This window comes from Lissotriton vulgaris, chromosome 11, assembly GCF_964263255.1.
Source record: "Lissotriton vulgaris chromosome 11, aLisVul1.2, whole genome shotgun sequence".
NCBI lineage: Eukaryota > Metazoa > Chordata > Amphibia > Caudata > Salamandridae > Lissotriton > Lissotriton vulgaris.
The window spans coordinates 307,394,091-307,970,806 of NC_141699.1; the positions used below are offsets into that span (position 1 = coordinate 307,394,091).

The window sequence follows — 576,716 nt, forward strand, 5'->3', positions numbered from 1 at the left end:
CGTGGCAACATTAGCCTGATGGTACGCTGGGACTTGTAGTCCTAATGGTGGTGAGTACACAGTAATAACCTTTAGTGGGTACAGTGCATTCAAGTCACTTAAGTCCATTGTTTATAGATATATATATATATATATATATATGTGTCAATTGCTCTGTTTGCTCCGAAGCCTCTGCACTTATGGATGGGTGGATACCAGCACTCGAGAGAAAACTCAATATTTATTGGATGTGATGTACACACAGACGCGTTTCAGCAGTAAGCCTTTTTCAATACCGGCAGACGACGTATGGCCACTTCCTTTAACATTCAATTTGGTTATGTCACCATCGCAAGCATAAAAGACGGACTACTATGCTGTATGTGAGGGACCCTGTGTGAGCGCCATATTTAAATATCATTTATCCATTATTCAGCATCTAAAAAGTTATCTTTCAACAATAAATCCTAAATTTTGTATCCCCAGACTGGCTAGACACTATCAATTCATTTGCTTCTTGTCGAATCACATATATATTTATCAATACAAATGATATGTTGTTGTACGAAACTCAGGTTGATGAAGTATTACCGTCCTTTTGTGTAAACCATATAGGAAAATTCGTATCCATTTTAAACTTATATGCATCATTATCAAAAATGACCCAGCTTACTTGTATAGTCAACCTTGTTTGTACAGTCTATTTATGTTTGCCCTTAATGGGCTTACCAAAAGGCAATTTTTCATTCATTTAATTTCTGCCCTGTATGGACTTGCTAGATAACAGAAATATAATCACTCCATTGCGCTCATACAGCTCTTAGAAATATCAATAAGCAAAAATTGACTGTAAATACAGTTTCTTTAAGTCGATAGCTTCGTACGGGGCTATCACAGCATCATGAACAATAAATCCAAGCAGTTCTGGCTGACTGCAGTGTCGCGGGCCAGCTACGGTGTCGACAGGACCCGCAAAGCAGTACCTTTAGAAATTTAGGGTGTCGGGGACATCACGGTGAGCTTTAAAGAGCCGGTGTCGGCAGGCGTCTGTTCCGGAGGGTGGTGCAGGAGTCATTGGGCCCTTGAAGTCACAGATGTTGCAGATCGAACTCCTTGTGGTTGAAGTTGGGAGTGCTGGCAGGCGGCAGGGATGCTGTGCGAAGTGTAGCGGTGTGGCGTGCAGTGCCCTCAGTTCGCGGTGCAGGCAGCGGCTCAGTGACGGGCATCCCACAGCGTCGGTGAGTGCAGCTTCAAAGTGGTGCGGTGCTCGTCATGGTGCTGGCAGGTCACGGTGCAAGCAGCGGCATCGTCGTTGCTGAAGCTCTGTCGTCTGCGGATGCAGTGGGACTGCTGTTTTACAGCGGTGCTGCTAGCTGCACTGAATGAACATTTAAATGTAAATATTGTGTGTTTTAATCCCAAATCACTGCTACTTTTTAACAGCTTGACAAATGGTAAAACACTGATAATCTACAGACTTGCACATTGTAACTGCTGCTACTTGCTAACAGACCTAGAAATTAACTTTTTTTAAACTGCTAATTTGCACATTGCACACGTGCGCATATCTTGCGCTGCTTGGTCCTTGCCAACTACGCCTCGGTCCGACTCAGCAAGTGTCGTTGAGCGGGAGGCACTTTCTGGGCGGACATATTGGGAGTCTTGGACACCTCTGGGTACAGTGGGTAGCAAACTAGTCTTCCCACTGACAGCACCATAAAACCCGATGCCAGAGCGCATGCGCTGCGGGTGCGGTGGGACTGCTGTGTTACGGCGGTGCTGCTAGCTGCACTGAATGAACATTTAAATGTAAATATTGTGTGTTTTAACCCGAAATCATTGCTACTTTTTAACAGCTTGACAATTGGTAAAACAATGATAATCTACAGACTTCCACATTGTAACTGCTGCTACTTGCCTACAGACCTAGAAATTAACTTTTTTTAAACTGCTATTTGCACATTGCACACGTGCGCTAAGCTAGCGCTGCTTGGTCCTCGCCAACTACGCCTCGGTCCGACTCGGCAAGTGCTGTTGGGCACAAGGCGCTTTCGGGGCCGACATATTGGGGGTCTTGGACACCTCTGAGTAGAATGGGTAGTAAACTTGTCTTCCCGCTGACAACACCTTAAAACCCGATGCAAGTGCGCATGCGCAGTGGACGTGCGCAGTGGGCATGCCACCGGCAAGCCCGTCTCCGGCTGGCCCGCGCCTAGCACCAGATCCCTGTGCTTTTCCCACTGGCACCGAAAATTGTGACTTATACACAAGATGAATTATTGAGGCTGAACACAAAGAGCACATGAAACTGCGAGTTGCGTTTCGACCTCCAGAAGGAGCCAAAGAGATGTGAACACTGTGGGCTGCAGTTCAGTTATAGGAAAGTAAAGACCCTAATAACACAGCAAAAACCAGCTGACACTAAGGAGATTAAAGCTGTGCTAATCAATACACGTTCACTAGTAAAACACAACACTGAACTCATAGAAATGATAGAAACTCACAAGCTAAATCTGGCCTTTATAACTAATACTAGCACTTCCCGCTGGATACTCCATGACCAGAGAAGACTGAACACACAAGAGGGGGGGGTTAGCTATCATTTACAGAGAAGAAATTAGAGTGACTGGTTGCTCGATGGGAAGCACACCAGACTGTGAAATATTAGCCTTCCAAATATTACTTAACAACAACGATTCCCTAAAAGGACTTCTTATATATCGTCCACCAAAAGCCTGGACTTCGTCTATTGACAATATTAGCCCCTTCTTGGAGTCCAGTATCAACTATCATGTAGAAAAGGAAAAATACTATAACACTATCACGCTAATTGATACCATGGCAAGTTGTTCTCTAGAGCAGATATTCAGGTAAGAGACACATGTCGCAGGACATACACTGGATGGAATTTTCACCTCTAATCACAGGGTAAGGATCTCGGATATTATTCCAGTTCTGTGGTAGGATCATAAATCTATAATATTCACGGTACAGAATAACTGGCAACAAACACTACCAAATAGCACCAACACCACGATCGTATATCATGACCGGGCCAAAATAAACATTCCCATATTACATGCCCAACTAAGCGCATCAAAATCAAGCCTAGACTCAGACGCAAACTATGGTGTTAATAAAATAACCACTTGGATTAAAACAGCACTAGACATGACAGCCCCCAAAAAGAACTCCATGTCGAAAAGGAAAAAAACCCTCTGAGCCTTGGTTTTCAGAAAAACTAAGAACGCAAAAAAAAGAATGCAGAAGGTCTGAAAAAGTGGAGAGCTTACTATGATCAGGCGAGAAAGACTGAATATGCATGCACCTTCACAGAATACAAGAAACTGATTATCGAGGATAAAAAGCAAATATTTTACAAAGAAAATTCTGGAGGCTAAGAAGTCCAGCAGAGAGCTGTTTGATACAGTACAAAAACTAGCAAACCTCCCAATGAATGCTTGGATAATATGCAGCACTGAAACACTCTAGGGCAGTTTTTTTATAAACAAAGTCGAGACAGTGTATAAAACATTCTCAGATAACAACACTCCTTCGGCTGAGAGAACTAAGTTAGGACCAGGGACACCAGACAAGTGTTTCTTCTTTTCCACACCCACGACGGAACAGATTACCCATGCGGTAAAGACTACCAAGTCTGACCCTTGCCCTCCTAAAGTTTTTCATCTGTTCTCAGAAATTTTCAGTGAGCAACTTAGAGCACTGTTCTCTGAAATAATACAATCTGGTACGTTCCCAGTAGCATGGAAGACAGCATCATTCTGGTCTCTATTAAAAAAAACCTAACCTCAACCCCAGTGAACCTAGCAGCTACCGGACGATATCTAGGATTCCTTTTCCATCAAAGGTGCTGAAGAAACTACTAAACACTCAGACCACATCCTATATAACTGCCGGAGACTTCTTGGACCACTCACAATAATGTTTCAGAGAGGGTCATGGGACAGAGACTGCCTTGATCATGGCAGTAGAGGAACTCAGAAGAACTCTGGATGCAGGAAAGAAGGCCGCCTTGATCTTGCTAGCTCAATCAACGGCCTTCGACACTGTCAGTCATGAGATCTTAATTAGTCGACTAGCGGAGTTGGGATTCCAAGACAATGGCATTACTTTACTGTCCTCATATTTAACGGGCAGATCTTTTGTAGCAGAAGCAGATGGATCTGCATCTTAGTCTTTTACTCTGCCATGTGGGGTGTCACAGGGTTCCTCCTTGAGCCCCACACTTTTTAATATATATGTGGCCCCTCTTGCAGTGATCATCAGGCAATGCGGCTTCTCGTGATATGATATGATTGCCGATGACAAGCCAGGTGGTGGTATCAGTCTCAAATAACATCAAAAAGACAGCCGATCGATTTAATATCTGCATGTCAAAGATGAACACTTGGATGCAGACTAATTGCCTTAAATTGAATGGCGAAAAAATGGAGGTACTGCTCCTAGGGGCAAAACGTCCTTCTGGTCCCCAAGATGGTGGCCGGCTGAGATGGGTGCATGCCCAACTCCGGTCTGGAAGGTTAGAAACCATGGGGTGGTATTCGACGAAAGACTGACATTTGAAAGTCAGGTTTTAAAGTCTTTATTTCGATTATTAGCAATCATAAAAGACATATAAAAATACAAAAGAATATAACTGGTTCATTTAAAATATCCAAAGGAAATCAATGAACATAATTATTATTTAGACACTCACAAAAATACATAAGTGCGCAAACAAAAGAGCATTTCTTAACAAGTGAATAAAACAGGATTAAATTTCAATTAGTGAATAAAAAAAACCTGAATATTTTATGTAGAATTTAAAAAAATAGGAAAAGACAAAAAATATTTAAAACATTACAGTTCTAGATCGCGAACAATGAATGCAGTTAATAGGACATAGTCGTAGGGTGGTTTAACAGGTGTATACTTAAACTAAACAGATTATGGCAAATAGCAGAACGACTTTTGCACTTGGTGCTAAGACGAGCGCTTTTTTAACCTAAGGAGCCAAGCCCAGCCCAAGTACTTTGCCAAGGCTACCACAAAGACCTCTGAGGTGTTAGTCCTGAGCACCTGTATGGCTTCCATTGCTGTTTTATATGGCAAATTTTGGAACAGAGGTTTTAGCCATTTTTTCCGAGGTGCTCCATACCTAGGACAGGCAAAAAGGAAGTGACCTTCTGACTCAATATGACCTAAGCAGCACATACAATAAGGTGATATCCCTGTGGACCATTTGTTCAGAAAGATGTTTAATGGCAAAGCGCCCACTCTAAACTGATGGTACAATTTCTTATCTAGCGGTCGGGAAATAACATCCCAGTATGGCTCTCTCAATAGGTCAATTTTGAATGTTAGAAACCTGCCTGTGAGGTCATTTTTATTGGACAGCATCACTCTTTTTAGGCGGGTAGTGGCCCAATATAGAGATTTAAATTCATCTTTAGGTGGGAAGGGATTAGATTGTGGGGATGACCAAAGATGTTCCAAGCCCATGTCTATCAGAATTGTTTTTACAGCAATGAGCCATGGTATTTTCCCTGAACCCCTGATGGACCTAACTTCTGACAATTCCTTTGCAAAAAGGAATAAGTCTGGGGATGTCCATATTCGTCTCCACAATGCCACTAACCTAAATCTTGCCATTTCATTTATGGGGGGGGTGCCAAGATCTAGGCAGAGAGGGAGCGAGGGTGTAGACTGTGGAAGGCCCACTAGGTTTCGGAGGAATCTACATTGAGTTTTATACAGATTAGACAAGTCCATATGACCCCATAGATCTGCGCCATATAAGATGGCTGTAGAGATTTTAACATCATAGATCTTAAGGGCCGGCAGGACCCGTCTAGTGATTGATTCCTTCTGCTCTTTAACGAGACAGCCAGTAAGCCTGGCAAGTTTGAGTTGTTGCATATTGATCTGATCCTTCCATCTCAGACGGCTATCAAGGGTGACCCCTAGATAGGTCATGGTATCAACCTGTTCAAGGTTTACTCCATTCATCTTCACTGAACTTCGGACTGGGTGGTTTTTTGTGAAGACCATAAATTTTGTTTTCCCCACGTTGACTACCAGGTTGTTGATGGCACAAAACTCCTCAAAGCGGTCCAAAGCCCGCTGTAGTCCGCTGCGTGTTTTAGAGAGGATTAGAGTGTCATCTGCAAAGATGAGTAGCGGGAACCTCATCCCTGCAAACATTGGGGCATCAGTGGGAGTATCCAAGAAAAATTTAACAACTTGGTTGATAAAAAGGAGGAACAGGGTAGGGGCCAGGACACACCCCTGGCGGACGCCTCGGGTTACGGGGAAAGTTTCTGTGACTTGTCCCTGACCCCCCCACCTCACCCTCGCAAAGTTGTCCTCGTGGAGTCTTATAATAAGGTCCAATAATTCGGGTGGGCATCCCAAAGTTACCAGCACGCCCCACAACCTATCCCTGGGCACCAGATCGAAGGCGGACTTCAGATCAATAAATGCAGCATAGATGTTACCACCACCTAACCAAAGCTCCTTCCAATAGATCAGGCAGAATCTAATCTAAAAACCTGATCTATGGTGCTCATTCCCGATCTGAAGCCCACCTGCATGGGGGACAGGATGTTCTCCATTTCTATCCAACCCTGGACCCTTCCCAAAACCATACGCGCCACTATCTTTTGAATCGAGTCGATTAAACTGATAGGGCGGTAGTTTGCTGGAATAGATTTATCACTCTTTTTATAGACTGGAACTATTTCTGCCCCTTTCCAGGATTTCGGGACTGTAGCTCCAAGTGCCAAAGTATTAGCTATTCTAGTGATATACGGGAGCCACAAAGTGGGATTAGATTTAAAAAGATCCGCCGGGATTAGGTCCATACCGGGGGCTTTGCCTCGGAGAGTAAGTGCCAATGCCAGCTCAACCTCAGCAACCGTAAAGGTGAGTTTCCCGCTTTCTGGGGTCTGCGTGAGTGGATTGCCTGAGGGATTTGAAGTATCCTCGTCCCCAGCTCTAAATTGGGCCGAGTAAAATGATACCCAATCCTCGAGTGGCACATTATTTCCGGGTGTAGAAGAGTCGATGTTTTTGCCCCATTTAACCAACTCCCAAAACCTTTTCTGGTTATTAGAGGATGATGCCTCTAAAAGATCTGACCAGAACTCATCCTCCCACTCCCTTTTGGCTTTGCTAAGGGTTTTTTTGTAATGGAGTCTAGCAGCTCTCACTTTAACCATGTCCCGAGATTTAATGGCAGAGATGAGAGCTGTATGTGCCTCTCTACAGTCCTTGTTATACCATTTTTGGGGCAAGGGATTAGTTTTAGTAACGACTTTCCTACATGGTTTGGATAGCATTGATTTTAAGCTGTCAAAGCACTTAATATGAACACCCATCACACTATTTGCAGCTCCAATCTCCACCCCCGACATATCTATTTGCAACATTTCATTAAATGCATTTCCTACTACAACATTGATATTATTTAATAAGCATTCATCTTCTATAACCTGTGACCACTTCAATCTCCTCCTATCATTGGTAAGTAGGACATCCCCTGTATAGGTTGCAGATGGTTCCTCCCTTCTAATTAAATCCGGTGTCTTCATCGATAGGGACAGTGGGTTATGATCGCTTTCCGGGCGCTCTAAAACTACCATATCAATTAAGAGAGCCCAATGCTCCATGTCCAGTAAAATATAATCAATGCGGCTTTGCCTATGGCCATTATCAAAAGTGCTTTTTCCCTTCGCATCAGAGGCAGAGCGGCCATTACATGCCCTGAACCAATTTTGTAAGCAAAAGGCCGTCCAGGACACTGCAGCCTCTGTAGCTTTAGCCATCTTCTCCACTTGTAAGTCTGGAATACCCCAAGCAGAATCATCTGCCATAGTCCATGTGTCTCCCATATCTAGCACAGGTTCTATAGTGCAATTTAGGTCCCCAGCAATGATGGTAGTAATACCTCCGACCATTTTCGTTATCATGTGATCAACAAGGTTCAACAGGGGTGGGCATCGACCGCCAGGAAGGCCTCTAGCATAGATGTTAATAATATTCATAGCTTGCTTGTTCCCTTTGTTTAAAACAATGGATAACAGATCCTGATTCACCACTGGGAACTCTGTTGGGTAAAAGCCCGGGGATTGTTTCACCCAGATTAACAAGCCACCTGCGGCCCGCCCTTTACCTCCTTTAGTTGCGGGTTTGAAAAAGTTAGTATAGCCCAGCTTATGGACAGGTTCCGTTGCCCATGTTTCCTGCAACAGGATAATATCGTAGTTGTCCATAAAACTTGACCAATCCGCAGACACAAGGCGTGCCTTAATACCCGCTATGTTCCAGGACAACATTTTTAGATGGTCATTCAAATTGCCTGGCAACAAATAGTGTAAGGGCTGTACAGATCCATGAGCAGCCCCTATATCATCATTATCCACTAGATGCTTAACACAGTCTACCGGGGCAGTGATTTTCTCCTCGATCTGGGACCCCTGGGTAACTACGTGTGGTCTAGGGCTGTTTGGCAGATATGTTCGGCCTCCCTCCCCGTCAACTAGATTGGTCAGTTGAATTGGGCATACCACGTTATAATCACTGGGGACTTGGGCTATCACACTACCAGTCGGAGACTCGCTAAAGGGATTGTTAAGTCAATCTATAGCTTCCAAGCCAGAAAGGGGGCCAAAATGATTAAAGAGAAAGGGGCGCTGGCAGTCAATCGGGGTCAGTACCATGGGATGTCTTACAGCAGGACCTTTACGGAACAGAGGATAGGATTGGAAGGGTATATGCCTGCGCGGGTAGAAGTAGGATAAATCTAGTGTTTGTACATCCCCCTGCCTTGCAAATCTGGGTACTCGTTTGATAGCATCTACTACCCATGAGTCTTTGAACGATATAAGGATACAGTCTCCTTCTAGATCTTTAGCCTCAGGCCCCACCCAATCTACTCTCCTCACATACAATATCTCCGTAGGAGTGGAGGGGGGTAGCGGGCGATTTTTGTTCAGCCAAAAGGTGACTTTATTACGAAGGTCACCATATGATTCCCTAGATCCTGGTTTTAATGGTGCTACGCCTGTCAAAACGATGGTGTGTAAGGCCGCTTCGGGTGGAAGATCAACACTGGGGATGTTTGGCCTTTTACGCCCCCCCTCCCTGCGACTGGTAGAAGCAGTATTTTGAGTTCTTGAAGAAATTGGTGAAGGACGATTTATATTAGATTGTATTTGAGGACCCATGTGTTGGCGCCCAACCATATTTTGTTTAGCCTCTGTTTTCGTTTGGGGCTTTAGTATCTGAGTCTGAGAACTAACACCTGGTTTAGAAGAGATGGTAGAAGAGGTATTGGTTTTTTGACCCCCTTTAGCTATGGTGTTATTTATTCCTGTCGTTTTATTGAGGGAATTTTTGCCGTTTTCCATATTCTTACTAGTAACCTTATTAGGTGCCTTACTTGGTGCTGGTGCATTAACAGTGCCCTTATTATTTAAGCCACACAATGCTTGCAACATTGCGTGGTTTGATTGGATCAGACCCTCCATACTATCGATCTTTGAGGTCATGAGCCTAGTCCGCTCCAGGACTGGTAAAAGTAGTGTTTTAAACATGGCCTCCATTTTTGCCAGCAGAGCCTCATCACTATTGAGGCACATGGGACATGTAGTGGAGGAACCCAAAGCCAAAAGTGAGGGGCATAGCATATTATTATTGTTAGGCACCGAGGGTTTTAGCAGGTTTAATTGGGGCTCGGGCCCCTGGCGCCATTCCCCTTGGACTGTATTTGCTTTATTGGGTGTCATATTTCTTTCCCCTGACATTCTAGAATCCCGTTTTCTCTTTTTGGTATTGGGGGCAGAGTTGGATATAGGTGAATTAGCCTTTACAACAGGATTAGAGATATTGGATTGATTAAGAAGAGGAGTTCCGGATAATTGGCTAAAATCCTGCTCCTCATTAATCACAGAGTCATTATCCACCATCCCAATCTCCTGCGTATCTTTAGAGTCGTTAATACTAAGCCTTTTTTCCATTATTTTGTCTCTTGTGGACAGGCTACCCCCAATATTTTCTATATGGACTATTGCGTCCGTAGAGGTGGTATGGACACAATTGAAGGCAGCATGGGGTACAGATGGTGCAGGGGAGACAGATGTAGCAAAAGCCCCCAGCGAGGATCGTTTTCCACTAATCAGGTCTATTGAGAGCCTTTTCTCAACCATGGCAATTTCCTTTTCTAAGTGGCCCGGGTGATAAAAGCGTCCAAGGGGCCAGAGACGACGCCATTAGATGTGTTGATTTGTACAGTACGTTCCTTCCCTGATCTTAGTGGCATTTTGGGTGGTCTTCAGAACGTCCAGGGGGAGTGGGCCTGGGCCGGACTCTGCCGTACTCGAACGGCCTCAAACGGCCCGCTCTTTGCCCGGTCTTCGCCCCGGCCGTTGCCCCGCGCGCGTCCCGCGTGCGCGTTGTCCACACAAGCTATGAAGGAAAAACAAGAGGAAGGGGCGGGAAGAGGACCAGCTGCGGCCGATCCACGCCGCTAGGAATGCTGGTCCTCGCAGTCCCGCCTCTACCCCTGTTGACCAGATGACAGCTTGCAAGGGGCGCGTTGGTGCTCAAAGCACGTGAAGGGAGGCAGAAAGGATGTTCCCCAGAGAGAGTCTAAGCCTACGAGCGGCTCCCGCGAAGCGGGGGCCGCGAGTCATGGCGAAGTGGCCAGACAGCAACAACACAGGAACAGCGCTTCTTTGCAGGAAGGGTCCCAAGGCTCACTCACTCCACACAGATTTTAAAGAGGAGGAGGAGGGGGGCGGGAAGAGGACCAGCTGCGGCCGATCCAGGCCGCTAGGAATGCTGGTCCTCGCAGTCCCGCCTCTACCCCTGTTGACCAGATGACAGCTTGCAAGGGGCGCGTTGGTGCTCAAAGCACATGAAGGGAGGCAGAAAGGATGTTCCCCAGAGAGAGTCTAAGCCTACGAGCGGCCCCCGCGAAGCGGGGGCCGCGAGGCGTGGCGAAGTGGCCAGACAGCAACAACACAGGAACAGCGCTTCTTTGCAGAAAGGGTCCCAAGGCTCACTCACTCCACACAGATTTTAAAGAGGAGGAGGAGGGGGCGGGAAGAGGACCAGCTGCGGCCGATCCACGCCGCTAGGAATGCTGGTCCTCGCAGTCCCGCCTCTACCCCTGTTGACCAGATGACAGCTTGCAAGGGGCGCGTTGGTGCTCAAAGCACGTGAAGGGAGGCAGAAAGGATGTTCCCCAGAGAGAGTCTAAGCCTACGAGCGGCCCCCGCGAAGCGGGGGCCGCGAGGCGTGGCGAAGTGGCCAGACATCAACAACACAGGAACAGCGCTTCTTTGCAGGAAGGGTCCCAAGGCTCACTCACTCCACACAGATTTTAAAGAGGAGGAGGAGGGTGCGGGAAGAGGACCAGCTGCGGCCGATCCACGCCGCTAGGAATGCTGGTCCTCGCAGTCCCGCCTCTACCCCTGTTGACCAGATGACAGCTTGCAAGGGGCGCGTTGGTGCTCAAAGCACGTGAAGGGAGGCAGAAAGGATGTTCCCCAGAGAGAGTCTAAGCCTATGAGCGGCTCCCGCGAAGCGGGGGCCGCGAGGCGTGGCGAAGTGGCCAGACAGCAACAACACAGGAACAGAGCTTCTTTGCAGGAAGGGTCCCAAGGCTCACTCACTCCACACAGATTTTAAAGAGGAGGAGGAGGGGGCGGGAAGAGGACCAGCTGCGGCCGATCCACGCCGCTAGGAATGCTGGTCCTCGCAGTCCCGCCTCTACCCCTGTTGACCAGATGACAGCTTGCAAGGGGCGCGTTGGTGCTCAAAGCACGTGAAGGGAGGCAGAAAGGATGTTCCCCAGAGAGAGTCTAAGCCTACGAGCGGCACTCGCGAAGCGGGGGCCGCGAGGCGTGGCGAAGTGGCCAGACAGCAACAACACAGGAACAGCGCTTCTTTGCAGGAAGGGTCCCAAGGCTCACTCACTCCACACAGATTTTAAAGAGGAGGAGGAGGGGGCGGGAAGAGGACCAGCTGCGGCCGATCCACGCCGCTAGGAATGCTGGTCCTCGCAGTCCCGCCTCTACCCCTGTTGACCAGATGACAGCTTGCAAGGGGCGCGTTGGTGCTCAAAGCACGTGAAGGGAGGCAGAAAGGATGTTCCCCAGAGAGAGTCTAAGCCTACGAGCGGCTCCCGCGAAGCGGGGGCCGCGAGGCGTGGCGAAGTGGCCAGACAGCAACAACACAGGAACAGCGCTTATTTGCAGGAAGGGTCAGATCAACAAGCTTGCCTTCACCTTCTGGGGTATCTTAAAAATGATCAGGAAATTCCGCCCTTTTATTCCCAGGGATACATTAAAAACACTGATCACAAAATTGGCCCTTTGAAGACTGGACAATGGCAATGCCCTATATATGGGATTACAGTCTCAACTCCTACTGAAGTTTCAGCGAATGCAGAATGCAGCAGCAAGACTAATTCTGGACATCCCCAAATATGAACAAATTTCTCACCGGCTGAGAGACCTCTATTGGCTCCCAGTGGAAAAGAAATTTAAATTTAAGTCACAATGCCTAGTGTATAAGGCATTACAGGGAAGGGGACCTCTGTATTTGAGAACACACCTCAGAAGATATACACCAACCAGAAATCTAAGGTCAGGTCGCTCTCAATTGCTGTCAATCCCAAGGTACAAGCAGGCTCGTTGGGGGGGGGATGAAGCTTCCTAGTAGGGACAGCAAAGACCTGGAACAGTATACCCATTCAGATAAAGAACAGATAAAGAACAGCACGTCACTCATAGAATTTAGAAGACTACTGAAAACATGGTTATTCGCCAACTGAAACATCAATATTTCCATGTCCGCCAAAATATCAGCACTCGTGCGCGAAGACGCCCTTGGACATACGTGCGGTTTACAAGCCTATAAATCAAATCAATCAATAAGTCTGCGGAGGAACTGGAATCAATTGCTCCTGCGTTGGTATGCCAAGGTTGCGGATGGGGAGGTGCTTTGTGGAACTTACGAGCAGTGATCTCAAACCATGGTGCAAGCAGCAGTGTGGATGTCAGTGTGGAGAGGCATCATCAGGGATACCAGGGCGGCGATGTGAGACGTTGCTAAGTACAATGCCCACAGGTCACAGTGCAAGCAGTGGCGGCTTTGTGTGTTGTCATGGGTGAGACCAGGGTTGCGGTGCGAAGTGCAGCATTGCTCTCTATTGTGCCTTTAGGACACAGAGCTGGGAGTGGTGTCGTTGACAGCGTCTGGTTGCTTTTTCTACTGTTGCTGCACAAAACACACAGTTGCCAGTGCTGGTAGCAGATGAAATTGAAGTCTTTGCTGTTCCTGAGACGTCTTGAACAGGGGGAACACTCTACCTCAAGCCCTGGAGAAACTCAAGCAAAGAAGTTGCAGAAAGTTCAGTTTAGTCCTTTCTCTGCCCAAGACAGATCCAGCCACTACAGGCAAACACAGCAAAGCACACAGCAAAGTGGTAGTTCCCCCTCACAATTTCTCCAGCTCTTCTTCTTGGCAGGTTCCTTGATCTAAAAGAGTGCGAAAGTCTTGGTTTCAGGGCCCCAATTTTTATACCACATTGTTTCTTTGTTCTCTTTGTGTCAAAGGTCTCTGAGCCCAGTGCAAATCAGTTCTGCCCTCTCTGGCCCTGCTTCACTACAGAAAGTGGAGACCGCATTGTGCAGAGGAGACACTTCCTATTCAGGTGCTAGTGAAAACTCCTCCCACCACTCTAAATATAGACCAGGCCTATTCAGCCCAACTATGAGTCACCAAGGAAAGGCAGGACACACCTCAACCTCCCCTTGTGACTGTGTACAGTGAATGCACATCCCCAGCCCCTGTCACACCAAAACAAAATTAAATAAATAACCGAACTATTTTTCCATACACTAAATATCAATAAGGATAGCTCAATCAAATGAGAGGCAGAGTCCGTGGTATCTGAGTCATACGGGCTTTAATTATGCTCCTCGAGGAACAGGACATCATGTTCCATCACCACTAAGGTTCAGGAAGGGATATTCAACATTTTATTAACATCACACATTATATATAGTAAAACAGTATGATTGAAATGAATACAGTAGGCGTAACAGGTGAAAAAGAGAGAGATAAGAACACATGTGCGTAACAGGAGGTGTGTAAAAAGGCGTACACGTGGGCGTGCACTGGACATGTCAGAGAAACGTCACAAGAAACGTCACAAGTGGGTGGATGCATAGAGAAAGTTTGCAGGATCAGCAGAAACTTTTGGCCTAGATGCGCGTGCAACTGAGCATGACGTGTAACTGGGGAGAACTGGGGGGCTTTGACTTTAGCACTAGTAGAGGAGACTGGTGTCTGGGATGTCAGAACGACCTGTACCTATAGCATATCTGGTATCTCATGTTTGGAGGATGTAGTGTCTGAAGTAAAAGGTCTCTCGAGCAGAGGCCGTTCAATACTGGATGCTAGTGCGTGCATACGTGTCTTGGTGTAATGCGCGGGGCCATGGGCCTACCATAGTAACGGGTACTGTAAATCACTTGCAAGGAGGACAGGAAGGCCGGGCCCTTTGCTCTGCAGCCGGGAATATGTTTACCTATTTAACTAGACTGGAATGTGTTTTCGAGGAGGCTGAGCAGATAACTTGTAGGCAAAATACTGTCTTTAGCAGGCAGGCCAGGCTGAGCCGGGCACCGCTTCGCTGGGCAGGAAGTAAGGCAGAGGTCAGGGATGCATACAGCTTTCGGAGACAGAAGAGACTCGGAGCCTCGATTAAGGGCCTAGCTCGACAGAGCCAGGAAACATGGAGAAAACGTGTGCGAGATTCAAAAGAGTACCATGTAAAGACGTTGGCACCATAGGCCTAGAAGCCTAATTAACAGGATTTTCTTGGAGAATTATATAACTGACATGTTAACGTTTGACGCAAATGCATATGCGTCTCTCTAGCATGTACGGGAAGGAAGTTACATGACATACAAGGAACATGAGTGCATGGATGGGGTGCGAGTGGGGGACACATTGGCTACCTGAAAATTTCTATTACCTCATTCCCTCCTTGGCCCCTACTACACCCTTTAGGATATATCTATATTCATGAGACCATCTATCTGTTCATATAGCATCATTTGTTCATCTTTCTTTATTCGGGAACGGGAACGTGTACTTGGACGGGGAATACAAGCTGTGGCGCACAAGCCGCAAATCGCTGGGCCACATTGCAGACAGAGACAACAACTGAATACTATGACCAATATTATTCCTAGGAATGATAACAATTTCCATCCCCAGGCGGATATCACACTCCAGAGCCAACCGGACCAAGTCCAGGTGCCTGGATTCTGGAGCATCTGATGAGCTATCTCATGAAGCCTTGTAATCACTTTATATACTGATGGCGCGTTATTAGGAATGAAAATGCAACAACTGGATCCGATGACTCTACAAGCCCCGCCCCTATCGGCCAGGATGACGTCAAGGACAAGGCGATTTTGAAGAACAACAAGTCTCATAGCAGACTGCTCCTCGGTCAGGTTACCTAAAGCAGAAGTAGTCTCATTCACTACTGCTTCCAAAGTTCTGGTCAGTCTTCGTATTATCTTGTTATTTTGGACGGGACCTATGAACCAGAAGTATCCTTTGATATAATCCTTATACTGATCCCATGCTGACTCAGAATAATCGATAACGGGAGGAAGGTCTCTCTTATGTCTCACATGTACAAGATGTGGATTTCGATGATAATCAGGCGGGGCTAGGAAAACAGGTGGCAATAGGAACGCAATATAACACGTCCCATCCCAATCTAATGGCAGACGCACATTTATTTATTTATTTATTTTGAAAGTTTTATATAGCGCGAACAAGATCTTCGCAGATATCAGAGCGCTTTACATAGGTGAATAGCAGAATATACACAGAAACATCTATAGTGTTAAAAGTACAGTGAAATGATATCATAAACAATCAAGTAGTCAATTTCAAAGTCATACAGAAAAGCAAAGGGTTCGAACAAGTAGTACAGATGAGCACTGAGTCTTTGAAGTTTGCTCCCTTAGAGTCTTTGAAGTTGATCCCCAGTAGTGTTTCAGGTGCATTTAGCCATGAGGATCGCTTTTACTTCTTTCTTGAAAAGAATGGTAGATGGGATGAGTCTGATTTCAGGGGGGAGTGAGTTCCAAATCCTGGGAGCCATTCCTGAGAAAGAGCGTTTGTAGGTTTTTTCTTTGCGGAATCTTTTAGGCTTTAGCAAAAGATTGTTTGTGCCTCTAGCTGTCTGACCATATATAAAATAAGAATGGCGGGAGGCTTTGAAAGTAGACTTTCCTTTATCACTGAATTCGACCACAGTATTACAATCACTGTGTCCTAGATGTACTGAACCATTCTTTCTGACGCATAATTCGCCTTTCACTGGCAAAACTGTAATAAACGGCAAGTCCGAATTAGTCTCAGACTGCACATTCAGAATCATGAGGTTAAGTGTAAAATTACCTAATCCATACACTTCATTTTCTAGATCGGTCCCTGTCCGTTGGGGAAGACCTTCCTCGTCTGGGAAACATTTTATTCATAACTGTATTCAGGTTCCCCCAAATCCAATTGCCTTGGGAAACTTTGGACTTACTATCTAAGGAGGACATTAAAGTAAACCATGCACCACACGAACCATTATGTGTAAACGGATAAGGAAAGAGGGGCAGAGCTCCCTTGTATTTCTGATAAGGAGGGAGTCGGCCACATACCCAGCAATTGGTGGCATTGCCGGTCTGGTGAGAATGATGTAACATACGAATGAATGTATTGTTGCGCATTGCTAATTGATAGGACAGTTCGTGGGGGGGGCAAGTCACTGAAAGTGTGCTCTACAGTATCATTGGAGGAAGTATGTACATGAGAATCAAGAGGAAAGAAAACATGTAGCATTAAACTTACGCATATAATCGTAAGACTCAGAAGAAACATAAAAATTAATGCGATAACGCATCGACTGTGCAAATTTTTACAATATTTTTCTCTCTTTTTAATTCGCCTATCTCTCTGACTACTTGGGTCTATCTTATACATGTCAGAAACCTGTCTAACCGCTTCACCCGAGGGGGACTTAAACAATTAAACGCTGTCTGACTTACTAGACCTCAACTTGGCTCGGTACTCCTGCTGCGGAGTTTTCTCTAACAGGGGGAGTTTAGAGTCAGTGTCCGAAAGGGGGCAGTCCTTTATCGTAGTCTCTGGACACAATCCATGAAAGCGCTTGATATGACTGGAGTGCAACCACCCCTTCCGGCCTTCTATCTTCACGGCGGTCCTCGTCGTCAACAACACCAATTTCGGCTGCTTCCACCTCGGCTCCAGAGGGCTCGATCGGTCGAAATTTCGGACGTAGACGTAATTCCCTGGAACGATTTCATGCGGTTTTACTTGGGTATTGTCCGGGAAGGCAGCCGCGACCTGTGAACGACAAGATAGTAGTGCAGACATCAAGGAATCTAGGTAATCTGTCAGCATAGTACTTTCAACATCAGTGATTCTTCGAGGCATAGGCGTACCCCACATGTTTGGGGGACGTCCAAAAACTCTCTCATACGGGGACAATCCAGTTCTAGAATGGGCTACCATTCGCATGTAAGAGAGGGCAACTGGCAGGGCTACTATCCAATCTACACCTTTTTCTGCACAGACCTTCGCTAACCGTGTTTTCAGGGTTTGATTATGTCTCTCAACGAGACCAGCGGCTTCAGGGTGTCGTACGCAGTGGAATTTCCACTGGTAACCTAACAGGAGTGATACCTGTTTCATGAGCTCGGACGAGAATGGCTGACCATTATCAGAGTACACGACACGGGGCAAGCCGTATCGCGGGAAAAATTCACGAACCAACTGTTTGGCAGTGGTTACAGCAGTATAATCTGGGACTGGATATGCTTCTGTCCATCGGGAAAGGGCACATACGACTACGAGGACATACTTGAATCCTCGGCATCTGTCCATCTGGATATAATCCATCTGGAGGACTTCAAAAGGATGGTCAGGAGGATGAAATCCACCTTGTTCCACGGGGATACCTTTGCCTGGATTGAACTGACAACAGATCATGCAGGTACGCACTTTCTGTTTCGCTGCTGCACGTAAATGCTTGTTGAACTAAAGATTCTGTAGACTGTCTAACATGGCTTTCTCTCCTAAGTGTGCTGGACTATGTGCTGTGTTAATGATAACTTGAACCATAGAGTCTGGGAGGAACCATGTGGCTCTTCCCTTCGTCATCCATCCCTGATCTGTTTGGATCCCTCCTTGTTCAGTCCATTTCTTGATTTCATCTGGGGTTGCATGTGTCTGTATGTCGAGTACATCTAGTGTGGGATCCTAAACTGTCATGCAATGTGTCAGTGAAGTTACTTCAGTCTTTGTCGGATCAGTCGGAATGTCTGTCTGGGTCTGAGCTGTGAGTTTGGCTGTTCGATCTGCCAGGTCGTTACCCTGGGAAATAGTGTCGGTGACTTTAGTATGTGCTTTGCACTTCATGATGGCTATGGCTGTAGGCAAATGTATTGCTTCCAATAGGGCTTGAATGAGGGGACCGTGTTGTATCTTGGCACCGTGAGAAGTTAAAAAACCTCTTTCTTCCCAGAGAACACCGAAGTCGTGAACGACTCCGAATGCATACTGTGAATCTGTGTAAATGTTTACTTTCTTGTTCTCAGCTAGTATACAGGCTTGGGTCAGAGCAATGAGCTCTGCTGCTTAGGCAGATAATGTGTCAATAAGATGTGTTTCTATAACTTCAGTTTCAGTGGTCACTGCATATGCGGCTACTAACTCTCCTGTGCTTGTTCTCATACATGAACCATCCACATAAAGTGTCAGGTCTGGGTCGGGCAATGCAATGTCTGTCAAGTCTTGTCTAGGCTTTGTCACTGTATTAATCACTTCTACACAGTCATGTGGTGCCGGATCTGCTGTAATGGAGGGTAACAATGTGGCAGGGTTGAGTATGTTGCAACGTCTGATTTCTATGTGTGGTTGAAACAGTGTCAGTTCATATCCTGTCAGTCGTGCTATGGTCAAGTGTTGAGTCTGGGTTCGGTTCAGGAGAACTTTCACGGAATGTGGAACCTGTACTGTCAAGGGATGTCCTAACACTATCGAGTCGCTTTGTCTGATAGCTAGAGCTGTTGCTGCAACTGATTTTAAGCACGCAGGCAAAGCCTGGGCTACTGGATCCAATGTACTAGAAAAATAAGCACAAGGCTTGTGGTGTCCTGCTTGATCTTGTGTGAGAACAGATAATGCTGTGCCATCGCAATCTGTGACAAAAAGTGTAAAAGGTTTGCTGTAACATGGTGTAGCTAAAACAGGTGCTTGACATAAAGCTTTCTTAAGTTCATCAAAAGCTTGTGTATGTTCCTGAGTCCAAGGGAGGACAGTCGAAGTCGCTGCCTCCTGTGTTGTCAACTGTATGAGTGGCTTGGCTAGATATGCATACTGGGGAATCCATTGTCTGCAGTAAGAAGTGAGGCCAATAAAGGCCCGTACTTCCTTTTGTGTCTTGGGCTGTGACAGATGTGCAATTAACTGGATACGATCTGGTGTCAACTGTCTACCCCTCTTGGACAGCAAGTGTCCAAGGTATACCACTTGCTGGGCACAGAATTGTAGCTTCGAAGGGGACACTTTATGCCCCTTTTCGGCCAGAAAATACAAGACTGTCAGTGATGCGCGTTCGCAATCACGTTCGGTTCGTGCTGTAATTAACAAGTCATCAACATATTGCAGCAGTGCAGTGTCAGTAGGCATGTGAATACTGTCTAGTTGTCGTTTCAGAGCTTGACTGTAAATACTAGGACTTTCTGTGAACCCCTGGGGTGCACATGCAAATTTAAAGCTTCGGCCATTTAAACAGAAACCGAAAAGGTACTGGCTTTCCGGATGAATGGGGACACTAAAGAAGGCGTTTTTTAGATCTATTACGGTGAAAAACGCAGCTTCGGAATCAATGGCAGTCAATAGGGAAGAAATATCTGGGACTACTGGATACTGTGGTATTATGCATTTATTTAACTCTCGAAGGTCGATCACCAGTCTGTAGACTGGAGGTGCATTTGGGTCAGTTCGTTTAAGAATCGGAATGATTGGAGAATTACACACATTAGAGTCAGTTTCTACAACTACTCCTTGGGCAATGAGCTCGTCAATAATTTTCAGTAAGGCTGTTACAGCCTCAGGGGGCAATTTGTATTGTCGGATTCGGGGCAGTACAACACCTTGCTTAAGTGTGACACAATATGGAGTAATGTGCATACAACCTACATCAGTTGGACCTTGCGCCCATAAATGCTGTGGTACATTTTGCAATCTCGGATCAAAATCTCTCAACACATAATGACCTTTAAAGTCACGTAAAAACAATCTCACTCCTTCCGGAGAACAACATATCACTGCTCCTAGTGCTTTCAACGTCTTAATACCAAGCAAGTTTTCAGGACATGATTTCGTAAGTAACAAATCTGTAGTACGAGACAATGGACCAACTGCAAGGGGAACTGGCTTTGACACTTCGTTAACAATAGGCTTTCCTGAAAATCCAAGGGAAACATTCTCTGAGCCTGAGAGGGGTGCCCCTGGAACCTCGTCGTGACTGATGGTAGTTCTGCTCGTCCCTGTGTCAATCAAAAATTTTCTGTCTTTCCCTAATACCTGACTATGTACATAGGGACCCTCTTGATCTACAGGAACCTCGATAAGGGGCAAGCCAACCTCCCTCTCCAGGCTGTTTCATGTGTACTGCTGATAATCGGGGTAATCTGACTGTGCATACTGGTACATTTGCTGTGTGACATGTTGCGTGGCAGCAATGGGTTGGGGCTGGGGTACAGCAACTCTCTGTTGTTGTGCATTCTGTGGAGGTTGCGTGTTCTGTGGAATATTCTGTGGAACGTGTTCTGGTCTAGGTGGACGCGGTCTTTCTTTCGTCCTGCCTGTAGCAATATTGTGTTTCAGAACCAGACATTTGTTTATATAGTGACCTGGCTGTTTACAGTAGTTGCAATTCCCTTTAACAGGAGCTGCAGGGTGACTAGTCTGTGTGGTACCCCTCTTCTGACCATCTGCTGGGACGGACTGGGCAACTAGTACTTTCATTTTTGTATCTTTCATACGTCTCTGTTCATGTTCGTGTTCTTCTCTAATTCGGTTCTGGTGGTACTGTAACATTTGTAACATTTGGGAAGGAGTATTAGCTTGCCAGGTACTCTCGACTTTCAATACTCTGTTTTTAACCTGTGGTAAGGAATTCTCGACTAATTTGGTCACAAAAAGATGTGGATATGATTCACTACTCGTTTTCAGGCCGCTATTAATAATAAAACATTTCTCGAATCTGGAATAAAAATCACTAGTGTCTTCGTCTTGTTTCTGTTTGCAGGCTGAGATTGCATCCCAGTCTTCCTTTTTAATTGTCAATAACCTAGGCAAAACTTGTACTAATAATCCTGGTAATGCTTTGGCTTTGTCCTCAAGACCTATACCTGGGACTCGCCCATTTTCTTCGTCTTCTAATTCAGTCCAAACAATCTTTTTATCCCCCACCTCCCATTCTTTCTCTTTAAGTTTTTCGTAAATGCCAGCCGGCAACAATACCTTTAACATTTTAAGAATGTCGGGATACGTATAATCCCCCATGAGTAACATGTCTTTTAATTCACGGTGGAATCCTGCTGGATCTTTATCATGACAGGGCACTAATTTCTTCATTTCCAATAGTTCCATTTTGGTCAGGGGAGTGTATACGAATACTCACTGGAGCGCACCCCCTGTGGTCTGGACGGGATGCACTTCTCGTAAGGGATTCTGTCTGTCTATGTAAAATGGTTGTCTTACTGGGGGTGGAACAGGAACGAAATGTGGAGTCAGGAAAGCTCTGTATTTGTGGCGTTGTTCTAGAATGATATTAATTAAATCGGTACCTAGGCCTCTCCATCTTTTTAGGAGTAATTCTTCCAGTACATTATATAGGGGACCTGGATCAGAATGCTGACTTTCATATAGTGTAATGAGATGCTGGATCATGTACATACCAACTAATCGCTGCTCGTCTGGGGTAAGACTCAAAAATGTTTGCGCTACTGAATCATCTTTTTATATACTAGTATTTCCAGCCCATTGTACTGCTGACCGTGCTAATTCCTGATCACGCATAGTACTAAGTTCACTGTAACCTATTCTTTCTTCCAGTATTTTATCGGTGGCTTGGAATACATGTTCAAGAGAACATTGTTCTGGTATGGGAGAAAGAAAACGTTGCTTGTTTTCTAGGCGAATGGGTCTGTCAAAAGGATTCTGTTTAGGAAGTCTTGCTCTTCCTACGTACGCTATTCTGCCTCGTGTTCCGTCTTGTGTTCCTGTGTCTATATCCTCGTCCTCAGTGACGTCACTATCTGCTTTCTCGTCTTCTCTCGCTGCTTTGTCTCTTTCGTGTTTGTCTAGAATTTCTTTACGAATCTTTCTGTACATGGCTTCTATACAACTTTGTTTATCATGTCTACCATCAGCTATATTGTTACTCCAATCTATCAGGGCATTCATCTCTTCTTTGCTTGTACTTGGCCGATCTCGTTCCCTTATCAAACAATTTATCAAAAACTGTAAGATCATTTTTTGTGTCTCAACCTTGTGATGTGCCATGGCCTCGTGAATACATTCTGGTTTTTCCCCTGTTCTAATAAAATGATATATGTTGTCTAAATGGTCATTCATATCTGGTAAAAGAACCAAATAGTTTGTAACACGTCGTAAACGTAATGAATATAACATCATCTCGTCTACGCCTGGTACTGGATCATATCTACAATCTGTAATGTACTGTCTAAGGGATGCGAATGTCGCAGCTCTGGGTGTACGTTGTAATGCTGCTTCTCTAAGCGTCATTCTTTTTACTTGAGGCGGGGTGACAGGGAGAACTACGGCGCCTCCTGAAGCGGAAGCGTAACCATCAACTAGCTGTGATGTTGCTACTGGTGTCATAATTTGAAAAGCAGGTGCAGGTAATGTAGGCAGACTCTGGGTTGTCGGTGTAGCGAAAGGATTGGTAGGACCGACAGCAGGAGGGACAGTAGCAGTAGTAGTGACAGGATGGGAAATGACAACGGGTGGGGGAGTCGAGTCTTGAGGGAGTGGGGGTAACGTGTCTTGAACAGGCTGAGTAGGCTGCTGTATGTTATCAGCAGGTGGTACGCGTACATTGGTATATGCTGGAGCTACATCATCTAAATAGGAAGAAAGGAAAATGTCCGCTGCGGTCTGTTTGTGACGGAGTTTAGTCGGGACCAATGGTGGTGGCAAGTTACGGGGTACTTCCGGGGTCGCCTTGGGCAGGCCCTCGGCAAGAACAGGATACATGCCTGTAATAAGGGCATTTCTTTGCCGGTCTAATTGTTCTATTCTGACTCGTTCGCCTTCTTCTAGTAACTCTTTTTCTCTGGCTTTTTCAGATTCCTCTCTACTTTTCTCTGCTTTCCTGATTTCCTTTTCTGTTCTTCTATGCGCTTCTTTACGCCACAATTCTATGGCATCTTTCTGGGATTGTCTGGCTTTCTTCTTCCATAATGCTTCCTCTACTCTCATGATGCAATCAGCATCCCATGTCCCTGAGACAGGCCATCTATACTTCTCTTCCAGATCCCTAGTATAATCCACCCACAAATCTAGATACAGTATGGCATCTAAGCCGTGCTTGTGGTACACAAAATGTCCAGGAGTGTCCCTAGGCGGGACGGGAACTGCTTCTTCGAGTATCCCTTTCCTAGTTCCTATCTGACGTAATTTCGAGAACAGTGGCATATTTGGACTGACTTGAACGTGAGCACAGTAAACACAGTAATGACTAGCAAACAATCATTCATACCACAACATCAAAACACATTGAAACATGTCAGACTGATATTACCTAGAACATAGAAAACATATATTCTGGAAATCTCGAGAAACAATACTAGAATACTGGATTACTAGATGCACTGCTAAAACAGTACAGACAATACCGGTCTCATAAAGAGACACGTCATACCGTATTCACCTAAGTGAACACGTCTGGACCAGGTCTGTGTACCCAGACCTGTCTTGACCGGGCACAAATTAATGAACCCGTCTAGATGCGTTCCCAACAACGGTACTCACCGGGAAGCAGAAACTGAAGGCCTCGGAAACTGGACTGGACTGGACTGCTACGTCGTCTGGCTGCTACTACGCTACCACGCATATCACGCATGCGCTTCGGAACAGGTGGGCCTCCGGATACCTCGGACCTTGCTCTCTCGACTCGGGGCTCTGGTCCGGATACTCCGCATTCCTCACCGCCTCATCTGGATGCCGGACCGCAGTCTCCGTCTCCTCCGTGGGCCTGAGGGAGATAGCAGGAAAACCCGCAGGTGTGCACTGGTTCCTTCACGGCTGTAGAAGGGGCCAAGGACTGCGTAACATCGCCGGCGAGTGGGGAAGGGGGGGGGGGGGGGGGTCCCTATTCGGGCGCCAGAATTATGTGGTAAATAAAATTACCGAACTATTTTTCCATACACTAAATATCAATAAGGATAGCTCAATCAAATGAGAGGCAGAGTCCGTGGTATCTGAGTCAAACGGGCTTTAATTATGCTCCTCGAGGAACAGGACATCATGTTCCATCACCACTAAAGTTCAGGAAGGGATATTCAACATTTTATTAACATCACACATTATATATAGTAAAACAGTATGATTGAAATGAATACAGTAGGCGTAACAGGTGAAAAAGAGAGAGATAAGAACACATGTGCGTAACAGGAGGCGTGTAAAAAGGCGTACACGTGGGCGTGCACTGGACATGTCAGAGAAACGTCACAAGAAACGTCACAAGTGGGTGGATGCATAGAGAAAGTTTGCAGGATCAGCAGAAACTTTTGGCCTAGATGCGCGCGCAACTGAGCATGACGTGTAACTGGGGAGAACTGGGGGGCTTTGACTTTAGCACTAGTAGAGGAGACTGGTGTCTGGGATGTCAGAACGACCTGTACCTATAGCATATCTGGTATTTTATGTTTGAAGGATGTAGTGTCTGAAGTAAAAGGTCTCTCGAGCAGAGGCCGTTCAATACTGGATGCTAGTGCGTGCATAAGTGTCTTGGTGTAATGCGCGGGGCCATGGGCCAACCATAGTAACGGGTACTGTAAATCACTTGCAAGGAGGACAGGAAGGCCGGGCCCTTTGCTCTGCAGCCGGGAATATGTCTACCTATTTCACTAGACTGGAATGTGTTTTCGAGGAGGCTGAGCAGATAACTTGTAGGCAAAATACTGTCTTTGGCAGGCAGGCCAGGCTGAGCCGGGCACCGCTTCGCTGGGCAGGAAGTAAGGCAGAGGTCAGGGATGCATACAGCTTTCGGAGACAGAAGAGACTCGGAGCCTCGATTAAGGGCCTAGCTCGACGGAGCCAGGAAACATGGAGAAAACGTGTGCGAGATTCAAAAGTGTACCATGTAAAGACGTTGGCACCATAGGCCTAGAAGCCTAATTAACGGGATTTTCTTGGAGAATTATATAACTGACATGTTAACGTTTGACGCAAATGCATATGCGTCTCTCTAGCATGTACGGGAAGGAAGTTACATGACATACATGGAACATGAGTGCATGGATGGGGTGCGAGTGGGGGACACATTGGCTACCTGAAAATTTCTATTACCTCAGATCCACAAACCAGCAGAGGCACACAGAATGGTTAAAAAAGAAAATGCCTACTTTCTAAAAGTAAGTGAGCGCAGCCGGTGTGCACTCAGGAAACTAATTTAAAACCAATGTCTCAAAGTTTTTCAATGTTCACAGTATCAAACTGAATGATGTGTGCACCAGGCAAGGGGTTCTGCAAGCCACCTGATTCAAAAATGAAGAGAGAGAAACCTAGATGGATATCTAGGTTGACCTAGTGCACTACTAATGTGTCACAAAACAGTGTACATCTAACGTTTTCAAATTTCAAAAATAAATCTGTATGATAAAACAATTATTACGTGGTAATCAAAAACATCATCAATGGTATCTTAAGGAATATCAAGAAGAATCATCATGAGCTTAAATTAGTTGAACGTCTGCAGGATTTATTCCAACACCTTAGCAGATCAATTCCAACACGAAACAAAATGCAATGTTGCTGCTTGAATTAAGCGTGCAAAATCAAATTTCAACGAGTCCCAGTGCATTTCGGGCCTTAGACAATAGCCCTTCATCAGGGAAATCTGTAACAAGTATAAATATATTACAATAAAGTATTTACATTACGATAGAGTATTCAACATCAATATAAGTCATGATGTAAGCTGACAAGAGCTCAAACATATAAATTAGTGCCTGAATAATTCCAATCGTTAAGTGCATCAGAATCAAAGGTGAGTGATGTGAAGCCAAACATGATGAGGAAGTGACGGAGACTAAAAAACAGAATCTCAAGAGAAAGAGTACCATTTCCATAATGTGAGATATTACTAATCAAAAGTGAAACAAGATAGAAAAAGTGAAACATAGAAATGAGAGTAAAAATGTAAAGAGCCTCAAGGCTACTCTAAGTACCTTCGAACGGAACTTTGAAATGGTAAAAGAAACCACAGTCCAAAACCAGGTATAGGAGATGTCTACATCAGCCTCTGAACGGTACTGCTGGGAAGGTAATAAACATACCAGAGTGCACTTTAAAACCCACAAGAAGTCAAATCGCTGTGAGTCACTGTGTGCGCAGTGAGGAAGTGAAAAACTCTGATGTTTACCTTGTGGGAACGCTGCTGTGAAGATACTGAAAAAATCGTCTTTAAGTGGAGAAGGGGTTGGAGCCTAGGTCTGGCATGTGGCATATGTCATGACATATGCCACAGCGTGCCCCATTTTTTGTATATGTTGCTAGAGGCATAATGGTGTTATAAACCTCCCAGAAGTGCTAGTTGATTATTTTATAAGATAAATATTAAAAAAAATATATATATTTTTTTCCCCATCTGGGGTTTGAACCCTGGTCAAAAAGCATTATCTGCCCCAGCAAACTGCCAGTGAGCCATCTACTTTGTTGGAGATTTTGTCAGCCAAAGGCCTATTTGTCATGGAAAAATTATGTTGGTCCCTCCTCTATTTCCATGGGTTTTGGACTTTAAATGCCACACATCCTCTCTCGATTTACATGCCTTAAATACAAAGAGCCCTTCATTTTTTACAGTCTGCCACTAGCCCCATGCATTTATTATTGTTACACAATCATCCCCAAATTCTCATTCCACTAAATAAGTGATTTCTTTTATAGCAAACCTGTCCCCCCCTTCCACATGCCCCATAGCATGCCATCAATGCCTGACATGCACTATGACTAAGGAGGCCATATTTCTCCCAGACACTGTTAGGGGGTGATTTACAAAGGCACAGCTTTCATTTGTGGAATTTAGAAAACAAATAAAAAAAAAAAAACGATTTTCCCCAGCTGGGGTTTGAACCCTGGTCAAAAAGTACTCACAACCCCCGTGAACTACCAGTGAGCCATCTATTCTGCTGAACTTTGCCTCAGCCAAAGTCCAATTTGTCATTGAAAAATGATGTCCGGTCCTCCACCATTTCCATGGTGTTTGGAATTTAGATGCCACCAATCCTCTCTCGATTTACATGTTTTAAATACAAATAGCCCTTCCTTTTTTGCAGTCTGCCTCTAGCCCCATGCATTTATTATTGTTACACAATCATCCCCAAATTCTCATTCCACTAAATAAGTGATTTCTTTGATAGCAAACCTGTCCCCCCACTTCCACATGCCACACAGCATGCCATCAATGCCTGACATGCACTTTGACTAAGGAGGTCATAGTTCTCCCAGACACTGTTAGGGGGTGATTTACAAAGGCACAGCTTTCATTTGTGGAATTTAGAAAATAAATACATTTAAAAAAACAAAAAACGATTTTCCCCAGCTGGGGATTGAACCCTGGTCAAAAAGCAGTCCCAGCCCCTATGAACTACCATTGTGCCATCTATTTTGCTGAACTTTGCTTTGGCCAAAGTCCTATTTGTCATGGTAAAATGATGTCAGTCCCTCCTCCATTTCCATGGTGTTTGGAATTTAGATGCCTCCAATCCTCTCTCGATTTACATGCTTTAAATACAAATAGCCCTTCCTTTTTTAGAGTCTGCCACTAGCCCCATGCATCTTATCGTTACACAATCATCCCCAAATTCTTATTCCACTAAATAAGTGATTTCTTTAATAGCAAACCTGTCCCCCCCTTTCACATGCCACACAGCATGCCATCAATGCCTGACACGCAATATGACTAAGGAGGCCACAGTTCTCCCACTGCTAGGGGTGATTTACAAAGGGACAGCTTTCATTTGTGGAATTTAGAAAACAAATTTTAAAAAAACGATTTTCCCCAGCTGGGGTTTGAACCCTGGTCAAAAAGCATTTATATCCCCTGTGAGCTACCACTGTACCATCAGTTCTGCATAGAATTTCTTTGCCCAAAGCCTTTGTGTCTTTGAGAAAGGGTGATGTCCTTCTTCTGTTTCCATGCTGTTTTCTTCTTGCATGCCACAAATCTACACTTGATTTTTGTTATTTATAAACAAAGAGTTCTTCCTTCCTCTCATACTGGCACTTGGCCCATGCATTTCTTTTACAACCATTCTCAAATTCTCATTCCACAAATTAAGGGATCTTTCATTTGGGTAAAATAGAAATAATGGAAAAGAAAATAAAGATCGAATTTCCCCAGAGGGATGTGGCTTGGCGCCGATGGAGTGAACAGCACAGCGTGCAAGCTCCTGTCAGCCAGCCGCCATCCTGACCCTCTGAATGGGACAGCTACTGCAGCGCGCCCTCATAATCATACAGAGGGTGAGGTGCGTGCTGGAGACAGAGAAACCCGTCCCAAAGACCTAAAACGGGGGAATAACAAAATCTGACCATAGCCGGGAGGTGAGCCTAAATTGCCGCGCCCATGATGATGTTGCAGAGCATAGAGTAAAACCCAGCAGACAGCACTGACCAAGCAGTAGTGTACATAGACCTAGAGTGTCCCCTCCTGTCCTGCTACAAGCCCTGGAACAGGGCCTGGAGACTCCCAAGGGCCGCACCAGAGGAGCGGAGCGGTGGTGGACGCAGAACTGCAGGGATCCCATGTGGTAGGTCTGAGCACAGAGCTTGATAATCACTGGGGAAAGCGAGCAGGGAAAATCCTGGGGAACGTGGAGCTGGTCCCCAGGAGGTGAGCGGACTGCAGCGGTATGGATGCGACTAGCAGGGGCAGCGACTAACAGCCGGGACAGAGGCAGAGGAGGCCTCCCCTCTCCTTCAGTGCGACAGAGCGAGTGCGGCCCTCGAGACTTTGGTAGGCGCTCGAAGGAGGGAGAGGCCCAGAGAAGCCAGGTAAGAGCGGCAGAGACAAGGGATCAGGACCACGCTTCAGAGGGGCCTGAGCATCCTGGGGACTGGGGGGCCCGAAGATTTTGTGGGAGTGAGCCCCTGCGGGGCTCCCAGAAGCGCACCCAGAGCCCCAGCTCTTTTTTATATTGTTTTTCTTTTTTTAAACAATTTATTTATTTTAGCAGAGTGAAAGATAGTCCTTTGGAAATCATCAATTGATAACCATGAAAGAGCATGTAAAAAATCTGTGGCATATGTCACATCAGCTGTGGCACATGCCACATGACAGAGTGACACGTGTCACATGCCAGGAATGGGCTCCAACCCTTACTGTTTGAGTGGCGATCCAGGTATGTGAAACTCCTGCAAACAAGGTGCTGGGTTAGACATAAAGGTGATTTAATCAGTATAGCCCAATAGAGACTAAAAGGGGAATGTGGCTTACCGCAAGTAACCAAGTACCTTATCCTCCCTGATACCGCAATCGAAGCTCAGCTGGCTCAGAAACCACGCCGGGGTGGGTTAGCGTTCCGCGTTGGTGTGCGGTGTTTTGAACAGTGAGAAACTAGTTGGCATAGAAAGAGGACTAAGGTAATGGCGCTAGTGAAACAACTGAAGGTTATCCGACATATTGGAGCGGTAAAAAACTAACTTTAGGAAAATCGTGTGGGTATTGAGCGAGTGCTAGAAACAACTCCTAACTATTCCTACTGCTTACTTAAGGATGTTGCAAAATCAAAACATTCAATATAAACTAAAAGTAAAAACGAGAAAAAGAGCAATGAAGGTGAAATAGAGATAAAGAAAACAACTGGATAGATTAAGTGAATAATCGAGCACCCAGAATAAAGCATGAAACCCAAAAAGTGCAGATAGAAGGGTCAATAGGTAGAAGTAACATAGAGTGAGATATATTCAAGCAACTGAAATGAGAAGTATACTAACATACATATAGAACTCGCCTGCTCTAATACATAAATAGCTGTCTATACAAGGTTTTGGAATAACAATAAACAGTACTCAAATGCATATCAATCTCTATGATGTAGAAATCAAAGGTAATGGAGAATTACAGAAAACACGACAATTCAAATTTGTCATTGAGCCCCATAGGGGACAATGTTTGCATGTGCCATATCCAATGGGATTCTCGCTGTGATAACAATTTAGAAATCTCCCTGTCAGATTGTTCTTCAACTTTTTCCAACACTCCAAATCTAAGTTGAGCAATAGAATGATATGCCTGCTGCCAATGTTGTGCTAATGGTGAGCTCATGGTGTGAGTGTGAATACGGCTCTTATGCTCAGTAAACCTAGTACGAAGGATCGTCTCAATTTTCCCAATGTAAAGCAGATCGCATGGGCATTTAATGACATAAATTACATGATGACTATTACAGTTCGCATTAAAGTAAAGATTGATCTTTTTGCCTGTGCGGGGATGACAAATACTAATGCCATAGATGACGTTTTTGCAGTGTGAACAATTGAAGTATCTGGTCATCCCTTTGTACAAATCTTTTTGAGTGTCAGGGCGTTTATAAAAAATTTAATTTAGGTTGCGTGATCTTTTGTACGCAAATAGGGGGGGGTTCATTGAACATGCCCTTAAAATCTGGCTCTGATTGAAGTAAATCTAATCTTAGTGAGATAATTCTCTTTACTTGAGAGAAATTAGTAGAAAAAGTTGAAACAAAGACTTCTCTGGGTGGTTTAGGAGAAGCTGTGATTTTTTTCAAAAGATCTGCACAATCTAATACTAATGTCTTTCTCTCTGCCTGGTCAATTACTTGCGAGGGATATCCTCTGGAAAAAAATTGTAGTCTGGATCACTTATGGTCTGCAAGCCCAACTCTAGGTTCGAGGTTATTCTTTTAATTCTCAAAAATTGCGAAAAAGGTAAATGGCGTTTCAAAGGCCAAGAAAAGTAAAAAAGCGCTTTTGTGAAGGCTAGGTAGAAGCTGCGGCAGTCGAGAGAGTGACCCCGGGACTCCGGTCCCACTGGGGAAGATACGAGCTGGCAAGCAGAAACCACAGTCAGGAGCGTCCCGGGCTGCGGGAGAGAGGCAGCGCTATATAGCACGGTGGACACGCCTTCCCCTCGCTCGCAGCAGCTGGTAGTACCCTGGGGCACCTGGTACATGAAGTCACCCACTCACTGCGCTTGCAGGATCGTTGGCGCTATGATGAAAGAAGCGCTTTTGTGAAGGCTAGGTAGAAGCTGCGGCGGTTGAGATAGTGACCCCGGGACTCTTGTCTCACCAGGGAAGATACGAGCTGGCAGGCAGTAACCACAATCAGGAGCTGTCAATCCCAAGGTACAGGCAGGCTCGTTGGGGGGCAGAAGCTTCCTAGTAGGGACAGCAAAGACCTGGAACAGTCTACCGACTCAGATAAAGACCAGCACGTCACTCATAGAATTTAGAAGACTACTGAAAACATGGTTATTTGCCAACTGAAACATCAATATTTCCATGGCCGGCAAAATATCAGCACTCCTGCCTACTCCAGCGCTAAGACGCCCTTGGGCATATGAGAGCTTTACAAGTCTGTAAATCAAATCAAATCAATCAATCAGTCTGTGGACGAACCGGAGTCAATGGCTCCTGCGTTGGTATGCCAAGGTTGCGAACGGGGAGGTGCTTTGTGTAACTCACGAGCAGTGCCCTTAAACTATGGTGCAAGCAGCAGCGTGGATGTCGGTGTGGAGAGGCATCATCGGGGATACCAGGGTGACGATGTGAGGCGGTGCTAAGTGCAATGCCCACAGGCCACAGTGCAAGCAGTGGCGGCTTTGGGTGTTGTTGTGGGTGAGACCAGGGTTGCGGTGCGAAGTGCGGCCATGCCCTCTGTTGTGCCTTTAGGACACAGATCTGGCAGTGGGGTAGTTGACAGCACGGGGTTGCTTTTTCTACTATTGCAGCACAAAACACACAGTTGTCAGTGCTGGTAGCAGATGAGATTGATGTCTTTGGAGTTCCTGAGACTTATTGACCAGGGGTAACACTCTACCTCAAACAAAGAAGTTGCAGAAAGTTCAGTCCAGTTCTTTCTCTACCCAATACAGAAGCAGCCACTACTGGAAAAGACAGCAAAGCACACAGCAAAGTGGTAGTTCCTCCTCACAACTTCTGCAGCTCTTCTTCTTGGCAGGTTCCTTGATCTAAAAGAGTGCAAAAGTCTTGGTTTCAGGGCCCCAATTTTTATAACACATTGTCTCTTTGTTCTCTTTGTGTCAAAGGTATCTGAGCCCAGTCCAAATCAGTTCTGCCCTCTCTGGCCCCGCTTCACTACAGAAGGCTGAGACCGCATTGTGCAGAGGAGACACTTCCTATTCAGGTGCTAGTGAAAACTCCTTCCACCACTCTAAATATAGAACAGGCCTATTGAGCACCATCTATGAGTCACCCAGCAAAGGCAGGACGCACCTCAACCCCCCCCCTTGTAACTGTCTACAGTGAATGCACATCCCCAGCCCCTGTCACTCGAAAACCAGGCAGTTGATCCACAAACCAGCAGAGGCACACAGAATGGTTAAACAAGAGAATGCCTACTTTCTAAAAGTGGCATTTTCAAACACAGTTTAAAAACCATCTCCCAAAAATGATGTGTTATTAAATTCTGAGTTCAGAGACCCTAAACTCCATTTCTCTATCTTGTCCAAATGGAAAGTTACACTTGTAAAATGTTACAAAGCAACTCCCATGTTACCCTATGGACAGATAGCCTTTCAATAGTGAAATATGAAATTGACAGCATTTTACAATACGGACATGTCACACACACCAGGAAATGTCCTACATTTCACATACACTGCACCCTGCCCAGGGTTGTTATCTTGGGCCTAACTGCGGGATGCCTTACATGTTAGAAAAGTGAAGCTTAGGGCCTGGCAAGTGGGGGCACTTGCCAGGTCGACATGGCAGTAACAACTGTGCATAGACACTGCATTGGCAGGTCTGTGATGCCTTTGAAAGGCTTTTTGTGTGGGTGGTACAATCAGTGCTGCAGACCCACTAGCAACAGTTGATTTACAGGACCTGGGCACACAGTGCACTGTACTAGGGACTTAAAGGAAAATCAAATAAGCCAACCATGGAAACACCAGGAGCTGAGCATCCACAAAAAGAACCCACAAAGCAGCTGAGAGTTGTTCATCAGTAAACGAAGAAAGAGGATTACGAAGGATGCTATGCGCAATTTCTTGTCTGGGAAATTTTTTAAAACCTTCCTCGAACTTGAGCAGTGTTACAAAGCGGCAAGAACCTCATAAATATTCTTAGGATGTGCATCGCTGAGGTAAACGTCACCATTGAAGCGATTACAACATTAGTGATTCATCCCGGTAAGCCGCGCATGCTTTCGAGGAGGTTTAATCTCATAAGGGCTAAATATTTGGGAGCAGAGCACAAGAAAAAGGGTTTCACCGGCGCTGGAACGCAAAAGTCAGAGATGCATTCCAGCAACTGTTAAAAGCGTAAAGGAACGTGTGTCTAATCCCAAGTGAAACGCACGTATGCGTTCCATTGGAGGAAGCATTAGAAACTAAGCTTCCACTGACGTCATAAAGAGTCTCCTCTACACAGAAGAGAACGAACGAACGTTTGAAGGATTATCGTCATAAAGGGGATTTTCAAACTGGAGAAGCACATTAACGTCATAATAGTGTTTGTCCTGATTTACTCTTTGGCCTTTAACATCCATTTATAAACTAAGCGAGCAACATAAGAAACGAAGGGAAATACATTTTATTCAATATAGGAAAGTCCACGACTATGCTGCCATCTAATGGACGTTTCTAGTAATACATCTGAGCATTATTATTATACATATCATTGGGAGTTTCAGTATAAGAAAAGGAGATTTTTAACAACTACTTGGAGAAAACATTTCCTTTTAGTCATTTTATTTACCTTATATTTTTTATTTATAACCCTTTAATGACCATGCAAGCAGTTTCACCTCCCACACCATTTTTAGAAAGTCCAGGTGATCCCCTATTAAATGGCGAAAGTGGATTGATGGATTTGAGACTTATCTTGGTGCGATTGGTGCCTGAGGTTTCGTGCAGAAAGGAAGAAGTATATCTTGTTGCATTCCTTGGGGTATGAAGGGCGAGAAATCTTAAAACATCTTCCAAATCCATCACTTCTCGAAGGTGAGATTCTTGATGAGTATCAAGAAACAATCAAAAACTTCAAACTAGATTTGATGTTCAACCTAGTTTAGTTGTTCTTCGACATAAATTCTTCTTATGTACCCAGAACACTGGTGAAGGTGTTGACAATTGTATTACAGCTTTAAGAAATCTTGTTTCAGACTGTCAGTTTGAGAATTTTGCTGATCAGCTTGTCCGAGATCAATTCATCGCTAAGTGTACGGATAAATCCATAAAACAAAAGCTGTTAACATTAGGAAATCCTACCCTTGAAGAAACAATTAGGGTAGCGAAAAGTATTGAAACATCGCAGATCTCAGTAAAAGAATTGGAGGAAAAGAAGAATGAAAATATTTTGGCTGTAAATGTAAAAGATACTAAAATGGCCTACAGCAAGGCATCTGAAGGACAATGGTCATTTGACAAATATAATTCATTTTTTTCTAAAACTGGCATTTGTTTTAGGTGCGGTTATAAACCACATGGTGTAAATAGTAAATGTCCTGCAAAATTTGTGACATGTAAAAATTGCAACAAGGTAGGACATTTTGCGAAGGTATGTCCGACAGGTAAAAATAGATTCAGTCAAAAACCCGCTCCTGTTAAATGTGTTATTGACCAGGATAAATGTAAATGTAAATGTATTTGAGCTTATATAGCGCACAGCTACCCACAAAGGGTTTCCCGGCGCTTGCTTAGGGAACCCGTCCTGGTATTCCCCTGTGAGATAACCCCGGCAGGGTATCCACAAGGTGAAAGCCAGGCATCCCGCCGCGAGGGGCCATTGTGGAGATTAAGCAAGCTATTGCCCAGAGTCGCAGAGTGTGAACCCATGAGTTGAGAAGGCACCGGAGCGAGAATTATCGAGTCCGTGGAATTTTTTGAGCCCAAGACCCGCCGAGGCGGGGAATTGAACCCTGGTCCAGGGCCGATCTCAGCTTCCGGGTCTGCCGCCTCTAACCCCTGAGCCACCACTTCTCCAAGGATACTTCATGCGTAGATGAGGAATTTGTTACTAAAGATCTAAGTAACATGGTAGTGGTTGTTCAAGATGACGGGGTTGTCACAGGTGACTCTGACCTATGTGTTGATCCTTCTGTTAATATTCAAGCAGGTGATCGTGTACTTAATCTTTTGGTTGATTCGGGCACACGAATCTCCATGATCACACTTGAACTCTATCATGCAACATGGCTGAACAGAGTACTCCTTCCTCCAGATCTCAATGCTGTCTCTTATGAGGGACGAGAAATAAATGTGTCTGGATACATTGAAGAAATTATGGAATTCCAAGGAAGGAAAATATTTGGTAAGATCTATGTTGCTCAAAAAGGGTTAAACATTCTAGGGTGGTTCCACCAAGGTTTATTTGGTATGGTTCTCAGGCCTGGTACAAGGAACCAAGTAGTTGCAGTGAGAGACAACCCTGAATTGGAGAATCTCATCAATGATTACCCACATGTTTTTTCTGGTGAGTTGGGTAAGATAAGTAATTTCCAACATAAGATCATTGTAAAAGATGGTACTTGTCCTGTGAAGCATAAGCTCAGAAATGTTCCTTTTAGTATAAGACATGATTTGGAAAAAGAACTCAACATGTTGTGTGCTAAGGGAATCATAGAGCCAGTAGAGTCATCCTTGTGGTTGTCTCCATTGGTTGTTGCAAGAAAACAGAATGGTAAGTTAAGGGTTTGTGTGGACCTTCGCTGTCTCAACAAAGAAATATGGGTCGATTCCCATTCCCTTCCGAACATAAATGAACTGTTGTCTAATTTAAAGGATGCGAAGGTCTTCACAAAATTAGATTTGGCATCTGCCTATCACCAGGTAGAATTGACACCAGAATCCAGACCGTTCACCCATTTGGAACTTTCCAATATCTGCGTATGCCGTTTGGGCTCGCCTCAGCGGCCTCCGTTTTCCAAAGGTTTATGTCAAACATGTTGAAGTGAATTAATTTCCTTTCTGTTTTCCAGGACGATGTACTCATTCATGCTCCTGATAGAAGCTCACATGATGCAGTATTGAAGGAAGTGTTAGGCAGGTTCCAAAGTAATGGAGTAGTTTTACGCAGAGACAAATGTGTTTTTGCTACAAGTGAGGTTGATTATTTGGGGTATTTAGTTAACCAGAAAGGGATTCTTCCTAAATCTAGTCTTGTTGAATCCATTGTCAATGCAAAACCCCCCTCTGACAAAAGTACTTTGAAATCCTTCTTGGGATTATGTGAATTCTACTCGAGATTTATTCAAAATTTTGCAACTAAACTTAGACTACTTTCACGTATGTTGGTGAAGGGTTGTATTTTTTAGTGGAACAAGGAGTGTCAGGAAGTTTTCGATTGGGTGAAACAGCAGTTAAGTTCTCCATCTGTCTTAAAGCATTTTGATCCCTCATTGATGTGTACCCTGACCGTGGATGCAAGCAATGTGGGCTTGGGTGCTATTCTCTCTCAAAATAAGGGAGGGGAGTTAAATACAATAGGTTTTGCCTCTAGAGTATTGTCATCTTCTGAAATGAGATACTCTGTAATTGAGAAAGAGCTTTTGGCTTGCTGGTGGGCCATAATGAAATTTAGGAATTTTCTTTGGGGAAGGAAATTCTGTCTCAAAACCGATCACAAACCTTTAATTTTTATCCTTAGTGGGAAAAATGTGAGAGGGTTCACACCAAGAATTGCACGTTTATCATCAAAATTACTACAGTTTGATTTTTCTGTTGAGTACATTACCGGAAGTAAAAATGGTTGTGCTGACTTTCTTTCTCGTTCTTCTGACATGATTGAGAAAGTTAGTAACATGGATGAAGAAGATAAGGATGAATACTTTGTAGCTGCCATTGATCTTCCCCAATTGTGTGCGGTGTCTGAGAATGAATGGCGTCAAGCTTTACTCAATGATGTATCTTTACAAAAAGTTATCACATTCATCAAAGATGGGTGGCCTAAAGAAAGAAATCTGAATTTTGAGTTTAAAACTTTTCTCCAAGTAGCTGATGAACTCACAATTGATAGTGGTTTGATACTAAGAGGTGATAAGTTAGTTCCCCCATCTTCTTTGAGAAACAAATTAGTAAAATGTGCACATGAGGGACATTTAGGTTCCACCTTAGCAAAAAAAAGAGTGAGGCTTTCTTTTTGGTGGCCTTCAATGGACAAAGAAATTGATGATTTTGTTAAGTCTTGTGTCATCTGCTCAAGTTGTGACAAAATTGTTAAAGTGAGTACTCCACCTTTGACGCCAATAGAATTACCTTCTGCACCATGGGTCAAGCTAGGTTTAGATATTGTTGGGCCGTTTCATGTGCTAGATTTGTCTTCGAGATTTGCTTTGGTCCTTATGGATTATTATTCTAAGTGGCCTGAAATAAAATTTGTGAGAGAGGTTTCTGCTAAAACTGTGGTTGAATTCCTCAGTGATGTCTTTTTAAAAGAAGGGTTTCCAGAATTTTTAGTAACGGACAATGGAACGCAATTTGTTTCTTCAGAAGTTGAAGATTATTTGTCAAAATGTAGCATAAAACATCTAAAGAGTTCTTGATACCATCCCCAAACAAATGGTTTGGTAGAACGGATGAACAGGGTTCTGGGTGAGTGTATCCAGTGGGCTCTTTCTAATAAATGTGTTGTTAGTAGTTCTGTTAGAAGCATGCTTTGGTTCTACCGAACCACACCCCATTCTAAAACAGGTGTTTCGCCTTTTGAATTACTGCGAGGTCAAGGAGCTTCCACTTTGTCTTGTCCAGGATGGATGAGTAAATGGATAAAAGGGAAACAGTGGAGTGATGAGGATGTCAGACATCAAGTAGAGATTGTACAGAGTAAACAAAAAACATATTTTGATCAGAAGAAAAATGTCAAAGTCGTGGACATACACCCTGGTCATTATGTCTCCATTAAGAAGCCCATTCATGTTAAAAAAGGATTCTCTAAGTTTACTTCACCTGTCCAAGTAAATGAAGTAAGAGGTAACTCTGTTAAACTTATTGATGGGCATTGGTGGAACAAATGTCGGTTGGTGAAAAGTCGTCAATTTGACAATTCATGTAAAGGTTCAACAAAAATCGTTGATAAAGATTGTACGGGACAGGTGGTCCTAAGGCGCAGTTCACGTGTTTCTCAACTTCCTCATAGATATAGGGTTTAATCTTTATTGTTCTTGTTTATGCATCTCTTTATTTCTTTCCTCTTCTTCTTACCTTTTTCTTTACCTTTTCTTTTCTACCACCTCTTCTTTTTCAGTTGAAGCCTTTTGTTTTCTAAAGGGAAAACCTATGTAGTAGTTACTTATTGTATTTACCTCTGCTTATTGTGTTTTACGTCTGGAATCTTATGTTCCTAGTGTTCCAGGTGGGAGAGCCTTTGTGTTTGTATGTTCTAGTAAAGACAGTTGATCCTGTCCTGGCTTAAGATACACTTGTGTCTCTGCTTGGGTGTTCAGCTGAGGTTGATTTCTAAATAAACCAAGAGTTAACCTTACCGGATGTCAGCCTTCTTTATGACACTATCCTTAACCACAATTTACAGTAGGAGCAGTTGAATATTAACTCTGAACAGCAGAGAGAAAGTGCACAGATGCACTAAAACAGAAAAACGAAGTGCGACATACCATTAAAAACATTCGGCCAGGAAGCAAAAGGCCGGGGAACTACACCAAAAGATCTCAGGTCTAACAAATGTCCCCTCCAGCTGAAAGTAGGGAGGACTACCCAAAGTCGTGGGTGTTCTCTTCACTAAGGTGGAAGAACCTGGACAGATCATCAGTGTTGGCGTGTTCTATGCCAGGGCTGTGTTCCACCGAAATGTCCATTCCCTGTAGGGAGATGGGCCACCTCAACAGTTTGGGGTTCTCGCCCCTTCATCTGCATTATTCATCTGAGGGGCCTGTGGTCTGTTTGAACTCAAAAGTGAGTCCCAAACACGTAAAGTCTTAGCTTCTTCAGTGCCCACACCACAGCAAAAGTTTTTCGCTCTATGGCACTCCACCTCTGTTTACTGGGGAGAAGTCTCCTACTAAGGAAGACTACAGGCTGGTCTGGGCCCTCTTCGTTCAGTTGCTCTGAAGCGGCAGTCTGCACTACAAATTCCTTAGAGAAGTCGGGTGCTTTGAGCAAGGGCACTGTGCATATGGCTACCTTCAGGGCATCAAAAGCTGTCTGGCAGGCATCAGTCCAGACCACCTTCCTGGAAGTCAGCTCAGTTAAGGGGGCAACAATGGTGCTATAGCCCTTGACAAATCTATAGTAACGGTGAGACCTAAAAAGGCTCTCACCTCAGTCTGGGTCTTAAGGGCTCCCAAGCCAGCTTAGCCTGTAGGGATACCACCTGGCTGCTTCCTACCTGGTGCCCTAAGTACACCACAGACCCTTGCCTTATCTGGCACTTACTAGCCTTGATCATGAGGCATGCCCTCTGCAGAGCCTTCAAAACTTCCCAGAGGTGGCACAAGTGATCTTCCCAGCTGGAACTAAACACTGCGATGTCATCCAGGAAGGCTCCACTGACATCCTCTAGCCAGCCTACACCTGGATGACCAACCTCTGAAGGGTTTCAGTGGCATTCTTCAACCCAAAGGGCATCAGCTGGAACTGGTAGTGCCCCTCTGGTATTTAGAATGCAGACCTCTCCTTAGCCCCAACAGTTAAGGCAATCTGTCAGGACCCAGAAGTTAAATCAAATGTGCTGAGAAACTTGGCAGCTCCCAACATATCTATGAGCTCATCATCTCTGGGGAAGGGGTGCGCGTCAGTTCTGGCGATGGCATTGAGCCCACAATAGTCCATGCAGAACCGAAGTTAAGGAGTGGCACCGGGTGCAGCAGCCTTTGGGGCCAAGACCACTTGGCTGGCCCAAAGACTATTGGAGTGGTGTGGCTCACTGGTTAGAGGCGGCAGACCTGTAAGCAGAGAACGGCCCGGGACCAGGGTTCAATTCCAGACGCGGCAGAGTCTTGGACCAAGGTCAACGGACTCGATAATTCTCGCCTCAGTACCTACTCTAACCAGGGAACACACTCGGCAACTCTGGGCATTAAGCTTACCTCATCTCCACAACGGCCCCCCACAGACGCCGGGGATGCCTGGTTTCACCCTGGAGATACCCAGAAAGGGACCATCTCACAGGGAAAACCAGGACGGGTTCCCCAGCGGTCTATAGCGCCAGGACATTCGGGTAGAGTAACAGTGCGCTTTACAAGTATCCCGCATTTAGGGCTCCATCACCCCTAATACCAGCATCTTAGAAACCTCTTCTTTGATGCTGGCTCTGACCTGGTCAGTCAGCCTGTAAATGTTGTGTTTCACAGGAGTACTGTCCCCTAAGTCCACGTCATGGGTACACCAATGTGTGGCACCGTGGTCAGAGAGAACAGGGTGGCAACCTCCTCCAACAACTGGCAACAGTCACTCTGCTGCTCTGGGGTCTGTGTAGGGGTGAGGTTCACACCTTCTACTGACCCATTGTGCTCCTTGGTCGACAGAAGGTCAGGAAGAGGTTTACTCTCCTCTTTCACCCCATCATCTGTCACCAAGATCATGCCTACTTCAGACTTCTCAAAGTGAGGTTTGAGACAGTTCACATGGAGTAGCCTCAAAGGGTTCCTGGGAGTCTGCAAATTCATCATATAGGTGACATCACTTTTGAACTCCACCACCTTAAAAGGCACATTTCACTTGTCCTGAAGAGTGCAAGGCTCTACTGGGGCCATGACCCGTACTTTCTGGCCAGGCTGCAACTCTACCGGAGTGGCATTCTGGTCGTAACAGCATTTCATTTCCTCCTGACTGGCTTCTAGGTTTGCCTTAACAAGTTTCCCGAAGTGTGAAGTTTGGTTTCTGAAGGCCAGCATGTACTTAAATACATCCTGAGGTATTTTCCTGGGAGCTGTCTCCCAGCCTTCCTCCACTAAACTGAAAGGTCCTCTCACAGGGTGCCCATACAGAAGCTCAATGGGACTGAATCCTAATTACTTCTGTGGTACCCTCCTGTATGCAAAGAGAAGGCATGGTAAGAGGACGTCCCACTTGTTCCTCATGTGTTCCGTTAGACCCTTGCTCATGCCTTTTAGGGATTGGTTGAATCTCTCCACCAACCCATTACCTTTTGGGATGTCATATACTTTGGTACCCCAGTCAGATGCTACCTCTCTGGGGAATCCCATGCTTGGAAAAGATTCCCATTAAATCCCGGCCCACCACTGGCGCCGTCGTTGTCCTGAGAGCGATAGCGCTGGGTGGAATGGTCCACCAAGACCAGGATGTACCTGTTGCCCATGGTTTTCTTGGAGTCCAGGGGCCACACAATTTCCATCCCCACCCTATCAAAAAGGGTGCCTACAACTGGAAAAGGTTGGAGAGGAGCCTTACACTTCCTCCCACTCTTACCACTTGCCTGGCAGGTTTAGCAAAACCTACAATGCGTATTAGGCTGCCTTCGCTATTGGGGCCAAAAGAAGAAGGTGACAGTGACAGTGGGCAGGACAAAGGTCCACACAATCAAATTGTACAGCCTCTGAAAATATGTTACATTGATGGCCTTCACCCAACCATCCAGTGACCTGCAAAAAGAATCCACACATTCCAACCATGTCTGGGAATCAGTTTTCCTACTGGACCTAAACTGATCCCTGTACTTTTCAGAAGTGAGACCATACCTAGTGAGAAGGGCCTCTTAATATCCATGTAGGTGAGTTTGTACCCCTTACCCAAAGCCAACAAGGTGTCCCTTTCCTCTTCTGAGAAATGAGGCCACAATCCTGCTCCCCCAATTCCTTTGAGGGTCCCCATTTATGTGGATATATGGCTTATAGCCCTCAAATTACCTTTGTATGTCATCACCTTTCTTAAATTCCTTTCCTATGCTCTTCGGAATGTGTACTATTCTATCCAAGTGCACTGAATTGCTGCCACCATCTGTGCTGGATTTACTTTTGAACTCCAGGTCTTTGAGACCATGCTCATGGTCTAAAACCATCTTGTGTGATTCCATCTTGAGCCTCTCAAACTATCTTCAATGCCTTCTAGCTTCCCATCTGTCCTCCAGCTCCTCTGGAGACAAACCACTGCTGCCTGGTCTGGAGGGTCCTTCCCCTCCCAGAAACACATCCACCCTAGCAATAGGCTCCTCTGCCTTCACACTAAGCTGTCCAGATTGCCCACTGGCATGCCTGGCTGCTACCCAGGCACCCAGTGCCTTTTGTAGTTCCTACTTATTCAGGTGTTAATACACACTCATCCCACCACTCTAAATGCAGACCGTGCCTCATCAGCCCAACTATGATTCACCCAGGAAAGGCAGGGCATACCTCAACCCCCCTTTTGACTGTTTACAGTGATTGCACTTCCCCAGCCCCTGTCACTCCAAAACCAGGCAGTCAATCCACAAACCAGCAGAGGCACACAGAATAGTTAAACAAGAAACAGTCTACTTTCAAAAAGTGGCATTTTCAAACACACAATTTAAAAGCCATCTCCCGAAAAAAATGCGTTATTAAATTCTGAGTTCAGAGAACCTAAACTCCATTTCTCTATCTTGTCCCAAAAGAAAGTTACACTTGTAAAATATTACAAAGCAACTCCCATGTTAGCCTACGGGACAGATAGCATTTTTTTGAATGAAAAACAAAATTGGCAGTATTTCACCATCAGGACATGTCATACACACCAGGACATGACCTTCCTTTCACATATGCTGTACTCTGCCCAGGGGGTAACTTGGGCCTACCTGAGGATTGCCTTACATGTAAGAAAAGGGAAGGTTAGGGCCTGGCAAGTGGGGGCACATGTCAGGCTGAGATGGCAGTAAAGACTGTGTGCAGACACTGCACTGGCAGGTCTGCGACACTTTTGAAAGGCTGCTTGTGTGGGTGGCACTATCAGTGCTGCAAGCCCCCGAGCAGCATTTGATTAAAAGGACTGGGCACACCCAGTGCACTATATTAGGGACTAAGTAGTAAATCAAATAAGCTAAACATGGAAATTCCAATCCATAAATATAATTTACAGTGGAAGCACTTGCACATTAACACTGAACAGCAGTGAGAAAGTGCGCAGAGGCTCTAAACTAGCAAAACTAATCCAATGTACCATTGAAAAAGGGAGGCCAGAAGCAAAAAGGCAGGAGAAACACGCCAAAAGATGCCATGTCTAACAAGTGCCTAGAAGCCTGCCTGCCTGTCTGCCTGCTGAGTGGAAAAGAGCCTACCAACCTTGCTGAGGAATGTCTAGCTAGGAACAACGAGGTGTCCTCTCTCACAGGAGACTGTTGGGTGCCCAAGTGAGGACAATCTAAGGACCCTGGTATCTCTGGCTCCACAGCAATATCGGCTCATGTCCCGGCAGGGTGGCGGGCGGTGATGGCGGATTTCTATCTACAGAGGAGACACACAAAAAATAATAACTTATCTGCCGCATCTCCGCTCTTCTGCTCCATTCTCACCAGCACAGTCTCTTAGAATCCCCTGCAGCCAATCCTGACGCTGCTCTCCTGCTGCTGGCATCATCAGGATTGGCCTGAGTGCCGATGATGGGTGCTCCTAGTGAGTCTGGGAGCCTGTGCTTGCTGTCTCCAACCTGGGAACTCAGCTCGGGTTGGAGACGGCTTCAGTGCGCATGTTGGTTCGTTTGTACTGACACAGATGGCCAAACCCACATACGCACTGTTAGAACTGGAGGTCTCTAGTTGGCAGAGGTAGGTACCACTGTCCAAATAGGGACCCTTGCTGAACGCCGCTGTCTCATGGAATACGTCCAGACTCTGCACTCGGAGGACAAGAGTATACTGGTTATTTTCTCAGCAGACTTACTTGGACACGATTTTCCAATAATAAGGACTCACGCTTTTTGGATTGAAATGCCGATATATATGGATCACTTTAAATGAACTCGAACTGATGCGGAATACATATAAGGGATTTGCTCTTCATTTTTCCACGCATACCTTCTTAGATATATATGCCCTGACGAAGTCTTTGGTTTCTACGACCGAGACGAAACACGTGTTGGCAGAGGTTGCATTCCTATCTGTTGATGAAGATTGTCAATAAATGAAGAATAATGAGAACATTTGAAATCTGGAACTCAACATTTGTCCTTTCTTTTGGATATTGATGAACACTCTTAGCTCAGGATTTTCTGTCTATGTTTATAACTTTACAATTGTGTCTTCTTCTAAGTCACATTGTTTGATTCTGGTTGGGTGACCGGAGTCTAATCCTTGGAGCTTATCAGATATTATATTGACTACTGTTTTTTTTTCTCTCAGTGCAAACTACCCTCACTCACCTGTTCTCTCTGTTTCATTGACCCTTGCTTCTAGTCAGGGTAAGGAGGAAACCCTCTGAGATAACCCCTGCTCCGCCTCTAGGTAGCTTGGCACGAGCAGTCAAGGCTAATCAGAAGGCAATGTGTAAAATATTTGTACCAACACTCACAGTAACACAGTGAAAACACCACAAACTGACTCCACAACAGTTTAGAAAAATAAAGGTATTTAATCTAAACTACACAAGACCAAAAATACAAAAATCCAACATACACAGTTCAAGAATATGGTTGCGATAAAGTTCTTAAGGTTGCGATAAAAATAATCCACAGTTGCGTGAAAAGTTCACAGTGGCGTCACGCTTTAGCCAACAGTACCTTTTAAAAGCGACAAAGTTCCAAAGCAGAAGCTGGTGCGGTGACAATGCGGGATCCAGTGGCGATCTCTCTCTCGCAGCTCCTCGATGCGATGGCTCTGCGACGATGTTCGCAGTGACGTGATGCAGTTCGCAGCAAGCGGTGCGGCGATCTCACCCAGCGACGACAGGCTCTGCGACGATACTCGCAGCGATGATAGTCTTCCCGCACCGGTCTGGTGCATCCGGCAAACTAAGGATGCGACGGCTCTGGCAGCGGCAACAGGCGCTGCGACGATCTCGGTCGTCGTAGCGGTGGGAATTTCCTCGCACTGTCGGGGATGCGCTCCGCAGCGAGCGATGCGATAACTTTTCTGTAGTAAAGTCTTTAAATCTTGGTTTCCAGCTTCCCAGCACAGGGACAACTTCCAGAGGCACCACACATGGGCCACACACTCCAGGAAGGACAGAACTCTCTCAGTAGAGCTCAGTGGAAGCTGAGGGTGAAGTCCTTTTGTTCCTGGGACTTCAAAACAGGGAGCCAGCTTTTCTCATGCTCTTGGAGATTCCTTCAAGCAAGGGGACACAGCACAAATCAAAGTCCTTCTCCTCTCCTTGGCAGCAAAGTAACAGCAGGGCAATCCAGCAGAGCAACAGCTGGACAATCTTCCTTCTTCAGTTTCAGCTTTCTCCTTGGCAGAGGTTCCTTCTTGATTCCAGGATGATCTAATTTTCTGTTGTCAGGGGTCCTGTACTTATCCCCCTAAAAGTCTTTGTTCTCTTTGTGCAAGTGGGCCCTGAGCCCGGTCTGAACCAGTTCTGGGTGTTCCTTGAGCACTTTGTTCTTCTGGCTTCTCCTTTCCTTTTAGAGTGAGGGGCAGGGTCGTCAGCCACCCAGCAGGAGGAGGAGCCAGCATTGTGGAAGGCAGGCACAGCCCTATTCAGGCCCAGGTGCTATCTCCTCCGACCACTCAAGTTGCAAATGCAGTCATTCAGCCTAGGGCTGACTCAGCCAGCCTCCTGGGGAATCCCCAGCCCCTGTCACTCTCAAACCAGACAGTCAATACACAAACAGGCCAAGGCACACAGAAAGGTCAGACAAGAGAACAGCAACTTTCTAAAAGTGCTATTCTTAAGCACAGGATTTAAAAACAACCTTTCCTAAAAGATGTGTTATTAAATTCTGAGTTCAGGGATACCAGAGTTTTATGTCCTATCTTGTTCCTATGGGAAGATATGCTGGTAGCCACTGTAGCCAGCATCCCCCATGTTAGCCTTTGGAGCAAGATAGCCTTACAATAGTGAAAAACGAAAATGGCTGTAATTCACTACCAGAGCATGTCACCTGTACCAGTACATGCTCTACCTTTCACATACACTGCACCCTGCCCAGGGGGTACCTTGGACCTTCCATAGGGGTGACTAATGTGCACGGGAAGGGTTAGGCCTCGTCAGTGGAGACACTGACCAGGAGGACATGGCAGTTCACAGACTGCACACAGGCACTGCGGTGGCAGGCCTGAGACACCATTTTAGGGCTACTCATGTGGGTGGCACAATCAGTGCTGCAGGCCCACTAGTAGCATTTGTCATCACCAGCCCTGGCACACCCAGTGCACTTTACTAGGGACTTGATGGTGATACAATTATGCCAATCATGTATATCCAATCACAATAACAATTTACAGAGGGAGCACTTACACTCTGGCACTGATCAACAGTGGCAGAGTGTCCAAAGCATCTAAACCAGCAAAAACGAAATCTAGCACAGCATAAAAAATACAGGACATGTTGAAGGCGCTGAAGCTGGCCTGCCAGATCTCAAGAGAAAGTGTGCCAGAAAGAAGCCAGGCTGCCCAACAATCTATCTACCGGAACTGTTCAACTGCATATTGTAGGACTAAGAGCTCTGAATTGAGTGCAGTAGTTTTTTGAGTGACATCACAAAAAAGCTGAGCATATTCACGCTACTAGATTGAATATAAATCAAAGGGGAAGTAAAGGCATAGTGATTGGAGGCACAGCACTGCCTAAAAAGTGACCTGGATCACTAAATTGCATTTTATTATTGTAGTGTATAGTATTTTTTTTCCAGTGTGCATTAAGGTACTTTTTTATTTTTTGAAAGTTAATTACTCGATTTGAAATGTATATATTGGGTTTTAGTGTGATCATTAAGCTCTAAGCTTGGCCCCTCACAATATTACCTCCCTGATGGATCTGTGACTAGTCTTATTGCTACCAATGAGATTCAAATTTGCAGACCCATATTAGGATGGACCCTACTTTGTGAGTGAACACATAGTTCAAAGACAATTTAAATCATCATGTGGATGGAAGCTTGGTATCTTAAATTAATGCTAATAATGAAAACAGGCATATCTACAATGTATTATTTTATATTTTAATTCTAATGAATATTATATATTATGTGAAACGTGTATAATTGTTTGTTTGATGTGAATATTGAGAATGAAGGAGACATACAAACAAAATACTATAAACTTGATAACATTTAAAAAAAAGAATTCACACTAAAATTATTTAGTTGAATAACCACTTTATTAGGTCGAGCGTGAGCCAGCGCGAAAGATCTGCTCTGCGAACATCTGTGGTATTTCATTACGGAGAGGAGCTTCACCCACTCCCCAGCCCTTATTTTTCATTGGCTCGTGTGTTTGTTCTTTGTAAATGGTATCTTCTGATTCATTATGAGGCTTGTTAGTCCATGCTTATTACGTCCATGTCGTCATTTGTAACCTCCCATGGCTACGGTCCCCTTTACTTGGTTGTTACACGGCGCATGTACTATTTCCTTTAACCTTGCTATTCTAGCCGCCTCCTCTTGGACTTCGGCTCACTTTCCTTGTCTGACTTTTGCTCTTTTGCTTAGTCTGCATCAACGTAGTGGAGGTGGATCATTGTCGGAGACCCGGAGGTCCCTCACTGTGCTCTCGGCTATCGGTCGTGAACGGAGCTGCCGTATGTGGCCATGCACTCCCCGGCTGGGCTGTAGCGGAGGGGAGCTGGGGGCAGCACTGGGGGCTCTCCGGCTCCGGGAGGCATTCAGGCCCACAGGGCACAAAAGCAGCCGCCCAACCTTCCGACTTCAAGCCGCAGGCCATAACCATTGGTTCCTGCAGGGTGGGCTAGACCAGCCTGATGGAGTGCTTCACCGACGACACCTACGAGGCCTGCAAGTCCATCATAGGTGGTAGCAGCTCCCAGCCCCGCTCATCGCAGACCGAGACCGTTATCTGACAAAGAAATGGTAGTCCTACCCGGCCTTCCCACTGTGGTGCATTAACATTGGGTAGATTTTGGAAACTTGCTGGTTTTATTCCTTACCCCTGAGCATTGTCAAAGGGTGCATTAAATTCAATTGAGAAATGAAAATAAAAGTCAGTGAGCGAATTGACGTAGCTAACAGACCTGCTGTTTCAGGCCATTCAGTACTTGAGGAGTATTTTAACAACAATGCAGCACGCTGCGTGTGGGCAGATGCCCCTCGAATGTGCATGTGTGCTGCCCTTGCACCGGGCTGCTAGAGCCTGCGCAGGTCTGCTGGGTCTAAAAAACATCTCACAGTGGCATGCATGCCCACTGAGCTGTCATCGCCCAGAGATGGAAATGTCCCCTTAGAAAAGCTGCTACTAGCCTTGACGAGTTTTAGGATTCAGCTTGACATCATCTCCACGGTGCTCTGAACAGTGATATTCAGAATGAGAAAATGTAATTCCTTGCCCCTGCGCCTTTGGTCACACATCTCAACGTCCCGGGGTCAGACTGTGTGTATATTTTGTCTTGCATGCTATTTTTAGCTTACCATGCTATGCAGAGCTTGGCTAGTAAAACCGAGCAAGGGACAATCTCCTGGTAAGTTGGAGGGCAAGCCAGGGAGGGCCCAGGGGGTTTCTTATAGGGACAGCTGTTTAAGGGCTCCAGTCCAGAGGGGAACCCGAAAGCGCGGCACTAAAGTGTCATATAGAAATGAACATGATTTGCGGCTGCAAAGAAATAATGCTCTTGTGTACTTTGAGCGACCCAGAAATGCTGAAGACATTTTTATAGGAGGTTCTCGTCATTCCTGTGAAACTGGCTACGCTCACTCAGTACAATACAGGGCTCGTATTACAATTTCAGGGCTCCTTTTAAATTCCTGCCCAGCCTGGGCTGAACCAACACGTATTTATTTTCTGTGCGTTTTGAGCACAGCATTTTGAACGTTTATTGACAACACCGCCATACTAAGGCCCACTGGAATTATGCAATTGTGTGGCCGCTGCGATTTTCGCATAATTTGAGATGTGCTGCATTTGCCACATAATCCATCATCTGCTGCATAATCTGAAGATTTTAGCAACAAAAAAATTTACTAGCGTAAACGGTTCAAATGTTATTAAAAACGTATCGGCTCGTGTTATTGCGCAGTGGAAGGTGTTTTGCAAAGGTTGCCTGGTCACCTTTTTTGTTGCTTGCCTCATAATTAGACTTTCCTGTTTTCAGTTTCTATTTCCGGTAAATTCTGGTGGTGTTTTTCAGTGTTTTCCAGTGATTTCAATAACTCAAAAAACAGTGCTTTTCAGTGGTTACTCATTTTCACGCCATAAAAACAACTGAAACTATGTTTTACCGGTGTTTATGGAAAGGTTTGCTTTTATTATTGCTTGCATTCTTCATTGATGCATGGCAAATAGACAATGTAAGTAAGTGTATATGAGGTTCAAATAAATTTTTACAAGTCAAACTTGTTGTAGTACACCATACAATATTTCTTCAGTGACTCTTTGGTCATTCGCGCTTTCTTTGCTTCCATGTAAACTTTTCTTTGTGAAAAGGCCCTCTCGACATTGGCACTTGAGACTGGCAAAGCCAAAACAGCCAGTACACAATTTGCCAACTCTGGCCACTGACGTAGCTTTCCATGCCAATACTGGTGCACCTAAAGGTTGACCTTCTCTGAGACAGGTTCTGCAACATATGAGTTGAACTGGATGCTTATGCCCTCAGAGGAAAATGAAGCTGTAATTTACCAAGTCTGGAGAAAATTCCCCTTTATGGAAGGGATCTAAGACTTGTGCAGAGTACCAAAGTGAAGCTTCATTGACTTCAAATGCCATGGTTGGTGAAGGGACATTTCTATGCATCATTGCTAGCCATTTCTCATGCATTGTAAAATAAAATTTCCTGAATTGTTCCTCAAAACTTCTTTGCTTACCAACTGGCAAGCATTCTATCAGGGAACATGTTGCAGTGCCAAAGTCACTAAAAGTGTCGCCTAGCCTACTCTAGAGGAGTTGTTTCACATCCACACCAATTATGCTGAATCCTTGGTAGACAAGGGTGTTTTCAGGCTCTAGTTGTTTGATTACGTCCACTACAGCTGCCATCTTTTCCTGTAAAAATCTAAGAATGCAGTCGAGTAGACCTTTTTTTCACCTTAGGTGAGTGGCTGTTGTTAGGAGCAGGCTCCAATGGAGCTTTTTTAGTTGGGTGGTCTTCATGTGGCCTAGCAAGTGGGCCTGTTCAAAAAGATAGGAGGCATGCAGAAAGGAATGTAGGGAGGAAGGGTTAGAGCTAGGATGAGTGGGGGCAGAACGCAATGAGTGGTAGTGATGTGAAACTGTACACGCAAAAAGTAAATTCCTGAGTGACATTGTTACAGTAGTTCCAAATAGGTAGGACAGGTGTATATGACGACTAGTTCCAGAGGTTAAAGTAGGGAGGATTTATTGGTAAGTACATCCTCAAGCTTTTTTAATTTCATCAAATCAGTAGTTATACTTGGTGTCAAAAAACAACTGTTCCTGCAACGTTAATGTTCACTTTCGGCTGCTTCAGACTGAAAGGGAAACAAGGCTCTCTGCCAGTCTGTGAAGGGAAAGAAGGAACAGAAAGCTGAAGAAAAACAAGGAATATTCCAGTATTTTCACTCTCTCTGCTGGACTTTGCCACAGTCTCAACAAGCAATGTACACATTCCCTAAATATTTGAAGGCCGTTTTTGATAAAGTGATTCACCTTCTGAGTATCACGGGGTCTTGAACAGTCAGAACACCAGCTCCTTCCCCAGGGTGTGACAGGCCAGTGGGCTAACACAAAACGATGGGTCTCCTTGCATAAAATAACCCACACCCGCTAGTCTCCCAAATTTCACAAATATTAAATGGCATTGACCGGAATGGAGGCATCCTGATAGCCTGATGGGATGGGGTGTACAGGAGCCTGGTAAAAATGATACACAAAACAACACTCACCTCTCAATGGACTCTGCAGGAGGCTGCAGAGAAATGGAACTGCGTCCACAAATGTTCCTATGGATTCTGGAATAATGTTGGCACACCTGAGACCTGTCCCTGCAAGGCTCGCATGACTTCAAGACAGGTGCTCTACCCCGGAGAATCAGAGTAGACACGTCCCTGGCCAGACACGTTCAAGTCGAGGACCAGAAGTCCTTAGAGAACCATGTGTCATTCGTAGGCATTTTTTATCCTGCCTCTAACAACCTCTCCAGTACACCGAAGCCACCCCCAAAACCCCCCCTTTTCTTTCTCATTTTATTTCACTGTTCATCCTTCATTTTTCCTCCAGTTCTTTCTTTACTATTAATAGCCATCTGTCTCTATCATCCTTTCTTACATTTCTCTCATGCTCATTTTTTCAGTTTCCCCTGCTCTCTGGGTTGTCTCACATGTTCATCAGTCCATCATATCTCTCTTTCTATTTTCTCCTTTGCTCTGCAGATTAGGCAACGACCCACATCCCGCTCCCATAGTATTCCTTGTCATTAATTAGCCTTTCTATGTGGACGGGAGAGGCCTCCACTTGAATAATTAAAGTGTTATTGTTACCCAGTTCAGAAGTACACTAGTTCAAGTGGCAGCTCTCGCTTAAGCTGATTGATTGAGGCGTTCACTACAATACCATTAAGACAATGCCCGTTATTTCTGCATTTATTTACATGTACTCCATCTCCTCGGAGATGTGTTGTTTTTTTGCATTGTTGCTTCCTGTAATCTGTACAATCTTCAGCATTTCTAAAGAAATGTTTACACACGGTCAGTAATGCAGGCAAAGGTAGTTCTCAAATATAATGCGGTGCGCCTTAGATGGAATGTGTTATGGCAGTGGTTCCCAAACTGTTTTGACCTGTGGCTCCCTTGACCTAATCGGCAGTTGGCCGTGGCTCCCCACCATTTCTTTACCGTGGGTGGGTGGTATGTACCGCCTGGTATCGTCCTTAAAGTAAAAACCGAGCGCCTATGGAGGAAACATTACGATAACCAGGACAAGGCACTACATCTATCTAGGCTTAAGACCTACCATAAAGCTATCAGATCTGCCCGGGCTTCTTTTTATTCCAACAAAATCAACTCCAATACCAACCCATCTAAAATCATTTTTAAACTAGTGAAAGAGCTCCAAAACCCTAGGGCGCCCCTACCTAAAATTTCTTCCCACGAGCACTGTGAGCAGCTCGCTACTTATTTTGTCGATAAAGTCCAGAAAATCTATGCGTCCTTCCCACAGATTGCTCCTCTCTGTGGAGCTCCCAAGACCACAGACCTCAATTTCTTACCTCTATCCCAAATTCCTGCCATCACCGCTGCAGACCTGATCAGGCTAGTTAGGAAAGTGAAATCTGGCTCCCCAGCGGACCCCATGAGTCCCTCCCATTTCCTGGAATCGATGGACTTTTTCCTACCCCCCATGCTAAACATCCTCAACCTTTCCTTTTCTACAGGATCTGTACCCATAGCTTGGAAGCAAGCATGGGTATCTCCGATAATTAAAAAACCTACCCTCGACCCCTCCAAACCAGAAAATTTCCGGCCGATATCCCTTCTCCCCTGGATTTCCAAAATAGCCGAAACCCATGCTAACAGCATCCTTTCCAAACACGTGGAAAATCACGGAATCCTAGACCCCTCTCAAAACGGCTTCCGTGCAGGCCATAGTACGGAGTCTGCCCTACTGGCCACTACGGAGCATCTCCGGACGATTTTGGATTCCGGTCATAGTGCTGCGCTGATCCTGCTCGATCTCAGCGCAGCCTTTGACACGGTATCCCATGACATCCTTCTAAAACGTCTGGAGATGACCGGGGTGACTGGTCTTGCCCTCGCGTGGTTCCAATCCTTTCTCAAGGACAGATCCTTTAAGGTGTCGGCTCCCCCATTTCTTTCTAAATCCCACCCCATCGCTCAAGGTGTCCCCCAGGGATCAGCGCTGAGCCCCTCCCTCTTTAATCTATACGTCCAGCCACTCACTGACGTGGCTAGAGAGTGGGGGCTCACGCTGGTCTCGTACGCCGACGACACCCAGCTGGTTGTCACCCTCTCGGAAAGCCCGTCCCCTGTGGCATCCAAGTTTAAAGAGGGTATGACTGCTGTGGCCCGCTGGATGACGGATAACTACCTCCAACTCAATGCCGGTAAAACCGAGGTGCTCCTCCTAGGCCGTAACACCAGCCTATGGAACGAGCACTGGTGGCCGTCATCCCTAGGTGACACCCCACTCCCCAAAAACTGCGTCAAAAATCTGGGAGTCTGGGTGGATGCCAACCTTAGCTTCCAGACCCACACCAAAAAGGTGGCAGCCACCTGCATAGGCCTTCTAAGGAACCTTAGGCCTATACTCGGGCTCTTCGATTCTAAGGCCCGCCAGCTTATCGTCCAGGCCACCATTCTATCGCGCCTGGACTACGCTAACGTCCTCCTTTTGGGAGCCAACAAAGCGGAAACTGCCAGGTTCCAACGCATCCAAAATGCGGCAGCCAGAATGCTGATCGGCCTCCCACGCAGATGTTCAGCCAGAGCTACTATTCGTAAACTCCACTGGCTGCCTGTGGCCCGTCGAATTCAATTCAAGGCCTTAGTCACGATCTTCAAGATCGTTAAACTAGGAAATCCTCCGCTGCTTCGTAACCTTGCTCAACCTTACGTTCCTGGCCGCGACCTGCGTTCTGCCAACCAACTCCTCCTGACTATCCCTAGGACCCGGCTCTGCCGAACTGGAGGCCGTTCCTTCAGCGTCCTTGGCCCCAAATTATGGAACGATCTCCCCCTCAGCATTCGTTCCATTGATTCTCTCCCAGCATTCCGCAAAGCAATTAAGACTCATCTCTTCCCCGTTCCCTAGTCTCCCCTTTTCCCCCTTCTCCCCTCATTCTGTGCATCTGTTCTTAGCGCCGGGACACCCCTCTGCCGGGGTAGCTGCTGCGCTTCATCAAATCCAGAAATAGAAATTGTGACGCATTCTTTCACTCATCCAACCATCCGTTCACTCATCCAGCCATCCGTTCTCTCATCCATCCACCCTTTCACTTCACTCATCTATCCATCCTTTTGTCCATCTCCCCCCTTTCACTAACTCATCAATCCTTACATTCACCCTTTCACTCACCCATCCATTCACCATTTTACTTATCAATTCATCCATCCACCCATTCACTTGCCCATCATCTACACTTTCATTCATCCATCCATCCTTTCACGCACCCAACCACCAATTCACTCACCCATCAGCTGCCCTTTCACTCATCCATCCATCCTTTCACACACCCATCCACACTTTTACCCATCCATCTACCTTTCCACCCATACATCCATCTATTTACCTTTTCTCTCATCCATTCTTCCACTCATTCACTCATCCATCCATCATTTCTTTCATTATCTATCCATTCCCCCTTTCATTCATGCATTCATCCTTTCAGTAATCCATCCAGCCATTCAGACATTCCTTCACTTATTTACTCACCCACCTTTCCACATTATGAGCTGAGCCTTTGTCTGCAGAGTTGCAGGCAGAAGAGGCCTATCAAGAACGAACTACAGCAAGGGGTGGGGTGCGGTGGGGTAGAGTTCACTATGCCCCTGCACATAGGCAGACTGAAAACGTAGAAGTCATGAGTCACACATGATGCCCAGTGCCAGGATGTGAGGTTACTGTAACATGGTGTTGTTTCCAGGGCTTTAAGCGGTGTAAAAAAAATGGTGGGTCTCTTCAAAGGGGGTGTTGGATGTCATTAAGAGCGCAGTTTAAAACACCAAGGCTAAAAATCTGCGCTTAGCATAGTGTTGCGCCCGACTGGTATTATGTTGTTTTTGTCATTGCATCCAGATATATAATACAGCAATTATCATTGCACCAACAACAAGCCAGGACTATTGGCTTTGTCAATGCTTGCTAGTTCCTTAAAAAAAAGCAGCAACCATGGCATTGTTGAATATAATATTGAAAATACTTCAGTTAAAAAATGAAGAGACAGTGAAAGAACGTTAACCTGTTCTTTTAAACTTATTTCACAGGCTTCTTTAAATGAAGTGTTCTCTAACATTGCAGCGTGGGCGTTTTACTTTTTTTATCTAACAGAATGCCCTTCTGTACAATGAGGCAGGAGAAGGCCTCCACATGCTTTAACACCCCTGACTGCCCCATTGACATTCAGTAAGTGGCAATCAGCCCCATACAGAATTTCAATGGGCGGGAGGAGCTGCTCCTGTGCTCCTGGAGGAGTGCGAGGTGGCTCCAGCAGCGGGGGCGAGGCCTCTCACAGGGTAGCAGCGCTGCTCCCTGTGATGGCCACAATTACAGAATAAAAGGCGTAGGGACGTCCGTGTAATTTACGGACGGTTGGTCACCCTAGTGTGCGCGGCGCCCCTGGCACCTCATTACGGCACACTGGGGAGCCACGGCGCACACTTTGGGAACCACAGTGTTAAGGAAACAGACAAGAAAGTTAGAACTGCCATGACCTCGAAATAACATTAGTCATTTCTTCAGAACTACAACATGAATTCCCAGTAAAAGAGACAGCCCTTTCATCTATGGGTCCAGCTCCACCATCCTCTCATTCTTATCACCAAGCATTCCCTCACTGCAAATATTACATAGCACTTAACAGTAGGAAACATTGCAAAACTAACAACACAGCAGCTGGTCAATGCTTCAAAACTAAACAACGCAAATTACAAAAGAAGACATCATCTCACCAACAGCCATACCCGTGTCAGCAGAACCCACCAGATGCACCCACACCAACCTTCTTCATTTGGAGTCTTAATTCACTCTACAGACTTTCACATAGGGCTCCAAACCCATAATATAGCTTAAAAATATTCAGAACTTGCTCGTTTTCATAACAGCGAGCACCATTATGAAGTTTAGATACTGAACAAGAAAGCATGCTTATAATACAATCACAGAGGAGCAGCGCCCTGATATTCTTGAAGGATTGATTTACATTATTGAGAAATAAGATGCAGAGCTGGACCTTGGTATCAAAACATTTAACACAAAGATGTTAAGCATAGAAAAAGTGGTCATCAGCTAAACATGTGTCGGATAAAAACCCACTAATTAATAAAGAAGTGTGACACATAATACTTCAAGCAGGAGACCACGTGCTCAGGAATAAAAGAAGAAGAAAGCATACACATGATAAGAATCTCTACAATTATTGAAAACCATTGAGTATTTCCTCCTCTGAATTGATTGTATTTTTAATCTGACGCACTGGTAGGTAGCTGCGGGGACGTAGCTGGCAGTAGTGAATAGCAGTGGCACCGTGGCCTACTGTGTTGAAATTATAGTTGCTTTTACTTCCAAAGTAGGTGCTACAGAGGGAATTTTTTCTTAGCTTGCATTAGTGCCTATGGTACACTTTCTGTGACTCCCGTTCCGAGCTGCTTCCTTATCTGGCCTAAATTGCTGTTGGTTTGGAATGCTTTGGTTCCATCAAGTGGCCAAGTGGTGCAATGACTATGAAAAGCAGTGACACTCAGTTTAAACCAGGTCAGCTGATTTTCATCCAGTAGGGTACTGTCCGGACAGCCTACTAATAATTTACTCAACCATGCCACCTAATTTGGCCCTCTCCTGCCGCATAATTCCAGTGGCCCAGGCCATACCTTAAGTGGACAAGAGGTGCACTTTTCAGGAGGACAAGCCCCCATTTAAGGCACAAACAACCACTTGTCGAACGTGCATAGACACTAAGGATAATGCACACATATATTAAGGAGGGACCTTTGACACAACTAACTCTTTCAGATTGCTTATGTGACGTTATCACATGGGCACCTTCCGCATCTAGGAATGTGCATAGATTGTATTATGCAAGCAGGTTCTCATTTAGACCTTCAATATTGTACTGTGCATAGTTCATGTAGTCCCTTGCTTGTCCAGTGCCCACGCCCTCATGTAGTCTTTTCATCCAACCCAGCAGTATTTCCCTGTTAGTCTCAGCACTGGGCATGGATGCGCCATTTTATCACACCGTGGGGCTTATTTACAGCCCCTTGGGCCACCAGTTTTCCACTCTTAGGGCCTAATTACGAGTCTGGCGCTCCGAGGACCTCAAGACTTGTGGTGGCGCAAAGGTGGCCGTTTTGCGACTGCCACATCATGACCCTAGAGGTTTTGCCTGCGTGGGACCGCTGACTGCCAGGGAACCGCTGTTCCATGGTGGTTGCGCAGTGGTCAAGGGGCATCTACATGATTGGCAAGACCACTGCAGTCCCGCCTAGCATATGACGAATTTCATCTCTGCCACTGATTTCATGGAGGTCTGTTCTCCATGAAAACAGTGGTGGAGATGAAAGAAAGGTTGTGCCTCACGCTTTGTGAATGCACGCGGGGGGCACAACATGTGCCCTCCTGTGAGCATGCACAGAAGTTCCAGCATGGCATGGACTTTCGAGTTAATGTCATGGTAGAACTTACTGTGTTTCAAGTTTCAAGTTTATTTTTATTTGCTTTGGTACTCAACTGAGGACCACAAATATTTTAAGCATAAAATTCAGTTTTACACCATTTAAAATTTCTCATGTTAATACAAAGTTAAAATGGTTTTAAAAATTGGTAAAATTTATGACAGACAAATTCATTTGGGGGAAGTTTGCATAAAATGATCAGTTCCTTTGCTGAGTTAATTTTACATTTGACGTATACAGATTGCAAAAACTTTTTCCTTGCCATTACCACTTTTGGATTTGGGCATACAAACATTAAATGCTCTAAATCCTGCTCTCCGCCATTATACAAGTTACATATCGGGCTTTCCTTTAAGCACCATTTAGATGTTCCGGTTTTGACTGGTAATATGCCAAACCGGAGCAGAACGATCGCTCTTCTGACACCATGATTTAGATTAAAAGCGATATACTGCTGAGGTTTCTGAAATGTTATTAATTCAATAAAATTCTTATATACATTTAGTTTAGAGCAATGCGAGAAGTCTAGTTCAAAGCTAAATCTTGAAGTGTAATGTTTTAAAAAGAGCTTCAACTGGGCTGGTGTCCAAGCTAGCAGCAAATCGGTGTTAGTCTCTGCTAGCTTAAAAGCTATTGACATGTTCCTAGAAAATACATGTTTAGACGAGTCTCGGTCAAAGGTCTCAGTTTTGAGCAGGGATCTGAGAGTTCCTTCCTCCGCATGTAGGAGATTGTAGGCCCACCTGATGATATTAGCGATTCCTCGAGAGTAAGAGCTGGTTAATGAAAGCTCGAGGCGTAGAGCTTGTACTGGGACAGCCTGAGACACCTTCATTAATCTCCGTGGTATTTTCCCTTCTTTTAGGTCTAGGAAGCTCCATTGATTTATAGGAATATATTCCAGGGCATATGATAGTACTGGTGGTATCTTGACACTGTACACCTTAAGCAGGGAAGAGAAGTGCCTGTGTCCCGAGGCTGCGTATAACCTTAAAAGAGCTCCCACATGTACATCAGATTTCCTGATCAAGTTCACAATCTGTGGGCGATTTTGTAGGGTGTTGGAGAAAATTCTGCCTAGATAGGTATATTCCTTCACCTCTTCCACCTTTTCTCCCCCAAGGGTCCAGCAATATTTCGGGCTCTTTTTCCTCCCCGAAAACAAGACTATTTTTGTTTTAGTAATGTTAGGGATTAATTCGTTTTCCTCCGTATATTTATGCAGTGCCTGAAGATTGTTTTGTAGACCAAATGGGGTTAGGTCTAATATGATAATATCATCTGCATATAACAGTGTATGTATGTTATGGGAGGCTATCTTTGGTGGAAAATTATGTACTTGCTGGAAGTATTGAGGCATGTCACTAAGATAGAGTGAAAATAATAGGGGGGCGGGAAGACATCCTTGTTTGAGGCCATTAGGGGTTGGGATAGGGCTAGTTAGGCCCTTTTCCCTCCCCATTTGAACCTGGCACCAGGTGTCTGTGTGCAGAGAGATTAATATTCGTAATAGTTGATCTGGGATACCCATTTTACTAAGTTTTTTCCAAAGTATTCCTCTGTCCACTCTGTCAAACGCGGTCGAAAAATCGATAAAAGCTGCATAGACAATCTGAAATTTAATGGTCACATATTTGTCTAAGATGGTTTATAGCACCGCAATATTATCCGTGACTAAATGCTTTGGCCTAAAGCCTGCCTGGGGAACTTCCTGTGACATTCCTGTTGCAGTGCCTATTTTAAAGAATTGCCCGCCAATTGAAAAAAAAGTAATTATTTGGCGGGTGATTCTCACGCGGGTTTGGCAGTGCGGCGGAGGGGCGGTCACGCCGCCCCTCCGCCAAATTCATAATCTGGCCCTAAATATATGAAAAAGTTAAATGAAATATGTCTTGCATTTACAAGAGTTTGAGCTATTGGCATTGTAAATGACAATGCATTTTAATTATTTGCTAATTATCAAAACAGATAAATAAAAGGCATTGTCATTTAAAATGGCAATAGCTTAAACTCTCTCAAATGCCAGACTTATTGCATTGCAAATGCTTGTTGTTATACAGAAAGCACATTTACAGATGTTACCTAGAAGCATAGCTAGACCAAGTAAGATGCATAAGCAAATGAAATAATATGCACAATGAATAAAGAAAATCAACTCCCAATACATAAGAGGGATGCTTATAACGAGAAAATCATTGACAAATTCCTCATATTGATATATTTTAAAAGAGTGCGTTAGATGAAAGAAAAGGTGACATAAGAGCAAACAAAGGAATAAGGAGGAGTTGGAACAGAACATCCTCACTAATACCGTCATTGTTTGACATTGTGGCATGGCTATTACTCATCCGCTGATGACCACAATGTTTTGGCAATAGGACACACAGGTGGAGAATACTGAGGTGGTGATGAAGGCCGCATGCCCTCCAAGACATCAGTGAGATGACTGAAGGCTGCAGTTCTGTATCTGGCTGGGGTTTGCTGAGAGTCAACTACTGTTGCAATGTTTTTATCAAGAACACTCAGAATATCAAGTCTTCTTGAAATGGATATATTGTTCTATATTTCGTAGGCTGACATTGTGATTCATATTTGGGTCTTGCACTTTAAAATGTTCCTCTTAATGGCCAGCACTGTGGCTATATGGTTCCCCAATGGATGCTTACATCTCACAATACCCACAAGCTATTAAGGCATCTAAAATAAATCTAAAATGTAAACTACAGTCAGTAATGACAGGAGTATGTTATAAATTACAATTATAAGCCATACATTACATTAAAATGTATAGATTACTGTATTTTCCCTTTTATTGCGGTCAAAATAAAGCTGTGCCCATGACAATGTTTGGGATCTTACCTAAAATATACTTGATCCCTTAGTAATATAATGGCTTATTTTATTGTAACTCTTCATTGTCACGCATACATACATCATGAAACTCCTCCTGAGCCCTGGGGGCACCAATTTGTAGGATGCCACCCCCAGCCTCCGGGTCTCAGGGAAAATACATCCAACTAGTTGGCAAGACATACAGTTACTTTGTGTCATAAAGAAATCTATCGTTTTCACAAGCCTAATGTTGGCAATTATTTAGTTTTTAATATTAAGTGATTGATCATAGATAAGCATGTATATATTTATGGATACATTTATTAGAGCGACAAAACAGTCCCACATAGACCAACATTGAATTCGGTGGGTAGGGTGTACAGGTGTGATGGGTTAGTATCAAAAACTAAACGAGAGATACTATGCTATAGCGTACAGTGAACAGGCATGGTAACTGCTGTTAGCCATGCTCCATTCAAGCGTGTGTATGTCAGATCTCAGTACAGTCTTGAACTTGAGAAGTGAAAAGTCTGACTTATTTCAGTAGGGAGTAAGGTCCAAAGGAGGGGTCCCAGAAAGTTGTAGGACTCAAGCTTTGTGGCAAAAATAAGTTTGGTAAAAGATGGAAGATTTTTTTACTCTAGATCATGTTTGTCATTAAACTTGTTAGGCTAGGTTCGCTAGAACATTTAACACTCTCAGCACGGTTCCATATCTTTGGTGTCTGGAAGGGCATTTAATATTCAAAGCAAGGCAGCTACATTCCTATGTTCAACATTAAATCTTAGCGTAGGGGTCTCCAACGTTTTCTGTAATAGGAGCTTCCAATGCTCAAAGAAAATCATCCCAAGCTACTGGTAGAATTTGTTTGTGATAGCGACTACAGCAGACGAGATTGCCCTGGGCCACCATATGCAAGCTTTCTAGCAGTGACCACCTCAGTGTAGCAAGCCAGGTTGCTTGTAGTAATGTACAAAAAAAAAGGCTTTTCCAATTTGGAATGCCTTTCCATGGGTAATACATTTCAAGCATGGCTGCTATGCCTCTGCTCCAAGGTATTAATATTAACAATAACACTCTCCAGCGCCATATGATTTATCTCTAAAAAAAATTGGCTTTAAATATATTTCGAAAATCTGTTGTTTTTATCCAAACATCAGCTTAGGCGTGCTGGAAAAAACACACATTTTCATCTCCGATACTCACAATTTTGGAGTACATGTATTAATTCAAGCAAGCCACGGCTTCTTATTTAGAAGGCTGGGCTGCACACAGGAGAGATACTTACAAGTATCCAGAGAGCTGCCAGTGGCGCACGAGCTACTTATTAGAGAAGCCTGGCCGAGAGGATTTCAATGCGACCACTCATGTGATTGGACTCTCGAGGATCCAGACCCTACAACCTGTAAGGTTTGTCTGTACCATGAAGCATCAACCACAGTCCAGCAAGCTCCTCGAGAAAGGTTTGCCTTAGTAGACGCCTGGTGGCACATTTATGCCTGCTGACTTTTATGCTAACCGTTTTACTTTGGTCAGAGCTCACTTTTACCAGGCCAGATTGGGTTACTTTGTTTTAGCCAACGTGTGTCAGACCACAAAGGTGGCCACCCATGTTGCAGCTTTGGAGTGCAGGTTTCAAGAGAATATTTACACATTGCTCATAGTGAGATAAGTGCCGCGCCCTTTCACCACTGGGCATATAAGTATAAAACCCGCCGTCAGGAAACGGAGACAGACTCTGACAGCAGCGCAGGCGGAGCCCTTGGTCTAGTTCTGCAGGCGAAGAAGCCATGTGGCTGTTACTCTTCCTTTTTGTGTTTTCCCTCAGCGAGGTGCGCAGCCAGTTCCCCAAGGTGTGTACCACACCGGAGGCCATTGATAGTAAGATATGCTGTCCAATCTGGACCGACAACAGCACATGCGGAAACAATTCAGGCAGGGGCAATTGCACGGAGTTTGCTTCGTATGTGCCCAAAACGCAGGTCAATGACGACCGGTTCAATTGGCCTTTAGATTATTTCAGTAAGCTTTGTGCATGCGAACCACAATACTCCGGGTTTGACTGTGGTCGGTGCGCGCCTGGCTACACCGGGGTTAACTGTGATAGACTCAAGAATGTCACTCGGAAGGACATTCGCGACCTCACTCATGGTGAGAGAATTACGTTTTTTGGGTATCTCAGCCTCTTGAAGCACACAGAGAGCGAGGACTATGTTATCCTCAGGAGTGGAGACCGGCACGACAGAAACACATATACCTTTGTGACTGCCTTTGTTTATGACATCTTCACCTGGATGCACTATTATGCCTCAGCACAGCTGCTGATAAATAACACGCTGTATGGCACTGCCAACTTCAACCACAAAGGCCCTGCTTTCCCCGTCTGGCACCGCATGTTTCTTCTGCTGTTGGAGAATGAAATCCAAAGATTCACAGGAGATGAAGATTTTGGGCTGCCCTACTACGACTGGAGCAGAGATGATAATTGTACCATCTGTATCAACAAGATCATGGGAGAAAGTTTGCCTTCAGCATTCCTCAGTCCCAACTCCTACTTTGGAGACTGGAAGGTATGTATTGAATGTATTTCTGATAAAATACCTTCTTCATCTAGATGTCTTTATGCATTATTGGCAATGGCAAATATTAACTTTTGTCAGTAAACCAGAATTTAAGGGAGAGAGGGGAAAGAAGAGAGGGTGTGCAGGGGAGGTGAGGCTGCCCTGAACATGACCTGGTGTGACCAGAAGGTATTAAATGACATGTGGGGCAGTATGTCAATGATCGATGTAATAGGAGGCAGATGTACTGTGAAATATCCTGTAATGCTGGGGCGTAATCGTCAAAGGTGCAGCATGTGCAGTGGTACAGTAAGTCAGGGGGGCGAACAATGACATTATATTAACCAGCGACGAGGTGGTGGGAAGGAAAAGAACACGTAAGTAGTGAATCTGTAATAACGCAATGCGTGAAAGTGTATTATGGATGCAGTCAAAGAAGGCTGGGATCCGGAAAAGTATATGAAAGACCGAGTCAAGCAAGAAGTGGAGAACATTAAGAAACCTGTTTGAAAATGTAACACCAAATTGGGTAAATAAATGTGTGCCTGACTATTAGCCAAAACAACAAAATGAGAGTGACACAGAAGGCAAACAATGGTAAGTAATGAGCAGACTGTAATCCCACTGTATGTAAATAAAATGTATTGAAAAGACTGCATATGCTCTGTCCAGGTGAGATCTAAAAAGCACTTAGGAATGTTGAGTAGAAACTAAGAAGAAAAGAAAACAAATAAGCAGGATGGACTACTGCAGCTGTGATGTGCCAAGGAAATGGGAAAGCTGCATGAGCTTCAGGGATTCTTTCTGAATTGAAAGAATACGCTGTATGTTACTTGAGTGGATACAACCATGGTGTCTGAAAGATGCTGGTGCTATATGGGTACTAGGTGAATGTAGAAATAATGTAGTGTCAAGCAAAGTTAACTGAGAATAATCATAGTTTTTCTTTACACTTTACCAAAATGTATGGGTTCGAAACGACTATGTATAATATGGCGCAACCCACACTCTGGAATTATAGTTAGGGTTATCAGCGATATGAATTCCATTGAATTGTTCCCCTTAATAACTTTGCATCTGTTTGACAAATTTTCGGCAAATTTTCCAGACAGAGGGGTGTAGGTATCCAAATACCGGTCGGTAACAGCCGAAAATACAGATTTTCGCCCGTTACCGACCGCTATTTGGATACTGAGATGTAGGGCATCTCAAAATACAGATTCCGTAATTTTACAGAATCGGTAAATTTACAGATTTGGTAAATTTACCGATTTGGTAAAATTACCGAATCTGTATTTTGAGATGTAGGTGGCACTGTAAACAGTGCCACAGGGCTTTAAGGATTCGTTATTTACCACCAACTATTAGTTGGTGGTAAATAACGAATACCTGTGTATATGCAAATCTGTGCATGTACACCTGTGCCATGTGACAGACATACATGCCCTTAGGGCATGTATGTGTGCCACATGGCACACAAGCACTAATCAGGGGCGCAACAGGGTGTCAAAGTGACACCCTGCCACCCTTGACCATTTCACAATTTTACCGAATCAGTATTTACAGATTCGGTAATTGACATTCATTCCTATGGGCCTGTAGGCCCATAGGAATGAATGGCAAATACCGAATCGGTAAATACCGATTCTGTAAAAAATACCGAATTATTACCTACATATAATTTACCGATTCTAAAATACAGAATCGGTAAAATTCAGTATTTTAGAATCGGTAAAAAAGGTTTACCTACATCTAGCCCTTAGTTCCTTAGTTAAATTGGCAGAGGATGGAAAGTTTTGCAATGTTTGGTCAATGAGGTGCAAAGAAAAAAGGGGGCCACAAAACAGGTTTTGACCCCAATGCATTTACTTAGACTTTTTATTTTGGACATCGCTGCAAAACAGCTGATAGAATTGTAAGGACATTTCACAGCTATGTACCTTAGACCAAGTAGATGATCATTTTTGCTGTTGCAAGCAATGCTATGAAATGGTTATGAGTTTTAGGGGCCAAAACTTAGTGATATCTTTGTAGCACAATACTACTAAAAGTAGCAAAGAACCCTCCCCCCAAAAAAAACCAAGACTGCATATGTAAAGCTTCAACTTTATTACATGAACAACTGAAAACCCCATATATGATCACATGCTAATGGAAACAAATAAACAAATACATACAAAATAGAACACTTCTTAATCTACATAAGTTTTCTTTGCATGCTATCTGGCTGACAAAAATAAAACTGTGGCCAGCACCTCAAACAAAAAACCTTTTCCTTATGCACTCATGTGCCACAAAATGGAAAAGTGATCTAACAGTTGGCTATGCAAACTACTATATGGATGACATGATAATTGCCCACTAGTAATCCAAAAAATCATCTAAATTTTTGTAACAACAAAAAGGAATGGCTTTCATTCACTTTGGCCTTCATATGTTGCACAATCCTACTAAAAGTTGCAAGGAACCCCTAACATAAACTTGAATACGTATATAAAGTTTCAGAATCACTACATGAACAACTAAAAGACACATTCATAGTTACATGATTACATAAACCAATAAACAAGTACATAACAAATACAGTAGATAAAAAGAAAGAAATCACATTAAATATGATTGCAGCTCTATAGTTATAGTTAGTATTCCCAGAGATAGGAATTCTTAAGATTTTTGCTCTCTATTAACCATTTGGTGAATTACCACCAAACATTTCAGACCTATGTCATTTTCTACATTGTGTGATAATGTACATTTTTGTGGTGAATCCTTGAGTGGGTGCCAAGATAAACGTGGGGTCTCAAAGTGCACTTTCCACCAATGCAAGTTCCATAGACTATTGTATTTGGTGTAGGGATAAAACTGCATAAATGGCAATAAACCTGAATCAAGCAAACACAAGTAGATGATGGACGGAGCACAGAAAATTTTCAGACACTCACCCCCAGTTACAGATCTGGGTTGAATCCATCATCGTTATTTAGCTCACTTCGGTACCCCATTTCAGACACAGCTATATGCAAATCAGTCTTGACTGTGTGCTTCATGGGAACAGTCCAGCCTGAACTGACAAGCCATGTCTTCCTTGGACCGGAAACAAGCATCCTGGGGCCGGTTTTGGGCAAACAGCCCTCATCAGCCAGGCTAGCTTGAGTCCAGTGGCAAAGCGAGCCAGGGACCCACGCCTGGGCGAATGTATGTCATTACATCGCATACCAATACCATGCGTGCCATTACAACGCAGGTATTACTATGCGATGTCAATGACAACAACATGCCTTTACATCGCAAACTTTTAACACTACTATGCCTTTACCACGCATGCCATTACAAAGCAAAGGCATGCGTGGTTAAGCTATACTCATGGTTAAAGTGTGCAAGGTAAGTGACTACCCTACCCTTGCACAACCCTTCTCCGACCCCCAGTCCTCTCCCTACAATAACACTACACTATCCTGCACAACCGCCCGACACTACCCTAAAGCATTACACTACACAAACATTACAACACTACCCTAAACCCTAAAACACTACACTACGCAAACACTACAACACTACCCTAAACCCTAAAACACTACACTAGGGGGCGTGGCCAAGATGGCGGCCTGAGAGGACGCAACTTCACGGAGCTCCTCGTCCCAATCCCCCATAGCCAGAGCCTGCCGAGCAGCAATTACCCCAATCGTGGCGAAAACAGCGTCCCACAGCAGGCGGACCACCGGCAGCAACCTTTGGCCGCGTTCGAGAGCGCCAACGACCAGGGCGAGCCTCTCGGACCGAAGAGCGGCGCCGCCCCAGGCCCGGAACGAGAAAGCGGCGGCGAGCGGGCCGACCGATGGAGACGAGGCGCGAGCCCCAACAGTGCCTTGCCGTGCACCTTGTTGCGGTGGGGGGCCACCCAGAAGCCACTCGGCCACAGCGGTCCAGAAGCGGCGGAGCTGCCTCGGCGGACCCGCGCCGGCTCCGGAGGGCCTCCGGCGCAGGGGTTGGCGGAGGCGGAGGGGTGCATCACGCGAGGCCCAAGCTTGGGCCTTCCTTCCGGATTCAGAGGGCCCCAGCGCAGAGGTGAGGAGCGGGGCGGCAGGAGCAGGGAGAGCCGGAGCTCGGGGGCGGGCGATCGAGCCCCCGGCGCTGAGCTAGCCTACCCACGCGGAGCAGAGTGGCAGCGGGCCGACTCCTGGCGCGGGCCTCACAGCTGGGCCGCAGATTGAACTACTATATTCCGAGCCGGGAGGCGGCCAACAACCACGTGGCTTGGGGGACGGCGCTGGCACACGGCGAGCCCAGTGCTCCACAACAAAGACGCCCCCCCTCACCCCCCTCTCCCGGGCGGACTCACTTTGACAGGCCCACGCAGGCGGGCAATTGGGGGGCGGCCGTGCCAGCGAGAGAGGAACTTAGTGATCACACCATCGGGGGACGCACAGGAGGCCTGGGGAGAGAGAAGCAGCCTGCCATAGCGTAGCATACTACGCCCGCCAACGGGCCTACACGAGGGGGTCCAGAGCCCGCGCTGCGGGACGGCACTAGAGATGGGGAGAGCCGAGACAGGCCTTGGATTCATCGTGGGAGCCGGCGAGGGACCCTGCAACCGCGAGGGGTGCCCCCTGGGGGGAAAAAGGGACATGTCCTCTACAAACCACAGGGGGGGGCGCACCATCCCCGAAATGCTGGTGAAAGGGGCTCCCAAGAAGGACAAGAGTCCGGATAAGCCGCTGCCGTCGAGCCAGCCTAAGGACCGAGAACGAGACGAGGGGGATGCACCGGCCACGAAATCATTCATGGAAGCTCTGTTCGCATCCCTCAAAGAGGACATCCAAACCCTCAGGCACGATATGGCTGGGGCCTACAAAGAGCTACGCCAAGATGTGGACGAAATAGGTGAGAGAGTGGCTGCTGTGGAAGCCTCGGACCAAGCTAGAAGTGCAGAGGTGGAACAGCTGCAGCAGGAAATCCTCAGATTGCACGATCAACAGACAGACCTCCAGGCCCTAGCGGAGGACTTGGAGAACCGTTCCCGGCGGAACAATATTCGGGTGCGGAACGTGCCGCTTAAGGCGGAAGGGGGAGACGTCACAGCATACCTACAGGATCTGTTCCGAGAGGTCCTGGGAGAGAGCGATGACTTTGAGATCAGAATCGATAGGGCCCACAGGGTGGGCCTGGTGCGCAAATCACCTGCCCCCCCCCCCGGACATCCTGGCCTTCCTACCTGACTACCCCCTCAAAGAACGTATCTTGAAAGCGGCACGTCAGAAACAACCTCTCCGCTTCAAGGAGCAAACGATAGAACTCTTTCAAGACCTATCCACGATCACTCTACAGAAGCGGCGGGCATTTAAGGTGGCAACTACCTTCCTGCGGGACAAAGAAGTCCCATATTTTTTGGGGCACCCCTTCAGACTGGTCTTCAAGTGGAATGGGGCACTCTACCAACTCAGGTCCTTGAGAGACACTTGTGCCGTCCTGGGCTTACCTATGGAGGAGGGGGGGTCAGAAGACGGCTCCGACCAGAGGCCCTCTCAACCACGCTCTCCGCGGTCACAGACGGACGGCTGGCAAACAGTGGGGAGGCGTCGCACACCCAAGAAAGGGTTCAAGCCGGACCTGGAGACAGTGGCGAGCGAGCACGCGGCAGCGATTCAGAAGGTCACCACAGACACTACCGCCGGACCATGAGAAGACCCGGGCAATGGGGTTGACCATCACATAGCACTTTTGCCGTGGGGGGCGGGACGGGGGGCTCCAGGTCCGCCACAGCCACGCTTTCCCGTTCCCAGAGTCTACACCACGGGCCTAGACTGTTGTCGAATAGGCCCTAGACAATGTTCACATGTTGGGGTTTTCAGGTTGGGGTTCAGGGGGGAGGGGTGGGGCGGGAGGGGCTAGGATTGGGGGCTCGGTGTGTTCAACTCTTACAGGTGACAGGCAATGACAGGAGAGGTGGCTTGGGGCTAGGTCAAGGGCAGGCAGAACAACCACGGTCTTATGGCTGACGAATGCATCCGAGTTCTCTCCCTTAACGTAAAAGGGCTCAATAACCCAGTCAAATGGAGGGCGGTCCTCTCTTTCCTCGAACACTCTGGGGCAGAAATCTCTTTGTTACAGGAGACACATCTGTTAGCGAAAGACTGGCACAGCATGAAAGCCAGGGCCTTCCCCCATAAATTCTACTCCACTACTACTGAGAAAAAAGCAGGGGTGGGGAGCAAGGTGGCGGAAATCAAAGGGAGACTTTTGGCACATACTGTCCACATAGGTGCCCTTTCGTTCACAATTGGCTCTATTTATGCACCCAACACTAAGCAGGAGGCCTTCCTTAAGGGGGTGTTGTCCGAGGCACTGTCTCGGGACATGAGGCATGTTTTGGTAGGGGGGGACATAAATTTGGTTATGGATAATGAGGTGGACAGATCTGGGAGGAGGTTTGGGGACACCGGAGCGCTATCAGCGACGGGGAGGCAATGGTTGATGGATAGAGGTCTAGTAGACATATGGCGAGAGATACACCACACCGCCCCCGGATACACTTTTTATTCACATGTGCACCGCACGTACGCCAGGATCGACCATTTTTTGGGCTCTACAGACCTGACCCCTATGATACGGGACATAGACGTCACACCAGCAGCACTATCGGATCACGAAGCAGTGGTCCTTCAACTGACAGTCCCGCGCGCACCTCCACATAGGGGCAGATGGCAGCTCAGAGAGAGCCTGCTCTCTCGCAAAGGGGTGGTACAGCAGTTGTCCCACAGTATCACAAGCTACTTGGGTCAAAACGAAACAGGGGAGGTGGCTCAGTCGACGGTGTGGGGGGCGCTCAAGGCGGTTCTTCGAGGCGAAATGTTATGTTATGTTATGTTATCGATATTTGTTATGCGCACAGCTGCTCCAGCGAAGGAGCGTCCTGGCGCAGTGACAAGGTAGGACATAACATAACAGGAACCAAACAGGGAAGGCCACTAAGAAGACTGACTAAAACAAGAAAGTTTTAATAGCTTTCCGGAAAAGCATTAGGTCCTCCAACAGGCGGATTTCAACCGGAAGGGAGTTCCAGATGGTTGCAGCTTTAACACTAAAGGAGCGTTCACCCGCACGGCAGAGCCTGAATCTAGGGACCACAGCGAGAGCCTGGCCTTGAGAACGGAGGGTGCGTGTAGGTGCGTAAAAGGACAGGAAGCTAGACATGATTTGGGGGCCTATGTCTTTCAAAATTTTAAAGGTCAAACAAAGGACCTTGAAATGAATTTGCTTCCTCACTGGAAGCCAGTGCAAGGAGCGAAGGACATTTGACACAGGACAAAATCTGGGCAGGCCAACAATCGCTCTAGCCGCAGCATTTTGTACCCGTTGTAAGCGGGTGATTTCTGCCAGGTTAGCTCCCACCAGGAGAGAGCTGGCGTAATCCAGGCGAGAGATGACAGTGGCCTGGATTACCAGCTGCCTGGTTGGGGCATCAAAAAATTTGAGGACAGGTCTTAAACCCCTAAGGAGGCCAAAACAGCACGCTGCTGTTTTCTTAGTGTGGCCAACAAAGGTAAGACCAGCATCCAGCCAAACTCCCAGGTTTTTCAGTTCCGACACCGGAGTCGGAGTCGGCCCCAACTCTGCCGGCCACCATTGGTCACCCCATAATTCCACTCTCTTTCCGACAATCATAACTTCTGTCTTGGTGGCATTAAGCTGGAGACAGTTCCCCGTCAGCCAGCTGCCCACCGCCTTCAGTCCATTCTGGAACCTGGGGGCATCTTGTTCCGCATCCCCGCTGAGAGTAACCGCCAGCTGTGTGTCGTCAGCATATGAGACCAAGGTCAGGCCCCACTGCCTAGCGACCTCAGCCAGCGGTCTCACGTATAGATTGAATAACGTGGGACTCAGCGAGGATCCCTGCGGAACCCCCATGGCCAGCGGCTGGTAGTTGGACTTGAAGGGAGGGATGGCCACACAGAAGGAACGATTGTCGAGGAAGGAGCGGAACCACTGCAAGGCCTGGCCCCCGACGCCAATCTCCTCGAGCCGGTGCAATAGGATACTGTGGGAGACCGTGTCAAAGGCGGCGCTGAGGTCTAATAGTATCAGCGCCGCCGTCTGACCAGCATCCAACACCGCTCGTAGATGCTCTACCATCACGAGGAGGGCGGTCTCCGTGCTGCGTCCAGCACGGAAGCCATTCTGCGTGGGGTCAAGGGCATTAGTCCGGGCAAGATGTTCTGACAGGGCCAGATTAACATGAGCCTCCGTTATCTTAGCCGGCCAGGGTAACAGTGAAATAGGGCGGTAACTTTCGGGCTTCGAGGGGGTCCAAGGTGGGCTTTTTTGATGATTGGGGAAACCACCGCCTGCTTCCATTTAGTTGGCACCACACCCGAATCCAGTGAGAGGTTGACTAAGGAACATACAGCAGAATGTCCCAAGAAGGCCTGATCTCTGAAAAGAGCAGGTCTTACTGGATCCGACGGAGAGCCAGATTTGACCTGCGAGGCAAGTTTATCAACCCCTCCGGAAGTAGTGGAGGAAAAGAATGCAGGGTAAGGTGGCTTGAAGCCCCATCTGAGACTCCCAGATCGGTCCCCGTATTAGGGAAGGCCCGGTAGATAGCCTGGACCTTTCCCAAGAAGTAAGAGGCCAGGGACTCGCAATGGGAGGTAGACCCCACAGCCACAGAGGAAGCCCGCTTCGCCAAAAGATCTTTCACGGCCTTGAATATGGTCTTTGACGGGTTTGAGCTGTTACGGAATTCAGCTGCATAAAATGCCGCACGGGCCCGACAGATGGCCCGGTGGTAGATCTTGACGGAAGCAACATATGCGGCTTTCAGATCAGCCTCATAGGACTTCCGCCATGCTCTCTCCGCCCGTCTGCAGGTTGCCTTCAAGGCACGTAGAGCACTGTCATACCAGGGGCTCGACTCTCTGGTACTGATTTTACTCGAAACAATGGGAATCAGAGAGTCCAAGGCCCTGGAAATCCAAGTACAGAAATGGTCGTAGCCCGCTTCCACATCATTAAATGGGCCCAACGGCACTACCGCTAGGAGACGGTGAAGATCATCCAGCCTAAGTTTATTCCAATGCCTCCTGGATACCCTTCTGACCGAACGGATGGAGGGGGTCACGGGTAAGGGGAATTGGATGGTCACCAAAAAATGATCTGTCCACCCTAGCAGGGAGATGGATATAACCTTAGTCTCAGCCAGATTGGTAAAGAAGGGGTCCAAGATATGTCCCCCTACATGAGTGGGCTGAGATACCTGCTGGGAGAGCTGAAGAGCCTCTAAGTCAGCAAAGATGCTGCGTACCGTCGGGTTGGTCGGAGTATCGAAATGTAGGTTCAGATCACCCAAGATGGAATAATTAGCGCAACCCATAGCTAATGTGCTGACAGCATCGGGGAATGAATTTCTGAACACCACATCGCTACCCGGAGGACGGTAGACAACCATCCCAGAGAGCATAAACTGGGGGCTGACTGAAATCTTAAATGAGGCGCTTTCACAACCGGCGATGTTAAGGCCGCTCCACACGCAGACGAAACAGGACCTGACTATGAGGGCTATACCCCCACCTCTCGATGATCGATTTAGGGTGGCGATTGCAGCGGTGTATAATAAAGAGCGGAGGGAGAGGAGGCGAGAGCTGGAGGAACAGGTGCTTGAGCTGGAGAGGGTTCACTGCCGGACAGGTGCCCCCCGGATTTGGCGCAAACTGAAGGCGGCCAGGGCACAATTGGCGAGCCTGAACCTGGATAGGGCGGAATACGCGGCCCTCCGCCTCGCCACACGTATTACGTGGGGGGGCAAGACTGTCCGTCTGCTGGCCAGCAAGCTTAAAGCAAAAACTGTCCGCTCCAAGATTCCCCTCATCCGTGAAGACCGAGGAGACGAGGTCCGAGAGGACGACCGCATAGCAGAGGCATTCAGAGCCTTCTATGCACAGCTCTACGTGGCGGACCCAACCCTGGTGGAGGAGGCGGGGAGGGATTACCTTGAGAACATGGACGTAACCGCTATCGACGAGGCGGGCGCCCGTGCGCTGGATGCCCCCATAAGCCTGGAGGAAGTTATATCAGCCATCGCCAGACTCAAACCCCTAAAAGCCCCAGGCCCGGATGGCTTCTCAGCGGGCTTCTATAAGACCTTTTGCCCTCTTCTGGCACCGGTCCTCATGAAATTATTCAACTCCTTTGGGGGCCCTGGCTCGATCCCGAAAGAGATGCTAGAGGCGGAGGTCATAGTCCTGCCAAAGCCAGGCAAAGACCCGTCGCTATGTGCCGCATACAGGCCGATATCGCTCCTCAATCTTGATCTAAAGCTATTTACTGGCATCCTAGCCTCACGCCTAGGCCCATGTTTGCCGGGCATAATTGAACCGGACCAGGCGGGCTTTATGCCCGCCCGACAGAGCGCGGACAACACTAAACGCCTACTGCATGTTATAGACGAGGCTAATTTCAACGCCTCTGCCACGGCATTACTCTCGGTCGACGCCGAGAAGGCGTTCGACAGGGTCGACTGGAGATATCTGGACAACACGCTGGCGAAATTCAGCGTGGGCTCCCGATTCCGAAACTGGGTGGCCGGCTGTTACGCGTCACCCCGGGCGATGATCAAAGTTAATGGGGTTAGCTCCAAGCCGTTCGACATCCAAAGGGGTACACGGCAGGGCTGCCCGCTCTCACCGCTACTGTTCGCCCTATACATCGAGCCGTTCGCCCAACGCGTTCGCGACAACAAAGACATCACAGGGGTCAAATTCGGAGGAGAAGAGCAGACCCTGAGTCTATACGCGGACGACATTCTTGTCGTGGTGGACGGCCCCCGGGTCTCGATACCAGCTTTTCTATCAGAAATGAATACATTCGGGGAGGTGTCGGGCTTTAAAATGAACATACAGAAATCCGTTGTCCTCCCGCTGGGAGGCAACACCCGCCCCACGAACAGGGAGACACTGCATATTGCGGGACTTGCGGTTCGTAGCACAATACAATACCTGGGGATTGAACTGACGCCCGCGACTGCTCAGACAGTAGAACTAAACCACACTAAACTCTTGTCACGCATTCAAGGTGACATCTCGCGTTGGAAACAACAACCGCTCTGGTGGCTGGGCCGCGTGGCGCCCGTCAAGATGTCCCTATTGCCAAAGATTCTTTACCTGTTTCAGACTATCCCAGTCACCCCCCCCCCCCGGTGGGGATGCTGAAGAAGTTGCAGGACACCCTGCAACAATATGTGTGGGCTAGTAAACGCCCCAGGCTGAGGCGCGATTTGGTCAGACGGGTGACAGCTGAAGGGGGCTTGGGTGTGCCAGACTTACGGCGCTACTTTCAAGCGACACAGCTCAGGTATCTCTTAGAGTGGTCAAGGCCCTCTTCCGAAAAGCACTGGTTATTCCAGGACAGGGCTATGGCGGGCTTACCCCTCTGGAAAGTCCCCTTCCTGGCGCGTCCGGACAGACCGGCCTATCTTAAGAAATCACCTATCACCAGGACACTTATTCAAGTGTGGGATGCAACCGCAGTCCCTAGAGGCCTAACATCCTTTCCATCCCCTATGACGCCTCTGTTGGACAACCCGGCGTTCCCTCCGGGGATGCCACCGGGCTCGTTGTCCCAGTGGCGGCAGTCTGAGTGCCGCTCAGCGGGTCACTTATTTGACACACAAGGCTTCCTGGAGTGGGACACTGTGAAGGCGGATTACACACTCGATAAGCCACACCGTTACCAGTACTTCCAACTCAGGCACTTGCTTACGCATAAGGACGTAGCACCCTTGGCTAGCCGCCCTCTTACCCCGTACGAGCGATGGATCATGACTAAAACGTCGGACTCACGGTCAATCACTGAGTTGTATCAAATGCTATCCCCGCCACCACCAACAACGAGATCCGCCGGACATCGGCGCTGGGAGAGGGAACTGGGGCGCGCACTCTCGGACAAAGAATGGCAAGACATATATTATAGGGCCCACCACACAGCTAGAAACAAGGCCAGCAAAGAGACAGCAGTGAAGGTTGCCTATTATTGGCATTTGACTCCAGAACACCTGCACCAGGGGAACCCGAGTAAAGACCCCAAATGCTGGAGGGGCTGTGGGCACACGGGGACCATGCTACACTTGCTCTGAGAATGTGTTGAGGTGCAAGACTACTGGGAGGAGGTGCTTAAAGACGTGGACACCTACTTCGAGACTGAAATTCCCCGTTTCCCGCCCTACGCGATCCTGGGGCTCCCCAACAGACGTATGTTTCCACTCAAATCACTAAGGGGGAGGCAGATGGGATTGGCACTGGGGGCAGCAACCCAACACATCCTATCATTATGGGGCACGTCAAGAAAACCCACACACACGGGGTGGCTGCACAAATTGTGGTACATTATGGGGATGGAGCGGATACAAGCTTCGCTCACGCAGACATCAGACGCCTTTAGAGAAATATGGCAGCCATTCCTTTCCCTGATTTCCCAAGAATTTACGGAGCTTACTTGCCCCAGGTACCTCAGGGTTCTGAAGCTGGCGGAAGAATTTCATGACACGACGGCCAAAGCGGAACGCAAGGTCTAGGCTGAGCCCAAACAGCCACCTCTAGAGGCACTTAGGAACACACCGAGAGGGGAAGGGTGGGGGAGGGTAAGTAGGGGTTGGGGGTTGGAAATGGTTGGGAACTGTTGGGATGGGGGGGCTACAGGGAGGTTGGTGGATAAGAGTTCTAGCAGGCATTGCTGGGTTTGAATCCCGCCATACGAGCTTACATGGACACATGGCCACCTTCCCATAGACATTTAGGTGCGGGTGCCGTGCAACGCCCTGGGTGCATGCGTCTGCGCAACGCTCATTTTGTCCAAATACTGTAATGTTTTGCTTTGCTGAACTCAATAAAAATAAACTTGATCAAAAAAAACCACTACACTACACAAACACTACAACACTACCCTAAACCCAAAAACACTACACTACACAAACACTACAACACTACCCTAAACCCCAAAACACTACACCTACACTACAACACTACCCTAAAACACTACACAAACACTACAACACTACCCTAAACCCTAAAACACTACACTACACAAGCATTAAAACATTATCCCAAACCCTAATGCACTACACTACACAAACACTACAACACTACCCTAAACCCAAAAATTCTACACCTACACTACAACACTACCCTAAAACACGACACAAACACTACAACACTATCCTAAACCCTAAAACACTACGCTACACAAGCATTAAAACACTACCTCAAACCCTAATGCACTACACTACACAAACACTACAACACTACCCTAAACCCTAAAACACTACACTACACAAACACTACAACACTACCCTAAACCCCAAAACACTACACCTACACTACAACACTACCCTAAAACACTACACAAACACTACAACACTACCCTAAACCCTAAAACACTACACTACACAACACAAACACTACAACACTACCATAAACCCTAAAATACTACACTACACAAATACTACAACACTACCCTAAACCCTAAAACACTAAACTACACAAACACTACAACACTACCCTAAACCCAAAAACACTACACCTACACTACAACACTACCCTAAAACACTACACAAACACTACAACACTATCATAAACCCTAAAAAACTACACTACACAAGCATTAAAACACTACCCCAAACCCTAATGCACTACACTACACAAACACTACAAGAGTACCCTAAACCCTAAAACACTACACTACACAAACACTACAACACTACCCTAAACCCAAAAACACTACACCTACACTACAACACTACCCTAAAACACAACCCTAAACCCTAAAACACTACACTACACAAACACTACAACACTACCCTAAACCCTAAAATACTACACTACACAAATACTACAACACTACCCTAAACCCTAAAACACTAAACTACACAAACACCACAACATTACCCTTAACCCTAAAACACTACACAAACACTACAACACTACCCTAAAACACTACACTACACAAACACTACAACACTGCACTAAACCCTAAAAAACTGACACTACCCTAAAACACTACATTACACTTCTCAAACACCCGAAAACTACCCTAAAACGTAAAACACAACCCCACTACCCTAAACCCTACAAAAGTAACCCCCAAGCGCAATCCCCCTTACCTCACTCTCCTTGTGGTTCCTCTCTCCTGCTTCCAGCGTCGTCTGAGGGGCGGTGCACGTCGTTGTGAGGAAACAGCCTCAGTTTCCTCACAACGATGTGGATAGCCATTACATCACATGCGTTATAAAAGCGCATGCGATGTAATGGTATGCGTAGTAATGGCTACGCGTTATTACATTTCATGCGTTGTAACGGATGCAATGTAATGGCTACTCGTGATAAAAATCGCATAGTAATGGCCGTTTCCCCGCCTGGGCATACCATGCCAACTTAGGACGAACAAAGCAAACACAAGGACATGATGAACGGAGCGCTGAAACATTTCAGACACTCACCCCAGCCACAGATCTGGGTTGAATCCATCATCGTTCTTTAGCTCCCTTCGCCACCCCAGTTCAGACACAGCTATATGCAAATCAGTCTTGACCCTGTGCCTCATGAAAACAGTCCGGCCCGAACTGCCAAGCCATGTCTTCCCTGGAATGGAAACAAGCATCCTGGGACCCGTTTCGGTCTAACAGCCCTCATCAGCCAGGCTAGCTTGAATCCAGCGGCAAAGTGAGCAAGGGACCCACTTCTGGGCATACTCTGCCAACTTAGGGCGAACAAAGCAAACACAAGGAGATGATGGATGGAGAGCTGAAATCTAAATCAGGCAGGAGATTTGTGAGGCAAAAAATGGTTTTGTTTTTTATGTCTCCAGCCTAAAATTGCCTATGCATCAATAGAAGTCACTGGGGGAATACCTTCTCCCCATTATTTCTAGAAAATCTCTAGCTTTCATCTTCTAAAATGTTGCCATGTATGAAACAGCTGAACGGATTTATATGAAATTTGGCAGGACTATACATTATGGTGCGCAGACGATTCTTTTTGTGTACTACAGATAAGTAGTGTAAGTATTTTTCAAGTCATAAGGGATTTAAACTTTGTGAGGTCTGCGACTGTGATACTTTCATGTAATTTCATGAACGTTGGTGAAACTAGTGCTTTACATAGTGACAGGAAGTCAATATCTGCTTGGATAATGACTGCCTTTACAAAAGTTCAAGACATCCATGTTGGTTTAAGGCCACTTTACCAGTGCCAGCTTAGGGCCTTAGATATTAGTAAGTATTATTTTTTTTTCTCTATATTGTCACTTTAGTTAAGTGGTAATAGGTATGGAAAAATAATTATTAGTTTCCATGCATTTATAAAAAAATGTTGCAGAGTATAGCAGTACTACCTAGAAAGTACAGTGATGCTTACAAAAAATCAAAATAAAGAAATCTTAAAATGTTTTTAAAACTCTAGAATACACCACTATTTCAGAAATATAGTATACTACGGTGTATTTTCAATTTTTAACATGTTTAATTCAGTAAAATAGTGTATTGAGTACCATGGGAATACTTACAAAATACCGCACAAATACTGCGTCACTAAAGAAACATTTTCTATAAAATATGATGCTTACTTGGTATAAGCGCAGAACTCCATAAACCTAATTGAAAATACATTAAAAAAAATATAAATACATTTCCATATCTATTATCACTTTAATAAAGTGGTATTAGGTAGGGAAGTACAATAAACCTACTACTCACCTATATCTAAGGCTCTAACACAGATCACAGCTAACGTGTAGTGAAAACCATATGGCTGCCTTTTCATATTAAAACCATCCATTACGCAATTATATACTTGTTTGTCATCGCCTTGTGGCAAGGTATACTGAAAAGTTACCAAGGTATACCGTGGCTTAAAATATAACTAAGGCCTAGCCGTATTATTGTATTGCTGTACCCTTGCAGCACATGTTGTGTTACTCAATATGGGCAATACAATACATAGGTCAGATTTACCAAGCGTTGCAATGCTTGGACCACAGTATGGTCCTGCGTTGATTAGTAAATCTAGAGTAAGGCAAGGCAGCAAAATTCACAGTTTTTGCATTACTATGTACACCATAATCTACATTACTGCTAAATTTCACTTTCACCTGTATGCCATTCCACTGTACGCTACTACACTGAACACCACTCCACTCTACATTATTCCACTGTACAAGAGTCCACTGTGCACCACTCTACTCTACCCTATTACACAGTATGCAACTCTACTGTACGCACTACACTCTATGCTCTTTCCATTTACGCACCTCCACTCCACTTCAGTCTACACTACTCCACTGAATGTCACTCCACTGGGCGTTACTCCACTATATGCTATTTCACCCCACGCCAATCCAGTGTATGCCACTCCACTGTACGCTATTCTACTGTATGCCACTCCCCTCTACAACACTCCACTGTATGCTATTACTCTGTATGCCACTCCTGTGTATGTTACTGCATGCTACTCCACTCTACATGACACCAGTGTTTGGCACTCTATGGTATGCCAGCTCATTCTATGCTATTCATTGGATGCCACTCCAATGTAAGCCACTCCACTGTGTGCTATTTCACGTTACCCCGCTGCACTGGACACCACTCCAGTCAACATTACTCCACTGTACGCCACCCCAGTGTATGCTACTCCACTATATACTATTACACTCCACGCCACTCGACTCTACAACACTTCACTCTACAGAAGTCTACTCTACCCTGTTCCACTGTGCACAACTCCACTGTACGCCAGCCCACTCTACACGATTACACTTTACGCAACTCCACCCTTAGCCAGTTCACGCTACGCTATTGTACTGTACTAAAATCCACTCTGTGCCATTTCAGTGTATGCCACTCCACTACATGCTACTTCACTATATGCTATTCCACACTACCCTATTACACTATACGCCACTCTACTCTAAGCTACTTTATAGTTAGAAAAACTTCAATTATAACTTTAACTTTAGAATTTCTAAGGAGCGAGTTATAGTCAATGTAATGTGGCGAGTGAGGTGACTACACTGTATGGAGTTGTGTGACTTTTTGTAATTTGAAGGTAGTGCATAAATTATCTATAATTATAACTGTAACTTTAGAATTACTAATCATTGTGTAGTTTAAGTTGAATTGTTATTGAAAGAGTAACTAAAGTTTTTCTAACTATAACTTTTTATTAAGAAAGATAAGATTACAAGTGGTCCATTCTCCACTCTGATTTTTTTAACTATATAACTTAGCCCTAACCTTTGGTTTTGTTACTGATTTTTTTAATAAAAACATATTTCAAGTCATAATGTTCAGTGTCATTCAGTTGAGTGATGTGAAGTGTCATAGAGTATAGTGGAGGACAGTCTCATAGCGTGGAGTATTGTAGAGTGTAGTAGAGTGAAGTGTTATATAGTGGAGTGGTGTGTCATATAGTGGAGTGGAATGTTGTAGAGTGGTGTAGTGTGTTGTATAGAGGAGGGGTGTATCATTCAGTGTTGTTGAGTGGAGTGCTGTACAGAGAGTCTCATGCACTGTTGTGTCATATAGCAGTGTGTCATATAGTCTCACTACAGTGGACTGTGGTACAGAGTGGTACAGTGGAGGAGAGAGTTGTGCAATGCAATGTATGGGAATAAAGTGGAGTACAGAGTTGTACAGTGGCGTACACATGAATAGAGTGTAGTAGAATATCACAGAGTGGTTTAGCGTGTAGTAAAGTTTTGCTAAGTGGAGTCATATACAGTGATGGAGAGTGTCATAGAATGGAACAGCATAAAGTGTTGTAGTGTAGTGTTGTACAGGGGAATAGAGTGGAGTGAAGTAGAGTGGAGTGCCCCAGTGTACAGTGAAGTAGAGTGTTATGTAGTGGAGTGATGTGCAGTATAGTGGAGTGGAGTGTCGTAGATTGGTGGGGTGTGTTGTACATTTGTGTGGCATACAGTGGAATGTCGTTGACTGCAGTGTCCTGTAGTGGAGTTTATTGTATGTTGAGTGTCATCGAGTGGAGTGTTGTATAGTGGCATAGAATGGAATAGAGTTTTGTACAATGTAGTGGTGTTCAGTGGAGTAATGTGTTGTATAGTTCAGTGTTGTCGTGTGGAGAGTTGAACAGTGACAGAGAGTCTTGTACACTGTAGTGTCTTATAGTGGTGCATAATAGTGTCACTACAGTGGACTGTGGTACAGAGTGGTACAGTGGAGGAGAGTGCTGTGCAGTTCAGTGTACTGGCATAGAGTGGGGTACAGAGTTGTACAGTGGAGTGCACAGGGATAGAGTGTTGAAGAGTATCGTAGAGTGGTTTTATTTTGTAGTAGAGTTTTGTAGAGTGGAGTTATATACAGTGGCGAAGACTATCCTAGAATGGGATGGCATAGAGTGGAGTGTTGATTGTGGTGTAGAGTGAGGTAAAGTATTTTACATTGGACGAGAGTGCAGTAGAGTTGTGTGGAGTTGTTTATGATAGAGTGGAGTAAAGTATAATAGAGTGGAATGTTATGTTTTAGAGAGTATTGCGAAGTAGAGTGAATATGCAACTGTATGACACTCTACCCAACTCCCTCTGCACCAGTCCACTCCACTTTACTCCAAAAAAAGGAGTGCCATATCATATAGTGGAGAGTACTGGCATGTTGTAGATTGTGGGAAAGTGTTGTAGAGTGGAATATAGTGGATTGCCACAGAGATGATTAGAGTGTTCTACCATGGAGTGGAGTGCGGTATTGTGTGGTAGAGTGGAGTGGCATACAATCCCATACAGTTGAGTGGCATAGAGTAGCGTAGAGTGGAGTGATGTAGAGGGTTGTGCAGTGGCATAGAATGGAGTACAGTTCTATAGTGGTGTGTAGGGGCATAGCGTGTAGTACAGTGGCATACAGTGGCATACAGTGTAGTAGATTGGACTTGAGCAGAGTAGATTGGAGCTGCATAGAGTGGAGAGTCATACAGTTTGTATAATGGGGTAAAATGCTGTTTAGTGGAGTTGAGTGGTGTAGCATACATTGGAGTAAAGTGTCATAGCGTGGAGTGACATGTCATTCAGTGGAATGGTATTCGGTGTTGTTGAGTGTGGGAAACGGTCATAGATTCAGTGTGGTAGAATGTGGTACATTGAAGAGGCATAGAGCGTTGCTGTAGAGTTGAGTGGCATACAGCGCAGTTGAGTGGGGTGATAGAGTAGAGTGGTGGAGTAGGATAGAGTTGTGTTTTTTTATAGAGTAGAGTGGAGTAAATTATGGTGGCATGTCACAGCAGGAGTTGCATAGTGTTTCGTGAAGTGTGGTAGAGTAGCATGAAGTAGACATCAGTTTTTATAGTGACTCAGACTGGAGTAGAGTGTTGTACAGTGGAGGAGCATAGACTAGAGTAGAGATTGGTAGAGTGAAGTGGAGTAAAGAGTCGAAGAGTGGAGTAGACTCAACTGGTATTGACTGGAGTAGCGTAAAGTACATGTGTTATACAGTGTTGTGTCATACAGTGTCGTATCTTAGAGTTTTGTGGAGTAGCGTCTGATGGCGTAGAGTGAGTCGGGGTACCACTTTTTCAATTTGGAATAGTTTTCGATTACATGCTTTTAACTTACATGTTACCTGACTAAATTGTTGACAGGGACATCTTCTTTTCGATGGAGGCAATTCTGAACCCCTTCTTTCACACTTAAATGTACCCACAACATTTTAATCACTTCAAGGACCACATGATCATTAAAGTCTTCCAAACCCACATTAGTCCTAGAGTCATATGTGATAGGTGGCCTGCCACCAGGCCTCCTACCCAAGGGAGATAGTCTATGTTACAACTGAAACCCTTGAGCCCTAGTACCCATCGGACCAAAAGCAGATTCAACTATTACACACTTTTTATGGTGAAAGCAAACACTTTTGCCCTGATTATGTGTTAGACATAGTGGTAATCATCTCATACTAGTGATAATGGGCCATACATTTACAGAACTGTCTGATCACTAGTTAAAACCGCATGTGGTATTTATCACAGGTGCTAAATACCGCATGTTTGTAGTCCAGAAACATATTATTTCCTGTGTGCTATTTACTGCTTGTGATATTAACCACATGCACAAAATAAGCCTTTTGGTAAATAACTCAGAATTACACATATGAGAGGTCATCTAAAACCAGTGGAAAATACCTCCAGTCAAAAATAGATAATAAACATTCCTGAAAGTGTAGGGAATGAAAGAAAAAAAAACTGTAAAACAATGATTAAAAATAAAACTTGCACAATAGAATAGAATAGAAGGGCATTTCTAGAGCGCATGGCTACTCGGGAGCGTCCCAGCACTAATAGCATTGCATTCCAACTATAAACAGCCTTACGGGAATAGATACGTTATAAGTTGCCTTCTAAAGATTAATTAGACTCAAGACGGATATTGGTCGGTAGTTGGTTCCATAATTTAGCAGCATTGAATGAGAAACGACGTCCACGGCTTCGCATTCTTTTTATTTTGGTATTACTGCCAATAATTTATTGTCTAACCTAAGAGATCTCTTCGGATGGTAGTGATGAATGATGCCTCTGATCATATATGGGCCTTTGCCTGAAAGAGCTTTATGCATAATACACAAAGCTTTAAATTGGACTCTTTCTTGAATGGGCAACCAATGTAATGATGAGAGTGCTGGTTTAGCTGAAAGTCGTTTTGGTGTGTTATGAAGCAGGCGAGCGGCACAATTTTGAAAAATCTGTAATTTCTTTATAGTTTTCGCTGGGGCTCCTAAATATAAAGCGTTAGCATAGTCCAGGCATGACAAAATCAATGCCTGGACTAATATCTTTTGGAAAAGGAAGCACGGGAAGGATCTTCCTAATCATTCTTAGAATTCCGAAGCAGCTAGCTGCTACCTTACATGCCTGCTTATTGAAATCTAACTTGGAATCAAACCATACCCCTAGACTCTTAATATGATCTTTAGGGACAGGGGGAGTCCCCAAACATCTGGGCCAAATGGATCCCATTGTCAAAAAGTGGGATTACCCAGAAACATGACCTCAGTCTTGGCTCCATTTAGCTTCAAATAAGAGTCATACATCCAGTTAGACACCTTTTCAAGGCATAAAGCTAGGTTAGAACCGGAGTTCTATTTTCCGTCAAGTGTAACCACCAGCTGAGTATCGTCAGCATAGGTAATAATTTGGATACCAAAAGGAGTAACTATGTACGCTTGCAAACTCATATAAACATTAAATAGGGTGGGACTCAGGGACGAGCCCTGAGGCACCCCACATCTGAGTGGCATTCTCTTGGAGATGGTAACATCTTCAAATACTCAAAGGTTTGATCTTCTAGATAGGATTGTATCCATTCTAATGCAACTCCTGACACTCCGATCAGTCTTAGTCTTTGGACCAGCAATTGGTGGTTAACCGTATAGAAGGCTGCGCTGAGATCTAATAATATGAGTGCAGCGCAGCCCCCGCCATCTAAGATTTTCCTCAGTTCTTCCACTGCTATCAACAGTGCAGTTTCTGTACCGTGTTGTGATCTAAATCCATTCTGTGATGGATGTAATGAGAATTTTCTTTGAGGAAGATAGATAATATCCGGTTTACGTGCTTTTCTGCTAATTTGCCAATGCCTGGTAATAACGAAATAGGCTGATAATTAGCCAAAACCTCGGTGTCCAAATTAGTTTTTTTTTAAAGTGCTTTCACCATGGCCTGTTTCCATTGAGAAGGCACTCTATCAGTTGCCAGAGAAGCACTAATCACATTTAAGACAACAGGAGACACCGTCTCAGTAATTAGGTTTCAAATATTGGGGGGTACTACATCTGATGGAGCTCCAGATTTAAATTGATTAAGGAGACTTTGGGGAGAGGAAAGACTTAAAGGAGGAATAGCCTCCAATAACAAATTTCCATTTCGACCTGTCTCTTCAGGAATAAGAAGGGGTGTAGGAGAGGAATTGTTAGGCCCCTTTCTACAACAGGCATATGCTACGCACGCTTTTTGCAGTGGCACGCATCAGCTATGTGACACAACATGTTCTCCTCAAAGCCAGCATGAATTTCCCTGGGTAGAAGAAGTTTTGCTCTGTCACTGGCCCTGCACAGCTGCTGCCCGGGGCAAAAGTCGCTCACACACTGTTTTCAAACACAATTGTTTACTTCTCATAGAATTGTAATTCAACAATTCCGTTGCAGGGACTAAAACGTCCCGTCAACCTCCAAAGAATTAAGATCCAGACCGCTGCTAATTAGAGGAGTAAAATGTCGATCACCCTTCCCAATGCACCAGTGCTTAGCTCATTCCCCCTGCAGCAGTCTCCACTGTCAGCCATTAGCAGAGCACATCTGCCCGCTCTAATGACCACGCGCACACATACCGGACTGCCATCAGACCCGGGGCCTAATCCTCTGCCTGTCCACGTGCTTGGTAAGAATTATTAAACAGTCTTTACTCAGTTCTTGCCTGAATTGTTTTTTTGTTTTGTTGCGAGCTAGGCGCTGTTTCTTAGCAACTGACTTTTTTTCAGTTGGCATAGGAATACTTTTTAGGTTTCGCCTATTATCATTCGCTTGCGAATGTAATAGGCGAAAATTCAAGGGCTTGATCGACTCGTGAAGCCACTGCGGTTTCTTCACAGTGCATGTGAGTCACGTGACCACAAAAGCGGGTCACGTGACCACACAAGCACGCGCATCTCCTCTCCCTATTCTCCTGCCCCCGTCCGGCTTCCCTCCGCTCATCTGCCTGCCACACTTCTCCCCTCGCTCGCATTCCCGCCCCCCACCAGGCTCTCCCACCCCCATCCGGCTTCCCTTGTTTGGTTTTGCAATAATATTTAATTTTTATTTCCCTCTGTTAATCTCCCTCACGTGTTCAATGCAGAGAACTGTGGCAGCTCTGTTTTTTCTGGGTTTACATACAACAGACTCCCTCCTCTACCCCCAAACTATCTCGCAGTATGACTCAACTGTTTTAGCCAGACAACTCTCAACACTTCATGCAATGGTGGCGGACAGAACAACACCACTCAAAACAAAGACGAAGCTTTAGCACAAAGAAACCACCTTACTAGTACTGCGCCCTCGACACACACAGTGACGGTGCAACGGCAACGGAGACCAGCATGTTTGTCAATACTGTTAGGTTGGATTTTCATTTAAAGCTATCAATTTCAGCTATTTGATGGTGTCTTTTGAAGGCCGAAGAGCTGCGCGTTTCGGAGGATTACCGAACTTCTTGGGTGGTTTTAATCCTTTAAAGGCAAGTGCTAATCCTGAAAGCCTATACTTGTGCTAATGAGATGACATTTTATGTGGTAACAAATCACTGCATCGTGAAAACTTGCCTTTACCGCAGTGTTACTCCAGGCGTATGAATCACGTTCAGCGACCGCACATTCTTAAACATATGGATAATTTGTAACTCACTAGTGTCTTTTTTTAGTGCGTAGTGCGTGTGTGGCCGCTGCCCCAAGAAATAAGACCTCCATTTTGCAAACGACGATTCCAAATCTCTCACGAGTAAACAAACCCTGGACGAACAATTTCGTGTCTCAGGTTTTTTTTTTATTCTGTAGCCCTAGTGTGTAACTCGTTTGTCTTGGTGCTAATAAGATGACATTTTTATGTGGTACCAAATCACTGCATCGTGAAAACTTGCCTTTACCGCAGTGTTACTCCAGGCGTATGAATCACGTTCAGCGACCGCACATTCTTAAACATATGGATAATTTGTAACTCACTAGTGTCTTTTTTTAGTGCGTGTGTGGCCGCTGCCCCAAGAAGTAAGACATCCATTTTGCAACCGGCTTCCCTCCGCGCATCTGCCTGCCACACTTCTCCCCTCGCTCGCATTCCCGCCCCCCCACCAGGCTCTCCCGCCCCCATCCGGCTTCCCTTGTTTGGGTTTGCAATCATTGTTTTTTTTTTATTTCCCTCTGTTAATCTCCCTCACTTGTTCAATGCAGAGAACTGTGGCAGCTCTGTTTTTTCTGGGTTTACATACAACAGACTCCCTCCTCTACCCCCAAACTATCTCGCAGTATGACTCGACTGTTTTAGCCAGACAACTCTCAACACTTCATGCAATGGTGGCAGACAGAACAACACCACTCAAAACAAAGACGAAGCTTTAGCACAAAGAAACCACCTTACTAGTACTGCGCCCTCGACACACACGGTGACGGTGCAACGGCAACGGAGACCAGCATGTTTGTCAATACTGTTAGGTTGGATTTTCATTTAAAGCTATCAATTTCAGCTATTTGATGGTGTCTTTTGAAGGCCAAAGAGCTGCGCGTTTCGGAGGATTACCGAACTTCTTGGGTGGTTTTAATCCTTTAAAGGCAAGTGCTAATCCTGAAAGCCTATACTTGTGCTAATGAGATGACATTTTATGTGGTAACAAATCACTGCATCGTGAAAACTTGCCTTTACCAAAGTGTTACTCCAGGCGTATGAATCACGTTCAGCGACCGCACATTCTTAAACATATGGATAATTCGTGTCTCAGTTTTTTTTTAATTCTGTAGCCCTAGTGTGTAACTCGTTTGTCTTGGTGCTAATGAGATGACATTTTATGTGGTAACAAATCACTGCATCGTGAAAACTTGCCTTTACCGCAGTGTTACTCCAGGCGTATGAATCACGTTCAGCGACCGCACATTCTTATACACATGGATAATTTGTAACTCACTAGTGTCTTTTTTTAGTGTGTGTGTGGCCGCTACCCCAAGAAGTAAGACCTCTATTTTGCAAACGATGATTCCAAATCTCTCACGAGTAAACAAACCCTGGACAAACAATTTTGTGTCTCAGGTTTTTTTTTATTCTGTAGCCCTAGTGTGTAACTCGTTTGTCTTGGATCTGTAGTTATTCAGATCCAAGGTTATGCAGCGACTCAGCAACGTTGGAATCCAGGAGAAGGCACTGGAGTGGATCACCTCCTTCCTCGCCGGAAGGACACAGAGAGTTTGCCTCCCCCCGTTCAGATCTGAAGCCACCGAAGTCATCTGCGGCGTTCCTCAAGGCTCCTCGCTCAGTCCAACCCTCTTCAACGTCTACATGAGCCCCCTCGCAGACATCACACGCCAGCACAACCTCAACATCATCTCCTACGCCGACGACACCCAGCTGATCCTCTCCCTCACCAACGACCCCGCCACCGCCAGAGCCAACCTTCACGAAGGGATGAAAGAGGTAGCCGAATGGATGAAGAACAGTCGCCTGAAACTAAACTCGGACAAGACGGAAGTCCTCATCCTGGGATCCTCACCCTCCGCCTGGGACGACTCCTGGTGGCCCCCCGCCCTAGGCAGCGCACCCAAACCAACAGACCACGCACGCAACCTAGGCTTCATCCTGGACTCCTCCCTCTCCATGACCAGACAAGTCAACGCCGTCTCCTTGTCGTGCTTCAACATCCTGCGCATGCTACGTAAGATCTTCCGGTGGATCCCCACCGAGACCAGGAAGACGGTCACCCAGGCCCTCGTCACCAGCCGCCTGGACTACGGCAACTCCCTCTACGCAGGAACCACCGCCAAACTCCAGAAGAGACTTCAGCGGATCCAGAACGCCTCAGCACGACTCATCCTGGACATCCCCCGTCACAGCCACATCTCCGAACACCTGAGAGACCTGCACTGGCTCCCGGTCAACAAGAGAATCACCTTCCGTCTCCTCACCCATGCTCACAAAGCCCTACACAACCAAGGACCAGGATACCTCAACAGCCGCCTCAACTTCTACGCTCCCAAACGCCAGCTTCGATCGACCGGCCACACCCTCGCCGCCGTCCCCCGCATCCGAAGAGCCACCACAGGATGACGGTCCTTCTCCTACCTCGCCGCCAAGACATGATTGATTGATTGATTGATTGATAATTGCTGCGGTAACATGAAAGATGTAAAACCAAGTTTGTCGAAAGTGCTTTTAATTGGAAATACATTACGGGTGCACGCTAACATAATGCTGCCCTGTTTCCTGGTCCTCTGCAACCGAGCCAAAAACCTAAGAATGAAAACGATTCAGTATTTTGGACAACAATCTCTGAACTTGTGCGGGAGATTTTTTTCCTTTCTGAAGTTTAATTGGTTCATTGTTCGCTCAAACTTTAAACCATGGGGTTGATGGCAGGACTGGAGTTTACTTCTGTAAAGGAAGATTAACATATTCGGGAATCTTACCCTAATCCTTGTTTTAAGTTTACTCAAGCAGATCAGATTAGCAATTCTTACCTACCACCCACTAGAAATTTAGCTTCTCAGACAAGCATTTGTATTGTACACTTGCTCATGTCTTATTCATAGTCCAGACATTCTCTGGAAGGAAATGATACCGTCCAAAGGGGAAATAGCTTTGTGCTATAAAAAAAAGGGACACAGCTAAGGGCATCGTATTTTAATTAAGTTGGAGCCTCTCCCACTTGGTTTTTATTATTTTTTGACAAAGCAGCGCATGCCTCTTTTGTGTACCTTTTCGTGCTGTTGCACCATAGTCATAATGAGAAGGCACACCTTCAAGAGTGCACCTGTAACAGTCAAAGTTCCATTGAGAAGTATAGAAGAGTCAATGGATTTTTTCCTCCTTAGTAACTTCACCCTATAAAAGCATAATCGAAAACAGGGAAGAATTCTCCAGAAAGGGGGGCTTAGTGAGTTGAATGTTTGCTGCTGAAATATGTGGTGATCTGTACCTCAAGGGCTCAAATCGTAGCAAGGCTGACTGACTTAGCTTTCCATTTTCCAAGTTGGATAAATGGAGTGCAGGTAAACAGGGAAACAGTAGCACACACTGCTTGTAGCGCATCAAAACATCAGAAGAGCAATATAGAAACTTTTATTATGGTTACTCATGTATGAAGTTAATCACAAAACTGACTTCCATTGGTGAACGTCTTAATTGTTGACAACTTCGAAATACACCAACTTATTTTTTGTCTATTTTATGCTTTTTTTTGCTGATTATTAAAAAGGAGAACACTTTCTTAGTGTGTTACATCAAAGCTGCAACATGCTGCAATAGCGACGGCAAACAGTCCAGTGATAGAGAAAAAGTTGGAAATTAGAATCATAATTGAAAGTCCACGGATGAAAGAAAGCAGCGTGTTTTTGAGCAACAAACATTCAAGAATTTCGTTCTTTTCTATACAAAACATGCTTTAGCAGAGCAAAACGTTTATAGCTCGTCATTTAGAGATGTATGGAAAAGCAATATAAAAGTAAACAAGCACTGGCGTTGCCAATAGGTTTTGCATTTGGAAAGTTGGAGCTATTGGTTTTGTAAATGACATTTTATATTTATATATCGTTATTGGCATTGTCTATAACAATATATAAATATAAAATGTCATTTACAAAACCAATAGCTCCAACTTTCCAAATGCGAAACCTAATGCTTTGTGAATGGTGCGCTGATCTATCGGCCTCCTGGACCTATGAACAACTTTTCCAATATGTTACTGGAATTATTGGCCCCCCATGTTAATGGCGATAGAGATTTCCTGCTATTGGGTGACTTTAATATACACGCAGAGTTAAAGGAGGAAAAAGAAACCCAGGATTTTTTAAGTGATCTTCTTTCATTGGGATTCTTGCTCCGCAATAAAGGACCCACCCATAGGGCCGGACATACTTTGGACCTTATTATGTCCAGGTTTCCCGGAATTGAGTGTTCTGCCCCCATTGTAAATGTATGGACCGACCATTTTACGTTAGAATTCTTCATCCCTGAGGTTGGACCTACTCCTAAAAAATCTACTCAGATTCCTAGAAAACGGAGACAATGGCACAAGATAACTAGTGAATCTTTGAGAGAGGCCTTCTCTATTCAAGAGCATGGTACAACTAGCGATATCGATGTAGCGCTAGGAAAATATGAAAAGGCTGTAACCATTGCCATTGAGCATATAGCTCCAATGAAGACCTTTAAGACTCGCCCAACTAAAAATCAAGAGGTGTGGTTCTCAGAGGACTTGAGGTCCATGAAACGGAAAACTAGAAAGTTAGAGAAAACCTGGCGTACATCCCATTCGGAGTCAGATAAAGAGGAGTATCAGAGGGCGCTAAAACTATATCATAAAGTTATTCGAACAGCCCGTAAACAACATATCACCTCACAACTAGAGGCAGTAGGAAATGCGCCAAGGATGCTGTACCAGATACTGAACTCCTTTCTGAAGCCGGCAGCATGTGAGAGTGTTGACTCTTCATCCCAACAACTTTGTGATGATATTTCTTATTTCTTCACGAATAAGATCGAAATCATCTATGATAAAATTCATGCCTCCATAGGCTCCATTGGACAGGCCATCTTTCCCACATGGGCCCCAGCGAGTAAAAATGTCCCCGCCTCCACTTTAACAGATTTTCCGAACATCAGTTTGGTTGAAGTGGAGGGACTCATTACAACTATAAAAAGTGGAAGTCCTATGGATCAGCTTCCACCGAGAGTGATGATTTCAGTGAGGAGCATATTAGCACCAGAAATCCAAAGTTTGATCAACCTCTCTTTGGACACAGGCTGTGTCCCTTTAGAGTGGAAGAGAGCCCAAGTGCGACCCATCCGCAAGAACACCGCCACTGCGTGGGCTGATATGTCCAATTTGAGACCCATTTCCCTGTTACCTTTCTTGGGCAAGCTCATAGAAAAGCACGTCAACAAGCACCTGTCTAACCACCTGGAACTCACTGGTGCACTAGATCCATCTCAGTCGGGCTTTCGACCAAAATACAGTACTGAAACAGCATTGCTGTCGATTACCGATGATCTACGCATGCTCCAGGACAAGGGAACATCAGCTGTCCTGTTGCTGCTAGATTTATCGGCAGCTTTCGATACCATCTCACATGAAACTTTGGTCGAGCGTCTGACTGGGAGTGGACTAGGGGACATGGCACTGGACTGGCTAAAGAGCTTTCTTTTGGATCGAACCCAATGTGTCACCATGGGAGATTTTCGATCCAAGGAGACCAGGATTACTAAGGGGGTGCCACAGGGCTCTTGTTTGAGCCCTACATTATTTAACATCTATGTGGCCCCTCTGGCAAATATCCTGAGAGCCTTTGGTTTTCGTCCAGTGTCATATGCTGACGATACCCAGCTGCTCTTTCCCTTTGACCATCTAACTCCAGAGGTATTACATTCTTTCTCTGAGGGGATGAGAGCAGTTTCCCAATGGATGTCTTTGAACATGCTGCAGTGCAATGTTTCATAGACAGAGGTTATGCTTTTCGGTGAGGCTAAAATCTGCTGGGCTCCTGACTGGTGGCCTTTAGATCTTGGCCCAGTCCCTGAGCCTAAGCAGATAGTTAAGAATCTAGGGGTCCGCCTGGAACAAGAACTCAGCCTGAAGCAGCATGTTACCAACCTTGTTGGGTCTTGTTTTCGGACCATAGGATTGCTGCGCAGAGTTTTTCCACTGCTTCCAGACACCATTAGAAAGACCCTGGTCCAGGCGCTGGTTATTAGTCGTCTCGACTATTGTAATGGCCTCCTGTTGTCAGCTAATGAGGAGGATCTGGACAGGTTACAGGTCGTGCAAAACACTGCAGCTAGGCTGGTAGTAAATGCCCCTCCCAGAACACCATCAAAACCACTTCTTGCCAGGCTTCATTGGCTCTCCATTCGCCAGAGAGTCATCTTTAAAATCTGTTGTACGGTGCACAAAGGACTTCATTGTTTTGGGTCCCTCTTATCTGGCAGACAAGTTTGTGCCGTATGTCCCTTCCCGTGCTCTACGGTCCAGTGACCAACTGCTTCTTACGATTCCTAGGATCAAGCGGGCAAGGCAAGGGGGTAAGGCTCTGTCGGTAAGGGGACCAAAGATATGGAATGGCCTTCCTCTCCAGCTTAGGCAGCTTGAAAACCATCTGGCCTTTAGGAAAAAGCTGAAGACGTTCTTGTTCCAGGCCTTAACCGCATAGTTTAGAATTAGAGTGCAGTCATGTAATTCGATCTCCTGCAGATCTTGGCAGTCATATAGCGCGGAGATACTCCCTAGGGAGTCTATTCTAGCGCTTTATAAACACGCTAAATAAATAAATAAATAAATATTGGCAACGCCAGTGCTTGTTCTTTCTGCCTTTACATTTACATAGCTCTTGGTTTGGCAATTTATTGTTTCCGTTCACCATCCTTTCAGTGGCATTGCACATGCCTAAGCTGGTGAGAGTGCTGCTCTTTTTAAGTTCAATTACCCGGATATATATAAATATAGGTAGGAAAACAACTTGCTGCTGAATGCCACGTTCGAGGGCATGTTTCATCAAATGGAAATCATGCAGGCTCAGCAGGACACAAATAAAATGCCACTCTTCAACTTCAAAATCCTGCCTCTCAATGACTATAAAGCCTTGCGTATTATTGCACCAACTTTGAATATTCCACTGGCGTTTTATTTGATTTACATTGTTTTTGATAATTAAATAATTAGTATTAATGGGACTGAAACGATCTTCTTAACTATATTTTATTACTGGTTTCATTACAAATTAATTCTGTAATTCGTTACATACAGCACTTGCTAGTGAAATATATTTGTATATTTAAGTTATCAGAAATGTAATTAAGATCAGTTACACATTTCTTATTACGTTTTATTCGTTTATTGCTCCTAGTCAAGTTAATGCGTATTTAAAAGGTTCAGGGTTTCTTTTCTTATCACTAAGGTGGTAGTTGACAGCCAACAGAAAAGGGTTTCATTTCAAATGGCTCGTGCAAGGCTTGGGCTTCTTGAGTTGCACCTAATGGAAGTGTTGATCTCTGTAAAATGTCCAATACTGGGAGACAAGCAATGTCTGGTCTTTTTAGCCCCCATGTGTCATCTTAATTGACCCTTGTCCTTCCCACCGAAAACTTTTAGTAATCAGCCTTGAAAGATCTGCAACGAATAGTTTATTGCCACAGCTTGTCAGATTCCTATTAAATCTACACTCCTTTATGTCACTGCACTTCTAAATACAAAACTTTATTGAACGGAGCCACGTTGCTTTTAGTAAAAGGAGGCAGTGCCCTTTTAACTTAATAGAAAAAAAGGAAAATGGAGGGCCGGTAATTCTCTATTTTTCTTCTAATGTACAAGTAAAAAGACAGTTTCTGTTCTGCTCTGCACCTACTAATGGTCTATGGTACGAAAGCACCGCTCTTTCAGGGTGAAATAGTTACTTGCATTACAGATCTTCTACAAGGAGTCCTGTTGTCTGATGACTCTATCTAGGATACCTGACTGCGTGAACCCATCCACCGAAGGCTGCGGTTAGACATGTTGCACAGGAAACTATAGTTGCACTCCTAAATAAATATTATTTTTTGGCACTAAACAATAGATTCAGTATAAAGCACCCAGTTAACAGGTTCACTTAGTTCTTTGCGCTTAAGCTTTTCTTCTAATCTTGGGGAAAGGTACATTATTTTTTCAAGAAGGTGAAGTGAATTCGCTCTCACTTCTAAGATTTTTCAGTTGACAACGGTGCCACATGTCAAGCCCAATTATCTTACTTATGGATCTCTAGAACTCAAAAGTATTTCCAGGAACAAGGGATAATGGCAACATGCACATGGCTGCTGCCTCCGTCTCAGAGCTCACCAAGCATTTGCAATGCAATAGGTCTCGCAGAGGCCAGCCCCCAACAGGGGCATCAGAGGCCGGCACAATAACAGACGCCGAACCCCCACACCTCCAGCCAGAACCGGTTTGCGGCGCAAAAAGCGCGCTGAAAACAGAGGAACCCCCACACCCCCCCCAACCCGGTAGCCACGGCGGTGCCTACCCCCCCGGCCAATGGGCCCCATGCAATATTCGAACAGCCCAATGGGGGGTATGGCGTGAACCCCGGCCACCTTAGCTGGAGGGGATATAAGCCAGCTTCCCCCAGAATGACTCCTATCTTTGGAGCGGGAGGAGCAGCACGAGCGAGGAATTGTTGAACTGAAGTACTGGGTTTTTAAGAACCCAGCGGTGCCAGGGAACACACCCAAAGACTTCGAGTCCTTCCTGTTTCAGACTACAGAAACACAGAGTCTTCTTGGTGAAGTCAAAGATCGTATTTATTGGCTGCAGCCAGTAACAGGTATCCTAGAAGTACAACACGGTGTATGTTCTCAGGAGACTGCTCAATCTTACAAAGCCAGCCTTCTCTTTTTATACAAAATAATATGCTTTAGGCAAACATTCCTTATTTTACGGTTGACCATTCACATATTTTCACTACAAAGAAAAAGCAGAGTCATGATGACAAGCCCATATTTCAGTTTGTCCAGCCCACAATCAATTACCAGGCAAGGCCCAGTATTTTCATCAGATATCGACGGACCCCCAATAAAAATGGGCACCTCCTCCTCGTAAAGCAAGTCATAAAGAAAGAAACAGGGACAGGTGTGTGTAAGATTAGGCATGGTTTGTGTGCGATGAAAGGTTTATGATATGTTGTGCCTTGATACTAATCTCATTCGGCCACTGGGAAAGGAACTGGCCAAACAGGTTTGGCTTCAGGCAGTGGAGTCAGCTTGCCGAGGTCACAGAGGAGTCAGCAAAGGTGTACGTGTCCTTCAGACTCGTTTTTGGCTTTAGTCATTTGGCCTATGTGAGGGCAATCACAAAATGGCTGCCGTTCACAAAATGGAACCCGAGGGTTCAGGACGGAAACTCTGATTTCAGCGTGATTTCGTCACCCCAATATGACGAAAATGCTTGTGCATAGTATTCTAATCATTCTCGGTCTGCTGATACCAAAATCGTCATGATATGACGATGTTTATAACACGGGTCCAGAATTTTCAGAACCACAGCCCTCCTTTTGCCCTTACATAGGCAATAACCTATACTCACGCTAATTTGAGTCCAGGTCTATATTCATAAAGTCATTGAGATGTTGCTGTAGCATCATCCTATTACTTAGCTCGTTTCTTGATACAGGTTTCCATACACACGATGTAGCACAGAGGCCACATATTGCAGGAGCACACTGTACACACAGACAGAACAGGAAAAGAATGGCTAAGATCATCCCAATGACTATCAGAATCTTCATCCCCAGGCGGATATCAGTTCCCAGAACCACCCCATCAATGACCAGTCTCCTTTATCCACGTGGATAGATTCAGAGATCCTATGCAGTTTGGAAATGGCCTGGTAGACTGTCGGAGCGTTATCTGGGATGAAAACACAGCAACTTGATTGGATCACTTTACATACCCCACCTCGGTCTGCAAGTATGACGTCTAATGCGACCCTGTTCTGAAGAGTCATAAGGAGCTCAGCAGTCAAATTACTAAGGGCACCCGCGGTTTCAACTACAGTGGATTCAACCACCCTTGTCAATTGCCTTACGTTCCTGCTGTTCACCATAGGTCCCCAAAACGGCAGAAAACCCTTTACGAAATCTCCAAATTCTTGTCCTGCAGTGTCTTCTTTACTAATGACACCTCTAACTATCCTTGTCTTATGGTAATCTGCCGTGGCCGTGTAGGTGGGAGGCAACAGGAACAAAACGAAACATGTGCCCGAGAAGTCAGGGGGCAACCATGTATAGGCTCTATCATGGCAGATGAAATAGGTACCCTTAGCTGCTAGGAACGACGGGGAAGTCCGAGATGCAAAAACATATCTTTCAGTGCAGACATTTTTCCCTAACTGAGCTCTGGGATTTTTGCCATTACCTTGCAGACATAGGTGGCCCTGATGGGGTACAATCCAAATCGGGGAGGATCTCTTTGCTCGCTGGTTCTCACTCAGAGTAACTCAATATCCTGTTATGTTCCATCTAGCGTAAGCTTGTAACTCAAATCTGGGAATCGTTCTATACGAGTCAATGTTTATGCTCATATTTGTGATTCCCACTACCAATGCCTTGTTGCTCGAGTTACTTCTCGTGGAACGTGGGGGATATGGTTCGATGGCATATATGAACATCGTCTGAAACGCCCACAAAGAACCATTGTAACTAAATGGTAAGACCAAGTATGGGATACCCTTATCTGTCGTATGTGGCATAAGACCACATACCCAACAATTAGTTGTGTTCACTACTAATTGGTGTTGGCGTAAAAGCTGAATGAAGGAGTTATTGATAAACTCTAATCTTCTAGTGGACTCATGTTCAGGCAGAGGGTGAAAAGAATGCGAGGAAACAGTAGAAGGAGGTATGGGCTGTGTAGTGGGTGCAAATGTCATTTGGAAAGAGAATAAAACATATCCTATTAAAAACGTCATTACACTAAGCAACATGAAAATACATAATATCAAAAATCGTTTCTTTGTCATCAATATACACATTCTGGCTTTAAAGTCCATCTGTTTGGCAGGTCTCTCCATCTCGAAAAACTCCATCCTCTCTAATTGCTGCCCGCGGCGGTAGGGTGTTTTATGCTAAGGAGTGCTTCTGTCAGTCCAGGGCAACTCCCTTAGACCAACCAGAACTGTCGATCTAACGTCTTCAGCTGCACTCCAAAGACTTGGGCAACCGCGACCCTAGCAGCTGAACCCGGATGGCGGTTCGAAAAACAAAAATAAGAAAGTTTCTCAGATGAGAAAGCTGCACTTTCAAAAATAGCAAAGAAAAAGAATTTTTATTTGTCCATAGTTCTCGGCCTCAAATTATAACGGCTTTTTCCAGGTACTGTCTGGTTCTGGAACAAGAGTTCAGGCTCTGTAGTGTTCAATCGAATTGACGGTGGCACAGCTTCTTGCAAAACATTGTCACTTTCTTGTTCAGAAATTGTTCCTTTTACACGTGCATCGCTAAAAGGCAGAAAACGAGGCACAGTCTCAGTCTCAGAGTCAGCGATCCCCTCCTGGGTCCACCGGTCGTACGGTAGAGGCAAAGGGACCCTCTTGCAGTGTACGCCGTGGACCCAGTTCTTTTTCCCTTCCACTCGAACAGCTGATCTTGTTGAGAGAAGGACGAGGTGGGGGCCGGTCCAACGGGGCTGGTCATTCTTTGTCCGCTGGAAGTTCTTGACCAGTACCCATGATCCAGGATCGATAGGATGTCCTGGAGTTTCAGAGACCTGAGGCAGAGTATCGTGAACCTGTTGGTGTAAAACACGCAATTTAGCCGTCAATTCATACAAATAATCAAGCAGTACAGGGTGTTCGATTTCACTGAATTTTGTTGGCCTTGGCACTCCCCATATGTTGGCCGGGCGGCCGAACACAATTTCATATGGACTAAGTCCCACTCGCGAATGCACAGTCATTCTTGTTGATAGGAGTGCTAAAGGCAGAGCGTCAGGCCATTTAAGACCAGAACTCGCTTGGATCTTGGCCAATTTCAGTTTTAGCGTGCCATTATAGCATTCTACTAGTCCAGCTGATTGGGGGTGATTTGCAGCGTGGAATTTTTGCTGAATACCTAGCCCTTCACATACTTTCGTCATCACTCGACCCACAAATTCACTCCCATTATCACTCCAGACCATTCTCGGCATTCCGAACCTAGGGAAGAATTCTTTGACAAGGGCTTTAGCTGTGGACAAGGCAGTGTTGTCTTTCAGGGGATATGCTTCTAACCATCTCGAAAAGGCACAAACAACAATGAGTACGTATTTCAAATTGTTGCACCTTTCCATGTGGATGAAATCTAGCTGCAAAACCTCGAACGGATACGTTGGAGGCGCAAAATGACCAGCTGGAGTTGGGGTTCCCTCCCAGGATTGTATTTCAGACACACCATGCAATTCTTGACCACATTCTATGCACACTTAGGAATTCCAGAATTTTGCCTTACTGGAGCTAACAACTTACAAATCCCTTTCACACTGATATGAGCCATTCCATGGGCCATTGTCACCACTGCAAGCACATACGCATCGGGTAACAACCATCTCTGATGTTCTGACAATTCAACCCAACAACCATTCGAGTCCAATCTACCCTTACTTTCTCTCCATTCATTCAACTCTTTCTCTGATGCTTCAGCTTGAATGGATTTCACGCTCTCAATCGTATCTTCACACATACTCTTCTCTGGAACCCATCTCGCCGGACCTGCAACATACATTCGACTCATCACATTCCTTGCAGTTTCTTTTGCAACTTCATCTGCAAACGCATTTCCGCGACCAACATCATCAGTAACCTTTTTGTGTGCACTGCATTTCACAATCGCAACTTGTAACAGCAAGGTCAGTGACTCAAGAAGCTCATTCAGCAACTGACCATGTTGTATCTTAGCTCCATGCGAAGTCAGGAACCCACGTTCTTTCCACAATCGTCCAAAACTATGAGCCACACCAAAAGCATACTGGCTGTAGGTATATATTGTCACTCTCATTCCTTTCGACAACACACACGCTCTCGTAAGTGCAATCAACTCTGCTGCTTGAGCTGAATTATGTGATATACGTGCAGTTTCAACAATCATATGCAAAGTCGTGACAGCATATGCCGCAGTTGTATCACCATTCGGAAGCTTGAAGCATGAACCATCCACCCATAAGGTTCCATCACACTTCACAAGAGGAGTATCTTTTAGATCTACTCTCCCTTTCGTTTCTTCTTCTGTCCTGAGAAAACAATCATGCTGTTCGACATCGCCTGTCTCTACTGAAATCGGCAATAACGTGGCTGGATTCAACGTATTGCACCTCTTTATGTGCACATTACTCGCTAACAGTGTCAACTCGTAACCTGACAATCGAGCACTAGTTAAGTGCTGTGTCTTGGTTCTTTTTAACAAAGTGTCCACCGCATGTGGAACCATTACAATCAACATATTATTCATCACTAATCCAGCAGACTGTCGAATAGAAACAGCTGCTGCCGCTGTGGCTCTCAAGCAACTTGGCAACGCCTTAGCTACCGGATCCAAAGTCGACGAAAAATACACGCATGGACGCTGTTTGTCTCTGAAAGACTGTGTCAGCACTGACAATGCACAACCTTCTTTCTCATGGACATACAGTGTAAAGGGCTTACTGTAGTCGGGGGTACCCAACACAGGAGCCGAACACAATGCATCACGCAATTCGGAAAAACTTTTCTGACAATCTTCAGACCACGGAATGGGATTTGGTGTATCTTTACAAGTTAATGCCACCAAAGGTTTGGCCAACAAAGAAAAATTCGGTATCCATTGTCTGCAATATGATGTAATGCCCAAGAAAGCACGCACTTCTCTCTGTGTCCTTGGCACACTCAATTTTGCAATTGCCTGAATTCTTTCTGGGGCCAGTTTCCTGCCCTCCATCGATAAGAGATGACCTAAGTAGGTTACTTCTTGTCGACAATATTGCAATTTTGAAAGAGACACTTTGTGATGCAAATCAGACAAATGACGCAACAACGACAATGTGGCTTGTTTCCAAATCTCCTCAGTATCTGCAGCGACTAGCAAATCATCGACGTACTGAATAAGGGTAGCACCATCAGGTAAAACAATCGTATCAAGCTGTGTTTTTAAAGCCTGACTGTATATCGATGGACTTTCACAGTAGCCTTGAGGAGCGCGTTTGAAGCGGAAGCTTCGGCCTCCTAAACTGAAGCCAAAAATATCCCTGCTTTCCTCGGCAATCGGGATGCTGAAGAAAGCATTCTTCAAGTCAATCACCGAGAACCAAGTGGCTGAAGCTGGAATCATAGTCAATAAGGCAGTGATATCAGGGACAACTGGAAACTGGGGCACAACTATTTTATTTACCTCTCTAAGATCAATCACAAACCTGTAAACAGGTGGCTGGGAAGGGTCAGTACGCTTCAAAACAGGCAGAACAGGACTATTACAAACGTTGCCTCTTGTCTCTTCAATTACATCTTTTTCAATCAGATCATAAATGATCGCTAACAACGCCTTTTCACCTTCGCTAGAGATCTTGTATTGGGGCATTTTAACATTGGCTTTCAATGTTACAATATATGGCGGTAGTTCCAAAAGACCCACGTCGTTAGGATCAGTAGCCCAAAGAACACCTGGAAGAGAAGACAATTCTGTCGGAAGTGTATCCTTCGACAAATACATCGGGGAGACCACTCTCTTGCCCAGTGTAAGTTGTACTCCCGAAGGAGAACAATACAACGTCGCATATAGTCTTTTCAACAGATCCAATCCTAAAAGGTTCTCCCCACAACCTGTCATCAGAATAAGGGGTGCTTCGAATTCATAAGGTCCAACAGAAAGAGACATAGGACTAGAAATCGGGTTCTTAACCGGGGCGCCAGAAAAACCTACTGAAACATTCATTTTGCCAGACAAAGGTGCGCCAGGGAGTTTAGAGTGCATAATAGAACTCTTTGTAGCACCAGTATCCAACAGAAAAGGCTCTGACACACCTGATGTAATCACCTCAACGTAAGGTCCACTCTGATCTACTGGAACTGAAACAACTCCCTCTCTTTATCCATGGCTGTCCTAGCAATCATTACCTTCCATATTCTCATCTTCTGCATAGTAGTCGTCAGCATAGTACTGAGCCGTCCTACCAGACGCGTTATTCTGCTGCTCAAAACTATTAATTGAATTCTGAGGCGGAAAGGAACGCGCGTTCTGGGGGAAATTTCCACGTCCTCTACCTCTAGGGGCTTGTTGAACACCTCGACCTCTTGCGCCAGAAGCACCATTCGTACACTGTAACAAAACCGGGCAACTACTCTTAAAATGGCCCTCTTCTTTGCAATACGCACACTGATTGGGCCCATATGGAAAACGTTGTTGAGAAGACTCAAACCTTTGCGAGTTTCTCGAATACTGCTGAGGTTGCTGATAATCGCGCTGACTATTAGTACGGGGTGGATAAGCTTGCTGTAGAAGAACTTTAGTCTTCAATTCCTTAGTCTTCTTATCCGCTTTCTCTAACTCATCTTTGCGCCTATTTTCATAGTACTGGGCCGTAGCTAAAATCTGTGCTGACGTGGAAACAGCCCAAGCACTCTCAGAATCCTTCAACTTAGTGCTCAACTCGGGAAGTAAATTATGCACGAATTTATCAACGAACAATCTCTGGCCACCCTCGGTAGCCATATCCTGACCACTATGGTCGACGAAGGTCTCTTCAAACCGCGTGAAAAAGTCAGACACAGTCTCATCTGTCTTCTGCTTACATGCAGACAACTTGTCCCAATTAACACGCACTTCGGGCATCAAAGTCTTCATATAGGTAATAATTCTACCAGGGAGTTGAGTAATTAGATCTTCAGGCTTAGCACCTCCAACTTGTCTATCATTTGCTGCAACAATATTAACCCATGTATCACCCAATTCATGATCTTGGTCCGTATGTCGAATCACATTCCAGATAGGCTGTGGAACAACATTACCAAACAACATGTCTATGTCCGCTAAATTCATGATGCATGAACCTGCAGTTTGAGTGAGCTCTTTATAATATCCCGCCGGATTTTTGCGCGGATCACGTAAAGTCTGTTTAATCGCCAAAACTTCAACACGCTTCCAAGGAACATGTACCCATACTCGTTGAAAGTGTGCAACAACAGGTGGAACAACATTTGCATCAGCAGGTCTCCAAACTGGAGGAACCTCACGCATCGGATACCGACGCACTTTTCTCCTAACTGATGAATCAGGCTCAAACAATCGCTCAGAAGGAGCGTTATTACGAAATGACAACAACGTCGACACCACTCTCTCGATGTCGAGGAGACTCACTATTGTCCCTTTCGCAAACTCGGAACGCACTCGATACAATTCTTCAGGAGCTTTACCCACTTCGTCCATCCACTGTTCATGGAGGAACACACACATCATTTCAAAAACGTACCGTTGCTTCGGTGCTTTTCATTGTTGAAAAACATCCATAATACCCTCAAGATCATACTGAGAGGTATACATAACCCATCTACGTGCCATATGATCCAAAACTACACGCTCATCCGTATCAGGCAATTGACTACACAATTGTCTACGCTCATCAACTAGAGACATACCCAATTGTCCCAACAAAGGAGTCAGAAAACCAGAAAAAGCAGCAGTCATTCGCTGTCTAGTAGAAGGAGAAGATGGAAGGATATGGGAAGATGGAACAATAGTGGAAGAATCCAAAGTCGGACCAGAAGGAGTATCGGAGACAGGTGTAGGAGTAGCAGACAAAGGGGAAGGCAAAGTTGGCGGCCCCTGAGGAGGCTGCGCCAAAGGAACAGTAGCCAACGGAAAAGGAGCTGGCTGTGGAGGAATCATGGGTGGCACAACAACCGGAGGTTGCACGGCCACAAGTGGTGGCGGTGGTGCCGTAGCACTCTGTGCATAAGGGGGTGGCAAACTCAATAGATGCGACATTAAAGGATCTTTCGCAAGTTCTTTCTTTTCTTCCTGCTCTTTAGGTGGCAAAACTGGGTAGCATCTATCTACCGCTAACTTCTTCACTCTAAGCATCTGTTCGCTTTCTTGCTCTTCCTCATTATCCCTAAACGCAACAGCAGCTTGTACCATAGACATGCCACGTTCTTGTTTATTCTTCTTAGCTAATTTAATTTCTCTCTGTTTGGCTTCTTTGCGCCATATGCGGAAAGAGTCAAGCATTGCCGGCCGGGCTTTCTTCTTAAAACGTTTAACCTCCAGATTATCCAAAATCTCTGTGTCAAAACTACCATATTGATGCCATTTTAAAACACCATCCTTTCTGGGGTATCGGATCCATACTTCATTATATGTGATGGGGCCTACGCCATGCTTCACATAAAGTTCATAGGTTGGAGTTCCAATCGGAGGAACCGGACACGAGTCCTCCAATCGGGAATCCCTACTACAACCAAGACAAAACAAATGTCCAAGTCTGCTAAGACCAGGCATCTTCGCTCTCTAGTCTAGCTTCAAACTTCAAAGGATTATCGAATACGATAGTCTCGTGAATACACGAGTCCCTCGGCATTGGTACTTGCAAGTTACAAATCAAAGCAATCCCAAGGGGATACCACACTAAGAACCAAACTAAGGACTGGGAGACGCTCCACTTATACTTAACTGAGGTATCGATGACGTCACCAGAAGACTCGTCTATCGTTTCGCTCTACCAATCATCAAGGGTCCAAAACAGGGCGATAGTCAGGGCAGCAGTCCTCCGTAGCCGTCGGGAAGCGGGGAACCTCGCAGCAAAGACTTTCGGACCACATCGACATTCAGGGGTCGATTAAGTGGCGGCATTCCTCCAGAATGTTCACACGAAGCTCCTTACGAACCTCTGGCTTGGACCGGTACCGCTGAAACCGCCCCACGAGGGCACCAACTGAAGTACTGGGTTTTTAAGAACCCAGCCGTGCCAGGGAACACACCCAAAGACTTCGAGTCCTTCCTGTTTCAGACTACAGAAACACAGAGTCTTCTTGGTGAAGTCAAAGATCGTATTTGTTGGCTGCAGCCAGTAACAGGTATCCTAGAAGTACAACACGGTGTATGTTTTCAGGAGACTGCTAAATCTTACAAAGCCAGCCTTCTCTTTTTATACAAAATAATATGCTTTAGGCAAACATTCCTTATTTTACGGTTGACCATTCACATATTTTCACTACAAAGAAAAAGCAGAGTGATGATGACAAGCCCATATTTCAGTTTGTCCAGCCCGCAATCAATTACCTGGCAAGGCCCAGTATTTTCATCAGATATCGACTGACCCCCAATAAAAACTGGGCACCTCCTCCTCGTAAAGCAAGTCATAAAGAAAGAAACAGGGACAGGTGTGTGTAAGATTAGGCATGGTTTGTGTGCGATGAAAGGTTTATGATATGTTGTGCCTTGATACTAATCTCATTCGGCCACTGGGAAAGGAACTGGCCGAACAGGTTTGGCTTCAGGCAGTGGAGTCAGCTTGCCCAGGTCACAGAGGAGTCAGCAAAGGTGTACGTGTCCTTCAGACTCGTTTTTGGCTTTAGTCATTTGGCCTATGTGAGGGCAATCACAAAATGGCTGCCGTTCACAAAATGGAACCCGAGGGTTCAGGACAGAAACTCTGATTTCAGGGTGATTTTTTTGCCCGAATATGACGAAAATGCTTGTGCATAGTATTCTAATCATTCTCAGTCTGCTGATACCAAAATCGTCATGATACGACGATGTTTATAACATGGGTCCAGAATTTTCAGTACCACACCTAACGAGCAGCCATGTCGCAGGGCTGCTGGAAGGACAGGAGAATGGTCGAGAAACAACCGGGACAATGGTTTACACAGAAGCACACTGGAGGGCGGTGTTCTGGGACTGGACCACTTGCCTTAGGATGCCTCACGACTGGACGAGGGGACCGAAGGACAGCGGGTAGGACCGTTCACCTTATGATGCCTCACGGCTGGGTGAGTCGGCCTACCAAGAGGGGTAGCAAACGGAGACGGCGCTCGCAGCCCAGCCCCTGCCGGTTGTCAGGGCATAATAGGAGTCCAACAAGGTAGTGAGTTGGGCCTAACTCCGGGACAGCGGCTACACCCCTCCTTCATGCGGATGTCAAAGCAAACCCAACCAAATCACCTGTCAAGAAAATAATGTTTACAAATATGTCATGCCACACTGCCATTGACAGCTGAATAAAGGTGGTACTGAGAACCCAGAAATTGATATGTACCCCTAATAAAAACTGCGGCCAACAAATGACCACCACAAGAAATGTGTATGTTGGCTTATTTACAAGGAAAGGGGTACTGTTCAGAAGGAGCACAAAGGGGAGATAGTGGGGCTGGTACGGGAGTTATCATGTTTGCAAGAATTTGAGCTATTGCCATTAGAAATGAGAATGCACTTTATTTATGTGTTTTGAAAACCTGCAAGTGGGGGGTAAACATGCACTTTGTACTTATAGTTCTTGCTTACAAGAAGTAAGGCTGGCAGTAAAAGAGGCACAGTTACTACCAGCCTTGCTTCTCGTAAGCAACAACAACTACAAAGTGCGTGTTTACACACAACTTGCAGGTTTTCAAAACACATAAATAAAAAGCATTGTCATTTACAATGCCATTAGCTCAAACTCTCACAAATGCTTGTTTTTTATGTTTCCAGCTACTTACTCAACCTGTGTTTTGGCCTTGTTGGCCTGTATATGCTTGGATGGGGGGAGGAGATGGAACCTTATGTCTTGATACATGTAAAATAAACAAAGAAATTCAAAGCTGTATTGCTACATTATCAGCAAGCGACAAAAGAGTGCAACTGGCTAAGCAGTGGTCAAGTATGTCCAAGACACCAGCTAAAGTCCTTACTTTACAACTAACTTTCATCTATGTTTAATTGCCAAATAATGTTTTATCTTCTTGATTTTGATGCAAGGGAGCCCAAAGTAGCACATTCAGGTCTCTGCTTTCTTTGCTGCTCCTCTCTCTTGATCTTATTCTAAGTGGGTGCAATGTCTGAGTTGGGCAGACAGCAGCACCCTTATGAAGATACAAGAAAAGTGGCTACTAGTGTAATGCAGAATTATGCAAATAGTTTCATACAAATATTTGCATATCCCCACTGCTGCCTGTACTTGCTCTCCATTTTCACAACGTATTTACCATCATCCCTTGTATTGTCTCTGCTCTCCACAATGCTAGCTTTGACTTTCTGCCCCACCATCATCCTCTAGATTTCTAGCAGTCACCAGACACTCTCATTCTTCACCTCAGTCAAAAAAGGGCAAACGATTGTTTTCCACAAGCAGTCTCTTTTGCACCTACTTAGTATAAGACTGCTATGCAAAAGTGGTTAGATCCTCAATGACGTCTGCACTAAAGGTCCCTCCCTCCCAACAAGCTAATATTAGTTGATATTTAAGGAAAGTTAGCAATCCCATCATTGGGATCAGCCTCGCTTTACCTCCTACCATCCTCAGCATCAGAGGCTCCTCTTGTGTAGCATAGTAAGCCCATTCATTTAACGTTTAGAAGAACTAGGCCATTACTGGCCCTTCAGATTGCTTGTGTCGACTATCTTTTACATTTCCCGGATCCACTTCCCAAACTAATAACTGCTCCCTTTCCTATATACTGGCAAACGCTTTGAATCTTGTGCATGGTCATGATTGCATTCACATTGCATCATGCCTCACAGGCATCCTTTCTCCTCATGTCCACACTCAGCCCTCCACCCTATGTCGAGCCTCAATGGTGGCGTCCAATCCTAAGGTTACTCAGCTTTTGAACCTGTCTTTCACACACATTACTAAGCAGCTTTCAAATTGGGCCACAGTGATGAATTGCCTTATTAAAAAAAATTTGAATAACGGGCACCCAGTATTCGAAGGAACATGGGCAATACAGACATAGAGAAATAAACCCCCCCTAGGAATCATTAAACGTACTTTGATGTATCAGCAAAAGCTCCAGTGTATGACAATCTTGCTTAAAAACACAACAAATTAGATCCAAATATATACTTCAACAAAATATATTTTTGGTTGTCACCACATCATAAATCCATGATAAAAGTATTTTGCCAAAAATGCAGGTGCTTTTTTGTAATCATAACATAACAAACCCATTCTGAGTTAAAATCTCTCAAACATGAGTTTTTCAGCATTTTCAGGCAATAGTAGTAGGCCTGGGAGAAATGTTAATTTCGCCAGACTAATTTCAGCAATAATGCATTACTCTTCTGATGTGAAATTAGAAAAGTTTCACAGTTATTCCAGTTTGAGTAATTAAAAGTAACTTGGGGTGAAAATCCTACTGCAGGAGCTCAAGAACAATGAACTAAGAGAGAGTGAGTGACTGCTGGCTACTGCTGTTTGTGTCCTGTAGCATTTAGTTCTTTTTTCTTAGCACAAAATGCATCCTCTGGCCTATTTGGACGTGAGGGTGCATTTTGCACTAAATAAATAGTGTTAAATTAAGGATTTTGCTTCTTATACATTTATGCATAACTAAGAGTATATTTTGAGGTAATTACGAGTAATTACACTAGAGAGAATTATACCATTTGTGCCCACCCCTAAATAGAAGCACAAATATTCATAGCATGACTTAACATAAATGGTTTGAACTAATATGCTACTTTTACGTGACAGCCAATCAAATTATAATTTGCATGTGCTGCTACCCATAAGCATGTAATGTGACTGACCTTTGAACCTAAACAAGTAAATATTTTTATTTTACAGGCTATTTGCAGCTCCTTTAACTTTCCTGACCAATATTGCTCAGATGTTAAAGAAAGCAAAATTCCAATAACAAGGAAGCCAGGCTCGGACCCTATTAACAGACACCTGCCGTCACGGAGAGACGTGGAAAACACACTGAAATGGAAAGATTATGATACACCTCCTTATGATAAAACATCAAAGAACAGCTTCCGAAATATTTTGGAAGGTACATGCTTTCTGGCACATTTATGTATCTAATGAGATGTAGTGCACTTTATAACATAATGAGAATGAATCTATGAAAGGCTGAATGTGAAATGGATAATATTTTCTCACAAACGTGTATACATGTGTCTAGCATGTGCTGGCTTTAACTGAATGAATGACTCAGTGGCCAAATCAGTATTCCAATAAAGCTGGCTGCTCATCTTGCTGCTTTAAGCAGGCAAAAACAGTAAATTTGCAAATTACTGTACCTCTGGTTCCAAGGCATTCTTGGATCACTGTTAAAATCCGCTTGGATTGTACTGAGAGGATAGTTTATAATCTTTAAACTTGTTTTTCAATAGTTGGAGATTATTTTGAATGCTACTCAAAAGATATCATGATGAGAGTGAGATAGCAAGTAAGCCTCCTGAAATGTTTTGAGAAATGTTGTGGTTTCCGCAAAATGTGTAGGACTGCAGTTAGACTAGTAAATAAGCTTTTCAAATGTGAACAAAACTATGTGGCACTGAGAGTGCAGCTATAGGCAAAACACACAGCTGCCCACTGTTCTATTTATGATTCCGATAACCAAAGAGTAACCTCAAGACAACTGTATCAGCAGAGCAACCACACAACTCAAAATATAAGTAATCCAAGCACAACAACCACAAAGCTCATAAAAAAGTGATCCAGTGACAGCCCTGGGACAACTCATATTTTTGTTATTACTTTTGCATTCTCCATGATCTCCAAGGCAGGTCAAGGCAGCATAGTCAAAGACTGATAACATACAACCACGTAGTCACCAATACAATTCGGTGTACATATATTTAACACTCAGAAACTTTAAAAAAATACTCACATTCACTGGATGATGTAATCAGTGATGTCATTAGTGACACCATTTGGGATGTCATCAGTGATGTCACTGACCATGCCATGAGCGATGTAATACGTGAGGTCATAAGTAGTGCATTGCGGGAGAGCGAGTTATAGTTATCTTACAGGATACAGCCCCAGGGAGGTGGTGGTTCCCAGGGCTACAGGGAGGGCGTCCACATGGGCCCAGCATTTTTTCAAATGAAAGCCACGGAGGGGTGGCAGGCTCGGGTCTGCGTGGGGGTCCATGCCACCTCTGCCAAATTTGGTGTAAGTCCATTCAGTGATTTGGGCTGTAGGTGTGGGTAAAGGTTCCTACGGGAATTGAAATTACAAACACAACCTTATTTCGTGACCCAATTTCTTGGTCCCCACTGCACGGATCAAACCCAAACTTTCCATGACAACCAGAACCTACCTTGACACTCAATGTAAAAAAAGCCCTGGGGAGGTGGTGGTCCCCAGGGCCGGGGAGGGGGGTCCTTGAGCTCCTCAATTTTAAAATAATTAAGCCCAGGGAGGTGGTGGTCAATGCGGCAGCGAGGGATGGCAATCATACCTCTCCTGCATGAATATTTAAAGAAGCCCTGGGAGGTGGTGGTCCCTGGGGCATTTTAAGCTTCAGGAGGGGGGCCCATGCACCCACCCTCCTGTTTTGAATAATGCTTACGGACGTGGCCTACCTGGAGGCCGATAATGAACTAAGCATTTTTGTAAATGTTTTGGCAGGCTTCGCCGATCCAGCGTGAATCCTACTGAATTATTTAAAAAAAATGCTTTATTGGCCCTGCGGGTCCTTGTGGGTCCCTGTGGGTCACCCTGAAGAAGCCTAAGGGGTCCAGGTGTTTCAACCCTGTCCCCTTTTCTTTAAAAAAAAAATGTTTTTCCTGTGACTTGGTTCAACTGAGTCACAAGTTGCCTGCCAACACTTCCTGGTTCGAATTATTGGCAGCCAATCAGATCTCACGAGGGGTCAAGGTTCAACCACGTCCCTATATATACGACTGGATTTTTTAAAAAATAGCTCAGCAACAACTGAATGGATTTACACTATTTAACAAAAAGGACTCTTTCTTGCAACAACAGCTATATTTCTGCCAAATGTGGTGTAATTCCGTTCACCAGTTCGTGATGTAGCCTTATTTACATTTTCCTATGGAAATAACATGGAGAAAATGTGTTTCGGGACCCCCCTTTTTCTCTGACCGTGCTTGACGGATCACCCCAAAACTTTCAAGACAACAGCTGAAGTGGGCGTCAAACTAGTTTTGAAAATGTTGCGAAGATCTGTCAAACAACACAAAAGTTATCGCAAAACAAAAAACGCTCTTCCTACGAAAACCACATCCTAACTATAACTTCCTACTAGTAAGGAAATAGAGGAAAAGCATTTTTTGACCTGCCTTTAACTTTGGCGTAGTTTGACCATTCTTCATGAAATTTTCCAAAAAAGGGTCAAAGTAGGTGCTGGTTGTCAGGGAAATCTTTGGGGAGATCATTGCAGTGGGGGACCAAGAATGTCAGGTGTGAAATAATGTTGCGTTGTTAATGTAAATGCTTTAGCCACACCTACAGCTCAAACCGCTGAACGGACTCAAACCAAATTTGGCAGGGAGTTAGATCTGATTTCAAGGAAGTTTTTTTTGCTTATTTGGTGTTTATCCGTTCAGTAGTTGTTGAGAAATGTAAGTTTTAAATTACAGTGATATCTCTTACGCTGATATTTCGTGGTGATTTCGTGATTAATCGAAAATGCATGCGCCAATAAGAATGCTCTGATTGGCTGGACTCAACCTGAACAGAAAGTTGCAGCTGCCATTTTTATTGCTCGGGAATGGTTCCCGGGGCTGAACATTTCTGAAAAATCGAACATAAAGGGTCAGAGTAGAGGTACTCTGACCTCATGATTGAGGAATGGATAGGGATGTTAGTGACAATATGTTGCAATTTATATCCCATTAATCAAAACTCCTATCATGAAATAGAATATCAGGAGTTATGACAACCTATTGATTAAACCTAAACAAGGCACCAACATTTTTCAAACTGGTTGCCTACCTATAGTTGGAACTCCAATAATTCCTTAATGCTTAATAGTTGATGCGCATTGACCTCGACGATTTAAGGGTATCGTCAGGACCTAGAACTGACAACAATTAGAAAAAACCCGAAATAAATACATTGCCATATTGTATTACCTTTTGTGGGCATGTCACATTTCACGTAACCCATCTGCATCTTCACCTGTACTTTGAAGTATTCTTCATTTTGTTTCATCTTAACAAAATGTACACAAATGAATATATCAAAGTAGAAATACATTTCAAATGAAAACGTTTGAAGCCTTGTTCAGGTTTAATCAATAAATTGTCATAGCCCCTGATGATCTATTTCATGATAGGAGTATTGATTTTTGGTATAAAAACTTTTGGAAAAGTAGCAGACTGGTACATTTTAAGGTGGATTACAATTGTATAAACTGATAACATTTTCATATTTTCTTTTGTTGATTTTTAGCACCCAAGAATAATTTGTGGGCCATTGAAGTTCATTTCTATCCAATGTTTATGATTTGTCATGCAAAATTAACAAAAATGTTTAAATTAATTCTATGCATTGAGATGTGATCATTTTCAATAAACCTCTTGGTCATGATGAATTATTATCTATGTAAATAATTTCAGGCAAGGTATATGGATGTTTACGAAGTGTTTCAAGTTGTCTAACCTTGCTGAAACAATAGAATGAACCCCTAGGTTCATACTTTTAAAAAGTTGGCATTTTCTTGTCCTAACCATTTGGTGCCTGCAGACTGTGTCCTGCATCACATGACTGTGATTAGAGTGGTAGTTGGCCTTGGTGCATACCTTCCAGACAGTGAGGCAAAGGAGGACTACTTTGTGACAATATGAACCATTCTTGCTGTTCCCTGCCCCATTTACATTTCAAAGGGACTTACTCCAACACACTCATGAAGAACCTTTGCCACCGTAGACCTCATGAAAGCCTAGGCAGGAGAAAGGGGTAGGGGCATTTCCACAACCAGATGTAGAAATGCCTAGATGTTTCACTTAAAAGGCTGGTACAAGGTATAAATATTTGACCCTCCGACTAACTCTTCAGTTCACTGTTGGATCTGCAGAGGGCATATAGAAGGACTGACTTTCATTTGAGAAGACGTCCCTGCTGCTTGAAGTCTGCTTTGTACTTCAGAGGAGTGCCCGGCTGTTTGAAGCATACTTTTTATGCTTAAAGGATTCACAGCCTGCCTTGCCACTTGAAACCAGGACAAACACAGTGACCCAATGGGCTAGTTGACTGGCTTCATGTTCTGAGCTAAAGGGACACAACAAGCTCCATAAACTACTCATTGACGTCTGGACCCTGCCTGAAGTGAGTCCTGTCCTCCATGTGGTGCCACACTAGTCCTGGACCATTCGAAGTAGTGATAAGGGTGCCTAAGCAGCCATACCTGACACTTGGGACTTCAAATATTTTCCACCAACATTTGGCCTGTGAACCATCAGGAGACTGGGACCTACCTGCAAACTGATCCACCCAAGATACATTGCTGGAAAGTCTGACTTTGCGGAAGCCCCCACTACATTCTTCTCCACAGCAGCAAATCCCGTTCAGCGGTTCTTCTCAGAAGCGGCATCTGGGTATCTGGCCTAGTGGTGTCATCATGAGCTACAGCATGCGGCTACGTCCTGCTCGAAACTTTGCCTTGCACCTGCTAATCATTACCTTTTCAGCAACTTTCTATCCTCATTTCTACTAAGTATGAAGGTAAGCACAGAGAGGATCCAATCCACTCTGTGCAATATTAAATTTAATTTGAAATCTGTAATGGCTTTTTAACTCACTTTTTTGCTGTAAGGACCCCTACTTAGTTTAGAAGTGTATGCCTGTCCTCAGGTGTGTGCCCGCCCTCTATCAAACCGAGTTTTTAGAGCACTATGATGAAGCATGACACCAGGTGGTGTGTGAGACCAGTCCTTCACTTTTTGTGAGATGTCTGCACTCACAAACTAGGAAAGATTTGCACCTAGATCCCCCCTACTGGGAGCAGCTCTGTTGTGTTTAAACATTATTGTTTGAGGCTGCTGACTCCCAGTACCCCGTGCCTCTAGTTCCCTCATCCCAGATACGCTCTGGGTTTTGTGGTTACACAACTTAGCTGAGCCACATTGTGGTGTGCCTTAACTGTAGATTTTGCCCTGGTCTCATGTGGCCAGATACCAGCGGTTATTGCTTTGTTCTTTTTGGTGCTGTTTCTGACATGCAACTTTACACATTTTTAACTCTGTTTTTACTGATTGGATTTTTGTCATGTTGGTGTCAAATTACTTATTACATTTTACTCCATATTTCTAAATTGGTGTGGGATTATTGTTGTGTTGTGTTCATTTTATTTCTGTTTCTCTGTTGCATAAATTGTTCACACAGTGCCTCTAAGCTAAACCTGACTACTTTTGTGCTAAGCTTCAAGAGGGTTAAGCACAGTTTGATTTAATGTCATTTGTGGTTCGCCTAGACCAGGATTGTGGTTGTAGCTTGAAAAGGATTTTCATCATCTTCAACCAATAACTAAAATTCTTACATGGATGTTCTGCCATCGGACTAGAGGATACCCCTCCATAGAGTTATCATTTATTCTCTATCCAATAGAGCAGGAGAGGGATCATGTTATGTTATGTAATGTGTATTTGCATAGTGGATCACTCACCTGGGAGAGTATCCTGGCACTGAAGGAGGAGCTGCAAGTGTAGAGCTAAATGAAGAGACAGATCTTCAGTTTCTTTTGGCATTTAAGACCTGACTGGGTGCTCTGATGTGCCAAGGCAGGTCATTCCAGGCTTTAGGACCAAAGTCTGGAGAAGGTGCGAGCATCTCATCTCTCACTATCACCTGGGGGCGTGGCTTGGACGCCGATCGGGATGGCGGCGTGAGCTCGCAGCTCCGCGCGGAATCCCGCTAATTCTCCTGATTAATCCACACTGGGCGACCCGTGGTCGATACTCCTGCCCTATGATGTATAGGGGGACCATTGGGCGCCGGCAGACAGTCGCTGGGAGACTGTTGGCTCCGAGGAGACCCTGATGAGCGGCGGCTGAGGTGTCGCCGAGAGTGAGAAGAAAATGGCGGCGGAGCGGACGGGCGGCTCCGGACGTCAAAAGTGAGCGGCCTTGGCACTGACTGGTAGAGGGCTCTGCGGCTCTGCGCTTGATCCTGCTCGATAGTGAGAGGTTGGCACCAACCCACGAGTACCGGGACTGGACGGGTTTCCTGGCCTGTGACGCAGTACCCTAAGATGGCGGCTAAGGGAGGCCCGGTGGCCGTGGAGCACGGACAGGGGGACCTGGCAGCGCAGTCCCAGGTGGGCGAGACACCCCCGCCGGAGTTGGATCAAGAGCAGCGACTGAATCGATGCTTGGATGCCATACTGGACGCGATTGCCTCGACCAAGTTCCCCCCTAAAGATGGCGACTTCGCCGTGCCTGACTTCTCCATTTTTTGCCAGGAATTGGAGTCGAAACAATCCCACGTCAGGGGTGAGTCGTGCTCCTTGGACTTACGAAATATGCTATCGTAACAAAACCATTGATTGCCACCATACGTCTCATAAAATTCCATGATACGTGTCTGATACACGGCTAATTCCACCAATAATTTGGGCCTACGTTCCCCCATAATTGCAGTGAACATTCCAAACGCTCTGCCCCAATTGCCTATCGATTCATCCACTCTGAAACCGGCCATCTTGGCGCGCCATACACTAGGATGCAGAAACTCTTTTTGATTTTTTACATGCTCGATCTCATAGTGATCGGTCAACAAGGAAAACATGTTCACATACTTATCAGCCCATATCCTTTCTTTTACCTCAATCGGGATATGCTGAACAACTTTTTCCCTCCTTGAAGGTACCGATCCCTCCCCCGCAATCGGCAACGGCTGCTTACCTGAACCGGCCACTGTGACCGTAGTTCCTGCCGAACCAACGCCCGATACTGGTTGTTCCACGGGAGCCTGCGGGGAAACAAAAGGAGACGGTGCCTTCGCAGCATCTTTCGATTGCCGCAACTGCTTCATTATTGCCCTGGCTTCCTCAGCCGTGGGCCCCTCGTTCTCTTTGCCTAACCATGCCGCGAACTGGGCAGCCAGCTCAGGGGGCATATCCTCCCCGTTCACAGGAGTGACTACCACAGGGATTGGTTGCCCCACGTCTGGGACCGGAATCGGGGCCTCGATCGGGGTGACCGGGTGCGCAGGGGGTGCTTCGGGAACCGGGGCCTCACCACCCGACGCTCCCTTCTTGGCCCTTCTACCTCTCCCGTTAGGGACCACTCCCGGCAATGCTGGTCCGATGACTCTCTTAGGCCCCCCCACACCATTCATTACCGCCATCTGCTTTTTCATATCTGCCATGTCCTTCATCAGCATACGAAGCATCTGATCGGTCCCGATCCTCTTTCCGACCTTCTTGCTAGGCATCGTCCGCGTATACTCGTCAAGGTCTTAGGCCAGGAAGCTCCGACCTCACTGAAAGAAGAAACACAAGATTATTTCTCAAAAAATGGCTCTTCGTTCCGTCTCGAGCTCACGTGCAACGGGGAGGTGCAGCTTCAGAGCACAGGAACAAGAGGATGCTTCTTTGGCTTGTCGCTCCTTTTATCATTCTTCGGACTGGCGTGGACCCACCTCCAATCCGCCTACAGGGCGTGGCTAGCAGTGTTGGTGTCTAGGACAACTCCCTCTTGGGCGGGAAAAGGCGCGCCCCGGCTACGCCGCTTCGGGCATACCAGCCGAGACTCGCCTCCCGCCCAAAATGGCTTCCCAGGGGGATCGGGGTACTCCACCATACGTTCGGGGGGACCGAGTGGTCGCCCCTGATCATATGCACAGTTTTCTCTTGATGGGTTCGTTAGCTTTTTAAAACATAGCTAAAAACATCGAAGAAGGACTGATGTCCACCATTTCAATTAAAGCGGCAGTGGGTGTTTAAACATAAATGCAAGTAGCTTTCTCTTTCGTGCAGTCACAGTAAGTACTTTTTTGTAATTTATATAAGGAAAATCCTTTGAAAATCAAGTATTTTCATTATAATCGTGTCCCATCACTGCACAGTTTCCCAATTGTCTTACATTGTAGCACTCGGACCACAATGCCCAAAATCCACCATCACTGCTTTTTTCACCTTCTTGGTACTTCAATGTTGTTTTTGGCAAAATTACAACCTTGTTGTCACCGCAGCCCTCGTACATAGCGTAGCCTTTACAAGGAATAGTTCCATTCTGTGGCTCATGTTGAACAGGTTGCAGGTTCACTCAAGGTTAATTCCGCTACCATCCAGACATTAAACCTTCTCTCTGTCTTCCTTAAATTAACCTTGAGTGAACCTGCAACCTGTTCAACATGAGCCACAGAATGGAACTATTCCTGGTAAAGGCTACGCTATGTATGAGGGCTGCGGTGACAACAAGGTTGTAATTTTGCCAAACACAACATTGAAGTACAAAGTAGGTGAAAAAAGCAGTGATGGTGGATTCTGGGCATTGTGGTCCGAGTGCTACAATGTAAGACAATTGGGAAACTGTGCAGTGATGGGACACGATTATAATGAAAATAATTGATTTTCAAAGAATTTTCCTTATATAAATAACAAAAAAGTACTTACTGTGACTGCACGAAAGAGAAAGCTACTTACATTTATGTTTAAACACCCACTGCCGCTTTAATTGAAATGGTGGACATCAGTCCTTCTTCATTGTTTTTAGCTACGTTTTAAAAAGCTAACGAACCCATCAAGAGAAAACTGTGCATATGATTAAGCCTCATGTGAGGTGAAACGCGTCATGCTGCTTCTGTCTCGAAATAAAATTTGAAATGATGCTACAGCATGCTGGAGTGGCCTGTTCCATGTTGCGAAGAGTAGCATGTGTTTTGTGGACATATATATATTACCTACTGGCGGTCGCCAGTAGGTATATATAGTTAGGATTTTTTCTCTATGGGATTTTTGAAAATTCTATGTCTAATAACTTTGGCGTTTGTGGACGGAATTGGCTGAAATTTTCAGGAAAATGGAACATTTCGTTTCTGAAAATTTGGGGGGGTTTCATCAAGGGGGGGCCGAGAAAAAAGGGGGGTCCCAAAACGCATTTTTCCAATGTTAATTTCCATAGGGCGGTTGGCCTCACTTTTAGCTCGAACGGCTGAATGGATTTGCACGAAACTTGACAAAATTGTAGGGACTGTTAGCCCGATGTGCCTTTGCTAGGTCTCAATATATGTGCTCCAGTGGATTTTGAGTAATTTAGGTTCAAAAAAAGATATATATCTGGGCGGAGCCTAACCCCACATCTGATCTGATTGGCTGTCAGCACTTCATCCAAGAAGTGTTGGCAGCCATCTTGGGACCAATATACATGATAGCACCTCATTAAAAAGCATTGTAGTTAATAGAGGGTTTTAGGACTTTAGTTACATTATAAATCATTTGTTGATGGTACCATACTCGTTTTAGGAATTGTGGTGGGTTCTAAGGTGATTTTACCATGTGAAAAAACCTTCTGCTGTGATATCATGAATATTGTTTGAAAGAAAACTAATATCTCATGATTTTCCCACAGTGGTTTGGAAGGGGATCTATAAGCTAAACTGAAAGCATATTTTCTGTAAATTCACATTATCTTTCTCAGTCATGTGAAAATGAAGTCTGACATTCTCAGTAAAACATGTACATCCAACAAGGACAGAGACTGTCAGTTGATTCCTTTGTGTTCTACTGCAGCCTCCTAGAGTGTTCTAAAGAACAATTAGAGTGCTAAAAGTCCTACTTATTACAAAGGTATGGCACACCTGAAGCCATCTTGATTGGAATAAAGTGGTAACTCTTAAAACATTTAATTTAAAAAGAAACAACATGAGGGGGTATATTTTGCCATAGAAAGTATGATTAGTGCTGCAGAATGAAAAATTAGGGCACATTTTGAGTGACTTCTCAAATCCTTTTCTATTTCTTTAAAACATTCTGACATGCAGTCTCCCAAAATGGCCATCAGAGACAAAAGAGCCCAAATGTAGCCCAAATATCACCCAGATGTAGCCCAAGCATAGCCCAATGACAGAATGTCCCAGAGTGTTCTAAAGAACAACTAGAGCGCTAACAGTCCTGAAGCCATCTTGATTGGAATACAAGTGGTAAGTCTGAAAACACTCAATTTAAAAAGGAACAACATAAGGGGGTTAAATTTGCCATAGAAAGTATGATTAGTGTTTCAGAAAGAAAAATTAGGGATCATTTTGAGTGACTTCTCAAATCCTCTTCTATTTCATTAAAAAAATTCTGACATGCAGACTGAAACATGCACTTTGAATACCAGCAGCAGAAGTCGCTGGTGAGCAGTAGCTTTACTACAGTGATCTAATGTGCAACTAGAGTGCTAACATTCAGAATTTATGGCAAATGTGTGACACATCTGAATGCCTTCTTGATGGAACCAAAGTAAACAAGCATTGAAAATGCAATAGATCTCACCCTCGTTTAAGTTAAAGCCATTCTGTTTGTAATGAGGTGGCTTTTTAGCTTTGCTTTTATTAGTGTCTTTTCAACTTTCATGTAAATAACATGCATCTGTAAGCATATAAGTATATGTATGCATGCATTTATGTTTGTATTTATATAGATATACAGATGATATATGTTTATATATGTATGTATATATATATATTCACTGAAAAAACCATAGGCTATAGACCATATATAGTTAGGAATTAGCATTTACAAAACCTTTAAAATTCACTGAAAAAACCATAGGTTATAGACCATATATAGTTAGGAATTCGCATTTACAAAACCTTATTTTACTCACACAAAACCATTGAAATTCCATATATAGTTAGTTGCACTAACTATATATCGCGCACCCGCAATCCACTGCTGATGATGTCACATATTACATCATTCATGACATGGTCAGTGACATCACTGATGACATCACTGATGACATCTCAAATGACATCACTGATGACATCACTGATGACAACATCCAGTGACTGTATGTATCTGTAAAGTTAAAATATGTCTTACATATTGAAGAATGAGTGGATGTATAAGTGTCTGGATGAAGGATTTAGTAGGTGCATGACTGACTGTATGAGTGAGTGATTAAATGTGTCTCACTGAGTGCATGGGTTAGTGACTAAACTGTCTTAATTTGTGCATCATTATGTCTGTTGTTCTGTAAACTGTTGCATGTGTTGATAAGTAGCTATATGAGTAACTATATGGGTTATTGATTGGTTGCCCAAGTATTTGTATGGGAGACTGAGTGTGTGTGTGCGTGGCTGGGAGGTGTATGACTCTGTGCATAGATGTGTGAGCAGTTGATTCACTAGATGTATGGTTTCAAAAGTGCATGTGGAAACAGCTGTATGGGCGGTTGACTGTGTGCATGAGTGTATTGGTGAGTGAATGGATATCTCAGTGCTACATGTCAAAGTAAGTACATATGTAAAACACAGTACATGTGAGAGTTGACATATATAAATAACTGTGCATAAGAGCCAGTGAATGTGTGAGTGGCTGTATGGATCATTGTGAACTTGTATCAGGGATTGTATAAGAGAGTAAATATGTGTTAGTATATTTTTGAATAAGTAAAGTTTGTATAACTGTATAGTTGAGGAAATGGAGGTGTGATTGATTCTTTGCATGACTGACTAGGTGTGTGAGTAACTCCATGGATGAGTGACAGTCTGTGAGTGTCTGTTTACACTGATTGTATTTAAGGTTATATTAGAGTCTGAAGAGGTTCATCGTATTATCACATGAATGATATCATCAGTGATGTGATCAGTAATGTCAAATGAGATGTCATCAGTGATGTCATCAGTGATGTCATTTGAGATGTCATCAGTGATGTCATTTGAGATGTCATCAGTGATGTCATCAGTGATGTCACTGACCATGTCATGAATGATGTAATATGTGACATCATCAGCAGTGTATTGCGGGTGCGCAATATATAGTTAGTGCAACTAACTATATATGGAATTTCAATGGTTTTGTGTGAGTAAAATAAGGTTTTGTAAATGCGAATTCCTAACTATATATGGTCTATAACCTATGGTTTTTTCAGTGAATTTTCAAGGTTTTGTAAATGCTAATTCCTAACTATATATGGTCTATAACCTATGGTTTTTTCAGTGAATATATATATATATATATATATATATATATATATATATATATATATATATATATATATATATATATATATATATATATATATATATATATATATATATATATAGTCACTTTGTCCGACGCCTGCACGTCTCAATCCTTGTCTTGGGACTGCTTTCCAAAAAAGACGAACAAGTCAAACCCAATCCTGGTGCAACATTTCAGTGCTTTATTTTCTCAATAGAATTACCACCCAGCAAGCCCGCATGACACGTTTCACCTCTAGCCAGAGGCTTGATCACATGGTCTATATATATATATATATTCATATATATTCACTGAAAAAACTGCTGATGACGTCACATGTTACATCACTCATGACATGGTCAGTGACAGCACTCATGACATCACTCATGACTTCACTGATGACTTCACTGATGACATCATCCAGTGAATGTGTGTCTTTCTGGAAAAAGTTTTTTTTTTATATATGTATATCTAACGGTATAAATGGAAGAATAAATGGGTAAATAGGTGTCTAAATAGATGTTTATTTTTGTAAAAGTGATTGCATAACTGACTTATGAAGTGTATCTTAGTGAATACATGTATTAGCAAGTAATGTTTAAATGTGTAAATATCTGTATCAGTGTCTCACTTTGCATATACGTGGCTGCATGGGTTGGTTAGTAGCTACCTGAGAGTGTATATGGGTTATTAGTTTGTTTTTTGAGTATCAGTATAATATATATATATATATTTTTTTTCTTTCTCAAATGCCCAAAAGCTTCAAACTCGCACTCCAGCAGATGTCACCTTGCGGTATTTACACACGGAGACCAACCTCGGCATGTCAGGGAACTTTATTACATATGCCTACGCCTTTCGAGGCAGCCACCTCTTCTTCCTGGGCAGCTGCTAAAACATGGCAAAGAGGTTTCCTCGTAGCTTGCACCATTTTTGTAGCCCCCAGTGGGCCACGTTCATCGCACCAAAATTCACTGGTGCATGCAGGGAATTGTGGTCCTAGGAAAAAACATTAATCTCCCACAGTGGGTTCTGTGCCAATGTTTCTTTGTTGCAGCATTTATTTCGGGTGTTTGTATATATATATGTATATATATATATATATATATATCGCCACACGCTCCCAAACTGTAGTGTTCGGAAAGAAACGGCAAGCACTCCGATGTCGTGATCTTTAGATTATTTTATTTCCAAACCCCCCAGCACCCCCGACAGACGCGTTTCGCTCAAGGCTTCATCAGTGTCATTAGTGTACAAACCAATTCGCCATTTTAAACTATCCGACCTTCTAGTTCATAAACATAGATGATGGTACAACATTTATTTTATGGCGGCCATCTTGTAGTATGTTTATACAAGGTATTTTATACTGTTCAAAGGATGGCGACAAGTAAAGTGCTTAGTGTAAAAATTCAAAACAACGTTTGACATTAACAAAAATTATCGTGACTGGCACATATTTACACTTTTTACATATTCGATACCCAGTGTTGCCATTTACAAAATTACAGTTATTCTTTGTATTATGTAGGGGTATATCCCCAGTTCCATAATGCAATTCATGTGTGCAGATCAGTTCTATACAAATGGTATGTTGTTAAACCCAATGCCAACTATATACATATCTACAATATATACATACATCAAGCTGGGCCAGTTATTGCTTGGCAAATTAGTTTTGATTAAGCCCTGTATGGGCTGGTGATCTGCCACACCTAGATGTCATAATTCACCGGTATCTCTAATGCTATTATCGTCAGATCAACATGGCGTTAGAGGGAGCGAAAGACATATTTACAAGGCTACAGTGTATATATATTCTCATTTGATCAGGGAGTTTTGTCATGGTGTTCTAACAGATCTTAAATGCTAGTTTTTCAGAACAGGAGATCTTCAAAGGTGTACCCACATTTCTGCATCATTATTGAGACCCCACGGTGTCATCGTTTTGAGGTCCAAAATATATCTCGATTCCAAAACACGGAGGGCTTTTTCCCTATTCCCCCTTCGTTCTGATTTGGGAACCTGATCTATGCAGTAATAAATGAGTAAATCTCTATTGCTTTGATGTTGTTCTGCAAAATGACGGGCTATCGGATAGGTCTTATCATTGTTCACGATAGCCCTCATGTGTTCTAGGATTCTCATTTTCGTTGGTTTGATGGTACTTCCTATGTATCGTTTTTGACACGGGCAGACCAAACAGTAAACCGTGTATTCTGAATTACAATTCAGATGTTTAGTGATCTTTCTGTTGGGTCTGTCCTCACCTGTTCTACATGGATACTCCTTGATCTTCTTACTGTATTTACATGCCTTACAGCGTAGGCAAGGAAAAAAGCCAACAATTTTGTTGGTAGTTTGATTTGCTTTTACAGGGGAGTAATGGCTGTGGACTAGATGGTCCGAAAGTGACTGGCATCTCCTATATGTTACCATAGGTCTATCTGGTAAAGATTTCTTCAAGATATTATCAGTGTGTAATATGTGCCAGTGTTTCTTAAAAGTCTGGACCAGTTCCCCAGATTTACTGTAAAATGTAGTTATCATTCTGACTTGATCATTATCTTTCCTTGACTCCTTAACCACCAGGAGGTCCCTCCTGTCAATGGTCTCTGCTTTAGCGTTTGCTTGTTCTAAGATGTTACGGGAATATCCCCGCGCTTGGAACCTATTGCTGGCTTCCTCCTGAGCCTTTTTGAAATCATTAGTCCCCGAGTAGTTTCTTTTGAGTCTAAGGTATTCACCGAAAGGTACGTTCCTTACCAGACTCCTAGGATGATGACTGGCCGCATGTAATACGGCATTTCCAGCCATCGGCTTCCTATAGAGTCTGGTGTGGAGATGATCATTTTCCACAAAAACCTCTAGGTCAAGGTAACATACACTATTGTCACTTATTGTGCAGGTGAACTGTAGATTCAAGTCATTATTGTTCAGGGTTGAGACATACTCCTCAGCCGAGGCCCTGTCTCCCCTCCAAACAATAAACAGATCATCAATGTATCTGGTCCACATCAATATTCTTTCACTCCACTTTTCATTACTGCCTCCCCATGCCTCGTGCCTCTCCCACCAGCCCACGAATAAATTCGCGTAGCTGGGGGAGAAGCACGAGCCCATTGAGGTCCCCCTGATCTGCTTGTACAGTTGGCCTGCAAACAGGAAATAGTTGTTAAACAAACAAAATCTCATCATGCACAGAAGCATGTCACTGTGTGCTTGGTATTTTGCTTGTTTTTTCTCCAAAAACCACTTTGTCGCACACAGTCTTTGTTCATGGTCTATGCAAGTGTACAAATTAACGACATCCAAAGTTATTAATAGCATGTCTTTTTCCCAGGAGACATCGTCCATGATGCGAAGAAAGTCTTGCGTGTCTCTTACATAAGAGGGCAAGTCCTTAACGATGGGTGCTAAATAATTGTCTATGAAGCGTGACGTATTTTCTAAAAGGCTGCCAATTGCCGAGACAATCGGCCTCCCTGGTGGTCTTTTGGCATTTTTATGGATTTTAGGCAGATGGTAAAATGTGGGCAGCATCGGGGAATCACAGTGTAGGAAAGCAAATTCTTCAGGGCTGATCATACCCTCTTCCTTCCATTGATTTAAAAGATTTTCATAGGCAATGGTGCTTTTTACATATTCCTCTCTTTTTGCTTTGACATAGCAATCTTTGTCTCTTAATTGTCTATGTGCCTCCTGTTCGTAGTGTTCCTTACTGAAAATGACGATATTCCCGCCCTTATCTGAGGGCTTAATCTCAATTGTCTTGTCTTCTCGTAAGGATTTGATTGCTGCCCATTCTCTTCTTGTAATATTGGAAGATTTTATATCCATTTTCTTATTTGTCATCTTTTCCAGATCTGCCGTTACCGCTTCATTAAACACGTCGATTGCATCATAGGGTGTATTCGGTAGTTTTCTTGACTTATTTTTTAGGTTGCTTGGATCTCTGGCTTGTTCAGGAAAAAGTTCGGTTTGGGTCCTTAACTCCTGTTCTTGATTTTGTAAATCTTGTGTTGATGTTAACAAGACCTCCAAGAGATTGTCTTCATTTGCTCCAGCTGTTCTTTCTGACATGTCTGGGCTTATTGTGTCCCTCGCTTTTTCAGGGATTTGCAGGAAGATTTTCTTGAATTTTAATTTCCTTATATATTTGAACAAGTCAATTTTGGCGTCCACTAGATTGAACTCGCTTGTTCGGCAGAAGCTTAAACCTTTTTTCAGTACATTGGTCTCATCCATGGTCAAAACCCTTTTGGACAGGTTAATGACGTTGTTGTCTTCTTTGGTAATTACTTTCTCCTGCGGTTGGAAGCACTTCGTGTGACCATTGGGGTGGTGGTGTTTTGCGAACCTCCCCTTGTACCTCCTCCCCCGCCTCGTCCTCCTCTTTGATTTTGTTGGGGCGGATGACTCCTTAGTTGTGGTCTCTGGCGGGTTTCCTTCATTACCTGGTACTCGTCAAAAAAAGGTTTCCCTGTTTCATTCTCCTTTGTCCCCGGGACTGTATTCTGTTCCACCGTCTGAAGTTTCCACTTCGGATTCCTCAGTGTCTATACCTGTTGTTTGTGCGGTACCTTGAGTCAATCTTTTACGTGTGGCATCAAATTTCCGTGCAAACGTTAGAATCCTACCGGATAGATAATCTTGCTCATCTCTCTGGAATTTAGTTTGCTTCCTTTTGCGTATTCCCATCTCGTAATCCTTGAGTCTTTTGCTCATCGCTGTGCGTAATTCCTCACAGGTTTTGGTATCTTTATCTTTAGCAATTTCCACCTCGAGGTCTGTTATGTCTTTCAAGCATTTATCACGGTCGCTCCACGCATATTTTATGAGCAGTCTGACCATCCCCTTGGAGGACTCCGCTGTGTATTCTGCCCAGTCTTTTAAGAGGGCCGGGTCCGGGTTCTCATAAGAGGGGATTGTGTAGATGCAAAGACCTCGGGGAACTCTGTTGCAATCTAAGTATCTTTCCAGGGAGGTGGCCTCCCACCATTTCCTCACTTCCCGTTCTTGCAGTCTCTCCAGCTTTTGAAACAGGCTTTTAAGGTTGGTGGTTTCATCAGTCGGTAGGGCAGTGTTGTTAACCTTTGCTGGTTTGTCTCTTACCGACATGAACATCATATTGGCGGCGGCCTCCCTCTCCCCTGTGAGATCTCCCATTGTCGCCATGATAAAATACTGTGCAGTCTTTTTATATTAACAATTCGAGGGGGGTGGCATCCCACGCTTTTCTTCAAGGGGTTTGGAAACTCGGTTTGACACCATACAGTCCTGTACATATGCTGTCTTCAAAACACATACAAACAGTTAGTCAGTCACTAACCCATGCAGCCACTTATACACAAAGTGAAACACTGATACATACATTTCAATATTTATAAGTTACTCGCTAATATATGTATTCACTAAGATACACTTAATAAGCCAGTTAACCAATCAATTTTTTTTAAAAAAAACATTCATTAAGACACTTATTTAAACATTTATTCTTCGATCGACCTTTACATATACATATATAAAACATATTTATTTTTCAGAAAGACACACATTCACTGGATGGTGTCATCAGTGATGTCATGAGTGATGTCACTGACCATCTCATAAGTGATGTAATATGTGACGTCATCAGCAGTGCATTGCAGGCGCGCAAGTTATAGTGAGTCCAACTTACTATAATGTGGAATTTCAATGGTTTTATGTCAGTAAAATTTCCAGCTAACTATAACTGGTGTGAAACCTATGGTTTTTTCAGTGAATTTCATAGGTTTTTTAAATGCTAATCCCTAACTATAACTGGTGTGAAACCTATGGTTTTTTCAGTGAATTTCATAGGTTTTTTAAATGCTAATCCCTAACTATAACTGGTGTGAAACCTATGGTTTTTTCAGTGAATATATATGTATATTAATATAATACTTTTTTTTAAAAAGTATATTCATTTTTTATTTTATGTTTCACCCTGGAGCGCTCCCGGTTCGCGCCCTGGTGCGCATACCGGGGCGCGTCTCGGGAGCGTACCAAAAAAAAAAAGAAAAAAGAAATAATGAAGAGTGAGCATGAGCAAAGGGGACAGAGACAGTGGTGTAAAGAGAAAGAGAGCTAGAGGAAAGAACACAGAGGGACTGTGTAATAGATAGTAAAACAGAGAAAAGGTATAAGTGGAAGTAACTAAGAAAAGGAAAATGAATAAGGGACCAAAAGAAGAGAAGAAAGAGGAAGAAGACTAAAGCAGAGGTTCTGGGAGAATGTGAATGGGTGATGAAAGTAAAAGGAAGGAAAGTAAAGGATGGGGAATGACGGGTAGTGACGGAACCAGAGAAAAGGAACAGCGGTGACGGAGGGAAAGAAAAGAGCAGTGAGTGTAAGTAAAGAGAGGTGAAAGAGGGTGGATAAAAGTGAATAAGGGTAAGACATAGGGAGTGACAGAGAGAAAGAACAGAGAGAGTAAAGGAAGGAGTGATAGAAAGGGACTGAGTGAATCAGAAAAGAAAGGAAAGTGAGGGAGTGTGGGTGAGAAGGAAGACTGAAAGAAGTTGAATGTGGTAGGAAAGTAAGGAAAAGGGAATACACATGGAGGATAAGAATAAGTGAGGGAAGCAGAGTAAGGAAGCCGGGGTGAGGTAGGGTGAGAGAAAAGTAGTGAGGTTAAAGCAAAGGGTGATGACAAACTACATTTTTTAGTCAAACTTACCATATAATTATTGAAAACTTAATTGCATGTTAAAACTACACTTTATATCTGTGAAAGACAAAAAAAAAAGTTATAATTAGTAAAATATATATTTTAAAATAGAAGAAACAGGTCAAGAGGTAAAAAATCAAAAAAAGTGTACTAAGAAATAAAGCAAGAGTGAAGGATACAGAAACGGAAATAAAGTAATGTAGAAAGACAAAAAAGAGGGAAAAAGAAATAGAAGGAGAACAAATTACTGAAGGTAAGTAAGATACTAAAAGAATGTGAGATACCAAAACAAAATCAGGAAAGAGAAGTAAGTAAAAGGAAAATGAGTGAAAGGGAAAGGAGTCTAAATGAGGATCCATTTACAAGAAAGAGGAATGGAAGATGACTGAGAGTGAGTGAAGGGGAGTCACAGAGTGAAGGGATGAAATGAATGAGGTTAATATAGAACGATAGAGGAAAAAGGAGTGAGGAAGTAAGTACACAGAAAGACAAAGGGAAGGACTGAGTGAAGTGCATTACAATGAGTAAAGAAAGGAAAAAGAGTAAAGGAGCAAAAGAAGGAAAGAGAGGGGAAGAGAACTAAAGCAGTGGTACTGAGAGAATGTGAGAAAGCTGAAAAGTGGTGCAAGGGAGAGAGGAAATGCAGACAGTTGAAATTGGATTGAGGAGTTGTGAAAGAAGTGGAGTAAAGGAACAGCGATGAAACAAAGTGAAAGAAAGGCAGTGTAAGTGAGTAAAGAGAGCTGAAAAAGGGTGGAAAAAGGAAAATGAGTGTGAGACAATGGGAATACAATATAAATTACACAATGCAAACTATAGAATAACTTATACAACATGTTACATAGTTTATTTTTGCTGTTCTCAGAATATATTGAATTTCACTTAAAACAGTGAGTTCAAACTCTTCATCATATAACAGTGGGAAAAAAATATACAATCTAAAAGATTGTGTTTAAAAAAAAACATATAAACTTACAAATCATATATGTACACTAATCTTTGATTCACTTACTTTTCCTTGAGGCCAAATAGTAGATAGTGAAGGTCCTTTTCGTAGGAAAATACTCTGCTGTTCTCTAAAACTCCCATTTCATCGACTTTCTATGAAAAAAGATCTAAGAACATCTGACATAATTCTCAACGTTTTCATTTTCCTCCTTGTGTTAAGTTATGACTTATTACTCATACCTTGAACTTTCCTGACGGCCAAATAGTGTCAGATATATGAGTATATTTTGAATTTTCTCTAATTAAACTCCGAAATTACCGTTTACCCGAAGATTTCAAAGAAAAGCTCATATGACATTTTCACAATGTTTAAAAATTCATATTCTCTTTTTTGATCACTCATGTTCAACATTTCCTATAAAACTGATATCACTTACTATGAGATCCACCTACAGTACCTATATGAGATAAATAATTTTAAACATTAGGCTAACTAACTAACTAACTTTTATTAACTGCTCCCGTCTTCAAAGGCCAATTACCTTTAATAAAACTTTGGTTTTAAAAACACTAGGTAAGAATTTTTTAAGTCAAAAGGCAAACGTTGTTTATAAGTCAAATGAGAATCATTGCAGTAACTCCAACCTTTTTGACATTTTAAGTAGCATGTATAATGTCCTGATGTTGTCGAAGGACCGTCATGATAAATAATAGCTACAGTTGTAAAGGTTCTTCCTGAAATTGATAACTGAGAAGCCACAAAGTTTTTGATACAAGTTGTCAATTTAGTTCCATCAGGTCTACATCGTTGGAAAACTAAAATGACATACTGACCATAAGTTTGTATAAATAATGTGGACAGCATTGGACACTTACATTGGGTACACACCATATTATGATCAGCTGCTTTAACTAGATTATTAAATGACACTGATTTGCAGTCTGGTAAAGTCAAATATATAAATCTTTCAGTGTCTATTCTAGTAGTACTTGATAAACTACAATTGTCGCAGTCATGCTGCCATTGATAAGAAAGGCTAAAAAGATTTTCTACATCTACACCTTCATCTTCCAAAACACCAAACATATTCATTAAAAATTCTAACAATCCTGCTGAATGTTCTGTGAAAATTTATCTTGACCAGAACACATGTCTAAAATATTTCGAATTTCTGTTACACTTTCTAATTTTGCTCCATCACTGCTACATTTCTCAAACACAGATTTCAATAAACCACACAATCTTTGATCCCAATTTTCAACAATCTGTTCTTGTAAAGTTTGAAGAAAATAAACAACATTAACCACTACAGTAGCATAGCAGTTGACACCAGAACTGTTTTCAAACTGAAATCCAACAACATTTTCATCAGAATCCTTTTTCTTTCTGTTTTCAATTACATTTTCATCTACTTTTTGTCTTTTTGCTACTACCTCACTGCAATTATTCTCATTTCTTCTTTTTCGACCTACCACACGTTTTTCAAACAGAGGATATTGAGGCAAATGTGGAGCATACTCTCTTCTTAACCTATTGTATTCTTTAACACAATCTAGATCTGCACAAATCTGTCTCATCACACTCAATCAAGTACAATCCTGATAAAGTTCTGACTTGTGATAATGCCACATATGCCATACCCTCTTTAAACACAGAACTTCCAATGTTCACCAAAGCACTATCTACACTTAAACCTTGAGATTTATGAATTGTCACTGCATAAGCCAAACAAACAGGAAACTGTTTTCGGCGAACATATAAGTCTTTTACAAGCAAAAATCTAGCAGAACAACGACTGATTTGTTGTACTTGCTCAATGCCATCAAATTTTATTTTTAAAAATTCAATTTCATCTCTATTTCTATAATTCACAAAATCAACAACATAACCCATTTCTCCATTTACCAGACCTCTTTCAACATTTAAATTCCTTCTCAAAATGATACAACAATTTAAACACACATTCAGAGTCTTTTCAAAACCAGCTGTTTTAGATATACTTTTCTCTAATGAATCCAATTTTGTTTTCAAATTTCCTGACAAAACAATTGTTGCACCCATATGCTCTATTTTATCTATTGCTTCCAGTTTTACAATCTCTTCATTTTCTAACTTTAACATTTTGTTGTTGAAGATGGTACATTCTTGCAGAGTTGGCATCAAACATATCCCAGATTTCTTCTCAGTAATTTAAAAAAAAAATATTCTCTGGAAGAACGTTTTCATTTGGATACAAATTTGAAATTAATCGAGCATGTAAAGCTTCTTTCCCAACCTCACTTACTTTTCCGATTCTTACATCTTGTAGAATATTTTTATAATCTTCATCCTTTGCCTGTCGTATATTTTGAAGCAGTTCTGCATATTTAAAATGTAACCATATATTAACGTTTCCAATGCTTCCAAGGGACTTCCTGGTATCGTCATGCATGAGCATTTTAAACACTGGTTGTCCTTTTACTGGAGTCAACTGCAGTAGATCTCCAAAAACAGTAATGTGTTTTCCTCCAAATAACACATCATACTCTGTTCTAAGAATTTCTTGCATTCTCAAATGCACAAAAGCAAGCATTAGATTTGAGACCATGCTTACTTCTTCAATGATAAGAAGTTTCATTTTCTTCAGGACTCTAGAAACTTCAGAACACGCATCTCCAGATAGCTTGTTGTAATGCAATTTCTTATCATGCTCAACTGGCAGCATCAGTAAACGATGTAGAGTAATCCCTTTAATGTTATGTGCTGCCAGTCCAGTTGGAGTGGTTACAACACAAGACAGCGGTGATTCAGTCCTTTTCTGCAAATAAGTTGCAATGGCTTCAATCAGAAAACTTTTTCCTGATCCCGCTTCTCCACTTATGTACAGTCGGACAGGCTTAAATGATGTACATGCGGTACAAAAGGGGGTGGTAGGGTATGCTCAGACGTGAGTCCCTTGCTGACTTTGCCACTGGATTCAAGCAAGCCGGGCTGAAGATGGCTGGAATGCCAGAAACTGGTCCTCGGAAGCTTGTTTCCGGTCCAGGGAAGGCATGGCTTGGCAGTTCGGGCTGGACTGTTCCCATAAAGCACAGGGTCAGACTGATTTGCATATAGCCATGTCTGAACTGGGGTGGCAGAGTGGGCTAAAAAACGGTGATGGATTAAACCCAGATCTTTTGGCTGGGTGTGAGTGTTTGATTAGTTCAGATGCTCTGTCCATTACCACCCCCTTTTGTACCGCTTTTGGCCGCCACAAGTGTGGCAGAGTATGCTCAGACGTGAGTCTCTTGCTCAATTTGCGACTGGATTCAAGCAAGCCGGGCTGAAGACGGCTGGAATGCCAGAAACCGGTCCTCGGAAGCTTGTTTCCGGTCCAGGGAAGGCATGGCTTGGCAGTTCGGTCTGGACTGTTCCCATAAAGCACAGGGTCAGACTGATTTGCATATAGCCATGTCTGAACTGGGGTGGCAGAGTGGGCTAAAGAACGGTGATGGATTAAACCCAGATCTTTTGGCTGGGTGTGAGTGTTTGATTAGTTCAGATGCTCCGTCCATTACCACCCCCAACGTCAGTTCCTTGCTCACTTTGCCACTGGATTCAAGCAAGCCGGGCTAAAGACGGCTGGAATGCTAGAAACCGGTCCTCGGAAGCTTGTTTCCGGTCCAGGGAAGGCATGGCTTGGCAGTTCGGGCTGGACTGTTCCCATAAAGCACAGGGTCAGACTGATTTGCATATAGCCATGTCTGAACTGGGGTGGCAGAGTGGGCTAAAGAACGGTGATGGATTAAACCCAGATCTTTTGGCTGGGTGTGAGTGTTTGATTAGTTCAGATGCTCTGTCCATTACCACCCCCTTTTGTACCGCTTTTGGCCGCCACAAGTGTGGCAGAGTATGCTCAGACGTGAGTCTCTTGCTCAATTTGCGACTGGATTCAAGCAAGCCGGGCTGAAGACGGCTGGAATGCCAGAAACCGGTCCTCGGAAGCTTGTTTCCGGTCCAGGGAAGGTATGGCTTGGCAGTTCGGTCTGGACTGTTCCCATAAAGCACAGGGTCAGACTGATTTGCATATAGCCATGTCTGAACTGGGGTGGCAGAGTGGGCTAAAGAACGGTGATGGATTAAACCCAGATCTTTTGGCTGAGTGTGAGTGTTTGATTACTTCAGATGCTCCGTCCATTACCACCCCCTTTTGTACCCTTTTTTGGCCACCATAAGTGTGGCAGGGTATGCTCAGACTTGAGTCCCTTGCTCACTTTGCCACTGGATTCAAGCAAGCCGGGCTGAAGATGCTGGAATGCCAGAAACCGGTCCTCGGAAGCTTGTTTCCGGTCCAGGGAAGGCATGGCTTGGCAGTTCGGGCTGGACTGTTCCCATAAAGCACAGGGTCAGACTGATTTGCATATAGCCATGTCTGAACTGGGGTGGCAGAGTGGGCTAAAGAACGGTGATGGATTAAACCCAGATCTTTTGGCTGAGTGTGAGTGTTTGATTACTTCAGATGCTCCGTCCGTTACCACCCCCTTTTGTACCACTTTTGGCCACCATATGTGTGGCAGGGTATGCTCAGACTTGAGTCCCTTGCTCACTTTGCCACTGGATTCAAGCAAGCCGGGCTGAAGACGCTGGAATGCCAGAAACCGGTCCTCGGAAGCTTGTTTCCGGTCCAGGGAAGGCATGGCTTGGCAGTTCCGGCTGGACTGTTCCCATAAAGCACAGGGTCAGACTGATTTGCATATAGCCATGTCTGAACTGGGGTGGCAGAGTGGGCTAAAGAACGGTGATGGATTAAACCCAGATCTTTTGGCTGGGTGTGAGTGTTTGATTAGTTCAGATGCTCCGTCCATTACCACCCCCGACGTGAGTTCCTTGCTCACTTTGCCACTGGATTCAAGCAAGCCGGGCTAAAGACGGCTGGAATGCCAGAAACCGGTCCTCGGAAGCTTGTTTCCGGTCCAGGGAAGGCATGGCTTGGCAGTTAGGGCTGGACTGTTCCCATAAAGCACAGGGTCAGACTGATTTGCATATAGCCATGTCTGAACTGGGGTGGCAGAGTGGGCTAAAGAACGGTGATGGATTAAACCCAGATCTTTTGGCTGGGTGTGAGTGTTTGATTAGTTCAGATGCTCTGTCCATTACCACCCCCTTTTGTACCGCTTTTGGCCGCCACAAGTGTGGCAGGGTATGCTCAGACGTGAGTCTCTTGCTCACTTTGCCACTGGATTCAAGCAAGCCGGGCTGAAGATGGCTGGAATGCCAGAAACCGGTCCTCGGAAGCTTGTTTCCGGTCCACGGAAGGCATGGCTTGGCAGTTCGGGCTGGACTGTTCTCATAAAGCACAGGGTCAGACTGATTTGCATATAGCCATGTCTGAACTGGGGTGGCAGAGTGGGCTAAAGAACGGTGATGGATTAAACCCAGATCTTTTGGCTGAGTGTGAGTGTTTGATTAGTTCAGATGCTCCGTCCATTACCACCCCCTTTTGTACCGCTTTTGGTCACAATAAGTGTGGCAGGGTATGCTCAGACTTTAGTCCCTTGCTCACTTTGCCACTGGATTCAAGCAAGCCGGGCTGAAGACGCTGGAATGCCAGAAACCGGTCCTCTGAAGCTTGTTTCCGGTCCAGGGAAGGCATGGCTTGGCAGTTCGGGCTGGACTGTTCCCATAAAGCACAGGGTCAGACTGATTTGCATATAGCCATGTCTGAACTGGGGTGGCAGAGTGGGCTAAAGAACGGTGATGGATTAAACCCAGATCTTTTGGCTGAGTGTGAGTGTTTGATTACTTCAGATGCTCCGTCCGTTACCACCCCCTTTTGTACCACTTTTGGCCACCATAAGTGTGGCAGGGTATGCTCAGACTTGAGTCCCTTGCTCACTTTGCCACTGGATTCAAGCAAGCCGGGCTGAAGATGGCTGGAATGCCAGAAACCGGTCCTCGGAAGCTTGTTTCCGGTCCACGGAAGGCATGGCTTGGCAGTTCGGGCTGGACTGTTCTCATAAAGCACAGGGTCAGACTGATTTGCATATAGCCATGTCTGAACTGGGGTGGCAGAGTGGGCTAAAGAACGGTGATGGATTAAACCCAGATCTTTTGGCTGGGTGTGAGTGTTTGATTAGTTCAGATGCTCCGTCCATTACCACCCCCGACGTGAGTTCCTTGCTCACTTTGCCACTGGATTCAAGCAAGCCGGGCTAAAGACGGCTGGAATGCCAGAAACCGGTCCTCGGAAGCTTGTTTCCGGTCCAGGGAAGGCATGGCTTGGCAGTTAGGGCTGGACTGTTCCCATAAAGCACAGGGTCAGACTGATTTGCATATAGCCATGTCTGAACTGGGGTGGCAGAGTGGGCTAAAGAACGGTGATGGATTAAACCCAGATCTTTTGGCTGGGTGTGAGTGTTTGATTAGTTCAGATGCTCTGTCCATTACCACCCCCTTTTGTACCGCTTTTGGCCGCGACAAGTGTGGCAGGGTATGCTCAGACGTGAGTCTCTTGCTCACTTTGCCACTGGATTCAAGCAAGCCGGGCTGAAGATGGCTGGAATGCCAGAAACCGGTCCTCGGAAGCTTGTTTCCGGTCCACGGAAGGCATGGCTTGGCAGTTCGGGCTGGACTGTTCTCATAAAGCACAGGGTCAGACTGATTTGCATATAGCCATGTCTGAACTGGGGTGGCAGAGTGGGCTAAAGAACGGTGATGGATTAAACCCAGATCTTTTGGCTGAGTGTGAGTTTTTGATTAGTTCAGATGCTCCGTCCATTACCACCCCCTTTTGTACCGCTTTTGGTCACCATAAGTGTGGCAGGGTATGCTCAGACTTTAGTCCCTTGCTCACTTTGCCACTGGATTCAAGCAAGCCGGGCTGAAGACGCTGGAATGCCAGAAACCGGTCCTCGGAAGCTTGTTTCCGGTCCAGGGAAGGCATGGCTTGGCAGTTCGGGCTGGACTGTTCCCATAAAGCACAGGGTCAGACTGATTTGCATATAGCCATGTCTGAACTGGGGTGGCAGAGTGGGCTAAAGAACGGTGATGGATTAAACCCAGATCTTTTGGCTGGGTGTGAGTGTTTGATTAGTTCAGATGCTCCATCCATTACCACCCCCTTTTGTACCGCTTTTGGCCGCCATAAGTGTGGCAGGGTATGCTCAGACGTGAGTCCCTTGCTCACTTTGCCACTGGATTCAAGCAAGCCGGGCTGAAGACGGCTGGAATGCCAGAAACTGGTCCTCGGAAGTTTGTTTCCGGTCCAGGGAAGGCATGGCGTGGCAATTCGGGCTGGACTGTTCCCATAAAGCACAGGGTCAGACTGATTTGCATATAGCCATGTCTGAACTGGGGTGGCAGAGTGGGCTAAAGAACGGTGATGGATTGAACCCAGATCTTTTGGCTGGGTGTGAGTGTTTGATTAATTCAGATGCTCCGTCCATTACCACCCCCTTTTGTACCGCTTTTGGCCGCCATAAGTGTGGCAGGGTATGCTCAGACGTGAGTCTCTTGCTCACTTTGCCACTGGATTCAAGCAAGCCGGGCTGAAGACGGCTGGAATGCCAGAAACCGGTCCTCGGAAGCTTGTTTCCGGTCCAGGGAAGGCATGGCTTGGCAGTTCGGGCTGGACTGTTCCCATAAAGCACAGGGTCAGACTAATTTGCATATAGCCATGTCTGAACTGGGGTGGCAGAGTGGGCTAAAGAACGGTGATTGATTAAACCCAGATCTTTTGGCAGGGTGTTAGTGTTTGATTAGTTCAGATGCTCCGTCCATTACCACCCCCTTTTGTACCGCTTTTGGCCGCCATAAGTGTGGCAGGGTATGCTCAGACGTGAGTCACTTGCTCACTTTGCCACTGGATTCAAGCAAGCCGGGCTGAAGACGGCTGGAATGCCAGAAACCGGTCCTCGGAAGCTTGTTTCCGGTCCAGGGAAGGCATGGCTTGGCAGTTCGGGCTGGACTATTCCCATAAAGCACAGGGTCAGACTGATTTGCATATAGCCATGTCTGAACTGGGGTGGCAGAGTAGGCTAAAGAACGGTGATGGATTAAACCCAGATCTTTTGGCTGGGTGTGAGTGTTTTATTAGTTCAGATGCTCTGTCCATTACCACCCCCTTTTGTACCGCTTTTGGCCGCCACAAGTGTGGCAGGGTATGCTCCGACGTGAGCCGCTTGCTCACTTTGCCACTGGATTCAAGCAAGCCGGGCTGAAGATGGCTGGAATGCCAGAAACCGGTCCTCGGAAGCTTGTTTCCGGTCCAGGGAAGGCATGGCTTGGCAGTTCGGGCTGGACTCTACCCATAAAGCACAGGGTCAGACTGATTTGCATATAGCCATGTCTGAACTGGGGTGGCAGAGTGGGCTAAAGAACGGTGATGGATTAAACCCAGATCTTTTGGCTGAGTGTGAGTGTTTGATTAGTTCAGATGCTCCGTCCATTACCACCCCCTTTTGTACTGCTTTTGTCCACCATAAGTGTGGCAGGGTATGCTCAGACTTGAGTCCCTTGCTCACTTTGCCACTGGATTCAAGCAAGCCGGGCTGAAGACGCTGGAATGCCAGAAACCGATCCTCGGAAGCTTGTTTCCGGTCCAGGGAAGTCATGGCTTGGCAGTTCGGGCTGGACTGTTCCCATAAAGCACAGGGTCAGACTGATTTGCATATAGCCATGTCTGAACTGGGGTGGCAGAGTGGGCTAAAGAATGGTGATGGATTAAACCCAGATTTTTTGTCTGGGTGTGAGTGTTTGATTAGTTCAGATGCTCCGTCCATTACCACCCCCTTTTGTACCGCTTTTGGCCGCCATAAGTGTGGCAGGGTATGCTCAGACGTCAGTACCTTGCTCACTTTGCCACGGGATTCAAGCAAGCCGGGCTGAAGACGGCTGAAATGCCAGAAACCGGTCCCTGGAAGCTTGTTTCCAGTCCAGGGAAGGCATGGCTTGGCAGTTCGGGCTGGACTGTTCCCATAAAGCACAGGGTCAGACTGATTTGCATATAGCCATGTCTGAACTGGGGTGGCAGAGTGGGCTAAAGAACGGTGATGGATTAAACCCAGATCTTTTGGCTGGGTGTGAGTGTTTGATTAGTTCAGATGCTCCGTCCATTACCACCCCCTTTTGTACCGTAAATTATGTACATGAGCACACTTTTTTCTCATGTCTGAATCCATGTTCAATCTGTTCTGTGACTTTGTCATATATCTTTTTCTGATCAATGTTTAGTTGCTTTACCAAATCTTTTAAGTTAACTACATCCTCTTGAGCTTGTTCCATAGCTCTTTCCACCTCATCCATGGCAGTTGCAGCTTCATTTTGGATAATTGGTCCTCCTAGTGGATCCTGACTCAATGAAGTAGAACTCTGACTGTCTTGAGAACTGTCTCTAGCAATCTCTTCTGCAATTGTGGTTTCTTGCTCTATTTCTTCGTTCAACATTTGCAGATCATTTGGAAAAACAGGACATTCTATGGTATCCTTGGTTGCATTAAAAGAGTCTTCATAACAGAGAAAATCTCCAAGTAGTTCCTCTTCTGTACGCCATGGCTTAAAGAGTTGCCAAAGAGCTAAATAGTAAAATTCTCTTTTGTCTGGAGCTTCGCAACTCAATTTTCGATGATTAATCAAATCTCCTTTTCTCTGCTTCACTAGACATCCTTCATACCCAATGACAGCATATTTTCCATTATTGATATCTTCTGTGATGTTCCTCTTATAACTGTAGTTTTGCAGAACTTCATACAAACAAGTGTTCTCAAGGTGAGTACTTCTATTTGGATAGTATGTATCCAACATGTTTGTCTTCAAAATATCTGTACTATTTGGTTCTTTCTCCGCCAAGTATTCAATTTCTTGTACAGATTTCAAAACTCGGTTTCGTGTTGCAGCAAGACCTAGACTCACCCAAATGATTGTTCTTGATTTGGCATAGAGACTTGCTGATGATAACCAATCAGAACATTCATATGCTCCAATTTCTCGATGCGACAACATCTTCAGACTGAAACTGTATAATTTTTTACTTATACTCTTTTCATGTGAAATGTCTTCCCACATTTCCTTCAGTTCAGTCTTTTCTTTTTTTGTGATGTAAGACGTCACATATCGAGCCACAGCAATAGAGTTGTCAGCAACGAACTGAATATCCATGTTAGCATTCCACATGGATAAAATCACTGGGTTGTAGTCGTTGATATACTTGGACTCTTCGTTTCTTTTTAAATTGTATGTATTTTTTGGTGATTTCCTTGTCACAGTATGTCGCAGAGAAGACATCAAATTATTTACTCTTCCTTTAGAAATCACTGAGCGTGGGAACGCGAAACGACATTACGTGTAGAATTTCTCCTTGTTTTTAAATTTTCGACGACAGTACTTTCCACAACGATGAGATTGAAAACGTAAAACTTGTTGCCTTAAACTGTTTTCTTCAGTAGTTTTCGGAACAGCACATGTTGAATATTCTTCAAAGGAACTCATCACTGTGTCAGTCAGTCAGTCAGTCAGTCAAAAAACTTTATTCGGTTAATTAAAACCATAAAAGCAGTACATGATACATACAATCAGATTTTTAAAAAACAATTAAATAGGTGGAAATAATTGATTGCTACTCCTTCTAAAAACAAAAGGAAAGGGCACATTCATTATGAAAAAGGGATTTGGTAGATACAGGGAACACCTAAAAATATCAGCATATGAGAGACATTCTCGCCAGAGTTTATACAGAAAGTCAAATTTGATGATTTAGTGGTGCAGCAGCTCTTAGTTTTTTCTGTCTGGCGGCTGCTACTAAAAAACAGGCTACGCTATATGCAACCGGCACTGAGTTCAACATCTGTAAATATAGTAATGCTGGCCGTACCTGAACAAAATTCAAAGGTTTTAAGATGGGAACAAGGAATTTTTTCCGCGGCACCAAATAGTGCTCACAGAGCATGACCAAGTGCCAAGTGTCCTGTGTTGAGAAACAGTCACATGTGCAAGGGGGAAAATTTTCTGGTGTGCCCCATTCTGTGTGCGTGCCAAGGATGAGATGGATCAAATTAAATCTAAACCTTATGAGCAGAAAGCGATGGTAGGGCTTTGTGACATATTTTAAATAGGGTTCCATCGCTGTCGTTGTGGAAAGTTGAAAAAGTAATCTGACCATAGGTTTACTAAGTTCAGCCGATTCTCTTTCGCATTCCAACAAAGTCCGAAAGTGCTGCTTCACCCACTTTGCATCCTCTTTTTTGAGATGTTGCGGTAGAGAGTACATTTCCGGACGCCCTAGCCTCGCACATGCCGCTCTAACATATGCCAGCCACGGAATAGTATGAGCTTTGTCGAGAGATATACAATCTTTAAGGATGCAGTGATTCAGGCTGATTTCTTCATTTGTCCAGGTTTTAATCCAGCAAAGTACTGGGGACATTTTTAGAAGATCAGAGACATAACCCATGCCTAGTTCATTATGGGTTGAATGTGTGGGGGAAGATTTCGGGAGAGTCAGCAGGGCCCGTATAAAGTTGTTTTCGGCAATTTGTATGCCTGGAGTTGGAACATAGCCCCAAATATCTGCCCCGTAGGAAGCGATTGCCAAACATTTGGCTCTGTAGATCCTGGTCATAGCTTCCATAGGTTTCGAGCCCAATCTTTTGGAAAAGCTGAGGAGTGCTGTTGTCGATCTAATGACTCCATTTTCCTTGAGTTTCATTTGTGGCTTCCAAGTTCCTCTCTCGTCAAAAGTGACGCCCAGATAACAAAAGGAGGGCACCCTCGAAATTGGTGAATTGTTAGAGCTGAAAGATCTAATCTTCATATTTTTCTTTCGAGAGCCAACGACCATAACATGGGACTTGACGGTATTAATTTTTAGATCAAGCGCTTCCATGAACTGGCCGAAATGGTCCAAGAGTTTTTGAAGACCTATGCCAGTCCGCGCTATGAGAACAGCGTCACCCGCGTATAGGAGGACCGGAATAGGTAGCCCCCCCATACGCGGAATGTCCAGGGTGGCTGGGTTCAGAAATTTCCCCAAGGCGTTGATGTACAGTGTAAAGAGAAGAGGGGCCAGGATGCACCCTTGTTTGACCCCTCTCCCTGATCTAAACTTTGCTGTACACCTACCATCCCTTGATGCCCTAACAGACGCAAACAAATTAGAATGAAGGTCATGTAAAAAGCTAACCAAGGTAGTGTCCAATCCCAAATTTCGTAAGATGGTCCATAATTTTGAGCGATTAACCAAATCAAACGCGGAGGATAGGTCCATAAATCCCAAATAAAGAAACCCCCCCTTCACCACAGTGTATTTGCTAATGATTAGATGAAGGTTCAAACATTGGTCAATTGTCCCTCTGTGTGCCCTGAACCCGTACTGCAAATCTGAAAGGATCCCGCTCTCCTCCAGCCAAACCTCCATTCTGTGCAGGATGACTCTGCCTAAGATCTTGACGGCAGAGTCCAACAGGGAGATTGGTCTGTAGCAGGCCGGGTCCGCCCTATTCCCTTTCTTGAATATAGGCACAATTATAGAGGTAGACCAGGAGGGTGGGAAGCCAGCTGTCCGAATAGCATTAAAAACGTTGGTTAAAATTTTGGACCAGAATTGTGGGTACTGTATATAGAGATCTGCTGGTACCCCATCGGGTCCCGGGGCCTTGTGTTTGCTGGTATCTCTAATCGCCCTTTCGACTTCCATGGTGTTAAAATCCATAACCAAATTGGAGTGGTCATGGGTTTTGGCAATTGAGGCAGGGACTGTAGACTCATAGATTTTGCCAAAATGGGCTAGCCATCTGTTATCCTCTATGACACAGTCTAAATCCGTTGGCCCATTGTCAGAAAAAAAGGGCTGATTTACAATGGCCCAAAACTTTTTACTGTCTCTCAGCACCTCCACAGATAATAGGCTATTCCAAGCTTCCTCCGTAATTTGGCTTTTGCGATTATGGATTGTGGTTTTGTATTCCCTCCTCAGCTTGGCCACTAATGACGTGTCTCTGGGTTTTTGTTTAATGGCTTTCAGCAGAGCACTATGTATCCTCGAACATTCCTTGTTGAACCATTTGTGGGTCTTTGTATTCCCTTGCCCAGGTGACCTTCGTTCCAAATTCTTACTAATCCTGGAACAGATCTCTTCATAAGCTGTCAAGACCTTGGGGCCCTCAGCAGTTGGGTCCAAACACACTGCCATACTGGCCTCCGACTCTTGGGCGATTGAAAGAAAGAATTCCTCTGGAACAATCATCTCCCATTTCAGGCGCCTTCCCTGCTCTTTAGATTTCAAGTCCTTTGGGGCTGCCATACTTGGCAGGCTGCCAGTACGGAAGCAATCTAGGTCCAAGGACAAGAGGACAGGATAATGATCCGATGAAATAAGGTCAACTATGCTGTACTCGTGTGCCTTTGCCAGGGCCCCATTTGAAACAAAGATATAATCTATAACTGTATTGGCATCTCTCCCAACAAAAGTTGGGGCTCTAGGCTCGCTAATGCCTTGGTCGAATTCGAAGAGGTTTAGGTTAGCTAGAAGGAACTCTAGGTACTCGCCTTCGGCTGTATGCTCAAAATGAGGAATGGCTTCAGGTGGAATACCCCCGTATCTATCATTAAAACAACCTCCCTCACAGGGGTGTATGTTAAAATCCCCCAGAATAACCAGTTCCGGGAGGGTAGTGCAATCACTCCTATAGGCTGACAAAAAATTTAACAAAGAAAACAGATGTTCATTTACAATGGCGGACTCCTTTGAATTATAAAAATTAATCAACAAAAAAATCTTTGAGTTAGGAAGGGTCCACTCCACCGCAAGGGCATTTGTTAATGCGGTGTCTATTTTTTTGAAAACCCCTACTAGATCCAGGGAACACAAGGTGAGTAAACCACCCTTTGCTCTCCCTCTTATGCCTGGAACTGCCGGAGTAGAAAAGCTGCAGAAACCATCCAGGGAAAAGGTATATGTTGTATCCCACGTTTCTTGAAGTCCTATGATGTGATGTTGTTTAATGAATCTTTGCCATGTTGGGTCTAAGGCCTTCGTGTTTAGACCTGCCACGTTCCAAGTGAGGACTTTACAGAGAGCTAAGTCTGTGTTAGGGGCAATCGGTGTACCCGCGCCCCGGCTCTCTCTCATCATCGGGCTAGTTCCAGGTATGGGGGATAAATTAGCTGTTATCGGGTCCGCTGTGGCAACATCCTTGCGGGGACGCGTTGGATTTGCACAAACACCATATTCCCCTGGCGAGCCCTGAGTATGTCAATCCACTCAATCTGTAGTTGACAGACAATCAAAGCGGTTTGCAATGGGGAAATGCAAGGGATTAGATGGGCCATTTAGTGGCTGCTGGTAAAAAAAGGGATGGATGAGTTGGGAGCCATGCGAGGGACCACCTTGACGTGGTCTACCTCCCCTAGTCCCCACCAAATTCCACCCCCCATCCCAGCCTTCCTCATGGCTGGAGGTTGAATGTCCCAGGGGAAGTTAGGCCTTTGTCTAGGAATCCTATCGTGAGAGCCTTTAAGCCAGCTCCAACGATTATCCGCTTGGTTGTGGGGAAGATAGAAATACGAGAGAGGTCTGGCAGTCACCCTGCTCGCCTGGTATCTTGGGGCCCTGCTGTTACAAATAAAATCTACTACCTCCGGATTTTCGAAAGTAACCACCACACAGTCCCCCTGCAAATTTTTCTTATTGCCTCCTACCCAGGGAGCCCTCTCTATCATTAGGATGTCAGTGGGTATGTTTGGTGGGAGAGGATAATTATTCGCTTGCCAGTGACAGACTTTATTTTTGAGAGCCTGATATGATTCTTCTTCTGGCGAACGAAGTTCTGTAACCCCGGTAAGGATAACCACATAGGGTGCGGCATCCGGGGGGAGGTGAATATTTCTACGTGACCTAATCTTACCCTTATCCTGTATATCAAGATTGGGGGCCTGGGATAAACCATCGCCGGGTGTGGGCTGGGAAATAGTATTGTTTATAGAAGAGATCAGATTAGTATCTGTTTTCTTAATCTTCTCTACAACAGGGGGTTTAGTTTTAGATCCTACTTGATTTGAAGTACTACTGGGTTTCTTAGCCGTCGTATTATTAGTCTCCGACGCTTTATTAGGAACCGTTATAGTCTTTGTGGGTTTAGGTAAATTAGTAACCTGAGTGGACTTTTTATTTAAAGCAAAGCTAGGGGCACTTATGTATATTTTTTAGGACCGTTTCCAAACAGCGTAATCTTACCTCTATGGGTTCTAGTAAAGCTTTTAACATGTTAAAAATTACTGTATTATTCAAACTAGAACCAGGCTCCTCCAGTGGAGGTGTTATTATTGAGTTACCTGTAGGGCCGCTAAGTTGCAAAATTTCTTCCAGACTTTAGTCAATTATGGTATCATCTGGGAGACTCAGCAGTAGGCCAGGGTTGTTAGGAGGTAGACCCGCTATGGGGATAGGTAGACTGACTGAAGGTTTTTCAATAATACGAGAGTTAGGTAAAGTAATAGCCTTCTTCCCTTTCGCAACCGTTGAGGTGTTGGTTTTGCGTTTCTGTTTAGGGATCGCCCCTTCTACCCAAGCTCTTTCTATTAGGTTGACTATAGGGTTACTAATATTTGTTTCACTACTTTGCGTTCCACTTTCAGTCAATATGTCAAGGTTAGGTGAAGCTTCCAGGTCCTGGGCAAGATTAAGGGCATCCAAGACCTTATTAGGTCCGGGATGATGTACTAACGCCTAGCTTCTCGCCGGGAATCCGTTTTCGGTGTCTGAGCCTCAGCAATAAGGCCAAGGGAAGAACGCTTGGCCATAGCCAGGTCTTGGGAAACTCTCCTGTCCATGAGAATTATCCCTTCGTCGATAAGTGCGTGTGTGCGGGTGATGAAGTCGTCCAGGGTCCCTGTGAGTTTTTTAGCTCCTGCAGCGGCCATGCTTCTTGTTTCACGGCAGGACATAACCCGTGTATTCAAGATGGGTTGGGTGCAGTATATACTCGACCAGGATTTCTGGCCCAGTCCAGTCTCCTCGGGCCTCTGAGGGCCACAGAGGGCCCGCCCTTTGCCCGGGCTTAGCCCCGGGCGCTCCCGCGCGCTCCCGCGCAGCGTAGATCACTGCTTTTTATGAGCAAAGGGCGGGTTTTGGGTGGGCGGGGCGATCAGGGAGAGCGGGCCAGGTGACTCGGCCTGAGGATTGCTGGGACTCCTGGGAAAGCGAGTCCCGGTTCCTACACTTGCAGCCCTGTCTCACGCTCACACGCCCAGCAGCTACCTGTGGTTCCGGTGACAGCAGCGGCGATGCGGGACCCGCGAAGCGGGTTCCGCGAGTTGTAGCGGACCTGCCTCCTTCCTCCGTGAACAGCAGCAAAGTCAGGTGATTTTCGGCATCCCCACACGCTATGGGAGGCAGGGTCTTTTAAGGTGCTTCAGCTGGGCGGGGCGGTCAGGGAGAGCGGGCCAGGTGACTCGGCCTGAGGATTGCCAGGACTCCTGGGAAAGCGAGTCCCGGTTCCTACACTCGCAGCCCTGTCTCACGCTCACACGCCCAGCAGCTACCTGTGGTTCCGGTGACAGCAGCGGCGATGCGGGACCCGCGAAGCTGGTTCCGCGAGTTGTAGCGGACCTGCCTCCTTCCTCCGTGAACAGCAGCAAAGTCAGGTGATTTTCGGCGTCCCCACACGCTATGGGAGGCAGGGTCTTTTAAGGTGCTTCAGCTGGGCGGGGCGGTCAGGGAGAGCGGGCCAGGTGACTCGGCCTGAGGATTGCCGGGACTCCTGGGAAAGCGAGTCCCGGTTCCTACACTCGCAGCCCTGTCTCACGCTCACACGCCCAGCAGCTACCTGTGGTTCCGGTGACAGCAGCGGCGATGCGGGACCCGCGAAGCGGGTTCCGCGAGTTGTAGCGGACCTGCCTCCTTCCTCCGTGAACAGCAGCAAAGTCAGGTGATTTTCGGCGTCCCCACACGCTATGGGAGGCAGGGTCTTTTAAGGTGCTTCAGCTGGGCGGGGCAGTCAGGGAGAGCGGGCCAGGTGACTTGGCCTGAGGATTGCCGGGACTCCTGGGAAAGCGAGTCCCGGTTCCTACACTCGCAGCCCTGTCTCACGCTCACATGCCCAGCAGCTACCTGTGGTTCCGGTAACAGCAGCGGCGATGCGGGACCCGCGAAGCGGGTTCCGCGAGTTGTAGCGGACCTGCCTCCTTCCTCCGTGAACAGCAGCAAAGTCAGGTGATTTTCGGCGTCCCCGGTCATCCGAATCAGTTCCAAATTTGGGTGCATCTTAATCCATAACAACATATGTATATGAGGAGCACCTCTCGCTTGATATTCCTTCCTCCAAAAGAAATCCAAAACCTCTCCAAGGGGAGGATTTTTTTTGTTGGTAATAAAAGACATCATAGCTTCAAATCTATGATTAAAATATCTGCAAACATTCACTGGATCCAAAGAACACAGTTCTCCAGGTGTTTTCAATTCTATATTTTGTATGTTTCCATTTGCCTCTCGTAGAAATTGAAGTAAGTCGTCCCATGCATACTCAGCACAGCTAAGAGTGAGGAACCATTTAGGAGTTCCTAAGTTTCTTAGCATACATTTCAATTCCCCATGACGACGGAACCAATACTCGTTTGTTCCACGCTGACATGCCATGAGATTGATTAGCTGAGATTCCAAAATACTGTCTTGCAGATTGACTTTCTCCATAAAGTCCCTCGCCGAAACATTTTGCAGATGAACTCCACTTTTGAGTACATGATTAACTGCATAAGAAAGCCCAGACAAATCACTTTCATACAGTAGGTGAAACAAATACGGAATGCATTGACGAAACCTTGGATCTTCAGCATATAATCTTAAAGTCCGGTATTCAGCTGCAGGAATTTGAACTGGTCGATCGTCATATCGTCCACCTCGACCTGTTGGAAATAACCGTGGAAAACAACGAGCTTCCAAACTTTCTTCCCATACACTAATAGGACTTCCTTTTGCTGCTTTCATTTGAAACAAGTCAATCGCATTCCCCATTACTTCTTTGGAATGCAAAGGATGAACAGTATAATGTTCATATATTTCTTCACTTCTAGACACATCAACTTTTTCAATTTGGCCAACTGAACAATCACTGTCTTCTTCTGTAGCTATTTCCTCTGCTCCAACACTTACATCTTTATAGTACTCATTGTTTTTGACCAAATTCAACGTTGCCTTTTTGACTTTCCTAACATCCACTAAATCTTGCCAGATTTTCTTACTCTTTGTCGGAACCCCATTAACTAGAATAACCAGAGGATCCTCTTCTACTCTTTCTACACCAATTGTATCAATATTTTTCTTGACATCTAGAGGCAAATAAACAACTCTTCCCTTTAATCCTCTTTGTAAATCTGTAGGAGGTAATTACCCTATCTTAGGCTCCATGCGAACAATAGCTTGAAAAGGATGGACACATTGAATCAAAATTGATTCATAAGTATTTAAATCCATCAATTCAGAAGGAATATCTATCAACTGAAGATTATTATGAACAGCTCTAGCAGGCATTCTATTTTCATTTAATTTTTTCAAACAATAATTACAAATACGCTGATCAAAACTCAAATCAAAAGAATTCTCCACCAACAAATAACTTACAAAATCCTTCCATTCACTATTATTTTCCAATTCACATTTTGCATATAAATCAACTAACCTAGTCTGAATCTTATAATGAGTCCGTCGACAACACACACAAGTTAAATTAGGCCTTTCACTTGATTTCACCTTAAACTTGGTATTTCCTCGTCAAACTTTTCTATACTTGAAATCTGTACATTGTCTTCCACATTACCATCCATTACTATATCCATTTCTACACTGTCCTCTTTTTTCCCAAAATAACAAAACTCAATTTCTTCACAAATAGTCTTCACATCTACTTCAGATCCATGCAAAAGAACACTGTTTAACCGTGTAAGCTTAAGTGCTGGACTTTTTGCATAATACAACCTTCTCACTAATTTCCTCACCTTATTATGATGCACTGCTAACATCCTAAAATGATGAAAAACACTCTGACATACTTTTCTAGAAAGACAAGCCAGTGAATGCTCATGCAAACCTGTGTTTTCCCTCACTCTGCAAGGATCTAACTCTTGCAAGATCTTCACTTTCTGTTTTACACTTTTCTTACTATATGTACGTAAGAAATTTCGAAGCAAATCGATTGAATCCTGTCGCACACTACAAATACTACTTCACTTCCATGTGTATACTGGACCCTTAGTACGTCTCCCTAAAACTTTATCAGCTAACACCTCTTCTGCACCTCTAGACACAAGTTTCTCTTTTTCCATCAGACAACCATCTTTCACCTCATATGCTCGACCACTGGTGTCAACTGCATGCACCAAATCATTTTCCTGAAAGTAACTCTCCTCATTAAAAAATGGCTCAGAACTTGAACTATGCATCCATTCTCCAGAAAATACTTCACAAAAATTAGTCCGATTAATTATTCTTTTCCATCTACTGTTCGATTTGAAAACATCAATTGCCTTGTTAAGTATCCTAATTCTATTGATTACTAAAATAAATAATTTTTTCTTAACTTCAAAAGCCTGATCAACAATCTTCTCTACACTTTTCTTTTTCTTGTAAAAAGCAGCTCTCTGTTTACCTTTCTTTTCATTTTTTAGCAAATTTAAAACTACCCTATTGCGAAACGTTCGTCTACGAATGTCCTTAAATTGATTTTGCCTTCTATTGCTATCCATACTCTTCCCTCCTGCTCCAGTAGAGACATTTTTTGAGGGCCTCTCCTTCCTATTCAAATTTGCTCTCTCCTTCTGTATCTTCACATTACCGTTAACATTTGTTTTTGTTCTACATATGTTGCGAAAAAAAGACTTAGTTGTCTTACCAGGAGCTTTTTTAGTGTTTTTTGAAGTACTTGATTCCTTTAATTCCGTTGCTGATTTTGTTCTTTTCCGTATGGTATTTTTTCTTCTCCTTTGCCTTGACGGCATTTTTGCTTACTTCTGAAATGTCGATTTCAATCTGTGGTAAAGAAAAAAATAACACATTATAGACCACTATTAGCAAAAAACAAAGCAATGACAATAAGCAAACGATATAAACACTAATTTGCAACATATCTAAGTTTATACCACAGCAACTATATAACTAGGAGTAAGACAAAGAAAAACAGCTAGAGGGAGTAACACAAAAACACAGAAAGACTCAGACAAAGAAACAGGTAGAGGGAGTAAAACATGCAAAAGGACTAAGACAAAGAGAGTGTATAATATGTTGAAAGACAGAAAAAGGATGTAATAGGGAAAGGGAGTAAGTCAAAAAAAGGGAGTAAGTCAGAAAAAGGATGTAACAGGGTATAAAACAGAGAGAGGGTGTAACAGGAACTAACACAAGGAGAGGGTGTTAGAAGAGAAAAGGTTGTAAAAGAGACTAAAACAGAGAGAGCCTGTAAAGGAAGAGACAGAGAGTAAGTTTGAGAGAGGGTGTAAGAGGAAGTAAATCAGAGACAGGATGTTACAAGAAGTAGGTCAGACAGAGGGTGTAACAGGAAGAGTGAAAAAAAGTCAGAAAGAGAAAGAGAGATGGTATAAAACAGACAAAAGGTGTAATATGGAGTAACTCCCGGCTAGAATATTACAAAGAAAAAGGTTGATTAGATAGTATCTGCATGATTCAAAAAATATATTAGCACATTTCACAATCATGTCATCTATGTTTGCTCAGATTACTCATATTTTTGGATAATGCTTGGTTAAAACATTTTGCTGCATAGAGAAATTGTCTTTTGTGAAATAGTGAAGTTTCAGTAGTGAAATTGAATGCTTGTACATAGGACCTGTGCTGTGTTTCTAAAATGTAATTTTAAAAACGACTTTGGGGTAATTGAATGGCTTTTATATTTTTGATAAGGAATTAATAGTGTCTTCCTCATTAAATAAATATATTTGAACCTTTTACAATGATGTCATCTGCATTACCTCAGATTAGGAAACAGATTGAGCTTCTTTCTTGTTGGTTTGTGTCATGTTTTTTGATAATGCTTGGTAAAAAGATTTTGCTGCATAGAGGAATTGTATTATGTAAAATTGAGAAGTTTCACTAGTGACCTGGAATGCTTCTACATAGGACCTGTGCTGTGTTTAAAAAATCCTCTATCTTGCAAATCTTGATAGCAAGCATTATCAAAAAGCAAGACACAAACCAACAGTAAAGAAACTCAGGGCCTTATTTATGAAGGTGTTGCGCCACCGGTGCGTCACTTTTTTCCCATGTTAAAAGTGACGCACCGGCGGCACAAGGCAATCATAAATAAGGCCCAAATGTAAATACCATTGATTTGCCCCCAACATCGTTTTTTGAATAACATTTTAGAAACACAGCACAGGTCCTATGTACAAGCATTCAATTTCACTACTGAAACCTCACTGTTTCACAAAATACAAATCCTCTATCTTTCAAATGTTGATAGCAATCATTATCAAAAAGCAAGACACAAACCAACAGCAAAGAAACTCAGGGCCTTATTTATGAAAGCCTTGCGCCACCTATGCGTCACTTTTTCCCATGTTAAAAGTGACGCACCGGCAGCACAAGGCAATCATAAATAAGGCCCAAATGTAAATACCATTGGTTTGCCCCCAAAATTGTTTTTTGAATAACATTTTAGAAACACAGCGCAGGTCCTATGTACAAGCATTCAATTTCACTACTGAAACCTCACTGTTTCACAAAATACAAATCCTCTATCTTGCAAATGTTGATAGCAAGCATTATCAAAAAGCAAGACACAAACCAACAGCAAAGAAACTCAGGGCCCTATTTATGAAGGCCTTGCGCCACCGGTGCGTCACTTTTTTCCCATGTTAAAAGTGACGCACCGGCGGCACAAGGCAATCATGAATAAGGCCCAAATGTAAATACCATTGATTTGCCCCAAAATCGTTTTTTGAATAACATTTTAGAAACACAGCGCAGGTCCTATGTACGAGCATTCAATTTCACTACTGAAACCTTACTGTTTCACAAAATACAAATCCTCTATCTTGCAAAGGTTGATAGCAAGCATTATCAAAAAGCAAGACACAAACCAACAGCAAAGAAACTCAGGGCCTTATTTATGAAGGCCTTGCGCCACCGGTGCGTCACTTTTTCCCATGTTAAAAGTGACACACCGGCAGCACAAGGCAATCCTAAATAAGGCCCAAATGTAAATACCATTGGTTTGCCCCCAAAATCAATTTTTGAATAACATTTTAGAAACACAGCGCAGGTCCTATGTACAAGTATTCAATTTCACTACTGAAAAATCACTGTTTCACAAAATACAAATCCTCTATCTTGCAAATGTTGATAGCAAGCATTATCAAAAAGCAAGACACAAACCAACAGTAAAGAAACTCAGGGCCTTATTTATGAAGGCCTTGCGCCACCGGTGCGTCACTTTTTTCCCATGTTAAAAGTGACGCACCGGCAGCACAAGGCAATCATAAATAAGGCCCAAATGTAAATACCATTGATTTGCCCCCAAAATAGTTTTTTGAATAACATTTTAGACGCACAGCGCAGGTCCTATGTATAAGCATTCAATTTTACTACTGTAACCTCACTGTTTCACAAAATACAAATCCCCTATCTTGCAAATGTTGATAGCAAGCATTATCAAAAAGCAAGACACAAACCAACAGCAAAGAAACTCAGGGCCTTATTTATGAAGGCCTTGCGCCACCGGTGCGTCACTTTTTCCCATGTTAAAAAGTGACGCACTGGCGGCACAAGGCAATCATAAATAAGGCCCAAATGTAAATACCATTGATTTGCCCCTAAAATCGTTTTTTGAATAACATTTTAGAAACACAGCGCAGGTCCTATGTACAAGCATTCAATTTCACTACTGAAACCTCACTGTTTCATAAAATACAAATCCTCTATCTTGCAAATGTTGATAGCAAGCATTATCAAAAAGCAAGACACAAACCAACAACAAAGAAACTCAGGGCCTTATTTATGAAGGCCTTGCGCCACCGGTGCGTCACTTTTTTCCCATGTTAAAAGTGACGCACCGGCAGCACAAGGCAATCATAAATAAGGCCCAAATGTAAATACCATTGATTTGCCCCCAAAATCGTTTTTTGAATAACATTTTAGACGCACAATGCAGGTCCCATGTACAAACATTCAATTTTACTACTGTAACCTCACTGTTTCACAAAATACAAATCCTCTATCTTGCAAATGTTGATAGCAAGCATTATCAAAAAGCAAGACACAAACCAACAGCAAAGAAACTCAGGGCCTTATTTATGAAGGCCTTGCGCCACCGGTGCGTCACTTTTTCCCATGTTAAAAGTGACGCACCGGCGGCACAAGGCAATCATAAATAAGGCCCAAATGTAAATACCATTGATTTACCCGTAAAATCGTTTTTTGAATAACATTTTAGAAACACACCGCAGGTCCTATGTACAAGCATTCAATTTCACTACTGAAACCTCACTGTTTCACAAAATACAAATCCTCTATCTTGCAAATGTTGATAGCAAGCATTATTAAAAAGCAAGAGACAAACCAACAGCAAAGAAACTCAGGGCCTTATTTATGAAGGCCTTGCGCCACCGGTGCGTCACTTTTTTCCCATGTTAAAAGTGACGCACCGGCGGCACAAGGCAATCATAAATAAGGCCCAAATGTAAATACCATTGATTTGCTCCCAAAATCGTTTTTTGAATAACATTTTAGAAACACAGCACAGGTACTATGTACAAGCATTCAATTTCACTACTGAAACCTCACTGTTTCACAAAATACAAATCCCCTATCTTGCAAATGTTGATAGCAAGCATTATCAAAAAGCAAGACACAAACCAACAGCAAAGAAACTCAGGGCCTTATTTATGAAGGCCTTGCGCCACCGGTGCGTCACTTATTCACATGTTAAAAGTGACGCACCGGCGGCACAAGGCAATCATAAATAAGGCCCAAATGTAAATACCATTGATTTGCCCCTAAAATCGTTTTTTGAATAACATTTTAGAAACACAGCGCAGGTCCTATGTACAAGCATTCAATTTCACTACTGAAACATCACTGTTTCATAAAATACAAATCCTCTATCTTGCAAATGTTGATAGCAAGCATTATTAAAAAGCAAGACAGAAACCATCAGCAAAGAAACTCAGGGCCTTATTTATGAAGGCCTTGCACCACCGGTGCGTCACTTTTTCCCATGTTAAAAGTGACGCACAGGCATAACAAGGCAATCATAAATAAGGCCCAAATGTAAATACCATTGATTTGCCCCTAAAATCGTTTTTTAAATAACATTTTAGAAACACAGCACAGGTCCTATGTACAAGCATTCCATGTCACTAGAGAAACTTCTCTATTTAACATAATGTAATTCCCCTATGCTGCAAAACCTATTTACCAAGCATTATCCAAAAACATGACACAAACCAACCAGAAAGAAAAGAAACTCAATCTGCATCCTAATTTGAGGTAGTGCAGGTGACATCATTGTAAAAGGTTCAAATATATTTATTTAATGAGGCAAACACTAATAATTCCTTCTCAAAAATATAAAAGGCATTCATTTACACCAAAATCGTTTTTAAAATAACATTTTAGAAACACAGCACAGGTCCTATGTACAAGCATTCCATGTCACTAGAGAAACTTCTCAATTTTACATCATGCAATTCCCCTATGCTGCAAAACCAATTTACCAAACATTATCCAAAAACATGACACAAACCAACCAGAAAGAAGCTCAATCTGCATCCTAATCTGAGGTAATGCAGGTGACATCATTGTAAAAAGTTCAAATATATATATTAATTGAGGCAAGCACTAATAATTCATTCTCAAAAATATAAAAAGCATTCATTTACCCCAAGATCGTTTTTTAAATAACATTTTGAAAACACAGCACGGGTCCTATATACAAGCATTCAATTTCACTACTGAAAATTCACTATTTCACAAAATACAATTTCTCTATGCATTAAAATGTTTTAACCAAGCATTATCAAGAAACATGACACAAAACAACATTAAAAAAAAACAATCTGCTTCCAAATCTTCTCAATAGCGCATACAAATATATATATTAATTGAGGCAAGCACTAATAATTCATTCTCAAAAATATAAAAAGCATTCATTTACCCCAAAATCGTTTTTTAAATAACATTTTAGAAACACAGCACAGGTCCTATATACAAGCATTCAATTTCACTACTGAAAATTCACTATTTCACAAAATACAATTCCTCTATGCATTAAAATGTTTTAACCAAGCATTATCAAGAAACATGACACAAAACAACATTAAAAAAAACAATCTGCTTCCAAATCTTCTCAATAGTGCATACAAGTCTCTATCTAAATTAAATGAATCATTTCTTACCTTTACAAATGCTTTGGGAGATAGAGAACAATGTCAGACACACACACCAATTTTTCTTTAGCAGAGCAAAAGGTATGCATTCCACACACTGCAACCATGACTGGCACAGAAAACCTCTAATTCTACACAGATATGCCTCATTTCAACCAATCAAAACTCTTCCCTCACTATTTTCAAACCAACACCCTTCCCCCTCTCAGCCCTTTCTATCTGTTACCATAGCAACTCCCTCCTAACTGAACTCTCAGGTTCAAAAGTGTATTCTACAATGTTGCAAATGAACTAAGCAAGGATGTTTGACCTCTCAATACACCAGCTTATCCAATGAAATTTTTCTTTAATTGACTTTTTCTTAACCATTCAAATTGCTTCTTTCACAAAACACAACCATGCACCCTAACTTTTAGTTTTCAACTATCTGAATCCACCAATCATTGCTTGTGATTCAAGAGCAGTGAAACTCCACAATTATTTTTTTGTAAACTCCTACTATTCCAACTGCCATTTAATTCCCACCCTTCATCTGACTGCACCAGAACCTTCTCTCATCATGTATTCTGTGTGGATTATTGGACATAGCTACATCCACTGGGCTCAAAGGTATGCAGCTAGCAGACATTTTCACAATCTTGATTTAACAAATGTGGAAATCAAGTGGATTGGCCAGAGGGATTGAGATGTCACCAATTGATACCATTGGTGAAAAACTTTTTGCATCTGCCAAACCCTGACCTCTTAATAGTGCACTGTGGAGGAAATGACTTGGGTACTTTAACTGGGGTAGGTCTGGAAATGCTTTTAAAGGACACCTTTGATCAATTGATGACACTTTTTCCACAAACTGCCTTGGTATATTCCAATATATGTCAAAGACAGAAATGGAACTGGTCCAACCAATTTGTCCACAATTTGAGAAAGCATGGAAACATGTGAATAAATCTGTTTCTGCTTACATGAGAGACTATGGAATGGGTTCAATATACAACAATATCTTGCGTTTCAACATGCAAGATATCTACAGAGGAGATGGTGTGCACTTCTCAGATGAGGGGAATAGAATATTCCTCCTGAATTTAAGACTGTGCATTGGCACCTACTTGTAGGTACCTAAATCAGCCACAGAACCCAAAAGCTCTTTTCAGAGCTACCCTACCTCTGATCACTCAAAATTATTATCTTTCTCCAACTTTTTTCACTATTTTTCACCAGAGTACGCTCCCCGGTACGCTCCCCGCCCCGGTGCGCGTACCGGGCGCTCCCCCCGCAAAATTAAATTATTATTTTTTTTTGTTTGGCATATATGCCCCTCCGAAACTCCCCTCAGCAAACCTAGAGGGTCAAGGGGTGTCTACTGTGCTCCTTTTTACCCATTCCCAATGTTGTTTGTCCTCCATCTTGTGTCTCGATTCAACCGAATTACAAAATGGCATAGTCCCGTAGCGCGACCGGTGCGCGTACCTGGGCGCGCACCGGTAAGCGCTCCCAAAAAAAATGTGGGAAACGAAATTACATAAAAACTACTGGACAGACTTTCACCGAATATAGCATAGACCCTACTATATACCACTCCCTACCATTATCCCACATTTGATAGTATTCCATTCCATTCAGCTATTTGGGCTGTAGCCCTGTCTAAATATCCTGAGGTAAATTACATGACAAAAACACATATGAAAGTGTTGGAATTTACAACCAATTAAAATGTTACTTTCATTTCCTACTTTTTTTTCCTGACATTTGATTGGTTATGTACATGAATATAAATGAAAAATGAGAGGGAAACACGGCCATTTTGACTACAACTACCTGAGATACATCTTTAAAAGATTTACTCATTTATCTTCATCACCTTTCTATAGGGTAAGTTATAAATTTGTGAAGGGGCACTTTAAGTTCATTTGTAAAAATGTTTTCTGACAGTTATTTACTGTCCCTCTGTTATAATTACAGATTGAGATAGGCTTCTCTGTTATAGTTATAGATTGTATTAGGCTTCTCTGGTATAATTATGAATTATATTAGGCTTCTACACATACACTTTTTTATATTTCTACTTCCTACCTCATACCATACACTGCCCAAAGATAACTTCACTGTTAAAAACTCACAAGTACCTGTCTGAACTTAAACCCAACAGTGCCCTATCTCTACTTATGCAATTAACAGCAAGAAAATGGAAGGAGAACAAAATAAAATTAATATTTCATTTGAAAATGATATGGAAAACAATCTTAAGGAAGACATTGGTGAATTAGACTTTTTGGATCAGTCTCTGGACCAAGACTTACTTAATTGTGTAGAAGAATTTGAATCATGGAATCCAAATGAGGACATACCTGACGAATTAATGTTGGAAATTCTATTAGATTTTGAAAATTCACAGCAATACATTTTTATTTAAAAATTAAAAATTGTTTGAGACATTATTCTTTTTTATATGTAAATTATGAAATAGTACCAAAATAGATATAATATAAAGTGAGACTTAAAATATACTGTGCAACTTTTTTATGTTACATAGTAATTTTGCTCATAGTTACTTCCTTTCTCCCACTATATTATCTCCAATGTGTATCTAACATCTCTTTATCATCTCCTGCCTCCATGTTGTTTCTGCTTTCCTGACAGACTATAGTTTGAATTCCATATACCACAATAACTTCTGTAACAACATGCAAGATATCTACAAAGGAGACAGTGTATATTACATTTTAAACTCTGCATTGGTACCTACATGTTGGTACTTAAATAAAAAAAAAAAAACCAACAAAAAGAACAATTAATAAACATACAATTTTTGAAAAGTCTGTCATTCTTTTTCCCCCATGTTAAGCTCCCTGGTGCACTCCCTGGTGCGCGTACCGGGCGCTCCCCCCGCAAAAATCGAAAAAAAAATGATTGTATTTTTTTGCCCCGCGGGGCCCTTTTATAGCCTCCACATCAAACCTATTGGGTCAGGGGGGGTCTACTCTGCCCCCTTATGGTCAATTCCCCCTTTGTTTTTGCCACCTCTTGTGTCTCGATCCTACCGAGACACAAGATGGCGGCCGCTCCGGACTGTTTAGAATGTTTACAGACACCCGACAGCCAATCAGATTTCCACGTGCAAGTCGCGTAGCGCGCCCGGTGCGCCTACCGTGGCGGGGCCATAGATATATATATTTTTGGAACCTAAATTACTCCAAATCCACTGGAGCACATATCTTGAGACATAGCAAAGGCACATCGGGCTACCAGTCCCTACAACTTTGCCAGGTTTGGTGCAACTCCATTCATCCGTTCGGGCTAAAAGTGAGTTTGACCGCCCTATGGAAATTAATATGGGGAAAACACGTTTTGGGACCCCCCTTTTATCTCGGCCTCCCCTTCACGAATCCCCCCCCCAAGCGGCGGTGGGTGGAACCTGCGTGCCAAAAAATTGGATTACCGTCTGGCCCCGCCGGAGCAGTGTGCGAGGAGCACAACTTGGAGAAGCGAGCAGTATTCCGTGACACAACCTGGAGAAGGACGACCGATCGTGAGGAAACTCGGCGATTGGGAAACCCTGGAACGGGTGAGTGGACGGCGCTCATATTACTTCTGAAATAATCCGGCAGACCACGCACAGCCTGAGCGATAGGCAGAGCCACGTACAGAGCAATTAAACCTTGCAGTTCAAGAAATGTTCACAGATAGTGAAAGGGAGCAAGCGGCAGACTCTCTGTTTATTCCCCAAACCGGGGCACGGAAAAAAGTCACTCCATTGCAGACAGCGGCTGCACCCGACACGCTTACAAAGCTATTTGCCACTCTTGAGAAAACATATGAGCGAGAGATTCGCAAGTGGTGGGAGGCCACCAGCCTACAAAAATACTTGGAAGTTGGGCGAGTTCCAAGGGGATTAAGAATCTTATTAGTCCCTTCGTATGAAAAACCCAACAATGAACTGTTAAGAGAGTGGTCCGAATTTATGAATGATGTCATGCAAGGGATGCTCAAACTGCTGGTAAAGCATGCATGGAATGACAGGACCAAGCTACAAGAAGAGATAAAGGCAATTGAAGCTAAGATAGGTGACGACAAAGATACCAAGAAGTGCGAGGAGTTACGAGAACAAATGAAAAAAAGGCTAATTGATTATGAAAATACAATTAAATTGAGGAAATAATCTAAGTTCATCCGCGATGAAAAGGATTATGCGAATGGGAGAATATTAACATTTGCACGAAAGTACGACGCCCCAAGAAAAACATTACAACAGGAGAAACTTAAAAATAGAACCCCTGCCAGTACTGAGGAATCCGAAATCTCTGAGGACGAGTCAGTCAGGGCGAAGAGCACAGGGGAATCTAGAGGCGCAGAAGGAGGTGGTGACGATCTAACCGCAAGAGCGGACACCACAGAGGACGATCCTTTTTTCGAGGAGTACGAAGTAATCAGAGGACTCAGACAGCGACCCGCAGCAACCACACACCCACCAAAAACACCAAAAGGAAAACGAGGAGGGGGAGGCGGGGGCGCCCAAGGAAGATCCACCCCAGTAGTCACAAGGAGTACTCGAGGGAAGACCTGGAAATAAACGTGATGGATCCGAAAGAAAATACAATAATCAATTTGTCAGACAGAGAACTAACCCCGAAGGAAGAAGAATTGTTAAAACTTGGTTTAACCTTCTGTCCGACTCCGGCATTTGACTACACGCAGACACGAATAGATCTTTTCAGGTTTATTAGAAAGTTAAAATTGCAGAAGATACATACTCTCAACCCCAAAGCTGATGATGGAACCAACACTGAAGGGCATGATCCCTTAGCAATAATAACAAGCAAAGATCTTCAGGCAATTGCGGTGGCACAAACGATGATTGGAATAAGCCACTCGCAAGATTGGGATATTCAACCCACACAGACTTTGGAAGAATGTGGAATTGTGCAACAGGGCTGTAAAAGTGGAATGACCATTAAATCCAAAACCAATCCAAGGACACCGCATGATGGAGTAGATACCTTCCAGGAAATAGTCATTGAAGAATTGAAACATCTCCAAATGGGAAGCTTCAATCACGAGAGAAAAAACTTGAGCAAGGAGGAATGGGCTGTGATTCAAAATCTAAAAGAAGATGAGAATATCATCATAAAACCCAGTGACAAAGGGGGAAAAATTGTCATCCTTAAACGCAGTCAATATGAGGATGAGGCCCTGTCCCAGTTAAATAACAAAGAACACTATATGGAGATAAAGAGGATTAAATATACGGAAAGCATTAAAGCCTTCAATGACTTGATTGAGAAGTGGAAAGACAAAGGGATCCTTGATTTTAGAGATTGGAAAAACCTGAAGTGCGATTTCCCCCAAATTGCAACATTCTATCACCTACCAAAGGTGCACAAGAGTAAAATTTGGCCACCTGGGAGACCTATTGTGTCCGCCAAAGACAGCTTATTGGAGAAGACTTCGAGCTACATCGATAGCTTCATTGCCCCATTCGTGAAGGACCTAAGTTTGTATCTTAAGGATACGAAGGACTTTTTGAGAATAATACAGGATGTGAAATGGGAAGAGGATATGATCCTAATAACATTGGACATTGCCAGCTTATACACATCTATTAAACACGAAGACGGTCTTATGGCAATGGAAAGCTTCCTAGAACTTAGACCCATCAAGTACCGAAGCCATAATGCAATGTTATTGGAACTCACAGACTTTTGTTTGAGAAATAACATTTTTTTGTTTGCAGGCAAACTGTATTTAAAACTGCAGGGGACCGCGATGGGCACGTGCTTCGCCCCCAGCTACGCGAACCTCTTCGTGGGCTGGTGGGAGAAGCACGTGGCCTGGGCGGGGGCAAATGAAAGGTGGATGGACAACATTGTACTGTGGACCCGCTACATCGATGATTTGTTTTTGGTGTGGCGGGGACCACAGAAAGAGGCTGAGCAATACATCTCGGAATTAAATAAAAATAATCTGAATCTCAGCTTCACGAGCAATGTAAGTAGAAGTGAGGTATTCTACTTGGACCTCCGGGTCTATGTGGAAAATGATGGAATACAAACCGCTGTTTATAGAAAACCTACGGCGGGCAATACAATATTGCACTCACGCAGTTACCATCCCCGCAGTGTTATTAACAACATCCCCCTAGGAGAGTTTTTGCGAATAAAACGCAATTGCTCAACCTCACAGGAGGTTGAGAGAGCCAAGGAACAGTCTAAAAAGAGATTCTCTCAGAGAGGCTATGGAAGAGGAATTTTAAAACAAGCGGAAATGAGAAGTGATCTAGTAGAAAGGAAAGACCTGCTAATTGATAAACTCAGGCCCTCAGACACTAAGATTAGACTAATCACCGATTTTTCGGAAAAATCTCCAGAAGTCTTCAACATAATGCGCAAGAACTGGAAGATTCTGAAATCAGATTCCGTAATCGGGAAGCCAATATCTGATTATCCTCTAATCACCTATAGGAAGGGAAACTCTTTCAAAGATCACCTTGTAAATAGCCACTACGAAAAGAAAAGAAAGAGAAAAGTAACTGTTTCAGGCTTCTTCCCTTGCATGAAGTGCAAGGCCTGTAAAAATTCCCAAAAGGTCAAGGAATACTATATACCGGGAAGGAAGAAGAAAGGCAAAATAACCAAGCTGGTGAATTGTAACTCGGACTACACTGTCTATTGTCTGACATGTCCCTGTGGGAAGAGATATATAGGGAGTACAGTGAAAGCCACCAAACTCAGGGTCCTAGAACACATGAGGGCTATCTCCTCAAAGGATCCGAACTACCCAGTAGCTCGTCATTTCGAGCAGGTACATGACAGCAATAGCAATTTACTGACTTATTTCATTTTGGACCAACTAGTCAGGACAGAAAGAGGGGGCAATTGGATAAAGAAACTAAGAACACTAGAATCAAGATTTATTATCCAGTTACAGACCAAGACCCCGGGAGGGATGAATAATGAAGAAGAGATGTGGACTCACATCTAAGTAATCCCTTCCTGTCCCCAAATGCTCTTTCTGAACAACCTGGAATAATAGACATGTATATAGCCCCCTTCATGTAGACAGAGAGATCTGACCTGTCACCAGAAATGCAATTTCCATTATATATTATTATCATATTTTTCTTTCATTAATGAATCACAGTGATAATCTAAAATAATGATTTCTTTAATATTTGTGAGCATTTAATTTTGCCCATTCAGGGCTAGATTGTAAATACCTTATTTAACTGTGTTTCTGGTCTTTTGGTGACATACAATACTGTGAACATCAAGTGATTTTCACCAAGAGTTGGCTGTGAAATCACATACCAGGTACTTTCGGCATTGGTGTCATCTGTACATATAGGATAAGCATAGGACACTAGAAAAATTTATAAAAATGAATTTTCATGTATGATTATGTTGAGAGGACATACAGGCTCTCCTAGAGTAGCTTTGAATGTATATATTGGAATGAGTCGATTAGCCGTTCAAAGATGGCCGCCGTGAAAGGAATGAATGAATTACCTGATGTACCGTTTTTTATGTTAATGTTTATTTCGGCTGAGGACACGTGACCTAAAGTTAATCACGGCTTCTGTTTTAAATGCAATGTAAAAACAGTGTCAATCTACACTGACGAAGGCGGCAACGCCGAAACGCATTTGGGATTGATTTGCTGAAGGTTTTGTTTAATAAAAAACGTGACGAACTTACGCCGTATTGGCTTGGAGTGCTCTCATTTGGGAAAACCCAGGATTTGGGGGTTTTAGCGTTGTACAATATATATATATATATATATATATATATATATATATATATATATATATATATATTTTACCTACTGGCGGTCGCCAGTAGGTAGTTATAGTTAGGATTTTTTTCAATGCAAAATCTCAAAATTCTATTTGGAATAACTTTGGCGCCGGTTGACGAATCTGCCTGAAAATCTCCTCAAATTTGCCTCGCGGAGCTCCGGTTCTTCCTTGAAAGTTTCGGGGGGATTCGTCAAGCGGGGGCCAAGATAAAAGGGGGTCCCAAAACGTGTTTTCCCCATGTTAATTTCCATAAGGCGGTCGACCTCACTGTTAGACCGAACGGCTGAATGGTTTTCCACCAAACTTGGCAAAATTGTAGGGACTGGTAGCCCAATGTGCCTTTGCTATGTCTCAAGATATGTGCTGCAGTGGATTTTGAGTAATTTAGGTTAAAAAAAATATATATATCTATAGGCGCGCCCAGGTACGTGCACCGGGGAGCGCACCGGGCGTGCTACGCGACTTGCGCACTTAAAGCTGATTGGTTCACTGGTGTCTGTAAACATTCCAAACAGTCCGGAGCAGCCGCCATCTTGTGTCTCGGTAGGATCGAGACACAAGAGGTGGCAAAAAAAAAAAGGGGGAAATGACTATAAGGGGGCAGGGTAGACCCCCCCTGACCCCCTAGGTTTGTGGTGGGGGCTATAATAGGGTCCCGCAGGGCCAAAAAAAAAAAAATGTGATTTCTGCGTGGGGAGCGCCCGGTACGCGCTCCGGGAAGCGGACCGGGGAGCGTAGCATGGAGAAAACCCAGTTTATTCACTGTGTCACCTCTACGACCCTTTCTTGCGTCAATACGTCCCTTTTGCATACATTACACCTGACGTAGGAATAATGTGGCGCGGAGGCTTACAAAGTGACGCATCTACCTAGATGCGTCACTTTGTAAATATGACTGAATAAGGTGCATTTTTTACAGCACTGGTACGTCACAAAAAGTGACGTTTCGGTGGCGTTAAAGTGACGCATGGCCTCATAAATGAGGCCTTCAGTCTTCTACTCATGCGTCATATTAAATTTATGACGTATTATGTTGGAAGTTCTTACAGATACGTCAGTATTTCAGACGTATCTGTAAGCTCAAAAGTGATGCATTGCTGGAGTGTGTCTCAAAAAAGAAGCAACTCCAGCAATGCATCCTTTCACATGGGGCCAGGCCCCATGTGAAAGGGCCTGCACGCCTGCTGTGAAACAGGCGTAATATTTGGACGCAACAGCGTCATAAAAGTGACGCAGTGATATCTCATAGATTTCACTGCGTCACCTCTATGACCCTTTCTTGTGATAATACGTCCCTTTTGCATACATTACACCTGACGTAGGAATAATGTGGCGGAGGGGCTTACAAAGTGACGCATCTACCTAGATGCGTCACTTTGTAAATATGACTGAATAAGGTGCATTTTTTACAGCACTGGTGCGTCACAAAAAGAGACGCTCCGGTGGCGTTAAAGTGACGCATGGCCTCATAAATGAGGCCTTCAGTCTTCTACTCATGCGTCATATTAAATTTATGACGTATTATGTTGGAAGTTCTTACAGATACGTCAGTATTTCAGACGTATCTTTAAGCGCAAAAGTGATGCATTGCTGGAGTGTGTCTCAAAAATGAAGCAACTCCAGCAATGCATCCTTTCACATGGGGCCAGGCCCCATGTGAAAGGGCCTGCACGCCTGCTGTGAAACAGGCGTAATATTTGGACGCAACAGCGTCATAAAAGTGACGCAGTGATATCTCATAGATTTCACTGCGTCACCTCTACGACCCTTTCTTGCGTCAATACACCCCTTTTGTATGCATTACACCTGATGTAGGTATAATGTGGCGCAGGGGTTTACAAAGTGACGCATCTACCTAGATGTGTCACTTTGTAAATATGACTCAATAAGGTGCATTTTTTACAGCACTGGTGCGTCACAAAAAGTGACGTTTCGGTGGCGTTAAAGTGACGCATGGCCTCATAAATGAGGCCTTCAGTCTTCTACTCATGCGTCATATTAAATATATGACATATTATGTCGGAAGTACTTACAGATACGTCAGTATTTCAGACGTATCTGTAAGCGCAAAAGTGATGCATTTCTGGAGTGTGTTACAAAAATGATGCAACTCCAGCAATGCATCTTTTCCTACCCTTCCACACCCCGTTCCTTTTCACCATTTTCTTTGAATATCCACATTCCCCATATTCATTCTCCTTCTCCTCACTTTCCTTCCCAACACTCACCTTCTTTCAGTCCCCCTACTTCACTTCCTTTCTCCTCTCATACCTTTCTGTTCTTTCTTACTCATTTTCCTTTCCATTATCAATGCACTCCACTTCACTTACTCTTTTTCATTTTTTTAGGAATATAGCTCTTTGATGAGAATTGGAGGTAGTTCTGAAAATAACTTTTTTTTCCTTCTTTTTTCTTTTTTAAGAACAGAAACAAAAACAGGGAATGGAAACTGCTCAACAGGAGCAAATAAAACAAAAAATATTAGGGCTGGGAACGGCAGCGATGGTTCTCCAATGCCCGAACCATGAGCAGGAGACTTTGCTCCCCATAGGTAAGGAGTTGTTCGCAGTATCTGCATTTCAGGACACCTTTGTTGAATGCAGGTTGTATATTTGGAACCAGCTCCTGCGATCGCCCCCTCACAGAAGTAGTTGCTCCTCCTGTGGATGTAGAGGCCCTATCACTGGGAACCTCTTGTTCCAGAGCCCTGACACTTTCCCGGGCAAAATTCTGGGGGTGCCTCCTCTCCACATGGCGTATCATTGTGAAGTTCCCAAAAGAATATTTCTTTTTGGGGTCACCCCGTGACAGGACTTTTTTGCAGATCCTGCACTCCACTTTTGGAGCATTCACTTTTTTTTGGTCAGGTGGTATGGAAAAAAAATTCCAGATGAAATGCTCTTTGACCTTTGGCTGAGGAGGCTCTTCATCAATAAATTCAGGCTCATCTTCACTGCTGGATTCTCTGGCAGCCATGGTAATCCAAGAAAGATCCAAGAGCAAAAAACAGGTCTTTCAGGCACAAAAGTGAAAGAAGAAGTGAAGGAAATGGGTGGGGGTTTCATTCTTTGTAAACAAAACTGTTAGCAACCAATGAAAAGTGTTATTTTAAGGTCACATGACTTGACGCGCTGACGCTGCGCGCACCGGAGCGCTTCCGGGGGCGCATACTCGGCGCGAACGTAGGCGCTTCCGGGGCGCTTACGCGAAATTGACGTTTTAATAGTTTCACGGAAATGCAAAATCATTTTCATTTCCTTATTAAAAAACTGCTTTTATATGTATGGTACTAAATGTCTTGCGTTATTATTTACTTTTCATTCATATTTTTTTTCACGAACGAAAGTAGCGCTCTGGGTGCGCTCTCCGGAAAGCTTACCGGTACGCGCACCCAGAGCGCCCCAGGAAAAAATTATAAAAAAATAAATAAATAATAACTAATACACAAAACAGCAAATTTATAAAAAAAATCGTAGGTTAGAAACTCGATATAGAAAGGAATTAGCATTTATAAAACCTATGAAATTCACTGAAAAAACCATAGGTTTCACACCAGTTCTAGTTAGGAATTAGCATTTAAAAAACCTATTAAATTCACTGAAAAAAACATAGGTTTGACACCAGTTATAGTTAGCTGGAAATTTTACTGACATAAAACCATTGAAATTCCCACGTTATAGTTAGTTGGACTCACTATAACTTGCGCGCCTGCAATGCACTGCTGATGATGTCACATATTACATCACTCATGACATGGTCAGTGACATCACTCATGACATCACTGATGACACCATCCTTGTGACAGAGTGACAGACCTCCTTTCAGTGTAATGTAACCCTTAAAACACATATTCAAAAATAGAAATTAACATTTTCAAAAAAATGGAGATACCCATACCAGTTACAACAAACAATTCAGTAATTCCACCATCTATATACACATCACTCATTCATCAACAGTTCTATATAGTCACTCATACATTTGCTCACTCATCATATGTAGTGATACACCTATACATCCTGTTACACACTGACAGTCATCCAAAAGTTACTCACACACATACTCACACATGCAAATAAACTAATAAACATCCATATATTTGCATATAGAACTATACACACACTACCACTTTACTTCTTTGGAAATTTACAATCTTAAATCTTAAACAATCACTTATAGAAACATATACTTATTTAAACAGGAACTCTTACAATCTATCGCTCTGACATATACTCACTTATATACATCAATACTCAGATATAATAGATTAAAACATATGTAGTTACTGATAAAGACACTAGTGAGACAGTCATTCACTCACTAACACACACATATACACACTCATCCACCCATACAGTCCTGCACATATGCAGTCTTCAAAACACATACAAACAGTGAGTCAGTCACCAACCCATGCAGCCACTTATACACAAAGTGAAACACTGATACATAAATGTCAATATTTAAAAGTTACTCGCTAATATATGTATTCACTAAGATACACTTAATAAGGCAGTTAACAAATCATTTTTTTTTTAAAAACATCCATTTACACACTTATTTAACCATTTATTCTCCCATCGACCTTTACATATACATATATAAAACATATTTATTTTTCAGAAAGACACACATTCACTGGATGGTGTCATCAGTGATGTCATGAGTGATGTCACTGACCATGTCATGAGTGATGTAATATGTGACATCATCAGCAGTGCATTGCAGGCGCGCAAGTTATAGTGAGTCTAACTAACTATAACGTGGGAATTTCAATGGTTTTATGTCAGTAAAATTTCCAGCTAACTATAACTGGTGTCAAACCTATGGTTTTTTCAGTGAATATATATATATTACCTACTGGCGATAGCCAGTAGGTATATATAGTTAGGATTTTTTTCCTATGGGATTCCTGAAAATTCTATATCTAATAACTTTGGCGTTTGTGGACGGAATTGGCTGAAATTTTCAGGAAAATGGCACATATTGTTTCTGAGCAGCCCCTTAAAATATGGGGGGGTTTCCTCAAGGGGGGGCGGAGAAAAAAGGGGGGTCCCAAAACTCGTTTTTCCCATGCATTTTTCCATAGGGCGGTTGGACGCACTTTTAGCTCGAACGGCTGAATGGATTTACATGAAACTTGGCAAAATTGTAGATATGGTTTGCCCGACGTGCCTTTGCTATGTCTTAATATATGTGCTCCAGTGGATTTTGAGAAATTAACATTTAAAAAAATATATATATCTGTGACAGCGCTCCGGTTAGCGCCCCGGTTCGCGTACCGGACGCGTCACGGAACTTCGCGAAGCGAAGCTGATTGGCTCGCCGGTGTCTGTCAACATTCTAAACAGTCCGGAGCGGCCGCCATCTTGTCTCTCGGTAAGATCGAGAGACAAGATGTGGTGAAAAACAAAGGGGGAAATGAAGGAAAGGGGGCAAGGTAGACCCCTCCTGACCCCCTAGGATTGATGAGGGGGATATTAAAGTGCCCCGCGGGGCAAAAAATAAAAAAAATCTTTTTTTGCGATTTTTCCCCATAGAGGCGCGTCCCGGTACAATAACCGGGCAGCTAACCGGGCAGCTAACTGGGCAGCTAACCGGGCAGCTAACCGGCAGCGTAACGGGAGTCTGAGGAGAAGCTGATTGGCTGTGAACATTGTAAACAGTCCGGAGCGGCCGCCATCTTGTCTCTCGGTAGGATCGAGAGACAAGATGTGGTGAAAAACGAAGGGGGAAATGAAGGAAAGGGGGCAAGGTAGACCCCTCCTGACCCCCTAGGATTGATGAGGGGGATATTAAAGTGCACCGCGGGGAATAAAAAAACAAAACATTTTTTGCGATTTTTCGCAAAAGAGGCGCTTCCCGGTACGCGAACCGGGCAGCTAACCGGCAACGTAACGGAATTCCGCCATCTTGCGTAACAAGGGGAAAACCAAGAGAAACAGTAAAAAAAAATTTAAGGGAATAGATTTCCACCAAACTTGGCAAAATTGTAGGGACTGTTTGTTTGATGTGCCTTTGCAAGTCCTCAAGATATGTGCACGTGTGGATTTTGTCTAATTAAGGTTAACAAAAATATATATATCTGTAAGCGTGCTCCGGCGCGCTCACGTTACGGGTTTTGTTTGCGCTGCAGAGCCGATACGTCACGGTTATGAGACGCGTCTCACGTGGCTACGTGAAACGTCACGTAATAAAGAATATATTTTCCAGCTATAGATATTAGCTTTTAAAAAAACAATGAAATTCACTGAAAAAACCATAGGTTATAGACCCTATATAGTTAGGAATTTGCATTTACAAAACCTTGAAAATTCACTGAAAAAACCATAGGTTAGAGACCATATATAGTTAGCTGGACATTTTATTGACATAAAACCAATGAAATTCCATATATAGTTAGTTGCACTAACTATATATCGCGCACCCGCAATCCACTGCTGATGATGTCACATATTACATCATTCATGACATGGTCAGTGACATCACTGATGACATCTCAAATGACATCACTGATGACATCACTGATGACATCTCAAATGACATCACTGATGACATCACTGATGACATCTCAATTGACATCACTGATCACATCATTTCTGAAAATTCTATGTCTAATATCTTTGGCGTTTGTGGATGGAATTGGCTGAAATCTTCAGGAAAATGGCACATTTTGTTTCTGAGCAGCCCCTGAAAATTTGGGGGGGTTTCGTCAAGGGGGGCCCGAGGAAAAAGGGGGGTCCCAAAACGCATTTTTCCATAGGGCGGTTGGACTCACTTTTAGCTCGATCGGCTGAATGGATTTACATGAAACTTGGCAAAATTGTAGATATGGTTTGCCCGACATGCCTTTGCTATGTCTCAATATATGTGCTCTAGTGGATTTTGAGAAATTAACGTTTTAAAAAATATATATATCTGTGACAGCGCTCCGGTTAGCGCCCCGGTTCGCGTACCGGACGCGTCACGGAACTTCGCGAAGCGAAGCTGATTGGCTCGCCGGTGTCTGTCAACATTCTAAACAGTCCGGAGCGGCCGCCATCTTGTCTCTCGGTAAGATCGAGAGACAAGATGTGGTGAAAAACGAAGGGGGAAATGAAGGAAAGGGGGCAAGGTAGACCCCTCCTGACCCCCTAGGATTGATGAGGGGGATAGTAAAGTGCCCCGCGGGGCAAAAAATAAAAAAAATTATTTTTTTGCGATTTTTCTCCGTAGAGGCGCGTCCCGGTACGCAAACCGGGCAGCTAACCGGGCAGCTAACCGGCAGCGTAACGGGAGTCTGAGGAGAAGCTGATTGGCTGTGAACATTGTAAACAGTCCGGAGAGGCCGCCATCTTGTCTCTCGGTAGGATCGAGAGACAAGATGTGGTGAAAAACAAAGGGGGAAATGAAGGAAAGGGGGCAAGGTAGACCCCTCCTGATCCTCTAGGATTGATGAGGGGGATATTAAAGTGCCCCGCGGGGAAAAAAAAAAGTAGAACATTTTTGCGATTTTTCGCAAAAGAGGCGCTTCCCGGTACGCGAACCGGGCAGCTAACTGGCAGCGTAACGGAATTCCGCCATCTTGCGTAACAAGGGAAAAACCAAGAGAAACAGTAAAAAAAAATTTAAGGAAATAGATTTCCACCAAATTTGGCAAAATTGTAGGGACTGTTTGTTTGATGTGCCTTTGCAAGGCCTCAAGATATGTGCACGTGTGGATTTTGTCTAATTAAGGTTAAAAAAAAAATATATATCTGTAAGCGTGCTCCGGCGCGCTCACGTTACGGGTTTTGTTTGCGCTGCAGAGCCGATACGTCACGGTTATGAGACGCGTCATGAGGCGTCTCACGTGGCTACGTGAAACGTCACGTAATAAAGAATATATTTTACAGCTATAGATATTAGCTTTTAAAAAACCAATGAAATTCACTGAAAAAACCATAGGTTATAGACCATATATAGTTAGGAATTTGCATTTACAAAACCTTGAAAATTCACTGAAAAAACCATAGGTTAGAGACCATATATAGTTAGCTGGACATTTTATTGACATAAAACCAATGAAATTCCATATATAGTTAGTTGCACTAACTATATATCGCGGACCCGCAATCCACTGCTGATGATGTCACATATTACATCATTCATGACATGGTCAGTGACATCACTGATGACATCACTGATGATATCTCAAATGACATCACCGATGACATCACTGATGACATCTCAAATGACATCACTGATCACATCACTGATGACATATCAATTGACATCACTGCTGACATCACTGATGACATCTCAAATGACATCACTGATGACATCACTGATGACATCATCTAGTGTCTGTGTGTTTTTGTAAAGTTTAAATATGTTTTACATATTGAAGAATGAGTGGATGTATGGAAGACTGAGTGTGTGTGTGACTGGCTGGGAGGTGTGTGACTCTGTCCATATCAATGTGTACTTGTATCAGTGATTGTATAAGAGAGTAAGTATGTGTTAGTATATGTGTGAAAAAGTATGGTGTTCTGTGTTTAACTGTATAGATGAGGAAATCGAAGTGTGATTGATTCTTTACAGGACTGACTAGGTGTGTGAGTAACTCCATGGATGAGTGGCAGTGTGTGAGTGTCTGCATAGGTGTATGAGTGCATATGATAGTGTTGTAATAATGAGTGACTGTATGTATGAGTGATTGCATGGGTGAATGAGTGAATGTGTGTGTAGAGGTAGGAATTAGTGAGTGCGTATGTAGTAACTGGTATTGGTGTGTCATGATGTCATCAGTGATGTCATTTGAGATGTCATCAGTGATGTCATCAGTGATGTCATTTGAGATGTCATCAGTGATGTCATCAGTGATGTCACTGACCATGTCATGAATGATGTAATATGTGACATCATCAGCAGTGGATTGCGGGTGCGCGATATATAGTTAGTGCAACTAACTATATATGGAATTTCATTGGTTTTATGTCAATAAAATGTCCAGCTAACTATATATGGTCTCTAACCTATGGTTTTTTCAGTGAATATATATATACACACACCAGTTCCAGTATGGTCGGGCGGTCTGGATCAGGTTACCAGATAACCCCAATTATTTTATGACTGATTTCTTCCAAATCCAAAAGAAAGCCAGACTCTCAGAATGCTGCAAAAGTGTCAGTTTCATGGCAACAACAAAGCGTTTCGGATTACTCCTTCATCACGGTCATAGAATTCTTTCTCAAAGTGCAGGTTTAAAACACATTACATCAAAATAGAAAAATGACTGTTATCGTCAATGTTAGGCTCCTGATGCTCTAACATGGTGGCCATTAAATGGTAATCTACAATTTTTTAATCATTTTTTACAGATGCATGGACTGTTATCGCCTATTAGTGAGTACCTATGCTTAAATACACCAGTTATAAGGACTTATGCCCACTTGGGCAGGACTTCAGTTCAAATGCAATTATTATATGTGGTTTGATTTATTTCTTTGGCTGCACCTGTCCACTTGGGCTGAATTAAATTCGATAAGATGGCATTCACGGACTTGAATGCGAGCGTTTGAATGTGCTTTATTGACAAACAGCAGTCTTTTTGTGTAGAGATTCACTTTATGAAAAATTTGAGCGAGCGAAGTTATTTGTACTAAATAACAGGATGGTATTACGCTGTGCACATTTTAGGAATATTATTGATATGATTTTGGCATTTTCCGTTAACAAACGTATTATTTACATTCTTTATGGATTATATGGGACAAATGGACTTTAATAATTTTCATGAAAGTTCCTTTGAATCTATATGCAAATGCAGAATTATAAATGAATATGAACTTGGAATAGGCATGAATTGTTTAATCCCGTTTGACTGTGCAAAATGGCCACCATGTTAGAGCATCAGGAGCCTAACATTGACGATAACAGTCCTTTATCTATTTTCATGTAATGAATTTTAAACCTGCACTTTGAGAATGAATTCTATGACCTTGATGAAGGAGTAATCCGAAATACGTCGTTGTTGCCATTAAACTGAACAATATATCCTCGCTCCAACTGCACCTGGAAAGAGCGCAATCTTGGGCGGGTGCTTTGAACGGGTTTCGACATGCGCGCTCACTCCTCCTCCATTCCGGTTTCTGAAAAGCACACCACGGGGACTACTGCAATTTTCAAATTACTTTAATCCATGTCAACCATGGGAAAATATGAAAAACATGACGCGTTTCGGCAATGCCTTAATCAAATGTTTTCATAATACGCGCCAGAAAGCAGCAAACTTTAGATTACGTAACGTGAATCATGTGACAAGTTGATACATCAAAATAAACAAAGGAGTATTCTATTATGGTATCAGGCACCGTATTAGCGTGTTTACTTCAAAACTTTATCCAGTCCCCATTATCTGCACAAATGTAGATTACATTAATCCACCCCAATGTGTCAACGTCTCACTTCCCCATACAGAGGAAATAAAACAAAATGGAAACTTAGCAAAACATTCAGCTGTGTATTGGTGTTTCCTGGTGCCTCATCCCAAGACCTCTTACTGCTCTGTGTATTGCCCAGATCTTTGGAGTGATTCCGTGCTTCCACAATATTCAATTGATTCACATTTGCATATACTTCACAGATATCACAAATTATATTAATTTAAAGAGAATTCCCCTTAGCCTTCAGTTCCCAAAATGAACTGCCAATTCTTCACCTATATTCATATCGTTGGGGACCTTTGTTCCCAGAATAATAATGGACCTTGATTCCAACCTGCAGAGTTTTCTGATTCTATCACCCCCTCACAATTATAGGGACATGATCCAGGCCATAATAACGTAATAACTCACTATTACTCTTGTGTTTCTCAGAAAAATGTCTTGCGATAGGGTAGGTGACATCTCCCTTTGCTATAGCCCGCATGTGTTCTAAAATTCTTATCTTTACTGGATGAATAGTGCTACCAATGTAGCGTAAACCACATGGGCATTCCAAGCATTACACCACATAACTGGTGTTACATGTGAGAAACGTATTTATGGATTTAGGTTTCACAAAACCAGTCACCCATACTGTGAGTAGGTAGTTATAGTTAGGACCAAGTTTCCATAGGAAGAGCATTTTTTGTTTTGCTTATAACTATGGCGTTGTTTGATGAATCTCATGAAGTTTTCAGAACTAATTCTTTGTTCATATCAGCTCCTCTGTTGAAAGTTTGGGGGTGATTGGTCTAGGGGCTGCTGAGATAAAAGGGTGATCCTAAAATGTGTTTTCTCCATGTTAATTTCTATAGGAACCTTAAGACAAGGCTACAAGTGGAACGGGTTAGCGGAATTATGCCAGGGAGAAGGGTCTTGGTCCAGAAAGCACGCTTTGTTTATTTGGTGTAAATTGGTTCAGTAGTGTTGGAGAAATATCAAAATGTACAGATATTAATATTTGGGAATTGTGCCATCTGATCGACTGAGGCGTTACGAGCATGAGCTTGCTGCTGATTGGCTGCGAGCGGTGCGAGCCGTTGCAACTAGGAAGTGCTGGCCGACATTTTGTGATTCCGTTGAAGTGAGTAAGGAGAAAAAAAGGCAAAATAAGTGGGAAAGAGGAGGGTAGGAGCACTGTAACCTCTGTGGGGTGTTTAGGGTGTGCTATAGAGGGGGTGCGAAGCAAACTATTCACCCCTACCGGTGTGAACGCGTGGGCTACGGAAAATAAGTGAGGTATTGCCTAGAGTATGATGCTGTGGCCGCTGCACTACAGTTGTGGAAGTGGTGTCAGCATGTGTTTATACCTTCTAGGACAAACTACTGACCCGTACTGGTCTGAAAGTCCTGGGGTACGGAAAATATGTGTGGTACTGTCTAGAGTCTTATGCTGCTAAGCTGAGCTGCTGCCGGACTCTGCGATGAACATGTGAGTCCAAACTGTGTGTCAAATGCTGTGAAGTCACGTGCTCTGGCCACTGTGCCACATCTGTCCAAGTAGTGTGACCATGTAGTTATAGCTACTCGTAGGAACTTTTGATTCAAACATTGTAACTTGTGTATGGTGCTTAGGGGGTGTTATGCAGGGAGTACGAAGCTAAATCAATGCTGTATTTGTAAAGCGCAAACTACTGACCCCTATGGGTGAGTAGAGCCGGTGATCAAAGCGAGAGCTCTGTGCTGCAAAGTGAGATGCTGCGCCACAACTGTGTGGAGAATACATTTTAGCGAGGGTTCGGGAGTTGTCGTTACCTGGCCCTAAAATAGCGGGCCTAGGTTGTAAGTTATAGGGTGGCTCTAAAAAGAGCCCTTTTGTTCATTAGTTGGAGCTACATATAAGTGCGGATGCACAGCTTCAAGTTATTCAGGAAAACTCAATTTCCCTGATCTGTGAAGTAAACTCCATCACTTCTGTAGATATCAGCCATATCAAAACGCATGCTGTTGTTGCAGATGGACTCCATTTTATGGTCTCTAAGGTATGCAGACACAGTTTTGTTGACTTTCTTCCTAGATTTTTCAATCTGAGGACAACATTGTTTTGACCATTTCCACTTCTCTCTTTGGCATATATTGGTACATACAAAGACAGTTTGAGACAAAAGTAATATCAAATGTCCAAAGGTATCCTTCATAAGCATTTCCAAACCTACCCCAGTCAATGTGCCTAGGTAATTTCCACCACAGTGCACAATCATGAGGTCAGGGTGTTGGAGATGCAAACATGTATTAACCAAAGGCAACAGTTCGTGCCACTTCAATCCTCTCTGTGCAAACCATTTAATGTCCACATTTTGTAAACCTAGGTCTAAGTCAATACGTCTCTGTTCTGCATACCTCTTGCAAACCAGAAAACAAAGCTATGTCCTACGATCCACACTAGCATTTTGAAGGTATGGCTGAAAGGTATGGAAAGATGTCTGTAGCTCATGCAGTTCCTTCATAGAATAAGAGACATGGTTAAAGATGGGGAACTAGTTTTTTGTCACATAAAAACCATGCCTGATTGAGAGATGAAAAGCATTGTTTTTTAAAAGTAGGATGCACATTTGTTTTGTGGAAAAGCATGTTTGTGATTGGTTAAGAAAAAGCAGGTTGAACATGGAGTACATATTCTAGGATAAAATTTGCCCAACTCAACCACACCTGCCACTTGCATTTGGAAGGCACTTTTATTACTTAAAACAATCGTGAACTTTAAACCTGCACGTGCCAGTAAATGTTCAAGAAAATATCGCAAAAAAATATCGTTAGGTTTAAAAGAATTGATAAACTTTTAACCTGCACGTGTTCTAGAAAGTGTGTTGATAGAATACGTTGCACTGTGGACTTCGATGTGTTGTTGAATATGAAAAAAACTGTTTATATGGAAAATTAAAAAGAAACTAATAGAGAGAAGTTTTAAAACTTAAAAGAATCAAGGAAGTATTCAAATGTGTTCTTTACTTGTATTTATATGTGGAGGACCAAAATTGTAGAAACAGCACCAGGAAGAGGAAGAAGCAGGGAGTAAGGGGACGGGGAGATGGGGACAATGGCCCACATGTACAATGAAGAACAGCACAAGTATAGACAAAGAATGGCCAAAATAAAACACGCCAACAAGGAGCATGAGTCACACACAATCTGTAGTGTAGTTCCTATATTCCCAATAGGCTCTGCGCATTGGAATAATGTATTCTATAGTTTAGACGTAGGACCGAGGTCGACTAGGTCTCTATTGAATATACTAGACTTAATTGTGTGTGCCAGCTAGCTCAGAGGTCACTAGAAACTTTCTTGAATTCACAAGAAGGGATTAGTCTTTGACAACCACATAAACATGACAACTTTGTTTCCCCAAGACAAAACTTATCTTCAGAGTCATGGAAACAATAGATCGATATTTCACTTAGTCAATCGTGCATGCTTCGTTTCACCAGAGGTGCAGAGAAATAGATAGACAGGCGTTTTCAATAAAAGGATTTATTGAACAGTCTTCTTTCTCAAGCAAAATAAATGAACAGCTACAATCGTAACACTGGTTGTAAAATATAATGCATACAGTATAAATAGTAGAATTAAATAATACTGTAAGTGCATTGTATGGTTCCTAAACCATAGATAAATACATACATAAATAACAGAGGCTAAAAGAACTCAACTGGTGCTTCTAAAATACGCCTACCCCGATGTACCTAACCCAAGCTTAGTACGAGGGAAGAAGAAAGTGAGGTGTAGCATAAATGTAGTATTCTTTTGCCTGGAATCTGTACAAGATTTCTCTTAGGGTCTAATCAGCTACGTACCTTAGTTTAGAATAGAGAAGGTCAGTCTCAGGACTCCATTTCCCAACAACCGGCAAGGGTAGCTTGGAAACACTGGAGCTGGATTTATCGGCAGGAGAAAAGACAACGTCTCTCTCAGTGCGTCTGCTGGATGGTCGGCTTCCTTTGGCACTTGCTGTAGCAGGGCGCGTCGGGCAAGTAGAAAGTCGAACTGCTCCAAAGCACTGTGTGTTTTCTGGGGCAAGTGTGGGCATATTTATACCTTGAAGGTGCTGAGTTTGACGTACAGTTGGACATAATAACGTCATCAAAGAGCCTCAGTTTTTTGAAAACTCCATGAGTTCTTGGACAAATACATATTCAAGCGAGAGGAAGTCCTTGACTGCTGAAGGCGGGTTTTCCCAAGAAATCGTTGTAGATTTTTGGAACTAGTGGAAGTAGCCCTGCCGTATTTGGACTGCATGAGCTATGCCTAAATATGGTTAGGGTTTCTATGCCTATATAAGGATAAGGTGATTTATACCTATATAAGGGCATGAATAGGAAAACTTACAATAGGGTCCTAAAATAATACATAACACCCACTCCACGTTATCATCTTCGTCTAAGTTCAAGCACTAAAGTATGTAATTTAGAGCATGTGTTTACAACCCCCAAAAAACATATAAAATGCATTTGAAATGGTTGCACACAAATAAATGAGCATTTTGTACAGTACATATGTAAAGGAAATGACTTCATTGTAAGCATATGATATGATATTAGCAATGCTAACTGAATGAAACATGAAAATTAAATTTATGAAATGGCTCTTAGTTACAGAAGAAAAAAGGTCGAGACCATCCCGTAGCAGAATATACAAACTTTTTCTGTTTGTGGATTTAGGCTAATATTGTTTCTAGGAAGTGTACAAGGAATTCTTGTTCTCTAAGAATAGGTCTACTTTAAGCAGATTACTTTTTGTGCCAAAGTTCAGTTCGTTTTTTGGAAAAAAGTCAAATAATTCTGTTGTAAAAATAGAGTTCCAAACTTGGTAGCTTTTGTTTTGAAAAAAATGAAGGTCGAATTTCAGAGTTTGAAAGAATGCTGTGTGCTACTGTCTAAAGTTATTCTCGGTGTCAGGAGAAAACATTAAGTCATCAAGGCTGGCAAAGAAATCATCTACCACAGTAGATGAGAGTTCGACTACTTCATTAAGAAGGTCAATTGTGCAAAGATGTGAAGCATCGCTGTCAGCTTCAGCCGCGTTAGCAATGTTCATAGCAGATGGTACCTGTGTGCCTGTTGGTCCGCGTATCTCACCTCCAGTCCATTTAGCCAGTGAGATCTCAATGAATGCCGTCATCAGGAATGGTAGCTGTCGGGGGCAACACAACACATGAGCCGTTACTGGACCCAGTAATGCGTCAGCATCCGTTGGCATAACCGATGGTAGTGTTAGACAGACATCTAACACGCTTTCTTCTCCACAAAGCAGGCATTGTAGAACATGTAAGATGCAATCTTGCCAGATTGGTCTGAATGACAGGAACCATGTGGTATTCAGATCTCTCAAACGTGCCAAGCCAAGGACCTGTGTTATTTTGTCACGGTACCTCATAGCCTGCAGCACATTTTCCTTGCTGGCTTGGGTATCGCTGGTGGCCGGATGTGCCATAACGGAGCAGGAGGAATAAAAATAAGATCCCTGCTATGAGTCCCAAAATGAGAGGCAGGCCGCCGAACACAGAGTGGACGAAGTTAGGAAAAATGCCCAGGACTGCTTCAAAGGGTGCTAACAGTCCCGAATAAATCATCTTAAATACATGGCAATACCGCTGGTATCAGACATGTTAAAGATATAACCTAACATTTCTGCGAAATGTACTGTGCAGTTTGTTGATAATAATACATGTATCTCTGCAGAGGACCTTGCAACTTGCAGATCATACGTCTCTCTGGACGAGGTCATTGGCACAGTTTTTTGCAAAAGATTGCCTTTCATGCTGCTTAAAGTATCAATTCGTATAGAAGAGATGTTCAGTGAAGGCCATAGTGGTGACTCCCCATCTGCCTTAGTTTTAGGAAACAATACTTGCATACAACAAGTGACCCTGGCTGACACAGTAACAAGATAGCTTATTCCTGGCATCAATCCACAACAGCTGTGATCATTTAACTTAATGTAGCTACCATTGGAAAGCTGCCTGAAAATTGGATCTATCAATGCTGTGGGCGAACCCTGCAGGTGGCAAGAAAGGTTGTTGGAAGAACCTTCACAGGCTCTGTGTAAATTAATACCTTGACATAACAGTGTACCGCTTAGTAAGTTTTCACAATGTTTACCAATAAGAAATACTTCCTTTCCCCCACTCCAACATTTGTGTGTGTATAGTAAATCCCAGGTCGACGTAATGTATTCTTTGCCCAACCTTTCACACAGGTATGTGTTTTAAGCAATAGGGAAACTGGAAAGTCGTCACTGGTATTGTGATGGTGCCATGTATTATCCATTCAACTGATGGTTTCTCAGAAATGGTCAATAGTAATCTCTCCAGTTTTTCCATGCTCAGCACCTTATAGTCTGCCTCCCTCTGTGCCAATGAGATTTGCTTATCTGTACGGTTAAATACAGTAAACAATGACACAGTATTGATTAGACGCCAAGGCACATAGCCAGAACAAAGGTTTTGCAACGTCCAGCATAACAGCATTATAGAACGTAATTGAGACTGGTCATGTTGTAACATTAGCATGTCCTGTTCCATTATGTCTATGGCGAGGATACAATGCTGTCCAAAGAATAAATTCTGGACGACAGAGTTGTTAACCCATTGTCAACTACAGAGAGTGATTTCTCTAAATGAATATGATCAATTGCTCGTATTCTTTCAGCTGTTTCCATTCGTGTGACTTTCCTAGCTTCATTGTAAGCAGCGTATATACCGGCGTATATGAAACATTTATGACGTGGATTACGAGGTCCAAGTAAGAATTCTCGTAAATCAATGCCATCTTTAAGCAAAGATACGTGTTGTTTTATTTCTAGAAGTGTGGATTTCTGCAGCCATTCAAGAAATAGTTTTTCTACACTATAAGTTGTCTTTGGATATATCTTGGATCTGGCTGAGTTACTGTGAACCCTTGTGTATTGTTCAGGAATCTATCTTGACAGTTATTTGTGTTTGTGGGCCAGATTAACCATTTTTTCCATTCAGGATTTGTTCTGTTCTGTTGTAATATATAATTTACATCTACCTCCTCATCTGAAGTTAAATTACTATCAGGTGTGGGCTTAGGTATGGACGGTTTGTTTAAATCTTTTATCTTAGCAATGCCAAGACAAGATGTCTGTTGAACAGTGTCATTTAGGAACAGTATCTGTTCTGGGATAATGCAGGCTCTAAACCATGGATACTCACAAACTTTCTCTCGGGGGCCAAATTTACAGTGTGGTTTATGTCTGAGGGCCGCACCAGTGTGGGCGGAGCCAGTGGGGGAGGGGGCGGGACTAGACCAACCAAAAAAAACTGACCATGAGGTTGATCACTGGTCCCTGCAGCGGACACCTTCGTCCACTGAGCCACCAGACCTGGCATACACACCTCTCTCTCTCGCTCTCTTTCTCTCGCTCTCTCTCACTTTCTCTCTCTCTCTCTCTCTCTCCCTCCCTCCCTCTCCCTCTCACTCTCCCTTACTCCGTCCCCCTCCCTCTGTCACCCTCCCTCTGTCTCCCTCCCTCTGTCTCCCTTCCCTCTCTCACTCCCTCACTCTGTCTCCCTTTCCCTCTCTCAGTCCCTCACTGTGTCTCCCTTTCCCTCTCTCACTTCTTCACTCTGTCACTCCCTTTCCCTCCCTCCCTTTCCCTCTCTCACTCCCTCACTCTGTCTCCCTTTCCCTCTCTCACTCCCTCACTCTGTCTCCCTTTCCCTCTCTCACTCCCTCACTCTGTCTCCCTTTCCCTTTCCCTCTCTCACTCCCTCACTCTGTCACCCCCTTTCCCTCCCTTCCTCTCCCTCCCTCCCTTTCCCTCTCTCACTCCCTCACTCTGTCTACCTTTCCCTCCCTCACTCCCTCACTCTGTCTCCCTTTCCCTCACTCTGTCTTCCTTTCCCTCTCTCACTCCCTCACTCTGTCACTCCCTTTCCCTCCCTTCCTTTCCCTCCCTCACTCCTTCACTGTCACTCCCTTTCCCTCCCTCACCCTCCCTTTCCCTTTCTCCCTTTCCCTTTCTCCCTTTCCCTTTCCCTCCTTCCCTCTCGCTCCCTCACCCGGTCTCCCTTTCCCTCCCTCACTTTCTCAACTTCAGGGATTCCGCACTCCTTGATTTGTTCCATAATTTGCCTGCAGTAAGAAGAATTCACATTTATTACCAGTGTATTAGTATTAGGCAGAAGCTATTTGAATAAAAGCTAATTGGATCTTGAATGCAGTAGACTCAAGTGCAAGGGACTCTGCAGTAAAGCACATGGCACCCTCCTAAACTTCACATAGTTAAATATGAGTAGAGATAAGCATTTTAAAATTCGTAATACTGCCATGATAACTTTATCCGCCTACTTTCAGCTCTAATTTACCAATCCAATTAACCTGCTACAACCCCAGATACTAACCAAAATGACAGGAAAATTTGAGCCAGAGGATTGTCAAGTTGGATACAAGTGAATTGTCAAGCTAGTAGTTAATGTGTTTATGTGCCCACGATAAAATTAGGCTATTCCTCAACACATCAGTTCTTGTGCTAACTTTTATATACAAGGACTTGGAATACATAATGCAACACAAGTTGCAGGGGAGGGGGAAGCCACCTTCAAGTCCCACAACACAAGGAAAAGTTACTAGTCACAGCAAATTAAACTGGTCTATTTGGTCACTAGAATGTTGAGCGCTCAATTAAAGAAAATGGTGTAGCATACAACTTGTACACCAGCAATCCAACATTGGTCTTTGTTGCACCCTTTAATTTACAACATTCTACTCGCAGGGTACAGCATGTCAAATAGCCTTTCTGCTGCAGGCTATACCAGTTAGAGTTCATTCTTGTTCGAAACCTTTAACTTTGGTAGAGGGTAGCCAGTAAAGCCACTCCCTTTCCCTCCCTCACCCTCCCTTTCCCTTCCTTGCTTTCCCTTTCCCTCCCTCCTTCCCTCTCTCACTCCCTCACCCGGTCTCCCTTTCCCTCCCTTACTTTGTCTCACTTTCTTTCCCTCTCCCTCCCTTTCCCTCCCTCTCCCTCTGTCATCTCACCCTGCCTGTGTGTGCCCGGGCTGAGACAGCTTCAGAGCACACACACACAGCCGCACCGAGCGCATTAACAGGTTAACATGTTAATGAGGCTGTGTTGTTCACCTCTTAGCGCCCCTGCAGCTCCACTCTAACTATGGCAGGAATCGGCCGGCCGGCCCCCACAGAGCAGCAGTCTCTGAGTCACGCTGCTGCAACTTGTGTTGGCAGACACTCATTAAAAAAAATAATTAAAATGCCGGGACAATATGTGCAAGGTCCGCGGGCTGCCAGGGAAGGCTTGCCGGGCCGCTGTCGGTCCACGGGCCGTACTATGAGTACCCGTGCTCTAAACAATGCTTCTAAACCTTGTACCTGCCAGTCTTTTGTGCCCCAAACATATTTTATCTCAATGTTGTTTTTCTAAAAGTCAAAGCCTAAGGTTGACAATTGAGCATAAAAGGTAGCAGAATAAATGTGTTTAGTATTTGTCAAAATACTTTTCATGCCTGTCTTATTAAAATTTTTAAAGTAGAAACTTTCTGGGTTTGTAACATTTAGACCTTCTCTAAGAAATGTTTTAGAACTACCTTTCAGAGGTGTTGGACAATGTTCCCATTGATTATAAGTTAAAACATTTCTAGGGTTTGCAGATTTATGCAAGTAATGATGGCCAAAATGATTAAAACAATACATTTCTTCATAATTTGATGAACCTTCTAAGTATTCATGCTTTGTAAACTTTGCTGACATTTCTAAGTCTGCCATCATGTTATTTAACAGTCTCAAAGTCCCAATCATCAGGAAATGTGCTGGGTGAAACAAAATCAATCAGGGAAACCTTAAATTGATGAGGAATCTTTAGCAGCTCAACAGGGCCATAAATGTCATAATCAGTTGTATCCCAAGCTATTGCACCAGGTAGAGGAATGGCTGTGATGTTCACTGATGACAGGACTCGTTGCTCACAATGAGATGATTTGTGTGGCTTCAGGAGCAAGTTGATGTTCTTACTTGCTGTGTCCATTTAAATGTGTTTTCCATCTATCAGCTTTCCCAAACTTAAAACAAGAATGAGCCATGTTTGGAGGAAAAGTACACCTAACACAATCCAAAGTTCAACCAATGGTGAAACCAGATATGTACTTGTAAGGTCTTGACCAAGTTCCTTTACTTTTTCCTTGAAAGATTTGTATGCTGGCGTAGTTTCAGGTTCACTGGGATCCTCAGAAAAGTTATCAAAGTTGATAAAATATCCAGAGGCAGTTCTGTCAATTGTTGGTATGACATCCGGATTATTTGAAATCGCTGGAGTTCCTTGTTCCCTTGACATGTTTGTATAGTCAGATGCTACATCATTGTAGAAGGGAGTTTCTTGACAAACTGTTATTTGGGTTTCAAGAGGCACAAGTTTCATGGCTTTATTGCATAGTCCTTCTTTTCTCACTTTAGAATCTTCAAAGGTGATGAGTCATTCACTTTGAACCTCTTGGGTAGTAGCAAGATTTGGTCATCTGATACATCTTGGGAGTCCACTGGGCCTACTACTTATTATTGGCCACATGATTTGGTTTTACCAGGTCAATTGACACTGACCGGTTCTACTTTTTTCCAGCAAGTGGCGACAGTAGTACTGTTCTTGATCCGTGGATTGCTAGTACAGGTGCTGGTTTTCTGTAAGAAGGCCCAAATTCCTTCTTGTCCGCTATTTTCTCCCTGACCAGATCCCTAATCTTTGGAATCCAGACAGGTCTTACTGGGACAGGTGTTTTTTCTTCAGTGGTCGTTGGCTTTTCACTGGTGTTGCTTAGACTTCTTCTTGTTTCATTTAAGTCCTGTAAAACAGCCAAACGATATTTGATATCATATGGTTTTTGTTCCTCCACTGAAGTGTGACGATCGAGATCTTCAACCAACATTCTAGACCCAAAAAGAATTTCATATGGAGAGATTCCACCAGAGAATTTCTTGGCAGGTTATTGAGACTACGTTGGACATTTATTAGATGTTTGACCCACCCACCACCCGAACCTAATACCCTAGCTGTTATAGATTGCTTTATGTCACGTTTTTTTCTCTCCACAACCGAATTTCCCTCAGGATGGAATGGACTCGAAAATCGCAATGCAACGCCCAAGCTGGACTTGGCCTCCTTGTAAGCCCTAGAGCTAAACGCAGGACCCTGGTCAGAATGTAGCATGCCGATTGCGTATGTGCCAATAATGACTCGCAAATCTTTTATAACAGTTCGGGCGTCAGTCGAGTGCTTAGGCCACATCAAAAATGAATCTGGTCTTAATATTTGTGGGATTGCATCAGTCCATTAGGACGTCCGCATGTAGATAGCCTTATGCTGTCTAACAGTGGTGTCTGTATTGGGCTGGTTACACTGTAGTCAGGAATCTGGTGGCTTTCTCTGCTTCGATCTCCAATGCAGTTGTGGCAATTTAATGCAAATTTGTGAATGTGACCATTCATCCCTGGCCACCAGTACTCTTCTCTTAATTCTAGTATAGATTTATAGATCCCCTGATGTATCAGACACTTTCCCAAATGTGCTTCTCTTATTAAAGCACTTCTCCAGTTCTCGTTTGGAATTACTCTCTCCCCCATGCCAGGGATTCGAGCAAAAGGAACAGACTTTCCATCAATTATGTATCTATATTTGAGTGGATAATTTAGAGGTAACACTGCTCCACTGCCTTTGCTCATGGCATTGACAGCAAGCATGGTCTCACCATCTATTGTTGTTTTCGAACGATTGATTGCAGCTACGGAAGCCGTTTGCACAGCTGCCTTTGCGGCTTCATCAGCCAATGAATTCCCTTTAACGTGAACGCCATCACGCTGATGAATGACTCAGTGTATGAATCACGTGAGTCTTTTGTAGTTCTTTCTGCAAAAGAACTACTTGTTCCGAAAGCATTTTATGCTTGATTGTGTCACCTTTTGCATCTTTAAAACCATTTTGAACCCAGGTCTGCAGATATTCATTGTAAGACAGGATGCAGTAATATGAATCGCACACTATGAGTGTTGGGAATTCGCGATCGGTATTTTCCAGCGCCATCTTCAGCTGAGCTGTACAGTTTCCTAGGGATTGAGTTTTTGTGACCATAGGTCTGAATTTACCATCGCACCAGCGACCTTTAACAATCGCGCACGCAGCACTATCAGCTTGTTTACCCCCAATTGTGGTCTGTGCTGATCCGTCTGTATATATTATACAGCCGTAATGTTCTAGAGGTAGAATTTCAGTAGGCAGAGGACATTCTTGTTCGTATTGGAGAAATTCTTGTGTCTTCAAGTAAGGGTCAAAAACGTATTCAACATCTGTTGCAGCAAGAGAATTAACCCATTGTATCCATCTTGGATGTAGAGCTTTTACATTTGGAATGCTTGTCTTTGTCACTGCCTCTAAGGCAGGTACAGCTGTAACGATTTTAATGCGTTTACCCTGTGCTAGGGCTCTCTCCTTGCTACAGCAGTTTGAACCGCTGTCAGAATTTTTTCTGTTGAACTGATTTTCATTTCAGCTTGTGTGTACAAGTGTGACTTGTAAGCTATTGGTACCTTTTCACCTTCGTTAAAGGTTAGGTATGTGGATCCGCATCTCCCTGGGATTATTTGGATTACAAGGTTGCGTACTTTGTTGCATGTTTGTAAGTGTGTTGTTGCCAACATGCCTGTTTGTACTGAACGCAATATTTCTGTGTGTTTTTGAGTCTAATTAGTAGGTTTGAAATCAGGTTTGATTAGTTCGTAGAGAGGTTTAACCCTTTCTGCGTAATTTAGAATGCAAGTTCTTCCAAAGGTTAGGAATCCTAGAATTTACTGTAGGTTTTTCAGCGTTTTTGGAGTTTGGAGCAGCACACATTTTTCTAAACAGTTGGCTGCCAGGCTTTTGCCTTCACTTGAAAGTTCATATTCTAAGAATAGGACATTGAGGTGGGCAATTCTTGATTTCTTAAAATGTAATTTGTACCCTTCAGAGGCGAATCCAAGTATTATGGTGTTCACCCTGTTCAAGTGCCTGTCCAAATCATCATCTGTAAAATAGATGTCATCAACATAAGATAATGCCTCATCATCATAAGTTTGTAGTAACTCTGTTACTCTGGCTGAAAATAATCCTGGACTGTTCTTGAATCCCTGGGGGAGACAACAGAAGTGTTTTTGTGTCCACATAATTGAGAAAGCGGTCAAATAACTGATTTCAGGTGCAATGTTTTGACAGAAGAAACCATTTGAAATATCTAATGTAGTTTTATATTTTTTGCGAACAATGTTATTCATCAGTGTTGCACTGTGTGAATTTTGTACTGCAAAAGTTTTGCAACAAGAGTTTAAATGTCTGTAGTCCAAAACTAGACGATATGTATTGTCTGGTTTGGAGACAGGAAACAAAGGATTGTTAATTGACGAAGTGCATGTTTCAATCACCCCTTGGTATTCAAGTTGATCTAGGATCTCCCTGACTTGCTTTTTAGCTTCCTGTTTTACTGGATACTGTCTCTGAGCTGTAGGTTGATTTTTTAACTGGATTTTGTGGTGAGGAGAATCCTCATCCCATCCCACATGATTTTTATATAATGCTGAAGCCTGGGCCACAGCCCATTTTCTGGCATAGGTGTATTTTTTATGAATAGGAATATGATTAGAGAAGGCTGGCATAATGATCTCTTCTCCATGTCGCACTCCCTGACAAATTCAGGTGGCCAGTCTTTTTCAGCTAGAAGGATGTCATAACCCTTAGATAGTTTTTCCCAAAAGAGTGCTTTTAATTTCCTAGTTATATTCCCCTCTGTTCGGAGTGTTACTTCATATAACGTTTGGGGTATACTAACCCTGGTTTCAGCAGTTTCAACCTGAATATATTCATTCAGATCCACTGTCTCCAGATGATCTTTCAGGATCCTGCGAGCTATGGTGACCTCTGCTGCGCTGTCCAGCATTGTCTGGGCCCACTCGCCGTCCTTGAGTTGTGTCCTCAAGATCCTCGGCATGTCTGATTTTTAGACTTGCTACCTTCTTTTTGGTGAATTGGGTTTTCTTATTTTTCGGAATGTGTTGATCGTCTTTGGACTTCACGCTTTCTTCTTTTTGTTCTGATCGTCCTCTTCTTCCGGATTTCTGCGAGGAAGTCTGAAAGGTACAAGAGGAACGTGTATCAGTATCTTGATATCTATCAGGTTTTCGCAAATTACCCCTATTTCTAAGGTTATATCTCTTTTCAGAGGGTTCCTTTTGAGGAGACCTTCCTCTAGACTGAGAACACTTCTTTTTAGGAAGTGTCCTCCCACTTCTTTTTAGGAGTAGTGAGATTAATTTTGATAAAAACCATTTCTGGATTTTCTGTTAGTTCGGGCTTTATAGGTTTCCCTCCCAAACTATCTCTTCCTAGTTCTTCATAGGATTTTTCAATAATTCTGGCAAGTTCATACGGTTGCTCAGTTACATCTATTTCTTTTAGCTTTTGGTGGATTGCCACAGATGCTGCTTCACCTTTATTGTTAGCTAATAGTATAGCCAAGACATGTTTGAAATCTTTTAGTAATTTCATACCAAGATTTAAGGCCGGTTCTGGACCGTATTCATTTTGAATCTGTCTCAGAACGTCTGGTATTTCTGTCATAGACGGGACACCATGTGTTTTTGTGTAGAATGAAGCAAAGACTGTACCCCAAGTGTCATAGTCCTCCACATGTGGTGCAATCCCCATTGGTAAACAGATTGTTAAAATCCTGTGTTTCTCATGAGGTGTACTATCGGGAAATACTGCCTCTATTTGAGTAATTTTCTGGGCTAACCAGAAAAGAATTTGTTCCCTTTTTGCGGGCAACTTACCGATTACTGACTGTATAGTCTGTTGTGTGATTTTGTTTGTGTTCCCCTGATGAGGGGTGTGCTGTGGAATTCTTACAGCAGGTTGGACTGTTAAAGTCCGCATGACATATTGTACCAATTTTTTATGTATTTTAATTAATTGTTTTAGCTGAGCTAACAGTTCTGCATCTGACATTCTTTCAATGTTAGGATATGGTGTATAGCTGGCTAGTACCAGCCATGTTGCTCCTGGTCTACCTAGTGGACCGAGCCTGGTAATGTGATTTTGATGTTGTAGGGCGCCATTAAACCAGTGTTGATGCTCTTGGTAAGTTAGTGGAATTTCAACATCCTCAAAAGGAACGTATTCCGCTGGATGTTCCTCCATTTTATAGTAGTGGAACTCATGTGGTACTGGATTTGCTTGTGGAAAGACAATCCATGAATAGAATACCTCTGTCTGCCGATATTCATGTGCCTCTATTACAAATATTACTTTACCACCTCTCGATGATACTCCATTATTTATGAGTTTGTAAATTATAATTTTTCTTACATTTGCCGGGATGTGTATAACATCCGGGTCATTTTCATTAAAACCTGTATTATCTAGGTTTTGTGTGAGTGCTGCTGTTGCAACTCTAGCCAATTCTTATTCACTCTCCGTAATTTCTTATGAAGGTTTGTAGAGCAAGTTTCAAGGAAACAAAAGATAAGGTGCACAATATTTTGGAACACGGTACCCTTCAACGTTGAACAAAAACAAAAACGAATACATAGGATTTTTCGTCCTACTCAGTTTAAGGCAGATATTTTATCCTTTAACCCACTCCAGATGTCTATTGGAGTATTTTACTGGAGAAAGGGGTCTCTGTGAAAAGCTCGACTGAGTTACTCTAGTATCTAGCGTTAAATTAGTGCCTTACCAAACGTTGAACACCATGTAGTGTAGTTCCTATAGTCCCAATAGGCTCTGCGCATTGGAATAATATATCCTATAGTTTTGACGTAGGACTGAGGTCGACTGGGTTTCTATCGAATATACTAGACTTAATTGTATGTTCCAACTAGCTCAGAGATCACTAGAAACTTTCTCGAATTCACAAGAAGGGATTAGTCTCTGACAACCGCATAAACATTACAACTTTGTTTCACCGGGATAAAACGTATCTTCAGAGTCGTGGAAACAATAGATAGATATTTCACTCAGTCAATCGTGCATGCTTTGTTTCACCAGAGGTGCAGAGAAATAGATAGACGGGCATTTTCAATAAAAGGATTTATTAAACAGTTTTCTTTCTCAAGCAAAAGAAATGAACTGCTACAATCGTAAGACTGGGTGTAAAATATAATGCATACAGTATAAATAGTAGAATAAAATAATACTGTAAGAGCATTGTATGGTTCCTAAACCATAGATAAATACATACATAAATGACAGAGGCTAAAAGTACTCAACTGGTGCTTCTAAAATACGCCTACCCCGACTTACCTAACCTAAGCTTAGTACGAGGGAAGAAGTAAGTGAGGTGTAGCATAAATGTAGTATTATTTTGCCAAGAATCTGTCCAAGATTTCTCTTAGGGTCTAATCGGCTCCGTACCTAAGTTTAGAATGGAGATGGTCAGTCTCAGGTCTCGATTTCCCAACAACCCGCAAGGGTAGCTTGGAAACACTGGAGCTGGATTTCTCGGCAGGAGAAAAGACAGCGTCTCTCTCAGTGCGTCTGCTAGATGGTCGACTTCCTTCGGCACTTGCTGTAGCAGGGCACGTCGGGCAAGTAGATAGTTGAACTGCTTCAAACCACCGTGTTTTTGATTGGGAAAGTGTGGGCATATTTTTACCTTGAAGGTGCCGAGTTGACATGCAGTTGGACATAATAACATCATTAAAGAGCCTCAGTTCTTTGAAAACTCCATGAGTTCTTGGACAAATCAATATTCAAGTGAGGGGAAGTCCCTGACTGCTGAAGGCGGGTTTTTCCAAGAAATTGTTATTGATTTTCGTAACTAGTGGTATTAGCCCTGCCGTATTTGCACTGCATGAGCTATGCCTAATTTTGGTTATGATTTCTATGCCTATATAGGATATGCTGATGTATACCTATATAAGGGCATGAATAGGGAAACTTACAATAGGGTCCTAAAATAATACATAACAAACCTTTCAACATCACACCACTGAACGAGCATAGACGTGAAAATCACGCTGCATTCATACAGGATGGGTACAAAGGCCGGTCGTGGGTGTTGTCGGATGTCTGCGACCGTGGCCATCATGAATGAGATGCCCAGCACGTGGCAAATGGGCGGGTTCACTGTGTGTTACATTGCCAAACAGCTGCTCCTCCCTCGCACGAGCCCCCACACTTTTGTACGGTGCGCTGTTGTATCCTGTGCACTCGTAGGGCCCAACATTTTATGTCTTACGGCATTCGAATTACACCATGAGAGTGCCGTTTGGTGGTGGAGTATCCCACTTTACAACATTGTCTGCTGCGGCCCTTATGGCAGGCCACACTAGAACACAGAGACACACTTACCGCAGTTCCTGCACACGGACATGTTCGAGACACCCCGTTTCCCTTGCTGTATAGGCACACCCATGCACTGACCTGTTTACGCTGGGCCAGCACACATGTGTTGTGCCCTTAGGAGGATGCATGCATAGCTTCATGTCCAGGGTCACTGCCAATGCTAAGGTAACATGGTAACGTCTGCTAAAGACAGCACGATGTGATGTTGCAGGGCCCGTGACTATCGTGCTAACTCAATGACCACACAGACACACTTGCTCAGATGCGGGTTTGGGGGGTGTTGGTGGTCCTGGGGTTGTTGCAATGAGTCTTGTGGCCCTCATGGGTATCCCTGTGCTCATTGACTCTATGTCACCTGTGGGTTTTCTGGTGTGGCTCTTGGCTGTGTTTCCTTTCATGCTGCAGGTAGCTGTCCTGCTTAACACTAGCAGAAAGCAGGTGTAAAATTCATGGTGGTAACAAGGGTTATTGCCGGAATGAATTTCGCATTACAGTTGTGAAAGTTGTGATGCCATTTTTGAGTGTGCAGAACAATATAAAAACTGGGCAGTGTATTCCGTCAAGATCCAGCACCTGATGCACTATTCCTAATCATTATAAACACAATGAGATTTCTTAATTGATTTTGTGTGTACACTGTAAGTGAAGGCACTACCTCAGTGCAATTCAATACAGGATTTTAGTATTTTGAATAAATCGCAAAGGGGCAACTCGTGTCTTTTTGCATGGGATGGCTATTCTGCATTTCATTATCAGCACTTCAATGCAACTAAAGTTGAGATAAATCTAACACAGTATTCATAAGTTGGTGCAAACTGCAGAGAACATCAGTATTCCCACAGTATTTCCTCGATAAGTGCTCCAAAATTTAACCTCATGGTGGATACCTGCAAATAACAGTAATAAGAACAAGAAAGAGTCGCACAGCATTTAAGAAAACAAGCAAAAAGTTTAATTATTTTTTTGTCAAACTTTCTTTTTTTATAAACATATATAAACCTAAACTATTTTAAATGTTATTTTTTTATTAATAAGATATAAAAAATAAACCAATAAACAAAATTTAACAAACATAATCGAAAACAACAAGGTGGAAGAATCCTGTGGGGACTATGGATGTCGACGACAGAGCCTGGAAAATAAAGCACAAAATAAGGACGTGTGTAATGCGCATATCAAAGGACTGAGAGAGAGAGACAGAGAAGGAAAAACAAGGCAGAGAGAAAAAGAGAGGGAAGGAGAGAAAGGGAGTGAGAAATTGAGAAGGGAGAGAGAGATCAAAGGAAAGGAATGAAGAGAGTGAGAGAGAGAGAAGAGAGTGAAGTGTGAGAGAGAGAGAGAGAGAGAGAGACTGTCGCCTCTGTGCATCCATGAGCAAATAATTACCTCGTGCCAGCGAAGTGTGCAGCAGTGGGCGGACTCCACGTGCCCGTCAAAACCCCACCGATATCAGATGTGTTGCTGAGTCCTGAGTCATGAATGGGACAGACCACATCAGATACTCCGCCAATCTCAGATGTGTTACTGAGTCTTGAATGGCGGAGACCACATCAGCTTCTTCGCAGATCTCCCAGATGTCGCTGAGTCCTGAATGGTGGAGACCACTACAGCTTCTACGCGGCCCGGCAGATCTCACACATGTCGCTGAGTCCTGAGTCGTCAATAGCGGAGACCACCTCAGGGTTTGGTGCCGCTAACCCTGTGGAACTCAAGTTCGTGCTACATGGTAGTAGGCTCCTGATGGCCACATGAGTTTGGGGTGGCACTAACCTTATGCATATGAAGTCCACACCAAGGGGATGGTAGGCCGCTGACGGCCATACCGCTGAGGGTGCGACTAACCTTCTGCGCAACTTATCATGGACTCTTTATGGTTGAGACCCGTGGACCGTTCGCCAGCTAGTCAGCACTGGCAATAAAGGATGTGACGTTGTCGAACTATTATATTTGCATGGTCACATGGCCTGTGCTGCATGTGATGGATGGGTGTATTGTGTGTGCAAACCTGCCCTCAGGGAGTGGCTGTGAGATGTTGACTATAAGACCACTGGCCTGTACACCAACAGTGAGTACGCCTACGACAGGTAGCTATGTGGGATTTTTATATAAACAAGGGAACCCGCAAAGTGGCTGAGGACCACGGGTGTCTAATTAAAAAAAACAATGGTCCTAAGCAAACAGTAGGAGTTCAAAAATAATTGAATATAGACCATGATAGGTTGCTATATAAATCCAATGCCCAGTCGGACAAGTAGTTTAATTCATACAATGTTTTGAGAATATATCAAAGGATGAACAAAAACAAACATTTATAGTGGGGCACAGTCCTGTACGCTGCAACGAGGGGGAAGTGTGGGGGAATGGAGTAACAATTCACACATCCAATAATATTGGGAGGCGACTTTAACATTATGATAGATCCTAATCTAGATAGATCCCCCCCAGGAAGATATTCTAACTTGCCAAAAATGAGAGAATGGCTAAGCATTTACAAAAACGACCTAGAACTGATTGACATGTGGGGAGAGAAAGGAAACAAGGAACACCCATTTACTCTACACAACAAAAAACTAGGTCATAAGTCTAGAATAGACTATTTTCTGATTAGTAAAATTCTTTACAAGAATGTCATTTGAGATGTCATCAGTGATGTCATCAGTGATGTCACTGACCATGTCATGAATGATGTAATATGTGACATCATTAGCAGTGGATTGCGGGTCCGCGATATATAGTTAGTGCAACTAACTATATATGGAATTTCAATGGTTTTGTGCAAATAAAATAAGGTTTTTTAAATGCTAATCCCTAACTATATATGGTCTATAACCTATGTTTTTTTCAGTGAATTTTCAAGGTTTTGTAAATGCAAATTCCTAACTATATATGGTCTATAACCTATGGTTTTTTCTGTGAATTTCATTGGTTTTTTAAAAGCTAATATCTATAGCTGTAAAATATATTCTTTATTAAGTGACGTATCACGTAGCCCGTGAGACGCCTCATGATGCATCGCATAACCGTGACGTATCGTCTCTGCAGCGCAAACCAAACCCAAAACGTAAGCGCGCCAGAACACGCTTAAAGATATATATATATTTTTTTAACCTTAATTAGACAAAATCCACACGTGCACATATCACAAACGTTCAAAAAACACAATATGTCGGACTCCCGTTACGCTGCCGGTTAGCTGCCCGGTTAACGTACCAGGAAGCACCTTTACCGCGAAAAATCGCAATTTTTTTTTTCACCCCCCAGGGAACTTTAATAGCCCCCTCATCAATCCTAGGGGTTCAGGAGGGGTCTGCCTTACCCCTTTCATTCATTTACACCTTTTTTTTTTCCACCTCTTGTCTCTCGATCCCACAGAGAGACAAGATGGCGGCCGCTCCAGACTGTTTACAATGATAACAGCCAATCAGCTTCTCCTCAGACTCCCGTTACACTGCCGGTTAGCTTCCCGGTTAGCTGCCCGGTTAGCTGCCCGGTTCGCGTACCAAGACGCGTCTCTACGGCGAAAAAATCTGATTTATTTTTTTTTTTGGCCCCGCGTGGCTTTATAATATCCCCCTCATCAATCCTAGGGGGTCAGAAGGGGTGTACCTTGCCCTCTTTCCTTCATTTCCCCCTTTGTTTTGGCCTCCTCTTGTCTCTCGATCCTACCGAGAGACAAGATGGCGGCCGCTCCGGACTGTTTACAATGTTGACAGCCAATCAGCTACTCCTCAGACTCCCGTTACACTGCCGGTTAGCTTCCCGGTTAGCTGCCCGGTTAGCTGCCCGGTTCGCGTACCAAGACGCGTCTCTACGGCGAAAAAAATCGGAATCTTTTTTTTTTTTTTTTTTGGGCCCGGCGTGGCTCTATAATATCCCCCTCATCAATCCTAGGGGGTCAGAAGGGGTCTACCTTGCCCCCTTTCCTTCATTTCCCCCTTTGTTTTGGCCTCCTCTTGTCTCTCGATCCTACCGAGAGACAAGATGGCGGCCGCTCCGGACTGTTTAGAATGTTGACAGACACCGGAGAGCCAATCAGCTTCGCTTCGCAAAGTTCCGATACGCGAAAAGTTCGCGAACCGGAGCGCTGCCCGGAGCGCTGTTACAGATATATATCTTGTTTTAAACGTTAATTTCTCAAAATTCACTGAAGCACATATATTGAGACCTAGCAAAGGCACATCGGGCTAACAGTCCCTACAATTTTGCCAAGTTTCGTGGAAATCCATTCAGCCGTTCGGGCTAAAAGTGAGGCCAACCGGCCTATGGAAATTAACATGGGAAAAACGCGTTTTGGGACCCCCCTTTTTTCTCGGCCCCCCCTTTACGAACCCCCCCCAAATTTACAGGAGCTGCTCAGAAACAAAATGTGCCATTTTCCTGAAAATTTCAGCCAATTCCGTCCACAAACGCCAAAGTTATTAGGCATAGAATTTTCAAAAGTTCCATAGAGAAAAAATCCTAACTATATATACCTACTGGCTATCGCCAGTAGGTAATATATATATATATATATATATATATATATATATAGATATATATATATATATATATATATATATATATTCACTGAAAAAACCATAGGTTAAAGACCATATATAGTTAGGAATTTGCATTTACAAAACCTTGAAAATTCACTGAAAAAACCATAGGTTAGAGACCATATATAGTTAGCTGAACATTTTATTGATATAAAACCAATGAAATTCCATATATAGTTAGTTGCACTAACTATATATCGCGCACCCGCAATCCACTGCTGATGATGTCACATATTACATCATTCATGACATGGTCAGTGACATCACTGATGACATCACTGATGAGATCATCCAGTGACTGTATGTTTCTGTAAAGTTAAAATATGTCTTAAATATTGAAGAATGAGTGGATGTATAAGTGTCTGAATGAAGGATTTAGTAGGTGCATGACTGACTGTATGAGAGAGTGATTAAATGTGTCTCACTGAATGCATGGGTTAGCGACTAAACTGTCTTAATTTGTGCATCATTATATCTGTTGTTCTGTAAACTGTTGCATGTGTTGATCAGTAGCTATATGAGTAACTATATGGGTTATTGATTGGTTGCCCAAGTATTTGTATGGGAGAGTGGATGTGTGTGTGTGGGTGTCTGGGAGGTGTGTGACTCTGTGCATAGATGTGCGAACAGTTGATTCACTAGATGTATGGGTTCAAAACTGCATGTGGAAACAGCTGTATGGGTGGTTGACTGTGTGCATGAGTGTATTGGTGAGTGAATGGATAACTCAGTGCTACATTTCAAAGTAAGTACATATGTAAAACACAGTACATGTGAGAGTTGACATATATAAATTACTGTGTATAAGAGCCAGTGAATGTGTGAGTGGCTGCATGGATCATTGAAAACTTGTATCAGTGATTGTATAAGAGAGTAAATATGTGTTAGAATATGTTTCAATAAGTAAGGTGTGTATAACTGTATAGTTGAGGAAATGGAGGTGTGATTGATTCGTTGCATGACTGACTAGGTGTATGAGTAACTCCATGGATGAGTGACAATCAGTGAGTGTCTGTTTACAATGAGTGTATCTAAGGTTATATTAGAGTCTGAAGAGGTTAATGGTATTATCACATGAATGATGTCATCAGTGATGTTGTCAGTGATATCATTTGAGTTGTCAACAGTGATGTCATCAGTGATGTCACTGACCATGTCAGGAATGATGTAATATGTGACATCATCAGCAGTGGATTGCGGGCGCACAATATATAGTTAGTGCAACTAACTATATATGGAATTTCATTGGTTTTATATCAATAAAATGTCCAGCTAACTATATATGGTCTCTAACCTATGGTTTTTTCAGTGAATTTTCAAGGTTTTGTAAATGCAAATTCCTAACTATATATGGTCTTTAACCTATGTTTTTTTCAGTGAATTACATTGGTTTTTTAAAAGCTAATATCTATAGCTGTAAAATATAATCTTTTTTTAACGGAAAAATATATTTTAAATGTATCTAATTTAAGTTTTTTAATGTTTATATTTTTTTTTATTATTTTTTTTGTTTCGCTACCGGTCCGCGCACCGGGTAGCTTCCCGTTAGCTCAATTTGGTGCCGCGGCCCGGTCCGCGTACCGGAAAACGTACCGTTAGCGCAACTGCCATGATCGAACACAACATCGTGACGCGTCGCGTAAGCGTGACGTATCACGCAGCCGCGTGATGCGTCTTATGACCCGTCGCGCAAGAGTGATGTATCGCGAAGTCGCGTGATGCATCCTATGACGAGCTACGTTCGCGTACCAGGAAGCGCTCCGAGGCGCGGCCCGGAGCGCGTAAAGTAAGCGCAACAAGACATGTGACCTGAAAATAACACTTTTTATTGGTTCAGAACATTTTTTTTTTCAAAATGATGAAAGACTCCTCCTTTTTTCCTCATTCTTACTTTCTACTTTGAGAGAGGAAGACCTATTTTGGAGAAGAGAGAGGAAGAGCCATTTTGGACTTGCACAATGGCTAGTGTTGTTGCTTCAGCTGGTGCACCACCACCACCACCACCACCTCCACCACAGAAAGGACCACCACCACAGTACTTTTGTGGTCAAGAAGAGGAGGAGAAGGAAGAGGAGGAGGAGGAGGAGCAGGAGAGGCACTTCCTGCCAGAGGATCCCCCCCAAACAGAAATCAAAGACCACTTTATCTGGCCATTTTTTCAAATAACTACAGGTCAGAAAAAAATAAATTCACCTAAAGTGACCTGCTTGATTTGTGGTTTTAAAGTCTCCCACGACAATGCCACAAAAAAATTCAGTTGTGTGAAGGAAACTATGATCAAGCATATGTTTCAAAGACACCCTAACAACTTGGCACAGGCTCAAAATAGTGAACTTGCCAAAAACCTTTCCCATCCTTTACCCAGCACCTCCACTGGACAAGCCACTCAATCCAGATCTGAAGGAGACGACATGGTCCTCAACTTTCAAGAACATTTTGGAGATATGAAATTTCTTTGTATTTTTTGTGGGGCAATACTTTGTTTTGGTGAAAAAAATATCACCACAATCAACAATATAATGGAGAAACATAATTGCAGTAAGAAAAAACTATAATTAATTTCTTTTTTTTTTGCTCCTGTTGAGCCTTTTACAATTCTCTGTTTTTTGTTTCTTGCCTTTCTTTAACACCAAAAACTAAAAAATCAAAAAACATTCAGAAAAATAATAAAAAAATATAAAACTACAAAAATTAAAAAAAAAACAGTTCTTTTCAGAACTACCTCCCATTTATAAAAAATTCCATAATTTTTTTAAATCTATCATTCTTTTTTCTCTTTGGTGAGCTTCCCGGTGCGCTCCCCGGTTCGCGGACCGGGCACTTCCTCCGCGAAAATCGGAAAAAAAACATTTTTTTTTGGCCTATATGCCCCTCCTCAGCCACCCTCAGAAAACCTAGGGGGTCAGGATACGTCTCCTGTGCCCCCTTATACCCATTTCCCACATTGTTTTTCATCCATCTTGTGATTAAATTCGACCGAAGCACAAAATGGCGGACTCCCGTTACGCTACTGGTTAGCTGCCCGGTTCGCGTACCGGCGAAAAATCGCAAAAAAAAATGTATTTTTATTTTTTGCCCAGCGGGGCACTTTAATATCCCCCTCATCAATCCTAGGGGGTCAGGAGGGGTCTACCTTGCCCCCTTTCCTTCATTTCCCCCTTTGTTTTTCACCACATCTTGTCTCTCGATCCTACCGAGAGACAAGATGGCGGCCGCTCTGGACTGTTTAAAATGTTGAAAGACACCGGAGAGCCAATCAGCTTCGCGAAGTTCCGTGACGCGTCCGGTACGCGAACCGGGGCGCTAACCGGAGCGCTGTTACAGATATATATATTTTTTAAAACGTTAATTTAACAAAATCCACTGGAGCACATATATTGAGACATAGCAAAGGCACGTCGGGCAAACAATATCTACAATTTTGCCAAGTTTCGTGTAAATCCATTCAGCCGTTCGAGCTAAAAGTGAGTCCAACCCCCCTATGGAAAAATGCATGGGAAAAACGCGTTTTGGGACCCCCCTTTTTTCTCAGCCCCCCCTTGATGAAACCCCCCCAAATTTTCAGGGGCCGCTCAAAAACAAAATGTTCCATTTTCCTGAAAATTTCAGCCAATTCCGTCCACAAACGCCAAAGTTATTCGACATAGAATTTTCAAAAATCCCATAGGAAAAAAATCCTAACTATATATACCTACTGGCGACCGCCAGTAGGTAATATATATATATATATATATATATATATATATATACATATATATGACCAAGCCCCGTTCGCGGGGCGAAACGCGTCATGGAGGGCACTTGCTCTGCACATTTCACTGCTCATTAAATGCACTGCTACAACTTACAGCGTTGGTGTCTGGCTCATCTATTGTTTGACTGAGGATTGAGGAGATTTCTTGAGGTCCGCGCTCGCCAATACTGCGACCACGGCAGTTGGGAGTCTGCTTTTTTCATATATATATATATATATATATATATATATATATATATATATATATATATATATATATATAATTTCAGCTCAAACACACCCAGAAAAGACAAACATGGACCCAAGTATTTGCGCAGATTTTTTATTCAGCCAGCTCTGCCACTACGCGTTTCGGTCGATCCAGCCCTTCATCGCATGACAACTCTTCTGATTTTTTTCACCGCTTTTTAAAGTACAAGTGCATATGGTTATTACATAAACATGGAAAAAATACTGCCTGTTTTTACCACAATATATAAATATATATACACATTCAACAGTTCAATCCCTAATCATTTCATATCAAATATGAATTAAATAACAGCATAAATGCATAAATGAACTGGCAGCAATCACCATGCTAAGATCCTCGACCATTCCCTATAAAGTTCCTACATTTTTTTGTGCAAACCAATAATATTCTTTATGTGCCGAACCTAAACCAATAAACCCAAAATATTTCAAAAAAGCACTCGGAATATACTAATACAGTTTCCAGCATTACATAACTCCTAAGTAATCCATTTCAGCGTTCCCCTTACTTATTCATGCATGTTCCCATGCCTCAAATTAATAGAATTAATCCATGTATCTTTTCACCAAGCAAGAATCTTTAGGAACTAAATGTTATAAAGTACAACTGTGCAAAGGACGATAAATATATGACATACATTGCTGATAATAACGATTTAGGACCTCAGACCATTTATAAATAGAAGTATTAAATATACTTTCTAAAAAATCATGCCTAAAATCTAACCATAAATACCAAACATAAATATACAAAATACATATATAAATAGTCCTAAAATGTGCCTCTAAAACGTATTTGATTTCTCTCATGTATGAAAAACAGTACAAAAGGAGGTATATAGAAAATCACTTCACAAAATCCAGTTTACCAATTGAAGTTCAAAGATACACCATACAATCCCGTCATAGAAACGTATATAAATCTTTGCTATTGTTAAGGCCCTGGGGTGCTTTGAATCAAATTTGAAGATATACGATGTCTCCAACTTACATGGGGCCTCATTAGGATGACGGGCGGACTTTGTCCGCCCGCCACCCTATCGGTATTCGGGACCGCCCGCCATAATGGCGGGGGTCCCGTTGGGGGAATTAGGATGTGCCCCCCACAGTGGCAGGCACATCCTTCATTTTTAGCATTGTGGCTTGCAGTGCACTCTGCACCGCCCGCCACAATACTAAAAATGCATTTCCGCATTTGCATATTCAAAGCGGCAGGCACCGCGCGGTGCCTGCCTCTCTGTACATGCAAATGAAGTGGGGTACCATAGGTACCCCCCTGTGCACCCCCACCTCGGCCTTCACCAGGGGGCCCGCAGGGGCCCCCCAAAGCAAAGATCGCCTGCCTTTCCGTGGCGGCATTGCGACCTATTTGAAAGCATCATAATATGGCTGGCGGTGTCCATTGGACACCCCCACCATATTATGCCCTTTCAAGGCGACCGGGGTGGAAAAGCGGAAGACGGTCTTTCCGTCCGCAGTGGTCCCCCTCGCCATACTAATATGGCGGGGGGAATTAGGGTTACAGTGTCGGGTGGATTGCCTCCACAAGGCAGGCGGTGGCTAGCGCCAGCCTGGCGGAGGCAATCCGCTCGACATTGTAATGGGCCCCTAAGTTTTGATTCTCTATCCCCTCCTCTTTTCTGGGGGCCCACCGCATGTATGACATAGTATCTTAGGTGTTTGAGTTCATTATTGTGAATCAATTTAAAGTGTCTGGCCACAGGGTAGCTATCATCACTATTTACAATTCCACGCATATGCTGTAGGACTCTCTTATGTGCTTGCAGTTTAGTGTTACCAATATATTTCAAATTACAGCTACATGTCAATACATATACAGCATATTCCGATTTGCACGTAAGATGTTGCTGTATGATGCGCGCCTTGATATTAAATGCTTGAGTTGTTTCCTGAAGGAGAGATGGTCCAGGGTCAGCCGTAAGTGAGTGGGGAGGGAGTTCCATGTCTTGGCTGCCAGGTAGGAGAAGGATCGTCCTCTGACGGTGGATTTGCGGATTCGTGGGACGGAGGCGAGGGCGAGGCTGGCGGAATGGAGTTGGCGGGTGGGTGAGTGTCGGCTGTTGAGGTACTTCTGGCCCGTGTTGTGGAGGGCCTTGTGTGCATGGGTGAGGAGTCTGAACGTGATCCTCTTGCTGACGGGGAGCCAGTGCAGGTCTTTCAGGTGGGCAGAGATGGGGCTGTGGCGAGGGATGTCCAGGATTAGTCATGCTGAGGCGTTCTGAATGCGCTGGAGTCTTTTCTGTAGTTTGGCTGTGGTTCCAGCGTAGAGGGTGTTCCCGTAGTCCAGCCGGCTGGTGACGAGGGCCTGGGTGACCGTCTTCCTGGTCTTGGTGGGGATCCATCGGAAGATCTTTCGGAGCATACGCAGGGTGTTGAAGCAGGGTGAGGAGACGGCGTTGACTTGCTTGGTCATCGTGAGGGAGGAGTCCAGGATGAAGCCTAGGTAGATGAAGCCTTTGCATGTTGCACATTTAAAAAATCCCTTCCTTGCTGTTAGCCACGTGCCTTTTGCCCTGGTCTCTAGATTGCTACTGGTAAGCAAGCTGCCCATGCTATTAGCTTTTCTAAATTTGACAGCAGGATAATTAGGAAACAGCTTACCAATCACTGGGTCCCCTCTCACAATTGGCCAATTTCTTCTTACAATGGCCTTAATTTGTTTCTCCTGTAGAGAGAAAGACAAAATCAATCTAGTAGGTTCCACAATACCAGTCTTGGTGATTTTTCTATCTCTGCTTTGCAGCAAATAAACTTGTGCCAGGTTTTTAGATTTGGCAATTGCTGCATCGATAGCCTGAGATCCATATCCCCTATTCAAGAACCTCTTACGACTTTCATCCTGCTTCTAATTACAGTCCTCTTCCTCACTACAAATATACCTAATGTGTAGCATCTCCCCATAAGGGATGCTTTTGATTAAATGGGGGGGATGCACACTAGTCGTGTGAAGAAGGGCATTCCCATCAGTGGGTTTCCTGAAAAGGGTTGTAGACAATCTATTGTCAATCACATGTATTTGGACATCAACAAATGTAACCATGTCCCTACTGATGTTACTGGCCAAATGTAAATTGATTAAACTAACATTTAACAAATTTATGAACTCATTGGCACTTTCCATTTCACCATCCCAAACTATAAATAAATTGTCAACATATCGGAGCCATGTGACGATATTAGTTCGGTATGTCTGCTCATGGTGTCGCATGAGGACCAGCTCCTCCCACCAGCCCATAAATAAACAGGCGAAACTGGGGGAGAAGCTAGCCTCCATGGCCACTCCCTGATATATATGCGAGATTACTGTGAGCTAGCCATTCCCCATGCACACGATTAAGATTACATTTCAGAGGCACAAGGAAAACTATTTTCTCAGCGTCCATCTAGCCTCTCAGAGATATTACCATACCAACCTGCTCATGCAAAGCCTTTTCTCACAAGCCTAAACCAAGATATTCTCAGGTAGTGCTCCAGCAACAATGAATACATCTGTTAATTGTACCATTGCAGGGTTTCAACCAATACTACAGAAGGCCATTTCTAAGAGAACCTTTATCAGGGATTATCTTGACTTAATATAGATAATATGTTATTGGTTGAGGCATTTACATAAGGATATTGGAAGTTGCAGAGTGTGGCCAGCATGGTACTTTGCAATTTTTACACCCTGGGATAAATTAAACTCAGATAATATAAATAAAAGTGCAACTTTACTGATCCTTTGCAACAGTGGGGTGCTGTTCTTGCTGGCACGAGGGGCAGCAGGTCCGGTGATGCCGCTCGTGCGACAACCTTCATTGACTGCCTACCCTGGTGAGTGCTGGTCAGCTCCTTTCTTCCATTATACCTTGTAACTGTAGAGTGGGTGATGGCATGATAGCAATGATAACTACGTATCAAGAGAGAGAGAGAGAGGACCAGATAGCTAGTCCTTATCCCCGGGGTTTATATATAGTATTAATCAAAAAGAGACTAGCTTATGCATTACGAGTTAGACCAAAAGTTTAAGGACTCAGGTACGTTTTGTCATGTGATAGGAGCACCTGGTTGGTGTGCTCATGAAGCCCTCACCCACCAACCTAGTTGGTGGCATGCTTCATCATCGGGCCCACCCAGTGACACCTAGCGTGTCCCGGGTGTGCTTCGACGCCTGGTTACAGCGGAGCAGGTATGTCGCTGAGTGTGCGGTGAAGAATGTTGTGAATGTGATGTTAAAACGGCTTGGTGATGGTCCCAGTACCCGAAGGTGAATTAGACTTTAATACCTGGGCCACCGTCAGCGGGTAAAAATAAGGCTGTTGGATGTTAGAGGCGAGTTACGACCTCCCACATCCGTGGTGAGTCAACATGTTTCAGCCAGTGCCTTATGAATATGCTGGCTTTCTTCAGAACTAAATAAAATAAGTGTATGTGATTGAACTAGTGGGTGTGTAATTCAGACTATGTGTATACACGCCCTAAAGTGTTTATCTATGTGTGAGAGGGGGGATTCCCGTCTCAAAACACCTGTACATGTAACATATGGACATGGACAAAACACACAAGGGGAAAAGAGTCACTTGAATGTATTGCATTACACACATCTGACTGCCGACTTTATAGCGAGGAGGGTGCAGGCTATAGGCGGCTGCTAGTGTAATGGTATTGGTGGTACCATTAGGGTGAGGTTCGCACTTATAGTTCGGGGGTGGAGTGGCTAAAACACGATAATCACAACCATAGTGCATATATGTGAGGAAAAACCCAAGGATGTTTCTTACGCTAGTAAAAGCAGTATTATGCTCCAAGGTTATAAAGAGGCAAGAGGTTGACCCTGTGGGAAAGAAAGGTTTTGGCCACTTGGATTAGGAGACCTGTAGGGAGAAAAGGTAGCGCTTACCAGTGGTCGTGGTGGTTGTTCAGTCATACTCACAGCTTTTCTGGGTAGGGCCTGCTCTGGACCTGTAGTGCCTCCTTCACATACCGGTAGGAAATGACCGGTATCGCCAATCGTTTTATACCGTGGTTAATTGGGTAATTGGTTGCATCTGCATAGTGGAGGAAAGGGTAGAGAGACTCAAACTGTTGAGTCATGGTGCTCGCGAGGGCGCCCGGGTGTGCTCTGCTACATGCGAGTTGCGTTCGCGCATGCGTGTTGCCAGCAGTGGTGGTGCGCATGTGCGGGCGTTGGTCTTGTCACCGCGCATGCGCATAGCGAGAAGCGCGCGTATGCGTTCCAGTGCGCTTGCGTGGGCGCGGGGCGCTGAGTTATTTACACATGTGGGGCCAGGGTGCTCCACTGATGGCGCTGGCAGGAGGTAATAATCCTGCTGGTGCGCGGAATTATTGTGGATGATCAAAATGCTGAACTGTTGACACAATGGTAATGCACTGAAACCATAGTCACTGGCGGGGAGAGTTAACTGCCAGGGTGCGAGATGGTACTATTAACAAAATCATGGGGGGCACCATTATCCAAGTACTGAGAACCGGTGGGCTCTATCTCAGTGGAGCACCCTGGCCCCACATGTGTAAATAACTCAGCGCCCCGTGCCCACGCAAGCGCACTGGACTAGTCCGTCTTTGATACACGGCGCCGGGAAACCAAAAGAGGGAGAACTACACTGACTAGGTGCAAACCGCCACGTGGATTCAACGGCGTACCCGCCTCACCACAAACCTTCTCCTCCCGGTTTTCACTTTACTCGTGATCAATCGAGATCCCGCTAAACCCGACTTTATAACCTCTTGGAAATCGAGATCAGAATTCCGTGCAACGCCCCGACTGGGCTGTTACCTACACGTATTTTCACCTATATTGTGTTCCTAGAGGACACTTAAACAGAGTCTACACACTGACCGGCCTTCTCCCCTAATTCTATTTTCACTGAACGACTGAGGATTAGACATCCAGATGGAATATATCTAATCCCAAAAGTACTTGCATTCCAGCCCTGAAGATTCGCAGTTTGTTCCCTGCGATGAAACACGTGTTGGCTTGTGATTTGGAACTATAAACAGAAGTGACCACACCAAGAACAATTTGTTTCTCCACCCATGTATCTCCGTTCATGTATTTTCATTCTCGGAGTGTTATTGAATGTTTAGATTTGTCCCAAATAATTTCCACTATTCTCCTACACGTACTGGCATCAGTATCATCCAAATAATTAATGTGTATAGCGCAGGGACATTGTTGTCTTTTATAAATTGTGTGGATCAGCCTACTGGTCCATCTTAGAGCGGTTGTGAGGGATTACCGCTCGCCTCATTGCCTATACTGACTATCGTTTGAAATTGTTACCTTGCGGCCACCCAGGTAGTGCGCCTAGATATTCTGGAACACTAAAAGACCTCTAAGCTGTTTTTTTGATATGACCTGTGGTTAAGCCCCCACAAAGTTAAACAATTTATCACCTAAAAAGCTTAGGCACATTCCCTCACCAAAATGGAAGCTCTTCATTTAGTGTGATTTCAGTGTTTACAGTGGTATTCATTTACCATTAAAACGTAGTATTCATTTAGTAAGCATGAATACTAAGTAGTATGCCCACAAGCCGAAATATGCTAATGAGGGAATACTAGGTCTACTCAACTACCCTTCAAATACATGATGAACACTTCTATTGATTGCTAAAAGAAGACTAGTAGTATTCTAGAAGATTGGTATGTGAAGCTTAGTAGCATTCTGTTAGTGTTTATTTGCAGCTCTTGTGCTATTTCAAGAGCAAAATGAAGGCTAGTCTCATTGATTGTGACCACTATTTGAAGACTAGTGGTATTCTTTGTGAGCAATAACTGAATACTAACGGACCACTATTTGAAGACTAGTGGTATTCTTTGTGAGCAATATATGAATATTGTTACGGCGGGATTTTTGATCTCTTATCAGATCACTATAGATCTAGATCCCAACTCAGGTCGACTGAACCTTTGTTACCTGTTATAGAGTAAAAAGCAATCCACTACTAGGTTAATCAGTTTAAGACCTGCTCAACTCTGAAGAACCACTTACTACGAATAAGTTTTAAAAGTTTTATTATAAAGCCAAAGATAACTGGAGATACAAACATCTCAATAAAAGGTTCAAAAGATACACTGGCATTAGTACAAACATGAATTTTCTAAATGCTCTTAGGCGACAGAAGAGTATCACCAAAACTAATTCAAAGATCATCAAGGTTGCAAGAATGGACACAAGTTGTAACTTGTGCGACATTTACAAAAGGGAAGGAAAATCCAAATTAGACTGTCCCTACACTAGACTAAGTGGCATCCCTACTTAGCAAGATCCTAACCTCAAAAGGTGTCAGCTGTGGTGACTTCCAAAGAAGATCACTCACTTTCCCTTAGTCTTTGTTGTGAATCTGTGCATCGCAGTTATGCGCTATCTGCCTACCCATCCGCTCTCTTAGGTTCCTCAGGCCATCTGCTCTACCTCCACCCAGGGGTGCTGTCCCTAATACAAAATCACAATTACAGTAGAAAACGCCCCTCAGAGACGCCCCTCACGTACACCCCTCACGTGGTGTCGGTTCTGGCTTTTTCCATGCTGATACTCCTCTGGGCTCATTGTTAGCATTGACCTTGCTTCTCAGGCTCTTCTCCGGCAAGACGGTACCCCCCAGGAAATTCCTGAACCCTCCTTCAGGCCTGTGCCTGTCTCCCAGAACAGAGCTCTATTCATCACTCACTTGATTGGAACCCCCTCGCACCTGCAAACAGACACCCATGAAGTGGGCCCCAAATTCCGGCCTCCAGCTTATCTCCTGAGTCGTAAACCTTCGAGCATGGTCCACGATTTATGCTTAACACGACCTAATTCTAACTAGCACATGCAGATCAAAAGAAACGACCTTATCTCTTCAGGCCTACTAGAATTACATGAAACGGACCTGTGCACACCTTGAACCTTTATTTCTCAGCCTAAACAGTATTCTAACTTATTACACACAACTGGTTATAGGGAACACTTCTATAAAACGTATATTTTCAGTTCTATGATCAAAAATACTTTGAATTATAACAACAGTAATCCATATCATGTGAAATTGTAAAGGCACGTATTCTTTCTCAGTGAACTGCCATGAGGCCTACACATTTCTACGTTTAGCAGCATTACATTCTCCTCTGCAACAGCCACATAACATGGAATTTAATATCATTCTAACATCTCTAAACACTCCTACATTAGCTTTTCATACTGATATATGCACTCTGTATTAATTAAACACTCTTATATGTATACACTCTATAAATTCGACACTCTTATGTGTTCCTTTAACTAGAATGGTGCAACGTGCTTGTAAATATGGTGCACCTCTACATTTTACTTGATTTGCGCTCTCTCAGTTCCCCCCTTTGATGACCTTTAGAGGTCATCACCATCACAACACCATCCCTGAGGGTATGAATTGAATCAAACAGAACTCGTTGCAGTGCTCCCTCGCTTCATCATCTCTAGAGCCCTCAGACTCCTGTACTGGTTATCCTGCATCGCAGCTAACCTCTGCTCCTGCTCTCTCATGGATCTTTGCAACCTATTTGATCTATACCATTGATACAGCTGCACCAACCCCCACAATGTGATTACACAAATCACTATTATGATGATAGGTTTCCAGTATGTACCAGATGAAACCCTTCCCTAGGTTGGCAAACCAACCTCCAACTTTACCCATTCCATGACCCACTTTTTCCCACACATTCTCCTGTGTCAGATCCTCAATCTCATGATGAATTTCATTGATGTTCTGTATATATTGTTCAAGAGGTTTTGAATTGTCTGGAATGTAAGTGCAACATTCCTGGACCTTCAAAGCCTTACAGACTCCTCCCTCTTTGGCTAACAGAACATCTAGAGCAAGTCGGTTCTGGAGAACCATTGCCCTTATCGATTGCATCTCTCCCTCCACCAGCATTAGTGATCTAGCAGTACTGGCAGACAACCTATCTACAACTGTTGCCAATCTCCTAATCTTGACATCATTCAGTATTATCCCTAAAAGAGGGAACATAGCACAAATACGTCTCCAATTACCTCATCATTGCTTACATCCCTTCTCCCTCTGGCTTGAGTTCCTCCCTCTATGATTTCTAGATCCTTAGTATGGTATATTTTGGGGAAGACAATTGCTAAATAACATGATCCGTACCAATTATCCGGTAGTTTCACGTATGCATTTCTTCCACAGACAAAACATACATTCGGGATCGCCTGCATTCCCTTCAAGAAATCCTTTGTATAGTATTCTATTTGGAAAGCATGTTCACAACGTACTTCTCCCACGAACACATTCTCATAGTAGGTTTTACCCCTGTATATACATAGTTTCCCTCTTTGCACTCGATCTAAAGCTATTGGACCATTACTACCCTTCCTTTTGTGTGACTTTTCCTCCTCGGTCCAATCTGTTTTCCATTGGCCCGAAGCCTTTAGGATCTTCTGCCTCCTATATCGATCATCCACCTGCCCTATAAACTTTTTCTCAATTTCTGACACTTTACAAGTCAAATTATTTCTTCGGGCATATGAAGTTTCCAGCGTTCTCCAAGGAATGAAAAATTTCCTTAATCGATCTTCACTCTTATAATAATCCCACTTGTTCATGTGCTTGTAGGCCGGGACCTCTGGTAAAACAGTGTCAAAGTTTGAAAAATAATACTCAAAGCTATCGCGTCCATAAAATATACTAAGCAACAAACTACATGTGATTCCATAAGTCAATGGAAGATGATGGTACCTAATACCTTTGTCTACAGAGGCTGGCAATTGCATGCAGACATAACAGTCCTTTGCATCCATAGCATCAATGTATTCATAAAGTAATTTAGCATATGCATTTGATTTGAAATTTCCTTGTGATTCATCCACGTGCAACCTACGAGTTTCTGCTGCTATCAAAGCTTTATCTTTCTCTGTATTGTCCCCCCTTTGACCAGCAGTGGTAGATTCCGGTGTCATTACAACTTTTGCTTCTTTTGTTGACTTCTCTTCATTTTCATGTCCCACTATATATGATACAGTAACTACTAAAACTATAAGAAAAATTACTCCCACTAAAAGTGTGCCTACTATGCATTTTGCCTTGCGGTTCGAGTTGCCGGCCTCCATGATCTCAAGACAGTATAGTTCTATTTTTCTGCCACGACACAAAGTCTCTTTTCTTTGCTCCTTCAACAGTGTTTTCTTTGCTTATTCGGTCTTTTCGAACCACACCTGGAAGCTGATAATCCCTTTTGCAAGATCAGTCTTTTGAATTATAGCAACAGACAACCCTAGCCCTTCTCCGTCCACTAAATGGAAAAGTCCCTAAATTTCTTCTTCTTCCACTTGGCGCTAGGTTATCTCTCAATCTGTTTATTTACAAAGTCTTTAGCAGTCTGTAATCATGCGTGTTCCAGCGGCTCTAATCACGTATTCTAAAATTTCTAAGCGAAGAATGATCTCCTCGAGTGCTGGCATCGTTGGACCAAAAGTCGGAAATTCTACTCTGTTTAAAATCAGTTCTCTTATTCTGCTCAGATAAGGAGGATTGGGGACAGTGAGTGTCAGCAACCCTTCGATCTCAATTCCAGGTACCAACAACACCACTTCCAATGTTATGATTGGGTCAGTACTGGTCACTGTCACTTCCTTCACCCTCCCGGATCTCCGTGCACTGGACATCTGCTGCTAGGTAGGTCCATTCAGGAGTGGCGTATCTTCTGCAGGGCACTCGCACCCTCCTTGATCTTCTTGGACCCTCCTGTTCTTGATTCTGTGCACCTTCGTCCAGATCTAAGTCTTCAGATATAGGAGCAAGAGTTCTCTCTGGAGTTGGCTTCAAGCTCAGCCTCTTCTTCCTTTCAGGCCAACTAGCTTCTCCACGCCTTGTTCTCCTATTTCTTGTCCTCACACTCGGTTCTTGATCACTTTTGACTTGATCAGTGTCTGAGCTGTATTCACAGCAACTTTCTCCTTCTGTGGCAACTTCAGTTTCCCTGTCGTCCTGTCTTTCTTCCGCTTGATCTGAAGCACTCCCAGCTTCCTCCGACACCCCCACAGCTTGACTGATCCCCTCTAGTAGGTTCGCCGTCCACAGCTGGATTTTCATCTGTGAGAGGAGCTGTTTCTTCCAGGGGTGCTGGAACTCTTCAAGTATGGGAGGCGTGAATCCAATTTGGCAGCCCTCCACACTTCACAGCAGTATTCGTTGTCAGAATTATCTGGTAGGGCCCCTTCCAGCGCATGTCTAGGCAGTTCTTCCAGACGTGCTTCTTCACCAGCACCCAGTCACCAGGGCACAGGTCATGACATAGGTCTCTGAAAGATGGAATTTCAGCAGCCTGCACCTGAAGAGACACAGAATGAATGACATCAGAAAGTCCCTTGCAATAATCCAGGATCAGGTCATCTGTGATATTCAACAAAGCTGTAGTTGGAACAGATGGAAGTCTCATTGCCCTCCCCATTAGAACCTCATGTGGGGAGAGGCCTGTTCTCCTGTCTGGTGTGCTACGCATACTCATGAGTACCAAGGGCAGGGCATCAGGCCAGCTTAAGGACGTCGATGAACACACTTTGGCCATTCAGGATTTTATAGTTCCATTTATCTGCTCCACGATCCCCGAAGTCTCTGGTCGATAGCTACAGTGCAACTGCTGATCAATATTTAATGCAGAGCAAAGCATCTTCACAACTTCACTGTTGAAATGTGTCCCTCTGTCTGATTCCAAAGAGGTCGGCACCCCGAAGCGTGGTATTAACTCTCTAAGCAACAACTTTGCTACTGTGAGTGTATCGCACCTGCGTGTAGGGTATGCCTCGACCCATCTGGAAAATATGCATACAACCACCAGAACATACCTGAGGCGGTTTCTTTTTGGCATCTCAATAAAGTCTAATTGCATTCGGTTGAAAGGCCCACCAGACCTCCCAATGTGACTCAATGTAACTGGTGTCCTTTTCCCTACGTTCAATTGCTGACATGTTACACACCTTTGACACACTGCTTCTGCGGCAACTCTGAACTTTGGGTTATACCAAGTCTGCCTAAATACCCGCAGCATGGCATCTCTTCCTAAATGTACTGGACCATGTATCCGTCGTGCCATTGGACTCACTAATTCATTTGGTAATACTGCCCTTCCATCTGCTGAAATCCACAAATCCATTTCACGTTTTACACAACCTGCAGTTTCCCATGTCTTTTTCTCAAAATCTGATGCGTTCTCTTGCATGTCTTTTAAATCATCCCAAGTATCAACTGTTTCTAGAATCATGTTTAACTCTGTCTTTTCCTGAGTCCCACCCACTTCCACTTCCGTGAAAGAGTATCCTTGCTCCGCACAGTAGCGAGCAACCTCGTCGGCATAACGATTTCTTTGGGACACAAAATCTGTACCTTTGGTGTGTGCTGCACATTTAACAATTGCAATTGCTGCCGGACCTTGTAACGCTTCTAACAATAGTCGCACAAACTCCCCATTTCGAGTAGGCGAACCTGAAGAAGTCATGTAACCTCTCTGAGACCACAATTGCCCAAAGTCATGAACTACACCAAAACCATATTGGCTATCTGTGTAAATGGTGACTCGAATTTTGCTACCTGCTAAACAGGCACGTGTCAATGTAATGATTTCGGCTACCTGAGCGGAGTGTACTCCTTCCAGGCAAGCGGCTTCCACAACTCCAGTAATGGTGCAAACAGCATAAGCTGCTCTCAACTGACCAATATCGTCTCTTACACATGAGCCATCAACAAAGAAAATTTCATCAGGGTCAGTCAACGGCTCATCCACAATATCTGGTCTTGGCTTGGTGCATAGTTCAGTCACATCAAGGCAATCGTGATCTTCACATTCTTCGTCTTCTATATCATTAGGAAGTGGCATCAAAGTGGCAGGATTCAAAACAGAGCACCTCTTAAGGGTCACGTTCTCCGCAGCAAGAATAACTTGCTCGTAGCGCGTGAGCCTATTATTGGTCAAGTGCTGTGTCTTGGTCCTGGTCATTAACAGTTCTACAGAATGAGGTACATACACCACTAATTGATGTCCCATCACAATGCTTTCACACCTTTCAATGCTGACACCCGTTGCAGCAATGGATTTGAGACACCCGGGCAACGCTGCGGCTTCTGGGTCTAAAGTAGCCGAAAAATATGCAACTGGTCTACGGGCATTTCCATGAATTTGTGCTAGGACTGACAAAGCACAACCTTCTCTTTCGCAACAGTAAAGTGAAAATGGTTTTTCATAATCAGGCATTCCCAAAGCTGGAGCACGGCACAAGTCCTCTCTCAGCTGTAGGAACGATATCAAACAATCCTTGTCCCATGGTACCGGATCACTCACCTCCTTGTGCGTCAGTTTTTGTAAGGGTTTTGCTTTCAGGGAAAAGTTAGCTATCCACTGTTGGCAATAACCAACCATTCCTAGGAACATCCTGACCTCTCTTTGTGTCGTAGGCGAGTTCATCTTCATGATCTGGTGACACCTTCCGCTTTCCTTTTTCAATTCGGTGACCCAAGTACTGTACTTCTGTCAGACAGTACTGCAATTTGCTCGGAGACACCTGATGCCCATTTTCAGCTAAATGGTTCAGCAAGGCGATGGTGTCTATCTTACAAGCTTCTTCTGTTCCTGACGCAACAAGTTGGTCGTCTATGTACTGAACTAGATAAGAGTTCTGTGGTAGTACTAGACTTTCAAGATTTTTCTTCAGTAGCTGGTTGAAAATCAATGGGCTTTCTGTATACCCCTGTGGGATATGACACCATGTTAGGACACGATTTTCCAGCTTAAATGCGAAAAGAAACTGGCTCTCCTCATCTAATGGAATTGAAAAGAAAGCCTGGCAAAGATCTATCACTGTGAACCACTCAGCTTGGAATGGTATCTGAAACAATGTCACTGATGGATCGGGTACCACTGGACAACATGAAACAACTATGTTATTAACCCTTCGGAGATCCTGTACTATTCTAAATTTCCCGCTAGGTTTCTGCAAACCCATAATCGGGGAGTTGCATGGGCTACCCACGATATCCTTCAGTATTCCCTGCCGAATCATGGAGTCGATCACGGGTTTTATTCCTGCAATCGTCTCCGGGGTAAATTTGTATTGAGGCGTTCTTGGATATTCAACATTTGGTTTTATCATGATTTTCACTGGTTCTACTCCTTTAATCAATCCTATCCCTTCTCCAGTGAAATCCCATACTTCAGATGACACAGTATCTCTTAAGTCCCAAGGGAGCTCTTCCACCGTCAGGGTAGGATACAGTTCTACGCATACTCTTGAATTTGCAACTTTAAAGGTGGCATCATCGTCGTTAGTCTGTACCTCTACTCCCTGAGGCGTGCAGTATATTGTGCAATTTAGTTTGCACAATAAGTCTCTTCCTAACAGACACACAGGGCTAGAATCACATACTACAAACTGATGTTCATCGCTGTAGTTTCCTATTCTCACTAGCACTGGTTCCGTCAAAGGGTTAGTCATTCTCCTATTTGCGACTCCTACCACTTGAATTGTTTCCCCCGACATTGGCAGATCCGGAACCACGGCTGATCTCAAAGTTGATCGAGTAGCTCCGGTATCTACTAAGAATGTTGTAGGACACCCCGCCACCTCAGCCTCAACAAACGGTCCTCTTTGGTCCACCTCTAGAACTGCCCCGAGGGTACAGTCCTCCTCTCTACTCACACGCCGTCCAGTCAGTGGATCAACGTAGTAACACTCTTCTCCTCCTACTAAAAGAGGCATTTGTCTATAGGTCTTGCCCCCTGCCTGGTGGCTGCGGGAACTGAGCTCGAGGAGCCGAAGTCCCCCCTTTGGCCACCTTACCCTTTGGTACTGTCACCCCTTGGACTGGAACGGTCTGAACTTCCTCCTCCTCTACTTCCAGTTCTCCGTTTTCAGGGTTCTAGGGACACTCGCGTTTCCAATGTCCCACCTGGTGACACTGGTGACACTTTGTCGTCTTTTTCAATGTAGCAAAATCTATTCTAGGTCTCGGATTTTCCTCGTTGTCCCTATTCTGACTATTTGATCTCCTTCCCATCGTCCCTGTTCCCTGTTGCTGCTGTCTACCCTTTCCAGCCGACTGCATCTGAACCATCATCAGCTTCTCCTTAAGTTTCTTTGCTTTGGAATCTATTTCATCACTGCAATACCTTGCGTATCTCAAAATTTCATCCAATGGTTTGTTTTGCCAGCAAATTAAGTGTTGCTGAATCATCAAACAAATATCAGGTCTCAACCCCAAAACGAACTTCGATACAAACTGTCCTATGTCTTTGGGATCCATTACATCTAATCCACTGTATTGTTTGAACGTTTTCAGCAATCGCTCATAAAATTCATGGACTGTCTCCTTGGGTTCCTGTCTAGTTCGGTCTATTTTCACCCAATCTATATCTTGCGGTGGCACCTTCTCTTTCAGCCATGTCATCACCTTTTCATATTTTATCATTACTCTTTCTGACGGTCCATTAGTACGAGCATCTCTTTCTGGTTCTGCTGTGGGCCATTCGACACTAACTTTGCATGCTATCCACAAGTCTCCTAGGACCGCAATGTCGAATAAAGTGTTCAAATCAATCCACAGTACTTTTGAAATCTTGACAAACCTCTCTACCTGTTTGTACCATTCTACAGGATTCTTTCTTAACTTCGGAAATGAATTGGTAAACGTAGCCAAATCTCCCCTACTCCAGGGCACATGTACATAACTCCCATTCGCTATTTCTCGCAAAGGGAATGCCTCCATCCGCAGTGGCCTTCCCTCCGGGGACATCATAATCGCGCATCGCCTGACAGTCCCCTTCTTGGACCACCTTTCTTCCCATTTATCCAGATCTCTCCATGCTCTTATTCCTGTGATCAGTTCCCTTATGTGTGTTTTTAATCCAGTTGTCCTCCTCTCATCCAGGTCCTGATCTGAATAATGCAACCTATGGTTACCCTGTAATGCCTTTGTTCTCGACAAGTCTACCATATACTTGTCTGCCAGTTCAGACAATTTCTCGTGAGTTGCTCTTGCCTTTCGAGTAATATCCTTTGCTATAAACAGCAGCTCATCACATGTCAATCCTTTCTAAAGGTAACGCACCCTCTAATATCTCGTCCAGGTCAGATTTTAAACTGGTCACATCGAGCCTTTTTGCCTTTATCACAGCTTTCAGTGTGCTGTCTCTAGAGAGCCCATTTACGTCTCTCCCATCACAGCTCTGAGTCCTACGTCTGGGCTCAGGCGTGTTATGGGGAGTCCTCCCATGCTCCCATCTCTCCAGATCCCATGCAGTTCTATCCTCTCTTGCTCTATGGTGAAACACTTCTCTACTCCCCATAGTCCCACATTTCCCATTCTGCCTGGTTTCTCTAGGTGCATGGTAAGACACTCCATTATTCCCCATGCTTTCGCAATTCCCCTGCTGTCCATGATCGCTCGACGCATGGCAAGACCCTTTGCGGCTCCCCATGTTCCCGCGATCCCGCTCCTGCCCATGATCGCTTGACGCATGGTGAGACACCTCGTGGCTCCCCATGTTCCTGCGATTCCAATGCTGTACGTTATCGTCTTGTGCATGGGGGGTGCACTTAAAGCTATCCCTGTACTCTTGCTACCTTCGGTCTCCCTCACTGTGAATGAGACGAGACGTCCCTCCACACTCTGTACTTCTACCTTCTCGCTCCTGCCTACTTCCACCGTGGATATGACGGGTAGCTCCTCTACTCTCCTGACTCTTACCGTCCCACTCCTGACCGCTTTCGCTAGCCCCGCAGTGACACAATGTCCCATTGCCTCGACTTCCCCATTCAGCTTCCGCTCTTGACCTGTTACTCTGTGTTTCTGTGGCAGCATCCCATTCCCTCAAGTCAGCCCTCAACTCCTTAAAGGATTTCGGCCGTGGTCCTCTCAGATCCATCGGTCCTCTCTGACCCCCCTGTTCTGTTATGGGATCCACTGCTGAATCCAATGGGGTGCTCCATTTTATAGGTCCTGGCAATTGCCTCCAGGCATTTGTCATGTTGTTCCTTCTTTCCATTTCAGCTCTTTCTCTGTCTAGCCGTACCTGTTCCTCCTCTCGCACTTTCTCTGGGTTATAAACCGACACTATAGGACCTATGGTAACGGGTACTTGAAGAGCATCTGGCAATCCATGAGACTCAACACACTCCGTTGCTGGCACCTTCTGCACCACAAACCTTCCGACTACCCTCTGTACAGGACTAGGTTGAGGTGTTTTCTCACCTTTGGTAGGTACCCAATCCGTTATAGGGAGTGGTCTATTCTCCTCTATGCCAAACCTATCTTCCCTTGGGAGCTCGATACCTTCCATCTCCCTATTGTACGGAGGCGGTCTATCTATCAACAACCTACTTATTAGGCCACCCTCTGACTCGCTCTCATCATCCTCCTCTGGGGTTCTCTTTTCTCCTGTAACCTCTCTCACTGGGTACAACTTATCCACGTCAATAGTCTGTACCCTCCATTTCTTGGTTTCCGCATCCCATTTGGCATCTTGTACTGCTCTTACTGATCGTCTCACCCTTTCTTGACGCCTGTTCTGATTCCTGTCGTGCGCTGCCCTAATCCACGCATTAAGGGCCTCAAACTGTGTTGGTCTAGGCAAAGGTCTCAATGAAGACATAACTGCTTTTAGCTGGTGCAACACTTCTAATCTAAACGTTCCGTATTTCGGAAAAGTCAGTTCCTCGTTCCCTTCTGTAATCTTACTCCAAGTAGCAAGCCACAGTATAGTATGCAACCCAACATTCGTAGCCATATAATGAGCTGGTGTACCCTCTGGCGGGGCCTCTTCCCCGTAATAAGATTCTCTCCTTTTTCTCTTAAAGATCGCTGTCAAGCATTTAAAACACTTCATGTTCGAAATCTACAATTTTTTTTTCTATTTGCCTGCGTTCGTTTACTTCCTGATGACAATCCACCTATCCCAGCGCGGCTCTCGCTAACCGGCCTATCCCAGCGCGGCTTCACACCAACCGGCCTATCACAGCGCGGTTCGCGTCAACCGGCCTTTCACAGCGCGGCTCTCTCTGACGTCACTCATCTCCCCTTCGCAGCAGTTCCCCTCCTCTCTCAGCTTGTCTCCCGGTCATGCATGCGTCCCATTCATACCCTGAAAAATGATTACTTCCGACCAAGCGATCACTTTCCTTGACTGTACGCCCACAGTCTAACTGTAATTGTCACCTTAACTGACGAAATGTCTTTCCGTGAACGTCCAGACAATCGCCTTGACTGATAGGTTACTTACATACAGTAACTTCCGACCTGCGTCCGTTACCCATACACTCACTCTTGCGTTCCCCCTATCACGGTCCTGCGGGCGATCAATGGTACCTCATGACCCCCTTTACAATGGTCGACAATTACTCTGGATGTTCGATACACCCGAACCACTTAAGCTCTTCTCTGAACTTAAGATTTTCACCAGGTTGCGCGCGCTCACAACCCTCCCTCAATCACACTACAGGCATTCAACTCTGCATGACATTACAATACAGATACAACACAAAACACCGCAATCTGACAACGCATGACCCTTATTATACTCACTCTCGTCCGACCCTGCTGCTTTTCTCTCGCACCGTCAGCACCTTCTTCGGCAGGCGATTCTTCTGCTGCTCATCTCTCGATCTCTAGGGGCCTCGGGGTAATCTTAACCTAGTCTAGATCACCTTCCTCTAGAAGCCATAGTAACCATCCTTATCTGCTACCAACTGTTACGGCGGGATTTTTGATCTCTTATCAGATCACTATAGATCTAGATCCCAACTCAGGTCGACTGAACCTTTGTTACCTGTCATAGAGTAAAACGCAATCCACTACTAGGTTAATGAGTTTAAGACTTGCACAACTCTGAAGAACCACTTACTACGAATAAGTTTTAAAAGTTGTATTATAAAGCCAAAGATAACTGGAGATACAAACATCTCAATAAAAGGTTCAAAAGATACACTGGCATTAGTACAAACATGAATTTTCTAAATGCTCTTAGGCGACAGAAGAGTATCACCAAAACGAATTCAAAGATCATCAAGGTTGCAAGAATGGACACAAGTTGTAACTTGTGCGACATTTACAAAAGGGAAGGAAAATCCAAATTAGACTGTCCCTACACTAGACTAAGTGACATCCCTACTTAGCAAGATCTTAACCTCAAAAGGTGTCAGCCGTGGTGACTTCCAAAGAAGATCACTCACTTTCCCTTAGTCTTTGTTGTGAATCTGTGCATCGCAGTTATGCGCTATCTGCCTACCCATCCGCTCTCTTAGGTTCCCCAGGCCATCTGCTCTACCTTCACCCAGGGGTGCTGTCCCTAATACAAAATCACAATTACAGTAGAAATCGGCCCTCAGAGACGCCCCTCACGTACACCCCTCACGTGGTGTCGGTTCTGGCTTTTTCCATGCTGATACTCCTCTGGGCTCATTGTTAGCGTTGACCTTGCTTCTCAGGCTCTTCTCCGGCAAGACGGTACCCCCCAGGAAATTCCTGAACCCTCCTCCAGGCCTGTGCCTGTCTCCCAGAACAGAGCTCTATTCATCACTCACTTGATTGGAACCCCCTCGCACCTGCAAACAGACACCCATGAAGTGGGCCCCAAATTCCGGCCTCCAGCTTATCTCCTAAGTCGTAAACCTTCGAGCATGGTCCACGATTTATGCTTAACACGACCTAATTCTAACTAGCACATGCAGATCAAAAGAAACAACCTTATCTCTTCAGGCCTACTAGAATTACATGAAACGGGCCTGTGCACACTATGAACCTTTATTTCTCAGCCAAAACAGTATTCTAACTTATTACACACAACTGGTTATAGGGAACACTTCTATAAAACGTATATTTTCAGTTCTATGATCAATAATACTTTGAATTATAACAACAGTAATCCATATCATGTGAAATTGTAAAGGCACGTATTCTTTCTCAGTGAACTGCCATGAGGCCTACACATTTCTACGTTTAGCAGCATTACATTCTCCTCTGCAACAGCCACATAGCATGAAATTTAATATCATTCTAACATCTCTAAACACTCCTACATTAGCTTTTCATACTGATATATGCACTCTGTATTAATTAAACACTCTTATATGTATGCACTCTATAAATTCGACACTCTTATGTGTTCCTTTAACTAGACTGGTGCAACGTGCTTGTAAATATGGTGCACCTCTACATTTTACTTGATTTGCGCTCTCTCAATACTAATGGACCACTATTTGAAGACTAGTGGTATTCTTTGTGAGCAATATCTGAATACTAACGGCAATGATTGTGAAGACTCAAGTAAGACTAGCAGAATTTAAAGTGAATGTTAATTGACCACTATTGTGCTATTTCAAGGGCAAAATTAAGGCTAGTCTCATTTATTGTGACCGCTAATTAAAGATTAGTGGTAGCTTTGTGAGCAATATCTGAAGACTAATTGCAATGACCGTCAAGTACCTTTCTAGCAATCATCTTACCTTGAAAAGTTCTTATTTTTCAGACCAGTAGCAGGGCAATCTGACAAATAGCTGTAATAATTGACTAGGAGATATAAGTGATTTACTAATGTAAAAAAAGTATTTTGCAAATAGGCACATAACATTGTGAATTCAACTTCTTAAGCATAAACAGACAGTGTGTGTGGTTTAGTTTCACTAACCATACACCATATTATGGCATATTAAGTGGTGAATATCATAACTTTATTACACAGATACCACAGTTTAGTTCTAGTTTGGGCAGAGTTTTCATAGAAAAGCATTTTTTCCTCTCTTTTAATAGCCTTGGTACCATTTCATTAAAAAAATTGAAGAAAAAGAAAAACAATCATTTTGGCTTCATCGCAGAAAGTTATTCAGAAATTATACCAAAATTGATCAGCAAAATGTTAGAACTTTATAGAGAAAACCTGTTTTTGGTTATTTGGTGTAAATCTCTTCAGCCGTTTTTTTAGAAATTAGCATCCAAATGGAGATCATGATGAGCTGCTCTCTTGTCTTCGTGGACTAATGCATCCACTGTAGGAGTCTATACATGATCTCACTGCAACAGGTTCAAATCCCAATCCACTCAGTCTTTTATTCTGAGGTTGATAAAATAAGTACCATTGAGTTGGGTAACAATAAACATGTATTAATCAGCAACAAGATACCTTTTCGCTGAATATGTGCATTACAAATGTACATGTTATGTTAAGGTAAACACCAGTTAAAACATAAAAATAACTGAGCCATTGGTGCCAGATAATCTGCTATTGGCCAATTCAAAGTGGAAGGGTGGACCCTGATTGGTTGGCCATGAAAATGTTTGGTCAGCCATCTCAATCCTCTAGTCCTGAAGGGGGAAAAAAATCACAATGGCCACATAGGGGTCCGGATAGGCATGCCTTTGCGACACCCCACTTTAATTCAAAACAGGTAAAAAGTGAAAAATAAGAAGATTGGGTCGCAGGTACCCCGGGATCAGTGCCTGATACTAGGGTACCAGGCGCAGTAGCCACTGTGGTACCAATAAAACATGAAAAAATAAAATACAAAACCCTACGGCCAATCACCACTTTGCACATGCGAAAGACAGGCACCATCATATGGTAGCCAGCAACAGGACAGGAATTCCTACCATTATACCCAACCCAGCATTTCATCAGAGGTAGCCAACATATCATGCATGCTCACATATGGCTAAGAATGACCCTTTTTGTGACTGGGCCAAAGTTTTCCAAAGGTTGGGTATCATGCAATGGTTACCTAGTTGCCAAGGAAAACCATTATGTGAGGGTCAGCATATCACCAGTGTTGGCAATGGGAGCAACACTAATCCCTCAGGCACTCAGAGACTTAAATGTTTTTCTAGATTACCTTTTACTGCTGTCACGACGCCAAGTGGTGCTCCAGGCTGCCTTGCTTTTACCCTCACGTTGACAGCAGCAGTTCTCCAATTAGTAATCCTGGGAGAAGTGGACGCGAGTCCTTTGGTTAGACTGCAGGAGACAACTGGGAGAGAATGACACCGCCTGGGGGAGGGTTTGAAACAGGAGAGCAGCAAGCAGGAGTGGGAGTGCATGGATAACTGGACACTGCAGTGGTGAGAGACCTTGTTATGTGAAAACTGTAGGTGTAAATGAAAGCATGAGTGACTCCACACCTGTGTAAACATTTACAATCTTTCTGTTAGGACCATCAGGAATAATTAAGTAAATGAGAATGCTAGCAGCTGAGGGACAGTATGAGTTAGCATACACACGTCTTTTATTGGTTCATCTATTTAAACTCAATATTTGGTGTTAGAACTTTCTATGTAGAAGCCTCTACTTGAGGGGTGGCTGCTTTCAATATAAAGTGGTAGGGCAGCGGATATTTAAAAAAAGAAAAAAGGACTTACCTGCCGCTGTCCAGCTTCTTCCGAGAGCGTAGTTCAGCTCCCACACTGCACACCCAGTCCCGAAGTTGCTCTCATGCTATTACCCAGGATTACAGCATCACCTGGATAGGCCTGCGCGGACTGGTTTTACGCTCACTAAGGCATATGAGTCTGTGGCTTTTCTCTAACTGGAAACACAACACAGCTGGGATAGAGAACTGTAAGTGTGCATGTTGGTTTGAGCGTCCTAGGTTGGCCGGCCAAACCAACAAGCAAACTAACAGTGCCCACTACTCCTCCTCCCTGCTATTGTCCCTAGAGGATGGCCCTGTATTCAACAACGAATCACTGCCTAGAACCATCTTTATAACCTCGATAACAGGGAGTATGCATAGCACCTTCCCAACAATTGTATGGACCTGGAACACTGCCGGAATCCAGCGTCAGCGTGGTCTGTTGACACTGTACTTGGTTGTGAGATTGCTGTTTACCGGAGTCCTGTTGGATTAAGGGTAACAAGATGGAATGGATTCAACTGGGTAGGAGCCTGCTAAAGTTTCCCATGGATCTGTCTTAGGAGTAGGATACGTTTGGTCAGTCGCCCTGCATGTGTTTCTCTGCTAGGCTGCAGCTGCTCTACTTTAGGTGGGTGTTGCTTTCCTGGGCACCACCTCCCAAATCCACAACTAATAACTTCACAACTGCAAACAACCCCTGGAAAGTATTCAACAATGTTTAACACCTTGTCACCGCAAGCATCCCAACCTTGCATCTACCAGCAGGCTCTTCAGCATCTGTAATGACAGCTCTTAGATGTTACACCAAGCCATTCAAAGATCGCAATCCCACACACCAGTCTGGCAAGCACATGTCCGCCTTCCAGCCAACTCCTGCCCAACGTACCTCGCATCATAACTTTGGTTTACAAGTGCTAATCTGGCCACCAACAGTCGCAATAACTCACCTGCTGCCTGTAGACAACCCCCCATCCAGGCTTAATCGAGTGTCACCCCTGCATCAATCATACTCTAAGCTGCAAGCTTGCACTAGCCACTGTGCAGATCTGCACCCACGCCATCATGCAATGCTCCAGCACTGCAAACTCCTACTTGTCAGTATGCAATGACTGACTCCGCCACCTCATCAGCCATGTCCAACAGTCCAGGACGAGCCAGTATGACAGCCATATCCACCCAGTGTCCTCCAGCTGTGTCCACACCCTGCCACACCAACATGTAAAACTATTAATATACCCAGTCCACACCTCACTTCCTGTTGCTAATGCAGCTCTACCAAAAGTACCTGTTGCTAATGCAGCTCTACCACAAGTACCTATCAGTCTGTAGACTATATCATGAAAATACCCGTTGGTATCAGTGAAGCCACTACCTACCCTAAACTTGCAGCAACCCACCTCCTCCCAAGCGTACGCGACCACCCACTAGTTTTCTGCAACCTGTCGAGGCCACACACTGACAGTGAATAATGCTGCAGTTAAAGCTACAGTCCAACACCGACCACCCTCTGTAACCTCTGTGCCCCTGGTATGGGTGGGGCCGGTAGAGAGCAGACAAGCTGATGACACACCCCACAGCTGACTGCAAAACAAATACACCTCAAGCAAAGGCCTGCTAGCAACAAAGATGGCCTCAGTCAGGTGTCAGCAGCCACCTCCACACAAAACAATCTGCCCTCTATAACAACAACCTGACGAACAACCAACGCGATGGGCGAAACCCCACAACAGATATCGGAGAAGAAAATAAGCTCTCAGACAGGCTACATAGTGTCAAGAACTATACCTGTGAATTAACTTCACACAATCAGCAGCTAGGAAAGCAAAAATGAAGCACTTTTTTGGTAATTCTTAAATGTGATGGAAACAAAGATTTAAATAGGAAGACACTTTCCTTGATGATGCACGTGTAATAAATATTAACAGAATCCCAATTTCCACACATTATCATTTGTATGCAATATATTTTTATCAGTAAAACTGTATGTCTGTGCAAATTAAGTGGCTATTTCAATGAAAAATGTGCTGTTTGTAAATGGCCGTACACTACCACAGGATGCTTTTGCCAATCAAAAATTGTGCGCCTCCTGTACATTACAGCTAGGTGAATCACGAAGGTTTGTGGTTCTAAAAATTGGGTTGTGGTTCTTAAAAGTTTGTTAAGCACTACTCTGAGAGGTACAGGCACAATGCACCTTCCTCTTGTACGAATGGGTGACTGTCAGGCGAAAAGGAAAAAGTAATGTGACAGGAGAAGATTCTGCCCAAGAACCGCTTCGCTTACTATTGTTATGAAGGATAGGGATTCTCTTTGCGCAACATACATCTATTTATACAATTGGTCAACTTCTGTAAGGCTTTAAGCATAAGAAAAATATTGTAGTTGGGATTCCCATCTGGTCCTGTTGTTTTATGTCTTTAGCCAGAACAGCGAGCCAAATGAAAAGTGATGAAGAAACGATTGAGTCAAACAAACTGTATACCTGACAGAGAGATTTCTGGGAGTTTGGAAAACATTGACTTGTCACCACTTGATATATCCGGTCTGTGCAGGACAGTACAGGGGATTTGATGCCTATGCGAATGAATACAAGGTCACCCACAACCCGAGAGGGGTTGGATCAGCCGGGAATGTTCCCGGGAGCAAGGAATGTACGTACGTACCCCTCCCAGTACCTCAACTTCAAGGAGCGAAGGAGGTACGAAAGGGAAGGTAGTGTGTCCCTACACTTATTGTGCATGTCTGCGTGAACCCTACTTGCATAACAGCAGACAGGTTTGATTGTGTTTTGTGGGGGCGGAATGCATTCTGCAATACAGTGTGGACACATTCACCCCCCACAGAGGACCAGCGTTCGGCATTAACCCGGCGAGTTATCTCACTCGGTTTGAACTTTTGCTCGGTAGGTTGTACAAACATCCCCGAGGCAGACGAAGTGATCACCCAAAGAATCCTGTTCAGGACAAAGCCCCGTGACCCGCCGATGATACTTGAGCCGATCACTTAAAATACTTCCGGAAGGATGCAGACTGGAGTCTGTCTAAAATTTCTAGTTACGTAAGGGAGGAACTAAAGTGATGCGAAGGTACGGCCATCCAAATTTAGGAAGGAGATGGGGGAAATCACATGAGGTGAATACAGATCACGTCTCTCACCTGCCTCCGCTCCTCCCCACCAACCACGCAGTTAGACAGCGCGACAAAGCGCTGTTTTAGTGGGGATAAGTCAACATCGCTTTATTCATGTACCGGTCAGGATCTCTGTGCTGCTCCCACAAGCCCGGGCATCAGTCCTGCCAAGTATCACGCATCAGACGTGACACTACCGCATTTCAGTGTGGTGTGCCGCACACCGCACTGAAATGCATTGTCACGCATTTTAATCATGCCACTGATACTCTGCTGTAAACAGCTCTGAAAGTAACTGGCAATGCCAGGCTGCTAGTGCTAGTGCGCACCTGTAGCCTGCGCCGGTTCTGCTGCTCCCCGCAGATTTGCCGGCCGGGGCGCAGCCACCAGCACATTCATGTGCACTGCTGCTACAATGTATCTTTGTAGCCTACTGCATTGTAATTCCCGCCCGGCGCGGCTGAGTCACTCACTGACTACAGGCAGGCCAGGCCTGACGTCACCTGGACAAGGTAGTGCTGTGCCCAATTATACCCAGGCTGGGCCTGCCCCAGTCGGCCAGTGGATGTGATAACTGGATGTTGCAGGGTGATGGGACCTCACCTCCTGGAAGGAAGCGAGGATTCAAGAAGCGAAACTGGGGAGGCGTGCGTGACCGGCGGCGAACTGGACCACTGCTGACTGCCTTACCGCATAGTTCCCAGCTTCCTTGAACATAGCTACCAAGGTTTCAGATTGCTATGTGTGACATTTTCATAGTTTCAGTGCAATTACGAGTGACATTTCAAGAACTATGAGTGACTTTCTCGCATGTAAAATCAAGCAACGAAGACGAAGGAAACATACAAATACTAGCAATTACTTCCCACTGAGCAACGAAAACCTCTAAAGAATATCTTAAAACTGCTGCAAAGCACCATAAATGGAAGGACACTAATGGGAGACAGAATGCGTGACTGCAGTCCTCAGTAACGGAGGGCAGGCAGGCACTACAGCTGCTAAGAAGATTATCTTAGCGCCACCATGCAGATTGTGCAATATTGATATATAGTATACCGCTGGAGGAAGCAACAGGATGTTGTTTAGCAGTGACAGAAAAAGCCCTGTGTTAACTCTGCTGTGCCTTTCTCTGCCTGGATCTCACCAGCCAGTTAACTCCTTTTATGTAGTTTCAGTAGTTGTTTTAGTTAGGGGGTGGGTGTTCTGCTTTGTGGCTGGCATAGGCATAGCTGCCAGGTTTTCAATTTACTCCTGTGTGAGATTTAAAGGCTTTCAGGGTATTTATGAGTAACGTTTCGCTGCCTCATATGTAACACTTAGTAACGAACTAAAGACAGCTCCTAATATCTTTTTTCATTCAAGTTTCATTTTTTCATAACTTATTCTTGTATTCAGCCTCTCATAACCCATAGACTGCAGTGCAATGTGAGATCGCTTTTGACAATAGATTTCACCAATATTCCTTTTCGTTTACAGACCCAAAATGTGTAAACATTCTTGATGGCTAGTAGTCCCCAATTTAAATCAGTGCGGCTCACTAAGACTAAGAATATAACTCAATTTGGATAATAATATAATTAGAGGTAAATATTTGGTCAAAGAGCGAAAACTATACCTCAAAACAAATGCACAGTACTGCTGTTAATGGGACATGATTATTTTTTCACGGACCTTTTCATTATTGCGGTGTCAGGATGGCAGATGCTTCAAGCTGCAGCAGGGCTCTCTTTTGCTGCTGACGACGTAGTATAGAGGGCTAGCAAAGTTTAACCATTTAACAAAAGTTTTAGCCATGAAATTAATCTGTAAGCAGTATGTATGGGGAAATGTAGGCTCCTTGGATGTGAACAAGAAGAAGAGCGGCAAGCAACATCACATACAGTCATTATGTTGAGTCTGGGGGGCGGGGGAGGCCAGGAGCACGAGAGCTATGTTAAAGATATGCTCTCGCCTGACTTCCCCGTGGTTCATGCCACAGCAAAAATGAAATCATGTACATACTTCACCAAAATGCCCACACGAGTTGGCAAGCTGGGAAACCAACTACGGCCAGGCACCCTTGCACGTGACCCCATAAACAAGCACTGGCGTTGCCAATAGGTCTCGCATTAGGAAAGTTTGAGCTATTGGTATTGTAAATGAAACATTTTTTATTTATGTGTTGGTTTTGAAAATAGCGAAATTAATATCTTTGTCATTTACAATGCCAAAAGTTATAACTTTCCCAAATGTGACACCTATAGCATTTGTAATGCAATATGTGTTGTATTTACGTGACTTACATGTATTGAAATTACAAATAATAATGGCTTTTAACTTTTTTTTTCAATAATTAATAATTTTTTAAAAGTTATTGTAATTTATAATGGCAATAGCTTAAACTTTTGTAAATAACTTTTGTGAAGATTATGTTCAGTGTATTTTATTGTGACGAAAATCCAAGAACAGAAGTGAAATATTAACATCTTTTTGTTACATTTGTAATAAAGCTTGAAACATTGAGAGAACATATTTGAACCAGTTGTTGAATGGTTGCACAGATTGATGCTGTGGTGGCGCTGAGTGATGTTATGATGGCGAACGAGTGATGCTGTGGAGTTCAGTGATGCTGTGGTAGCGCATAGTGATGTTGTGGTGCCCCTGAGTGATGCTGTGGTGGTGCTGAGTGATGCTGTATGCTATGCTATGTCTTGTTTTGCTTTCCTATGTTTTGTTTGGTTATGCTATGCTATGTTTTGCCATCCTATGCTTTTGATTTGCTATACTATGCTATGCTGTGTTTTGTTATGCTATGCTATGTTTTGTTATGCTATGCTATGTTTTGCTATTCTATGCTTTGCTATGCTATGTTGTGTTTTATTATGCTATGCGTTGTTTTGCTATGTTAAGTTTTGTTATGCTATGCTATGCTTTGTTGTGTTTGGTATGCTATGCTTTGCTATGCTATTATATGTTTTGCTATGCTATGTTTTGTTGTGTTTTGCTATGTTTTGTTATGCTATGTTTTGTTTTGCTATCCTATGCTTTGTTTTATTATGATATGCTATGTTAAGTTTTGCTATCCTATGCTTTGATTTGTTATGCTATGCTATGCTTTGTTGTGTTTTGTTATGCTATGCTATGTTTTGTTATGCTATGTTTTGTTATGTTATGCTATGTTTTGTTATGTTATGCTATGTTTTGTTATGGTATGCTATGTTTTGTTATGGTATGCTATGTTTTGTTGTGTTTTGTTATGCTATGCTATGCTTTGTTGTGTTTTGCTATGCTATGTTTTGTTATGCTATGTTTTGTTTTGCTATCCTATGCTTTGCTTTATTATCCTATGCTTTGTTTTGTTATGCTATGTTTTGCTATCCTATGCTTTTTTGTTGTTATGCTATGCTGTGAAAAGTTAATCTATGCTTTGTTTTGTTATGATATGCTGGTGAGGGTGTGTGAGGGTGAGTGAGGGTGGCAGGCAATGGCTCCAGGGTGGCCTACAACCGGGCTCTTTGGGATTTTACCACCCACTGCTCCCAACATTATTAACTGTGCATGGTCCTCAGACAGCTGCTTGTGTTCACCCCTTTGGAAACTTCTGTTGAAAACGCAGCTTTTGAGATAACTTTTCTCTTAACAAATCAAATTGAACTCACCATAAACAGACTTATCTATTTTCTTATTGTATGTTCAGGTGATGTTGTTATACAGGGCCATGGATGGAGGCGTTTTTCTTTATTTTTTAACAACTGTGTACAATCAATAGCATTATATACTAGTAGAAACTGGTATCGGGGACAGATCGTGGATCTATGCTCAATAAATGCTGAAACTAGTGCGAGCTTTGGGATAGTATTATTGGTAGGATTAGGGTCATACAGTAGAGTTACATTAAAGTTAGCTAATTAAAAAAAAAAAAAAAAAAAAAAACTACGGAATATTTTACTTGGATCCCCGGATTAATGTTCCTCTTCATGGTGATCTCCTGAGCTCTCTCTGAGGGTGGGGTGTGCCCATCCCGCCCCAATAGCTAAAAGAAATATTTTTTCCAGAAGAACGCAACGTATGCACATATCATTGATGTCCACAGACCCCCGGCGACTGGAGGTTAGATACACCAGTGCAGCTCTCAGCAGCCAATCAGATTCCACATACTTTTGTGACGGACATCGACAGACTTCGGGCATTTGATCACACAGCACCGAGAGGAAAGTGTCCTCGTGAAATTTGGTGACAGTATGTTTAGTTGATTTTTCATGTTATGTGGCAAAAAAGGCCATGAAATTCCAAATAGAGTCCTCTCTTTTTGTAGCCCCTATGATTTATAGTCTTCTTTTGCAATCTGCACAAATCAATCTAGAATCGAAACAAATAATTTAGAAGCTTTGAGCAGAATTTGTAAACTAAGAAAAGTTATTTGAAAAATAAAATGAACATTATCAGGTGTGACAACTTCTCTATAGCTACTGTATATTTTAGGAGAATGTTTCTGGTTTTCTTTAATGGCATTTAAAAATAACTGATCATAGAATCTAAACATAACTTTATTCAACTTTATTTATTTCAGTGAACATTGGTTAAACGAACATGCTGGATCGCCAATTAAGGCTTATAAATGAAACGTGCAACCAATTTAGTGGCGTGAAATGAATGGAGACAGACAGCAGTGCACATATTAAAAACACAGTTTGCGTGAAAAAAGCGCAGTTGTGGCACACATCAGTACCGCCGTATAAAATGCAGAAAACATCCACACAATGCCGAATAAAACAATTATAATACAATCGTTAGAAAACAGGTGGTCGGTCACTTCGCAATTGTGGGTGTACTCCGGACACTCAGAAACAACTGCTGCGCCAATCTTTCCACGTTTCCCGAGCTCCTGATGTCAGGACATGGTGACTAACATTCATAATGGCGGGTTGTCAATGGAACTGTGATGCCTTTGACTCAAAATATAGCAGAATAGGTTAATATAAAAAAAAAAGTGAACAAGAAAATAAAGCACGACATAACAAACAAGACGGAGGGAAGGCAGAGAAGGGGAGGGAGGAGGAGAAATGCGACACGGCGGGCAGGGGAGGGGGCCGAGTGGGGAGAGCGGGATGAGGGTGTGAAGCAGCAGGGGTCTATGAAGTGAAGCTAAGCTTCACTTCAAAGGTGTGGGAGGAGTGCTGCTACGGCCTGGGGGAAGCTGGCTGGGGAGGGGGAGGAGAAATCCAAGTAAGGCTGTGCGCCGGGAGAGAGAGGGGAGGAGCTGGAGGAACAGATGGCCGTGAAAGTTTATGGCTCAAAAGCGCGTGCCTGTGGCCACGTGAACTCGAAGAAAACCGCATGGAAAAACCTGTGGTTTCACGAGTATTTTGAGCACTTGAATTCTCGCTCCGCTCAATGCGCATGCGCATTGATAGGTCGCGAGACCTAAAAACCAGATGCCAGTTCAGACTGCCTGATAGTTCCAGCCGACCGCACTAGGTGAAGACACTGGATACACGAGGCCGGGGGGAGGGAGGGGGCCTGATCTCAGGAATTATGTTTTTTCCCCCACTTGTGACTGACCGCGCTAAATAAAACAAACTTGAGCTGAACACATTAATAAAATAAGTGAAGGCGTGCATGCGTGTCTAATCTGCTTGCCTTTGTGACTCCAGCAGATGCAAACCGACTCGGACCTCGCCAACATCAATGCCGGCCACTGAACATGATACAGGCTGCCTCAGACAGGCAGGTGTGTGTGTTCACCGGCATCTCTCTTGAAACCGTTGGAGGCTGTTAAAGGTTCACTCTGTCCCGGACTTGGGCCTCTCGATTGCTCCTCTTCCTCAATCTTGTTCTTTTTTTTCAGAGGCAAACTTGTTGCGTCCAGCTAAATTTGGATCTCCCGCTGAAATGGGAGGCCGCTGATTGGCTGTGAAGTTCAGGGGCGAAGGGAAACAAAACAGCCAATTACGTTTGCCCTTAAAGGCTTAGTACACAGTAAAAGGGATTGGATGGTTTTGGGGGAGGGCTGGAGTGCGATCTAAGGAAACTGGGGTTATAGGTTATAACTTAATGCACAGGGGATGATTAAAAATCGGTGGGCTAGTGGATGCTAGTCCGTTTTATAATGTGGACGTTTGTTATATTTTTAAACAACAATAATGTCAGAAATTTTTAATTAGTTAATAGTCTCCGCAATGTTTATTTTGATTTGAACTTGAAATGGAGGTAATTCGAAAAATGCGCACGGATGGCAAATACATGTGACACATTTCTATTCAAACAAATCACCCCTATAACTCAAATGTGCTTTGATGGTTAAGGATCTGTTGATGGAAAAACAAAACCAATGACAAACGCAACAGGGGCAGTTGGTACCCTTTGGAGTGAAGTGCTCCAACACCTCCCAAAATAAGCATTTGCAATGCAATAGGTCTCGCATTAGGAAAGTTATTGGTATTGTAAATGACAATTTCTTTATGTGTGTGTTGATTTAGAAAATAGCTAAATTAATAGCTTTGTCATTTAAATGCCGATAGTCATAACTTTCGTAAATGTGACACCTATAGCATATGTAATGCAATATGTGTTATAACAATGGCTTTTATTTTTACTTAAAAGTTATTGTAATTTATAATGGCAATAGCTTAAAGTTTTGTAAATAACTTTTGTTAAGATTATGTTCAGTGTATTTTATTGTGACGAAAATGCAAGAACAGAAGTGAAATATTAACATCTTTTGTGACATTTGTAATAAAGCTTGAAACATTGAGAGAACATATTTGAACCAGTTGTTGAATGGTTGCACAGATGGATGCTGTGGTGGCGCTGAGTGATGTGGTGGCGATGAGTGATGCTGTGGCGTTCAGTGATGCTGTGGTAGCGCATAGTGATGTTGTGGTGCCCCTGAGTGATGCTGTGGTGATGCAATAGATAGAGTGAGTTCGATAGATAGATAGAGTGAGGGCGATAGATAGACAGAGTGAGGGCGATAGATAGATAGAGTGAGGGCGATAGATAGATAGATAGATAGATAGATAGATAGATAGATAGATAGATAGATAGATAGATAGATAGATAGATAGATAGATAGATAGATAGATAGATAGATAGAGTGATGGCGATAGACAGAGTTAGTGCGATAAATAGACAGATAGAGTGAGGGCGATAGATAGATAGATAGATAGATAGATAGAGTGAGGGCGATAGATTGATAGAGTGAGGGGCGATAGATAGATTGATAGAGTGAGGGTATAGATAGAGCGAGGGTGATAGAGTGAGGGTGATAGATAGAGTGAGGGTGATAGATGGATAGAGTGAGGGCGATAGATAGCTCCTGCTAATGATTTGGCTGAACTGCTGCCTTACAATATTTCCATTGTTTACAGCATTAGCACACAGCAAATAGTGGCTTCTGACTGGGTCAACCAACATAAAGAGCAGTACCGATGAAGAAGGACAACTGGACAAAGTGACGGGACTAAGGGCTATAGAAATTGAAGACATTCTGTGAGTTTAAAAAAACACTTATGAGTGTATGATTAGTTATTTAAGGAAGAACATCCAATTTTGTAATGCATGCAAATATGAAAAGCACAGCTCCCTTTGTATACAGAGCATTGCTGCATCTGCAACATAAGAAACTTAAAGTAGCATCGCCAGCAGCTCTGTCTGACACAGCCATTATGAGGGCAGCACAGCACCCCCACCCCCTCACACACATTGCACTCGCAGCATGGTAGTTTTCAGCAGTGATTGTGTTGAAAGAAGCCTGCCCGTCAGCTAGGGAAAACGAGTTCCAACAAACATTTAAAGTCTCTGTTCAAATCTTAACAGTCGACCCAGCAGCTCTGTCTCAGGAATGGATCACGTGAGCAGAGAGATGCCGGAGGGGGTGGGAGGATGGGCAACCACAAACAAGCTTTACATTTTTTTTTTAATCTACGCTGGGAGGAAACATAAATTGTAAACAGTAGTGCTTGAGAAAAACACTGTTGGACACAGAAGTGCCGATGACCAGCTGTGGGATCACCGAGCAGCAGAGCACCCCACCCCCTCACACACATCGCACTGGCATGTTGATTCGGAACCAAAACAAAAATAAAAGGAGTGCGAGAGATGCTCCAGCAACTCTGCATGATGAGAATGGATCACGTGAGCCAATTGATGGGGGGGGGGGCAGCGAGGATAGGGAACTTCATGTGAGGTTTGCGGGGTTTTTTGTAAGCAAATTTGCGCATGGACTCAGAGGAAATGGGAAATGTAAACATTAGTTAGTGGTCGTGTAAAGCACTGTAGGCCACAGAATTGCGGATGACCAGCTGTGGGGTAATGAGAGAGTGCACTTGTAAATGCCACGAGCCGCTCCCTTTCCACTCTGACGGAGACCTGCGGAAATCCCAGATTCTAGTGCCGCTCCCACCACCCACGGCCCGGCCTCAGCAACAGGAGGAGCTGTTTCCAGAAGGCAGGAGCGTGGAGGGGTGGTAGGGAGACTGAACGATCACGGAAGGCAGCGGCGTAAAAATCACAGTATAGTACAGGCCCATGCAGTGCAGCTGGAAGGAGTCTTGAGAATGGAAGGCAATAAGGCACTGGGCACGAAAGGTAGCATAGAGGCAGCATGACGAGGGAGGTGGGGCATCGTCGCAACAAGGATAGCAAAGAGGGAACATGAGAGAAACATGACTTATAAAGAATAACAAAGTGGGTAAATGGGGAAGCCAGTGCCATGAATGGTGGTATGGAGGGAAGATGAGAGAGGGAGGGGGTGGCTATGAGAGACAAGCTCTCGGCATTGCTGTGGCGGGGGGTGGGCGGTGGAGCGGCAGCCTTTAAGGTCTGATGCCGAGGTTCAGACAAATGGTGGTGTGTGAGCAGCTTCCTTTCAAGTCTGATGGGGGGGGCGGGGGAGCAAATGGCGAGCGCGCTCCCGGCGCACATACACTGGCTATAATCCGCATTCCAAAGCCCTCTTGGTAGGATTTTCTGGTGCCCCTCTCTATCTCTCTTATGTATTAGAGTAAAAGGAAACCCAGTCGCTTTTTGGTTCTGCCACTTGTTTTATTTTGAGCAGATTTTTTCACCCTACGGTTTTAATCCGTGGGTGTTGTGATTATTTTTTCGAAGTACAAGTTACTTCACTTGAGTCAACTTCTATGATAGTCTGAGGACTTGCTTTGTCGTACAGAAACAGGGCTTTGTTTTATACAAGTTTTACAATTAACACCAAAAACACAATTGGGATACAAATATACATTCACAAATGGTCCCCAAACAAATACTGGCTTTCGAACAAGCAGTTCTTTCCTCGCTCACGCAGTTAGGCCAATAAAAAACATTTTTTAGGAGAAACATCACGAAAGACCAACAGACAGCAATTAAAGACCTAAGTGACGACACATCCATCGTAGTGAAGCCGGCAGATAAAGGAGGAGCCCTAGTGGTATGGCAGAAACTGGGCCAGATGTTCTTGGGTCCCACTCCAATGGCACCAGACTATCATAGAAGTTGACTCAAGTGAAGTAACTTGTACTTCGAAAAAATAATCACAACACCCACGGTTGGCAGAACCAAAAAGCGACTGGGTTTCCTTTTTCTCTAATACATATTAACGTTGTCCTACCCAGCGCTAAAAAAGGACACAACCCCACTTTTCTCAAACCTCTATATCTCTCAGCAGCAATGCGCAAGCGCATTGGCAGGCGAGACCTAAAAACTAAATAAAAATCCCCTCCGTCCAAAATCCAAAGTGAACTACACATCCCACCAAAAGCCCAAAATAGAATGCCCCCTCCCTCCAAAAGCCCAAATGGAAACATAACACTAACTACAAAATAAACAAGCATTGACATAGCCAATAGGTCTCGCCTTTGGGCCATTATAAGTGTTTAGCCATGCGACAGTTGATCTTGCACCAAGGATATTGTGCTGCATGATTAAATACTTATAAGGTCCCAACGGCGAGACCTATTGGCTATGCCAATGCTTGTTTATTCAGGTTCCAGTACCCCCTGGAACCTCCGCTCTGCCTATACCTTACATTTGTATTTTAAATTAACTGCCATAGTGTGAGACATTTCATCAAAATGAATATAAAGTAGGGTTGCCAACACAACTATCCCAGACCCCCAGTCCGGTCCCCACACTCAAACACTACCCTGCACAACCCCCAGCACTACCCTAAACACTAAAACACTACCCTACACTACACAAACACCACAACACAACCCTAAACCCTAAAAAACTACCCCCAGCTAGGGGTGGGCGAATTTTGCGAATCTCGCGTTCGCAAATTTTGCGGATTTGCGAATTCGCAATCCGCAAAATCCGCGAATTCTCGCGAATTTGCGGATTTTTTTTTTTTTGTGTTCGCAAGTGTTTCTGCCAGTTCGCGAGGATTTGGTACTAGTTCGCAATTGCGAACTTACTTGTCGGCTCGCAACGGTCGCGACTATGTTGTTTCTACGTCTGGTTCATCATCACAGCCTCCCAGCACCCTCTGTTTCACCACTGGCACCCTCTCTTTGACCCATGCCACCCTCTGTTACATCAATGCCACCCTCTGGTTCATCATCACTGTAGAAGATGGGGGGGAAAAGCAAGCCCACCTGCCCTGCTTGAACTGACATGAATTAATTTGGGGTTAGTTTATTAACAACACCTGCCCTGCCCCAACTGACAATAATGAATTACGGGCTAATTAATGTGTCACTGAAAGAATTTGAAGTTCCAGCCTGGCACCTGCTTGTCTGCTCCTTTAGCTGTAAATCAGGACCTTTGTGGCATACAGTTAAGGTCAGAGCAGGGTCACACAATAGTTGCAAGCAGGCAACCGAATTCTGGAGGGCCCCCTCAGGAAGCACTACAGGGAATCGTTACAAATCATGAGGTTGACCTTTTGCACCTGCTCATTGCTTTTGCTTTTGCTAAAATCGTTTTTCGTTTTTTTCGCGCTATTCGCGGGGCGCGGCGTCGTGCGAAACCGACCGCGGAAGCCGCCAATTCGTGCGAATGAGCTTTTTATTTTTTTGCGGCTTGTTGTTTCGCGAGTTTTTTTGCAGTATTCGCGAGCCGCTTGCAGCGCAACACGCGAATTTACCCCAAGGTCGAGTACGTGCGCGGCCATTTTGTTTGCGTGACGTATTTCCGTTTCCGCCCGCTATGTATAATCTCGCGCAGTAAGCACATTGCGAGTAGAGGTTCGCACGAGATCACGAGGGAAATCTAGAGGTTCGCACGAGATCGCGAGGGAAATCTCGCGCGAACTTACTTTTGCGCTCGTGAACGGGCGCCGGCCATCTTGTTTTTCATTAATTTCCTGTGTCTGGGCATGGTGTTTAATCCTCTTGGTATCTTTGCCATCCTTTGCTTGTTTTCAGTTTTTTTTTTACCATTTTGCTTCTTATCTATCCCTCTCTTTTCCTAGCTGTATATTTTTGTCTTTTCTGCTATTTTTCTTTACTTTTAAACTACTTTTTTAAACTCTTTTCTTGTCTTCTTCCCTATCCTATTCTTTCTTAATTTTCTACTTCTTCCTACCTTACCTGCCAAGACCATGGTCAAGCCAGGCGCCGTGAAGCTGCCCAGGCACTTGAGGGCCGCAGCGGCGGCGGGGAGTAGTACTGGACCCAGTGCCAGGACAGCATGCGGGAGATTGAGGGGGGAGCAGGTGACGCGACGGGAGATATTCAGCCCGGAGGAAGTGGGCGCGCTGGTCTACTTCGTCCAGCGCCGCCTGCCCAGGACCATCGCGGGAGGCGGCAGGATCGCGGCCGGCGGCTACAACATGCGGGAGAGCCGGAAGCGGTGGGAGAAGGTGTGCTGAGCCATATCCCACCTCTACGGGGTCCAGCGCACCTACAGCCAGGTCACCCATCGCTGGACGGACCTCCTGGACTGGGAGCGCGACCTGCTGGACCAGCTCGGCTTGGAGATCCCCGGGCTTGGTGAGTAGTAGTAGCCATTTCATCACTCACTACTATGATGTTTTCTCCTGCTCTGTGTTGTTGTATTGCAAATATTTGTTTTTTACATGGAGCAAGCCAATAATGCCGCTGATGACGATTACATTGTAGTTAAATTATATTTCAAAATCTTCTGTGCATTTCAGGTGCACTGCTCTCCTTCTCAGTGGCGTTGCTACTATGCTTATTTGTTTTCTATTTCGTGGTCTCATTGGCCTGAGTAACTATTATGTATGAGTGTACTTTACAGAACTGCGTAATGCTAGACTCTAGGGGGCAGATTACATTTACAAGCCCCTTGCACCACGTTTACGTTGCCTTGCGTGACGCAACAGTGGCGTAAACGTGCCGCATCCCTGCGAGTCATTTACAGCATGATGCATCTAGGGAGATGCGTCACGTTATAAAGCCATGGGCCTGCACCACAATGGGTGCGTTCCTAGTACGCAGGGTGGGCGGTCCGGCGGCTGTGCGCCTCGCAAAATTGCCTGCGTGAAATCTACAAGATTTAACGCAGGCACTTCTGCGACGCTGCTACGTCAATTCAATTCCTTATGCCTGCTTGAAGCAGGCGAAAGGACTGACACAGCATGTTAAGTATTGGGTGGCCCTGAGCATTACTGGAGTTGCATTGCGTTGGCGACGTGACTCCAGCGATGCGCCGCTCTTACGTGACGAGATGCGTCACGCAAGTGCCTACCCTTGCGCCAGGGCGCGCCGCATTGTAAATGAGGCGCATCTGCCGTGTCGCAAGGGTAGTTTTGCGTGACGCATTTGATCTGGCGCATCTCTGGAGATGCGCCAGAACGCGTAAGTAAGTATGCCCCTAAGGGGCAGAATTGCAATTACCGTCGCATCCCTGCAAAGTAGCAGGGATGCGCCATTAATTGTGCGGCCCGCTACCACCACCAAACATGGTGCGCCGTATTTGCAATGCGGCGCACCATGGGCCCAAAACGTCACCGAAGCTTTACTGCTGGAGTTGCGTCGCAACGATGGCGCAGCTCCAGCAATGCTCTGGGGTACCCTATCTCCCCAATGCTGGGTCAAGCCGAACGTCTGCTTCAAGCAGGTGCAGGGTTTGTGTGACGCATCATTGTCCTAAAGGTGACTGATTGAAATTTTGTAGATTTCCCTCAGCCACTTTTAGGATGTGTTCCAGCGCAGGAATGCCCTCCCTTGCGCCGGAACGCCCCCTGATGGCGCAGGGCTTTATAACGGGATGCATCTCTCAAATGCGTCACGTTGTTATAATATTATACGCCGCACCATGGCGCCCTTTTTTGTTTAGCTGCTGCGTCACAAAAGTCACGCAAGAACGGAGCAAAAGAGCCGCAAGGGGCTTAAATCTGCCCCTTCCTTTGTACCCCTGACAATAAGAAAAATAGTGGCGGTGGATTGATAGTTTGACTATTTAAATGACTGGTAATGTAGCAGGCAACTGTTAGTGTTGTCACTGATCTGACTGAAATCACAATGGAGTTTGTCTGTCACTTTGCGTCTTGCCTGCGGACTGCTGCCTGCCAGTCCTAGGTGAACCTTTCAGTACTTTGTTTAGTGAGTTACGTGACTTTCGAAGTCACAGGTCCGCAAATAAATGAAAACTAACCCTAATCAATATAATTTCGCGGAAATATTTTGTTATTGTTCTTTTGAAATGTTTGATTTAGTTGACATTGACAAGCAACAATCATCCATGTTTTCTGTTCTTTCTTTCATCTTGTACGTCAGCTCCCCCCAGGGGCGAGAGGAGGACACAGGAGCAGCAGGCGGCGGATGCTGTTCAACAGGGCCAGGATCGGGCAGGCGAGGGCTCCTTTGCTGGCCCCAGTAAGTTTTCATTTTAGACTAGTACCTATTTTTCCTAGCGTTCCTCATTTGACTTTTTTCAAAATTGTCTTTGATCTTCTTGTAGACTGTATCTAAATTCTTATCCTGCCTCTACTATGACTCCCTGTGGTATTACTAGATTATTCTTATTAGTCTGTCTGTGTAGCTAACTAAGATTGCACGGTTGGCGAAACTCCCATGATTCTAGTCAGCAATAGCTCTATCAACTTAGTGCAGTCCTCTGGGATTGTCCATAATGTCTTTTGAAGTGTTCTATCTGGACTCATGCTTGCAAAAATTGCAAAACCTTTCGCTCAGTCACTTTAGTGTGGACCAAAAAACACAGATTGTATTTAAGTTTAAAAGGTTTATTAAAAGTAAACACATTTATTAAAATGAAGTCATAATAAAACTAAACGTTTAACTGATAATGGAAAAGTGGTTAGTGCTGACGATTAATTGAAGACATTTCTTGTGGTCGAGCCGAGCTCTCACCTGGTTTCAACTTGATCTTGTTGTTAGAAGTCCATCTTCTGTCTGTGTGGAGAAAAATGGTGCGTGTTAAAAAAACAGCCTTCATCAGTTGTGCCAAAAAGTGCAGCAAGACAACCTTCCCTGGAAAAAGGGACATTTTTTTTAACTTTAAAGTAGACAGTCACAAATTACATTGTTTTCACATGTCTTCATTCCTAGACCAAAGACTAGTGAGTGCTTTATTCTAACATTCTTCAATGTACTTTGGAGGTGGAACATCTGGTGGCGGGGCCAGCGTGGAGGTGGTGGTGCTCGACACGGAGGCGGAGCGCAATTCTTCAGGGGAGGAGGCGGCGGCTGTGAGAGTTGAGACGGTGGTGGTGGCGGCCAGAGGTAAGCTCTTATATATTCCTTACTTATTGAGATTGAAGACTAGCTGGGAAGGCAAGAATATGAGATGCATGGCTGGGTGAATGATGAAGCAATGATGGGTGGAAGGACAACAGCCTGGGTGGGTGACACAGAAACTGTATGTGTCCATATACCTGGATCATGCTACTATCTGACTCTTAGATAGCATATGTGTATCTAGAGCAGGGGTACTCATAGTACGGCCCGCGGGCCGGTGGTGGCCCGGCAAGCCTTCCTTGGCGGTGCGCAGACCTTGCAGACAATCACTGCTCCCCCGGCCCCCACAGAGCAGAGGCTTTTTTGTATTTCACCTGTTAGCGCCCCTGCATCTCCACTCTGACAATCACTGCTCCCCTGGCCCCCACAGAGCAGAGTGGAGATGCAAGGCCACAAAGAGGTGAAATAGAACAAAGCCTCTGCTCTGTGGGGCCGGGCAAGCAGTGATTGTCAGGGTGGAGATGCAGGGGCGCTACAACAAACAAAGCCTCAATAATATGTTAATGGTCTTTTAAAGACCTGTTAAGTACTTTGGTGTTGTTGTCTGTGTGTGCGCGTTGAGGAAGCGGTCTCAACCCGGGCTGAAGGCTGACACAGATAGACACACACACAGTGAGATGACAGAGGGGGAGGGAGAGGGAGGGCAGGAGGGAGAGAGAGATGGAGAGGGAGGGCAGGAGGGAGAGCAGGAGGGAGAGAGATGTATGTAAATGCTGGGTCTGGTGGCTCAGTGGATGAAGGCATCTACTGCAGGGACCTGTGTGCAACCTCATGGTCACAAGTTTTTGTTTTGCTTTAGCCCCGCCCCCTCTGACTCCGCCCCCACCAGTGCGGCCCTCAGCCACAAACTACACTGTAAATTTAGCCCCTGAGAGAAAGTTTGTGAGTACCCATGATCTAGAGAGAGTAGACGGTCAGTGGATGAACTAAGTGTAACTTTGAAGAGCATGTAACACTGCACCCGCACGTCCGTTCCAGTGTAGGAAAGGCAAGGAAAAGAAGTTTTAATTTTGTCCAAATACTACCATCAATAGTAGCAGTAGTTTGTATTGCAAGCACAGCATAGATCCGGTTATTACGGTGGCCGTTCCCTACCTCTCTTAATAAGTTTAGTAGTACTCAGTCATTCATGTGTGGATGTATCACTGGTCACTCAATAAAAAGCAAAGCACCTAAAGTCATCCCATATATAAGCAAAAACATCCCATGAGAAGTGATAGATAATCAGATTATTTATCTTCTTCAATTTTCCATTTCTAGTACTCATTTCCACTGTAGGGTGAAAGTTAAATTAATTAAGCAGTAGCCCTTGAGTTGTAACAGAGTATTCTCAGTGCCACCCGTAATAGAAAAGTAAGAGCTTCACCACCTGCATGTACTGGACGGGTACAGTAACGCAACGCAATTCTAGGTCACTCCTCATGGCGTGCGTCTCTTTTTCTTGGGTGCAAGTTTACTGCGCTGGCATTATGCCGGCTTGCAGAAGATAACGTACCAATTTTCCTAAACAAGAGACAAGAAGAAGAATAAGACTGGTGTACTTTCATAGTCGACTCCAATGGAAGTCCATAGTGCTCGTAGAATTTGTTCCTTAAACTCCCACTAATGTTAGAGCAAGGATGAAGAAGTGTGAGGTTAGATAGATACTGGCCTCAATAGTTATGTAATGCGCTTGCAATTAGCTAGTTGTAGTGCAACACAAATTTCTGCTGAATGATTGAGTTAATCTTAAAGAGCATTGGTTACAGACTATGTCTTTCTTTCTTCATATAGGTTCTCCTTCCAAACGAACAAGGAGGAAGGAGCTGGCTAGAGCGGCCCGGCAACGGAGGATCGATGCCACTGTGGCCGAATATCGGCGGCTGGTGGCCCTGGAGGACGAAGAAAGTGTGCAGTCGACCACAACAACTACGTCGTCTGCATCGGCCTCCGTGCCCCCACGGGCTGCCAGTGCCACCCAGCACAGTGGTCCACCCAGACTGAGCCGGGCTGCCAAAGCCAAACGCCACCGCCGAGTAGCAAGGACAACAGCTTCCTCTCACAGCCGTTGCACCTGCAAGGCATTGAAGGCACGCCTGCGCCGCAGTACCCTGATGGTGTCCCGCCTCCAGCAGGAGCTCCACCACTTTTCAAACCAGTTGGAGGGGCTCCGCGTAGAGCACGCCTTGCTCCGCCAGGAGCATGATGCCCTGGCCCAAAAAGTATACAGCATCCACCCATAGTGTCCCTTGCCCCTTTTTTAGAGACTTTTGGGGGGTGGGAATTGGGAGTTGGGTATTTGGGGACTTTTGAAGGACAATCGTTGGGGTTAGGGAGGGTCTTGCGGGAGATTATTTTGTTAGGGATATAAATATACTTTTTCAAACTTTATCTGAGCATACCCGTTTCTTACTGCTTGCCTGGTGGGTGGGGGTTTAACAGTGACTTTGTTTTCCTGAAAGTTTAGTTCCATTTTCTTCCTTTAAGTGTAAATGCCCAAATGTTTTCAACACTAAGTGACTCTCACAGAGTAAGTGAAGTGAATCCAAGAGTCCTAGGACTTTAGTAGTACTACCGTCAGTCTCTCGTCTCTCCTACTAATACTCCATTATACCCCCAAACCACCAAACGCTTATCTTACCTGTAATTTGTGTTTGAAAGTAGGGCTAGACCCAGGGCTGGCTCCACGGGAAACAGCGAATAACACAGTGGCAGTTGCATGCCTATGAAAAAAAAGAAAATTAAATCTGGTTTGTCCTCCTGAGCAATTCAACAGTACAACTGAGAATATAGCAGGTGACAGAAGTACACTAGAACAGTGCCACATTGTAGCCTAACAAATGGTAAAGTATAACTACTAATTCGGTTGCAGTTCTTTGACATTAGCCATGGGTCTTTGTCAAGCAGAGTAAGAATATATCCTCGGATTTCTTCACCAGCCTGTTGCTATCACCTTATCCTCCCCAGCAAGTGTGTGGATATATTGCTGTAATTTAGTCACACATCAATCAAAACCACACAGCCCGGGGGAAGAGGGTTAGGGTTTGAAAAATCGATGGGTACGGGGGTTTTTGGGAAAGGTTTTGGGAGACAAGAAAAAAAGCACAGCATAGACAAACAATTGAACATAAACAATTCTTTGGGTACAAACCTATCCATCAATCTTTGAAAGTGCATGCACTACTGCATGCATGTCAGTGAAAAGTAAGTAGTACTTTCGACAACTGTGGAAGAAAGAATGCGACAGTACAGGGCCTGTGTGGAATTATTGATAACGATATTCAACATAAGGTCTCTGTACTAGCCAGATACCCGAGAGCCTTGCTGGTCACTATAAATCCATTCACAACAACACTCAATGGGGTTGGTCTGGAAGGTATAGTAGATAGAAAAGGAGAAATTGCTTTTTTTCTAGGTGTCCCCTCACTCACCAGGGTTGCCCCTTGGTGACATGCTTCATCATTGGGGCCATCCCAGTCCTCTACGGGCTGGGGCGTGCTGCGACTTGCGAATTACGTAGGAGCACTTACAAATGACTATGTGTGGTGCAGATGTGATAGTGGAGTGGACTAAGTGATGTATTAAGGGATCAATTTAGAAGCAGAGAGAGATCCAAGAAATGCAGTCACAGTCAGAGAAAAAGGCAAGGGATACTGTATCTATGTGGTTGTAGTTGTCCTGTTGGAAGTGGTAAGTAAGTTGCCTGCAGAAAAAAAATCCTCTTATTAGCGGCACTCCTCCATTGCAGCCAACGCTTCGTCCATCGATGTTGGTCACCAGAAGACACCCTGTAAAAAAAAGCACAGCATAGACAAACAATTGAACATAAACAATTCTTTGGGTACAAACCTATCCATCAATCTTTGAAAGTGCATGCACTACTGCATGCATGTCAGTGAAAAGTAAGTAGTACTTTCGACAACTGTGGAAGAAAGAATGCGACAGTACAGGGCCTGTGTGGAATTATTGATAACGATATTCAACATAAGGTCTCTGTAGGCAGATACCCGAGAGCCTTGCTGGTCACTATAAATCCATTCACAACAACACTCAATGGGGTTGGTCTGGAAGGTATAGTAGATAGAAAAGGAGAATTTTTTTTTTTCTAGGTATCCCCTCACTCACCAGGGTTGCCCCTTGGTGACATGCTTCATCATTGGGGCCATCCCAGTCCTCTACGGGCTGGGGCGTGCTGCGACTTGCGAATTACGTAGGAGCACTTACAAATGACTATGTGTGGTGCAGATGTGATAGTGGAGTGGACTAAGTGATGTGTTAAGGGATCAATTTAGAAGCAGAGAGAGATCCAAGAAATGCAGTCACAGTCAGAGAAAAAGGCAAGGGATACTGTATCTATGTGGTTGTAGTTGTCCTGTTGGAAGTGGTAAGTAAGTTGCCTGCAGAAAAAAAATCCTCTTATTAGCGGCACTCCTCCATTGCAGCCAACGCTTCGTCCATCGATGTTGGTCACCAGAAGACACCCTGTAAAAAAAAGCACAGCATAGACAAACAATTGAACATAAACAATTCTTTGGGTACAAACCTATCCATCAATCTTTGAAAGTGCATGCACTACTGCATGCATGTCAGTGAAAAGTAAGTAGTACTTTCGACAACTGTGGAAGAAAGAATGCGACAGTACAGGGCCTGTGTGGAATTATTGATAACGATATTCAACATAAGGTCTCTGTACTAGCCAGATACCCGAGAGCCTTGCTGGTCACTATAAATCCATTCACAACAACACTCAATGGGGTTGGTCTGGAAGGTATAGTAGATAGAAAAGGAGAAATTGCTTTTTTTCTAGGTGTCCCCTCACTCACCAGGGTTGCCCCTTGGTGACATGCTTCATCATTGGGGCCATCCCAGTCCTCTACGGGCTGGGGCGTGCTGCGACTTGCGAATTACGTAGGAGCACTTACAAATGACTATGTGTGGTGCAGATGTGATAGTGGAGTGGACTAAGTGATGTATTAAGGGATCAATTTAGAAGCAGAGAGAGATCCAAGAAATGCAGTCACAGTCAGAGAAAAAGGCAAGGGATACTGTATCTATGTGGTTGTAGTTGTCCTGTTGGAAGTGGTAAGTAAGTTGCCTGCAGAAAAAAAATCCTCTTATTAGCGGCACTCCTCCATTGCAGCCAACGCTTCGTCCATCGATGTTGGTCACCAGAAGACACCCTGTAAAAAAAAGCACAGCATAGACAAACAATTGAACATAAACAATTCTTTGGGTACAAACCTATCCATCAATCTTTGAAAGTGCATGCACTACTGCATGCATGTCAGTGAAAAGTAAGTAGTACTTTCGACAACTGTGGAAGAAAGAATGCGACAGTACAGGGCCTGTGTGGAATTATTGATAACGATATTCAACATAAGGTCTCTGTAGGCAGATACCCGAGAGCCTTGCTGGTCACTATAAATCCATTCACAACAACACTCAATGGGGTTGGTCTGGAAGGTATAGTAGATAGAAAAGGAGAAATTGCTTTTTTTCTAGGTATCCCCTCACTCACCAGGGTTGCCCCTTGGTGACATGCTTCATCATTGGGGCCATCCCAGTCCTCTACGGGCTGGGGCGTGCTGCGACTTGCGAATTACGTAGGAGCACTTACAAATGACTATGTGTGGTGCAGATGTGATAGTGGAGTGGACTAAGTGATGTGTTAAGGGATCAATTTAGAAGCAGAGAGAGATCCAAGAAATGCAGTCACAGTCAGAGAAAAAGGCAAGGGATACTGTATCTATGTGGTTGTAGTTGTCCTGTTGGAAGTGGTAAGTAAGTTGCCTGCAGAAAAAAAATCCTCTTATTAGCGGCACTCCTCCATTGCAGCCGACGCTTCGTCCATCGATGTTGGTCACCAGAAGACACCCTGTAAAAAAAGCACAGCGTAGACAAACAATTGAACATAAACAATTCTTTGGGTACAAACCTATCCATCAATCTTTGAAAGTGCATGCACTACTGCATGCATGTCAGTGAAAAGTAAGTAGTACTTTCGACAACTGTGGAAGAAAGAATGCGACAGTACAGGGCCTGTGTGGAATTATTGATAACGATATTCAACATAAGGTCTCTGTACTAGCCAGATACCCGAGAGCCTTGCTTGTCACTATAAATCCATTCACAACAACACTCAATGGGGTTGGTCTGGAAGGTATAGTAGATAGAAAAGGAGAATTTTTTTTTTTCTAGGTGTCCCCTCACTCACCAGGGTTGCCCCTTGGTGACATGCTTCATCATTGGGGCCATCCCAGTCCTCTACGGCCTGGGGCGTGCTGCAACTTGCGAATTACGTAGGAGCACTTACAAATGACTATGTGTGGTGCAGATGTGATAGTGGAGTGGACTAAGTGATGTGTTAAGGGATCAATTTAGAAGCAGAGAGAGATCCAAGAAATGCAGTCACAGTCAGAGAAAAAGGCAAGGGATGCTGTATCTATGTGGATGTAGTTGTCCTGTTGGAAGTGGTAAGTTGCCTGCAGAAAAAAAATCCTCTTATTAGCGGCACTCCTCCATTGCAGCCGACGCTTCGTCCATCGATGTTGGTCACCAGAAGACACCCTGTCCACTGCCTGCCTGATGCTGAATTGTGGCTCGCTACTGTGAAGCCTGACTCCATCCTTTTTTCCCTATTACAGAGACTGAAACCCGGCCTGTAATTATTCAACGAAAAACAGGAAGTGATATAATATTACAACACCACTGATAAATAAATATAAGGTATGTAGGCTGTGGAGTGCAAAAAGTCACAATTTGATTTTCCTAGTAGACAGTACAATATTTTTGAAAGTGCGTACTCTGTCTGAGTCACCTTTTGAAGGATAAATAAGTATGGGCAAATTAATGTAGCGGATCTTTCCCCTCAAGCTAGGTGTACTGTAAACTGTGTTTTAGAACAAAATTAGATCTTCCTAGCAGTGCTCCCACCCAGACCCTTACTAAAGCCAGTCGCAAAAATGTAGAAGACCCCCAATCAAATCTCAAAAAACGAGGCCTAGCAGAAAACTGGTGACAAAACTTACTTTGAAAGTAAAAGTAGGCCGAAGTACCCCCTTCCTAATTACCCCTTACCCACCGTGGATTGCATTCAAACCACTTGCAAGCAACCAAGCAAAAGTAGCCATAGCCAGCATCGCTCCAAGACTCGAAATCCCCCCCACTCAAACACATGCAATAGAAATACTGCTAACCCTAACGAACCCTAAGTTAAGAATAGTGGCAAAGGCTTTCTTTAACTATGCCAAATCCCCCCTTTCCCACCATGGATTTTCTTCAAATGACTTGCAACCAAAATTACACATTCTCACGAGTGCTCTAAGACCCCAGAACTCAGTTGCAAAAATCTAGAACACCCCGAAACACATGCAATCCTGCTGCTAGGGCTAACCCTAACAAACCCTAAGTTACAAAAAGTGCCAAAAGGCTTTTCCGCCTGGATTTTGTCCCAACCACTTCTACCCGGTATTAGACCTTCCCAGGAATGCCCCAAGACCCGCCAACCCACCCGCCAAGAAGCATAACACCCCCAAACAGGCCAAAAGCAAAATCTCATACTTGCAATATTTCTCGGCCTTCGGTCCAAACGCGCTGCGTAGCTAGGCCATAAGTCGGGGTTGCCACGACGGATTTCCTGAAAAGCAAATGCAATCAAGATTAGAGTGTCCCAGCAGTGCTCCCAGACCCCGAAACTCACCCACAAACACCAGGAAGCCCCCCAAACAGGCCCCCGAAAAGGCTACATTGAGCAAAATGTCAGAAATAGCCAAAAAAAAATCGGCCTGGATTTTGTCCCAACCACTTCTACCCGGTATTAGACCTTCCCAGGAATGCCCCAAGACCCGCCAACCCACCCGCCAAGAAGCATAACACCCCCAAACAGGCCAAAAGCAAAATCTCATACTTGCAATATTTCTCGGCCTTCGGTCCAAACGCGCTGCGTAGCTAGGCCATAAGTCGGGGTTGCCACGACGGATTTCCTGAAAAGCAAATGCAATCAAGATTAGAGTGTCCCAGCAGTGCTCCCAGACCACGAAACTCACCCACAAACAGACGGAACCCCCCCTAAGAGCACCTCAAAGGCAAGCAAGTCATCAAAAACACAAAAAATGTTCCGCCTGGGATTTGTCCAAAACACTTTTATCCGGTATTAGAGCTTCCCAGCAATGGCCCCAGAGCCGTCAACCCAGGAGAAAACGAGTAGAAGACCCCCAAACAGCCAAAGAGCAAAAGTACAAAAATGGGGACTTAGTCAATTTTTCACAAATTTCCCAAATCACTCCGCGCGCGCTCTGCAGCTAGGCCCTAACTCCCCTCTGCCACCATGGATTTGCTTTTAACCTCTTGCAAAGTAAAGTATATATAGCCAGCAGTGATCTCAGACCCCGAAACACACCCACAAACACCAGGAAGCCCCCCAAACAGGCCCCCGAAAACGCTACATTGAGCAAAATGTCAGAAATAGCCCAAAAAAAAATCGGCCTGGATTTTGTCCCAACCACTTCTACCCGGTATTAGACCATCCCAGGAATGCCCCAAGACCCGCCAACCCACCCGCCAAGAAGCATAACACCCCCAAACAGGCCAAAAGCAAAATCTCATACTTGCAATATTTCTCGGCCTTCGGTCCAAACGCGCTGCGTAGCTAGGCCATAAGTCGGGGTTGCCACGACGGATTTCCTGAAAAGCAAATGCAATCAAGATTAGAGTGTCCCAGCAGTGCTCCCAGACCCCGAAACTCACCCACAAACACCAGGAAGCCCCCCAAACAGGCCCCCGAAAAGGCTACATTGAGCAAAATGTCAGAAATAGCCAAAAAAAAATCGGCCTGGATTTTGTCCCAACCACTTCTACCCTGTATTAGACCTTCCCAGGAATGCCCCAAGACCCGCCAACCCACCCGCCAAGAAGCATAACACCCCCAAACAGGCCAAAAGCAAAATCTCATACTTGCAATATTTCTCGGCCTTCGGTCCAAACGCGCTGCGTAGCTAGGCCATAAGTCGGGGTTGCCACAGCGGATTTCCTGAAAAGCAAATGCAATCAAGATTAGAGTGTCCCAGCAGTGCTCCCAGACAACGAAACTCACCCACAAACAGACAGAACCCCCCCTAAGAGCACCTCAAAGGCAAGCAAGTCATCAAAAACACAAAAAAATTTCCGCCTGGGATTTGGTCCAAAACACTTTTATCCGGTATTAGAGCTTCCCAGCAATGGCCCCAGAGCCGTCAACCCAGGAGAAAACGAGTAGAAGACCCCCAAACAGCCAAAGAGCAAAAGTACAAAAATGGGGACTTAGTCAATTTTTCACAAATTTCCCAAATCACTCCGCGCGCGCTCTGCAGCTAGGCCCTAACTCCCCTCTGCCACCATGGATTTGCTTCAAACCTCTTGCAAAGTAAAGTATATATAGCCAGCAGTGAGCCCAGACCCCGAAACACACCCACAAACACCAGGAAGCCCCCCAAACAGGCCCCCGAAAGCGCTACATTGAGCAAAATGTCAGAAATAGCCAAAAAAAAAATCGGCCTGGATTTTGTCCCAACCACTTCTACCCGGTATTAGACCATCCCAGGAATGCCCCAAGACCCGCCAACCCACCTGCCAAGAAGCATAACACCCCCAAACAGGCCAAAAGCAAAATCTCATACTTGCAATATTTCTCGGCCTTCGGTCCAAACGCGCTGCGTAGCTAGGCCATAAGTCGGGGTTGCCACAACGGATTTCCTGAAAAGCAAATGCAATCAAGATTAGAGTGTCCCAGCAGTGCTCCCAGACCCCGAAACTCACCCACAAACACCAGGAAGCCCCCCAAACAGGCCCCCGAAAAGGCTACATTGAGCAAAATGTCAGAAATAGCCAAAAAAAAATCGGCCTGGATTTTGTCCCAACCACTTCTACCCGGTATTAGACCTTCCCAGGAATGCCCCAAGACCTGCCAACCCACCCACCAAGAAGCATAACACCCCCAAACAGGCCAAAAGCAAAATCTCATACTTGCAATATTTCTCGGCCTTCGGTCCAAACGCGCTGCGTAGCTAGGCCATAAGTCGGGGTTGCCACAACGGATTTCCTGAAAAGCAAATGCAATCAAGATTAGAGTGTCCCAGCAGTGCTCCCAGACCACGAAACTCACCCACAAACAGACGGACCCCCCCCCCTAAGAGCACCTCAAAGGCAAGCAAGTCATCAAAAACACAAAAAAATTTCCGCCTGGGATTTGGTCCAAAACACTTTTATCCGGTATTAGAGCTTCCCAGCAATGGCCCCAGAGCCGTCAACTCACCTGCAAAGAGGTACAACAACACCCCCACAAGTGCTGAGTCTTTCTTCATTGGGCGTAAACCAGCCCTCTGGTTTGATGGAAATAGGAGTCTGGAGGAGGAGGATAGAGGAGCATGTTCTTCTGAACTTGTGAACCTGAGGAATGCAGACTGCGGCAACTTCAAATCAATTAGCAAACCAGTGAAGACAGTTCTGCTGATGGGCTTGATTTTGTGATTATCTGATTAAAGTTTGAAATATATTAACTGTGCACAACAAAGAAAGACAGACACACAGGAATAAAAGTGAATAAGGATGAAAAAGAAAGTTATTGATTCGTTGTCTCATTTTCAGGGCTCGGTATAACGGTCCAGGAATAAGAATAAGGCTTCGTCATCATACTCTGCGAATTCAGGCAGGGTGAGCTCAGTGTCACCTGACAGAGTAGAAATTCCCTCATCTATGTTGCTGGCCACCTCCTCTTCATCCGGCACGCTTTCTCGTACTCTGAAATCTGGTGGTATGAGGTGCTGATTCATCTTGATCATTGTTAACCTCTCCACATTTTTGGGCGAGAGGCGGCTCCGTTTGGGAGTTACAATGCCACCAGCAGCACTGAAAACCCGTTCAGAAGACACACTTGCGAGTGGGCAAGACAAGTAGTTTAAAGCCAGGTTGGTGAGCTGTGGCCACAATTCTTTTTTCCCATGCCATTAAGCCAATGGGTCAGAATTAACATAGACCTCTGTTGAGTCATTCAGATAGTCCTTCACCATCGACTCAAGGTCCTCATCCAAGGTTCCTCCACTTTGCTTAGCTCTTGCTGTGCCTCTGACCTTTTGAGAACCAAACCCACACAGAGCTAGCCAATCCTCTTCAGCCTCCAATGTTTCTGTTGTGTCTCGTGCAGATGATCCGGTTGCCGGTGTCTTTAACGGCTGAGAGGTCACTTGTGCCACAGCCACAGGTGCAGAAGTGGATTGTTTTGACTGGGGATGGCCTGCTGATGTACTGCCATTTCCTTCAATTTCCAGCCGTTCTCTTTCAAACCTCTTGGCTGACAAGGCTAGCCAACGTTTGTACTTTGGAACATGTTCATCATCAAAAGGAAAGAATGCTTGGCCTGCCAGCGCCTTTTTGTAGCGTGGATCCAAAATAGTAGCACAAATGTAATGCTGTTCTGAGTGGATCTTTTTAAGACGTTCATCACCTTGTAGGAGCTCTAATAATTTCTCAGCCAGAAGCAAAGAGTCTTGGTTTTTGTCATCTTTTTCATACACAGAACACACCTCCTTCAGTTGGTCCTCCAGCATGTACAACAATGGGATAGCTTTTCCCAAATTAGAGTCCTCCTTGCTGACTGCACGCGTGAAGAACTCAAAAGGACGAAGCATGCGTGTCAGGGTTTGAACTATGTTCCATTGCGCCGCACCCATCCTCAGCTCCTCTGTACCCTCTGTAAGGAAATATTGATCGAATTCCGTATACTGCTCATAAAGACGCTCAAGCATGTAGAAGGTTGAGTTCCAACGTGTTACCACCTCCTGGATGAGTGCTTTCACTGGCATTTGATGTTGATATAGCAGGCTCCTCAGCTGCTTCCGGGCCTTAAAAGAATGGCTGAAATGCTTGCACATTTTTCGGCAGGTGTCCAATACACTGTACGCTGCACTGCCTTTATTACCCAAGAATTTTTGGACAACCAGGTTTATACAGTGCGCCAAACACGGCACTCTGAAATAGTCACCGTCCCTCATGGCCTTAACTATATTGGCGCCATTGTCCGTGGAAACATAACCAACCTGGCGTTTTAGTGGGGACAGCCAGTTAAGGACCTTTGTCTTAAAGACATCCAAAATGTTTTCTGCTGTGTGACGTTTCTCCAAACCAAACATGGCTAGTGTTGCATGTTTCCGAGCAGCTTTAAAAACAATCTCCGCGTCAACACCTGCGTTTAGCTTTGCTTTAGCCCCTGAAAAAGAGACCCAGTGTGCAGTGATGCACATGTAATCAGCGCCTGCGCCACTGGTCCACATGTCTGTTGTCAGATGTATAGTGTGAACAGCACTCTTCTGCAAAGCTGCCCCAATCACCTTCAGAACATCTTCATGTAGTGCTGGAACCGCAACTCGGGCAAAATAGAACCGGCTAGGAACCTTCCATTTAGGGCAGAGCGCTGCCACTAATTCTAGAAAACCAACCCCTTCTACAAAAGAAAAAGGGAGAAGGTCCAGAGCTAGCATTTTAGCCAGCTTAGTGTTATACAGACGCGTCAGTGGGTGGTTGCGTTCATATTGCGTTTCTGTAAACAACATCTTTTTAATGTTGCCCTGGACCAAGGATTTACGGGATGATGATGATATCTTCGACCCAGTTACGCTCGCTGATTAACTTTTCCGCATTGATGTCTCACTCTCTCCCACACTCTTAGTGTGCCTCACATGGGGTGTGCTGCTGACAGGGGTACTGGGTGTAAGTGAAGTGTTTGAATCGTCTTCTTCCTCCTCGTCATCATCAGATGAAAAATCAACGTTTTCATTACGTGCAATTCTGGCTTGCTTAAACGCCTCTAGGTGCGGAAACCATTGGACAGGGTGCGCTCTCTTAAGATGACCTCTCTGGCCTCCGGTACCATAGTTTGAACCAAGCTTACCACGACCAACTCGAACCTTACAAAGGCTACAAATGGCTACGTTTTCCATTTTTGGGCAAACACTAAAGAGGTCCCAAACTATTTGATATTTGATATTTATTAGTTTTTATATAGCGCAACTATCGCTCCGGAAGGAGCATCTTGGCGCTGAGCAATCAGAAGAAACCAGCTTGATGGAAATGGGAATCATATGGCTGCGAGGACCAAAGAGTCGGGTCGGAGGAAGATCCAAGTCTTCAGAAGTTTTCTGAAAAGGGTTTCTGAAGGGGCGTGCCTGAGGTTAGGGGGAAGGCCGTTCCAAGCTTAGCCGCCAGGAGTGAAAAGGTTTTTCCACCTTTCGTTTTGAGCTTAAACCTGGGTATGGTAACCAGATTAGCTCCTGATGACCTCAGGCAGCGCGATGGAGTGTACTGAGGGAAGCGCTTGACAAGATAGGAGGGGCCTGTGTTCTTAGTGGCCTTAAAGACAGTAACAAGGAGTTTAAAAAGGATCCTTTTGTGGAGGGGCAGCCAATGGAGGGTGTTGAGGGCCGCCGAGGCTGAGGACCTTCTCGGAAGTCCGAGAACGAGCCTGGCCGCCGCGTGCTGGACGCTCTGTAACTTCTTCAGGGTGGACTTTTTTATACCTGCCAGGAGACCATTACAATAATCGAGTCTGGACAGGATCAAAGCCACGGCCACTGATTTCCTGGCGGAAATAGGGAGGAAGTCGAAGAATTTCTTTAGCTGTCTAATGATGTTAAAGCAGCACCCTGCAGTAATGCGCGCATGGTCGTCAAAACTGAGGGACGAGTCGAATTGGACACCCAGATTGCGGGCCGATAAGACTGCACTGGGAGGTGCCTCAGAGTGTTGGGGCCACCAATCTTTTGGAGAAAAAAGGGTGTCTTTGCCTAAGGGTATGATCTCAGTTTTGGCGCTGTTGCACTTGAGGTGATTATTATTGAGCCATGCAAAGACTTGGGAAAGGCAATTCTGGAATCTAAGAGCGGCATCGGGGAGTTTTTTGTCAAGGGTGACGACAAGTTGGGTGTCGTCAGCGTAAGATGTTACAAGGATGCCATGTGATTCAATCAGGGTAAGCAGGGGGGCCATGTAAACATTGAAGAAAAGTGGGCTCAGAATGGACCCCTGGGGCACACCTGATAGAATGGTTCTTTCGCTGGAGAGAAAGGGGCCAAGTGAGACTGTTTGTGATCTGTTATACAGAAATGAAGTTATCCATTTCAGAGCGGTATCCGACACACCGATTTCGTGCATTCTGTGGATGAGAATTGCATGGGAGATGGTATCAAATGCTGCGGTTAAGTCGAGAAGGATGAGGACTGCGTGTTTCCCCTCATCCTGCAGGAACTTGATGGTGTCGGATAACTCGATCAGAGCAGTTTCAGTAGAATGGCCAGAGCGGAAACCAGATTGCTGAGGATGGAGAATATGATTGTTTTCCACGAAGGCTTTTAGCTCAGCATGTACTATTTGCTCGGTTATCTTGCCTAATGCTGGAAGTAGGGAAATTGGGCGCATGTTAGAAAGGTCTGTCGGGGGTTTATTATGCTTTTTCATCAGAGGCTTAACGATGGCTTTCTTCCATTCAGCCGGAACAGTGCCTGAGCTGAGGGATTGATTAATGATGGAATTGATAAGAGGGTTGACGGCCTCAATGAGAAGATGAAGGATAGCCGGGGGACAGGAGTCAGTAGGGGCTCCCGAGCGGCAGGTCATGATGGCCTTCTGGGATTGAAGCAAGGATACTGGTGAAAAACTGCAAAATGAAGGTGAATCAGTGTTGGGAAGAAAGGGAGGGGTGGCAGGGGGAGGGAAATCCTTGTGGATGTTATTGATTTTGTCAACAAAGAAATCAGCGATTTGGTCACAAAGAGTTTGGGATGGGGGGATTTCCAGTGCCAGGGCTTTGACTTGAAATGTCTTTGGGGGCCGGAGGAGGCGGCGATACTGGTGGTGGTGGTCCCGCTGCTAATGCCAGATGAAGTGGAGGATGTGGATTGCCGAACTTCAGTACGTTTTGCACTTTCACCACCACGAATTGAGGTCGAGGTGGGTACCTTCTTGCGAGGAAGAAATATGGAAGCGGTAGGTTTTGGTGTACTACTTAACTCCAAATCTAATGATTGTTGTGTTTCCATTTTCATTGCCTCCTCGTCGAGATCATCATCACGCTCAGCAGCTTCTCGGGATAGGGTCAAAATGTCTCTTTGCTGCATGCCCGGTGGGGCTGCAGTGACCTTTGTGATGACTGGCTCGTCGTCATCGTGAGAGGCTTCATCACCAGCAGTATCTGTCACTTCTTGTTGAGCCTCATCACACTCCATAGGTATGAGTTTTTCGACGACCTTCCTTTTACGCTTAGGTACCTTTTGTCAGATCATGGTGTGCCTCACTCTCAGGCTGCGGTGATGGTACCCAATCGTCATCCAGATCATCAGTAGGAGGTGGGCTTGAAGAAGATGTAGACACCCCCCTTGATCTTTTCCTTGCTGGGGATATGGAAGACAGTGAATGATCATCAGGAGGAGTGGCTTCCAATGATACCTCGGCTTCATTGTCGATTTCCTGATGTGCCCCTACTTCGGGAGGAACAGCTATTGTGGGCACTTGCGAACCTCCATGCACCTTTGCTTGCGCATCTCCTTTTGCTGCCTCTCCTTCCACATGTACTTGGGCGTGTACTTGCACATGGTGTTGTTGTTGCGGCTGTGGTTGTTCAACACTTGTCAGATGAGTTACAACAACCTGTGTTGATTCAGGGACATTGCTGCTACTTTCTTGCGATGAGCCAACATCACTGGTCGATGGTGATTGGAGAAGTACGCTGACTGCCTCTGAAGCACTCAAGGGCTTTGACTTAAGTTGGCATGGTGGTGGAGGCACTGAACCCAATGGAGCAGGGGTGCTGCTCCCAGCTTGGTCCCCAGCAGATCCTGCTGCTGCAGGCGTACTTTTTTTTTTGCTCCCAAAAAACGTGGTGGGTGGCACACCAGCCTCCTTGGTAACTTGCTTCTTCTGCTCCTTACTAGCAACTTTCTTGCTAGAGGAGCTACGGAGAAATTTTTTTGGGGCCATCTTCTTCAGAGCAGGTCAGACAGCAGGCCGCAGTTGCACGAATTGTAGAGTTGTCTGAGGCCAGACGTGACGTCGCGTGACGTTATGCTGCACACACACACCGCTGCAGGACTTCTTCCTGGCACTGGTGGTTCTCTTGAGTCTTGTGCACCTAAAAACAATGGAAGACAGAGGAACATCAGTTCAGTTATACACCACAAAAAAAATCGAAAAACACTGCAAAATCAGCACAATCCCATTCCATCCATGCCCTCCATGATGTTTAAGTTCAAGACAGCCCACAGAAAGACTAGGCCCATGCTAGACTCAAATTCCCCTGGTGAAAAGGCCACAAGTACAGCCCCAAAAAACGAAAATCACTGAAAAATCAGCACAATCCCAATCCATCCATGCCCTCCATGATGTTTAAATTCAAGACAACCTACAGAAAGACTAGGCCCATGCTAGACTCAAATACCCCTGGTGAAAAGGCCACAAGTACTGCCCCAAAAAACGAAAATCACTGAAAAATCAGCACAATCCCAATCCATCCATGCCCTCCATGATGTTTAAATTCAAGACAACCCACAGAAAGACTAGGCCCATGCAAGACTCCCTACCCCTGGGCATAAATAAAGGTTGAAAAGTAGGCAAAATGGTTGCAGCCGAGCAGGCCTAACAACAAAGCCTGCATTCAAAATGGCCACTTGCCTGCCAGCACATGGCCAGTGCCTGTAGCTGCACTCAAAATGGCCACCAGCCACATGGCCTGTCCCTCCCCATGAACACCCCCAAAAATCGAAAAACACTGCAAAATCAGCACAATCCCATTCCATCCATGCCCTCCATGATGTTTAAGTTCAAGACAGCCCACAGAAAGACTAGGCCCATGCTAGACTCAAATACCCCTGGTGAAAAGGCCACAAGTACAGCCCCAAAAAACGAAAATCACTGAAAAATCAGCACAATCCCAATCCATCCATGCCCTCCATGATGTTTAAATTCAAGACAACCTACAGAAAGACTAGGCCCATGCAAGACTCACTACCCCTGGGCATAAATAAAGGTTGAAAAGTAGGCAAAATGGTTGCAGCCTTGCAGGCCTAACAACAAAGCCTGCATTCAAAATGGCCACTTGCCTGCCAGCACATGGCCAGTGCCTGTAGCTGCACTCAAAATGGCCACCAGCCACATGGCCTGTCCCTCCCCATGAACACCCCCAAAAATCGAAAAACACTGCAAAATCAGCACAATCCCATTCCATCCATGCCCTCCATGATGTTTAAGTTCAAGACAGCCCACAGAAAGACTAGGCCCATGCTAGACTCAAATACCCCTGGTGAAAAGGCCACAAGTACAGCCCCAAAAAACGAAAATCACTGAAAAATCAGCACAATCCCAATCCATCCATGCCCTCCATGATGTTTAAATTCAAGACAACCCACAGAAAGACTAGGCCCATGCAAGACTCACTACCCCTGGGCATAAATAAAGGTTGAAAAGTAGGCAAAATGGTTGCAGCCTTGCAGGCCTAACAACAAAGCCTACATTCAAAATGGCCACTTGCCTGCCAGCACATGGCCAGTGCCTGTAGCTGCACTCAAAATGGCCACCAGCCACATGGCCTGTCCCTCCCCATGAACACCCCCAAAAATCGAAAAACACTGCAAAATCAGCACAATCCCATTCCATCCATGCCCTCCATGATGTTTAAGTTCAAGACAACCCACAGAAAGACTAGGCCCATGCTAGACTCAAATACCCCTGGTGAAAAGGCCACAAGTACAGCCCCAAAAAACGAAAATCACTGAAAAATCAGCACAATCCCAATCCATCCATGCCCTCCATGATGTTTAAATTCAAGACAACCTACAGAAAGACTAGGCCCATGCTAGACTCAAATACCCCTGGTGAAAAGGCCACAAGTACAGCCCCAAAAAACGAAAATCACTGAAAAATCAGCACAATCCCAATCCATCCATGCCCTCCATGATGTTTAAATTCAAGACAACCCACAGAAAGACTAGGCCCATGCAAGACTCACTACCCCTGGGCATAAATAAAGGTTGAAAAGTAGGCAAAATGGTTGCAGCCTTGCAGGCCTAACAACAAAGCCTGCATTCAAAATGGCCACTTGCATGCCAGCACATGGCCAGTGCCTGTAGCTGCACTCAAAATGGCCACCAGCCACATGGCCTGTCCCTCCCCATGAACACCCCCAAAAATCGAAAAACACTGCAAAATCAGCACAGTCCCATTCCATCCATGCCCTCCATGATGTTTAAGTTCAAGACAGCCCACAGAAAGACTAGGCCCATGCTAGACTCAAATACCCCTGGTGAAAAGGCCACAAGTACAGCCCCAAAAAACGAAAATCACTGAAAAATCAGCACAATCCCATTCCATCCATGGCCTCCATGATGTTTAAGTTCAAGACACCCCACAGAAAGACTAGGCCCATGCTAGACTCAAATACCCCTGGTGAAAAGGCCACAAGTACAGCCCCAAAAAACGAAAATCACTGAAAAATCAGCACAATCCCAATCCATCCATGCCCTCCATGATGTTTAAATTCAAGACAACTTACAGAAAGACTAGGCCCATGCAAGACTCACTACCCCTGGGCATAAATAAAGGTTGAAAAGTAGGCAAAATGGTTGCAGGCCTAACAACAAAGCCTGCATTCAAAATGGCCACTTGCCTGCCAGCACATGGCCAGTGCCTGTAGCTGCACTCAAAATGGCCACCAGCCACATGGCCTGTCCCTCCCCATGAACACCCCCAAAAATCGAAAAACACTGCAAAATCAGCACAATCCCATTCCATCCATGCCCTCCATGATGTTTAAGTTCAAGACAGCCCACAGAAAGACTAGGCCCATGCTAGACTCAAATACCCCTGGTGAAAAGGCCACAAGTACAGCCCCAAAAAACGAAAATCACTGAAAAATCAGCACAATCCCATTCCATCCATGGCCTCCATGATGTTTAAGTTCAAGACAACCCACAGAAAGACTCAGTCCACCCACCACTGAGTACCCCTGGGCAAAAGGCCCCAAAACAGCCCAAAAATCGAAAATTCCAAAATTTTAGTTGCAGCAACTGTAATGCCCCAAACAAACTTACTTGTAAAATTTCTAATCCAACAGTGATCCAAAGAAAGTCAAAAAGGCCTCAAATCCAAAGATCCAGCAGCATCCACAAAAAGTAATCCTTCCAGCTCCAGATCCAAATGAAAAGTGACCAGGAGATGGACAAAGCACTGGGAGGAGCCTGCTGAACAGGAACAGGAAGTTGAAGACTGTGGGGCACTTCCTTCCTCCCACCCCCCTCCCCCCCTCCCCAAAATGGACTCCTCGCTAAAAAAGTGCAGGCAAATGTCAACCTAAGGAGTTATTCAGATACAAATCATCATTTCAAGAAGGTTTATGCTGCTTGCTGGTGGATTTCTTGTGCAGAATTGCAAATTTTATACTTTCGCTTGTGCGAGATTCTTGCTGCTCGCCGCATCTCAAATCTGGCAATTGCGAAGTACCGCGAGACGTGATCTCGCCGTACTCGCGTTGACAAACTATCGCTGGCAAGCCGCGATGACGTAATCGCTCTCGCGAATTCCCGCGGGATCACACAGCAAGATCCAAAATGGCGCAGCACTCGCAAACTATCGAGAAAAACAACTCGGCAAACGATGATAAACGCCGCGCGCCGCAAAAACTGTATCACCAACGCCGCGCGCCGCAAAAAAAATCCGCTGCGTGCGAATTTGCGGATTTTGCGGGAAATTCGCAAATCTCGCGGATTGCGAATTTCCCAAAAATCCGCAAAATCCGCGAGCGAAACAGATTTTCCGGCCATGCTTACCCCCAGCACAACCCTCCACCGACCCCCAGTCCGGTCCCCACACTCAAACACTACCCTGCACGACCCCTCAGCACTACACTAAACCCTAAAACACTACCCTATACTACACAAACACCCGAACACTACCCTAAACCCCAAAAACACTACCCCCAGCACAACCTTCCCCTGACCCCCAGTCCGGTCCCCACACTCTAAAACTACCCTGCACAACCCCCCCCAGCACTACCCTAAACCCTAAAACACTACCCTACACTACACAAACACCACAACGCTACCCTAAACGCTAAAGCACTACCCCCAGCACAACCCTCCCTGGGGACCTCCAGTCAGGTCCCCACACTCAATCACTACCCTGCATGATCCCCCAACACTACCCTATAACACTACCCTACACTACACAAACACCACAATTGTATAATAAAGGAGGCATACAAATAAGATAATAAACAAGTCACCGATCTACCATTCAGCATGCAGCTTGAATAGAATGTTAATAGTAGTCCAGTAGTATTCAAATTGTTTGTATTCACTAAATATTCTGCATTGTAAATGAAGACTATGCAATTACAAATAAGTATGTGCTTAGTATTCTGTTAGCATTCAAGAAGTACCACTCACATATCAGTAGTCTTCATGCACTAGCCTTCCCAAAAAGAACACTATCGAATACTAAAATTGGCATAAAATAGTCTTCGAATGCTATAAAAAGACAGGTTAACCACTAAATGTAGTATTCAACTTCGCTAAGGGTTTCTCTGAAGAATGCTGTACCGATCTTTGACAGCTGTGGCTTAAACAACTGGGGTTCTTTGGAGAAACTGCAAGTAAAGGATTTTAGCAGCACCAACAACAGAACATTAAAGCCAGATCAATATAGTGAAAGTATGTAGAATGGTAAAATATTATGATTGACATTGAAATTCCACAACTATGTAAAGGAATTCAGAAATAATCATGTTTTGAAGGAAACGTTGAACACATCTATACAAACTAATGTGGAGATCAAAAGACAATTTTAATCTATAGGATGTGAGTATCTGTGTCCTGGGTACCTTTTTGGGCTTACTGCCATTCAGTAAAGGTGAAGGAAAGCTTAGCCTTTTTCCCCGGCTAAACGTTTTATTTCAGGCATTATATTGATTATGAAAGTCATTATTAGTGCAAGGCAGGACTCAGCAGCTTAGGAACAGGTCGATGAACTCCGGAAGATTGAATTTGTGGTCCTGCTGAAGCTTCAAACCATGGCACCAACCGCTCGGCACATTTAATTGAATATTGTAGGAATGCTGGCTTAACTTTACAGCCTTTTCTTGTTCTTGTGTTTCTTGTTGGAGCGTCGTCACTTTTAGGAGCTTGAAAAGCTTCAGTAGTGCAAGAGTGTGAGATACAGTCATGTGGGCTCGATGAGGACCGACACCCAATTTCAATGTTTCCACTGGAGCCTCGAGCTTTGCTACAAAATTTACCAAAAAGGACAAAGCAGAAAATCTTGCCCGGTGAGAGTGCACCTTGGTTGGAGAGTCTCAGCATCTTGGGGCATATTATCAAGGGGGTTTATCTCCGCTTTTTTGGCTTTAAAAGCCAAGAAACAACAGCGGTCCCATGCAAGCAAATCAATACGAGACAATGAATATAGATGAGATCAGTACTATATTTAGAGCGACATGTCCAGCCGGACAGAGGTCTTAAATTTTTATTCAATTTGAAAGTTTTACATATATAAAAGGATTACCTTCAACAAATCACCAGTGTGGGGCACAAGCCTGTACCCTAACACAGTCAGATCAATACAGAAGGTGACAAAGAACAACATAAGGGCTTTTAAGGCAAAAGCAGAGGTTTTCTGTAAGAATTCAATGTACAGAAAAATCACAAGGGCACCATTACATATACACAACATATAAATCATAAGTTTTTGTATAAGGTGCACAACAGGTCGACGGCGTTTCGGTCCCACTCTTAAATCATGGGGACCATCATCAGGACATTAATTAATGCCTTATCGTTTTAAGCCTCTAATGCCGGGAAGTTTAGTATGCCCGGGAAATTACGAAGAGCAGTAAGCACGATGGTTGCCTAGTGGAGGCGAGTTCTGCCCACAATCGGGCGAATTTCATACATCCGCGTTGCCTGTTAGCGATTACCGCGGTACCAGGAGCTAACTGGGTCAGCCGGTGAGGTAGTAAGCTTCCTGGCTTCCTCGTGGGGAATGCCGGGGGAGTGGAGAAAATGTCGGAAAGCGCTCCTGATTGGGCAATCGCTCTAAATATAGTACTGATCTCGTCTATATTCATTGTCTCGTATTGATTTGCTTGCATGGGACCGCTGTTGTTTCATAAAGTATGCTCCCCGAGGTCCTATGCTGACTTAATTGGGGCCCCTTGTTGTTCCTAAACGTAAATTTAAAACCCAAGAAAGCGGAGATAAAATTATCTCCCTATTACCTAGCTGTCGCTATCACCAGTTAGCGACAGCTAGTAGGAGATAGCGACCATCTTGGGCCCCACTTTGCATGTCAGTGATATTTATCACTAATGACATGCAAAGTGGGCGTGCCAAGATGTTAGCGACTGGAAACAGTCGCTAACATCGCTATCTCCTATTACCAACTTATGGAGATATTCGCGCTAAGCGCGAATATCTCCAAAAGCTAACACCTGCCCCTGAGCAGTTCTTAGCCATGTTATCCAATGGGAGGTGGATAACATGGCTAAGAGCATTAGCTCGGTAATGCATGAATATCGCTGACTTTTCAGCGATATTCATGCATTGCGGCCGATTTTTATCGCATTTGCGATAAACCTTGGTAATACCAAGGGTTATCAGCGATATAAAAATCGCCGCAGCTCAGTGGTAAATTTTTGTCTCTAACGTAGCAATAGCGATAATTATCGCTATTACTTGGTAATATGCCCCTCGTTCTGCTTCTTTGGAACCATGATATAAAGATCTTCTGGCTCTTTCAGACCATTGACTTCAACACATTTTGGTATAAGTAGAATTGATGCTTTGCTATACCAAATCTACACATGCATCATACCATGATCCCGATGAAGATCTTATTTGTGATATTCCATTTCTTTTAATGCCCCATCCAGAACTGCCTGTACAGCTTTAAGCTCTTAAATTTAGGCACTAATATAGATTACTTCTAGGACACAGAAGCCAAGGAATACAGCAAGAGCGCTCTGTGTATTGTCTTAAGGATGCCTCAAAAACCTCATCTGTTTTGAACATATGCACGAGCATCAAATTCATCCCTATGGTCTTGTGTACCATTTGAAATATAAGGGCATGTGTAACTGAGGTATGCAAAAAGAGAAATATAACACCAGATTCACAAAATGGTTCTCAAGTCTACTTATTTTTTCTACCTTAACTAGCAGTTCTAAACTGCCAGAGCACAGGAAAAACGTTTCAAACCAATACTAAATAAGTTGCTGTTCAATTCCAGTTTCAATACCGACATTCTCTTACCATGATGATATCATTGTATACTTTTGGTGTGTGTGTGCCAAGCCCACAGATGTCAGATGCTGTGAGGACCGTGTTGGCAAGCTCCAAGCCCTGTGCTGTCTGGAGCTTTCTGAGCCTTCGACCTTTGGACATTGGACGCGTGCGCTGGATGAGGACTTCGAGTGGGGGTAAGCAGAAGAAGCAGAGGAAGGCGGGTGGGTGCAATGCACTTCTGAGCCTTGAGCAACATGTCCTGCCCCTGCACTCTCCTATCTGAGCTGCCGGACAGCCTGCAGCCCGAGTCTGCGCCTGGTTTGTGCCCACATCTCATCCAGATTGGAGGTGTTCCAGTGGAGCACCAGAGCCAGTTTTAGGTGTGGGTAGCCTTTCCAACCCCAGGAAGAGCCTGTGAGCTACAAAGTCATAAGCCAGTTGGCCTCAGGACACAGTTCTTTTCCGCTCAGAGCCCAGTAGGAGAGTTCCTTGGTGGCAGGGTGCCCCAAACCTCTCATTTTTGGCCATGAGTGGCATTTTTATTCCCCCTCACCTGGAAGGTAGGAGGCTGATGCAGCAGCAGTACAGTCTGTTGCGTTGGTGCTGGTAATGAAGGAGAAACTGGTGATTCGATGAGCTGATGAGTGGGAGAGCTGATGAACTGGGCCCTCTGAGCTTGTGCTGTAGCAACATTATAGAGTGCAGCAGAGACTGAGGTTGTTGGCCCCTTTTGGGTGGTGCCGAGACAGCAGGCATTTGGTTGGTGTATCTTATTCTCCTGGAGGAGAGCCAGCTCTTTGTACATAATTCTAACTGTTGACCACCGCTCACCTTTTGGTTGCCTCTTGAAAGCATGGACTTGGGCTCTCCTCGCTGTCCAATGAAGAGCGAAGTTGGAGTAGCACGAGAATATGATGACTGAGCGAGTAATCTCTACATCTCCAAGGCAAAACCCAAATGCAAGGAAATTGTTTTGTAGCGCTAGAAGCTGTCAGCATCAACATTTTAAATCCCATCTAGATATCACATTTTTTTTAATGTCCAAAATTACCTCAAAAGCAGTGACAGACGATTCTAGTCGTGGTTCTGCTGCTTTACCACTTTTATCTGTGTCCTCTTCTCTGAACCATGAACATTTTTGGGGGGATTTTGTTGTCAATAGGGCTCTGATGGTTGGAAGTGTTCAGGAGGGTCTGGTCTATTTGCCTCCTACAGCTCTTTCCGCAACTGCTGTGGAATCCTTCACTGCAGTGCAGTCATTGCCCCACAATCTCTCCGATAGTAATTTGAATGACTGTTGTTTTCCATGTTCATCTCTGGAGAGAGGCAGCCATAGGGAGCTATGTGCTGTCTCACTTCCTCATGAATCTCTGAGAAGTGAAATCAGTGTGGCTGCAGCTACCGAGGCCTGTAAAGAGGCAGTAATTGGAGAAGATTCCAATCTCCCAGACATTGACATTGATTTGCATGGCGAAGGTTTTCTCCTGATTGTGGTCCCTTGCTAAAAACCTCTGACAAAGGGAGCTTAACTAATTTAATTCCCCCCCTCTAGTTTACTGCGTCCTTCTTTATCTGCATTGTATAGCAGTTCTACTCCCTCCGAGAATTCACTTTCTGAGCTAGATCCTGACGTTTTCCTTTCGTGCACACAATTGAATACTGTAAATAGAGGGGGGGGTGTGCCATCTGATATTTTATTTTGCATTGAAAAGATTCAACTTTCCAACTTGACTTTATTGGAAAAATCTGTGCAATTTTGATTGAAGTGCAGAATGTAAATAAGTTTGGCAACTCCAAGTCAAAATCAACAGTGAATCCCTCCAAAGATAAGTTTGCGAAACAAAAATCCAAAATGTTTGTGACCTTCTGTGGGCTTAGAGATGCTTTTGTTCAAGCTGGTATACCACTATGTAAGATGCCTGCCCGAAAAATGCTGGACCAGGGCTCATCTTTGGGTACAGCTAAGTTAGAGATCTTTCCAATGTTCCAAAAGGGGATTAAAAAAGGCACTATAAAAGCTGGGAAAGGAAACGGATCAGTGGGGGATGGGGTGCTGGCAATTACCAGTACTTCTTTTACTTTGTCTTATACTGTGTCTGTTGCAAGTGGGACATTAAGCAGGGCATTGAAGGTGGATAAAATGGAGTATCCTAGAAGAAGTCAGAAGGGATTGATCGAGAGAAGGAAAAATAAACAAATTAGAAGATTCCCTAAAAGGAAAGTGAAAAGATTGCATTTGTCCTGGGATATTGATATACTTTTTCCTTGGTGATTGAACTCGGCGGCAGCAGCGGGGCACTCGCACAGGAGGTGAACAACGCACCCTCCCCCAGGATATCTAAAACACCTCTCGCATTTCCCGCTATGCGGGAAATGCTCGTACCTGTGGGCATCGCCGAAAGAAGGCTGGGGAAGACTACATACCCCTCAAGGCTGAGCGGCATTCTGTCATCCTCCCGCAACGCCCAGAGCACAGCAGGTGCTTAAAAGCAATCCCGGACCCGCGCATCGCGCGACGCGCGCGGGACGAGCCGGGCGAGCCCGGGCCAAGGGCGGGCCCGTTTAAGCCCGTTCAAGAACGTTTAAGGACGGGACCGGCCACCCCCCTTTTTTGCGACCTCTGAAGGCTTAACTGTAAGTTATACATTGTTATCTTCTGCTTGTTACCACCGCAATGGCTCAGAAGGATGGAAAGTCTAAGGCGCCAAACTTAACTTTAATTGGATCCATGGATAAGTTCATAACTAAGGTCAATACTGCGATAGACCAGAGTATTTCCCTGATGGAGAGGCGGGTCTCTCCGGATTTGGCACTTGCTAGGAGATTCTCCATGGGGCATATTGCTAATGTACGCTCACCAGACCATCATGCCCTCTCGCCCAATCTTGGAGCATCTGTGATCCTAGAATCTTTGCCCAGAGGTTTGGAAGAGTGTGACCTGGATAATTCCTCCATAGGGAATCAGTCAACGGTATCTGATCTGCTTTTGCTACCCTCCCCTAAGGCCTTAGGAGAAGCTAGCCCTCCCAGGGAGCATAACACTAGGCAACTCCGGGAAAGACGGGGTGGGGCTATCCCTAAGCACAAACAGGGGCTGGCCACTGCCTCGATAGAGAAAAAAGAGAAGCAATCCAAACGCAAGGGAACCCAAATGGTTAAAAAGGGGCAGGTGTCCGAGTCCACTCAGGCACTTGTACATTTATCTAATGAGGATCCCCCGGCAGTGGCATCCCAGATTGAGGGAGGGCCTAGTAGCACAGTGAGTGGAATGGCAACGGAGGATTCCCTACTGGCCAAGATAGGCGAACTACTTAATCTCCTTCTTCGCCCAGTAGATGACAGGTTATCCAGGATAGAATATAAGTTAAGTAAGATGGAGTCTTTGTCATTGGGTCTTGCCGACAGCCTGGATAAGGTGGTCACTCCCAGGGCTGCACCCCGCCCAAAGGTTATGCGATCTGGGGGGAACTCAGCCGTTCCAGCAACTCCACCAGCTCCGAACCCAGTGCAGCAGGCTGTAACAGCGCCCCTAGAGAAGGCACCAGTACTAGGCTTAATTGTATCACCTAGCCGAAGTACTCTAGCACAACCGGGGGAGGGGGTTGGGCTCCCCAAGGGGTCAGCTGGAGTGGGGGGTCCAACATCGACCTCCCGCCAGAAGTAAGTCCATATCTGGTAGTTTTAGCTGGGGTCCCGGCTCTGAGAAATGACGAGCAAGAATCCTTCTCGTCCCTTGTTATGGCTGGATTTTCTGATTAGATGGGATCAGCCCCTAGGGGCCCCTCCAACCCAGCCAGAACGTAACCACATCCCTCCTCAGGACCATCTATCCAGGCACCTGGGTACCTACCTGAGGATGGGGAACTCGCAATATACAAGCTCATATTATTAGAAACACCACTAAATCTATAGGGATACTAAGAATACTCACTGATTACTAAGGATATCCATGCCCTACACCACACTCATACCTTATAGTCTCGCGGCCACTCAGACCCAGACTAATCTACCCTGGGGCAGATATGACACACAATCTGGCGTGTCTACACACGTGGGTCTGCAGCCCCAGTGCTCTCCCTTTTTTCCAAACGGTTCGCAATCCGGCAAACCTCCACGTTGGTCATCCCCCCCAACGCTCTCACTTACACAAGCCACAATCCTGTGGGTATACACACAATCAGTGCTCTCATTAACGCCGTATATCAACGATGACCACATTCCTATGAACACCTTCAGTTATATGTTGGGAAGTCTCTCTCTCCCTATTCACTAAGGGCTTGCTACTACAATATTAGGAGTTAGCCAATTAATATAATGTACCTCTTATTCTTGGCATCAAAGGTCCACTCGCTCCCTATTTATGTAATCACCACTTACCCGATTGGGGTTACTCATCCATTCATATAAACAATAACCACCTAGGAGATACATTTACCTGGATTGAACAAGAATACAAGGCACATTTCAGTTCACTAAAAACTGGGGATGTTTATTGTAACAATAATAAAGTACACATATACAAAACTATGGGGTCTCTATAACTAGCAGTAACTTTAACACACCGCTGAAAGAAAAGGATTAAACATACAATTTATCTGCGGGGTAACAGGATCTTTTAACTCACCGCTGAAAGGGAAAAGATTAGACATACAATAGCCTAGGGAATAAAGACAAGATTAAGATGCAAGTGTGAAGTAAACTAATATGACAGGATTGATATCACCTGATTAGTGTGAAGTCTTGTTCTAGCTGTCATCTGGGTTCCTCTCTCGTCTGTGCCTTGGCTCATCTCAGACTCTCTCTCTCTCCTGCACTCTTGGATACACCTCTGCGCTGATCACTTTGCACTGGACTCCTCTCCCCCACGAACTGTCTCCACCTTCCAGCTTCAATCTAATGGTTTCTGCCGCTCTGATGCTTTTCATTCCACTAGCTTGTTCACTCTATTTTGACTGTCTCTGCGCCAATGTCCAATTAACTCCAGCTGCTCCCACAGGTTAGTCCACGATCTCTCCTCCGTCTCTTCTAAAAGGCATTACTTCAGACTCCAGCTATTCACACCTCCTCCTGATAAGTAACTGCTTCTGACTGCTTCCTTCAGTTCCAGCTCACTGACTGTCTGTTTGGATTCTTCTCTCTGTTCCAAGCATGTCCTGTCTCTTCTCCTCTTGCAATTCCACTCCTCCAAGTCTACCAACACTCTTTGCTCCTTCAATTCAACTAAGCTCTCTCTAGCTTGAACCCTCTCTCTCTCTCCTACTCCAACAGCTCCTCACTCTTCTACCACTCCAGCTTGACTCCTCTCCGCTCCGCCAACTCCACTCGACTGCCTGACTCCGCCTCTGCACTTCACTGATATAGAATGCTGTTTCCTCATGGAAAGTTCCAGCCATCAGCCTGCCGCCCATCAGATCCCTGCACCACTCCGCATCAAGGACACACACCCAGCCGGCCGGCCTTTTGTTGTGTCTTCCACACAGAGAATAATACAGCCTACCGATAAGGGCTGGCCCAGACCGGTTCTCTCCAAGTGAAAAACAGCTTTAACTATAAACTTTACCTTTACCTTGAAAGCCTCTCAGCTCCATCAAGATGGAGTCCCTCTAGTTCTAGGCCTGTAGGCCTGAAAGGGATGAAATACCCCTTAGCTCTGTCAGAATACCTACATAAACCATACCAATGTGTAATATAAAGTCAGGACCACAGGATCCAACCTCTACTATAAGAAATAATAACAGGCCAAAGCCAATAGGCAATAGATGGCCTCTTCTAGGTCTGGAGGAAAGGGCTTAAAAGGGCCAACACAAGCTAAGAATACCTATCCTAGATGTGAGCAAGATTAAAGTCTATATCACTGCTAAATAGAGCCAAAAACCCTGCCAAGACATTCCACCCTTAGACTTTATCTTGCGAGCATCTATAAACAACAACATCCAAATAAACAAACATCAACACAATCTATCAACAAACCAAAAACCAAAAAGACTCTCTAAAAAGAATGACAACTTAGGGAAATTCCACCTGAAACTCAATTGTAGGGAATACAAATCTAACAACCAACTGAAAACAAATCAAAGCACCCTTGACTTGAATGCTGAAACATATCTAAGATTCGATCTGATAACAACAGAAACTAACCAAAGCATCCTCAAACTAAATGTGCCTCAACTTCTAGTGATAACTGGTGAAGTCTAGTGATGTAGGGACTTATGTGTTGAATGAAAACAACAAGGGGCCTAAATGGGGCCTACCTACTTCGGACAACTTAAGAACTAAATGTGTTTCAACTTCTAATGAGAAAACAACAAAGGGCCTAAATGAGGCCTACCTACTATGGTCAACTTAAGCTAATGATGACTCATGAAATCTATTGATGTAGGGGCTTATTTGTGGAATAAAAATAACAATGGGCCTAAATGAGGCCTACCTACTATGGTCAACTTAAGCTAATGATGACTCATGAAATCTATTGGTGTAGGGGCTTATTTGTGGGATGAAAATAACAATGGGCCTAAATGAGGCCTACTGACATTGGTCAACTTAAGGAAACATTTTGGTGAAATCTGAGAAGTAAACATGACAAACGGTTCTCAAGGTCTAGGCAAACATTAATACATAATCATACTAAAAGACACACCTCCCAGGACAACCTAAAGTCTAGGGTAACCACCCTTTGATCAATCAAAGTGAAATTGTAATAACAGGAAAATAAAGACAACCCCATTTCTACAAGATAGCTGGTGTAGCACTAACCCTAAACAGTTAGCACCTAGTTTTCATCACACTGTGGAACACATGTGTGCACCACAATTCAAAAAAAAAAAATTGTCCTTCATTGGCAAAAAACTGTTTTGAAGAAAACAGGAAAACTATAATAGGTGACTGCATCCTAAAAAGCAAAGATAGAACTACATAAACATTTTCTTTTTTAAAAGTGGGGCCTGTTCGTAGTGATTGCAAAGAAAAACATGGGAATAATGCAGGCCAAGGAATTATATAACAAAATCCTTTTGCGGGAAATCTTATTATGATGGAGTCTGTCACAAATTAAAAAAAAAAATTGTTTGTTTTGTCAAAAAAAAAATATAAGTCCAATGTCAATTTTGGGACATCAGTGTAGGTCACCACCCGGCATCTTCGGTATCCGGACACTTCCTCCGATGCGGCCGTCCACCACCAATCCGGTCTGGTCTGGTCTGGTTCCATCTTCCAAAAATAATAAACTAACATAAAAACATGAAAGTAAAAAACTAAAATAAGAAAGGAAGTGGGGGGGGGGGCGACCCACACACCAACACCACAACCCAGCAATCCTAGGACAAGAAAACAAGTATCATTAATCTTGCAAAATAAAATTTTCTATTTAAAAAGCACCCCAAGTGCTTTTCATTATTGAAAAGAAAATATCCTGATTAATTAAAAACATTAGCAAAATCTAATTTTTAAACACATCCAGAAGGGCCTAGTCATACCCTAATCCTCTGTGAGACAGCCCCTCCCTTCAGAATACGCAGGAGCCAGGCTACAGTGTGAAGTAATTTGAAACACTGCCAAGTGATGATCTCACAGCAGGAGCAGGGCGCTGCAAGCCTCACTTTCCCCAATCAGGGAAGCCCGCCCAGGCCTACTGTATCTAACTAACTCCAAGGGCCAAGAGTCTGCAAGAATCCCTTATCAGCAGGCAATGAAGCTGTCTGCGCCGACAGCCAGGAAGAGCGAGTTCACCCCTCCCTTACATAAACATTCCGTCCGCAGAACAAAATTGAATTTTGGCCAATCATAACAAGACAGGCCGTGTTCGAAGCCTGCAGAGGAAAAAACCCGCCTTCACAAACCAGCTGGTCTGCCAAGGTCGATAAACACATTCTTTGTAAACCGTTCCCAGGCTAGATTTTCTAACTAACAAAAGCTAGCATTTTAAAAATAATTCTGTTACAATGTACTGATACTTAAAAGCTCCACTTTCTAAAAAGACTTTTGTCTAACTAATTCAGCTAAAAGGCAAGACATTTGAAATATGAGCAGTTATTGAGCATGCAGATCAACACACAAAAAGGGGCAATTTACTTCTGCACACAAGGCTATACAGTCTGCATTTGAAAAAACGAATTATCATGGACTATTGGGTTTAATATTTCTCTGCACATATATCTATCAGGCAGCATGTTTATCGTGCAAGGTATTAAAAATATATATTGTCAGCTGTTGAAAGAGAAATAATTTTAAAACAACATAAAATGCAGACACATTTCACCATTGTATTTTGTTCAACCAGGGACAACATGTAATTTTGCATTGCAGCATAATTTACTAATAAAAGGGCCACATTCATATATTATCAAACAGCCATTTATTTTCTAACTGAGTGGGTTAACTTACATATGCCAGTTTTGCTGCATATCAAAACATTCACATTTAAAAAAAAAAAAAAATACAGCTTGCATTTGGGAAAATAATAATGAGAACACATTTATTTTAAAAGCACACGGTTGCCTTACACTAATTAAAAGCACATGTTACCATGCACTGTCGGGCAAGATTGATTATTCTCAACCTGTGATCATTGCAAAACATCGGCCAGCACATTCCTTTCTAGATGGAAAACCCTCAAAGAAATAATTAATGAAAACAGCCCGTAGCGTGCGCACACCAACTGGGCCATCTTCTAATATTTCACACATTTTAAACCATGCATTCAAAAATAATTCTCCACACGTCTGTGGATGCATATTAAGAAGCACATTTAAAAGAACACAGCTCTCCCCGTGCAAACCCTTATCTCAATCCGACTGATTGATTTATAACTTACCGACCTCTAAGAGTCAGACACATGAAGTCATCAGTTCCAAGGCAAACCCACACAAATTCGTAGACGCATTTCAAAAAGAATGTGAAATGAACAGAGCCCTTCGCAAAGCACAAGATGTTACCCTTCCGTCAAGAAGCTGACAAAGTACGTAGGCAGACCCAGGAACCAATAAAAGTCAAAATCAAACCACCAATCATCAAAATATTCACTGACTTTTAGAGTCAGGTCAAATAACCATGCAAGTTTAAACAGCATGTTAAAATAAATACTGCCATCACAATTCAAGATATTAACCCTTTGGCAGCTCAAGCACAATCATTCCCCAATGATTTCAGATACATGGGAAAGTCATGAGCTCATCTCTCCACGTTTACAGATAATACGTACACACATCTTCAAAACGTTATCCCCAAGCACCCGAGAGAGATCCAGCTCTCTCCTGCCTAACGTAATGATAACATGCCCTGTCCAAGCCATGACCACATGGCGCTATTCACAAGCCATATTTACAAGACAAGCTCTTCACAAACAACATATCCAAGGCACAACGCACAAGGAACACAGCAAATCAACATAAGAACACGCACCTCAGAAGCCACATTAACATGGCGCTATTCACAAGCCATATTTACAAGGAGCTATATGCAAAGAACTCCACAAATCATATTAAAATGAACACATTTCACATTGCACAACATAAGCAGATGCAGCAAGCAATTTAATGGACAATTTAAAAGCATTTTTCACACACATTTGTACAATTGGACCATCACAAAGATGTTACTGGCTCCCTCATGTAATGCCATCCTTCAACCCTGACAGTTTAAACACCAAGATGAAAACCATTCCTTCCACCCTGAATAAACCAAATGCCATGATGTAATGCAATCTCCTCACGCTGCAACTGTCCAAGCCCATAGGTCACAGAGGCTATATAAACTGCCAAACTACGCCAGATAGAACTGGCGCTCAGGGCACTCCCTCACAACACATGGGAAACAATCCAAGCACATGGCCAGGTCACACAGGCTTCGTAAACTGTTCGTAGACTCCAGATGTTATGGCTGGATTTTCTGATTAGATGGGATCAGCCCCTAGGGGCCCCTCCAACCCAGCCAGAACGTAACCACATCCCTCCTCAGGACCATCTATCCAGGCACCTGGGTACCTACCTGAGGATGGGGAACTCGCAATATACAAGCTCATATTATTAGAAACACCCCTAAATCTATAGGGATACTAAGAATACTCACTGATTACTAAGGATATCCATGCCCTACACCACACTCATACCTTATAGTCTCGCGGCCACTCAGACCCAGACTAATCTACCCTGGGGCAGATATGACACACAATCTGGCGTGTCTACACACGTGGGTCTGCAGCCCCAGTGCTCTCCCTTTTTTCCAAACGGTTCGCAATCCGGCAAACCTCCACGTTGGTCATCCCCCCAACGCTCTCACTTACACAAGCCACAATCCTGTGGGTATACACACAATCAGTGCTCTCATTAACGCCGTATATCAACGACGACCACATTCCTATGAACACCTTCAGTTATATGTTGGGAAGTCTCTCTCTCCCTATTCACTAAGGGCTTGCTACTACAATATTAGGAGTTAGCCAATTAATATAATGTACCTCTTATTCTTGGCATCAAAGGTCCACTCGCTCCATATTTATGTGATCACCACTTACCCGATTGGGGTTACTCATCCATTCATATAAACAATAACCACCTAGGAGATACATTTACCTGGATTGAACAAGAATACAAGGCACATTTCAGTTCACTAAAAACTGGGGATGTTTATTGTAACAATAATAAAGTACACATATACAAAACTATGGGGTCTCTATAACTAGCAGTAACTTTAACACACCGCTGAAAGAAAAGGATTAAACATACAATTTATCTGCGGGGTAACAGGATCTTTTAACTCACCGCTGAAAGGGAAAAGATTAGACATACAATAGCCTAGGGAATAAAGACAAGATTAAGATGCAAGTGTGAAGTAAACTAATATGACAGGATTGATATCACCTGATTAGTGTGAAGTCTTGTTCTAGCTGTCATCTGGGTTCCTCTCTCGTCTGTGCCTTGGCTCATCTCAGACTCTCTCTCTCTCCTGCACTCTTGGATACACCTCTGCGCTGATCACTTTGCACTGGACTCCTCTCCCCCACGAACTGTCTCCACCTTCCAGCTTCAATCTAATGGTTTCTGCCGCTCTGATGCTTTTCATTCCACTAGCTTGTTCACTCTATTTTGACTGTCTCTGCGCCAATGTCCAATTAACTCCAGCTGCTCCCACAGGTTAGTCCACGATCTCTCCTCCGTCTCTTCTAAAAGGCATTACTTCAGACTCCAGCTATTCACACCTCCTCCTGATAAGTAACTGCTTCTGACTGCTTCCTTCAGTTCCAGCTCACTGACTGTCTGTTTGGATTCTTCTCTCTGTTCCAAGCATGTCCTGTCTCTTCTCCTCTTGCAATTCCACTCCTCCAAGTCTACCAACACTCTTTGCTCCTTCAATTCAACTAAGCTCTCTCTAGCTTGAACCCTCTCTCTCTCTCCTACTCCAACAGCTCCTCACTCTTCTACCACTCCAGCTTGACTCCTCTCCGCTCCGCCAACTCCACTCGACTGCCTGACTCCGCCTCTGCACTTCACTGATATAGAATGCTGTTTCCTCATGGAAAGTTCCAGCCATCAGCCTGCCGCCCATCAGATCCCTGCACCACTCCGCATCAAGGACACACACCCAGCCGGCCGGCCTTTTGTTGTGTCTTCCACACAGAGAATAATACAGCCTACCGATAAGGGCTGGCCCAGACCGGTTCTCTCCAAGTGAAAAACAGCTTTAACTATAAACTTTACCTTTACCCTGAAAGCCTCTCAGCTCCATCAAGATGGAGTCCCTCTAGTTCTAGGCCTGTAGGCCTGAAAGGGATGAAATACCCCTTAGCTCTGTCAGAATACCTACATAAACCATACCAATGTGTAATATAAAGTCAGGACCACAGGATCCAACCTCTACTATAAGAAATAATAACAGGCCAAAGCCAATAGGCAATAGATGGCCTCTTCTAGGTCTGGAAGAAAGGGCTTAAAAGGGCCAACACAAGCTAAGAATACCTATCCTAGATGTGAGCAAGATTAAAGTCTATATCACTGCTAAATAGAGCCAAAAACCCTGCCAAGACATCCCTAAAGAACAAGGTGATCAACTGGTTAAATAAATACAGCCGCTTACCAGGATCCATTTCCAGCAAAATACTTATGGTGCAAAGGGTCTCCTGGGTGGGCCATTCGGCCAAGCACATCAGGGGGGACTGTGTCCTAGTCAATTTTAAAGATCCTAGGACAGTAGGGCACATTTGTAGTTGGAGACAATTCATGTCTGGTGCTTCCATAGTATCCCTACCCTTGGCCTATTTTTACCCCCCTGCCTATTTTTCAACCATGGGTGATGGCTGGTCCATAATCCAGTGGAATGGGAGGAGTTTGTTTATTGGGGGCCGGCTCCAGACCCTATCAACCCATATTCCAACCTTTTGTCACAACCAGTTTAGCGGCCTAGACTTAGTGGATTGACCTATAGCTAAAGCAATGGCTCCCTCCACTTCAATTGTCCCATTAAGATTCAGCTGTATCGGTCCTTCCAGGCCTTGTCTGCCCCCAGTCTTGGAATCACCAATCACACCCTCATCCAGGCAGGGGGATAGGTTTGATAATGCTTTAGGCCTTATTTCCGCCAGCAATGGGTCGTCCTCCTTTAGTGACTCCCCTAGGAACCTCAAAATTGTATCGTGGAACATAGCGGGCCTGCACAAAAACCTATCCCTACCGGACTGGAATATTTTTATTGATGACATGATTTGTGTATATTCCAGGAAACTTGGAGTCTAGAGCCATTGTATAAGCCAGGATTCTGCTGTTTTCATGTTTCCAGCTATCTCTTCTGGGCGAGGCCGTCCATCTGGTGGGCTGATAATTTGGGTCAAAGCTGCTCTTAATTGCAAAATCGTCCACCATCCAAATGTCTCACCGGATCTTTTGAGATTGACTATTAAGGATTCTAAGGACAGAGTCACCTTGGAACTTTTTAACATTTATGTCAGAGGCTTGCAAGGGGGGGGCAAAATCCCCAAATATTTCCATTCTTTCAGAAATTCTTACATCTTGCCCCTCTGACTCGTTATTTTTGAATGCTGTTGATTTTAATTGTACTTTTGAACCCTTGGCAGTAAATAATGATGCAGGATTAGAGGATGATGATTTAAGATGGGGCATACCACTCTTGCAAATCCCCCCTGTAAAAAAATGGACACAGATCGTTTTTCAACTCAATGCATTAATGCTTGGGCATGGTTTAAAAGCTGTTAATGGGTGTACCCCCTCGGATTTTTTGGGAGCTAACACATATAACAGGGTTTCCTACCCAAGTAGAATCCATTACATCCTGGTGGACAAAAGGTTATGGAAATATTTGATTGACATGTCAGTTATCCCATCTATTCACAGTGATTCCAATCCTTTGTCCCTTTGCATGCGGGAATTGTTGTACCATACGGAGCATCGGTCTCGCACCAGACCCAACATGCTAACTAAGGCAATAATCCCCTGAAAAAGATTTATCAAATGGCAACAATTCTCTCTGAATGACCAGAAAATCAGTGCCTTGGATGAAATTATAAGTAAACAGACCTCTAAACTTTTAGCAGCCTGTACGCATGAGGTGGGGTCCTCTGAGGTAGAGGTAATTTACACCGAAACAACTGATCTGATAGGATCTCTTTTTATGGAGACATCGGCCCTAAAAAAGTATCCAACGGGCAGGAATTTTGTAGAGCACTGGTATAATAAGAATTGTAAGAGGAAAAACCCTACCCTGATGCTTGCCATTAAAGCTCGAAACCCCTCTGAGGTACCCCTTGCAAGACATCAGTGTAGGCAAGCCATTGCTGAAGCAAACAGGGAATAGGAGGATAACCATTGGGCCAAACTAAAAATAGCCAGCCAGTCTAAAAACAGTGAACAGTTTTGGGATTTGGTAAGGCAATCAAATGGTTGTGGCTCGGACCAACTTCCCAATCATATTACCCATAGGGAGTGGTTCGACCATTTTAGATTATTGTAAGCAGGGGATGCGGCTGTAGAAGGTATTGGGCCCTGCGACCTATCACCTGTATCTATGTTGAGCCCATCTGGCTCTTTTAACCCTGTAGAGAAAAATGAGGTAGTATCCGCTAAGGCTCCGGGACAGGATGGAATACCAGGCGATCTGTTCCGAGCCAAACCTGACCAATGGGCCACCTACTTTGTACTTCTGATTAATGCACTCCTTGAGGGCTCACCGGTACCAAGTTCTTGGAAAGGGGCAGAGGTGATCCCTATTTATAAAAAAGGGGCAAGGGAGAGCCCTGCCAACTACCGCCCAATTAGTCTTATTGACGCTGGTCAGAAGGTGGTTGGCACGGTTCTACTGGAGAGAATCCTTTTGTGGGCAGAAGAGAATAACATCATATCACAATACCAGGCGGGGTTCAGGCCATGTACGAGCACAATCGACCAGGCTTTTAGGCTGGTGCTACTGCACTGGAAGGTCGTAACCATTGGCAAAGGCAGTCTCTTTCTCGCATTCATAGATTTGAACACCGCCTTTGACCTGGTCCCCCGCGAGGGTCTTTGGTCGGTTTTGCGGAATATGGGGCCTCCACTCCCTATTCTGAATCTTTTAGTCCGCATGCATGAAGGGAACTATGCATGCATTAGGTGGGGCTCCCAGGCTCAGAAAACATACAAGATCCCTTTAAATAGAGGAGTCCGCCAGGGATGCGTCCTGGCCCCTACCCTCTTTACGCTGTTTGTAAATGGGGTGGTCTCCTTCCTGTCCGAAATTAATGCCGATGCCCCTGTCCTGGCAGGCACTAAGATACCTACACTACTCTTCGCGGACGATACGCTGCTGGTATCGAAAACTCCAGTAGGTTTACAGAAGCTCCTTGATCGTTTCTGCCTGTTCTGTAACTTGAGGGGCCTAGTTATTATCACCACTAAAACAAAGTTCCTCTACTTTAACCCAAGCAGGGCGATCAAATCTACCCTTACGCTCAACGGGGAGCCCCTGGAGCATGTTAAAGTCTTTGATTATTTGGGAATCAGAATTGCCGATAATCTCAAATGGCAGTCGCACATTGAAAAGATGGCTTTAAGCCATAAGCGGGTTACGCGTGTCATAGGGAGAGAACACCGAGCATCAATCTCTAGACCTATTGCCCCTGCCTTGGAGATCTATGCTGCAAAGGCAATAGGCTGCGCATTATATGGAGCCGAGCTCTGGGGCTTCAATAATGCTGATGCCCTCGTGACAGCAGAAAACAAGTTTTTCAGAGAGCTTGTTTCACTCCCTAGGGGAAACCCCACCAAACCCCTTCTAAGCGACTTAGGCAGACGCTCAATCAAGGATTTGATTGTCTTACGACCTCTTTTATATTGGGGCCGCCTTCTGCATACCCCAGAGTTATCCAGCTACGCCGATGGCCTAAATGAAGTAATGAATCTTCAGGGAGCTTATAAGATCCCCTGGTTAGCTAACATCAAAAGTCTTCTATCGGCCATTGGCCTTAATCCTGCATGGGAGTCAGGGGCCTCGACGTCCAAAATGACAATTAAGAGCCTATACTGGGCATGGGGTGACAGTCAAGCTTACAGAGATCCCAACCAGGGCAGGCTGACTGATGAGTTTCGTCAGCATAAGACAGTGCCTCACCTTGAGCCCTACCTGGATTTCATGCAGAAACCCAGAGACAGGGCCCTCTTCATCCAATTTAGAATGGGAACTCTCCCAGTTCACGAACGTACCCATAAGGGGAAACCCCCTAATCAAACTTCTGTTGATTGCCCATTCTGTACTGGGATAGTTGAAACTATTCCACACTTGTTCTTTGTATGTACAGCATATTCCAAACTGAGGGAAAAATGGTTAAGACCTGTTTGTCGATTGCTAGACACAAGAAACCATTCAATTGCCCTTAGAATTCTTCAAGCGGAGGCAAACACCACGCTAGCATGTGGGGTGGCCAAATACCTAAGTTGGGCTTGGCTGATAAGACTAAAAGCTCTACGTTGATTATGTATGGCTATTGCTCAGTATAGTTGTTAGTGGCTCTAGTTTTTATTCTTTTTCTAGCAAATGAATTCTTAATGATGTATGTCGCACAGCAATTTTACTCAAAGCTTACCCATGGTTTAATATTCTTTTTTAACTATTGAATTGTATTAATGACTGTTACTTTTAAACTTTTTTACTGTTTGAAGGACATGTATTTTTTTATTGTAATGTGCTTTTTAAGATATTTTATATCAAAATAAAACTTTGTTGAGCTGAACTGATATGCAGAGTTGATCAAGAAGCCTCTGTTAGATCCCCTGCAGCTGGCTAACTATAGACCGATCTCCCTCCTCCCTGCTCTGGCGAAGGTGATGGAGAAACATGTTCAGCATACTCTTACCACCTTTATTGAGAATAACAAACTGCTGCATGACTCCCAGTCTGGTTTTCGTGCGAATTACAGCACGGAGACAGCTCTGGTAGAGGTAACCGACGCCATCAGGGAGACGCTCGATCAGGGGGGAAAGGCTATGTTAGTCATGCTGGACCTGTCGGCGGCTTTCGACACCGTCCCACACGCAGGTCTCCTTTTAAGACTCAGGGAGATAGGTCTGCGTGGGACGGTGTTGGATTGGTTCCAATCCTTTCTTGCCGACAGGTGATCTGGGCTCTGCCGTTCTCTGCAGAAATGCCTTCGCTGGAGGTGGGGGTGCCTCAATGGTCCATTCTGAGCCCCACTATCTTTAACATATACATGGCCCCTCTGGCGGAGGTAGCGGAGGCGTTTGGGGCCCGGGTCATCTCATACGCTGATGACACCCAGCTCCTGTTCACCTGCAGGAAGGGAGAGGTCTTCGACGGCGGCAGAATCAAAGACTGCTTGAGCGCAGTCTTTGCGTGGTTTCAGCGGCACAGCCTTAAATGCAACTCAGACAAGTCTGAGCTGCTCTTTTTCGGCTGTGCCCCAGATCCTGGTTGGAAGACATGGTGGCCCCAGGACATGTTCCCCCCCGAGAAACCATCTTCTCAAGTGAAAAATCTTGGAGTTGTGTTCGATGATGATCTCTCATTCCGTCCACACATTCTGGGATTATCAGGGAAATGTTTCGGCATCCTTAAGATGCTTAGGAAATTTCTCCCACTGCTCTCCCTGCAGTATCGTAGGAATATAGTCCAGGCGCTTGTGGGATCTCGTCTGGATTATGCAAATGCGCTTTTTGCAGGCCTACCAAAGTATCTTTTATCTAGACTGCAAATTGTCCAGAATTCGGCGGCCAGAGCCATCAATGGCCTGCCTAGGAGAGCCAGTGCCTCATCGCTACTAGCTAAGCTGCACTGGCTACCGATTTCTGGCAGAATCAGATTTAAACTCCTTACATTGGCGTTTAAAGCCCTTCATTCTGTTGGTCCCAACTATCTGAGGAAGCGTATTGCTTTCTATGTGCCACGGAGGATGCTGCGGTCAGCTGACTTGGCCAAAATGGAGGTGCCTGCGGTCAAACGTGCCCGGATGGGCGGCCGATCCTTCCAACATGTGGCAGCTTGCTTGTGGAACGAGCTCCCACTTTCCCTCCGGAAAGCGAATAACCTTCTGGCTTTTAGGAAGGAGCTGAAGACTTTGCTCTTCACTAAGTAATCATCGTGACTGTAGCGTGTCTGCCTTTGGTTTCATGGTTTCTCTCAGGCCTCTTTGCTAAAGCGCCGGGACACCCTCTCGGGGTAGCCGTGCGCTCAAAAAGTACGCTTAACATTAACAGAGTCCGAGGATGAGGGTTTGCCGAAATTCCCCTCTAAAGGTTGTATTCTGAATGTTGCCGTTACACAGAACTTCTAAAATGAGAATCTTACTAGGTGTAGTGTTGACTCTGCCGTCCTCCATTCTTCAGGGTTCTTCAATTCCCAATTCCAATGCTCTGTCTATGCCACATGGAGTGGTTGGGGGAATGGGAAGTGGAGTCCCTTTGCCCTCGTTGGAGTTAGGGCTCAGGGAAGTTAGTAACCCAGATGGATGGAGTGGAAAGTCTGCACTTAGGAGGGTCAAATAAGGGCTATAAGGAGTCAAATCTTGTGAGTGTGAGAAATATAGATCTCACTCTACTGAAGCATTTGTTTCACACCCTTGTTCCTTGCTTAACCATGGGGCAAAATGTTTTGCCTGAGGGATAGGGAACCTCTATGGAATCCCCCAATAGGCCCTCCGCAATAAACTGACGGGGTGCAGAACATTCTGTCTTCTGTGTTGGATTTTATATGTCTTTTTGACAATGAATCCCTTCTGGTTAACAGAAGGGTTTTCCTTAATGTCTTCTCTGGTATTTATGCCTTAAAGCTGGTGAAAAACTGTGACATTAGTAGGGTAATGATTCACTTGTTTGCTCCATCCCCCTACTCCATAGTCACCTTTGGCTCCCTTGCGATTGAAAATTTGATTGTTCAGAATTGTCAACTCTTCCTTAAGTGAGGGATTGATGTTTGCCCTGTTTTTGAGCACTGGAAACCAACAATCCTTGATCCAACAACTGAATGGTCCAAGGGCATTCAAGTCAATGGTGTTTAATGCAGTGGGGACTGATTCTGATTATGTACGTGGGAACCCAAAAGATATTGTCATTTCACCAGGGCAAGGGGGTCGAATAAGTAACATGATAGCAGGGCCTGAAATCTATCCCTGTGTTACTGATTTGAAGGGCCAATTCTCACCAGTGGAGTTGGGTGGTGGGTGCTCTGAATACTGCCCGCCTTGTACTTGAGAGCAATGAATCCTTGCGATAGCCTGGATGAGTTACTTCTGACATGGAAAATATCTGGTTTGGGAGAAAGCGAAGAGAAATTAAGGGCCAGGTGTATGACCATTTCCTTTGGCTACTCGCAATTTGTAAATTTTAGCTGCCCTCAATTTGCGAGTCGAAAAGGAAAATGTACTAATGTGTCTCAGACATATTTTGCGATTCCCAATGTGTCCCCATTGACCTGCATCAACAATATCTATGAGGCATGGGCCATTTGCAACCAGTAAAATGATTCATACATCTGGCCCTTAATCTTCTGAAATCTTTGAATCCCCTAATCATGTGCCTACAGGAAACTAGTTTACAGAGTGTGATTGCAATGGTTATTTTGTATTTTCTTGTAAAAGGGGTCACGCTAGTGGGGGGGAGAATTCTGCTAAAAACACAGTTAACTAGAATGATGTGGTTTATATGTATCCCTCAAATCTGTGTTTGTTTGAAGTTGGCCTGTGTGGGAGTTAATGGTTGCCCATCGTTCTTTTTATTAGCAAACATGTATATTCCACCTGGGAAAACTTTTCATCATTTGGTGAGTTCTTTCTTTTCCTTTGTTTATGATATTGCCACCAGGGAAGAAAGCCTCCTGGTTATAGTCATGGTAGATCTAAATGCCAAAGTGTCCATTTCTGCCTCCCAAATATTTGCTAATATTGACAAAGAAACATGGTCCATACCTGAGATTATATTACTGAATGAAATCAGAATGGACACTTCGCTCTCGGGTCACCGCTCTTATGGATACCTGGGCCTCCTCTTAGTTGAGCGCTACACTCTTGCCCTGCACTTGGCACAGTTCACTTGCATGCTTCCCGGGACTCTAGATCTGCCCCAGTGGGTGCTGGTGGAGCTCACCTTGCTGAGTTGCCCGCAAGAAATGCAACCACTCTGCAAGAGTGACACACCTATGCTGAGCCCCACTAACCCAATGCTGTGAGCAAAGGTCAAATTATAGCAGTGGACCCACTGCCTCTTTGGGGTGGATCCTCTTCTTCACCACCATACACCATTATAGGGCAACCTCTGGCATCCGAATAGGTGACGAGATGTTGGAATGGGAGGCTTGGCATTATTCGGGGATCCACAACCTCCATCTTGTGGAATCCCATCCCATCAGTCCTGCCAATATTTGCAACTCTGATATTGCCTCAATCATCACCTGGGTGTGTGGCCCTGTGCCCTTCAGATCTCTACTATAGTGTAGTGTAGTTCCTATATTCCCAATAGGCTCTGCGCATTGGAATAATGTAAACAGCAGTGTAGACGTAGGACTGAGGTCGACTAGGTCTCTACTGACTATATTAGACTTAATTAGTTTCGCCAGCTAGCTCAGAGGTCACTAGAAACTTTCTCGAATGTTCAGGAAAGAGTTAACTCTCAGGATTAGACAAGAAGGGATTAGCTTCTGACAACCATACAAACATGACAACTTTGCTCCCTCAGAATAGAGTGTATCTCTAGAGTCGTATGAAAACAATAGGCAGCTATTTCACTCAGTCAATCGTGCATACTTAGTTTCACCAGAGTGCAGAGAAATAGAGAGACGGGCGTTTTTCAATAAAAGGTGTTATTTTATTGAGCAGTCTTCTTTCTCATGCAAGAGAAATGAATTGCCACAATTGCAATACTTATCATGAAGTAAAGTGCGTACAGTAAAAGTAGTATTATGAAATAATACTGTAAAAGCATAGATATGGTTTCTTAGCCATATGATACTTTAAAATAGATAAAATATATACATACATAAAACCATTGACTAACATACTCAACTGGTGCTTCTAATTACACCTACCCCGGTGTACCTGACCTAAGCCTAATACTTGGGAAGGAGTAAGTAAGTAGCAGTTTAAGTTAAGTTGGTTAAGATTGTTTTTTGCCAATGATCTGAATCAAGAATTCTCTTTACGGGTTTAGTCAGCTCTGTTCCTTGGTAATAGAATGTGGGAGGTCTGGTATCTATTTCTTCAGGACTCGATCTCCCAGCAACCCGCAAGGGTGACTCGGGAGCACCGGAGCTGGATTTTCTCGGCGTGAGAAAAAGTAGCTTCTCCAGCGCGTCAAAGGGGAGGGGCGGCTTCCATGGGCTCTCGTATCAGCTGGGCTCTCGGGCAAGTAGATAGCTGCTCTGCTCCAAACCACCGTGTGTTTGCTTAAGGCAACTGTTGGTATTTTATACCTGAAAGGTGCCGGGTTTGACGTAAGGTTGGACATAAGACGTCACTAAGAACTAACAGTTCTTTCTGGACTCCAGGAGTTCTTGTTCAAATCAAAACAAAAGCAGGTGGGAATTTCCCGGGCTGCTGGAGGCTTGGTTTGTTTAAAGAACGCGTTGTGCTTTCTTGGAGTCGATGGGAGTAGCTGTGCTGTGCTTTGGACTGCATGGGCTATTACTGAATATGGATATGATTCTTATGCCTTTATAAGGATATTATTAATTATAACCGCACAAGGGCATGAATTGGGAATATCGAATTAGGGTCCTAGATAGAAATACAACAATAGTATCTTATCTTAGAACATGGGGTCATTTCCGTGGGGCGATGTCTGGCTTTTATACCCTCCTAAGCCACCATCTTTTTCCCCCTACCATTAATTTCTAAATAGCCTCCGTAACACATAGCAAACAAGACTCAAAACAGAGTATGAATGGAAGATTGGGTGGACCTTCTGTTCTGGATGCATTGTATTGTAGAGCCAGGGAGGAAAAATTTAAGTTCTGTCTCTTTAAGTCATTGCATGACTGGTACTGGACTCCATTAAAACAGCATGCAATGGCGTTTTACCTCATGCAAATTGCTGGCTCTGCTCAAATCCTCTGAGATTGCCACTTAGTGAAACCCTTTTGGGAGGCAGTCGGCACCACACTGAGTGAGACCCTAGCAATCACGTCACACTTGTCTTGTCCCCAGATCCTTCTACATGATCTAGAGACCTCCCTGGACCTTTCCCCCCTTCAGCGTTGTCTACTGCATACCGCTCTCGTCAAGTCTAAGATCTGCATTCTTCACCACTGGCATCCCCCACCTCCCCTCCCATGATTAATGGCTCTCAACAATGCCCCAGACAGCCTACTCTGAACCGGTCATATATAACCTACAGAATAAGGCAGAGACCTTCCTCCTCACCTGGGTGCCTTTTCTTCCGGATTAAACCCACTAGCCCTTAATTGAGACCGCCCCATCCCAAAAAGGGTGACTAATATTATATTACACTGACACTGCCCTAGAGATCCCATCTGGTCCTGATCCTTGAGGGTAGGTGCCTACGTTTACCACATTCCCCTCTCACAAATTTCTATATCTCACTTGATCTTTGCCTGTCGTTGTTTTCTTCTCTTCACCTGTCTCTTCTTTCTCTCTACCTTTTTCCCCTCCCTCTCCCCGGGCCTTTAAATGGAAGTATAGATTCCCTGTTTGTGTTCCCTCTATTTTTTTTGTCAGGCTACATTTCTGACCCCCACCCCCAAACCCACTGACCATTCTGTCTACAGATGCAGACCCATGTGTCCTCCTTAATAGTGCCCTTCCTTGTCCTTTAAGGGCTCCTGTCTTGTGGGAACACCACATGCTATGTACCTACTACTTTGTTTCATCTTGCAATATGTTTTTCATTACAGTATTACTGCTTCACATATGGTACCTTATGTTCCCTGTCCCTCCTTGCCCTATACATTGTTGTGCTTTAGTTTTCCAATAAAAAATTGTGAAATAAAAATAAAATCAAAATGGACAAACATGAGTTCCTTCTCCTTGAGACTCTTAGAAGATTTGATTTGATTATCTTAAATGGCGAGTTATGCCACTTCATGTACATCTCATGCTCCCTCTACTAAGACTTTACTCAATTATCTAGTAGTCTCTTTTCAGATGTTTGGGGTTTGCGAATAACTCAATTTTTCCAGCAGAACTGAATGATCATATTATAGTTGGTACATCTGTGGCCTTTTTCCTTCAGGAGTTGGTCTCTGGAACCCCCATCTGTGTATGATTGGTTTCAATAAGTCAAATGTTTTTTTTTTGTTTGGACAATCAAGAATAACGCTTGCCAGTAGTCTTAAAATTAAGTGAGTTTGTGATTATCTGGGGGTTGAGGGGCTTGTCTGTGGTGATCCAATTCCTTTTTTCAAATCTCATATGGAAGAGTTTCATAAATTAAGTTCCAGGCAAGTTGGCCCTCGGTTGTTGAAAAAGTGCAAATCTCCACTGAAAACAATAAATCAGAAAATAAATGTACTAACACGAAAACAACATTTGCAGTTTTCTTTAGGTCATCAGTGTGAAATGTATTGTCTAAAACGGTTAGGAAATAGTCGTAAACTCCTTGAAAGTAGGCAAGAACATGATGCTTCAGCAAGAAGACTAATAGAGTCGGGAAAACATGGCGGCCGCTAGTTAGAGCGGTGCGCTCGTCTTTGGCGAAGCTCCTGGCGTTATGCGTTAGTAGCATTGGTCTTTTGGGCGTGCAAGCAGAGGAAGAAGATCCCGGAACCTCACCGGCACTTTCGGCGTTGTAGCAGGCGTTGTAGCAGGCTCCGTTGGCTCCGTAACAAGGGAAGTGAAAGGGAGAAGGCGCGGCTGCGGGCAGCTGACCTGCGGTGATTGAGAGCGGCGCCGGGAGCTTGGGAGCGGCGGATAACCGACCTGCAGGAGATCGAGAACGGCGCAGACAGATTTCACCAGGACTGTCAAGAGTTCGCTTAGAGGTTTGGAGCGGGCTCCGGGGGCTTTGTGGCCGAGAGGAAGGTGAGAGGTAGAGGGAAAGGGGAGAAGGCGGGTGGAGTTTTTCGGCCCCAAGTTCCAGGAGCCCGAGCTGTGCTTGCGGTGTGCTGCAGCCGGTTGAGCTGCAGGGGCGCTCTGACAGTGACGTGTAAAGCAGTGAAAAGCTGCGAGGATCAAAGAGATAAAAGGAGAAAAGGGGAGATCTTGGCTCTTAGACCAGGTCAGCAGGGACAAGTCTGTTGAGAATCGAAAAAGGGGGCATAGACTCCTATTGAGAGGGGAAAAAAAAAATAATCTAATAAAGTTAACCATATTGCCTGAGTTGAGACGATTTCGGACGGGCTCAGGCTCAGGCCATTTCGGTAGGGCTCAGGCTTGGCTCAAGACGCCTCATATACACGGAGCTGGAATCTGTCGAGACATACATTGTGTTGCTTCACAAACCTAGGAGTGATCGATAGTCAGACGGCGCGAGAATGGTATCAGTGCTGCATTAAAAACAAGACTGAATAGAGCTGCCAATGTGTTGGGAGGAGTCCTTTCTCCCCGCACCTTACCGCTGGGGCGACGCAGCCGTGGAGCTCCGAAGAAGCAGAAGGGCAGCGGTGCACAGCATATCAACAAAAAAAGCAGCGATAACCGCTTGGTGTGGTAAGGGGGACCAGCAGAGAGAGAGGGCGTTGTCTGTTCTGGGAGGTGAGTTACAGCCTGTCGGTAGTCAGAACCTCGCAGACATACAGGGCTATAATTCCTTGCAAAATCCAGGCCCTGCATCTGAATTCTTTAGATTCAACGCACAAAAAACCTCTACCTCTACCTCTAGCCAGATTGCAAATGAGAACACGCATATAACTCCCGTTAGAACCCTGGGGAAGCGGAAAGCAAGGGGGAAGGGAAAGGGCAGCAATAAAAACAAGGAATTAGTGGTTGCTTCAGGCGCTAGTGATACAGCCCAAGCACAGGGAACTGAAAAAAGCCCAGGGGGGGAGCCCCTCAAAGAGTCTGAGTTTGAGTCTGAGGTCGAGTTGGGCTACGAGGCCGCAACTGATACATTTAACCCCCCTGTCTTAAGGTCAGCGAAGAGGGGTAAGGAACATCAGTTGCGGTATATCGCTCCGAAAGAGCTGCCACATAAGGCCACTCTGATTAAGGGGGGCTCCAAAACAAAAACAAAAACTAGTAAAAGTTCCCGAATTACACCCTCACTGAAGTCTTATTTTAAGGTCCTACCCCAGATCTTAAATATAAATCAGGAGGCCCAAAAACCTCCTTGTACCCAGACTGCACTCTCATTAGTGGAAGAGGCTACACATATAACCACTGTTATACCTCCTACACCTCCCATAGCTATACTTGCTAATCTGGGAGATAAGGAAGGGAAACAGGTAGGTGAAGGAGAGTTAGCCAGAGGCATAGAGATGGGGGATCCAGTAGACGCAACCGCAACCTCTCCTCCAGATCAGCAAGCCCCCACTGTAGCAGCGGGAAGTAATACAAAAGACTTGGATCAATGCAGCGGGGGTTGCGAAGATAATGGCAGCGACAATACCATTCAAGCCATACTCCTCAGTATGAGGAAAGAGATCAGAAACGGATTTGAGGAATCAAAGAGATGTTTTGAGGAGTCCAGACTCACTCAATCAGAGATCCGGACAATGTGTGAAAATTTAGAGTCCAAGGTGGATGGTCTCTCACTAAGAACTGGGGGACTAGAGAATAGTGTTGAAGAACTCAAGGCAAAACTGGAGCTTGCCGAGGGAAAGATTCAGTCACTAAGAAGAGAAGGCAATACAGTCAAAGAGAGGGTTGAGTCCCTAGAAAATTTCTCTAGAAGAAACAACTTAAGGCTTCTAAAAATACCGGAGGGAAAAGAAGGAGGAGATCTAAAGAACTTTGTCGCAACTATATTAAAGGACTCTCTAAATATGGATGAACCTTTGTCTGAGATAGAAACAGATATTCAAAGGGTACACCGAGATCCGTTCCGCCGTAAACCAGGTAGAGATAAACCAAGGAAGATACTGGTAAATTTCTTAACATACTCCCTGAAAGAGAGGATTTTGACTTTAGCCTTGAAAGCTAAGACCTTGAAAACTCTAGATTTCTCTTTTGAAGTGAGATCGGATTTGTCCAAAACTACACTGGATAGACAGTGGGAACTAGGTCAACGGATGGATAAATTCAGAAGTTTAGGAGCTACTGTCCAAATGAGATTCCCCGCCTTTCTAAGGGTAATGTACAATAATAAAATGTACAATGTCAAGTCTCCCTTTGAAGCTGATGAGTTACTTGTGTCTATCAGCGAACACGCGAATCCTCCGGAACAGGTGTGAAAAATAAATAATTAAATAAATAATAGAGCAATCTGTTCAATGAGTTAAGAAAGGAAAGGGGGGGAAAGGAAAAATAAAAATAGAATAAGAATAGGAAATAATAAGAAAATGAATAAAACTCATGAAGGGGAAATAAAATTAAAAAAAATGGGAAGAAGGGAAATAAAAAAAAAAGATAATAAAATAAAAAATAAAAAAAAAAAATGGGAAAAAAAGGAGGGGATTTGAAGGGAAAAAGAAAAAAAAAAGATATAAGGAAAAACGAGGAAAGGGGTAAAGAAAAGAAAGAAAGGGAAAGGGGAAAGGAAGGGGGAAGGGAAAGGAAGAAAAAAAAAGAAGAAGGGAAAAAATAGGGAAGGGGAAAAAAAGAAAAAAAAAAAAGAGGGAAAAAGATACAAAAATTTTTTTTTTTTTTTTTATAAATAAAGACGGAATACACAAAAGTATATGTACACTTATGGGACGTTATATAGTTTCGTTATTAAAAACATAAGAAAACTAAACAGTAGGGCGCGACAATTAAATATAAGCTTATCAAATATGGAATCTCACACAGAACTTATACCCCTAGCATACTTATCCTCAACAGTTTGGGGTAAAAGCGTACTGGGTCTTACTTCTAACTCCTATACTATAGTTCTAAATCACCCTTGGCCACCTGAGTATCTTTAATAGTAACAAATGTTACAAGATAATCACATTATAAAAGACCTAAAATAGGGCTTTATGAGTCATCACTGCCTTCATCTTAAACATAGTGACCAATAAGATAGATATTAGGGCATGGAGCAGGAAAACGTCAGAGACGACAAGCTGGCAACACATCAAGCCAGAGTAAGTTGGGGGGGGGTTTCCAGGGGAGGGGGGGTGGGAAGGCAAAATATAAAAGTCCTCATAAACCGAATTTTAAAATCATGAAGAATATAGATCCATCAGTGTTCCAAAGCGGCTGTTTGGTCAAAATAGCAAGAGATACAATTAACAATAGGCATCTTTGCAAAAAAAGGTATCAGAGGAGAGGGGAGGGCAACTCCCTTATATATTAATGTCGGACATTAAATTTTTATCCTGGAACGTAAATGGTCTGCGTGTCAGGGCTAGAAGAAATAGAATTTTACAGTACCTACGGGACTCACCCGCGCAGATCATTGCGATCCAGGAAACGCACTTGAATAAACAAGAGATCACAGACATACTTAAAAAGCTCAAATGGGTTGATACATTTATAACTACAGATCACAACACTAGCATTCGTGGTATAGCCATCATTTTTAAAAAAGCAGCAAGGGCCCAGATTACGAGTTGGGAAACAGATTCAAGCAGCAGGTGGCTGATAGTTAATGCTCAATTACATTCGAAGGATGTTACCATCATCAGCTATTACGGACCTAACCAGGACGACCCTTCTTATTTAAACATCCTGCAGAACCACTTGATTACTTGTTCTGATCCCATAATATGGGTGGGAGATTTCAATCTTGTCCTAGATCCAAAGCTAGATAAATCTCCCACTTCTAGAGCGGTCGTTCATAGTAATATGAGGGATACATTGCTCAGATGTATGTCGAACCTTGGCCTAATAGATCTATGGAGACAAAGGTCCGGCAAGGTTTTGGGAGTCTCTTACCACAACTATAAATACAGACATAAATCACGAATTGATTATGCTCTATTTAGTCGATCTATCAAAGACCTGGTTAAAAGTATAACATACCTCCCTCTACACTTATCAGACCACTCTGCTATCTTTTTCTCTGTAAAATTAGATCAGAAATCTACCCACCATTCTTGGTCTTTTGACCGTACAATTCTACTGGAGGAGGAGGAGAAAGATTATCTGACGCAGGAAACAGTCTCCCTCCTAGACCAAAATTTAGGCTCTACCTCCGTGGTTATAGTATGGGAGGCTTGGAAGGCCTTCATCAGGGGATGCATTACAGGGAGGGCCTCATACAGGAGAAAGAAATATGAAGAAGGAATAAGACATATTGAGCAAGAATTAATTCTTTTAGAATCACTAGAACAGCTCCCCTTAGACAATCAAGAGGAGAAAGCCGAATTAAAAGCCAAGCTAGACACACTATTGCAGGAGAGAATTAATAAAAGATGGCAGGCAAGTAAACTTGCCCACTCCGAATATGGGGAATCTGCAGGAAAACTGTTGGCCTGGAAAATTAAAGCGGACCAATCAAGAAATTTCATTAAAGAAGTGAGGGTCACCGGGGAAGCTAATAGTAGGTCAACAACCATGGCCATAGGAGAAGCTTTTAGGGAGTTCTTCCAGAACATATACACAGAGGAATTGAATGTCAATGAAGATGAAAGGAACAAATGGTTGAATAATATAATCCTCCCGGAACTGGAAAGTTCCCAAACAGAGAATATAGATAAGGAGATCACTGAATTAGAAGTCTCTAACACCATTAAGCAATTATCACAGGGCAAAGCCGCGGGACCAGATGCCCTCCCCGGGGAATTATATAGGGTACTCAATTCCACGCTTACCCCCGTCCTCACAAATCTTTTTAACGACATAATGATCAGAGGGCAGGCACCACCAAGCTCCTGGGGGGAAGCCAATATAGCTTTAATATTAAAAACCGGCAAGGACCCAGCCGAATGTGGATCATACCGCCCAATCTCGCTTCTCAATAATGACTACAAGATTTTTACTTCAATTTTGGCTGCGAGATTGGGAAGCGAGATTGGTTCGATCATTCACCCTGATCAAAAGGGGTTTATCAGAGGTCGGCAACTGGCTGATCTAACCTATGATTTGGTGGGAGCCTCGGATATTGCCTCAACTTTCGGCCTACCCCTGGCCATCATGACCCTCGACGCCACTAAAGCGTTCGATAGGGTAAATTGGGCATACTTAAATTCAATAATGACTAAATTTCACTTGGGACCCAAATTTTGTAGGACTATAGGCTTACTATATAACAACCCCAGAGCATCTCTACTAATAAACGGTACACAAACAATTCCTTTTAAAATTAGCCGAGGAACAAGACAGGGTTGCCCCCTGTCCCCCCTTCTCTTTAATTTATATGTAGAACCGTTTGCACAATCCATTAGGGAGGATACCAACATTCCACATTTTAATTTTTCGGGCTGGGAAAAGAAGATTGGCCTCTATGCCGATGATATTCTCATATACACAACTGATCCTACATTGGCATTTCCCATCATTATAAAGAAAGCGGAAAATTTTGGGAAATTCTCTGGTTACGAAATCAACGCAGGAAAAACCGAAATTATGGTCTGGAATATTCACAATCTTCAACTTCCGACAAAATCCTCAATGAGGTACCTTGGCATCACAATAACTAATGATCTAGATCACTTGGCTCAAAACAACTTAGCCCGTATTTCCCGAGAATCCCAAATTCTGATGAAAGCCTGGTCTTTTCTCCAGCTTAACATCTATGGGAGAACTAGCCTGATAAAAATGAGTATTCTCCCGAAATTCACTTTTATTTTTAATTCCATTCCACTAATCTTTGATACCAAGCAGCTTGCAAAATGCCAGCAAATCATTAACTCATTCATTTGGGGATATAAATCCAGCAGATTAGCTTGGAAAAAGCTTAGAAGGAGAAGAGAAAAAGGGGGGCTTGCTTTGCCAGACCTGGAATATTATGCCTGGGCATTTCATCTGATCCACTCTAGGATGTTACTTAAGCTCCCCTGGGAAAATGCAAATGGGCTTATGTACAAGGCAATGTTACTGGGTTCGGACCTTCCAGTGAATGGTTTTCTCTTCAAGTTCGGCCACCAGAAGTTTTTCAAAAAAATTAGATTAAAGACACTATTGAGTAGCTTAAAAGAATGGTCCCAAATAAAATCTAAGATCGGGATAGGACATTTATCCGAACATGCCCCAATTTGGGACCTACCTGGACTAGCACCACAGGAAGCCAACACAGTCAAAAGAATCCTGCTGGACGCAGGGATCACAAAGTGGGGGGATCTGCTGACGGAAGGAACAATCTTGGGTTGGGATATCTTCAAGCTTAAAGTAACATCACCACTCTCCTGGATAGTATATCTACAAATAGGAAGTTGGATTCGGACTCAAATTAAGAAGAAAGGAATGATGGGACAGGAGAGTCCTCTAGAAAATATCCTAGTGGAAAGACCGGCGGGGAAAAAAGAAGTTGCACTCTTCTATTGGCATATCATAGAGGATGGAGAGCGAGACTTTAACCTCCCGGAAAAACTTTGGGGTGCGGAGGGAGAACCAGATAGGGGAGATATTTGGGAGGAATCTTTTATCCTCCTCTATAAAATCGTCAAGCCAGCATGGCTGAGGCGCAATCATTTCTTCACACTTCATAGAGCATATTACTCTCCTAAACGGCTGTCGAAATTCCAAACAGGGAAGTGCTGTAGTAAATGCTCCTTACCAGCAGCGTCAGACCTGCATATGTTTTGTGAGTGTCCGAGTATTGCCACCTTTTGGCATGAAGTTAGAACAACACTCGAATCTATTCTTAGTGTCACTATCCCGTGGTCATGGTCTTTGGTCATCTTCGGATTAAATTATAACATCAAGGGATCAGAGAGAGATTTTCTGTTTTATGCCATCTTACTGGCTAGAAGAGAGATCTGTAAAAACTGGATTAACATAAACCCCCCAACACATGCAGAGTGGCTGTCTTCATTATACGCAACTTCAAAGCTGGACTTATTGAGAACATGCAGCCCTCGATCTCTTACATTTTGGCACCTTTTGATCGATTGGAGGAGGGATAGTTAGCCTACCCGGGGTTTTTTTTTTTGTTTTTTTCCCCGGGTCCGATGATTAGGCCTAAAATCTCTCTGTCCAAAAGGGTGGTATCGTACAGTAACTGGACAACTGGCCGAACTGGTCTGAAGGGAGTACGTCTATTCAAGCTCTGCTGGAAGCATAGGGGCCGGCTCTCTGGGCACCTGGAGCTCAGTATTGGGCTCCTTGGTGCTATGGGGGGGACGGTCCTCGTGTCTGAGAGGTTAAGAGCATAGTTGGATCGACTTTATGGCTAATGAGGACAAAAAAAAATTAAAAAAAAAAAAAAAGAACAAATAATAAAAAAAAAAAAAGAAAAAAAAAAAAAAAGAACATGATTCAAAATGGAATTCCAAGGTCCCCTGAACACGCAAGTGGTACATAGATTTAAGTTAGTACAGTAATGAGTGTAGGAAAGAAAGAAACACTGTTCATCCACTGCTCTGTGTGGTTCCAGGATTTATTGTCCTTGTTGTGCATTCCTTGGTATAGAGTCTTAGCCTAGCCAACACATGTTTCATCACTACGATGAAGTACACAGTGACTTCTTCAGGGCTAAGAAATATATAAGATACACAATTGTATCAAAGTGGGTCTAAGACAATTAACCCAAGTTGTATAAACATAATATTTAATGCTTCAAAGCTTTTTATATAAACATATTATTTATAAAATAAGGACCAAAACTGGGTTGGGAAAGCCCTAGTGAAATTGTGTGACTTATTAATGTGACAGCATTAATGTGGCTGTAAGGTATTGTGACAAACTAGATGCAGAGAACAAGGACCCCCTGGGCAGTGATCACAAAGAACTCCTAGGGCAGGGTAATTCAGGTATGTGTACAGAAACTTCCTAGGCAGTCTATAACCAGAAAACAGGTGATTGGACCAATAAGAGCTAGGGAAAGGGTCAAACAATACAATAAACCTTAGTAGAAAGAGATCAAAGTTTTAATCGACAAGTTAAAAATCATATAAAGAACAGAAAATTCACTTTATATGACACAGTTACAGTAAAATACAGTATATACTCAATATGATTAAAAAGGACACCAGCTTAAATTAAATAGTGCCTAAAATAAAACTAATGAACACAAAATTACTCGACGCGCGTTTCGGCGAGGCCGCCTTCTTCAGGAGCTGCAAGTTACAATTAGTCAAGGATCAACCGAGAGGTGTCGTTCTCAGGTAAAAGATACTGTAATAGAGTCCCTGTATAGTTGGAATGGATACTGACACTTGATGAAGAATATATGGATCAGGCCAATAGACGCTAACGGACTTGGATAATATCAGCAAAAGATCTCTTTTAGAGAGTATGCGGGTGCGGATGTGCATAAAGATTGATGTGTAGATGCAACAGGTCAGCAATGAATTTGCCCGCATATATATGGCAATTCTGCACAAACAGATAAATATCTGTAATAATAGTTGACGTTTCACTGCAGAGAACGACACCTCTCGGTTGATCCTTGACTAATTGTAACTTGCAGCTCCTGAAGAAGGCGGCCTCGCCGAAACGCGCGTCGAGTAATTTTGTGTTCATTAGTTTTATTTTAGGCACTATTTAATTTAAGCTGGTGTCCTTTTTAATCATATTGAGTATATACTGTATTTTACTGTAACTGTGTCATATAAAGTGAATTTTCTGTTCTTTATATGATTTTTAACTTGTCGATTAAAACTTTGATCTCTTTCTACTAAGGTTTATTGTATTGTTTGACCCTTTCCCTAGCTCTTATTGGTATTGTGACAAACTAAACAGTCATTAATGCCCTGCATGCACAAGTCACTATTTTAAGTAATGAAAGTTACCATGCCGCAGGGCATTAATGACTGTTTAGTTTGTCACAATACCATACAACCACATTAATGCTGTCACAATGATAAGACACACAATTTCACTAGTGTTTTCCAAACACAGTTGTGTTCCTCATTTGATAAATAATCGTTTTATATAAAAAAGCTTTGACGCGTTAGACATTATGTTTATAACAACTTGGGTTTCCACATGTGTTAAGTACTCGTGTACCATGCTGCTTTTCTCTTATTTTACATGTCACAATGGGTTAATTGTCTTATACCCACTTTGATACCATTGTGTATCTTATATATTTCTTAGCCCTGAAGAAGTTGCTGTGTTCTTCATGGTTGTGACGAAACAAGTGTTGGCTAGACTAATAGTCTACACCAAGCATCGCACAATAAGGGCAATAAACCCTGAAAACATACAAAGCAGTGGATGAACAGTGTTTCTTTCTTTCCTACACTCATTACTGTACTAACTTAATCTATGTACCCCTAGTGTGTGCAGGGGACCTTGGAGTTCTTTGTCTGTGGTTTACCACAATCTAGGGAGAGGGGTGGTTCTCCCTACTCTTTTGCACCGCACTTACACCGAAGTTCACCCTATAATTTTTCTGTACTGCCTTAGAGCGCCATCACCCCACTAGAGAAACCACCAGGCGTGCAGTATGAAGTAAAATGGACCAATCTAAGAGGGGCTGCAAGGGCTAAAGACACCTGGAAGTATTGGCGCTTAAACACCAAATACTGCGAGTCTAGGGTAAAGGCGCAGGCAATATTGATGCTTGAAAATGCTTGGGTATACTTTATTTCCCAGTTGTATGCAAGTAAAATCAAGTTAGCCATCCTGTGACTCTTTGTGTGAATGATATATCTTACTTGGTGCATGGTGCTCCCCCTGTGGATGAAATAGTGATATTTATAAAGAATGCCAGAACATCCGCCGCCTCAGGACCTGATGAGGTCCCCAGAACGGTTATTAAAAAGGAGGCTGTCACTTGAGGATCTTTCCTTACCCCATTATTTAATTATTGTTATTGTTCTGGTAAAATCCCTTGTCATGGAAGGGGAGTGTCATCGTCCCACTGTATAAGAAGGCACCTAAATCCTCCCTGGCAAGTTTTGCCAAGAGCATACTTAGTTAATTACAGAAGTAGGCTCAAGAGCAGAACATCATTACTCTGGACAATATCGCGGCCCTGCAAGCAGTAGTGGAAAAATACACCTTTTCTCAAGGTATGCCAGTATATACATCATTCATTGATTTCTCCACAGCAGTTGAAAGAGTGGATCGTCAAAGCTGTGTAGGAAGCTTTTCTTTCTCACTGTCCCCACCACCACTTGTGTCTTATTGTGGAGGTAGAAATGGATACTTGATAAAAGGTGTCAAATTCTGATGGGAGGGATGCAGGATTTATCCCAGAAGGTAAAAACCCATAACAGTCTTAAGCAAGGTAGCGTATTGCCCCTTAAACCAAGGGAAACATGACCGTCCCCCTCCTTGATTGGCTCATTGTTTTTGGCTCCCTACTGCAAGCTGATGATGTAGCTATTTTGGACTTACGACCATTGGTTTGTAATGCCATCTAGAAATGCTGCCTAATTATGTTGAAGCCCATTTTTGGAAGATCTATATTACTAAAAGAAAAGTTTTGGTCTTTTGTAATAATGGTTTAAGACTAAGGATAAACTTGAAATAGTGGTTTGTATCTTTGTTGGAAGGTCTTCTCCAAGAAGGGCAGGATGCTAATCACATGAACCTTTGGGTGAGTACAGCGCTCTCTCGGGCTAATGCCCTGTATAGACTTTATGAAATTTGTGGGAGGTGTGATTTTGGGCATGTCTTGTCAGTATACAGGACCAAAATTCCTTTCTGTTAGTGCTGTGCTTGTAAAGTATTGGATCTGAGTTATTGGCAATCTTTTGAAGGGACTAAAGGTCGAATTCTTTGTCAGATTTGCAATTTGAATACTGTTGCAGCCACCCCATGTTATGTGTCTGTAGTTTGGTTTACCATCCTCGTATGCCTTCTTCCTGGCAGCTGTATTGATGTGGTGAAGCTCTTGCTTAGGTGGACAGGAGAGAACATCAAGGGCAGCTTTAAAGTTAAACATTTTCTTCCTGTTGAAAGAAAGGAGCTTGTTTGTTAGGTCCTTTGAGCGAGCTAATGAAATGTTTGGGCTTAATTTGAATATTGATTCTTTTATGCCTCAGTCCTCCCTCACGGTCTTCAATGACGCCGACGACCTCCAGCTCATTTTTAACCTCTCTTCCTCCCCTGAGTCCATTCACAATTTCCAATCGGTCATGATTTTCATCAGGGACTGGATGAACTGCAACCACCTTAAGTTAAATCCAGATAAAACTGAACTACTACTCACAGGAGGCAGCTCCAGTCCCTGGACCTCATTGTTTTGGCCTCCTTCCCTGGGTACCCCTCCCTCACCTTCCTCCTCAGTCAAGACACTAGGGATCACTCTCAACAACCACCTCACTCTTCATTCCCAGATCAGCTCAGTGGTGTCATCTTGCTTTTTAGTTCTCTGCACCATTCGTAAGATAGCTTGTTTTTTTTTCCTTTCCTGCTCTCAAATTGATCCTATTGGCCATGGTCTTGTCACGCCTCGACAGCATCTTGTACAATGGGGTCCCTGCCTATGATCTTCGGCGCCTTCAAATGGTCCAAAACCAGGCTGCTCGTCTCATTTGTGGCCGCCCGAAATTCCACCATGCCACTCCTTTACTCAAATCCCTGCACTGGCTCCCTATTCGGGAGCGCGCCCTCTTCAAGATTGGTTGCACGACCTTCCAGGCTTGCGCTGGAACTGCTCCAGCCTTTATTAATTCGGCAGTCAAAATATATGCTCCCAGTAGGGAGCTGCGTTCCTCTACCCAGTTCCTTCTGACTCTACCCCGTTTCAGGAAGAAAAAATCTGGGGGCGTGAAGTTTTCTGTCCGTGCACCCACCTTCTGGAACACCCTCCCCTGCACGATTAGATCAACGCTCTCCTATCTCGACTTCCGTAAAGTCTTGAAGACTCTACTCTTCTCACAAGCCTTTCCGTCCTAAGTATCCACCCTTTGCCCTCCTGGGTCTGCATCCATAGCGCCAAGGAACCGCCTGGTAGACGTGCGCTCAATAAATATTTTAACTTCAACTTCAACTTCAAAGAGCCTAATAAAGGGCTCTGTGTCCAAAATTAGCCTGGCCAGATACATTGCACTAAGTCAGTAAGATCCACGTTATCAGGTGGTATGTGAGAGCTATCTCTGGAACAAACCTCAGCCCTATCTAGTATGGAGTTTGCCTCATGGGATCAGAAGTTTCATCCTATTGATGAGATTGGATGTGCTCCCGCTGCGGGTGGTTACTGGCATTTGGGTCAAAATACCCAAAAAGATAGAAGATGTGAGCTGTTCCAGCTATATATCCAGGATCCTAACCATGTACTATTTGTGTGCCCAGTGTTGCAGAATGCTCATCATCATTTTTTAAGACTTATGCTTATGAAATTTAATGTACACTCTAACTTTGAGGCCCGTAAATGTGTTCTATCCCCCACGAAGGAAATGATTTGTAATGAGAATTCCCAGTTTTTAAAATCTTTTTAATATTATTAGGGCTTCTGTTGCTACTTTTAGACACGTGATACTGGTACATTCCAATTATGAGCTTGATTGCTTCTATTTTCTATTGTTGTATTCATTGTACGTTGTATATTACACAGACGCACGATAATGGTTTGAACATGCAGTTTTTTTAGAGCGTCCTATTTGCGTCTATATGGTATTTTGGGAATAACTGAGCAGAAAATGCACTCCATGTGTTGTGAACTGAAATATGATGATTTATGATGCTATTTACTGCGGTTCACATTGGATGGATGCAACAGATTGGAGGATTTATATCTTTTTAATTGTGGATTTTAATAGGTAAAATGTATTACTGTTTTATCATTTTTTTAGATTATGTGGACCTCCGTAGGAATTCCATATCATAATAAAGGGAAATTGACAAATACTAGTGTACCATGATGTAAGGTGGGAGCATTTGCAATAATATCCTACTTAACTATGTCCAGTAAACATAACAAATCACATTTCTCCCAAGATTCTCTCCTTAAGGGTTGGACATCTTTGTGCCCTTCAGTGGTGTTCCTTACAATGACCCGATTTTGCTTCTAGTTCAACCAGACCCTTCATGACAAACGATTAACATCTGTTATGCAGGATTCTTCCTTTCAAGCCAATCTGGAGGCTCTTCCGTTGCCATTCTCAACTATCTGCAATCCCTATCTGACCATTTCAGCTTTCTGTTCAATCTCTTGAGGTCCTTTCTAAATTACCCTACTAAAGATTTCCAACGCAGAATCCTGCTTTTACCCTTTACACCAGCACTACTTTTTCTTGGTCTCTATTTCTTTAAACTGTGAGGGAAACTAACTATGAGTGAGTCTACTCTTAAGAATAATAAATCTGATCACAGTGCTGTTCACTTTGGGAATGATCTAGTCTAAACTAACCAATGTAAAACGTGCTATTTTCTGCTAACTCTAGTGCCCTTCAAGATATCAACTTGACTTTACCCTCATTTATAAAGTTTTGTAAGTAGCGTGTTGTGTTCTGATGAATAGATGCGTTCTCAACTAGCTAACCTTTAACAATTCCAGAGAGAGTAGGGTACATTATAGCTTTCTTTCCTGCATTTTGCATCTGTAAATTTGAAGCAGGCATGACAAACCCAGCTCCTATTCCAACAAACATATTAATTAAGTACATCCTGTCAGAGAACAGTTCCAGCACCACCATGTTCACTCATCACTCTGACAAGTCTGGTTTACTAGAGAACTTGCCTGGAGCCTCTCAAAAGGGGTGTGTTAGACCTGGCATCTTTTGGTGTGGTTTCCCCAGATCTTTTGCTTTCTGACCTCCTGTTTTTGACTGTGTTCTGAACTTCGTTTTTGCTGGCTGACTCTGAACTTTTTCACTGCTGACCAGTGCTAAGGTGCATGTTCGTTGTGTCTTAATTATAATGGCATTTGGTTTCTTGATGATTGGCATATTCTGTTTACTGATGAGTGGGGAACAGCCATCACAATGCAACTTTTACTACGCATTGCTATTACATTGCATGCGTTACAACGCATGCAATGTTACAACGCGTAGTGAAAACTACGCATACCATTACATCGGATGCGCTTTTACAATGCATGCGATGTAATGGCTATCCACGTTGTTGTGAGGAAGACTCTTTGGCTGTACCCAGGAACTTAATTTCCTTCAAAGGTTTTTCAACTGGCAAAAGCAGAAATCAGATGACACCTGGACAGGCCCTTTCCTTTAACCTCCCAGTCAGGAAGGTGCGAAACCTTGTGGGGGGAAAGCTGCCCCCAAAACTGGTCTGGAGTGACCAAAGAGGAGGGGATTCTCATTAGCCTGGCCACAACTCTAAGTGATTTGATCATCAGTTTCAGACAAGCATGGAGTTTATTCAGTTGGTTAGGATCGGATTTATCCAGGGTTATTATTAGTTGTCTGTTGTCTGCATAGTTTACAAATGATATCCCAAACAGTTTGGTCAGGGTTAACAGTGGTCCTAGATATATACTGAATAACATAGGGCTTAGGACAAAGCCCTGGGGGACCCCATGCTTAATTTCATTATAGTCTCGTATGAATGGTGTAAGCGAAATTGCCTGTAGTCTATTTGCTAGGTAGGACTTAAACCAGTTCAGCATAGTACCTCTTACACCAGTCTCCTTCAAGTGCGTAAGCAGGATTTGGTGGTTGACAGTGTCGAGCACAGTGGATAGGTCTAGTAAAATCAATACTATAGTTTGACCACATTCAACTTTCATTCTTACTTTATTCATGGAGTGGAGAAGTGTGGCTCAGGGGTTAGAGGCGGCAGACCCGGAAGCTGAGATCGGCCCTGGACCAGGGTTCAATTCCCCGCCTCGGCGGGTCTTGGGCTCAAAAATTCCACGGACTTGATAATTCTCGCTCCGGTGACTTCTCGACTCACGGGTTCACACTCTGCGACTCTGGGCAATAGCTTGCTTAATCTCCACAACGGCCCCTCGCGGCGGGATGCCTGGCTTTCACCTTGTGGATACCCTGCCGGGGTTATCTCACAGGGGAATACCAGGACGGGTTCCCTAAGCAAGCGCCAGGAAACCCTTTGTGGGTAGCTATGCGCTATATAAGCTCAAATACATTTACATTTACATGGCCATAATCAGTGCAGTTTCTCTACTATGGGCAGGCATTAATTCCATTTGTTCTGGTTCTAACAGATTTTTATCTACAAGGAAGTCAGCTAGAGTCTTACTAAGATATTTTTCAAGTAAAAGGAAAGGAGCCTCAAATTAGAGCAGTAGTTGCTCAGTTCTTGGATATCGGTCAGGGGTTTCTTCATGGGAGGAATCACCAGGGCCTTTTTCCAGGCTACTGACACCATCCTGGTATTAAGCGATTGATTACAAATTCATCGTGGAGGGGGGAGGGGTTTGCTCTCTCTCTCTTTCCATATTCCTGTTGGAATGGGGTCTATAGGGGAGCCTAAAGAGGTTGAAAAAGCCAGATCTCTGAATGTTGTCTCACCTAGCAGATCAACTGTTTCTAAGCTTGTCTAATTGGACATTAAAGATTTGGGTCTAGCTTCCCGGTCTCATCGTCAGGTTTTCAATTTTGGTTTGATTTATTATTGTTTTGAATTTCTTTTATGATCCATTCAATTCTGTCATGAAAATAATCCGAGAGGTTATTGCATAGTTCTTGTGAAGGCAACATATTTTCTCCTATACAATTAGGGGTGGTGAATTCTTTTAGATGCTTCAAGGATAATAGATGAGAGGTAGGAGGCTCTGGACTTCTTTATTTCTATCTTATATTTTTTATAGGTCAGTTTTAGTAGCATTTTGTGGCTATCTGTATAAAATGTCCTCCATTGTCTCTCAAGCTTTCTGCCTTTTGATTTTAGATTTTTTAGGGTTTCTGTGAGCCCTGGTGCTGCGTTCCTAGGTGTGTGCTTGATTATTTTTAGTGGGACTACCTTATCTAGGGTATCTGCAATGGATGTTTTGTAGCTTGCGTAGTTTACCTCTACTGTATTAGAGTCTAGAAAGCAAGTTGTTGTGTTAATTATTGTTTCACTTTTCGTTTTTTTTAGTTTAGCTCAAGGATTTTTTCAGTGACTGTCTGTTAATTCTATTGTCCTTGTTTCAGTTGGAGGGTATTTTAAAATTAAAAGTGACCATATAGTGGTCTGACCAGCTGTTAGGGATAGGGCTACTTACTATTACCTTATCTGAAAAGGCAAAATTTAAGTCCAGAGATTGTCCACCTATATGAGTTGGGCCTCTGACCTGTTGTATGAAGCCAATACCTCTGCAGGATTTTTACAATTTTAGATTTTGAAGGGTGTTATCTTCCCAGATATGAAAGTCACACAAATTTAGGCAGTTGAGTAGGACATTACAAAACTAGCTATTGCCTCTAGGAAAGGTTGGGCATATTCCATTACAGGCCTGGGGTCTATAACATAATAGCCCAGAAAGAACAACACCTTCCTTTTCTCTAATTGAAAAAACTCAATACCTCTGTCCTCTGAGTTTCTTCCACCTCCAGTTTTATTAAGGCCCATTTATCCTTAAATGAGATTGCAACCCGCCCCCTCTTTTTTTGGTTCTGGATTGAGGCAGTGCTTTCTAGCCCAGGAGGCACACACTTTCCAAGGTAACCTCCGGTTCTTGGGAGAGCCAGGTTTCTGTGATAAAGAACAAGTCCCAGTCATTAGAAGTTATTAACAGGTTTACCTCAGCTGTGTGTTTCCCCATGGATCTAGTATTGAGCAGCCAACGGGATATGCTATTGCTACTGGTCTTAATGGTGTTTTGTGAGTTACTGGGGCTGTTTCTATAGTTAAAAATAACTGTCTCAGGGTCTACATAGGGGTACGTAGTGTCAGTGCTGTTGGGGTTTAGTTCATGCAGATCTTTGCTAGCATAGGTGATCTTCATTTTACCTTGTGTAGGGTGTGGTTTAAAACCAGCACCATGGCTAGTCCTGGCCGCTTACGGGCGCAGACGGGCTTGTCTTTGGAGTGCCCACTGCACGAACCCACTGTGTGGTCACTCCACCATGCTGTTTATGTAGCCCTCCCTCCTTGATTCTGCCTAAACAACTAGACCACTCACTTTGATGGCCCCAAAATGGTGGCTGTCAAGCGGTTCTATCAAGATAGAGGAGGGGCAGGAATAGCACTCGCAATTGCTCCCGAATTACTTACTGCGTGCTATAGGTACATACAATCCAAATTTATTTGCAACATTTATCCCAAAATAATTTCTGTATTTGTTTCTTACTAAACAGTTAATATACATTAAAACAATTTAAAAAACATCCTATCGAGTCTAATTCTCATTTGTATTCCCTTCCTTAAGTATGCTTAAAAAATGTTTTTGCTATTGTTTCCGCGATTAGTATCTCAGTTCAGTTTCTCAGAGCAATCTTTCTGATTGTTACCATTTTTGAATAATTAAAGGTTGTGCTACTATCCTTGTTGTTAACACAAATCTCCCCTTGGACATACTATATTCCTGCTCCTTTAAAATGTTCTCTGAGAGGATCATTTTATATTTTCCATAAAGTCTTTTTTACGTACTCAAGCCATGTATCTATCAACAACTAGACCGATTTGCAACAGAGGGGAATTTGCAAAACATATTAGCCAAATAACTTAAATATTCCAGCCCCTAGGCCAAATCGGAAATAGTGATACATTTTCTCCATGGAAAGAAACGTTGCAGATTCAACCCAAGGGGTCTGTGCAAGTTACACTGCGAAACTAATCTGAATAGCGTTCTTCAAAGTTAACATTCATCTCCTTTTCATTTTCATAAACCCGTACTGTACTGCTCATTTTCGTGAGAAAGGTTTTGTCTCTTCATTGTTCTTCAAACAACAACAAAACACAAGTAAAACATTCTTCAACCACTTGGAATAAACTGCCACGTCAAGACACATCCTTATGGAAGCAATTGAAACCATTGTCCAGTATGTATCACTATTCAGTTCTAATAATACTTAGTTCAACATTAAACAAGGAGTTCTTAACATTGTCGAGATTTCTGTTGCAGCTTGTCATCCGAGTGGAACACACAAGTTCCATCAATGCTAAATACAAGACTTCTACCTCATTATAATGCTGTCCAGAGAACTGCACATTCATGGAACAAATCAATTATCTGCAGTTGAACAGAGTGCGCCTTTGGTTGTTTCCAGCTCATCGCTGACTATCCATCTTTCGGTCACCGGAAGTCCTAGAGCAATAAGTTTCTAGTTTGTTTGCCTTCCTTTCGCATTGGAACATCTCGGAGTAGATACTCCATATTCATTACGGTAAAGGCCATGACCCTCGCACTCTGCCCCACTCCCACATGTATGCAACATTCTCCATACTGTATTCCTCATCATGACAAAAAGCCAACGTACACGCTTGTCTTGTGGTGTTCATTTGTTGGCCGCAGTTTATTAGGATTACAAGGAAACATGTATATACTTTGCATATTTTGCATGTTATGTCATAATAAAACTTCCTTGGTATTGTCTCTTGGCCCTTCTGGGTCGCTTTCTTTGGTAGGTTGGGTTTGCTCTCTCTTTCCGCGGGGAGGGAGTAGCTTCTGTCCCGGAGTTAGGCCACAACTCGCTACCTTGTCCTACTCTTGTTGAGCCCTGCCATCCGGCGGGACTGGGCAATAAGAGCTGTCTCTGTTTGCTACCCCCTCTTTGGTAAGGCCAACTCACCCAGCGGTGAGGCATCCCAAGGTGAGTGGACCTATTCTGGCACACCGCCCTCTGGTGTGCCTCCGTACCAACCATTATCAGCGTAGTTCTTCGCCAAGGCTTGCCTGATCCTTGGCTCTGCGACATTGCTGTTCCTGAGGTGTGAGTGGGTGGGTGGGTGGGACAAAAGGTTCGGACGCCGGTGCTGCTCCCCCGCTCCGTGAAGATAGGAGCTTACCTGGGGGAGCAGTGCTTAAATGCCCCACACTTGCTTTCCAGCCCAGGTAGGCGCCTTCCCCTATTGGGGGGGTTTGTATCTCGCCTGGGCCCCCATTGGCCGGGGATACCGGCGCCTCTTCTGCAGCCGCCTCTTGGGGGCCCAGATGTTTTTCTGTTCTTCTTCACTTTTGCGCACCAAAAACCGGCCCCAAACTGGTTCTGTACGGGGGCACAGCGCTAGTTATGGTGCCGGCTCTCAAGCCCTCTTTCAGGGCAGCCTCTGCAAATCCCTGTGAGTTCCCCCAGCCACACTCTACCCGCCATTTACATCCACTAATTGAGGTTCCGTGACAATTGTAAGTGGTGTTTTCGACTCGCACGAATATGGTCGAGTCTGGTATCTATGAACCGCAAATGACGAGTTTAGTGAGTGTGCGCAGTTTCGCTGTGCTAACTTAAACCGTTCGTTTGTTATGTGGGTTTTTCATCTGTACCCACGGGTTCCATCTTAGATACGGCATCCATTTTGTCTCTTGCCCTCAAGTAGCCAGCGAACGGACGCTGTCCGCTTCGCGACCCTGGGACTCCCAAGATATTTGCGGAAGACACATGTTCTTTGAAAGTGTCTTTATGACGAGGGGGTTGCTACTGTAAGGCAGATGGCATCGCTCGAGGCTCATCTTGCCGCACGGACTTATTGTCTCAGCCGTGCATCTCATTAGGCACGTCCCTTTGATGCCTGTATCTCGTGTTTCCCGATACCTCCCCTTTTACACCCTTTCCGATCTCCCCACTGTCTCCGTCTTCCTCTGCACCTGTCTTCGTCCTATTTTCGATCTATTTTACTGCTGATTGGAATTTGCTAATGGTGGGAAGATGGTTTTTACAGTTGGGAACCGCCAAATGTTTCCGCACTTATGTTCCGGACCTTGTGTGCTTCAAAGTGACCAAAGCGACCCCTCTGGGGGATAATTGTGGGAACCGGGTTGTAAACTTTTGTGCTCAATGTAATCCTATGGGTAAAAACTGTATAAAAGGAGCGATCCACAGAACCAATTTGAAGCAGTCTCCCCAAGTTGCACGCTGTGTACTTGTCGTGATCTCTGTGTTCCCTGCAGCAAATAAACCTTGAATCTTTGACGTCAAAGGAAGTGTCCCGTGTCTCTGTGACTTGTACGCCGGAGCAGGTTACCCACGAAGGTTTCAGGTGTTGTGCCCTGGCACCGCTGGGTCTTAAAGAACCCAGTCCTTCAGTTGGCGCCCAACGTGGGGCTGCATCAGTGGTACCGGTCCAAGCCCGACGATCGTGAGGAACTTCGTGTGAAATCTCCGAGGGAAGGTGCACTCCGCTTCATCGATCCTGTTGTCGAAATAAGTGGCCCGAAGACTTTTCCCGCGAAGATTCCCGCCTCCTGACGGCTGCGACGGACTGCTGCCCTGACTGTAGACCTGTTTTGGCGCCTGGCGTAGACCTTGGTATAGCGAGACGATTGACGGGCCTTCCTGGTGACGCCATCGATCTTTGAGTTAAGTATTTGTGGGTCGCTCCCATAGTTCTTGGTTGTTGACACTTTAGCGAGTGTTTTTGTTGTACACGCTGTGTGAGTGTTTTTGTCTGTGACACTTTGCTAGCGTACTTTGTTGTGTTGTTTGACGACTGCAGCCGCCAAAAACCGAGGGTTTTGTTCTTTGCTGGGACTTGGTAAATCCCGTAACCCTTGAAGTTTGTGAAACTCGGCTAGTGTGCAAGATGCCTGGTCGCAGTACTTTGTTCAGTTGTTTTAGACCTTGTGGTGCGGATTCCCGACTGGAGGACTCGTGTCCGATACCTCCGGTTGGAACTCCTACTTATGACTTGTATAGTAAACATGGGCTAGGCCCGATTACCTTTAATGATTATTGGGTTAAATATACAAAGAAAGACGGCGACCTTCGTTGGCCACCTCACGGTAGCTTCGAGGCGTCGATCTTAGATAATCTAGAAATGAAGTTGTTCGAACGTAAATCAAGGCCGGCCATGTTTGATGCCTTTCGGTTGTGGCGCAAAGAAGCCCGACAGAAAGAGATCAGACAGAATAAACGTAGTCAGCGAGATAATGTTGCTACCATAGTAAAGAAAGCTGAGCAGTTCCAGCGTGATAAGGAGGATAAGGATAAGGAAGTGTTTGAGAGGTTACAGCGTATGTCTATAGATAAATGTTATCCTGCTTTACCTACGGAGTCGGATAAGAAGGAAGAGGCAGTTGAGGATCCTTTAATGTCCTATCTTATGAAGTCGCCACCTCCATACGTACAGGGTACCGCAGCTCCTGTGGTCCCTGCCGTACCTGTTCTTCCACCTATTGTTCCTCCGCCTGTTCCTCAACCTGCACCCGTTCTTCCGTCTGTTCCTGCTCCTTTGTCTGTTTCTATTCCTACTGCTCCTCCGCTTCCACATACTCCTGCTCCTGCTACTGCTCCTGTTTTGTTAACTCCTGTCGTTGCTACTGTTTCTACTCCTTCTCTTGTTAGCCCTGTGTCTTATTCTTCTCCCTCTACTCGTAGTCGCAATTCTCCCCTTGCGGCTAGCTTCTTTCAGTCGCTCGGACCTGTTCATGGGTCTGCTGGTTCCGATGGTCCTCAGCGACGTAGTCAGCTTCCTGGTAACAGAGAACGCGTTGCGCTATATAATATGGCAATGGGTTGGATGGTAAACCCTCTTAGAAATCCACCCCGTGTTGTCCTCGAAACGTTTAGTCAATTCAACATACCAACTCAGAGATATGTGTTTGACGAAATGTGCAAGTTTCTACATGATCAGATAGCGGCCGATGCGCCTGACGAGGTGCTGACCGCCCTGTCTGAACTTCGGCTTCAGTTCGCAACTGGACTGATAGTAGATACTAATGTTCGACGTGCTATTGAGCGGTTGCTATCTCTTCGTCCCGCTCCCATTCCTCATGCACTGTTTGTTGAGGATATTGAAAAACCAGACGAGTCTGGCCAATATCCTATGCGTGAAGTTCCGCCGGTTTGGGTACCGGCTGATCCTAATGCTAATCCTGCGACAGCGGCGCATTTCCAGAGAGTGTGGATACATCTCCCATGGAAACGTTCGGAAGTGTTACAGGTGAAGCAATCTTTGCCCGATCCTCGCAAAAATCCTACTGGGTATTATAAGGAATTATCGCAGCTCGTAGATGCTACGGTAATGAATCTTGCCGATATCGACATGTTGTTTGGCAATGTTGTACCGCAACCGGTATGGGCTAAGATTCGTCACCAAGATCACGCAAATGAATTAGGCGGTGATTGGGCTGCCATTACAGCGGCAGATGCTGGACAAGTGGCTGCTGCTAAACCCGACCAATTGATTACTGCTCTTCCTCAGCGAATAATAACGTTAATGAAAACTCTTATGCCAGCTATGAGGGTAAACTGGGACAAACTGTCCGCTTGCAAACAAAAGAAAGACGAGAGTGTTTCCGACTTCTTTACGAGGTTTGAAGAAGCATTCATTGATCACAGCGGACAGGATATGGGTACTGAGGGTGGACAAAGGTTGTTTGTGGATAAATTTGTGTCAAATTTGTTGCCCGATTTGAGCAATAAATTAAAGAATTCAGAGAGTGCATGGGCCGTTTCTACCTCAGCTCAGATATTGGCTACGGCACAATATTATGAGAATAGGGAGAAAGAGGAGAATGACCGTGCTGACAAAAAGACGAAAGAGCTGAAAACTAAAGTATTGTTGCAACAAGCGTATCCGCCGCGTTCTAATCAGAATACGCCCCAACAGAATAGATCACAGCCACAGTCGAACAGATCCCAAACCCGTAATGATTCCTCCTTCCAAAGGTCCTCGTTGGGGTACAATCAATGTGCTTATTGTAGACAGGAAGGACACATTAAATTCAATTGTCCTGCTTTAAATGAACGTAATAGTGGTAACTCGTCTAGAGGAGGCCGTGGTGGTTCACAGCACGCATCGCGTGGTAGAGGTCGTGGTGCTCAGAACGATCGCTTAGACAACTCATCTAATTCTAATAACTGTTTTGATCAACGTGGATCGTCGCAAGGACGATCTGCGCAGTACAATGTGGACGATTATTACGTCGATCAGGGAACTGACGACAGTAATTACTAGGACAGCCATAGACAAGGAGAGGGAGTGGTATCAGTTCCGGTTGATCAGAGAGGGCCTTACGTCGCAGTTGCTACATCGGGCGTCGTTGAGCCTTTTCTGTTGGACACTGGTGCAGCGAAAAGTTCTATCATGCATTCGAAACTCCCTGGCGCACCTTTGTCTGGCTTAACAAATGTTTCCGTTGGATTCTCTGGCGCCCCTGTTAGCAATCCAGTTTCTCGCCCTTTGCCCCTTCAAATTGGGCCACGTGAGCTAGAAGCTCCGTTGATTTTAACCACGGGTTGTGGCGAAAATCTTTTGGGCCTGGATTTGCTTAAACGTTTGTACGCAACTTTGTATTGTTCTCCTGCGGGTGTAAAGCTTACGTTAGGAGAGAGGGTTGTCTCTCCCATGTATTTGTCCCTCGATAAGCTCCCACCGGAATTGAATTCTCTTCCTGCGTCTTTGTGGGCAACAGGTCCAAATGATGTGGGCCTGCTTGATATCTCCCCTTATGTTGTTCAGTTGAAATCCAATGTGCGATTGCCACGTATTCCCCAATATCGTATCTCCCTTGATGGTGAACGAGCACTGTTAGCGATCATCTATGATTTGATCGAGAAAGATGTTATTGAAGAGACTCGGGGAAACGTGTGCAATAGCCCTGTACTACCCATTCTTAAACGTACAGATCCTACAAAACCGCCTGTTTATCGCTTTGTTATCGATTTACGGGAGGTAAATAAAATTGTGGTTCCTCAATTTCCTGTTGTGCCTGACATCACGGCGCTACTGACTCTGATTCCAGCTACTGCATCGTGGTTTTCGGTGATTGATTTGAAAAATGCGTTTTTCAGCATCCCGATTGCCGAAGAGAGTAGGGACCTTTTCGGTTTCTCTCTCGGTGGACGTAGCTTCCGGTTCAAACGCGCTCCTCAGGGCTACTGTGAAAGTCCATCTATTTACAGCCAAGCCTTGAAGGGTCAACTGGATGCGTTTAGGTTGCCGGTCGGTGCGGCTTTAATCCAATACGTCGACGACTTATTGGTGGCTGCTGATACTCAGGACATTTGCAAAATTGCTACGGTGTCGTTGCTGCAACATCTCTGTGAATTAAATCACAAGGTGTCACCTTCTAAACTCCAATATTGTTGTCAAGAAGTAACCTATCTAGGTCACTTATTGTCAAAGGAGGGAAGGAGATTGACCCCAGAGAGAATTGCAGCGATTGCGCGAATGGCTGTGCCGAAAACCCAAAGAGATGTGCGTGCCTTTCTAGGTATCACGTCGTACTGCAGGCAATGGATTCCAAATTTTTCATTGCTAGCGAAACCATTGGTGGCTCTTACGTGTAAGGATGTTTCAACTCCTTTACCATGGACGGAAGAATGTCAGAAAAGTTTTTCTGAACTACGTGATTCATTGTGTTCGGCTCCTGTGTTAGGTACCCCTGACTACGGTAAGCCGTTCACGCTATATGTTCACGAGAGGGAAGGTTGTGCTTTGAGTGTTCTAACGCAACCTTTTGGTGGTAAGCAGCGTCCATGTGCATATTTTTCCTCGACCTTAGACCCAGTAGCTAGAGCATTGCCGAGTTGTTTACGAGCAACAGCGGCAGCTGTGGTCTCCATCCGACAATCAGCAGGATTGGTCATGGATAATATGCTTACGGTGATGGTTCCGCATGCAGTCGATACTCTTTTGAATCGAACGAAAACTCAGCACTTGACGAGTGCGAGGTTGTCTGGGTACGAATTGACGCTCTTGGCAAGCCATATTCAGATAAAACGTTGTAATGTCCTAAATCCGGCAACTTTGTTACCAATTAGTGCAGAGTCAGATGAAATAGCAGAACATGACTGCTACTTGAGGACTGAAGAAGAAACGAAAGGTCGAGTGGACCTTAAAAACACCCCATTGGAAGATCCGGATGGCACTCTGTATGTGGATGGGTCATGTTTTAAGTTGCCGAATGGCGATGTGACTACTGCTTATGCTGTTGTAACGTTGAACACTGTTGTTGAGACTGCAAGGTTGAATCAGAATTCTGCCCAAGCTGCAGAGCTGATCGCTCTTACTAGAGCATGTGTGTTGGCGAAAGGGAAACGTGTGAATGTGTACACTGATAGTCAATACGCTTTCGGTGTAGCGCATAGTTTTGGACGATTGTGGCGAGAGCGTGGTTTCTTGACGTCGCACGGTACGAAGATACAGCATGGCCAGCTTGTGAACGATCTTTTGGATGCATTGACTTTGCCTACACAAGTTGCGATTGTTAAGTGTAGTGCGCATCGTAAAGTGACGGATGATGTTGGTCGTGGTAATGCGTTTGCAGATGAGACTGCTAAGGAGACTGCCCGGAATCTTAGCACTCGAATGTATGTGACGAGTTCGGTTAGGTGGCCTGCAGAATCGAGTATGTGTGAAGATACTATCGAGAGTGTGAAAGCAATTCAGAATGAGGCCACCGAGACTGAAAAGACGAAGTGGAAAGAAAGTACGGGAAAGTTGGATGCGAATGGTTGTTGGATTGATTTGTCGGATCAGAAAAGATGGATGTTGCCTGATGCGTATGTGCTGGCTGTTGTGACAATGGCACATGGGTTAGCACATATTAGCGCGAAAGGTATTTGCAAGTTGCTGGCTGCTGTGTGGAAGAATGACGGTATTACGAAATGTGCTGAACGTTTGGTGAAGAATTGCATGGTGTGCATAATGTACAATCCTGGCAAAGGAACCCCAACTCCCCCTGGCAGTTTTGCTCCTCCTTCGTATCCCTTTGAGGTGATTCAATTGGACTTCATCCATATGGAGCGATGCAATAACCTGAAATACGTTTTAGTAGTGGTTTGCGCATTCTCCCGATGGATCGAGGCCTATCCCCTCAAAGACAATACTGCTTTGTCTACTGCGAAAATCCTACTGAAGGAATATTTTCCTCGGTATGGAATGCCTAGAGTCGTGTGGTCAGATAACGGAAGTGAGTTTGTTGGACGTGTGATGAAGAGTGTGTGTAAGGGCCTTGGAATTAATCAGAAATTCCATAGTGCCAATCATCCCCAGTCAGCTGGATTAGTTGAGGGGTATAACGGCACCCTTAAACTAAAGTTAGCAAAGATTCAGGCTACGACTGGTCTTTCGTGGCCTGACGCTTTACCTCTAGCATTACTGTCAACTAGGGCGACTGTACACTCCCGAGTAGGGCTTAGTCCCTATGAGATAGTGTTCGGCCGTCCTGCGAATGTGTGGGGGGTTCCTAGGCCAGGAATATTCTCTGATCTTGAGTATCCAATGCTGATTGACTATTTACATGACTTGACTGCTAAACTGAGGTTAATTCACCAACAGGTTCACGACGCATTGCCGACGCAGACAGAGGGTCCAGGCCACCAGCTCCAGCCCGGAGACTGGGTGGTAACACGCAACTTTTCACGCAAGAATAATCTGGACCCAAGATTTACCGGACCTTACCAGGTGCTCCTGGCCACGAGGACTGCCGTTCGTCTCGAGGGGCGCAAAAATTGGGTGCACGCTACGCACACCAAGCGAGTCCCTATCCCTTTGCCGGCAGACCCGTGGGTAAGGAAAGGCATTGCGTCAACAGAAACAGAAACATTGCCGGCGTTTGTGCCTTTCAGCGACGCACAGCCTGTTGGAGAATCCTCAGCGCAGCAGAAAGCCACTGTTGAAAAATTGTTAGCAAAAGACTCAAGACCAGAACAATCAACTGATCAGCAGGACGCTGTCTCTTCAACGGATCCTTTGTTCGACGAGCAGACACGTCCCGGGAAACACAGATATTCTCTGCGATCTCGCACTAAGGACAAATAAAATTTTTTTCTTGCTTCACTGACACTGACAACTGCATTATCCTCGTTTCCCGTGATCAGTTTTGAATATTCGTATCCCTGTAATTATTTGTGTACATATAGATATTGAGTTTCCTCCCTTGTATCTTTTTACTTCCACAGCCGAGAGACTTTGTGCTTGTATATACATACTGTGTATTGAAGGCCGTAGGGCCGCGCGCGTACTTCCTTCTGGACAGTAGGTCTTGACGCTAGGTTAAAGGCCGTCGGTTCCTAGGAACTCCTAGGGATTGACTATTGCTGCACAGAACGAAGTGCGTCAAGAAACGTTGCGGACGGTCGTAGGGAATGGCATTCTCGAAGCTGAATGATTTGGAGGGGGCTCAAGTCCATAGATTCAAGCTGCAGCAACTCAGTCGTACCAAATGTTTTATATTCCAACTGTTTGTATTATTCTTGACTGCTTCTGCATTATTGGCGGGTGGGGTGTATTACACGATGTCCTATTTCTTACCTGCTACACCTACTCCTACTCCTTACCCTAACCTTACCTCTACTGCTTCTCCCCATTCCTTTCACATGTTACCGGAACACGAGCAGGCTAGACGTGTAGAATTCCGCAACAATTCCTTTATTCAGCTCCTTCATCAGCATCAGTTAGTGGTTAACACTACTAATTGTTGGGTGTGTGGGTTGATGCCACATACTACGGATAAGGGAATTCCATATCTGGTGTTACCGTATAGTTCCCAAGGGTCAGCTCGAGCATTTCAAACAATGTTTCGAAGCGCACTGGGTTTCCACCCCATTCGAGAACCACGTTCCCCCTACTCTGGTCCTACCTCGTATCAGAAACCTTTATCGATAGCCATAGAGGACTTAGATAGTGAGATCTATGATCCTTCGCTTATTCCCGAAGAAGAGGTACATGCCTATAAGGTCCTAAGTAGAGGTGAATATAGTGTGTTCACTAGTGAAAAGCAGCTTAAAAGCTCGCCTCCAATATGGGTCGTACCCCACACTGGTAATTTTTGTCTTATGGGTCGTGGCCGAAGATCGCAAGCCCGACTTGGAGCAAGTGCTTGCACTGAAAATTACATTCTGCCGATGTCCTCGTCCCCTGTGTTTCTGGCTGCCAAGGGTACATACTTTATCTGCTATGATCGTGCATACACATGGTTGCCCGCTGACTTCATGGGCTCATGTTTTATTGCAAATCTGTTGCCTCCGACGTTCACTGTAGATGCCGATTATCACAAGACTAGAGTTGTACGAGGCGTAATTAGCGAAGAGGATACTGCCGGTCAAGAGGCAGGAGACTTTTTCAAGGGTTTCCTCCCGTTTTGGGGACCTATGGTTAATAGTAGGAACCTGAGACAGTTGACTCGAGTGGTAGAATCGACAGCTAATATTACTGCCATTGCCCTTGGTAATATCACCACAGAACTTCAGGCGGAGAGACTTATGACGTTACAAAACCGTATGGTTTTAGATGTCATCTTAGCAGATCGTGGTGGGGTATGTAAGGTGATCCATTCGAGCTGCTGCATTTTCATTCCAGATAATGCTCCTACTGTCTATCAAGCCATCTCGAGGTTGCATAAGATCTCCGAATCCATACACGTGGATGTAGGGGATTGGACGCTACTTGGATGGTTTTGGGGCCTGATGTCGACTTGGGGTTGGAAAATTCTGATGATCATCGGAGTTGTGGTAGTGTTCCTGTTCACGTGTTGCCTTTGTGTGCAGTGTGGTCCTGCCTTATGTGGCCTCTGTGCTACAACGTGTATGAGACAACCATCTGTTACCAAGGGGACTCGGTTGGACAGAGCTATGCTACAGCAACACCTCGATGGTCTGATGAATATCGAGTATGATTCCGACTAGTGCTTGCCTACATGAGGGCAAAAGGAGCGTCTGAGGTTCCGTGACAATTGTAAGTGGTGTTTTCGACTCGCACGAATATGGTCGAGTCTGGTATCTATGAACCGCAAATGACGAGTTTAGTGAGTGTGCGCAGTTTCGCTGTGCTAACTTAAACCGTTCGTTTGTTATGTGGGTTTTTCATCTGTACCCACGGGTTCCATCTTAGATACGGCATCCATTTTGTCTCTTGCCCTCAAGTAGCCAGCGAACGGACGCTGTCCGCTTCGCGACCCTGGGACTCCCAAGATATTTGCGGAAGACACATGTTCTTTGAAAGTGTCTTTATGACGAGGGGGTTGCTACTGTAAGGCAGATGGCATCGCTCGAGGCTCATCTTGCCGCACGGACTTATTGTCTCAGCCGTGCATCTCATTAGGCACGTCCCTTTGATGCCTGTATCTTGTGTTTCCCGATACCTCCCCTTTTACACCCTTTCCGATCTCCCCACTGTCTCCGTCTTCCTCTGCACCTGTCTTCGTCCTATTTTCGATCTATTTTACTGCTGATTGGAATTTGCTAATGGTGGGAAGATGGTTTTTACAGTTGGGAACCGCCAAATGTTTCCGCACTTATGTTCCGGACCTTGTGTGCTTCAAAGTGACCAAAGCGACCCCTCTGGGGGATAATTGTGGGAACCGGGTTGTAAACTTTTGTGCTCAATGTAATCCTATGGGTAAAAACTGTATAAAAGGAGCGATCCACAGAACCAATTTGAAGCAGTCTCCCCAAGTTGCACGCTGTGTACTTGTCGTGATCTCTGTGTTCCCTGCAGCAAATAAACCTTGAATCTTTGACGTCAAAGGAAGTGTCCCGTGTCTCTGTGACTTGTACGCCGGAGCAGGTTACCCACGAAGGTTTCAGGTGTTGTGCCCTGGCACCGCTGGGTCTTAAAGAACCCAGTCCTTCATAATGCTGTGCTTTACCACACCATGAATATGAAAGTACCCTTCTCCTGTTTACATCTGGTAATTGACCTCAATAATCAAATATGTTTTTCACCATTGATCTGTCTGCAGTGGCTCTCCCCTATCGAATGCCCATTGTTCCTTCAATCTGACTAAACGTGAAAATTATGGGTTGGCATGTTTTATATAGATCTATGGCTACTCTTCCACATTCCTCAATGACAGTATCAATCGGTGTACTTTCTCCTCCTTTGGGAAATATGGCCATATTTTCTTATTCCGGCCACTAGCTTTGTATATACCAAAACATACAAAAAATGTGTGTGTTTTCGAAGTTCCTGAAAAACTGATCAATCGGCTATCCCTACACAGGAGGTCCAATGTTGTGGGATTCATCCTATCATGTAAATTAGTGTCACTGTGGGCCTTACAGAGATACAGTACCATGGTCCACAGAGATAACTGGGGCATGTAGGTATGTTTCTACTCAGCGTTTTTCCAAGAACTTATTAATTTTTATTTGATTGCATCTCCCTTTTGCGGTGGTCTTTAAATTCTAACATTGAGTAGAGGAACATGTTCCCTACGTTTTGTTGAATGAATTAAATATCAGTCATACCACTTGATCTGGTTGTGAGTTCATAAAGCACAGGACTTCATTCATATCTAATTTGTTATTCATAGTAGAATTACTTTAAGGCCAGAACAATCATCTCTCCCTCATCCCTGAACGCCTCCCTGAATGTATCCAGTGCTGTTTGTGCCAGTCTTACTCCGCAGAGCAGGGACCTCTGTATAACATCTTTGGCTGATTTAGAGTTTAGTAGATGAGTTACCCTGTCACAATGGGATGGATATCCTGTCCTCTTTATCAGAAGTGCATAGGATATAATGCACTCGTAATAGGGTGAATGGGACATCCTTCACATTGCGATGGAGTAACCCATCAGCCAAACTCCAAATCAGAGCCCTGCTCTTTTAAAATATTGGTCCAGAATCAATTTAGGCACACTGCACAACTGACTTATCAAACTGTTTTAGTACAGTAATCATGTTTTGGTGATTGTATTGTTCTGGGTCGGTACCAAATGTGCTAACTTACAGTGATAGCCCTTCTTGCCACATTCATTCCAGATGTGTTTCGCTCCCTATATTGGCGACCTTTGAGCTTCCATCCAGTTTTCAATACATACGAACACAGCTGACCAGTCCTTGGTATGGAGCCCAAATGTTTACACACAGATATTCTTTTTTTGTTCAGTCACAGCTGCCACCCTTTCAAACACAGTGGTACAAAAGGGGGTGGTGATGGACGGAGCATCTGAACCAATCAAACACTCACACCCAGTCAACAGATCTGGCTTTAATCCATCACCGTTCTTTAGCCCACTCTGCCACCCCAGTTCAGACATGGCCATAGGAAAATCAGTCTGACCCTGTGCCTCATGGGAATAGTCCAGCCCGAACTGCCAAGCCATGCCTTCCCTGGACCGGAAACAAGCTTCTGAGGACCGGTTTCTGGCATTTCAGCCGTCTTCAGCCCGGCTTGCTTAAATCCAGTGGCAAAGTGAGCAAGGGACTCACGTCTGAGCATACCATGCCGACTTATGGCGAACAAAGTGGTACAAAAGGGGGTGGTGATGGACAGAGCATCTGAACTAATCAAACACTCACACGAGTCAACATATCTGGGTTTAATCCATCACCGTTCTTTAGCCCACTCTGCCACCCCAGTTCAGACATGGCCATATGCAAATCAGTCTGACCCTGTGCCTTATGAGAACAGTCCAGCCCGACCTGCCAAGCCATGCCTTCCCTGGACGGGAAACAAGCTTCCGAGGACCGGTTTCTGGCATTTCAGCCGTCTTCAGCCCGGCTTGCTTGAATCCAGTGGCAAATGAGCAAGGGACTCACGTCTGAGCATACCCTGCCAACTTATGGCAAACAAAGTGGTACAAAAGGGGGTGGTGATGGACGGAGCATCTGAACCAATCAAAAACTCACACCCAGTCAACAGATCTGGGTTTAATCCATCACCGTTCAAACACAGCAAACTGACTGGATCCTCTTTCTTCCCCACTCATCAGCTATGACCTATAGGCTGAAAAGCCACAGCTATGCTGATACTATGTACTACAATTTGCACACTAGGAATTTTGCTAGTCCTCTTTAGTGAGCTATTCGACATGCAGTTCCTATTTTATTTGGAGAGGGACTCCAGTTTACTCACAGGTTGTACAGGGGCTACTGTTTGTATGTCCACTGCCACAAACAGTTCCACACACAGTTAGTCACAGTCTTTGCGCTGGGTTGCATAGGCCACATTCATTTGACAATGACTGACTCCTGTGCCCTTCCTACCCTGGGAACTATACCGCCATTTACCCAGCCATGCAGGGGAACCTTTGGCTACAGTGTTGCTGGTCGGTCACCTGTAATTCTGTCGGTCTCTACCAGTGCCCAGTATTCTCCTGTTAGTTCTTTTTCAAAGAGCATGGTTGCACATCAATAGTGTAATCTTCCTAGACCAAAATCCTATTGGGACTCTTTGTCTTTGCCACAAGCTCCAAACTGCTGCATAATCTTGTTTCACTACTTCTAGCTCAAAGTTGAATAACATCTTTTCTTTTCATAAATGCCTCTTGCTATTCTTGGCCCCTCTAAAATAGTGTTGTTTTCCATGTGACATTTTGCAAAGGTTTCAGAATCAATCCTACATATGGGAATGTGTCATATCCATAGCCTCAATTTATGTTTAACTTTTAACTTACCCGTAGCCCATAATGTATTAATCTTTCAAGAAATATACCACTTATATTTAAGGATGCAAAGCAAAAAGATACATCACATAAGGATTTTCTACAAATGAAACGAGGCACAGTGCTGATGATATTGAGGTCATAACATAGTAAACCAATAACAAGTAATACATTGATGAGAGCTTGTACATAATTTAAGTGTAACCAATAGCGCAGTCAACTCCATATTCTGCACTTAAACAATCAACCTCTATCAAGTTACTAGTTTATTTTAGTGTTGTCAATTTGACCCGTGTATGTATGGTTTGAAGACAGGTCTTCATCAGGACAAGGGAAAAGGATACATTCTTTAAACCACTAAATGGTAGGCAGAGGTATGTGTGTAGGTGTAGGGAAATTCCCTTTTCTATATGGTCACCCACAACATTTTGCTCCAAATGCTGATGGTTATGACTGATAGTGCACTGTAATCTGCTGCCCAGACCAAAGTGCCTGTGCTCTTTCCCAAAACTGATATGTTCGACTTGGTAATCCAAATTGGCAAAGACTTTACCTCCTTGTAACTCCCTAGTATATGCTGCCAGGGGTACCCAGGACATAGGTGGTAAACAGGGCCCCGTGGCTGCAGCATGATGTTGTGCCACCCGAGTGACCCAAGTAAACTACTGACACTAGGCCTGCCATTGTAGACTGCAGGAGCAGTGCAAACTGCTCAAACACGACTGGTCTCACCATGTAGGGCACAGCCTATATGTCCCTACATTGTTGTTCCCCATTGGAAACAACTATGAGTGTTAGTGGTCCATAGGATAATATTGGCTGCCCCCTGGACATTCTTGAGGTTGGCATCTCCATTATAGTACTGCTGAAATATGCCGCGTATGGTATCAAGCAACATACCTTCTCACCCCTGATATGAATCTCTTGCTCTGAATGACGTGACATGCACACAGGTGGCTACCTTAGTTGTTACCCCAGTCTCTCTGTGCTCTGGCAGGCCAGCCCATGTTTACCATGCCTGCTGCCACCAAGACAGGATTCTGAGACCTGCCAGGCAGTGTGATCACTACCAGGAGTCAGGAAGAAATGCCTGGGCAGGAAGGAGGTCACACCTCCCCCTCTCAAGCAGGCTAGCGAAGTGGCAAATCAAGGTGGTGATCTTCAAAGGCTTCATCAGGGCTGACTCTCAGTGCAGGAAACAGCCCTCCTTCTGCCCAAGGCATATTTGCACCCGGAGAGGTGGGAAATTACATAGTCAAGGAGGTGTACACCCCCAGAAGGCTAGCTACACCTCCATCATGAGCAACCTGGTCTGTACACTAAAATTAGATTCTGCCATCTTTAGAAGTGGCAGAAAATAGGGTTCTGGGTAGTAAAGGTGACCCACATCTCAGGGGCATATTAGCTTCAGGGACTAACTGCGTAGTGGATACTAGCTCCCACACTCCTTCCCCCATAAATCTAGGATTTAAGGTACCTCCCTAACATCAGAACCCCAGATCTGAACAACTTGAATCAAGGAAGGACCCAGGAGACCTGTGTTGCCGTCAACAGGATTAGCTTTCAGCACCAAAGCAAAAGAGGGATACTTGGTCCCTGTGGCAATAGACTTGGAACTGTGCTAACGAGCCTCATTCTTAGCTGAAACCTGGCACTTCCTGGCAGAGGGACCTCTGTGGAATTCTGAATCACACTCAGACTCCTGTGGAGTAATGGCACTAGTCCCCTGAAAGCTGCAGGTAAAACAACTCTCCGTATCTGAAAATTCTCTGCCTTTGGGTCCTTCATGAGATCATCCAAATCCAGACAGACTAGTGCATTCTGCCAACTGTAGTCCTGCTTTCCACAAAGTTACAAGCAGCTATCATGCTCCCCGGGACCACGGTACATCAAAGTTACTTTTCACACCACTTACCTCTGCCAAGGGGGCGTGGCTAAGCCGCCTAAGATGGCGGATCGACGTCCCTAGAGCTCCGGCTGCTGGCCCATGTCAGATCAGCTCATGGAGCCCCCTCACCTGGTACAGCGGCTGCGAGGGCAGAATTGATCGTCGGAACACCTCGTGGCAGCCCTGTTTCGTCTGGGGCTCCCGGGCGAGGTCCTTAGAGGGTCCACGGTGCTCGGCTGTTGCTCCCCGTGTTCGGCCTGGCAAGATGGCGGCCACCAGGTGGAGTGGCGGCGTCTGAGCGCCGTCGGGTCCGTGTGTTCAAGAATTCCCCAATGGAGCACCCACGCTGGATCCGAAGGTGAGGAGGCGGTACTGCGGCGGCTACCTGGTGCCGTTCGCTATCCGGGGTCTCGAGTGAGGAGGGGCCCGCGCGGTCCGCGCCTACCACACCACTGAGAGAAGCCCAACCTCACCGGGATAGACCATCGCCGTTGCGGCCGGCCCATGACAGACAGCGCTGCTGGGGTGCCCGCGAGACCTTCAGGCAGGGAGACACTGCTGGCTGCCCTGGGGCAGAGAGAACGGCTGCTCCTCCTCCTTGCGGAGCCCCGGCGGGGCTCAGAGCGCCCCCCCCCCCCCAACTGCGGCATAGCCGCCGTCACAGGGATCCACAGCGGGAAGGGCTGGTGTCTGGGAGCACCCAGCAAGAAATGCCGCGACTCTGAAGGCCAGGGACACTGAGATGGACTGACAACCTGCGCACCACCAGAGACGGCCCACTGCTGCCACACCACTGTTACCGGCCTGCCCGACACCCCGATGCCCCGCCATCGAGCCACCAAGCGAGTAGGGCCTGAGCCACCATACCGGGAATAGGACGCCACGCGCCTGGGGCGCCGGATTGCCCTCCATCTACCTCCTGCTGCCAATACACGGACTGGGGTCGCATGGGAGGAGGCGTACCGGCGGCCGCTGGCCAACAGAGGATGACACAAGCCCCGGTGACCTTGGGATTGGGGAGCTGGTGCAGGGGTCCAGATCGCTTGTTGGTGCCATAGACGGCTGCATCCCCGGGGACGACGGCGCCGTTGGACCCCCCTCCCGAACGCAGTGTCGGCCGACACGAGACGAGGTGCCTCCCAGATATATCGAACCGGCCTAAACACTGACCCGGGTGCCTGTTGTCACCCACGTGGGCCCCCACAAGAGATCCGTAACTCCCACAATGGGCCGCCGAACTACGGGAACCTCACATGGTGCAAACCAACAGAAGATGCCGCCCCCAACGCCGACTCCGAGCACACAGCTATATAATGCAGACTTCACGTCCAGAAAACTGGACCAAGTACTTGCAGCTATAGAACATTCCAAGGTGACGATGGAGAACAAATTTGACACACTAGCCACGGACCTCAACCTTCTCCAATACGTCCATAGGAAGCTATCGGACAAGGTCGCCCAAGGTGAACAGGCGATGCAGACTCTAAACCCGCAAGTACAACAACACACTGGGACATTGCGGACCTCCGGTCCCGGCTCAAGGCCTTGGCATACAAGACAGACGACAGAATGGGCACACCAAGTCCCAGCACGCAAACCCAAACCAGGCCTGCCCCTGCGTCCGTTCCTATTGAAACTTCTACACTTTCGAGATAGAGACGCAATTCTCCTGGCGGCCAGAACACACGGGAAACTACAAGTGGAGGATAACAAGTGATGCTATACTCCGACTATTCCCGGGCCGTACAGCAACAGAGGGCCACCTTCCAGGCGATAAAGCGAACGCTCCGGCAGAAGAACATCCAGTATGCCCTCCTGTTCCTGGCCAATCTCAAGATTATCCACGCTGGCGCTACACACTTATTTCCAGACCCAAAAGAAGCGGACACTTTGATGGCGCAGCATGACCCTCGCCGCCTGATGTTACCGGGTACACAAAACGACTCGTCTGAATGACGACCGCGGAGACAGGGCCGTAAAGTCACCCTGACACAACTCGGCGCCCGGTCTACTCAACCAGGGAACGGCTCCCAAGACCTCACCCAGATTATAGCGGAGCGCAGGAGAGCGATCCAGGTGGTGTCCGCGCTCGGCCCAATGGAAGGGGAATTGGACGTGGACCGAGAGCCCCACCTATTCAGCTCTTAGGATGAAACCAGTGATGCTCCGGCCTCCCGTGAGGGTTCAATGACGCCCCCCATAGTGACGCCCCAGACCGCGGTTCTGCTGATGTAACAGGGCTATGAGTATGGAGACCGCTCGATACCACGGCCCAGCCCACACTGGACAGCTCGGCAGGCCTTCGGCGGCCCAGACAACTGTCTAAAATAATGGGTCCGTTGGAGGGACCCGGAACATATATGGGACTTTACCACGCTGCCCAGAACCTACACCAGACGACCACACCGCACGAGCCACCAGAGGGACAGTCTCCGTAAACAGTATGCCTTAATCGTGGAGCCAGCAGCACAAGGAAAGGAATCCGGCCACCACCCCACAACAACGAATTAAAGAACTCACATGCTATATTGTTTGGACGTATTGCCCCGAGCAATAGTCCCCCTAGTTGGGAATGTTCCCTAGAGTTATGGTTTATCTTCCCTTTACAATACTACTTTCCTGGACACCATTAAGTGAGCGGGCTTGGGGGGACAGGGCCATGGCATGCGACCCCAGATAGGTGGGGGAGGGCGGGAGGCGCGGTGGGTCGCTCGGGGACGACGTGGTTAATACACAGGGTCCACAAACTCCACGACTGAACTGAACCATGACACCTAACTTACCAAACACGGACCTCAAATTTGTAACACTAAATATCAGGGGTATGCACACGGCCACTAAGAGATACTCGATCTATGCCTATATTAAGCGACAACAGGCACAGTTGGCCCTCCTACAGGAGACTCACCTGAGGGAACAAGAGGTAAGCCGCCTTCATAGAAAATGGTGGGGTATTGAATGTGCCACAAAATACTCCGCCTTCGCCAGAGGCTCTTTGATATGGATTAGACCCGGGGTGCCATTCAAAGATCAAATCCGATTGATTGACAGCGACGGGAGATACGCTATAGCCAGCGGCCTGTTAGAGGGCCAGCTGATACTTATCAGTTGTGTGTACACTCCGAATACAGAGCAGGAACATTACTGGGACAAGCTAACTGCTATATTAGCCCGTCACACATCGATACCATAGCTCTTGGGAGGGGATTACAATTGTGTACTAGAACTACACCTAGACAGGTCACACCCTCCCCCGCCACACTCCCCGGCACACAAACAAACAGAACACTTCCGCAAATGGGTGGACCACTGGGTGCTGGCAGATGCTTGGAGAGTACAGAACCCGACAGCCAGGTTATATTCTTTTCACTCCATCCTTCACGACCTTAGGGTGCTACTTGACAGATTCCTGTGTTCCGCAGCCGTCCTACCGAAAATACAACATACTGACTATCTGGGACGCATAGTATCGGATCATGTGGCACACACGGTGACCCTCCACTTGAGACCACCCCACCCCCCGATCCCCACATGGAGGCTCCCTCAGGAATGCCTCATTGATCAGGCCTTCCACCAAACACACAGGGATTTAATCCGGGAATGCTTTCAGAGTAATGCGGGTTCCACCTTCTCCAGGGCTATAGAATGGGAAGCATACATGGTTACCGCACAGGGACATTGTATTCAACAGGTGGTGGGGGTGCGAAGAACGCTAGAGCAAGCACTACACGCGTCGGAGACAGCGCTGGCGGGACTGTTCCGAGAATCGAATTAGGGAAGAGCCACCCTGGAGCAGATTGGGGCGGCGAAGCTCACACACGCGGAAACACTGCGAGATCTACAAAAATATAACTTCTGCATGTATGCTACACAGGCATACAGGAAGGGCAACAGAACAGGAGCACTCCTAGCATTGATGGCCAAACAGGACACAACCTCACAACCCATTATAGAGCTGGTAGACGAAACTGGACGACTCCGCACTTCACAGCTCGACATCCTGAACATATTTCGCACCCATTACACAAACGTGTACCGTAAGCCAGCACCGGCGCCACCATGCACATTGCACCACTTCATGAGCATACACATGCTCCCCACCATATCCTCAGTGGACAAAAAAGATTTAGATAGCAAAATCACTTCCTCGGATATTAAACGCGCTATCGAGTCCGTTGCAAGAAAGAAAACACAGGAGATGGATGGGATCCCATTGGAATACTATAGCACATTCGCAGCCCAGATAGGGCCCCATTTAACAATCACATACGAAGAGGCCCTATCCAAAGGGAATCTACCCGCGAATCCACGATGGTGACATTTCTAAAACCCCACAGAGACCCCACACACCCGTCTTCATACAGACCCATCACACTCCTGAACACGGATTGTAAGATCCTAGGGAAAATACTAGCTGACCGTTATAGTCAAATTTTACCAGCCCTAATTCATCCTGATCAATGCGGATTGGTGCCCTGGTGCAACACATCACACAATTTAAGACGGCTCTTCCATATGCAGGACAGTGCGCATGACAGATTCCCCCACACGGCGTGCCTGATCTTCGACCTGGAGAAAGCGTTTGACACACTGCTATGGCCACACCTATTCGTGGTCCTCCGGACACTGAACTTCGGCCCGGTTTTGATAGAGTATACTCGACTTTTATATAAGGGTCTCACTTCTAGAGTAAGAGTCGGCAAGCTTATCTCCGCTCCCTTCCCGATTGAGAGGGGTACCAGGCAGGGGTGCCCTCTCTCCCCCCTCCTGTTCGCACTAGCAGTCGAACCATTGGCTGCGTGGTTGCGACAGAGGGGAGAGACCTGGGGGATTCCAATTGCGGGGACCACACACTGCGTATCATTGTACGCAGACGATCTGCGGATTTACGTCTGCGACGTGACGGGGGATCTTACCTCGATATGGGATCCTCTACAGTCCTTCGGAGCCATTTCAGGTCTCAGGGTCAATTGGGAGAAATAGACCATCTACCACCTTGGCCCCCACCTGGCACTGCACGATGTGATGCTGGGCACTCAGACCTTGCACTGAAAGGGGGCTGCCCCTAGATACTTGGGAGTCCGACTCTATCAATCCCCAGCGGACTTATATGAGGGTAATCACCGCAAGGTGCTGGCGGGCCTGCGATCGGCGGTGAGCTTCTGGAAGACTCTGCCCCTGGCACCCATTGGCTAGGTGGCCATTGCGAAAATGATAATGGTACCCTGACTACTCTATAACTTTGCCAATCTCCCGGTAATCCCACCCGGGTCATTCTTCCGGGAACTAGATACCCTGCTCACAACACTAATCAGGGGTACCGGTCGACATAGGGTGGCCCTCCGCACGCTGTATTTGCCCACCACAGAGGGAGTCCGAGGAGCTCCATCCTTCGAATCATATTTCCTAGCCGCACAACTCCAGTGGCTATCCCACTGGACAGCGGAGCAGTGTGTCGGAGAAACGACAACGGACACCGGCAGGATACCTCTTCCGATTATCAGGAGGATGCTCCTACCCGGAAATAAACTGTCACGCACCCATCTGATTCACGTTTCCATCGCGCGCAGATGTATGATGCGTATTCATCGAATGTCCAAATACCGGCCACTTTATTCCCCGCTGTTGCCCTTGGTGGGTCTTCCTTGTGGGGAAAAACATTACACTACCAGAACCCTACAAATCTGGACCGATCATGATATAACGAAGGTGGAGGCGCTGTTCCACGAAGGGTAATTGCGCACCTACGAACAGCTGGCTGAGTGGTATGACCTCCCGTGAGGACAATTTCTCACGCACAGGCAACTCCTAGATAGCACACAACCGTTCTGCGAGACTGCCCACACATCCGGTGCTCCATACGATGCTCCGTATGGGAGCTGCCAGACACCTGGTTACTTGGCACTATAAAGCCATCCAAGAATTGACAAGTGCCTCTCTGGATACTTTACGACAGTCCTGGGAGGACGACGTTGGCAGGGTGTTCCATGACCCAGAAAGGAAGCGCGCTCTGGAATACACAAAGAAAGTGTCCAGAAACGCGTGATTTAATATACTCCACCGGGCCTACCTCACGCCGGACAAACTACACCGGTATTACCCGGATACACAATTCAACTTCCCACGCTGTAACCTGCCGGAAGCAAACTTTAGGCACATGTTTTGGGATTGCCCCTCCCTACACCGTTACTGGACCACGATACATCAAACACTAACTGCATTGGTCAACTTGCCGCATGTTGATTCCTGGGAAGTCTGTGCACTAAAGACATACAGAAGGAAGAAATCAGAAAGATTGCACTGGCGTTTTGTATCCCTCGCTCTGCTACTGGCAAAGCGGGCTATTGCCATGCACTGGAGGGCCCCCTCGGGCCCCCGGTAGCGGCCTGGATAGGACCAGTTGGCAAATGGGAGGCGGCGGAGGATATCCTACCGGAAGAGGAAGTGAAGGGAACACGCAAGCACCCCATCTCCCTGGAATGGGCACAGCTACTCATACAATTTAAACAAGAGACCACCCCGGATGACACACCCGGACCCTCCCTGCCTCACACCCAGGCTTCCCCACGACGCCCCAACCCCCCTAGTCAAATGCCCGGAGCTTGAATCCCCTGCAAACTAGATGGATCGGGCTGAACGCCGGTCCCTCTTGGAGACGCGGCTCGCCACCTCCGACATGATACTCCCCTCTTCCCCGAAAGCCCTTGCAAACCCGCGGACCCCCCCCTTGGCCCACGGTCCCCGGCGCCCTCCATGACCATCGGCCCCAACCAGCCTGCCACACGCACTCCCACCGCACACAGATCCAGGAAAAGCTTTCCCTACAGTTCAACGTTTAATTCTGGTTGGTAGTTCGGACACCGACACACATTTCCCTTGTTCGCAACTGCCGATTTGATAAAGGTTCATATAAACACACACGGGGATGACATTCACACATACCCCCGCCAGCACGCAACTCCAAGGACAATATATAGAAGGTTCCTACCACGACACATTCAGATCCTGAACTTCCAAACCTTCGGGCATTTGGGTACAATTATGCTGGACGGGGTGACATTTACACGCTGCAAGTGTCTTCTAATTGTGAATTTTGTGTAACCCTTCAATGTGTGACGTGATTGGTAACTATTTGATGTATCACCCCTCTCGGGGGCTTTGAAACGTAAGACCTTAATAAAAAGATTTAAACACTTACCTCTGCCAAGGTTTGCTGTTCACCAGCCCAGCAACTGACCTATTTATTGGACGCTGCATTAAGAGTGAACTACATAACCTGTGACCGAAGTCAGCAACCACTCTCCTGTGGCTCCTGTTCAGCACCAAGGGCAGCCAAAATAACTCTGTGTCCAGGCTCCACAGGCCAGGTATCGCATCACCTTTGCCCATAAAGGGTGCAATGCAACTCGATCCGCAAGTCACGATTGTCAATAGTAGTTTTTCTCAACCGCAAATTAAAATGTTCTTTGTATTATTTTGCATTGATTTTCTATTGTTCCTAAAATGGATAACTCCAGTTATATGTATGCTATTCCATTGGATTTAGTGTCTGAATTAAGATAAAAATGCCTTCAAGTTTTATAAATTGATATTGTATTTCTATTGAGTAGTTTCAATTACTTATCATCCATGTTGATACCCTGAAATGCTTCACACACATTACTCTAGTACAGCCTGACTGTTCTGTGCCACTCTACCAGGACTGAAATAAGGATTTGTTAGTGTAAATACAAAGACCATCTTTGGGGGACTTTAATAGTTTTACATGGTGAGGACTAAACCCCACACCACATAATACTTTTCTACAGTATGCCTTTTTGCCGATAGATGAACAGGAAAGTGACCATCCACTGATGTAGATATCTTAAAGACCTGAAAGATACTCTGCACTCCACTTGTTTGCTTAAAAATGTTAAAAACATTATGTTTTAAGGTAAGTTCTGGCCAGAAAAAAAATTGCTGAAAATATTCCCTTAAGCAGAATCTCTAGCAGAATCATCATGTATTTTGTATGTAACAAACCCAGATTCTGAGAGTTCTCCTGCTCATCCCATGTGTATTACATTTTCTCTATAGCCCCATCAGTCCTATAAATTTCTCCCCCCCCCACTTTTGAGGTTGTAACTTTTAACTGCTGTATTATATCAGTCACTTATTCGGGTATCTTTTGACATGTTCTTGACCACACTATGCTTAGAAATGTCTCTTCTTGGGCAAGTCCCTGTACCATCTTGGGGTTGATTGCCTACCCCATTTCCTGTAAGTGCTTAATCAATCTCTTGTGTCTCCCTGGAACCTGCTCTTTAGTGTCTCCATTGATCATAATATAATGTATGTAATGTGCAATTCTGTTGCCTGGATTTTGGGAAATGGCAAGATCTCTCAAAATTAGCCCATGCCACAAAGTTGGACTGTGCACACACCCCATGGGGTCTCTTATATAATTATACTGTACATTTCCTATTGGACTTGCTTCAACAATGGGAATTGAAAAGAAAACATTTGCCTAATCAATTGCTGTAAGTCATTTTCCTACATTCGTGCTCAAATCTACCACCACACATATGAAGTCAGTCATTGTAGCTGCCGAAGGTATCAAGCTGACTCTGATCCTGAGTCATTCTCCAAGACCCATATGATCCTCTCAGTTATAGTGTCTCTCTGGCATTCTGTATAATTTTCTAAATGCAGGAGATTGTACATGGTTGGGGTCCACTTTGCAAGTCTCGCTACAATATACTGGGGATTATTTTTTTGTAAGCTATAGAGTGCCTATCAAAGTTTCAGCATAGCATTCACGTACCCACGTTCTATAGGAAACCTAAGTATAGACCCTCCTTCATTGGTATAACATACATTTAGCAATGCCCTTGATCCATAAAATACAATGAAAACAATACTATTTGGCAGAATCAGGTCCCCAGTTGTATTGACTCCTTTGTTAAGCAGCATAACCCATAATATAAATGTTTAATCAGTATTTGAGGTGCACTTTCACCATGAAATCTCATTCCATAGTATCAAGTGCTTTTTATGGGACAGGCTGGCAACTGTGTAGGGGTTCACATCTACATGAGCAGAGGAAAAAGCCTTCTAATCTCATGGGTAGACCTAGCTTCTAAAAACCCTTTATTTTTTTCCTATCAAGTTAGTCTTAACCTTAACTAAGCTCACCATTAAGATGACAACATTTTATCATTGAGATGGGACGATATCTGTCAAACAGGAGTGGATGCTTATCTTGTTTATGAATGCTTTTCTTGTGTAGGCACAATGGTATGGTAACACATAGTAAGCGGAAATCGCGTGACATTATACATTTCATGAAACTTATTTCGCATTGGGGATAAGTTGATCATTATATATTTTAAACAATTCAAAAGACATACCCACGAGAAACTATCGTACATAGCGGTCATCACCCCGCCATGCCATTACAACGCAGTTGTTACAACGACCGCATTGTTACCATGCAAAACCCATTACTATGCAAGTCATTACATCGACTTCCAGTAGATGGTGCACGAACATTAGGAATAGTATAGATTACTATTACAACACCTTCCCTAGTTTTACGTAGGCTGGAGTTGGAATAGTAAATTATAAATTTCTAATTTCAGCGCGTCATCTACTTCAAGTCGATGTAATGACTTGTGTAGTAAAGGCATAGCGTGGTAACAATTCAGTCGTAACGACCGCGTTGTAATGCCACGCGATGTAATGACTCATGTTTTAACAAGTCATATTCCATCCCCACCCTGAAGCTAGCCAGAATTTTATTGTACAGTTGTCCATCTTATTTTTCCAGTGGTTATTATAATATACTATTTATTCTTCTTGATTGTCTATCAACGTTGTGTTTGGCTCATCTAGCAAGGATCAAACATGTATATCGTGAATGAACTTCAGTCCCCTGTAACATTCCTGGGAATATTTTGAAAACCTATCATCGATCAGCTCCTGATACATCGCCTCATAAGACTCACCATGTTTGTTATTTTTTCAGGAACCACACCAGTAGCTTCTCTGTTTTATTACCTTCTTCATTTTGCATCTGTGTATATATTTTGTAGTCATGTTTTTTAACTGTTCAATTGCTTCCATCAGATACACACTTTTGTTGTCTTTGCAACTGCTTTCTCTCAAAAGGTTATCCTGTTTACATATCTCATTTTCCAGTTTCTTAACTCTAGAGGTAAAACCTTGCCTGACCCCACATGTGGAACTCATGTATTTTGGACGTTTTCAGGTCTCTCATCTCAGGCTCATGGATCTAGCTGAACCCTTATACAAATAGGGAATGAGGGGAATCCGCTCATAAAGGACCACCACTTGCCCTAAAAAATGCAGCATCTCTCCTTCTAACATTGTTTGACTAAATATAAATTAGACAACTTTGAGGTCAATAGAAATTATTTTCACACTGGCAAAAGAACATATTAATTTAGTGAGGATTAGTTGATATTACCTGTACAAGAACCATCAATTTAAGAAGGAGAAAACTGACAATACCACCGTGTGGTTTGCGTGGGCAATTTAGATAATGTACTCAGCCGCTTTTTCAGGGCATCATTGCCTGAATATTGCATGATTTCTCTGAGCAATAATATGCCATTCTCCAAACACTTGTTTAACTCTTCTTGTTTACTTTTTGAGTTGTTAATATTACTCGAACTCTATATACTTGTGAAAACAGATTATATAATCCTTTGCTATATACTATTCATGGTGAGCAGTCTAAATATCATTAAAAAAAATTTGACCTAGACTAATATCGATGTCAAAAAATATCGAAGGGAAAGAATATCGAAGTTAGGAATATCGATGGACAGAATATCAACCCTAAGGTAAGTAATATTGATTTTTTTTATATTGATGTACGTAATATCGAAGTTAGTAATATCGATATCAAATATATTGATGTTACTAAAATCGATGTTACTAATATCAATATTTATATTATGTCTTTTATTATGTATTTAATATGTATGTGTTATATGTGTTATGCTAAGTTTTCTACTTGTTTTAAAATATATGTACAGTTTGTATATGGTAATAATGTTTTTTTAAGTAATTCTTGTTGTTTAGTACCGTAGCGGGTTGTGGGTTTATAGGGGAATAGGATGAAAATTAATTTAATTACAAAAAATTAATTATTAATTTTTAGGAACTATAAGTTATTTTTAATTCATTTTTGCGTTTAAGTTCTGTACCGGGTTGTGAGTTTATAGGGGAACAGGGTGGGAAGTAATTTAATTGTAATTAAGTAATCATTTATTTAAAATAATGTGTATTGATAAATATATGATTGTTAATAATAATTGTTTATTAATTGTTATTAACTGGTAATTCATTTTTGTTAAATGAGTAATTGATAATTATGTTATTTTATTATTGGAGTGTGTTGTGTGTTTATAGGGGACTAGTTTTTGAAGTAATTGGAATGTAATTAACCTATACTTTTTTTGGGGTATTGATAATTAATTTATTGGCCATTAATTATTATTTGGTAATGATTATAATTTATAATTTTTTGGTTATCAAAATGAATTTATTGATGTTCCACCATTAATTGGTAATTAAGTATTATTACATATTATTTATTAAAACATGTGATTAATATATTAATAATTAATTATTAATTGGTAGGTAATGTTTAATAATTATTCTTTTTTTGTTAATAAAAATATTTTATGTATCAATATTTATTATTTGGTAATTCATATTTATTCATGATTATGTATTGGTATTTTTTTTTATTGTTAATTAAATATTCATTGGTAATTATGTTTTTATTAATTATTTGTTGCTATTTGTAAATAGTTTAGAGTTATTTAATGATTAATCATTTATTAATTTAAAAAAATATTTTATTTATAAGTATGTTATTTTTTACTTCTACGCTATCCAACACTTTCCCTACTGTTGCACTCTCTGGAGTTGGAATAGTAGTTTTTACCCCTACGCTATCCAACACTTTCCCTACTGTTGCACTCTCTGGAGTGGGAATAGTAATTTTACCCTTACGCTATCAAACGCTTTCTCTACTGTTACACTCACTGGAGTGGGAATAATAATTTTTACCCTCCCGCTATTCAACGCTTTCCCTACTGTTGCACTCTATTGAGTGGGAATAATAATGTATACCTCTATGCTATCCAACACTTTCCCTACTGTTGCACTCTCTGGAGAGGGAATAGTAATTTTTACCCCTTCGCTATCCAACACTTTCCCTACTGTTGCACTCTCTGGAGTTGGAATAGTAATTTTTACTTCTACGCTATCCAACACTTTCCCTACTGTTGCATTCTCTGGAGTGGGAATAGTAATTTATACCCCTACGCTATCCAACGCTTTCCCTACTGTTGCACTCCCTGGAGTGTGAATAGTAATATTTTCCCCTATGCTATCCAACACTTTCTCTACTGGAGTGGGAATAGTAATTTATACCCATACAATATCCAATGTTTTCCCTACTGTTGCTCTCCCTGAAGTGTGAATAGTAATTTTAAGCCCTACGCTTTCTAACATTATCTTTAGTGTTGTTTTTTTTGGACTTGGAATATGTGTTTTATTCCCTCTGCTATTTAATATTTTTTTTATTATTTTAGTTAATGTAGTATATAATTAATTGTAAAGTTTTGAAAAGTAAATAATTTTTTTTAAATGTGTTATACTTAATTTTTAATTTTTAATTTATTTTTTATGTGTATTGATGTGTTTGTATGTATGATATTTATAATTTATAAGTTATTAAATTAATTATTAAAACTGGTTATTAAGTACGTGTATATGATATTTATTATATGTATATATTATAATGTTTCAATAAATGTTATATATTACTTATTCATTTTAAACATTATGAAATATTTTTAGTTATTTTTTTTTATTTATAAGTATTATTTAGTTTATTTTGTATATAATTTTTAATTAAAAAGAAAATTATATATTTAAGAACGATATTTTTGTCAGCGATACTTTTTTCCTCGATATTTTTGTACCATGTTGTAGATTTGATGTCGATATTCTTGATATCGATATTTTTGCTTCGATATTTAGGTAGGTAAATTTTTGACCTTCGATATTTTGTCACTGATCCACTAGTATTCACCACCTTGATGCAGAGGGTATTTCTTCTCTGTTAAATACATTATTTATTTATTTATATATTTATTTAAAAAAATGAAATTAATGACAGCACAAGTCAAAACAAAACACAGGGAGAATCTTTTCTCTCATATACAGAAAAAAGAAACAAAACAGAAAAATTAATCAAGATATTAATAGTGACACATCAATAAATCTCCAAATAACATAGATCATAAACCATAGATAAGCATTAAATCAGAGTTCAGAAAGAAAAAAAAATGAATCTAAACAGCAAGGTATATTCTAAGCCATAACTGTCTTTGGGCCGAGACATTCCGTAGCCTATATGAGAAAAATCTACGTTTAATATTAAAAAAAAATCCCCAAATGTTGTCAAATTTTTTCATTGATCTGATTCCTCTTATTTTGGCTAGTGAAGATTCCATGGTATGAATTTCGTTAACCAGTGCCCACCATTCCATTATATGTGGTGGCTTTAAAGAAGTCCATGCTCTAGCTATCACTAGTCTCGCACATGATATTAAAATAATTGATAAATCTTTGTTTAAGCTATTAGGTGACTGCATGCCCAATAACACCATTGTGCCTGATAGAGAAGTACAGATCACTTGTTTTTGATTTACAATATTTTCAATTCCAGACCAGTATTCAGTTAATAATGGGCATGAATAGAGCATGTGTTCAAGATCTGCTGCCACCAGGCCACATTTAGGACACTTAGTACGATCACTTGCTGTGTTATTTTGGGACCATTTAGAAATAGGGGTCCATTATGATGTCGGGCAGATTGCCTCCGCCAGGCTGGCGGCAGCCACCGCCGGCCTGGCGGAGGCAATCCGCCCGACACCTCTGCCTGGATTCCCCCTCGCCATATTAGGATGGCGGGGGGAGCGCAGTGGACGGAAAGACCGTCCGCCGCTTTACCGCCGTGGTCGCCTTTCGACCGCGGTGGTAATGGAATTATATGGTGGCGGTGTCCAATGGACACCGCTAGCCATATTACAATGGCCACATATAGGTGCAGGTGGTGTTTGCTGTGGCTGCCCCCTGCCGGGCCCCCAGGTGATGCCGGTTTAGGGCGAGGACAGGGGGGGTACCTATGGTACCCCCCACATTGCGCGGTCACTGCCGCTTTGCACATGTAAATGCGTTCACAAGTGTTTTGCATTGTGGCGGGCGTTGCAGAGTGCACCGCCCACCACAATGCAAAACATGGAGTACGTGCCCGCCACAGTGGTGGGCACATCCTAATTCTCCCTACGGGACCCCCGCCCTTAAGGCGGGCGGTCCTGTTCTCCGTTAGGGTGGCGGGCGTACATCCTAATGAGCCCCATACTGTTTTGTATAGTTGGAGCCTCAAACTAGAAGATTGTACCACTCTTTTAATATTGCTAAATGACGAAGAAATGTTGGGTGCGGTTACATTTACGCTTAGTCTTGTGGTCCATTTCAAAGCCAATTTAAGACAGTCATCAACTTTATATTGGCTGAGGCACTTAAAGCCTGTGCTAATGAACAATTTCTTATTTTCAGAATATAAGCATGTACAAATATCGGAGTCGGATACATATCTCAGATTCATTTTACGTGTGAGAAAATCACTTATTTGTATTTATTTCAACCGCATCCGTTCTGGCAGCTTATAAAGGAGCTTGAGTGTCTCAAAGTCTAGAATCTCCTAAAGAATTTATACCAAAATTGGCCCATGCACAACCTACGCTATCGCTAAAAATTCCCGGTAATCCCGGATTGTCCCGCAATAAAAATTTAGTGTGAAAAAAGAAGTCCTGCTAATAGTCAAAATTAAAATCCATATTCGTACCTCGTCCCTAGCAGTCTTGCACTTAACCTTTTTAAAATAGTTTGGGTCATTTACTCTTGCCAGAAATTGATTAGCGTTCCTACCTAACATAAACTGATGAAAATAAAATTGATTATTGGAAAAAAAAGGCTTCGGAGGCGACCCAAGAAGGTAGCAAAGAAATATATTCTAAAATCTGGAAAGTTAAGCCCGCCTTTATTAAATGGAAGCTTCAATATAGGAATCAATCTTCGGGCCTTTCTATATCCCCATATGAAACTGCTGAATATCCCAGTTTCTTGAAAAAAAAATTATTAACACATAAAGGAATAGATCTAAAAAGATAAAGAAATTTTTGTAAGATCTTCATCTTGATATGGTTAATCCGCCCTATAAGGTTAAGAGGAATCTTATACCACTTTTTCAGAAGGGCTGCCACTTCCTTCAATAAAACATCGTAATTAAGTGAATTTATATCCCATATTTTAGACGAGATTTTTACACCAAGATAAGTGGCCGTCTGACAGATACCATGAACAGGGATTGGAGGTTTGTAATTCATTATAACCTGAGTTTTATTTAAGTTTCATTTATAGTCAGAGATGGCTCCAAAATTTTTTGCTTCCTCAGTAATCCCTGCTATGGCTTCTACCACATCTGTTGTGTACACAGCTAAATCGTCAGCGTATGCTGTAATTTTAAGAGTTTTTGTTCCAAAATGAAAAGGAATAATATTGGGTTTTGCCTGAAGAGTGTTTATAAATGGCTCCATAGAGAGTGCAAACAATAAGGGTGATAAAGAACACCCTTGACGTGTCCCTCTTAGAATTGAAAAGTTAGGAGACATCATACCTGCATAGCCAATTTTTGCGTTGGGGTGATCATACAAACCCTGTACACTCCTCAAGTATTGCCCCTTGAAGCCATATTGAGTCATTACAGCCCAGAGGTCATCCCACCCCACTCGGTCAAAAGCCTTTTTGGCATCTAATAATACAATTCTGAGTGGGGTGGCATTAGTTGTTGCTACGTCAAATGCTGTTATTGCCATATTTACATGGGCTGTTGTATCCCTTCCTAACACAAAACCATGTTGTTGAGGGTTGACTAATTTTGGCATGAGTGGAGCAAGCCGCGTGGCAAGGAGTTTAGCTTTTGACTTCGAGTCTGCATTGATCAGCGAGATAGGTCTACAAGACCCGCATTCCATTGCTGGTTTGTTCTTTTTTAACCCCTTCCAGGCTCATGACGAGCTGGGCTCGTCATGGTGTAGCCTCCTCGCACACTGATGACGAGCCCAGCTCGTCATGAATAATGGGATTTATGGAATGGCAGCACAGGAGGGGAATTCAACTAGCGCGGATGTGGTTAAGAAGAACATAATCTTGGCGGTCTTCTAAGAATTAGGGGCCTTCCCTGTTTCGCCAATCTGATTAATAACCAGACAAAGAAGTGGCAGCAATTTGTCTATGGAGATTTTATATACTTCTATAGGGAGCGTATCCTCCCCTGCTGCCTTACCTGAGGGAAGAGAAGTAATAGCGAGTCTCAGCTCTGTAAGTGTAATCTTTTCCTCCAGCCGTTCCAAACTTTCTCCCTCTATGTACCTATCATTTACAAAATTCTTACGGATGTACGATTGTATACTAACCTCGGTAGGGCAGTTTTCAGGAGAGTATAGCTTACTCTAGTAGATGACAAATTGCTCCAATATTTATGCCGGTTGGCTATATGTAATATTATTGGGTCCTTTAATAGACTTAATTAATGTACTGGCTCTATCATCCGATGCTTTGTATGCAAGGATTTTCCCTACCTTGTCTCCGATTTCATATTGTGACAGTTTGTATTTATGAAGTTTAATGCTACTTCTCTCTCTAAAAGAATTTTGAAGGGCAGATCGAAAGGCTACTAATTTGATTACTAATTGGGCAGCGTTTTACAAGCTTTGTACCCCATGCCGAAGAGTTTCCACCAAGTGCTTTTCAAGTGTCATAATATTAGATGTTGTGGTCTTAATCTCTTTTTTCGCTCTGCATTCTGTTTAAGTATAAACTGATGGGCGAATCCCCTTATATTGGCCTTACAGGCATCCCATACATATATACGTGCAGCAGAATTGGTATTAATTTTTATAAATTCTTTAATATGTTCCTTACGTTGAGAGATAAATACTAAGTTCACTAATAAGTGTCTGGGAGATGAAAAAAATCTTGATTCCTGTATCCTTAATGTAATATTGAACAGAAGAAGAATTGGATTATGATCTGATGTTACTCTTGGGCAGATCTCCATGATGCAAGATTCTAAAATTGTGTCTGAAGCCCATGCCATGTCGATATGTGAACACAATTTGTGAGATGGAGAGTAGTAAGTATACCCTGCTATGTTAGGATATAAATTCCGCCAGATATCTTTAACATTCTGTAAGCGAGCGAATTCTATTATAGCAGCTCGCGTGTTACGCACACGTTGAAACAATCCCTTCTTAGTAGTGTCCTGATCGTAATTCATTATACAGTTAAAATCACCCATAAGTATCAGTTCCCCCTCCCAAGCTAATAATGCGATATTTAACCAATCAAAAATAAATAGATCATCAATATTAGGCCCATATACTGCACAGAATACATATTTACAATTTTCCAGCTCCATTTGTACAATCGCCCATCTGCCTCCTTTATCAGAAGCCGTTTTAATTACTTCTCCTCGTAATTGCCTTTTCTTGAGAATAGCCACTCCTCGTGTAGAGGCATTTAATGTTGTGCAAACCGCTACCTCATAACCCAGTTGCCCTAATAGGTTCCTATCCTTATAACAAACGTGGGTTTCTGTGAGCAGCGCCACATGAGGGTTATACATTTTCAGTTCCTCACATACTAGTCTCCTCTTGCTCTTATTGTTAAGACCTGCAACATTCCAAGTTAAACATCTGATTTGATGCATTTCATAAATCTGAGTATGCTATCATTTTTCTGATGTAACATATATGTAGACATTCCCCTATGTTCGCCTTCTACCTCAATTGTCCTTGTGTTGTCTTTTTCCACATTTTTATTGTCCCCCTTACCCTACCTACCCATCCCTCACCTCCCCTTCCCCCCACCCATTTTTACCTTAAGGGAGAGCCCACCTCTATCTCCTGCTGCCGCTGTAGGGGCAGCCTATCGGAGAGGTAGCAACAGAATCTCCCTCCTCCCCTTATCTAAACTCTGCAACAGCAGATTAATTAAGAAAAAATACCTAAGTAAATAAGCAGAAAAAACTAAAGTTTCTATATAAACTTCTTATGTAGACTCTTTTTTTTCTGCTCAAAAACAAAAGAAAAAAAAGATAAAACCAAATATGTAAGATAAAGGCAGCTTTTATCATGTCTCGTACCCCCTGATGAGAGAGCCACATAGCTTAATATGACATCACACAAAAAAAAAAGTAACAAAATTTAGGGAGTACTAACTCGGCTTCCTTAACATCAGTGAAGTAGTAAGTATGACCAGCTTTAACTACTTTAAGACGTGCTGGTTTCTGAAGGTATACCTGAGCACCCGCCGATTTAAAAGGGTCAATGAGTTGGCGCAACTTCGGTCGCTTTTCCATAGTAGTCTTACTAAGGTCGGATCTCACAAAATTTTTTACATTTTCTATTGTCACCGGGGAGTTGGGTCTTGCTTAGATAGATACTGCCTGCCTAAGTAAGAAATTACCAAAATAAATCAAAAAGGGATGGGGAAATGTACTCTCTTTGTTTCTATTGATTACTGGTAATCTGCGTACTCTTTGAAGTTGTGAGTCCCAATCCCAATCGGCCAAGTCTGGAAAAGCACGTTGGAATAGTTTTACCACATATGCCAGAGGATGTTATCCCTCTGACCCCTCTGGAACACCAAACAGTCTAAGGTTTTGCCTCCTTTGTCTGTTTTCCATATCTTCCAGCTTACTTTGAAGGGCAGTGATCTCTGTTTCATGTTGGAGGGTTGAGGTCCCTGTACGAGCGGACAGTTCCTCAACACCCACCACCCTCTGCTGAAGCTCTTCGATTTCTTGTGTGACTCCTCCCAGCTTACTAGTCACCTCCAGTAGACAGTTCTGCATTTTGTTGTTGTCTTCCCTCAATTGTAGGAAGTGCTGCTGTGCTTCCTGTCGGTGTTCTGTTAGCGTTTTCAGGATTAATGCAAGTTAGGAAGACTCTACAACAGCTGGAGGAATCATGTTTGATATATTAGTTATACCTTCCAATACTGGGGTTGGAGATATGTGCACAGTTGATGGGCATATTTCATTTGCTGCTACTGCTGCTGTTGCAGTTATAGTTGTTGTTGCATTGCTATCAGTACTATCAGTTTCCAGTTGAAGCGTTGCCCCAGCTATAGAGATTGCTTCCAGCCTAGTTGGTACGAGAGGGGCCTCAGGCAAGACCGGAGAAGTAACATTTCAGTCCACATCCTCAAGCGGAGCTTTCAGATGTACTACATCAGTGGGGCTGTTCCCTGACAGCTGCAATGCCATATTTTTAACACCCCCTTTAGCTTGTATCCACTTGCGTAGAGGACTCTCATCTCTGATGGGCTTCCCTCGCGTGTTTGAGTACGATATCGAGGTAGAGAGAGTAGAGGGATTAGTATTCTTTCCTTTCTTCAATTTGTTTTTTGCCTTGGATCTTTGTTTAAATACATTATTTATTACCATACATATAACCATAAACACAATGTTCTCATGAAGTGTTGAATTAATTTTGGAAATACCTTAAAAAATAGTATTTTATCTTTCCTAACATTGACCAAATGTTTTTCTTCAGTAAATTAGCCAACCAAAATTCCTATTGGAAAGTCATGGAGTATAAAAAGGAAGATCAACTTACTCAGATACCATATTGAAGCTTCACAATATCACCCAATTTAAATGTCTGCTCTGAACATTGGCCCTCACCTTTGTAGTTATCCAGTATCTTTACCATCCTCATGGCCTTTAGCAGCTATTGTCACTGAGAGATTCTACAACTATATTTGCTCTTCTGTCATTATCAATTCATTTTACTCAATCGTGCAAGTGTATTTCTTTCATTAAAGCACAGAGTTCAATGTAGGGTTCCACTTGCCATGATTTTAATAACCAACCCAATGCATTTCGGTAAATCACTTCCCTTTATCAGGGGCATCTATAAATACAAAAATGTGTCATTATAAAACCATATTTATAACAGTGAACTTAATTAACAATGTAACAACATTTTAATAAACGCGGGACTCACATGTCATGGTAAGCGCACAATGGTTCATATTTGCATTTAAGGGGTCGATTCCGATCCGGTAAAAAAACCATCCGTACGAATCATATCCGGAGCCCTCTCCGTACGACTCATACACATGCAGTACAACCCAACGAGTTCGATCCGGACCGGGGCATCAGGAAGCGATCCGTACGGTCCACTTTAGGTAAGGGCGATTCGTACGGAAAAGCGCACAATCACAATTCCACCGTACGGTGTGTACCCCCCATGATCGCAGGGGTACTCCCCGTACACCCAGCGTACATGGGATACGGTGCGTACCCCCATGATCGCAGGGGTACGCCCCATACACCCAGCATACATGGGGTACGGTGAGTACCCCTGCGATCATGGGAGGTACGCACCGTACCCCATGTACGCTGGGTATACAGGGCTTACCGCTGCGATCATGGGGGGTACGCACCGTAACCAGGGGGGGCCGTTCCGTACCTGTTTCGGCGCAAACTCTGCTTTTCCGGCTGTTTTCAGCTCCCGTAAAAAAAGGGTTTAAGGTGCGTACCCGACACGTTTCGTACTTGCTGGATCGTATAAACCAGCTGCGAGCCGTACAGATGTCACATACAGCGGGTTCCGACGGAGACTCGTACGGGGATTCGAGTCGTACGGTCTCTGTACGATTTGTACGGAGTCCGGCTCATGGTACGAATCAATCGTACTTCAACGTACGTACGCCGGACTTTGCAGGGTACGATTCGTACGGGAAAAATGCTCCGAACGGCTATTCGGAGCAGTTTTTCCCGAATCGGAATCAAACCCTAAGTGTTTGTTAAAAACTGCCAGTATAAACAGGAGTAAATGGATTGAGAAATTTCGAGTTAAACACTAATGATGAAATTAAATAGAGCATGAAAATGGCCCTGAATGTGCAGCATTGTGTAAACTGGTTTCGCAAAACGTTGTTGTTACATTGTTAATTAAGTTCACTGTTATAAATATGGTTTTATAATGACACATTTTTGTATTTATAGATGCCCCTGATGAAGGGAAGTGATTTCCCGAAATGCATTGGGTTGTTTTATTAAAACCATGGCAAGTGAAACCCTACATGGACCTCTGTGCTTTCATGAAATAACTATGCTTACAAGATTGAGTAAAATGAATTGATAATGAAAGAAGAGTAAATGGATTAAAAAGCATGATGAAACAAGGATTAAATTAAGAGTACATTTCAAGAAATTGATACATTGGACTCAAACCATGAGGTTGGTGGACTCAGAAAAGGGGTTCCTTGTGGTAAAATTGTTAATGTCACAGCGCACTGAGACGAAGCGTGAAGGAGGTTTTTGCACGCCGATAAATCACTATGGCAAAAGAAGATTGATTAAGTAGTTAAGTAATACTTAATCAATCTTCTTTTGCCGTAGTGATTTATCAGCGTGCAAAAACCTCCTTCACGCTTCGTCTCAGTGCGCTGTGACATTAACAATTTTACCACAAGGAACCCCTTTTCTGATTCCACCAGCCTCATGGTTTGAGTCCAATGTATCAATTTCTTGAAATTTACTCTTAATTTAATCCTTGTTTCATCATGCTTTTTAATCCATGAACAGGGTTCGGTCGTATTCGTATATCTGTCAATGCAAGCATGCTTTCTGGTCGGAAAGCATGCTTTCATTTCTGAGAGCAGGGGTGCAGTTCATCCCTGCACCCTGTGGCCGGCACCCCAAGGTGCCTGCCACTGGGTGCAGGGATCAACAGAGGGGCACCATAGGTGCCCCCAGGCCACCATCCGGCGGCCTCACACCCATGGGGGCCCTGCTGGAAGCCCCCAGAAACAGCTTCCAACTGCCCTATCATGCCGGACAGACCGGCACGAAAAGGCAGTGAAAAGCTGCCATCTTGCTCCCCCTGGTCGTAAAGAGGTGACCGGTGGATTTCCAGCCCGTTGTAGCCCATCTGGAAATCCGAGTCAGATTCCATTCCGACTGAGCCCATCGGAATGGCTCGGTCGGAATGGAATCCATCTGGCAATGACCGATTCAGTCGAAGGTGCTCCGACTATGGGTCGGAGCCCTTCTGACCGAGATCGGAATCAGCCCCTAAATAGATTCATCTGTAATCTAATGTCACTTGACCATTTTTTACTCTGTAACCAAAGTTCTGATCATATTGTTTCTATTTTTGTCATTTATCGTCATTTTCTCTCTTTCTTTTTTTCCTCAATCTTCTTTATAACACCTATCTCTTTTCAACACAGTCTGTGACTCAGTTAATTGTAGGAACACTTTTAAAAATCCCATGTGTCTTCATGTACTTTAAATTTAAAATGTATGCCCTAGAGCAGTGGTTCTAAATCTTTTGACTTCTGTGGTTTTCCACTTAATAATTACAACTGGAACCTAATGGCCCCTACTGAATCATTATTGGGATCTGGGGACCACTGCTGAGTCATTATTGAAAATCAGTGCCCTTGGCCTAAGCAATTTCGATGATTCAAACCGCGAAACAATGCACAAAAATACAGAAAAAAGTATGCGTCAATCAAATACACATATTATGAAATATTTTATTTAATTCATAAACAAATCCTAAAAATTTAAGTCTTAATTTTAATGGGAAGGTTGGAGCTTTTAAATTTACTGGGAAGGTTGGAGTCTTTCTAAATTCAATTGAGGCCACCCATCGTCCATACTATATTCTGTTAGGTGCACTTGCACTGCTCCCTCTAATGAGCCTGCAGGTACAACCTTTATTTTTATTGTCCAATTTTAAATCTCTTCACATTTACAGGACATTTTAAATTTTCAGTGTTGTCTTTATTTGTAAACTTTTTAATAATTTGCTAGTAATATTTTATTTTCTTAATCGTCATGGATTCCATGAGCAGGCATCATGGACGTCTTGGGAGGGCTAGACCATAGGTTAAGAACCTCTGCCCTAAAGAAGCAACTGAGTAAATTATATATGTTGTGAAACACAATGTTCGCAGTTTTAATTTTCTACTTCTTGAATGGATGCTTCTAGTTCAGGTAATATCATTTAATCATGATTAAATTAATGATTTGCTTGATTCTTAGAAACGCTTGCCTTGTGCCCACATGGAGTAACATTTGCTGTCTTCCAAGTTGGTGATTGAGTGATAATTAAAAGCCCCAATACGGTTAAGAAATGTGACACAACGTTTTCTGCTTTGGTCAGGCTTACCAGAGTGGGTAAAGGTTCTGTTTTTCCTTGAAGGTAAAAGCTGGTGGAGAAAAAGAGCTTTGGTTAAACTCACACCTAAACATGCGACTAAAATAGGCACATTTAAGGGCACTGTTGACAGAGATGTTGCTACTGATTTTTTGGCACGCTGGATGTATCTCATTCTGGCCTGGATGATGGCGAGGCTTATCCATCGAGGTCAGTGCATGCTGGGACTACTGTATCTATTCTGTCTGAATTGTTGTCTGAACAAGTTGCTTCAGAGGAGGTATTAGATTCCTTCTCAAAGTACCAGTAATTGCCATCTGAGAGACAATGTGCCTTTGCCTACGAGATTCAAATACTTTTACATTAATTGATATAAAATTACTTGTTTCTAATTCTATAACACATGTTTGAAATGATTTCAGGTTTAGAAACTTTTCCCTATTTTTATAAAGGAGGGAAATGATGTAGCATGGCATTTACTAGACCTTTCCCTCTTAAAAATCTGGGCTCACTCTAGGGGCTTTTGCCTGCCCTTTTATTACACATAACACCATGTTTGTATTTGCCCTGCATCCATGCTTCTAAGGGGCATAATATCAAGAATGGCATTAAAAATTATCGGCGGTTTAGCGGCAGCGGCGATAATGGACTTAATTATATGCCCTTGAGAATTCCAATAGAAGTCCATGTTGTGGTGTGAACATGGGCTTCTATTGGAATTCTCCAAGGCATATTATCAAGTCCATTATCGCCGCTTTAGCAGCAGTTTTTGGCCGCTAAACCGACGATAATTTTAACACCGTTCTTGATAATATGCCCGTAAGTTCTTTCTCCATGGCTGCCAACTCCATTTTCACCAGTTTGAGTTGAGAAACACTAGAGGAAGGACTAGCAGTACATGGTCTCCTTTTCTGGAATAAAGATACTTACTTCACCGCATCAGCTGCTCCTGACTTTTCTCACAGAGAGCGAGAGAGAGGCCATGTTAGAATGGTCAAATCAGAGTTTACCAGTTGAGAACAGAGAATATACAATTCTGTTTCTAAGGTCAATAGAAGCAATCATAAGAACCAGCTTCAAAACATAGAGCAAAGACATGGATTCCAAATCATAAAGCAATGCTGTTCATTATAAAAAAACACAGTCCTTTGAGAGGAGTAAATCAATTCTCATAGTGTGCACACTGTTATAGAAAAATCTGAGAAAAGGATATGGAAATAGAAAGAAGACTGGTAGAGTAGCTAGTGCATAGAAAGAGAGACAACCATGTTAAAGTGGTCAAATGGTCAATATAAATAAGGATAAGAAACTTTAACCAAAACATAGTCAAAAGACTTTATTATCAACTCATAAAGCAATACTGTTTCGTATGAGAAAATCATAGTCCTGAGAAAGAAGCAGATCATTTCTCATATAATCCAAAGTATAGTCGCCCAAACACTCAAATCTGAGTGAGCAAAATTGACCTTAGAAAAGAAGGTTGTATCAAATTGGCACAGCCCTCATGTCCGTTGAAGGGTTCCTCATGATGTTCATCCTTGTGTTAAATTTGTCAAATTAGCTAATTCCCAGTGAATGCAACGTGTGTGCTGTCATCAGTGTGAATGCTACTGTGGAATTACGTGGGGTATGGCAACAGAAATACTGCTGATGGTAATTCAACCAATATACATTTTGCCAAATATAGCTGGGGCACATTTACTGAAACTGTCATGTTTCTTTAACAGCCACGTTCATATTTACTTGTTTACACTTTTTCTAAGACATACTTTTTGACAGATTCTTTATGTATGCATGTACTGTAGAACTAAGTGAGTGAGGGAGTTAATGAAAGATAACATTTTTAGAGTACTAAACCAAATGTCCAACTTTTAGTTTTGTGTTCAGATTTTACAGGCTGTTTTGAAACTTTTCCTCATGTCTCTCGAGTTGATTTGTTGAGCTTACAAACACTTATACCGTGATAGGAGCTGAAATCCTGTTGATATTATCCCTTTCTTCCTGTTTAGGATTCATTTATCCAGAGGATGGAGTGACAGCTCGGGAGAGCATGCATAACCTGGTGCATGACTACATGATGGGAACAATGGGACAAGTCCCCATATCTGCCAATGATCCAATATTTTATCTGCACCATGCATATATAGACATGTAAGTCTGCACAATCCTACAGACCTTTAAGAGAAGCATTGCAAGTTCATGATGTTTGTTTGCAGCTAGTCGTCATTTCTAACCTTATAAAAACCATTCAGGAATGAAGGACCCAAATTAGCAAATTTCTAACGAAATCTCAATAAACAGTATAATTATAATAAAGTTAATAAACACAGTTCTTAAACTAAAAATGAAAGACTATTAGCAAAACAGGTGTATGGCAACAGCGTTGATTAGTAGATTAGAGAGGCTATGCAAGATTATCACTTCTGATCCACTAGGACCTTGAGCCTAAGTACTAACAAGCATTGGCATTTGGCACCCACAAAGTATCTAGCCATGCCGCACATTATCCTTGGTGCTACAACCTCTCCTTTTATTTCACGAGCCCATAGTGAATGGGCAAACACAGCCAAGGATAGTTTTTTTGTGCTATTTAATGAAAATATGATCACGTCTTTTAAAAATTCAAAAAGTGAATTTCTTTAACAAAGAAGCTTTGACACTAATAGCCACATATTATCCCTATATTAAGAAGTACTTATTAAAGTGTTCATTTTTTTACAACTGGTAGTCTGTACTGAATATAAGATGATGAATAAAACCAGAGCTTTAGGAGTATAAAATATAGCAGAGGCACCTTAAACAATTACATTGATTAAGCTATTTAAAGAAAAATCAACAAATAAAATGCCTCAAAAACCTATTTAAAATCCATAAAGTGGATAGTCAGCTATGCAAGTGGTTTGCAAATCAGAGTAGTGGTGGCTTCAAACAACGAAATAGGCCTGTATTCACAGCTTTCAAGTACTATTGTGTACTAGATCCTGGAACACCCCAATTATTATTATCATTATTATTATTATTATTATTATTATTATTCAGCATTTGTAGAGCGCATAGCTACCATAGGGCATCCCAGCACTAGCCGCCGAAAGAGGGGAATTGATATATTATACGGCAGAGTGTTGAAATACCCAATGGGTCCATTATAATTTCGGGTGGATCGCTCTTGCCTGACCGGCGGTGGCGAGCCGCCTCGAGTGGGACGGGTATGCCCAGACGTGGGTCTCGTGCTCTCCTTGCCACTAGAGTCAAGCTATCCTGGCTAATAATTAATTGATTAATTAATTGTGGATTTATATAGCGCTAGGATAGACTCCCGGAGGAGTATCTCCGCGCTTCGACCGCTGCGAAACCCTTCCTGGCTTCCCTGAGAGATGGTCCCTTAATGGGTATCTCCAGGGTGAGACCAGGCATCCCCGGCGGTCTGGTGGGGCCGTTAGTGCAGATGAGGCAAGCTTATGCCCAGAGTTGCCGAGTGTGATCGCTGATCAGAGTGGGCACCGAGGCGAGAGAATTATCGAGTCCGCTGACCCTGGTCCAGAAACCTGCCGCGTCGGGAATCGAACCCTGGTCCCGGGCCGTCCTCTGCTCTCGGGTCTGCCGCCTCTAACCAGTGAGCCACACTACTGCTGAAAGCCCGAAACTGGTCCCAAGATGCTTGTTTTCATCCAGGGAGGACCTGGCCTGGCAGTTCGTTCTGGACTGTTTCCATGGAGCACAGGATCAAGACTGATTTGCATATGGCTGGGTCCAAACTGGGGTGGCGTAGTGGGCAAAAGAACAATGGATTTAACCCAGATCTTTTGACTGTGGGAGAATGTTTGCATTGTCAGCATTCTGTCCATCATTTGTTTGCTGTAACACTTTTCTCCCTCAGCGGGATGAGTATGCCCAGACGTGGGTCCCTTGCTCACTGTGCCACTGGATTCAAGCTAGCCTGGCTAAAGAAGGGTGACATACCCTGAAACCAGCCCCAGGATGTTTGTTTCCGGTCCAGGGAGAACCTGGCCCGGCAGTTCGGTCTAGACTGTTCCCATGTGGCACAGGGTCAAGACTGATTTGCATATGGCTAGGTCCAAACTGGGGTGGTGTAGTGGGCAAAAGAACAATGGATTTAACCCAGATCTTTTGACTGGGGGAGAATGTTTGCATTGTCAGCATTCCACCCATCATTCGTTTACTGTAACATGTTTCTTTGAGTGTGGCACAATGCAGCACACATGCAAAAACAAGGAGAAAATAATATATTTCTTCTTGTTGCGCCTGCTCAAGACCAGGTTTTCCCTGTTCTTAATTTTGCTGCTGCCCCATATTTATGCCGCCCTTTTATATATAGGGCAGAGTCAAAATCAGTGGGTGTTGCGGTCCAATATCCATCATAACACCCATTACCCTCTCCTTTCACGCTAAGTATAGCGTGAAAGGGGACCTTATTTACAAGGCAGTTTTAAGCCCCGTTAAGTGGCTTAGCGCTGCCTTGTAAATTAGGCGAAGCACATATCACCACAGGAACATTACTTAAATTGATATTCCTGTGGCAATAGGGACTTGTAAACATAACCCTAGATGTCACACATATGCAGTAAAGCCACACTTCTAAAAATTGAGGAACAAGGTGTGCCTACAGCCAAACACGTGGTCTTTTAAAGCAGAGTATGAGTTAAATTATACAGTTTCCATATGCTGGATGCCAGTGTTCTATCGGGGGCCAAGCTAAAGCATTGCAAATCAGAACAGCTCCCAGATGACAACACCAGCGAACATTGTGCTCATTCATAAACATGAAGGGAAAATGCAATTTTGATTGGTTTCAAAACTGCCTCTGTCTGGATCCGCTGTACGCTGCATTAAAAAAATATGACTGTCAAACAAAAAAAATATGTTTATTGCAAATACGTTTCCACAGCAATATAAAACTGTTAAACAAAAGGTAGCTGCTATTTACCCACCTGCTGGGTAAATAGGGAATTTTGTCCGCTAGTCACTTATCCGCTGGCTAAATAGTAGAAATTATTTACAATTTTGCTGGCGACCTTGAAAATAGTAGTGAAACTCCACGATTTTCTTTGCCACTGACGAGTAATAGAGATTCTGCAGTGTTTGGCTGCAGGCATGTAAACAGCAGAAAAACATCACTATTTACCTGCCCGCTGGTTAAATAGTAGAGATTGTGCACTGTTTTGCCAGCGGCCATGCAAATAGCAGAAAAACTTCAATATTTACTCACCCGCTGGTTAAGTAGGAGAGATTGTGCACTGTTCGGCCAGCTTTGTGTAAATAGCAGGAAAACTTAAATATTTACCTGGGTAAATATTCATCATTTACCCTCCACTGGTTAATTAGTAGAGCTTTTGCACTGTACATCCGGCGGCCATGCGATCAGCAGGAAAACCTAAATATTACCCAGCTGCTGGCTAAATAGTAGAGAACCTGCACTGTTCAGCTGACAGCCATGCAAATAGCAGAAAAACTTCACTATTCACCTGACCTCTGGTTAAATGGAATCGTTTCTGCACTGTTTGAACACCAAGCATTATATTTACCTGCAGAGGTAAGTAATGCCCAAGATGATTAGAATCTTTGCAAGTCTAGTTAAAGCTGTTTAGTCTTCTAAAGCTATATGCCTACTCACAAAGCCATGGGAATGTACAAGGGCAAGATATAGGATTACCAAAAGGACTAATTTATGAGAACATAAACCAGTGAATTTTGGAATTATTCCTTCTGGTTCTGTTCAATTTAACAAATCAGATCAAAATGCCTGAAAAAATGATTTGTAAAAGCAAAAGTCAGAACTGAAAATGTTGTATCCCAGTGATATAGAGGCATCTAGTATTTAGGGTGATTTTATGAAAATAGAAACAAATACGTAGGTCCCCTTGTGAAGTGACCAATACAGTACATTTGAGAGTCTTTATTCCAAAATCTAGGGGCCTGGTTTAGAGTCTTGAGGAAGATGCTAATTCCATCAACATGGTGAAGCATTATACCTCTGACATCCTAAAGGACATCTGCAAGCCAAATTAGGAGTTGTCCACTGGCCCTATGGACAACTCTCTATAATGACAAGAACTGCCATCATGCAGGATTCCTGCATATGCATGAAACCCTTTCTTCTATGGCCCTTGTCGGGCCAACCATGAAATATTCTGTTGAGGAGCCACAAGCAAAAGCATTTGACTATAATTAATTGAACTGAATGCCATTAGAATATGAAATAATATTTCCAGTAAGCCAGAAATTTATACTTTTAGACCTCAAAGAAGCAAAACAACCCTCCTAATGATTCTCATTCTTTGTTAGAAACAAGATACTGAATGAACAGATACATTTTGTTGCCTAAATGCTTGTAACCTACCCATCGATCTTCTCATAGTTCCACTTTAATACTCATTTTCCAGATCGGGGAATTGGACTCACTATTGAGGCTTCATAACTGATTTGGTTTGTTTTTCTTTCAAATATAATTTTCTGGCTGCAGCTTCGACACAGAATTAGATTTTGGTGATGGCTCTCCCAGCAGTAGCAATAGTGCTGACTCAAAGCAGAAGAATCCAAAACAAGGACACAATGAAGCATGAGGTTTTAGAAGCTGCCTATCAGCCTTTTTGAGTACTCATCAGACACAGACAAAAGGGAAGCCCTGCTTAGAAACGTTGATGCCTTTACCAAGAAAAACCCATGACCCAGCCCTTACTCTTACCATCTATCCTATTTATCATAAGAACTAACTAGGAGCCTTTTGCTAAAAGGTCCTTACAGATTTCTTTTGGGTAACCTTTTATCTATTCTACCTCACTTTAGTTCTGGGTCTCCATTCTCTATCCACAGGGATACAGTCAAAACATGGCCACTGTATAGGGAAGCTGTTTCTACCCTCCATCACATCATGCAAAATGCACCCTACTGGTCCGTGAATTTAGACTCATCACACAAGGTGTCTTACTACTACACAATTGCTAAAAAAGCTGCCATACACACATGGAATGTGTGCGCTCTGGGGTCACACAGAATCCACTGAATGCCATCTTGGACGATCTATCTGAAGTCTCCATCACCTCCTCTTCTGCTTAATAGAGCCTTCTTAGGATTCTGAAATTCCCTTTACTGTTTTCCATATACGTTTGACACATTTGTTATCCATTAACCATTGTTCCTGATTGCAGCCATCTGAGTGGCTCAAACTCTTTCTGCCATCTTTCACAGACCACACTCCTTCACCCAGCCACCTTTAAACTCCTCTTCAAAACTTCAGTCCTATATCCTCAGAACCACCCTGAGACTACTGTGCCAGCATCATACACTACACTCAAAGGTCTGAGTGTAACAGTTCTGGCTTTTTATTCACTTTGCATGCTCTGATTTTTCAGCAAACACTTACTAGTTTTAAATGTGAGCTTAAGGGGGTGTTTGAGGGGTTGAATAACAACCATTCACAAAACGGATAGCCTAATACATGTAGCCTAGATTCACATAGTTGTCCTCCTGCCCCATGTCTTCTTCCTTCACTTCCTGGTTGTTCTGTGCATTTAGACGGTGGTCCTTCTCCAAGTCCTTTTCCAAGTTCTCCTTCTCTGGGCTGTTTTGGTTCTCCTAATCCTGTTCCCGGCCACAGTCTAACTAGTTCTGGTCACTCTGGTTTCCTGAAACTGGGGGTTTTGGGTATAGTCTTTCCTGACCCTGGTCTTCCTGATCCTGCTCCTAGTTCATGCTTATTTAGCCCTTCCAGTGCCTCTTGATACTACTGACTCTCACACTGATTCTGCTGCCTGCTGGGTACATGTTTACCTATCCCTGTTGTCCTGGTTCTCCTAGGGCTGACACTCCTAGTAGTCCTGGTTTGGGTCATCCTGATTCTTCTTTGAATGGTCCTTGTCCTTGTGGTCTACCCGGTACTACCTGAACCAACCCTGGTCCTCTTGGGCTGGGCCTAGTTATTTTGATTTTGGCCTGGCCCCTGTGTTTCATGTTTCTCTGGCTGTCCTGGTTGCCCTGTTCCTCACCAACCTGGTCCTAATACACCAGTTCTTAGTCCTCCTGCTCCACTTGGAATATCCATTCCAGATCCCTTGGTTCTGACCTCTCTGGTCCTCCTAGCCCTGTTCCTGGTCTCGTTTACTGTGATCCTTCTGGTTCACTGAATCCTCCCATCTGGACCCTTGTCCATGTACTCCTGACCTGATTAGTTTCCAGGCCCCATCCTCCAACATTTCTTGATACTCTTTACCCTAGTCCTCCTGCTCATTGTCATCTTGAACTAACTAGTCCCCTTAGCCCTGATCTTCTTTGTTCAGGACATCCAGTTCGTAGCCACCAAGTTTGTTCATCTTGGCTCCTGTCATCCTAGCCTTCCATGTCCTTGTGCTCCTTTTTACCCTCATCTTGGTCCTGCTTGTGCTTGTATGCCAGGTCCTGATATGCCTGGGCCTCTGTGACTTAAGCTTTCTTTTCCCCTTGGATGTAGTCACACTGGTTCTGATTTTCCTGTTCCTCTTAGCTCTTGTCTTGTTGACTCTGGTTGCCCTGCCATCTCCATATGCTCTTTGTGTAAATTGGTTTTATAGATTGGTGTTTCTGTGATAGGCCTATTTGATTTACAACTAAGTCCCTAGTACTGTGCACTGTATGTGCTGAGGCCCTGTAAGTCAAATGCTGCTAGTGGGCCTGCAGCACTGAGTGTTCCACCCACACAAGCAGCCTTGCCAAAGATTATCCAACCTGCCACTGCAGTGTCTGTGCGCAGTCTGGTACTGCCATGTCGACCTGGCAAGCTCATCCACTTGCCAGGCCCTAACCTTGCCTTTTCCTACATGTGAGTCACCCCTAAGGTAGGCTCAAGGTACCCCTGTGGACAGGGTGCAGTGTATGAGAAAGGTAGGACATGTCCTGATATGAGTAACATGTCAGGATAGTTAACTACAGTGAAATTTGTTATTCACTATTGAAAGGCTATCTGTCCTGTAGGATAGAATGGGAGTTTATTTATAACATCTTATAAATATAACTTCCCATTGGGACAAGATAGGAAGGTAAAGTTTAGCATGCCTGAACTCAGAATGTAAAGATGCATCTTTTAGTATTGATGGTTTTTAGATTTCGCCTACACAGCGTGCACGCGCTGCATAGGAGGACCTTTAGCCGTCGTTCTGCTCTTTTTCGAAGCACATACTTGTGCTTGTGGAGGCATCCATCTTGCGGGAGCATGGAGTGGTGCGCCAAGCACAAGTGTATGCTTCGAAAAAGAGTAGACTGCGCGTGCACGCACACACGCACGCGCCACTTCCAGGCCAGCAAACACATGATTGCAGCCTGCCACTGCACCAGCGGTGCGCTTCCAAGCCATATGTTTATTTTACTTGTTTCTGTTTCTTTTTGCAGCTCCTCTCTCCTTCTACGTATCAGGTCCTTGTGTCCTTTCAAACAACCCCCATTATCTCTCGGCCCCTCGCTACCACCGATCCCGTCCAAACTGTCGTCTTCTGTTACTAAATGCAGCATTATCCCCTCCCCTGAGTGCAGGCAAAAACACTTAAAGAGGCAGGCCGACTCCAGACCTGGTATCAAAATGCTCGTCACTCCTCCTTTCCCATATTCACACACCCGTTCCTAGGAACATTCCAGCGGGTGCCAGTTTTAAAAAAAGTTTTGTTCTCTCTCTCCCAAAAACAAACGCAAGAGTACCTCCAGGAAACAGTGGATAGATATTTTGACTATGCAGCCAAAATAAAATTAACCTTAGTTTGCCCCCTCAGAGCCTATGTGCTTTTGAACTGTTTTTTTCTATGTCACGAAGTATCATGCATAGCGTAACAACCTGTCTGTTTCTTTGCTATGTAACCAGTGGTTGAAGTGCTTTAAAAAAGTACAGGGACTGCTTTTAGGGTACTTTTCGGCTTTCTCCTTCTCTCCCAGTGTGTTCCCCCAACCCCTGTAATCTGTTTCTCATGTACTTTTCCCCTGTTCCCTCACTGTCTGTTGTTGTCAGCCTCATGTGCTTTTCCTCCCATTCCTTATGTCACTGTGCTGTTTCTCGCACTCATGTGCTCTTACCCACCACCAACACCTTTGTAAAACCCCTGAAACAGGCATGATGAAGCAAAATGAAGTGTTCAATATTGCACACTGCATCTAATCACAAATCTAGGTTGCAATTTCAAAATTAAAACATGAGAACAATGAATTGAAACAATATTAAAAATGTGGATTTTGTTACTTTTTATTTCTAAATTAAGACCTAAGGCGAAAATGAACAAGCATTTGCAATGCAATACGTCTTGCATTTAGGAGAGTTTGAGCTAGTAACATTGCAAATAACAATGCCTTTTATTTTTGTTTTTGTTTTTAGAACATAAATACAAGTCATTGTCATTTACAATTCCAATAGCTTAAACTCACATAAATGGGAGACCTATTGCATTGCAAATGCTTGTTACATTCTGTGTTCGTAACTACCCCTTTTAGAAAGTGGGTATTTTCTTGTTTAGCCATCCAGTGTACCTCTGCTTGTTTGTGGATTGACTGTCTGGCTTTGGAGTGACAGGGGATGCGGATGAGCATTCACTGTAGACAGCCACTGGGGGGGTGAGGTGTGTCCTGCCTTTCCTGGATGAGTCGGGCTGGGCAGAATAGACCTGGGCTGCATTTAGCGTAGGGGAGGAGATTTCCTTGCACCTGAATGGGCCTAGTCTGCCTTATGCAATGCTGTCTCCACTTCCTGCTGGGAAGCTGGACCCGAGAGGACAGAATTCTCTATGACTGAACACAGAGCCTCCCTGCCACAAGAGAACAAAGGAAAATGCTGTATAAATATTGGTGCCCAGACCTTAGAACTTTAGATTACTTCTTGACTCAAGAGGAACCTCTGCCAAGGAGAAGAGCTGGGAAAGAAGATGGTTAAGTACTGACCCTATGCTGTGTGATGTCGGGTTTGGCCTGCAATGGCTGTTTTTGCCAAGGAGAGGATAAAGAATTCGCTGTGTGCTGTTTATCCTGCTTGAAGAAGATCTCCAAGAGCTTGAAGTAGAGCTTGCCTCCTGTTCGGAAGTCTCAGGGACAAAAAGACTACACCACCAGCTCCCCTGAACCTCCTTGCTGGGAGTTCTGTCCTGCTGAGAGGTGCCTGTTGCTGCATTGGGCATCTGGAGGTTGTTTCAGTTGTTGGGAGCTGGAAAAGAGACGCAACTAAGAGAAGTGCGATCCCCAAGTATAGCACCGGGGTGCCAAGTCTACAAGAACGCCAGGGCTGCAGTAAGAAACCGATGCATCTCCTCCCCGCACATTAAGAAACTGACACGTCACCTCGCTTTCAGTAAAGAACCGGCTATTCACCTTCCCTGGGCATAAGGAACCGATGCATCACCTTCCCTGAAGCTGTTTTTGTGTATGATTGTGACGCATCTGACCTAGTGTCTGACCTAGGGTGGTGTGGAGTGCAAAAAACACGATGGATTTAGGCCCAGATCCTTGTACTGGGGTGAATGTATGACATTGTTCTGTATTCTGTCCATCAACTGTGTTTTTTGCAATTTTCACCCCGAGTGGGCTGGGTATGCTCAGACGTGAGTCCCAGGCTCTCCACATCACTGGAGTCAAGCTATCCAGGCTGAAGAAGGCTGATAGCCAGAAACCGGTCCTTGGATGCTTCATTCCGGTCTAGGAAAGACATGGCTTGGTAATTCGGGCTGGACTGTTCCCATGAGGCACAGGGTCAAGGCTGATTTGCATATAGCCAGTGTCTGACCTAGGGTGGTGTGGAGTGCAAATAAACAATGGATTTAGGCCCAGATCCTTGTACTGGGGTGAATGTATGACATTGTTCTGCATTCTGTCCATCAACTGTGTTTTTTGCAATGAATATAGCGTCAGCATCGTTTTAACAGAGAACCAGTATATTCTCTTGTTTAGAACTTAAAAAAGAAAAAGTCCAGAGAAGATAAATATCGTGGCCAAAACTTTGACATAAGGAGAGACTTGAAAACCCCTGCAGTTGATTCAGAAAAGCCCTGATGAGAATCTAGGTAGTGATTCCTCTTGATTCAAAATGCGTAGGCAAATCTAAGGAGCAAAATAAGACAAGAAACCATCATTCTGTCTGAAATATGTTATTAATGTTCCATTGCCCCATTGATTACAATAATTTGGTCTTAAATGTTTGATAATAATTCACTCATTTTGTATTGTATTAAGACCATAAGTATTTGTTTTGTTTTATGTGAAATTTTGTATTTAGATGTAGTTTGTTGAATATACATCTTAATGAATATGTGGATCTGAAATGGATGGTTGTAAATATTTTGTATAAGTGTTTATATATATTGTATTGAAGATTGAATTACTTTGTCCTTTACTTTCTCCTTTTCACACGAAAAATGTAATGAAAAAGATTGTTTTTGTTAAAACAAAAGGTATAAATAAATACTGGTACAAACCTAGAAATAGTTGTGTTTGGCCATTAAGCAAAAAGTATATAAGCTTAAATAAGAAAGTGTGGTTTAGGCAATCTTGTTGTTATTGATTGGTATTGGTATTGTGGCAGCATTGTCTGTCATTCACTTGGCTTTGTCAATTTGTTTTAAAGTTACTGTAAAGTTTGTCATGAAAACATTAACAAAGAAAATAGTAGCCTGTGCATCCACAAAGTTGTTTGAATGTTTTGTGAGAAATATTTCTATAAACAATTAAAAATCCCAGTATACTTCATGGCAATGTGTGGGGACTTGGAACCTTGCTGTGTGGCAGTTCCATGTTCCCTAGTAGAATTTTGAGTGTGATGTCACCTCTATAGCTGTTCCAGTTTCCCCAAATCTTTGCCCATTTCTTCGGACATCCTCAATGGATATATACTGATTTTTCCGCCACCATTGCCATATCCATATCTTTACACCATTGGCTGAGGGTAGGGCCATCCCTAGACCCCCGACGTTGCGCGATGTTACGTTTTGCTATTGTCATGCCCAATTTCACCCAGTCTTGGGCCATCCCGGTGAGGTCAGTGGGCTCCCAGATGTTGAGCAGGCAGCACCTCAGTTCTGGAAGCACTGTGACATGAGTGACCTGTGAGAGTGTTAGCATCACCGCCGCCCAATAGGAAATGGCTCTGGGACATTTCCAGACAGTATAGAAAATTGTACCTGCTTCCCCGCACTGTCGAAGGCAGAGTGGTGTTCCCGTGCGGTGAATTTTGTGGAAAAGGGTCCTCGTGTAATATGTTTGGTGTAAAATTTTAAGCTGCACTAGCTTTAGTCTCGATGGGATTGCTACCTCTCTGGGCGACGCAAGTGCTTTCCGCCAGTCAGCATCCTCAATGTCTCCCAGATCCCGCTCCCCTGTAGCCTTCAGCGTTTCCGTGGGGTCCGAGTAGGTATTAATTATCTTACGGTAGGTCAGTGAGATCGCTTTCGTGTGTAAGTGATCTGTTAAGAGTCTATCCTCTAGCGGTGAAGATTCTTCAGGTCGCGACCCTGGCTGTAGCAGAGATTGAAGTGCATGCCTAATTTGCAAATACCAGAAGTGTTCTGTCTGCGCTAAACCGTAGGTGGCCTGCAAATGGGCAAAAGTAACCATTTCGCCCTTCTGCCACAGGTCCCCTACTGTGGATATACCTATCAGGTCCCAATTGCAAAACCCCTTGGTGTTGCCCAGCATCTCAAGCTCTTCTGTGTCCCACAAAGGCATCGATAGTGTCACTACGTCATTCCATCCCAGAGCTCTCTGTACCTCAAACCATATACGTATGGCATGTGTGTGACGTTGGGCCTGTTATGTTGCGTCTCTTCTTTTTATTGTAAAGTGCTCCCATGATCCCCGATGGAGCCAGTAAGTGCCTGTCTAATCTAAACGCTGGATCCTCTTGGGGGATGTGCAGCCATTGATTAATAGCTACGAGCTGGGATGCCCAATAATATACCTTGATGTCTGGGAGAGCTATTCCTCCATCGTACCAGCTTCTAGTTCATTCATTATTCATTAAATTCTTTATTTCGGCTAAAATGCCATAAAAGACAGTGCATACATTACATTGCATTTCATTAGTAATTAAAAACATGTTATCACTTGAATACATAAAACACAATACATAAAAAATACAATACAAGTCGGAGGATAATTTGAGCGGGAACATACATTCATAGAAGATAGAATGGACCATCATGTCCACCCCAAGCAATCAGTTCAGTTACAATTGATGCCCTATTTTTTTCCTTTGATAAAAGTAAAAATCTGCTGACACTAAATATTATATGTTGAGATGTATTTGTTGTTAGGATTCTCAGAGCCTGTGAGCATGACCTCAAGGCTAAAAGTAAGCATATTGGTTTAATCCACTTCTTTCTAGCCTGTAGATAAAAGGGACAGAAAAAGAGAATATGCTGTTCGTTTTCGGTCTGGTTATAGTCACACATGGGGCAAATTTCATCCATTACTGGGGATGCTGAGTCGCGGTTCCTAGCCCAACGTGCCAAAGTAGTTTTAATTAATAAATTTCCATACCGAAATTTTAAAAATAAAGTTTTGGCAAGTGGCGGCTCTATCTCGTCCATAAAGATCTCATAGAGCGGTTCATCCTTAAAGTTTAGAAACTTTGCAACTAAGGTACCACTGGTTGTAATATTTACAGTCCTACTTAACATAAAACTCCAAAAGGCCATTTTTAGGATTAGTTTGGGGTTAGCAGGTAATTGTTCGGGATTCTCCCAAAAATGCTTCAATCCTATATTGTTCAACCATGTCTTAATATGCCTTAGCCATGGGGTGGTGCTCTGGCTGTCAAGAATCATGATTTCCTTCAACCCGTCTCGGTAGTCTTGAAGTTCGGGCACATGCCATAGTCTCACCCACAGCATTAGAGGTCGAATCAAAACTTGGTGATCTGTCCTTTTGAAGTTTAGGTCAAGCTCCAGGGGAACTAATGGGGTACCTCTAGGGACCCTTACCAGGCTGCGCATAAAGTTATTGTCTAAAACACTAAAAGTCTCCCTGGACCCAGGACCCCATATTTCAGCACCATAGAGGACAGATGCTTGGACCTATTTAAATAGTTCAATCACTGGGGACACCGCTTTACTAGTGCTCATACTTTGCTCCCTAAGAATTGGTTTAACATTCTGGGCAAAGATTAATTTACTTTTATCAATTTGGGCTTTCCAAGTAAAGTTTGAATCCAAAGTCACCCCTAAATAGGAAAAATGAGGCACTGATTCAAGCTTAACTCCTTTTAATGTTAGACAGCCCTTGTCCGGTTTAATCGGATTTAGGGCCATACATTTGGTCTTCTTACCATTGATCTCCAACCCCTTTTGGCTACAATATTCATTAAAGGTATTTAATAATGTCTGTAAGCCATTTTTCGTTTGGGAGATCAGAATCGTATCATCAGCAAATAGCAAAGATGTCACCTTTCCGCCGTTCAGTTTCGGAGAGTCATTTTTACATCTCCCTAAAAAGGAGGGGATATCGTTTACAAAAAGGGAAAATAACGTCGGGCCAGGACACAACCCTGGCGTACTCCATGTTCGATGGGTATTTTTTGAGTTAATTCACCATTTAGACCCCATCTAACTCTCGCAAAGTTCCCTTCGTGTAACTCTTTAATCTGAATGACAAGATTGTTTGGCATACCTGCTGCATTCAAGGTTTTCCATAAGAGATTGCGAGGCACCAAATCAAATGCAGCCCTTAAATCTACAAAGGCAACATATAGATGGCACCTTTTAATCACTACGTACTTCCAGTAGAGGCAGCAAAATCTAAAAATTTGGTCTATTGTGCTGACCTTAGGTCTGAAACCGGCTTGGAATTTAGTTAAAAATGAATTTTCATCTAGCCAATTACTCACGCGTAATAAAATGTGTCGTGAGTAGATTTTCTGTAAAATGTCCATTAGACTTATTGGCCGATAATTACATGGGTCCATCCTATCTCCTTTTTTAAAAATTAAAACAATTTCCGCTCCCTTCCAACTTTCAGGAAATTCTAATGTGCAAGAAAATGTATTGCACAGATAATTAATATAAGGTGCCCATACTCCTAGGTCATGCTTATATAGGTCCCCCGGGATTTTGTCCAAACCTGGAGCTTTCCCGGATTTAATTTGTGATATTGCCAGCTCTGTTTCCCCTAAAGTAAAAACCAGGTGGTCTGCTGGGGGTTCAGGATTTTCTACACTCATGTTCATATGTGGGTCATCGTATTTTTTATATAAATTCGTGAAATGGGTGACCCAAGTTTGCTCATCCAAAAAAACGTCTTTAATTACCCTGCCTGCATGGTTCCCATTTGCGACCAGCCTCCAGAAAGCCACATTGTCGCGTGACCTGGCGGCTAGCAGCAAATCAGCCCATTTATCTTCCTCCCATGCTATCTTTGCGGCCCTTTGGACAGATTTGTAATTACTCCTTGCTCTTTTTACATCTGTTGGAGATTTGGTCTTTATTGCCATTAGTAATTCACTCTTTGACTCTCTACAGGATCTGTCATACCATGGCTTACTATGGGACAGATTCTGGGTCTTCTGCTGGTTTTCTTTTGGCATCTTAGTGACTAGTAACCTTAGGTCAGCAAAAAAATTTTGGTGGGTTTGGAGTAATGAAATTTTACTTTCATCATCACCTATTGCAGCTAGATAAGGACCAAAAGTACCTGCCAAAAGTGAATATATTTCACTTAGAATGTCACTATGGTCCAGTATGAATGGCCATTTTAGGGATCTTCTGTTATTACTGATATGGATCTCAGAATTAACAGCATCACTTTCCTCAGATGTAAGTTGCTGGACCATGTCGTTGAACAAATAGGCATCCAACGTCAGGTTTAAGGGAAAATGATCACTTTCAAACCGTTCCATTACTTCAAGGTCCAAAAGATGAGGCCAGAGGGGAATAGAAGCAATCACAAAATCTAAGTTGTTTTTATAGTTGTTCCTGGTGAATGTTGGTTTCTTAGAGCTGTCGGAGGATAACCGTCCGTTACAAGCCCTAAGAGAGTGTTCCGTACATAGATTAATCAATTGTAAGCCCAATGTTGTACATTTGACCGGTTTTACATTCTCCAGGATAGGGATTTTGTTTGCTTGATCTTCCTCATTAAAGATTTCACTAAGGCCCAAGACTGGCTCGAAGTTACAATTTAGATCGCCAGCCAAAATAACAATATCCTCCCTGGGATCTAATCTGCTCAGAAAACAATCTAAATTAGCAATGGTCGGTGATTCTCTTGAGGAGGGTAGAGGCCTGTTATAGACATTTATAAAGAATAAGTTCTTCCCATTACAAGCTGGGATCTTTAAAGCTAATATGTCTACAGAGTTAGTGGGTATCTCCTCAATATTTACCCTTAAATTTATTTTCACCCATATCAAAAGTCCCCCTGACGGCCTACCACTTCTAGAGGGTATCGCACCAATCCCATAGGTCTTGTAACCCACCCTATGAGGCATCTCCACTGCCCAAGTTTCCTGAAGGAGGCAGAGATCAAAGGACTCTATATAATTTGCCCACTCCGGGTCCCTTAGATTTTTATCAACTCCAGCTATATTCCAACAGATCATTTTAATCGGAATTTCAGGAATAACTGGTCTCTCAGTAGAAGCCCTAGGCATCTCTTCATGAGAAGTTGGAAGCACAGATTGAATTGCCAAGGGCATTACCTCTAAGAGTGAGTTGTTATGCGGAATAGTTGTCTGCAAAACCTGCTCCTCTGGATTTTTTGCATCATGGGATACATTAACATTGTCATGGACAATTTTACCCACACGAGAGGACACAGTATTGACCAGTACATCATTCACATCATCAAAAAGCACAGTATTGGCCAGTGCATTCGGAGTGTTATTACTCACATCACCAGAACTCAATGTATCTAGCCCCGCACACCCCCACATCTCATGGCATCAGTCACAATCATCTAGACCGCTAAAGATGTCATACCTATTAAAGGTTTCTAGCGGTATAAATGGTTTAAGGTTGTCCATCCTGCCTTTCTGGGTGTTATGTGTCTTGGCCGATACATAATTCCATCCCATCGGGTCTGGTGCTATCACAGGGCATGGAATGTAATGCATATTATTTACATTCTGCAGAAGGGGGGGATATGAAGTATAATAATTACTCCCCAGCGTTCTGTACAATGGAATGATTGTTTGGTTGAGTTACGGGTATATGCTGTAATGGTTGGTACTGCGGCGGATGGTGCTGTGATGGAAACACCACTGACCTCGGATAAAAGTAGGTTAATGGTTTGGGGATTATTATATTATTTGCACTTCCTGTCTGCCAGTTCAATATGAATTGGACAGCGTTTGGGTCCCTAAAATTCACCACCACCACGTCACCATCAATGTCTTTGGGTCTGCCCCCCAGCCATTGAAGGCGACGAACATGGACAATTTCACCATTAACATGATTTGCAATTGGCCTATATACGCTAAGCCAATGCATAATCTTATTTTTTAATTGGGCAAAACCCTCCCTCTTATTTGGTCTGAGCACAGGCACCCCTGTTAAAACTACCACAAAGGGTACTGCCTCTGGTGGAAGTTCAGGCAGAGGAGTCCTTCTAGCTTTCCCCCAAGCATGTCTAATTTCCCCCACCTCCCTTGTTGGTTTCCCCAAAGGTGGATTGGGTGTGTTACCAGTGTTTTTATTTGTAACATTTGATGATGGTTGAACAGAGTTTTTTTGATGGGGAGGTTTGGGGGGTGGGTGAGTTTGTACAGTCGCCATCAACGTGTTCCCCATAGATTTGGAGGTAGATGCAATTGAGGGAGGGATAATGATAGGAATAGGGGTAGTTTTGGGTGCTTGGGCTGGAGCTGGTATATTTTGTGATACATTGACTGGAGTTGCCTTGGTTACATTGTTCAAACCGGTGTTAATTACAACATCCTTATTACCCAGTACATGCTCAATTTTACACAGCCTACATTCCACCTCCACCAACCTCTCCAATATACTTGCTGAGTAAGATTTAATCAAGCTCTCTATATCAAGTAATGACACAGGATCCTTGCTCACAGTAGGTGCATTAACAACCACACTCGTGTCCATAGAGTCCTCATTGGCTGACGGGGTAATTGGCAAGGCAGAAGAAGTTAATGGAGTAATGCCCCCCTCACTGTCTATATGTGGAGTACAAGGTTCTTTAACAACATTACTCGTTTTCTTGCCAAAATCACGACAGCTTAGTTTAGGTTGGAGAGGGTCTCCCCTTTTCCGCTGTTTTTTATTCGGTGGTGGACCATAAGTTTTTTGAAGGGGAGTCAGTTTTTTAGCCTTAGTACGGGGTATTTTTGCAACAGGCAAGACTGCTCCTTTTGATGTACTTTGGTTATTTACATGTGAAGATGACCCATTCACATCTGGCATAGGTAAAGAGTTTTGTGTGAGCCCAACTACATTAGCTTCCAAGGGCTGGCTATCCAATAAAATAGTCGACTCATTTACTGTTAGATCAATGTCAGTGTCGATGGAACCAGTAGCGGGAAGTGAGGGCAAAGGAACTAACCCATTTTTTATGCTTTCCACGGAGCGACGTCGGTCCGCCCGCCGCTCCGCCAGGACAATCTCCCTTGCAATATCAGGGGATGATTTTGAAAAATAATTGTCCAAGGTACCATTTAACAACACTCCCTGTTTGTCAGGTGCAGGCTGGTCTAAGTTTAACGACGACATTTGCAGAACCTAGGTAAAAGAAGCAAGGCAGTCGAAGTTGATAAGGGGAGATAACAGAGCAAACAGTACCTGTAGAGCCAAGATTTATGGCCAGTCCAGTCTCCTCGGTTCTCGGAGGGTCTCAGAGGGTCCGCCCTTAGTCCGGGCTTTGTCCCGGGCTGAGTCCCGCACACGCGTCCCGCTCACGCGCAGCTGCTCTTCCAATTATACAGGATGTCTGCCAAAGGGGAGGGGTTACGGGAAGAGGCGGCAGGTGTGCCTGTTGGTACTCGCACTCGCAGTCCCGTTTACTGCAGACTCCTTTCCGCAGCGTCTCCTCTCGGCAGTCGGCTTCCCCGCAGCACAGTCCGTGGGCAGGACACACAAAAACGAAGGGCAGCTTCAGCCAGCAAAGGTCTCTTTCTCCAATCGCCTAAGCGAGCGGCTCCCGCGGAGCGGGGGCCGCGAGGCGTTATGAAGGTGGGCCCAGAGGGGAGGAGTCACGGGAAGAGGCGGCAGGTGTGCCTGTTGGTACTCGCACTGCCTGGTGGGCCTCGCAGTCCCGTTTACTGCAGACTCCTTTCCGCAGCGTCTCCTCTCGGCAGTCGGCTTCCCCGCAGCACAGTCCGTGGGCAGGACACACAAAAACGAAGGGCAGCTTCAGCCAGCAAAGGTCTCTTTCTCCAATCGCCTAAGCGAGCGGCAGCTTCTAGTCAATTTCTGTAGGTCTATGCGGGGTGCCTTTCCATCCCATAGCTAGGTTGTAACTTCCGCATTAATCGCCGCAGGAATAGGGAATGGTGTGTTTTGCAGTGCGTACAGGTACCGTGGGAGTGCCATCATCCCAAGTAGCATCAGAAGCAGTGTGCGCCAGTGTTTGACTTCCTTTTTTGAATCGCGATAGGGGTTGCGCCAGATTCCGTTCCATGAATTGCGTGCAGTCGTGTGTGATGAATATCCCGAGGTATTTAAACCCATCTGTGACTATTTGGAGTGCACAGCCCCGCGGAAACCTTGGAGGAAGGCCATGCAGAACATATAGAAGCGACCTCTCCCAATTAATGGTACATCCCAATACCCGCCCATAGGCCCCACAGATGTCCAAGAGACAATTGATGGATCGCGCCGGAGATGTTAAATAGAGTAATGCATCATCCGCGTAAAGCGAGATGCAGTCTTCCCATCCGTCAGCCCATTTTATCCCACGTATTGTCAAGTTTTGCCTGATCTATGCTGCCAGGGGTTCTAGTGGTACAAAAGAGGGTGGTGATGGACGGAGCATCTGAACCAATCAAACACTCACACCCAGTCAACAGATCTGGGTTTAATCCATCACCATTCTTTAGCCCACTCTGCCACCCCAGTTCAGACATGGCCATATGCAAATCAGTCTGACCCTGTGCCTCATGGGAACAGTCCAGCCCGAACTGCCAAGCCATGCCTTCCCTGGACCGGAAACAAGCCAGTGGTTCTAGGACTATTGCGAATAGGAGTGGCGACAAAGGACAGCCTTGCCGTGTCCCTCTGCCTAGTTGAAATTCTGTCGACAAATGGCCATTCACTACTACCCGTGCCACTGGCTCCGTGTATAGTAGCTGGACCCACGGACAGAACTTAGGTCCAAACCCCATACACTTAAGCACTGCAAATAGAAAAGGTCACTCTACCAAGTCAAAGGACATAGCGGCGTCTTCTGCAATGGTCGATTTACGTTCCATTACACTATGTAGCCTTCTGAGATATAGCGCTGTGTTGTGTTGGGGCATAAAGCCGGACAGGTCCGGGTGGATCACCGCACCCAAGTGTGGTTGCAGCCTACTCGCTAGTGCCTTCGCTAGTATTTTGGCCTCCGCATTAAGTAGGGAAATTGGTCTATAGGATGTGCACTCATGAGGTGGCTTACCGGGCTTGTGTATCGCCACTATGGTGGCAAGCCTCTGATCTTTAGGCAATATTCCGTTGTCTAGCCTCTCCCTGTACATGGCTAGTAAGTGTGGCACAATCTGTGGGGCAGCTTGCTTAGAAAACTCAATTGGGATTCCGTTGGGACCCAATGCTTTACCCGGATGTAGTGCTCCAATGGATTGTGTAAGTTCCTCCGGGGTGATGTCGGTCTCTAGGGCCTCTATAGCTTCCACGTCTAGCGTGGGCATGTGTATATATTGAATGAATGCTATGTTCTCGTCCACCGTTGCAGTGGCCAGCGGAGTATAAATTGCCTTGTAGTGTCGTGCGAGAATTTCAGTAATTTAATGCAGCTAGTTACTAGGTCTCCATCTGTGGATCTTATCTAAGCTATCCAGTTATGTGTTCTTTCCTTCTTTCCTAACCAGGCCTGTAATTGACCAGCTTTGTCCCCCTGCTCATAAACCGTGTGCTGTGTCTTGGTCAGTCTAGTGGCGGCCTTTTCATGCCTGAACGTCTTATATTCCTGCTGTGCTAAGTGTAATCTATGTGCGGCCGCCTCAGTCATGGTTATTTCCAGGTTTGCTACTGCCTGTGCCACCTCTTGCTCCAGTTCGTCAATATGTTTCTGTGTCTCTTGCTTATAACCGGTAACTAGGGAGATAGCATGACCTCTGAGCACGGTCTTATATGCCTCCCATAGTGTAGTGGGGGAGAGCGTGATGGTTTTAATCATTTGGAGGCTGGTGTGTGTCATTGGTTGCTCGCTGAACTATACAGCTAAGAATAAAGCTGTGGTGTAGCTAGTGGGGGCCTCACTTTTTGGGGACAGTGTTGGCGAGCCACGAGCGCAAAGTAAATGTTGTTTTTTCTTTAATCTCCCTCTCGGTGTCGCTAAATGCCCCGGCTCATTATCGTCTGTTCATCGCAGTCCTTCCCAACAGCCCCCTCCACTCTTACCGGCACTGGGCGGTCAATCAATCAATCAGGCGTTTGTTAAGCGTGACTACTCATCCGTAAGGGTCTCAAGGCGCTAGGGGTGAGCTGGGATACAGGTTCCAGTCCATCAAGGAGGGGGTTTGTTGAAGAGCCAGGTTTTGAGGTTTCTTGTGAAGATGGGAAGCAATGTTGTCTGCCTGAGGTGGAGCGGATCTGGCTGCGAGAAAGGAGACGGAGCGGCCTCCCGCTCTGGTCTTTCTGGTGCAGGGGACCACGGCGTAGGAGAGCTTGTCTGCTTGTAGGGTCCTTTGAGGTACTTCAAATTTGAGTCGGCTCTTCAGGTATGCTGGTCCTGTGTTGTGGAGGGCCTTGTGTGCCTGGGTGAGCATCCAGAACAGCATTCTGGATGTTCTGTAGCTTGTGGGTGAGATTTGTTTTTATTCCGTCATAGAGGGCGGTAAACTAAGGGATCGCCCCAGGAGTCAAAACCCCTAGAAATCTAGCTTGATCCTAATTTCAGCTGTGACAATGGTCTACCTTGCCTGTGTTTTTTTAATGGGCTGCAAGCCTATTCTACGATAGCCACCTCTGCATGTGCAATTTTTGAGTGGTTTGAAGGCTCATTTGAAAACATTGTGGCTACAAGCAGTGCGCGAGACACAACAACCCCAAAGTGGCAGCAAGGGCATGATAGCCGTGTTCTGGGAGCAGCCATGTATTCAGAATATTTAAAAACAAGTTAAAAAGAATAAGATAAATACATACATGCAATAACCCACAAGTCCCTGATACTGAGGGGTGATAACATTGTGATTTGGCAGAATGTGGTCACTCACAGAGAAAGGAACCAGTGACACAATTGGGCTCACCAACTTCCCATGTTCGATGTTGTGGTGGGCAGAAGCAGAATGGATTAAGAGAGCTGAATATATACAACTTTTACCTAAAGTCATGATCACCACCAACACCAGAACCAAAAAGATAGCTTTCTGTATGTGATGTATATATTGGATGAAGAATTGAATGTGATATTTATATTTTAAATGTGATATGCGTTCATTATGCTCTGCATTTTTGCTTCATTGGACTCTGAGAAGAACTTTTGGAAATGCTGTAGTGATCTCACCCCAACGCAGGGATCATCATCCCTCATCTACTGTGAATAGGTTTTTATCCAATCAACATGGACAACATATTGCTATGAATTGTCCAGTCCACATCCACTGTGAATAAGATGTTAGCCTATCAACATGGACAACATATTGCTATGAATTGTTCAGTCCAATACCGCGGTTGTCTCTATGTCCTGCTGAAGACCCGCATGCAGAGGTAGTAATTTTCCCTCACTGCTCAAAACGGGTTGAAACATCAACAATTTTCTCTCTTGGCCTGGAATATATCTTATTAACTTTTAGGATGATGCATGCGTAATTAGATGGCATTATTCTGAAAAGAGATCAGACAATGAATAAGGAAGTAAGGAGATAATATACACAGGCCGAACATTGGTTAGGTCCACATACAATACACCTCACCTAGTGTTGTGTATATAGGAATTAGGAAATCGTGTTCTTTATTGTTCTGATCCTTTTTTTATCTCTCCACGTTCACATTGCACATGAACACTTTCTTTACACTCTCCTTTTGACAATCTCCTATTGTAAAGATGATGCTATGAATACTGTCTACTTAAAAGAACTATACAAACTAAAAGATTAGGGGCCAGATGTACAACGTAAAATTGCATGTGCAAATGAGTCTGTGACCCGCTTGCTCATGCAATTTTAGTCTGGGCCATGTACTTACACTATTTTGCGAGTTTCGACTTGAAAAATAGTGTATTGCGACTCGCAATTAGGATGGGGCGTTCCCTCCGTAATAGTGACTGCAGAGCCATGTATGAATGTTTTGAGACCGCAAATGACCGTTTGGATTGTATTTTCTAGTCCTTTACGCCATTTGCTGGCTCGCAAAAAGGTACGTCAGGACCAATTGTTGTTTAATCTATTTTTGCTCCCAGGTCTTTCAACACTTTCTGAGTTAACCCCATTAGTTTATAATGGTACTCTGCATGGGAGGCCAAATGATACATCATGCCAACGAGAAATAATCCTCTATGAAAATGTAAAATGTCTCAAGCGAGCGGCTAAAAGAGGCAGTCGCAAGTAAGCTGTTGGTCGAAGGCGTCTGTCCCAATGTCCACTATAAGTTTATAGTATGCAATAGGGCTTGTACACACAGAGTAACAGTTACAGCGGCAACCCTTATCAGTGCTTAAGGTTTTTTCAAAAGCCCACGAATGGCGCTACTGAATGTGGGGTGCCAAACATCAAGGCTGCAGCCTCTTTCATGCACCAATTGGCACCACTGACACTCCCTGCACCGTTACTTTACTTTCTCACGTTCTTTTCCATCCCCGATGTCATATGCTTCTTCTCTTCCTTCTTATTTTCTCTTTTTGGACTTTTTTCTCTCCCTGCTCTGGGTTAGAATTTGGAAAAATAAGTGCTGGTCACCAAAAATGAGTGAGAATGGGCCTCACTTTAAATCACGGGCTTAAATCATGCACTCACCAAAATCGAATTACAAACGTGTTCTCAAAATAAAGACTCAATTAGGGATGTATTAGTAGTACATTTTTATGACAGAATTTTTTTTATTAAATATAAAACAGGCAGTCGATTTGGGAAAATCTTTTGCAGGCGTTTCATAAATGACATCTTGTGCATGCGTAAGAGGTGTCATGTCAAGTTGCATCTGCCAGCCTTTGCAAGATATCATTTTTTTCAGTTTCAGATATATTTTCCATTTGTTGATTCTTAATTTTGGTGAAAGTGCAAAATAAAAGAATGACCACATATGATACAAACATTATTAAACTGGTTTAAAAAATTAAAAACAAGGATAAAAACCACCAGTAATGAAAATACAATTGAAGCTAAAAACATAAAATATGATCAATCAACAGGGTCGTAATTACACTTTAAGAAAATTCATCCTTGCCCAGCACATAGAATTTAAAACCTGCGATACATCATAGGTTATATGCAGATCAGTGCTGTATTTTAGGAGCCTAAATGCTTCGGTGCAGTGTGTTGTGCCGAGGTTTCTGCATAACTGGTTCAACCCTCAATGCTTATTGTATGCTAGCCCTTGCAGAAAAAAAGTAAATGTAATTCTGACTCCTCCCCCTTGCCACAGGCAGGACACCCCAATAACGTCCCACGCCAATTTTTTTGGGTAGGATCTCAAGGTAAGGCAGCCATGACAAAACTGCATATACAGTTTCTGGCTAATGCCGGACGGATTTCATCTAGACAAGGCTCACATTTATACATGGCCTTTACATTCAAAAATGTTGAGGTAAGAGAGCCAATGGAGGAATCTGCTTGGAGTTTATACAGTTTACTTTCGCTATAGCTGGTAAATATTGATTTAGATGGGGTTCTCACACAGGCTTTTTCAGTGTTTTCCCCACAGATCACATCTGTCAAGGGAGCAAAAACTTTCTCTGATATAAGAAAACCATGGCATCTTAACTACACTAGGACACCTGAGGACCTCTAAAAGCTCAGATCTAAATTCTACCAGTTCCGGGGTTGCCCAGAGGCGGCGCCACCAAAGCAAGGGTCTGCATCCTGATTCCTCTGCAACTGGTCTCACACCGAGATCCACCATACGAAGTGGAACCAAGGGAGTGCTCATAGGCAAGTTAAACAGCTGACTTATGAAGTTGTTCTCTGTTTTGGCAATCAAGGTTGGATAAAGATGCCCCCACAATCCCCCCCCCCCCATATAGTGCTGCACTTCTTAGCTGGGTCTTATAGATCTCCACAGCAGGGCTTAGTGGCTTGTGAAAAGATTTCCTATAAAACTTGGCCAAGCCACCTGTGGACTGTCACAATTTAAGATTTGACTTAGCTATTTGGGGCCCCATGCCATATTTTCATTAAGTGTAACTCCCAAATAATTGAATGTGGTTACCCTCTCAAGAGCAATACCATTCATACGTGGGCTAGCAAGCCTTGATTTATTTGGGGTTGAAGACCATAAATTTGTATTATCAAGATTGATTTCCAATCCCCTGGTCCCTGCAGAACTCACAAAACCCATCCAGTATTATATGAGTTCGCATGGGGGATTTAGATAAGAGTAGGGTGTCATCAGCAAACATCAAGGAGGGTATCTGCTTATGCGCTGGTTTGGGGGCATCTATGTCCTTGAGTTTATTCAAGGCGCCTACCAGACCATTGATGTATATGCAGAACAGGGTGGGCGCAAGTACGCATCCCTGTCCTACCCCTCTCTCAATGGGAATAGGCTGAGACAGTTCCCCTTTTTCCCAAAGCAAATTCAGGCATAATTGCCGGTATGGAGCCTTTTCAATATGTCTAGAAGATAATGTGGTATCCCTAGTTTGCTCAGTAACCCCCACAATGCATCTCTAGGGACCAGGTCAAAAGCAATCTCAAGATTCACAAAGACCAGGTACAGGCTGCTCCCTTCAAGATGTACAGTTTTCCAATAAAGAAGTTGCAGCCTGAAAACCTGATCTATTGTGGAAATGTTTGCTCTGAACCCAGCCTGCAATGGGGTCATAATGATGTGCTCCTCCAGTCAGGTTTGCAACTGGCCTACAATGATCCTTGCAAATACCTTTTGGGAAATATCAGTCAGACTAATTGGTCTATAATTAGTTGGTATTGTGGGTGAACCCTTTTTATAAATTGGGAGGAGTACTACTCCAGACCACATTGCAGGTAGGACCATTGTCTGAAGGATGGTATTAAAAACCACCCAAAGGTTGGGGCACCAGATCATAGGTTCAGCCCAGTAAAGGTCCCCTGGGATCTTATCCAGGCCAGCAGCCTTCCCAGGCACTATCCTATTTACAGCGGTTGTGACTTCAATCAGGGTAATTTCTGGGATGGGTGTATCTGCAAAAAGAGGCGACATATTTTTTAAAGCCGAAGTATTAACTCCCATAAAGTGTGGGGCATAGAGAGCCAGAAAATTCTCTTTCCAGCAGCTAGCATCAATGTTAGTCTCTATGGCCACCTTTCCTGAGCTGCTAAATTGGAAATAATGGACCAGAATTTCTTCATGTCCTTGGCCTCCAGGGCCTTTTTCAAGCTATCCCATTTGTCCATTTCCCAGTCCTTTTTTGCAGTCGCAATAATGGATTTATAAAGAGACCTTGCTTTCTTTATTCTGGTCGTGCACTTGGATCTATTAGCCTCCAACAACGCATTTTTAGCCAGCTGACAATGGTGGTAAAACCATGTCAGTGGAGACCTTTACCCACGTCCCCTTACACATAATGGCCAGAAAACCTTCCCTAGCTTGCAGGTGGTAGAGTCAATAACCTTTGCTACTTCTGTGGTTCTAGTATGTCGCTTTCATTATTTACGAGCTCGGACATGGTCTCGAGATTGGGTATGACTGCTTCAAATAATCGAGCCATCTTGGTAGGGTTTTTTTCCAACCACGCCCAATGGGCTCTACACCTGTCATTAAATACGGTTGGAGGGCGGTCGCTAGCAGGTTCATGCCCTGATGGAGCTCCTGGCATAGGGACAGCACTTTTCAGTAATAGGGCGTTACGATCACTGTCAAAGCAAGGCTTAATGATAACAAGCTCCCACAACCTAAGTTCAACAAGAAAATAGTCTAAAATGAAAGAATGCCCAACTCTATTGTATGTAAAACTCCCTGAAGATTCTGACCTAAAGCGACCATTACAGGCTCGCAAGGAGTGCTTTAGGGTGAGTGCCTTTATTTGAAGGGCCAGAGATGTGCATGCTCTAAATGAGGGGATATTAGTATCAAGGATAGACACTAGCTCATCCTCCTCTGTGCCAGGGAAATATATTTTCATGTGCATTCCGTAACATATTTATTATGGATACTTGTACAGCACATACAAATGGACATCTTTGTAAATATTCAAAACAGGCAAGTTTTGCTAACAGATTCATATTTTGCCAACCAATGTTTCTGTGTTTATAGTGAATGAATTAAGGGTATAAATGTAATAATAGTGTACACCAGTAATATAGATCTAAAACTCATATGGTCAAAGCACCACATCCGTAATATATGAATTATAACATGCTGGCTATTTTTGCATTGACGTGGGACAATTTTGCAATGGAAACAACCAGTAAAAAAATCAACATTTGCCCAGCAGAGCACTGTCAACCATGAACTTTTCACAGCTTAGTCATTGCAAGTTGTGTAAAACTGAGATGATAAAAATGTCATTGAAAACCAGCACATTGCCTGAAACCAGAATTATTTGGCCCCAATTCAAGTTATATTGGGAAACCAGCAGGGAATTTCTCCTCCGGGGAAATACCAATAGAGCACTGCTAGGTGTTTCCTTTTCATAAAATTCCTGTGATTCCTGTGTGACTCCACGCATTAATCCTGCGAAAGGGAATTATAGCAGGAATCCATGTTTTGCACTGATTCTTTCATGTTTTCCCTCCTTCCTGACCATTTTACCCACACACACTTCACTAGTTTGTTTTAATCAAATGTACGTAGGTAGGGTGACCAGAATTTTAAAGCCAAAAACCGGGACATTTTACAAAAATAGAAGAAGGACTACAATTTTTACTTCAAGCGAGCGCATGGAATGACAGCGCTCCTCAGCAGAGAAAAACAGAACAGGCAGTAGGAACATAAATACAATTTAATTGTCAAACCCAGTAGCTTGCCTGTTAATTACATTGTTTCTTGAAACAACTGCTAACTATCCCTGCTTTATAAAATAAAAAAAATAGACTCTCGCCATTTTCAGTCGACCCTCCCTAAAAACCGGTACATGATCTAAATTTCCTAAAATCCAAAGGGACATCTGGTGAAAAACTGGGACCGTCCTGGCAAATCCGTGACGCCTGGTCACCCTAGCGTAGGGGAAACAAATCGACAATCCCCTATTGCCACAGTTTGTAATCTTCATTCAACCAGTAAATTCTGAGGGGCCTGCTGCGTCTAACCATACACTTGTGTGCTGTATGAAGGCAGGTTATCCAGTAGGATGAGGGGAAAGATGCATGGGCACATATTTTAACAAAGTTCTTAACATGGAAAATTCCATCTATATATCCCTTCAACTTGACAGGAAGAACAATTAGCATTTTTTAGACACTTTCTTACATTTTGAGATCTAAAAATCCACCCACCCAATAGACATTTCAATCATTTTAAGGAGGTGTGTGCTCAGAACACTCCACAAAATCTGACTTTTAAAATTTTCCTTATACTCAAAATTTTCCCTATACTTTAACGCCCATGGTGGCATCCCTCAAAGGTAATTTTTTGTATTTAACTCAGAAAAAATTGTGAAAATATTTCACATTAAACAGTATTCTAAATAAATGTTTATATATTTATTTTAAAAATAAAGCAATATAAAAATACTACAGCACTATTTACTTGAATTTGAATGAAATCCTTACTTTAAATGTATTAAAATAAATAAACTAATGTTTCTGAAGTTTAAACTGAAAAATAATTCCCATCTAACATAAAAAACACAGAAACAAAATTAGGTTATATGACAATTTCCTGTCAGTTAGCTTTACAGACAATAAGGGGCTCATTAGGATATGGATTGGAATGACTTTGACCTCACTTCCATCCCTGGTTTAAAATTCGACTCCCAAATTACAATGCAGGCGGTTGGAGTTTAAACCGGCCAGTCATATTTTTAGTGTATTTATTTATTTTCCAAGGTTTATTCTGCCACAAAGTCCATAAAAGCACAATAAAAACACAGTTTAAAACCATCAAATCACAATAAAACCATGCAAATATCAACTGTCCCCCTCTTTTAAATGAGAATCACGAGTAGTAAGAAAACATTTTAAACTCCCTGAGAATTTCCAAATTTTATGACAGCTTTTTGGGCTCACATATAAATGTCCTTACAAACTCATAACCTTGAGCTAAAGTGCATAAATGTAAGACTGACCAGCATATAGTTTTGGACTCTAAACGCTAGAGAAAGCACAAACCCTCCTGCTGATTATTAAAAAATCTCCCTCTTAAAATTGGGCACAGAAACTGTAACCTGAGAGAAGGATATAGCATACAAAAGAGTATAAAGTGCTTTGTAGATTGATTTGATTTCCCATCACACGGACAGTAAGGAAATGATGGAAACCAAGAAGCTTGCAATGGGAAAGCCGCCAAAAAAAGAATATTATCCCCACGTAACCTAGTCAAGTAGAACATTAGCTGGGGTTCATTTATCCAGGTCAAATAGGTCTCCATAAATTTAGATGTAGAAAGTGGCAGGTATGATTGAACCATGTGCAGGTCTAGTACCTTCATGAGGCTAGCTTCCTCACTGTATGCAATATATTTTTCTTGTATTAAGTTATTTGCATTTAGGGGTATTTTATCTGGTTCTACAAAAATGTCACTCAATCCACAGTATTGCAATCATATTACTCTGAACGAGGAAATCTTTTATTGTGGCCCGGTTCCTGTGTGTTCCAAATTTTGCATCATAATTTAATGGGGGCCATGCCTACCTTATCTTCCAAAAACCCCATTCCCAGCTCCTTATGGGTAATACAACTTGGGGGGGTCTTTGGGATCACTAATAATCGTTTTTAAAATATATTTGCTTCTCCTTGTAGGGCCTTCAGAATAGAAAAACCCCGTACCCCAGCCCCAAATGTGCCCATACTAAGAGCTTTACTGTTATAAAGAATAATCATTTCTGGGAGAGGTTTTTGTTCAAACTTCTTTGCCAATACCTAAAATTGATTCTGAAGCTGTCTCCATCTCCTGTCTTCTCTGGATTTATACCATTTCCAAGTTCATGTTCTCATTAAACACCAGACCCAGATAACTAAAGGTTTTGTTTTGTTGGACCTCAGTCCCCCCCAATGAAAAATGTGTTCCACTGTGTATTCTTTGGGTCACAGGTCATTACATAGGATTTCTTTCTTCAAATTCACCTTCAGCTTCAGATCTTGCATAAAATGATTAAAACCATTTAAAAGTGATTGCAACCCATTTGACTGTGCACACAATTAAAACTGTGTCATCTGCTTACAATAGTAGAGGGACTAAGCGAGTATCATTTTTGGGGAAGTCAATGGTGCAAGAAATTAAAAAAGACTCCAAAGCTTTGCTGCAACTCACTTGTAATCGCTGGGACCCTGTGCCTTTGGTTCCTTTCTGATACTCCTGTTACTCCTCGCGGAACCCGCTTCGCGGGTCCCGCTTCGTGGGGGGTCTTCTACAGCACCTGAGGACATCGGTTGTGGAGAACTTTGGACACTGACTGTGGGCGTAAGTGTAACTGGCAGGGCTGCGAGCGTGCTGCGGGTCCGGGACTACAACTCCCAGGAGCGCCCGCCAGCCCGAATTGACAGCACCTGGGCCGCTCTCCCTGCTTGCTCCTCCCCACCTACGTGTTCAAAAACCCCAGCCTTTGGATGCAATTTGGGACGCTTTGCTGCAACTCACTTGTAATCGCTGGGACCCTGTGTCCTTGGTTCCTTTCTGATACTCCTGTTACTCCTCGCGGAACCCGCTTCGTGGGTCCCGCTTCGTGGGGGGTCTTCTACAGCACCTGAGGACATCGGTTGTGGAGAACTTTGGACACTGACTGTGGGCGTAAGTGTAGCAGGCAGGGCTAGGAGCGTGCTGCGGGTCCAGGACTACAACTCCCAGGAGCGCCCGCCAGCCCGTATTGACAGCACCTGGGCCGCTCTCCCTGCTTGCTCCTCCCCTCAAGCTCAGTCCCTATATTTGTATTCAGCCAGTCCCGCTGCGCGGGAGCGCCCGGGAGAAGCCCGGGACAAGGGCGGGCCGTCTGCGGCCATCTGAGGTCGATTGAGGTCGGGTCGGGCCACCCCTCTTTCTTTTTGGTCCTGGCTGATCGGTCTGGGCAGACACCTGGGTAAATAGTGCTTGCTTGTTCTCATTCCACATTGTTGTAATTGTCTGCCAGAAGGGTGGCCAAGTGTACACTAACATAATGACCCTACGTTCTGGTAAGGAAAGGCAGGTCCAGGTATCTACATCAAATGGGGTGCTTACAGGCACCATCGATCAATTCTTTAAACGTACTACCTGCATTCTGGAAAAAGAAATTGCCCTTGCTGAAAAACGCTTATCTATTGACTTGGTCACGGGAAAGCGCTCTTCACTAGGGAAAATTTGTGAGGCTGTTTCCCCGGTTCCCTTAACCCAATTGGTTTGTACCGTTAGTAATGTAACGGATACAGATACCGTTCCTATAGACCAAGAGTTGGAGGGGGGCGCTACTGATATTGCTCTAGATTTATCATCGTAAGGCAGTTCTTTATACCACAACTTAGTAAATATTGAGACTGATATTACGGCTACTTCTAGTATTATACTAAGCCCAGAGCCCGAAACCCGATCCCCAACCCTGGAGAACATGACCACACACAAATCCAGTAAAAGGAAACGGGAAGATTCATCACAGATGGGGGGCACCAAAAAGGTCCTGAGAACAAATAATACAGCTCTTTCCACAAATACCATAGCAGCCCCGCTATCAAACCCCCCAGTGAATACTAAAACCCCCACAAATGATGCTGAATGTATTCTCTTGGATAAAATCGAGCTGTTGATTAAATCTCTTCTTTTGCCCCTATTTGAAAGGACTAGGTGATTACACGATAAAATGGACCTCATGGAAGCATTAGTAAGAGAAAACGTGGGCACTTTGAAAAAGATACAACAATCTACTGCCCCTATCGGGCCCACACTAATGTGCGCCCAGCAAAAACTATCGAATAATGGGAATAAGGGGAAAATGGCCAAATCTGTATCTTCACCTTTGAGAGTTCCCCAGCAGAAGCCTGCTACTGATAAAACTAAGCAGATACCTGCGAAGTCCATATCACATAAGGCAGATTTAGTTAACAAACCACAGCCTACCCCTAGAGGATCACCTAAACCTAACGGTCCAACAGATCAAAATAACCAGGCTAGGAAAACAGTTCCATCTAGAAAGCAATGTGTGAATCTCCCTCCCGAGTCACTGCCCTACACTATAATCTTAACTGGAGTGGCCCCATTAGGGGAGGGAAAGGTGGAAACACATAAAGTAAATTTCTGGTTAAATAAGAACCGACCTCTTCCACCAACGTCCAAAATAGAAATCCTTAATGTTTGGAGAGTGGACTGGGTGGGTTATAGTAAAAAAGACCTTGAGGGGGACTGTGTAGTCATTAGCTTCAGGGAGCCTTGGGAGGTGGATTTTATCTGCAGGGAACCAAGATTTGGAAGGGTGGGTGATGTCCAAACACTGTCCCTGCACTATTTCTACCCTAAACTTAATTTAGTGAGAGATTATCCCCGCCAAAATCAATTCAATTATAACAATAGATTTAGAGGAAGATATCCTCCCGAAGTGGTTACCTACCCCATGTTCTTGCCCCACCTCTTGAATCGATTTGCACCGTTAAGTGGGTTGGACGGAGTTGACTGACTCAATAGGGGGTTAGTGGAACACAATAATAGGGCGCCTAGATCGTCAATTGGAGAGTTGTCCCCCCATATCCTACACACACAGGTGGTGGAAAGTAGCACCCAAAACCCAAGAATCACTGCAGAAGTTTTATTGGGGGATCAGGTAGGAGACGGCCCTATTGGCACAAATCTGGTAGATGAATGTGAAAGTAGTTTCCAATCTCAAGAGAGATGTGGGGGGAACGTTGCATCTTTTGGAAATGAATCAGTAGTTCTTGCACATACTCTTAGGATACTATCCTGGAACATTGCGGGGCTGAAAGGGAAAATGGACGGGGCAGAATGGGGGGCCTTCATAGAGCAATATGATATCCTAATATTCCAAGAAAGTTGGTCAACCGATGCAGTATTTCGTCTTGGTTATTTGAATTTTTTTAAACCTGCACACAAAGGGACAAAGGGACGACCGTCTGGTGGGCTTGTTATTTGGATTAGACAATTGTTATGTTATAGGCCCCATGAGTTGCCTATCCCAAATGCCGATATACAGGGGCTAAAACTTAGTTGAGCAAACCACCAGGATTTGTATATAATTAATATATACGCAAGGGGGCAACCAGGAGGTAAGAGTCCTGCAATTATTGAGAATTTAGACCTTTTAATGAATAATATTGGCAGAAACAAGTGTGTAACAGTGGCAGGGGATTTAAACTGCACGTTTGAACCACTACCCAGTTTGGATGACGGTTGTTATGGTGAGGTAGATCAGTTATGGAATATCCCCAGCCTAGCTATAGCTCCAGTTAAAAAGGTTATTGAGGCCGTTCTGCAGTGGCTTGGTTTGTGTTTGGAGTGGGATCTAAGGGCAGCAAACAGGAGGTCAATGTCTGATTTGGCGGGAAATGCCACCTTTGATAATGGCTATAGTACCAGCCGCATTGATTATTTCCTAATCAAAATGGAGTTTTGGACCCTATTAGGGGATATGGAAATAATTGTAAGACAAGAAAGTGACCACAACCCCCTGTCAATAAACCTGAAAGTTGATGGTGGCTTGCTTAGAAAAAATGCAACAAACTGTATTACAGCCGAGGCAGTCCTCACAAACGATTGTCATAGGGTTCGCTGGGGTAGGGTCCTGGATGATCCTGGCACCATCGGAAAAATATCATTAGAAGTATCAGCAGCGGCTAAAAAAGCTAAGTCACTACTGGATGAAGTGGGGTCACTGGAGCAAATTAGCACAATCCACGAGTCCCTTTTTGCTAAACTTAAATCTTTTTTTACAAAACCAGGAATTTCGGTGAAAACTGGTAGGAAACCTTTGGGTGCCAAATGGTATGACAAGACCTGCCGTAAGGCCCATAGTTCCCTGATAGCTGCTATTAAAACTAGGGTAACATTGGATATCCAAGTGGAAAGGGCGAAATACAAGAAGGTATTAAAGCAAGCGAGGACATCATGAGATGATCATCGCTGGCTGGAACTCTATGAGGCTAGCCTGTCCACCAACCAGCTTAAATTTTGGCAGGTAGTGAAGTGGGGAGGGTCATGGGACCTGCAAACCCCAGCTAACCACGTCTCAGCCGAGGACTGGGTTGAGTATTTCTCGGCCCCGTTTAGCGGCATGGTTACGGGAAGACATAATGTAGGGGAGAGTAACTTGCCTCCCACTCCTGAAGCTATTAGTGGGACCCTAGTTTTTAAAGAAATCGAGGCAGTGAATGCATTAAAGTTGGTCCAAGCTGGCAAAGCACCCGGTATGGACTGCGTCCCTGCGGATCTCTTTAAGTACGATATGGATAATTGGGTTCCTTATATAACTACCCTGGCTAATGCTATCGCCAGAGGTGCCAGAGTTACAGATTCCTGGAAAGGGGCCTAAATCCTTCCTGTATATAAAAAAGGTGATAAGACTCTTGCGGGGAACTACCGCCCTATAAGCCTTATTGATGCCCTGCAGAAAGTTATTGCTAGAATGTTGCTGGGTAGAATTCAGATTTGGATGAGCGAAGAAAATATTTTGGCCCCGCTGCAAGCTGGCTTCAGGGCAAGTACAAGCACTGTCGACCAAGTGCTCAGATTTATTCTGATTTATTGGAAGACAGTGCATCTAGGTGAAGGCACTATATACGCAGCGTTTGTGGACCTTAAATCTGCGTTCGACTTGGTCCCCAGAGAGAAGATGTGGATGGCCTTAAGGAGAATGGGAATGCCGCCTGAACTGCTTGAGCTAACTATCAGGCTACATGAACTAAACTTTGCCAGAGTTAGATGGGGTAGTCAGGGCCAGGTGACGGAGCCTTTCCCAGTGACTCGTGGTGTAAGACAAGGGTGTGTCTTGGCACCAACTCTGTTCTTACTCTTTATAAATCAAGTAGTGCAGTTCCTTTCATCTACCCCGACAGATGCGCCAGTTTTGGGTGGGACTAGGTTCCCCCTTCTAATTTTTGCCGATGACACTCTGATTTTGGCAAAAACACAGGTGGGACTCCAGACTGCAATAAACAAATTTGTGGAGTTTTGTAAAATAAATGACCTTGAAATTAATGTATCAAAAACCAAATTTATGGTCCTGACTAAGAACAAACATTTAAGGGGTCAAGTAACAATGAACGGTACTACCTTGGAGCAAGTAGGGATGATGACATACCTAGGGGTGGTTATAGACTATAGGCTGCATTGGAAGGAGCACATTGAGGCACTCTGTTTAAAATTTGCCCGCTTATCGGGATGCCTAGTTAAAGAACAGCGATGCTCCCAAACTAAAAGAGTTCTGCCAGCACTAAAGATCTATAACACAAAAATTAGCTCAGCCATCCTTTATGGCTCGGATCTATGGGGTAGTGTAGACCTCGCCCCATTAGATAAAATTCAGAACAAGTTTTTCCGTAGTCTGGTAGGTCTCCCACTATAAACACCGTCACTACCCCTTATGCTAGATATGGGCTGTCATTCTATTAAAAATCAGGTGCAATATAGGATGGTAGCCTTGTGGAGACGCATCTGGTCCACTCCGGAACTATCTATGTTTGCTAATGAGATTCTGGATGTGAGATCGATATTAGGGTCAGGTAATCTATCTTGGTTTAAAAATGTGAAGGCCACACTCTTCAGAACGGGTCTTCATTTGAAGTGGTCAGATCCGGGAAATCAGGTATTCCCGTTGAAAAAGGAATTCAAACTACTGTTTTGGGCTACTGTAAAGGAAGATCTGGTTTTGCTTTCACAGCCTCCCAACCTGACAGGTCTTTTTCTGCTCCACAAAGTGGTTCCCTATACTGAGACTTATTGGGATAATATCACCAAAAGTGCAGACAGGAAACTCTACCACCAATTTAGAGTTGGCACCCTGCCAATAAGGGAGTTTACACATAAATGGCATAACCAATCGTCTATGCACTGTCCCTGGTGTAGCAAGCAAAAGGAAACTATTGGCCATTTTCTTTTTGCATGTCCAGCTTACTGTGCACCACGCCGGAAATGGCTTAAACCCATCTGCAGAAGGATTAATACAAGGGTGTGTGAGGAAGGTTTGCTAATATTAAGATCTAATACAGCAGAGTGGATGTCCATAGGTATGGCGAAATTCCTCGGATGGGCTTGGACCATCAGAGCCAGACACCTACTAGGTGACAAATGAGATAACTGTAGGAACACATTTACTGTGGTTTTATAATGAATTGTAAACTCTTATCGACTCCTAAAAACGTCTTTGATATTATTTAATTGAATTTTTAGTGAGTAATGAATGAATGGATCATATTTTTTAAGACTTGTATTTATTATGCTGTATTTTTGTATATATTTTATCTGTTGTCTTTTATGAAGAAAAGTTTGAAATAAAGACGTTAAAAACTGAACTGTATGTTAAAATTAAAAAAGGGGCCAAAATACATCCCTCCACCCTTGACTTGAATAGGGGATGTATAGTCTCCTTATTGCGTATAGCGGACCCTCATATGGGTATCTTGATGTAAAAATTTTAAAATATGAATTAATGCAGGGACAATCCCTGCTTGATCCAAGATTCCCTATAAAATGTCCTTGTCCATCAAGTCAAAGGCACCGGAGAGGTCCATGAAGGACATACGTATGGACCCTCTCCTGGTCTTTGCATATTTACCTAAGATCAAAGTAAAGTTCAAATCTTGCTCAGTGGTCACCAAGCCCTGGGGAAAAGGAGCCCGTCCGCCAGTTAGAAAATGCTACATAATCCCTTACGTACAGCATTTCCGCGGCAGGGATTATGATGTCAGTTTTCGACAGGCCTTTCATGTTGCGCTTCCCAACATGGAAAACCTGTCAGAAAGTGACTTTGGGGGCTCCTAGTAGGGCCCCATCCCTCTGTGGCCTCCGATTGGAGGCCTGCGGGGCACTTATGCTGCCCCCTGTAAATCCCTGCACTGTGAGGTGCCTGCCACACGGTTCAGGGATTTACACAAACTCCCATTTCTCTATGGGAGCTTCTGCTGCTGGCAGGAACGACTTCATGATATAGTGTTCGGAAACACCGGTCTCTTGGTTCCCACCCTGAAACGGTGTCAGCGGATTCAAGTCCACCTGACATTGTAATTAGGGCTTTTGATGTTAGTGAGGAAAAAAGCCAGTTTGATTCTTTCCTCAACATTATACTAGTTGAAAATAAACACTTGCAGACACCAACATAACTTGAAAGTTATTAAATGATATCCAATTAACTATGCAACACAGTAGTGTTAATAGGCACTCGCAAACATTCTAACAAGAAAATGACTATATCCATATACAATATCATATAAAGACAATTTCACATATGCCTAAGAGGTCAATGAGGAGCTAAAAGGGATATCTAACACAAAAGTGATGCAAATTGGCACAAAGTGTTGAATTAGGAGTTGCCCTCAACAAATAGCTCTAAAATAATGCAAAATTGCACCAATGCTACTTTGCTTCAAGAGGGCATCCCTGGGATGGTACATGAGCATTCCCCTGCAACCACACATGGTTTTAGATGCAAAGCCTTATCTACTAAGAAAGGTAGACAGGACTTTGCACCAAAAGTGTACATCTCCTCGAGGCGGGCATAACTTTGGAGAAATGCGCTTGTAGCATGTTCAAAAAGTTTAAAATAGTTCTGCAAAAAGAAAGAAAAATGTTACATACCCAGTAAACATCTGTTCATGGCATGTAGTGCTGCAGATTCACATGCTGAAGATTCACATGCTGTGCATATTCCTGCCATCTAGTGTGTGGCCAGGAGCTATGCTGTTTGTTTTTCTTCAAACAAGTTGTCGAATCACCAGGTATAATGACTATTTACAATTTATTTTCTGGAAGGTACCCTTCTTTGTGATCATCACTTTCCTCAGTAATATCAGTGAGCTTCGGGCTCTAACACTAGAAGAGCTTTTATTTTAGGAATAGGGTTGTCCTTCAAACTAACAATAAACACCCCACCCAAAGGTGGTCTCCTCTTTCCACTTTAACCAGACCCTAGAATTTCCAATGTACTTCCTTTCTCCAGATTCAGTAGCAAAGAGAGCTCCCTATACATGTGATGTCAAAGGGGCCCTCATTTAATATGTAAACAGGACAGAAACCTTCTGTAAGACAAAACAACAGCTTTTTGTCTTCTTTTCAAGGAACCATGTTCATGCAAAAGCAAGTATAGAATGTTGGTTAGTCAAATTTATTCAAACCTTTTATGCTAAAGGCAAGCAACATTTTCCTGTCCCTCCCAGACCCCACTCTACCTGTAAGACAGGAGCCTCCATTATTTTTTTTGGCTAAAATCCCTATAGCTGGCATTAGCAAAGCAACTACATGGTCTTCACCTCATGCCTTAAATGAAAATTATTGTTTGGACGTGTTAGCATACCAACAAGCCAGTGTTGGCCAGGCTATACTCCTTACACTTTTCTAGCCATTTAAAACATCCTCTGGCTAACCACTGCTTTGAGGGGAACTGCTTTACAGTCTGTGCACAGCCTATCTATCTAAAGCTACACAAGCCTTGAATGGAAAACTCTACTTATCTGTTTGGGGCAAGCGGTGCTGTGCATTCACATGTGACATCCTCCTCCCTGGTAGCCTATGGTTGTTGCAGGTGTCTTCTATATCTTCACCATTTTTCTTGCATGGACTTCTTATGTATCCCTGCAGTCCATTCCTTCCTTAGCCACCGTGTGGAAAAACAATTTAACAATGGAACAGGCGCATGGATATTATCACTAATGGTAGAGTCACTATACCTTGTTTCTGTAAGATTTCTTTGGAAAAAAACAAGTTGCACACATCCAAACCTAACACTAGATGGCAGGAGTATGCAGAGCATGTGAATCTACAACATTACATGCCACTTACAGATGCTTACACTATAAGTAACATTTTTCTTTCTTTTTTCAGAACTTCTCAAACTTTGCATGGTTGCTGTAATGTACAGCATTCATACAAAGTGGGAAAAATATTAAACTGTGGCCAAGACTTACTAACGCTTTCCACCTAGTAAGCATCACAAAAGTGATGGAAACCATTGCAGTGCTGAAGTGGAATTTACTTTCCAGTTGAAATACTTTAAAGTAGCTGTGAGAAATAAGGTTGTTGGTTGACTGTGGTGTGAGCCCTTGTCAAGCAACACCCGCGATCCCTTGGAGGGTGAACCACAAAAATGTCGCAAAATTAACCTGTGCTTAACCCTGATTGCTTTGCACAAGAAGCAGTCAGGTTTAACTTAGCGGCAATGTGCAAAGTGTTTATGCAGCACAAAAACAGTAATAAAGGGAAAACACAGCAGAAAAACAAAATCCCACATCAATTTAGAAAAATAGAGTAAATATTATTAAATTATTTGACAGAAAAACAACAAAAATCTTATCAGTAGAACTGTAGCTATGAATTTTTAAAGTTTTTAGTGGAAACAAGGGCCTAAAAGATCAAAGCACCAACTGCAGACATCTATTCACACAAGACCGGACCAAAGTAAAAAAATATTGCTGACCACAATGGAGCCCAGTTCGGATGCAAGAAGTGGTTTGGCCCGGTCAGAGATTACCTCGAGACTTAGAATTTTTATAAACATGTTCTGATAAAGTAAAGTTCAGCTGGGCCAGGCTGCAGGTGGTGTCCAGGGAGGGAGTGTCACTGCAGAGGAGCCTTGGGCTGAAGTAAGGTGTAGATTTCCACTTTTGGACTTAGTCGCTTCAATGGAACTTAAAAATCTCTAGCGCAACGAGGCAGAAGGCTGTAACCAAAGCCACTTTCATGAGGTCAATTTCATGAATTCAGATACCTCTTTGGCGAGGACCGCTGAACAGGATTTGTTGGTTCCAGAGAAGAAGAGTCAGGCCAACCTGCGATGGCTCTTGGGCGGACCGATGAGCATTTTGATCTCATTCTCCAACTGGTTCTCAATGCCGTTTTTAGTCAGGAAAAAGTCCCAAGTTTTGGAGTGTGGCTATCTGGGCACCTTCAGCACCCCAACCCAGGGCCCAGGACTGGTGGCACACCACTGGGGAGGCTTAGGTACAGACTCAAGATGGTGGGAGCCTTTTGTTCCTGGTGACTCTGAACAGGAGGCCCAAAACCTACCCCTTGGAGTTATTCCTGTAATCTGGGGTGCAGGTGATGGTGCAGGGCTCAAACCGCACGGCTGGCCGCTGAGGGTTCAAGGCATGCCCCAGGCAGAAAAACTGTCCTTCCAGTTATAGCAAAGCCATCTTCCAGAATGCACAGCTGGTCACAGCAGCAGGCTGTCCTCAAGTAGGCTTTTGACAGGCCTGGAGGTGAACTGAAGAGTGGATCTGAGGGTCCTATTTTTATACCATGGCGCCCTTCCTCGGGAAGGTGGGATAAGATTCTAGAAACTTTCTTTAAAGTACATGGAATTTCCTGACTCCCCTGCTCTTGCTCCAAGCTGGCTGTTGTGATAATGTGGAGATGATAGATTCTTTTTGTCAAGGGAGAACACAGCTCATTTATTTTCAAGTAGGGCTGTCTTCAGCAATTGTCCATCCTGCCAGAAGATGGCCCATTCACACACACCTAATCGAGCTGTAGTGTGACTGTCTAGGGAAGCAAAATGCCAACTTTCTAAAAAGTAGCATTTTCAAAATTGTTAATAAAAATACGACTTTACCATTACAAATGTGTTTTCATCACAATTTCATGGATACTAAACATGAACTGGCTACCTGGTCCTAATCAAACTTTAGCACTTATAAATGTAATAAGGCAACCCAATGTATCCTATCGGGAAGGTAGGCCTCACACTAGTAAAACACAATTTAGTAGTTTTATCACTACCAGGACATGTAAACTTAAAAGTACATCTCCTATCTTTTGATTACACTGCACCCTGCCCCATGGCTACCTGGGCCTATCTTAGTGGTGACGTATATGCAATAAAAAGGGTGTTTAGGGAGTGGCAAGGGGTCAAATTGCCAAGTTGAATCGGCAGATTAAACTGCATTCAGGCTTCAAAAGCAGGCCTGGGACATTTTTTAGGGTGCTACTTAAGTGGGTGGCACAGTAAGTGCTGTGGGCCCACCAGTAGCCTGTAATTAACAGGCCATGTGTATATGGTATAAGACTCTACAAGGGACTCCTAAGCAAATTAAATATGTCAACCAGGAGTAAAGCAATTTAACAATGTTTAGTGGAGTGAGCACAAGCACTTTAGCACTGGTTAACAGTGCTACATTGCACAGTCAGTCAATGCAAAGTTTATTGTGTAGATTACTTAAAACCATGACAATAGAAAACATTTAAGAAAAAACACAATTATCCAGAAGTAAAATAAAATGCTAGTTGCATGTCAAAACCATGCAATATGAATGGCTTATTGTGCCCGAGGAAAGGAAGCATTTGGTATATAGACGTTCTCTCTGCCATCTTCCCTTTCCCATGTCTGTTATGAAAATAATGGATAAAAGTAAGTTAAAAAACCTTCCATAAAATAAATAAAAAGTTTACAACAAAAAAGACTCAATTATGGCGTAGGCTAACTCTACTATGCATCAATGTCCGTTATCCATGGGTTAAGGGTTAATACATAATCGTCTCAGTGCTTTGTATAGAGTTTATTAGGAAGTCCTGTGCAGCTTAAAAAAATGTACCTATTCTTGCCAATTCACTGGGGAACATTGTGGTAAAAATCCAGTTCATTGCTTGGTTGCATGTTCTTATACCATGAATTAAAAAGAGTGGCTTTAGTAAAGTTCGACGGCAATCAAGCAAGATCGGACAGCTGCACAGTAAATGTAAAAGAGATTCTGATTTGTAGCCACAGAGTCTGCACTTGTCTACTTTAGAAAGCAGCGGCCAGTTAGGATAAAAATCTTTGATTTGTAATGCCAGCATCCTTACTGCCAAGACTTTAGTCAGGCAGACTTTCCCTATAGTACAATTGAGGTAAGGTTGTGCCCTAAGTCCAACTTGACTTTCATTGTTGTATGACCCTGCCAGGGCCCTTAGTGGTGGAGTGGTATTAATGTTTTGCACAGAGTCGTAAGGCCAACAAAAAATAATACAGCAAAAAAGTGGAGGGTAAAAGCAAAAGGTTTTGGGGTGACCCTGCAGAGAGGGCCAGGTCCAACAACAGCCCCTAAAGTAATGCAAATTACTTTGTACCACTTTGTCTCAAGATGGCATCCCTTGGTTAGTACTTGGGCATTGCCATGCAACCACCCATGGTTTTTGACACAAAGCTCTAGCAGCAAAAAAGATAGGCAGAGCTTTACACTAAACAAATACGGCCCTCATGGCAGGAAAACAGGTTTTCTTTTTCCAACAATGATCAAACTTTGCATGTGTGCTGTACACTAATGCACACATACAACATGGGAAAAGCGTTAAACTATGTCTATGCATAGTGTATTTTATTGGAAGGGTCCAGGTCAAAACCTATGCTGGATATCACGCTGACACCCTTTCACTATAGTGCAAGTTTTTGTGCACCGGCACAAGGCAGTCTAAAACATGTAAACTCAAATGAAGATAGATACAGCGTCACATGTTAATAGATATGATTCTGTTCTGATGTCCCTTTCACATGATGCAGCAAAACAACTTTGGTTGCAGCTCAGGCCCATAACTTAAGTTTAGGTGCTTTAACAACTGGTATTGCCCTCAGCAGCAGACTATAGGGATGTATTAGAGCTTCATATATTAGGGCAAAATGGTTTTCTCTGACACAGATTACTCACCTTCTGAAATGGGTGTGGTCTTCTAAATCATTACCTAAACGTTTGTAATTCTATTTTTAAAGAATTGTTATTGGAAGATAGCGTTATAAAAGCACCTGTATCACAAAGAAGTGGAGTTCATATGAGTTGATTTTCCAATCTTTTCATACCTTCCTTGAATTAGGAAGGTTTTGGCTTTTTCAATCTGTTACTCCATCCAGAGCAGCCCTCCAGAGTTTCAGTTCCCAATGCAAGGTTTTTAGGGCTGATACATAAGGGCTAGATGTCCTTTTAATAGTTTTTCAACATTTCATATTTGTTAATTGTCTTAGAATGTGGTGCCAGATTAAAAAACATTAGGAATAACATTTTCCCAATTGCGATTCTCTCTAAATCACAATTAGGAAATTGATATTCCTACTGTATGAAACTCATCGAGTTTTATTTAGGGATTCCTTGGGGGTAGCAAATTTACTTACCTCGTGCATACTAATGAGGTAGGTAGCAGTTTGCGACCCATTAGGGATCAAATCCATCATAGGGATTGTGGCCTGCTGAGGTCAGCAGACCACCATGTCGGTGATTGCTTCTCAATAAAGCAATCTGTATTTTTTTTAATCCGGCCTGTTTTCCTTAAGGGAAAATGGGATCTTTTTAAAACAAACAAAAAGAAACCTTGAAGTGGTCCATGGGACCACTGTCTGCTCTTAAAAAATGTTTTTTTCTACATTCTCAAAAGGGACGGGATCCCTTGTGGACCCCTTTTCCTTTGCGAATATGTTACCACTGGTTTTATATTGGTGATAAAGTTTTATGGTTTCTCAACTGGAATTCGGTCGCAAAACAGTAAGGCATACCCTACCGATTTGGTATTTGGAAGGGACTTTCTGAACATGCCCCTTCCAAATACCAAATGTAAAATACAATTTGGTAAAAAGTTACAGAGTCGCATTTTGTACATTTGAAAAAGCATTTTTCTGGTTGCAAATGGCCCAATTCTGTCAATTAGGCCATCTGCGACCCAAAACTGCTTTGTAGATCTGGCCCTTGATCATTACTTCAACAAGACTTAGCAGACTGTGTCATACTAGTGGAAGGGGCCTAGATGCTTGGGAGGGGCTGCTTAAGAGCTGAAATCATGCTTGCTTTACCACTGCTTTTTCATTGCGTTCTGTATGCTCTGTACCTTCAACACATAAGCAACTACTGCTGCTGGATCCTCATGCTGGCCATTTACCAGACTGTCAAAGCACTTAAAAATCAGGACCATATACACAAACATCAAAACAGACAACAAACCCATAGTTAGTCTAAGCAACATGCACTAACAAGCTTTTGGTTTAGCTTCCAACATCAGCATTTTATTTGAAGAAAATGATAGCAGATCATCATGGGCATTGAGAATGGTGGGAATATTCTGACCCACCGATTTTGGGATAGGACCTGGCTTCAGTTCTAATGCTGAGTCATATTCAAGGTTAAGTGTTTTACTGATACTATCATATGTGCCACAATGATAACCATCTCCTTTGTGAATACCAACGTGGCTTCAGATAATGCTGCAGCATGGAGACTGCTACCTTGCACACCAAGGATGATGCCCTCTTGACCATTAATGGAGATGATCCTTGCCTCCTGACATTGCTAGATTTCTAAGCTGACTGCACCACAGCTGAACATCACACCCTCAAACACACTCAGGAGTCACAAATGGGATTCACCTACAATGCCCTTCGCTGGTACTCCTTCCACCTTTCCAACAAACACCAATTTGTTCATATGGGCACCTCCAGTTCCCCAAGGTTGCAGGTCACCTTCGGAGTCCCACCAGGGTTTAATACTGCCCACTGTCATTTTCAGCCTATACATGGACCTGCCTATGGCTCCACTCACAAGTAGCAGCATTTAAGTTTCCCAGAGATGCAGATAACACACAACTCTGCTTAAAGGTATCCTCTGGGGCAGCATCCAATACCTCAAATACTACCTGCACATCACCCAGACCTTGATGTCCATTGCCTCCCTGAATCTCAACCTAGCCAAGAGTGAATTCCAGTTATTTACCAAGAACAACAAATTAGGAAACAGCACCAACCTGGCTCAATGACATAATCTTTGAGAGCTTCCAACCCCAACTTTCACCGGGTACAAAGTCATGTGGATTTACTGGTGATGCTACCTGCACCCTCAAGGAACACATTACCAAAAGAAAAATGATGGTCTGGTATCGGTTATTTTTTCTTAAAAACTATGTGAAACTATGGATTCTAAAACACAACTTTAGAATTGCTAATCAAGCATTCACATTATTGCATCTGGATGGTGGTAACACCTTGCACCATGGCCTCTCAAATTCCACACTGGCAAACTTTAAGGGCATCCTACATGCCAAACCACATTTCCCCCAGAGTGATACGAAATATGGCTACATCACCTCCGTTCACCTGGAATTCCATTGCCTTCTATTTCTGTTCCATCAATAAAACCAGCCATAAAATGTGCAAAGCCCTCATGTCCAATGTTCCCTGTCCCTTTCTCTTGCACCTCTGGTAGTTCTCAGTTCACATACATTTTAGACACCATCAGACTGCAGATAAATATGTATAACAAAGAAAAAAACAATGATGCAGTTCTTTTGCATCTATCCATGTAGGCAGGGGCTTCACTTCGGAAGGGGGGTTATTTGGGGTGGAATACCCACTAATTTATTTACAAGTAGTATCTTTGTAGTGTAGTTCCTATTTTCCCAATAGGCCCTGCGCATTGGAATAACATAAACAGTAGTATCGACGTAGAAGTGCGGATCTTTCAGGCCTCCACAGACTATGCTAAACTTAATTGGGTTTGTTACCAACTAGCTCAGAGGTCACTGGAAACTTTCTTGACTGTATAGGAAGTGATCAGCTTCCCTGGTAAAGACAAGAAGGGATTCAGTTTTCCAATAACCGTGCAACATGACAACTTTGCTCCTCAGATAAGAGTCAATCTCTAGGGTCCTGTGAAACAATAGACAGTTATTTTACTCAGTCAGTTGTAGTGCAGATTACTTTCACAATATGTAGAGAACAGAGAGACGGGCGTTTTCAATAAAGGGTAACATTTATTGAACAGTCTTTCTTCTCGTACAAGAGAAATGTATTGCCACAATTGCAAGACTTGTTATTATAAAAAGTATGTACAGTAAGATGAGTATTGCGAAATAAAACTGTAAAAGCATTGATATGGTTTCTTAGCCATACGATGGTTTAAAATGAATAAAACATATATACATTCATATATACATTAGGCTAAAATACTCAACTGGTGCTTCTAACTACGCCTTCCCCAGTGTACCTGACCTAAGCCTAATACTTGGGAGGGGAGTAAGTAAGTAGCTTTAAGTTAAGTTGGTTTTGCCAAGGTTTGCTTCAAGAATTCTCCCTAAGGGTTTAGTCAACACCATACCTCTGGAATAGAATGATGGAGGTCTGGTATCTCCTTCAGGGAACTCAATATCCCAGTCACTCGCAAGAGTGGCTTGGAAACGCCGGAGCTGGATTTCTCTGCAGGAGAAAAGACAACGTCTCTCTCAGCGCGTCGAGGAAGAGGAGGAGGGGCAGCGTCCGCGGGCAGCTTGCTTCTGCTGGGCTCTTGCAGGGGATGGCTGTTCAGCTCCTAAGTTCACCACACCATCGTTCGCTAGTTAGCAGCGATAGCAGTAGCGATAGCAGCTATGGTATCAACAGCATAACAGCAGCAACTTCAGCTTCAGCGAAGACAGCAGCATCAGCATTTGCTTAAGGCAACGTTGGTAATATTTATACCTGAAAGGTGCCTTGTTTGACGTATGTTTTTGGACATAAGACGTCAATAAAGATGTCACTAGGAAGTGATCGTCTATCAGTGCTCATTAGAGTTCTATTACTAATCAAAACATAGCAAGCGGGGATTTCCCAGGTTGCTGAGTTTTATCTTGTTGAAGAACTCGGAGTGTTAATCTAGGAATCTTAGATAGTAACTTCTGCTATGTCATTGCACTAATTAGCTGCAAAGGAAGTGGCAGAGGAAGCGATTCTGAAATGTGGCTCTGTTCGTGTGAGGCTAGAGACGAGTTTCTGAATATTGCATTTGATCGGTTATGCCAATATAGGGAATAAATGGATTTATAGCCGTATAGGGGCATAAGGTCACAGTATCGATCAGGGTCCTAGATTAGAACGCAACACCCACTCCACGAATTCATGTCCATCAAATTACTAAAACTAGAGCAATAAGATGCATGTGTAACATTGCCCACCCCAAAATACATATATGCATTTGAAACAGGCGTATTTGTAATACGTGAAAATGTATCTACTGTACGTTTTTGAAGCATAGAAATCATTCAAAATTATAGCATATGCAATCAATGAGCGATTTTGCAAAAAGAATTACACATGAAATATCTCTTAATACAGAAAAGAAGGGCGAGATAATTTCATCACAAAAACATGCATTGCAGTAAAATGTGCTAGAGGCTGGTGTATAATTATTATGTCTCTAGATGTATCTAAAAATAGAAGTAGAAGTAGAAGTTTCTGTTCTCTATGAATAGTTCTACTTTAAGCAAAGAATTTTTGTGCCAGAAAAAGGTGAATATTAAAAAGTGTTCAATTCAAAAGAATTTTAGCTTGAACGGGGAAAATAGAGTTCCAACGCTTTTAGCAGTTTTTGTTGTTCAAAACTGAAGGCCGAATTCAGAGTTCATGGGAACGCTGTGTGTCGGAATGCTTCTCTAAAGTTATTGTTTCTGTTCGGGTGAGAACATCATATCAGACAGGCTCTCAAAGAATTGGTCTACAAAATCAGGTGACAGTTCGACCAAATTTGATAGTGCTGTAACTTGGCAGGTGTGAGAATGATTGCTGTCATCAAAGGCTGGATCAGCAATTTTCACAGAAGGTCGTACCTGGATGATGTTGCTTTTGTCACTCGCTCCACTGTTACCACCTAGTCGTAGTACAGGAGTCTCAACGAATGCCGTCATCAGGATTGGTAGCCACTGGGGACAACACAATGCGTGAGCCGTTATCGGACTTAGCAAAGTATCGATATCCATTGGTACTGCTGATGGAAGTGCAAGACAGGTGTCCAACACGCACTCATCTCCGCATAGCATACATCGTAGTACAGGTAAGATGCAGTTTTGACATATCGGTCTGAATGAAAGGAACCAGGTCATGTTTAGATCTCTCAGCCTGGCCAATCCAAGGACTCTAGTTATTCTGTCCCGGTAGCACACTGCTAGGATTGTTTCTTCCATTCCCATAGGAGTCATGTCTGAGCTGTTGCTTGCCATATCGGAGCAGGAGGGTCAAAAATAAAATCCCTGCTACAGCGCTGGGACGCCCCTGGGTAGCCAACGCGCTCTACAAATCCTCATTCCATTCCATTCCAAGTCCCAAAAATAGGGGTATGCCGCCAAAGACAGAGTGGACAAAATTTGGAACGATTCCCAGAATTGCTTGAAATGGTGTTAGCAGTCCCGTAAAAATCGTCTTAAATATGCCTGGGATGCCTGTGGTACTAGACATGTTAAGGAGTTGGCTCAACATTTCTACGAAATGCACGGGGCAATTTGTTGATAAAAGGTCATGAACCTCCGTAGCTGTCCTTACAACTAGGAGATCATACGTCTCTTTTGATGACGTGATGGGCACTGTTGTCTGCAAAAGCACAGACTTCATTTTGCTTAAAGTATCAATTCGTATAGAAGAGAAATGCAGACGAGGCCAGATGGGAGTCTCTATGTCTCCAGGGCCGCTCTGGAACAATGCTTGCATACAGCATTTGACCATGGAAGTTACACTTACGAGATTTGCTTTTTCTGGCAAAAGGCCACAACATCTGTGATCCATTCTTAGAATGTAACTCCCATTCGCGAGTTGCATAAAGAAAGGCTCTATCTGTGTTGCAGGTGTGACAAGCTGGTGGCATGAAAGGTTGTTAGTATTACCTTCACAGGCTCCATGTAAATTAATACCCTGGCACAAAAGTATACCGCTTAATGAACCTTTACAGTTTTCACCACTAAGAAATACATTTTTGTCGCTGTCACTATAGCATGAATGTGTGTATGGTAATTTCCATGCTAACTTAACATAACCTTTACCTATTCGTTCATACTGGCCAGTAGGTATGTATTCAAGGCACTTTTTAAATCGAAAAGTTGTTATCGGAATTGTGATAATCCCGTGTATTATCCATTCAATGACAGGACTTTCTGACATTGTCAATGGTAATATCTCAAGTTTTTCGATGCTCAGGATTGTATAGTCTGCTCCTTTCTGTGCCAAGCTGATTTGTTTATCAGTAAGGTTAAAAATGGAAAACAATGACGTTGTGTTGATTAAACGCCATGGCACATAGCCTGAACGAAGATTTTGCAGCGTCCAGCCTAATTGTACAATAGAACGTAATTGTGACTAGCCATACTGTAACATAGTTTCTGTCTATTATATCAAAGGCAGAGGATACAATATTGTCCAACGAATATATTCTGGAGGACAGAGTCATTAACCCATTGTCCACTACAGAAAGTGATTATTCCAAATTAATACGATCAATTTCTCGTATTTTTTCAGCTGTTTCAATTTGTGTGACTTTCCAAGCCTCGTTGTATGCAGCATAGATACTGGTCGCCATGAAACGCTTTTGACGCTGTTTGCGTGGTCCCATAAGAAAATCTCGCAAATCAGCACCCTCTTTAAGTAAAGATGAGTGTTGCTTAATTTCAGCCAGTGTGGATGATACTAGCCATTCAAGGCAGAGTTTCCCTACACTGTATGTTGTTATTATCCCTTGATGTTGTCTCTGGGAGTATCTAGGGTCTTGTCTGGTCATTTTTAACCCCTGTGTTTTATTCAGGAATCTATCTTGACAGTTGTGTGTGTCAGTAGGCCAGATTAACCACTTTTTCCAATTAGGATGTGTTCTGTTTGGATGTAAAATTTTAGTTAAGTCTATCTCAATATCTGTTGTTGGATTTTCAGGTATTGGCTTTGGAATAGACGGTTTGTTTAGGTCTTTGATCTTAGCTAGGCCAAGACAGGATGTTTGATGAATTGTGTCATTTAAAAACATCATTTGTTCTGGTATCATGCAGGTTTTAAATAATGCTTCTAGGCCTTGCACCTGCCAATCTTTCGTACCCCAGATAGTTTTTGTTTCAATGTTATTTTTCCAATAATCAAAACCAAATGTCATCATTTTTTCATAAAATGCTTCTGAATATATCAATTTAGTGTTTGTCAGCATTGTTTTCAATCCTGTTTTATCTAACAGTTTGTAATAAAACGTTTCTGCATCACTGGTGTTAAACCCTGAGAAGTACTTGAATTTCTCAAAGAATGTTTTAGAACTGCTTTTAGGTGGTGTAGCACAATGTTCCCATTGATTATACTTAAAAACATTTCTAGGCTGTGCAGATTTATGCAAATAATGATCGCCATAATGTGTAAAACAGAACATCTGTTCATAACTAGACGAACCTTGTAAATAATCATGTTCTGTAAATCTAGCTGACATTACTAAATCAGACATCATGTTATTAATACTATCAAAGTCCCAATCATCAGAGAATGTACTAGGTTTTACAAAGTCACTTAAGGAAACCTCCAGTTGATGAGGATACTTCAGGATCTCGACCGGACCATAGATCTCATAGTCAGTTTTCTCCCATACTACCCCACCGGGTATTGGAATGGCTGTGACATTTACTGTTGACAGTTCTCTTTTCTTCATGTGGGACGATCTGTGTGGTTTGAGGACTAGGTTGATGTTCTGACTTGCTGTGTCCATTGTACTATATTTTCCCTCAATGAATTTTCCCAAACAAAGTACCATGATGAGCCAAAGCAGGAGGAAAAAAACACCTAGACCGAACCAGAACTCTAACCATGGGGAAATAAGGTATTTTTCCTTCAGTTGATGAAAGAGTTCTGTTGCTTTTTCTTTAAAAGTCTTTTCTTTTTCTGGCATCACTTCGGGGTTGCTTTGATTCTCAGAAAAGTTGTCGAAGTTGATGAAATAACCAGAGGCAGTTCTTTCAATTGTTGGAATTGTTCTTTCAATTTGTCTTTCGGTAGCACTTTCTGATGTCACATCATTGTAGACCGGTGTTTCTTGATGAACTGTTTCAATCTGTGTTTCAAGAGGCACGAGTTCCATGGCATTATTGCATAGTCCTTCTCTGTGCACTGCAGGCTGATCGAATGTGATTAGTCTTTCAGTTTGAACCTCTTGGATTGTTGCAAATTTGGGTATTCTGTTGTTTCTCGGGAGTCCACTGGGTCAACTGTTGATTATAGGCCACATGCTTGTGGTTTTACCAGGTCGATTGATACAACTCTGTTCTCCTTTTTACCAGCAAGGGGCGGTAGTACTACTGATCTTGTTCCGGTGACTGCCAAGACAGGTACTGCTTTTCTGTAAGAAGGCCCAAATTCCTTCTTCACCGCTATTTTTTCTCTGACTAGATCCCCAATCTTTGGAATACAGACAGGCCTTGCTGGAGCTGATGCTTGTGGTGCCTCGTCAGTGGTATCTGGCTGTTGCTTAAGGATTTTCTTGTTTCATTCAAGTCCTGTAAAACAGCCAAACGATCTTTGATATCAAAGTCTGTTGTCTTTTCTTGTACCACTGATATCTGACTATCGAGGTCCTGAATTTGCATTCTAATTCCGAACATTAGTTCGTATGGGCTGAAACCTTTTAGAGAATTTCTTGGCAAATTATCAAGACTGATCTGGACACTTATTAAATGTTTAACCCACCCAGCGCCTGAACCTAATACCTTCGCTGTTATAGATTGCTTTATGTCCCGGTTTTTTCTTTCTACCACACTATTCCCTTCGGGGTGTGACGGACAAGAATACCGCAACCCAATTCCCATGCTGGAACATGGCCTCCTTATAAGCTCGAGAGCTGAAAGCAGGACCCTGGTCAGAACGGAACATGCAATTGCGTATGTGCCGATAAAGACTTGCAGATCATTTATAACCGTTCTGGCGTCAGCCGAGCGCAGGAAGCCACATTTTTCTAAGTGGATTTAGCCTTCATGATGTACAATGGGACGCGCTTCTCTTCTTTGATTGCGCAGATAGACCGCCTTATGCTGTCTATCAGGGTTCCTGACACTACACTGGCCGGTTCTCCACTGCGATCTCTGTTGCAGTCTTCACAATTTTTTGCAAAACATTGAATATCTATGCTCATTCCCGGCCACCAGTACTCTGATTGTAATTCTTTCAGAGAGTCCCTGATTGTTTGGTGTCTCAGACCCAACCCCATATGTGCTTCCTGTAATAGGAAACCCCTCCGGTTCGTGTTTGGAATTACCCTATCCCCCACTCCAGGGATTCGAGCAAAAGGAACAGAGTTTGCATCGATTATGTACGCATAATTGAGTGGATAGTTCACGGGTAGTGCTGCACAGTCGCCTTTTACGGGCGTTTTGACTGCCAGCATGGTTTCCCCGTCTATGTATTTTCCTGCACGCTTTTTTGTGGCTACGGAAGCCGGTTTAGTTGCTTCCGCTGTGGCTGTATTAGCCAATGAATTCCCTGCAACGTGAACGCCATCACGTTGAAGACTCTGTGTGTATATCACGTGAGTCTTTTGTAGTTCTTTCTGTAAAAGAGCTACCTGGTTCCAGAGCAATTTATGCTTTTTGTGGCACCTGTGTCATCTTTGTAATCGTTTTCAATCCAGCTCTGCAACTTATTATTGTAAGAGTTGACGCAAAAATGAGAATCACACACGATTAGTGTCGGGAATTCACGTTCTGCATTTTTGAGCGCCATCTTTAAAGATCTGATTTCAGCTCTCTGAGCCGAACAGTACTTCACTGATTCAGTTTTTGTTATTTTCGGTTTGAATTTACCGCACAGCCAACGACCTTTAACAATCGCGTAGGCTGGATCGTAGGATTTGCTCTCTACGTTGAAATGCTGTACAAACCTATCTGTATAGATTATACAGGCGTACTGTGGGAGAGGCAGCAGTTCGATTGGCAGAGGATATTCTTCTTCATAAGTCAAATCATTCAGTTTTTCGAATTGCGGGGCGAAATAGTATTTTTACATCTTCCGCTCCAAGAGAATCTATACACTGTATCCATTTTGGATTCAGTGACACTGTAGGCAGGTTTACTGGGCTGAATAGCGCCTCGAAGGCGGATTCCGCTGTGAGGATATTAATCCTTTTGCCGTGTGCTAGTTCTCGTTCATTCGCTAATGCAATTTGTACTGCTTTCACAGTATTTTCTGTGGGACCGAATGATTTTTCTGCTTGTGAGTACAAGTGAGATTTAATTGAAATTGGTACCTTTTCTCCCTCATTAGAGGTCAGGTACGTCAATCCGCATCCTCCTGGGATGACTCGGATTACAAGATCGCGTGTGTTGTCACGTGTATCTAATTTTGTTTTAGCTAACATGTCTGTTTGCAGTGATCTCAAAATTTCTGTGTGTTTTTGAGTCCAGTTGATTTGTTTAAAATCAGGTTTAATCAGTTTGTAGAGAGGTTTAACCCTCTCTGCGTAATTTAGAATGTAAGTTCTTCCGAAATTCAGAAAACCTAGAATCGATTGTAAATTCTTCAGCGTTTCTGGAGCTTGGAGTACAGCGCACTTCTCTAAGAAGTTGTCCGCTAGGCTTTTTCCTTCACTTGAAAATTCGTATCCTAAAAATAATACTGTCAGATGGGCAATTCGAGACTTTTTAAAGTTGAATTTGTAACCCTCTGCTGCGAACCCAAGTATAATGGTGTTCACTCTTTTCAAGTGAGTATCCAAGTCGTCATCTATGAGATAGATATCATCTACGTAAGATAATGCCTCGTCATCATACATTTGTAGTAACTCTGTTACTCTAGCTGAGAATAGTCCTGGGCTGTTCTTGAACCCCTGTGGGAGCCTACAGAAATTTTTTTGAGACCCCATTACGGAGAAAGCGGTCAAGTATCTGCTTTCTGGTGCAATGTTTTGACAAAAGAAACCATTAGATATGTCTAATGCCGTTTTATATTTTTTCCTAACTATGTTATTCATTAGGGCTGCACTATGCGAATTTTGTACTGCAAATGCTGTAGTCCAAAACTAGACGATATGAATTGTCTGGCTTGGAGACAGGAAACAAAGGATTGTTCATTTGAGAGGTGCATGTTTCAATCACCCCCTGGTATTCAAGTTGATCTAAGATCTCCCTGACTTGTTTTTTAGCTTCTTGCTTGATGGGATACTGCCTTTGTGCAGTTGGTTCACTTTCTAATTGGATTTTGTGAGGAGGTGAGTCCTCATCCCATCCTACATGATTTTTATATAATGCTGGTGCCTGGGCTACTGCCCATTTCCTTGCATAAGTATATTTTTGTGAATCGGAATGTGATTCGAGAAGGCAGGCATAATCATTTCTTCGCCACAAGGGCACTCCCTGACAAACTCTGGGGGCCAATCTTTTTCAGCTAACAGAATATCATAGCCTTTTGAGAGTTTATCCCAAAATAGACCCCTTATTTTCCTAGTCTTATCACCCTCTATACGAAGTGTTATTTCGTATATCTTATGGGGCTTGCTAAGTCTGGTGTCGGCAATTTCAACCTGAATGTATTAATTCGTGTCCACTGTCTCCAGATGACTCATCAGGATCTTGCGGGCTATACTGATTTCTACTGCACTGTCTAACATTGTCTGTGCCCACTCCCCGTTTTTCAACTGTGACCTCAGTATTCTCGGCATGTTCGATTACTCTAATACTGGCTACCTTCTTTTTTGGAAATTGAGATTTTTTACTCTGAGCAGGTTCCTTGTCTTTGGACTTGGTGTGCTCTCCTGGGTCTGACCGTCCTCTTCTTTCCGATTTCTGCGAAAAAGATCGAGAGGGACGTGTATCAATACTTTGATATCTATCAGGTTTTTTCAGATTATCCCTATTTCTAAGGTTATATCTTTTCTCAGAGGGCTCCCTCTGGGGAGACTGGTGTTCTCGAGTCGGAGTTCTTTCCCTCCGTCGAGGAGACCTTCCTCTGGACTGGAAAACTTTTTCCTTGGGAGTGGATTGTTTATTTCCATCCCAGCTCTTTTAGTTTAGGAGTGTTTGAATTATTTTTAATAAATAATTTTTCAGGATTTTCGAGCAGTTGGGGCTTTACCGGTTTTCCACCTAAGCTGTCTCTACCTAATTCTTCATAGCATTTCTCTTTGATTCTGGCAAGCTCAATTGGCTGATCTGTTATATCTGTTTCCCTCAACTTCTGGCGTATCGCCACAGATGCTGCTTCGGGGAACATCACTTACAACTCATTTATTACAACGCACTACCATTACATCTCAACCATTACAACGCAAACCATTACAACGCATTGCGCTGGGGGGCGCTCTAGGATAGGGAATATATTTAATTTACTATCCAACACCTTCCCTACTATCCACGGGGACTGGAGTTGGAATAGTAAATTAAATAATTCACTATCCAGCGCCTAAAAGCACTATGCGTTGTAGTGGTATGCGATGTAAAAATCGCGTTGTAACAGCAGGCGTTGTAATAGCCTGCGTTGTAGTGACACCAATCCGCTGCTTCTCCCTTTATATTGGCTAATAATATAGCCGAGACATGCTTGAAGTCTTTCAGTAATTTCATACCAAGAGTTAAAGCAGGTTCTGGACCGTATTCATTCTGAATCTGTTTTAGCACTTCTGGTATTACCGCCATAGACGGAACACCATGTGTTTTTGTGTAAATGGAAGCAAAGACTGTACCCCAAGTGTCACAGTCCTCCACGTGTGGTGCGACCCCCATAGGAAGGCAGATGGTCAAGATCCTGTGTTTCTCAATAGGGGTAGTATTCAGGAATACTGCCTCTATTTGAGTAATTTTCTGCGCTAACCAGAAAGGAATTTGTTCCCGTTTTACGGGTGTTTTACCAAGACATGACTGTATGTTCTGTGGTGTGATTTTATTAGTGTTCCCCTGGTGAGGGGTCAGCTGTGGTACATTAACAGCTGTTTGGACTGTTGCAGTCCGCATTACATATTTGACTAATTGCCTATGTATTTTTATAAGTGTTTTTAGCTGTACTAACAGCTCTTCTTTTGACATTTTTGCAATGTCCGGATGTGGTGTGTAGCTGGCTAGAGCCGGCCACGTTGCTCCTGGTCTACCTAGTGGACCGAGCCTGGTAATATGATCATTATGTTTTAGGGCGCCTTTAAACCAAAGTAAATGTTCTCGGTATTTTAATGGGATTTCAATCTCCTCAAAAGGAGCGTACTCATCCGGTGGTTTCTCTATTTTGTAATAGTGAAACTTTTTTGTTCTAGCGTTTGCCCCTGGAAAGTTTATCAATGAATAGAATACCTCTGTCTGCCGATATTCGTGTGCCTCTATCACGAAAATCACTGTACCACCTTGTGGTGTCAGTCCGTTTTCTATAAGTTTTAAAGTTATAGACTTTCTTAAATTGACCGGGATGATTATTGCATCCGGTTCAGTCTGTAGGAGACTCGTGTCTTCCTCTATTAGTAGGGTTGCCAATCTAGCCGCTTCCCTTTCTTCTTCACTGTCTGACATTTTATTGTCAGGAAGGTTTTTTGCAGAGTAGGTCTCCAAGGAGACAAAGATTAGTTGCACAATATTTTGGAACACTGTATCCTTCAACGTTGAATAAACCAGAGCTTTACATAGGAATCTCTTCCTACTAAGGTCGGGCGGATTTTAACCTTTCACCCACTCCAGACGTCTATTGGAGTATTTACGGGAGAAAGGGGTCTGTTTGAAAAATGCACGACTGAGTTACTCTAACGTCTTGCGTTAGTTTATCGCCTTACCAAACGTTGGGCGCCATGTAGTGTAGTTCCTATTTTCCCAATAGGCCCTGCGCATTGGAATAACATAAACAGTAGTATCGACGTAGAAGTGCGGATCTTCCAGGCCTCCACTGACTATGCTAAACTTAATTGTGTTTGTTACCAACTAGCTCAGAGGTCACTGGAAACTTTCTTGACTGAATAGGAAGTGATCAGCTTCCCTGGTACAGACAAGAAGGGATTCAGTTTTCCAACAACCGTGCAACATGACAACTTTGCTCCTCAGATAAGAGTCAATCTCTAAGGTCGTGTGAAACAATAGACAGTTATTTTACTCAGTCAGTTGTAGTGCAGATTACTTTCACAATATGTAGAGAACAGAGAGACGGGCGTTTTCAATAAAGGGTAACATTTATTGAACAGTCTTTCTTCTCGTACAAGAGAAATGTATTACCACAATTGTAAGACTTGTTATTATAAAAAGTACGTACAGTAAGATGAGTATTGCGAAATAATACTGTAAAAGCATTGATATGGTTTCTTAGCCATACAATGGTTTAAAATGAATAAAACAGATATACATTCATATATACATTAGGCTAAAATACTCAACTGGTGCTTCTAACTACGCCTACCCCAGTGTACCTGACCTAAGCCTAATACTTGGGAGGGGAGTAAGTAAGTAGCTTTAAGTTAAGTTGGTTTTTCAAAGGTTTGCTTCAAGAATTCTCCCTAAGGGTTTAGTCAACACCATCCCTCTGGAATAGAATGATGGAGGTCTGGTATCTCCTTCAGGGAACTCGATATCCCAGTCACTCGCAAGAGTGGCTTGGAAACGCCGGAGCTGTATTTCTCTGCAGGAGAAAAGACAGCGTCTCTCTCAGCGCGTCGAGGAAGAGGAGGAGGGGCAGCGTCTGCAGGCAGCTTGCTTCTGCTGGGCTCTTGCAGGGGACGGCTGTTCAGCTCCTAAGTTCACCACACCATCGTTCGCTAGTTAGCAGCGATAGCAGTAGCGATAGCAGCTATGGTATCATCAGCATAACAGCAGCAACTTCAGCTTCAGCGAAGCCAGCAGCATCAGCATTTGCTTAAGGCAACATTGGTAATATTTATACCTGAAAGCTGCCTTGTTTGACGTAAGTTTTTGGACATAAGACGTCAATAAAGATGTCACTAGGAAGTGATCTTCTATCAGTGTTCATTAGAGTTCTATTACTAATCAAAACAGAGCAAGCGGGGATTTCCCAGGTTGCTGAGTTTTATCTTGTTGAAGAACTCGGAGTGTTAATCTAGGAATCTTAGATAGTAACTTCTGCTATGTCATTGCACTAATTAGCTGCAAAGGAAGTGGCAGAGGAAGCGATTCTGAAATGTGGCTCTGTTCGTGTGAGGCCAGAGACGAGTTTCTGAATATTGCATTTGATCGGTTATGCCAATATAGGGAATAAATGGATTTATAGCCGTATAAGGGCATAAGGTCACAGTATCGATCAGGGTTCTAGATTAGAACGCAACATCTTGACTCAGCTGGTCGGGTCCCATCAACACTTCATTGTGTAATGGGGTGTTCTGGGTGCTCACAAAAGCAATATTGTGCAGGTGAGGAAAAGACATGGCTGAAGGCAAGACACATCCAAAAATTTAATTGTGCTCCTTTGGGCCTCTGTTACACTGAGACAGTGTGCACTACAACCAGAGGAGCCGCCTCTCACAATGAAGGTTGGGGGGCAGCCAACCATAGGGAAGTGTGCCCCCCGAGGAGGTTTTGGACAATGGTGCAGCCCCGGCTACATTTGGGCTATTTGGGCAACTTTTGGGCCAGGCACGATTGGGCTTCTTGCCTATTATATATACACGTGCATTTTATATGGCCAGTCCCCATTTTGGTTGTTGACTCAAGGACCTTCAACACTAAATTAGGAGCTATTTTTTGTGCAGATGTGTAGTGTATAGAGGTGGAGGAATTACGTGTACAGAAAGCCATGGGCCTGCTTGTGGAGGCAGGTTGCATGGATCGTCCAACCCAGGGTGTGATTGTCATGGTGCACCCAGTGAGGCGTGCAGCAAGAGGTGTGGCAGCAATGATTTTTGCTTACTTGCCCCATGTGTGGCCGAATGCTGGAGAGTAGAGTGGAGGTAAGGGGTCTACGTGGCTTGGTAGTCAGGAGAGTGACCCCAAAGGTGTGAATGGCTCATGTGATGGGAAAGACCCAGCACGTTGCCCAACCAAAGAACTTATGGGTGGGAGAGGGGGGCGAGGCCAAGTCTAGACCAGCAGAACAGGGTAAGTTTGTATGCACAGCAAGTGATGCAACAGCCCTGGAGGCCGTGTCTATTGCAGAGGTGGGAGAAAAGGCATTTGCAGGTGCGAGGTAGGAAGAGGGAAATAGCATGAGCTGCTTGCCATAGGGCAGTAGACCGGAGAGTGGGAGCCAGTAAGAAGCAGGAGTATAACCCTTCCCAGCAAGCAGATGGGGTTAAAGGGGACAATCAGTGGGCATGGGTGTTGCTATCAGCAGGGGGTTGTTGGAGAAGGCCCCAGAGCAGTGCAGGTCTTTTGGGATGAAGAGAGGGGTGGGGGTATCCAAAAATTATCAAGACAACTAAAAAACATGGAGAGAGTCTGGCAGTTATTCCGGACCTGCCTCAGTGTTAGTGGAGGCAACCCTTGATTGAAGAGATGGGGTAGGCCTTGGGGATGAGGAGGGAGATCTGGAGGAGGGGGAAGGGCAGAATTTTGGGGTGCGGCCCCTGCCTCAGACCTATGCCCAACACTGCATGGGTGAAGAGGTAGCACTGGCAAGGAGTGGCAGACACTCCGCTGTGGTGGTAGGGGGGTCTAGCTGGGCAAGGCAGATCGATTGTTCAGACAAAGGAGGGGAGCTGGCAGTGAGTACCAGACTAGGGGTATGAGCAGGGAGAGAGGGACCTTAACGATGATACACCGGACCTAACTTTTCTTTTACAGGAACAGTGTTGAGGCAGACATGCGGACTCGGGAGAGTGTTATGCTGCTCACAGACCCTGAGGGGAAGAGATGGCAGGGTCTGGGGCAGCCAGCCAGATAGCATTTTGGGACGGCGACAGCTCTGCCACACAAAGGTCTGGGGTAGCCCCGGTAGTGCAACAACCTAGGCTGGTCAATGAGGCCCCCAAGGCTGGGAACAGCAGCATCAAACTGCATCAAGTTGGGTTTACCACACCCCTATCACACTACTGTAAGTCCGGCATGGATGTTCAAAGTGATCTAAAAGATATTCTCATTGGGCAGGAGGAAATGTACAGGATGTACAGGCAGGACAATGGAATCATTACCAAGGGGCCTACAATGGACAACAGGGCAATCAAGTGACTGCAAACCTGATTTGAAAGGGGGTGCATGGGAAAATGGGCAAAATCTCATACGCCAGTTAAGGGTGACTGGCTTGACAATTGGTTGATGTAATATCATGACAGATATGATGCAAAGTTGTTGAGCCACAGTTTTAGGGCAGAGTTTCATTTGGGGTACAGGTGCCCCAAAATCACAAGATTGGTAGAAAATTTTGAATATAAGCAAGTGGTGAGGGATCATTTGACTAAAAAAGTTCAGGAGGAAAGAATGGCAGGGCCATTTGCGCAATTACTTATACCGAATTTGATTGCATCAATGATTGGGGTGGTGCTGAAAAAATAAAGAGGTCGAATTTTGCTAATACAGCACTTGTCATGGCTTACAATTCTAGAATAAGCTACTGAGGATGTACAGAGGTCCCAGTATTATTGTGTTGCCCTTGAGTGAGAACGATTTAGTGGTTTCTAAAGGTTTTTTGTAGGGAGGAAAGGTTTAGTAATTCTTTTTTAAAGAGGGGATGCGGTTCATTTAGCAAGGTAGGGGACAGAGCTATCAAGGATGTGCTTGATAAAGCTTTGTCAAAGAACAAAGAGTGAGGCATGAGCTGTCCCACATAGGATGTCTAGAACCAGAGAGTTGGTGGTTGGCGGGAGTATCCAATAAGCCTTGGCAATGGCAACCAATCTGGAAAGTGAAGAAGGAGCAAGGTTCTGTGGACCAGCAAGGTCCACAGGACTCACCACAAGCAGGGGACTAGGAGCAGGCTTGAGCAAATAGGGCAGCCCACTGGACCATTGGAAGACCTTCAAGAGGACCCCTGGGCTGAAGGCAAAGGAGTTGCAAGAGGATCTCGAGCAGCTCACCAATAAAAAAAGGTCCACATTGCATAGGATGTGGTGGGGAGGCTGTACTTGGCACGACAAGATGCTGGACCTTCTTCTAGCCTGAAGATCTCTGCTGTACAGAGCCAACAAGCCTTGGCAATGGTAAGTCAATGTGTTGCACGGGGGTCAGTTCAATTGCAGAGAGGACAGGTCAGGCCTCGAGGGAGTTGCAGAACCACCAGCCTTGTTTCTGAGCCTTTCAAAGGACATGGGGTGTCAGGAGCAGCAGACTGGTCAGCTTTGTTGCAGTGCTTGTAGATGCAGGGGAGTGACTCCTTCAGTCCAAGAGAGATTACTTTGGGTGTTGTTGATGCCCACAGGTCTGGTGGAGTTTGTAGAAGAAGCGCAGGCATAGTTTATGAAGAAGACTTGCAGAACAACAGGACAAGGAGCAGCAGGAGTATTACTTGGTGCAGTCTTTGTTCCAGGCAAAGTCCAGTGAAGTCCAGGTGCGCAGACATGGAAAGACATGGTGTCAGTATTGAATCATGTCCCACAAAGAATCTGAAGAGCCACCCACAGGTATGACCTTAAGCACCATAGGGAAAGGGTTGTAACAATTCAGGGGCCCTCCCAGAGGAGGGGCTGGACAGAGGGGAGGATACATACATGTCCCTTGTCCAGTTCTACACCAGGGCAGAAGCCAAGGGCTCCCTGAACTTGCTCAAACTGGAGTATGCAAGGAGGGCACCAAATGTGCGCTTCAAAGCAGTCTGATGACATTGACAAGCACACCCATCCATGCCAAATACACAAAGTCATGTCTGGGAGGTAGTCGCACCTCCCTGAAACAGGAAACCTACCTTACCTCCCTGAAACAGGAAACCTACCTTCTCCTGTTCGAGCTTGGCTCAGTAGCAGGAGGGCAGAATCGTGTCTGTGGTTGGAAGCAGCACTAGCTTGCTGTCAGACTCTGAAAGGCTGTTACCGGCAGTACCGGGGGGGGGGGGGGGTCCTCCAAGGGAACCCCCATTACATGGGATCATACTTCCAAGACTGGAATTGGTGTTGCGTATGATTCCAACATGTTTGATACCAAACATGGCCAGTTTTGGTGCACCAATCAGATAGTTAGACAACTTGATGTCCACTATATGTATCAAAATTGCTGACCGTACTTACAAAGCCTGGATAATCAACTCCGGAGTTTTGTAGGGATGTCCCGCTCATGCAGAGGCACCTTCACACTTATAACACAACACCCTGCCCTCAGGACTATGGGGCCTGCCTTATGGGTGACTTCTAGGTTTTGAGGGCAGTGACCTCGGATTTAAGGAAGCTTATATCTGTTCTGAGGGGTGCAAGCAACAAACCAACCCAGGCTGCATATCAGGCCTGTAGTCACGGTTTAAGTGACTCCCATGGGTGGCACAGTAGATGCTGCAGCCCCTGGTATACCTATGCTCTGGCTACCTTAGTACCAAATATTAGGTACTTACAAGGGTACACCAGTAGCCAATTGTGGATGGACACATGTAGTTACCATTCTCAATTTAGGGAGAAAGCACAGTGAATGGAGTCCTGATTAGGAGAATCCAAGTCGGACTTGGTCAAAAACAGACTGACACCAAGCAAAAAGTGAGGGGTAACCATGAAAGCAGATCCTACTTTCCTAAACAACCACCACCAAATGAAAGGAGATGAGTTTAACCTTGCCCAGTAGAGTCTTCTTCATTTTCTAAGTCGAAATATCTGGCGAGTCCATCTGCTTTGGCATGGTTACTCCCACACCTATGTTCCACAGGAAGGTCCACCCCCTTTAAGAAAATGGACCGCCTGAAAAGTCTGGGATCTTCACCTTTCAGTTGTTTAAGCTATAAGATGGGTTTAGGTCAGATACAATAACAGGCCTTTTTGAGTTGCCGACAATGAGTTCATCAATTCATTATCAATACCAAATATAACTATTTAAAGATCCAGATCAATCTTGACTTTAAAAATTGCTCCAAGAGCACGCTCCACATTGTGCCAAAATCCACTTAGATTAGCGCACTCAAAAAATATATGTATATCCTCTGCAGTGGAGAAGTCACATCTTGGGCACTTCGGGGAGGAGAGAGGGGTGAATCTTCCTATTTTCATGGGAGTATAAAATAGCCTATTGATGACATAAAAATGATTCTTTTTAAGGTTTGCCGGTTTAACACACTTGTATAATGTTTGAAGATAAAGATCATACAAATCAACAGCTATACTATCCAAGGCTGATAAGTTCCATACAGAATAATGTGGGGGTAGATCAGTTACGTCGGCATCCAATAGATTCTTGTACCAGTATCCAACCTCCTTTTTTATGGGTTTTGCATTTTGAAGACGAAACTCAATTTCCCAATTTCCACCTATAGAATCTATCTCAGCTGTATACCAGGAGGACAGTTGTAAATATTTAAATTTTGAGAAAGAGCTTCCTATTTTTGGTCTTAATACCTCCCAACGGTGGACTCCATCTGATGATATAAGATCAGACCAGATTGCAATGCAAGACTATCCTCCAGACATGTGGGTAACCCAGGGGAAACCCAAATGGTAGCGAATTCAGAATAATAGCCGATCCCCATTTACTTCTGACCCTATACCACACTTTGAGAGCTGTTCTTAAAACTTTCAAACAAACTTTGTAAAAAAACCTTGGAGCCCCAAACTTATATAAAAAGCCCTCCACCCCCCCCCCCCCTCAAATGTTGTTATTGCCCAGAGGGAGATTTGCAAACTGTGGAAAGATCCAAGGCCCCCACTATACGGGAAACTGGCTGAGTACTTCTTTTGGTATGACTTGTTTAGACCAGGGATATTTGAATGATAATAACTTTAACATCTGGTCACTGCTCTTATCACGGGGTAAATAAATGAGACTGGATCAATGCCCCTTGGCCCAATGGTTACACCAAGCTTCAAACAGAGAAGCTGGCCTGGTTAGGCCTAATGCCAATCCAGTAGCAGAAGTCTGGGATGCCCAGGATGGAAGGATGACTTCTTGTTTGGTTTGCAGGCGCTATATGGTGAGATGAGGACAAAAAGAATGTTATAAAAAAAAGAAAAAGAAAAAAAAAAGATGGGCTTAGGTCTGTCTGAACAATGTAGTGATTGCCAAACAGGTATGGCCTCAACTTCTTCAAACCCCAGAACACAGCAAAAACCTCCCTCTCAAAGCTGACCAATGTTTCTCACTGGGGTCAAGCTTCTGCTTATAAAAGCTACTGGTTGGTCCTGGCCCTCTGTATTAAGTTGTGATAGAACTGCCTGAAGTATCTGTACGGACAGTGAAGGTTTTGGAGCAATCAGGACTTTGTAATATGGGAGCAGAACACATGGCCTGCTTCAGCTTATCAAATGGCTTCTGACAGCTAAGTGTCCTCTTAACTTTCTTAGGCATTCTTTTGGAGGTGAAATCATTAAGGGTTGTCACTATGGATCTATTGCCCTTAACAAGCCTCCTGTAGTAACCCAGTCGGCCCAAGAAAGCTCTGACCTGAGTCTGGGTAGTGGGAGCAACCCAGTCCATTATGGTCTGGTTTTTGCACTCCAATGGTTGAACTTGGCACCTATCTACAAGGTGGCCCAAGTACACAAACTTACTCTGCCCTATCTGGCACTTTGTGGCCTTGATAGTGAGGCCTGCCTACTGCAGTACATTTCTGAGGTAGACCAGGTGATCTTCCCAGGTATAGATAAAGACAGCAATATCATTTAGATATGCTGCACTAAATGATTCCAAAGCTGTTAAGACTTTGTTCACCAGCCTCTGAAATGTGACAAGTGCATTCTTCAAGACAAAAGGCATAACTTTACATTGATAATTTCCACTAGGGGTTAAAAATCCAGTTTTTTGCTTGGCATCCTCAGAGAGTCTGATTTGCCAATAGCCAGCAGTCGGGCCAAATGTACTGAGATACTTTTTCTTTTAAATTGTATTTGACTTTTTTTGAGAGGAAAATACATAAGCAAGAAAAATCTGTCATTTCACAGACACAAATGCACCAGTTTACGTATCGTATACATTTCAGGCAGAAGCCATCTATAACACAGAATATAGTCCACAGAGTCCATACGTTAACCTTGATCCTTAGAGCATAGGCTCAACAGTTCGGCAGAGAGTTCATTGTGTGATGGTACTAGTCAATCAATATTCACTTTTGGCTTTTGCAATATATAACATTATTGACTGCCGGAACACCAACATTGCCCAGCGCAGTTAGTACGACACTATGGGGAAGATCGACTAGTGGCTTAGGGTACACAGCACAATCATCACCTTAGAGTAATACACCCATAGGGGTTACATTTCAACATTTGTGGCTTGAGCAGCTGGTGGATGTTTCATAAGGTAGCCTTTCAAAGGGTCTCAAATATATTTAGGCCGTGAAGCCGGAGGCAGCAACCCTGCATAGTTATTCAGCTGTTCCAGGCAGTATATTAAGTCAATGAGCCAATTTTTGAATTTCGGCACCCTCCCTCTGCCCCATCTGCATGCTATGTGGCGTTTGGCCAATAAGAAAGCTATGGCAAGGTAGCACCAACATGGCATTGTCCATTAATTCAGTGTAGCCCAATAAGGCCTCTTAAGGTGGCAGGGCAAGGTTACTGATGTCATCTGCTCCAGAGCGTCAAAGATCTGACCCTAATAGGCATATGTACTCAGGCATCCCCAAGCTAAGTGGAGAAAGTCAGCACCTTCTGCAACACATCTATTGAATGTGTCAGAGGCTTTCAGCTTATGTTTGTACATTTTGGCTGGGTATAGTGTAAGCAATGCAAAAAAGTTGAAGTGCGTAATTCTGAGTCTGCTACTCACTGAAATTTGTTCTGTTTGCAGACAGCAATATGTCCACTGTTTGTCTGAGAGCTCATGGCCTGGTTCTAGTTCCCAGTGTGTGCGGGCAGGGTAAGGGGTTGTTTCCTGTTGAGTGTGTACTGTGTGATAGGGTAGAGAGACAGCATGCCCTGGAGAGGTAGATTGTAATATCAAATGCAGGGGGGCTAATGTAGGTGGCTCCAGTGGGAATGCTTGGGTATTGTGTCATAGTCCCTGTCGGAGCCTGTAGTGTAGTTCCTATTTTCCCAATAGGCCCCTGCGCATTGGAATAACATAAACAATAGTATGGATGTAGAAGTGCGGGTCTTCCAGGTCTCTACTGACTATGCTAAACTTAATTGGGTTTGTTACCAACTAGCTCAGAGGTCACTGGAAACTTTCTTGACTGAATAGGAAGTGATCAGCTTCCCTGGTACAGACAAGAAGGGATTCAGTTTTCCAACAACCGCATAAACATGACAACTTTGCTCCTTAGAATAAGAGTCAATCTCTAGAGTCGTGTGAAACAATAGACAGTTATTTTACTCAGTCAGTTTTGTGCAGTTTACTTTCACCAATATGCAGAGAATAGAGAGACGGGCGTTTTCAATAAAAGGTATTATTTATTGAACAGTCTTTCTTCTCATACAAGAGAAATGAATTGCCACAATTGCAAGACTAGTTATTATAAAAAGTGCGTACAGTAAAATGAGGATTGCGAAATAATACTGTAAAAGCATTGATATGGTTTCTTAGCCATACAATCTGTAAAATGAATAAAATATATACATTCATATATACATTTAGCTAACGTACTCAACTGGTGCTTCTAACTACGCCTACCCCAGTGTACCTGACCTAAGCCTAATACGTGTGAGGGAGTAAGTATGTAGCAGTTTTAGTTAAGTTGGTTTTGCCAAGGTTTGCTTCAAGAATTCTCTCTAGGGGTTTAGTCAACACCATACCTCTGAAATAGAATGTTGGAGGTCTTGTATCTCCTTCCAGGACTCGATATCCCAGTCACTCGCAAGAGTAGGCTGGAAACGCCGGAGCTGGATTTTCTCGGCAGGAGAAAAGACAGCGTCTCTCTCAGCGCGTCGAGGAGGAGGAGGGGCAGCGTCCGTGGGCAGCTTGTATCTGCTGGGCTCTGTAAGGGACAGCTGTTCTGCTCCTGTGTTCACCACACCATCGCTATCATCAATGTCGTTGAAGCAGCATTTGCTTAAGGCAACGTTGGTAATATTTATACCTGAAAGGTGCCTTGTTTGACGTAAGTTTTTGGACATAAGACGTCAATAAAGATGTCACTAGGAAGTGATCGTCTCTCAGTGCTCATTAGAGTTCTATTACTAATCAAAACATAGCAAGCGGGGTTTTCCCAGGTTGCTGAGTTTTATCTTGGTGAAGAACTCGAAGTGTAATCTAGGAATCTTAGATAGTGGCTTCTGCTGTGTCATTTGCTCTAATGAGCTGCAGAGGAAGAGATTCTGAAATGTGGCTCTGATTGTGCTAGGCTAGAGACGAGTTTCTGAAATATCACTCTTGATCGTTTATGCTATTATAGGGGTACAAAGGGATTATAGCCGTATAGGGGCATAAGGTCACAGTATTGATCGGGGTCCTAGATTAGAACGCGACACTCACTCCACAAATTTATGTCCATCAAATTACAAAAAACTTTAGCACTAAGATGCATGTGTAACGTTACCCACCCCAAAATACATATTCGCATTTGAAATGGCGTATTAGAAATACATGGTAATATTAGTACTGTACTACGTCTTTAAGCATAGAAATCATTCAAAATTATAGCATATGTAATCAATGAACGATTTTGCGAAAAAAAATTACACATTAAATATCTCTTAATACAGAAAAGAAGGGCGAGATAATTTCATCACATATAAATGCATTTGCTGTAACATGTGTTAGAGGCTGATGTAGAGTTATTATGTCTCTAGAAGTACCTAAAAATAGAAGTGTCTGTTCTTTATGAATAGGTCTACTTTAAGCAAAGAATTTCGTGCCAGAAAAAGGTAAATGTTTTGAAAGTGTTCAATTCAAATTTTGTTTGGGGTGAACGGGGGAATAGAGTTCCAACGCTTTTCAGCACTTTTTGTTGATCAAAACTGAAGGCCGAATTCAGAGTTCATGGGAACGCTGTGTGTCGAAATGCTTCTCTAAAGTTATTGTTTCTGTTTAGGGGAGAACATCATATCAGACAGGCTCTCAAAAAATTGGTCTACAAAATCAGGTGACAGTTCGACCAAGTTCGATAGTGCTGTAACTTGGCAGGTGTGAGAATGATTGCTATCATCAAAGTCTGGGTCAGCAATGCTCACAGAGGGTCGTACCTGGGTGATGTCGCTTTTATTTCTCGCTCCACTGTTACCACCTAGTCGTAGCACAGGAGTCTCAACGAATGCCGTCATCAGGATTGGTAGCCGCTGGGGACAACACAATGTGTGAGTCGTTACAGGACTTAGCAAAGTATCGATATCCATTGGTACTGCTGATGGAAGTGCAAGACAGATGTCCAACACGCACTCATCTCCGCATAGCATACATCGAAGCACAGGTAAGATGCAGGTCTGCCATATAGGTCTGAATGAAAGAAACCAATGTCATGTTCAGATCTCTCAGCCTGGCCAATCCAAGGACTCTAATTATTCGGTCCCGGTAGCGTATTGCTAGGATCGTTTCTTCCATTCCTGCTGGAGTCATGTCTGTATTTTGGCTTGCCATATCGGAGCAGGAGGGTCAAAAATAAAATGCCTGCTACAAGTCCCAAAATCAGGGGTATGCCGCCAAAGACTGAATGGACAAAATTGGGAATGATTCCCAGAATTGCTTTGAATGGTGTTAACAGTCCCTAAAAAATGGTCTTAAATACGCCTGGGATGCCTATGGCACTCGACATATTTAGAATTTCGCTAAGCATTTCTGTGAAATGCACGGGGCAATTTGTTGATAAAAAGGTCATGAATCCCTGATGTTGTCCTTGCAACTTGGAGATCATACGTCTCTTTTGATGATGTGATGGGCACTGTTGTCTGCAAAAGCACAGACTTCATTCTGCTTAAAGTATCAATTCGTATAGAAGAGAAATTCAAACGAGGCCATATGGGAGTCTCAGTGTCTCCAGGGCCGTTTGGAAACAATGCTTGCGTACAGCATTTGACCATGGAGGTTACGCTTACGAGATATGCTTTCCCTGGCAAAAGGCCACAACAGCTGTGATCCGTTATTAGAATGTAACTCCCGTTCGAGAGCTGCTTAAAGAAAGGCTCTATCTGTGTTGCAGGTGTGACATGTTGGTGGCATGAAAGGTTGTTAGAATTTCCTTCACAGGCTCCGTGTAAATTAATACCTTGACAAAAAAGTATACCGCTTAGTGAATGTTTGCAGCTTTCACCACTAAGAAATACATTTTTGTTGCTGTCACTATAGCATGTGTGTGTGTATGGTAATTTCCATGCTGACTTAATGTACCCTTTACCCAATCGTTCATACTGGCCAGTAGGTATGTATTCAAGGCAATTTTTAAATCGGAAAGTGTATTATCCATTCAATGACATGACTTTCTGACATTGTCAATGGTAATCTCTCAAGTTTTTCGATGCTCAGGATTGTATAGTCTGCTCCTTTCTGTGCCAAGCTGATTTGTTTATCAGTAAGGTTAAAGATGGAAAACAATGACGTTGTGTTGATTAAACTCCAAGGCACATAGCCTGAACGAAGATTTTGCAGCATCCAGCCTAACTGTACAATAGAACGCAATTGTGACTGGCCATGCTGTAACATTAGCAAGTCTTTGTCTATTATATCTATGGCAGATGATAAAATATTGTCCAGCGAATACATTCTGGAGGACAGAGTCATTAACCCATTGTCCACAACAGAAAGTGATTTTTCCAAAAATACGATCAATTTCTCTTCTTTTTTCAGCTGTTTCAATTTGTGTTATTTTCCAAGCCTCGTTGTAAGCCGCATATATACTGGTCGCTATGAAACGCTTTTGACGCTGTTTGCGTGGTCCAGAATGAAATCGCGCAAATCAGCACCATCTTTAAGTAAAGATAAGTGTTGCTTAATTTCAGCCAGTGTGGATGATTCTTGCCATTCAAGGCACAGTTTCCCTACACTGTATGTTGCTACTATCCCTGGATGTTGTCTCTGGGAGTATCTAGGGTCTGGTCTAGTCATTGTTAACCCCTGTGTTTTATTCAGGAATCTATCTTGACAGTTGTTTGTGTCAGTAGGCCAGATTAACCATTTTTTCCAATCAGGATGTGTTCTGTTTAGATGTAACATTTTGGATACGTCTATCTCAATATCTGTTGTTGCATTATCAGGTATTGGCTTTGGAATAGACGGTTTGTTAAGGTCTTTAATCTTAGCTAGGCCAAGACAGGTTGTTTGGTGAATTGTTAATTTTAGAAAAGGTGATGGACAGAGTTTCTGAATGATGCAGAATACTCCTACCCAGTCAAGAGATCAGGGCTTGATCCACCACCGTTTTTTAGCTCACTGCACCATCCCAGCTTCAGAACCTGGCTGTATGCAAATTAGTCTGTTCCTGTCCCAGTGCATGATGGGAACAGGGCAAACCAAACTACCAAGCCAATTCTTATACTGGGAAGGAGACAATTTGCATGTAGCCAGGTTCTGAGCTGGGATGGTGCAGTGAGCTAAAAAACGGTGATGGATCAAGCCCTGATCTCTTGACTGGGTAGGAGTATTCTGCATCATTCAGAAACTCTGTCCATCACCTTTTCCAAAATTGATTTTATCCACACTAAGTGTGGGAGGGTATACTCAGACGTGAGTCCCTAGCTCATTGCACCATCAGGATTCAAGCAAGCCGGGCCGATGACGGCTGAAATGCCAGAAACCGGTCCCCGGTAGCTTGTCTCCTTTCTGGTGAAGAATTGGCTTGGTAGATTGGTCTGCCCTGTTCCCATCATGCACTGGGACAGGAACAGACTAATTTGCATGTAGCCAGGTTCTGAGCTGGGATGGTGCAGTGAGCTAAAAAACGGTGATGGATCAAGCCCTGATCTCTTGACTGGGTAGGAGTATTCTGCATCATTCAGAAACTCTGTCCATCACCTTTTCCAAAATTGATTTTATCCACACTAAGTGTGGGAGGGTATACTCAGACGTGAGTCCCTAGCTCATTGCACCATCAGGATTCAAGCAAGCCAGGCCGATGACGGCTGAAATGCCAGAAACCGGTCCCCGGTAGCTTGTCTCCTTTCTGGTGAAGAATTGGCTTGGTAGTTTGGTCTGCCCTGTTCCCATCATGCACTGGGACAGGAACAGACTAATTTGCATGTAGCCAGGTTCTGAGCTGGGATGGTGCAGTGAGCCATAAAAACGGTGATGGATCAAGCCCTGATCTCTTGACTGGGTAGGAGTATTCTGCATCATTCAGAAACTCTGTCCATCACCTTTTCCAAAATTGTTTGGTGAATTGTGTCATTTAAGAACAATATTTGCTCTGGGATCATGCAGGCTCGAAATAATGCTTCTATGCCTTGTACCTGCCAATCTTTTGTACCCAAGATGGTTTTTGTTTCAATCTTATTTTTCCAATAATCAAAACCAAATGTCATCATTTTTTCATAAAATGCTTCTGAATATATCAATTTAGTATTTGTCAGCATTGTTTTCAATCCCGTTTTATCTAACAGTTTATAATAAAACGTTTCTGCATCACTGGTGTTAAACCCTGAGAAGTACTGAAATTTCTCATAGAATGTTTTAGAACTGCTTTTAGGTGGAGTAGCACAATGTTCCCATTGGTTATATTTAAAATCATTTCTAGGTTGTGCAGATTTATGCAAGTAATGATCACCATAATGTGAGAAGCAGTACATCTGTTCATAACTAGACGAACCTTGTAAATAATCATGATCTGTAAATCTTGCTGACAACACTAAATCAGACATCATATTATTAATACTTTCAAAATCCCAATCATCAGAAAATGTACTTGGTTTTACAAAGTCACTTAAGGAAACCTTGAACTGATGAGGATATTTCAGGATTTCGACCGGACCATATATTTCATAGTCAGTTTTGTCCCATACTACCCCGCCGGGTATTGGAATGGCTGTGACATTTACTGTTGACAGTTCTCTTTTCTTCACAAGGGATGATCTGTGTGGTTTGAGGACTAAGTTGATGTTCTGGCTTGCTGTGTCCATTGTATTGTAATAAACTTTCCTACAATTAAAACTAAAATTAGGCATAGTAGGAGTATGAATACCCCTGAAATAATCCAATGTTCAATCAATGGTGCATCCAGATATACTTCTTTAATTTGATGAAAGAGTTCAGTTGCTTTTTCTTTAAAAGTCTTTGTTTCTGGCATCACTTCGGGGTCGTTTTGATCTTCAGAAAAGTTATCGAAGTTGATGAAGTAGCCAGAGGCAGTTCTGTCAATTGTTGGAATTGTTCTCTCAGTTTGTCTTTCGGTAGCACATTCTGATGCCACATCATTGTAGACTGGTGTTTCTTGACGAACTGTTTCAATCTGTGTTTCAAGAGGCACGAGTTCCATGGCATTATTGCATAGTCCCTCTCTGCGCACTGCAGGCTGATCAAATGTGATTAGTCTTTAAGTTTGAACCTCTTGGATTGTTGCAAGTTTGGGTATGCTGTTGTTTCTCGGGAGTCCACTGGGCCTACTGTTGTTTATAGGCCACATGCTTGTGGTTTTACCAGGTCGATTGATACAACTCTGTTCTCCTTTTTACCAGCAAGGGGCGGTAGTACTACTGATCTTGTTCCGTTGATTGCTAAGACAGGTACTGCTTTTCTGTAAGAAGGCCCAAATTCCTACTTCACCGCTATTTTCTCTCTGACTAGATCCCCAATCTTTGGAATCCAGACAGGCCTTGCTGGGGCTGGTGGTGCCTCGTCAGTGGTAGCTGGCTGTTGTTTTAACTTTATGTTGCTTAAGGATTTTCTTGTTTCATTCAAGTCCTGTAAAACAGCCAAACGGTCTTTGATGTCAAAGTCTGTATTCTTATCTTCTACCACTAATACCTGACTATCTAAGTCCTGAATTCGCATTCTAGTTCCGAACAATAGTTCGTATGGGCTGAAACCTTTTAGAGAATTTCTTGGCAAATTGTTAAGACTTAACTGGACACTTATTAAATGTTTGACCCACCCATCACCCAAACCTAATACCTTCGCTGTTATAGATTGCTTTATGTCCCGTTTTTTTCTTTCTACCACACTGTTCCCTTCGGGGCATGACGGACAAGAATACAGCAAGCCAACGCTCATGCTGGCCATGGCCTCCTTATAAGCTCGAGAGCTGAAAGCAGGACCCTGGTCAGAATGGAACATGGCAATTGCGTATGTGCCGATAAAGACTCGCAGATCTTTTATAACCGTTCTGGCGTCAGCCGAGCAACGGGGCAACATTATTTAAGTGGATTTTGTCTTAATGATATACAATGGGACGCGTTTCTCTTGTTTGATTGCGCGGATAGATCGCCTTATGCTTTCTATTAGGGTTCCTGACACTACGCTGGCCAGTTCTCCACTGCGATCTCTGTTGCAGTCTTCGCAATTTTCTGCAAAATCATGAATACCTACACTCATTTCCGGCCACCAGTACTCTGATTGCAATTCTTTCAGAGAGTCCCTGATTGTTTGGTGTCTCAGACCCAACCCCATATGTGCTTCGTGTAATAGGAAGCCTCTCCTGTTCATGTTTGGAATTACCCTATCCCCCACTCCAGGGATTCGAGCAAAAGGAACGGAGTTTGCATCGATTACGTATGCATAATTGAGTGGATAGTTCACGGGTAGTGCTGCACAGACGCCTTTTACGGACGTTTTGACTGCCAGCATGGTTTCCCCGTCTATGTATTTTTCTGAACGCTTTTTTGTGGCAACGGAAGCCGGTTTAGTTGCTTCCGCTGTGGCTGTATTAGCCAATGAATTCCCTGCAACGTGAACGCCATCACGTTGATGACTCAGAGTGTGTGTCACGTGAGTCTTTTGTAGTTCTTTCTGTAAAAGAGCTACCTGTTTCCAAAGCATTTTATGCTTTATTGTGGTACCTGTGTCATCTTTGTAATCATTTTGAATCCAGCTCTGCAACTTATTATTGTAAGAGTTGATGCAAAAATGCGAATCACACACAATTAGTGTCGGGAATTCACGGTCTGCATTTTCAAGCGCCATCTTTAAAGATCTGATTTCAGCTCTCTGAGCCGAACAGTTTCTTACTGATTCAGTTTTTGTTATTTTCGGTCTGAATTTACCGCACAGCCAACGACCTTTAACAATCGCACAGGCTGCATCGTAGGATTTGTTCTCTACGTTAAAATGCTGTACAAATCTATCTGTATAGATTATACAGGCATACTGTGGGAGAGGCAGAAGTTCGATTGGCAGAGGGTATTCTTCTTCATAAGTCAAATCATTCAGTTTTTCGAATTGCGGGGCGAAATAGTATTTCACATCATCCGCTTCAATAGAATCTACACACTGTATCCATTTCAGATCCAGTGACACTGTAGGCAGGTTTACTGGGCTGAATAGCGCCTCGAAGGCGGATTCCGCTGTGAGGATATTAATCCTTTTGCCATGTGCTAGTTCTCGTTCATTTGCTAATGCAGTTTCTACTGCTTTCACAGTATTTTCTGTTGGACTGAATGTTTTTTCTGCTTGTGTGTACAAGTGTGATTTGTAAGAAATTGGTACCGTTTCTCCCTCGTTAGAGGTCAGGTACATGAATCCGCATCTTCCTGGGATTACTCGGATTACAAGATTGCGTGTGTTGTCACGTGTGTCTAATTTTGTTTTTGCTAACATGTCTGCAGTGATCTCAAAATTTCTGTGTGTTTTTGAGTCCAAGTGATTGGGTTAAAATCAGGTTTAATTAGTTTGTAGGGAGGTTTAACCCTCTCTGCGTAATTTAGAATGTAAGTTCTTCCGAAATTCAGGAAGCCTAGAATCGATTGTAAGTTCTTCAGCGTTTTTGGTGCTTGGAGTACAGCGCACTTCTCTAAGAAGTTGTCCGCTAGGCTTTTTCCTTCACTTGACAACTCGTACCCTAAAAATAATACGGTCAGATGGGCAATTCGAGACTTTTTAAAGTTGAATTTGTAACCCTCTGCTGCGAACCCAAGTATAATGGTGTTCACTCTTTTCAAGTGAGTATCCAAGTCGTCGTCTGTTAGATAGATATCATCTACGTAAGATAATGCCTCATCATCATACATTTGTAGTAACTCTGTTACTCTGGCTGAGAATAGTCCTGGGCTGTTCTTGAATCCCTGTGGGAGCCTACAGAAATTTCTGAGACCCCATTACTGAGAAAGCGGTCAAGTATCTGCTTTCTGGTGCAATATTTTGACAAAAGAAACCATTAGATATGTCTAATGTCGTTTTATACTTTTTTCCTAACTATGTTATTCATTAGTGCAGTACTATGCGAATTTTGTACTGCAAATGTTTTGCAACATGCGTTAAGGTGTCTGTAATCCAAAACTAGACGATATGAATTGTCTGGTTTGGAGACGGGAAACAAAGGATTGTTCATTTGAGAGGTGCATGTTTCAATCACCCCCTGGTATTCAAGTTGATCTAAAATCTCCCTGACTTGTTTTTTAGCTTCTTGCTTAATGGGATACTGCCTTTGTGCAGTCGGTTGACTTTTTAACTGGATTTTGTAAGGAGGAGAGTCCTCATCCCATCCTACATGATTTTTATATAATGCTGGTGCCTGGGCTACTGCCCATTTCCTTGCATAACTATATTTTTTGTGAATCGGAATATGATTCGAGAAGGCAGGCATAATCATTTCTTCGCCACGAGGGCACTCCCTGACAAACTCTGGGGGCAAATCTTTTTCAGCTAACAGGATATCATAGCCTTTTGAGAGTTTATCCCAAAATAAACCCTTTATTTTCCTAGTCTTATCACCCACTATACGCAGTGTTATTTCGTATATCTCATGGGGCTCGCTAACTCTGGTGTCGGCAGTTTCTACTTGAATGTATTCATTCGTGTCCACTGTCTCCAGATAACTCATCAGGATCTTGCGAGCTATACTGATTTCTGCTGCACTGTCTAACATTGTCTGTGCCCACTCCCCGTTTTTCAACTGTGTCCTCAGTATTCTCGGCATGTTCGATTACTCTAATACTGGCTACCTTCTTTATTGGAAATTGTAACTTTTTACTTTGACCAGGTTCCTTGTCTTTGGACTAGGTGTGCTCTCCTGGGTCTGACCGTCCTCTTCTTTCCGATTTCTGCGAAAAAGATCGAGAGGGACGTGTATCAATACTTTGATATCTATCAGGCTTCTTCAAATTATCCCTATTTCTAAGGTTATATCTTTTCTCAGAGGGCTCCCTCTGGGGAGACTGGTGTTCTCGAGTCGGAGTTATTTCCCTCCGTCAAGGAGACCTTCCTCTGGACTGGAAAACTTTTTCTTTGGGAGTGGATTGTTTATTTCCATCCCAGCTCTTTTTAGGAGTATTTGAATTATTTTTTATAAATAATTTTTCAGGATTTTCGAGCAGTTGGGGCTTTACTGGTTTTACTGGTTTTCCACCCAAGCTGTCTCTACCTAGTTCTTCATAGCATTTTTCTATGATTCTGGCAAGCGCAATTGGTTGATCTGTTATATCTGTTTCCTTCAACTTCTGGCGGATCGCCACAGATGCTGCTTCTCCTTTTATGCTGGCTAATAATATAGCCGAGACATGCTTGAAGTCTTTCAGTAATTTCATACCAAGAGTTAAAGCAGGTTCTGGACCGTATTCATTCTGAATCTGTTTTAGCACATCTGGTATTACCGCCATTGACGGAACACCATGTGTTTTTGTGTAAATGGAAGCAAAGACTGTACCCCAAGTGTCACAGTCGTCCACGTGTGGTGCGACCCCTATTGGAAGGCAGATGGTCAAGATTCTGTGTTTCTCAATAGGGGTAGTATTCGGAAATACTGCCTCTATTTGAGTAATTTTCTGCGCTAACCAGAAAGGAATTTGTTCCCGTTTTATGGGTGTTTTACCAAGACATGATTGTATGTTCTGTGGTGAAATTTTATTTGTGTTCCCCTGATGAGGGGTCAGCTGTGGTACATTAACAGCTGTTTGGACTGTTGTAGTCCGCATTAGATATTGGACTAATTGTCTATGTATTTTAATTAATGTTTTTAGCTGTGCTAAAAGTTCTTCTCTAGACATTTTTGCAATGTCCGGATGTGGTGTGTAGCTGGCTAGAACCGGCCACGTTGCTCCTGGTCTACCTAGTGGACCGAGCCTGGTAATATGATCATTATGTTTTAGGGCGCCTTTAAACCAGAATTGGCTTTTGTAGTTTGGTTTGCCCTGTTCCCATCATGCACTGGGACAGGAACAGACTAATTTGCATACAGCCAGGTTCTGAAACTGGGATGGTGCAGTGAGCTAAAAAACGGTGTTGGATCTAGCCCTGATCTCTTGACTGGGTGAGAGCTTTCTGCTTAATTCAGAGACTCTGTCCCTCACCACCCCTTGTTGTAAATATTTTTGTCCACCCTAAGCGTGGAAGGGTATTCTCAGATGTGAGACCCTTGCTCATTGCACCATCAGGATTCAAGCAAACCGGGCCGAAGACGGCTGTAATGCCAGAAACCGGTCCCCGGGAGCTTGTTTCCTTCCCAGTGTAAGAATTGGCTTTTGTAGTTTGGTTTGCCCTGTTCCCATCATGCACTGGGACAGGAACAGACTAATTTGCATACAGCCAGGTTCTGAAACTGGGATGGTGCAGTGAGCTAAAAAACGGTGTTGGATCTAGCCCTGATCTCTTGACTGGGTGAGAGCTTTCTGCTTAATTCAGAGACTCTGTCCCTCACCACCCCTTGTTGTAAATATTTTTGTCCACCCTAAGCGTGGAAGGGTATTCTCAGATGTGAGACCCTTGCTCATTGCACCATCAGGATTCAAGCAAACCGGGCCGAAGACGGCTGTAATGCCAGAAACCGGTCCCCGGGAGCTTGTTTCCTTCCCAGTGTAAGAATTGGCTTTTGTAGTTTGGTTTGCCCTGTTCCCATCATGCACTGGGACAGGAACAGACTAATTTGCATACAGCCAGGTTCTGAAACTGGGATGGTGCAGTGAGCTAAAAAACGGTGTTGGATCTAGCCCTGATCTCTTGACTGGGTGAGAGCTTTCTGCTTAATTCAGAGACTCTGTCCCTCACCACCCCTTGTTGTAAATATGCCTTTAAACCAGAGCAGATGCTCTTGGAATTTTAATGGAATTTCAATCTCCTCGAAAGGAGCGTACTCTTCCGGTGGATCCCCTACTATGTAGTAGTGGAACTCGTGTGTTGCGGCGTTTGCCGCTGGAAATTTTATCCAAGAATAGAATACCTCTGTCTGCCGATATTCGTGTGCCTCTATCACGAAGACGACTGTGCCACCTTGTGTGGTCAGTCCATTTTCTATAAGTTTTGACGTTATAGATTTTCTTAAATGTGCCGGGATGATTATTGCACCCGGTTCAGTAGTACCGTCGGGACCCTGCTCAGTCGCTTTTACTGCGGGTGCAGCGGTTCCGTTTTCTCCTGGCATTGTATAAATGCAAGGTTTGCAGAGCAGGTCTCCAAGAAGACAAAGATTAGGTGCACAATATTTTGGAATACTGTATCATTCAACGTTGAATAAACCAGAGCTTTACATAGGAATCTCTTTCTACTAAGTTCGGGCGGATTTTAACCTTTCACCCACTCCAGACGTCTATTGGAGTATTTACGGGAGAAAGGGGTCTGTGTAAAAAATGCACGACTGAGTTACTCTAACGTCTTGCGTTAGTTTTATCGCCTTACCAAACGTTGGGCGCCATGTAGTGTAGTTCCTATTTTCCCAATAGGCCCTGCGCATTGGAATAACATAAACAATAGTATGGACGTAGAAGTGCGGGTCTTCCAGGTCTCTACTGACTATGCTAAACTTAATTGGGTTTGTTACCAACTAGCTCAGAGGTCACTGGAAACTTTCTTGACTGAATAGGAAGTGATCAGCTTCCCTGGTACAGACAAGAAGGGATTCAGTTTTCCAACAACCGCATAAACGTGACAACTTTGCTCCTTAGAATAAGAGTCAATCTCTAGAGTCGTGTGAAACAATAGACAGTTATTTTACTCAGTCAGTTTTGTGCAGATTACTTTCACCAATATGCAGAGAATAGAGAGACGGGCGTTTTCAATAAAAGGTATTATTTATTGAACAGTCTTTCTTCTCATACAAAAGAAATGAATTGCCACAATTGCAAGACTAGTTATTATAAAAAGTGCGTACAGTAAAATGAGGATTGCGAAATAATACTGTATAAGCATTGATATGGTTTCTTAGCCATACAATGGTTAAAATTAATAAAATATATACATTCATATATACATTTAGCTAACGTACTCAACTGGTGCTTCTAACTACGCCTACCCCAGTGTACCTGACCTAAGCCTAATACGTGGGAGGGAGTAAGTAAGTAGCAGTTTTAGTTAAGTTGGTTTTGCCAAGGTTTGCTTCAAGAGTTCCCTCTAAGGGTTTAGTCAACACCATACCTCTGAAATAGAATGTTGGAGGTCTTGTATCTCCTTCCAGGACTCGATATCCCAGTCACTCGCAAGAGTAGGCTGGAAACGCCGGAGCTGGATTTTCTCGGCAGGAGAAAAGACAGCGTCTCTCTCAGCGCGTCGAGGAGGAGGAGGGGCAGCGTCCGTGGGCAGCTTGTATCTGCTGGGCTCTGTAAGGGAAAGCTGTTCTGCTCCTGAGTTCACCACACCATCGCTATCATCGATGTCGTTAAGGCAGCGTTTGCTTAAGGCAACGTTGGTAATATTTATACCTGAAAGGTGCCTTGTTTGACGTAAGTTTTTGGACATAAGACGTCAATGAAGATGTCACTAGGAAGTGATCGTCTCTCAGTGCTCATTAGAGTTCTATTACTAATCAAAACATAGCAAGCGGGGTTTTCCCAGGTTGCTGATTTGTATCTTGTTGAAGAACTCGGAGTGTAATCTAGGAATCTTAGATAGTGGCTTCTGCTGTGTCATTTGCTCTAATGAGCTGCAGAGGAAGAGATTCTAAAATGTGGCTCTGATCGTGCTAGGCCAGAGACGAGTTTCTGAAATATCACTCTTGATTGTTTATGCCTTTATAGGGGTACAAAGGGATTATAGCCGTATAGGGGCATAAGGTCACAGTATTGATCGGGGTCCTAGATTAGAACGCGCCACTCAGGCATCCCCAAGCTAAGTGGAGAAAGTCAGCACCTTCTGCAACACATCTATTGAATCTGTCAGAGGCTTTCAGCTTATATTTGTACATTTTGGCTGGGTATAGTGTAAGCAATGTAAAAAATTGAAGTGCGTAATTCTGAGTCTGCTACTCACTGAAATTTGTTCTGTTTGCAGACAACAATATGTCCACTGTTTGTCTGAGAGCTCATGGCCTGGTTCTAGTTCCCAGTGTGTGCGGGCAGGGTAAGGGGTTGTTTCCTGTTGAGTGTGTACTGTGTGATAGGGTAAAGAGACAGCATGCCCTGGAGAGGTAAATTGTAATATCAAATGCAGGGGGGCTAATGTAGGTGGCTCAAGTGGGAATGCTGGGGTATTGTGTCATAGTCCCTGTCGGAGCCTGACATAGAGGAATACGTCTAGTGGAGTTAAATAATCTCAATGAATATTTGCTCTAGAGAACAGAACGTCCCACTATGGTATAAGTCTCCCCAGGTTGTGAGTTTTGTCTGTTCCATGAGCTTACGAAACTCTGTCTCCTGGAGTATTTGTATCTGGGGGTGATACAGTAATGGAAGTAGTGGTGAATAAAGCATTGGAGCTTTTAACCGGGTCAGAATGCTCCTCCAGGCATCAACCATACACATTATCGATGTAGGTTCCCTGTCCCGAGGCCAAGGAGTGGCGCATATCATGCCCTCTAAGGGGACTGGGTAAGCCAGCCACTGCTCCGCTGCTACCTGAGGCATATAATTGGGTGGGTGGAACTAGTAGAAAGCGTAGTGCGCCTGAACGCACATGTAGTATAGTTCAAAGCTAGGGACATCAAGGACGCCTGCAGAGTATGGTCTGGTAAGTCTAGTCCACTGCAGTTGTGACTTCCCCCCCATATTAATCTGATCATCTCTGAGTGTAGTGCTTTGAAGAAGTGCCCACCAGGGTGATATGGGACATTCAGGAACAAGTACAGCAACTGTGGGAGAACGACCATTTTAATCAACGAGGAGTGCCCTGCCATAGAAAGTGGAAGTGTGATCCATTGCGTAACACAGTTTGTGATGTGGTCTAGTGCTTTGCCAGAGTTGAGGCGCAGTAGCTCCTGCCTATCCCTGGATACACGTATACCCAAATACCTCATGTCTGGGGGAAATTGTATGGCCGCAGTGGTAAGAGGAAATATTTGTGACTTCCCCCAATTTATGTGAATCCCTGATAACTTCCCAAGGATGATGAATTCTCGCAGCAGCGGGTTAAGGTTTTGCTGCGGGCTGTAATGTAAAGGGTAATGTCATCTGCGTAGAGTGATATAAGTATCTGGCGCAAACGACAGCGCAACACTTTATCCTGGTGATGCTGCCACAGCCTGGCTGCTGAGGGCAAAAACAGGGGGGAAAGTGGGCAACCCTGCCTAGTGCCCCTGGTGAATGGGAAATCCAGAGACATCCGCCCATTAATTAGGACTCTAGCTGTTGGGAGTCGGTAAAATAAACCTATCCAAGATAGAAACAGTGGAGGAAAGCCCATTCGATGTAGTACACCCAGTAAATAGTTCCACTCAATGGAATCAAATGCTTTAGTGGCATCTAAGAATACCGCCATCAACGCGAGGTTGGGATCTACATTATGTAATAGGGAACAGAAGGTAAGTAGGTTGTGTGTGGTCGCACTCCCTAGGATAAACCCAGGCTGATCGGGAAGGGCAAGTTTCTCCATCAATAAGTTCAACCGATTTGCTAGTGCCTTAGCGAGAATTTTAGCATCGTTGTTGATGAGGGACAATGGTCTATAGGAATCTCATTGATTCACTGGGTTCCCAGGTTTTTGTAGGGAGGAATTAAGTGCCTCTCTCATGGAAGGCTGGGAGTGTTCCATACTCGAGGGCATCTTGATACACCACTCTAAGGATGGGGGTTAACTGATCAATGTATGCTTTGTAGAAGTCGATAGGGAGCCCATCTAGGCCAGGGGCTTTGCCGGACTTCAAATACATAATGGCTTCCCATATCTCATCAAGTTCAAAGGGGGCACGTAAGAATTCTCTCTGTGAGTCGCCTAGCCGTCCTAAGGTAACATTCCTCCAGGTAGGCATCCAAGACGAGAGGGCCTCACCTGCTGGAGGTATACACTACAGCCCATAATAGTGGGCAGTGAATATATCTAAACTTTCTGTAGTATTTCTGTGCCGTACTCCCTCAGGGCTCACAGTTTCTAAGTCATAGTTAGAGAAGCAAGGTTTCCTTATAGTATCTGCTAGTGCCCTGCTGGGGCATTCACCCTCTCCGTATTTACGAGGCACCCAGTATTTAACTCTAAATTTAGTCACGCAATCAGCAGTGTCCGTGTAGTCCAAAAGTTTCTCACGAAACTCAAGTTTGGTCTTCCCGTCTGGACCTATAGAGAGCAAAGTCTCCAGTCGCTTGAGCATTGCCTCTAGCTTCTTCAATATTCTTCGGATATCACTTAGGATTCCAGAATTTTTTTAGATGCAAATTCAGCAGATTGTGGCCTTAAAGGTCTCCCAGACCACTTCAACGCTTTCCACAGACCCCTTGTTTCTCTGAAAAAAGTCTGTGATTTCCTCTCCTATTTCGGTATGAAATGCTGTGTCGAGTAGCGTGAGAGGTGATAGTCTCCAGGCACTGTGTGTCATGCCTTATCCGGGGGGGGGGGGGGGGTGAGCATCAGTCATACAAGGGAATTATCGGAGTATGTTCTCGCTAAGTGAATTACAGCGGTTATCGATGGGCCTAAGCCCCGTGATACTAGTTAATAATCATGTACTGAGATACTTGGCTGAGACCAGAATATTAATAAGCTCACCTGCCTTTGAAATTTGAAGGGCATCAGCCCTAGTGACTGCATTGAGGCATCTGTAGTCTGTACAAAGCCTAATTTCTCTCTTTCCATCCTGGATGTGAGGGTTTGGCACAAGGACTATACGACTAGCCCAAGGGCTATCCAAATGCTCAATTACACCCAATTTGGACATTAGCTTTACTTGGAAGTCCCTAGTAAAGTGGTACTACTTGTACCCAGAACCTGTACATTAAATGCCAATAGTGTGCCAGTGGCACTGATTGTGCCACCCACTTAATCCACCCTTTAAACAGGTCCCAGGACTTCCATTGCAGTCTGATTGTGTGAGTTTAAACTGCCATTTTGACCTCACAAGATAAACCTCTTGCCAGGCCCAACCCTCCTTTTTCAATATACCTATATTACCCCTATGTTATGCTCACACAGCCCGAAGGGCAGGGTGCTGTGTATTTAAAAGGTTGGACATATACATTTAAGTTTTACATGTCTTGGTTGTTAAAATGCATGAAATTCATTATTCACTACTGTGAGGCCTACCTCTTCCACAGACTGGCATTGGGTTGAGTGTTAAATTGGAACACTGTGCATCTCTTTTTTGCACCCATATCCCTTTCAAGAAGATTCTTATTTACATCATATGATTGAGAATTAAATTGGAAAGGGAAGGAAAGAACGCAAATTGTATACATGTAGCTAGATGCCAAGGTAAATGATATACCACCTGACATTGCATTTTATGCACTCTCAATATCACCTATTACGTTTTAGACAAGAAACCTTTAACAGCCTATGACTTTTTTGCACATTGCAGTGGTAGTAAACCTTTCCATATCATCTCGAGAGTTTTGGATGCCTTGTGTTATTACATGTGGCTAGGTATTTAACAGCTTCTTCTCCTGTTATATCTCGGTTTTCAAAAGCAGAATTGATAACTGTTAATTCTCATTTAGCCTCTGAAAGCTTTTCCAGACCACCTATCCTAGTTTGCTCCTGCTGATTAGCCTAGTCTCCCCAAGCTCGCCCCATCCCAGGCCTGGCCTGCTGCCGGGCTTGTGTTGGTACTAATCTGTTCTTGCTGCTCCTCCTTTGCCCCCTTAGCCTGGCCTACTATTAGAGTAGCTTCCCCTGTACTCCCTGCTCTACCTTGCTGTTTTGGAATGGACAGCAGCATCCCCCATAACCTACTATCATCCAGTATTTTACTATATCCCTATGATGACAGACGGACCATCACCAAACTGTGATCTTGGATGTTGTTTGCCATAAATAGTTCTGGCAGGAGAACAGTACACTGTCCTCTCTGCAAATACAACTGTTGTTAAAAGCAGATAGAGCTGAAGGCCTAGTTCTCTTCTCTAGAGGAGGCTGTGGTGGTAGGGTAAAGGAGTGAGAAGTAGGTGCTATTCATTTGCTTCTTTCAGTTTGAGTCAGTCCACTTCTGAATCCCATATATGTCCCGAACAGTCGCTTGACTGACCTTGCACTGGGCCATTTTTATACTAGACCTACTTTAAAGAACCCAGTTGAAAAAAACATGCACCGTTAAATGACTCAAGCCAAGCACTCAACATAGCACACAAGCAATGCCTTTCATACTATTGTATGACACATGAAGGTGAGATTGCATTGAGCCACTTTGTAAACATTACACAATGACATGTGCTTGCTTATTGTATGATCTAGCACTTGTTTATTTTTAACTGGGCTTTTTTGCTCGTTGTTGCTTAGAGGGTAATTTCTCTAACTACACTCGCTGCAGTCCATGCCCCATTCCAGCACAGGTCCTTTTTAGTTGGGTAAACTGCTTGCTTGTTGGTACATCGCATACTCGCACCCCCTCCCCCCCCCCAATGTTATTGACTAAGCTACGCCCCTGCCTGCACGTAGGATATGGAACAAGATCCTAGTATTGATCAGGACCCCCACCAAAGCTGCTCCAATTTAGGAAGGAGTTGATGACTCATCTCTTTAAAGAACACTACATTCTCTGTCCATCTACATTTCCCAAAGCTCATTTACTTTATGCTCGTCTTTGACCCTGCGAAGTGCTCCACTTTCTTTTGACTTGGTTTGCGCTGTAGGAATACCATACAAACATTCATATATCTGAGTAAAAAGCACTGGCTTACAGTTGAGCAAAGCTGCCTGACATTATATTAATTCTAATTTGGCCTGGAAAAACAGTACAGAATATCTCAGACTTTTCGGCATTCAATTTTATATTCCAAAAAGTAAGTTCTCAGAGGGTGTTATGTGACTACTTCGGATTCTGAAACTCCCTTTGTCCCTGCCTCTGCCTTCCCCTTTACTGGTCCCTACATACACTCCTGTGCCCGTGATTGCTCCAGGTTTTCTTATTTAGGACCCCCCTGACTCGTTTACCTATCACATGAGGCTTCCACCCCACTACTTGGTTGGTGTAATGGTAGTAGCAGTTATTGTTACTATTGCTAATTTTAGTTTTAGCACTAGTTATAATTTCTCACGTCTGTTTTGGCTTAGATAATGATTGTGTGCTCCACAATGTGCCACCTACCAGTTTGCTGTTCTCTAAATGAACACGGGGAAAGAATTCACACGGATGTTTCCCTCTGCAATAGACAACGTTTTTCCCATTGACTATAACCGCTACCTGTGATAATCTTACACCTTTCTCTGTTGGCTCCTGCTCATTGGACTTGGGGTCCTTCAATGAAGGATTAGGTGTGACTTGATCTGGTCTACCACAGAGAGCCTGGCCTGTTCCACAGCTGCATAATGAGCCCTATGCCTAAATGCTGCAGCCACAGACCTGATTGTGACTTCTCAAAGGGGTGATGGGGGACCTAATATGAGAAACGTTACAAGGAGCTTCTAATTGACACACATGTTGTCTTTCATGTTCCTATAACATTGAAGGGCTCCACAAGCAGTAAAGGATGTTGTTCAGTAATATCAATTCCACAAGCAAGGAAAATAGAAGGCAGGATTGGACATGTTGTTGGTAAAATTAAAACGCTCTCTTAGAATAAGAGGAATCAATGCAGCTTGAAGAAGTTCAATTCTACATTAATTTGGATTAATCAGACAGTAGTCTGTTAGCTTCTTCGTAATCAAATCCATGAAAAACTCTTACATCCAAATAGTATCTAGAGCTTAGCTGCTAGCATCGTCCCCTCTTCCCTGCAAAAAAAGTCATTCTCGCTTCTGTACTCTCACAACGTTTAACAGAGGACCAGATGGAGGAAGTGGGGTTGCTTAATATTTTATTCCCATTTGTATACATAGGACCATCTGTGAACACTTCAAAGGGAGAGCTAGCAGCTTGACAACACACGTTTAGGAAAACAATGGTAGAACCGTGGGCTATAAAGATCAGTTTATGAGTAAATACTATTATCCCTGGAGGCTGCATTCCTGTATATAGATTGTGCACACTATGCAAATCTAGACACATGCCAACCATATGAAAATCATCCTTGGTCCAGTTTCAATAGCAACTGTCCTGACTGATCATAACAAGTCCCTTCTAGGCAGGGATACAAGCAAACTCGGATTTTATTTCAAGGTCTCACCATGAGGAACACCTTGATTCGTGTGGCCCAATGATCATGGGGACTATTTGTCAGTACACCTGTCGCACTCAAAGAGTGGTCTATAACAAAGTAATAATGTATGAGATGCTTACATTATTCTCCGCCACAGAAGGTCACTTTGGGCTGCACCATGCGTGTGCAGGTATGTGTGTGTAGATGCACAAACATGCTTAAGATGTTCTGCAAAGTGATAATATTTGTCTCCACTCAAATTCAGGTGATGTGGGTAACTGTGTGAGTGACCACTGGGTATCAGCTTCTTTGCCTTTCCTTTGTTTCCTGTTGTTGATGGTGCATTTCTTTATCTACTTATGAATATATGGGTACTTTTGTTACAATTGTTTGATGCATTATGTTACCGGTGAATCATCAAACATTTCTCATTTACCCATTTCTACCCAACAAACAGCTAGAGATGTATAACTGTTAAGGGCAGGAGTAAATGAATTTACAGAGTAGTCTTGGGAAGTGACGGTAACACACCCAAAATTGATGTGTGCAGAAAATTGTGATTATTCTCATGTACTTATTTGGTCAATTAATGCAGGCAAACTTCCCTCACCTAAAGGCTATGAAATTTATGAAATACAGGCAGGCAAAACTATTGTTACATATCGTTTTAAGTCTTGATGTGATGTACGCATTCTTGTCTTCCAGGATTTTTGAAAAATGGATCCAAAATAACAACGCCACGCCTGATGATTACCCAAAGAAGGAGGGTTGCCCACAGGAGCAAGAACCAGATGGCTTCATGGTTCCCTTTATTCCACTTGTGCAAAACCGTGCTCCTCTGAAACCATCATCACATTTTGGATACAACTATGTGCCATATTCTGGACATGGTGTTGATGTGGATTAGGCTGCAGGGGTATTAGTAGGTGTGACGTAGGTGTATTTGTCACACCTTGGCATTCTCTTTCTGTTCTGTGCATAGCGGTGTACCTAAACCTGTAATCTTGTGATCATATTAAGCCTTAACACAACATCCCAGGATCCTGGCCACCATAAACCTTCTAGAGTCTAACAGATACCCACTGTTACATGTTTAGACAGATCTTCTTGGCTCTTACTAAATAGTTGGCAAATTTTTATTACACTGTTCACGACGTTAAAATGTTTTTTCTGGATTTCCTTAAGATGATTCCACATTGCAGTGAGCATTTCGGGTGGGCATTCAAGCTGGAACACATGGTACTACTGGTGGTATAACTCTGTCCCTGGCCACAGTCTTACAATACCGAATGTTAACATATCTACCAACCTATTTTAGGGAAAGGAGACAGCCTAACTGGAAACAAAAACGGCTCCACATTGCACTGTGTGAGTGCAACAAGCAAACCTGAGAAAAAGAGCTTTCCTCTATAGAGCACTTTAGAAAAATCTGCCCAAACAATACATACAACAGCCCTTTTTTCAAATGAAGGCTAAGCTTCTTTGGCTAAGCCTGGGCAGAGACCTCCGCTCCGCCACCTGAGTGTGCAGAGGTTTGCCTCCTCCGATTTGAACGGGGAGAAGGAACATCTCTGCACACTCAGCAGCGGAGTGGAGTTGGCTAGCCCTCCCCCTAGCCATTTATTAACAAGTGCTTCCACATTACCTAAAAGTAAATTAAAACCACTTACCTGTACGGAGGCAGGTGGCGTAGCGGAATTCCACAGAGTTTGTTCGCAACTCCGTGGACCTCCACGTAGCCCCGCTACGCTCACTATGCCATGGGTTAGTTTTAGCTTGGATTGCCTCTTTCAGCTCTAAAATTAAATCACCTGACTGCAATTTACAGATCAGTGCCAGAATCATCGAATGGTCAGTTTAGCCATAAGGAAGGATAAGACTACGCCTAACACTAGTAATTACCCCTTGTTCAAAGATGCAAGCCCATTGTTTAAGCCTTGGAGCCTAATATTCATATGCAATGTGACTACCCAATATAACCGCTACAGCTTTCCACTTTCAAAAATGTTTGACATTTATGATACGTAATTACTACTCTTTTGTACGTAGCCTAAATTACATAGCAATGTGCATAAACACTGTAAAAGTCGGATACATGATACTTTACTTTATGAGTGTAATCAGCTTTATTAAAATAATCAATCATAAAAGTGGATTACGATAACAATAAATGCATAGATTTAAACAACGAGATTATTGTACTATGTAAAAAAAACAAAGCTTTTTTTGTCATTTCTATGGGAAATAAAGGAAAGGGGTAATGACAAAGTCATTACTGAAGACTGAGTAATAGCAATAAATATGCAATTTAAAATACAGAAATTTGAGTTGAATGGTTGATAAAATGAAGTAGAACTAAGAGTATGCAGAGATTGTAACAATTTATGGTGGCATGAAAGTTTGTTTGGTTTTTAACAATATTAGTTAGGAAATTAATTAGTGGCAAACAATACAAATCTTCATTAACATTTGGTAGATAGAAAGGGAATCATTACTATGCCGGTCGGACAAGCGTCCGACTGGCATTGTTTCAGAAATGGACTTCCCGAAAAGGATTTGGAGGTTCCGCTTCCCTGATAAGAATGCCATCGCATTCACGGCAGCCGGAAAGTGTATTTTTCCTAATGTGGCTTGTGCTGCGGTCAGCAGCACAAGCCACAATAGTAAATATACACTTTTGAAACATCCATGCGCGGTGTTGCAGGCACCATGCAGTTCCAGCACAAAATGCATGGATGTTTCAGGGAGCTCCTCAGGTGCCCTCTAAGGCCCCTAGCGGAGTACCGGGGGACAGGGGCCCTGCTAGCGGACTCCAAAGTCCCTTTCTGTCTGCCTTTCAATGGCGGTCGACCCCCATAGAAAGACAGAGGCAAAGGGACATTGTAATCCCAACAGCAGTGCCCGAGATGGCGCCAGCCCTAGTGTTGGTATTACTGTCTGTCTTGAGCCCATCGGAAAGCGTGGGTTGGTCCCTCCGCCTGCTAACTCCGATTGCACGTGTCATAATGTGGCGATCAGACTGAAGAAGATGTCAGGCAGACCGCCACCAAGGAGCTGTCGGACGACCTTCCACCTGACATCGTAATAGGCCCCCACAGTAGCAAAAGCTGTATCTAAACTATGATAATGACAAACATTAAGCCACCAAGTTTTATACGAAATATTAGAGGAACATTTCCAATTAATTGTAACTTGCTGAAAGTCTAAGTGTTATTTGGAACCTGTCATTTGGTAATTGGTATTCCTCCTTATCAGGTCAGATACCCAGAGTCACTAAAAACTACGTTTGAAGGTTACTGGAAGGTTACAAGACCACTTACTCACTGTCAGTGAAACTGCTCTCCCACCCTAGGAGTTCCACCATTAAGTAAGGCCTCTCCCGTAGTGTTGCGGTTCGAGGCCTCCTCCACTCACAGGTGTTATACCTGCTCCTCACCTTTGGTGGTCCAGTGGACCTTTTACTCCTCTCTCTCGCTCTGCTTCTGCCCCTTTCTGCTGCGCTTTTCACCCTTTCAGCTTTTCTCACCCTTTCACCCTCTTTAGCACTTTTCTGCTGCTTTCTGCTCCATTTGACCTTCTGACTCCTCTCTCTCACTCCTCTTCTGCCCCTTTCTGGTCTGTTGTTCGCCCTTAAGCTTTTCTCACCCTTTCAGACTCTTTAGCTCTCACTTTGTACTCTTTATATCTTTTTTCCTTATCTTTTTCACCACTTTTACCTTTTTTCCTCTTCTATTGCCTGCATTTCCCCCTGTTTTTCCTGCTGCTGCTGCCCCCGCAGCCCCTACCCCTCAGAGCGACCAGATCGAGATCCCCTCCGCGCCTCCCAGCTGCCGAGCCCTCCCTGACCCCTACTTATTAGCAGCCACACTGCTGCTGCGTCGCTGGCGTGCCAAAGGCAAGCCCATCTGTGTCCGTCCCCAACCTTACTGCAACCAGCGCCAGGAACCCTGGACCTCTGCACCACCAATGCTACAACCCAGTGGCACTCCAAGCACTCAATCCAGGCCGCACCAACAACTGCAAGCTAGCATAACCAGCTGACACCCACGGACCCTTCAGCTGTCACCACTGCTGGCACACCCGCAGCACCGCCAGGAACATGGACCCAGCACAACCCACCCACTATAACACTACCGAACTGAAGACCCTGCAATGCATCCTCCTCAACGTCCGGTCACTCCACAAACACGCCACCAAAATCTGGGACCTCCTCGACAGCACCATCCCGGATGTAGTATTCTTCACTGAAACCTAGACCAACACCACCTCAGGACCCAACATCGCCATCGCCATTCCGCAAGTATGCAAGATCTCTCGGAAGGACCACCTCACCCGCCCAGGAGGAGGAATCACGATTGTCCACAAATCCACCCTCCGGCTGAGCACACTATATTCAATCATTTATTTTCAAATCTTAACATGTACTAGGGTGTTTCAGGTGCTGACATGAGTGACAAGGTGCATAACGTGACATGAGTGAACAAAGTGGAACAGAACGAATTGTCACACAACAACAAGGTATAGTCCACAGAGCTTATATACAATGGGGTTGGGGCATTTCCTTGGATGGGTCGACGACATTTCGATCTATTATAATTTTAGATCATCTTCAGGACTGGGGAGCTACCTGAGATTGGATAACCATTAATCATCCAAGTTCATTCGTGCGCGAGAGACAATTCACTTTTGCCAAGTTTCAATTCCAGTGGTTTAGTTCATTTGGTCATTTCCGGGTTTCTTAACGGTGTTAGGCATTGAAGAATTGTGGTAGTTTTGTGCTTAAGCATTAGGTGGTCCTGCTTCAAAAGACTATGAAGTAAGGAGCTGGACGGGTGTGATTTCCGAATAAGAGGATCACGGGACATGGACGGGTGTAATTCCACTAAAAACAGGGTCCTATTTGTGGTCCCGCCTGGAGTTAATCGCTCTCGCGAGAGCAGCGAGGAACCCAGACCCCCGTTTTCAGCTAAAGACTCACCGGATTAACTCCAGGCAGGACCATAAATTGGACCCTGTTTTTAGCGGAATTACACCCACCATCCACAGACACAAGCACCTGCTCCCATGAAGAAACTGAACCAAAATGACCGATGACCAGCTCACCTCTCATTCAGAAACTCCACCTCAACCACCACGGAAGATGACGACACAAACACCGAAGCCAGAGCACTGCACAGATGGATCTCCAACAGCACCAACACCATAGTGCCCCTCAAGAAGAACAACACACACCCCAAGGAAGCCAGATGGTTTACCCCCGAGCTTCGAGAGTCCAGACGCTCATGCTGCCACCTCGAAAAGGCTGGGAGGAACTCCAAATCCATTGAAGCCCACAACAACTTCAGAGCCGCCACCAACACCCACCAACTCATCAGAAAAATGAGTAAAAAAGCAATCAAAGAAAGAATCTCTGGACATGCACACAACAGCAAAGAACTCTTCAGCATCATCATGGAATTCTCCCAACCCCCAGCGAGTCGACGGACATTCCTCCATCACAGGACCTCTGCAACAAACTCAGCACCTACTTCCACCACAAAAACAAGAACATTCACGACAACTTCAACAAAGACAACCAACACAATGAACCCTCACCAGCCACCCGACACCCTGAAGCCAACAAGTGACAACTAGACAGCGCTCACCACTGAAGACATACTGAAGGCGATGAAGTAAATCCACTCCGGGGCTCCCACAGACCCCTGCCCTGACCACATTTCAACAGAGCCGCCAACACCATTGCACCCATGCTCCACCACACCATCAACCACTCCCTGGCAAACGCCTCCTTCCCCGACAACTGGAAATAGGCCGAGATCAACTCCCTCCTGAAGAAGCCCTCGGCGGACCCCACCATCCTCATAAATTACAGAGCCATCTCCCTGCTCCCCTTCCCAGCGAAAGTCATCGAGAAAGCAAACAACAGCAAACTCACCAGCTTCATCGAAGAGCACAACGTCCTCGTCTCGTCCCAATCCACCTTTTGAAAAAACCACAGCACAGAAACCTCCCTCCTCACCGCAACAGATGACATCCACTCCTCGCTGGACCGAGGAGAAACAGTAGCCCTCAACCTCCTCGACCTCTCAGCGGTCTTCGACACGGTTTCCCACCGCACCCTGACACGCAGACTACGGGATCCCGGAAATGGGCCTTGACTGAATCCACTCTTTCCTCTCCAGCAGACTGCAGCGGGTCAGACTTCATCCTTTCCTCTTGGACCCTACACCAACCACCTGCAGAGTCCGCCCACGGGTCTTCCCTCAGTCAGAACCCATGGACTCAACATTGTGTAATACGCAGACAACACCCAACTCATCCTCTCCCTATCCAACAAACCAAACGCTGCCAAGCACAACTTTCAAGAAGACTTGGAAGCTGTTGCCAAATGGATGAAAAGCAGCTGCCAACACTGACAAAACAGAAGTACTCATCATGGGCCCAAACCCCAATGCCTGGAATGACACCTTGTGGCCCCTTGCCCTCGGAAGCCCATCACCCCCACGAAACACGCATGCATCCTTGGAATCATCCTAGACTCTGAGATCAAAATGGACCGCCAGATTAACTCCATTGCATCATCTTGCTTCCACACCCTCCACTCCTACGTAGGACCTTGAAATGGATCCCCCTCGAGCACAGAAAGACTGTCACTCATGCCAGCAGACTCGACTACAAAAATACACTCTACGCCAGAATAAACAAACACCTCACCTGCCAGAAGACTGGTCCTCAACCTGCCAAGACACTGCCATATCTCCAAGCACCTGCGCACACTTCCCTGGCTCCTCATCAAGGCTAGAATCACCTGTAAGATTCTCACCCAAGCACACAAAGACCTCCACAACACCGGACCAGCATACCTGAACAGCCAACTCAAATTCCACGCCACCCAAAGGACCCTACGATCAGCCCACCTCTTTTACGCCGTGGTCTCCCACACCAGAAAGACAAGATAGGGACGCCGCTCCTTCTCCTTCCTCGCAGCCAGAACCTGGAATGCCCTACTGCTCCACCTCAGACAGACAACATCACTCCCAATCTTCACGGGAAACCTCAAAACTTGGCTCTTCGACAGACCCCGTCCTTGATGAAGTGGAACCGGCAACCCTGCACCTTGAGAGACCCTTACGGGTGAGTAGTCACGTTTAACAAACATGTGATTGATTGATTGATTGATATGTATGTAATATATCCATTAGTGGTTCCCCTCCGTTTCTAACGTTTCTAACTGGTATTGAGCCTGATAGCACGCTCTCTGATTTTGGTGGATATTGATGGATGACACTGCAGCTTAGACGAGGCTTATCTGTGACCTCATATTTGGTGCACACAGATATTGTTTTTGTGACTTCTCTCATAAAAACAGTGATATTGTGCATTGTGTTATAGATGAATTTTCTCCTCCACTCAAGACGGAGCCTATGGGCCTGTTTCTCTTCATATGTTGTCAGTTCTGGATGACGCTGGCTGAGGGCAGCAGATGTAATGTATTTTAAAGTAACACACATAGTTTGTCTGTATTTATATGTTCAGTTTTAAAGGTGTCCCCTTTTTCTAGAACGCTCCTCCACTCCTCACCCTTATAGTCCTGATGAAAACCCATATTTGGAGCAGCTAGTGGCCCCTCCATTTGTGCATGGTTGAAAGGTCGATGACTTTAAAAACAGCCTGGACCCTTTTATGATGATACACTTGTTGGCAGCTGTTACTTTGCAGCAGTTCCAGTTCTTGTATGGTATTAAATTAAATACCTATTTATTTGGCAGGCGTATAGATGACAAAATCCAAATGACCAGGTGGGTCCTTCAAACCCTTCCATTCTCTTTTAACTTCTTTACAAGCACTGCCTTTGAGCACTCTCACTATGTTCTAATTCTTTTGGGACCTTTAAATTAAATTGTACTTGTATAAATTGTGTAATTATTATGTTTTCCAAAAATATTACCTAAAGAGTTACTGAAATGAAGATATGTGTCTGGAAATGTATTTAGTTTTTTTCTGTACCTGTTGCCTTGATACTTAATGTGTTGTTAAGAGATATTGATACAATCAACTCTCTGCGTTCTGTTTTCTTCCTCTGATCAGATCACTGTTTGCCTGTATCAAAAAGGCTACGGCCAACATGAGATCTAACAATTTATTATTATGAATACCTTCATTGGTAACATCAAAGAGACTTCCTAAAAAAGTATTAGCGGGGAGTTGGAGCACTGTATATTAAAGACTATTGTGAGTTGAGACCGAACTTTCTCCCAAAAGGATACAGTGCATGGACATTGAAAAAGAAGATGCATCAGATCCCCATTGGGATGACCGTATGCAAGCAGGCACTTGGAGAATTTGCAATAGAGGTATGAGTGTGATATTGTCTGTGATATAACAAGAATAAAGATTGAGTAGTGGTGGCCATTTGAAAACCTTGTGAAGTATAGTCCATATTTTATTCCTTAAGGAGATGGCCCAAGCACATCCCACATCTACTCCCAACTAAGTTCTACCCTACATTTTACTTGAGATATATCTGGAGAAAAGAAATATTTGTGAATATTTGAAGCTTTGGAAGTAGAAGGAAGAGTTGTATACAAAGAAGATTCAGGTGGAGAAGAAGGAGGATGTAGCGGCAGCGAGTAAAGAATATCCAAAATAATATTCATGAAAAGAGAAAATGTATACAAGAATGTGCGAGGACAGTGAAATTTAACACCATCAAATAAATCACAAACCCATAATATACCATATTGCCTCTAAGACTCCCAATACAGGGATTTCTTATTAATGGTAATAAGATATTTATACCATAAGGGAGACTGTAAAAAAGACTGGAGATAAAATTTGCGGTTGATGACAGGGTTTTCGAAGAAAGTATGTTTAAACAGCAGTGAAGTTGTGATGGTGTTATTTGCGGAGAAAGAAAAAACTTAACTAGGAGAGAAAAGAGCAAGCAGGGAATATTCAATATCGAGCCATAAGAGAGTATATGACGGAGGTAACGTGAATCGCCACTTAGACTCTTTGTCTCACAGAGAAAGGTTTATGAAAACTCTGGAATTCAGCAAAGTTAGTGCCACCCTCTATCTTAGCCTTCTTGAGTTGTGCCAAGTAGAACTTTGATTTTTTTATTATGCTTTAGAAATGTGAAAAGTATAGAATCCAATTTTCTTTCAGTATGAAAGAGGTATATATACTGGGACCATAGACAAGATATAAAGCAAAATAGGTGTAAATCATCATTTTGATGGAATCAAGATGACCCCACCGAAGATAGGAACAATGTATTACAATAAGATAGGAGTCTGTCTGTTCTATTGACTCTTTCCTTTAGGTGTATAGCAACAGTCTCTTTAATAGAGTTGGGAACCAAATACCCAAATATTTAATCGTAGAATTATGCCTATGAAAACCAGTAGGATCAGAAGCATGTTGAAGACAGAATTTGGTATTAGGCAAAAAATAATTACTAGAATCACGTTGTACTCAAACCTGGTAAAAGACACGATTGAAAAGGCAGTAAACGAGTTACAAAAAGAAGGTATCCGCCTACTAAATGAGAACGAAGTTTTAGTAGAAGTAGAAGGAAAGGGATGGCAGGGAAACAACTTTCTAAAATGCCACGCACGGCTAGGAAAGAGACAGGTTAAGTTATGTGACCTGGAGGACGAGGAGGTATTGCCCCTAGGAAACATAAAAATAGTTGCAAACAATTCAGAGATGGCACATGGGTGGGGAAACTGGAGTAAGGAGGCTGACCAGGCAGGACCCTCATCGAGACACACAAATGACTGCGGGGAGGAAGGTTGGCTTGATGATATTGAATAGGGAAAAGGTATGCCACATAGCATAAGGATAATCTCCTGGAATATAAATGGCCTAGGAAATGACTTGAAACAAAATAATATAAGGGAATTGGGGGAAAATACAGACATTATGTGTATCCAGGAGACTTGGCTATGTGGCAAGACCCCAATTTTTGATGGCTTCTACCAGCTAAACCGACCTGCAAAGAAATGTAGATTTGGGCACGCTGCTGGTGGAATTAGGACTCTGGTATCGACTAAGATCATGGAGAAAGTAATTGAAATAAATGTGAAATGCAAATGGTTGTTGGCATGTAGAATAATACTATCAGGGTGTATAAAAATGGATACAATTCTAATGTTAAATGTGTACATGCAATGGGCCACCACAGAGCAATATGAAAAGGAAATGGCTCTCTTTAAGGAGGATATAGATTACCTTAGTGAAAAATACGGCAGGGATATGCTTATTCTCGTGGGCGACTTTAATCACAAACTTCACCCAGAGAAGGTAGATTGCTGGTTTCTAGACATATTGGAGGCCTATGAAATACCTCAAGCAACTTTCCCTGAAAGTATATCTAGTGCTAAAGATTTGCAGTTGGGAAACCTCCTGGGAACAAAAAACCTGTTCTGTTTAAATGGAAGATGCGAGCTAGACTGCCCCGCTAAAAAAACATTTAAACCAGGCTCTCAAATCTGCCCCATAGATTATGCCTTTACCACACCATGGAATTTTAGATTAATCTCAGGGTTCAGAATTGTGAATAGAGATGGAAGTGACCATAACATGGTAGCCTTGGAGATCCCGGGTGTGCACTTCGAATCTGGCCCAAAGGTTATGGAACAAGAGGTGGATTATCCCAGACGCCGTACAACTAGGTTTACAGAAGAATATGTTGCCAGATTAATAAAATTACAACAGAACCTAGACCTGAATGTAGCAAGGGGTCGAAACCTCGATTGGTATGTACGAAAAATCGAGGAGGTGGTTCAAACTCTTAGTATAGGTCTAAAAAATATAAATAGAGGCAAAAACAAAAATAAAGCGAAAAGTGAGAAGATAGAGAAACTTACCGGCTGGTTTACTAGAGAATGCCTGGAGAAAAAAAGGGAAGTTAGGAGAATGACCCGCCGCATTCAGCAAAAGAGTGACCAAGATAATGTAAACACCCTAGTGGGCCTAAAAAGAGAATATAACATGCTTATCAGAAGGACAAAAAGGGAATTTAAAGAGGGATGCTGGCAAAAATTACTCGAGGCAATTGAAACTAAGAACTTACGAAACTTCTGGAAGTTAGTCCACTCAGCAGCAGATCACCAACCAGGGAAAATGAACTGCATTGTAGAAGAGTCCGCATGGGAGGAGTATTTACACGATCTGTACAGCCCAGGGAAAGACCGGGAAGAAAATCTGTACACAGACTGGAGCGGTCTGGTAGCAGAAATAAAACCTTTTCTTTCCGCCCCAGAGGTTAAAAAGACGATAAAAGGTTTGAATCTCACAAGAGCAGCAGGCCCAGATAACCTCCCGGCTCAAATAATCAAAACTCAAGTAGATTGGTGGGCGGAATTTTTTGCAAATATGTTTGAAGTCATCTTAGATACTAGCAAACTCCCCGATAACTGGAATGGGGCCATAATAAGGCCAATACATAAGAAAGGGGAGATGAACAACCCGAAAAATTATAGATTAATTAATCTACTGGACATCGGGGAGAAAATATTTGCAAAAATAGTTCTTGGCAAATTAAAGGACTGGGTGGAAGAGAACTCAATTATCCCGGTGGAACAGGGAGGCTTTAAAGAAGGGCACTCCACCGTGGATCACTGTTATGCCCTGTGGGCCCTTGCCCGGAAGTCGATAGAACAAAAGGGGAACCTGTTCTGCTGTTTCGTCGACTTCCGGGCAGCCTTTGATTCAGTGGACCGGGGGAAACTATGGGAGTGCCTGATTAAATATGAAATCCCTGTGTGCTTACTTGAAATCTTGAAAGAATTACACAGAGGGAACTGGGCCCAAGTCATTAAAGATATACAAGGGGTGCTGACAAAGAAAATTGAAATAGGGAATGGACTGAGACAGGGCTGCGTCCTAGCTCCGCTCCTTTTTTCAATATTTCTAGCGAATCTCCCAGCAGCACTAGAGGTGGAAAGAAGCGCGAGCCCGAGAATGAATAGTAGAAAGGTCTCTTGCTTGCTGTATGCAGACGATCTTGTGATTACTGACCAGACAGAGCTCGGGCTACAAAGAAAACTAAATGTATTCCATGATTACTGTAAGGATAAATTGCTGACAGTGAACATGGAAAAAACAAAGATCATGTGCTTCGGTAAAGGGACCAAGAATTTTAGCTGGTATCTAGATAAAATAAAATTAGAAACGGTAAAAGAATATAAATATCTTGGTCTTTGGTTTGAACCCTCCTTAAAATGGGACATACATTTGGCACACCAAAACGCAAAAGCATCTGCCTCCATTTGTGGCCTGAAAAAATTCAATAAAAACTATGGGGATATGTCACACAAACCGTTATTAAAAGCATACGAGTCCATGATACCGCCCCAAGTACTGTATGGTGCAGAAGTACTCCTTCATAGCGGAAAGGGAGGCTGGGATCGGGAGGAAGGTAAGGCCCTGAAAACATTATTGTCACTACCTAAGTCATCTATGATACAGGCAATTAGACTGGAAACAGATATGATTGGATGGACTACTCAGGCCAAAATGGCGATGGTAAGATTCTGGAAACGCCAATCCCAGGGGGTAGGGGAAAAGGTCTCACATTGGTGTAGTGAAGAAATCCGCCACAGTAACCTAAGGTGGGCACTAGACGCAAAAAGAAAAATAAAGGAAATAATCAGGAATCTAAAAGTGGGAGTAAACCAAAATTCTCTAGATGTAGAGTTCACGAAGAGTGTACTCAGAGTACAAGGAAGGGAGTACTCCAGAAGGCAGGATATAGGATATCTAAGAAACAAAAAATCAGTGGTAAATATGATAGAATCATGGGAAAACGAGACTGGGTACCCATACTTAGAAACCCTGCCAAATTATGCATTTAGGTGGGAGATACTGAAAATCCGAATTGGCACCATCCCTTGGCTAATGGAAGGGAGAGTTAAGGCAGAAATGTTATATCCAGATGGTACATGTAAATGTGGCCTGGGGGCCAAGTGTGAAATGCTGCACATACTACTTGACTGCTTGACATGTCTAGAAGTGAGAAAACGGTTCTTACGACCTTTATTTATAAAATATGGCATAAGACAACGAGTACAAGCGACAAACTTATTGATAGGAATGGAAAATCTGGAAATAGCAATTGCACTTGGTAACTTTCTGAAAAAGGTGAATCGCATAGCACAGGAACAACAAAATAAATCAAACTGAGGAACCTATATCGATAGACACAAGTAAAAGCTAAGTTACGAGGGATCGCAAGCCTATAAGATATCGGATAGTACTGTAATGAGAAACATATCGAAATTGCCTATTTTTAATGTAATATCTTCCAGTTTTATTATGTATAGCATGTGTTTTAAAATTCCTCTTAACATTTTTTATGTCTGTGCTACCCATAGAATGCCTTTTCTTTTTAAATTTTGTATAACATATAGAAAGCGGCATGGAGAGTAACAGCCTGATTTTATAAATTTTGTATGGTTTTGATATTAATGTGATGCATTTCGATCTCATTGTTTAAAGACCATGGTCTAAATAAACAGAGTTTCTCTCTCTCTAAAAAAAAAAAAAAAAAAAAAATATATATATAATTATTTGCTGAATTAATCTTATATCCTCACACAAGACTGAGTTCAGAAAGTTTGTGAACCAAAGCTGGAGAGTATAGTCAGGGTTAGAAAGAAAAACGAAAAATATCATCTGGATAAGTGGAGAGTTTCAGAAGCTTATCTCCATATTTGAATGCTGTTATGAGTGTGTTGTTGCAAATTCCACAGAGGGTTTAAGAGCTAAAGCAAATGAGAGGGGGGGATAAACGACATCCTTGTCGAACTCCTTGTTTTAAAATTGAAAATCCTGTGAAACTCTTCCATTAACCAAGACTGACGCTTTGGAGAGTTATAAAGAAGAGCAAGATCATATTTGAACTAAATCCATACCAAGTAAGGGATTTAATAAAAAAATGTCCAATCAATCAAATCAAATGCCTTTTTGGCATCATTAGCAACAGCCACCAAGGGATAAAATAAAGAAGATGCCTTATTTAAAATAATTAAAGAATAATCTAGAGTTATCAGATGCAAGCCTACCTTTAACAAAACCAGAATGTTCTTTACCAATCAATTTGGGTAAAACAATTCGAGTGTTAGAGCCAGTAATTTGCAAAGATTTTATAATCTAGATTTTCAAAAGAGATAGGCTAATAATGTTTGCACGGTGTGGGATCATAAACTTCTTTATGAATAAGATTATTAGAAAACTGTAGGTAAAACTCCACTTTAAAAATGGCAGAGCCTGGAGTTTTTTTTTTTTAAGAGATTGGAGTGTTTTGAGAATTTTTTAGAGAGATATGTTACACTCGAGAGGGGCAAAATTTAGATTCTCATGATTTGGACGAATGATGTCTGTCAACTATTCATCAATAGGAGAATGATTTGCAGGAGATTCTGGAATATATAGTTTGGTAGAACTTCATAAATTCCTCCAAAATATCATGGTCTTTAAGAAACCCTTCTTCTGCATGAATCTCAAAAAACTCCTGGGATATCCTGGGAGTAAATATAGATCTGCAACAACTGGCACATGTTCAGGAATCACAATGGGTTCAATAGTAGAGTTGATAAGGTTCTGGAAAAGTGAGTTACTGGCAAAAATATGATCAAGTCAAGTTAAGGCTTCATGGGGCTAGGAATAAAAAGAGATCTCCCTAGTAGAAGAATTAAATAGTCTACTTGAATCTACCAGGTGGTTTGGGGAAATAGTGTAGTGGAGTTAATTATTCGATTTTGGGGAATAAAAGTGGCCCAAGATGTATAAGGGATCTATATTCTGATTACAATATCCACTTAAAATGAAAAATTAATGGCTATATTTAAGATATTTCCTAGAAATGTTGAGGCAAAAAGAGTAGTCTGGTGGTGTAGAATTATAAACATTAGAGATTGTTAAAGGAATATCTTTAATAAGCATTTTGACAATAAGCAATAACCCTCAGTACCTGTTTCTTGGGTGAAAGTTGTACATTTTCATTTTTGTGACATAGGATAGTTACTCCATTTTTCTTAATAAACATTGGTGATTCAAAAACTGAACCCTCCCAACTACATTTAAGCTCCAATTCTGTGAGGTGAATTTCCTGAAGGAGGACTATAGGCCTGACTACGACACTGGCAGCCCATCGGACCGTGGTGGATGTGTGGAGGTGGTAAGGTGCCACAGCACCAGTGGTCCGACCGCTGTATTACAACTGATGCGCTCAGACTGTTGTGAGACCGACGCAACCACTGGTGGCACTGTGGTCTTGAGGCCCTCATATGCTTTGCGTGCCGCTGCAGCAACTCCAAGCATATTACAAGTTTCCTGACTGCCAGCAGTTTCATGGCACTGAGCATCCATGAAAATGCCGGCAGTGAGTAATCAGAGGGGGCCCTACATGGCCCTCTATTGCCTCTGGCTCGTGGGATGCATGCAGGGGAGCACATGCTGTGTACTCCAGTGTGCATCCACCCCCTGTCCTGCATGGCATGGACTTGACAGTCCATGCCACGCAGGAACTGGCTTTGATGTTCCTATTGCGGTGCCTTTTTGAAAAGCATTGCTGTGGAAACGCCAAAGGACCACCTATCAGACTGCAAATATTCTCGTAATCTGGTGGCCCTGTTTAGCAGTCCAAGAAAAGGGGCAGCGGAAAGACAGCCTGCTCCAGGTTCACCATACTTGTATTCAGACCCTAAATCTGGATCATAGTCAGCCAAATGAGATACAATACTCTGCTTTTTTTTATAGGATCAACAAACCTTCTTTCATTCCAAGAAATAACTCTCAATGTTATAAATGACAAAAATAAAAATATATATAAGTATATGACCTACATTAACAACAGACAGTATGTACATTACATAACGTAGAACATAATATAGAAAAAAAAACAATGAAGTATAGGATGCAAAGGTGTAAACATCAAAAATGATGGGAAAGACGAAAAGAAGAAAAAAATAGAAGATAGATCAGTAGAAGACAATACATGTCAGAAACTGATGACTAATAGCATATAATGTGTGACACAAACATTATTGGGGTGGAGACAACTCAGGTGGAGATGGCACAACCAACAAGGGACAATGTACCACACTGGAACACAACATAAAAATAATGACAAGATGAAAACATTCTTGATAACCTGCAAGGAAAAATAGAAAAAAGAAGAAAATGCAACAGCCAATGAGAGAAGTCCATTGAAAAATCAATCAAAGTTAAAAACATGGTAAGACATTGCAGAATATATTAGCATGAGGAGGGATTTGCTGTGTCCATTGTATCCGCTGCATGGGAGTTTATAAATGTTCTGAGTTCAGAGGGGTGTTCGAACAAAGTAGTCTTAATTTGACAGGTGCCTTTGGATAGGCAAGGAGGAAATAGGTCAGAACGAGCTTCTAATGTTCATAGAGCAGGACAAAGTTTGAGAAAGTTTTTTTGTCTGTTAGTTGTAGCAGTGGAGAAATCCTGAGAGATAAAAATCTTACTGCCTGACCACATAACTTGTTTTTTGGATCTAGCTACATTTAAGACTTTCAGAAGGTCTGTGAACTCGAGAAATAAAATAATCACTCCTTAATATTTGGCAGGAAGGGCAGAGAGACAATGACCTAGTCTATGCACAAGTTGGATGATTAGGTTCATGATGGAAGTAAGTCTACTAATTGAGACAGAAACAGAGTATAGTAAGCTAAAAGATCGTCTTGTTCTTTACCTTCAGGAAGATCTCAAATGTGTAAATTGTTATACCTATTTGTATCATGAGAATCTTAATTTTGCTAAGCTTTCTGAGTGTTTTTTTCAAATGAAGAACTTCCTTTTGCAAAACAGTGATTTTATCTGTTTCATCTTGTATATCACTTTCATGCTGCTCTACCAAGGTCACCCTTGCCTCGATAATCAACCATTTGTTGTTACGATTTTAGATCAGCCTATTTGTTTCCTCAAAAAATGGCCATGAGGCTTCAATTTCTCTGAATAAAGTCTCTAAAGATATAGACAAAGGTGATTGTTCATGAGAAAGAGGATCTTGCTTAAGCCTTTTATCAGTAGAAGAGGTTTTCAATGTGGTTATTGTTTTATTTGCAGAGCAGGGAGGGATAGAATGTGCCATGCTGGTAGAGGAGATTGAACCATCCATTACAGGTGCCCCAGAAAACAGGTCTGAGTCCATTATAGTGAATGGCTGCACCTTGCTATTGCACAGTGGCTTCTTTAGTTGCCCATATACAAATTGAAAGCAGTGAGTTTCAGAGTAAATAGTTGCGCATGAGTAAAAATGAGTGAAAATGATAGCATCAATGTCCCCAACAGTGCCTCAGGTTTCAAAAAGTAAGTACAGCTGATTAGCCAGAAACCCGTCCCAGGATGCTTGTTTCCGGTCCAGGGAAGACGTGGCTTTGCAGTTAGGGCGGACTGGTCCCATGAGGCACAGGGCCAGGCTGATTTGCATATGGCCATGTCTGAACTGGGGTGGTGGAGTGAGCTAAAGAATGGTGATGGATTAAACCCAGATCAGTTGACTGGGGTTGAGTTTTTGATTTGCTCAAACGCTCCGTCCATCATCCCATTTGGTATCACTATTTATACTCAAACTATTTTCCACAGTGTGTTTGCTACTAGTAGATAGTTGCTTATCCAGGTGTTTAAGTTGCTTTCATTTGCTGATAAAGCAAAAAAAGTCTAATACAGTAGCAAAGATAAAACCAGTAACCAAAGATCTCCTGACTATTGTGCTTATATTTTCATCTTACACATTTTGGGATAAAAAGAGCTTAACCCCTTCGATGCTGATGACGAGCTCAGCTCGTCATCAGCCACGAGTGACGTGTGCGGATGACGAGCTGAGCTCGTCATGTAACGCGGTTATTCGAAAACAGCCGCACAGCACAAAAATAACCGCTGCAGCGATGCGGTTAAAACCCTGAGACCCATTGAATGTCAGCAGCTCCCTTTTCACTAACTACGAACAGTTTATCCATTAAAGAGATATAAAAATAGAAAAAAGATATGCAAAAAGAAATAGTCTACATTAACTAAAAATGCTCACAGAATAATTTTTTGTTGCTGTTCTTCAATTATCTATTTGCATGTCAAAGTTGTAGCCATTATGAGAGGAAAACTCCACGGATCTCACAACAAAATGTTGGCTGAGGTGTACCAGACTGAAAGCCAGCAAATATATAAAAAAGGTATACCTAGACAAAAGCGAGAGTCCTAGGGATTAACCATTAGTACTTTGAATATTCCACCACCTGTTTCTTTGAAAAGGTGGAGGATTTGGGCCAGTTATTATCTCTCCAATGGTGTTACTTCAGGTGGAAAAAGAGAGCTCTAGGCTAAGTCACCATCCTCGGAGCACTCAAGCCACTGCCCTAAAAGATTATTTTTAGTTAATGGCTCCAGAAGAGTCATTCATTAAAAAACATAACATAATTTCAATCAGTTTGTTGCAGTTTATCCAAGTGCTGTATGGGATAAAATACCACATCTGCAAGCATGTGGGCTATTGCATAAAAAAAATCAAAGATATGAGTCCAGCACGTTTTGCTAAAATGTCACAGAAGCTGTACATTCTATACTAATTATATATACCTGCCTGCCAGTTAGGGATGGAATGGGCAGCAACAGCTTAGAGCAAGTGGTGCAACGGGATGAACTCCAATGTCGCAACTTCCCTGTAAAAAAGTTATTACAGTTCGACTCCTACATTGTTTTAATATGCTGTAATTTGGACATCAAAACTATCTATCCCACATTAAAGAAATTATGGAGAAAACTATTTGTTACTGTCAACTATTTATTGTGTATTTATTTTGTACATATTAACAATTATCACCATTTATATGAACACATGACCTTTATATGTAAGTAAATTCCACATTCAGTTTCTTTAACTGCACTCTCACATTAGTGCAGTAGAGTTTAGCAGGTCTGTGTAACAGCTCTTCAGTGCTGACCAGTGCAGAAAGCAAGTGTTTCTCCTGCTGTTTGTGTTTACAGTAGTCACACTGTTTATGGCGATATATCCATTATCTTCCAATAATGCCTAAGGTACACACACCATTTCCCTGGCTACACAACCTGCAAGTCAAACATTAGATCTGGTTGTTATGGCTTCCGTCAAGGTCGGCTGTAGAATTGATGTTGGGCAGTGGATCTGCAGTGTCAGCTGCATCTTTCATTTTGAGCAGGTGGTGGAGCAGGGTGCTACTGTACCTATCATGTAACATTCAGAAGAAAGTTATGGACAGATATCAATATCCCTTCCAATTATCTGGTACCTTCTCACTCCTTGTACCCCAAAAGTTGCCCCACTGAAGAGAGAAATACTGAGAATCAACATCTTGTCACCAAATATTATCTAACTTATGTAAAGAAATAATCAATACCGCTCACCAACCTTTTTAGGTTTTAAATTCATTTCTGGTATTTTCTCACAGCCTACCAGTTCACTACAATTGAACAACCATATCATATGCAATTGTCATGAGATTTTCCACATGAACTCATGGTCAGTCTCCCAACTCGAATTAAATCTGCTATACCTGCTTACTGTAGGAATGTGAAATATTATGTGGTATCATTGGGTAAACTTACCATGCAATATTTACACAATGCCTCAAAGATGATCCTTGGATTTACAATAAATCCATAGCACAGTCCTGGTAGTGTGACAAAGAGCAGTCAGACTTTATAAGAAGAACATGTGTTAAGCATGTTACGGTACCATCAAGGTTCATTCGCAATTTAAACGACTTGATAGACATCCAAAACCAATTTATAAAAATAGAGTTTATTTTTATATAAATTTAGACACCAAAAACTAAATAGCACGCATATAACCGGAGTTATAGATTTTCAAAGCAATAGAAAATCAGTGAATCAAATACATCTGTAATTTAACATTGCGATCCGTGGTCAAAACTATGAGTGACAATCGGTCGCTTAGGGGTCAATTTGCATTGTGTACCCTCACAGGGTAGAGGTGGAGCATGTCCCAGGACACAACAGTCAGTTAAATTTTACCTGGCCCAAGGAGCCCAGACGCAGTTGCTCTTTTCCCCATGGAGACGGTGCTGAAAGAAAGACGAGGAAACCACACAAGAGCTGAGTCATCGCTGAAGTCAGTAACATGTGTTATGGAAGGCTCTCTTAATTCAGCGTTGAGTTAAGGGGTTTGTTATTGGACTGGTGGCCAACAAGCCTTGGTAGTGGTAAAAGAAACTTAAAAGCACTTTGAAATCTAGAGGTCCAGGGGAGTGTGGTAGCAGGTTGAAACTTCGGTGAAGATCAGAGTACAACTCTCACACTGTGCTACACCATTTAACTTTGTGAAATCCATCAGAGCGCCCGATGTCCAGTGTTTTTTAGGTACTGAGTGTCATTTTACCTGCAGTTTGCAGGGATCTGGTCCCACCCGATTTAGGAGAGTCTGGAGGTACTTCTGGCATCTACAGGGGTCCCCCTGCCAGGGAGTACTGAGTTGTAGCCAAGGACAAGACTCGAATACACAGTTCCAAGGATTGTTAACACATGTTGAGGGTATCCGTCCCTTTGCAAATCTTCTCTGGTGCCATTCTTTGAAGTAAGTCGATCACAACTGAGGTTCTGGTGTCAGAGAGTCCCTTAAATCCTGGCTTTAGGGGGGTTAAGGTTGTGGGAGCTAGTAGCCAATGAGAAGCTAGTCCTTTACAGCAAATCCGCCCCTAAGGTGACCATATCCAGTGGTGTAGGTCACTTTTTCAACCCAGAACCCATTATTTCAGCCCTCTTAAAGACGCCAGAAGGAGGTGTTGTCGGCCTTCCTAGAGGTGTACACCTCTTGCATACCAAATTTCCCAACTTGCCCGGGTCCAAGTGCACCTGGTGTGAGGGGAGGACTGAGTCCTCCTCAGGGGGGCAGTTTGTATGCATATCAGGGGTGGTGCAGCCTTTGAAGTTCTGATATGTCACTTCACTAGCCTGCTGGGGAAGAGGGAGGTGCGACCTCCTTCCTAACGAGTGTTTGTTACTGGCTCCTGGGAGTGAGCACACTGCCTGGCAGGTGTTCAGTAGCCTGCCTTGATGGCAGCTGGGGCAGGAATGCCAGGCCTGGCAGTGGGAGAACATGTCAGTTGGGGCACCCACTAGATAGTCACCTGGGTGCATGCCAGCCTTCCATTTACACCAGATTAGTGTCAAAGGAGAGAAGGCATATTGTTTGACACCAAAGTCAACATATTTAGGTGGTTCCATAAGGGAGCTGGTAACCTAGGTCAACCTGGGTACAAGTCCCATGTCATCCTATAGCCCGCCTATCACTTAAAGTGTACTTTAATGGTAAAGACACTATAGAGACTTACCTTGCATTTACATGTCTACACTATTAATATACTGCACCCTGGGCTCAAGAGGCCTTATCTAGAGGTGACTGACATATACTTAAAAGCAGTGCTGTGACAAACATGGTGAGGAAAAAGCCGAAATGGAGCAATTGAAGACTGTTCCTGCAGTCTGCAGTAGCAGGCCTGCTGTCATCTTTTTTCCTGAGTTCTCAGGGTGGCACAACCAGTGCTGCAAGCCTTGAGTACCCCTTTACCACTCATACTCTGGGTACCACAGGTACCACTAACCAGGGCCTTATAAGGGGGGTACAGTCCTTGTCAATTGGGGATGTCAGTTACACACATCACTTATAGGAAACTGGAGCATGGTTTGCAGCTTAGGTGCACTGTCAAAGTAAAAAAACAGCATCTAGTAGTCCAAATGGGGGCAAAAAGTGGGGGGACGTCTGCAAAAATCCTTGTTTTCTTGCACTCACTGTCAGAACAAACAGAACATTTACCATTTACATGAAACTGTAATTGTTAAACCTGGACGATCAATATGTGTACATGCTTTTTAAGCATACACATGTATGGTAATGAGACAAAAGCAACCCAGCATGACCAAACATATTCGTGTGTATGTATCATGATGCACTATTTTTATGCTTATTATTTTAATATACTACTACATGCTGGTGGACCATTATGTGAGTGGTGCAGGCAGCCACTGCCCGTGTAGGGCGTGCCAACGGGCGGTGACGTGGGACAGGGAGGGGCAGGGTGGGGGGGGTGTAAAATGCAGTAAATGGATGATTTCAGGTAAGTAACTAAAAAAATTACTAAAAAAAATTTCGTTGCGCGTGCTACATCTTCCAGAGTCTTGAAGAGGGCGGAGTGGAACAAAAGACCACCTTGGTGGAGACTGAGGAAGCCACACAAAGAACATGGGAGCTTGAATGGGGTGCATAATACTAGAGATAGAGAGCAGCAAAATACATGCAACAACAAAACACATGCATTGATATCTGAATGTAAGCAGTGGAAAGATATAGGCCATAAGTCGAAAGGATGGAAATTAGGCTCTCCTTCAGGACATGGGCAAACATGAGAAAAGGAAGGAAAATCACTGAATAGGAAGCAAGCAATTGAGACTGGCATGACTGCTAACCACCTTGAAGGGGGTGTTCTCTTGATAGAGTGTCTTACTGTGTCAAGAAAGTCTGTTTCCTATCCTGGGTTGGATGCACACAGTGTTTGCTTAAATACTCCTCACACCCCAAAAGGAGCCTTGGTGTCATGCTTCAATATAGGGTCTGTCCGGAACTGGTGCAAGGGTATGAACTTGTGTGCACACCAGGAGAACAATTTACATAGCTTGTAGCTGTCCTGCACAGCACAGTTGCATATGGGGGCACCATTTTAACAGGTCTAGCCTTGATGACCTATTAAAGTTTCTTAAGTCTATGAGGCCAGGTCCTTTTTAAATTCACTTTTAACATTCACTCCAGACCCTTCCTCTCACTACCCCTACACAAAACATAGTACTGTAAGATCAGTGCTCCCATGTAGTCGCAGGTCGTAGCACGCACCGTCCCTCAGCGGGACGGGAAGACCCCTATGATAAAGCATGACACCATGGGCCCTTTTGGTGTGTAAGGGGTATTTAAGCAAACATTGTGTGCATCCGACCCAGGATAGGAAACACACTTTCTTGACACAGTAAGACACTCTATCAAGAGAACCCCCCCATCAAGGTGGATCCTTTTGTTTTGATTACAGATTCTTAGAGAAGGATGTATCCACCTCCAGTGTTCACGCAGGACACTACCTCTACACGCCCTAATTTTGTTTTTTGTAGCTATGATTGTTAACCAATCACAATTATGGAGCTGATTCAAAGTGAATTTTTATTTCTATTCAATTTTATTGAAAGTTTTGCGGCAAGACATATTGTATCACACAGAAAAGATAGCAAATGCATTGAAAAACAGCATTCTCTGACATCAGCATGGCAAGGCAACACAGAATCAAATTGATAATCCATAGTCATTGCAACAGTGCCCACATATGCAGCTGTGCTTTGCTAGACAGCTACGAGCTATGAAAATTATTTTCTCCTGGTGTGCACATAAGTTCACCCCCTTGCACCAGCTCCTGACAGTCGGTAGCGCCTGCTTTTCCCAGGCACAGGCCACATCCGGCTTGGCGACCAAACAAGCCAACCCCAAAAAGGTCTGTTCTGCCTTTAGCTCCCAAACTCCTCTACAAGACCCAGCAGCACAGTATGCAGGATTAACTCAAAAGCGCCGCACAGGTCAGCAGAAAGTTCTCAGCCCATTCCCTCTCAGAAGGGTCGCAGCACTGAGCAGTCTTATGCCTTATGGAAGTAATCTGCAGCTGGTGATGCACATATCACACAGGTGCAGCGGTGTCAGGAAAAAGGTGCTGTAGGCGCAACGGTCAAGATAGTTGGCATGGAGGTAGTTAAATTGGATCATGCACAGTCACAATGAGATCGCCAGTTCCTGGGGTGCCATGCATCCCTCCCTTTAATCATCACTGTCTAAGTCGCCCTCCCAGGTCTCCCTCTTTCGTTTAGTTCATTCCAGATCATCTGGAGTGTGAGTCACCAACTACCAGTAAAGCCTTGAGGTGGCACCCTTGCCCAGACACCTGAAAAAAATCTTCACTTCCAGTGGATTATATTCAGGGAGTGCGTCTTCTGGAGGGGGTGGGGGGGTGAAGAGTGTGACAGAGCTGGAGATAGCGAAAAAACTGGGAGTTAGACAAAGAGTATTGGGTCTGCAGTTTCTAAACTGCTGCAAGGTAACCCCCTCAGTAGACATCCCCCAAGTAGCCGATCCCACTCCAATCCCAAGTTGTGAAGTCCTCCAGAGTTGAGAGCTAAAAGAGCCATATTCCCTACCACAGAGGGGTCATTCCTGCAAGCTCGCGGTCCCATCCGATGAGCCTGAGAGCCTCCAACAGGGCAGAGACATCTGGGTACATGTGGGCAGTAAAGTGGGCAGATATGCCCCATACAGTAGGTCCAGCATTCTGTCCAGGCCCACTGTATACATCTCCAGGTGGTAAGAAGGGTCTCCCCACCTGCGTGTGAACCATTCATCGGTTTGGACCATTTGAGCCACAAGATAGTATAGATATTAGTCTGGTAGGCCCAAGCTAGCCTCAAAGTGGGATTTATGCAGCATCTGAAAAACCACCCTATATAAAGTTGACAATCTTGACGGTCAAAGACAGGATCCAGGCACAAGAAATGGTATAAGGGTAATTACTGAGGACATACAAGTAGCTTGGCAGACATATCATTTTAAAAAGGGCATTATGCCTCATAGGATTCAGAGGGAGGGTTGCCCAGTGATCCAGGTCATGCTCAAGTATTTGGGTTAGGGCTTTAAAATTAAGGGCTCAGCCAAGTCTGGGAGAGGGGACACATTCTATGTATCTGAAAGAATTGCATCAGATGGGGATTTTGGTACACTAAATCCTCGCAAATGCATCTCTCCCCACCTCCAGCAGGAAGGACTTACCTTGTTGACACAGAGGCTGAACATATCGCCATAGAGCTGATGGAGGAACAGAGATCTACGGCCAGAGCACAGTGGGTCCTTCAAAAATAAAAGCTAGTCATCCACATGAAGTGCAATGCGATCCTCGAAGCGGTTTCCATACTGCCAGCCCTAAATCTGGGCATTGCATCATATAAGTCGTGCCAGCTGCTCTATCGCTAATACAAAAAGCAGTGGGGAAAGGGGGCAGCCCTGACATGTGCCACACGTGATTGGAGATGTAGGATTATGTTCACCCTAACCTGGGAGGTTGGGTATGGTAGAGAAGACGTACCATGCGGTGACACACCTCACTCAGCCAGGCCTGTCGTAGGACTCTATATAAAAAGTCAGTGTGGAAGGCCTTGTTAAAGTCTACCAGCAGAAGCGCTAATGGGCCATGAAGGGCCTTTGCCCAAGACACTGTTGCATGGACCCTCCTGAACATTGGCATGTGCTGCAGTCTGGAATGAACCCACATTGGTCTGAGTGAATCATATAAAGCAGGGCCAGTTCCAGCCAAGTTGCAAAGATTTTGGCATAAATCGTTATGTCTGCGTTAATGAGGGAGATCAGACAGTATGCCGAACACTGGACTCTGGTGAGGTCCACCTTGAGTAGGACCACAATGGTGGCACAATCAAGATCAGGTGGAAAATCTCCCTGCTGTATGGCAGCATTGAAAAAATTCAAAATATAGGGACAGAGGATATCATGAAAATGCTTACAGTATTCAATGAGGTATCCATCTGGACCCGCCATCTTCCCCAATTGCAAAATGCAGGTCCTGATCAAGGTCCTGAAACACCTCAGATGGTATGGTTTGCAGCAGTATGCCATTCAGGAGAGGGTTCGAAACCACCTCATGTGGCAGAGGTGCTGTGAGTACAGCTCTTGGTAAAAAAGCATGACGGTTTGGGCAATGGGCGGCAGCTCCTCCTGGAGGCAGCCAGACGTGTCCTTAACTGCTGGGACCACCCTATCCAAAGCACCATGAGTCACCAACCAGTACAGGAGCTTCCCCATCTTGTCACTCAATGCATATACATTTTGCGTGAAAGCCATTCAACATTATTTGACCTTCTCAAGAAAGGTTTCAAGCGGTTCCCATGGGCCATGTCTAGGAGTCGGTGAGTATCCTCTATGTCACAATGTCGCACGGTTGCGTCCAGGCTAAATATTCGACCTTCAAGATCATTCACATGTGACAGGCGGTGTGGCCCAGTCCACCAGACATACCCCTTGAGGTGCCTCTCAGGGAGAGCTTACTTGATGCCCACAGTGTCGCCGCTGACGAGACCGAGCCTACATTAAGTTTAAAGAATGCCTCTAACTCTTCTGCAACAAAGGCAGTGCATTCAGAACTTTGTAAATGCTAAGTACTAAATCCACATGCCTGATGTAGACCATCAGCCCTTAGTCCCAGGACAATAGAATGGGAGCAGGATCTGAGATACCCTGTGGAAATGACATGCTGACCAGATTGAGAGTAGGTCTGCTGCCGGCAATCACAGTAACCAGTACAAAAGGGGGTGGTGATTGACGGAGCATCTGAATCAATCAAACACTCACACCAAGTCAAAAGATCTGGGTTTAATTCATCACCGTTCTTTAGCCCACTCTGCCACCCCAGTTCTGACATGGCTGTATGCAAATCAGTCTGACCCTGTGCCTCATGGGAACAGTCCAGACTGAACTGCCAAGCCATGTCTTCCCTGGACCGGAAACAAGCTTCCGATGACCGGTTTCTGGCATTCCAGCCGTCTTCAGCCCGGCTTGCTTGAATCCAGTGGCAAAGTGAGCAAGGGACTCACGTCTGAGCATACCCTGCCACACTTATGGTGGCCAAAAGCGGTACAAAAGGGGGTGGTGATGGACGGAGCATCTGAATCAATCAAACACTCACACCCAGTCAAAAGATCTGGGTTTAATCCATCACCATTCTTTAGCCCACTCTGCCACCCCAGTTCTGACACAGCTGTATGCAAATCAGTCTGACCCTGTGCCTCATGGGAACAGTCCAGCCCAAACTGCCAAGCCATGTCTTCCCTGGACCGGAAACAAGCTTCCGTGGACCGGTTCCTGGCATTCCAGCCGTCTTCAGCCCGGCTTGCTTGAATCCAGTGGCAAAGTGAGCAAGGGACTCACGTCTGAGCATACCCTGCCACACTTATGGTGGCCAAAAGCGGTCCAAAAGGGGGTGGTGATGGACGGAGCATCTGAATCAATCAAACACTCACACCCAGTCAAAAGATCTGGGTTTAATCCATCACCGTTCTTTAGCCCACTCTGCCACCCCAGTTCTGACATGGCTGTATGCAAATCAGTCTGACACTGTGCCTCATAGGAACAGTCTAGCCCGAACTGCCAAGCCATGTCTTCCCTGGACCGGAAACAAGCTTCCGAGGACCGGTTTCTGCCATTCCAGCCGTCTTCAGCCCGGCTTGCTTGAATCCAGTGGCAAAGTGAGCAAGGAACTCACGTCTGATCATACCCTGCCACACTTATGGCGGCCAAAAGCGGTACAAAAGGGGGTGGTGATGGACGGAGCATCTGAATCTATCAAACACTCACACCCAGTCAAAAGATCTGGGTTTAATCCATCACCGTTCTTTAGCCCTCTCTGCCACCTCAGTTCTGACATGGTTGTATGCAAATCAGTCTGACTCTGTGCCTCATGGGAACAGTCCAGCTCGAACTGCCAAGCCATGTCTTCCCTGGACCGGAAACAAGCTTCCGAGGACCGGTTTCTGGCATTCCAGCCGTCTTCAGCCCGGCTTGCTTGAATCCAGTGGCAAAGTGAGCTGGAATGCCAGAAACCGGTCCTCGGAAGCTTGTTTCCCGCTCCAGGGAAGACATGGCTAGGCAGTTCGGGCTGGACTGTTCCCAAGAGGCACAGGGTCAGACTGATTTGCAAATAGCCATGTCTGAACTGGGGTGGCAGAGTGGGCTAAAGAACGGTGATGGATTAAACCCAGATCTTTTGACTGGGTGTGAGTGTTTGATTGATTCAGATGCTCCGTCCATCACCACCCCCTTTTGTACCGCTTTTGGCCGCCATAAGTGTGGCAGGGTATGCTCAGACGTGAGTCCCTTGCTCACTTTGCCACTGGATTCAAGCAAGCCGGGCTGAAGACTGCTGGAATGCCAGAAACCGGTCCTCGGAAGCTTGTTTCCGGTCCAGGGAATACATGGCTAGGCAGTTCGGGCTGGACTGTTCCCATGAGGCACAGGGTCAGACTGATTTGCATATAGCCATGTCTGAACTGGGGTGGCAGAGTGGGCTAAAGAACGGTGATGGATTAAACCCAGATCTTTTGACTGGGTGTGAGTGTTTGATTGATTCAGATGCTCTGTCCATCACCACCCCCTTTTGTACGGCAATCACAGTAAGTCTGAAGCGTGGGCCTCCCAAGAATGGGTGTATGCTTGTGAAACAGGGTAGCAGAAGCTCCAAGCGTCGCAGAGACCGACAGAATCCCCCTAGGAGGAGAGACACTCTGACTGAGTCCGACTTCCAGCTTATGAAGCTGTGGATGTATCGAGATCCGGATCTTAGACTGAATTGAAATCACCGTGGACCATAGAGTCCCTGTGAGGAAGAGTTAGGAGGAACAGTTGCAAGTTTTGGCGAGTGGAGTGCAGTAGGGGACATAACATGATATAAAGTTATAATGCTGAGCCTCCAAGTGGCCCTCAACGCCCACATAGCACCCCTGTAAGTTGTGTGCTGTCCAGTAACCAGAGTGATCAAAGTGCATTTTTAGCAATGATATTGTCAAAATAGTTTTTCAGCAACAAAAAACAAAATGGTATGTGTAGGGGTGACCAAAAAAGACTATCCACTATCCTTAGATCTCATCAACAATTGGAATAGTCTCAAACTTAGGTCTGCATGCCAGAATAGTATAAACTGAAGTAAACATTCAATAATGCTCTCTATATAACAACTTCATTGACTACTGCCAGTCTACTCCACAACCTTTAAAAGGCTGGAATTGACACCACTGACCAACCCCCACTGATAAGTATTCTGTTGGAGAGGGAAAATATGAGTCTTCTGGGTGTGAGATTTTAAAGAATTTGTTCAGCCATTCAATGGTCAAAATTGAGAGATCTCCTCAGATAAAAGAATGCATTATTCCCACAACAAAGATTAGTATGAAATCTATGGGCATGTGTGTAATGCGAGACATATACCTCCATCCTGCAAATAAATATGTTGATGCTCACTTTTAATAAGTAATAGCAAAATCCATAAATCGTGTCCAACCAAAGAGAGTATTTGATTTTCTAATGCTCGTGCAGTGCAAGCATTTCATTGTGGGGCCATCTAAGATTGAATTTAAAAACATTTATTGAGCGCGCTTTTACCACGCGGTTTCATGGCGCTTTTCAGATTGCGAACAACAACAGTGGCGGAGGGGGTTAGGCAGCGAAAGCTCGAGAGAAGAGCAAGGTTTTGAGACTTTTCCGGAACTCTGTGTAGGAAGATGAAGTGCGGAGTTCCACGGGAAGGGAGTTCCAGAAAGCTGGGGCGAGGGCCGCAAATTTTGTTCCACCCGCTTTCTTCTTTTTGAATCGAGGAGTGGTCAGGAGTGCCATGTGGGTGGAGCGGAGCTTTCTACCCGGCATGTAGGGCTTGATGGCAGAGCATATAAACTCCTGAGCGGTGCCCATTTTGGCCTGGAAGGTAAGGCAGCCAAGCTTGAATAAGGCTCGCTCTTTCACAGGCAACCAGTGTAGTGCCTGCAATAGAGGGGTGGCACAATAAAATTTGGGCAGCCATGAATCAGGCGAGCAGCCTGGTTCTGCACTAGTTGCAGACGGTGAATAGCATAGGCCGGCGCGCCATTATAGATTATGTTCCCATAATCAAGGCGTGAGAGCACCATTGCCATCACGATGATTTTTAGAGCCGGAAGGGAAAAGAAGCGAGAAATCTTCCTGATTGCCCTGAGGGGAAAGAAACAGGAAGACACAACAGAACTAACCTGGGAGTGAACAGAAAGTTGGGGATTTAGAAGGATACCAAGAGTTTTGACTTTGGGAACTGGGAGTGGGGGAACACCAAGTGAAGGGGGCCAGTGGGACGGAGACCAGGGGCTGCAACCACCTCCGGTCAAGACCAACTCCGTCTTGTCCAGATTGAGTTTGAGGTGGTTGCAGATCATCCAGTCCTGAATGAACAACATGACCGTTTGGACATTCTGGGCGGATGAGGGGGAGTGGGAAAGGTTAAAGATTAGCTGGAGGTCATCGGCGTAATTAAACACCGTGACCTCGAGCTGCTGCAACATAAAAATGAGGGGGTAGATGTATAAATTAAACAAAAGAGGGGAAAGTGAAGAGCCCTGGGGAACACCGCACACTACCTTGCGGGAGGCGGCAGTGAAACCAGCAAGATGGACCGCCTGAGCCCTCTCGCTCAGGAAGGACTCAAGCCACACGAAGGCTAGGCCCTCTATTCCCGCCGCCCTGACACGGGTGAGGAGGATGGAGTGGTCCACCGTGTCAAAAGCGGTGGACAGATCTAAAAGGATGAGGGCCTGCGGAAGGTTGGTATCAATGCCTTCACGTAGGCCGTCCATCACTGAGATCACCACCTTCTCCATAGAGTGGAGGGGCCGAAAGCCCGCCTGGCAAGGGGAGAGGCAGTGATTAGTCTCCACGTGGGTGATCAGGGTGCTGGTCACATGGGTTTCTAAAACCTTACCCAGGTAAGGCAAGAGAGAGATGGGACGATAGTTAGAAGGGGATGATGGGTCGGCACCAGCTTTTTTTAGAATAGGGATTACGACCGCAGATTTATGGGGGAAGGGACAACCCCATTGCTGAGTGAATCGTTAAGAAGTGTGAGGGACGGGGTGGGGCAAGCTAGAAAGATTTCTCTCAGAATGTGAGCAGGGGCAAAGTCCAGGGGGGAGCCCGACTTCACCCTTTGAAACAGAGGAAGGAGTGTGGCTTCGGTCAAAAGGGGAATGGAAGTTAATTTAGGAATGGTGGGGGGGGAGGAATTAATGAATGTGGAGGATGGAGGAGGGATATTGATTTTAATCTTTGCGACCTTTTCAACGAAGAAATCGTTGAGCGAATCGCAGAGGGATTGGGAGGGGGGAATCGTAGCCGTAGCTCTATCGGATGAAGCCAGTTCATGCACCGTGGCAAAGATTTCTTTTGATTGGGACTCCGCTGCCAGTATCCTGTTAGAGTAGAATGCGGTCTTGGCGTCAAGAATGCCTTGCTTGTATATCTTATGGACAGATAAATAGGTAGCTTTTAGGGCAGGGCAATACGATCTTCTCCATGCTCGCTCGGCTCTCCGTGCGGCCAGTTTCTTCTCCTTAAGATCCAGGGTAAACCAGCGGTTAGCAGCGTGGGCTCGCTTGACCTTGATCCGCCTCAAAGGAGCAAATTCGTCACCCGCTTGGGTCAGCCAGTTGTTGATGGTAGCCAGTTGAGCAGGGGCGGCAAGGCCGGAAAGATCAGGACTGGATTTGGCCAGAGACGAGCAGAGAGATGGCATGTCGGCTTTGCCCCATTTTCTAACCCAGGTGTTTCTAGGGAGCGGAGGCTTAGTCACTAGGGCTAAGGCAAGGGAAAAAGAGATTAAAGAGTGGTCAGACCAGGAACAAGGGGAAATGAGGTGGGGTGTGATGGGAATATTCAAGGTCCAAGCCTGGTCGAGCGAGTGGCCCTGTATATGAGTGGGGCTATGAATGTGGGGGGTAAAGTTAAGACTAGTCATAAGATCGGTGAACTCCTTAGAGAGGGAGCTTTCAGCAGGATCATTGGGCCAGAAGTTGAGGTCGCCTAGAACTAGCACTGACGAGTTGTTTATTGCCAGTGTGGCCAGGAGATCTTGGAGGCTGGAAACAAAAAATGGGGTGGAGTAAGGGGGACAGTAAATAAGAACGGAAGTCAGGGGAGCCAGATGGGAGCTCGACCGGGTTACCAGGCAATCTACTTCAGGAATAGGGGGGAGGGGAGGATCTGGAAATGAAGGTCAGTGCAAGCTATCAAGGCCACTCCACCGCCTCTTCTGCCCTCCAGTTGGTCCGCTCAGATGGCAGAGTATGAGGGGGGCAGTGCAGCTAGAACGTTAGGCAGGGAGTCGGCCTTGAACCAGGTCTCTGTTAAAAACAGGAGATCCGGTTCGTGTGTATCGATGTAATCAAATAGCTCGTACTGATGAATGACCGCCGACCTGGTGTTTAGAAGCGTGGCCGCGGTATTAAATACCGGAGTGTAAGGGGTGAGAGGGGGGGAGGGAATAGGCGGGAGAGTGGTGGGCAAGGAGGTCAGCCGTGATATGATAACGGTGGGAGTGCAGGATGGGAGGGAGAGTAGACCAAGATGAGTTAGGAGGTCGGTGACGGAGGGTCCAATAGATCCAGGAATCCAATATGAGAGGAGATGGGAAGGGGAATAGGTGAGTAGGGGGACATAAGAAGGTGCCCCTTGCCCCGGCCTGCCGCGGATGGGCGCAGACGGGCTCGACTCTGGCGTGACTCCGGCGCGCCTACGGTGCGCCCCCTAGGCTCGTCCGCTGCGCTGACACATGTGGGCCGTTTAAATGGAGGAGTAGCGTGGGGGGAGTGGCGTGGGTGGGGTTGGGCGATCCAGCCCAAGGCAAGATGGTGGCCGCGGCCGCTTGAAGCCCGCGATGTAATCAGCTGACAGACAGCCACGCACAGCCCCTAGGATCCAAGGTAAAGATTAATGACCTGTTGATTTTCAGGACAGGTTAGTGCACAATTAAAAAAGAAGAACAATTTCAGCATAAGTAGAAGCGTGTCACCGCTCGCAATCAGCGTGACAAGCGCGCTAGTTTAAAATGAGAACGCAACCATCCAGCTCCTGCCCGCAAGCCCACTGCCACCGGGCTGCTCGCAATCGCTGGGGAGGCGTCAGAGACACTCCTAAATGGAGGAGTAGCGTGGGGGGAGTGGCGTGGGTGGGGTTGGGCGATCCAGCCCAAGGCAAGATGGTGGCCGCGGCCGCTTGAAGCCCGCGATGTAATCAGCTGACAGACAGCCACGCACAGCCCCTAGGATCCAAGGTAAAGATTAATGACCTGTTGATTTTCAGGACAGGTTAGTGCACAATTAAAAAAGAAGAACAATTTCAGCATAAGTAGAAGCGTGTCACCGCTCGCAATCAGCGTGACAAGCGCGCTAGTTTAAAATGAGAACGCAACCATCCAGCTCCTGCCCGCAAGCCCACTGCCACCGGGCTGCTCGCAATCGCTGGGGAGGCGTCAGAGACACTCCTAAATGGAGGAGTAGCGTGGGGGGAGTGGCGTGGGTGGGGTTGGGCGATCCAGCCCAAGGCAAGATGGCGGCCGCGGCCGCTGTAAGCCCATGATGTAATCAGCTGACAGACAGCCACGCACAGCCCCTAGGATCCAAGGTAAAGATTAATGACCTGTTGATTTTCAGGACAGGTTAGTGCACAATTAAAAAAGAAGAACAATTTCAGCATAAGTAGAAGCGTGTCACCGCTCGCAATCAGCGTGACAAGCGCGCTAGTTTAAAATGAGAACGCAACCATTTCTGTTTTGTTTCTTACTTTATGCCACAATGCATGTTGTGTCACTATGCATGAGGGATGCAACATGATGCACGATAGAGGCCATCAATTATTGTTTGCTAAGAGGTCATGCCAGAATTTAGTACATGTACATCATGTTTGCAGAGTATATATTGTATTAAATTGAATTGTAATATTGCATTTACATAGCCAGTTTTACCCCTGTAGAGGCATTGAAGAGCTTTACAAGGGGTAGCACATTGTTTCAGACCTAAAATTAGTTAGTTATTGGGATCAGTCTTCGTCTGTCAAGGGGATCATTCCATGCATTTAGTTAGGTTTATTTGTGGAAGATTAACTAATAGGAGTTAGGTGTCATCATTAGTGGGTGGGGGTGTGTGCATTCATGACAGATTATTGATTGGATTAAGAGATGTGTTAGAGGTGATTCAGTATTGTTAGGATGAGGGGTATGACTTTCAAAGAAGACGTTTGAGATTGAGATGAGGTGTGGCAATTCTCAGAAATACCCTAATAGAGATTAAGGCGAATATTCATGTGATTAATAGGAGGCTGTTCTCAGAGTCTCAGAGAAATGATGCATAAAAAGGATGGAAAGTGAGATGATGGTGATTTGATAGTTAAAAAGCGTGTTTTGAATCAAACTCATTTTATCCATGCAGGGTTTTATGAATTTATAGGAGGCTTTTTGAGAGAACATGCAATTTGAGGATGAAAAAGCGTAGAAGAAAGCAACAATATAATGTTATTTTGATAGGCACTAGAATCAGGCAAATATTTAGTCATCTGCCAGTCTATTGCTGAACTACTGCTTCAGCAAAGGCACCTGATCGACTCATGGGTAGGGAGCCTAATTAACGGTTGAATGCATATACAGGCAACTATCAATATCAACCTTAAACTGTGCTTGGAGGAAGCCTCAATTCCATATTGGGTAAACAATGTAAAACATGGGAATGGAGATTCTGAAAATGCTGGAGCGGTCTTCTCATCCTCACCCTTAACATGTAGCTCGTAGTATTAGTCTCAAAAGCTGGACTAGGGTATAAAAGTGTATTTATATTAGCTATTCATCTTAAAGAAAAGATCTGACCATGATCTCCGATTCCCCCGAAAAACAATGTTTAATACTGTCCATATTGTTCTATTTCCTCGTGCTTCAGACTTTAAATACTCTCATCAGTCAAAGTTTCAATTTTAGTGGAAACTAGACTGCATATTGAGGAAGCAGGATCTGTGCAAAACTCATGGGCAGCTGAGATTTCAATGCTAAATGTACATTTAGTGTGAGTTCTCTGTATTAGAAATGGTTTTACCTACAGATAGGAAAGCTTATTTTGAGAAGAACTTTATACTTTTAAATAATATCTAAAATGTCGGCTTATAGGTATCCTCACTGGCAAGGCCCAATGTTGGTGCTACCCTCTTAGGACAGAAATGTATTATGAATGGTACACAAACGTATATGTTCCTGTTTAAATGTGGGTGACCATTTGTTTACAATACCATTTTACATTATAGGAAATTAACCATCAGATCAATTTTAAAAGAGCCGTTTAAATACCTCCAACCAGCTGCACATCACAGGAAAGTTTTTTTCTTAGTAGTATAAAGAAAAGGAACTATTTTCTTTGAATTATTGAAACCTGAATACTTAGTTTAAACATACTGGGATGCCCGAAAAAATATAAAAAAAAGGATAAAGTATGTGAGACAAACGCATTAGCAAGGTATGGTTTTAGCTCACCAGCTCTGCCACTGAATGAAATCACTCACGGTGAAAACTAGCCAGTTGCAGTAGCTGAATTTGGCTGACCCTTCGACCTAGACTAAGAGATGTGGTGGGCCTAAGCAAATTGTGAATGACATATCAGTGGAATAAGAAGACCGATGCAAAAACCTCTCTCGGTATGCATATATGTATGTTTTTATCACAAGAAGATGGAGAAACCTGTCAGTTAACTATGGGGGAAAACACTTTCACAGGGCTCGAGAGAATTAATATGACAGTTAGGAGCAAAATATTTCATACAGTTCTTGAAGTATGTAACAGGTTTCACTGATAGAATATCAATGCCCAAAATATCCCCATACACAAATTTCAAGTCATAAATATAGATGTCAAAAATATCTACATCCTATAGTTTTTTTTTTGAAAAATATTTTTATTGATTTTACATACAATGGTAAGTATAAAATGATTGAAAAAATAAGAACAATGTAAAAAAAATATCAATGTACAAAATATTTTTTATATATGTAAAAAATAATGTTCAATTCAATTCAAAAGACCTTTATCCTAATTTCATAAAATCCAGAAAAGTACAACAATAAAAACAAACAGTACCATTTCATAAATAAATCAATTACAGTGATCATAATCAAAAAAAATTGTTACTGCTCTCATAGGTCAAATTTTTAGGGATTTCCAACCATTTTGCGTAAGCGAGATATCAGTCTCAAAAAAGTGCTTGTGCGAAAATTTAGTTAATCTGTATCCAGTGAAAGCAACGTTAAATAAGACTCCCCTAAAGAGAGAGGTCTTCTTTTTCTAAAATATGGGGTTAAAAACCAGTTGATATACTTTAAATAAAATTTGCTGAAAAATAGGAAGTGCAAATCATTCTGTGTACTTGTACCGTCGCACGGACATGGGTTATAGTGTGCTGTATGATAATAATCCAAAGGGAAACCCAATAAAAAGTTCACAGAGCCCGCCCTAAGGCGGAATAACAATGATCTTTCCCAGTTGGTCATGGGGAGAGTGAGGTAGGGTGGAAGTGGTTGTCTACACAATTCATTCCCATGTATGTCGCAGCGGTGGATTTAAGTGTTTCCCTTCCCATTCTTTCTGAGTTATAAAATGCATATAGAGCTTATTTGACCTCGTTCTTATCTTTAGGCTCGATCCTAAGTGGATCAGAGAAAATATCTCCCCTACCCACGGCATGCAATGTCTTTGAAACTCCTGCGAGCCAGGGGATAGCTAAGCCCTGTTCACATTTAAGACAGTCTTTTATAATATCCTGTGTTAGGGCAGCTGAATTGTTCCTCCAGATCCTAATCCAGATTAGAGCTGGTCTAGTTCTGATAAAATCACATGTATAAGGGAGGTTTAATTCCTTATGACAAATGAACTTAGAGGATGAGATTGGGGCGCCCAGCATTCTTCTACAGAACCGGTTTTCCTCTCGTTGAATGCTGGGTCTTGTCCCTAGACCCCAAACCTCTGCCCCATATGTTGCTACAGGTACACACTGTAGCCTTAAAAGTTTTTAAATAGCTCTAGTGACGCCTATTTTCTTTCGGCGTGACAAGCTCAAAATAGAATTGCTGGCTTTCGCGAACTTGCCCGTGGCGTGGGCCAAGTGCCCATTCCATGAGCCGTTTGCAGCGAAAACCAACCCTAAGTATGGAAATGTGTTTCCCAGATTCTAATTTATCTGTCCCTACATGTATAGTGTTGAGCTTCCGCTTCCCAGGCCCACATGCCATAATAAAAGATTTTTTTAAATTCACACGCAGATCTATGCCTTCCATATATTGAACAAAAGTTTTGATAAGTGAGCGGAGGGCATTAGGTGTGCGGCTCATAAGAACCGCATTGTCTGCGTATAATAAAACTGGTAATGGTTGTCCCTGGATAATTAGCACATCTGTAGTCACTTGTTTTAGGGATTTAGCTAGGCCATTGATATAAATGATAAAAAGCAGGGGTGGTAAAACGCACCCCTGTCTTACCCCCCTACCTATTTTAATAGGTCCTGATACTTCCCCGCCTGTCCTGATCCTGACCTGTGCCTTGAGGTCAGTATGGAGATAGGCCAAGAAATTAACAAGAGCTTCGTCCAGTCCGTAGTCCAAAAGGATGGACCATAGTTTGGATCTATTGACTAGATCGAAGGCGGATGAAAGATCCATGAATGCAAGGTAAATAGGGGACGATCGAGCGATGTTATACCTGCCGATTATGAACTTCAAATTCAAACATTGCTCCACCGTGCCCACCTTGCTCTTCTGTCCACTCCAAAATCCTGTTATAAAGGACTCGCCCCAGGATTTTTAAAGTGTTGTCCAAAAGTGACATAGGACGATAATTGACCGGATCTGATCTATCGCCCTTTTTAAAGATTGGAAACTATGGTGCTCGTGGACCAAGTATCGGGCATGGGCACAGAGGGAAGACTATTAAAAACATTAAGAAGAATCGGTGCCCATAGATCCGGACTAAACTTAATAACATCTATATGGAGTCCATCCGGACCGGGAGCCTGGTTACCAAGGCTCTGACTGATGGCTACTTCTACCTCATGGAGACCAAACTGTAGGCAACACATTTGACCAGGAACAAAGCTTGTGTTGCCTCACTTGGTAAGCATAAATTATGGAAAAATGGGCCTCCCAAACACTGTTGGTTATATTACAGCTAATAAGATTTAATTGTTTGCCTATGTCTCGCATTTTCCTGACGGCAGTCCAGAAGGGGCCACTGCTCTTCTGATTTGCACTTCCAACCAGTGACTCCCACTGCTCCGTAAGTAATGCAGCTTTCCATTCAGCTATTTTAAGTTTGTAATATTTCCTAGCCACCGGTATCTCTGCTGTGCATCTGGGCTTATTAGTTAGTGCCTTACGCAATGCCCTGTTTGCCAATGAACAGGCGGAGTCAAACCACCTCGGTTCTTTCTCTTTCTTTGGCAATGGGACCGATAAACAGGTTTTTATAACAAGACATAATTTGCCAAAGTCCGCGATTATTCTGAGGGGATTCCCATCAAAGGATAAACAGGAGGAGATTAGGTGGGGATGTTCCTTTTTCTAATATGGTCCCACTATCAACTCCTGCGCAATTTTAATCGGAGGCCATCTCCCGAAGGTGTAATGCCCCTAGCGCCATTTAAATTAGCATATACTGGGTTAGGCCCTAGTTGCAAGGTGACTATAAGAGGATTGTGGTCTCCAAATGATGTTTCCAACACTGTGGACTTTGTTATTCGGTCTATTAAGTGGGGGGACATAAAAATAAAATCAATGGTTGAGGAACAATCTCTACCTCTAAACGTAGGGGCACAATGAATGCTAGAAATGTAACCTACATCCAAGGCGTTACCGAGGATGTGCTCAGTTAGCATATTTTCTAATTCGATACCCCTTCGTTCTGCTTGATTTAGGTTTTTTCTCCCCTCAGACCGATACTTCTTTGAAATTTTCGCATTAAAATCCCCTCCAATGAGGATCCCTGTCTGCTCCTCTATATCTGAATTTAATTCCAGATTCCGTAAAATCTTAGAGAGCGCTACAAAATTCCTGTTAGGTACAGAATGAAAATCATTATTATAAAAATGTATTAAATAAATCCGGGTCTTTCTTTTGAATTTAAGGACCTGTATGTTCGGGTTCCCTACTGATAGATCTCTAATAGTACCACCAGCTGATATTTTAATCCCAATGAATAATCCACCCACTGCACGTCCAAAGTCAGGCTTCGGTGCTGTCACACTGAAACAATGGTAGCCCTCTATGTGCAAATTTCCTGTAGCCCATGTCTCCTGAAACATAATAATATCTTTGTCATCCAATAGCTGCACCCATTGCGGGTCTGACAATCTTGGTTCTAACCCAGCAACGTTCCAGCTAAGGATTGACAAATCAGGATGAGATAAAGAGCTGGCTAACTTGCTCCTAACACCTTTATCTATGATCATCTTTGTTTTAAACAGGGTTGGAATTGTATCATCATTTGTGGCTGTGGTTGGGGGAATCTGATCATGTACTACTATTCCCTGAACAGTTTTAGCTTTAGTGGCCATTGGGTATAACTCATTTTCTTTATTTACCTCCTCAGATGTAGTATAACTTTCCCCGTTCCCCAGTCAATCCTGATCTTCTAAATTTGAGAAGGCTTGTTCAAACCGGTTGTGAGTTGGGATATTATATGTATACCTCAGCTCATTCCGGGGCATATATTGATTTTGGTTGAACCTTGAATTAGGTCTCTGTCTTGGATTGTACTGAGGCGGAATAGGAAAGCATGAGTAAGACATTAATTGAGCTGGGTATATTGCCTGGTGACACAGTGAGGGACTATTCCTAAAATTGAGATTTGGGTCCTGATAACACAATGGGGAATTAGTCCTAATATTGGAATTTGGGTCCTGATGAAGCAATGTGGAATTATTCCTCAGGTTAAAATTTGGGTCCATTAAGTGCCTATAAAAATAACCCAAAGGAAGCAGAGTAGTATTAAATTCCCAAGGTGAGGGCAATGGGGCATTGGCAAGAGTATTCTGGGCCCAGTGGGGAGACCTAAAATTTATAATTATGCAGTCCCCCTCAAACTTTTTTCTCAATGTGCCCATCCACCCCACTCTTTGGGTTTGGATAATCTCATTCGATTCTTCCAGTGGGAAATTACAATTTCCAGATAACCAATGGAGGGTTCTATTTTTAAGGCTTGTGGGGTTTTCCTCTTGGTCCTTCCTTAGTTTGGGGACATTAACTAATACTGTAACATAAGCCCCACATTCTGGGGGTAAACTGATATGGGCCGGAATCTGTCTCGTATTGGTTGCCGAGGTTGGGCCCATCTTGACTGCTGAAGGGTTTTGAGCATCCTTGTTGGCTTGTCTAGCAGGTGCCCCTTTATTTTTATCAGTAGTCAGGATAGTACCTTCTAGGCTAACTACCTTTGTCGCGCTAGGATTGGGAACCCGTTTAGCTGGGGGTTGGGCATTTGCAGAGTTTTTGCTCGTACTTGGTCTCAGTGTTGGTGGGGGGGCTTTATTGTGGGCATCTGTTTTTGTATTGGCTGCGTTGTTTTTAGCCTTAATTACACTGATTGTACCCAAATTAGTTTTATTTACTGGGGTATGCCCTATGCCCAATTTTGCTACACATTCATCTATAACTCTCAGCCTATTTTCAATAGTTGTAATTTGCAGGCTGATGGGCCCTAGTTGGGTAGAAAACAAAGTCTCCATCCTACCCTAGAAACCTTTGCTCCCCAATGCTGCACTTGCCTCTGTGGTTTGAGTGTATATATCATTGGGTTGTCCCTGCCCCTTGTCCCCTCTCTGCCCTACAGATCCAGGGGCCCTCCTCCGTTGCTTACGCCCACCATTGCCTCTTTGGTTATTTGTCAGTGGCTCAGTAACTAAGTTTTTCTGTTTGCACCTGGCCTTTTGCCCCCTAGTTCATACCGGTGCACCAACACTTTTTTCCCTATCTATATTTGACATATCGGGGTCCGGGCACAAATCTATGCCTTCTAAATGTTCAGAGTCATTTACTGACAGTGGTAAAGAGTCTTGGCTCATAATAATATTTGTCGTGAGCATGGTGGGGGTTGATGAGAGTCTACTTCCTGTGAAAAGATGGTCTGAAGGCGCCGTATCCTGAGTTATACAGATCTCATTAGGGCCAGCTCCAGGGAGCCCTGGATATGATGCGGCAAGAAGAGAGTCAAATTAATTTTCTTGCTGCATAAATGAGGGCATGCTTGGTGGAAGCGAAAGGCGTCTTTCAGTGTTCTGTATGGCTGTTGCCACAACACCAATAGTCTTCTGAAGCATTTTGTCTATGGCCGTTAGGCTTGGCAGTGGGGTAGTAGTGGTTGTTGCAGCCGTCTTCTGCCTATCCTTTGGCCCAGACACTGCCGGTGTTTTTTCTCCCATAATATGTAGTGGTCAAATTTCCCTCAATGTCAGAATGCAACAAATGGCTCTCTTCAGGTTATAAATCGCAAATAACCACAGGAGTGTGGGGAGGATATCCAATTCTTATCACTGACCTGATATGCTGGCAACTGTAGGATATGTTCATAGGATGTATCCAGCTAAGGGGGGTGGCCCAGCCCAGCCTCGGCCTGCCCCGGACGGCCACAGACGGGCCGCCCTTTGCCCGGGCTTAGCCCGGCGACGCTCCTGCGTGCTCCCGCGACGTGGGGGAAGAGTCCGATTTTGTAGCGCCTACTGGCAAGACTCAGCGGGTGGCGGCTTCCGGCCGCACTGCAGGCTGGTACCTGCAGTCCTGGCTGTCCCTGATGGCCAGGACCCTCCCCCACACACAGCAGCCGCAGGAAGGTTGGAACAGCCTGCGGCAGTGGAGAGGGAGCAGGAAAGCAGCAGCCAAAGCGACGGAGCAGCAGGTCAGGAGAGATGATTGCTCGGCTTCACTAGATGCCCCCATGCGAACTCAAGGTCCGGTAGAGTGCCACAGATGCAACCCACGTTGCAGACTAGGTCCCCCGCTCCACCGGGGAGGAGTCCGATTTTGTAGCGCCTCCTGGCGAGATTCAGCGGGTGGCGGCTTCCGGCGGCACTTCAGGCTGGTACCTGCAGTCCTGGCTGTCCCTGATGGCGAGGACCCTCCCCCACACACAGCGGCCGCAGGAAGGTTGGAACAGCCTGCGGCAACAGAGAGGGAGCAGGAAAGCAGCAGCCAAAGCGACGGAGCAGCAGGTCAGGAGAGATGATTGCTCGGCTTCACTAGATGCCCCCACGCGAACTCACGGGCCGGTAGAGTGCCGCAGATGCAACCCACGTTGCAGACTAGGTTAAATACATTATATAATAAAATTACCTTTACATTTTTGGGGGGATTTAATATACATTTTAACAAATATAAGAAATAAATGTAATTAAATAATGTAAATATACATTCATAAAATGTAATATATCAGCAATTGAGCCAAATATTGCCTCTGAAGTGTGGGAGAAACACTTTCTTTCCCTCTACTCCAGTTACGAAAATGAAATTGAAGCTCCTGTATCTCGAAAAGTAACCCCTAAGTCATGCCAGGGGGTGGTGGGAAGATAACCTTATCTGAAGTGACGAATGCCATAAACAAGCTCCACATTAACAAAGCTCCAGGCCTTGATAAATTACCAGGAGACTTATTTCGAGAAGAACCAACAATCTGGGGTTCATATTTGAGGACCCTATTCAATGCCATCGTGAATGGCATGGACCCCCCCCTGATAATTGGCGTGGGGCCGGAATTGTCCTGATTTATAAAAAAGGTTGCCTCCTTCTTCCCACCAACTATAGGCCGATCAGTTTGATCGATGTATCCCAAAAACTCTTTGTGCAGGTTCTCCTTGATCGCCTCCAGGCATGGATAGAAGAATAGGAGATATTGAGCCCCTATCAAGCAGGCTTCAGGAAAAACACCTAAACCATCGACCAGATATTCACACTCCAACTTCTTTTCTGGAAAACGGTGGTAATAGATTTAATATTCGTAGACCTGAAGTCAGCCTTCGATTTAGTACCCAGAGAGAAACTTTGGGAGGTACTTAGAGACTTGGGCATTACATCGTACCTCCTTAACATTCTGGTGAGGCTCCATGAAGAAAACTTTGCGCAAGTGAGATTGGGGAAACGTGACAAACTTACTCCCTGCTTTCCTGTTACCAAGGGGGTACGCCAGGGTTGCATGCTAGCACCTTCCCTGTTCTGCCTATGTGTTAATGGTCTCATTGAGCAACTCAGAAAGTCCAGGATAATGATGCACCCAGGCTAGCATCGGGCAAGGTCCCAGCGCTGATGTTTGCTGATGACACCCTCCTACTTTCAAAGACACCAATGGGAATCCAGCGCATTCTAGAATGCTTTGATACCTTCTGTAATTTCCGGGGGCTGGAGATAAACACTTCCAAAACCAAGTATATGATGTTTAATCCTGTTAACACATCTCACCCAAATCCACATTTGAATGGCTTCCACAAGAGTGATGGTGTTCGACTATCTAGGCATCACTCTGACTGAGCATCTAGAGTGGGGTCTGCAGATGGCTAAGGCCAGCCTTAAGCTAGCACAGACACTAGGAGGGCTCATGAAACAGTACAGATCCTCACCATTTAAACCAGTGGGGACAATAGTTGAAATGTATAAAACCCGAGCACAGGGTGACACAATGTATAGGGCAGAACTGTGGGGCATCATCATAGCACTAGCACTAGTCTGAACAAAGTGGAGAAAAATTTCATGAGACAGCTACTAGGTCTTCCACCCAGCACACCTCTCACTCCATTGAGACTGGACTTGGGTATTAGACCCATCAACGAAGAGCTGGTTCTCAGACCTCTGACTTTTTGGCGCCGTCTCTGGGTGATCCCAGAACTGGCCACTTATCATTCTGAGCTCAAAGAGCCCCCCCAAAATACCCTGGCTTAAGCATATTAGGGATCTCTGTACTCAGCTAGGGAAATCAGACCTATGGAGATCACCTGAGGAGTCTTGTCTCCTAGTCCCAAGGCTGGAATTGGTAAGAGCCTATAGATCTCATAGGCTCTCTGCCATCCAGGAAAATCCACATTATACATGCAGCTCATATTAGGGACCTTGCCTCTCCATGCCAACACAACCAAATGGTCCAAGACTCATTCTGGTGAATGCCCCGCCTGCAACTACAAGGAAGAAACTGAGCAACATGTTCTTCTCTTTTGTCCTGCATATGCGTTATCTCGCCGGCATTGGCTCACTCAACTTTCCAAAAACCTGGGCTTTGTGCATTGTGCTGAAGCATATAGAGTACTAAAATACAATTCCCATGCACCAATTGTTTTTGCCATTTCCCGTTTTCTTAAATCTATGTGGCACGTGCGGAGGACTATTTTAACTTAGCAGCGTTTTAACAAGGTAATAGTCTATCCTTACCATTCCTATCTTCAGCCATTTTTAGCAGTTTTAATTATTTATTGCAAACATTTGCACTGAAATGAAGTTTGAAGTTTGCTGCTTTTAGAGACTATTTTAAAGCATTGCAGAATTGCGCTAGGATTTTTGCCCCTAAATAATTCACAGTTTCATCAGACCATGGGTTGTGGCTCCCCTGGAAGAGATTTGCCTACAATGCAATGTGGAATCATGTTCTCGGTAGTGCAATATATATGGAGAAATTTTATATATTTTATTGTGTATTTTGATAAGTGCTTTTATGGTCTTTGTGACCGAAATAAAGTAGTTTGGAATGGAATATATCAATATGTTTCCTTTAGAACAAATAATAAACTATTAATTTTAATTTATTGTTAAATTTTATAAATATCTAAAAATTTACAAATAAATATGTGTATATACATACACCTCAATCAATCAATAAATCAATCCACTTTATTTGATTAATTAAAATCATAGAAGTACAAAATACATTTAGATAACAATAGACTAATCCACATTTAAAAATGGTTCAGTATATTCATAAACATTCATCAATACCCATAAAATTACCTAAATAGTACACATTTAAAAATATGAAAACCACTCCTATAATATGCCGAATAGTTATACAATTGTTGGTCTGACACATCTTTTTTGTTTAATTCACATAGCGGCTACAAGGAAGCTAGCAGTAGCAAAAATATCCCTAGGGTTACTCAGCATTAGAAGGTAAAGTGGGGCAGGACTAACTTGCAGGAAACCTTTACCAATCAATATAGAAATAAAAAACTTCCTACGGATTACATTAAAAAAGTCACAGAACATGCGTAGTATCTTGTACAGAATAGTTGTCACATTGGCAGGGAGCTGCATCCTCAGGTTTGCACCACACAGGGAACTCACCCAGAGTGAAGTGGATGAAATTAAAGCGGAACCTTGTCAATAACCAGTGATTAAAGGCCATATTTACCAGTTTCAAGTATGGTTCAATTAACAAAGTGGTTTTGGTTAAAAATGAGCCCTAACTAAGGGCTTCTTCATCTCCTGTTCTTCCCGTTCTAACATTAATAACTTCATAAAATGCATTTTCACCCACTTCACATCTTCCTTACAAATTATGTCTGGTGTCTCAAATAGTTCCGGACGCCCCAATTTAAATAGCAGGTGCTTGACATAAACCAACCACTTAATTTTGCTAGCTTTCTCCAATTTGACACAATCCCGTAGGATTTGATGGTTCAGAGTCAATTCTGGGTTAAGCCAGGTTTTGAGCCAGCACAATAGCGGGACGGTGCTCAAAATATCAGAGACATAGCCCTGTCCTAATTCCTGATGTATGGAAAAAATCGGGGTCGACTTGGGTACAGACAAGAGACTACGCAAGAATTTATTTTCAGTGTTCTGCAACCCCTCCTGCTGTTTAGAACCCCATATAGAAGAACCATAGGAAGCAATGGCAAGGCAACTTGAGCAATATACCTTAAGAATAGCATCCACCGGCCTAGCCCCCAAGAGTTGGGCAAACCCTAGCAAAGATGCTGTAGATCTCAAAACTGCATTTTTAAAAAAAGTTTCTCTTGGGGGACCCATGAGCCTCTCTCGTCAAATAAAACCCCAAGGTATGTGAAGGAAGACACCATAGTCACTTCCACCCTATTACAGTGGTATGTGAAGGAAGATACCATAGTCACTTCCACCCCATTACAGTAGAAGGCCTTAGTTTTTCTATAGTTTTTTCCAGTGATCATAATTTGGGATTTCCCGGGATTAACTATCAGGTCCAATGAACTCATGTAGGCACCTAATGCATCCAGTAGCCTCTGGAGGCCTACCGCGGTCTGTGCTAAAAGCACGGCATCATCAGCGTATAGGAGAACCGGAACAAGGCATTCTCCTACACACGGAATATGCGGGATTGCCTCTATTAGGGATTTATCTAGAGCATTAATATATACAGTAAACAGCAAGGGTGCCAATATGCACCCTTCACGGACACCCCACGCTGATTTAAAAGGCCTGGTAAGTTTGCCATCCTGAGAGGTCCTGCCTGAGGCTACAAGATCCCGATGGAGATCCGCCAAAAAATAGCAGAGGGGTAAAAATAACTAATACCACTCCAGTGAGTGCAACAGTAGGGAAAGTGTTGGATAACGGAGGGGTAAAAATTACTTATCACACTCCAGTGAGTGCAACAGTAGGGAAAAGGTTGGATAGGGGAGGGGAAAAAAATCAATTCCCAATCCAGTGAGTCCAACAGTAGGGAAAGTGTTGATTAGTGGAGGGGTAAGAATTAATATTCCCACTCCAGTGGGTGCAACAGTAGGGAAAGTATTTGATAGGGGAGGGGTAAAAATGAATATTCCCACTCTAGTTAGTGCAACAGTAGGGAAAATGTTGGATAGCAGAGGGGTAAAGATTACTACTCCCACTCCAGTGAGTGCAACAGTAGGGAAAGTGGGGGGCGGAGCTAGCTCACGACCAGGATGGCCGCTTGAGCCGAGAGCTCCCACTTTCCGCCGACTATCCTTTAATAATCCTGCAGCTGAGAAGTCTCTCCCCCGTTTCGTGGCACCTGCCGATAAGCGGAGACACTGAGGGACAGATCACGTTTTGTTTGAGGCACCTATTTGCCCATTTGATGAAGCTGTGAGCCTCTGTGCGATCCGGCGGCCTGTAGCCTGAGGGGGGGTGTGCTGAAGACTGGAACTCCTCCCCTGCTCGCGCTCCGGCGAGAGCTGACTCCCTGAGGCGCCTGGAGCGAGAGCTGCGGACTCCGGAGGACTGACGAGAGTGCTGCATCGCCCTGTGTGAGTTGGACAAGTGGTGGGTTCCGGACGTGAGGCCTGCGGTGCGGCTGCCTGAAGAAGTCAGACACGGTGTCCTATGGTGAGCGGGGGCCACGTTGGACAGTGGAGGTCCTCCTTCGAGCCGCGCGCCCGTAGCACTACGCTGAGCGCGGGGTACAACTGTGGGGTTTCCCACCCCGCCCCCCTCTTACATTGATAACAGGCGGACGGTTGAGTTGGCTCTCTGGCCCCCTTCCCGCCCCAGAGCTTATGCTATTGCGGCCCTTGTGGCCTACGGGGACTGTTGCAGGGAGGCCTGCTGTAGGGAGCTGGAGATATACTGCGGCAGATCCAAGCGCAGGGACGGCCTGGAGGAGGGATGGGTGCCCCGACTGGAGCTGGGAGAGATGTTTGGTCCCTTCCTTCCCCCTCTGGAGTCCTCAGTCTATGTGGATGGGTGACTGGGTGCAGTACTGAGAACATCACTGCAGCTCCTGGAACTGGGGCTGCCGAGATGCTGGGACTGCCTGTCCTGAAATGAATACTGTGAGAGGAGTGTTGCTCTTTCTCCCCCCATACTGGGCTTTTGAGGTCCGACTATGGCCTGGTGGCGAACCGCTTGCGGAGGGGTGTTTGAAGCCTGGTGCGTCACGCGAAGAGGGTTCTGCCTGCGAGGAACGTACTGCTGCTTGCACTGCTGTGCTGCACCTGGGGGAGGCAGCTCGGCGAGAACTCTAGGGTGGCGTCACGGAGCAGCCTGCACCGAGGGCTGGAGGTCCATGCTGCGAATGCCCTGATAGCCTGCTTGGTCTGGTGATAGCTGCGGTGAACTAGTGACGCAGCAGGCCGCAGCCTGGTGGCTGGTGGTAAGGACCCGAGAAAGGTGGCACTAGGAGTCCTGCTGCCCCCCCCTGGTGCCCGGCTTGATTATCGATACTGGGGCTACCCTCTCGTGGGAAGCTTCACCATGGGCAGAGTGGACAAGGCGCAGCCTAAGCTGACTTTTGACCAGAAGCGCTCCAAGTCAGCCGATGCGACCGCTGAAGAGGGTGCGGGGGACCGAGATCAGGAGATCGTTGACTACCGACAGGATATCCGTGGCCTACTACTCAACATGGAAAAGAATCTTCAGGGGAGCATATCCTCCTTGGGTACTAAGATGGATGCCCTAACTTACAGGATGGACTGCATGGCAGAACGCCTAGATAAACATGCGGAAAGGCTGGACATGTCGGAGCGCAGGTTAACCAAGACAGAGGAAGCGCAAACAGTACTTGACACTGAGCATAAACAGCTGGGCAGGGTGATCCAAGTGCTGCAAGACAAGACGGAAGACTTGGAGGCCCGTTCTCGGCGCTGTAACCTTCGAATTGCGGGGCTTCCGGAGTCCACAGCCACTGAGAACATGGAGCTCTTCACGGAACGCCTGCTGAAAACGCTACTAGAAGACTCTGTTTTCTCCAATATGTTCGTGGTGGAGCGAGCGCACCGGTCCTTGGTAACCCCCCCAGGCCGATCATTGCTAAGTTACTTAACTACAGAGACAGGGACACAGCCCTAAAACTAGCGAGGGGGAAACAGCTGTTGCGATTTGAAGGATCCCTGTTTCCCGACTTCACGGCCAAGGTCCAGGAGGCCCGGCAGCAGTTTGCACCGATGAAGAGACAGCTCAGGGAACTTAGGGCGGACTATGCTATGTCATACCCGGCTAAGTTGCGGGTGAATAGGCAGGGCCGTTCACTGATCTTCACAGACCCCAAGGCCCTCCAAAAAGCATTAAAAGACTGGATGAAAAAGAAGCGGCGGCACCCGGAAGAGCACCTGCTCGATGAAGCGGCGGGGGGCTCTATGGAAGAGCAGGATTGATCTGGTTCCGTATATTTGATTTATTGTTTCAGTCTGGGGATTGTTGGGGAGGGCTGTGTGGGGGGGCTCTGTTATATTTGGAAGACTCTGGGTGAGGAACGTTTTCGAACAGGACAATTCAGTGGTTTGCTATAGTATGTCCCCTATGGCCGGTGGCTTACGGCGGGGTGAGGAATGGGGGGGAGGTGGTTGAAGATGCGATTGCCTGGGAGGAGGTGACCACATTGATTTCCTTGCACGACTTACCCCCTGGTGGCCTGGAGACATTGTGCGAACTGGCCCATCGTGATGGTTGATAATGGTTGACAGTGTCAGACTGGGAGAACTGATATACTGTGTGGTGCCTCTCCACCGGGTGGGTTGAACGCTGTTTTGTTGCACTACCCCATTGTTGCGAGCTGTACTTTCTGGCGGGAAGGGGAGGTGGAACTCTGGTGGTCATACACTGTGATAGCGGTGCGAGCTACATCCTCCTCTGCGTGCATTGCACTCTAGAAGAGTTTGGGATTTGGGACTGGGGGAGTTCTGTTTTTGGGTGGGAGGGATGGTACCGTGGCCAAGTTGGGGTTAGGCCGGCGTTGGTGGGGGTTGGGTGGGGGTTGTTTGTGGTTACTATCCCATGCTCACTATTGCTTGCGTGTTGGAGCGTACACGGTGGCTGATTGTGCATTTGCAAGCCTCTGAACCGACAGATACAGTGAGTGAGCATGGATTGGGGTTGTTTTGCAATGTACTGCTTGGTACTGAACTTCTGGATGCGAGAGAGTAGCATGGCATGTTCCTGGGAGAACTGGCTTTGTTTCCCATGAGTGAAAATGACGTTTTATGGCAGACACACCGATAACGGCCCCTAGTGACACCAAGAAGCACTGCTGCAGGAGACACGCCTCCAACCGGATAGCCCCAACTACTAGGAAACATACATGCTGCAAGTTTCACGTCCCATGCCAGAGGGGTCCTGACGTGGATAAACCCGAAATCACAATTGTGCCTCACACCCTTGGAAATGGACAGGGAGAGTAGATTTGCCATATCCCGATGCTGCTGTAAGGGACTAGAGCTTTTTCTTTTTAACATATATGGTTCAAATTATGACTGTCCAGGCTTCTACTCTCAGCTGGCGACCCTGACACAGCGACACGCAAGGGATCGTATTCTATGGGGAGGAGATTTCAACTTTACTAGACACCCGGGACTGGACAGGTCTGATGGGCCGGACAGAAGGCCCTCGGCGTCGGCCAGAATGGTCGAGTCGTCTCTTATACGACTATATATTTGTGATGTCTGGAGGCACAGGCACCCAAGACAAGGACGGTACACGCATTACTCGGCATACCATAACATTCATACAAGAATTGATTATTGGTTTGCGTCACAACACTTTCTTCCGCTCATACAGGGATGCGCTATTCTCCCCCACACCTTTTCTGACCACTCACCTATCCTGCTGGCGCTTGCCTCACCTAAGAGTCGAATTACCCCATTTTTGTGACGCTTGTGTTCAAGGAGGAACTTGCTGTATCCATTGAATCTTTCTTTGATCTGAACATAGGTTTGGTGGACTCCTTCCAAACTGTATGAGAGGCCTTCAAGGTGTTTGTTAGGGGGTTAACTATTTCTAAGCATGCGGGGGTCCTCAAATTGATCCGAGATAGATTGGCCACTTTGGAGCAGCAAGTTGAGGGACCTCAAGTAGGCTAGTGAGATGCAGCGGAGCAACGACATAACGCAGGAAATTGCGCGGGTGCTCGAGGATTACCGCGAGGAGGCGGACGCGGAATTGAAACATCTTGGGAAGTATGCCACTGCACGCGTCTATGGTGAGGGGGAAAGGCCGGGGACGGTACTAGCTCGGACCCTGAAAAGAGGTAGAGATAGAATGCTAATTCCGGACATTGCCCCTACAACAGGTGAGCCTCCTCTTACAGAAGAACAGGTAGCGGAACGATTCCGTAGGTATTATACTGAACTATATTCTTCGCGGGGCAGCGCTGCAGATGAGTGTATTTTAGATTACTTAACTCATATTAAGCTACCATGGTTAACTGATGTCCACCTCAAATTCCTGATGCGTCCCATTGAAAGGGAGGAGCTGACTTGTGCACTTTCGGGGATGAGAGCATGGAGCTCACCGGAGAGTGATGGGCTCACTGTGGCTTCCAGGATCTGTTATTCCCTCACTTACTCACGCTGTTTGACGACATTTGTACCTCTGGGACGATGCCGCCCACCATGCAGGAGGTGATTATCGTGGCCATACTGAAACCGGGGAAGCCTCCGGAGGAGTGCGCGTCCTACAGGCCATTATCCCTCATGAATGTGGATACAAAGATTTTTGCGAAAATACATGCCAATAGGCTGAGTCCGCTGATCAGCACCTTGGTGGCACCGGAACAGGCGGGATTTGTCCAGAGCCATAATTTAACCTACAACCTGCGCACGGTCTTCACGGCCTTTCAGCACACCCGCCTGGAGATCCCTGCGGTACCGGTGTTCCTAGATATAGAAAAGGCCTTCGACTCGGTCGAACAGCCTTTCTTGAGGCAGGTCCTTGGCCGGAAGGGAGTGGGGATGGTCTTATTACAACTCCTTGCATCACTGTACTCAGCCCCTACGGCACGTGTGCGGATTGGCTCCTTGGTCACTGACTCCATACTGATCAGGAGAGGCACGAGAAAGGGCTGCCCCCTATCCCCCTTGCTGTATGCCCTGGCGGCGGAAACCCTGGCCAGCGCATTGAGTATCATGCACAGAGAGGTATACGATTTCCGAACTACCGTCTAATCGTCTCCACTTATCCGGACGACACGTTGCTGTATGTCAGGGAGCCGGAGCCCAATTTGGCACCGGTCCTGCGCGAAGTAACCCTTTTTGGTTCCCTCTCACCCCGGCTACGATCCGGTTTGAACCAGAGTATCAATTAGTTTGGAACACGGAAGCAGTGCGATACTTAGGCATACAACTACATACGGATGCGGAAACGGTCCTCAGGGAGAATTACGGGGTCGCTATCTCTAAGTTGGAGGACGATGTGGAGCGATTGATTAGCCTCCCCCTGTCACTGATGGGCAGGATATCCTGCTGAATATGGTTGTCTTGCCTTGCCTCCTTTTTCTCTTTACAAATATTATGATGGTCTTATCACAAATATTCTTCCACCGCCTACACTCAGTGGTGGTTCAGCTTGCCTGGGCGGGTAAACAGCCCCAAATGGCCTGGGGCATTTTGACGCTCCCGTATAGGATGGGGAGACTTAGTGCCCCGGATTTCGAACTTTATTACAGAGCGGCGCAGTCCTCTCATGCTTATCATTGGATACATGGCCCTGTTGATATACCCCATATTCGGATTGAGACCATAGTAGCTGACCCCATAACTCTTCCGGCCTTGCTCTTTTTGTCCCGAGACGAGTGCACTGGAATATTGGATTCCCTGAACTCAGTCACACATGCCTGGCATCATATATTGGACGCGCAGGCTGGCAACGTATTATACTCACCTTTGGCTCGATTAGACTGGTGCCAGTGGCTAGCGCCGTGCACAGACAGAAGGGTCCTGAAGGTCCTTGGGGGGCACAAACTGCACACTATAGGGGACCTCTTTGTGGACGGCACTGCTCGCCCATGGGATGATATAGCGGAGGGCTTGGAGGCAAGTCCACCTTTAGCTCAATTCCAATATTACAGACTCAGACGTGCGCTGAGAGAACTCTTGGGGGAGGATATGGCAGAACCACCGGAGATACCGGCACTCACAATGATTATTAAATCACTTATTAAATCGCCTGCGAAGTTGGCCTCCAATATATATCCGGCGATGATGGCTGCGAGAGAAGAAGTGTATACCAAGCCGCGACTGGCGTGGCAGAGAGACCTACAGACAGAGCTGACGGCCGAGAAGTGGCTCTACTGCTGCACAAGCACCAAAGTATCTCGCTGAACGGTAGACACCGACTAGTTCATTTCAAATTCCTTAATAGGGTTTATTACACCCCGGAGCGACTCCATCGCTATGGACTGCGGGAGAACTTGCCGTATGAAAGATGTGATGAATTAGTGGCAGATTTTTTTAATTTGGCATGGGCGTGCCCGGGGGTTGCTAGCTTCTGGGAGAAGGTCTTTACAGAAATAAACCGGGTTACGGATATGGCCCTGGCACCTGACCCTCTGGTGGCGTTGCTGGGGTTCTCCTGCACCCCTACGGTCGAGCAGTGGCCTAGAGATATGCTATACTGTTGCACTCAAACGGAACATTACAGCGAGCCACTGCCGCCCCGCAACAGACCCAAAAACATTTGGTCCCTAGATGTCTCCAGGAGACTGGTATCGATGCCCCCAGACAGTGCTGTCCCTTCGCCCCTGGACATGGTGGCCCCGAGCCCCCCTGACTCTGGACTGCAGGAGAGGCATAGGATGACTAGACTGCATTTGCCGAGCTGCTAAGGGTCCCTCCAACTGTTTGCATGGATGAATAGCGGTGGGTTGCACAGCGGTCAGACCTGCGGAGGGCGCCATTTACATGTCCGGTGTGATGGGGCTAATGATTGTACGATCTTAATGCTCTTTCGCTTGAACTGCCTAACTGTGTAATCATTGTAATAATGATTGCAATAGATGATGCCTGAACACGCCAAGGTTTGTAGCATGCTGCTCTGCTTTGTATTTTTCTTGTTTGCTAAAAAATGTAATAAGGAAATTTAAAAAAATAAAAAACAGTAGGGAAAGTGTTGGATAGCGGAGAGGTAAAACTTACTATTCCCACTCCAGTGAGTGCAATAGTAGAGAAAGTATTGGATAGCGGAGGTGTAAACATTACTATTCCCCCTCCAGTGTGTGCAACAGTAGGGAAAGTGTGTTCGATAGCGGAGGAGTAAAAATGACTATTACCACACCAGTGAGTGTAACAGTAGGGATAGTGTTGGATATCAGAGGGGTAAAAATTACTATTCCCACTTTAGTGAGAGCAACTTTAGGGAAAGTGTTGGATAGCAAAGGGGTAAAAAACTTATATTTCCATTGGATTCATTTCTTAATTTAAAACAAACAAATATCAACTACAACACAAAAGATTTTAAAGAGAAAGAAAACATATATAAAAATATTTAAAATTTACAAAAGATAAAAACTTTTTTTTAAAAGATCTAACAAATACCTAGAAAGATTTTTTTAATTTAAAAATAATTTACAAACAGAAAACTATTTTTAATAGAAATGATTTATAATCAAAATCATTAATTATTATATAAATGTCATTTTGGTTAATTTCCTACCCTATAACACCACAACATTCACAACACACATGTAAATGAAAAGAAATGTATCTCCATAATTAAGATATTATTTAACAAATAAAGAAAACAGATAGAAACTTAATTTACTCCCCAAACGTTACCCCTATAAAACCGAAACTCACCCGCAAAATAAAAATAAAGAATTACCATAAATATGTATAAATTAATATTAATGATCAACTAATCATTAATTAATTAAAATAATAAACATTCTACCCTTCACCCCAATAAACACCACAACTCACACCTAAAAATCATTACACAATTTCTATAACTAAGTTAACATTAATAAATTATTATTAATTAACAACAACTAATTAATTAATTTAACATATATTAATTTCCACCCTTTACCACTATAAACCCCACAACTCACATCTAAAATTAATTACACATTTGCTATATTTTAATTTTAATTATTTAATAAGCATTCATTAACAAATAATTATTAATTAATTTTAAAAAGTTCCTTCCCTCCCTATTTCCCTAGAAACCCAACCACCGCTCCTAAAAAAAGAACACAATTAACATAAATAATTAAAAAAGAATTAATTAATAACAATTAACAAGCATCGAATAAATAATTAATATTACATTATTTCCCACAATTAACACTAGAAAAAATAAAATAAATACATATTAATAAAACCAGGAAAAAAACTTAACAGCTGTCTCACCAAAATGGCTAATTGGATTTCAGACCACTACCTAAAGTTAAACAGAGACAAATCTGAAATCCTACTCTTCAGAGAACTAAACACATCTGGGATGCATCCTGGTGGTCCCCCTCTCTTGGAGACGCCCCAGCACCCAAGCAGTGCACCAAAAACCTAGGTGTTACAATCAACAACAAACTCTCCATGCAGGACCATGTACGGACATTGTGTGGAAAAAGCTTTGCCACCCTGAAGCTCCTAAAAAGGCTCTTTCCATGGATCCCATTAAAAAGCAGAAGGACAGGCACAAAGGCCCTGCTGGTCAGTAGACTGGACTATGGCAATGCTCTCTTTGTAGACATGCCTGACTACCTCTTCAAACATCTACAGGTGGTGCAAAACGCTGCAGCCAAACTGGTGTATAACAAAGACAAACTCAGCTCTGTGAAGGACTGCCTGAAACAACTCCATTGGCTGCCCATGCGCCAAAGAGCACGCTTCAAGCTCTTGGGGCATGCCCACAAAACACTCCATGATACAGGCTCCAAGATCCTTCAGAATAAAATACGATTCTACACTTCTACCAGACCACTAAGATCACAACACCAAGCACACGCCGAAACGAAAATGATTAAAAAGTCAAGGGCAGGAGGCTGCAGCTTCTCCTACCTCGCCGCACTGGAATGAACTTCCAGTCGAACTCAGGCTGATTAAAGAATACAAAAACTTCAGGATAAAACTTAAACCACACCTATTCCCCAAAGACTGATATTATATCCATTAACTTCTCAGACCCTACTCACCACTAGTCAGTCCTTAGCACCGTGATAGCTCAAGGGATGAATGCTGCACTCTATAAATAAATAAATAAATAAACAAATAATATTAATCATTTATTATAATTAAATTACTTCCCACCCTATTCCCCTCTGAACCCACAACCACCTACAGAACTAAAAAAAGCAAAATGTAATCAAAATAAAATGAAAAACTACTAAAGATTAAACACATATATTGAAAACAAAAGCAATACTTATACAAAAAACAGTCACATACTTTTAAAATACATTTCAAAATTCATAACACTAATTAAAACATTGATATTTTAAACAACTATATTTTTGCAAACAATAATAATGACTTTGACATTTTCAAAAACTATTTTTCTTACCTCCAAAATGATATTCTTGACCTAAATATTTTTGCTGTCGATATTTCTGCATCACGATATTTCCAACTCAATATTTGTGTATGTCAACATTTAAAACTAAATATTCTGTCTGTGCAACATGTAGCAGACTTTCCTGTACACATTTAGAAACATCCAAGCTAGCCCTTAATAGTTTTTAATTATGGCTAAAATGAGTGCTTAAAAGTATCTTTACTGGCAATGCCCTATTTTGGTGATACCCTAATTGAGACAAGATGATCTTATGAATGGTATACAAGCGTATATGTTTCTATTTATTAGTGGGGGACATTTGTTTACAATAGCATTTTTCATTTCAAGAAAATTGCCATCAGATCAAATGTAATAGAGTAGTACGGATACGTCAAGCTGGTGTACTTAAAACAGTTTTACAAACCTATGTTAATGTTAAATATGTTTCCCAGTGGCACAAAAAATACACTATTTTCTTTGAATTATTGTAACCTTAAGACGTAGTTGAAACACACAGGGCTGCCCGAAAAAATATAAAAAGGCTAAAGTATGGGGAACAAAAGAGTTAGCAAGGTAAGGTTTTGGCGCACTAGCTCTGCCACTGAAAGAAATCCCTCTCAGTGCAAAATAGCCAGTAGCTGATTTGGGCTGCCCTTTGTTCTAGGCTGAGTGATGTGATAGGCCTAAGCAAAGTGTTAATGACAGACCAGTGGAATAAGAAGACTGATCCAAATGCCTCTCTCTGTATGCATATATGTAAGTGCTTTGTGTATGTTTTTATTACATGATAATCGAGAAACAGTTCCTCTTGTTTCGAGGCAAGACCTAAAAATGAAACCTATTTACTATGGAGCAAAACATTTGGGCTCGAGAGAATTAAAATGACAGCTAGGTTACAAAACATTTCATGCCATTCTTGAAGTGTGTAGCAAAACTTGCCAGTACGCGTTGAGAAGTACCTCACTTCACAAAAACAGCTAAGGAAACTTTTCAATAATCTGCAAGTCTACATTATTCTGAGAATCTCTACAAAGGCAAATAGTTTAAAATTGTTTTCAGTGATTAACAAGTCGGAACAAAAATGATACACGTCTGTACAGATTTAAGAGGTAAGAGGGACATGCCGTTATATACTTTGATGACAGGTCTTTCACACAAAATAAGTTAGCAAAGTATGAGGTGAAACCAAATTTAGCTTTGGTGTAGACAGATACCAGAGTCACAGTCATGGAGCACAGGCTTTTTGAAACACCACCAAGTAGTTCCCCCTTCCAACTATCTGTGTAGAACTAAACCACTACAACTTTGAAATAATTCCTTGTACATATAGGGATGCTAACTTCCCTCCTAGATCCTCTTCTCATCTCACCTATTATACCTTTCAGTAACTGATCCTCCACCATGGTGGGTTCCCTGTCCTCTCACAAAATAGAACAATCCTGGCCTCCAATGGCATCACAATCACTAGCCTCCCCTTCCTCACTTTCCAACTATGTGCCAGTTCTACTCACATAAGGTAAGCCCATAAAGTATCAGCTACATGATTTCTTTACCCAGGGACATACTACTTTATTATAACTAAAATTCTGTAGCCTTGTGACTAGCATGGCTAGTCTCGCCTACACGTTACTAGCTTCACTAAGATACATACTATTTTCACAAAGGCTTATCATCAGTCATAAGCACCATGTTAAGTTCCCTAATATACTACAGAAGTGAGCTATTGGGCATAATGTTGAAATAATCGTTGGACCTAATTGTGTATCCATAAACAATGGTTGAGACCATAAATGTTTATTATGAAACCTCGTGCTTCATGACACATGGATTGGGAGAAAACTACTGTTTTTGTTTTTCTCCTGCATTATGACGTTTTCAGTATGAGCCGGGATGCCCGCCACCCCTCCCAACACCAATTCCCCATGGGAGGAGATAGACGCAGATTTGAACTTTTGGAAGGCGGGGGGGCCTCACGACCCCCCCGGCCGTATTTATTAAAATATGAAACAAAATTTAAAACTTTAAATAAAAAAACGTTTCATGAATCATGTACAAATTCAACTTCAATTACATCTTGATGAAGACAGGTGTTTCAGGCTAACCTTAACAAATCTCTAATACAAAGGTTTCCTAGCTGAGTCTAGCATCCTGATAAATGCATTACATTTGAATTTGTACAACCTAACATTAAGGGCCAATGGCAAGGTCTTAACCGGTGTCAGATCCCTATCACCAACTTCCCGCCCTCACGGTGTGAGTGGCGCATGCGCAGAGGACTTTACCCTCGCCGCCAATTGTAACTTCCCTTGTCGTGGGGGCCCCCTTTCACTCGACGCCATCTTAAGGTCGTCTGAGTTCGTGTGCGAGGTATCAGAAAGAAGGACAGCGTGGACTCCCCCCCCTTCCCCACACTCTCTTCCGCCGGAGCGGATATCCGGCCCCCGGGAAATTCTAGGAGGGGCATATAGCCCTCTCCCCCTGGGAGGGGCCTATGGCCGTCTCCCCCTGGGCGACCCATCCGTAGTGGGTACCGCCCCCATGGGAGGGGCCAATGGCCGCCTCCCCCCAGACGCTCCCATCCATAATGGGTGGCGCCCCCCCTAGGGACCTTGAAATCACTGCTCACCGATCATGACCTTACAAAGGCCAGATAGTTGACCGACTATCTGGCCCCCTCCACACCTCCTATAGGTCATGTCTCCTCAAGCCCACTAGCCAAGCTACGATGTCTCCTATCAGTAAGTCATTACCCGTCCTGGACAGGTGCACCCCATCATTCGAATAACAGTGATCGCCTCTGATACACCCATGAGAAATGCTTTGGAGATGAGCAGAGCGAAACAGTTTCTCAATTTTATTGTTGACCCTCTTTACCGAGTGGTTCAACGCTGTCATAGACAAACCTCCCCGCCATATCTTCCTAGGAATCATGTGGGACCAGGCAATCATACATCCCGGGAGCCTTTTGGCTAACCAGCTAACTACAGACAGTATGTGCTCAACTAACACCCGTCTTCCCAGTCTCACCAAGTCATTGCCCCCCAAGTGCACTATGACTACAGATGGCGGTGACCTGTGCCGCCCTAATAGTTCCTCCACAAAGCTTTGCAATCGGTCAATACAAAGGCCGCCCTTCCCGTGGAAGGTCACTCTGAACCCATATTCCTCAGATGTGTGGATCGCATCACCTGCCTTGAATATGTCCCCGGCACGCCTCACGTATGAGTGGCCCACGACCCAGACCACTTGATTTCCATTCCGTGATCCTTTCCCGCTGGTCAGCTGATGCTGGGCCGATCCCAATTTCCGTCCCGCGTCACAGGCTCGCGAAACTGTAATCCAAACAAAAGACAACAAGCGTGAGTGCATTTTTTCAGTCTTTTACAACATGTGCAGTCGCACATATCTCTTGAAGCAATTCGAGGACCAACGGCCTAATTGTTTCACCTCGTCTGCCTGCAGACCCCGAGCCGTAGCTTCTGTAGCGGCCCCTATTCTAAACGAATGGGTCCCAAAATCGCACGGGTTCAAGCCCGCCGCTGCAATCGTAATTGCCAGCACCCTCTGAAATTGAAATCTTGTCAATGGGGTGCCGTCCCTATGTCTAAGCAGGGCCCCCCCCCATGTTGTCGACCTTTGTTTCAGGTAGGCCTCCACATGCCTCACTGGGCAACCGGGATTCCCCTGAGCGCGCTGCAACACCACACTATTCCCCAGTGCCTCCTGGTCTGTTTTTGACCTGGCTATCGAGATCAGCAGAGAATCCCCTCTTACTTGGATGTGATCCCTGCATAGACCTCCTTCCACATCTTTCTTATTCCCTGCCACAAGTTCACTCACCCGCAGGGCCCCATAGAATGCCAATGTGAAAGCTGCTCGGAATAGTATTACCTCGCTGGGCGAGGAGCATGTCTCGTCCAGTTTCGCCAGTAAGGTGGTCAATTTATCAAACCCAATCGGGTGCCTGTTATCCTGTCTGCGACCCTCCAGGCGCCGCCAGCCGCGGAGAGCCTTCCTGAATAAGAAGGAGTTCGTCGGGTCCCTTATCCCGCGAAGCTGTGCCATAAATGATATGGAGGCCTTATACCTATTGGCGGTTGCCGCCGACCGGCCTTCCTTATGAAGTGCCACCAGAAACCGGTCCCCGGTAGTTTGTTTCCGTCCCAATATAAGAATTGGCTTGGTAGTTTGGTCTGCCGTGTTCCCATGATGCACTGGGCCAGGGTCAGACTAATTTGCATATAGCCAAGTTCTGAGCTGGGATGGTGCAGTGAGCTAAAAAACGGTGATGGATCAAGCCCGGATCTTTGGACTGGGTAAGAGTGGTCTGCTTAATTCAGACACTCTGTTCATCACCACCCCCTTTTCTGAATCATTTTTGTCCACCATAAGCGTGGAAGGGTATACTCAGATGTGAGTCCCTAGCTCATTGCACCATCGGGATTCAAGCAAGCCGGGCCGAAGACGGCTGAAATGCCAGAAACCGGTCCCCGGTAGTTTGTTTCCTTCCCAGTATAAGAATTGGCTTGGTAGTTTGGTCTGCCCTGTTCCCATGATGCACTGGGCCAGGGTCAGACTAATTTGCATATAGCCAAGTTCTGAGCTGGGATGGTGCAGTGAGCTAAAAAACGGTGATGGATCAAGCCCGGATCTTTGGACTGGGTAAGAGTGGTCTGCTTAATTCAGACACTCTGTTCATCACCACCCCCTTTTCTGAATCATTTTTGTCCACCATAAGCGTGGAAGGGTATACTCAGATGTGAGTCCCTAGCTCTAGGCATGGGCGGAAAATCCGTTCCGCTCGCGGATTTTGCGGATTTTCGGGAAATCCGCAATCCGCGAGATTTGCGAATTTCCCGCAAAATCCGCAAATCCGCGAGCAGCGGATTTTGCTCGCACTGCTCGCACTGTTCGCGTGAGTTCGCGCCCCGCGAATAAGTGCAAAATTGCAGAAATACGATCTTAGCAAAACTGAAAGTAACTACTTACCAGGTTCAAAAGTTCAGGCTCATCATTAGTAGCCATTTCCTGTAGTGCTTCCTGAGGGGCCCCTCCAGAGTTCAGTTGCCAGTTGAAACTATTATGTGACCCTGCTCTGAACCTCAGAATAGTTACACATATGCCACAAAGGTCCTGAATTACAGCTAAGGGAGACAAGCAGGAGCCAGGCTGGAAGTTAAAATCCATTAATCAGCCCCTAATTCATTATTGTCAGTTGGGGCAGGGCAGGTGTTGTAACTAATTTTGCAACAATGAAAGCACTTAGCAAGTGCAAAAGATCACTAATCAGGGCGCACTAAGGAAGCAGGTGCCAGCTAAAAAAATATTCTGTGACACATTAATCAGCCCCAAATTAATTCAGGTCACTTGAGGCAGGGAAGGTGTGCTTTGCTTTGCCGAAAATAATGTACACTGGACAACCAGAGGGTGTGGTGATGAAACAGAGGGTGGCATGGGTGGGCCAGAGGGTGGCATGAGTAGTCAGAGAGTGGCAGTGGTGACAGAGAGTGGCAGTGATGAAGAAGAGTGTCCCAAACAGGCTGGACACGTAGAAACAACAAGTTCGCGAAACTTGCGACCCGACAGGTAAGTTCGCAATTTGCGAAAGTGTACAAAACCCTCGCGAACTGGCAGAAACACGGGCGAACACAAAAAAAAAAAATCCGCAAATTCGCGGGAATTCGCGGATTTTGCGGATTGCGAATCCGCAAATCCCCAAAATTCGCGAACGCGAGATCCGCAAAATTCGCTCATGCTTACCTAGCTCATTGCACCATCAGGATTCAAGCAAGCCGGGCCGAAGACGGCTGAAATGCCAGAAACCGGTCCCCGGTAGTTTGTTTCCTTCCCAGTATAAGAATTGGCTTGGTAGTTTGGTCTGCCCTGTTCCCATGATGCACTGGGCCAGGGTCAGACTAATTTGCATATAGCCAAGTTCTGAGCTGGGATGGTGCAGTGAGCTAAAAAACGGTGATGGATCAAGCCCGGATCTTTGGACTGGGTAAGAGTGGTCTGCTTAATTCAGACACTCTGTTCATCACCACCCCCTTTTCTGAACCAAAAATTGGAGCAAGGACTCCTCCCGCCCCCATCCATGTTCCCCTACCGGCCCCAGAAAGGCACAGTATGAACGGAACGCCCCTTCATACGCTCTCCTCGTCCTGGGCGCTAAACTGGCTGCCACGAGGTTTTGTGGTCCGGGGCACCGATCTGCCACAGTGCTTCCGGGAAAGGTGCCGCCACTAGCTCCGCTGAGGGTAGACAATCTCTGAAAGCCTGCATTTTGGAACGAGAGAGCGCATCAGCTGCATTATTTAGTACACCCAGCACATGTTTTGCCCTGAACTGTACGTTCAATCTCATGCATCGCAATACAATCTCTTTCAACAGTCGTAAGATCCATTTGCAGCGTGCTGCCTGCTGGTTAATGCACTCAACCACTGTCATGTTATCTGACCAAAACACCACCGAGCGGTCCCTAAAGTCTTCCGGCCATGCCACCAGAGCCACCCAGATGGGGAATAGTTCCAGGAAACCAATGTTACTCGTCAGACCGCTTGTTCGCCACCACGCCGGCCATGTTTGTGCCGACCACCGGTTTCCGAAGATTGCACCAAACCCCACGCATGCCCGCCGAGTCGGTCCATAAGCCGAGTTCCACTGGCGAGGCTGGGGGTTTGCTCCATACCACTCAGCCGTTGAAGTCCGCCAGGAATGCCAGCAAAATGAGCATGTCCTGGCGAACCTCTGCCGACAGTCTAGTGCGGTGGTGCCCTTCCCTATGGCCCACCATGGATTGCGCAATGGATCGAGAGAAAGGGCGAGCCATCGGTATCACTCTCAATGCAAAGTTAAGCTGACCCACTGTCTGTTGTAACTGGTGCAGGGTCACCTTCTCCGTCCGGAGACACTGTAACAGGGAAGCCCTAAACTTGGCAACCTTCTCCGTCGGCAAACGGAAGCACCCCTCCTCCGAGTCTAGTTCTATACCCAGAAACTCGAGGGAGGTAGTCGGCCCCACCGTCTTACCTGGCGCCAACGGAACCCCGAAACCCCGCATGAGCACGCAGAAGTCCTGCAATGCCTGAGCGCAGTCCCGAGTGCCCGCTGGGCCAAGAAAGAGGAAATCATCAAGATAATGCATCACATGTTTGTGCCCTGTGCCTTCGTGAACACCCATTCCAGAAACAAGCTAAACATTTCAAAATAGGCACACGAAATTGAACAACCCATTGGCATGCACATATCCATGTAGTATTTCCCCTGAAACGTGAATCCCAGCAGACGCTGGTCTTGAGGGTGTACTGGCAGCAACCTGAATGCAGATTCAATGTCTGATTTAGCTAACAATGCACCGGGGCCCAGGCGATTCAACAGTACTACTGCGTCATCGAACGATGCATACTTCACCGAACATACCTCGGGGTCAATCGCTTCATTTACTGAGGCCCCCCTCGGGGCCGATAGATTGTGAATGAGTCTATACTCCCCCGGGTCTTTCTTCGGAACCACTCCTAACGGGGAACACACAAAATCCACTACTGGCGAATCGCCAAATGGTCCTGCCACTCGCCCCAAGCTAACCTCTTTTGTTATCTTTTTGGCGGCAACTGTTGGGTTGTGTTGAACAGACAACTGATTCTTACAGGAAGAGTTCCCACGAAAATTGCCCGCCGGGATCCTGAAGCCATATGAGAAGCCATCCCTCAGGGTCCCGGCGGACACATGATCAGGGTATCCGTTTAGCCAAGGGGTCAAAGCCAAGATATCTACGGGCGAAGATGTTTGCTTCTGAGACACCGCATCAATCCTGCTTGGGGCCCCCTTTTACTCCTGTGCCATTGGCCTTCGATCAGCAACTGGTTTCTGGGTGTGAGGAATTTCCACAGCCCGAGCATGCGTGCCGGAACCTACACGTTCCTTGGGGCCTGTTACAAGTACCTTTGTTAAAGCCCCAACACACCCCTCGCTTGCTTCCGTTCCCGCCCGACCTAGGATGGGACTCCCCCCCAGAGCTTGCCCGAAAAGGCTGTGACTGCCTCTGAGGGAAAACCCCGGAGCCGGTCGCACTCGACCCTGAAGCACTCGCTGGTCCTGGCAAGAGCTGCGCATGCCAGGACACTGTATCCAAACAATCCCATGTCAAGGCCGCATTGTAGGCCTGTTACAACGGCCTACAATTACATCTTGAGGCCCCAGAATTGGCATTTCAGTTCTTGCCAACTACAATCTAGTTCCTCCCTGTTCTTTTGTGGATGTGGTTTGACTGTGGTATGGTTGCGAGTATGTATGCATCTAGTATTGTATGTTAGATATCAGGTGATGTGTTTTTTATATATATTGTGTGTTTACTAATTTTGTATATATTTACTATATTTTTGTTATAAATGTTTATATGTATTTAGAAAAAATATTCTTCTCTTCTGAAAAAATGAATTTTTTATGAAATAATTTTTCAAGTAAAAAAAAGTATACGAAAAGAAAAAAGAAAAATAAAGTATATATATTTTTGAATAATTAGTGTTTAGAATTTCTTTGTCACCTAACTTCAATGATTGGATGTATACCGACTGTGTAATGCAGGGCCATTGAAGGAACAACCTGTTTACAGTAAGGCCACATTAAATTCCTTCGCTTTTCTAAAGGCCATATCATAGCCTTTCCATTCATCACCCCCATACTTCGCATGGAAATACGTGATTCTACTCTGGTAACATGCCAACTCACTCAACACCTATGGTGTACGGTCCCCGATAATCGCCACAAAGATAGAAAAGGCCCTGATCCAGTTCATCATCGTCTCATCGACCCTGAATTCCGCCATCTTGGCCCGTCATACACTGGGGTGCCACAAATATTTCTGGGTCTTTGCATACTTTAACTCACGATGATCAGTCAACAGTGAAAACATGTTAATGTACTTGTCTGCCCACACCATTTCTATCGTAACCATTGGAACATGTTGAGCTAAACTTTCCCGCCTTGAGGGTACCGCGCCCTCCCCCACCATCGGTAACAATCTCTTACCAGCTTCCGCCACGCTTCCAGCCGCATCCATAGTTTTCTCCTGGTTGTCGACCGTGACCACCTTCGCCACCTGCGGGGAAACAGAAGGTACATTTGCCGTCCCGGCAACCCTTGCCTGCCGTAACTGCTCGATAATTATTCTGGCCTCTTCGGCCGGGTCTTCCGCAGCCGCAGATCCCCCCGCTCCCTTCTTTAGCCATGGTAACACTGCCGCTAACTGAAGCGCTAATTCCGGGGGCATCAGGTCATCCACCAGTGGTGTGATAACCACGGGGATAGGCAACCCCCCATCCGGTCCCGGCACCGGGCTGGCCGCTGGCGCTACTGGAATTGGTGGAATTTCTATCGGAACTGGGACCTCGCTGGGACCCGCCTTCCCCTTCTTCTTTTTACTCTTATCCCTGGGGGTGACGTTCGGCAAGGCCGGTCCTATGACCCTCTTGGGTCGCCCCGAGGGGGCGTTCTGGGCCTCCACCTGCTTCCTGAGGGCCGCCAAGCCGCGATCTAGCCGGTCAACTTTACCGAATTTCCGGTCCATCACCGCCACTTGGTTCACCAACGTGCGCAGCATCCTTTCCATCTCGGAGCTCATTCCGCGCTTCTTGCCAGGCATGTCTGTGATCGATCGCACGACCTGGATAACTGAAAGAGAAAGACAAATATTAAAATTCTCAAAAAAGTGCTGCTTGTTCCCTTGAGGGCTCACGAGCGACGAGTGGTGCAGCCTTCAGAGCACAGGAACAAGAGGAAGCTTTGTTGGATTCTCGCACTATTTATCCAGCTGTGGGAGGGCGGGGACCAGCCTCCAGCACGCCCATCAGTGCACGGACTTCCTGGCGGGTGTTTAGGACAATCTCTTTTTGGGCGGGAGGAGCGTCTTCCGGCCACGCCGCTTCGGGCATACCAGCCGGGACACGCCCCCCGCCCACAATGGTTTCCCGGGGGATCGGGGCACCTGTCCATACGTTCGAGGGGACCGAGTGGTCTCCCCTTTCCATTAGGCTCGATGCAATATAAGGATGGCTGTAAAAAGTATAGTCAGCATAGGATGTTTTCCAGTTTTCATTGCAATGGTCTGCAGGGGTCCTTTGTTCAGTTTCCAATGCTTTTTGCACATTAAAAGGCGGCATTTTTTTCACATGCACTGAAACTGGGTTGTGAAGAAGGTGTAAGCCGAAATGCGTCATCCCTATTTTTGCTGCCAATAAACCTGTGATTGCTATCTTGTTGTTACTTGAAGGTGGCCTAAATATATTTGTTCTATTTTTTTTAATCAAGGAAATACATTATATCTCTTTCATGTATCACTTCCTACATCATATTTTGCCATTTTGTAGCACTGTAAGTTACAAATGCTCCTTAAATCAACTCAGTGATACCCATTTTAGCAGTCTCTCGCGGGTTCAATACTGAGATGTTGGGGTGGGTTTTAAACCAATGTCCTGCACGCCATACATGATCCATTCAATTTATAACTATATTTTTGTTACCAGTTAAGATTAGGAGCCAATCAAGCTAATTTACTGTAGATATACACAGAGGTGTATCATAATAGGGCATATGAAGGGCATGATCCAGGTACACATTTTTTATGTACAAGTTAGGTCCTACTCCTTCGCTGTTCTGCACATAATTGTGTGCTGAGTGTTCTATCTGTTTATAATTGCCTTGAGTGGCCTACTATCTTATTACATGACATTATCTTTGTAGGTCGGGACTTACCATGGTCATGACTGATCTTTGAACTATTTTCTAATTGAGAGACTGCGGTGGTTACACATTATGCCACTATATTAGTACGTGCTCACCAGGGAGCATCCTTGGTAAGCTGTCTTATTTAGTGATGATTTCTATATTATGCCAGACCTGTATACACTTATATGCTCAAGATACTTATCTCATGATTTGCTGATGTAGGTGACTGTCGTTACCATTGATATTACTACAGGACCCTATACTTCTACTTTGTTGGAAGAATACTTTCGCTATCATATTGGTTTCAAATAGATGGCTTATTATTGGTGAGTACGCTCACTTGCCCAAATGTTACTCCTAGTTCAGAGCGATACTATATATTGACTGTGCTTTGACACACCATCATTTTAGTTAATCTTCATTGCATTTTGGCAGGCTTATTTTATCTACAGCTGGTAACTACAGACCACCTATTCTAGATAGGAGGATGTAGGGCCTATATCATGGCACCATGTTTCCTCTCATTTGTATAGTGTTGATGGTACTATCTAGGATGTCTCTTTTGGACTTTAATTTCCTGTTATTCGCCGAATTGTAGACTTGAGTATTGAGTACCATACCTACTCTCCAACTCACAGTAATGCGTTCTTTACAATTAATGGCGTGTTTAGATAGTATACATTTATCATCTTCTGTGCTTCTATTTTATAGCGTTCTATGATTTAGATTGCAGGGCGACTTCCTGTGTTTCTTTCACCACATTGGAGAGCGATTCTAGTCCTTGAACCCTTCGGATGTCTAGGATATACATTTCATTGGTGAGTTTTGTACTTTTCGACTTTATACTTATCCATGGTCGTTTTTTTCAACCTAGGGTGTTTTTGGGTGTTCACCTCCACCTCGACTTGCTCTCTCACTCCCTTTTCTCAATGTCACAACTTTCTCCCTTTGTAGCTTCTGAGTGATTTTGGCACCTTACTGGTCTGCGTTGAATTATAATTGTGTCGTGTTATTATGTTGAAATATTATTTTTTGACAATCTCTTCTTTAAATTAAGATTTGCTGTTGTGTCAATTATGTATTTGTATATTTATTATTTATGTATCTGTTAACACTAAATTATGTGAAACAATGTAAATATCTATGTTGTCTTGTATCATTGTATATTTATGTGTATGTATAAGTGATTGGTGTATATTTTAATATTTCCAGCCTTGAAAAAGTCTTTGTAAGACAAAACACGTGTCGGCAAGTCTTGTGCTGGGAACTTTTATTGAAGTGATTTTTGGAATAAAAGAATATCAAGATCACTACACGTCTTGGATCCTTATGTCTGAGTAAAGCTGCTGTTAATGGCTTTATACTTAGGCTGAATGGGGCTACATACACCCACACATGTTCATAATGTGTACATAACTAACAAGTGATAAGAGGTGTGCGGTTGAAGCCCTTTCCCGTATTGTTAGCTTATTGTTCTATGTTAGGCTTTTGACTTATAAACAAAAGCAGTAACCCACTGGTCTATTTACATTATGTGGACTTAGTGATCTGCATGGTACATGTTCTATGCAGCAGTCAATATTAACCCTCTGGGCTACCTTTCCACAAGTCAAAATTTCCACTTGACAAAACGCCATCACTCTCTAGGAAGAACATTAATCACCAGAGTTATCATGACATTTTTATTGTTGCCAAAAATTGCTGGAGGCCAGGAAGGAGGCAAGTGCTTTCAGAAACATAATAAACTCGCAAACATGACCCCCCCGCCCGAAATCAGAGCTCAGTGCTTTCTCATTGGTCGCACCGCTCTGGAGCCTTTCTGTTCACGGGTCCTGTGACCTCAATGACAGAGTCACTATTGCTCTAGGGTGTGCTGCTTTGTAGGCCTGCCCAAAAGACTCGAGGTGAGCTTCAATAGGGGATGTAGTGGACAGGCCGTCACGGTTAACCCACACTTGCCACCGCTATGGTCCACCTGCAGGTGCTCAGACACCATTCTTCTAAGATCTTTCGGGGCCTTCTAAGGTGTAGCATGGAAATGTGCTCTCTCAGGAGAGTGGTCTGGAGGACTAGTCATGAAGGTTGAGCCTGGTCCCCAGTTCCAAATTTGGTAGCTCTGACCATAGTGCCACATCCTCTCCCCCACTGAACACCATACTGCCCCACTGAGAGAAACTCACACTGCCTTCAACTACAACCCAATTGTGCCCCACTATAAACACCTGGATGAGACTCAATTCAAATTAGGCACTAGACAAGAGCAATAAACTGCCCAAAAAAAGTGACAACATCCTGGAAAAAGCAAACACTCATAAGGAATGTAAGGTTAAGTAAAAACATGTGAAATGTAAGCAGGAACAACATGGTTACCTTAACGCTTTTGCACTTATTATTCAGAAATCAATGAGTGCTTTTGCATGAAAAGCTAAGGCCATTACTACAGGACGGGAAGGGACCAGTTTCAATGTCCATTGTGTATATAATCATACAAAACGTAAGCAATATGGTTTTAAAAAGACCACATTCTTGAATACAGAGCCGAGGTATGCATTTTGTTTTCCAATCTGCTCATCAAGCAGGTATTGCAGTACATCCAGGAATGGTGCACTTCCCCACCCGGGGAAAACAATGCTGTTCAGAGAAAGACAGGAAAACAAAAGTAGCACTTACTGGCAAACTCTGTAAAGTGGTACTAATGTGTTTTGGGGGTGAATAAAATCAATCTGGCCCCTTTTCGACCCACTCTGTCTTGCTTTAGTTATTTCTTAAATTTTGAACCTTTTATTTCTCTCATCCCAAGGCTGCACTTTGGAAATGAAAAATGTTGGAAAAAAGACGACCTTTCCAGTAAAAGTGTTTTTTATATTTTGGATTAATTTCACAGAGGAACAAATAAAGGAAAGGAAAGAGGGCATTACTGGCTACAAGGCCCAGGGAAGGGGGCCCCCACACCTGGACCTTGCAGCTTGCTCTAGTGCTTAGAAGCCCAGAGAAAGGGGGCTTCCTCCCTTGGGCCTTTGTAGTAGTAAAGAGGAATTTCTAAAAACACTGCTGCACCGGCAGTTCTACATACATTTTAAATACACATTCTCATAACAAAATGGGTGTGACTGAGGCTTTGGGCCAGCAGAGTATTAGAGATCACAGCACTAGAACTGCTCCCAAGTGTTGATGCAAAGAAAAGAAACTGGGGAGGGGGAGCAAAACACGGGAGGAAATCAGACATTAGAGGTGCGCGGATTCCTAGAAGGTGTTCTAAAAGCGTCCAAAGGGGTCGTGGGTTTAAGGTGGTCAGTGGTGCATGACGCAGATCCGCCCTACTGGGCTGGTCTGTCATCTCTTCTCCCTGTCCAACTTCCTGCTTGACTAATAGTGAGAAAACAGGGTGCGTGAAGGTCGGCTTAACGTGCACTGCTGCAGCGTGCACGTCCCTGCTTGTCCCCAATCCAATACTCCATGGGCGTCAACTTCAGAGAAAAGGTGGGACATGCAGCAACTGTTTGCCATTTGCAGGCTACCATTATTTAATGACACAGACAAAAGCCAATCCTAAGCAGAGGATCAGTCAGACCCGCACAAAGTACATACAACAGATCACCTACAGCGCAAGAGCTGTTTAAGCTTGACCTAAAAAGTGATGTTACTTGAATAATGAATTAATGAAATAGCAATGGGATCTAAAAGTTGGGAAGGGGGAAGGTCTGGAGTCGAAATAGGAAGCCATGGGGTAAGGTGGTTGGCTGGATGAAAGAGGTAACAGAGAGCAAACGAACCAAGGCAAAGAAACTTAGCGACTTTCAACAGGAACATAAAGGTGGTGAGAAGAAGGAGGGGAAGGCTTGAGTTGTGGGAGCCAGCAAGAAGCAGGCCGGGCAGCAATGGAAGCCATTACAAAGCAGTGTAAGGAGCAACACATGATTTCACATGGAGTGCTGAATATGAAATTAAATATGAGCTATACGAAATTCCTCCAGGATGCCAGCCAGGTGTGGCAGATCTCTGCATGTATTGGGTGATTGTTCTCTTTGATATTGAGTGGTTTCGTTTAGGTGAATTGGTGATAGGTTTTTGACAGTATAAGTGTGTCTCTTGATAGATTCAGTCTTTTAAGATAATAGTCAGCAAGCACTGTTCCAAATATTTAAAAATACATTGAATTTCTGTGTTGGCATTATGCTTGTTTTAGGGATGAATTTTGATACTTTGAGGAAGCTATTTTTGGAAGAAGAAAAACAGTTGCAAGAATATGTTGTCTACAGAAACTGAAATGTAAACATGTTGTGTGAATAAACCAGAGTAATCTGGAGTATAAAACATAACTGTTGGGATGGAAACGTCCTCTCTACTGATGTGCGCCCCTGCTCCGGGTTCCCCACCTGCATCAGTAACATGATTCCTTTTACTGATTTATTTATGGTCCCGGGCGAACTCAGACCATTCCTGTGAGATATGAATTAGGCTTGCCCCACAGTAATGCAGTTTGCTAAGACCTGGAGGAGTGCACCGAATGCTACCCTAGTGAAGGTAGGGGGGTACTGTCCTTACCTGGAGTTTAGTGACACAAGCACAGTGGTGGCCGCATTCTCTTTTTGTGTTCAGTAGGATCGTTAATGTAAACAGGCCTCTTTAGCTGTGTCACTGAAGTGGTGCCTACAGACCGACTTGTATAAAGATCTATGGCTGTGTGCTTAGCTCACTGTTGGCTTGCATGGATTGCGTGTAGCTCTGGGCAATTTGTGATACCTGTGTGGATGTGCTGGGTTGCATGTGTGGTCCTGTGGTAGGTACACAACATGGAGGCCTGTAGGTTCCATTTTAGATATCTAGAGGCTGGAGACAATTGGATTGCTTCCCCCAGACAGATGTGTATTGCTGAGATTTCTGAAGGCTGCGGCTACGACATACACATTGAAAGGTGAAGGGCAGAGCATTGTCTGGCCTAATCAAATTACTCTTTCATTCCATGATGAGTTATTTGTCAGTGAGGCAAGGTCTCATTGTCAGGAGGATGGTGGGACTGATAAGGGGAATCTAGATAGAGAGGAATACTTTGTCATCTGAAACGTTATGGGATATATTTCAGTGGAAGCTGGCAACTGGGTGAGATACCCAATTTCACCTGTAGTGTGGACATGGGATTAACTGCAGACATTGCTAAATTAGCATTAGTTTGTATATGCATGGCCGCCATACTGCCGCTTTCACACACAACACTACATGGCTCTGTTCTCGTAAATACTCTGCTTGCATTTTTTCACATGAGAACTGTCTGCCTTTCAACATCTAGCTTTACACCGTGCTCTTCGTCTGCACAGCGTGCAATGTACACTGTTGATTCACTTTGGTCAGTCCCACTCCCATAGACATAACATGGAACACAGCTGCACTACTGAAACTCAAGTGCTTTTTATATGGTATTACATGCATGAGAAGGCACTTGGAGGAAATCTTTCAAATGAAGAAGAGCTGTGTTTGTCCTGAGATGTAATTCATTGCATCTAATCTTGGAGATATGGGATCCCCCAGACAAAGCCTAGAGGTCTTCTATAATTATATTAAACTAGCTCTTAGCACGGGGATGGTGGTAAAGGTGCTCTAGTCCTGTTTCCACTGTCATTATAATATGATTTCCCCTTTTGTACTTTATGGAATTGTAACAATGCTGATTAAATTGTTCTTATGCATTTTGCTGCTAGTATTGGCTCGAGAACTGTATTATAGAGCATGTTAGTTAAAATAAACATTTTTAACTATACAGTGTCTCTGTTTACTCACGTTGTGGACAAGTATGGGTGTTTGAACAAAAGAGTGTTCTTGTTTCACACTACTCCTCAGAGGAACGAAGTTGAATGTTCTAAGTTGTCTAATCATTGGTAGCATCGATGTAGTACGGAGAACGAATGAGACACTATTGCTAGTCGGATTGGGATTCTAGGTACTAAGGTGTTTTTTTTGGGTACACCACAATGCACAGAGGTCCTGGTTTCCTGCGCATAGTACTGTGTATGTGCTGAATTCCTGCAACTCACCCTTGGCTTATGTTTTGGGTCACTTGGATTTTGAGCCATTCATGCTGTGCAGGCTGTACCTTTGGCAAAAAGCAGTGTACAGGAGAGAGCACTTCAAAGGAGCCAATTTGAATGTCAAAGGCCAGGCACTAAACCATGTATGCTTCTGGATTTACACTATGAAGAATGGAGCTTGAGCCCAATATTCGGTTGAACAGCATCCTCACATCAGGAGAGGGAACATAGCCAAGAATGTGTGCTGCTAGAACCACGACTGGGGACCAAGTTCTGCCAGTCTTCCATCTGGGTGAGGGACCATCACTTAGGAGCCATGAACACTGTTATAAATTGGGTTTTTGGTTGGCTAGTGTAAGCACCTAAGCCAGGCAGAACCCACCACTCTAGTCATGGTAGGGGAGTTATACACATAAGATATCCCCTGCTCACCTCCTGGTAGACCCAATAAATACACAACAAAAGAGACTCCACACCATGGTATATACAATATCTCATGTATGTTATATAAAAACACATAGACCACAATCGCATCAGCCCTAAATCACTTTGCAAATGAGGCAATTGTCATAACATCATAGGTAGTGCAATAAAGCAAATACTTTAAATGGTGCACTTGTCATAAAAACAACATTACTGCGCATTTATATGCAACTCCTGAAATAATGCCCACTATCCTGTCTGTATGAGGTATGAGCACAACATACATAATAAATCAGGGCACAGCATATGAAGCCTAGTAGCATCAGGGTACATAAATCAACAAAATATCCCCATAACTTCTCAGTAACAACAACCCTATGTGTTCACAGGAACTCTTGCACCCCTAGTAGTGCGGTTACAGTAGCATTTGTGAGCCCTGCTGCAATAGTTGTTAGTAGGCACATCACTTATGCTACAGGAGCCCTGTGCACCCATTATAGGTAATGTAGTAATTTTTGTAAGAAATCACCCACAGAGCCTTTCGAATGTGGCAAGTTAAGACCAGGCAGGAAGCCCCCCAGTATCCACCAAGTACACTGGGTTAGAGCATACAAACTGCCCACGTAGGCATGGAAACCTCACTAAGCATAAAGCGCTCCCCATGCGCAGGCACATCAAGAGCCAGGGGGCAGAGGCAGTGCTCTGCATACACTGGGCTGAAAGATAAAGCTCTCCTCACGCAGTTTTCTTTACAATGAACAGTGAAGAACAGTCCAGTCCTTTCCCTGCTTCAGACAGGAGCAGTAACTGCAGGCCGACTCACCCCACACATATCAGGGGAAGCGCTCCTAACATAGCTTTCTCAGCCCTCCTTCCAGGCAGGTTCCTTTTGGATGTAGCAAGGATGTTTGAAGTCTTTTATTTTCCTGAGACTTCCAACAGGAGGCAAGTACACACAAACCCTTGGAAATATTCCCAAGCGGGATACTACAGCAGGGCAAAAAGAGTCAGTATTTTTCCTCTGCCACACATAGAAGCAGAAACTGCAGGCTAACCTACCCCTCATGCTGAAAAAGCAGCGCTCCTCACACGCTCTACTTCTTGGCAGGGTCATCTTGTTTCCAGAAGAAATCTAAAGTCTTGTGGTTTAAGGTCCAATACTTATACCCCATTTTCTCATTGTTCTCTTTGAGGCAGGGGTCTCTGAGCTCACTTCAAACCAGTTTTGACCTCCGGCACAGCTTCACCACAGAGGGTGGAGGCAGTGTTGTGCAAAGGACACACAGCCTAATCAGGTGCCACTGAAATTCCTCCCACCACTCTAAATGCAGACCAGGTCTTTTCAGCCTAGCGATGAGTCACTCAGGCAAGGCAGAGCACACCTCAAACCCCCTTGTTACTGTCTAGAATGAATGCACATCCCCAGCTCCTGTCACTTCAAAACCAGATGGTAAATACACAAACAGGCAGAGGCACACAGAATGGTAAAGCAAGAAAATGCCCATTTTCAAAAAGAGGCATTTTTAAACACATAATTTAAAAAATACCTTTACTAAACGGTGTGTTATTAAATTCTGAGTTCAGAAAGCCTGAACTCCATTTCTTTATCTCGTCCCAATGGAAAGCTACACTTGTAAGATGTTTCAAGGCAGCACCCCTGTTAACCTATGAGAAAGACAACCTTTCAACACTGAAAAACGAATTACATAGTCATGGATAACTGATCATAATCACAATTTACACAATGAGCATATGATTTATTTTAGCACTTCTCATCATTGGTAAAGTGCACAGAGTCCTATAGCCAACATAAACTGGGTCTGAAAAATAGGAGGCAAAAGGCGAAACCTTTGGGGATAAACCTGCTAAAAGGGCCAGATCTAACACAACCGCCCCACCCCCTAGCCTAAAGCCAGGGGAGGCCAATTAATATCTTTTTTTTTGGTCCTCATCCTTTCAATTAACATGTAGCAATATTCCATTTCCCAATCTGTGAGCCGGTTAAAAATAGAGTCTTTACGCACAAGAAATAGCTGCTTCCGCTCCCACCCCTCACACACACTGCATGAGGGGGATCGGAACCGACAACTATAATTGACGTAATCATTGGACCCGTTCTTCTGACACCAGTCAACCAACAAAACCCAAACCTTTTCCTGACTTCTAGAGTCACATGCTATATCTGATTGACTAGTTCGTATGATGTTGTTTTTAAACTCAGAGAAAAGGGGTGGGGAAGTCAATTTCCAAGCTTTACATATTTCTCGCCTACCCAATAAAGTAGCATAGAAAATTGATCTAGCAGCCCTTTTGTTTGAAGACAATAAACTATCTTGGCATAAACCAAAGAAAATAAGTAACAGTCTGATTTCTAGCTGGATTCCTGTAACATCCTTCAAAAGTTCAAGAATGTCAATCCAAAATTTAGCGATCACTAGACAAGTTAAAAACATATGGCAGTCATTTGCCAGAGGATCTTGGCACCTCGAACATACATACTGAGTTCCAGAGAATTTTGTCAATATCACAGGGGTTCAATAGACACGATAAAGATGATTACACTTGAAATAAGCAGGTTTAACTATCTCACGCAGCAATGAAAAAGAAGCCAGTCAGACCTCACTCAAGTTTATATCTTCTAAAACATTTTGCCATAGCTTTTGGATATCATCATTTATATTATCCTTTGATTCAAATAAAGATCGATACCACAATGCTACCTCTTTGTTAATTTTTCCCATCTTCATGGCCTGAATTAATAAGGTATCATCCATGTGCTCTACCCACTGCTGTCTGGCCCACCAAGCTGAAAGTTGATAGTACTTAAATCAGGTTAATTTCCCTTGAGTACATAAAGTCAAAGACTCCCACATTATCAATTCGACACCTGATTTAAATATCCCCAACATGAAAAAACTGCTTGCTTCAATGGTAAACTGAGCAGATCATCCAAACATTCTGGAGTACCTGGTGAACCCCAGATCGGAGAATAGTCGGAATAATAAGAAACTCCCATTTCATTTCGAATATAAACCCAATTTTTCACTGCCTGTAACAAAATCTTAAGTCTAACCTTATTGAAAAATGTTGGATCCCCAAATTTAAAAAGGAATTGCCCCTGCTCATCCCCTAGTTCACTCAACATTGCTCCATAGATACGGCCCAAAGCAGAATCATCTGGCTTATTTAATAACATACTGAAATTTTTTAAATGAAAAACATGTACATAAACCCATAAATCAGGTAGCGCCAGGCCCCCCTTCTCTAGCCTCCTCCTAAGGTTTTTCCATGAGATACGGACACCCTTTGATGCCCAAACGAAGCTACCAATCTTGCCCTGCATCTTTACGACCTCAATCTTATCAAATGGAAGAGGTATATTAAAAAGAAAAGTTATTTTTGGAAGGATAATTGTTTTAATCAAATTGACCCTAATGTATAAGCTGGGAGGGAGATTTGCCCATCTATTCGATAATTTCCCCACCTCGTGGCTGATCTTTCTCCGATTAACAATGGGAACAGCTACTAACTTTTGAGTAATTAAAATACCCAGATATTGCATCTGGGACTTAACCCGCAGGGTCTCAGATGTTTGGTTCCACTCCATTACCTCTGTTTTGTCTCTATTCACATTATATCCAGAGACGTTCCCAAAGGACTCTGCTCTAGCCAACAGCTTAGGGATGGAGACTGCAGGATTCTGTGTATATAAAAATAAATCGTCTGCATATAATGCTAATTTAGCCTCAAAGTTATTATATCTGAACAGGAAAATAGTAGGGTCTTGTCTAATCGATGCCGCCAAAGGTTCAATACAGATTTTAAATAACAATGGTGACAACGGACAACCCTGCCTTGTGCCTCGCATAATCTTAAACCACTCAGTTAGTTTCCCATGACTAACACTCTGGCTCTAATTACTCTGTAGAGTGCCTGGACAGCTTTTATTAGATTCTCAGGAAAAATAAAATTTTCCAAAGACTCCCATAAATATGGCCAGTGGACTTGGTCAAACGCTTTAGCAGCGTCAACTGCCACCATCGTTACTGGGAGATTATACCATTCTTCCAAATCTACTATCCCCAACATTGTGCTAGTAAGCTCATTGAGCTGCCTTCCAGGAATGAACCCCCTCTGATCAGTATGAATAACACTTTTTATGATTTTAGCTACCCTAGTCGCCAATATCCCTGTGAACACCTTATAGTCCATGCTCAAAAGGGATATAAGCCTATAAGATTCAGCAGCAAGCGGATCCTTATTTGGTTTTAAAATTAAAACTATTGTAGCCTCATCCCATGATGCTGCAGGATCATCTCCATCCCTCAATATACTGTCAAAAAGTTCCTTGAACACTGGTATTATGTTATCCTCTAACAATAAATATAGCTCTATCGAAAGGCCATCTGGACCCGCCGCTTTTCCTCTTGCCATCCTTCTCAGCTGTACTAGAATTTCTTCCTCGGTTGTTCCAGAGGCTAAAAAGAGACTCTAATCATCATTGAGAGATGGGAGCTCCACACTTTCCAAGAAGTCCTTGATTTTTTCCACCCCAGGCTCAATCTCCTCACTATATAGTTTGGCCATATATCCCTGTACTTCCGCTCCAATCTCCAAATTGGTGACTAAAATCTGACAAGTGGAACTCGCTCTCAGGCTGCAAATTTGATTTTGGACTCTATCCGTTTTAGCGTTCCAGGCTAAAAGCCTGCCACTCCTCTCCCCATATGAAAAATTCAGAAGTTTGCTAACCTTCCATCTGCTTAATAAGATATTATTCAGGACACACTTATATTCTCATTGGAGACTCTCCAGCTCCTTAGTAAGGAGTGTAACCCTGCAGAAGGACTCTAAGGAAGCCCTTTGTAATTCCTGCTCCTTACTTTTAATATTTTCAAGAAGGTCCTTTTCTCTCTTCCTAGAACTACGATTCTTCCTAATCGTAGCGGATGTAATCTCTGCCCTTAAGAATGACTTAAAGGCATCTCAGATGACCTGAATCCTTGCTGAACCCATATTAACCTGGAGAAAGATCATAGCCTCCTCCCACAACTTTGATTGAACCTCTTGATCTATTATTATTATTATTATTATTATAATTGCATTTATTGAGCGCGCAGCTACCCGGAGGTTTCCCGGCGCTAAAGCAGACAGAAGATGAGCTGAGTTTAGGAGACTATGAGCAAGCATGTTAAGTATTAAAAAGCCAGGTCTTAATTCCCTTACGGAATGTCAGATGACAGATTTCAGAACGCAAGAATTGGGGCATGGAGTTCCATAGGGAAGATGCCAATAAGGCGAACGAGAGACCGCCCATTTTGTCTCTGTTGACACGAGGGATCTGAAACTTGTTTTGTGTGGAAGATCTCAACGTGCGGGAAGGGACATATTGCTGCACCAAGGAAGACAAATATTTCGGAGCTTTACCCATTTTGATGTGGTGCATTATGCAGTGGGCTTTGAATTTTATTCGGCTCTCAATTCGCAGCCAATGCAGCTTGCGCAGGTGGATAGCGGCCGAGGACCTGACAGGTAAGTTACAAATCAGGCGAACTGCCATGTTTTGAACCACCTGAAATTTCTTTATGGCCTCCTTACAGGCGCCCAGAAGTAGAATGTTCCCGTAGTCCATCCGTGAAGTGACAAGGGCCTGGACCACGGTCCTCAGGGTATCAGCTGGAAGCATCCATGTAATTTTTCTCAGCCACCTGATGATGGTGGTACAGGTGGCAGAGACTTTTACAACATGTTGCTTCAGTGACAGCTGGTTGTCAAGCAGAACCCCGAGGTTGCGGGCTGTGACTGAAGGGGTGGGTAGAAGACCCATCTGAGGAGGCCAATGTTGCGGGCCCCAGAGGGAAGTATTTGGACCGAATAGGAGCAACTCTGTTTTATCACCATTTAGTTTTAGTTTATGGCTGTGCATCCAGTTGGAGATATGTTTCAGTCCAGACTGCAGGGAGGACGTGGGAAGATGTTTATTAGTAGAGAGTGAGTAGACTATTTGCGTGTCGTCTGCGTAAGAATAGATTGTGAGGCCAGCTTTCTCTGCCAAGAAAGCAAGAGGTCTCACATAAAGATTGAAAAAGAGGGGACTAAGAATAGACCCCTGGGGAACACCGTGAGGGGAGGTGAAAATAGAAGAAACAGAGGTGGAAGAAAAGACTTGAAAGGTGCGATTAGAGAGAAAACTAGCAATCCAGGCCAGGGCCGAACCATCAATCCCCACAGATTTCAGGGTGGACAACAAGATGGAATGGGAGACGGTGTCAAATGCGGCACTCAAATCAAGCAAGATGAGTGCCACTGTCTCCCCGTTCTCCACCTGTCTTCTGATGGTCTCAGACACTCCCAGGAGCGTGGTCTCAGTGGAGAAGCCAGCCCTGAACCCAGATTGTGAACAGTGAAGAAGATTAGAAGATTCAACATAAGAGCTAAGAAGAGAGTTAACAAGTTTTTCGAGAATCTTAGAATAGCAAGAGAGCAAAGACATCGGGCGGAATTTAGAGGGATTGTTTGGGTCAGCGTTGGCCTTTTTTAGCAATGGAACCACCATCGCATGTTTCCATTCATTAGGAACAGTAGCTTCAACCAATGAAGCATTCAAGATATCTAAAATGATATGAAGTATGGCTGGGTCCAGGGTGCTCAATATTTGAGGAGGCATAGGATCAAGGGGGGAGCCCGATTTTATTTCATGTAAATATTTTTGAAAGAGCATGGGAGAGTTCGGCTCCCAAGAGTGAAGTTGGGGGGCAGTGGGAGTTAGACCAGAAGCATCAGCAAGACAGGAGGTGTGAGACAGGGGCTCAGGAGTGGTAGATACAGTGGGAGTGGCGCAAAAGATGGCATAGATCTTATCTATTTTATCCAGAAAGAATTTTGCCAGAGCGTTACATTGTAATGTTTATTTATTTATTTATTTTCGAGATTTTTATTGCGCATACGAATACCCTGGGGTGTCGCGGCGCATGAAGAACTAATAGAGATCAGTCATCAATTTACTGGTTGTCAGACATCAATTTACTGGTTAAACAACCACGTTTTTAAGAGCCTCTGGAAACTCATCAGGTTAGGGGCAGTTTTAATCGCCAGTGGCAACAGATTCCAAAGTTTCGGAGTAGCCACCAGAAAGCGCCTATCTCCCCAGGTGGCAGTTCTCGTGCGCGGTACTGAAAGGAGACAGGTGTTAGCAGATCTAAGTTGCCTCTTGGGGGTATACAGCTGAAAGGCTTCTGTGAGAAACCTGGGACCAACGCCATGCACTGCCTTATAGGCAATACAGAGGGCCTTAAATTTAATTCGGCTCTCTACTCTCAGCCAGTGAAGGTGACGAATGGCGGGAGTAGTAGGCTGGCGGCGGGGGATATCAAGAAGAATCCTTGCAGCCGCATTCTGAATAGACTGTAGCTTCGTTAAGACGCGCTTCTGAGTGTTTAAGAAGAGGGCGTTCCCGTAGTCTATTTTTGAGAATACTAAAGTGGAGACCAAAGTCTTCCCAGCTGAAATAGGGAGGTAAGGCAGTAACTTCTTGATTTTTTTTAAGATAAAGAATGCTGTTGACACAACCTTGTTGACGTGAAGGTCAAATGATAGTTTACTGTCAAAAATAACTCCCAGGTTTCTGGCCTTTTCTACCGGGACAGGAGGAGGGCCCAGCTGTGCAGGCCACCAGATAGTAGACCATTCCGGGGAAAGCCTGCCGAAGGTCATGATCTCGGTCTTGTCCGAGTTAAGCCTCAGACAGTTAGAGGCCATCCAAGTACTGACCGCGAGCATGGCTTTTTGGAAGTTGGTTGCCACCACTGGGCCGTCTCTATGGATTGCCAGAACCAGCTGGGTATCATCTGCGTAAGATGTAAGCCGTACCCCATGGGCCTTTATTACCCTCGCTAAGTCCGCTACGTAGATGTTAAATAACGTGGGACTTAGCGAGGAGCCCTGTGGGACTCCACAAGGGAGTGCAGAGATAGGGGAGTAGAAATCACCCAGCCTCACTGTCTGGGTGCGATTTTCCAGGAAAGATGAGATAAGATCCCTGGCCATACCGTTTATCCCCAGGGCTGTGACACGGTCGACCAAAATAGCATGGTCGACCGTGTCAAAGGCTGCAGACAAGTCCAGAAGGATCAGGACGGCCGCACCTCCCTGATCCATAATAGCTCTGATCTCGTCTGAGGCCTTTATTAGGGCGGTCTCCGTTCCATGCCCTTTCCTGAAACCAAACTGCGTTTCGTCGAGAAGTTGGTGAGTATCGACGAACTCTGAGAGTTGCTTATTCATCAGAGATTCGCATATTTTGGCGGGAAAGGGGAGACACGCAATGGGTCCATAGATGGCCACAGCTGTAGGATCCAAGGAGGGTTTTTTCAAAAGAGGTTTAATCACAGCCTTCTTCCATGACCTAGGATATTGACCGGTCTGAAATGCAGTATTGCAGATTTCCATGAGTGGCCGTGAGATCACTTCTGTAAGATTTGCATCACAGATGGAGGACAAGGGTCCAAGGGGGAACCAGACTTAATGGTGGAAATGAGTCTGCTAATATGGTCTTGCGTGGTGGGAGCAAAACAGGGAAGGCGATCATGATCATGATCAGAAGTTACTTCTTCCTCAGTGTAAACTCTAAGTCTAGTCCTTGTGTCCCCTTCGAAAGATGAGTATATGTCTGCCACCTTGGTAGTAAAAAAGGTGGATAGATCATTACAAAAAGTCTGTGAGGGTCCCGTGGAGGGAGTGGACAAAGTGGTGACAACAGAGAACAGAGTTTTTGGCATTCTCTATTTGGGCCGAGAAAAAGACAGTTTTTCGAGCGATGATCGCCTTTATATATATTATAAGGGCATCTTTATAGGTTTGCTTGGCTATGGGGCAGTAAACTTTCCTCCAACGCCTTTCCAGGTTCCTGCAGTGTTGCCGATGGAGTCTGAGATCTTCAGTATACCAGGCCGCCAACGGAGACGTTCTATTAGGTCTCATGAACTTCTCCGGGGCCACTTGATCAGCGGCATTCCGAATCCAATCTTGGAAGTCGGAAGCTAATAAAGCAGGATTGCCTCCTCCCTTGGGGCAGGAAGAAGCCAAGAGATCTAGCATCTGAGGGATATCCGCATTCTTCCAGGCACGAGTCCCAGTCCTGGTTCGTCGCCTGGGGGGGGGGGGGGTTTGTAATCCAGATATGTATCCCAAAGATAATAGCCCTATGATCTGACCACGTGATGGGAAGAGTATCCAATACCAAAATATCGGGATTATTGGTGAACAGACCATCTAGTGTATGTCCCGCCTGGTGTGTGATTCCCTTGACCGATTGATGAAGTCTCAAAGTTGAGAGATCGGCAATAAGTTGACTGGTTTCATAATTATCCTGCTCTTCCAAATGGAAGTTAAAATCTCCCAGTATCATATATTCAGCAGAACTTATAATATGGTCGTCGAAGTCCGAAAGAGTAGAGAGAAAGGGGCTTCGGGGGCCGGGAGGTCGATATAACAAAAATCCTTTAAGGGCTTGTTTCTGATTAATGTTGATAGCAAAGATTGCTGCTTCACAGTTGACGGAGTTTATGGGCTCGAAGGTGGTACGATATTTATTCTTATAAATAATGGCGAGTCCGCCACCTCTTCCTATGAGTCTATCAAGTCTAGCTACACTATAGCCTTCTGGGGTTGCAGTGCAAAAATCCGGTCCAGATCCGGCGTCTCCCCAGGTTTCAGTGGCAAAAAGTAAATCCAGGTCATGGGCGAGGATGAACTCGCTGATATGGAGGCTGTGGCATGGAAGGGAGCGCGTATTAATAAGCGCTGCTCGACAGCCATGGAAAGAGGAGTTGTCCAAATCGTGAGACAGGGTGTGATTAAGGGCTAAATGAGCTGACAGTTGAAGTTGTGGAAGTTGGTAGCTACACCCAGGGCAAGGGGGGGTGACGCCCACTGCAGTGGTAAGAGGTACCATATTGCAGCCTTGATGTAAATTACCTGAGTTCAACAGTTTTAGTTGCTGGGATGAGTAACACAGTCGAGGACCGGGGGGGTGGCCCTTGGGGGAGTCCGGTCGCGGACGGGCGCAGACGGGCTTGGCTTTGGCGCGGCTTCGGCGCGCGCCCGCTGCGCCGTCTGGACATGGTACTGATTTTATATGGCGTGAGGAGGGTGGGAGGCCGGCGCGACTAGAGCGCAGCCCCAGCCCACACCAAAGATGGCGCCCGCCGCCGCCTACCGCGAAAACAAAGCGGCTAGGCGAGGCAGAGAAAAGAGGTTTGTAGCGTGAGGAGGGGTGTTAGTGTGCCTGGTCTAAATTCCCCTTTAAAATAGTAGAATTAAAAACCCCCAAGAAAAATCAAACACAGAAATTTTAAAATGCCTAAAAACAATATTCACAATCACGATAATCAGGCAATTTTGAATGAGTGATCGCAGTTAGCTCGCAGCCCTAGTACTCCCACTAGGGTGAGCTCTGAAAGGCAGCGAGCGTCAGAAAACACCCAGCTAAGTAGTCTGGGAGGGCGGGAGGCCGGCACAACTAGAGCGCAGCCCCAGCCCACACCAAAGATGGCGCCCGCCGCCGCCTACCGCGAAAACAAAGCGGCTAGGCAAGGCAGAGAATAGAGGTTTGTAGCGTGAGGAGGGGTGTTAGTGTGCCTGGTCTAAATTCCCCTTTAAAATAGTAGAATTAAAAACCCCCAAGAAAAATCAAACACAGAAATTTTAAAATGCCTAAAAACAATATTCACAATCACGATAATGCAGCAATTTTGAATGAGTGATCGCAGTTAGCTCGCAGCCCTAGTACTCCCACTAGGAAGAGCTCTGAAAGGCAGCGAGCGTCAGAAAACACCCAGCTAAGTAGTCTGGGAGGGCGGGAGGCCGGCGCGACTAGAGCGCAGCCCCAGCCCACACCAAAGATGGCGCCCGCCGCCGCCTACCGCGAAAACAAAGCGGCTAGGCGAGGCAGAGAAAAGAGGTTTGTAGCGTGAGGAGGGGTGTTAGTGTGCCTGGTCTAAATTATGTGTCCAGAGAAGGGTCTTTAGGTGCAGAGGAGACGCCAGAAAGATCTTTTACTACTTTGAACAAGGCCTTAGGTCTATTTTGGGCATTGAGTATAGTACTGTTAGCATGACTAGCTCTGGCGGTATCACAGGCAGAGTGGTAAGCCAGGAGGGCGGCCTTGTAATTTGATTTCTTATCTGTAAAGTAGTTGGTGCGCCAGATGCGCTCCAATTTCTTGCAACGGGACTTTTCCTGGCGGAGTGAATCATTAAACCAGGGAGCTGGGGGATGATGGATCTATGACTTATTTTTCTGGGTTGGAAGACAAGAATCTAAGGCTGTTGTCAGCCAAGAGCTGACAACAGACGCCTCCTTAGTAGAAATAGTGGAAAACCTCGGTTTAGAATTTTCAAGGCAGATGTTCAGTTTATCCTTATCTAATTGTTTCCAGTTCCTACTAGCTTTATGAGGATGAGTACTAGTGGAGGAGTTATGGGCCGATATCTTAATTGAGAAGTTGATGATAAAGTGATCGGACCAAATAACAGGGGAGGAAGAGTGATGAGTGATGCAATTGAGGTTCGAGATAATGGGATCTAATAAATTGCCGGCTTTGTGGGTAGGGCCTGAGTTATGTAGGTGGAGATCCAAGGTGGCTAAATCCTGAAGTAAGCGCATACTAATAGGACAGGAGGCAAGATTAAAGTGAATATTTAAATCACCCACTATAAGAAAATTAGTGGATTGTAAAATAAGAGGGGCAACAAGCTCTGGGAGAGAAGAAGCCCATTCTCTTTTGAAGATTACCGCAATACCTCCACCCTCCTTAAGAACACGATTTCTCCCCACATAGGTGTAGTTATTGGGGAGAGCCATGGCAATGTCAGGGCCAGAACTCTCATTGAGCCATGTTTCCGTTACAAACACGGCTGCTGGGCTCGCTGACTCAAGGAGGTCAAAGATATCTCTCTTGTGTTTAGAGAGAGATCAGCAGTTTATGGTGATAAAGTTCAGGGCAGGACAAGTTTTAAACGTAGTAGAAGAAGCCTGATATATGGCAGGAGGAGTGGCCCAAAAAGAAGAAGATAAGGAATCTGTAACCGAGGGGACCGAGTCTAGGGTAAGGGCGCATTTAGGACATTTTAGCGGTGCATCTTGACAATTGAGAGTAGGAGCAAAGGAACAGGGAGGTACCTGTAGACCCAATAACGCAGAGTGAGGGTATGTTATGTGACCAAGGGCAGATGGTATGGCCCCCGGTCCCGTACTGGTGCGAACGGGCGCAGACGGGCAGGACTTTGGCACGACTTTGGCGCGAAGTCGGCGCTCCCGCTGCGCTCGTCTGCTGCGCTTCCGCCATTGCATCATTAAGTGCCTAGAGAATAGAAACACACTAGCCCACTAACCTGCCAATGAGCCTGCAGGGCGGAAGTGAGTATGTGAGGCCGGATGAGTCTCGCTCTAGTAAGATAGTCCGATCTAATGTCCATTTTATAACTCCTCTCTTTTCTTGTAATCTCAAAAAGAGTGAGACAACAGAATAATCAGAGAGGATAGCAGGTAAATGCTCAACCCTTTCAACTTCTCCATATAAACCCTGATCGATTAAAAAGTAGTCTATGCCGGAGTGATGGCCATATTTCTTGCTATAAAAAGTGTATCCCTTATTGTTCCCTTTTTTAGCTCTCCAAACATTGACTAAACTTAATTCCTGCTTCAAAGTTTTAAGTACAGCCATTGAATTTAAAGGGATGTTATACATTCTCCTTGAGGTCCTGTCTAAATCTGGACTTTGAACTAAATTAAAGTCGCCTCCAATACCCACTGGGGCATTAACTAACAAGAGGGCGGCCTCCAATTTAATCAAAGGGTCTGGATTATTCTGATTTGGGCCATAGTAGCTCAGGCATACCATTGCCCTATTCTGCATTTTGATATTAACAATTATCCACCTCCCAGAGAGATCTGTAGAAGGACTTTCCAATTTAATACCATTGTTAGATCTTCTAATAATAGCAACCCCTCTTGTACTACCCCTTTGATTTGAGCTAACAATATCCTGAACCCAAGGCCATTTTTTAAACATATTTAAACATTCATCCTCTTCTAAGTGAATCTTCTGTAAAAGAATAATACTAGCTTCAGATTTTTTAAGAAACTCCATAATACGAGCCAATTGTTTCATGGACCTCACCCCATTCACAATCCATGAGATGAGAAGTACTTATCAATTGGAGAAACTCCCACCCTCTCACCATAAGCCATAGGTGTTTAATATATATAGCCAGTAGGCATATATAGTTAGGATTAGCTACCATAGGAAATCCACAACATTCTATTGGGAATAACTTTGGCGCTGGATGAGGAATTTGCGTGTAATTTTCCAAGATTTTGGCCAGCTAGGCTCTGCTCCTTCCCTGAAAGTTTCAGGGGGGTTCGTGAAGTGGGGGCTGAGAAAAAAGCGGGGTCCCAAAACGTGTTTTCCCCATGTTAATTTCCATAGGACGGTCTGACAAGTCTACAGCCCGTACCGCTGAACGGAATTACACCAAACTTGACAAAATTGTAGGGACTGGTACACAGATGTGCCTTTGCTATGTTTGCTGAAAATTGCTCCAGTGGTTTTTATGAAAATTAACTTCAAAAACACATATATATCTGGGCAGAGCCTAACCACACATCTCATCGTGAGATCTGATTGGCTGTCAGCACTTCATCCAAGAAGTGTTGGCAGCCATCTTGGGACCAATATACATGATAGCACCTCAATAAAAAGCATTGTAGTTAATAGAGGGTTTCAAGACTTTAGTTACATTATAAATCATTTGTTGATGGTACCAAACTCGTTTTAGGCATTGTGGGGTGTTCTAAGGTGATTTTACCATGTGAAAAAGCCTTCTGCTGGGATATCATGAATCATGTTTGAAAGAAAACTATTATCTCATGCTTTTCCCACAGTGGTTTGGAAAGGGATCTATAAGCTAAACTGAAAGCATATTTTCTGTAAATTCACATTATCTTTCTCAGTCATGTGAGAATGAAGTCCGACATTCTCAGTAAAACATGTACATCCAACAAGGACTGAGACTGTCAGTTGATTCCTTTGTGTTCTACTGCAGCCTCCTAGAGTGTTCAAAAGAACAACTAGAGCGCTAACAGCCCTACTTATTACAAAGGTATGGCACACCTGAAGCCATCTTGATTGGAATAAAGTGGTAACTCTTAAAACATTTAATTTAAAAAGGAACAAAATGAGGGGGTATATTTTGCCATAGAAAGTATGATTAGTGCTGCTGAAAGAAAAATTAGGGTACATTTTTAGTGACTTCTCAAATCCTCTTCTATTTCATAAAAAAATTCTGACATGCAGTCTCCCAAGATGGCCACCAGAGACAAAAGAGCCCAAATGTAGCTCAAATATCACCCAGATGTAGCCCAAGTATAGCCCAATGACAGAATGTCCCAGAGTGTTCTAAAGAACAACTAGAGCGCTAACAGTCTTACTTATGACAAAAGTATGGCACATCAGAAGCCATCTATATTGGAATGAAGTGGTAAGTCTGAAAACATTTAATTTAAAAAGGAACAAAATGAGGGGGTTCATTTTGCCATAGAAAGTATGATTAGTGCTTCAGAAAGAATAATTAGGGCACATTTTGAGTGACTTCTCAAATCCTCTTCTATTTCATTAAAAAAATTCTGACATGCAGACTGAAACATGCACTTTGAATACCAGCAGCACACTTCCCTGGTGAGCGGTAGCTTTACTACAGTGATCTAATGAGCAACTAGAGTGCTAACATTCAGAATTTATGGCACATGTGTGACACATCTGAATGCCTTCTTGATGGAACCAAAGTAAACAAGCATTGAAAATGCAATAGATCTCGCCCTCGTTTAAGTTAAAGCCATTCTGTTTGTAATGAGGTGGCTTTTTAGCTTTGCTTTTATTAGTGTTTTTAAAACTTTCATGTAAATAACATGCATATGTATGCATATATGTATATGTATGCATGCATTTATATTTGTATTTATATAGATATGCAGATTATATATGTTTATATATGTATGTATATATATATATATATTTATATATATATATATATATACACATACATATATATAAATGCATATGCATATATATGCATATATATATGTGTACATGTGTGCGTGTAGAGAGAGGTAGAGGTAGAGAGGTAGAGGTAGACAGGTAGAGACTAGTAGAAAGAGAAGTAGAGAGGGGTAGAGAGTAGAAAGTGAGTAATAGAGAGTTGAGAGTGAGTAGTAGAGAGTAATAGAGAGCAGTAGAGAGAGTAGCAGAGAGTGAGTAGTAGAGAGTAGTAGAGTGAATAGTAGAGTGAGTAGTAGAGAGTGAGTAGTAGAGAGTGAGTAGAGAGTAAGTAGTAGAGTGAGTAGTAGAGAGCAGTAGAGAGTGAGTAGTAGAGAGTAGTAGAGAGTGAGTAGTAGAGAGTAGTAGAGAGTGAGTAGTGGAGAGTGAGTAGTAGAGAGTGAGTAGCATAGAGAGAGAATAGTAGAGAGTAGTGGAGAGTGAGTAGTAGAGAGTAGTATAGAGAGTGAGTAGTAGAGAGTGAGTAGTAGAGTGAGTAGTAGAGAGTGAGTAGTAGGGAGTAGTAGAGAGAGAGTAGTACAGAGTGAGTAGTAGAGAGTAGTAGAGAGTAAGAAGTAGAGAGTAGTAGAGAGTGAGAAGTAGAGAGTGAGTAGTAGAGAGTGAGTAGTATAGAGTGAGTAGTAGAGAGAGAGTAGTAGAGAGTGAGGAGTAGAGAGTAGAGAGTAGTAGAGAGTGAGTAGTAGAGAGTAGTAGATAGTGAGTAGTAGAGAGAGAGTAGTAGAGTAGTAGAGAATGAGTAGTAGAGAGTGAGTATTAGAGAGTAGTGAAGTAGTAGAGAGTAAGTGGTAGAGAGTAGTGGAGAATATTCCAAATAATCCAAATCCAAATGTTTTTCAAGAAAAGTCATTTTCAATCGTTCGGAATATCGGCATTTGGGCAGATATGACCCAGGGACCCCCAGTATGCAAGGGGAATTAGTCCCCCTCTGCAAACGCGCCAGTGGCCTGTGTTGCAGAGAGGTGTAAAAAGGGGCATAGCCTCATTACACTTCTGTGCAATGCAGCCCCCTAGCGCATACTGGAGGTTCCAGGTGGGCTAGTTGGCCCCCAGGAACCCCTAGTATGCAAGGGGAATTAGTTCCCCTTCTTCAAACATGCATGGGGGCTGCGTTGTATAGAAGTGTAAAAAAGGGTGTGGCCTCATTACACCTCTCTGCAATGCAGACCCCTGGCGCATACTGGAGGCTCCTGGTGGGCTAGTTGGCCCCCAAGGACCCCCAGTATGCAAGGGGAATTAGTTCCCCCTCTGCAAACGCGCCAGGGGGCTGCGTTGTGGAGAGGTGTAACAAGGGGCATAGCCTCATTACACCTCTGCAATGCAGCCCCCTGGCGCATACTGGAGGTTCCAGGTGGGCTAGTTGGCCCCCAGGGGCCCCCAGTATGCAAGGGGAATTAGTTCCCCCTCTTCAAGCATGCACGGGGCTGCATTGCAGAGAGGTGTAAAAAGGGACGTGGCTTCATTACACCTCTCTGCAATGCAGTCCCCTTGTGCATACAGGAGATTCCTGGTGGGCTTTCAGGTCTTATATAGTTAGGAATTAGCATTAAAAAAACCTTTGAAATTCACTGAAAAAAACATAGGTTTCAGGCCTTATATAGTTAGGAATTAGCATTTAAAAAACCTTGCAAATTCACTGAAAAAACATAGGTTTCATGCCTTATATAGTTAGGAATTAGCATTTAAAAAAACCTTTGAAATTCACCGAAAAAACCATAGGTTTCAGGCCTTATATAGTTAGGAATTAGCATTTAAAAAACCTTTAAAATTCACTCAAATTCACTCAAAAAACTATAAGTTTTAGGGGTGTTAGAGTTAGCTGGACATTTCACTCATACAAAACTATTGAAATTGCTCCTATATAGTTAGTTGTACTAACTATATTTCGCGCACCCGCAATCCAATGCTCATGATGTCACATATTACATCATTCATGACATGGTCAGTGACATCATAGCTGATGGTCTCAAAGTAGATAACAAGGGCAATCTAAGAACAAGAGGGGCGCAATACCAACGACCATCAAAGACGCCAGTATAGTCTCAAACACTACACCATTGCAGCCACCTACCACCCTCCCTGTAATTCCCCAATCCAACCAAGGTGCAATTCCAATTGACCACCCTGAGTCTAACACTAATTGTAATCAGGGGGTGGGTGTCAAAACAAACAAGATCTTGTCCATGGACCTCCCCCCCCCGAGGCTAGCCCTTACGTAGTTATACTATCGGGAATACCAGAGCTAGATCCAGTAATCAAAGAATCTGTAGCCTCACTAAAAAAACAAGGTGGTCAACTGGCTTACCCTAAATAGACCCCTCCCCCTGGGAATAGCGAGCGAGGTACTTATGGAAAGAAGAGTTCCCTGGCTGGGTAATACAAGGAAATCTATTAACGGCGACTGCGTCCTGATTAACTTTAGGGATCCCAGGACTGTTTCTCACATATGCGGGTGGCCGTATTGCAACCAAGGGACATCTATTCAGTCCCTACCCCTATCCTTCTTCTACCCGCCTTGGTGCAATGGACTGAAGGAGGAGGGCTGGGATCGAGTCCCCAACGAGAGGGAGAGGCTGGGGAAACAGGGAGAGAAGGGATTTTCACCGACCCATAGTCCAGCAGCCTGCCTACCTTACAACACATAATAGGTTTAGCTGCCTGGACATTAATGACTGACACTACCCACTGAGGAGGGGGGAGGTTCATTACCGACCCAGGGGTGAGCAGGTGGAAAACACCATCCTCCCCGGCCAAGGTACCACTGGCATCCCAGGGAATAAGACTCGCACAGAACAACAGTATGATAAGGTATGCCAACAGTCCATAGCCGGGTTACCACCTAGAAGCAAGCAACCTATAGCCATACATGGGGACTCGAATCAAAATGTAATATCGCCGGATAGCTTAATAGGCCAGGGGGCCACCTCAAGTATTACCTCCAATTCCAAACCAGCTTCATTAAAGATACTGTCCTGGAAACTGGCTGGTTTAGGAAACAAGCTCGAATGCCCTGACTGGAGCACATTTATAGACTCCAAAGATGTTTGCATGTTCCAAGAAACCTGGGCGAGAGAGGAACACACTCGCCCAGGCTTTGCTGCATTTTCTATTCCTGCCCGATGGAGGGGCAAGGGGCGTCCCTCTGGTGGCCTGGCTATTTGGGTGGCAACCCATTTGGGTTGCAAAGCTACACCTCAATTCACAGCATCTGAGGACGTCCAATGCGTCCTCATGGAGTAGCCCAACTCCACTAAATTGGCAGTGGTAAATGTTTACTCTAGGCCGGTGAATATAACCCGGGAATCAAATATCATTGAGGAGCTTTCTACTTTCCTCAATGATATTGCCGAGGGTATACCCTTTGTGGTTGGAGGGGATCTGAACTGCCATTTTGAGCCACTAATAGGACTATTAGATGGAACAACAATGGAAGAGGACGCGCTGTGGTCAGTACCCTCCACGGTGGCCCCTCCCCCTAGAGCCTGGACCCCTCTAGCAGTACAGATCACTGCTTTTACTCTTAAACATGCAATTAGGGCCTGCAATGGGCGTTGGAATTCTGATATTCCCCCTAAATGCACATTTAATAAAGTGGGGAGAGAGTCAAGATTAGACTATATTTTAGTTCAACTGTCCTCCTGGTCTAAAATTAAGGCCTTCAGGGTGATAGACAGGGACGATAGCGACCATAGCGCGCTAGAATTTGAATACTCTTTGCCTGGTATAGACAACAAAAACCCAGCTGGTGTAGATGTGCTCGCTTCAGGCTTGACCCTAGCAAACAATAGACACAGAGTGAGGTGGGACAAACTAGCCACTAATCCGGAAAAGGTTTCAAAGTTGTATGGCTGTTTTATACCCACACTCGAAAAGGTTAGCGCATTAGTGGAGCATCCCCACGCCCATGACATGCACAAAAAACTCTGGTCCGCTCATGAGGACCTCATTAAGATCATGGCTGAAGTTATTTTCTCCCTAAGAAAAACTGGGGGTACCATGAGCAATCGTTCTTCGTGGTACAACGCTGCCTGCCGAAAGGCTAAATCGGATCTACTAATTTCCCTAAAGCAGGGTAATAGTAGATCCGTAATACAGGCAAGGAGAAGGGATTATAAGCAGTTGACCACCCATGCTAGGGCGGAATGGGAACAGGAGAAATGGGAGAACCTCACCATCGCACTGGCAGATAAGGATTCCCGTAAATTCTGGCAAATTGTAAATACGGGGTCCGAAGAGTTATCTTCAGCCGTCGAACATAATATTTCAGCTAAGGTCTGGGAAGAACATTTCCAAGCTCTTTACAAGGGAGCTAATATGGACTCAGATGGGCCCCCAGCTGATCTAATGCCAACTATTGCCCCACAGTTAGAGGGGGATCTTTTCACTGAGGAAGAGGTGCGGGCTGCAATCTCCAGGCTGGCATCTGGCAAAGCTCCTGGCCTGGATGGGCATCCGGGCGATCTTTTTAAACAAGAGCCAGACGTATGGGCTCCGTATCTATTGGTGATCTTTAACGCCATCCTGAGGGGCATGGAGGTGCCATGTACTTGGCTCGGAGCAGAGATTGTCCCAATATTCAAGAAGGGTTCACCTCTGCTACCAGCCAACTACAGGCCTATCAGCCTCATCAACGTATCACAAAAGCTATTCGGGAGACTGATACTAGATCGCCTCCAAGATTGGATTGGAGAGTTTTCTATTCTGAGCCCCTATCAGGCAGGATTCAGAAAGAAGACCTCAACAACTGATCAGATTTTCCGTCTTAATTTATTATTCTGGAAAACTGTAACAATCGAGGACAGCAGCTTATATACGGTCTTTGTAGACTTGCGTGCTGCCTTCGATTTGGTGCCATGACCCAAACTGTGGTCCGTGTTAGTGGAGCTGGGCATTCCACCTGATCTCTTGAATACACTGATGAGACTTCATCAAGATAATTTTGCACGGGTCAGGTGTGGCAGGAATGGGTCACTTTCAGCGAGATTCCCCGTTGACAGAGGGGTGAGACAGGGTTGTGTGCTTGCACCGACCCTGTTCTGCCTCTTTGTCAACGGGGTAATCGCCCATCTGACTGGGATTATTGATATAGATGCCCCAAGGCTCAATGGCAGCAGGGTGCCCGCAATTATGATTGATGATTGACAGCCTGCTGCTGTCAAAATCCCCGATGGGGATACAACGTGTCCTGGATGGTTTTGTGGCATTTTGTGGGGAGAGGGGGTTGAAGATTAATGCCCTCAAGACTAAATTCATTATTTTCAGCCCCCCACCCACAACACGCCCCCAACCAAACCATAGGCACAACGAGGTTAGAGAGGGTTCACACATTTGAGTATCTGGGGGTGACCATCAACCAAAACATGACCTGGGATACACATCGAACAAAGGTCAATCTTAAATTGGTGCAGTCAACGGATGGTATTTCCAGGATAATAAATAGATCAACTTTCAAACCACTCAGTCCATTGCTCGAAATCTATAAAATGCAGGTGAGGGGGGCAGTCACACATGGCGGGGAATTGTGGGGGCATACATCCGGTCAAAACTTGCTGACTACAAGTTCATCAGGCAATTGGCAGCCCTACTCTCAAGTACCCCGCTTCTACCCCTTAGATTTGACTTGGGCCTTATATCAATTGAAGAAGAATTGGGTCTAAAACCACTAACATTCTGCACTACCCCAGAGCTCCTGATCTACAGGATGGAGCTGAAAGAGATTTTAAGTTTAGCAAATATGGCGAAAATTCCCTGGTTAAAATACATAAAAAAGACATGTCAAAGTTTGGGAAGGCTAGAACTATGGCTAGACCCTGAAAACACTTGCAGTAAGGTTTCACGCAAACGTTTAGCAAAGGACTATTATGATTTAAAACTAAATACCTTACTAGGGAATACACTGTTGGGTTCTTTAACAAACTCATTTATTCAATCTAAAGACTCCTACCACTTGGAACAGGTCCTTGATGGAATCTGTCCTGTCCTGACCAGGAAGTTATTCTTGCAGTGGAGGTATGGTACCCTCCCTCTTAGAGCATTCACAAGTACCTGGTCTCAGCCCTCCTCCACCAAACAATGCCCTGCATGCTCATACCAGTTGGAAAATGAACTACAAGTTTTATTATTCTGCAATGCCTATAAAAAATCTAGAAAGTACTGGCTTGTTCCTCTTCTTAAAAACCTAGGCTCTAGGCAGGGCATTCCAGCTTACAGAATACTTAAGACGGATTTATCACCTCCGATTGTATTTGCGGTAGCAAAATTCCTAACAGCGATTTGGCATAAGCGCATTCACCATATCTTGAACTCTGATATGAATTTGGTACAGGCACTATAATAATCTAATGCACAGATAATCATAAACTAGAAGGGACTGCAACTGATTTTATTAACTATAACAAATGTGATTTTTTTAAAGTAATTAGCAGTCTGATTCTTATCTTGCACTAGCACTTTGAATCTGTAATATAAGATGATAATTACAATGATTTTTATAATTCTTGTCTTTTGATTATGTAATATTCTCGAGTGTTTTTAAATCCTGATGTAAATCTTTTATGGTCCAAGTGATCAAAATAAAGAAAGAAATGATGATGATGATTTCTTTAGTATTAGCAAAAAGGCAGAAAACCTAGTTGTTTGTTCGATTTGTAAACAAGTAGTTAATCGGGATAAGCTTGGTACCAACTATGGTACCGGAGGCCAGAGAGGTCATCTAAAAAAACACCACATTATCCAGTGGAAGGCGCACCTAAGTAAGATCCGGGAAACCAAAAGTACAACAAATCCAAATGTATCCATTGATATTGCATCTGATGATGACGAGGGGCTGATCGTTACGGTGAAGAAGCAACAGACATTTTTTCTGGTACACACAGTACCCCTGGCAGCAGCACTGCAGTGGTGGCGCCCACACCCATTGCCCCAGCAACATCCATGAGGCACAGTAAGAGTCTGGTAGAGACACCAATGTGAAAAAGTACATCAATCAGCCTAACTGGGTTGAAGAAGACTGGATCATCATCATCACATATGAAAACGGTCCAGACCACCATTAAAAGCATGTTTTGTGCCGGAGGCGCCATTTGAACGCAACCACCCAACGGCACGTCTGTATAATGTAATGCTGGCTAAAATGCTAGCGCTGGACCTTCTCCCTTTTTCTTTCATGAAAGGGGTGGGTTTTCTAGAATTTGTGGCAACAGTCTGCCCTAAATGGAAGGTTGCTAGCCAGTCCTATTTTGCCAGAGCTGCGGTTCCAGCACTACATCAAGATGTGCTGGAAGTGATTGGGGCTTCTTTGCAAGAGTGCTGTTCACACTATCCACCTGACAACAGACATGTGGACCAGTTGCCAAGCCGTGGATTACATGTGCATCACTACACACTGGTTCTCTTTTGCGGGGGTTAGAGATAAGATAGCTGCAGGTGTTGACAGTGGCACAATTTTTCAAGCTACTCAGAAACATGCAACAGTAGCCATGTTTGCCATGGAGAAATCTCATACTGCAGTAAACATTTTGGAGGAGTTTAACAGTAAGGTCTTTCAATGGCTGCATCCAAGAAGGTGCATGATTGGGTATGTTTCCACGGATAATGGCAGTAATATAGTTAAGGCCATGAATGATGGTGGCTATTTCAGAGTGCCGTGTTTGGCGCACAGCATTAACATTGTTGTTCAAGATTATTTGAAAAAAGAAAACACAGTCAGCAAGTTACGGACCACCTGCTCGAAGAATCTGCACACATTTCAGCCATTCTTTTAAGGCCGGGAAGTAGCTGAGGATCATTCAACGTGACCGTAGAGTGCCAGTCAGAGGACTCATCCAGGAGGTGGCAACACGTTGGAACTCAACCTTCTACATGCTTGAGCGTCTGTTTGAGCAGTACTTGGTATTCAATGAGTATGTCTTTAACTGCTGCTATGAAAGACATGAGGCTAGAGGTGGAGAAATGGGACCTAGTTAAAAGCCTGACAGACATGCTTCGTCCTTTTGAGGTCTTCACCCGTGAAGTCAGCAAGGAGGAATGCAGTTTGGGCAAAGCTATCCCATTGTTGCGCATGCTAGAGCACCAACTGAAGGCGGGGTCTTCAACGTTCCAAGTTGATGCTGAAAAACAAGGCGCATATGTGTTGGCGGAGAGCTTACTAAGCCGCCTAGTTGACAATAAAAGGCTTAAAGCAATACATTCAGTACAACATTACATTTGTGCCACTATTCTGGATCCACGGTACAAAAAGGCACTGGCCAGCAAGGCATTCATTCCTTTTTCTGAAGAACATGTTTTAAAGTACAAACATTGGCTAGCTCTGTCAGTCACTCGGTTTGAAAAAGAGTGGCAGGAAATTGAAGGAACCACCACAAGTACTACTGAAGCAGCAGGCCATCCGGCGTCAAGGTCCACTTCTGTGGCCGAAGGCAGTCACTTTCCCTCAGAGCCGTTAAAGACACCAGCAACCGGATCATCACCTGCACCAGGCCCAGCCATAATATTGTCGGAAGCGGATTGGATAACTCATCAAGGGTTTGCTAGTTCCAGTGCTGATGCAAAGGTAACAGATGGTACGCAAGGGGGAGCATCCCTGGAGGACCTTGGGCGGATGGTGCAGGCCTATCTGGATGACCCAACAGAGGTCTGCACTGATCATAACCCATTGGGGTATTGGTATGGGTAAAGGCCTCAATGGCCACTGATCACCAGGCTGGCTATCAATTATTTGGCTTACCCACTCGCAAGCGTGTCTTCTGAACGTGTTTGCAGTGCTGCTGGTGCCATTGTCACTTCAAAAAGGACCCGCCTCTCACCCAAAAATGTGGAGAGGTTAACAATGATCAAGATGAATCAGCACTTCATACCACCAGATTACAAAATACGTGAATCCACGCAGGAAGAAGAGGACACCGACTTAGATGACGGAAGTTCTTCTCTGTTAGCTGACCTACTCCATGTTCAATTCACAGAGTTTGAGGACGAGCTCTACTTCCCTGACAACTAGGCTTGAAATACTTACTTTTTTTTTCTTCCGTCCTTATTGACTTTTATTTCTGTGTGTCTTTCTTTGATTTGCAACTTTTTGCACAACAAAACTTTAATCACAACAAATCCATCAGCAGCACTGTCTTTGTCTTATTTCCATATTGAAGGTGCCGCTGTCTGCATTCCTGAAGTTCACAATTTCACAACTCTGTCATGCTCCTCTATCCTCCTCCTCCAGACTCCCCCTATCCATTTCCCTCAAGGCAGATGGCCGGATTACACAGAATCAAGAAACTGCCGCTTCGTAGACGAGTCCCCTCAAAAGAAGTGGGACTGGAATGACTGACTATGCTGACTGTTAATTCTGAAATTGACTCGAGAGGGTGCCCTTTGGCCCATCACTTAAGAAGAAGATGCTGACAAGTGGAACAGGTAATGAATGATGAGATGACATACAGTGGACAACACTGGCTGTCTGGCTCTGATGAAAGCAATTGTTGTTTGTTTGTTGTGCCTGAAGTGAATCCTATCTATGTGTTCTGTTATTATTATTTCATCTTTTACAGACTAAATGCAACTCAAGTGTACTCTGTTTACCTTGTTTAATGCAAATTGTACTTCTACTGCAGGGGCCACTACGTTGCATTTTTCAATATGGAAAATGTCCTTGGACATAGACTGTGACTGCATGAATAATATTGAGTTTGTCAACACCATGATGATGATGATGAGTCATGATGACCAAAGTTACATAATATCTTTACAGTCACTCACTGGGATGGATGGATCATCATGGTCGATTTACGGAAGAACTATGCCCATTGTGTGAGTGGCAAACAGGTAAACAAGTCAACAACAACCACAGCAGAACTACATGTCTGTCTAGTCGTGGTATGGAGTGGTCGAGCAAGTGTAGTAGTGTTATGCCTGAGTCCAGACAGTGGTTGATATAAGATTGTGGATATGTGGCTTGCTGTATAAAATGAGATCTGCTTTGTCTGTCTGTGTCAAAGAGGTATGCTACATGGAGGTTGGTTCACTCAGTGGTGCCTGCCTTGACCTACTGCATGGCCCTGGCCTGCTGTCTGCTAATTATTATCCTTGAAAAGGAGACTCAGAGTACGCCCTTTAGAAATGATGCTTGTATGTAATACTGTCGCCTCTGAAAGTGAAAGTGTTATTTTTTCACTACACACCGTACCTTATAATTTTTCTCCGTGGTGTTTTAATATCCCATCCTGTTTTTCCATCGACAATTACAGGCCGGCTTTTACCCTGTGTGATGGGAAAAACATTAACTCAGGCTTACCATAGCAATCCCCAATTCCACATCCGCCAGGCAGGCAGTGGACAGTGTGTCTGGTCACCAAGATTGATTGAAGGAGCGTCAGATGGAATGGAGGAGTACCGCTAACAAGTAGAATGGCTGGATGCATGCAACTTCCCAAATTGAACAGGACAACTACAACATACAGTTACAGTATCCTCTTCACTTCTCCTTATCTTTTAAATAATGTTATTGTTGTGAACTTTTATGAGTGCGACTCTGTACGTTTGCTCTCTGCTTCACATTCATCCCTACAGATATTTGCTAAGTTTCTTTGCTATTTTTTTAAAACTAATTTTGTAATGTACTAATACGTGTTTATTCTCTCTGAGGGCAGAGAGGCAAGTGGAATTGCGTAATTACTGCAGCCCTGTACTGTGAAATTGTTTATTCACAGTAAGTAAGTTGTAGTAACTACTATTTTTCAGTAACCTAACTATCCATTTAGCAAACAACTTCATGCATGCAGTGCACTTCCTTTATGTCCTTTAAAAGATTTATGGATATCTTCGTATCCAAAGATTTGTTTTTCTCCATTTGTTTGTCCATGCTGTGTTTTTTTTCTTCTCTCCACAAAACTTTCCCAAAAACCCCCATTCCCATCCAATTTTCTAACCCTAACCCTCTTCCCCCGGGCTGTGTGGTTTGCATATAGGTGTGACAGACTATATGACAACAATAATTCCACACACTTGCTGAGGAGGAAAAGGTCAAAGCAACAGAAAATCAATTTCAAGGCTGGTGAAGGAATCCGAGGATATATTTTTATTCTTATTCTGCTTGACACACACCCACAAGTATTTGCAAATCAAATCAGAATTTCATGTGCACCCTCGAGTGGATTCATCATCAACAGCATCCTCCTCCTACACATGATGAATGCTTACACTGCTGTGTCCTTCACCTTCAGTACTATTTCTTGTAGTAAACATACTCCTCGCAACTAGTAGTTATATTTTGAATACTTTAGCATTGCTTAGGCTATAATTTATGGCACAGTTCTTGTGTACTGTACTATCTATCATACTGTTCTAATGCTCCGCTCAGGCCACTCAATATTTCATTTCCTTTTTTTTCATATGCTGCTACTGCCAGTGTGTACCACTACTACTACCACCACAACGATGACATTTCATCCGTCCAGGATTCTATAGCCAACCTTAATCACCATTTGCCATGCAGCCAGCCCTGTGCCTAGCCCTATTCTCAAAAAAGAATCACAGGTAAGATAAGCATTTTGGGGGAGGAAGAATAATGGAGTAGGAGGAGAGGAGAGACTGATGGTAGTACTAGTAAAGTAGTAGGACAATTGAATTCACTAACTCTGTCAGGGTCACTTTTGTACAAATTTGGGCCATTAGACAATTTGAATCGACCAGCCAGTTAAGTTTCAGGAAAACAAACGTACAGTTAACCCCCCAACTTCCAATTCCCACCCCCCCAAAAGTCTTTAAAAAAGGGGCAAGGGACAGTCTCTCTACTTCCACCGGCGGTGTCCTTTGGCCATGTGGTCACGCTGCTCTCTCCGGAGGTCCTTGAGCAGGGGTTTCAGCCTCCCCGCCTCCTGCTCAAGGTTGGACACTCGCAGGGTCAATCTGTGCACACGAGCCTTGCACTTGCAGGTACTGTGGGCGGAAGCTGTTGTTTTTGCTGCTCGGCGGTGGTGGGTGGCTGCCGGACCATGGCTCAGTACCGCTGGAGGTTTGCGCTGACTGTATGACCCAGGGGCAGCGGAGGAGGATGCAGCTGTTGTGGATGTTGTTGACTGCGACTGGGAGTCATCCTCATCCTCCTGGGCTACCAGCCGCCGATATTCGGCGACAATTGCCTCAAGCTTCCGTTGCCGGGCCAGTCTAGCCAACTCCTTCCTTGTTAGTTTAGAAGGAGTATCTATATGAAGAAAGAAAAACATACTGTAACCAATGCTCTTTAAGATTAACACAAAATAATTCAGCAGAAAGTTGTGTCACAGTAGCACTAGCAACTTGCAAGCACAGTACATTTGAGGCATGTATCTATCTAACCTCCCACTTCATCTGCCTCTGCTCTAACAGTAGTGGGAGTTTCAGGAATTCCACAGGCACTATATGGACTCACTACATTAGACTCAGACAGTACACCAGTCTTCTTCTCCTCTCTTGTTTAGCAAAATTGGTACGCAGACTTGTGGAAGCCGGCATAATGCCAGCGCAGTCAACTTGCACTCAAGAAAAACAGACGCAAGCCATGATGACACAGACTTGCGTTACTGTTACCAGTCCAGTACATTCAGGTGGTGAAGCTCTTACTTTTCCATTACCGGTGGCACTGGCCATACTCTGTTACAAGGGCTACTGCTTAATTAATTTAACTTTCACCCTGCCCTGCCCCTGACTACTACAAAAGGAAAATGAAGAAGATAAATAATATATTATCTATCCCTTCACAGGATATTTGGTTACATATGGGATGACTTTAGGTGCTTTGTTTTTGATTGGTGAACATCGATAGGCCACACATGAATGACAGAGTTGTAAAAAAATTATTAACAGAGGTAGTGTGTGGTCCCCGTAATCGCCAGATATATGCTGTGCTTGCAAACTACTCTTACTAGTAATGGTAGTATTCTGAAAAATACAACTTGTTTCCTCTGCTTTGCTACTCTGGCACGGACGTGCTGTGTTACATGCTCTTCAAAGTTACACTCTTATCCAGTGACCGTCTACTCTGTCTACATACACCTATGCTATCTATGAGGAAGATACCATCCAGGTATACATCCATTCAAAGTAATGTCAAAAATTTTTCTTAATGTCTCAACTGGACAAACCTTACTTTTTCTCACCGAAAAAACCCCTTTTTATTTTATTTTGTAAACCGCCAGCCATGCATCCATGCTTGACTTGCATTTGAATTTGAATCAAAGGATATATTGTGCACACATAAAGTTTTTGTTTCACCCACCCAGGCAGTCCTCTTTTCTTTCTCCTTCCACCCATCCTTGCTTCAGCCTTCAGCCGGCCATGCATCAGATTCCCAGCCACCTCGGGCAGCATTCAAAAACACGTATCATTCTTTGCCAGTCATTAATTTTAACTCGCTCATCCTTCTTTACACCCTTCTTTCCCTTTTCGGTCATCCCATCCATCAAGTTAATCTCTGATCTGACTTGGCTTCTCGATAAAACTTTCACAGCTGAGTTGAAGTCAAATTTAGAGGAGGCCATTGGTTACTCGTCAACTCCCGCTGCTAATGCTATTGCTAATGCGAAGTCAAGGGTGACTGTCTTCTACCTGGTTGACAAAAACTTTGTTCTAAATTTGTAAGTCTTCTTAACAGTAAAGTGAACTTGTACTGTACAACATATACACACCTGCAGAGAGCCCACTCTGCAATCTCAATAAGGAAGGAATATAATAGCTAACCACTGCCCGCCACTACCGTGGTATCCCCCACAGCAGTTCCTGCTGGCTGTAGCACCGCATCTGCCCCTGGAGTGACCACCTCCGCGCTGGCCCCGGCACTGGTGGTGGGCTGTGCCGATGGTGTTACGACTAGAAAATACATTTATTATTTTTAGATGCCATATACACCACTCCCTATTTTGTCTAGGAATGAAAAAATATGTTACTAGTACTACATAAGCAAATTTAATAATTTGTGACTCTCTAGTCTAAACTAAAAATTTCCCTTTCTTCAGGGAAGGGTGTTTTTTATTTATGGGTAGCCATAACATGTGATGCTACACTTTTTGTCACAACTGATGAATTCTTGCTTTTTAACACACACCATTGTTCTCATAAAAGACAGAAGCTTTCCTTCTACGAACAAGAGCAAGATCATATGAATGTTAGTAGGAATCGTCATCATCATCACCACCAAGACTTTAAGTTCCAACCAGGTGAGGGGTCTCCCACAATTACTGTGTAAATCAGCCACTGTTCAGTTCATGAGTTCACCATTTATCTTCTATGTAGTTAATTTTATTAAATGTTTTTAATGCATAATTGAAAATTAATAGGAGTACACACAGAGCTAGTTGTTTTACTGTTAATAAAGCTTTAAAACTTACATAGGCTCTGTGGTTTTTGGTCATGAGTGAGTGAGTGAAAGGGTTTGCAATTTGCAAGCATGAGTCTGTGACTCTGAGAGGTCGGGACTCTGACTCCGTAGTCTTATGTTCTGGGTTGTATATTCATTGGGGATCATCGCTGTATTCGCGAGCTAAATAATGACTCTTACACACTAGCGAGTCAGTAAGGAGATTGGGGGTTCAACTTCTGTTATGACTGAGGTATGTGGAAAGTCTAACTGTGCCTATTAGCACCAATGCCCTACTTCTTGTCCATAGTTCTGTATGTGAAGAATAGTCCCTGCAACAGTAGTAGTATGTCCTCCGTCCTATCTAATCAAAAAGTAAACTAGTATCTTATTCTTGGTGGCCATTGACATTTTATTGTTGGGAATTGTCAAAGCATAAAAATTTAGAAGACTTCAATAGACATTATGGACAACCCAGAGGACTGCACTCGGTGCCTAGAGCTATTGCTGAATAGGATTTTTGTTTAACACCTTTTGCCAACTGTGCAAGCTTAGCTAGCTACACAGCCAGACTAATAAAAGAGTCATAGTAGAGGCAGGATAAGAATTTAGAAACAGTCTACAAGAAGATCAAAGATGATTTAGGAAAAAATAGAATTATGAGGAACGCTTGGAATAAATAGGTGCTGTAAAAGATAGGGAAGTATAATTAATAATCTTAACAGGAAAACTTACTGGGGCCAGCAGAGGAGCTCTCAGCGGACCTATCCTGGCCTTCGTGCTCAGCGGTGCTGCTAGCTCCTCCTCTGTCCTCTTGCCCTGGTGGGAGCTGATGTACAACATGAAAGAAAGACACAAACATGGATGATTGTTGTCAACCAAATCAAACATTTCAAAAAAACAATAACAAATTATTTCAGGGAAATAGACAACACTTGCACTAAATTTATTGAACTATCTGATGTGGTCTACTAGGATATTAGTATTGCTGGATTCGCGGACCGTCTACTTGGAAAGTTATGTAACTAACTAAACCAACTACAAAAAGATTTTACTAGGACTGGCAGGCATCACTCGGCAGAACGCGAAGTGACAGACACAGTCCTTCATGATTGCAGACCACTAAAAAGTTTCCTACTAAATAACCAATCATAATATACTTAAACTATCAATCCACCACCACTATCTCTTCTTAGTGGCAGGAGTACAAAGGAAGGACTGGACTTGGGTCTCTAGTGTCTAGCATTATGTAGTTCTGTAAAGTACACTCATACATAATCACTCAGACCAAATGAGCACAAAATTGAAAGCCAGTAAGCATAGTAGCACCGCCAGGGAGCAGGCGAGCACCTGCAATCACAGAAGCTTTTGAAACAATTTACCTGCAACGTAATCTTTAGTGTCTAGCATTACGCAGTTCTGTAAAGTATACTCATACATGATCACCCAGGCCAAATAAGCACAAAATTGAAATCAAGTAAGCATAGTAGCACCGCCAGTGAGCAGGCGAGCCGAGCACCTGCAATCACAGAATCTTTTGAAACATAATTTACCTGCAATGTAATCGGCAGCATTCTTGCTCTTCGGAAAAAACAAATATTTGCAATATCATACCACAGAGCAGGAGAAAACAAAGTAGTGATTAAATAGCTACTTGTACTCATCAAGCCCAGGGATCTCGATGCCAAGCAGGTCGAGCAGGTCTTGTTCCCGGTCGAGGATGTCGGACCACTGGTGCGTCGCCTGGTTGTGGGTGCGCCAGACCCCAGACTCCCGAAACATGGCCCAGCACACCTTAGCTGGCGACGCTCCCGGAGCCCGTACCCGGTACTGGGCCTGCCGCTTGCTGCGACGGTCTTTGGGAGGTGGCGCTGGACAAAGAAAACCAGTGCGCCACCTCCACTGCGCTGTAGATCTCCCGGGGAGTTACTGCCCTCCCCCTTAAGCGCCCGCAAGGGAGCTGGCTACGGAGTGCGGGACCCTTCCCCTTCAGATTTTTGCCGGCTCCCTTTGCCATGGTCCTGGAAAGTTAAAGGAAAATAAAATAGGAAATAATAGGGAACAAGTAAATAAAAGAAAAGAGAGTTAAAAAAAGGAGTTTTAAAGTAACCAAAAGTAGAAAAAAACACAAAATATAGATGTACAAAAATAAAGAGATAGATAATGAGTAAAAAAGATTTTAAAAAAGTTCAACCAAACAAAGGATTACAAAGATTAAAGGATTGACAAAGCATGCCCAGAACCATAGCAATAAATGAAAAACAAGATGGCCGCTCCCAATGCGACCACATGGTTAAGTTTGCGCGATATTTCCCCCACGAGCACGCAAAAAACGGATGCGAACACACAATTGCACCCCGCACGTAGGAAATGCACAAAGCGAGCATGCAACTAGCACCCGGAAACGGAAATACGCAACGCGAACAAGATGGCCTCGCCCATGTACGACCGCATTGGTAACTTCGCGGTAGCCGCACGGAAAAAAAAACCTGCGAACACGCAAAAATTAAAAAATCAGCAAATTCGCACAAATTTGCGGGTTTTGCGGACAGCGAATTTACTTTCGTGTGAATTTGCGTAACGCGAATTCACAAATTTCGCCCATACTTAGCTATTACTTATATTACGTATTGTTGTGAATTGCCGCATTTTAGTACAAGTTAATATTATTCTAATGTCTTAGTTCATTGTCTTAACCTATCACAATTTTATCATGCCAACTTGGCTCAACTACGTCCTATCTGTAATTTGTCAAGTTCTATCTTCATGAGAGCCTGTGGGAAACTCCCCTCTATTCTGCTCCTCCCATCTTTTTTAACAAGGCATCCACTTCCTCCGGTTCCCGAAAGTTATGCATTTTGTTGTTCCACATGACTTTCAACATCGCTGGGAACTTCATATGCACTTGCGCTCCCTTAAGCCTAAATTCATTCATCTTTGCGGCTAACAACCACTGGCGCTCCGCTGTTCTTTTACCCATATCCAAACGAACTGAATAGGTACAATCCCCAAATGTTAATGACCTTTCTTTTAATGCCCTAGTTAAAACAAGCTCCTTAATTGTATAAGTATGAAAACAGACAAGAATCTTCCTCGAGGCTTTCCTTCCCGGCTGCAACCTATATGGGTCTCTATGCACCCTCTGGAGTTCATTCGCCTAATCAATATCTGCTCTATCTGAGAGTAGCTTCCCCACTAACTGAGAGACAAAACCCTTTAAGTCTGCCCCTTCAGCATTCTCAATAATTCCCAGGATACGTATATTGTTTCTCCTAGCCTGAAGTTCAAGCCTTTCCATATCCTGCTGTAGCTCCTTGTTCCCTTGTTTTAACTTCTCTATCTCTCTGAGATTAGAAGCAGTGGTCTCACCCAAAGCTTTCACCTCCTCTTCGAGATTCTCAGTTCGCTTAGCCAAGCTGTTGATCTTCTGCTCCAGGATCTCCCCCATCCCTAATCTCTTTCTCATTATTTTCAGAAGACTCAAATTTGGCTAGGATTTCTTCTCTGAAACTGGCCAAAGATGGCCCCTAATTGACCACCAGGAACAACTATATTGCTTTCATCTTGAATGGAGTATGACGCAGCAGGAGCAGTGGCAACAGTGGCAGTGCTTACAGCCCAATCAGGATTAACCCCATTAATCACATTAGCACCTTTTTCTGGAGCCACCTGAAGTATCTCCACTACATTCTCTTGACCCTCCATAAGGCGAGAAAAATGATTTTCCAGCCTCAGAGGGATCCTCAACTGGTCAGAGGAACCAGCTTTTCCTACGGAGTTTAATACAGTTTTATGAACTCCACCTGATCACCCCTTCCTTTCCTCTGTCGAGTGAGAACCAGAAACTTGCTCTATTATCCTAAAATATGACCTTAGAGAGGGTATTGGCTTGGAGGCTGTCTGCAATTTATTCGACCCACACTTTTTAATAGGCAATTTTTTAGTGTTCTTTTTAGGCGAGGTTTTTGGCGTCACCACTCGGGGAGAATTACTGCCTTTCTCCTTAGTATTCCCTTTCCTAATTTTATCCAGATCAGACCGGAGTTGATATCTGCTCCTTACTGCCGAGGATCTTTCACCTCTTGTATTGGCACTCGTGTCCCCCTTGTTAAGTTTTAAATCATCAGATGGGAAACAAACAGGCGCAGGTACCTCTCTTTACTTCTCAGGCGAACTTGCACAGTGATGTACACCTGATACTACGGCCCGAGACTGAGATTCACTCTCCATCCAGCCTTCCTCACTTACAAAGTAACTCTTAGCTCTGACTCTCGTCTGAGTTAGCCCTACTGAAGAGACATTAGCCTTCTGAGGTTTTTTGACTGGACACTCAACAAACAAACATAAATTGTTCCTGCAACCCGGACTCTCTGAATAGCCCCAGGTTACAGACTCTGCTTCTCTCTCCCACTGCTGATTAGCTAGGACGCCTTGCTTACTCTCATACAAGGCAGTAATACGAAGTCTCCTCCAACTCTCTGCCGCCCGGCTCCAACGCCCAAAAGGGGCAGAGCCACATTTCTCTGCGGTCGGTGTACGAAGGAGATTCCTGGGACCGGGGCCATACAGCCTTACCTTATGATGGGGGTAAAAAACAACGTCCAAAGACCAAGTTAACCACACCGTCTTTAAAGGCTATAGGGGACTATGGGGGGCTTTATCCATAGTAGTAAATTTTGATGCAATTGCCCCGACGGAGCCGCCGTATCCCTCAGGGTGAAGGTCACTGATTCAAAGGCTAGCGGCGGCAACCACGCAAAGCTTAAACTCCCGTTTCTTCATTCGATAGTGTGTAACTAGGACCAGGCTCTCCTCCTCGCACAGGGTGTCTCCTGACTGGCATCAGCCAGCCGCCATGTTCCCTTGGCCATGTGACCGCCGCGCGTTCAGAACTGCCTTGGAGGCAATTAATATCTTGATGGAATTCCCTGATAGGGGTGATAGAAAATGAACCCTGGCACACAACAGCCGGGGCACATTCCAGTTCCACACCTTCCTGAACCCAGTTGGATCCCTCTGTCCACACTCCCAGAGCCCACTAAGCTAACCCTTGGGGAACCCTTCTCCTCACCTGTGTATTCCAAAATGATATGTATGTGTCTTTAATATACATATTAGGGCAAGCGATTATCTAAGATATTCATAAAAATAATATATTTGTACTTATAATGAATGTATGTTATTTTTAAATATTTCACCAACACACAATTAATACACTCAGTCACCCAAACAACTGTTTTCACATGCACTCTTAAACCTATACACCTAGTCAATCAACCATTCACACATCTATGCATAGAGTTACACACACCCCATCCAACCACACACAAACTCAGTGTCCCATGCAAATACTCACCCAACTAATCAATAACTAATATACACACTCATGTAGTTAGTGACCAACTGAGGCAGCATGTTATACAACAACATTGACAGTGATGCACACATTCACATAGTTTAGTTACTAATCCATGTATTAAGTGAGACACTTTTAATTACTCACTTAAACAGACAGTCATACTGCTACTAAATCCTCCATCCAGACAGTTATATATCCACTCAATCTTCAATACAGATTGGTATATATAAAACCTATTTAAATTTCAAACTAAACCATGTTCACTGGATGATGTCATCAGTGATGTCATTTTAGATGTCATCATTGATGTTATCAGTGATGTCACTGACCATGTCATGAATGATGCAATATGTGACATCATCAGCAGTGCATTGTGGGCGCGCTAGTTATAGTTAGCAGAACTTCTAAGGTTTTGTACGAGTGAAATGGCCAGCTAACTTTAACACCACTGAAACCTATGTTTTGTTCTGTAAATATATATATATATATATATATATATATATATATATATTCTCAGAAAAAATATATATTGCTTGTATATATATAGCGGTCAGCGGAACGAGGACTAACATTGATCGGGTCGGAGGACCTATCGTGGGCTGTCTTCAACGCTACGCAGTGAGTCATTGGCACGACTTAGGTTGCGAGCTACTCGGATCAGTGAAACTCTGAACGGGGTTGCCATAATTCTTAGCAACGTGATTTGTGAAGACTTTGCGAATACAGTCAGCATGTCAGCGGAAGGTGTGCGCGCCAGAGAAATGGAGGCGGATGAGTTGTTTAGTAACATACCAGCAACTATAACCAGAGCCAATAAAAACCCAAATAAACTAGTTGAGAAGGATGTAACTGATGTGAAATCATTATTGAAACAGCTTGAAAAGCTTAGAAAATCGGAAATCACCAAATGGTGGGAGAATTACTCTTTGGCTAAATATTCTGAAGCAGGTCGTGTCCCTCGCGGGTTACGCATTCTACTTACACCCAGTTTTGATAAACCTAACCCTTTGATGTTAAATGAGTGGGGGCAAAGTAATCTTGCAGCGTCCATGAACTTGGTGCACATTCTGACAAAATACACTGCAATTGACTGCGATGAGGTACTCAAGGAAATCGATAAAATCAACATTGAAATTGATAAATTTGATGAATCGGATATGATCAAAAAACTCAAGGAAAATTTGGCTGAAAGAAAGGTACAAAAGTTTGCTAGAGACCAAGCGGACTATACTAATGGTCAATTTCACGTTTTCAAGAACATACAACACTGCGAAACGACAACAATACAGTGATTAGGGCATTAACAAAAGCAATATAAGCACTGTTCTGAATACTGCTTCAGCCTCAATCTCAGCCAACAGAACCAATGTTATTGACGACGACGCAACCAGCACAGAAACTGAGTCACTCACCAGCAATTCCATTCTAGATACTGATTTACAAACAGCGCCAATATTAAATTTGGAGGAAGAATTAGATTTTTTAGTAGCAGAAAGACTGCAAACCTTGAGACCGAGACAAAGAAATCTAACAAGCAATGCAGAAACAGGAGAAGAAGAGAAAGAAGAAGACATAAAAAATAAAAATAAAAAAAAAAGACCAAGAAACCGTGGCACAAGAAACAATGAAAGATAGCAATTCCATTATTAATTTGTCTGATGTAGTATTAACTGGAGCTGAAGAACAACTTTTATCACTTGGACTTAATTTTTGTCATAAGCAATCTTTCAATTATGCCTCCACTCGTATAGATGTTTTTTGTTTTATTCCCAAATTGAAATTAAAAAAATTCTTTACTTTGCAGAATATTGAAAAAACTACGGAGGGGGACTCTCATCTTCACGATTACCTTTTAGCCCTGCCTAACCTCGTTTCCTCGGATGTTCCTACCCTTTTAACGCTGCACGATCTTGAAGCTGCCACAGATTCCCAACCTATGCAGCATGATTCAGACATTAACACTCAGTCTGGACTATCCAAGCTTAAATGTGCACATAAAGGAGCAGGTATCACACCTTTCAAAGCTAAATCTACTTTTATTCCTGTGATGGCGAAGGATGCTGTTGATACTTTTCATGACTGTGTTACTAATGACATCAAGGCACTATACAGAAAATCCAGAATATACAAAAAGATAAACAGCCATAAACAAATGGAGTATAATAGACTCATGAAGAAACTAAATGAAAACGCTAATATTGTGATAAAGAACTCTGATAAGGGCGGAAATCTGGTCATTTGGCCCAAAAAACAATATATCACGGAAGCAAAAAGACAATTGGCTGACTCTAATTGTTATGAAAGGACTTGTCAAAAAAACTATGTTAAAGCTAAAGATACTTTATTGAAACTTTTGTCTCAATGGCGGAGGGAAGGTCTAATTTCATTTGAGGAATATACATTTATGCATAATGAATCTCCTATCCTTCCTGTGCTTTACCTTATTCCTAAAGTTCACAAATACATCATCCCTACTCCAGGGAGACCGATAATTTCAGTCATAAATAGTGCAAGTGAACAGGTCAGCCAATACATTGATTTCTTTTTACAAGATCTAGTTAAAGAATTGCCTAGCTATGTCAAGGATACAAGTGAATTTTTACATAAAATTGACGATCTGGAATGGAATGAGGATATGCTTCTAATAACTTTAGATGTAGAATCTTTATATACCAGTATCAATCACAATCAGGGCATAGCATCTGTTGAACATTTCCTTGGCAAGCGGCCTATTGAATTTTATCATCACAATAAGGAATTATTGAGTCTAATTGATTGGTGCCTGCATAATAATTATTTTATGTTTGGAAACAATCTCTTTAAAAAACTGAGAGGGGTGGCAATGGGATCCTGTTCCTTCCCCAGCTACGTGTGTTTACACGTTGGCTGGTGGGAGGAACAGGTCCTAAACAAACAACATCTAGTATGGGTTGATGAGAAGATAGTTAGCTATCTTCGCTATATATCGATGATGTCTTTATTCTCTGGCAGGGCGATGAGGTTGAAGCTTCCTTGTTTGTGCAAGAGATTAATAACAACAACCTCAATCTTAACTGTAGGTCTCATATAAACAAGAAAGAAATTGAATTTTTGGATGTTAAAGTCTATATCAAGAATGCCCGGATAGAAACTACTTTATTCAGGAAACCCACAGTGGGAAACACGACTTTACATGCCACTAGTTTACACCCCAAGCATACAATTACCAGCATTCCGTATGGGGAAGCACTGAGATTAAAAAGAATATGCTTTAGAGTAATGGGGGGGTTGATTCAGTTAAGGGGATCAGAGGTGGAATCTATAACAGTATTTCACAACAATAATACCTATGACACCATGAATGAAAGTCACTAGTATCACAGAAGTCCCTTTTATTGACTCTGCGTTATACCTCATTTAGCTTTACTTTGTATTTTTTATATATATTGGTATCCACATTCGTTTCAAAAGCTCTCTTCTTATACACAACAAATTATGTGAGGTTATTACCACAAAAAACGTGTTTGTATCACAAAACATATAACTTTACACAAAACATATATACACTTTCAGTGCGGTCAATTAAATTCATCTGTACATTTCATTTAATTGGTACAATCAAATCATTTCAAATCATCCTACTGTATACACTTTAACAAATGCTAAATCTGGGGTAGAGATATATGTCCCTCGGATTTGGAATGAATCAATAGTCCTAAATAGTGTAGGAGAAAATTACTATACACAATTATGCTCCTCTGGAAAAATGTCTTTTTTCTCTTATATATATATAAGTAGTTATAGAGCATAAATATCTCCAATCCACTAAATTATGCCAACGCGTTTCGACCGTCTTATCGTTAGGACAAGGTCAACTTTTGTTGTGCGGTCTTCATCAGGGCTGTAATTTGGTTGTAGGACATCACCTGTAAAAGGTAATGGTACTAGTTCAGTATAGGTGTACAGCTAGCTTTTGATTAAATTTGTGTGTTTTTAGGTGAAATGTTATGGTCACGTACCCTTGGTTTTCTGAATCCATTGTGGGGAATACTGTTGTCCCTTTTCGGGGTTCTCGGTGTATCTTGAGTCGCTGTCTTGGCTTTATCTGTAGAGGGGAACAGGGCGCCATGAGTTATGGTGCGTGTGCTCTGATCTGTAGTTTTTTAACTTACATGGGACCTATCTTCCTGTTGTGATCGAGTTGAATTATTTCTGGTCTTTGTTATCTTTTAAAGTGTCCCTCGTAATGCGTGGTTAGAGGCGGGACGCTCCCTTTTCTGTTCCCTGTTGCCCGTTCTCTGATCGTTCTACCCCGTGTTTGTACTCTACGGAGGATAACGCGCTTAGGGCTATAGCAGGTGTTAGGGTTTGAGAAATGCTTTTCCTAGTATGCTCGCTTTTTTATTGCAAGGGATAAGGCTTCAAGCGTTCACAATCTAAAAGCGCGGGTTGGCACAGTTTGTCTCCCTTCGTACCTTACTTTGTTTTCTCCGGTTCCGTGAGTTGTTTCTATCTTGATGCTTAGCGCTTCCGGCTTACGCGTGCAGGGTGTGGATCTGAAAGGCTGTTCCAAACGTAGAGAGCCGATGGTTGGTTTTTGTTAGCTTTATTATTATTGGGTGAAATCCGCCAGTGTTGTCACGTGGGTGTTGCTTGCGAGGGGTTGCTAGGCAACGTTTGTTTGGTTAGTTTTCTGGGTTTGATTACTTGACGAGGAAGAATGTTCTATGTAGGTTATTCCGAGCAGGTTGCTTCACTTTCCTGTCTTGCTTTTAAGGCGGCCGAGACAGTTACCAGTAGTTGGTCAATTCTGACATCTCGTTCAGTCCATTGTTCATGGTTCCCAGATAAAGGATTGTTTTAGCTTCCAATTTTGACAGAATATTTTCCCTGTTTTTGCCTTTTACGTGTCTCAGAACGGTCCAATATAGGTCTTCTGGTCTGTGGCCCTTTTCCTCACAGTGTGTTACCATGGGTGCATTGGGGGTTTTGCACCGGATTCTTGAGCGGTGTTGCGAGATTCTAGTTTTGACTGGTTGGCTCGTTTTGCCTATGTATGCCATTGCACATGGGCATATTATACAGTAGATGACGTTATGTGTGTTGCAGTTAGTGAATTCGTCATGATGTATGTGTTTGTTTCCGTATGTGAACTTGGTTCCTTCTAGGGTACTGTCGCATGAGACACAGTTTCCGCATTTCCTATGGCCTTTAATCGGTGGTAGGCTCAGCATGGATCTTAGGGACGTCTCTCCTCTTGGAATGTGAGTGTCGGCTCTCACCAGCATATTTTTTATATTGCCATTCCTTTTGATGGCAAAGGTTGGTAGACGTTCAAGCGGTTTTAGACCTTTAACTGTAGTCCAGTTCTTGCGGACAATTTTCTGGATGTCGTTTGTAGCCCCTGAGAAGGTCGTGACGCAAACCAGTGGTGTGTCTTTATCTCTTTCTTTTGGGGTGAGGAGAGCCTCGCGGGGGTAGAACCAGGCTCTTTTCATGGCTCTTTTCAGTAGTTTTCTTGGATACATCCTTTCTTCCAGTTTTCTAGAGAGTTCTTTTGCATTGGTGAAATAGTCTTCCTTTTTCGAACAATTTCTTCTAAGTCTGAAAAACTGGCTTAGAGGTAGGTTTTCTCTCAGATTTCGTTGGTGGAAGCTATTGAAGTGCAGGAAGGTGTTCCTGTCTGTTTCCTTTGTATACAAAGATGTGTGGCTTTTTCCTTCTTCTTGTTTTATCTTTAGATCCAGGAAATTGATTTCTTTTTTGTTGTGGGATAGTGTGAACTTGATGTTAGGGTTCCTGTTGTTGAGCCATGTTGCGAATTCATGTAATTGTTCTTCACTTCCTCTCCATAACATAAAAACATCGTCTATATACCGACGCCATATTTTAATATGGCCGTCGTAGGGGTTATTATTGTAGATCCATTTGTCTTCATACAGCGCCATGTACATGATGGCCATCTCCGGCGCGAAGGGACAGCCCATCGCGGTTCCCAATATTTGTAGGTACTGTACATTATTGAAATAGAAGAAATTGTACTTTAGGCATATTTCGGCTAGTTGGAGCAGAAAGTTGGAAGGGACGTTGTGTGGTCTTTCTCTGGTCTCTAGAAAGAATTCTAAAGCCTCCAGGCCCTCTTCTTGGGGGATATTGGAGTAGAGGCTGAATATGTCCATGGTTACCAATATTTCATGGTCTTCGTCAAATGTTTGCTGTTCCAGGAAATTTATGGCTTGCATGGTGTCTTTGATGTAGCTTAGAGTGGAGCTGACCAAGGGTTTTAGAAAAGTGTCTACATATTTTGCCGGTCTCTCTAGTATTGAATTTACTCCCGAAATGATGGGGCGTCCTGGCGGGTTTCTTGGGTCTTTGTGGACCTTGGGGAGGATATATAGAAGCGGTGTTCTTGGTGCTTGGTTAATTAAATAGTCCCCTTCTTTTTTTGATAGCCATCCTTCTTTTTGTCCATGATCTTTTAGTGTGGTCAGTTTGAGTTGTATGTTTTTGTTCCAGTCTTCTTCTGTTTTGCGGTAGTATCTTTCATCAGCTAATTGTCTTAGTACCTCGGTTTCATACATCTCTCGTGGTAGTATCACAATTCCTCCGCCCTTGTCGGCTGGTTTGATTATAAGGTTTTTATTTTCCTTTAAGTTGTCCAAGGCTTGCTTTTCTTCCTTGTGTAGGTTCCATTTTGTGAAGTACTTCTTTTTGTTGTCTAGATTATCCATATCTCGTAGTACATTTTTTTCGAAGGTCAGAAGTTTTAAGATTAAAGGCCATAGGAAATGCGGAAACTGTGTCTCATGCGACAGTACCCTAGAAGGAACCAAGTTCACATACGGAAACAAACACATACATCATGACGAATTCACTAACTGCAACACACATAACGTCATCTACTGTATAATATGCCCATGTGCAATGGCATACATAGGCAAAACGAGCCAACCAGTCAAAACTAGAATCTCGCAACACCGCTCAAGAATCCGGTGCAAAACCCCCAATGCACCCATGGTAACACACTGTGAGGAAAAGGGCCACAGACCAGAAGACCTATATTGGACCGTTCTGAGACACGTAAAAGGCAAAAACAGGGAAAATATTCTGTCAAAATTGGAAGCTAAAACAATCCTTTATCTGGGAACCATGAACAATGGACTGAACGAGATGTCAGAATTGACCAACTACTGGTAACTGTCTCAGCCGCCTTAAAAGCAAGACAGGAAAGTGAAGCAACCTGCTCGGAATAACCTACATAGAACATTCTTCCTCGTCAAGTAATCAAACCCAGAAAACTAACCAAACAAACGTTGCCTAGCAACCCCTCGCAAGCAACACCCACGTGACAACACTGGCGGATTTCACCCAATAATAATAAAGCTAACAAAAACCAACCATCGGCTCTCTACGTTTGGAACAGCCTTTCAGATCCACACCCTGCACGCGTAAGCCGGAAGCGCTAAGCATCAAGATAGAAACAACTCACGGAACCGGAGAAAACAAAGTAAGGTACGAAGGGAGACAAACTGTGCCAACCCGCGCTTTTAGATAGTGAACGCTTGAAGCCTTATCCCTTGCAATAAAAAAGCGAGCATACTAAGAAAAGCATTTCTCAAACCCTAACACCTGCTATAGCCCTAAGCGGGTTATCCTCCGTAGAGTACAAACACGGGGTAGAATGATCAGAGAACGGGCAACAGGGAACAGAAAAGGGAGCGTCCCGCCTCTAACCACGCATTACGAGGGACACTTTAAAAGATAACAAAGACCAGAAATAATTCAACTCGATCACAACAGGAAGATAGGTCCCATGTAAGTTAAAAAACTACAGATCAGAGCACACGCACCATAACTCATGGCGCCCTGTTCCCCTCTACAGATAAAGCCAAGACAGCGACTCAAGATACACCGAGAACCCCGAAAAGGGACAACAGTATTCCCCACAATGGATTCAGAAAACCAAGGGTACGTGACCATAACATTTCACCTAAAAACACACAAATTTAATCAAAAGCTAGCTGTACACCTATACTGAACTAGTACCATTACCTTTTACAGGTGATGTCCTACAACCAAATTACAGCCCTGATGAAGACCGCACAACAAAAGTTGACCTTGTCCTAACGATAAGACGGTCGAAACGCGTGGGCATAATTTAGTGGATTGGAGATATTTATGCTCTATAACTACTTATATATATATAAGAGAAAAAAGACATTTTTCCAGAGGAGCATAATTGTGTATAGTAATTTTCTCCTACACTATTTAGGACTATTGATTCAATCCAAATCCGAGGGACATATATCTCTACCCCAGATTTAGCATTTGTTAAAGTGCATACAGTAGGATGATTTGAAATGATTTGATCGTACCAATTAAATGAAATGTACAGATGAATTTAATTGACTGCACTGAAAGTGTATATATGTTTTGTGTAAAGTTATATGTTTTGTGATACAAACACGTTTTTTGTGGTAATAACCTCACATAATTTGTTGTGTATAAGAGGAGAGCTTTTGAAACGAATGTGGATACCAATATATATAAAAAATACAAAGTAAAGCTAAATGAGTTATAACGCAGAGTCAATAAAAGGGACTTCTGTGATACTAGTGACTTTCATTCATGGTGTCAGAGGTATTATTGTTGTGAAATACTAAAAAGAATATGCAGCACCACCAGTGATTTTGATTTGTGTGTTTTTGACATGAAGATGAGACTAAAAAAAGAGAGGCTACTCTGACAATTTTTTAAAATCAGGCTACAGCTAAAGCTAATGTGCAAATTAGAGAGAGTTTACTACTTCCAACTTCTGTTGATGTTGAGGTTTCTGAAAATGGTGGGGATAGTGATAATCCCTCAGATAGTCTTTAATGTCCCAGATTAGTCACCACGTTCAGCAATGAGGAGAACAAGATAATCTTAACGGATATAGTTATTGGGTCAAAATTGCCTAGTTCCCCTCCAATTATTTTCAGAAGGGCTAAAAGTATGGGATCCCTTTTAGATAAATCCAGTCCTGAAGTGAGTCTGAACTCTACGTGGTTACCGCCTACATGTGGTTTTTACAAACGCTCCACATGCAGAGCTTGTAAATTTGGAGAAAATAAGACACATTATCAAACTCCGTTTAGCTCCCAGGAAATTGCTATAGCTGAAAACTTTAATTGCAGGACTGATCATGCTGTGTATGTCTTGACATGCACCTGCGGCTTGAATTATATTGGAAGTACCACGCTACAGGTGCATGTCAGGATTTTGCAGCATCTCAGGGCTATCCTGCATAACGATCAAGCATATCCAGTAGCACGCCATTTTAAAAGATTTCACGACAACAATTTGGCATGTCTGAAATACTATATGGTAGGGGCCATTCCAAAATCACGAAGAGGTGGAAACAGAGAACGAAAATTGAGGCAACTTGAAACCACCATGATTTTGGAGTTCGATAGCAAATGGCCCAATGGGTTGAATAATTCAGAGGATATGTTTCATTTTTTATGAACATAATTTCCCCGTTTTTAATTGCGTAGTAATTTCAGACTAGGAGGCCCAATATTTTATATTGTCGTGATCTCTATTCTCTCCGTTATATTCAGGTATCTTTTCATTTTTGTATTTATGAGTAGTTACATATCTATGCATATCTGTATTTTTGTACTTTGGTAAATTTTGTATTTTTTATATTCTATTTATTAGCAACGTTGCACTTTGCATCTTTGCACATGGATCAGAATATGATAATAATTGTGTGCAATATTCGCATTGTATGGCTCGTCCAACAGATTTACTGGTATTTTCCAGTTAAGATATTTTGAAAGGCTCTCGTTCTAACTGCTGAGTTACTATTCGTTTTTCATCTTTGTATCCAGTAAAGCAGTGGAAAATGAGTCATTTTTTGAAAACATAGAGAATTAATTATTTCCTATGCTTTCTCCACTACCTTTCACTTCCTCCCTTTTCCAGTTTTTATAGTTCATTGCACTTTTTTAACTGTGATGATGATACTGTGTTATTTAAATGAGTTTTTTACATTTAGTCAGATGTCATATCTATTGCTAAGGTTACTTATAGACATATATGATATTCCTCACACAGTTAGCTCTTTATAGCACTTTTTGCACAATTACTTCTTCCTATTTTGCACTTTTTTGCACAGTTTTGCACATTGACCATTCCTTATTGCTAGCCTAAATAAGACATTTTGTACCATATGCCCATAAGTAGGTTGCTATCAAGTTTTACTATTCATGATTTGTTATGACATTGATTGTTTCTGATATAACAATACATATATTTATATGTATAGTGATTTTTAGGATTTATCCTTTGATTTAATGGAATTATGTATTGTATTTATACAGTATTTAGTTTTATAAATTGCATTCATGCTTTTAAATGTTTGCTATTACTGCTGAAATCGTTTTTTATATATCGGATTCCAGCAGCATGTTATATCACTCTGACTTGATAGTGGTATTTTTTCTGTGTCTATTGATCATATGATCGGCACTAAGATGATGTGTGTGGAGTGGTACCTCTTTAAATACTCCAACATGGCATTTGGTCAATGTTCTCTGCCTGTGAACAAGGGCTTTCGAGCCCGAAACGCGTCTTTGCTGAAATTCAAAATAAATAAAGAATCTTCACTTACCTGATCCTGTGGTCTGTCTTCCTGCTTCGCCGTTCTACGGAATCGGAGGTTGCTGTGAAGCTGTTCTGCATATATATATATATATGTGTATACAAGCAATATTATCACACTTAAGAGTAGGCAAATGCAACCGTTACATGCTCGCAATGTAATACATTAAATGAATTACACGCAAGTAGCAATATGATGGACGTCCACTGAAAGAAATCTACACCAAATACATTGGATGATTACAACCAGACTTGAATTTGTACTCAAACACACTGACTCATCACAATGTCAAAACTCTGCATCTTGGCCCACTCCAGACTGGGGGATTCACAGCCGGGTCAAGAGACTCAGCAAACCAGAAGCTGCTGCTGCACTGAAGTAGACACGTTCGTTATTTAGGCCAAACAAATCCCGCTGCTTATAACACTGAACTTGGAGACTAAGAAGCACATTCCACACCTTTCTCACTCTCATGCTTTCAAATGCACATCCCACACATTCTGTTCCTGGCAAGGCTGTTCTACCCTATGAAAGTTCCCACTCTAAACTTACAAAGAGACACAAGAGAAATCTTCAAGGAAAAAGCCACATGCAGGAAACATGATTTCGTACTTTCAGGCTAGGGTAAACTAAAACAACAAAATTCAATTATAATAATGGTAGTCAAAGGGCATCACATGGTTTTAATACATGGAAGTGCCTCTAGCACTACAGGGGGACACCCTCAGGCGGGACCTGTGCCTAGAAAGCCGGGACTTCTGGGGGAGCACAACTACGCCCCCAAGGGAAATACATTCCTCATGAGTTATGCGAGAGTCTGCCTAGGGCAGGTCTCCAGCCTCCTGTCCATCTGACAGTGCACGAAGAGCATAGGCCAGAAGTGGCCTCACCTGGGTCAGTCCTGTGATGCTCAGAGCTGGCAACCCCATACCCACTGGTCCTCCCACTGTGAATTGTCTCCCGCTCACCCCTTTCTTTAGACTCATGCACCCTCCCACTTGGATATATTCTGCCAGACACCAGAATTGGTGGAATGTTGACATCAGCTGCCCACCACCCTCTAAGATCTCTAGACCCGATGGGATACCCCTCAGGGGATGGGCTCTGGGACTGGGTTTTGGTCACCCTGGGATCAGCCTACCCCCTTCCTCTAATTGGAGATGGAGTGTGGGACCCCTCATCCATTCCATTATGCTCATACCCATCTGGTTCCCTACAAACCTTCCCTACCTCACCTGGCTGGGGAACATCTGAGCCACCTCCTTCAGGATCAGTCCCAAAAGCTTGTACAGATCCTCTGGAATCCAAAAAAAGGTCTGCATCCAGTGCAAGCTCCCTGGGGTCAGCAAACTCACACTTCACCGGGTGTCGGTGTTGGCTTAGCTCTGGAAAACAGTGACTGAACATATGCTCTCTAACAATTGCGTCACAATGCCCAATACATGTGTTAACCATGCTACCCTTCACCTCACCATTCAATGCCTTGCACAAGTACCACACATCACACTCCTGAGACTGGTAAGACAGTTTCTGACAGTTTCCGTCACTCAGCCCACACTCTTCTGGGTGGTCTCCATACTCACATACCAGGGATTCTACCATGGGGGAACCAATCCCTGCATGTCTCATCTAGAGTCAGTAGAGTGTACCTCCCACTAACAGGAATATGATCCTCTATGCTAGTTCCCAAATCCACCTCAAGGCCACTGCGCACCACTGGAGCCACCTCATAAGCCTGAAGCCCTGGTGTATGTCAACCCCCTCCTTCAAGTCAGCACCACATCTCTGGGTGAGTATACTTCTCCCTCAGCACTGGGCATCACTTTTTTGCTGCCATCATCTGAGCTGGACTCCGCACTCACGGCTTCAAGCTTCAGCTCCAACTCTTTCATTTTTAACACATGCTGCAACAGCATCCTCTTTTTTTCTATGGCCAGTTTCTGCTTCTCCAGAGCATGAACCTTATCCTGTTCAACGAGTCTGAGCTTCCCAAGCTCCCACTCATGATCCTTGGCCCAGTGCCTGTCCTCCAGCTATTCTTGGGACACAGTCCTAGAGGATACATTGCTGCCAGGCCTGGAGGTCCCTCCTCCCAAAGGCAGATCCTGAGCTTCAAAACCCTCTGATTGTTTTTCCTCTCCAAGTTTCATGTTATTGTCCTCAACCCTCCCAGTTTGTTTGGCTTTCCAAAAGGCCACCAAGGCATCCCTCAGTTCCCCCTTTTGGGTGAAGCTCCTCATGGGATAACCAAGATTCTTGCAGAACTGCTTTAAGTTACTCCCAGTGTAAGAATACAACTTCCCAATCTCAAATGCACTTTCTGCCACAATAACTGCTGGGTCATCCAGGTAAAACATGACTGAATTTCAAGGGGTGTCACAAAAATGGAAAAAAGTAAAACAGTATGCGGTTGCATAATGGTCTAAGTGAAATGAGTCACTGAGGTGCTGCGAAAACGCAAGTCCTATCCTCACTGCTGACAACCATTGCTAGAGTGATGGGTTCTGCCTGGCTTAGGTGCATACCCTTGCCAGCCAGAAACCCCATTTTGAACAAACACTTGCCCTCTATCTTAAGTACCAGTCATCTGTGTACCTGCCCTGACCAGCTTGCCCTGTGAGTAGGAGGAGAGGTTCTGGAGAGAGTGAGGTGCAGGGATCCTGGTGAGTGGATACTAGTGAGCAGAGAGTGAGGTGCCTGGTCCAGTGACGTGCTGACACCCTAGCCCCACGTTGCTAGAGCCCTGGCAGTGGTGTTTTAAAAATTGCACTTGAACTTTGATATTTAAAATGAAAATTGAAATTTAAGTCTGCACTAGAACTTGATTTTATTGCTTTTAGTGCGTATGATCTTGTGTGTTACACCTGACCGCGGTGCCCGTCAGTAAGAGCGGACTCGCTTTCAAAGGTCAGTGCTCTAGTTGCTCACAACAATTCCCAATATAGCACGCGATGCTGCTTCTGCGCGCAGTGGGCCCGTCGCTGGCACACCGCCGGTGTGCCAAAGGCAAGCCTGTTGGCACCCATCGGCGCCCGGAGAGGGACCAGCACCAGAACCCCTGCCCATTTTACTCCGCTAGCATACACTCGGAGCCAACTCCTTAATCTGTACATCAGTAAGTGCCCTAACCCCACATTACTGCTAGACCAAGTTAATTATAGACTTAGAAGATGCAATTCATGTGGCCTGATGGCCCTGCATCAGCCCATTTAGAACAGACATTGCATTTCAAGTGGGGTAGAGCAATGCCATACTTAACTAAGGACAAAAATGATGATGCCCAAAGGACGAGGGGCTCTAAAGTACATGTAACAGACCAAAGATCATCCCTCGAGGTCTCCCCAACTGAGTCTAACATATCCCAAGGCCAGAGCTCAGATGAAATTAGCTGTATTTTACTGAACACAAGATCAATGTATAAACACAAATATGATCTAGAATGCCTGATTCAATTCGCAGACCCAGATCTTATGTCTTCACAGAAACATGGGTGAACTGTGCTTCGGAGCCGGACTGGAACGTAGCAGTACCAACAGGCTACTTTGTAGCGCACAAACTTGGTAGGGCATGCACAATGTTTGCTTAAATACCCCTCGGACACCAAAAGGGCCCTTGGTGTCATGCTTCATCATACGGGTCTTCCCGCCCAGCTGCGGGACGGGGCGTGCTACTTCTAGCGACTACGCAGGAGCTCTGTTATTGTAGTGCTATGTGTGGTGTATGTGTAGTGAGAGAAAGGGCCAAGGGTAGATAAGTTGTGTGGGTTAAAAAGTACCTGGCCTTATGGACTAAAGGAATTTATTCGGTCATAGGCTGGTACTGTTAAAAACGTAGTTCGGAGATATCACGCTTTTAATATGCTGATACTCCTTGGCAAGTCAACATGTTTCAAAGCATCAAGGCTTCTTCATCAGGACTAAAGATGATCCCTTAGGTGCTCACTATGTTGCTATCAATTAGTGCAAAGATAAGTGCTATATACAGAGAGTGACGTTAAAATACAGTCCCTAGTCTGTATTGTTATCGTGTAAACTCTGCCAGTATTTTCTGAAATTAAGCCTTAAAAAAGTGAGCACAGTTACTTCACGTGCGCCTCCAAATGCGCAAACACGGATCACCTAATGGAGAAAAAGGTGATGAATTGTGACTATAGTATCATTTAAATTTATCATTAAACACAAGTGCTGTGACCTGTTCAGGAAAAAATGGGGGACAAACACAGGACATACAAACAAAAAACAGAAAACACACTCTCAATGTTGTAGATTTTGCAATAGCTATGGATCAGAAAGGAAACAAAAAGGTACATACTGGAAACGGTAGGAGTCAGTGCTCCATGAGCCTTCTTTTATGGGTGGGGAGGAAATGACCACTGTATTCTGTTTGTGGGAAAAAAATAGCAGAATAAATGACCTTCCACCATTGTATTCAGAAATTCAATTTGTGAGAAACACAAGGTGCCCTGGGTGTTTTGACTGCTTGTGTGAAAAGCACACTTAATGCTAATGTCTTGGCCCCCCTGCGGCTATGCCGAACTCACTCAGCGATTACGAAGTCCTCTCCTCATCTCACGCCATCCCGCGGCTCCATGGTATGACAGAGAGGGCGGTCGGGGGCGTATTTATGCAGCTGATAATTGGATAAATGGATGTTAAGTGCTCACACCTGGTAGTGTCGATCAGGACCGGAAGTGGGCGGGAATACCCCTATGATTGTAAAAAAATGAAAAATTCAAAAAATGAGATGGGCTTTTTCGACCTAGTCATAAAGGCATTATCTCTTTACGCACTGCTCAATTGGGGTGGACCAGTGGTGTATAAAAATATATTCAAAGGTGAGTATACCCTTTGTAAGTTGGGGGGACCGGGCATTTACTCCTTAGCGGGGACTCACACATGGTATTATATAGTCGATCCGTGGTGTTGTTCAATGAGAGGTCAGTTGGGCCCACGGAATATCATCGTTCAGCCCTGTTAAGTGGGTACCTAAGAAGGACACCCAGCGTTGTTCCTTTTCCAGTAAACCACTCTCATTCTGGATTTGCTCAATCACTGTCCATTTTAAATCACCAATGCTGTGTCCCATGGTTAGATAGTAGCCTTCCATCTTAGTTGTGTTCTTCTTACACCACGCATTGCTCTTGTGCTCGCCAATCCGTATCTTTACTGGCCTTGATGTCACACCAATGTACTCTTGTCGGCAGGTGCAGGTGATCATATAAATCACATTTTTGCTGTTGCAGTTTGTGAAAGCCCTTTGTTCCCATACTGAGCCATTAGTGAAGGTGATTTTCTTGCTCCTCTGTGTCAGTTCACATGTACTGCAGAACCACATGGGTAGTGGCCCTGTATTGGTTGTAGGCTATTGGCTTGAGGATTCTGCTCCTGTATGTCTCTTGGTCTGGTGTGAACCAGAAAATCCTTCAGGTTCCTTCCTCTCTTGAGGGAGAACATTGGTTTAGGGAAATCAAGACCACCACAATTTAGGATTTTCCAGGGCTTGTTCACTATTTTTGATACCTGATTCAAATTGGTATTGTAGGTTGTGACACATATAGGGTGTGTCTCAGGTTTCCTAGGTGTGCGGTTCTGTAATAGCGCATCCTGTTGTTGTTCCTTGCCTTTTTTAAACACTTTTGTACAATTTTCTTTAGGTAGTTCAGTTTCAGGAGTTTAACTTCCAAGTCGGATGCTTGTTTTTCGGATCCGAGACGTCCGAACAGTTTCTCCGGAGGCAAAGGAACTGTCAATATGGGAGATTATCCTGCAGGTGTCTAGGGTGGAAGCTATGGTACAGAAGGAGGCAACTTTTTGCCGTAGGCTTAAAGTGGGTGGTGGTCTTCAGTATTCTGCCTTCCGGGTAGATGTCTAGATCGAGGAATACCAAGTTTTCATTCGAGACTGTGTGGGTGAATTTCAAAAACACATCCTGTTGGTTGAGCCATGCCATAAAGCTCCCAACGGATTCTGTGTTACCCTTCCTTACTACCAGAACATCATCGATGTACCATTTCCAGACCACGATGTGGTCTTGAAATGGGTTCTGATGGAGTAGTATTTTCGTTGGCTCTAGATGGTGTACATAGAGACCAGCCAGGCTGGGAGCAAAAGTGCTCCCCATGCTAGTCCCATGCTTTTGTAGGCAGTGTACCCCCTCATAGAGGAAGAGATTGTGCTTCAGCGCCAAAGTGATGCACTCCATCACTACATTCCTGGGTGTCTGGTAGTCCCAAGGTGCTGAGAAAAGAACTTCCTCCATTATGTTGAGTGTCTCATTATGGGGTAAACTCATATAAAGGCTTTCGACATCGAGTTCCACAAGTGGTTATTTTCGGGGTCGAAGGGGAGATCCTCGATGAGTTATAGTACAGCCTTGGTATCTTTCAGGTAGGTGTTTGTTTTTTGGACTAGAGGTCTGAGAAAAGCATCCACAAATTTGGAAAGAGGTTCCACTATTGAACCTATGCCAGATACAATCGGGCGCCCGGGAGGGTACTCCACATTCTTGTGGATTTTGGGAATGGTGTAGAAATACGGCGTTTCAGGGGATTTTTGTATGAGGAAATCAGCTTCCTTCTCAGAAACTCAGTCATGGGCTGTTGCTTCTTCTACCATTACCATAATCCGTATCTGGATCTCTTCTGTTGGGTCCTCACGAAGGATCTCATAGTTCCTGCGATCATCAAGGAGTTTCCTACATTCGGTGTCGTAGTTTTTCTTGGTTTGAATCACGATGCCACTCCCTTGTTGGCAGGTTTGATAACCAAATCAATATTGTTTGCCAGTTCTTGTAGTGCTTCTTTTTCAATCCGGGTGGTGTTCTGGAAGGTATTGGTGTCCCTATTTGGTAGGTCTGCTAATTCCTCCATGACCGCCTTCTAAAAAGCTAGTATCTCAATCGGCAGTGTAGAGTCTAGAGGGGTGAAAGTGGACTTGTGTCGTTGTCCTGTATCGGTACTCCGTTCCTCTGTGGTTTCCTTCTCCTTTTGGTTTGTGAAAAAGGCACGTAGTTTCATTTTGCGCATGAATTCCTTCATTTCTAGGCATAGTTTGAATGTATCCGTTTTTTTGGTGGGGATGAAGCCCAAGCCTTTCTCCAGGACGTGCCTCTGGGGGTCAGTGAGGGTAAGATCTGTTAGGTTAACCACTAGTTGCCCCTACTGCTGGTTGAGGGCTGGTTCGTTTTTGCCGTAATGCTCCGCGTAGATACTTGAGCTGTCTCGTCTAGGTTGTGGCTCCAATGTACCTGGTGCCTCTCCGGTTCCTTCCTCCCGGTGGTCCAAGCATGAACCTAAAAAAGGGGGTGGACCATAGTAGTTGTACTCTTGTGGTGGTTAGTTCCATTGTTGGAAAGGACCTCCCATTGGTGCTGGGCCGGGGGGATTATACATGTAGCTCGGTGGACCTTGGTAATGGTCCCAGTCTCTTCCTCTTGGTCTGTAGGGTCTTTGGTAGCGAGCTCCTCCTCTCTGGTTCTTTGGGTTGCTACCTCTGCTGGAATTCGAGTTGTTGGAGCTAGGATCGGAAAAGTCGTCATCTGATCGCTGTTCGTTGAGGTTCCTTTTAGTCACATAATCGTCTCTTGGGTATGGGTAGACACGATCATGGTTGAAGGCTGAGGTGTCTTTTTTCAGTTTCTTGTATTTGCTTTGCTTGAGTGAGATCTCATACTTGGTAATTTCTTGGTTCAGTTCCTCCAATCTCTTTTTTAATACAGTGGTGGATTGGTAGCTTTTGAGTTGTACCTTCAGCTTCTGTATGTTGATTTTGAGTTCTTGCGTTAATCTGGTGGCTGTCTTGATCATAAGGACTAGCCAATCCCTTGTACAGTGCCAGGATATCATAGACCAGTCTTTTTTTAAAGCTGCATCGTGTTAATATATAGGGTTAATTTTGGACTATCAAACCCGGAGGTGCTGCCTTGGTCCTGAGGTATTCTGTCATCAGTAGGCCATGCAGAGCCGTCTTTATCTGTGTCCTTCTAAGACTGGCTAACTTGTCCCAATCCGCGTTGCTCGGGCTTGGATCAGTATTGCCTAATCCCTCAAAAGGATTGAGGGCGGCCAAAATTCTGTTGACTTCTTCCTCATCGAAAGTTAGACCTGCCGTTTCAGCCATTATGTTTTCAGAAGTTGGGTTGATGGAGTGTGTGTTTCCTGAGAAGAGTGTGTAGTGTGAATGGAAATCCCTCTTTTGACTTATGATGAGAAGGGGGTGACGTAAATGGTGTACTAGCCATTATCACCGCCAGACCAGAAATACTGGGTAATTTCTCCCAAAGCTGTGCGCTGTCACAGTAGTTACTAGAGAACAGAATTGGGGAGTGAAGAGGTTATGCCCCTCATGGGCACTAGAATGTATGCGCCCTCCTCAGTGTGATTAATTAAAAAAAAAAAAAAAGATCCACCTCAAAGAGGTTCAAAGGGAAGTGTGCCCAAACTTGGTAGGGCATGCACAGTGTTTGCTTAAATACCCCTCACACACCAAAAGGGCCCTAGGTGTCATGCTTCATCGAAGAAGGTGGCAGCGACATGTGTGGGCTTGCTGAGAGGCCTTCGCCCTATTTTGAAGTTTTTTAGTGCGCCTGTTCGGCAGCTTATCATTCAGACCACAATTCTATCGCGCTTGGATTACGCTAGCGCGCTACTTTTGGGCGCAAATAAAGCTGAGATTCTACGTCTACAGCGAGTTCAGAACTCGGCAGCCTGAGCTCTTGTCGGACTGCCTCGCAGATGTTCTGCTAGAGCCACTATTAGAGCTTTACACTGGCTGCCGATTCATACTAGAATCCAGTTTAAGACACTTTGTTTAGCATTTAAAATTTTGAAAGGTACCAGCCCTAAGCTTCTCCACCCGATTTTAACTTCGTATACTCCTCAGCGTAACTTGCGCTCCTTGGGTCAACACCTGGTAAATACACCCAAGTTCAGACTTTGCCGTGTTGGAGGGCGTTCCTTTCGATTGCTGGCGGCCAAACTGTAGAACTCCTTGCCTGTATCTATTCGTGGTATTGATGAGCTGCTCCCATTTCGGAAAGCCATGAAGACCTATCTTTTTCCTCTGATCTAAGGTTTCTTTCTCTCAGTTCTCCTCTTCTGGTACAATGATACGGTCAGCGCCGGGACGCCCCTTAGCTGGGGCAGCTGTGCACTCTAACAAATAAACCCTAACATAGGGGTCTTCCCACCCCGCTGCGGGACGGGCCGTGCTACGACTAGCGACTACGCAGAAGCACTGTTATTGTAGTGCTGTGTGTGGTGTATGAGTAGTGAGAGAAAGGGTCAGGGGTGGATAAGATGTGTGGGTTAAAAAGTACCTGGCCTTATGGACTAAAGGAATTTATTCGGTCATAGGCTGGTACTGTTAAAAAAGTAGTTAAGAGTTATCACACTTTTAATGTGCTGACACTCCTTGGCAAGGCAACATGTTTCGAAGCATCAAGGCTTCTTCATCAGGACTAAAGATGATCCCTTAGGTGCTCACTATGTTGCTATCAATTAGTGCAGAGATAAGTGCTATATACAAAGAGTGACGTTAAAATACAGTACCCAGTCGATATTGATATTGTGTAAGCTCTGTCAGTATTTCGGAAAATAAGCCTGAAAAAAGAGAGCACAGTTACTTCACGTACGCCTCCCAAAGTGCAAACACAGATCACCTAATGGAGAAAAAAGGTGATGATTTCCCCAAACCAATGTTCTCCCACAAGAGAGGAAGGAACCTGAAGGATTTTCTGGTTCACACCAAACCAAGAGCCATAGAAGAGCGGAATCCTCAAGTCAATAGCCTACAACCAATACAGGGCCACTACCCATGTGGCTCCTGCAGTACTTGTGAACTAACACAGACGAGCAAGAAAATCACCTTCACTAACGGCTCAGTATGGGAACAAAGGGCGTTCACAAACTGCAACAGCAGAAATGTGATTTATATGATCACCTGCCCCAGCCGACAAGAGTACATTGGTATGATATCAAGGCCAGTAAAGATACAGATAGATGGGCACAAGAGCAATGTGCAGTGTAAGAAGAACACCACTAACATGGCAGGCCACTATCTAACCATGGGACACAGCATTGGTGATTTTAAATGGGCAGTGATTGAGTAAATCCAGAATGAGAATGTTTTACTGGAAAAGGAACAATGTTGGTTGTTCCGCTTAGGCACCCACTTAACAGGGCTGAACGATGATATTCCGTGGGCCCAACAAACCTCTCATTGAACAGCACCATCGATCGATTATATAATACCATGTGTGAGTCCCCGCTAAGGAGTAAATGCCGGGGTCCCCCCAACTTACAAAGGGTATATTCACCTTTGAACATATTTTTATACACCACAGGTCCACCCCAATTGAGCGGTGCGTAAAGATATAATGCTTTTATGACTAGGGCATACCTCAATAAAAAGCCCATCTAATTTTTTCATTTTTTCAATTTTTCATTTTTTACAATCATGGGGGGATTCCCCCTCCCTCCCACACACTTCTGCTCCTGATCGACACTACCAGGTGTGGGAACTTAACATCCACATAGCCAATTATTGGCTACATAAATACGCCCGCGACCGTGCTCTCTGTCATACCACGGAGCTGCAGGATGGAGTGAGATGAGGAGAGGACTTCGTAACCGCTGAGTGAGTACGCAGAGCCGCAGGCGGACCAAGACATTAGCATTAAGTGTGCTTTTCACACAAGCAGTCAAAACGCCCAGGGAACCTTTTGTTTCTCACAAATTTAATTGTTGAATACAATGAAGGAAGGTCATTTATCCCGGTATTTTTTTCCCACAAACAGAATACAGTGGTCATTTCCTCCCCACCCGTAAAAGAAGGCTCATGCAGCACTGACTCCTACCGTTTCTAGTATGTACCTTTTTGTTTCCTTTCTGATCCATAGCTATTGCAAAATCTACAACATAGAGAGTGTGTTTTCTGTTTTTTTTTGTATGTCCTGTGTTTGTCCCCCTTTTTTTCCTGAACAGGTCAAAGCACTTGTGTTTAATGATAAATTTAAATGGTACTTATGTCACAATTCATCACCTTTTTTCTCCATTAGGTGATCTAAAAAGCGTGATATCTCTTGATGCTTTGAAACATGTTGACTTGCCAAGGAGTATCAGCATATTAAAAGCATGATATCTCCGAACTACTTTTTTAACAGTACCAGCCAATGACCGAATAAATTCCTTTAGTCCATAAGGCCAGGTACTTTTTAACCCACACATCTTATCCACCCCTGACCCTTTCTCTCACTACACATACACCACACATAGCACTACAATAACAGTGCTCCTGCGTAGTCGCTAGTAGTAGCACGCCCGTCCCGCAGCAGGGCGGGAAGACCCCTATGATGGAGCATGACACCAAGGGCCCTTTTGGTGTGCGAGGGGTATTTAGGCAAACACTGTGCATGCCCTACCAAGTTTGGGCACACTTCCCTTTGAACTTCTTTGAGGTGGATCTTTTCGTTTTGAATTAATCGCACTGAGGAAGACGCATCCACCCTAGTGCCCATCAGGGGCATAACCTCTTCACTCTCTAATTCTGCTCTCTAGTAACTAGTTTGTAGCACATGCAGACAGGGCAGGGATAAAAGGGGGAGGGATAGCTATAATCCACCGATCCCATGATATGGTCAGGATCCTGCCAGCACCATTACTGGAAGCTGAGGCAATGACATTCAGCTTTAAATCTAACAACTCAGAACTCTTCCCAGGGCTACTTATTTATAGGCCCCCAGAGATGAGGTCTTTCTTCACTAGCTCACTTCAGATTTTTCTTGAATTCTGTTTAGATACTACCACCTTTACTGTATAAATGGGAATTTAAATTACATATTGAAGCGAACAATGACTTTTACACCTCCATGCTGATAGATAACCTTGCAGTCTATGGGTTGAGACGAGACAACACACCTAACAGGTCACACGTTGGACGGAATATTTACCAACAATCAACACATTGAAATCGTCAGCGTGCGACCAGTACCATAATCCTTTCATAGTGCCATTCACTTTAGGGTAAAGATCCCTATAATCAGTAGGTGGCACCGGAACAGACCTATCATGGTCAAATCGCGTCCATGGAAATTAGTCTGAAAAAACGATCTGGTAACAGCTTTGGACAGGAATCCCACTAATACGGTTTCAGACTCTAATGATGCAGTTAGGAACTTTGAAGACTGGCTCAGGATTTCAGTAAATAGGCTTGCTCCTGAAGTTACTAAGTACTATCGGAGAAAACAAGCATCTTCACCTTGGTATTGAGTTGAGTTCAGACAGATCAAAGCCAAATGTAGACGTAAGGAGCGCATTTGAAGAAAGGATTATAGTGTGGAACATAAAAAGGACCATAATCTAACCTTAGAGGAATACAAGGTAGCAATAAAAAATGCTAAAACTGTAAATTTTACCACCAAAATCCAACCGGCCAAGAACTCCTCTAAGGAGCTGTTCAAAATTGTGACAACCTTATCAAAGTGTTCGCAAGACAGTCAATTCTCGCCCGACCAAAATGTTGTCAATAAGATTGCCTCCTTTTTTCAAAACTAAGCTTAAACAGTTTATAGTGACCTCCATACATCAGCATCTGATCCTGTGGGGAACAGTGAAGATCTGTTGGAGAACATCTTAACACATTGCAGTCTGTCACGTTTCTCTGCTCTAGCGGCAGAGCAAGTTGCAGATTTGCTACTACAAACTAAGTCTGGCTCACCCCATGACCCTTGTCCTCCTTACATACTGCATTTGGCTCCCATGGAGGTTTTACACCCCTATTAAATGAGGTCTCTAGTTTGGGGGTCTACCTACACTCTTGGAAAAAGACCTGTATCAGGCCTATCTTTATAAAAGCTACTCTGGATCCCACGGAGGCGAAATATTATCGGCCAAATATCCTGTCTTCCATTACCTTAAAAAATAATAGAAAAAGCTATGAACTTGGAATTGACAGATTACCTGGATTGCAATAACATTCTTGACCCTACCCAACATGGCCTCAGATCTCGGCACTCCACTGAGTCAGCCTTGATCATGGCCACAGAAGAGATCCGTAAAGTGATGGATGGGGGGAAGAGCCATTCTCATCCTGCTTGACTTGTCTGCAGCATTTGATACTGTAAATCATGCGGTCCTGGTACGTCGGTTGAAGGCAGCAGGTATTAGAGATAAGGCTTTAACCTTACTTACATCTTTCTTGGCATCCGGTGAACAGCTGATCCATTGGGATGGCCTTGAGTCAGGTAATTTCTGCTCCTGTGTGGAGTTCCACAGGGGTCGGCCCTGTCCCCGACACTGTTCAACTTATATTTAACACCCCTAACAAGACTAATTAAAGATCATGGTCTTATGCTAGTGTAGTATGCGGATGACACCCATTTAGTGGTATCGGTCACGCAAAGTGTGGACATTACAGCTGTCAGGTTCCGTAACTGTCTTAATACTGTGATGGCATGGATGAGCTCAAATTTTTTAAAGCTCAATACCGAAAAGTCTGAGGTCATCGAGTGTGGTCAGAAGCCTTCTATAAGGAGCCAACTATGGTGGCCCCCTGAGGCTGGGAACTGTCCTGTTCCCACGACCAAGGCTAGGAACCTTGGATTTACGTTTGACAATGACCTAAAGCTCAGTCAACAAATTAATCAAGTATCTTCTGCTTGCTTCTTCACGCTGAAAGTCCTGTGAAAAATCATGCCATTTATCCCATTAACCCTCAGGAAAATGAGGGACGGAGCCCTGGTTCTTTCCAGACTCGATTACTGTAACGCCTTATACTTGGGAGAAGATAAAGGGCAGATTACTAAACTTCAGTCATCGCAGAATGCGGCTGCTCGGGTGCAACTTGATCTTCCCAAACATCACCCCACATCTGCCAGCATTAAACAGCTCCACTGGCAACCAATTCGGCAGAGAGTGGACTTTAAGGCCCTCTGTCTTGTACATAAGGCTCTGTACGGAGGAGGAGCTACAGACATTCAACATCTATTCCCCCGGTATTCGCAACAACGCTGCCTCAGCTCAACCAATACAGGACTGATCTGTGAATGTTGTTGAGAAAGAGGTTCCCATTCTCTTGTGGAGGTCAGTAACTCCTGTCAAGGGTTTAGCAGGTAGAGCAGAGTTAGCAGCGTAATGTGTTTTGTGAATCAAAAGTTGTGACAAACCTTTTATTTGTGGGGCCTACCAGCCCACTCATGAAAGATCACCTTCTATGCATTTTCTTGCATTCTAAGGACATTCTGCATGTACATCTGGTATGTATGTGTGTGAAACCCGCATGACACATGCATGGTGTGTGTGAGCCAGAGTAATAGAGGCTGGTGGTATTCATTTTTCATACCTCAGATCTGGAATTTGCTAAAGATGGAGGTGAATTTGTTTTCCCCACACAGTGAAACCTTATTGCTCATATTCTTGCAGCTAGAAGGAGGAGACCTAGACACTGAAGTGAGGAGAGCGGTGACAGGGCCGTTTTATCTTTTCTGTTAGAAACCGTTTGCTTTTCAGGGAGCTTCTGAGCAGTCTTCCTAAAGACTGTCAATTGTTCGACGGTGGCATGGGACTGCAGGCTACGTCATGCAAGGTGAGGGAAACTTTGAGTTAGACCTGCCCTTTGATTTTTCCATGATTAATCCTTCAATTGGCTTGTGACAGTCGCATGCAGAAACGTCACATCTCTTTGTGCCTCTGTGTTGGGTGCTCCATGTTAGAGGCGACTCTGCTGTGATCAGCCTCACCCTCAACAAAGGCTGTATCTGAGGACCTGCCTAGAAAGCACACTTGAAAACACTTATTCAGTTGTACACAGTGGATCATCTCGTGTCTGATTTTAGTGTATAATATTGGGACATCATTACCCACTTTATGCTCCAGTCCCAAATCCTCTATAGACGAGGAAGACAGTGCTTCACAGAGTACTCAGAGGGCTGCTTCACACTGAGATCTGGGGTCTGCATAACAGCAAACTTCTCAGAGGTGAGGGAAAATCACCTGAGCATTGGCTTCTTGCTGGAACACCTGTTCACCTGCCCGCAGTGCCTTGAAGCCTGCCTGCCTGCTTAGAGAGAAAATGAGCCTGCCAACCCTGCAGAAGAATGTCTAGCTAGGAGGAACGAGGTGTCATCTCTCAGAGGACAGTGTTGGGTGCCCATAAGAGCAAAACAAAGGAGAACAATCTAGGGACCCTGGTGTCTGCAATTCCACAGTCCCTCTGCACTGGTACTGTGCATGAAACATGACTGGCTACAGTTACTGAGGCCCTGTTAGGGCTGTGTTTGTAAGTTGGATTCAGCCTATGTGTGGCTGCCACTGCTCAGAGTGTCCTGCTTATATAGGGACTACAACTGTTGGCCTGTGCAGGGTCATGTCTGCCAAAGTCATGACCAGCCAGAAGAGCCTGCTTCTCAGTTGCCATCTGGTGCAATTGTGGACCCTGCAAGGATTGACTGCTCCGGCGAGAGTCTGTCAGAGATTGACTGCTGAAAACACTCCTGTTGGTCTGATAAGGACTGCAAAGACTCAGGACTCCTGCCTCCACATGTGCCGGGTATATTATGTAAGTGCGAGCCCAGAAGAAGATACAGGACTTGTTGAAGGCGCTGCGGTGGGCCTGCCACATCTCGGAAGAAAGTGTACTAGGAGGCTAGGCAGCTCAACGATCTAGTGGAACTGATCAACCGAGTGTTGTTTGACTGAGAGCTCCGAACAGAGTGCAGTAACTTTATGAGTCATGTAAAAAAGCATCAGCACATTAACACTATTCCTTTAGACCTAATAGAAGGAGGGCACCCAGACATGAGTGGGGATTGAAACTAAATCAAAGAGGAAGATAAGGGCATAGTGAGTTGAGACACAGCACTGCCTAAAAAGTGACCAGGATCACTAACTAGCATTTAGTATATTTCCATTGTGCATAAAAGAATGTTTTTCTTTATTTTAAACTCAATTACTGTATTTGAAATGTATATATTGGGTTGTCGTTTGATGATTAAGCTCCGACCTTACCACCACACAACACTACCTCCCTGATAGGCCTGTGACTGGTCTCATTTCTACCACTGAGACACAAGTGCTGTAGGCTTTGGACTTCACTCGGATTGCAGAGCCATAGATGAATGAACCCTACTTTGTGGGTGAACACATAGCTCAAAGGCAGTTGAACATAATTGTAATCATCATGTGGGTGGAAGCTTGGTATCTTAAATTAATGCTAATGATGGAAACAGGCATATCTGCAATGTATTAGTTTATATATGAATTTTAATGAACATTATATCATGTTAAATATGTGTAAAATGATTTATGTTTGATGTGAATAGAAAACACATTTTTACAGATGTTACTTACAAGTATAGCTAGACCAAGTAAGATGTATAAACAAATTACATAATATACACTATTAATAAATACAATCAACTCCCAATACATAAGAGGCATGTTTATAAAGAGAAAATCATTAACAAATTCATCATATTGATATATTTTCAAGGAGTGCATTCGATGAAAGAAAATGTGACATAATAGCAAACAAAGAGATAAGGAGAAGTTGGAACAGAACTAATGCCTTCCTTGTTTGACTCTGCAGCATGGCTATTCCACATCCGCTGGGGACCACAACGTTTTAGCAAGAGCATACACAGGGGTGGTAGTCTGTGTTCTGGAGACAACTGGTTGATCCTGATGGACAGCACTGGCAGTGAATTGTCTAGGGCTAAAACATTTACAGACTAATTCAGAGTGTCAGAAAGAAATCGTGATTCCTTTCTTCATATCTTCATATCGTCAACAGTGCTCTAGTGTGTACTTAGTGTTATGAATCTTCTGACTCACTAGAATAACCCTTATGCACACCCAGACACCTGCCAATGTTATTCATGCCAATATGACAAGGATAACTATTTATCTACAGTCAAGAGTTGTGTACCTCATAATAATTCCACAAAGATGTGTGGCTATGTGTTTCCCCACTGTATGCCTAACATCACCACAACACCCACAAGTTATTAAGGCATCTAAAATAAATCTAAAATTTAATATACAGTCAGAAATGACAGGAGTATGTTATAAATTAAATGTATAAGACGTACATTTCGTATCCATTGGTTTACAGTTTACTGTATTTTTCCTTTTATCGCGGTCAAAGTAAAGCTGTGCCCATGACAATGTGTGGTATCTTATCTAAAATATACTTGATCTCTAAGAAATACAATGGATTATTTTAATTTAAATGTCATTGTCACAGATACACACATCATGAGACTCCTCCGGAGCCCTGAGAGCACTCATTTGTAGAATGCCACTCCCCCCACCCCTAAGCCTCCTGGTCACAGGGAAAACTCATCCAACTAGTTTGGCAAGACATAGATTTAGTTATGACACAAAGTAAATGTATCATTTTCACAAGGGTAGTTGCCTGTTTGGGCCTGTTCGAGACTGGTTGGGACTAGGGCCAGAAATGCTGGCCTTTTTCTCATTTAACAATACCCAGCCCACACCATCCACAACCACAAACAGAGCAACACACCCACACCAAATATACACCACGCACAACACTATGCACAGATTAATGTACCAGCATGCACCACCAACCCAACCAAACCACATCTACACATCCTACTATCCCAACTACCACACATATCCACCATCACCCACAAACAATGCACAACTCTATCCTATACCACTAACCAATACACTCATTACTAACACAACGCCAATCAACACCATAAATAACTACATCCCACTCAGACACACTCTCCCTGCTGTAATTACACCTAACAGTCCACCTTTTTTCACTAACAAATATATAACGATCCTTCCATCAGTTGTCCAACAAGCACTCTCCTCTCCCTTCTACCATAATAACACTAATACACAACAGACACACTGCACACCACCACACTTTGTAACTCAGTCAGTCAAAAGTAATTTATTTGTTTCATAGCAAAAACTATAAAAGTATGCTTTGTAACTCTTGAAACAAACCAGTCTAAGATAAACACTCTCACCTCTACTTCATTCCCTCCTACACACAACATACACTTTGCACATAAACACATCTCCACCCCCTCTACGTCACAACCTCCTCTCACAAACAATACTACACAACCAAATCAGGTGCATGAAACATATACATCAGCACCCTTTTCACCACACCTCAAAAGCAAAACATATCACACACACCAGCACAACAAGATCTTCAGAGCGCAACACCTCATAATACTTACCATCACAAAATACATACATATACCCACCTTTCAAAGCACACAAAGGAACAAACTCCAATGCTAAGCTTTCACTCTTCCACCACACCTAACACAGATACAGCAATACAGCACCTCTCTTCTAACCGCCTCTCATCCATTGGACAATTTTGAACATTACGACATGACCCACATGCTGCACCACCTCCCCTGACTCATACACCTTCCGCCTTTAACACATGCAAAAAATATAAGCAACATGCCACACCTCACAACTTTGCTTCCCCAAGTCTACTGCACAACAATGTTACACCACAAAGGCAACACAGCACTCCAACTCATTCTCAAACACCATCTCCAACACATACACATGCAGACACATCAAGATGTCTTCTTAGCATGGTCAATGAGGAACACGATAAAGAACAGCTACACGATTGCTATCCTAATACAGCTAATACCAGCACTAAAAACACACTTGCTACACACCCACACAATACTGATCACTCTTCTAGAAAACAAAGTTCCACTATCACCAAAGGCCACTATCTACACTGTCTACTAGTAAATGCTCGATCCCTCTCTAAAAACAAGCATCACATCTACGACCTTCTCACCGATGCAAAACCAGACATACTATTCATAACCGAATCATGGTTGGGAGAGGATATGGCTCCAGTCCTGCATGAAGCCATTCCTCTAGGCTATCAAATAATTACCCAAAATTGTATAGCCAAAAAAGGAGGTGGTCTAGCTGTTGTATTCAGGCAAACAATACATATCACTAAAGTTGACAACATCTCCATAAAGAATTGCGAGGCTCTTCTAACAAGATGCAATCCTACACCGTCTTCCACCTGTAACTTTCTGCTCCTTTACAGACCTCCACCTAGCAAGGCAACATTCCCAGACACACTTCTAGACACAGTTTCAAATCTGATAACAATATACTCCAACCCGTGCATTCTGGGTGACCTTAACATTTGGTTTGATAAATCCTATATGACCCATCCAAAAACAATAATCACTGGCCTAGACGCATTGAACCTGCATCAGATTGTCCCCAATCCAACACACATCGCTGGACATATCCTAGATGTCATTTTTGCTAATACTGAACTAGTTACCTTTCAAACTATACCTCCAGTCACATGGTCAGACCACTACTTGCTTGCTTTCCAACATAAAACAACACTCACCTAAAACTACCTTACATCCATCCACCTATCAGCCGTGGAACAAACTCAATTTGGAACACTTGGAAACACAACTAACATCCAGTATAAATCTGGAAATCATAAATTCTGTTCAGAATCCATAGGAGTGGCTACAGGAAGCTTTTGTCACCCTGATACCACTCAAAACCACACAACAGAACAAAAGGAAAAAAGCGCCTTGGAGAAACATAGAAATAAAAGACATAAAACAACAAATTAGAAAGCTGCAACATACCTGGCTCAAAACAAACGCCAAACAAGACAAACTTCACCTACAAAAAATTAACAGATTATGTAAGTCGGCTACCCAAAAAGCTAAGAAACGGTACTATTCAGACAGAATTCAAAACGCTAAATGTGCAAATAAAGAATCTATAAAAAACTCAATGAATTTTGAAAACCAATTTGCCTAGAAGGAACTCATCCTGTTACTCAAGATTTCACAGACAAACTGGCAAATCATTACACGGACAAAGCAGACACGTTGGACTAGTACTTACAACAGAAACAAAGCACCAGCACTAACCCTTGTTCAAAATAACTATCCAAGAATGCTCTAATCAAGCCTCTCCGTTCCTTCCAACACATCTCACACAATAAATTTATGGACCTGGTCAAAGCAAGCAGGCCTGCCGGCAGCCCTTCTGACCCCTGTCCGCCACAAACTTTCAAGACAATTCTTTTAACAACCTCTGCTGCAATTCCAATAAGAAGAATCATCAACGATTCCTTAACTACTGGAATATTTCCAGAAGAACTCAAAAAGTCATACATACACCCTTTACTGAAGAAAACAAACTTGGACCCGCTGAACCCCAACAACTACAGAACCATTACAAAAGGACCTTTCCTGGGCTAACTGATAGAAAGAGCAGCGTTCGCCCAGATGTCACAATTCATTGAAGAGAGTGACATACTTTCAGATTTCCAAACAGGATTCCATCCGGGAAGAGGCACTGAATCTACCCTCCTTGCCATCTGAGATGACCTAAAGAATACAGTTGACCGCAACGGGGTTCCTGCGCTACTCCTCTTGGACCTCTCTGCTGCCTTTGACACGGTTGACCATGACACTCTGAAAAAAAGACTTTATGAAGCCGGCATAGAGGGAACTGCTCTAGAATGGATTGCGTCCTACCTTCGAAACAGAACTAATGTCATCCACACCCCACCTTTCTCGTCCAAACCGTACTCCACAAAAGCAGGGATCCCTCAAGGTTCTATCATCTCGCCCATGCCTTTCAACATCTACATTAAGTCATTACCAGTACTGATCAATAAATTTCACCTCACGTGCTATAACTATGCAGATGACACGCAAATACTCCTTCAACTGGAATGCCCCAAAGACATTGGCAAATCACCAATTTTCAGCTGTCTCAGAGCTGTGGATCAGTGGATGACTTGGAGCCATCTCAAATTGAATGCTTCAAAAACTGAAATACTCACGTGTGGCGATTGGAAAAATTACAACCCGCTTGCCGCATGGCCTGATGAACTGGGATCACTGCCTAAAGTATCGAAGGAAGTAAGAAACCTCGGAATGACCATGGACACCAAGCTGTTGATGAATGTCCAAGTGAATAAAGTAGCAAGATCAAGCTTTGCTACTATAAAAACGCTGCAACGAATGTTCGCTCATTTGGGATTTCCACACAAGGTCCAAGCTACCATCTCCCTTGTTCTATCCAAACTCGATTACGCCAATAGCCTCTACCACGACCATGAAAAGACTACAACGGATTCAGAACTCGGCTGCCAGAGTACTCTTGCATATCAAACCTCAAGACCACATCTCCCCTGCCTTGAAAGCCCTGCATTGGTTACCGGTTGCCAGAAGATCCACGTTCAAGCTGCTTTGTATTACCCACAATAGGACCACTCTTCACCAGAAATAAAATCACCAAACACATTCAACAAAGGAACCTACACTCTAAAGGAGCATCTCGCCTCAGAATCCCATCATACAAGAAAAAAACAATGGGTGGCACATCCTTCTCTGTTCAAGCAGCCAAACTATGGAACTCTTTAACCCCCAACATAAGATCCACCGACATCCACCTTATCTTCAGAAAACTACTCAAGATCTGGCTCTTCCCCACATAAGCACCATACGGAAAGAGAAATTTACAGCATATCCCTCTGTATATAAGCATTTGTTTTCACTATAGATAAGTACCTATCTTTGTGTATCCATACTAATATAATAAAGAGAGAGCCCAAACCTTTGAGGCAGGTAATCTCAGGAACCACAGCACCAATCACAACACCCAATACAGCGTTGCAAAGGGCAGTTGCAGCAGAAGGACATAGGCTATGCAGACGCCCACCATATACATTTAAAAGGTAAAAGAACCGTGCCAGCAAAGTAGTCCCTTGTGGGCGTGACTGCGTTGTGCTGTGGGCGTGTGCTGAGGGCATGACAAACGCTGGGGGCGTGTGGTACGTTCCGCCCTTCATGCCATGTCTCATATTGTGTGCTAATCCCACCCTGCTCCCTTTAACTACCCCTGCATCCCATAATCATAACCCACCCTTACTCCTTAAAATACCCCAACACCCTTAAACACTAACCCATCTTAACCCTATAAATATACCCTGTACCACAAAACCCAAACCTAGCCCTGAACTCTATAAATACAAAGCTAAATGTCTGGCAATCGCTTCCTATGGAGCTGCTATTTGGGGCTATGTCGCAAGCCCAGGTATTCAAATCGCAGAAAACAACTTCATACGAGCCTTGCTATCACTCCCAAATTCATCCCCTATACATACAATTCATAATGAAATAGGCCTGGGCCACGTGACTGACCTTCTAAAAATGTCCCCAGTGTTATGCTGGGTTAAAACCTGGACAAATGAGGAAATCAGCCTAAATCATTGTATTCTTAAAGACTGTATGTCTCTGGACAAAGCCGATAAAATCCTGTGGCTGGCGTATGTTAGAGCGGCATGCGCAAGGCTAGGACGACCAGAAATGTACTCTCTGCCACATAATTTTAAAAAAGAGGATGTAAGATGGGTCAAACTGCATTTCCAAAATTTGTTGGATGGTGAAAGGGAAATGGTTGAACTTGGAAAACCAATGGTACGTTCACTCTTCCAACTTTCCACAACCACAGCCATGGAACCTTATCTGAAATATGTCACCAAGCCCTATCATCGCTTTTTACTTATAAGGTTCAGGTTCAACTTAATACACCTTGTGCTTGGCTCGCAGTCAAAGTGGGGTTCACCAGAAAATTTACCCCCCTGTACATGTGACTGTTTTTCTATACAGGACACCCTTCATTTAGTCATGCTCTGTGAACATTACCTGGTGGCTCGGAAAAAATTCCTGGTCCCTATCCTGAAAGATCTGAACTTTGTCCAGGTTCGGCCAGCATTATTATACTTACAGATGCTGAGCTCGGTACAGGTCACATATGGGGTTGCCTGTTTTCTGGTAGCAGCTGCCAGACAAAATAAATTAAGATCTGCTGCTACTATGAACCACCAAATTTGATATTTGCTAATTTTGTTGGAATCTACCTAAACATGCTGAAATGGACACTTACCATATCTATCTTTCTGTTTTAAACTTGGTAAATTTTTAACAAAAAGTCTTTACTGTGTTCTTATGATGGAGTTGCAATCCCTTTTTTTAAAAAAAAAAATTTTTTTACATGTTTAATTGTTTTTTAACTTGGTATCATGTACGATGTTCTGCTTTTATGGTTTTAATTAACCGAATAAAGTTTCTTTGACTTGACTTGACTATAAATAACCCTGTACCTCAAAACCCAAACCTACCCCTGAATCCTAAAAATACCCCTGTACCCCCAAATCTAGCCCTGAACCCTAAAAATACCACTGTACCCCAAAACCCAAACCTACCCCTGAACCCTAAAATACCCCTGTATCCCAAAACCCAAACCTACCCCTGAACCCTACAAATACCCCTGTACCCCAAAACCCAAACCGAGCCCTGAACCCTAAAAATAACCCTGTACCCTAAAATACCCATGTACCCCAAAACCCAAACCTAGCCCTGAACCCTAAAATACCCCTGTACCCCAAACCCCAAAACTAGCCCTGAACCCTAAAATACCCCTGTACCCTAAAACCCAAACCTAGCCCTGAACCCTAAAATACCCCTGTACCCCAAAACCCAAACCTAGCCCTGAACCCTAAAAATACCCCGTTACCCCGAAACCCAAACCTAGCCCTGAACCCTTACAATACCCCTGTACCCCAAAACCCAAACCTACTCCATAACCCTAAAAATACCCCTACACCCCAAAACCCAAACCTAGCCCTGAACCCTTACAATACCCCTGTACCCCAAAACCCAAACCTACTCCATAACCCTAAATATACCCCTACACCCCAAAACCCAAACCTAGCCCTGAACCCTAAAAATACCCCTGTACCCCATAACTATACCCTTAAAATACCCAAAACATATACCCCTATACCCATACTTACCCTATCCAAACATTTAAAAAAAACATCCTTTTACCATTCATGCATTTAAAACGAATTTCGTTGTAAATGTATGCGTGGTAAAAACATATAAAATGTAATGCCATGTGTTATAATGGCATTGCGGAGTCATGGTACTTTCATAATGAAAGTATGCGGAGTGATAGTATGCGGGAAGAAAGTTGCGGAATAATGGGTGTTTACCCTTCCTCGGTAAGTACATTGGTGGCACGGCGGCCCACATCTCCAGCAACATACTCATATGTTTTCACCACCCATTTGAAAAATGCACAGGTCTCTCTCATTGATGGCCATCACCGACATACACTTTTAGACACACCTCCCGCCACAAGTTCTAGAATTGCAAACTTTAGAGCTGGGGAGCCACGTTCGAATCTCGGCCTCAGCCGATTCCAGGCAAATTGCTTTGTCTCCCCGTGGCTACCACAAATGAATGTGTTCTCTGTAATGTAAATTGTGCTCATGCCATGTTGTCGAGTTCGCGCTATATAATATTGCAAGGAAAAATAAAGTAGGGAAACTCGAGTTCACACACTACTGAACGCGCACTCTTAAGTGCATCAGCAGTGCACTGTGAATCGGAGCGTTTCACAGGCCTGCCACAGATAAGAAATGCTATCAAAACGAAATCCTACAAAACAATATACTACTGTCCGGCAGCAATTCATACCCGGACAACGTCGGGACGGGCTGCTAGTTACTTTATAAAATATGTAAAACAATTATGTTGTTAAGAGAAGAAAAAAAAAATAATAATTATAATAATAATAATAATATTCATCAATAAATAAAAATAATTTTTGGTCTAAAATGTACATACTTCCATTGTACATCTATGTACCTTCCATGTACTTGGATCTGTGTGTCTGTTACTTTTCTCCTGAAAAATCATATCCAATGCACTACCCTATTTCTCATCCTGTGCCTCTATCAATATATTTAATCTAAATATACTTACTTCTTTTATGTATCTATATACTGTCAATGTACTTATGGATCTATATATTTATCACTTTCTTCTAATTTAGCATTTCCAATGCACTAGCCTATTTCTCAGCCTATACTTCGCTCAATATATCTAATAGCCCAACCTTCTGACTCATCTCAAACTTCTTTCTACTACTCCTTCTAATGCACTACCCTATCTCTCATCCTATAGATCTATCAATATATCCTCTACATCCACTCTCTCATTTATCCCAAACCCCATACCACTACTATGATCACCAAAATAACCTTTTCTAGACTCTCTCCTGCTCTACCCCGCCTTGCATCATCTGACACCTCTTTTTACTACACCGATCCCCTAAGACAAACATTTCTAAACTCTCCCCTCTGACTCCTTCCCTCCAAAACTCCTTTTTACTCATCCAAAAGCCTCTTCCTACTGCTAAGACTTAAAAAAAAAAAGAAAAAAAAATCCTTCACTCTTTTTTTTTTTTTTTTAGTTTGAAAACCTTTATTATGTAATATTGTCATACACAGCAACCAGCCACAACCCGTAGGTCGGCAGCGGGATCAGAAGCAGTGTCACTCTTGTCAGCAATTATACACAGCCAAGTAGCCGACAACTCAGGGGTCCGGCGGCGCCCTTAATAATGTCTTGTCTGAATAGGAAAACATATGTAGGTTCCCTATAGTGTATTCTGCGATAAACCTCAGGGGTGGTAGTGTGACCCATTCCCCGCCGCTTAACTCTCTTGGGTCATCCAGTTGCTGCGTACAGAGTAATTTTGCCTATGAAGTTCGCCCCTAACATAGACCCCCCACCTCCCCCAACCCCTGTAGCAAAGCCCACCTCTCCTGTTCTACTGTAACTAATGTTCATAACTGTGCTCCACTGTTCGCTCCCCCTCAGCTAGGGGGAAACTGTGGGATGATGGTGATCCAAGCTTGTGAGTATGTGACTGTTCTACTAGATGGATGGGTCATCACTCGCTCGAGTATCAAGGTTTAGTCCGCTGTGCTGCATCTGCGTGCGACAAGTATCATCTGGGATCACTGCACCCCCTCTCGCCAGAATACCCCTCATTTTGTCCCAGTATGACGGGGTGCTCCGTTACCTAGGGTCTTGCCATCGGAGCGCTCATGCCCTTCAAATACTTCCGTGCGCACTGCCTCCTCCGAATCCTTTACCCTGAGATAGTCTTGGTACAGGGTCCAGAAATTCTTTGGGCGACTTGTGTGGGGGAGTAGTGCACTGTAGTTTTCGAATTGGGTACTGCAATAACGCATGTCCCGCTCCCATTGCTATATAGTCGGTAGTGGGCCCCGCATCCAGCACATAGTGACAACTCGTCTGGCCATTAGCATGCCTATATCAGTTAACCGCCGCACCACAACAGGGAGGCCCCGAGAGTGGCCCAGGAGTGCCAGGGCGGGATCGGGCGTAAGCTCAATTTCAGTGAAAATCCCCATCCAGAAGTTTTGGATACCCGGGCACTGCCACGTTAGATGCATGAAACCTGCGACCGGAGCGTGGCATCGCTCACAATCAGCGGACTGATGCAGGCCATATCTCTGCAGCCTCTCCGGAGTGTAATACACTTGCTGGAGGAATTTAGAATGGATCAATCTATGCCTGCTGTTCAATGATAACTTCCTAGTGTTACTACAGCAGTATGTCCACATGCCATCATCTATTGTAATGTGGAGATCCCGCTGCCAAGACTCCCTGGCCTTCGAGTATTGTAGTTCGTCGCGATCTCTGGACATTCGGTATAAGTTTGTGATTAACTTGTGAGGGGAGGGAGACTTAATGACATGGGTGAGTTCCAGCACTTCCGGAATTTCTGCCAGTTCCGGGCCCAGGAGGAGCAGTAACGCACTGCGAACTCTATGATATTGGAAGCGAAGAAGCAGTGGGGCCTCTGCGGCAGTCAGCGCAGCCTGCTCCCACGTTTTTACTGCCCCGTTCAAGAACAGATCTCTCGCCGTGACTATACCCAGTTTACGTAGTATTTGGATCACTCCCTTTTCCGTTAAAGGGGGCAGCCACAATGTCCATTCTATGGGCATTAGGGGAGAGTACAATAATGCACTGTTGTGCTTTTGCCTCAGCGTATTCCAGGCATGGTTGGTGGGCGTAATCGAGTCCAGTATCCCAATTCTGCGGTCTGTCGGGCGAAATACTGTGGCAGGGAGCGGAAGTGGGTCAGCCAAGAGCCGTTCTAGACGGACATGCGGAATTGTCGCTTCGCCATGTATCCACATGTGGATGTGTGCCGCCTGTGCCAATCTGTAGTATTGTTCCATGTCTAGCGCGTTCAGTCCCCCTAACTCGTGTGGAAGCATGAGAGTCATCCATTTCACTCTCGGCTGTTTGCCCCCCCAAGCGAGCTTAATTAGCAGCTGCGTCAGGTTGTTGAAAAAAGCTTTTGAAAGCACAATCGGGATATTGTTGAAGAGAAATAAGAATCTGGGTAAGACTACCATCTTCATGATCGCTATTAAAGACAACGGCAAACTAATCCATTTCTCCATGCCATCTTCCAACTTACTATATGCCACACCATAGTTTTCGCGTATTAGGAGTTCCGGGTCAGTGTGGAGCATGATCCCTAAATACATGATCGGTTCCGTCGTCCACTGCAGCGGATACTCCATGTCAAAAAACGTGGTCTTCGGGGTCAGAGGAAAGGCCACCAATTTCGACCAGTTTATCCGTAGGCGGGAAAACGCCCCATTACGTACCACCTCCCGCAGTACGAACGTGAGATTCGATTCCGGGTCACGAACATACAGCAAGGTATCATCTGCCTAGGTTGATATGACAATTTTGTATGTCGGAAAATTAACGCCCTCATTACTGTGATACTCTCGGAGTGCACATGCCAGCGGTTAAGCTACCAGCGCATATAGCAAAGGCGAAAGAAGGCAGCCTTGTCTTGTGCCTCTGCCAATCGCAAAGTAGTCCGTGACCCGATCACCTACGCGGACCCTAGCTGCGGGGCGATAATATAGCGCACCCACCATTTGTAAAAACGGTTCGCCAAGTCCCATACGGCGCAGTACACGGAGCATAAAGGACCATTTCATGGAATCAAAAGCTTTTTCCATATCTAGGAAGACAGCTACGGCTTTGGTGTCCTGTCTAACATGCTGCATGGTCCCAAGTATGGTTCTGATATTGTAAGTGAGGTTCCTGGAAGGAATGAATACGGCTTGTTCCGGGGCCACCAACTCCGGGGCCAATAACGCCAAGCGTGTCACCAAAACCTTTGCATGGAGCTTGGCATCAACATTCAGAAGAGACAGTGGCCTATAGGAGCCACTAATATGCGCATGTTTGCCCGGTTTAAGAATAGTCACTATTAGAGCCTCCCTCATAGATCGTGGCATTCTGCCCTCCACACAGATGTCATCAAATAGGGCGGACAGCGTAGGAATTATGCGTCCTTAAACGCCTTATAAAAGCCCACTGTGAGCCCATCTGCACTGGGGGCACTATCAGAGCGCATACACGCAAGCGCGTCCGCTATCTCGTCCTTGTGTATTGGTTGCATCAAGAATTCCCGATCAGAGTCCGTTGAGAAAGGCAACTGTATATGACCCAGGTAATCATCGATGGCCTCCTCGTTAATCGCAGCACAAGAAGTGTAGAGTCCCGAATAGTAGTTTCTGAACTCGTCCACAATCTCTG

At 44.0% G+C, this 576,716-nt stretch overlaps 1 protein-coding gene across 2 annotated transcripts; it reads left to right on the top strand.

Moving 5' to 3' along the window:
- Positions 1 to 62,451: 62,451 nt before the first annotated feature.
- LOC147679699 (tyrosinase-like) lies at positions 62,452 to 432,045 on the top strand. 2 transcript variants are annotated; one of them, XM_086943277.1, is made up of 4 exons: positions 62,452 to 63,294; positions 108,281 to 108,488; positions 344,169 to 344,310; positions 430,424 to 432,045. In XM_086943277.1, exons 1-4 carry the CDS (start codon positions 62,515 to 62,517, stop codon positions 430,623 to 430,625), a joined length of 1,332 nt encoding a protein of 443 aa, XP_086799403.1. In that variant the 5' UTR covers positions 62,452 to 62,514; the 3' UTR covers positions 430,626 to 432,045. The 2 variants fall into 2 exon arrangements, with proteins under 2 accessions (XP_086799403.1, XP_086799404.1); XM_086943278.1 differs by lacking the exons at positions 344,169 to 344,310; positions 430,424 to 432,045 and adding an exon at positions 111,866 to 113,197.
- Positions 432,046 to 576,716: the final 144,671 nt, after the last annotated feature.

Coding starts and splice junctions, on each gene's coding strand:
- LOC147679699 (XM_086943277.1), top strand. CDS start 62,515: ATGTGGCTGTTACTCTTCCTTTTTGTGTTTTCCCTCAGCGAGGTGCGC. Junction 63,295..108,280: donor CCTACTTTGGAGACTGGAAG/GTATGTATTGAA, acceptor TTTATTTTACAG/GCTATTTGCAGCTCCTTTAA. Junction 344,311..430,423: donor CACCATGCATATATAGACAT/GTAAGTCTGCAC, acceptor CTTGTCTTCCAG/GATTTTTGAAAAATGGATCC.